The sequence below is a fragment of the Bufo bufo genome, chromosome 2 (genome assembly GCF_905171765.1).
Source record: "Bufo bufo chromosome 2, aBufBuf1.1, whole genome shotgun sequence".
NCBI lineage: Eukaryota > Metazoa > Chordata > Amphibia > Anura > Bufonidae > Bufo > Bufo bufo.
The window spans coordinates 44177652-44754367 of NC_053390.1; the positions used below are offsets into that span (position 1 = coordinate 44177652).

A 576716-nucleotide genomic window follows, 5' to 3' on the forward strand; every position below is an offset into this window, starting at 1 on the left:
CCTCTGTTTCTTCTTGAGCTATTAGTGATCAGCCGGGCGCAGAGTGCTTTCTGTGAGGGCGAATTGGATGACTGGATTCTCATCACACCGCCAAAATGACTGAATGGAGTTATCCCATTTGTCTTTAAGCTAAGTTTGAATTGTTATCTACCATTGCATGAATTGATACTTTATCAATCGCTGTGAGTCCCCTGATGAGTTGGCCCTAGGCAAGGCGAAACGCGTTGGTTTAAACTATATTTTCATGCTATTTGATGCGGAAAAAGCTATATGTACAGGTTATTTGCTGTGGTACCAGGTCTCCCTTTGCTTGCTCCCTTTGCCTGACGAAGCTGGGCCATCAACTGGGACGTCAAGGGACACAGACTAACAGTGGGATTGCCCTGTTGAGGGTGATTGTATGTTTCCCCTGTGCAGAGGTACACTAGAGGAGGGATTTCTAGGGGTAGAGACCCAGCGTCCCCCTTCCCGTCCCCCCTTCTTTTTTCTTTGGTACGGCACAGCAGTTTTGCGTTACTTTGTGTTAGGCACTTTGTTGTTTCATTAATCGCTTTTATTGGGTCAACATTTTAACTGTGTAATAAAAGTTAAGTCTTAATTGAGGTCACTCATAATTTTAATTTTTCTTTGCTAAATTCTTGCTGCGCCCATCTGTTTGTGACCTGAGACTGACCATTGATTTCCCATGGTTGTTTAAAGAGTAAGTAAAAGTGTTCCAAAGTTATTACCACATATAGTGGACACATGTCAGATTTGCAAAAATCGGCCTGGGATTTAAGGGGTTAAGCCAGTGCTCGCAGCCTGCCCTCTGAAACAGAAGTGTCATACTTACCCGCTCCACGCCGTTCTAGTCCTCCATGCTGCCTCTGCTGTCCTCATTTTTAGCTCCCTGCATTATTTTTTACATCCGGCAGGCTATGGTCATGGTCATATGCACCATTTCAGCCAGTAACTGGCTTCACCGGTTGAGAAGCATGTCACTACTAAAGCCACTTATTGGATCAAACGGAACAGTGGAACGGTGCATGTGACCATGCCCACGCACCACCAGTGCACGGACTGGGAGATGGAGACAGCGGAGGCGAGGCTTATAACTGGAAAACCCCTTTAAAGGGACTTTTCGTCTTATAATACCACCAGGATATGTCATCCCTTCATGATCTGTGGGACCCTTATGGATCCTTAAAATTAAAGGGGTGCAGGAAACAGCAGCATGGCCCCAATCATGAGAATGCGGCTCCCACCGATCATAAAGTGATGGCATGTCCTAGCAATGGAACATCATAGGAATACCATTTTAAACAGAATGTTGCCCCATGGGCTACGATTAGGACAAGGGGTAACTTCCTAACCCCTTCCATCACTTGCTTCTACATACAGGGGGTGCAGAGGTAGAAGTCGCACCTGGGCCCTGGTGTCTGAGGGGCTCTGCCACATAGGAGGGCACCAGTGATAGATTTTACATTATACTGTGTATCTCTCTCTGTATGATGCGTGTGCACGCCAGAAATCTGCCCTCATACGTGTAACGTGTACATCTATCAAAGTTTCGACTTCTCTTTTCTTAGAAGAAAATAAAAGAACTTCCCTTTTGTCGTTAACCTGTAATTAACTTCCTCGGCCTCCGACCTTGTCTTATACACTGCATGCAAGTTCAGGTATTTGTGTTCCACCATAACACTCCAACTACGACTCCCAACATGTAATCATTGTCATATCCTGAAGCAATTGAAAATTCTAATTCTACTTACACCGATAAATCTCTCCCCATACAGATGTTAATCCTATACCTCCTGTTACATAATAGTTTACAAAACTGCCTGAAGCCGCCACTCAGGTGCATAGAAATTTATATAGTTACCATTGAACTCAATGGAGACTGTACAAATCTCTACGCACTGCGCTCCCCCTAGTGGTGGCTGCAGGAAAAAGCTGTGAATCTATGTTGGAGAAGGAGATCAGCAACAGGTCCCTCCTCCCCCCATAGCAGTCTCATGGTCTGCTTCTTTGGTAGGTATGCCACTGTATATAGGTGCACCCTAAGGTTCTGTATTGTGAAGAGTTGTAATCAGGGGCCCATAGTGGTGCACGGGGCCAGGAAAATCTCTCCCCATCGCATGCCATGTCGATCATTGACTATGTTCTAGACTTCTGGCTCATAGAGGGGGGTCCTGAGGACGGGACCCCTCCCCTTGTATAATGTTCATAGACCCTAATACGGTATATGAACAGGGGATGTCGTCAGGAGATAAACCTACAGCGCTATAATATGTGTAGATAATGGCGCCCTGCCATACACAACAGATAATAAAAATAGGACTCAGGTGCTGTTATTACATGATGCAACCGCTGCCGCATGAGTCACTGGTGACACCAGGTAGAACATGTCCAGTCTACACAGCTTGTTTAAAGGGGTGTTCTGGTTATAAAAGTTAACTATCTGACTGCTAGGACCCATTACGATTGCTTCCGGGCATAAACAGTCACATTGACTGTCTATGAGACTGACAGCTGAGTGCTTGGCTGTCTCTAGCAGTCTCAAAGACTTTCCTCTATGAAAATATGTGGGCTGGAAAAACCAAGGAAAATGTCACATCTGAATGTGGCTTGATATGGATTTTACTACATACAGATATATACAGACACCACTAGAGGGAGCTCAGGAGATTACTGCATACAGATATATACAGCCACCACTAGAGGGAGCTCAGGAGGTTACTGCATACAGATATATACAGCCACCACTAGAGGGAGCTCAGGAGATTACTGCATACAGATATATACAGCCACCACTAGAGGGAGCTCAGGAGATTACTGCATACAGATATATACAGCCACCACTAGAGGGAGCTCAGGAGATTACTGCATACAGATATATACAGCCACCACTAGAGGGAGCTCAGGAGGTTACTGCATACAGATATATACAGCCACCACTAGAGGAAGCTCATGATTCTACTGCATACAGATATATACAGCCACCACTAGAGGGCGCTCAGGAGGTTACAGCATACAGATATATACAGCCACCACTAGAGGGAGCTCAGGAGATTACTGCATACAGATATATACAGCCACCACTAGAGGGAGCTCAGGAGATTACTGCATACAGATATATACAGCCACCACTAGAGGGAGCTCAGGAGGTTACTGCATACAGATATATACAGCCACCACTAGAGGAAGCTCATGATTCTACTGCATACAGATATATACAGCCACCACTAGAGGGCGCTCAGGAGGTTACAGCATACAGATATATACAGCCACCACTAGAGGGAGCTTAGGAAATTACTGCATACAGATATATACAGCCACCACTAGAGGGAGCTCAGGAGATTACTGCATACAGATATATACAGCCACCACTAGAGGGAGCTCAGGAGATTACTGCATACAGATATATAAAGACACCACTAGAGGGAGCTCAGGAGATTACTGCATACAGATATATACAGACACCACTAGAGGGAGCTCAGGAGATTACTGCATACAGATATATACAGCCACCACTAGAGGGAGCTCAGGAGATTACTGCATACAGATATATACAGCCACCACTAGAGGGAGCTCAGGAGATTACTACATACAGATATATACAGCCACTACTAGAGGGAGCTCGGGAGATTACTGCATACAGATATATACAGACACCACTAGAGGGAGCGCAGGAGATTACTGCATACAGATATATATATATTATATATATATATATATATATATATATATAGAAAAAGAAAAAACAGTGGCAGCACCGTCCCTGATGCAAGCTGGTGGGTGCAACTGGCCCAATGCGGATAAAAGCCAATCCAGAAATACAAAATAGAAAGGATGGGCAGCACTCCAAAAAGTAAAAAATACAAAAATCTTTATTTACCCCAGTGGGACATGCGTCGTTTCGGCTCTAGACAGGAGCCTTCCTCAAGCAGGAAGGCTCCTGTCTAGAGCCGAAACGTCGCATGTCCCACTGGGGTAAATAAAGATTTTTGTATTTTTTACTTTTTGGAGTGCTGCCCATCCTTTCTATTATATATATATATATATATATATATATATATATATATATATATATATATATATATACAGCCACCACTAGAGGGAGCTCATGATTCTACTGCATACAGATATATATAGCCACCACTAGATGGAGCTCAGAAGGTTACTGCATACAAATATATACAGACATGACTAGAGGGAACTCAGGAGATTACTGCATACATATATATATATATATATATATATATATATATATATATATATATATATACAGCCACTACTAGAGGGAGCTCAGGAGATTACTGCATACGGATATATACAGCCACCACTAGAGGGAGCTCAAGAGATTACTGTATACAGATATATACAGCCACCACTAGAGGAAGCTCAGGAGATTACTGCATACAGATATATACAGCCACCACTAGAGGGAGCTCAGGAGATTACTGCATACAGATATATACAGCCACCACTAGAGGGAGCTAAGGAGATTACTCCATACAGATATATACAGCCATCACTAGAGGGAGCTAAGGAGGTTACTGCATACAGATATATACAGTCACCACTAGAGGAAGCTCAGGAGATTACTGCATACAGATATATACAGCCACCACTAGAGGGAGCTGAGGAGATTACTCCATACAGATATTTACAGCCATCACGAGAGGGAGCTGAGGAGATTACTGCATACAGATATATACAGCCACCACTAGAGGGAGCTGAGGAGATTACTCCATACAGATATTTACAGCCATCACGAGAGGGAGCTGAGGAGATTACTGCATACAGATATATACAGCCACCACTAGAGGAAGCTCAGGAGATTACTACATACAGATATATACAGCCACCACTAGAGGGAGCTCAGGAGATTACTGCATACAGATATATACAGACACCACTAGAGGGAGCTCAGGAGATTACTGCATATAGATATATATACAGCCAGCACTAGATGGAGCTCTGGAGCTTACTGCATACAAATATATACAGTCACCACTAGAGGGAGCTCAGGAGATTACTCCATACAGATATATACAGTCAGCACTAGAGGGAGCTCAGGGGTTTACTGCATACATATATATATACAGTCACCACTAGAGGGAGCTCAGGGGCTTACTGCATACAGATATATACAGTCACCACTAGAGGGAGCTCAGGAGATTACTACAGTCGTGGCCAAAAGTTTTGAGAATTACACAAATACTGCTTTTAGATCTTTGTTTCAGTAGTTTCTGTGATGTAGTGAAATATAATTACACGCACTTCATACGTTTCAAAGGCTTTAATCGACAATTACATGACATTTATGCAAAGAGTCAGTATTTGCAGTGTTGGCCCTTCTTTTTCAGGACCTCTGCAATCCGACTGGGCATGCTCTCAATCAACTTCTGGGCCAATTCCTGACTGATAGCAACCCATTCTTTCATAATCACTTCTTGGAGTTTGTCAGAATTAGTGGGTTTTTGTTTGTCCACCCGCTTCTTGAGGATTGACCACAAGTTCTCAATGGGATTAAGATCTGGGGAGTTTCCAGGCCATGGACCCAAAATGTCAAAGTTTTGGTCCCCGAGCCACTTAGTTATCACTTTTGCCTTATGGCACGGTGCTCCATCGTGCTGGAAAATGCATTGTTCTTCACCAAACTGTTGTTGGATTGTTGGAAGAAGTTGCTGTTGGAGGGTGTTTTGGTACCATTCTTTATTCATGGCTGTGTTTTGGGGCAAAATTGTGAGTGAGCCGACTCCCTTGGATGAGAAGCAACCCCACACATGAATGGTCTCAGGATGCTTTACTGTTGGCATGACACAGGACTGATGGTAGCGCTCACCTTTTCTTCTCCGGACAAGCCTTTTTCCAGATGCCCCAAACAATCAGAAAGAGGCTTCATCGGAGAATATGACTTTGCCCCAGTCCTCAGCAGTCCATTCACCATACTTTCTGCAGAAGATCAATCTGTCCCTGATGTTTTTTTTGGAGAGAAGTGGCTTCTTTACTGGCCTTCTTGACACCAGGCCATCTTCCAAAAGTCTTCGCCTTACTGTGCGTGCAGATGCGCTCACACCAGCCTGCTGCCATTCCTGAGCAAGCTCTGCACTGGTGGCACTCCGATCCCGCAGCTGAATCCTCTTTAGGAGACGATCCTGGCGCTTGCTGGACTTTCTTGGACGCCCTGAAGTCTTCTTAACAAGAATTAAACCTCTTTCCTTGAAGTTCTTGACGATCCTATAAATTGTTGATTGAGGTGCAATCTTAGTAGCCACAATATCCCTGCCTGTGAAGCCATTTTTATGCAACGCAATGATGGCTGCACGCGTTTCTTTGCAGATCACCATGGTTAACAATGGAAGAACAATGATTTCAAGCATCACCCTCCTTTTAACATGTCAAGTCTGCCATTTTAACCCAATCAGCCTGACATAATGATCTCCAGCCTTGTGCTCGTCAACATTCTCACCTGAGTTAACAAGACGATTACTGAAATGATCTCAGCAGGTCCTTTAATGACCGCAATGAAATGCAGTGGAAAGGTTTTTTTGGGATTAAGTTAATTTTCATGGCAAAGAAGGACTATGCAATTCATCTGATCACTCTTCATAACATTCTGGAGTATATGCAAATTGCTATTATAAAAACTTAAGCAGCAACTTTTCCAATTTCCAATATTTATGTAATTCTCAAAACTTTTGGCCACGATTGTACATACAGATATATACAGCCACCACTAGAGGGAGCTCAGGAGATTACTCCATACAGATATATGAAGCCACCACTAGAGGGAGCTCTTGGGTTTACTGCAGACTACCTAGAACTATAATACAGTGTGCAGTAAGCTCCCTCTAGTGGTGGCTGTAGGTAGCCCAGATTTATACAACCACTATGGAATTATATTTGGGGGTATACCTGTCTTCTGACCTCTGGGGCCCCTACAGATCCTGAGAATGAAGGGCTGCAGTGCTGATTTCCACTTGGAGAGGGATATCTTCCTGCACAGGAGCTGACAGGGGGCGCCACTGTGCAGGGAAGTCAGTGAAGGGGGAAGAGCACTAAGGAAATGAATGTCCCCCCCAGCAGTGATGAAGTCTCGGGCTCTTGCAGCATTGTAACCTGCAGTTTCTATGGACCTGTAAGGCACCGTGCCTCTGCCTCCACATGTAATGGGGCCATATATCAAAACTGGTGCAAAGCAAAACTGGTGTAGTTGCCACTGGCGACCAATGTCTCACCTCTCATTGAAAGCAGTGATCTGATACTAACCCACCTTTGCTTTACCCCACTGTTCTACCTCCTCCTCCTCCTCCAATTCAGTAATATACCTTTAAGGAAAGCCCCGCCTTCTCAGTCTCACCCAATCACAAGTCACATCCTGACCACCCAGAGAAACAAACTCGTTCTCGCTGACTGACAGATTCCGCGCCCAATCAGGCTTTTATTTTCTGGTGCGCGACCACTATGCCCCGCCTATCTGCCTAGAGACAGGCTGACGCCCAATGGCCGTCCGGTGGGTGTGGTCAGTGTATCCGCTGGAGAGGGCGGCGCCTGGCTGTGTGTACCTGAGCTGCACACTGAGCGCTGGCAGCCGGGGATATGCTGGGGCTGGGGTCCGGAGGGGCGGCCAAGTCCCCCAAGCAGCCGTCATTTGTGTCGTATTTAACTCCTGAGGTGAGTGACGGAGGGAGGATGGGAGTGAGCGTTCAGAGTGCCGACTGTCTGACCAGTGCCACCTCTGCCCCTGTACGTGTCCTACTGCTGACAGCGGTACTCACCTGAACCCACCGCACTGAACTAGTGTATCCTCCTGCCAGGCACCCTGCTGGCACTGCTGCCCAGTATCACTCTGTGTCCATCCCTATGTATGGCAGCCCAGTGCCACCATGACGCATACCAACCCTGTGCCATCTCCTAACCTAGCACACCACATCCTGGCATCAGTCATCACCAGTGCCATCTCCTTACCCATCAAACCTCATCCTGGCATCAGTGATCAATGCCACTGTGCCATCTCCTTATCCATCACACCACATACTGGCATCAGTGATCAGAGCCACTGTGCCATCTCCTTACCCATCACACCACATCCTGGCATTGGGGATCAGAGCCACTGGGCCATCTCCTTACCCATCACACCACATCCTGGTATCGGGGACCAGAGCCACTGTGCCATCTCCTTACCCATCAAACCACTTCCTGGCATCGATGATCAATGCCACTGTGCCATCTCCTTACCCATCACACCACATCCTGGCATCAGTGATCAGTGCCACTGTGCCATCTCCTTACCCATCACACCACATCCTGGCATCAGTGATCAGTGCCACTGTGCCATCTCCTTACCCATCACACCACATCCTGGCATCAGTGATCAGAGCCACTGTGCCATCTCCTTACCCATCAAACCACTTCCTGGCATCGATGATCAGTGCCACTGTGCCATCTCCTTACCCATCACACCACATCCTGGCATCAGTGATCAGTGCCATTGTGCCATCTCCTTACCCATCACACCACATCTTGGCATCAGTGCCACTGTGCCATCTCCTTACCCATCAAACACATGCCTGACATTGGTGATCATTGCCACTGTGCCAACTCCTTACCCATCACACCCCTTTGTGCCGTTCACGTCCATTGCCGCAGTCTTTGGGTTCCTTAGTCATATTCCTCCCTGACTTTGCGGATCCTTGTGACCAGTCCTGTATTACTTAGTTCACGTTGTAAGCCCAGTACCACCTCCTCAAATAACTGACCTGTAAGTACCCGCGGGCTCTGCCCCTACGTATCTACACCGTCATACAGCGGTGTGCCCTCCCTTGGTGGGGCCATTCAGGGGTCAGGAAGAGTTGGAGGCCCTCACTGATCCTCACTTTCCCAGTATTTAGCGACAGGGGGCAATATCTTTATTGGTCCTAATTCAGTACACATCTGGCGCCGCTTATCTCCGGAAGATTCTCACCTTCCAGAGTGAGGGGCCGAGATTGATTGCAGACCCCCCATTGCGGGAAGCTTAATACCTGGGCCTCGATGAGGGCCGCTCAGCCCATGTGGCGCTCGTCATTCTGGTGACGCTGATCTATCAGTGATGGGCACCCTGCGAGGTTAGCCTTATGCCGCTGCTCTTCTGCGGGTCTTGTGACTTTTCACTATGGCTGCACAGTGTAGGAAGTTTATGTTCTCCTCGCTGATGTCCCTGTCAGACCTGTTTTCCTGGTAGCAGGAGACGGGTGTGGTCACGGAGCGGGGAGAGCCGCTTTGATGTTTACTTGACGGGCACATGGACGGGCACCTCCCTGGTCACTTGTAACCAGTTCCCGACTGTCAGTCATGTCGTGCGCCAAATGGGGAATCCTTCCAAATACAAAAGTGTGGGGGTGCATGAGCGCATTCTCATCTCATAGCAGTAGGGGGCGATCTGTCCTTTGGGACACCCACCGATGATGAGAATGAGTCCCCCGGGGTCAGGGGTGCGCAGTGCCGCTCCATCATCTCTGAGAAGAGCGATGTACTCGGCTGTCTCCTTAGCAGCAGTGTTCACCCCGGACCTGCCGCTTCATTCATTTTGGGGGGGCTCTGAGGATAACAGAGTCCCTGTTCTCATTATTGGTAGGGTCGGAATACCCCTTTAATCCAGCCTCCATGGTCCTGTTCACATGGCTTCTTTTGACTGTGGAATGTGGCGCCCGGGTTATTAAAGAAACCAGCGCCATTCTCGGCAGATTCATCTGTGTTTTTCCGGCCTGTGGTCTGGATTATGGTGCTGGATTATCAGATTTTCTGCCGGAGGAGAGGTTCCTATGTGGATTAATGCAGGCTCTTCACGCAGTTGCAGCCCGGTGTCTCCAGCCTCCGACTTTATCGTGACGTCTTAAGACCCAATGGACTTTGTTTCCACAGTCGCCTGCCGTAATTTATGCTAATCATTTACTTTGTGGGAAAGCCAAGGGTAAATGCTGCCATAACGTGGCCCTGGGGGGGGGGGACGTCGCGGTACGCTGGCCCTGGGGGGGTGATGCCGCGGTACGGTGGCCCTGGGGGGGGGGGGCGGATGCCGCGGTAAGGTGGTCCAGGGGGGGGACGCCGCGGTACGGTGGCCCTGGGGGGGGGGGGAACACGCCGCGGTACGGTGGCCCTGGGGAGGGAGGGGGACGCCGCGGTACGGTGGCCCTGGGGAGGGAGGGGGACGCCGCGGTAAGGTGGCCCTGGGGGGGGAGGACGACGCCGCGGTACGGTGGCCCTGGGGGGGGGACACGCCGCGGTACAGTGGCCCTGGGGAGGGAGGGGGACGCCGCGCTACGGTGGCCCGGGGGGGGGGGGGGGGGGGGGCGTTGCGCTACGGTGGCCCTGGGTGGACGCCCCTTTCTCCATTGCAGTTATCCGTTCAGTTCATTCTGGACTTAACAGTTCCCTGCACTCCCTTTGCTAGAGCTGCACAATGAGGGTCCCAGACCTCAGACCCCCCCATGCGATGGCCTGTCCTAGTGGACGTGACTGTTATGACCCCCTCAGTTACCTAGAGTGAATGGGCCCCTCTGTTGTCGGCACCACGTGGCTTTACCATGACGTGTTTGCCCCATTATAGTAAATGCCTGTGCCCGTACACATTGGACCGTTGTGGTGACCTAATAACTTACCTATACTGGTGCTTCTGCAGATCTGATGCTCCAAACTGGCAGCGTCATAGGTCCGGATTCCGGCGGTCGGGGCGAGGGCTGAGGCAAGGAGAGGTCATGCTTGGACACCTCCCTATAAAAATTGCTATTTACCAAAGAGACTATATTAGGTTCGGTAAATACGATGCCAGCAGCACGTGGCCTGCATGGCATGATGAAATCCCAGCGGTAGTGTTTTTCTGTGGAAACAGCAGTACACAGTTACAGAACTGGCATCTTCAGATCTGCTCCGGTCTGTCCTGTGGCTAGGTGCAGCAGGTGGGATGATGGCACTTTATCATGTCTGCTAGTGCCACACCACTGGTCACAGCAGGGAGGCCTCCTGATCTTTGGGGCACCATGCCATTGCTCGGTCTTCCTAGTGGCCAAATCTGCCGCTGCACGTGATAGGGATTCAGGCTCCATAGTGTGCCATGTCTGCAGAGCCGTGAGCCACTCTGACACCTGCATTTTATCACACTCCGACTCCATAAATCGCCAAATCCCTCTCCAGCCAATGGCTGAGGATCCCTGGGTATTTTAAGGCACCCTCTCCAGGCAGGAAGGTGCCTGAGCTTTAGGTTCCCTGGTGAGCAGCAAAGGTGTTTGATGGTCTAGGGCTATTGTGATTTACCTGCATTCTAGTCTTGGTGACTGTGACTTCTCCAATACTGCCCCCTGTGTTAGCCCACTGGTCACAGTGACTTCTCCGATACTGCCCCCTGTGTTAGCCCACTGGTCACAGTGACTTCTCCGATACTGCCCCCTGTGTTAGCCCACTGGTCACAGTGACTTCTCCGATACTGCCCCCTGTGTTAGCCCACTGGTCACAGTGACTTCTCCGATACTGCCCCCTGTGTTAGCCCACTGGTCACAGTGACTTCTCCGATACTGCCCCCTGTGTTAGCCCACTGGTCACAGTGACTTCTCCGATACTGCCCCCTGTGTTAGCCCACTGGTCACAGTGACTTCTCCGATACTGCCCCCTGTGTTAGCCCACTGGTCACAGTGACCTCTCCGATACTGCCCCCTGTGTTAGCCCACTGGTCACAGTGACTTCTCCGATACTGCCCCCTGTGTTAGCCCACTGGTCACAGTGACTTCTCCGATACTGCCCCCTGTGTTAGCCCACTGGTCACAGTGACCTCTCCGATACTGCCCCCTGTGTTAGCCCACTGGTCACAGTGACCTCTCCGATACTGCCCCCTGTGTTAGCCCACTGGTCACAGTGACCTCTCCGATACTGCCCCCTGTGTTAGCCCACTGGTCACAGTGACCTCTCCGATACTGCCCCCTGTGTTAGCCCACTGGCCACAGTGACTTCTCCGATACTGCCCCCTGTGTTAGCCCACTGGTCACAGTGACTTCTCCGATACTGCCCACTTGTGACTGTGACTTCTTCAATACTGCCCCCTGTTTTAGCCCTCTGGTCACAGTGACTTCTCCGATACTGCCCATGGGTGACTGTGACTTCTCCAATACTGCCCCGTGTGTTAGCCCACTGGTGACCACGCTGATAACTGTGACCCATTCTGAGGCCGCACCGTTAATAACTACCTTGTTTCCTATCACGGAACCAGTTTTTAGCCACTTCTCCATGTTCTCATCTATCCTCAGCATTGCCATTTTATGTCCCAGCCTTTTATATGGTGCAGCAGCAGAATCCGCACCTGGAACATGCTGATGTCACCCCCTCTAGATTGAAAGGGGTGAAATCCACAATGAAAATCCAGAAGTAATTGACATGATACAGAATTTTATAAATCCGCACTGCAGGTCTATTTCCGTCCAGAAAAGCTCAACGCCGTGTACGTCAGATTTCTTAAAATATGGCGGAAATTGTAATACGCTGGGGAATTTCTCTCTGGATTTTGTGGTTAGAAAATCTGCAGCGTTTTACAGAAGCAGCAAAGCGGATTTGACTTTACCAAATCTCATACAATCTGCAAAAAAAAATTTAGGGGAAGAGAAATAAGATCTGGAATAACCACTGCAATAACATTACTGTAACCACAAATACAGGACGCACAGATCCTTGAAAGGGTCCTCAGGCTATTGACATATGATTTGCGGGGGTCCAGATCTGTGCATATCCCCCGATAAGTAGTTTCACTGTAGCTCCGGCGCCTACACTGCGCAGCACAGCTCCCATTGACGTGAATGGACGGAGCTGTGCCGGACTTACGCAGATCAGGGGGTGCGCGGTGTCGGACCCCTGCTGATCATATATTGAAGATCCTTCTGGAGATCCCCTTTAACGTGGTTTTCAGCAAATAAAGCATATTCATTGTATAAAGTTATGGAACAAGCTAAGATCATTGTTGTTGTCAGTGAATGGAAACCATAATTGTATCTTTTTTTTTTCTCTCCATCCATCAGGAGATTGATGTCAAAGAGAAGGTGGAGCAAATAGAGAAGGTCGATGATGTTCTGCTATTACCAGGTAACATTTTTTTCCGTCTGATGAAAAAGTTTTTTTTAAAAGGAAAATACGCCGTCTAACATATATAGATATATGATCTATGTAATCAGATTTTCACTGTAAATATATTTTTATGTGCTTACCTTTGCCTAGGAAATGATAAAGTTCTGGCCACCTGCAGCTACCACTAGGGGGAGCTCATTGCATGTGGGTTTAGAGGGCTGAAAAATTGCCTATGCAATGAAACCCCCCTAGTGGTATCTGTAGGAAGATGCAGCTCAGAGCCGAGCACCTTTCCTCCAAAGGCCCTATAACCATGTGGAAGGTACACCACTGATCCCGAGAATGCCGAGGACGCGGGCCTAGTGTAGCGCTATGTCCCATTTACTGTTTAAACGTGCACAGTGGCGCCACCTACTGTGCAGTAGAACTGTATTACCCAGAACAGCCATGCAAAATCTGCTCCCCCTTGATTCCCAGGGTCGTGACGGTATTTCATAAATGAATGGTATATCCTACCAATATGTCCTGACTTTTTCTGTGGACCAGAGGCGAAATTGTAAAACTTCAGGACTCCAGCGCAAGTTCTGTAACAGGGCCTATCACACATCATGAATAATATTGGTCTCCTCATATGTAACAGTCCCATAGGACACCAGGGCTCCGAGCAAAGCGGAACCAGAGACGCACAAAATCACAAATGCTCCGTGATTTGTAAAGGGGCTGATAAGATGAAGAAAAGTTGTATACAGCCCACCCTTCTTGGGGTCATTGTAGAGTGTACAGTTGGAGAGATGACGGTAATAGACTGTGATATTTAGAGGGGAATTCCGGTAGGTAAAAGTTAGGCTCCATTCACACGTCCGTATGTGTTTTGCGGACCGCACATTGCCGGAACTCTCATAGGACAAGAATAGGACATGTTCTATTTTTTTGCGGATACAGAAGTGCGGATGCGGACAGCACATTCCGGCCTTATTGAAAATGAATGGGTCTGCACCTGTTCCGCAAAATTGCAGAACGGATGCGGACCCATTTTGCGGATGTGTTAATGGACCCTTATTCCGTATCCTGCTGGTTAGGACATAGGGGAAGTGTTGATTTCTAACGTGTGCTGCTGTTAGGACTGAGGCTGCGTTCAGACCTGAGCGTACGGGATGGAGCGCTCTGTATGCGCGATTGTATGCGCGTTTACAGACGCGGCTCCGGAACAAGCGAACGCCCATTGTCGCGCGTTCCCGCTGAAGTCTATGTACGGGAACGCGCGACAAGACGCCCCAAAGAAGCTCCTGTACTTCTTGGGGCGTCGGGCGTTTTACATTGCGATCGTACGCGCTGTAAAACGCTCAGGTGAGAACCATTCCCATAGGGAAACATTGGTTCTTGCCTGTTGAGCGTTTTACAGCGCGTAGGAACGCGCTGTAAAACGCTCAGGTCTGAACCCAGCCTTAGGGACTGTAGGCCCCTCTTGGGGCGATTCTTAACGTACAGGAGGAAGGGAGAGAAATATCTCCAGGGAATCTAAAGTCTAAGAACATTTTATTCCTGATGGGATGACCTATAACTTTCCCATTATAAAGTCCAACCCAAGAGTTGGACGGTAGTTTAAAGAGGGCATTTATTGGCCAAACGTCCAGGTACGGGACCGCAGATATTCCATGTGTTCTTCAAGAGGCGGTTATAGTGGGCACTCCATCTAAGGGTGTAAGTAAGCAGGTGCAGTGAGATGAGACGACCTCTTTAATGGGAATCTGTCGCCTACATCAGGGTTATTGAAGTAAAGCAATTGACAGGTAGCAAATAGTACCGTATTCCCAAGAGTGCATTTGTTTCAGTGATTAGTGTCTTCGGTCTTCTGAAAAAACTGTTATTTAGATATGCAAATGAGCCATGTAAGGTGCCCAGAGGGGCATTATTCTCATACCAAGGAGCCCAGGCACGCCTCCCGTTGGTGCCCAAGCCTGCCTCCGCTCTGACGTGACGGCCCCTGCTGCAATGTGTCTGCGCACCCCACAAAAAGGGCAGCCCCCCCCCCCCCATTCGTCACATACAAGTCATAACTCTTCACGTCTAAATCGGCATGTTCTTGAAGCAAAGGGGAAGAAGTGTCACTGGGCTCGGCGCATGCCCAGTTGGAGAATTGTGGCTGATGCCCTCAGCGGGATGCGCAGGCGCAGACAGTGTTCAGCACTGTCATGCAAAAGATTTAGACGCAGCAGGGAAAGGGTGAGCGGAGTTGGGGGATGAGGATGAGCGATAGCAGTAGCCATTGCCCGTCCTCCTACTGTGGAGGAGATGGCTGCATGTAAATACAGCACTCTCTTCACCTCCACTAACGAGCGGGCAATTGTCGGCAAGGAACGCTTCCTTCCAGACAATTGTGTGTTGGATCGCTGCCGCATTAGGAGCTACAATTACAGGAACATAACGACTTGCTCCTCTCTGGAGTAGGACCACCTTAGCTCCGTGTCTACACTATGCAGCCATCCTGACTGTCCTTGTTAGGGACATTGACTTCAGGAACCGCACAGGAAATTTTTCACATCTGGAGGGTCTATATTTACCCTGAAGGACTGCTGTAATGATTTCCATTTCATATCAGAAAAGGTCTCCATTATTTTATGCAGCTCTGAGCTGTAGAGTCTACTTGACTCCTATTCTAACCGATGTGGAAGAATCATCCCTGGTCTAAGCCAGAGAGAAAACGTACTCGTGGTAACTGTACAGTCGTGGCCAAAAGTTTTGAGAATGACACAAATATTAGTTTTCACAACGTTTGCTGCTAAACTGCTTTTTCAGTTGTTTCTGTGATGTAGTGAAATATAATTACACGCACTTCATACGTTTCAAAGGCTTTTAATCGACAATTACATGACATTTATGCAAAGAGTCAGTATTTGCAGTGTTGGCCCTTCTTTTTCAGGACCTCTGCAATTCGACTGGGCATGCTCTCAATCAACTTCTGGGCCAATTCCTGACTGATAGCAACCCATTCTTTCATAATCACTTCTTGGAGTTTGTCAGAATTAGTGTGTTTTTGTTTGTCCACCCGCCTCTTGAGGATTGACCACAAGTTCTCAATGGGATTAAGATCTGGGGAGTTTCCAGGCCATGGACCCAAAATGTCAAAGTTTTGGTCCCCGAGCCACTTAGTTATCACTTTTGCCTTATGGCACGGTGCTCCATCGTGCTGGAAAATGCATTGTTCTTCACCAAACTGTTGTTGGATTGTTGGAAGAAGTTGCTGTTGGAGGTAGGGTTGTTGCGGGTGTCGAAATTTCGGTATTTCCATTTTTTCGATACTGGGCTGCGCTTCTGCGCAGTCTCGTATCTCTGAACATGAGAGCGCTGCTGTCGGCGCGCTCATGTTCTCTCAGCAGCACGGGGAGAAGGAAGCTGTCCTCCCTCCCCCCTGTGCTGCTGCTGCTGCCGCCACTGCCACCAATGAGAAGAGAGGGGCGGAGGAGGGGCGGGCGCACTGCACCACCAATGATGCGACTTTTCCTACATAGAGCGGCGCCCAGCGATGTCCCAGCACTCACCATTATTCCTGGGCGCCGCTCCGTTCGCCTGCTGTGCCCCATTACTGTCTCCTCTCCTCCTCCACATGCTGATTACTATCGGAGCGATGGGGAGGAGACATCAGCTTCACTAGTGGGCGTTCCTTCTTCCTACGCTGTGATTGGACAGCGCTACAGCTAGGGAGAAGGAACGCCCACTAGAGAAGCTGATGTCTCCTCCCCATTACTCTGATAGTAATTAGCATATGGAGCAGGAGAGGAGACAGTAATGGGGCACAGCAGGCGAACGGAGCGGCGCCCAGGAATAATGGTGAGTGCTGGGACATCACTGGGCGCCGCTCTGTGTAGCCTAATACTTTAAAGTCTACCTTTCCTGGGTCCAGACTTTAACCCATAATACAGGAGGCGGGTGCCGGCAGCAGAATCGCATTGCCGGCACCCTGCCCCTGACAGGGAGCTGCGATCAGCGGCAGTTAACCCCTCAGCTGCAGCACCTGAGGGGTTAACTGCCGCTGATCTGCCAGTACCCGCCTCCTGTAATAAGGGGTAATTATCATTGGTGGTGCAGTGTGCCCCCCCTCAACCCCCCATCCCATTAAAATCATTGGTGGCACAGTGCGCCGGCCCCTCTCGATCCCCCAGTATTAAAATCATTGGTGGCAGTGGCCACAGGGTCCTCTCCCCTCCCTCTCATTGGTGGTGCAGTGGCAGCTTCTGATCGGAGCCCCAGCAGTGTAAGCCTGGGGCTCCGATCGGTTACCATGGCAGCCAGGACGCTACTGAAGCCCTGGCTGCCATGGTAACATCCCTGATGCTGTGTGCACAAAGCACAGAGCAGCGGGGACAGTGTGAAGTCCTATTTACCCTAATAGAGATCTATCAGGGTGAATAGAACAAGGGATGAAAGATCGAAGGTTCTGGCCCCTAAGGGGGGAAAATAATTATTAAATAAAATGTGTAAAAAAAAAAAAAAAATATTAAGTATGAATCACCCCCTTTTCCCAATTTCACATATAAAATGTATAAATAATAAACATATTACATATCGCCACGTCCGTCATAAAAGTCCAAACTATTAAAATATTTAAAAAAATCTATGCGGTGAACGCCGAAACAGAAAAAATAAATAAAAACTGCGTGTTTCGCCATTTTTTAAAATGCGGAATACACGTGGCTTTTTTGTTTTATTTTTTTCGCGTGGTATCGAGTATCGCAATACTTTTTCATGGTATCGAAACCGAATCAAAAATTTGGTATCGCAACAACTCTAGTTGGAGGGTGTTTTGGTACTATTCTTTATTCATGGCTGTGTTTTTGGGCAAAATTGTGAGTGAGCCCACTCCCTTGGATGAGAAGCAACCCCACACATGAATGGTCTCAGGATGCTTTACTGTTGGCATGACACAGGACTGATGGTAGCGCTCACCTTTTCTTCTCCGGACAAGCCTTTTTCCAGATGCCCCAAACAATCAGAAAGAGGCTTCATCTGAGAATATGACTTTGCCCCAGTCCTCAGCAGTCCATTCACCATACTTTCTGCAGAAGATCAATCTGTCCCTGATGGGGTTTTTTTGGAGAGAAGTGGCAGCTTTGCTGCCCTTCTTGACACCAGGCCATCTTCCAAAAGTCTGCGTGCAGATGCGCTCACACCTGCCTGCTGCCATTCCTGAGCAAGCTCTGCACTGGTGGCACTCCGATCCCGCAGCTGAATCCTCTTTAGGAGACGATCCTGGCGCTTGCTGGACTTTCTTGGACGCCCTGAAGCCTTCTTAACAAGAATTGAACCTCTTTCCTTGAAGTTCTTGATGATCCTATAAATTGTTGATTGAGGTGCAATCTTAGTAGTCAAAATATCCTTGCCTGTGAAGCCATTTTTATGCAACGCAATGATGGCTGCACGCGTTTCTTTGCAGGTCACCATGGTTAACAATGGAAGAACAATGATTTCAAGCATCACCCTCCTTTTAACATGTCAAGTCTGCCATTTTAACCCAATCAGCCTGACATAATGATCTCCAGCCTTGTGCTCGTCAACATTCTCACCTGAGTTAACAAGACGATTACTGAAATGATCTCAGCAGGTCCTTTAATGACAGCAATGAAATGCAGTGGAAAGTTTTTTTGGGGATTAAGTTAATTTTCATGGCAAAGAAGGACTATGCAATTCATCTGATCACTCTTCATAACATTCTGGAGTATATGCAAATTGCTATTATAAAAACTTAAGCAGCAACTTTTCCAATATTTATGTAATTCTCAACTTTTGGCCACGACTGTAGACCTGAAGGAGCCGTTTCCTTAGAGCTTTGGAGACATTATAAGCAGCTGCAGCAACTTGAAGGTAGGCTTCCCTAAGTGCAGTCTTAGGGCACTTTCACACTAGCGGCAAGGAACTCCGGCAGGCTGTTCCGGCGGGTGAACAGCCTGCCGCATCCTTCCTGCCGCTGGTGCACACGTGCCCCCGGACCACCACTCCGGCTCCATTGACTATAATAGGGACGGGGCATGTCGTACTTTTAGTCCGGCCGCCTCACGGCATGTGCTGCCGCCAGAACTCCGCCCTATAGTCAATGGGGACAAAGCGGTAGTCCGGGGACACGCGTGCACTAGCGGCAGGACGGAACCGACAGGCTGTTCACCCGCCGGAGTTCCTTGCCGCTAGTGTGAAACTAGCCTTAGTGAAGAACAGTCCCAGCAGGTACAGTAGATGCCTTAATAATCTGCTCAGAACTGTGCCAACTTTTGGGGAGCCCACTACGTTGTATTTTTTAGGAGTGAACCTGTGTACTTTTGCACTGCAGTGAGGGCAGGCACAATCGCCTTAGTAGATTATTCACTTTATGCAGAAGAAAGATCTGGTGAGAAACACTTCCACGGAAGACAAATGAGCCGATGACTTTCTGGCCTTTTAGAACTTCCAGACAAGCTTACTTTCTCAAGCAGAGCTCCTGCCGAGTGGAGGCACTAGTCCCCCATCCAGAACATAACCCCATTCTGCTTAGCTTCCCACATAGGCAGAGCTGGACCTGTTTAGGATTGAGAGGCTTCCCATATGAAATCTGAGCTAAATTGTTTAGTAAGAATCATTTCCAGGATATTTAAAGTCCCTAGGTCCCCTTGAGGTGGAAACTTTAGTCCCCCTGACAAGATGGACATCAACAATTTCCATTTCATCCACCATAACGGCTATGGATGAGATTGACCCCTTGACCTCTGTAGGGGCAGGAAATACAGAGAGAGAGAGAGTTTAAGAAGCCCCCACCCACTCTCACCCTCAGTGTTTCCTGTCCCTATGGGGCACTGCACAGAGAGGACTCCTTAGGGAGTTGAAGAGTTATAGCAGTTTTTTCTTTTTTATATGCCACATGTTCTACATGGGGTAAGGATTGTCTTGCCAATCTCCTCCTCAGCCCTCCCGCAGCTTATGCCAAAGCTGGGCTGAGGAGGTCCGCGTGAATCTCGTCCCTGACATTGGGGGGCCTGATTTTCACCCACTGCTGTATGGTCTTCCTTCCCCGCTGTAGTGGAAGCAGACCAGCCGGAGCGGGATGCCGCACGGGGGGCGTTGCCCAGTTACCGCTGTGATCCCGGCTAGGTCCGGAAGGGGGCGGAGCTTTCCAAGGGGAGCGCGTCATCACGCGGGGAAAGCGGAGATGACATCAGACGCCGCACTTCAACCTAAACAGCGCGGCAGCTCCCAGACAGTGTCTCACCTGTCTTCAGCAGTAATTTCAGGTCCTGAGGCTCCCGGGACCCGTATGGACTGCGCAGACCCACCTTCGGCAACTCCATCCGTGAGTCTCCCTGTGGGAAACCTGCATTATTCCTCTAATGTTTATTTACTTGAGTTAGTACATGGCTGATTCTGTCTTTTACCAGGGTGTTAAGGAAATGAAAATTAAACCAAAATATAACAAGTGTGTCAATTGTTAAAAAAAATTACCTGAGGGATATAAGAAGAAACTTTGCAAAACTTGCATTGATGACCTTCTGAAAGAAGAGCAACCGTCTATCCTGATGGAAGTTAGATCCATGATTCAGGATGAAATTAGATCCTCATTGGCCTCTCTTACTCCCCCTCAAAACGCACCTCCTACTAAAAAGCTAAGGTTATCCGGTCCATCCTCCTCAGATGCTGGGGACATGGAGGAGGGGGCATCAGTTTTCAAACATGATTTTGAGGATGACCAGTTGTCTGAAGGGGAGATAGTAGAGGATAATGAAGAAATGGATGAACTACTTAAGGCAGTGAGAGAGACCATGGGTATCGAAAACGTCCAAAAGACGAGATCTGTACAGGACAAAATGTTTGGGGGATTATGCACAAAAAAAGCTACGGTTTTCCCCATTAATGAAAATATGAAAGAAATGATCATTGATGAATGGGCGGATCCTGAAAGAAGACTAGGTGTTTTTAGAGAATTTAGAAAGAGGCTTCTCTTTGACCCTGCTGAATCTAAAATATTTAATGATACTCCTAAAATAGACGTTCAAGTAGCAGAAGTTGTAAAAAAGACTTCCCTGCCATTTGAGGACGCATCCCAGTTATGTGACCCAATGGAACGGAAAGCGGATTCCCTTCTAAGGAAATGTTGGGAGGTGTCGATGTTCGGGGTAAAACCTAATATCGCAGGCTAGAGCCATGTATTTCTGGCTTAATGAGCTAGATAATCATATAAAAAATAAAACCCCTAGAGAAGAAGTCCTTCAGTCTATTCCTCTCTTGAAATCCGCCACGGCATTTCTAGCAGATGCGTCTGCGGAATCTGTTAGATTTGCAGCTAAATACGCCTCTTTCTCAAATTCTGCCAGGCCCTTTGGATTAAATCCTGGGGAGGAGGTGATAAAATCTCCAAATCAAAACTATACTCCATAGCATTCTCAGGGGAATACGTCTTTGGGCCAGTACTCGATGAGCTCTTAGAAAAGGCCGCGGACAAAAAGAAGGGTTTCCCTGAAGAACAAAAAAGGAATTTTTTTTTGCCCCTTCAGTCAGCAATCTAGGTCATATAGGGGTAAAAGGAAAGACTGGTCGATGGAGTTACCAGAAGGGGGGCAAAGGAAGAGGGTTCCTCCTCAACCCCCAAAACAAACAAACAAACAGTAAAAAGCAATGACGCCAGGGTAGGGGGGAGGTTAAAAGATTTCTTGACCCAGTGGGAAGCCAAAACATCAAACACTGGGGCTCTAGAAATTATAAAAAATTGATACAAAATAGAGTTTACCTCCACTCCACCAAAAAGTTCCAGATAACGTCACACGATCCTAATACCCTTTCAAAGAACTGGCAGGGTATACTAGAATTAAAAACATCAGGGGTAATAAAACAGGTCCCTATGTCAGAGGAAAAAACAGGGGTTCTACTCAAGACTTTTTTTTTTTTGTTAAAAAACCGGATGGCTCCTCCAGAACCATCATAAACCTAAAAGACCTAAACAAATCTATAATGTACAAAAAATTCTAAATGGAATCCATCTCCTCCATTGTTCCTCTAATAAAAAAAAGGGGGCTTACATGACGTCTGCGGATCTCAAGGACGCATACTATCACGTTCCCATACATCAAAATTCACAAAAATATCTTCGGTTTGCGTTACAAAGCCCAGATCACATAATACATCATTTTCAGTTCTGCACCCTTCCCTTTGGCTTTTCATCCGCAACAAGGATCTTCACAAAACTGGTAGGGGAGAAGTTGCCCTCCCTCAGGAAAGAAGGACTAGTAATTTTTCCATACCTAGACGATTTCCTCCTACTGGGAAGTTCGGAAGCAGAAACAGCCACACAAACACAAACCTTCCTACAGAAAATTTGCAACTTAGGTTGACTGATATAAATATTGAAAAATCTTCCCTAATTTCATCATCCAACAGAATATTCCTCGGGGTGATGCTAGACTCAGTAGCCCAGAAGTCATCACTACCTCTGGAAAAAATAAAAGACATCTTAGGGAAAATAGAGAAATTCCAAACTCAGGAATACCTCGATCAGGAACACCATGAGCATCTTGGGTCTCATGACCTCTAACAGCGGTTGCCTGGAGCCAAGCCCACACCAGGACCATACAATCCTGGATATTAAACAATTGGAACAAAGATCAGTTATCCTTAGACATCATAATAAAAATCCCACTGCAAATAAAACTAGATTTAAATTGGTGGAAGATGGAAACCAACCTAGCCAGAGGGGTAACCTGGCAAAAAGAACCAGGAATACAAATTGTAACAGATGCAAGTGCAACAGGATGGGGAGCAACGGTGGCCTCCTCAAGCTGGCAAGGGAAGTGACCAGAAGAAATAAAGAACGAGTCATCAAATTACAAAGAAATAAGGGCGGTCTGGGAAACTCTAAAATTAAATTGGAGTTTATTAAACAAAGAGCACCTAAAAATATTCTCAGACAATACAACAGCAGTCGCTTACCTGAAGCATCAAGGAGGCACAAGGTCCCAAAAATTTAGATCCCTAACTGAAGAAATATTTTCTTGGGCAGAAAAAAATGTTCCATCTATTACAACCATCCATCTGAAGGGATCAGAAAATACAGAGGCAGATTTTCTAAGCAGACAGACTCTAGACCCAGGGGAATGGTCCTTTTAAATCCAGAGATATTTCAGAAATTAATAACCAGATGGTGGCCAACCACAAATAGACCTATTTGCCTCAAAAAGAAATACAATGGTCAACCGGTTTTGCTCCCTGAACCCCAGGGAAAATCCGTGGGCGGTAGACACCTTCTCAGTAAAATGGAACTGGAATCTTGCATATGCATTCCCTCCATGGGAATCCCCAGGGTTCTACAGAAAATACTCACTGACCCAGTGACAGTAATACTAATTACTCCCTATTGGCCCAAGAGAACTTTGTTCTCCATCCTGAAAAACTTATCTCTGGAAGATCCATGGCAGATACCTTTTCAGAAGGATATTCTCTCACAGGGGTCAATCCTTCATCAGAACCCAGGTCTCTTCAAACTATCGGCCTGGATCATGAAAGCGAAATCCTAAGGAGTAAGGGTCTTTCACATAAAGTTATCAATACCTTAAAAGCCAGCAGGAAAAAGTTACTGCTGCCATTTATCTAAAAATCTGGAAAAAGTACTGCTCATGGCTGTGAAAAGTCTCTCCCAATATATCATCTCCTTCTATACAAAAGATCTTGGAATTCCTACAAAGAGGCCTAGATTTAGGCCTTAGGCCTAGTACTTTGAAGGTGCAAATATCAGCCCTGGGGGCTTTCTACGATACTAACCTAGAGAACCATAGATGGATTAGAAGGTTTATTAAAGCCGCTTCTAGACTTAAACCTTCTCTAAAACATAACATTCCGCTATGGGATTTAAATCTAGTCCTTAATGGGTTGACAAATTCTCCATTTGCCCCAGTAACAGATATTTCCTTAAAACATCTCTCTTTTAAGACTGCCTTTTTAATAGCCATTACATGCGCTAGACACAGGACAAATCCAGGCCTTGTCATGTAGGGAACCATATCTATCAGTTTTTCCTGATAGAATTGTATTGAGACTAGATCCGGGTGTCCTCCCGAAGGTAGTTTCAAATTTCCACAGGGACCAGGAAATTATTTTACCTTCCTTCTGCAGTGAACCAAAGGATCCCATGGAAGAAAAATGGCATCTTCTGCATGTAATGGAGACAATTATTCAGTACCTTTAAAGCTACAGAATCTTTTAGGAAGGATAATAATCTCTTAATTCAATTTGCGGGAAAAAATAAAGGGAAAAAGCTTTCCAAGGCATCCATAGGGCGCATAATAACAACTATTTCTTACTGTTATTCCCTATTGGGTCAGACATGTCCTACAGGAATAAAGGCTCATTCTACTAGGGCTATGGCCTCCTCTTGGGCAGAAAAAGCTGCGGTATCTCTCGATCAGATATGCAGGGCTGCAACTTGGTCTAGCATTTATACTTTCATTAGACACTATTGCTTGACCTTTTCTGCTTCAACGGATTTGGCCTTTGGCCAAAGAGTGTTGCAAGCAGTTACCCCCCCCCCCCCACTTAGTAATCTGTTCTCATCCGTAGCCGTCATGGTGGATGAAATGGAAAAACCGTAATTAGACTTGCTTAATTCTGTTTTCTTGAATCCACCATGACGGCTCATATATTTCCTCCCATAAAATGTAGTATATATTATGAGGTTAATAATATAAAAAAAATAATTAAAAAAAAAAAAAAAAAAAAATAATAATATATATATATATATATATATATATATATATATACCCACTTTGGTATCTGGTACACACTGAGGGTGAAAGGTAAAAGTGGGTGGGGGATTCTTAAACTCTCTCTGTGTATTTCCTGCCCCTACAGAGGTCAAGGGGTCAATCTCACCCATAGCCGTTTTTTTTTGTCTTCCCTATCCCCAGAAAGAATAATCCCCTCCTTTTCAGAAGAGCGAAACACTTTATCTTGAATTCTCCATCAGATTTATATACTGACTAGGGTTGATGCACCTGGCAACATTTAGGGGGTCATTTATTAAGACTGGCATTTGACATCGGTCTTAATAACCCCGTGCACTGGCGATGGATCTGCCGAAGTTATAAAGAGGCGCCGGCTTCTACATAACTTTGTCGTATCCACCGCCGGTCTAAATCTACGTGAGCTTCCTTGCTGTCTTACATTTAAACCATTTTCTATGCTGAAAACAGGCGAAGAAAATGATCAATGAGTTGGGCCTGTCCCCTTCCCTGCCATGCCCACTTTTTTAGACCTGGCGTAAGCTGGGAAAAGTTTCAGATCGCAGCACAAAAAATCTTTGTCCTACATTCCGCACCAGGAATACACCAAAAATAGGAGAAATTTCTGTTAGTAAATGACCCCCTTAAAGTTTTCCTGAAAGAAGAGAAACCGACTCCTATCAACTTGGACTTTTCAAATCGGTCAACATTGCAGAGATGGTTCACAGCAAGGTCACAAGGACGACATTCTGGCGCTTTAGGCATTCATAGCTATCGGACAAGGGCAAATCATAATTCTTGCAGCTGAAGTGCTTTTCTTCCTTCTGAACCTCTGTCTCTGGGACCTGCTGGAGACATCAAAGACAATACCTTAAAGGGGTTATCCCATCATAATGATCACTGTTAAATCTGTTAATGATTTGACAGTGATCATTTTTGTAAATATACTTTATTAACAAATTACCACCGATTAGGATAAAATTCATCCCCACTTACCTTATTGTTGTGACTCGGTCTCCCCTGGTTACGACCACCGCTCTTCTGCAAAATCCTGATGGTCGCGCTTGCCCAGAAGACTCCTTCTTTTCTCCCGGCCGGGCCACTCGCTGTCCTGAACGCGCACGCTGCCACGCATGCGCGACGGTGACTTCTTCCCGGCCAGAATAGTACAGAGCTGCGAACGCGCACGCCGGCTCTGTACTATACTGGCCAGAAATAAGTCACATTGCGCATGCGCGGCAGCGTGCGCGTTCAGTCCAGCGCGCGGCCCGGCCGGGAGAAGACTTCAATCAAGATGAAGCCCGCCCCCAGCCAGAATCCAGGAAGTGAACGCGCGGTGGCAGCAGGTAAGTATAAAAACGCAAAGTGGGATAACCCCTTTAATTAAAAATGTATGCCAAGAAAGGAAAAAAATAATTATACAGCAGTGTGCAAGCTACTTTCAGGGAAGCAGCACTGTGCCCAGTTTAAACAGTGTGCCGGTATTCTTCCGCACAATAGGCACTACTTTCTGTCACGGTCTCTCCCGTGACAGGGGTCAGAAGATCTAAGAGACTGGCTGCACGTGATGCGATCTGACAGCCTCTTTGGTTTTACTTGTTTCTGTGTTGTTGCTGGTTATGACCACACCTCTCGTCTCAGGTGTAGCTTAAGTGGTCATTCCAACGCCTCTATTTAGTCTGGCCTCACCCATCATGCTATGCGGTTGATAGCTCCTTCTGGTTGTGAAAGTGCTGGTGTTTGGTTCTCCTCTGAGTTCCTGCTCATCCGCGTACTTCGGAGTTAAGTGTCATTTTCCTATTTCTTGTTTATTGTAGTCCCCTATCTTTTGGTATTAGGCCCGAGGGAGTATCCTGTTCCTTCAGGTCGTCTTTCATCCTGACACTATTTCCAGGGTCCTTTAGGGTCAGATTGGGCTCTTGGTTCCTGCGTATGAACATTCCTACCATCGAGGTCTGTTCATACTGATAGTAGTCAGGGCTCAGTTTAGGGATTCACTACGTGGTGACCTTTCCCCTTTCCCTTTTCCTAGTACCTTTTCCCTTCCCTCCTGTGTTCGGTGTGGAGTTTAACACCCGCACCGTGACAGTTTATTGCAGAGATATATGTCCGGCTGACTCTTGGCACTAATGAAAGAAAAAGGCCAGATCCCCGCTGGATCCCGTTAGTCAATGGGGCCTGGAGGTACTCCGGCCCCTTCCAGCTATCCCAAATACGATTAACTCTGCTGGAACAGCCTGCCAGAAGATTTTAGCGCTAGTGTGAAACAAGCCTTATATACTTCCCGGAAAAATCCAGGAAGTCCAGTATAATGAATAAAAAAACAGAAACATTACAAGAAACAAACAAGCAAAGTAAACTATAAAGGTAGGAGGGGATAGATATCCTCACCCCATTACTGTGCTGCTGGTTAGGATGTAAGGGAAAGGCAAGTTCCTGTATCATCCCCGGAGTGAAATAGGTTGTATCTGGTAAGAGGGGCAATAACACGAGTGGTATGGGGGGGGGGGGGGATGACATGATGGCAAGTTCCAAAATCTCCCCATGACGGTAACAGGATGTGAATGGTAAGAGGGGCAATAACCTGAATAAAAGTTCCTGTACCTCCCCCCTTCCAGGGTCTCTGGAGGCTGTATGGGGGAGGGACACATGTAGTAAGGGGGGTGGTGACGTGATTTTATCACCTCTCGATCTCTCCAGTAACATGCTATGGTCAATGCTTGCTCTGCACTGTTAACTAAAATAAGGGGGGACCGGTATGCAAATTCTGGATACATGTGGCGCCGCTTATCTCCAGAAAATGACCATGAATATAACACATGCAGTCCACTTCAATCACATGAATAGTCAGGGCAGGGACCTCGCTGTTCCTCAGATACATATCTTTATCTGAGACTGTCCTCCTCGCACTGTAAGTCTATTGTCCGCGGCTCCCCGGAGTTATTTCCTCAGAAGGAAGTGCTCAGCAGTAGTCATTCCTCTGATGTCATCTGTATCGAAAGGAAGGAAATAGTCGGAAATAAACTTGTATTATTTACGAGGAAAACATCTCCCGCAGCTTACATTGTATCCTGTGTCACTATTCTAGCGGCCAGTCCGATGGTAGCCCTCCATGTATCACATGAAAGGGAACATCTGTTTCCCCATTATGGCAAGATGAGGGCAGGGGTGTCCACAGAAATCATGGGCACAGAGCAAAATTTTGAATGTGCTCCACCCCCCCACAGATAATCTCTAACACTGTGCAAGTTTCCAACACAGTTACCCATGAAACAAAAAGTTACAGGGTTCGCAGGGATTACAATATTGATGACCTCTCCTAAATATCTGATTGGTTGGCGTCCGACTACTGAGACCCCCCAACCAATCAGCTTTTTGAAAGGGTCACAGCCTCTTCACTGCATTCCAAGCACAGCGCTGCACACTGTATGGTGGATTTGCTTGGTATTGTAGCCCAGGCCCAGTCACATAGAGCATAAGACCGATGGACATGACGTCACCTGCCTAGGAAGAGGGCACAGCGCTCAATGGAGCATCGCAGCCTTTTTAAACAGTCGACCAGTGGGGTTGGTAAATTCGGAACCCACTGATCCGATATTGATGACCTATCCTGAGGATAGGTCTTCAATATTTTACTCCGAGAAAATCCCTTTAAAATGTATCCCAAGCGTCATATTTTTTTTTAAATGTATTTATGCTAGAAAGTTGACATAACTTCAATATATCTACTCCCTGCTTCCTTCACAGAATGAATTCTAAAGCTCTGGTTGCCTGCAGCCACCACTAGGGGGAGCTCCATCCATGGAGAGTTATATAAAGCTCTATAGAATGCAATATAAATTTCTATGCAGTGAGCTCCCTCTAGTGGCAACTTGTAGAAAATGCTGTGGCTTTATTGGGAAACAGAAGAAGCAGTTCTTGCAAGGATCCCTTTGTCCACAGGCTTCATAGCATGGTCTTGGAAGGAGAGGTTGATAACCCCATGGCTGTCTGATTATAGTCAGTGGAGCTCCTTCAGTCCACCCTTCATTCACAGTGCAACAAACAAGTGTCGTTTCCTGATACATATATCCTTAGGTTATCAGTGTTTCACTGGTGCGGGTCTGACCCCTGGGACCACCGCTCATATCCAGATTGAATGGAGCAGAGTGCTCCACCCTGTAGTTTTCACAAGCACAGTGCCATATATATGAGTGTGGCCGTGTCTGGTACTGCAGCTCTGTCTCATTCACTTGGATATACCAGGCAAACGCGCTGCTCTGCAAGGTCCTGGAAGCCAGACCCCAACTAATCCAACATTCATAAGCTGTCAATGTTTGACTCCCCCCTCAAAGGGTTTGTGCGATGGCCTAATGCCATAGCAGATTGCCTAGTTGTGCCATTCCATGATCGGTTTCATGGACCCCTGACTGGCAGCAGTTCCTCTGATGTCCCTGACCACACTGGGATTGTTTGCAGCCCCGTCAGTGATTATAGCGCGGGGTAGGATTGCGTGACGCGCTCTGCAGTAATTACCGCCCACCGTCTTCTTGTTATGCAGGTGAGATGCTCCTCTGTGAAGCCAGCAACATATTGAAGGTCTCCCAGGACGAAACTTCCCAGCGAGGCATCTGTGGAAGACTGATCTGCACCAACTTCAAGATCACCTTCCGGTGTGAGGAGGGCGCTGAAGAAAATGTAAGCGTTTTTTTCTCCCATGGTGCATTGCCTAAAAATAAATTGCACCGCTGAGTCTCTTCGATCAGAGCTAGTACCCCCGACAACCAAGATCAAGAGCCATATCTGCCGCTATATATCCTTAAAGGGGTTGTTCCAAGTTTTAAATGTATCCTCCATCCTATGGACAGGGGATAAGTGTCCGATCGGTGGTGGTCCAACTGCTGGGACTTCCACCGATCATGAGAACTGGGGTACCTATGTCGTGTGTCGTCTCCCCCCCCCCCCCCCCCCCACACACCCTCTTTCCAGTATGAATGGAAACTGGTCACATTGCAGCTCCCTTCATCTCTATGGGATGGCAGCAGTCCCATAGAGAATGAATGGAGCGGCAGGGCCTACACTCGACTTGCCCCTTCATATTGGATAACTCAGGACCCCCTCCACCCCTTCTCATGATCCGGGGGCCATCCTGTGCATGGGTGATGCAGTTTATATCTTGCAACAACCTCTTTAACGGTCACCAGGGTCTTTCGTGAATCATTTTTTTAAATTATTTTCTAGGTTCCAGAATTCAAAAACAAAATTGTGGGTGAGAACGACATCACTTTGCAGTGCGTGGACCAGCTCTATGCAGGTAGGGTGGACCTTAGTGGAATCTGTCTACCTGAACGGTTTTTGCTCTTGTGCTGCTTCCTCTTTTTATTATTTTAAGGTTGTTTTGTGGTTTCCTTTACGTACTTGGCATGCAAATCTAGTTCAAAATCTCAGCAGAGTGTGTGTGTGCAGTGCTGCAAGGCGTCTGTGCGGACCGCTGAGCCACGGCGCTGGGTGGTCCTGTCCCATCAGTCCACCATTTCTGTGGAGCTGTCGTAATAATCCCAGACTACTGGGTCCCAGGCAATACATTTTTAAAAGGTGTTGTCCAGGATTTTACAAGTAATGATCTATCCTCAGGGTAGGCGCAGGTACAACCCCTAACGATAAGCTGTATCAGTGTAGCTCCACCGCCGGAACTGCACAGCTACGTTACTGTTCCTATTCACTTCAGTGAGAGCAGTGCTGCAGTAATCTGCTCAGTCCACTACATAGAAGATCAGATGATTGGCAGGGGTGCTGGGAGGACCCCCACCCATCACATAGTGCGGAGAGACCATCTTTTGTAAAACACTGGACAACCCCTTTAAGACCCTCATACACAGTACTGCAAAGTCAGCCAAACCCACCCTCTTCAGCGAGACCATCTTACATGTTAGGGGGCCTCCTAATGCTCCCCAAAATGCAGATGTCAAAGGCAAGTTGAATTACCTGATCCTTCTGTTCTGCAAAAAGATAAACCGCCAGAAGAGGCACCCAACAGCATAGGCCATTCAGAGGACATGCATGCTCAGCCAAGTCGAGTGTGCATGTGCGGGTCAGGGGAAATAGCTGTATGGGCACCTTTACCTTGTGTAGGACATTTTGAAGGCTAGTACGATGGCCGACCTGTGCATCGGTAGTTATTGGGTTGGTTTCTTTGGCGTAAAGACGTTCCTCCCATGGCGGTGACGGAACGTGGAGCTGTGGTCACACATCGCGTTCAGGCAGCGGAGGAGTGAGGAGGTCCTGATGTCATGTCGGTGGCGATGGCTGCGATTTTCTTAAGGTCACAGTATTTCCGCTCAGGATTTCTATATCCTTCAGTCTTTGGCTAAAATAAACAAGATTAGGATCTCGTCGCGCAAAGAAAATTAATAATTAACTCTACAGAGTGTGTGGACATATCACTTCATGACCTTTTTATCTGCTTAGTAAGCATTTCCCTCTATACTAGCAAAATACGGGGAGTGATTGGTCTGGGTAAGCAGGGTGACAACCAATATGTCTGCCATTACAGCTCCCACTTTCTTTGACTCCTATGAAGCCCATCTACCTCGCTGTATTCCCTTAGCCCAATAACTAGGAAGCTGTGGCCTTCTGGAGCCTGGGAAGGCGGATTGTAATGGCAGCCATGATGGTTGTCGCCCAGCCGACCTGGAGTCCTGAAAAGGAGATCGATGTAGTTGTCGAGTGATATAGCCTCTGCTCCCAGGTTCCCATTCAGGAGCTTGGGTGACAACCTGTAATGGCAGCTGTAATAATTAGAACCTAATAGAAGAGGAAGACTAGCATCTACTGGTGATATTGGGGCTTATTGTCTTGCCGTTATATATGTGTGTGTGTGTATGATGGGGGTCCGTAGTTGTAACGTCTTCCTCTACTTGGATTTCTCTTCATTTCCAGTGTATGATGACAAGAAGAAGGTTCTAATATCCGGGGCTCCGCTGAAGAAGTACCCCGAGAGGCTGATCATCAACTGTAAAGACTTCAGAGTGTTCCACTTCTGTCTCCGCTACGCCAAAGAGGATGAAGTGAACCGGGTATTTGCTACTGGGAGTTCTGATTGTTGTCCGCACGGCCGGCGCCGCGCAGTCTCCGCACGGGCAGCTAGAAGACACCTTTGTGTTTCAAATGTTCACCATTTTCAAGATCTCTTCTTGTTGTCAGCGACGTTTTTCTCTGTTTTATGTTTCAGATTGTCAATGGGATCATTCATCACACCCTTAGCCCAAAACGTTTGAAGCTGATTTTCCTTTTTTCATACACAGAAGCTGTCCCCTGTTACAAAGGTGAGCTCTGAAAACCCATAAATCATAATCTTTATTTATATAGCGCCACCATATTCCACAGCGGTTTACAAATTCAGAGGGTTCATGTACAAAATAGAAGACATCACAACGTAACTGGCTAATATACAACTGAAACACTAGGAGTCAGGGCCCTGCTTCGAAGAGCTTACAATCTATGAGGAGTGAGGAGGTAGTTGATTGTGGTATGTAGTAGTCAAGCCATTATTGTACTGACAGCAGTGATGCAGGCCGATCTGCTTCGGGTTTGGGACCGTTAGAAGATCGAGTTCTGGCCTGAGGAGTTGGTGGGGTAGGGGTTAATTGGGGGGACAGTCATTTTAGAAAGCTTGATAAGCCTGCCTTAAAAGATGTGTTTTTAAGGCACATTTGAAGGTAGGAAAGATGGGAATTGACCTAGTATTCCGGGGCAGAGTATTCCAGAGAGTAGGTGCAGCTGGAGAAAAGTCTTGGAGATGGAAGTGAGAGGTACGAATTATGGAGGATTTTAATCTTGGGTCACAAACAGAACAGAGAGCACGAGTAGACGGAAATGAGGGAGGAGATGTATGTGGAGAGCTTTGTGGGTGAGGGTGAGAAGTTTGAACTGCATTCTGTGGTGGATGGTCAACCAGTGAAGTGACTGGCACAGGCTAGTAGCATCAGTGTAGCGGGTGGATGGATAGATGAGCCTGGCTGGAGCATTTAGGACAGACTGAAAGGGGGAGAGTTTAGTGAGAGGGAGACCGATTAGTACGTTTTTGCCGTTTCCACTGTAAGAATAGGGCAGATTCTGGAGATGTTCTTGAGGTGTAGACGACCAGATTGGATATGGGGAACAAAGGAAAGATCAGAGTCAAACATGGCCCTAAGACAGCGGGCATGCTGCCCATGAGTTATGATAGTACCGCAGACCAAAATAGAAATATCAAGTTTAGGTGGGTTAGTAGATGGGGGCAAAAACAAGAAGTTTAGTTTTTGAGAGGTTCACTTTTAGATACAGAGAGGACATGATGTTAGAGACAGCTGCCAGACAATTACTGGTGTGTTGGAGTAAAGCAAGGGGTGATGTCAGGGGATGAAGTGTATAGTTGGGTGTTATCAGCATAGAGATGGGGAGATTCTGATGGGGGCTGTATAGAGAGAGACGAGTAGAGGACTTAGTACTGAACCCTGAGGCCAAAATCAAAAGGAAGAGTAGAAGTAGAACCAACGAATGATATACTAGAGGAGCGGCCAGAGAGATGGGAAGAGAACCAGGAGAGAGCATAGTGAGGAGGAGTTTGTGGTCTACAGTATCGAACGTGGCAGAGAGATCCAGAAGAATCAGTAGAGAATAATCACCATTCCCTTTTGCTGTCAGCAGATCGTTAGACACTTTAGTAAGGCCAGTTTCTGTAGAGTGGAGAGGGCCAAAGGCAGATTGTAAGTGGTCAAGAAGATAGTTTACCGAGAGATAGCTTATTAAGCGAGAGTAGAAAAGACGTTCAAGGAGTTTAGATATGAAGGGGAGATTAGAAACAGGTTGGTAATTAGCAGCACAGGTCGGGTCAAGAGATGTTTTTTTTTTTTTAGTTTTTTTTTTTTTAGCAGTGGGGTTATAACAGAATGTTTGAAAGAGGACGGAAATATACCAGAAGAGAGAGTGAGGTTAAGGGTGCATTCACACGTCAGTATTTTTACCTTTCCAGATAAACGTTCCTGTTTTTTGCGGATCCGAAAATCTGGATGACATGAGGATGCTTTTAGCATGTGATCCGCATTTTTGACTTATCCATTGACTAGAATGGGATGACGGAACGCAAAATCAGACAAATAGTAGGACAGGGTATATTTTTTTTCCAGGATCCGAATAACGGAACGGAATCACGGAATCGGAGAGCACCATGAGTGCTGTCCGATTATTTGCGGATTCCATTGAAAATGAATGGATCCGCATAACGTTCCGTTTTTAATCGGAACGGATGCGGAACACCAAAACGGACGTGTGAATGGACCCTAAATATTGTAGTAAGGTGAGTGATGACAGCTGGTGAGAGGGACTGGAGGAGGTGTGATGAATAGGATTACTGCTGCAGGTTGTGGGTCGAGAAGAAGAGAGAAGCCTGGAGACTTCATCTGTTACAGGGTCAAAATAGGAGAGCGAGCACATGGAAGTGTGAGAGGGAGGAGGATTGAAATTAGTTGGGGACTGGGAGATTATTTCCTTCCAGATATCGCCAATCTTGTCTCTGAAGTAAGTGGCCATGCCATCAGCGCGGTAACGGGTTCTGGAACTTTAGGGCTTAGAAGGGAATGAGAAGTGTCAAAGAATCATTTTGGGTTATTTGAGAGGGAGATGAGAGAGGTGAAGTACTTTTGTTTGGCAATGTTGAGGGCCGAATTGTATGTTTTAACCTCTTGGGGACACATGACGTATCGGTACGTCATGTGTAGTTCCGATCACCGCCACCCAGCGGGCGGTGATCGGAACAAGGTGCCTGCTCAAATCGGGCACCCTGGGACAATGCATAGGGGGTCTTGTGACCCCCCCCCCCGTGTCGACGATCGCCGCAAACCGCAGGGCAATTCAGACCTGCGGTTTGCGGCTTTTACGGTAGTTGCGGCGGTGATCGGAGATGCCATCGGTCCCCGTGCAGCTGTAGGGGGGACCCGATGGCATGGAAGGCAGCGCAATGCCTTCCTTAGGCATCGGCGCTGCCTTCCGGTGACGAGCCTGTGAGATCCAGCCCCCCCCAGGCAGAAGTATTGGAATGCATTGTAAAGGGGATTAGACCCCCAAAAGTTGAAAGTCCAAAAGTGGGACAAAAAATTAAGTGAAAAAAAAAAAAGTTTAAAAAATAAAGTTTTCCCCCTAAAAAATGTTATGTTTCAAGTAAAAATAAACAAAAACGTCATTTTCCCCAAATAAAGTTAAAAAAAAATTGGTAAAAAATAGGGGGGGGGGGGGGAACAGACATATTAGGTATCGCCGCGTCCGTATCGACCGGCTCTATAAACATATGAACACCGTAAAAAATAAAAACTGTGCTAAATAAACAATTTTTTTGTCACCTTACATCACAAAAAGTACAACAGCAAGCAATCAAAAAGGTGTATGCCCACCAAAATAGTACCAATCTAATCGTCGTCTCATCCCGCAAAAAATGAGACCCTACCTGAGACAATCGCCCAAAAACTGAAAAAACTATGGCTCAGAATATGGAGACACTAAAACATCATTTTTTTTGTTTGTTTCAAAAATGATATTATTGTGTAAAACTTACATAAATAAAAATAAAAGGATACATATTAGGTATCGCCGCATCCATAATAACTTGCTCTATAAAAATATCACATGACCTAACCACTCAGGTGAATAACATAAAAAAATTAAAACTGTAAAAAAAGCCAATTTTTTGTCACCTTACATCACAAAAAGTGTAATAGCAAGCGATCAAAAAGTCATACGCACCCCAAAATAGTGCCAATCAAACCGTCATCTCATCCCGCAAAAATCATACCCTACCCAAGATAATCGCCCAAAAACTGAAAAAACTGTGGCTCTCAGTCAGACTATGGAGACACTAAAACATGATTTTTTTTTTTTTGTTTCAAAAATGAAATCATTATGTAAAACTTACATAAATAAAAAAAATAGTATACATATTGGGTATCGCCGCGTCCGTGACAACCTGGTCTATAAAAATACCACATGATCTAACCTGTCAGATGAATGTTGTAAATAGCAAAAAATAAAAACTGTGCCAAAACAGCTATTTCTTGTTACCTTGCCTCACAAAAAGTGTAATATAGAGCAACCAAAAATCATATGTACCCTAAACTAGTACCAACAAAACTGCCACCCTATTCCGTAGTTTAAAAATCTTCTAAAATGGGGTCACTTTTTTGGATTTTCTACTCTAGGGGTGCATCAGGGGGGCTTCAAATGGGACATGGTGTCAAAAAACCAGTCCAGAAAAATCGGCCTTCCAAAAACCGTATGGCATTGCTTTCCTTCTGCGCCCTGCCGTGTGCCCGTACAGCAGTTTACGACCACATATGGGGTGTTTCTGTAAACTACAGAATCGGGGGCCATAAATATTGAGTTTGGTTTGGCTGTTAACCCTTGCTTTGTAACTGGAAAAAAATGATTAAAATGGAAAATCTGCCAAAAAAGTGAAATTTTTAAATTGTATCTCTATTTTCCATAATTTTTTTGTGGAACACCTAAAGGGTTAACAAAGTTTGTAAAATCAGTTTTGAATACCTTGAGGAGTGTAGTTTCTAAAATGGGGTCATTTTTGGGTGGTTTCTATTATGTAAGCCTCACAAAGTGACTTCAGACCTGAACTGGTCTTTAAAAAGTGGGTTTTTGAAAATTTCAGAAAAATTTCAAGATTTGCTTCTAAACTTCTAAGCCTTTTAACATTCCCAAAAAATAAAATGGCATTCCCAAAATGATCCAAACATGAAGTAGACATATGGGGAATGTAAAGTAATAACTATTTTTGGAGGTATCACTATGTATTATAAAAGTAGAGAAATTGAAACTTGGAAATTTGCAATTTTTTTTTTTTTTTTTTTTAGTAAATTTGGTATTTTTTTATAAATAAAAACGATTTTTTTTTTTACTTGATTTTACCAGTGTCATGAAGTACAATATGTGATGAAAAAACAATCTCAGAATGGCCTGGATAAGTCAAAGCGTTATCAGCACTTAAAGTGACACTGGTCAGATTTGCAAAAAATGGCCAAGTCCTTAAGGTGAAATAGGGCTGAGTCCTTAAGGGGTTAAGGTGAAAATGAGCCCGGTCCCTAAGGGGTTAAGCATATAAACTTACACCAGCGCCTATATTACACAATGGCTTCAAATATGACACCATAGTATAATGCCCCCCTCCCCGAATAGCCGCAGGGAAATTCCACAGTATATGCAAGGCTGCTCAGGGACAATGCAGTTCTACATGGTTTCCTTGGAATTTTCTATCAGGTCAAGAATCAAGGCATAAAGTAGATGTTTTATAGATTCTTAAAGGCCAAACATGCCCTGTGCTGTACCAGAGGTGGAAACCACACCTATCTGTAGAACGTAGCTCCCAAAGTTAAGATGAGCAGACCGCTCACAACCATCCGCCCTCCATTAATTTCTATGAGAGTGCCGAAAAATAGCCGGCCATTTTCGGAAATCCTATAGAAATGACTAGAGAGCACGTTGCACAAGCGTGGCCACCGCTCCATTCACTTCTGTGAAACTGCCAGAAATAGCCAAGGGAGCACACTGCTCTTTTCGGAACTCTCATACAAATGAATGGAGGGCGCTTGCACATGCGGGACTGCGCTCCTGTTCACCTGCATTGTGTCTCTTCTGGTTCTGTGTGTGACAACTGGATTTGGCCAGAGTAGGCTAGAGGCAATATGGGACCGGGCAGCAGAGTCATTGATCATATTTTCATTTGATTTAAGCCACAAGTGCCAAGGATCTGACTTTGCTGTTTGAGAATCACGAGGATTGGCGTAAGGAGGTAGACCGTACCAAGGGGAATCTATGTTACAAGGTTTTATCCATCAATCAGATGTACAAAGTCTCAGACAGGTACGTGTGGGAGCTGCGGTCTTGATCTCACTTAACTTTTATTTTTTTTACAACTTTTCTTTTTATTGCAGTTTTTATTACATTTGATACCAGATTTTTTATAAGGCTTTGCTGGAACTCCGATTCCAAGCCAGCTCACCCTGCACCCCTAATGATCAGCTCCAGAAACTATACAGTGAATGGAAGGCTCCGTCCGCTGTGTAGATTCCAGCGCGGGGGCGTACTACAGCTCAGTTCCTTGTATGAGAGCTGAACTGCAGTCCCCCGACACGGCCACCACACAGTGGAGGGAACGGTCTTCTTCTGGCTTCGTCCACTGTTTAGTATCCGATAGCCGCCAAAAACAGCCGATCGGTGACCCGTCGGACCCCCGCCGACTCGATATTGGTAACCTAGCCAGAGGATAGGACATCAGTTTCTAAATCCCAGAAACCCCCTTTAAAGGTCCAGCGACATGTGTCCCGCGACGCACTGTCACAACGTATCATTCCGCAGAAGCAACATCCAAGTCGGATTTTGTGTGAGACGGTCACGTCACAGCATGTCGAATTGATTATCATTATACGAAATGTCGTGCGACACGACGCCCTGTGGCTGTAGCCTTTTTTTGTTGCGTTGCTTCCTGTCACCGTGTAGCAGGACCTCAAGTGTAACATGAGTTTTTGATACATTACAAATTTTATGATTTAAAGAGGAAGAGCACATTCAGATTCATCCATCAGATGACTGTATAGGACTGTGTCCCTGGTGTAATACCGCAGATTGTATCTTGCGCAATGCACTCTCCATTCATATCTAGGGGACTTTTGAAAATTACTGAGCGCGCTCGCTAGGCTTTTTTTTCGGAACTCTCATAGAAATAAATGGCGAGCGTGTGCACGGTGCACTCTCCTACACTTAGAGATGGGTGCGGGTCCCTATCTGACGTCCTAGCAATATGCCATCAAAGTCCCAGCTAACACAACCCCTTTTTAAAGGAATTTTCCACTTTTTTAGATATTACTGATAGGTCATCAGTGTCCGGCACCCCCAACCGATCAGCTGTTTGTGGCAGGGGACAGGGCCGGAAGGAGAAGCTTCTCTCCACTGTGTAGCGGCCATCCCGTTGTACTGCAGCTTAGCACCGATTGAGGGTGAGGGTAGGCCATCAATATCTAAAAGGCGGAGAACCCCTTTAAGAGTTTAAGATCTGTCATACAGCGGTGTATATTTAATAGCTCTCTTCTTTCACCTTTCTGCAGGTTACCTCCATACTTTGTCGTCCCCGTGTCACTGTCAGACGAGAGCGTGTATAAATTCCAGGGCAGAGGGATTCCTGTGAGTACCTGACTGCTCCATGCAGCAGTAAAGTCTGAAATATAAACTTATTTAAAGGAATTATTTTCCTCCACAAATTTTTAGTTCTAGTCCAGAGACTGCAATAAATGGGTGGCTGTCTTAATGTAGACTCGTTCCGCCAGCAGCTATCCCCACATACACATGCATTTTGCCTCCGGAACGAATGGGCCGGGCAGCTTGCAATCCAACAGCCTGATACTTCTTTGCTCCGGGCATCTGCCATCGGGGGAAACTCGGGACACCCCCGTACATATTAGATGTTCGGCCGTTCGAGCCAAAATCTACATTCTTGGCTGACTGGGTCCTCTTTAGAGCGGGGTTGTTCTTTAAGAAAGGTGCTGACTGTGTGTAACGCCTTGCTTTTTAGATTTGGTGCTGGTCCTCTCCGCATAGTGCAGCCTTGTTTAAAATGGCCTCCCTCCCTAAAGAAGTAGACGAATCCTCCATACAGGAGCAGAGAGCCTTCCTGGACAGGTCTGTCCTATTCCAGTCTGATTTTCTGTAATAATCTTCATCTGATCAGGTCTAACGTTGTCCATAAAACCTGCTTACTCATTTGCAATAGTTGAAGCCTAAGTTTTGGTTTTGTCTGGGTGTCTCCCCTGCAGCGTGGAGAAGACCCTTCACAGGCCCCCCTTGGAGGAAGTAAGAATTGAGGATTTAGCCGTCACTCTCCCCTCCCTCTCTGAAATCCTGGTGGCCTACACTCGCTTTAAGCAACTGTTTCTAATAGGTAAGATTGGATTTCGACATCCATTTTCGTTTGTTGGATCCCTTAAAGGGATTGTCCATATGCCCTATTAGGACATTATCAGGCACTATTACAGCGACTACCATTCTTGAGCCGTCTTTGTATTACGTGCACAGCCATGGCCCTGTAATGTTTCTGGCACCAGCGTAAGGGAGCTTAGCTCCTGTTCACTTGAGTAGGAGCTGAGCTGCAGTACCCCAACACGGCCACTATACAGTGTATGGCGCTGTCTGTTTCCAGCTCTGTCCACTGTATAATTTCCCGCATTGCAGCTGATTGGTCGGGGTGCCGGATGTCGGGCCCCCACTGATATGATATTGATATACTGTCCTGGGAAACCCCCTTTAATGGTTCCTCTGTGACTTTACATTGATGGTCTATCGTCGGGTGAGCGCTGCAGCGTCTTCATTATTTACTAGGCCCAGCTATGTATAATCTGTAGCAGGAGTTCCCGTATTGCAGCTCCGTCCCATTCACTTGGCACAGCCCCTTCAATCAGCTGATCAGTGGAGAATTTCTCTTGTAAATTATACATTTTCCTTTTTTCCATTTTTATTTGATAGATAATTCCACTGAGTTCTGGGACACGGACTCAAAGTGGTTTTCGTTACTGCACACGAGCAATTGGCTTGAAATTGTAAGGTGAGTAACGTTATTTATGCTACCTCAATTTTTTTTTAAAGGCTATGTACACCTTGGGAGGCAATATTTGTTTATGATGCTTTTTACTCATTTTTGGCTAAAAAATCATCATATTTTCAATTGGTCTTTATTAAAAATATTGAGCCATTTTGTCACAAAGGGTTAACAGTTTTTCTAGCTGTGTGACTGGTACTTCCACTTTGTGCCAGTCATCTAACAAACCTCATCTGTAAACTATTGAGAGGTCATTAACACTTATCTTACTGATAAGAATGTGGCTTGAATAAGAACTGAGCTATAATGAGCGTTTTATAAGGTCAGAGAGCAGAGATAAGGAGTCCCGTCTGCTCCTGGTCTGATGGAAAAGACAGAAAATCCGGAGGGTGCTACTAGAGAATCTCAGCTCTGTACAGAAAAAAGGACGCCATATTTTTTAATAAAGGCCAATTAAAAAAATATATTTTTAGCTCAAAATAGGTACAATGCAATAATAAATAAAAAATTGTCTATATTTTTTATATTGACTGCCTATCCTGAGAATTGATCATAAATATCTCTATTGGCGGTGGTTCGACTCCCAGCACCCTCACTCGAGTGAGCACTGCGACCTCTTCTTCTTGACTTTTACTAGTGTTGCATGAAAAACATTGGTTACAGTATCCTCAGGATAGGTAATCAATATCAGATTTGGGGGCGAGGGTCCGACACCCGGCATCCCCACCGATCAGCTGTTTTGGGCTGCCACGGTGCCAGAGACTTTGTGCAGCATGGAAGCAGTAGGCTGTGTACATTGTGTAGTTTCCGACGCCAGCATACTGAAACTCCGCTCCCATTCACCCTGGCACTACACCATGTGCAAAGCTGTCTGCCTCCAGCTTCGTACATTGTTTCCGGCACCGCAGAAGCCCAGTACAGCGGATCGTGGGGGCAGGTGTTGGACCCTGACAGATCTGATATTGATGACCTCTCCGGAGGACAGGCCATCAATATCCCGAAGCCTGGAGAACCTCTTTCCTGACATCTCAGATCTCACCGCCATTCTCTTTTTTGCTGTTCCAGACAGTGCCTCAAGAAATCAATAGAAGTGATCGAATATTTGGAAAGCCAAAGAATTAATGTTGTCCTCAAAGGTATCGTTAACCCCTAGTGTCTCTTCTCCTGGAGCATTTAGTCCTTTGTGCTTTTTTTTCTAAGTGATCCTGTTGGTTATTCTCCAATGTTCCTGCAGAGGACACGGCCTCCGACTTCTGCTGTGTAATCTCCAGTCTGGTGCAGATCATGATGGATCCGCATTACCGCACCAGATACGGCTTCCAGAGCCTTATTCAGAAGGAGTGGGTTATGGGAGGACATAGTTTTCTGGATAGATGCAACCATCTTCGGAACAACGAGGGTGAGGTAAGGCCAAGCTCTTGGTCAAGAAATGCTGCAGACCATAGAGTGAGTTCCTGAAGTGTGATAGCAGACAAGGCTTGTGGACTGGACACAGTGTAAATAGGGCACCCAGAACCGGGACATGGGCTCTGTGTAGTGCTGGGTAGTCTTGAGCGAACTTGTGTTTTAAGTTCGGCGTCTAAAGTTCGGGTTTGGGTTGTCGAAGAATCGCGTTATCACGGACCATAACGGAATTTAGAATCCATAACGCGACTCTTCGATAACCCGAACTTTAGACGCCGCCCTTAAAACACAAGTTCGCTCAACACTAGTGCTGGGTTAACTATTTAAACATTTAGGCACAAAAGTTTTTGGACTGCAGAATTCGCCACATGCTGCATTAAAAATCGGCACAGAATCTACCCAGCAATTGGCATGCTATATAGTAAAATCCCCATTACAGTTTGTGCTGCATATTTCACCACGTGCAGAGCGTAAAGTAAATTCCGTGGCCAAATCCACAGTATTTTTTTTTTTTTCCAGCAGCAAAATACCTACCCTAAAAGTGACCACGGGAGACACCGTGGTACAGTTACCTGGGACAGTCGTATAATGTTAGAGCCCTAGGTGCAGGAAAGGCTTATGTTGATGTCCGCTTGGCTAGGCAACTGGACAGGTTGTGTCTTCGGCAGGCACTTTTAAAGCGACAGTTCAGTGAACCATTTTCATTTAGCATTGCTATATTTTAGTAGATTTTATTTTTATCTTAGGACTTTTTTTTTTTTTTTTGCATTGCTTTATTTTAGGCCTTGATTTTTTTTTATTTTTTTTTATTTTGCATTGCTGTATTGTAAAGTAGCATTCTAATTACATTAGTGGATAACTATCCTCCTGTAGATGGCCCGCCACCGATCGTGTGAATGGGGACCCTGTGGATATATTATTACACATAATGAGAATACCCCTTTAGGTCTTTTTCCTGCAAGCCATGCGATTGCAAGGTGACCACCAGCACTTTGCTTTCATGGTTATAGTACTGGTCCCATTCCAAGTGGAAGCAGGGCCGTCTATGTCCCTAGTAAATTATTTGCACACCGAACGACTAAACGCAGCCTAATACTGAGTGAACAGCGGTAGTAGGAATCTAACGAAGGAGATGCTGGGGAGGAAAACCTGGCTGCTAAGAAACCAAAAACGGACCATTTTAGGAAATGGAGTGGATTTCACTATAGATAACAACTGGTTATTGAGACTGCAGAAGAACGTGGAGGTGATAGTCAGAGTTCCCTGTAAACTTTACCATGTGTGCAAAACTTTTTTCTTTTCCACCAGTCTCCCATCTTCTTGCTCTTCCTGGACTGCGTTTGGCAGCTTGTCCATCAGTACCCACTTGCCTTTGAGTTCTCAGAGACGTACCTGACGGTCCTGTCAGATAGCATCAATATACCGATCTTCAGCACTTTCTTCTTCAATTCACCCCATCAAAAAGAGTCGCATAAGTGGGTAAGAACGCTTTTCTGAAGTCTGCGTTGCCATAATTTGTGTCAAATTCATCAAACATAACATGGAGTTTGAAAAACGTGGAGAATCTTTAAACGTAACCCAGTTTTTTATGCCAACCCCTTACTGCAGTAAGATTGCGCCTTTTTTTTGCAACTTTTTAAGAAGTTGCAGTTCGTAAATCTGGCATACACCTAAGTAACATACCTAACCACACTCCCTTTTCAAAAGTGGCGTAAAATCGCAACTTTCTGCACAAAAATGGTGTGCTCCAAAACTTGCAACTTTTTTTTCCTGTTAGCATTCTGGCCTAAAGAATTGATGCATTCTCTTCCATATGCCCGGGGGTGATGGGACACGAGTATGACATCACTATTAAGCTTTGGGCCAGTGGAGGGTGAGCAATAAAATACAATTGGGACTTTAAAGGGGTTGGCCTATCTCATACATTGGTGGCATATAGCTAGGATATGCCACCGGTGTCAGATAGGTGTGGGACCTATCTCTAGAATGGGACCTCCAAAGTCAACGTGCATGTATGGCTGCCCTCCCTTAGTTTCTATGGGAGGGCCAAAAATAGGCGAGCTTGATCTGCTTAGTGCAGGGCCTGAGAGGACAGAGCATGTCATAGATTCAAGAACATCGGTTAGGAGCCAAGCACTGCTCCTTCAGGTTCTGCACTAGGCAAAAGGCTTCATGCACATGACCATCATTTTCATCCGTGTGCTATCCTAATTTTTTGCGGATAGCACACTGACCCATTCATTTCTATAGGGCAATGGATCCATATGTCCATTCTGCGAATTATAGAACATGTTCTGATCCATGTTGCGGATAAGAATAGACATTCATATTGAATCCATGTGGGGTTCTTTTTGTGGATGAGGATAATATTTCATGATTTATATGTTTTGGATACAATAATTAGGGGTCATGCACATTTTGATTCTGTCTTTCCCTTTACTTGGCCTGTTTTCCGGTAGCAGCACTATCCGCAGCTAGTGGATCATCGGATAGATTGAGATATCCCAGCATTCTTGTAACTGGAGAACACTTAACAAGAGGCCCATTCTCCAGCCTCTAGGAGCAATTTAATAATTATGGCCGCGTTTGCTTAAGCTGCGACCTGTTTCCTTCTGCTGGAATTTGCAAGTTCTCTGCTTTTTTCTTGGCAGGTTGAGGACAGCAGCGGCAGACAAAGCAGCTCTTTGAGTTTTTACTCCGTCTGGGACTGGTCGGTGCAGTTTGAATTTAAAGCTCTGACGTTTCTAAGCAATCCCCTGTACATGGAGAAATCCAAGCAAGAGAAAAGCCGCAAAGGAGTACGTTCTAAGGCGAGTATGGTGAGGTGGTAGGGGCAGGTTCAGTAGTGCTGTCCTCTTTATATTCTGCACTGGTGATTTTTAGCCATAGTTCTGTACTCTATTGACCGTAGCTGGAATAGAATAATAGAGAATACATGTCTAGTAAAAAAAAACATTTGGTTGTCCCATTAGGATTACCCTCTCTATATGCCCACTTAGAGGGGTTTTCCCCTCGCTCCTTATACCAGAGTAGAAAGCCGCTAGCAAGCAGACCCATGCTGTGCATTTACTGACCGTTTCCCATCACAAAATCAGCTGTTTTCCAGGGTTTTAGGAGCAAGCCAGCTTCCATTTTCCTCTAATTAACCTATTAGGATCTTCGTGGAGAAATAAAAAAGTAGGCACTCTATACTCTTCATTAATGTGCAGGCTCTACACACTCTCCCTTCAATTCAATATTGCGCAGAGTTGGAGCAGACTTGAATTACTGCAGCACTTTACTTCCTCCCTGCTGTTGTCAGCTGCAGAAGTGGATACATTGATGGATAGAAAGCCAAATAGCTTGTCCTGTGATTAAAGCGGCCTCTGGGAGAGTTCACATCACCATTTTATTTTCTGTTCTTTTGATCCGTCAGAAGAACAGAATAAAGTAAAACAAAAACAGGATCCTGTAAAAAAAAAACAAAAAAAAAAAACCGGATCCTGTGCATCAGTTATGCACATTTGGCATCTGTTTGAGCCATTACCGTCTGAAATCCGTTTTTTTAGACGGGGAAAAAAAGTACTGGATTGCATAACTGATGCACAGGATCTGTTTGTTTTTTTTTTTTGTTTTTTTTTTACAGAATCCGCTTTTTGACAGATCAGAACAGAAAAATAACGGTGATGTGAACTGTCCCTCAGCTGGAGTCAAGCATTGTACTAATGGGTGTGGGAGGAATGTCAATTGTGATCTGACAGAGCAGGTTTGTAGAAACAGTGACCGGTGGCCGGGCTGCAGCACCACTATAGAGAGCAGGTTTGTAGAAACAGTGACCGGTGGCCGGGCTGCAGCTCCACTATAGAGAGCAGGTTTATAGAAACAGTGACCGGTGGCCGGGCTGCAGCACCACTATAGAGAGCAGGTTTGTAGAAACAGTGACCGGTGGCCGGGCTGCAGCACCACTATAGAGAGCAGGTTTATAGAAACGGTGACCGGTGGCCGGGCTGCAGCACCACTATAGAGAGCAGGTTTATAGAAACGGTGACTGGTGGCCGGGCTGCAGCACCACTATAGAGAGCAGGTTTATAGAAACAGTGACCGGTGGCCGGGCTGCAGCACCACTATAGAGAGCAGGTTTGTAGAAACAGTGACTGGTGGCCGGGCTGCAGCACCACTATAGAGAGCAGGTTTATAGAAACAGTGACCGGTGGCCGGGCTGCAGCTCCACTATAGAGAGCAGGTTTATAGAAACAGTGACCGGTGGCCGGGCTGCAGCACCACTATAGAGAGCAGGTTTGTAGAAACAGTGACCGGTGGCCGGGCTGCAGCATCACCATAGAGAGCAGGTTTATAGAAACGGTGGCCGGGCTGCAGCATCACTATAGAGAGCAGGTTTATAGAAACGGTGACCGGTGGCCGGGCTGCAGCACCACTATAAAGAGCAGGTTTGTAGAAACAGTGACCGGTGGCCGGGCTGCAGCACCACTATAGAGAGCAGGTTTATAGAAACAGTGACCGGTGGCTGGGCTGCAGCACCACTATAGAGAGCAGAATTATAGAAACAGTGACCGGTGGCCGGGCTGCAGCACCACTATAGAGAGCAGGTTTATAGAAACAGTGACCGGTGGCCGGGCTGCAGCACCACTATAGAGAGCAGGTTTGTAGAAACAGTGACCGGTGGCCGGGCTGCAGCACCACTATAGAGAGCAGGTTTATAGAAACAGTGACCGGCGGCCGGGCTGCAGCACCACTATAGAGAGCAGGTTTATAGAAACAGTGACCGGTGGCCGGGCTGCAGCACCACTATAGAGAGCAGGTTTGTAGATACAGTGACCGGTGGCCGGGCTGCAGCACCACTATAGAGAGCAGGTTTATAGAAACAGTGACCGGTGGCCGGGCTGCAGCATCACTATAGAGAGCAGGTTTATAGAAACAGTGACCGGTGGCCGGGCTGCAGCTCCACTATAGAGAGCAGGTTTGTAGAAACAGTGACTGGTGGCCGGGCTGCAGCATCACCATAGAGAGCAGGTTTATAGAAACAGTGACCGGTGGCCGGGCTGCAGCATCACTATAGAGAGCAGGTTTATAGAAACAGTGACCGGTGGCCGGGCTGCAGCGCCACCATAGAGAGCAGGTTTATAGAAACAGTGACCGGTGGCCGGGCTGCAGCACCACTATAGAGAGCAGGTTTGTAGAAACAGTGACCGGTGGCCGGGCTGCAGCACCACTATAGAGAGCAGGTTTATAGAAACAGTGACCGGTGGCCGGGCTGCAGCACCACTATAGAGAGCAGGTTTGTAGATACAGTGACCGGTGGCCGGGCTGCAGCACCACTATAGAGAGCAGGTTTATAGAAACAGTGACCGGTGGCCGGGCTGCAGCACCACTATAGAGAGCAGGTTTATAGAAACAGTGACCGGTGGCCGGGCTGCAGCATCACTATAGAGAGCAGGTTTATAGAAACAGTGACCGGTGGCCGGGCTGCAGCTCCACTATAGAGAGCAGGTTTGTAGAAACAGTGACTGGTGGCCGGGCTGCAGCATCACCATAGAGAGCAGGTTTATAGAAACAGTGACCGGTGGCCGGGCTGCAGCATCACTATAGAGAGCAGGTTTATAGAAACAGTGACCGGTGGCCGGGCTGCAGCGCCACCATAGAGAGCAGGTTTATAGAAACAGTGACCGGTGGCCGGGCTGCAGCACCACTATAGAGAGCAGGTTTGTAGAAACAGTGACCGGTGGCCGGGCTGCAGCACCACTATAGAGAGCAGGTTTATAGAAACAGTGACCGGTGGCCGGGCTGCACAACACTATAGAGAGCAGGTTTGTAGAAACAGTGACCGGTGGCCGGGCTGCAGCTCCACTATAGAGAGCAGGTTTGTAGAAACGGTGGCCGGGCTGCAGCATCACTATATCAATAACATGGTAGACAATTTCATGTTTGTGAATTTGGAAGAAACAGAGGTCTGAAATTTCAAGGTAAAGATACCACAAAAGCTTTATACATGAGGATCTGAGGAATTCTTATTTTTCACTGAAGATACACTTCAACAAAACCAATGCTGTTGTCATATTGATGGTTTGACTTCCATATAATAACAGTGACATTTTTTTTTTTTTTTTTATAGCATCACAGGCAGTTATCTCTGCCTCTTACCCAGCCAAAATCTTCAAATAAGAGAGGATTCTTCAAAGAGGAACCTGGACCTTTTATAAAAAGTCTACTCGGTAAAAGAATTAGCAAATTAATAAGTGCATCAGATGAAGTGCCAAGTAATTACCAGGTCTTCTATGAGAATTGGCACAGAAAACCAGTAGACTATCAAGGCTTGATCCTGCCGCATATCGAGGGGCCTGATATCTGCATCTGGGCCCAGCGACACTTGCGTTGGATCCCGGAAGCTCAGGTTCTCGGTGGTGGAAATGTGGCTGCCACACAGAAGGTGTTGGAGCTCTTAGATGAAATTCAGTGTCTTAAGAATGAATTGAACGAGAGACCAATATTGCCCTATCGAGCCTCCAAGGAGAATGACCTGGACAGTAGACGAAAAAAGTCTGTCCGCCGATCCTCGCTGTTCCCTTTTGCTCATTTCCATATGAACTGTATTAGACCTGCTATATCTACTACCACGTGGAGGAGCTGGGAAGCAGGGGATGAACTTGTCAACCGGGATGATGAGGAATTTGAACTGGGCACTATATGATTGATGTAATCTCTCTAGATTTGATTTAATAAGATAGATATATATGTATACTGTTATATCACTGGCAGCTACCCACGTGCTGCTCACCAAATGTATAATTTATTTCTATAGGTTTTGTATTATTTCAGGCATTCCTAGACAATCATTTTTAGGTTAAGAACCTAATGTCTTGTTTACAAAGCAAGTAAAATATGAACCGTTCACAAGGAACAAACTAGAAGTCTTTCTTGCAGAAAGAATATACAAGGAAAAAAATAAAAACAATAAGGACCAAACTAACCTTCCCATCACAATCCCAAAAAAAGAGAGAATTTCTCTTTAAAGTTAAGTATAGCACAGCATAAGAGGAGACTTAAATTACTGCATTCCTTTACTTTCTCCCTGCTGATGTCAGCTGCAGGAGCATATAGGGGGAAAGCGATAGCTAGCTGAAATAACTTGAATATCTTGCCCAAACATGGAATTACAAGCTGTCTGTGTGTCTGAAGAGGACAATTGCCAGCTAATAAAGTCCTGTGATTACAGCAGCCTCGAGTAGTGTTTGACTGTACAAACAATGGTGGGGGGGGGGGGTTGTCAAATATGATATGAGCTAGTAGGTATCTGTAACATGGGAGACATGTTACAGAAAATATCATCCTTTTCCCATCAGCTCTTTCATAGTTTATGGGATATGAACCCATGTCCATATGCTCCATTAGATCCCTCAGCTCAAGACCGTCTTTGAGCCAGAATGGAGATGCACTAACAGTGTCTCTTACTCTGGCAGACTCTGCTATAATAATATAATCCTACACTTTTTAGCATAAATTCAATGTAAAAAAAGGTTTACTGAGCAACCTCCCTCAGACAAAAGCAGCTGTTTCCCTGGGGTCTTGGCAGCCTGACCTGCTTTTATATTAAAGGGGCTGTCTGTGATGAGATAACTTCTTTTAAAGGGGTTGTCCAGGATTAGGAAAACATGGCTGCTTTTTTTTCTTCCAAAAAACAGCACCACCCCTGTCTGTGGGTTTTACTGCTATTGCAGCTCCGTTCCACTGGAGCCAATGGGGCAGACCTGCAATACCGCACACAATCTGTGGACAGGGGTGGTGCTGTTTTTGGAAGAAAGCAGCCATGTTTTTTCTAATTGTGTACAACCCCTTTAAGGCTTTGTGGAAAGGTTATGACTCCGTATGGGTGCCATTGTCACCTAGCTTCTCAGTATGACTGCATCATAAACAGGTTTTTGCCATTCGAGAGGCTGGAAAAGCGGAGTTAGAACCCCTACAATGTACAATTATACATGGTAATGGTGGTTATCGGTCAGGGGTGTTATGCTTGAGTATCTTTTTTTTTTTGCTCAGTTTTTTTTTTTCCATTCCTTAATTTATATTAATATGGCGGACACAAGTCTAAGATTAATAAATACAACAGGTGTGGGGGGGGCACACTACAAAAGGGAACACCAAGCAGTAACCAATAATACACTTTATTGTGTTAAGATAATTAAGAACATACCCCTAAAATATACATAAAATATAGACTTTGTACAAATCTGAGCAATGCACACAGGGTGATACCGCAATCAATAGCCGTGGTGCGGCTGGTGGTCAGTAATTGCACACAAGGTGATACCGCAATCAATAGCCGTGGAGCGGCTGGTGGTGAGTAATTTTAATCTTGTGTAAATGTCCACAATCACTATATACGCCAGCGAATGTCCAGATTCTTGTTAGTGACCCCAAAAATGTATGACAGTCTGTAGGGCCAAATGACATCAGCAGCAGTTGCTGGGTATAGCCTATAATGATAGGCTCAATATCGCTGTCTCCCACAATCGGATATATATGCTCTAACAGAGCTCAGTCTTACCGGTCTTCACTGCTATTGATGCAGCGTTGGTCTGTAGGCCGCACACCCGCAGCGTCCCACGTGGTGTGCTTCTGCCTGAACGTAGCGTCCCACGTGACCAGGTATCCAAAGCGACCGGATGCTTCCTTGATGACGTCAATCTTATGCGACAGCTTTCACAGCAGCGCTGCTGAATTGGATTTTCTTCCTTTCTTTGCCGGCTTAGTTCCTCTGCTTTTGGTGTTAAGTGGATCAACGCTCACTCTAACACCCGCTATTGATTGCGGTATCACCTTGTGTGCAATTACTGACCACCAGCCGCACCACGGCTACTGATTGCGGTATCACCCTGTGTGCATTGCTCAGATTTGTACAAAGTCTATATTTTATGTATATTTTAGGGGTATGTTCTTAATTATCTTAACACAATAAAGTGTATTATTGGTTACTGCTTGGTGTTCCCTTTTGTAGTGTGCCCCCCCACACCTGTTGTATTTATTAGTATTTCCACTTGGTCCTGAGGGTGGTACCTGGGGGTGAGCACCTATTCCGTTTTTGGAGAGGAGGTGAGCCGCTGTACCTTGTTTCTATTTTTGTGTACAAGTCTAAGATTATCATCACGCCACCACTTAGGGATCCATCCACATATTACCTAGCGCTGATAGCTCTGATCGTAGCCTTTTATGCAACTGTTAATATTTAAATAAATCTATATGAAAATGTTACAATACATGTCACTTTCCATTGGAGACATGGTTGAAAAAAAATAATTTAGCACTGCAGATATTGCAATTATTTTATATCAAGATATAGCAGGGCCGAATCTCATCATTGAACGCTTATTTTGTGTGCTGAGTGATATCGAAGTTACAGTAATCTTGCCAAATGACAAGTTCAGTTCTGCTATATCTTATTAACTTTCACTGTAGACACAGAAACTGAAGCCGGTGTCCACTGAAGGGGATGAAATGCCAAAAACGTCTATTAAGAAGCAGCCTTTTATACCAAGATGTTGGTGAACGTCACTTCCCAGCATGCTTTGCTGTAGTAGTTTAGTTAGCAATACACTGTGGGGGGATACATAAATGAAGTTCTATCAATTGCTTACTGCCAGACTACTGTATGAAAAGCTTATATGTATAGGAGAAAATTTACCTCATTTGCTTTATGGAAAAAAGGATGTATTATAGTTGCTATTTTGTAATTAAATATTTTATCTATAGAAGGTTTTTGTTCTGTTTTTATTTACTGAACTGAGCATCTCAGCATTTTATACAGATATAATCTAAGTAGTAAATTCACTGTGTACATACATTACATTACTGATCCTGAGTTACATCCTGTATTATACTCCAGAGCTGCACTCACTATTCTGCTGGTGCAGTCACTGTGTACATACATTACTTATCCTGTACTGATCCTGAGTTACATCCTGTGTTATACTCCAGAGCTGCACTCACTATTCTGCTGGAGGAGTCACTGTGTACATACATTACTTATCCTGTACTGATCCTGAGTTACATCCTGTGTTATACTCCAGAGCTGCACTCACTATTCTGCTGGTGCAGTCACTGTGTACATACATTACATTACTAATCCTGTACTGATCCTGAGTTACATCCTGTATTATACTCCAGAGCTGCACTCACTATTCTGCTGGAGGAGTCACTGTGTACATACATTACTTATCCTGTACTGATCCTGAGTTACATCCTGTGTTATACTCCAGAGCTGCACTCACTATTCTGCTGGTGCACTCACTGTATACATACATTACATTACTAATCCTGTACTGATCCTGAGTTACATCCTGTATTATACTCCAGAGCTGCACTCACTATTCTGCTGGTGCAGTCACTGTGTACATACATTACATTACTTATCCTGTACTGATCCTGAGTTACATCCTGTATTATACTCCAGAGCTGCACTCACTATTCTGCTGGTGCAGTCACTGTGTAAATACATTTACATTACTTATCCTGTACTGATCCTGAGTTACATCCTGTATTTATTTTATAAAAAAAATGTAAAACATAATACAGACATAAATCACACCAAAACATAACACAAACCCAAACAAATATACAGAACATAATGCACCTCAGCATGGTACAGACAACACTGGTCCAACCCAACTCTCACTCCCCACAGAACACCAACTATATACATTATTTACAGTTTCAATGTACTAACATTTCTGATCCGATTGCATTTTATCTACACACAAGTCAATACAATACAACACACATAAAATTTAATTTTTTTTTGGGCCCTGAGCTGGTCCTGCATCCCATGTCCCCAGTATATGATAACAGATGTCCATGAACCAGCCCAGGATTTTCTAATATAGCTCAAAAGTCCCCAATGTCCCATAGAACCTAACACTAAACCCAAGAGTGGCAAGACGAAAACTTTTTTTACGAAGAAAAACATCCAAGCCAGGCTACATTTTTCAAAAACACATCTGAAGTCTCTGAAAAGCATGTGGGAAAAGGTGTTATGGTCTGATGAAACCAAGGTTGAACTTTTTGGCCATAATTCCAAAAGATATGTTTGGCCCAAAAACAACACTGCACATCACCAAAAGAAGACCATCCCCACAGTGAAGCATGGTGACGGCAGCATCATGCCAAGGGGCTGTTTTTCTTCAGCTGGAACTGGGGCCTTAGTTAAGCTAGAGGGAATTATGAACAGTTCCAAATACCAGTCAATATTGGCACAAAACCTTCAGGCTTCTGCTAGAAAGCTGAACATGAAGAGGAACTTCATCTTTCAGCATGACAACGACCCAAAGCATGCATCCAAATCAACAAAGGAATAGCTTCACCAGAAGAAGATTCAATTTTGGAATGGCCCAGCCAGAGCCCAGACCTGAATCTGATTGAAAATCTGTGGGGTGATCTGAAGAGAGCTGTGCCCAGGAGATGCCCTCGCAATCTGACAGATTTGGAGTGTTTTTGCAAAGAAGAGTGGGCAAATCTTGCCAAGTCAAAATGTGCCATGCTGATAGACTCATACCCAAAAAGACTGAGTGCTGTAATAAAATCAAAAGGTGCTTCAACAAAGTATTAGTTTAAGAGTGTGTACACTTATGCAACCATATTATTTTATTTTTATATATTTTTTCTTCCCTCTACCGTAAAGATTTCAGAGTTGTACAGTTTATAGATCACATTAAAGGTGGTAAAAGTTCTGAAATGATTTAGCTTTCTAATTTTTTTTTACATCACAGAAACCTGACATTTTAACAGGGGTGTGTAGACTTTTTATATCCACTGTATGTATGTATGTGTGTGTGTATATATACACTGCTCAAAAAAATAAAGGGAACACAAAAATAACACATCCTAGATCTGAATTAATTAAATATTCTTCTGAAATACTTTGTTCTTTACATAGTTGAATGTGCTGACAACAAAATCACACAAAAAAAAATAATAGAAATCAAATTTTTTAACCCATGGAGGTCTGGATTTGGAGTCACCCTCAAAATTAAAGTGGAAAAACACACTACAGGCTGATCCAACTTTGATGTAATGTCCTTAAAACAAGTCAAAATGAGGCTCAGTAATGTGTGTGGCCTCCACGTGCCTGTATGACCTCCCTACAATGCCTGTGCATGCTCCTGATGAGGTGGCGGACGGTCTCCTGAGGGATCTCCTCCCAGACCTGGACTAAAGCATCTGCCAACTCCTGGACAGTCTGTGGTGCAACGTGACGTTGGTAGATAGAGCGAGATGTGATGTCCCAGATGTGCTCAATTGGATTCAGGTCTGGTGAACGGGCGGGCCAGTCCATAGCATCAATGCCTTCGTCTTGCAGGAACTGCTGACACACTCCAGCCACATGAGGTCTAGCATTGTCTTGCATTAGGAGGAACCCAGGGCCAACCGCACCAGCATATGGTCTCACAAGGGGTCTGAGGATCTCATCTCGGTACCTAATGGCAGTCAGGCTACCTCTGGCGAGCACATGGAGGGCTGTGCGGCCCTCCAAAGAAATGCCACCCCACACCATTACTGACCCAATGCCAAACCGGTCATGCTGGAGGATGTTGCAGGCAGCAGAACGTTCTCCACGTCGTCTCCAGACTCTGTCACGTCTGTCACATGTGCTCAGTGTGAACCTGCTTTCATCTGTGAAGAGCAGAGGGCGCCAGTGGCGAATTTGCCAATCTTGGTGTTTTCTGGCGAATGCCAAACGTCCTGCAAGGTGTTGGGCTGTAAGCACAACCCCCACCTGTGGACGTCGGGCCCTCATATCACCCTCATGGAGTCTGTTTCTGACCGTTTGAGCAGACACATGCACATTTGTGGCCTGCTGGAGGTCATTTTGCAGGGCTCTGGCAGTGCTCCTCCTGTTCCTCCTTGCACAAAGGCGGAGGTAGCGGTCCTGCTGCTGGGTTGTTGCCCTCCTACGGCCTCCTCCACGTCTCCTGATGTACTGGCCTGTCTCCTGGTAGCGCCTCCATGCTCTGGACACTACGCTGACAGACACAGCAAACCTTCTTGCCACAGCTCGCATTTATGTGCCATCCTGGATAAGCTGCACTACCTGAGCCACTTGTCTGGGTTGTAGACTCCGTCTCATGCTACCACTAGAGTGAAAGCACCGGCAGCATTCAAAAGTGACCAAAACATCAGCCAGGAAGCATAGGAACTGAGAAGTGGTCAGGTCACCACCTGCAGAACCACTCCTTTATTGGGGGTGTCTTGCTAATTGCCTATAATTTCCACCTGTTGTCTATCCCATTTGCACAACAGCATGTGAAATTGATTGTCATTCAGTGTTGCTTCCTAAGTGGACAGTTTGATTTCACAGAAGTGTGATTGACCTGGAGTTACATTGCGTTGTTTAAGTGTTCCCTTTATTTTTTTGAGCAGTGTATATTTATATATATATATATATATATATATATATATACACACACACAGATACTAAAATACATGGCAGACCACCCATAGTGAGGCTTTTCATCTACACACAACCACTGAAGCCTAAGTTCGGCACCTGCAAGCCCTATGTCCTACAGTCACCAAAACAAAACAAAACTCTACAGTGTCAGCATCATGCCACCACCAGGAAGGGAGACAACAGGCTAGGGTACCCCCCGAAGGCAAAACCCCTCCAGATGAGAGAGGCTCTACCCACCCCCAACCTCCCGTACTCCAGAGAGCACACTTTCACCAGGTTTCCCAGAATGTTCCTAAACACCTCATCCACGGGGAGGATTTTGTGCTGTAAAACATTGTGCATGCCACGTCTAGTACCTAACCACTAAGCTTACTAGTGTTGCGGTCCCTACCACCCAGGTGACTGAAGGCCCATTCCGCATAGGAGAGATTGACCAGTCTAGGCTAGCCGATGGAGGTCCCCACCCTGATGTAAACCTCTGTGTTAAAGGGACAATAAAGCAGGAAGTGGTCCATGCTCTCCAGCATACCACCGCACTCCTCCCGGGGACAGCCCCTGTTCTCAGAGCTCTTACACTTCAGATTGCCTCTCACACACAGTTGCCCATGGAAGCAGCACCAAGTCAGGTCCCAAATCTTCAAAGGGATCCTGATGGAATTCCACAGCTGTAACCTAGCCCCCAGATCCTGACTTGGGCAGTCCCTGAGTGCCAGAGGTTTCTTGAAATGGGTCAACAGAACCATTTGGTCAAGGAGTTTCCTTGATCGAGTACTGATTTCCCAAATCCTCAAACCCCACTGCTGAAATACCGTCAGAACCAGGCCACCATAAGCCAGGAGATGCCCATGTGGTGTGTGGAGATCCTTCACGTGCCCCCGTCTCCCATTCCCGGAAGAAAGGCTGAAACCATCCCCGACAGACTACCCATGGAGGACCCCTTTCTTTCCAGAGGCTTGCAAGGTTAATCTTAATAAAGGTGTTCACCAGGAACACCACAGGGTTGACCATACCCAACCCTCCTAGTCTCCTCGTACGGTAATTAACCTCCCTCTTGACAAGATTAAGTTTGTTCCCCATGACATCTGGAAGAACAGACTGCAGACCGGAGTCTAGAAAGGTTCTGGCAAGACGCACACACTGCCCAGATACAACAGCAAAGAGATCAAGTAGGTTTTGATTAGGGATCGACCGATTATCGGTTTGGCCGATATTATCGGCCGATATTGAGGATTTTGAACGTTATCGGTATCGGCATCTATTTTGCCGATATACCGATAACGTTTTGGGAACACAGAACGCGCTGCTGACAGCGCTCTCTGTGTTCCCTCCGCAGCACAGGGGAGAAGGAAGCAGTGTCTCCTCCCCCTGTGATGCTGCTGCCGCTGCCGCCAATGAGGGGATAGAACATAAGAGGAGGGGAGGGGCTGTGGCCGCTGCGCCACCAATGAAGATGAGTCTTTCATTCATTCATATACAGGAGGCGGGAGCTGGCTGCAGAATCACATAGCCGGCTCCCGACCTCTATGAGCGATAGCTGCGGTCCGCGGTAGTTAACTCCTCAGGTGCCGCGGATCGCAGCTACCGCTGATAGAGGTCGGGAGCCGGCTATGTGATTCTGCAGCCAGCTCCCGCCTCCTGTATATGAATGATCGATAGACTTATCTTCATTGGTGGCGCAGTGCGCCCCCCCAAGCCCCCCAGTATTAATCATTGGTGGCGCAGTGCGCCCCCCACCCCCATCCCGGCCAATAGTAAAAACATTGGTGGCGCAGTGCGCCCCCCCCCCCCCCCCCAGTATTAATCATTGGTGGCAGTGGCCACAGGATCCCCTCTCCCCTGCTCCTCCGATCTGAGCCCCAGCTGTGTAAGCCTGGGGCTCCGATCGGTTACCATGGCAGCCAGGACGCTATTGAAGCCCTGGCTGCCATGTTCAGCTCCATGCTGCTGTGTGCACTATGCACAGAGCAGCAGGGACAGTGTGAGATCCTATTCACCCTGATAGAGATCTATCAGGGTGAATAGGACAAGGGTTCTAGTCCCTAAGGGGGTTAAAAGTTAGTAAAAAAAAAACACAAAAATATTAAGTATAAATGAAAAAGATTTATAAAAAAAAAATACACATTAACAATAAACAAAAAAATACACATTAACAATAAACATATTAATTTTCAGCAGATTTGTGTAGGAATTTTTTTTTTTTCTCAAAAATGAAAATTCCCATAATATCGGTATAAATTATCGGCTATCGGCCTGAAAGTTCACAAATTATCGGTATCGGCCCTAAAAAATCAATATCGGTCGATCCCTAGTTTTGATAATGTTCACCCTTTCCCTGAGGGTCAAAGACCAACCCTTCCACTGGTCCACCTTATGAGCGTCAATCTTAAGCCTGCTGTCCCAATTTTGCTGGGGTAATCTCCCTGGCCAAATTCAATGCAGAGGACTTTTGTAGACTCCTGGGGCTCTGGAAGGGTGTCCGTGAGATCAAAACCAAGATCTTCTCCCAGCCAGAGACTCACACTTATCCCAGTTCATCTTGGACCCAGATGACTCCGAGTAGCGGTCTACGTCTGTCACCACCCAAAAATGTGGCCTCCGGAGCTGCCTGGTCCATCCTGACACCAGCAGACGGCCCATGATCAACCCTTCTAAGGAAGGGATCAATCGTGAACATGTACAATAGTGGGCTCAAAGGACAACTCTGGCGAATACCAGATCCCACCTCGAAAGCATCGTACAGCATTAGGGCTTATGCACATGACCGTATGTATTTTGCAGTCCGCAAAAAAAATGGATGACAACTATGAGACGTCCGTGTTGCATCCGTTTTTCTTGCGGATCCATTGTAACAATGCCTGTCCTTGTCCGCAAAACGGACAAGACTAAGACATGTTCTATTTTTTTTTTTGCGAAACGGACATGCAGACATACAGACGGAGTAATTTCATTTTTTTTTTTTCAAGCCCCATTGAAATAATTGGTTCCGTATATGGATCTGTAAAAAACGGAACCGAAACGGAAGAAAAATACATTCATGTGCATGAGCCCTTAAACTGATTTGCAATGCTGTGTAAGGGCTCATGCACATGACCGTTGTTGTTTTGCGTTCTGCAATTTGCGGATCCGCAAAACATGGATACCGGCCGTGTGCATTTGCATTTTGTGGAACAGAATGGCCAGCACCTTAATCAAATAGTCCAATCCTTGTCAGTAGTGCAGACAATATTAGGACATGTTCTATTTTTATGCGGAGCGGACATACGGACACGGAACACACATGGAATAATTTCCGTATTTTTTGGGGCCCCATTGAATGAATGGTTCCGCATACGTACATGGACAAAAAATAAGTTTGTGTGCATGAGCCTTAACCCTGAGAGTCCTGGAATCTATTTTATCAAAATGACAGCACTATGTCAGGGCTTCTGCACATGACAAATCGCTGATCCGGGCCGAGAGCCTGCCGCCATTTTTTTTCACTCCTTCAGAAATGTTCTATCCTTGTCTGCAAATCGGACAAGAACAGGACATGCTATATTTTTTTGCGGGGCCACGGAACGGACAGATGGATGCGGATAGCACACAGGTTTGCTGTCCGCATTTTTTGCAGCACCATTAAAGTGAAAGGGTCCGCATCTGATCCGCAAAAAATGTGGAACGGATGCAGACCAAAACTACGGCCGTGTGCATGAGCCCTAATTCAATAGATTTCAGGACTCTAATGCCTCATCCACACGTTCGTATCCATGATGAAATCTGTGATAAGATGGTCAGATGTCCATGAAGGATTCGTGTTTGGTCCGTGTGTCAGTTTTTTGCTCTCCTTGTATCATCCGTCCTGCACAGCTGATGGCGTCCGTGTTGCATCCATGTTTTCCATGGACCCATACACTATAATGAGCGTGATGCACCTGTGAACACGGACAAAATAGAGCACGCTTCTGTGATAAAACCACGGACTATGCTAAAACGAGGATCTTTGAATACACACATTAAGGCCTCTTTCACACGAACGTGTGTGCTCCGTGGCCGTATTGCAGACCGCATTTGCGGATCCGCAATACACGGGCGCCGTTCCGTAGGCATTCCGCATCACGGATGTGGACCCATCCACTTGAATGGGTCCGCAAATCCGGAGATGTGGAATGGTGCGGAACGGAACCACTATGGAGTGCTTCCGTGGGGTTTCGTCCCGTACTTCCGTTCCGCAAAAAGATAGAACATGTCCTATCTTTTTGCGGAACGGGTGGATCGCGGACCCATTAAAGTGAATGGGTCCGCGATCCACTGCAGTTGCCCCACGGTGGGTGTTCATGCATTGCGGGCCGCAGCGCGGCCATGGGGCGCACACGTTCGTGTGCAAGAGGCCTAAAATGAATGGGTACGTGTGCACACGTCCATGAATCACTGACGTGTAACTGAGGCATATGTTTACACAGCATTATAAATCAGTATACTGTGCGATCCTGTCAGAGAGGCGGACGCCAAAACAGGACCTCTCACTGTCACGCTGCGAGCTCCTCGCATTCAATTTGCTCATGTGTGTCTGGCCTCATAATGCCAAAGGATCCTGTGAGAGAAGCAGAGTTCAGAACAGGAACTCATACTGACACACGCTGACAGTTTCTCACACTGAACTCGCTTGTCTGTGTCTGGCCTAAATGAGATACAATTGTGTTCAAAATAATAGCAGCCAGACATCACTAACCTGATCAATCACTGTTTTTGGTAGAAATTATATTTCTATTGGGAAATAATTTACTAGCAGGTGTAGTAGAGTGCCATGCATGCTGCTGATTCTCTGTAACTCAATCACTTATTGAAAGGGGCATGTTCAAAATAATAGCAGTGTGGAGTTCAATGGGTGAGGTCATTCATTCCTTGAAAAACAGGTGGCAATTATTGCCCTTATTTAAGGAAGGAAGGCAGCAAATGTTGTACATGCCGGTTACAGTGCATTTCTCTCTGAAATTCTGAGGAAAATGGGTCGTTCCAGACATTGTTCAGAAGAACAGCATACCTTGATTAAAAAGTTGATTGGAGAGGGGAAAACATATAAAAAGGTGCAGAAAATGATAGGCTGCTCAGCGAAAATGATCGCAAATGCTTTAAAATGGCAACCAAAACCTGAAAGATGTGGAAGAAAGCGCAAAACTACCATTCGAATGGATAGAAGAATAGCCAACATCACAAGGACTCAGCCAACAATCAGCCGATGTGAAGCCAAGCTATCTGCAAGAAGCCCCCGCAAAGTCCCACTGCTGAAAGAGGTTACAATTTGACAAAGAGCACATTGACGGCCTAAAGAGACATTTTGTGGACTGATGAAAGTAAGATTGTTCTTTTTGGATCTAGTGGTCGGAGACAGTCTGTCAGACGACCCCCAAACACTGAATTCAGGCCACAGTACACTGTGAAGACAGTGGAGCATGGTGGACAAGCATCATGATATGGGGATGTTTCTCATACTACGGTGTTGGGCCTATTTATCGCATACCGGGGATCATGGATCAGTTTGAATACATCAGAATACTTGAAGAGGTGATGCTGAGGAGGAAATGCCCTTGAAATGGGTGTTCCAACAAGACAACGACCCCAAACACACCAGTAAACGTGCAACATCTTGGTTCCAGATTGACCTTATGGAGCGGCCAGCCCAATCCCCGGATCTTAATCCAACAGAAAAACTTGTGGGGTGACATAAAAAATGCAGTTTCTGAGGCAAAACCAAGAAATAGAGAAGAACTGTGGAATGTAGTCCGATCCTCCTGGGCTGGAATACCTGTTCACAGGGGCCAGAAGGTGGTGACTCCATGTAACACAGACGTTCAGCAGTTCTCAGAAACAGCGGTTATACAACTAAATATTAGTGAAGAGATTCAAAGGAAAGCAAAATCTTCAAACATTGTTCACTTTATATAGTGAATGAGTTTGTAAAGAAGAATACAAACACTGCTATTTTTTTTGAACAGTCTAATATTCACTTTTCTTCAATTTGTTTAGCGGAACAACACAAATTTTATATATTTTTTTTTATGTTTTGATTTGGAATAGAATGTGTAGTGTTCCCAATGCATTTGTGTGTATGGAAATAGAAGCTATTAGAAGGATTTTGAGCTTTATTCACTGTTTTAAACACACTGCTATTATTTTGAACACAACTGTAGTCCAATTCGTGAAGAACAACATGTGTGTGCTGCTCACTAAGTGATATAACCATGAAGAGACTCACCTCACTGTCATAGGGGATGACATTCCAGAGAAGCTTCCATTTGTTTTGTTTTTTAGAGCGCCAAATATGAAGGATAACTTGATGAGGAGTACATAACAAGGGTAAATTCACATAGTGCAGTAATGTGCAGAGATAATGGGAATCAATTTGGGGTGGTATTTTGTTTTTTAGTTGCGAGAACTAAAGCTTGAAAAGCGCATATCTACAATATTACTATTGGTCCTGATTAGTGTTGAGCGAACTTGTGGTTTCAAGTTCGGCGTGCAAGGTTCAGGTTATCTAAGAATTCCGTTATGGATTCCGCGACCATATAACTTATAGTCTATGGTCACGGAATCCATAACGGAATTCTCAGATAAACCGAACCTTGTACACCGAACTTGAAACCACAAGTTTGCTCAACACTTGTCTTGATAGTCATTCAGTTTCAGAACATTTTTAAAGAACACCACAATTGTTGCCCAGTTGGTCTTAGGTTCCAGGGAATCGAATTGGTTTCTAAAAAAAATGGAGAGCTGGGGATGAAGTTCAAAATATTAATCAGAGAAAAATATATCGGATTTGGATTGATGAATACGTGGTCTCCAAAAGGGTTAAAATGTAGATTTTGATTTAAATGAAACTTGTCTCTGGTGATCACAGAGTTGGACGTGTTTTATATGTCTGAAGATTTTTTATCTTGTGAATATAATAAAATTATTCCATGGATCCAGTTCCTTGGTGGTACTTCTATTTGCGGCTTCCTTTTTTCTATCTTTCCACAGTAGAGATGGAGTGTGACAAGCAGCCGGGAAAAAGTGACCAGATCCGAGGGACATCTACGGCGTGGAGAAGAACGACACACATGGGATGGTTGAGCAACCTTCAGTGAAAGGGAACGATCAGTGACTCTCTTCACGGTCGGACATAGAACATTTCCTGATTCCAGGCCAGGAATCAGGCTGTTGTCTCCAGGACTGCAGGAACGGGAGAAGATAGGCAATACCTGGGAGACTTGCATTGTCTTACGGGAGTTTGGAAGATCTCACCACTCACTGGAAAGTTGGCAGATGTGACAATGTGCACCAGAAAGTGCGTTAGAAATGTGGTCCAGACACTTATTGATATGTTTTATGTAACTCCAACAGATTGGTTTACATATGCACAGAGCCGGCCAAAGCAGAAGGACCGGATGTTACTCATACTTGTCAACTCTCTGGAGGTTCCCAGAAAAAGAAGAGTTGGTGATTTTTACAGGCACTGCAGTAGCCTCCTGAAAAGAAGCAGGCCCGTATGCATTGACTGTCCGTGGTCCGGGGTTGCTGTATACTCATACTCAGCCCAAGAGACCAGGCTGAAAGTACATTGCATGCACGGGATAAGCGCCGCTACAGCCCTACCGCAAAGAATAGAGGGAAACTGAGGACGCACAATGCATGCTCGGCCACCCAATCCGAAGCTTATTCATGGGTGCACAAAACAGGCGCCACTATGAATGCAATGGGCGCCACTATTAGGATAAAGGGAGATGGCAGACACTTAGACCAGACAGTCTAAAGCTGTGCCACATTTATCAGATTGGCTGATGCTGGATAATTTTGGTGCATGGCCTAACAGTTTTGTCTAACTTTAGACTACCAATTGGTTGGCTTACTTTGCTCCAAAGATTGGCACAATTGTGGCACACCTTTCAGCATCCCTAATAAGCCACTCCAGGTCATTGATGCCGCTGAGGATAGGGTTGCCACCTGGCCGGTAAACCATTGGCCTAGCCGGTATTACCAGTAGGAGTCTGGTGGTGGAGTTTAATTTGTAGCGGCTATATTAGGTGTCGGTAATTTTCAGTAGCCAAGGAGATATGAAATACCTCCTTGATAAGAATAAATATATCTCAGAGATATGAAGCAAGAATATAACTAGCTAAGAGTCTAAGCTTTAAAACAAGACCTAAATCAGGGTGCTAGCTGCTAAACAGACTGAGATATGGTTATTACAAATTGGGTCAGGAGTGAGATCTGTATGTATTAAACAGGGACTGACTCGTATGTCTGAGTGCTATACAGCCTGAGATATTCCAGTTCCTCAGCCGGCCAGTGAGGAGGAAGAGGGAAGGGGGCAGTGGGGGAACAGGCTGCAGGGAGAGAAGGAGAGGCATACATCCTCCAGTCCCTGTGTGTAACTGTACATGACCCCGGGGCGTGGATCACATTGGCATTTTTATTTCCATTGTTTTGCACTAGCAAAACAGCAAAAATAATGGACGCATTGTTTTTTTTTGGACAGAAATGAATACCACCTGGCAGACCCCATTGTTTACAGTGAGATCTGGCTTCCATTAGAAAACCCAGCATTTTACCAGACAACAAAGAACAGCATGCTTCACTATTTTGTTCCGTATTTTCCCCTGACAGAGGCTCCAATACAGATGTGAATGAAGCCTAACATGGACTTTTGTGCATGTTATCATCCCCCTTCCTCACACTTGCTCAGATTGTCACAATAGGAGATTCTTTTTTTTCTGAAAAAACATGTCAGAAAATGATCACTTGCCCATCTAATCCCTGGCTGGGTTCACACCTGAGCGTATTCGATAAGCGCTGTTTACAGGCGTTTTTATCGGGCGTATTTTGGGGCGTTTTTGTATTTTGGAAACGCGCGTCGTACGCGCGTTCTTGCTATTGAACACAGAGGAGTACAATGAAAAACAGAGGTGTGACGCGCGACAATATGCCCCAAAGAAGCTCCTGTACTTCTTTGGGCGTAGGGCGTTTTACAGCGCGTTCGTACGCGCTGTAAAACGCTCAGGTGAGAACCATGCCCATTAGGAATCATTGGTTTTTGCCTGTTGAGCGTTTTACAGCGCGTAGGAATGCGCTGTAAAACGCTCAGGTGTGAACCCAGCCTATTGATGTCATGACCCAAGCGTCAGATTAGTTGTACCAAACACACAGACTCTATGTTTCACTGTCCTCCTCTCCATACTGGATCTTTAGCGTAAAACCAGCGAAGCGCTTTTCTAGCGATACCTGTTGCATGCTGCAGTAATGGAGACTAGTCAGATTTCTGACAGATGGTGGAGGTTTCTGTCAGAAGATATATTTTCTCTCTCTCCGACTGTAGCCAGAAACCATCAGTTTTACAAAACAGACCAGTATGACAAACCAGGGCAAACTGGGCTCCTGCTTAGGGCCGCACAGTTCAGGGGCAGCATTGAAATCAGTGGAGCAGATGGATTTTTCCTGGTTTTGTGGTTATTTGCTTTCTCCGTAACAGCTCGTTCATTGCACCAGTTCACACATGGGGCTGGGGCATCATTTTCGGCTGTAATTTATATTAAACAAATGAGAGGAATAAAACTTTTATTGAAAAAAAAATATATATATTAAAATATGATCAATAACATAATTAAATAAGTGGTGCATCATTAAACACAATTGGTTCATAATAAAATATAAATGTGATAGCTGCACAATCCCTTTAAGTCACAGCCTACCCTGAGGGCTAAATTTTCCAAAACTTAAAAATGTAGTTGTTGCCCCTAGCAACCAATCATGTTGCTGCTTTTATTTCACGAAAGGGGTTTGAAAAATAACAGCTGGAAGCTGATTGGTTGCTGCGGGAGACTCCACCTCTTTCCCCTTGTTGTGATAAATCTCTGCCATGACCGGGAGAGGGCGTCTGTGCCTACACCTCTCACCTGTACACCACCTGACAGCGCGTCTCGCCTTCCCGTGACGTCACTTCCGCCGTCTACCACCCTCCTCCTCCTCGTAAGGTTTGTGTGTGCCACATCCTCTGGTGACGTCAGCGGGAGCCGCCATCTTGGCCGAATACCGAGAAGCAGCTTGTCCCAGTCCCTGCAGTTTGGCGCAGAACCGGAGACGCACCGGGGGAGGAGAAGAGCGCGGCCTAATGAGCGCAGCCTGGGCCGCCAGATAGCCCTCCCCCGCCCCCATCCCCGTGTAACGTTACATTGCAGCCCCCCCCGCCAGACATGACATCCGTCACCCAGCGCAACTCCGGCCTAGTGCAGCGCCGCACTGAGGCCTCCCGCAGCGACCGGGAGAGGGCGGCCGAGGGCCAGAACGACGAGCGGGAGGAGCAGGAGGATGAGGACCGGGCCGGGGACAAGGAGGCCAGGCTCACCCTCATGGAGGAGGTGCTGCTGCTCGGCCTCAAGGACAGGGAGGTGAGGCTGAGCCCCTCGGGGATATGTCCTCTTTGTTTACATTTGTCTCATGGCTTCTGTGGGGCCCCCACTGACATGTTGGGGGGGTTCTGTCATGGGTTTCATCATGGTGCCCTACTGGCCATCAAATAGAGAGGCATTACAAAGGAGACCCCAGATAAAGCCGCCAATACTGACTGGTGGTCCCCATCGAGGGGGAATGTAGTGGGCATGGTCGACTGCGGGGCCCGGAGGTCACCCCCCCCCCCCCCCCCCCCCACTGATAACTGTTACCCTATGTCCGCTGGGGAGGCCATATCTTGTTACTTCAACACCCCTTTAACTCCGTATCCCATACTAGTGTATGGAAATGGGGGGCTCTCACTTGGACAACCCCTTTAATATTGTTTGTATAGACGAAAGGTCTGTACCCCCCCCAAGGAAGGCTGCAAGTCATCAGTTGGGGACCAGCTAGGGGCAAGTGTCATTGGTGGCCATACATTTTAATCACCGTGGGCTCCCGGGGTTGTCCGGCATGAGGCAGATGTGACTGGCAGGCAGGATGGGGTTTAAAGAAGGGGGAGGGGGTCCTCTGCTACATTCGGGTAAAATCCGGAGCGTTCGTTGACGTGCTGCGGACTGACAACTCACAGCGCAAGGTTCCCCCCCCCCGCTAAGTGTTCTGAAAATGTTAATACTCTCGCTGCTACTGTTACACCACGGCAAGAATATACCCTTAAAACGCGCTCTGATCCATGGCGTGTTCCCCGCCGGACTAGGAGTGACGGGGGACCTGGGCAGCCACGTGTGCCGAAACCGCACGTCGCTCCTCCCGAGGCGGACATTGCTGCGCAGGTGGACTGTGGGGCGCTGCAGAGCAGAAGGCAAAAATTTCATGGCAGTCTTTTCTTCTCAGGTTACGCAGCAGGTGGAAGCAGTTTATTAAAGGGGTTGTGCAGGCGGTATATATATTGATGACCTATCCGCAGGAATATCCTGATAGGTGAGGGTCCGACTCCCGGCATCCCCCCGCCAATCAGTTAGGAGGTGGCGCTCCTGCGAGCTCTAATTCCTCTTGAAGATAGTCTTGCTTGCAGTGGGGGCGCAGTGTAATTACAAGTGAATGGAATGAGAACTTGTGATTGCGCTGCCAATCTTGAAGAGGAAGTAGCACTCGCATGAGCGCCGCCGCCTCCTCCTCAAACAGCGGATCGGCAGGGTGCCGGGTAGTCGGACCCCCACCAGTCAGCTGAGGATAGTACTGGCTGCGCATCCCCTTTAAGCTAGCTGCAGAACACCTTGGAAGAGAAAGTTTAAAGGGGTTGTTCCCTTATGACGACTTATCCACAGGATAGAGGATAAGTGATTGTCGGGGCTCTATCTGCTGGGGGCCCGTGTTCCACCATTTGAGTGGAGCAGCAGTCACACATATTTATAGTTGAATGGAGCGGCGGACATGCATGTTTATCTACCGTTCCGTTCGAATGGCCCTGTTCACGTAATGGTCAGGGGCCCCAGCAGTCAGACCCCCTCCTCCCATCTGACACTTATCCCCATTCAGTGGATAGGAGACAGATTGACGTAATGGGACGACCCCTTTAAGCTTTGCGTCAGTCAGTCTAAAAATCTAAGGCCAGGTCTACACGACGACACAGATAGGGCACAACTACGCTGCAACATTTGTCGCGCGACAATTTTTATAATGGTAGTCTATGGTGTCGCAATGCAACATGCAACGCGACAGTCGCAGAAAAATCAATTTCGAATGGATTTTTTGCGACTGCCGCAGCATGTCGCAATTCGACACCATAGACTACCCTTATAAAAATTGTCGCGCGACAAATGTCGTCATGTAGACCTAGCCTAAAACGTTTTGAGTTTGCGTTGTGCACTAAGGCTCCATTCACACGTCCGCACCCGTTCCGCAATTGTGCGGACCCATTCATTCTCCATGGGGACTGAATGTATGCGGAGAGCACACGGTGTGCTATCCGCATTTCCGGAGCGCGGCCCCATCTTCCGGCCCGCAGCTCCGGAAAAAAAAAAAAATAGAGCATGTCCTATTCTTGCCCGCAATTGAGGACAAGAATAGGCAGTTCTATGGGGGGTGCCGGCCGGGTGTATTGCGGGTCCGCAATGCACTACGGACGCGTGAATGGACCCTAATTTTCCCCAGCTGCTGCAGAACATCTTTTTGAAGAGCCAAGAAAATCATTGATGTTGGTGGGTAGAGGTGAGGAGAGCAGCTGCCCTGCAGGAGGCACGTCGTGCCCCTCCATCTCTGAAGTCCTGCTATGCAGGTCTATTGTCCAGTGGTGCCCGCGGCTTTCCGATCTCCCTGTAATTGGGTCGTTGCGCAGTTGACTTAGTGTTATGTATGGGTTTAATGTCAGGTAATTATTACTGAGGCTCCAGGACAGACATGAGGTACGAGGAATCCCCGTTTCTTCCTGCGGCCTCAGGGATCCTGATTATAGTAGTAATTCACTTTCTTGATTACAGCTGTGAATATAATTTCTCAGGTTTTTCGGTTGTAGGTGGCAGGAGTGCCGCCGGTGATTATCGTTTTGGCGCCGCTGTTTATAGGAACCAACTTCTGGGTTCCCAGGTGTCGGACCCTGTGTTATACGAGGAGGCTACATCAGGTCTGGACGCAACGTATTGTGGATAGTGGAATGGAGGACATCAGATGATAAGCACGGGGTGCACCCAGCGTGACGGAGTATTTGCAGACTTTTTGATAGTCCTGACTAGTCGCCTAGAGAACACGGACTCACCGGATGGCAATGATTGCGGTCTTGGCGCCTGCAGTTGTTGGTTTAAGTTCTTATTATAGGGTGAATGATTGCCCCAGAGTCGTGTGAATTTCTGGCCTTTATTGCGCCGCCCAATGTTACCGCGGCTGCGTGCAGAGTTCTCGCTATAATTTTTTTTGGAAGAGCAAAAATCTTACCTTTCCTGAGGAGTATTTTTAGTCAAGGAGGACAACGAGAATTGCAGACATTCAAATCAATAAAACGTAGGACTATGTAATATTAGGGGCTTGTTCGCATCTGCGTTGGAGGCTCCTTTTGGGGCCTTTGTCACAGATTCTGCCAAAAATACCAGACAAATAAATCCGGGCATGCAGATCCCGAACGGAAACTGAACGGATCTCACTCTAGTCAGTGGAGTCTGTTCGGGTCAGTTATGTGCCCAGCATTTGCGTTATTTTTGTTTGTCTGCTCATCTCATGGATTCGCATTCACTAATGGCCACCAGGAGGCCGCCTACCCCGCCAGCAGCGTTGGTGAGGGGCCCAGCGCTGCTGCGCGAGTCTCCCTTCAGAGCGGAGCGCCCACTAAACTGACCAATAGGCAGCTTCCCGTACGCCACCAGCAGTATCGCTGCGTGGCCTGTGCCGTTCATAGCGTGCACTGCGCTGGTGAATGGCAGGTAAAAGTATTAATGCATCGAAGACTTATTTTAGAGAGTAAAATGTCCTGTACAGGCGTCAGTGCCATCTCTGTGACTGCGCCCGTGTATGTATGGCAGTAAGATGGTAATCTGCAGTGATTGAAACCATTACCCAGTGTAAAATCCCTGCCACTTTTTTGTATTGACTGGGCATTTAACGGGTACCACCTGGATAGTGAAGGTATTAAGCGGGCCATACACAGGAGAACCCTTCAGAAGACGGCTGTATCGTCTGATCCCTCACACATGGGGTGTAAGCTACTTCTAGACTCCCAGAGAAGAGAAGGATGGTCAGGTTGAAATCCAGCATGCCTGATCCTTTGCGGAGAGCTGGGAGAACACCCCCATTAACATTAGATGGTCGCACAGGTTCAGCCTGACATGAATCTAATGGGGTATGGCCAGCTTTAGGCCTCTTGCAAACGAACGTAAGGGCTCTGTGTCCGTGCTGCGGACCGCATACGGCGGTTCTGCAATACACGGGTCACTAGCCATGTGCATTCCGCATCACAGATTCAAGTGAATGGGTCCACAAATCCAGAGATGTGGTGCGGAACGGAAGCACTACGGAGTGCTTCTGTGGGCTTCCGTTCCGTTGTGCAAAAAAATAGAACTTGTTCTTTCTTTTTGCGGAACGGACGGATCGCGGACCCCATTCAAGTGAATAGGTCTGCGATCCAATTGCGGCTGCCCCGCGGTCTGTGCCCATGCATTGTAGACCGCAATTTGCGGTTCGCAGCACGGGGCCCTTAAGTTCGTGGGCAAGTGGCCTTAGACTGCTGGTTGGACCAACTGACCAGTGTGGGGCTGCGTTTGTAAAGATAGTCAGAGGTAAGAGGGCCGGGAGGAGCTGCCATATACCCCATGGGGAAGAAATGCCAACGTAAAACCTCAAGAGAAGCAGCGAGTGACCCACGTGTATCACTGTCCATCGTAGTCGACATATGATGAGCCCTTCACAAAGTGCAAAAATGCATTTGGGGGTCTGGTCCATCCTTAAAGGGGTTGTCTGAGGATTTAATAGTGTGCTCTGGTAAGATGAAGTTGTCCGCTATCCTGTGATAAGGGTGAGATCAGCGGGAGTCTGAGGACTAGGGCAGCAATGAATGGCGCGTTTATGGCAGAGCGCAGCCCCATAGAGATGAATGAAGCTCAACCAGTCGCTCCATAACTAATCAGAATCCCTAAAGTCACAGTATTTGTTGGATAGAGGATGACTTCATCTTACCAGAATACCCCTTTAAACTTAGCCTTTAAAGGGCTGTGGTCTCCACGCTTTATTTAGTTTTGTGTCCAGCTCGCCTCTCGTCTTCCTCGGACTTTCTTCCGTCCTCTCTCTGGTCTGTTGGCGCCCAGCATTACATGGGTGTTATCCGTGTCCCGTTACACATTTTTGTGGGTTGTCAGTGCCCCAGTTGGATGCGTTACAGATCCTGTAGTGTAATCGTGGGCACAGTGCCAAGCTGTGTCTGACACTGGAGCGCTTTCTGCATGGGGCATCGTAGGTGGCATGTGTCCCTGTTTGCTGCTAAGAAGAACTTCTAGGACTATGTCCTCTACATTTAGAAAAGGACTGTCCAGGATTTCACTATTGGTGACCGGTCCTCAAGATAGGCCCTGAACATCTGATTGTCAGGTCCGTTTCGGGCTAGTGCTACACACAGTTCTATCTGTTGTACAGTGGACAGAGCTGAGGAAAACTGTGTACAAAGCCCAAGTAGTTGTGCACTAGTGTTTCTTAAAGGGGTTGTAGGATGGCTGCCATCAATTGATTGCTGCAGGTTTTGGCCGCTCTGACACCCAACAGTTAGCGGTCCTTAGTAAGGACATACATATACCATCATGACCATGGAAGTGTTGGGTCTGCCTGACGGCTTGCTGATCCCAGTCTGTGTCCGTCTGTTCCCGGGAACAATCGCTATATTCTCCATTACAGCGATCCCTGGCGTCTGAAAGGCAGAAATGGGTAGACTTTGGGTTAATGCACGCAAGACACATTTGCTACAAAACATTTCTGTGGCAAATCCACATCCCATCGTGAGGATTTGTTATAGATCTGCTGGTGTGGATTCTGAAAAGAAGAAAAGTTAATAGGTCTGACATTTTCAGTGCCAGTCAGTTTGCACATGGGGAGTATCCGCAGTGCATGATGAGGGTAGCTTCTCCTCCGCTCGCTATTGTATTCTGTGTGCCTGTCTTCCCGTGTGTGTTTAGCCTTGCAGTTTTATTTATGCAGAATTAATTTATGTCCCCCGTACATCTGAACGGGGCTTACCGAAATCTATACACATATATTGTCAAGAACAACCCCATTCACATAAATAGAAGGGAGTTAGGTTCTGTCCATATGAGAAGATCGCCAAAATAATTCACAGGCTGCTTAGAATAATAAAAAAAAATATCTACAGCGTTAATTGACCAGCGGTGTGGATTCTAACCCCTTTATGACCGGCCTTGGACTTTACAATAACGTAAACCAGACCCCAGGCCTGGTCATTAAAGGGTTTCTGTCATCAGAAAAATGGGTATTAACCTGGCTGACATTAGCGATGTGCGTTTAGCCTTGCACCTGCTCCTAGAGGCTCCGTTCGCTTGCCTCTTTCCACGCCCTGCTACACTTGATTCACAGGGCCAGGCCAGCGTTGGTCTTCTGTCTGCCGGGGAAATCTCGCGCCTAGGACGTTCGCCGACAGCCGGCTTCCTCACAGCGACGTATTCAGCGCAGGCGCAGTGAGGAAGCTGGCTGTTGGCGAACGTCCTTCCCTCACTGCGCCATATACTGAACAGGGCGGCGCAGTGAGGGAAGGACTCAGTAACAGCGGTACATAGTGACATGGGAGTAATATAGTTATGTTCAGCTGACATTAGCACATCGCTAAGGTCAGCCAGGTTAATACCCATTTTTCTGATGACAGAAACGGAGTCCGCAGGAGACGGACTGCGTCTTCTTCCCAGCATGCAGGGAGGGACCTGACGTCACACACAGCGTCAGCCAGCGCGTTGACTGTGTGCGCGCAAGGCCCTGCAGCGCGGTGCCAACGGGAGGCCACGGGGCGGTGAGTGAAAGGTCACGTGATTTAAACGAAACCTCGATACAGGGAAACTGCATAGTGGATTTCTTTGCATCGATTACATTGATGAATCGTTGCAGCCCTAATATTATGTGGACTGTACTAGGGACTGCTATAATAGGAAGTCTACCTAAATAAATCCTCCTCCTCACTCCTAAACAGTTCCATAGCAAGGCAGATTTACCTTTTTAAGGTCCTGGAATAGCAGATATATTACCATGTGGAACTGTAATCGACTGCAGGATGCAAAATATACCAAGATAAATCCCCCTTCCCACTCCTAAATAATGCTATAGTGAGGCAGATTTGCCTTTCAGGGTCCTGGAAAAGCTGGGTTCCTTGCACTATGTAATGGTAACATTATCTGGACAGCGTGTACGGCTCCACAAGACTTGTAATCCAGTTCTCCAGCGCTGATGAATGTCAAATTTACCTAGACAGTGAGAAGTCGTCCCCCCCCCCCCCCCCCCCCTGGCTATATGGGCAGGCGACATACGGGCACCTGGGAAGGCTGGTAGCTCTGTCTGTAGTGGTAGTGCTTGGTGTCCCTGCGCACACAGGAGGAGGTTTGGTTAGTAACTGCTGACGTTTGCATCGTCCTCGCGCAGTGTCAAGCCGCCTTCCTGTCTGCCCATGATGTCATGCTAGCGCACAGAGCTGGTCTCCAGCAGAAGATGAAGCCGGGAGGAATGAGGCGTGCATCTGACCGCAGGATATCTGTTTAGCTGCTTTCTGCAACATGCTAATTAAGGGCTCGTGTATTTTGCGGTCCCCAAAACACGGCTCCGCAAAAAATACGGATGACGTCCGTGTGCATTCCGTATTTTGTGGAACGCAACAGCCGGCCCCTAATAGAACTGTCCCATCCTTGTCCATAATGCGGACAATGATGGGACATGTTCTATATTTTTGCAGACTGGACATACGGAAACACGCTTGTGCACGTTACTGTCGGCTTTCTTCTATCCTGCCCCCGACAGCGGCACTTCTGATCCTTCTATTGCTGGAGACTTTGGATTACTTGTCTGATCTTCATCTGGAGCTTCAGAGCTACATTTACAGTTCTGCTGTTTTCTTGGATGCAATCGGTAAGCCTGTTGGCAGACGTACCCCAGCACTTTAGCTGAACTTCTGTAGGACTGTTTGTCACACGTAAGATCACTTTACTAGGCCTAAAGGTGCTCATCCACATTAGGCCTCCTGCACCCGGCCGTTGTGTGCCCGTGTCCATATTGCGGGTCTGCAATACACGGGCATCGGCCCGTGTGCACTCCGCGTCACGGATGCAGTTTCCATTCACTTGAATCAGACATTGGGGGCATATCCTAGTGATATACCCCCCAATGTTAAAGAATAACCCTTTAAACTCCTGGAAACCTGCACACTGCAATGTGTTTGTCATGTTTTCCCTGTCTGCTCCTCACACTGATCAGCCTTTGCTCAATGCTTATCGGCCACTGTGCCCCAGAGTAGTATATAGTAGTGACTTGTGCGTTGCTATACCGGCAACTTGTACCGGGTTATGTGACCGCTTTACGGGATAAGATCTGTATGGACCAGGCGGTCACCCATGTCCTCTGCCGTTCCAATCTAATGTAGTGGACATCCTGAGCGGTGCTTTATCTCCACCAGTCCATAGACTACAATGGCACAGCGTTATAGACATATGTGACCGCCTGCTCCGGACCGGGGAACACAGGACCCCCCCATTTCTGTGATCCCATCAGTGAACCCAAGTTATCACACACTTACTTTCTACCCTGTGTTTGTGGTGGGGCAAGCCCTGTATACATTCAGCTGTTTGTCGCATGGGGAAAAAATATATTTATTTAAAATGTCTCAGCAGGGTGAAAATCAGTGACAAGAAATTCTCATCCTAACCCCTGGCCGGTCTGATTACCTGGTGCCCAGTCCCCAGCTGCTCTATACTTCACAAAGGCATCCTAACACAGGGACAGGTGACTGTGCAGCCAGATACTGGCTGCAGTGGTAACCTGTAACAGCCTTTGATTGGCTGTAGTGGTCACATGTCCCTGTGTCAGGACGCCATCACTGCAGCACGAACCCGAGAACAGGATGGGAACGTCAGCAAATTGTGAAGGTGCGTTGTGTGTGTGATCGCTGTGGAGTGCAGCACAGCCACGGAGAAGGAGAGCTGACGGGCGCTTTGGATGCTTAATCCGAAGTCGCTTCGTTCAAAACGTCTAAATACTATACCAGGGATGGCCAACCTGCGGCTCTCCAGCTGTTGCAAAACTACAACTCCCAGCATGCCCAGTCTGCCTACAGCAGGGCATGGTGGGAGTTGTAGTTTTACAACAGCTGGAGAGCCGCGGGTTGGCCAGCTCTGCAGTAATGGCCAGTTTGCATTGTTCGCCCGCGTACACATGCGGGCTGCCATCTTTTCTCACAAGTCCAGCGAGGCACAGGTAAGCCCTTGCCTGTGCCGTGAGCCGGTCTGAAACAAATGCGGTCAGCGGGAGCAGGCAGTTCCGAGAACAGCTCGATGAAGGCCCCCGACGGCTGTTCTCGGAACTGCCTGCCCCGCTGACCGCATTTGATTTCAGACCGGCTTGCGCACAGGCACAGGTAAGAGCTTACCTGTGCCTCGCCGGACTTGCGAGAAAAGATGGCAGCCCGCATGTGTTGGTGGGCGAACAATGCGAACTGGCCATCACTGCAGCTCTGTACTATACGGAGACAAATAGAATGTATGGGCTCCGATGAGCCAAAGTAAGTTATTTACAAAGTCGCACTTTAAAATTTGAAACCGAACACTGCTTCGGTTCTGACTAGTACCTCTTTAACCGCCTCACGTCCGCCCATAGGATATAAACGTCCTATGGGTGGACGTCTATTTCTGACAGCACGTTTTAAAACGTCCTGTCAGAAATAGCAGCTGCACGCTAATCGTGCAGCTGCTGATCGGGTTGCCCGCTGTCAGTGACAGCAGGGCAACCCTAAGACAAGGCAGGGACAGTTCCCAGGTGTCCCTGCCTTCACGATCGCTGCAGACACAGCGCTCACCGAGCGCTGTGTCTGCAGAGAAGGAAGCGCTGTGCGCTTCCTGTTCCGGCCCGGCGGTCATGTGACCGCCGTGACCGGAGAGTGCAGGGGCTGTGTGAGGTCTCTCAGAGACCTCGATCAGCCCTGCACTGAGGCTGTACAGTGCAGGATTGCTGCTGTACAGCCTCTATAGGGGTGCATTTGTCCTGTAACTGGGGCTACTATGTCAGCCCCAGTTACAGGAGAAATCAACAGTGTAAAAAAAAAAAAAAAAAAAGTGAAGTAAATGTCCCCCAGAGGTCTTGTATGACCTTATGGGGAACGAAAAGTGTAAAATAAAATAAAGGGTTGAAAAAATAAAATAAAAAAAAGTTTCACATGTAAAAAAAAAAAAAATCCCAAGTAAGGAATAAAAAAAAAAAATTTAAAATAGAAAAAATAAAATAAAATAGACATATTTAGTATTGCCACGTCCGTAAAAACCAGCTCTATAAAAATATCACATGACCTAACCCCTCGGGTGAACACCGTAAAAAAATAATAAAAAAAACTGTGTCAAAACAAGCAATTTTTGTCACCTTGCATCACAAAAGGTGCAACACCAAGTGATCAAAAACGCGTATGTCCCACAAAATGGTACCAATAAAACAGTCACCTCATCCCGCAAAAAATGAGCCCCTACATAAGAAAATCTCTCAAAAAATAAAAAACTATAGCTCTTAGAACATGGAGACACTAAAACATCATTTTTTTGGTTTCAAAAATGCTATTATTGTGTTAAAGTGAAACAAATAAAAAAAAGTATACATATTAGGTATTGCCGCGTCCGTAAAAACCAGCTCTATAAAAATATCACATGACCTAACCCCTCGGGTGAACACCGTAAAAATAAATAAATAGAAACTGTGCTAAAACAACCAATTTTTTGGTCACCTTGCCCCATAAAGTGTTATAATGAATGATCAAAAAATCATATGTACCCAAAAATAGTACCAATAAAACTGGCACCTTATCCCCTAGTTTCCAAAATGGGGTCACTTCTTGGGAGTTTCTACTGTAAGGGTGCATCAGGGGGCTTCAAATGGGACATGGCATCTAAAAACCATGTGGAGTTCCTTATCTTCTGCGCCCTGCCGTGTGCCCATACAGCAGTTTACGACCACATGTGGGGTGTTTCTGTAAACCGCAGAATCTGGGTAATAAATATTGAGTTTTGTTTGGCTGTTAACCATCGATGTGTTAAAGAAAAAAATTGAATAAAATGGAAAATCTGCCAAAAAAGTGAAATTTAAAAATTTGATCTCCATTTTCCTTTAATTCTTGTGGAACGCCTAAAGGGTTAACAAAGTTTGTAAAATCGGTTTTGAATACCTTGAGGGGTGTAGTTTCTACAATGGGGTCATTTATGGGGGTATCCAGTATGTAGGCCCCACAAAGTGACTTCAGACCTGAACTGGTCCTTATAAAGTGGGTTTTGGCAATTTTCTTAAAAATTTGAAGAATTGCTTCTAAACTTCTAAGCCTTCTAACGTCCTAAAAAAATAAAATGACATTTCCAAAATGATGCCAACATAAAGTAGACATATGGGGAATGTTAAGTAATAAATATTTTATGAGGTATCACTTTCTGTTTTAAAAGCAGAGAAATTGAAATTTAGAAAATTGCGAGTTTTTCAAATTTTTGGGTAAATTTGGGATTTTTTCATAAATAAAGGTGAAATATTTTGACTCAAATTTATGACTATCATGAAGTACAATGTGTCACGAGAAAACAATCTCTGAATGACTTGGATAAATAAAGGCGTTCCAAAGTTATTACCACATAAAGTGAGATATGTCAGTTTTGCTAAATTTGGCCTGGTCAGGAAGGGGGCAAAGGGCCCAGATGGGAAGTGGTTAAAAATCAACTACTGAAGTAATGCCCGACTACGTGAATAACTTAATTCGGCTCATCGGAGCCCATACATTGTAATACTGTACGGAGACGAATCTCTATACAGTATTAATCAGAAGTTTTGAACGAAGCAACTTTGGATTAAGCATCCGAAGCTCGCTTTGCGCAGCTCTAGTGATATGGTCCTCTGCGTTTGGACCGTGGCACAGCCAGGAAGAAGGAGATGCCCACTAAGAAATCCTGGCGTCGCCTCCTCCCTGTACAAATGCTCAGTATTAACATACAAGGGGCATGCAAGGGGTATTTGAAAAAATAACAATCGTGGCTGCATCAGCGGAGGGTACCCCGCAAGTAAAGGTACTTAAAGGGGTACTCCAGGAATAAAAAAAAAAATGAAAATACTTAAATATTATTTTACAATAAATATATTCCCAAATACCTTTCATTACTTAGAATGGCTTGTTTTGTCTGGGGAGCAATCATTGGGAAAAATAAAATGGCCGCCGTCCTATCTGTACACAAAAAACCTGTCCTAATCAAACAGGAGAACAAGTTACTTCACCACAATGAGCCATAGTGCTGCCTCATCCTCCTCTCTGCTCTGCTGGTCATGAATCATGATCCTGAATACAGGTGAATCTCTGTGGGAATGGAGGAGAGGAGGAGACATAGGAGGAGGGTGAGGTGAGGCTGATGAGCAGCAGCACTTGTATGCAGTTTCCATTACCACTGTCTGTCCTGTCCGTCCTCTCTACTTCATGTCTCCTCATGAACTAAATTCCCCAGAGATTCAGGTAAAGTTTTTATCTGTATTCAGGATCCTAATCCCTGACAAGTAGAGAGGAGGATGAGGCAGCTCTTTACCTCAGTGTTGTGAAGTAACTTGTCCTCATGTGTAATTAGGACAGCGGCCATTTTGTTTCCCCTGATTGCTCCCCAGACAAAACGAGCCATTATAAATGAAAGGTATTTGAGAATATATTATTAATCAAGTAATATTTAGGTATTTTCATTTTCTTAATCCCCAGAGAAACCCTTTTAATCCCAAAAATTCCTTGAAAGGTCCTCTTGAAATGCGTTGTCCGTTCAGGAGGTACACGCATGTAAACCTTCAGACAGATCTCCCTGTGAATCTCCTGCTCGTTGGTTTCAGCACTGATCCTGTAACATTAGACACCCGCCGGGCGTACACTATACTGCGCTGACTGTATCTATATGACTGGAAGAAGCCATTATTAAGTCTTTTGTGCTCTCTCTTCCAGGGCTACACATCCTTCTGGAATGACTGCATATCTGCGGGTCTGCGGGGGTGCATGTTGATTGAGCTGGCATTCAGAGGGCGGGTCGCCCTGGAAGCTGGTGGACTGAGGCGCAAAAGTCTACTGTCAAGAAAGGTAGGAATAATCCTAATCTCTCTCTTGTAAATACATCCAGGTCCAGGTATTTAGCTCCTATAAGTAAAACAGATGAAAGGTCCTCTTTAAAGATGGCGTCCACTCCAGAATGGATTGAGCGCCATAGCTAGCGGCTGCCTGCTTTTTCATACAGCAGACACCCGCGGCTAATGTCTTCAACCAGCGGTACTGCCAATAGCGAACGTTTAACCTCTTAGATGCGGTGGTCAAATGTGACCACAGCACCTGAGAAGTCAGAAACCCAGAAGCGGGAGCTTCATGGCCTTGGAACGACTTGCCCCCGGCAGAGATCAGGGAAGGCGTTCATTCAAAGTAATGAGCCTGAGCCTGTATTGGATATATAGATGTATATTACATTTCAGGCCAGCAGGTGGCAGCACTGAACTGTAATATACTGTACCTATTTCTGCATAGGATAATGGAGGAAGTTCCATTACCCTATAAAAATTACAGTCTGATGATTGCATGTTGTGGTCCACTTGGGGACCTAATATAAAAAGTTTTATTAAAATTTTTATATATATATTTTTTAAATATAAAAATTCTAATCGTCTCCCTTTCTCCAAAATAAAAATACTTAAACAATAAAAATAAATCAACGTCATGGGCATTGCCGTGTGCTAAAACACCCGTACTATTAAAATGTAAAAAAAATAAAAATTATCCCATCCAGGGAATGGTGTAACAGGAAAAAAAAATTTAATGGTCAATTCACCGTTTTTTCATCACCATGACTCCTAAAAAATTGAATAATAAGTCACACATTCAAAAATGGTATTATCAAAAACTAGAGATCGCCCCACGAAAAATGAGTCCCCACACATCTCTGTGGGCATAACTATAAAGAAGTTATGGGAGTCAAAATATGGCGATGAAAAGAGAAAATTAGTCTATTTCAGAAGTTTTTTTTTTTCAATATTAAAACGCTAGAAAAACTATACCTATGTGGTATTGCCGTAATCATACGGACGTGGAGAATGAAGAACACAAGTCAGTTTTACTGCATAGTGAACTCCGTAAAAACAAAACCCGTTAAACTTTGGCTGAATTATAATCTTTTTTAATTCCACCCCATTTGGAATTTTTTTCACAGCTTCCTACTACATTGTATGCCATATTAAACGGTGTCATTAGAAAGTACAACGTGTCCCGCAAAAAAACAAGCCCTCATATGGTTATATGGATCGAAAAATAAAAAAGTTCAGGGTTCCGGTAAGGAAGGGGCCAAATATGAGAATGCAAAAAACTGAAAATCACTGTCAGGAAGGGGTTAATATATGCAATTTAACCTCTAGGAGCAATGGGGCGTTGCTGTTACACCTAGAGGCTCTGCTAATTTATTATGCCGTATTGCACCAAAATTAAAATTCTCATAATAAGGGCTCTTTCACACGAGCGCGTGCAGTCTGGAAATCACTCTCCGAGTGTAATACTCCATTCTGGACACTGCTGGTCTTGCAGGAGCGCACGGCATTATACTGATTTTATAATGCTGTGTGCCTCTGCATGACCTTCCTTCTACAGGATCATACTGACATTAAGCTGTCAGTTTGATTCTGTAGCAATAAGGTCATGCAGAGGCACACAGCAGTGTCCAGAACGGAGGATCGCGCTCACACAGGGAGCGTGATTTCCGGACTGCACTTGCTCGTGTGCAAAAGCCCTAAGTCAACCAATTATTGGTGTAGAATTTGGACAAGCATCCATCCTTGCACCAAGTTCATCATCCAGTCTGAGGCACTATGCCATCTATAGGATTAGCAAATCTGCCCCATAGTATGATCGTCCTAAGGCTAAAAGCATGTGCACCCTCCCTCAATCTTTTGCAGATTGTACATGGGTTTTCCCCCCTCTAACGGGGTTTTAAAAAACACTTGTAAGGCATGCACAAGGCAGAGCCACGGAGGCAGCATGTGGAGTCCCCTGCGGCTGTGTGCTACAAGCCAATCTCCGCTAAAATAGGACGGCAAACAGAAGAAGTACAGACGGAATATTATGTGTCCACATTTAGTTTCGTATTTTTAGGATTAAATTCTTAGTAAAATTGGCGTTGTTACCCATGGCATGAAGTCATTCCATTATTTTACTGCTGTAACTCTAAAGAACTTTCCCATAGATGGAATTGCCTTTCATCCACACAAGTTACCTATTCCTGTGTGCATTCAACAATTCCTGAAGTTAATATTTTGAATGATCATCATAGTAAAGGGTGACCTATTGGTGGGGATCCAATGCCAGGCACCCAACCAGATCAGTGTTGGTCCTATGGTGATGGCTGCAGGATCTTTCTAGGTCAGTGATGTCACCTTTGCTTGTCACATGGCCTAGGCGATGGAATGGACCTGGGTGCTGCAATACTAAGTACAGCCACTATGCAATGTACGGCGCTGTGAGGGGGCTGCAACCAGAGGTCACATTTACACCTGTGCAAGTATCATAGATGTCTGCACAGGCAATTTTATTCTCTAAATGAGGCTTTCCCTGCTGTTAATGAACGCACTGTAAGCAGCTCAACTCCCGCCCCATTGCATCTTACTCTAATCGACTGGCTGGCTGGGTGGAGCGTTCTGCAGCTCCTCCCATTGACTCCTGTTTCATGATCTGATTCGCTGAGCTGCTGTCCGTCACCATGTCCAGCAGTTAGTCCCGCCCTTAGCTGGATCCCCGGCAGGTAATGAATAGCTGTCGGTGTGGCCTAAGCGCTCAAGGCTTATTGCCTCTAGCCAGTGCCTGCCAGGTGTCTGCACAGGACAGGTGTATTCAGAAGGTGCAGTTGTAGTTTTATTGTTACTGTCATGAAATTGCAGTAAACCCCCCCCCACACAATTTTGACACATTGTGGTAGACACAAGCTCAAAGTAAAAATGGTGACTTAACTGTCTGAATATACCCTAACAGATGGCTTGGACTGGTTAGTGAGACAACTAAAGGTATAGCATTAGGTAGTCTTGAGTTCCTCCATCCCATCAAGCCACCCACTGCTGCCTCCAGTCCTCCACTCTGGTTTCGCATTCTAAAGTGCTGCTGTCTGCCACCTCTGCTGTCTGCCACCTCTGCTGTCTGCCACCTCTGCTGTCTGCCACCTCTGCTGTCTGCCACCTCTGCTGTCTGCCACCTCTGCTGTCTGCCACCTCTGCTGTCTGCCACCTCTGCTGTCTGCCACCTCTGCTGTCTGCCACCTCTGCTGTCTGCCACCTCTGCTGTCTGCCGTCCCCAAGTGACTGATTTGATGCTTCAAGAAATGTCGGGTTTGTCTAAATTAGCTTTTTTTTTTCATGGAATACAATTCTAGAATCGACTAGTAATGGTTTCCCTGCATGAATGGCAACCTCTTAACATTATCTACGCCTTTGTATTATTTATGTGAATAACTGCAACTTTCGTACTTGGGCTAATAATTGAATCACTGAAAAAAGGTGCACCACAATAATATGTGATGGACCATACTGGCTAGACCCTCACGCTGATGTTAAAAACGGAGACTTTAGCCCATATATTCCAGTCAGGAACATATCGGAGCCCTGCGCACCCCGTCAAGGTATCTCAGTGTGGCATGGGTCCTACCGCTAAACTACCTATAGTGTGTGAACACAGTCTGATAGGTGCTAAGGACCGACTTGAAATACTTTTGAAAATGGTAAGAGAAGTATTTTTACTCTTTCGGAAAAAAAATGTAGTGCCAACGTTTACCAAAGCGCCGTGGCCTCTTCAAGCAGGTGATCCGAGGCGATTCTGGGTGTCTGACCCTTTGAGGATAGGCCATCAGTATTGTGCTCCTGAAAACCCCTTTATCCTCGCATCACCTCAAGGAGCACAAACCTCCCCTACGGCCCCAATTACACGACCGTATTTTTTTGTCCGCATCCGATCCGCATTTTTCTGGATTGCCAATAGACCCATTCATTTCTGTCAGTCCTCAAGAAAAATGGACTCCACTGTCCACATCCGTATGTCCGTTCCGCAGTCCCACAAAAAAAAAAATAGAATGTGTCCTATTCTTGTCTGAATTGTGGCATTTACAGTGGGTCCACAAAAAAAAAAAAGGGAAGCAACATGAAAGTCACGTGGACGTCGTCTGCTGTATTTGACTGTAAAATACTGACCATCGTGTGAATGCACCCTTAGGGTCCATTCACACGTCCGTAAGTGTTTTGCAGATCCGCACATCACAGACACTATAATAGAAAATGCCTTTTCTGGTCCGCAATTGCGGACAAGAATAGGACATGTTCTATTTTTTTCCCAGGAACGAAATTGCGGGTCCGGAAAAAGCGGATGCGGATCCAGGAAATGTGCATTTGCATCCGTTCCAGCCCCGTTGAAAGTGAATGGGTCCGCAAATTGCGTAACGAATGCGGACCCAAATTACGGGTCTCCTATATCATTTTTACAGTGTGGATCCAAAACTATAGCAGATATTCGCGGATTTCTTTACTTAGTGGTGGTGATTTTTCCGGATCACTTTCTCTTTTTCCTGCATCCTTATCTTTTGCTTTTTTTGGCTGCCGCTTTTCACTGAGTGCATTTTAAAGGAATGTAAAAAGTCCTTTTATCCTTGCATTTGTCCTGAAAATCGTGTCGGCACCAAAGAAACACATGATCTTGAATTTCTCAAAACTAGATGCAGAAAACCAAACAAAGAGACCGCACTCGGACTGTACGGATTAGGAATATGCGCTCCTATTTTGGGTTAGGATTGAGTGCTGGGCAGGGGTCCCTGAAATCAGTAAATTCTCTGTACTACTCCTTCTGATGCTTCTTACAGAGCTGTGAATTGCAGTGGCTTCTGTTGTGTCCATGAAACTTGACATTTGGTATTTGTGTCTTACAGGTTATCTGCAAATCTGATGCTCCAACCGGCGATGTTATGCTCGACGAAGCCTTAAAACACATAAAAGAAACCCCAACCCCAGAGACCGTGCAAAGCTGGATTGAACTTCTTAGTGGTACGTTACTTATCACTTTAAGTGACACTGTCCGTCTTGTTTATGCTGTCATTATAACACTTGGGCCTCATACACACTGCCGAGTCTGTGTTGTGGCCTGCAAAATACAGACACCTTCCATGTGCAATCTGCATTTTGCACAACAGACACATGGGTGCGGACAACACAGTGATGACATTTGTGTGCTGTCTATTGAGGACCAATAGAAATGAATGGCTCCGTGGGCAATCTGCAAAATATGCGGATCGGACAGAGACACAAAATACGGACGTGTGCATGCGGCCACAGATCTGTGACTGCAGAAATGGCAAAGATTAACATTGGATGAAGGCTGAGGAACGGACAGTGGGACAACTCCAGCATGTCCTGCCATTTGGTGGTGCATTTATTTTTTTTTATTTTTTTACTAGTGATGCTTGTATCCCTTATACTTGTCATCCATATATATTCCTGTCCTTGTGTTTGAACTTCTAATGGCAGGCTAGTCTTTATCCTGCTGCTGGGATTTTTCCTGTATCCAAGTTGCCAGAGCTTTTAGAAATGTGCATCCGTCACCTAGAAGGTTACAGCCAAATGAACGTGACCTTAAGAATCCTGGAGCCAGTGTGACTTTTAATAACAAGGCAATGGGAACCCGTATTGAAATCCAGTATAAATTAACCCAAACACTTTTATCAAGGCTTCACATTGACGCCGGGGTTCCTTGAGCCATGTTCATCTGTTGTACACAGCCTAAATGGGTTGTACAACTCGCGTTTCATGGAACTGAGGCCATCTCCACATATATCCAGTTCCCCTCTGGCGTGATGTAGGGGATGGGAACGGAAGGTAGAACTGATTCCATAGTTTTCTATGGAATCGTTGATATTTATCCTGCGCATCACTAATGACGCCCCGTGTCAGACAGCGCCGGACTGAAAAATGCTGCCTGAAGTGCAGTGCACATGTATCAGTCGTGTCCGGTTACCAGGTAATGGGTCATCCTCACAATATACCAAGTGCAGCTAGCTTGATATTACAGTTCAGTCCCATTCACTTGATTGGAACTAGGCTGCAGAAAGGCCATGTGACCCCATGAGCATCACCTCACGAGCTGGGGCACTGCTGCACCTTCAAATACCTGATTGGAGAGGGTCCTGGCAGTCAAAGTTGGCATACAGGGCGGGAGAATTTAACGGGAAACACGGCGGGCGAACGGAGCGGCGCCCAGAAAAAATAGTAAGTGCAGTTAGATCCCTGCACTATGCCCTACATATCCTGATACTTAGTTTATAAAGTCTGGACCCATAAAAGGTCCTCTAAGTCCCGGACAAGCCCTGTAATAAGTGAATGCTCAATGCTGTCTATTAACAACATTCACTTGCAGGCTTCATTCGCTCTTCACTTCCATATTTTGGGTAGGTGCAGAGTAGGATCAGACTTGAATTGCTGCAGTCCTGAGAGAGATATGGATATGTAGTAGATGGCTTAAAGCAGGCATGCTCAACCTGCGGCCCTCCAGCTGTTGCAAAACTACAACTCCCAGCATGCCCGAACAGCCTACAGCAGGGCATTGTGGGAGTTGTAGTTTTACAACAGCTGGAGGGCCGCAGGTTGAGCATGCCTGGCTTAAAGTAACTTGAATACTGTTACCCAAGCAGGGAATTGCAAGCTGTCCAGAAGAAGAAACTTGTTTATATAGTCCTGTGATTTCAGCAGCCTCTGCACTGGTTCATTTAGGCAGTTTCTCTCTTGTTCTCATGTGAGCAGGTTTGTAGTCACAGGACTCCAGCTCTGCTATATCTGGGACAGTGCGGACACTGAAGTTTTTAAGTTCCACACATTAAGTATTGCTTACCTTCCCTCCGGCTTCTCCCCAACCAGCGTAGCTTCATTGACAGGTCCATCCCTATTTGTGTTTGCAAAGTGACCTGTCAGTCAAGCCCAGCTGGGTGGAGAGAAGCCGGAGGGGATGTGCCAGGAGATCTATTTGTTTTTTTCATATAATGGGGGTGGCTGTCAGTGTTTCATGCTGCCATTAGGGAGGACAGCATGAATCTGACAGCTTCCCTTTAAGCATATTTTGAAAAATAATTATGTAAACGCCACATTGCATTACTATGTAAAATTAAAGTTGTGCTGATGCGCTCATACTGGACCCCACATTAACAGCCATTATTGTACCTTTCAGGCGAGACCTGGAACCCATTAAAGCTCCATTTTCAGTTACGAAACGTACGTGAACGTTTGGCAAAGAACCTTGTGGAAAAAGGCGTCCTGACAACAGAGAAACAGAACTTCCTGCTCTTCGACATGACCACGCACCCTCTCACCAACAACAACATCAAGCAGCGTCTCATCAAGAAAGTGCAGGAAGCCGTTCTCGACAAGTGGGTGAAGGATCCTCACCGCATGGACAAGCGCTTGCTGGCCCTCATCTACCTAGCCCATTCCTCAGACGTCGTCGAGAACGCATTCGCCCCGCTGCTAGACGACCAGTATGACTTGGCCATGAAGAGAGTGCGACAGCTCCTCGATCTAGACCCTGAGGTGGAGGCCATGAAACCCAACGCTAACGAAATCCTATGGGCCGTGGTGGCCACCTTTACGAAGTGAAACAAAACCCAGTGGACGGGATTGTTCATTCAAAGTAAAAACCAGTCGTTTCCGCTTGACATTCTCAGTAAATTTTTGCTTTTGACTTCGTCTCAGAACGATGCTGACGCGTTCCTGTTCACAGAGAACTACTTCTTGCCATATTGGCATTCCAGTACCCCTTAAGTTTGTGCACTTCACAGACTGGTTTCCAGTACGTTGTGATCCAGAAGCGCGCAGATCATTTCTGGTGTGGTGGTTTACAATCCTGAAACGCGGTTCACAAAAAGGCCTTGTAGTCACCAAAGTTCAAATGGCTCTGTCCCATTTCTCCTCATGTCACATCAGTTTCTTTCAGAGTTAAAAAAAACAAAACCCTTTTTAACTTCCCCCCCCCTTTCCCCCTTTTAAGCTGCTTCTCTCCCCTTCTGTACATTTACTAGATTCAGATTTATTTTAATTGTTTACCATAGAGAAGTCCTGTGGTTTTTGAAAGCCATTTTTGGGATGGGGGAACATTCCATTAAGTAGTGTAAATAATAGTTTAAAAAAAAATGTAAAACTGGCGTCCCGTATTTTGGATGTACACCCGATGTCCGGCCCAGTCTCTTGCACATTTTAGGCCCTGCGGGTTACCATCGCAAGCATACGGAGGAATGATCCACAGTCACTGTGCATTGTTTCCTCTATGTTCGCACGTTCCGGTAGTGTCCTTGACCTGTTACATGGTTATTTTTTTTTCCACTTTGTGTATGTGATTATTTTTATTTTTTTCTCCTTGCTATTTTGTGACCATTGCCTTTTTTTTTTTTTTTTTTTTTATATTTTTTTTTATTATTATTTAATTTCTTCAATCTAACACTATTATGTCCTTTGAAAAAAGGCTTCCACTCCATCACACGATCAGTGCTGGTAAGCGTTGCATGCGCGTGTTTGCAACTACAGATTCTTCTTACAAGGAATCGAAACCCTCCAACAACTTATTCCTTTTTATATATATATATGAATAAATGTGTGTGTGAAATTCTGCGGCTTAGCACATTAATGTTTGAGCTCCTTGTTGCCCATCACATTTCTTCCATAGTTTTGCTCTGTACATAGAATATGTTGATGCTAAATCTCCCCCACCCCCACCCGCTGCCCATGGGATCTGTACATGCGGTCACCGAAGCAGCACAGTAAATGGGGGTTTTTATAGGCCGTGCAATGTTAACCGAGAGCAACAAAGCCAGACATGGGAAGTTAGGATGATTGTTGCCGTTATCAGATTCCCTCTGTATACTAGCTTTTTATTATACAGTAAATAAACAATGATCTTTAAAGTGCCTGAAACTTCTGATTTCTGAGGCTTTTTTTTTAGATCCAAATTTGCAGTACCTACATCCATGTAAGGGTACTTTCACACTAGCGTTTAGGTTTTCAGGTATTGAGTTCCGTCATAGGGACTCCATACCGGAAAAAAACAATTCATTGTCAATGGGGACTGAACTGAACAGCAGGGCATGATCCAAAATGCATATCGTTCCGTTTAGTTACGTTCCTAGACCGGAGAGCAAACCGCAGCATGTATTTTGCATTCAATCCTAGGACGCGAAGCTAGACGGATCCAGCATGACCCCCCAATGCAAGTCAATGGGACACAATCTGGCACAATAGAAAACTGATCCGTCCCCCATTGACTTTCAATGGAGTTCATGACGGATCCGTCTTGGCAATGTTAAAGATAATACAACCGGGTCTGTTCATAACGGATGCGGGCGGTTGTATTATTGGTAACTGAAGGGTTTTTTCTGAATCCTGCCAAATCCAGCAAAAACACTAGTGTGAAAGTAGTCTAAGGCTGGGTTTACATCATGTTTTTGCCCTACGTTTAACATATACATTTGGATAAAAAAAGATACAAAAATGCAGTACACTATGCCTTTTCATCCTGCAGAATCCAGTAAAAAAATATTTTCTTTTTTGTTTTTTTACAATGAAACTTGGTGACAGATGGCACTGTATGCCATCTATTTAACGTGATATCAACCCAGCCAATGTTTAACGTGAGGTGGTTTTACAGTTTTTATCCTTTTGCATATTCATGTGTGTGGATTTTTTTATTTTAATATATATATATATATATATATATATATATATATATATATAATATATTTTTTTTTTTTTTTTTTTTTTTTTTTAAGGCTAGTTTCACATTAACGACAGGGGAGTCCAGCAGACTGTTCCAGCTGGTAAACAGCCTGTCGGATCCGTCCTGCCGCTAGTTCACGTGTGCCCCCGGACTGCCGCTCCATCCCCCTTTGACTATAATGGGGGCGGAGTTCCGGCGGCAGGGCGCGGCGAGCGGCACCCGGACTAAAAGTACGACATGCAGTACTTTTAGTCCGGTTGCCTCTCGCTGTGTGCTGCCGCCGGAACTCGGCCCCACCACCATTATATTCAATGGGGACTGAGCGGCAGTCCGGGGCACACGTGAACTAGTGGCAGGACGGATCAGACAGGCTGTTCACCAGCCGGAACAGTCTGCCGGAGTCCCCTGCCGCTAATGTGAAAGTACCCTTAGTTAGCAACTTCCTGTCTGGGTGACTACCAATTGAGTCCATGTAAGTGTATACATAGAGGTGTTTTTTGTTTTTTTTTAGGATTGAAACACTGTATGGGTTAAAGGAATTTATTTTTTATTTTTTATTAACCCCTTAGGGACCCATGACGTATCGGTACGGCATAGTTCCCGAGTCCTTAAGGACCCATGACTTACCGGTACGTCATGTGGTGTTCCGATCGCCGCCCCTCGGCTAAATGCGCGGGAGGGGGGGGGGGGTCGCTTTTACCTGGTGCGGTGGTCGGTGGTGCCATTTGGTCCCCATGGGGCTGTTGGGGGGACCCGATGGCATGGAAGGCATCGGGCTGCCTTCCGGTGACGAGGCTGTGAGATCCAGCCCCCTGGATCTCACAGGCCGGAAGCTGTATGAGTAATACTCACTGTATTACTCATACAGCCAATGCATTCCAATACAGAAGTATTGGAATGCATTGTAAAGGGATTAGACCCCCAAAAATAACCAAACAACCTGAGGAGGCAATCATATGGAGTATGTAAAGCCTAAAACGTAACTTTTAATACATATTACTAATATAAGATATTCCTAAAAAATATATGATATGACACAATACATAGAAAATGTAGTAGGAAAAAAGTTGGTGCACGGCGGCCCCTATGGATAACCAGTTGTCCTACCACAACCCGGAAGGTTTCATTGCTCCACGATCCCAGGAAGGAAGCTGAATGGGAAATAAAAGCTATCCCTGGGTACAATGATGTGGTAATGACCAAATGACAGGGAAAAGGAGATATCCCTAATTACGCCCTAAGTGGGGGGTACTGCTCTGGCCCTGATAGCTAAATGTATATAGCAGCCTAAAAGCAGAGCACCCGCCCTGATAAGGGGCGACCCTGTCAGGAACCTTACCCTGAAATAAATAGCCCTAGTACGGCCTGCTCCTATCTATCCCTACATGCACGTTTCACCTTCAGAAGAAGGACTCATCAGGGGAAACATGGGGAGCTGAGCACAAGTATAGTTGGAATCCGGGAGCCGTGGTATGGGCCGTAATGAGCTGGCCCCAAACCGTCGGTTCCCAAGTAATGTTAGAGCGGAGTCTGGATCTGAAGTCAGCTCAAAAAGGCAAGATAGGGGCGGTGTTGTGGGATGTGATAATAGCCACAATCCATGATGATAATGATGCCGTGGATTGTGTTATTTCCCCCTCCCTCTCCCTTCAGAGACTGCCATGGATGCTCTGCTTTCTCTACTCTTTCCCTGTGTAATTCTCCACTCTGCAGGCGGCTGTGCTTTCCTCCTGATCTACAGCCTCGCATCGCGAGATTATGGCAATCTATCGTTGATGAAAGGAGGAGACATAGGCGGTGCTGGGCTCCTTCACAGGCGGGCACGGCTGGGCACAAGGAAGGTTAGTGCAGCCCCTTGGACACATTCAACACTCATTTACATATCTATAAAATCCTTTTTTAAAGAAATTAAAAGCACACAGCGCTATAGGACAGATATATTGCGGACATGCTAGCGGCGATCTAGTCCGTATCTCTATAGCCCCAAACCTGGTGTCAGAATCCCTTTAAGTTCCCTCGATTTCTTAAACGAGGAGATAAAAGCTCACATGTTGCCGTCCTTCCTCATGGCCGGCGATGGACTTGACATTGGCTTGTAGACTTTCTGTTCAGTGGTCTTCGGCAGCGAGGAGAGACGGCGCCGTGTCTAAACACTTCTATCTCTTTTAGTGATCGGTGGGGGTCTTTCCAGTTTTCCAGTCGTTCTCGTCATAGAAGTCAATGGGAATGTGGTGATACTCGCATATGCCCCTCTATCGATGTCTGTAGGAGTTACAGAAAGACCCACGTGCTGCTCGCTCAGTTATTGTGACTCTCATAGACTGTGTGGCCAACTTTCCATTGAACTGACCCCTCATCCTCCCGATAAGTGCAGTTTCCAAAGTTCTGACCCAACTCTATTGGGCATTTATGGCATCTCTGAGAAAATGATCAACTTTTATTTCCTCTCATTGATGGGTTACTTATCTATTAGATGACCACCCTACATAATAGACTGAGGACAAAGGGCCTCAATAAGGAAACGGAGCCATCATTTATTGTCCCATAAATGCTGGGACTGAAAAAGTAAAGATCTAGATTAGAAATCTGCAGTACAAAGTTTAGAAATCAATATGCAATCAGGCGGGTAATGGGCAGAGCTGAACCTCATCTCTAATGGAGTGAATGAGCTTTTTCAGTTGCACTTCATTAGAACCCTCATCTAGTCATAGCTGCATGAATACTCCATTGATTTCAATGTGAACTGTGTACCGGTAATACTTAACTTCTCCTGCAGTGGCGCTGCAGGGAATGAAATAGTGGTGATAGGTTCCTTGTAAATTGCAGGTGAAAATGGAGTCCATCCCCTGGTGGCTCAGGGGATATATCAAAGACTGGTGTTTAAAGTTGATCTTTGATAAATGACCCTGTTTGTGCCTAAAAAACTTCTGTTATTAGGCAAACATGGCTGTGATAAGGGGTTTAGGGAGTAGAAATGGAAAAAACTATTGCAATCTACAAAGGAGAGCAGCAGTAATGACTAAAATCCACTTGAGGGCAGCAGAGCGCATTTGAAGAATTGTAATTCACGAGCAACTGTAATGTTAATTTTAATCCACCAGAGGGCAGCAGAGTCATATTGAATGAGTGCAGCTAAAGGGGTAAAAAAAATTATTCATCAGGTTCAGTGATAAATGTGAAGTTTTTTTTAGTTTTTAACCGCTTCACGTCCGCCCATAGACTATAAACGTCCTATGGGTGGACGTCTATTTCTCACAGCACGTTTTAAAACGTCCTGTCAGAAATAGCAGCTGCACGCTAATCGTGCAGCTGCTGATCGGGTTGCCCGCTGTCAGTGACAGCAGGGCAACCCTAAGACAAGGCAGGGACAGTTCCCAGGTGTCCCTGCCTTCCGGATCGCTGCAGACACAGCGCTCACCGAGCACTGTGTCTGCAGAGAAGGAAGCGCTGTGCGCTTCCTGTTCCGGCCCGGCGGTCATGTGACCGCCGTGACCGGAGTGTGCAGGAGCTGTGTGAGGTCTCTCACAGACCTCGATCAGCCCTGCACTGAGGCTGTACAGCGCTAGATTGCTGCTGTACAGCCTCTCTGGGGGGTGCATTTGTCCTGTAACTGGGGCTACTATGTCAGCCCCAGTTACAGGAGAAATCAACTGTGAAAAAAAAAAAGAAAAAGTGAAGCAAATGTCCCCCAGAGGTCTTGTATGACCTTATGGGGGACGAAAAGTGTAAAATAAAATAAAAAAAATAAAGGGTTGAAAAAATAAAATAAAGTTTCACATGTAAAAAAAAAAAAAGTTCCCAAGTAATGAATAAAAAAAAATTTTAAAAATAGAAAAAATAAAAGACATATTTGGTATTGCCGCGTCCGTAAAAACCAGCTCTATAAAAATATCACATGACCTAACCCCTCGGGTGAACACCGTAAAAAAAAAAAAAACTGTCAAAACAAGCAATTTTTGTCACCTTGCATCACAAAAGGTGCAACACCAAGTGATCAAAAATGCGTATGTCCCACAAAATGGTACCAATAAAACCGTCACCTCATCCCGCAAAAAATGAGCCCCTCCATAAAAAAAATCTCTCAAAAAATAAAAAAACTATAGCTCTTAGAACATGGAGACACTAAAACATCATTTTTTTGGTTTCAAAAATGCTATTATTGTGTTAAAGTGAAACAAATAAAAAAAAGTATACGTATTAGGTATTGCCGCGTCCGTAAAAACCATGTAAAAATAAATAAATAGAAACTGTGCTAAAACAACCAATTTTTTGGTCACCTTGCCCCATAAAGTGTTATAATGAATGATCAAAAAATCATATGTACCCAAAAATAGTACTAATAAAACTGGCACCTTATCCCCTAGTTTCCAAAATGGGGTCACTTCTTGGGAGTTTCTACTGTAAGGGTGCATCAGGGGGCTTCAAATGGGACATGGCATCTAAAAACCATGTGGAGTTCCTTTTCTTCTGTGCCCTGCCGTGTGCCCATACAGCAGTTTTTACGACCACATGTGGGGTGTTTCTGTAAACCGCAGAATCTGGGTAATAAATATTGAGTTTTGTTTGGCTGTTAACCATCGATGTGTTAAAGAAAAAAATTGATTAAAATGGAAAATCTGCCAAAAAAGTGAAATTTAAAAATTTGATCTCCATTTTCCTTTAATTCTTGTGGAACGCCTAAAGGGTTAACAAAGTTTGTAAAAATCGGTTTTGAATACCTTGAGGGGTGTAGTTTCTACAATGGGGTCATTTATGGGGGTATCCACTATGTAGGCCCCACAAAGTGACTTCAGACCTGAACTGGTCCTTAAAAAGTAGGTTTTGGCAATTTTCTTAAAAATTGGAAGAATTGCTTCTAAACTTCTAAGCCTTCTAACGTCCTAAAAAAATAAAATGACATTTCCAAAATGATGCCAACTTAAAGTAGACATATGGGGAATGTTAAATAATAAATATTTTATGAGGTATCACTTTCTGTTTTTAAAAGCAGAGAAATTGAAATTTAGAAAATTGCGAGTTTTTCAAATTTTTGGGTAAATTTGGGATTTTTTCATAAATAAAGGTGAAATATTTTGACTCAAATTTATGACTATCATGAAGTACAATGTGTCACGAGAAAACAATCTCTGAATGACTTGGATAAGTAAAGGCGTTCCAAAGTTATTACCACATAAAGTGAGATATGTCAGTTTTGCAAAATTTGGCCTGGTCAGGAAGGGGGCAAAGGGCCCAGATGGGAAGTGGTTAAAGCTCTTCTGCCGTGTTCTAGGCATAATACAGTAGCTGTTTTACCTGGAACATTTCTTTTAATTTTGGAATTAAAGTGTTACTATGACTTTACTATTATGAACCAGATGGCCCTCAATCGTCACTTGTGCATACTTGGTGATCGGGCAGAGAAGGGTTCTGTCCTGCTGTTAAAGGGGACGTCCAAGTATTTTTAATACTGATGACCTATCCCCATCGTCCGAATTTGGTTGGTGGGAGTCTGACTCCTTGCTTCCATGTGAAGAGACCGCAGTGCTCCATTGAACATCATGGCCACCTCACCAAGCACAGCACCGTACATTGTATAGCGCCTGCGCTTGGTATTGCGGCTCAGTCCCAATCGCTTGAATGGACTGAGCTGTACCTAGACCATGTGACTGATGAACATGACGTCACTGGCCTAGGAACAAGCCGCGGCGGCCTCTTCAGGGGAGGGATTGGGAGTCGGAACCCCACTGATCCAATCAGATTCTGATGACCAATCCTGAGGGAAGAGTAAGGCACTTCTGTCAGTGTATTTCAGCCTGGCTGCGAGTCTAATGAGCCCTGAAGCCCTCATGACTGGGGTGGGTTTCTAAGGATCTTTCCTATAGACCTCCTGTGTGATCTGCCTGCATAGGTTTGCTTTTATAATTTGTTCCTTCTCCTGCCTGGCGGGTCACCCTGAGCTATTCGTACAGGACCCCCGAGGAAGCTGCAGGTCAGAGCGGAGCCCGGGGACATTAGTAGGTGACTGTAGCTTGTCTGCTTCCATGCTGAGGGGCTCCAGTCATGACTGTCTATCATGGACAGGTAAGTGATTTGTTCACGTGCTGTGGGCCAAAGCCAAGGAGGTTTAGTCTGACAGCTGGGATCCTGTTGCTTTAAACCAGGGATGTCCAACCTGTGACCCTCCAGATGTTGCAAAACGACAACTCCCAGCATGCCTAGACTAAAGCTATTAGGGCATGCTGGGAGTTGTAGTTTTTGGAGGGCCACAGGTTTAGCATCCCTGCTTTAAACATTACAGGGTTTGTCCCACAATGGAATTTTATAACCTATCCAGGTGATAAATATCTGATTCCTCAAGCCCCCACTGCCGGAACCTCCAAGCTGGGGAGTCCTAAGCGCCCCCATTCTGCTTAGTGCACAACTGCCGTGAGGTGGTGCACCCTGCTGCTCGATATATTGTCTTTTTGGGCTGACGAAAATGGCGGAGTATAGAGCTCGATTACGGAGTTTCCTCTCATCAGAAGACACCAGATAATGTGGTCCTGGGGTCTCCCATCACTGCAACAACCTGCACAATATTCATCAGAGAAAAATACATACAAATTTTTTTTACAGAGGACCCCCTTATGTCTCCCCTCTCACTAATATGCTGTAAATGTATCCTGAAATGGAGAAGAACCATCTCCGAAAACCAAGGCCTTATACAGCCGTGGAAGCAAATTTTTTTTTTAAATCTATGACCACTGGAATGCTGAGCGGAAAAAAACGTAAAATTGTGGTTCCCCAAGGCCAAAATTAGCTGAATCCATAACGGCCCGAGCGTATGGTGTACATTGTAATTTTCGCCATTTATAGGGTATGAAGTTCTCCTCAATCCACAGCATATGGGATAAATATTTGATCAGTGGGGGGTCCTGCCAGTAGGCTATCTTCGGAAATACTATAGAAATGTATGGAGCAGCTGCACGCATGCCTGACTGCCCACTCTGTCCCATTTCTGGGGGGGCTCTTGTGATTAGGGGAGGTCCCACTGGTAGGACCCCCACTGATCGAAGGCCCCTTGCAGACCGCTGCAAGTCAGCAGCGCAGCTCCCAGCCTGAATGCAGCGTGACACGCTCGTCTGCAAGGGCCTAATAGTTATCGTCTATCCTGTGGATAGGGCATAACTTAGCAGGAGTACTCCATTAAGAGGTATTTATGGGACTGGGGCTTTCATACTGACCACCATTCGTGACCACTGTATTCTCCATACTATAATTGTCCTGCATCCAGCACCAAGCTCTGTGCCATCACTCTACCTTGAGTAGCCTAGTCTCTAAAGACATATCACTACTCCAGGTTTTTTTTAAACCCGGCTCTGGCAGCAGAACGCCACCTGATTATTCAGAATATGTCCTCTGCATTCCTGCCTGCCCTTTCCTCAATATTGTTCAGCTCCAATACTCATTCATTCTCACTACTCTAGCACTGCTACATCAGCTCAGTGCCACTACTTCAGCTCTACTGCTACAGCACTAGATCTGTCTTCATACTGCTGCCTTTCTGTGCAGCTCCTGGACAAGCGGCTTTGAGGGCACACCTCTCCAGGTGAGACGTGCACTTCAGTAGAGAGGTGTCTTGATCAGCTCTTTCTGTAACTCCCATAGGCTTCAACGATGAAAGTCTGTTCAAGGGTGGCAACCTCTATGCTGAAATATAGAAAGAATGCAGTGGGCAGAAAGCAATAGATGGGGGGGGTACCCATACTTGTTAGACATTTATGGCAGGATACGATGGGCTATAAGGTAGGAATACCCCTTTAAGGTTACTGTATGCTATTATGTATGACAGAAGAGACATCATTTTGTACATGAATGTTTTGGCGTCCAAGTAGAGACAGGCAGTACTGGGATGGTCTCGCCTGATCCCGGTGTCATGCTCTGACTCCTTAATCCAGCTGCTAAACATAGGCCTTCAGGAGACATATCCTCTGATCGGAGACATTCTTCGTCCTTTTCTTCTCCGTCTGCCCCAGGCCTCTATGGCTTGAATGCCGCAGGAGTACATATCTACTCCTCCATTCAATGTCTATGGGACTTACAATGATAGGGTTTGCTGCACTTACATCTTTGAAGTCTCGCTTTTTACATCTAGGACAAACCCCTCATAGTGCCACACAGTATATTCTATTCACTGTGGGCCGTGACTATAATAGTGCCATACGCTGTGCCCACTGAAAATAACATTGCTACAAACTGTACCCCTTAGTATAATAACACCACACACTGTGCCCCCTGAATATTTATAGTTGAATACACTATGAGCCCTGAAAATTATTAGGGCACAAAAAAAAAAAGTATTAAGATGGCACCTAGAAGGGGCACCTTGGCATAGACACCTAGGGGGTGGAAAGGTGCCACCGAGGACGTGAAGGTGATGAGAAACAGTAAGGTGCCTAGAACTGGATGATACAAAAACATCTAGGATGGCTGCCAGGTACCAGGTGGTGAAGTGCAGCAGGGATACATGAGACTCAGCCCCAGTCCTTTATATACAAATGGCCAGCTCGCCCATGAGTTTACGTGTCAGTGCCCTCCTGTGATTTACTGCCATGCTGTGGGACAGTGAAGACGAGGGCTGCATCTCAGGTCTCCATAATGTGGTGGGTTGTCCACCACTGCCTAAGGGATCATGCACATGAACGTATTTTCTTTCCGCTTCCGTTTTATTTGCGGACCGTATGCATAACCAATGGGTCCGCAAAAACAATAGAAGGTACTTGGTGTGCTTTCCGTTCCGCAAAAAAGTAGTGCATGTCCTGTTATTGTCTGCAAATCACGTTCCGAGGCCCCATTCAAGTCAATGGGTCCGCAAAAAATACAGAACGCACACGGAACACATCCATATGTCATCCGTATTTTGCGGATCCATACTGTGGAAATGCTATGCCCAGCCCATATTGCTCATGTGTTTGGTGATTAATAAGTTTCTGTTTCCGATCCCCCAAAAAAAAGGGATCTCATACGGAAACCATACGGATATGTTTTGTGGAAAAACCTCAGATACGGAACAACGGATACGTGAAAAACGGACCGCAAAACAACAACGATCGTGTGCATGAGCCCTAAAAGTGTCAGATCATCGGAAAAATCTGACTATTGTGGGTTATCCCACCCGAACATCGCTAGGACAGCTGGGGTCCCTACCAATCACTAGAAATACATGGTCCAGTGGTTAGAGATGTGTACGCCTGCTCCACTCAGTGTCTATGGGACCGAGGCCAAGCTCACACTTCCGTTATTTCCATCAGTTATTGTGAAGGCTGAGACCAGGTGTAATGGAAAGGATTGCACCTGTTCTGTGTTTGTGATCCGTACGTTTTGGCTCAGAATAACTGAACTGTGAACTCGGCCTTAGGCCCCTTTCACACGGGCGAGTATTCCGCGCGGGTGCAATGCGTGAGTTGAACGCATTGCACCCTCACTGAATCCGGACTTGTGCGTTGCGTGAAAATCGCAGCATGCTCCTATTTGTGCGTTTTTCACGTAACGCAGGCCCCATAGAAATGAATGGGGTTGCGTGAAAATCGCAAGCATCCGCAAGCAAGTGCGGATGCGGTGCAATTTTCACGCACGGTTGCTAGGTGACGATCGGGATGGGGACCCGATCATTATTATTTTCCCTTATAACATGGTTATAAGGGAAAATAATAGCATTCTGAATACTTAAAAAAAAAAAAAATTAAACTCACCTTAATCGACTTGCTCGCGCAGCCCGGCTTCTCTTCTGTCTTCTTTTTGCTGTGTGCAGGAAAAGGACCTGTGGTGACGTCACTCCGGTCATCACATGGTCCGTCACATGATCTTTTACCATGTGGATGGATCATGTGATGGACCATGTGATGACCGAAGTGACGTCACCACAGGTCCTTTTCCTGCACACAGCAAAAAAGAAGACAGACGAGATGCCGGCTGCGCGAGCAAGTGGATTAAGGTGAGTTTAATTTATTATTTTTTTTTTAACCCCTCCAGCCCTATTGTACTTTGCATTCTGTATTCAGAATGCTATTATTTTCCCTTATAACCAGGTTATAAGGGAAAATAATACAATCTACAGAACACCGATCCCAAGCCTGAACTTCTGTGAAGAAGTTCGGGTTTGGGTACCAAACATGCGCGATTTTTCTCACGTGAGTGCAAAACGCATTACAATGCTTTGCACTCCCGCGGAAAAATCACGCATGTTCCCGCAACGCACCCGCACCTTTTCCCGCAACGCCCGTGTGAAAGAGGCCTTAGGGATCTTGCACACGAATGTGTGTGCCACGGGCACCGGACGCTGTTTGCGGATGCGGACCCGTTCACATGAATGGGTCAGCGATCTGCAAGATTCAGTCTGCTTCGCTCTATGCCTCTCCTCCGTATCTTGCGAACTACGAACCCATTCAAGTCAATAGCTGGTCCCCGTATATTGCAGACCCGCTATTTGCGTGCCGCGATATGGGTACAGGCCACCATATTTTTTTTCCCACGTCCATTCCATTATTTTTATTTTTTTGCAGCCCATATGCAGAACTATTCACTTCAACGGGGCTGCAAAAAACCGTAAAGGACTCTGTGCTCATTCTGTGTCCATAGGTCCTCATGGCCGTTCTGCAAAAAAATAAACTTGCTATTATTGACTGTATTACGGGCAAAGATAGGACTGTTCTGCTCCACAAAATGCGGAATGCACACGGCCAGTGTCTGTGTTTTGCAGATCTGCATTTTGCAACTGCAAAACGTCCAATGGTCGTGTGCATGAGCCCTAACCGAGTGATCCGTGGAGGCCCCAGTGGTGAAGCCCCCAACGGTCCTATGGAGAGGTGATATACATATTTTCCAACTCTCCTGGACATCAAAGAGGATCCGGGACTTCCGGGATAGTGAATCTATAGGAGCCACAAAAGCTTCCCAGCTCCACCCAGAATTCAGTCCTAACTGTGTGTGGCCCCCGGATGCTGCATCATCAGACTCCGCTCAGACCTATTATTCCATCAGGGTAGGTAGTAAATGATCATTAAGCTGCCATCTATCTTATGCTATGACCATCTCCATTCATATATATTACTGCAAGATCAGGACCTCCCTTTGGGGTGTACGCACAGGGTGCATCACCCGCCCTTATGAATGGGAAAAGTAGGGAACCTGCCCACCGAGGCTTGCGTCCATCACCGATTTGAATATTAAAGGGGTTCTCATCTAAGACATTGGTGGCCTATGACTAGGATGTGGCACCAATATCAGATAGGTGCGGGTGCCAGCGTTGACTCCAGATTGGGACTCCCAAAGTGAACGCTGCGCAGCCGCCCTCCATTCATTCCTTCTGAAAATAGCCGAGCACTGGCGGCAGTCACCTAGAGGTGGCTGTGCTTGCTCGGTGGACTTTCCATTGATTTCTAGGAGACTCCTGCAAATAGCCTAGTGCACGCGCTCGGCTTTTTATTCCGAACTCCCACAGAAATGAATAGAGATAGCGTATGTGCGGTGCTCTCTCCTTCACTTTTGGGGACAGGTGCAGGTCTCACACCTTTCTGACTTTGATGGTATGTCCTAGCGCAGGCATGCTCAACTGCGGCCCTCCAGCTGTTGTAAAACTACAACTCCTCCCACAATGCCCTGCTGTAGGCTGTTCGGGCATGATGGGAGTTGTAGTTTTGCAACAGCTGGAGGGCCGCAGGTTGAGCATGCCTGTCCTAGCAATAAAAGTCCCAGATGAGACAACCCCTTTCATTATGTAGCCATTTTTCATAGCCCTTCTATAACATTGCCTTATGTATGGAGCTGTTATATGGGCACTGTATGGCGGTACGCACATTGGGCTCGATTCATCATTTAGTTTCCCCAGTCTTCTGTGGGGAGGGGGTGTCGCAAGCGCGCGCACCGCATTTATTATCTTTTACACATAGAGATCAGTATAGACGCATGGACTGCCAAATGCTGCGCCAAATTTATACCTCGTCATAAATCGGGCACAGACTCCGAGAGAAGACGGGGTTATCATAGACCAGCGTACTTAGGCTGTACAATATGTTTGCAGTGCATGGTGGCGGTAGCATTATTATTTAGGCTGGATGGGCACTGCAGGATTGTACAACATATGGGGGAACCATAAGAAGGTACTGCACATGGCATCATCCAGCATAAGGGTCCATTCACACGTCCGTAATTTGGGTCCGCATTCGTTCCGCAATTTGCAGACCCATTCACTTTCAATGGGGCTGGAAGGGATGCAAATCCACATTTCCTGGATCCGCATCCGTTTTTTCGGCATCCGTTTTTTCGGGATACGCAATTTCGTTCCTGGAAAAAATAGAACATGTCCTATTCTTGTCCGCAATTGTGGACCAGAAAAGGCATTTTCTATTATAGTGTCTGTGATGTGCGGATCCGCAAATTGCGGATCACACATTGCAGGTGTCCGTGTTTTGCAAAACACTTACGGACGTGTGAAGGCCTCCTGCACACGGCCGTTTTTTTTCCCCGTTTACTGGCCGTTTTTTGCGTTCCGTATACGGAACCATTCATTTCAACGGTTCCGCAAAAAAAAACGGAATGTACTCCGTATGCATTCCGTTTCCGTATTTCCGTTCCGTTCTAACATTGAACTTGTCCTATTATTGCCCGCAAATCACGTTCCGTGGCTCCATTCAAGTCGACGGGTCCGCAAAAAAAACGGAACACATACGGAAATGTAGTAATAGAGTAATGAGCGAGCACTCATACACTTGGCAACCAAATTGACATGTGCAGAAAATATTTATTATATCCCCATAAAATACAAGTAATAAAATTTATAAGAACAATGTAGCAATAATATACAACATTACAGTCACATATATTGTGGTAGATATGATCGATACTATATTCGATACCACTCAATAATGTCGATAAATTCAATAATATATATCACACCAAGAAACTTCAAGTATATGCTGTTATTTGGGAAAGAGGGGGTATTATCTTCTAGCGCTCTATCCCAATTTGGGAAACTGAATGTCACTGAAAATGCTGTAGGTGTATTCACTGGGAGCGCAATATGTTCATAAAGTGTCCACAGGAATCCTGATAATGTGAAAAGTCTCTTATAGCTGATCCTTTTAAGCTCGATATGAGCTTTGGATTGGAGAAAACTTTAAATCGATATTTGGCTTACCGTCTAGCGTCTGCTGTCTCCCTATTGCTGCAATGGAGCTTTAAATATTTGCCGGCTTATTCAGTCGCTCCATACAGCAAGCTGGTTTAAATTTCGCGGGAGTTCCAAAGATCGCGGGAGTTTCCACTCTGTTCCGCAATTTCCTTTGGTGCAGTTTCGACGATAAGAATAGTTAATCCTTCACTGTAGAGATTTTCTTCTGTATGGCCATACAGTATTATCGGAGGCTTTTCAATGCAGGTACATCACTTGTTTCACCATACGCGTTACGGGTAGATTCACTCTCCCTTCCTCAGTGGTCAAGTGTCTGCCTGCTCTGCCTCCATTTTTATCCATTCCTTTGATTGCTTCCCAAATCTCGGACACCTGTTGTTCATACTACTCCCAGTTTGCAAGGGAATCCTCCCACATAATCAGGGGATAATTCTATACAGCCTTGATTTTTTTTTTTTTTTTAAAAAAATTTTTTTTTCTTTTTTTCTTTTTCTTTTTCCCTCTTGCAGTTTCCATGCGTTTTTTTTGGGGACACATGCGTTTTTTGGCCCAGATGTCCCAATTGGTGTGATATATCATTATGTGAAATATAAACTTGATATCTGATTGCTGATCTGAAATGCATCCATATGTCTTCCGTTTCCGTTCTGTTTTTTGCTATTGAAAATGTTATGCCCAGCCCAATTTTATCTATGTAATTACTGTATACTGTATATGCCAGACGGAAAAACGGAACGGAAGAACGGAACAGAAACGGAAACACAACGGAAACGAAAAACGGAACAACGGATCCGTGAAAAACGGACCGCAAAACACTGAAAAAGCCATACGGTCGTGTGCAATAGGCCTAGGATGACCCTGCTCCAGATTCCCTTACTTCCAATGCAATCATTTATTTTTTGGTGCTTGACATGACCTAAAAGACAAGACCAGGCTTAAGATCTGATAACATAGCTGATATCCCCTGAGAACAAATAGCCCTATCATCCTCTTCATCATATCACAAGCCATCTGAGCAGATAATGATAATATTTCAGCTGACGGGTGTAATCTTACTGGAGAACACTGACGGCAAATCGTTCATATGTAGAGCTGCTGATCAATCAGGTAAATAGCGGCGCAGTGATAGACCATAGCAAATATTGATTAAGCGCTTTCCCAACACTGTCAGCGTCTAATAACCTCTCCAGCTGATAAGAGGGATAATAGCGGCACAAGGTAAACTGTGGGGCAATAACCAGGTTATCTCATCTCAGAGGGACTGCAAATAATAATATCAGACCGAGGAAAACCCCTGCAGGTATCACCTGGATATAGGCCGCTGGGAAATTGTTTAATAGGCTGAAAGGGTTAAACAGTCAGGAATGGAGTTTTCTCCGATCTCGGCTGTCTCAGCAGTCACACCTGGACCCTGGTGTCTGAGGGTGCCTTACTGCCATGTAGGGGGACACCAGCATTATTAAAGGCACATGGCGCTTGGGGGCCCGCCTTACAGATTTAGCACTGGGGCCCGGGAGCTTCAGACTCTGGGCTCTATCTTATAATGAACACAGGAATTTACAAGTCAAGAATGACCTGGAGTAACTGAAAGGTGCTACATTCTTTCAGAATAAGCAGAATATTGTAGTATTTCAAGAGGACATGGCAGAACGTTCTAAGGATTTAATGATAAAACCCAGCCCTTAGCCATGCAGTCACCTTTACCACAGGGGTATAAAATCCAACCCGTAGCCATGCAATACCTATACCACAGGTGTATAAAACCCAGCCCTTAGCCATGCAGTCACCTTTACCACAGGGGTATAAAATCCAGCCCTTATCCATGCAGTCACCTATACCACAGGGGTATAAAATCCAGCCCGTTGCCATGCAATACCTATACCACAGGTGTATAAAATCCAGCCCTTATCCATGCAGTCACCTATACCACAGGTGTATAAAATCCAGCCCTTAGCCATGCAGTTACCTTTACCACAGGTGTATGAAATCCAGCCTCTAGCCATGCAGTCACCTTTACCACAGGGGTATAAAATCCAGCCTCTAGCCATGCAGTCACCTTTACCACAGGGGTATAAAATCCAGCCCTTAGCCATGCAGTCACCTTTACCACAGGTGTATGAAAGCCAGCCTCTAGCCATGCAGTCACCTATACCACAGGGGTATAAAATCCAGCCCGTAGCCATGCAATACCTATACCACAGGTGTATAAAATCCAGCCCTTATCCATGCAGTCACCTATACCACAGGTGTATAAAATCCAGCCCTTAGCCATGCAGTTACCTTTACCACAGGTGTATGAAATCCAGCCTCTAGCCATGCAGTCACCTTTACCACAGGGGTATAAAATCCAGCCTCTAGCCATGCAGTCACCTTTACCACAGGGGTATAAAATCCAGCCCTTAGCCATGCAGTCACCTTTACCACAGGTGTATGAAAGCCAGCCTCTAGCCATGCAGTCACCTTTACCACAGGGGTATAAAATCCAGCCTCTAGCCATGCAGTCACCTTTACCACAGGGGTATAAAATCCAGCCCTTAGCCATGCAGTCACCTTTACCACAGGTGTATGAAAGCCAGCCTCTAGCCATGCAGTCACCTTTACCACAGGGGTATAAAATCCAGCCCTTAGCCATGCAGTCACCTTTACCACAGGTGTATAAATTCCAGCCTCTAGCCATGCAGTCACCTATACCACAGGGGTATAAAATCCAGCCCGTAGCCATGCAATACCTATACCACAGGTGTATAAAATCCAGCCCTTAGCCATGCAGTCACCTTTACCACAGGGGTATAAAATCCAGCCCTTAGCCATACAGTCTTTTTTACAGACATTTGTAAGGCCTCATGCACACGACCGTTTTTCGGGTCCGCATCCGAGCCGCAGTTTTTGTGGCTCGTGTGCGCACCCATTCACTTCAATGGGGCTGCAAAAGATGCGGACAGCACACGGAGTGTGGCCCCTCAAAAAAAATATAGCATGTCCTATTCTTGTCCGTTTTGCGGACAAGAATAGGCATGAATACAATGGGCTGCCCGTTCCGTTAATTGCGGAAGGCACAAGGGCGGCTTCCGTTTTTTTGCGGATCCGCGGTTTGTGGACCGCAAAAAACGGAACGGTCGTGTGCATGTTCTGAAATGCTCACTAGATCCCAGCGTGGTCCTGTAATGGGATGTCACCGCTGCCACAAGTCACTTCCTGAAATGCCTTCCCTCCTAGATCTTCCATATTACAGTTGTGAGCGATATTATTGTTAAGTGGAAGGAACCGCCGTGAAGCGGAGACCACATAAAGTTGTGCTGAGGAGCATAGTGCATACAAGTCACCAACGCTCTGCTGACTCCATAAATGCAGAGTCCAAACCTCCTCTGGTATTAACATCAGCACAAAACTGTGCTGTGCCAGGAGCTTCATGGCATGGGTCTCCATGGCCGAGCAGCTGCATGAAAGCCTCACGTCACCAAGCATGATGCCAAGTATCGGATGGAGTGATGTAAAGCATGCTGCCCCTGGACTGGAGGAGCCAAAACATCTCCTGTGGAGTGATGGATCACACTTCTCTACCCGGAGTCTGATGGACGAGTCTGGGTTTGGTGAATGCTAGGAGAACGTTACCCGCCTGACTGCATTGTGCCAGCTGTAAAGTTTGGTGGAGGAAGGATACCACATAGTGTAAGAAAATTAAAACAGCAGCGTCAGTAGCAATAATTAAAGGGGTTAAACGAGATTAAAAATGTCCCCCATATGCCCGGGCCCCTCACACTCAATCTACTTACCTGGCTCCCCGCGCTACTCCCGGTCTCCGCACTGCGCCTGCTGCTTCTCCCCGTGCGCGGATGAAAACATCCGGTGTCGGGGACAAGCCTCCCTAGCGTCACCCGCGATGCTAGGGAGGCTCGTCCCTGCATGCCATTGGCTGCTCCCCCCATTGTAAGTCAAAGGGCGCCTGATCCGTTTTTTCCTGTCCAAAAAAAACTGGATCCCGCACCTTTGACTAAGGGCTCATGCACACGAACGTAAGGGCTCCATGCCCGTGCTGCAGACCGCATACGGCGGTTCCGCAATACACGGGTCACCAGCCGCGTGCATTCCGCAACACGGATGCGGACACATTCACTTGAATAAGCAGTGCGGAAGCACTGATCGGAACCCCACGGAAGCACTACGGAGTGCTTCCGTGGTGTTTCTGGCCGTGCCTCCGCACCGCAAAAAAGTAGTGCATGCACTACTTTTTTTGCGGTGCGGACCGTCGGATGCGGATCGCAGACCCCATTGAAGTGAATGGGTCCGCGATTAGCATGCGGCTGCCCCGCAGTCGGTGCCCGTGCATTGCAGGCCGCAATTTGCGGCCTGCACCACGGGCACGAAGCCCTTACATTGTATATAGTGTCAGACGCGGTTTGTTCAGTTTCGCAAACTGGACACAAAACCGCAGTTCGCAGCGGTTTTGTGTCCGGTAACAGAGCCTAACAAGCCAGAACGGAATGCATTCTGTTCCGGGTTGCTCCGTTTTATCCCAATTACAATAAATAAGGACAAAATTGAAGCGCTTTGCTCCGGTTTTGAGATCCCCTGCTGGATCGCAAAACCGAAAGGAAAAACGCATATGTGAAAGTAGCCTTACGGACAAGGATAGGGGCCGGACGCTCCATTCCGCACCTTTTGTAGACTGGTTTTCCACATAGATTTCAATGGGGTCGTAAGGTTACCTGCATACCGGTTCACTCCGCATTTTGCAGAACGGAACGTCCTGCCCTCTGATAGGACATGTTGGAGTGAATGGGTCTGCGTCTGATCCGCAAAAAATGTGGCTCAGATGGGGAGCAAAAATACCGTCTCATGCACACAAATAAATTTTTCTTCTGTGTCCGTTCTATTTTTTTCCCCGTATGCGTTCACTTCAATGGGCCCACAAAAAACAAAAAAAATACGGAAATGACTCCGTGTCCATTCCATGTCCACATGGCTGTTCCGCAAAAAAATAGAACATATTGTCTACATTACGGACAAGGATAGGACTGTTCTATTAGGGGCCAGCCGTACCGTTCCGCAAAATGCAGAATGCACACTGTCAGTATCCGTGTTTTGCGAATCCGCAAAACAGCCAATGCTCGTAAGTGAGCCCTTAAACAGAAAATGCACACCAGAAACCACACCAAAAACACGTAAGAAATATGATAAATATGGCGTTTTAAAAAAAAAAAAAATTATGCAGTTTTTATGTGAATTTCTGTGTGTGTTCACATGATGGATTTTGAAAATTAGGTCTGTGCACACATAAGATTTGAGAAGGATTTTGGGATGGATTCCGTGTCGATATCCACGCCAAATCTGATAATTCGCAGATCATGCATGTGAATGGGGTTTACCGCCACCCTGTTCACATGTTACGGAAATAGGTGGCCAGTGCTGCATATTCCTCACGAAGAAGCGTGAAAATTCATATATCAGACAATAAGAACGGGCATGGCATAGGCAGTGATAGAAACCCAGAGCCAGCAAAAAGAGCAGTACCACGCTGGGTGTATAATATGCCCAGGGGGGACTTGTGCCAGGCTGGGTGCAGGGTATTACAGGAGCAACGGTGCATGATATGCCCAGGCAGGGGTGACTTGTGCCAGGCTGGGTGCAGGGTATTACAGAAGCAGCGGTGTATGATATGCCAAGGGGTGACTTGTGCCAGGCTGGGTGCAGGGTATTACAGGAGCAGCGGTGTATGGTATGCCCAGGGGTGACGTGCCAGGCTGGGTGCAGGGTATTACAGGAGCAGCGGTGTATGATATGCCCAGGGGTGACTTGTGCCAGGCTGGGTGCAGGGTATTACAGGAGCAGCGGTGTATGATATGCCCAGGGGTGACTTGTGCCGGGCTGGGTGCATGCTATTACAGGAGCAGCGGTGTATGATATGCCCAGGGTGGACTTGTGCCAGGCTGGGTGCAGGGTATTACAGGAGCAGCGGTGTATGATATGCCCAGGGGGGACTTGTGCCAGGCTGGGTGCAGGGTATTACAGGAGCAGCGGTGTATGATATGCCCAGGGGTGACTTGTGCCAGGCTGGGTGCAGGGTATTACAGGAGCAACGGTGCATGATATGCCCAGGCAGGGGTGACTTGTGCCAGGCTGGGTGCAGGGTATTACAGGAGCAGCGGTGCATAATATGCCCAGGGAGGACTTGTGCCAGGCTGGGTGCAGGGTATTACAGGAGCAGCGGTGTATGATATGTCCAGGGGGGACTTGTGCCAGGCTGGGTGCAGGGTATTACAGGAGCAGCGGTGTATGATATGCCCAGGGGTGACTTGTGCCAGGCTGGGTGCAGGGTATTACAGGAGCAGTGGTGTATGATATGCCCAGGGGTGACTTGTGCCCGGCTGGGTACAGGGTATTACAGGAGCAGCACTGAAGTGTATGATATGCCCAGGGGGGACTTGTGCCAGGCTGGGTGCAGGGTATTACAGGAGCAGCGGTGTATGATATGCCCAGGGGTGACTTGTGCCAGGCTGGGTGCAGGGTATGACTGGTAAGGACGCTGTAGGTGATGGCAGCAGTGCCTGTACACCCGCTGGATGGGACAGGAGGTCTCCTCCCAGTCAGGGGGTGGGGGGCAGAGCTGTATACACGGGCTCCAGGGCTGGGCTTGCTCCACGCTCTCCTCCCTGACTCATGCTGGATGTGCCCGGGACAGGAGCCGCAGAGCCCGGGAACCAAGTGCTCCCTCCAGCCGGTGCCCACTCCTGCAGGTAAGCCGCCCCAGGGGGCAGTGTGTGGGTGAGGGGCACTCTCCTGCTGACTGTGGGCTCCGGGCATGTGGGGATCCGGGCAGCTCTGGTAATCCTATTAGTATTTGCAGCCAGTGGAAAATTCATGCATTTTTTTTTTTTTTTTTTTTAATTCATGGAAAAGTCTGTTTCACCAGACTGCATGCCCTGCCAAGAGGTTCTGCAGCAGCTGCAGCTCACGTTCACCTCATGTGACTTGTAACTGGTTATAAAGATGTGTTTGAACTGATGTAGCAGAGCTGAATGTGTCATGTTACTGCAGCAGAGATAAAGGGAAGACTTAGCGAATTGCACTGTGAGCAGTTTCCTGATGCAGTCGTAGGGATTGTGGATTTGTGGCACCATTCAGACAGGACATTACAACAACCTGGGCCAGTGCGGTAAAGTTTGCTGATGGCGCTTGCTGAGCAGAGAGAGAGGTAAGGGGTTGTCCAGGATTAGAAAAGCATGGCTACTTTCTTCCAAAAACAGCAGCACCCCTGTCTATGTGTCTGTTATTACAGCTCGTCTCCATTGGAGTTAATGAGGCGGAGCTGCAATACCGCCTACAACCTGTGGACAGGGGTGGTGCTGTTTTTAGAAGAAAAAAGGCTTGTATCTCCTACATCTCATTGTTCCCATAGATGTTCAACTAAAATCTGGAGCTTTTTCTAAAAAAACTAACGCCAAATGTAAAAAAAAAATAGCCAAAGCATAAAAGTGCTGAAACAAACTAAATAAAAACCCTGTGTGTGACTCCACCCGTTGGCCTCTTTCACATGTATATTTGCTGTCTGTATATGACACGTATTTTGTGTACCGGAATCCGCTGCTAATGTTAAAGGGGTTGTCCGCTTTTTTTAATATTGATGACCTATACTCAGGATAAGTCATCAATATTAGATCAGCGGGGGTCCAACACCCGTGTCCTGGGGGGCGCTCCTGCTTGTGCTATACGTGGGGGTGCTCCTGCTGCTGTTCTATGGAGGGGGTGCTCCTGCTGGTGCATAATTGCGCTCCTGTACTGATATGAGGGGATGTTCCATTTGCCATTTATATATACGAGGGCGCTTTTGTGCACATATGAGTGGACACCCCTGCAGGCCCTATATGGGGCGCGCTCCTGCTATATGTGCTGTATGAAAACACCTTCATGTGAACATTTTGGACCCAGAAATATCTGGACAGTCCGTAAAAATAGGCAACTTTTTTTCCTGTGTCCGTGATTTATTTTTTTAAGGCTGGTGGTACTTGACTAGATTATTTTGGTGGTAATTATCATCATTTCATCACAGTAAGGGCTCATTCACACGACCGTTGGTGTCCCGTTCCCGTATCGCGGACCGCATTTGTGGATCATTCATTACAATGGGTCGGCAAATCCGGAGATGCGGAACGGAAGCATGGAACAGAACACTACGCAGTGCTTTCTGGGGTTCCGTTCCGTGCCGCCGCACCGCAAAAAGATAGAACATGCTCTATCTTTTTGCGGAACGGAGGGATCGCGGACCCCATTCAAGTGAATTGGTCTGCGATCCCCATGCGCCTGCCCCATGGAAGGTGCCCGTGAAATGCGGACCGCAATTTGCGGTCCACAGCCCGGGCACAGGCTTCACACGTTCGTGTGAACGAGCCCTAAATGGTGGTAATGAGGTGTCGTCAGTATATTGATTACTTATAATCGTTATCATTTATTATGGATTTCCAAAATGTTGGCTGTCCCTGATTTTGGGGTAAGTTGTCAAGAAAAATTCTGGTTGTGGAGCAGTTGCCAATAGCGACCAGTGAGGTCACAGCTCTGTGGGAAAATGAAAGCAGTGATCTGATTGGTTGCTGTTGGCAGACATGAGGCCTTCATCCTGGGAGTGTTTTCGGCTCCTCTTCTGTCGTATATCTTGCTTGGAACGATGTCATATTGTGCTGTATGGAAGACCGATGAGGTAAAAGAAAATGGGGCCCCACAGTAGCTCTCTCTGAGGGCCACCACCAATTATAGAACTGATTCTATTATCTGCTATGGGGGGTGCGCTTCTACAGGCAGGTGCCTTTCCATACTTCGGTAATGCATACGATTTTTGTAGATTTAATAAGTCACAATCTACTTGAAAAGTGCGCAATTTGCGGCAAAATTGTTGGCGCAGTTTGACGTGAAGCCGAGGCCTAATTCATACTTGTAATGGTATGTGGCCCCTCTGGTGGCTCCATTGATAGAAGCACTTGGGGAATTATGGGGGCGTGACCAGTGTGTGTGGGCGGGGTTTATATATATATATATATATATAACATTTCTGCGTTTTCTTTCTCTCCGAAGTGTTGTGGACATTGAAGTGAATGAGGCTGAGCTGCGATACCAGGCACAGCCACTATAAAATGTACGGCGCTGTGCTTTGTGAGCAGAGAGAAGGCTGTGGCGCTACTGCCTTCTCAAACAGCGGATCGGCAGTGGTCCCCACCGATCAGATACTGATGACCTATCCTTTAAAAGGTGGACATCCCCTTCTGGGGCAAAGGTTTGGTCTTTAAACATGGTGCCCGCTCAGAAACCGAGTGGGCACCTTAACCGTCAGCTGCCAGCTGCTCAGTCAATGTCCGTTATCGGCGATAATGCCGATCACAGACATTTAACCCCTCAGGTGCCGCAGTCAATTTTGATTGCAGCATCTGAATGGTAAAACCTCGGGAGTTTGGCCCAAACGGCTCTCCTGCGCCAAGATCGAGTAAGCCGTTTGGTTACTATGTCAGGGCTCCATGGTAATTCATTGCAGTCTATGGGACACGAGATCAGATGGTCGCATGTTCAAGTACCCTCTAGGAGGATTTAAAGTCTTCAAAAAGAGAGAAAAAAGTTTTTCAATTTCAAACAAATTTCTCCATATTAAAAATAAATGATGTTGCCATTCAAAAGTACAACTTGTCCCGCAAAAAACAACCCTTTATACAGCTATGTGAATGAAAAAATAAAAAAGTTATGGCTCCACAGATGCAGGGAGTAAAAATCTAAAATGGAAAATTGCAGGGTGCAAAAATAAATAGGTTTGTAAGTCATTATCTTCTATGTAGTTACTAAAATTTCTTTCTACCTTTTTATGACATCTGGTCACATTGGTGACTGAGCCGCCGCTGTTCTGACCCATCTACAGCAGTTTTCATATGGGAAGTCCTCCTTTCCTGTACCCCTTGGGTGCTGCCTCCGGCTCTTAAAGAGCCAGCGCACACCCCTTTATCTTCACCAGCCAATGGCTTTCAACCTTGGCGTATTTCAGGCACCTTCCCCTGTGCTGTGTCCTATTGTTTGACAGTGTACTGACCTCTGCCCGTTTACCTGTATTTTACTCTTCGCTACCTGACCTGTGCCTCTTACCTGTATTGATCCCTACACTGCCCTCAGATCTATCAGCTGATTTTTTTTTAGGGTCTGGCAGTGAAAGAGTCATTGTCGTCATTGGATTTAGCCCTGGTAATGTTTTCCTACATTGTCTTGCGGTTTGTAAATTTATTACTTTCAGCATTTTACACTTCAACCCCCACGAAGAGACTTTCGAGGAACAGTAACAATAAGGTTTGGAAACCATTAACTCTCAACTGTCCATAGGTAGAGCTGTGCCTGTTTATAAGGCCCCATTCACACCGCCGTTGTGTTTTTTGGTCTGCAAATCGGCCAAGTGTGTGCCTCCATTTTCTAAAAAATTTTTTAACTCCTGTAGAAATGCCCCATCCTTATCCTTAGGGTACTTTCACACTAGCGTTTAAGTTTTCCGGTATTGAGATCCGTCATAGGGGCTCAATACCGGAGAAAAACGCTTCCGTTTTGTCCCCATTCATTGTCAATGGGGACAAAACTGAACTCAACAGAATGCTCCAAAATGCATTCCGTTTCGTTTAGTTGCGTTCCCATACCGGAGAGCAAACCGCAACATGTTGTATTTTGGTTTCTGTCCTGGGATGCGGGGGAGCAAGACGGATCCGGCATGACCCACAATGCAAGTCAATGGGACGGATCCGTTTTCTCTGACACAATAGAAAAAGGATCCGTCCCCGATTGACTTTCAATGGAGTTCATGACGAATCCGTCTTGGCTATGTTAAAGATAAATACAACCGGATCCGTTCATAACGGATGCAGACGGTTGTATTATCAGTAACGGAAGCGTTTTTTGGTGAACCCTGCCGAATCCAGCAAAAACGCTAGTGTGAAAGTAGCCTTAGCTGGGCTGCAGGACGGACATATGGATGTGGACAGCACATGTTGTGCTGTCCACATCTTTTGCAGCCCCATGGAAATTAATGGGTCTGCAGCCGATCCGCAATAAATGCAGATCAGATGTGGACCGAAAATATGGTCATGTGCATGAGGCCTAAAGCTTGTCAAAGTACTGTTTCAGGGTTTTCGCCCCTCATTAGTGTAGAGCAGTGCACAGGATGAGATGTATTGAATACAGCTCGGGGGGCACTGTTTCTCACTGACGAGGCACAGTGGGGTACGGAGACGGAAAAAAAGACACAGATTGGCTTTCAACAGCGACACCTGTCTGTATACAGCGCTGTTTCCGTTTTTTTGCCCCTCATCAGTAGGGAGCATCGTCTGTGTACACTGCTATGTCTCATAAATGAGAACCAGTACCCTGAGCTTCGTCTAAGGCAGCGATGCCCAACCTGCGGCCCTCCAGCTGCTGCAAAGCTACAACTCCCAGCATGCCTGGACAGACTACAGCTGTCGGTCTACAGCAGGGCATTATGGGAGTTGTAGTTTTACAACAGCAGGAGGGCCACAGGTTGGACATCCCTGGTCTAAGGTATCTCATCTAGCCAGCTAGTTCCATGCCTGCTGCTGATGAGGGACAAGAACCCTGAAACAGCCCAAACGGTGTCTCTTGTTTGCCTGCTGGCTGACAGGCATATCTATAGGGGGTGCAGAGGTAACGGACAAACCCAGTTGAAATACCTGGTGCCTGAGGGGCTCAAAGGAACTCGCCCCTATTCCGAATAGCACTTGGTAGATGGGAAGAAGCCCTGTGATTTTACATTGGGGCCGAGGAACCACGCTTTGTGGCCATTGGCCGGAAAGCCATAGAGAGGGGAAAGCAGGAGCTGAAGTTGCATAGTGATCAGCGGCCACTTCATTAAAACGAATAGGGTAGGGCTACACGGCAACACTAGTCGCGGCCTTGATGGCAGGGGCATCGCAGTGTAGAGGTCACCCCACAGATATAAATAGAGTCGCAGCGCGAGTTGCATGTGTACTGCAACTAACACCCCTAAATCGCTAAAAAATCCAGAGGTCACAGTCGCGGCACGCACACACGCGACTTCCACTGCGACCCCATTAATTTCTTTGGGATCACCGCCAAACTGCAATCCTGGCCGCGACCATTGTAGCCCTACATTCAGTTGGAGTGTCAGGACCTGCATGTCCACCATCACCACTTCTAGAATTTTTAAAGGGGTTATCTAGGTGCTAAAATTTCTTCAGGAAAGCCTTCAAACAGCATTAAAAGTTCTATTCATGCTCCCTTTCAGATGCTCCGGTTCCTGCCGGTCTCTAGTTCCTGGTGCCTTTTACCCACTCAGCAGATCATCGGTGCGGTGGTCACCCTCCTCAGGTAGTGATTGGCTGAGCAGGCGTTTCCTGCGTGTCGAGAGTCACCAGGAAGTAGACATTGGCTGGAGGGGGATCAGTGAGATGAATATGACTTTTTTTTCTTTTCGTTTTTTTAAATTTTGTTCTACTATTCGGAGGCTTTTCTAAATACATTTTATGGCTCGGACTGAAGAGGACGTCTCTACATCTTTACTGGTGAGGGTTTAGATTTTAGAAGCGTTGGATGGAGAGCTCTGGACCTGTCCATCCATAGAGCAGCCTTATGGCCAGTACTTAGTCCAGTCTTCATGTAGTCTGCGGACCTCATTCCTGACACCGTGTTATGTCCAACTTCAAGTCTTTTAGTAGAGATCTGTGCATGACCTGTGACCCCATGTACTGTGATCTTGTGTTCATCAGAGGGACCTAGATACCTGTGGGGGTGGGATGCCGCCGATACGTATGGAGGCCATCATGTCTACCCCCCTTCATCCTGAAGCCTGGATGAGCTCACGTCTTTGAACTGATGGGGCGACAGGATCTAATAAACTGAACATCCACAAGAACGCTCCTGTTTTTGTTTAGTCGGACGTCTATGTACACAAAGTGTGGGAGGGTTTATCATCTCCTTCGCAGTTGGGGGAGGTGGACGTATGAATATACGCTCAGTATATTGGGCAGACTAGATGGGCCAAATGGTTCTCATCTGCCGACACGTTCTATGTTTCTATGAATGGGAACATCTGTCAGTGAATGGGAACATCTGTCAGTGAATGGGAACATCTTGGTTTACATCCAAAGATTGAAAACTCACCCTGGCCTAGTCCTGCTCACAGAGCTGAGGGTTTGTTACTGTCTGATAACTCTTAGGGCTCATGCACACAAATTTATTTTTTGTCCGCGTGGCCGTTTTTTTTTTTTTTTTTTTGCGTCCTGTATGCGGAACCTTTCACTTCAATGTGGCCGAAAAAAAAAAAAAAAAAACAGAAATAACTCTGTGTTCGTTCCGTGTCCGTGTGTCCTCATGTCCATTCTGCAAAAAAATAAATAAAAATGTCCTATTTTTGTTCACATTACGGACAAGGATAGGACTGTTGTATTATGGGTCAGCTGTTCCGTAAAACACGGAATGCACACGACTGGTATCCGTGTTTTGCGGTCCGCGTACATGAGCCCTTAGCCAGTACTATTAGTTTGAAAACCTGCTGTTTTTTGTGACAGTGTGAATTATCCCTAAAGATGGATACGAACGGTCCAGTTCTCTCCTTCTCCAATCCTGTGAAATAAACATGTTACAGATTTTATTTATTTTTCTCAGTAAATTTCCACTGCAGTTTTTTTCCTCTACGTGTCATGTGTGAATCCAGTCCATATTATGCTCACGTGATGGAACTTGCAGGCAAAATTTGGTGCATATTCTATGCAAAAAAATCAGCATCACACAGTCCTCATCCCCTGCATGTAAATGGGGTCAATAACCACTAATAAAGATATGACAAATTTGTGGAAAAACAGACTGCAATGTACCCGTACGCCAGTCTTGATCTCCCTGCGTTGGCTTTAGATGCGCCAAATTTATTAAGACGCTGATGCCTCTTAATAAATAAGTCAAATCTCTGGCCTGCCGTGTGCCAGAAACAGAAGTCTATGCCAACGAGAGACTGTGTAAGTTATAGTGAATCCCTCTAAGCCACTGATGGCGAACCTTTTAGAGACCGAGTGCCCAAACTGCAACCCCCAAACCCACTTATTGATCGCCAAGTGCCAACACGGCAATGTTACCTGAATACTACAGTCCAATATAGTATATCGTCCATGTACATTATCATTTAGCTATAATAGCCTGGCCTGCATTCATAGTGCACCCTACGCTGATGAATGGCAGGAAAAGACTAAGGCATATTGGTACGGATGTCGGCTATTGTCTCTTCTGTATCCACTAGAACTATATATAGTATTGGTGGTCCATTAGCATCATGGAGCCGTATAGTTTTATTAATAGGGCAGTAACACTGATGTGACCTGGGAATGGTCCTTTCTCACGGACGTTCCCATGACAGGTGCCAGGAGATCAGTGAGACTGGCAACACGTGGATTGATCTGACGGGTTCCTTGTGGATCAATTTGTGTCTGTGTTGTTTCTGGTAATTGCCACACACCCCTTGCCTCAGGTGTAGCTTATGTGGTCATTTCACCTTCCCTATTTATTGTGGCTTCTCCCACCATGCTGTGCGGTTTATAGCTTCAGTCTTGTTGTGGATTGCTGGTGTTTAGGTCTCTGTGGAGTTCCTGTGCTTCCATTACCATTTGAAGTTAAATGTCTCCTTCCCTTGTTGTTTATTGTTGGGGTTTTCTTGTGCTGCCCTTTACCCTGCCATTTGTGTTTAGGCCTGAGGGGGACTCCTGTTCGTCCTACCGTTTGGAGGAACAGGTTGTCTCTTGTCCTGACATTAGTACCAGGGTCCTACAGGGTGAGTTGGGACTTTAGGTTCCTGTGTATGAACTCACCTACCTCTGGGGTCAGTTCATACTTGCAGTCAGTCAGGACTTTTATTAGAGTTTCTCTAGAAGGAGACCTGCTCCTTTCCCTAGTTTCCAGGCCTTTTCCCCTCACCCCTTTCCCTCCTACGTTCTTTGTGGGTTTCCCTCCCACATCGAAGCGTGGCAGCCGTTTGTAGGTAGTTCCTTTTTTCCCCTTCTTTTTATCTGTTACCGGGATATTTTGGTAGTTTGTCCATCTGAACAAGTGAGACCCGAAACATATTTCATGAAAGACAAAATCGCATTTTGTACTTCTGCTTCAGAAAAAAAGGTTGTCCATGAGAATTGTCATCTAGGTTTTCTTCCTTGGGTGCCCTTTATTAGCGTTGAGCGGCTACTCATTCTGGAGGCCTTGAATTGAGTAGATGCCCGGTAGCGCCATTTTTTTAAATTTTTTTTTGCTTTCAGCTTCACCTGGTATCGGGCAGCAGCCTGAACCAATCATGAGACATGGGGTGTGGCTTAAACTACCTCAGACTCCCTGTAAGCGCTGTAGCTGAGCTGTAGGCACAGATCACAGCTGGGCCCCTGGGCTCTGTTCAGACTGTTTGCAGTGTATTTTGGAGGTATATGTTGTGAAATATGTATACATCTGATGTATGCCGCTGTACAACACACAATGGCAAACGTCACCTATTGACTCCCTTTTAAAGTCGAGTCGATTCTGTAATATACTTTTTGGGATGCCTCTGTATTAAAGTGGACCTAAAATTTTAACTAAACTTTACTGAATCCTATTCTAAATATGCTAAAAAAAAAAAAAATTTGTAATACACTTTAAGGCCTCCTGCACACGACCGTATGTATTTTGCGGTCCGCAAAAAATACGGATGACGTCCGTGTGCATTCCGTATTTTGCGGAACAGAACAGCAGGCCCCTTATAGAACAGTCCTATCCTTGTCCATAACGCGGACAATGATAGGACGTGTTCTATTCCTTTGCGGAACGGACATACGGAAACGGAATGCACACAGTATCTTCTGTTTTTTTTTGTGGACCCATTGAAATAAATGGTTCCGCATCCCAAAAAAACGGAACAGACACGGAAAGAAAATACGTTCGTGTGCATGAGCCCTAATTATTATTTTAACTTCTATGCCAAATAGGCGCCTAAAGTTCAGGTACCTATTGCACATACAGTGCTGTGCAGGCTGGAGCTTTGCTGCTCCTGCCTGTGCCAGCGCTTCTCCGCTAAAGCCTGGCATAGCCTACTTTCACACTTGCGTTGTTGTTTTCCGGTATTGAAATCCGGCAGAAGAACTCAATATCAGAAAAAAAATATGTTTCCGTTTAGTCCTCCTGCATTCTGAATGGAAAAAGATCAGTTCAGGATGCATCAAGATGTCTTCCGTTCTGTCAGCATTCAGTTATGTGACCGGACACAAAACCCCTGCAAGCTGGTCATAAAAAAACGGAAAAAAACGGATCCGGCAATGAAAACAATGTAAGGCTACTTTCACACTAGCGTTTTTCTTTTCCGGCGCTGAGTTCCGTCCTAGGGGCTCAAATCCGGAAAAGAACTGATCAGTTTTATCCCCATGCATTCTGAATGGAGAGTAATCCGTTCAGGATGCATCAGGATGTCTTCAGTTCAGTCTTTTTGATTGATCAGGCTTTTCAGAAAACCAGACTGAACACCCGAAAAATGTGAAAAAAAAGTTAAAGTCCATAAATGGCGGATCCGTTTTTTCCAATGCATTTTTTCATGGTGATCAAAATCCTGATCAGGATTCAAGTGTAATCAGTTTTCACACGTTTTTCCGGATCCGGCGGGCAATTCCGGCGACGGAATTGCACACCGGATTCAAACAACGCTAGTGTGAAAGTAGCCTAAGTCAATGGAGCCTAAAAAACGGATCCGTCACCCATTGACTTTTAATGTATTTAGTGACCCGTTTTTTCCCCCGTTTTGATTACACACATCCGCAATGGAACGGATGTGTCCTGATGTGCAAAATCAAAACAGATCTGTTTAATTCTGGCATTGTGGTCATCTGCCGGATCTCAATACCGGAATTAACAACGCAATTGTGAAAGTAGCTATACATGGGCTATGACGGGCTTTAGCAGAGCGGGCACAAGCAGGAGAGCGATGTCATATATGAGCTTCTGCACTGCGCTCGCTCTGCTCTGTTAATAGCCTGTACTGGTGTGGTACGCAGGCTATTAGCTATTATTAGAGTGTATTCCAAAAATAATTTTTAGCACATTTAGAATAGAACTTAATAAAGTTTAGGTACATTTTTAAATAACGTTGTTGTCTACACTATTGAATACAATTAAACATAAAGTGATGCCAGCAAATACCTTCCTAGACTTATGTCAAAAGGACCCTTTTACAGCGGGTTGCATGGGCGGACTGGAAACTTAACGTGGCCCTGGAAAAAAAAACTAAGTGGCCCTATGTTGTAGGCGGGCCCAAATTAATAGAAGGCAGAACCAACAAAAGTAGGTGGGGCTAACACAAGTAGGCGGAGCCTGTAAAACAATTTTGCAGCTCAAAATACCCCCCCGGCAGAGCCAGATAACAGTGCACCACAATATACTGCCCCAGCAGAACCAAATACCACAGTGCACCACAATATACTGCCCCAGCAGAACCAAATACCACAGTGCACCACAATATACTGCCCCAGCAGAACCAAATACCACAGTGCACCACAATATACTGCCCCAGCAGAACCAAATACCACAGTGCACCACAATATACTGCCTCAGCAGAACCAAATACTACAGTGCACCACAAAATAATGCCCCAGCAGCACAAAATAACCCCCTCCCCCAAAACGATGCTCCTCTGTGGAGGTCAGCAACAGGTTTTGCCCTCCTACTCCAGTTGCCTCAGGATGGCAATACAGTTAAATTCAGGAGCCAAGAGGGCACCTGCAGCTGCCAGCTAGGTACATAGGTACTTGATGCTCGCAGCTCTTAGAGCATCAGATCATTACTTATTTGGCTTGTGGCCATGAGGAGCGCTCGGGCTCCCCCCTGGGCATCGGCCCACTGGGAATTTCCGCCTCTGGCTGGTTGGGTCAATGACATCCTATAGAAATGTTCAATGTATGTGTTGGGACCATTGTAGTCTGAACATAGCTTGATAGAAGGGAGAGAACTGTAGGTTTTCATAACCCACCTATGGTCCTGGCTCCACAAAACTTGCTTTTGTGGGGCATTTATGGGAGGAAACCCTATGAATGTGACTCTGCTGCCTTATGAGGAATGCCTGTGATAGGCGAACCCCATCAGATTAGGTCTACAGATCCCCAATCTGGGTAGATTGTATAAGATTTGGCTTCTCATCCCCAAGGCTGTGGGACCACTTTACTGTGCAGGTTTAGGTTCTTTTACCTTCTCCATGACATTCAGAAGTCCCTATTATCAGATACGCGGTATAAATGCACTACAGATGCAGGGTCCTCCAGCTTTTAGTAAATTATTCTATGGCTTCTTGGGGTCATTTAGGACTTTTAGCTGTTAAGCTTCTGCTGCATTGCAGAATTTGCCTGAAAGCTTTAGTTTAAGCAAAAAATGCACTGTTTGTCTGGAAGCTGTGGTCACGGTAATGTGTTCAGTGATTCCCGGTGGGGGTAGCCTGCAACAAGCATAATGCACAATTCTCCTGTATGTACTGCAATATCGGAGAACAGCTGGGGGGATACACAACTGGGAGAGTGACGGTTTGTGGGTGGGAAGCCATTGGAAATATTGCATCCATACATAAGAGGTGAATCACATCCATTAGTTTGTCCTGTAGATTAACTCATTCTGTACTGGACACTTCTGTACGGTGTGAGCGGCTGCGGTGTGTTTGGTATCGTTGCCGTCTGATCCCGTTATGCCGCAGTCCTGTGCTGGGACATAACCGCACCCAGGTGAGAATACAGGAGGTATAGAGGTTTGTACCTGTGCATCAGGCCTCATGCACACGAACGTATTTTCTTTCCGTGTCCGTTCCGTTTTTTTTTGCAAAAAAAACAGAAGGACTCAGTGTGCATTCAGTTTCCGTATGTCCGTATTTGCGCAAAAAAATATTACATGTCCTATTATTCTCTGCATTACGGACAAGGATAGGACTGTTCTACCAGGGGCCAGCTGTTCCGTTCCGCAAAATACGGAATGCACACGGACGTCATCCGTATTTTTTGCGGACAGCAAAATACATACGGTCGTGTGCATGAGGCATCAGACAAACAAGGCTTCTGCTACATACAAGGAAGGAGGTAGGTAAAGATCCTACCAAAAGTAGACTATGGGGGTCATTTACGAAACAGTTTTACGCCTCTTTTTTGGTGTCAGATTGTCGCATAACCCCTTTTTTGCAGCTTTTTAAATGCCCTTTCGACAATATTTGGCGTTTTTACATTGTGTTAGACACAAAGGAGTGTTGAGGGAGTTTGGGAGGCGTAGCGGGTGCCGGCCCGGCAAATTTATAAATTTTATGCCAGAGGCTGGCGTACATTTTCCGTCGGGAGCACGGACTACCAAAGATGCACCTAATTTATGACTAAGTGCACACCCCGTGCAGCAACGCCGGTATAAAATGTACAAAAAAGACCGTAAAAAAAATGACATTCTTAGGCCTCATGCACACGACTGTTTTTTTTTGCGGTCCGCAAAACGGATTTCCGTTGTTCCGTGACCATTTTTTCTTCCGTGGGTATTCCTTGATTTTTAAAGGATCCACGGACATGAAAAAAAAAACTAAGTCAAGTTTGCATTGAAAATGATAGAAAAAACGGACACGGATCACGGACGCGGATGACTATCTTGTGTGCATCCGTGATTTTTCACGGACCCATTGACTTGAATGGGTCCGTGAACCGTTGTCCGTGAAAAAATAGGACAGGTCATATTTTTTTCACGGACTGGAAAAACGGATCACGGACGCGGAAGCCAAACGGTGCATTTTCCAATTTTTCCACGGACCCATTGAAAGTCAATGGGTCCGCGAAAAAAAAAACGTAAAAACTGAACAACGGCCGCGGATGCACACAACGGTCGTGTGCATGAGGCCTTAATCAATGACCCCCAGTGAGCGGATCTGTAACACGACCTTGTGCCTTGAGCACTAAGCCTAATTCTCCGTAAATTGGGCACATGACAGCAATGTCTTTTTTCTCTTTGTAGATTAAGGATTTATAATTAACTTCAGACACAACAGTTTGTGGTTTTGCTCAAGAAAAAGGCCAAATTCCTCCATTTCTCATTGATTAGTAATTAGTTGTGTGTGTTGGCATGAGCGGCGCGGCCACTAGTTTATTTTTGCAGCTATCGCTTAAAGGGGTTGTCTCACTTCAGCGAATGGCATTTACCATGTAGAGAAGGTTAATACAAGGCAGTTACTAATGTATTGTGATTGTCCATACTGGATTCATTTTTCCATAACGTTGTTATATACTTCTCGTTTCCAGGGGTTAGGGCCATCGTTGCAGGTGGCCGGAGCTGGAGCTTCTGCGGATGCATGCTTATTCGTGCTTCCCAGCCAACAGAGAGGGCTGCGCTCTTTCCTATAGTGTGCAAACACGACCACTGCTCTTCGATTACAGGGTGGTCGTTACCCCTGGAGACGAGCAGCGTACAATGTGCTGGAATTCTCCGGATCTGCCACTGCCAGATGCAACTGAGATGTGAGATCTGGCAAATATGCAGAGAATCGGCTGGACATAATAAACCGCTGCACCCTACGGTTTGTATCCGGTCATTTCCCGGCATTCTCTGCTGGAACTGGCTGGCGGCTCACCATGCCGGAGATGTGAAACTAGTATTGGAGGTTACCCTCTCCTCCTTTGGACTGCATTCCCAAACAATCCAGATCTGTGGAGGCAAGGTCTTACCGGTGTTATTGGCCTTACACTGTCCACGGGCCGTAGACCTGACCTACTTATCTCTTTACGGTTTTATGTGCTCTAGAACTCAAGGGTGTGAAACCATGAAGAGTTAAATGTACGGGGTCTGTGGCCCACAGGCGGTGTCGGGCCGGTAGCTGCCCGTTGACGTAGGGAGATCTGGTCTTTCCAAAGTTGGGTTTTTTGGGAATTCAGTCCAAAGGGGGTGATAAACTTCATCTAAGGCTTAAATACCTGCACGGATAGTAGTAAGGGAAACTAAAGCCACAAAACTGATTACGGCCTCTTGTATACTATCGTATTATGGTGATCTATGACCTCTGACATGTTTAGAGCTCCAATATGGTGCAAATGAAAGTCTCTGGGGCTCTGTGGCACCTCTGCCATTGATTTAGTCAAAATGGCGCCACTGGATGCTGTATAATAGAAGCATTGCACCTTAAAGGGGTTGTCCCAAGTTTTTACAAGTGATGGTTTATTTTACTTTCAGGCATATTTTCCGTACTTGCCTGTTCCTTGCCGCTCCGTTCTGGTTCTCAGGGCCTCCTCACTGGACTTCTGGTCACCGCCTGTTAACTTTTGCCCACATGGGGTCGTGAGCTGCTGCAGCGAATAATTGGCCTCAGTGGCGACGTGTCCCCAATCGGCTTTTATCGCTTCTGGGTTATGTGCCACTTGGTGACACATCACTGCTGAGATCAGTCATTTGTGCAGCGACGCCCATGATCTCATCCATTCGGAATTTGAGGTTCAGGGAAGAGAGTCCAGGAACCACAGAGCTGCAATGGAGAGGAGAGAACAGGTGAGTACGAATTTCTACTTCAAGTTTAAAAAAAGCTGGAAAACCCCTTTAAGTGGCACACAGAGAGCCTCCTGTCACGGGTAGTACGGGGAAGGAAAGACAACCAAAGGGAACCACAACAAAACAACAACAGACTAGGCCCCAAACCTAGGGAACAAAGAGGTCACCTCCTAGCAATCCCTGATACTCTCCCTAAGCTGCTGACAACATGTGCAAATCTCAAAGGTAGAAATGCACATGCACAGGAACCTCAGACTGCTGAAACACTGCACCAAACCCTCAGCTTAGGGAACAGGGAAAGAGGCAACTGGCTCCTTCCAAACTGAAGGAGCTAGTGCCTCCCTGAGGCCTAGTCGGCACAGAAACACCAGGAAAAGGACTTGGCTTGAGAAGCAACTGGAACAGGAGAACCACCACAGAAGCAGAGCACTCCACAGAAGAACTATCAGCCGCAGGGAAACAAGTGAGAGGCGGAACATATAAAGAGCCACCTGACTGATAATGAGCAGCATCTGCGAAGGGGTGAAAACCTGTCCGCAACAATTAAAACAAGAGAGATCTGTCAGATAGACTCCTGAGTCTTCTGTCTATCTGAACTTCTCTCAGGGCCGGCGGTGACACCTTCATATTGACGTCAAGCCTATTATTTCTTCTGAATTCAGAGGCTACAGATGCTTCCAAAAATGAATGTATTCTTTTAGTGAGACCCAGCGTCTTGTCTGTTGCCCGTCATGGGATGCAGCGGTTGTCTAGCCAGGAGCCCGGGGGCCGGTGAGTGGTGGGGGTTACAGAAGGACATTTCTGCACACTAGTTATTAGTCATTCTGTTTATGTAAACTTTTTTTTTGTTAAATTGGATGTCAGAAGTGGAAATTTCCGCTCATCGGGACGACTGAACGTATTTATATAATGAATCTTTTATAATGTCGGCTTTTGGAGCAGTTTCAAGACTATAAAGTTATTATTTTACATCAATTGCTGTGTAGGTGAGATAAGGCTTGCATCGATCAATGACCAGAGAGAAGGACATAGATGAATGTATGAGGGCGGCTCTGAGATGCACAAATTAATCCGTCGTTACTTTGCCAAGTTTTGCAGCTCAGAGCAGAATCACAAATCTGTCAGGAGCGCCGGCTTAGCCATGAGTCATTATTAGTGGGGCTGCCGTCATTATTTAACACAAAATTGGGATATCCAAGGGATACAGCATCTGGCCAGCCCGTATGAAATGCACCGTGCCTTTTATTGCTTATTCCATCCAAAATGCTGGAAACTACAACTCCCATCATGCCCTGTCGGGGAATGCTGGGAGCTGTAGTGTTGCAACCGCTGGAGGGCCATAGGATGTAATCTATTGCCATGGAGTGTTGTATGTAGTTAAAAAAAAAAACTACCTTAATTGACGGGTTTTCCGTTCATGATTCTAGGAAAGCTGGATTACAGAAAGGTTGTCACCATCCTGACCAAAACCAGTTAAGGCTACTCTCACACATCCGTTATTGATAATACAACCATCTGTATCCGTTATAAACGGATCCGGTTGTATTATCTTTAACATAGCCAAGACAGATCCGTCATTAACTCCATTGAAAGTCTATAGGGGACGGATCCGTTTTCTGTTGTGGCAGATTGTGGCATCCGTCCCATTGACTTGCATTGGGGGTAATGCCGGATCCGTTTTGCTCCGCATCCCAGGACGGAAAGCAAAATGCAACATGTTGCGGTTTGCTCTCCGGTCTGGGAACGCAACTAAACAGGACGGAATGTATTTTGGAGCATTCTGTTCTGTTCAGTTCAGTTTTGTCCCCATTGACAATGAATGGGGACAAAACAGAAGCGTTCCCCCCCCCCCCCCCCCCCCCTCCCCGGTATTGAGCCCCTAGGACGGATCTCAATAGCGGAAAACTTAAACGTTAGTGTGAAAGTAGCCTAAAGTGGTTTTCCAGGATCAGAATATTGATGGCCTACCCTAAAGCTGGGCCATCGTTATCATATATATTTATTTATTTTATGCACTTTATATAGCGCCTCTATATTCTACAGCGTTATACAGACAACTGTCCCCAATGGGACCAGTGCTAACCACTGAGCCACCGTGCTGTGTGGAGGTCTGACTGTCTGCACCCCCGTTGTTTCAAGGGTCCACAGCAGTTGTGTGATCGCTGATGAGAATTTTGTGACAAAGCAGGACTTATGAACAGCGACCGAGAGCTTCAGGTTTCTCTGTTGACTTTCTTCCATTGCGAAGTTTTCTAGAACAAGCCGAGTGACTGAGCGCTTCGTCATGCTGTTGATGTGTTACATGATACTGCCCTAAATCTAGGCTTTCGTGGCAATGATTAGTCACCGCCACCAGTAGGAGGCAGGAAAGTAAAATTCCATATGGATCTGAATGATAAGTTAATAAGCTGCAAAAGTACTGTATTATTCCGACCAGATATATGGACATGGCTGAACTAATTTTTTCTTATTATACATATAATTATATCATTTTTCTAGTATTTACAACCTCAGTGTTTAGTCTAAGGCCCTATTCACACTTGTCAGATATGACACGGGTTTCATTGTCAAATTTATTTATTATTAAAGCGCCATTCATTCCATGGCGCTCTACATATGAAAAGGGGTATAAATACATAATAAGCATGAACAAGACTAGTTGCAAACTAGTTGATGACTGTCCGCATCCCTTGCATGTAAACTGGGTGTTTTTCAAAAAATTGCAGACACCTCTGAGGTAAACTTCAGATTTCTGCCCCAGATCTTGCACCGAAATATGTGTTGGATTTGCAGTATATAAATCTGACGTGTGATCAGGCTGATACCATATCCTCCAAATAGGTCATCCGTTTCTGATCGGTGAGGGTCCTACACCCGGGACCCCTGCCGATCAGCTGTTTAGAAGGCACCGGCACTAGCAGCAGCACTGCAGCGTTTTTTGCTCACCAACCACAGAGCCGTACATTGTATAGTGGCTGTGCTTGGTATTGTAACTCAGCCCCATCCACATCACTGGAACTGAGCAGCACCTAGGTCATGTGACCGATGAATGTGATGTCACATGGCCTAGGGAACTACTGCAAGCACCCCTGTGTCACGGCGGGGCGCGGGGGAAACCCCCCGCCGTGCAATGGCGGTGGCTGCTAGCCAGGTAGCAGGGAACAGGGAGGAAGTTTTTGTTTATGATTACATTTCACAGAATTTTGGCTAAAAATCATATTTTCAATTGACCTTTATTAAAAATATTGAGCCATTCTGTCACAGGACTTTGTTTTCCGTCCTGCATAATGGAAACCAGGACGGATCCGTTATGCTGCCCATAGACTTCTATTAGGACGGATCAAAACAGAATGTCTCTTAAATGCTTCCGTTTTGCATTCAGTCTGCAAATTCCGTTATATTCTGTTATAAACTGAACCTATAACGGAATACATTAATACAAATTCAAACCCGGCCTTAACTGTGTGACTGGTACTTTCACTTTGTGCCGGTCATCTAATAAACCTTATCTCTAAACTACTAAGAGGTCATAAACATTTATTTAAGCCACATACTTATCAGTAATATAAGAACTCAGCTATAATGAGTGTTTATAATGTCAGAGAGCAGACATAAGGAGCCTGTCAGCTCCCCAACTGACGGAAAAGAGAGAGAGCCCAGAGGCTGCTACTAGAGCATCTCAGCTATGTTCAGAAAAAAGGCCAATTAAAAAAATGATTTTTAGCTTAAAATGAGTACAATACAATAATGAAGAAAATTGCCCCTAAAGGTGTACATAGCCTTTAAAGTCTATAGGAGGAATTTATAATGAGGGCAAGATTTGAAGTCAGCTTTGCCTGAGTATGCGTTGGCGTACTTTGTGCCAAATAGCGCACGTTGTTTGTTAAATTGTGCACATCTTTGACCTAAGACTTTTCTCTACAAATGACACTCCAGTTTTTCTTTGCCACCCCCTTACTGAAGTGAGTTTGTCCCTTTTTTTGCAGCTTTTTAAAGAGTTGCAGTGATAAACCATGTTGACTTTGCCACTGTAGTAAGTGGGGTAAAAATGCAAAATGTCACAAAATTTGTTAAAAGCCTATTGAAGCCAGAATTCTGGAGTGCAGGGCTGGATAAATTCCCCATATGCCCACCTTCTTAACCATTTTCTTTTTCAATAGTCTATGCTGAAAAGGTAAAATTTTGCAAATCTTCTTAATCAAAAATACTGTTTTGTGTATACAACCCCCATGCAGATATATGCATCTGCACAGAGACAGCCTACAGACAAACCCCTTGTAGTCTGCACCTACGGTTGGACTCCCTTCCATTTGTCTCCTACTCTTCATTATTACTGCAGGAACTGACTGCATACACTTTGTTTGTAGTCTGTTACCATGGAGACATATAGGTCCGTCAAAGACATGTACACCCAAAACGATATTCATTTCCTTCTCATCCTAATCTATTTGGCATACATTTCTTCCTCTTTGACTTTTTTTTGGAGACCATAAGGTTTCCCAGGACATATATAAACTCCTCACATTACAAAGGCTTTGAATCTAACGTGTCTTTTAGGAGGAGGGAACGGCCAGATCCAGGATCTGAGTGGCCCACCAGAGGATTCCCCAGTGAACCCAAGCTCTGGTGCTATTGTGGGCTCCAAAAGTTCAGGAAAAAAAAACATTTGGCCGCCTTTGGAGCCACTCGCCACTAGGGTCTATTTCTGTGGTTCAACGCCTATTAAACATTTTTGATAATACAGGGCTTAGGTCTCAAGTAATTATCTTCGGTGGACCCCAGGAACCCCAGTCAGACACTGACCAGATCTCGTCAGAAGAGCAGAGAAGGAATAGGGAGATGCAGGCCCTCTGTTTTGTGGCCATAAAACACAATTCTCTTCCGATCATAGGCTTTGTTTTGTGGGTGTAGCTGGCATTGTTGTCAGTCTGTATTATTACATTATCATGATTTATCAAAAAGCACCAAAAAAACAACCTCCTTAAAATTTCAGCCCTGCTATTTAATGGAAAACACCAGATGACCAATCTGAAATGTTCTTCAGAAGGCTCCAGCTGTCAGACCATGACCCATCACACTATAATGTTTTCTGATTCGTCTGTCATTGATGTGTTTTTATTGAAAAACCCAAAGTTTTCGGTCCTTAGATAACCCTTATAGATGTGTTCTTCATTCTGTCTCTTCCCATTTGCTTGGAAAGCACTTCAAAGTAACAGAAAGGGACGGTTATCTGTAGCTTATCTTCAAGATGGTTCTCGTTATGACAGATCTTATCACTTACTGACATTCTGTCTCCCCCTCTCAGTCTCTGTCTCCATCTCTCCGTCTCTCATGAAACACGATTCCAGGTTCTATAAACAGCGCTAAGAGTTGCATATATGAAACTGCCGCCATGTATGGTTCAACAGTGGAGAAGTCACACGGTAACTGCAAGTGCCATGGCCCCTTCATCCTGCTGATCAGTAGGGTTATCTATTCTTGGTAAACCCCTTTAAGCAAGATGCACATCAGACCATCTAATGTGTATGGCCACCAACAGCAGTTGGCCCATCCACGAGTCCATGTACATGGTGGTCGGTTGTCTAAGGTGTTTTACCACCAATAGTCACTCTATCATCAGTTTGCAAAGCAGGCTCTGTAGTGAGGCACAAGTGTAAAGAGTCATGATGACTTTCGGTGCTCTAGACTTTGGAATGAGCAAGTTGGCCTACAAGACTAAAGCATGGCCTGCAGGATTCTTTTTTTTAATCTATTTTTATTTTCTGATGGTAGATTTTTTTTTTTATGTTATTTTCTATACATGATTATGGGGCAGCCATCTTGTCTGAGCTGCTGTTAGCAGCATTTAGTGGTATGCTTCCCTATGGGAGAGTATTGGAGGCGTGCCCTATGACCTGTATAGAGGTCATTGTGCAGGGAGGAGGAGGAGGTGAGCTGTGACATGACCTGTTTTGAATGATATATCCTGGCCTTCTATATATAGCTGTTATATCATTGTAATCCTGCTTGTGATGATAAGGAGATGACTGCTAAGTGACCTCTATAGAACAGGAAATGTCGGGATATGATTAGGGTCAGTGATCAGTGTGGAAACTGCAGGGTTTTAGGATTTTTTAATAATAGTGACATGGAAAATCAAGACAGCTCTCGGATTAAAAAAAAAATAATTACATGGGGGGGAAATGTATATGGGGACCTCCCCTTTATCCTTTCAGCTCCAGATCCACCAGTTCCCTTGCTCCTCTTCTGTCATCCAAGATGGCCTCATTACTTCTCAGATGTGCACTGTGCATCGGTAGTCCAAGACACTCCCTGTTAGCCCAGCCTGGCTCTTGGATTGGCAAGCATTGCTCATGTGAGCTAATACTGGTCTGTCCGAGGGCAGCAGGATGTGTCTTAGTCCATGACATGCACAGTATACAGTCAGGTCCATAAATATTGGGACATCAACACAATTCTAACATTTTTGGCTCTATACACCACCACAATGAATTTGAAATGAAACGAACAAGATGTGCTTTAACTGCAGACTGTCAGCTTTAGTTTGAGGGTATTTACATCCAAATCAGGTGAACGGTGTAGGAATTACAACAGTTTTCATATGTGCCTCCCACTTGTTAAGGAACCAAAAGTAATGGGACAGAATAATAATCCTAAATCAAACTTTCCCTTTTTAATACTTGGTTGTAAATTCTTTGCAGTCAATTACAGCCTGAAGTCTGGAACGCATAGACATCACCAGACGCTGGGTTTCATCCCTGGTGATGCTCTGCCAGGCCTCTACTGCAACTGTCTTCAGTTCCTGCTTGTTCTTGGGGCATTTCCCCTTCAGTTTTGTCTTCAGCAAGTGAAATGCATGCTCAATCGGATTCAGGTCAGGTCATTGACTTGGCCATTGTATAACATTCCACTTCTTTCCCTTAAAAAACTCTTTGGTTGCTTTTGCAGTATGCTTTGGGTCATTGTCCATCTGCACTGTGAAGTGCCGTCTAATGAGTTCTGAAGCATTTGGCTGAATATGAGCAGATAATATTGCCCGAAACATTTCAGAATTCATCCTGCTGCTTTTGTCAGCAGTCCCATCATCAATAAATACAAGAGAACCAGTTCCATTGGCAGCCATACATGCCCACGCCATGACACTACCACCACCATGCTTCACTGATGAGGTGGTATGCTTAGGATCATGAGCAGTTCCTTTCCTTCTCCATACTCTTCTCTCCCCATCACTCTGGTACAAGTTGATCTTGGTCTCATCTGTCCATAGGATGTTGTTCCAGAACTGTGAAGGCTTTTTTAGATGTCGTTTGCCAAACTCTAATATGGCCTTCCTGTTTTTGAGGATCACCAATGGTTTACATCTTGTGGTGAACCCTCTGTATTCACTCTGGTGAAGTCTTCTCTTGATTGTTGACTTTGACACACATACACCTACCTCCTGGAGAGTGTTCTTGATCTGGCCAACTGTTGTGAAGGGTGTTTTCTTCACCAGGGAAAGAATTCTTCGGTCATTCACCACAGTTGTTTTCCGTGGTCTTCCGGGTCTTTTGGTGTTGCTGAGCTCACCGGTGCGTTCCTTCTTTTTAAGAATGTTCCAAACAGTTGTTTTGGCCACGCCTAATGTTTTTGCTATCTCTCTGATGGGTTTGTTGTGTTTTTTCAGCCTAATGATGGCTTGCTTCACTGATAGTGACAGCTCTTTGGATCTCATCTTGAGAGTTGGCAGCAACAGATTCCAAATGCAAATAGCAGACTGGAAATGAACTCTGGACCTTTTATCTCCTCGTTGTAATTGGGATAATGAGGGAATAACACACACCTGGCCATGGAACAGCTGAGAAGCCAATTGTCCCATTACTTTTGGTTCCTTAACAAGTGGGAGGCACATATGCAAACGGTTGTAATTCCTGCACCGTTCACCTGATTTGGATGTAAATACCCTCAAATTAAAGCTGACAGTCTGCAGGTAAAGCACATCTTGTTCGTTTCATTTCAAATCCATTGTGGCGGTGTATAGAGCCCAAAATGTTAGAATTGTGTCGATGTCCCAATATTTATGGACCTGACTGTACATCAGGTAGTCTGGGAAGCAATGTGGTCAACCTAAATGGCAGAAAAGGAGCCTGGGAATTGTTGTATCTGCAGCTGAAAAGGAGGGCACCGAGTAGGGGTTATGTTCATTCCCCAGTTAATTTTTATGTATTTTTTTCTGGAGGGTCGCTTTCAAAATAACATTACCCCAAAAAATTTTTTTTATGTGAAAACTTTATTTAAACAATAAGTAATTTTCAGATGACACGTCCAGGTCTTACATGCAAAGGCAGATGCCTACTATACAAACGGTATTCCTGCCAAACATGGAGAATCCTCCTTGCCACTGGTGGGTATCTTGACTGATCATTCCAGTGGTTCACTGGCACCCCGCCATATGTGCACAGCTCATGTGAGACTTGTATTCCCAGGGATCCCATCACTGGAACGGCACAGCTGTGTGTGGTTTGTGTGCAAGCTCATTAGTATGCTGCCAACATGCCAACTTTTCCAGTTGCTACAGCCAAGGGGTCTTGCTGTCCTGTTGAAGCTCAGCCATTACTCCTCACTGCGTTTTCGAGAGGGAGCTGAAGTTTAAATGGACTGGTGGTCGAGCTGGAACGCTGCTTCTCCATTCAATGTCTACGGGGCTGAAAAACTTCAGGCTGCATCAGCTCTTTAGAGACTGAGACCTTCGGATAACATCCTATTTTACAGCTGAGACCCACCCTTATTGAAGTTTAGGATGTGTCACTGCATAACTGGTTTTGCCATTCAGAACTATGAGAAGTTGAGTGATAAACCATGGGGAAGCTGTGGTGCGTCAGTGGTAGTGCCACGATGGGGTAAAAACATTAGCAAAAAGATACAGCTACAGTAGGGAATCTGCCCGAAGATTAAGGTGCATTTTCATGTGCCGCCTGGGCAGGCAAAAATTGGGAAGGAGTTGTTCCTTCCTGGTAACTTTCCTCTCGTCTGAGGAGGTGAGAGCTGTATTTACATGCAGCTGTCGCTCCACTCTAGGGCGATGAGGGATGGCTACTATATTACAGTCATTCATCCCCATACAGATTCATTGTTTCTGGGCAGCAGATAACTGATTACACCTCACAATCTACTGCCCAGAAATGCTGCATAATTGATGAATTCACCCAATGAATGAGCGTTGTAATAAGGCATCTCAAACAACGTGTGTCCACGTTCTTAAAAATCCAGAGCACCTACTTTATCTCTCATTAATTGTTCATATTTTCTTAGATTAACCTCTGAATTTGAATTTCGCAAATTTTGCAAATTGTCTATAGAACATTCCCTTAATTCTCACCGTCAGTCCTCAGACAAGTCCCTGCACTTTAAGGCTCTATTAGGCCACCTTCACACGCAGCAGATTTTGTGGCAGAAAATTCTGCATTCACCTTAATGGGGCTTGGAGAAATCCATGCACCTCCTGCCCCATTCAAATGAATGGGACTAATTTTTCAGTCATAGAATTTTCTGCCACGTGTGAAGGCAGAATAACTGCCCGATATTCGGGCTGGATGAGCGCCGATTGATGGTCAACACGTTCATCGGCTCTTGTTTGTATCCCCTTATTACACAGACCAATGCATAGTGAATGTGGGAGGAATGATCGCTACAGCAGTCGTTCCTCCCTCATTCAGTTCTATTGATTATCAGCAGCACAACCCTAATTACGTGGGGAGATGTGCTGCTGATAATCATACATCTTCCGTCCTCAGCGCTTGCTCGTTTATTAGCTGATCAGTGGCATGATTGTGCAGGCCAGTTATCAGGACGGAGCGTTCCTATGATTGTTCCCGATAATTGGCTATCTCTCCCAACTGCTCCATACACATGCAAGCTCAGCTCCCCGACGGGGCTCACAATCTGCTTTCCCTGATCCCCATGTTATAATAATCCTGGAGCATCTATTCTTATGACTCTATGATGTGCCATTCCTTTGTTATTCCTGCTAGAAGTTATAAATTAATTACTAGCAGTCTGCAATGAAGGTCCAGATGGGTGTGACCAGTTGAGAATCTGCCTCTGGCAGCATTGATTGGATAGTGTCAGACTGTGAAGGGACACACCACCAACTGGTAACAGTCATCTGGTCCTCCATTGCAGACTGCTAGTAATTCATAACTTCTAGTAGGAATAAGAGAGGAATGACACAATATAGAGTCATAAGAATAGATGCTCCAGAATTGTTATTACATGGGGTGAGGTGACCCCATGTAGCAGAGTCTTACAGAAAGAACATCTGTAGTAACAGCGTGCCCTGTATTTCCGAATGCAACCGGCGTTACGCGGACTGGTCCCTTTCAGTCCTCCGCCTTTCTGGTCTCCATGTCGCTACCATCGAGGTTAGATCAGCTCCATGTACACCTCACTCCTGTGTGCTTTGGCAGAACCATGCGCTCATATAACAACCTTGCTTCTGTTCACTGGGCATATGGAAAGTACATTGCTAAGAGGCAGTAAATGTTTGGGCAGAAAGCTGATTTCTTTGCCGCTATTATGTGTGACGTCTTTTTCCTGGAGGTAGGGCAGCCAGGGACGTATTCACACTGCTGCCCTCGTTACAGGGTCCGAACTCAACATTAGTGACTGCGCCCTCCACCGCCAGTGCCACACTCAGCAGAGGTGGGCACATTTATTTTTAGACATTTTATCTTCAGTTTTTTCAGTTTGCTTTCAGCTTCTAATATGTATTTCTATTTGAATAGTAACACATGCCTCTACACATAGAAAAACATACATATACACATACTCATACAGAATCCCGTACCCCCAATATTCATACAGAATCCCATACCCCCAATATACATACAGAGTCCCGTACCTCCAATATACACTCACCTAAAGAATTATTAGGAACACCATACTAATACGGTGTTGGACCCCCTTTTGCCTTCAGAACTGCCTTAATTCTACGTGGCATTGATTCCACAAGGTGCTGATAGCATTCTTTAGAAATGTTGGCCCATATTGATAGGATAGCATCTTGCAGTTGATGGAGATTTGAGGGATGCACATCCAGGGCACGAAGCTCCCGTTCCACCACATCCCAAAGATGCTCTATTGGGTTGAGATCTGGTGACTGTGGGGGCCATTTTAGTACAGTGAACTCATTGTCATGTTCAAGAAACCAATGTGAAATGATTCGAGCTTTGTGACATGGTGCATTATCCTGCTGGAAGTAGCCATCAGAGGATGGATACATGTTCTCATTCTGTTTACGCCAAATTCGGACTCTACCATTTGAATGTCTCAACAGAAATCGAGACTCATCAGACCAGGCAACATTTTTCCAGTCTTCAACAGTCCAATTTTGGTGAGCTCGTGCAAATTGTAGCCTCTTTTTCCTATTTGTAGTGGAGATGAGTGGTACCCGGTGGGGTCTTCTGCTGTTGTAGCCCATCCGCCTCAAGGTTGTGCGTGTTGTGGCTTCACAAATGCTTTGCTGCATACCTCGGTTGTAACGAGTGGTTATTTCAGTCAACGTTGCTCTTCTATCAGCTTGAATCAGTCGGCCCATTCTCCTCTGACCTCTAGCGTCCACAAGGCATTTTTGCCCACAGGACTGCCGCATACTGGATGTTTTTCCCTTTTCACACCATTCTTTGTAAACCCTAGAAATGGTTGTGCGTGAAAATCCCAGTAACTGAGCAGATTGTGAAATACTCAGACCGGCCCGTCTGGCACCAACAACCATGCCACGCTCAAAATTGCTTAAATCACCTTTCTTTCCCATTCTGACATTCAGTTTGGAGTTCAGGAGATTGTCTTGACCAGGACCACACCCGTAAATGCATTGAAGCAACTGCCATGTGATTGGTTGACTAGATGATTGCATTAATGAGAAATAGAACAGGTGTTCCTAATAATTCTTTAGGTGAGTGTACATACAGAGTCCCATACCCCCAATATACATGCAGAATCCCATACCCCCAATATACATACAGAATCCCATACCCCCAATATTTATGCAGAATCCCATACCCCCAATATACATACAGAGTCCCGTACCCCCAATATACATACAGAATCCCATACCCCCAATATACATGCAGAATCCCGTACCCCCAATATACATGCAGAATCCCGTACCCCCAATATACATACAGAATCCCATACCCCCAATATACATACAGAATCCCATCCCCCCAATATACATACAGAGTCCCGTACCCCCAATATACATACAGAATCCCATACCACCAATATTCATACAGAATACCATACCCCCAATATACATACAGAGTCCCATCCCCCCAATATACATACAGAGTCCCGTACCCCCAATATACATACAGAATCCCATACCACCAATATTCATACAGAATCCCATACCCCCAATATACATACAGAGTCCCATCCCCCCAATATACATACAGAGTCCCATACCCCCAATATACATACAGAATCCCATACCCCCAATATACATACAGAGTCCCATACCCCCAATATACATACAGAGTCCCATACCCCCAATATACATACAGAATCCCATACCCCCAATATACATACAGAATCCCATACCCCCAATATACATACAGAATCCCGTACCCCCAATATACATGCAGAATCTCATACATATTTTCTCAGCCTCCCATTCTCTACTGTGCAGTGAGTTTCGGCATGTATGTCGGAGGCAGATCTTTCCACAGAGCGGCTCTACCTGCCCAATGCCCGTCTCAGCTGTTGTAACAAAAACAGGACCAGAAACAGATGAAAAAACACAAGTGTGACTGGAGCCTAAATGAATAGACTTGTGGTTTGTGAGTTAAAAAGGACTTTAACTAAACGTATCTTCTGACTTGTCCGAAGATGAGATTGGTTGATGCTGTATGAACTAGAAAACCCACCAAGTGAAAAAAATTCCAGTTTTCCATAGAAACCCAAACACCTGCTTTTCCCTCTTGGAAACCCCAGTGACCGGCTCCAGATCACAGCGGCATTTAGTGGTGGTGATTATACATAGTAAGGCCTCTTTCACAGGACCGTATGGATTTTTCAGTGTTTTGCATTCCGTTTTTCACGGATCTGTTGTTCCGTTTTTTGTTTCCGTTGTGTTTCCTTTTCTGTTCCGTTTTTCCATTCCGTTTTTCCGTATGGCATATATGTCCTATTATTGCCCACAAATTACGTTCCGTAGCTCCATTCAAGTCAATGGGTCCACCCCAAAAAACGGAACACATACGGAAATGCATCCGTATGTCTTCCGTATCCGTTCCGTTTTTGCAGAACCATCTATTGAAAATTTTATGCCCAGCCCAATTTTTTCTATGTAATTACTGTATACTGTATATGCTATATGGAAACACAACGGAAACAAAAAACGGAACAACGGATCCGTGAAAAACGGACCGCAAAACACTGAAAAAGCCATACGGTCGTGTGAAAGAGGCCTAGGACTCCTTGTCAGTCAGGTTTGTGCCCCCACCTCCAGCTAGTTCTTGGAAATCGGTGTTGATCACAACTCGTGGACCGCCGTGCATGACCTGTGTGGTTGTCCACCAGTGCTGACGGTAGCAGCATAGAAAGCTAGGCACCTGAAGTTTGTGACCACCATGGAGAGGAGTAGCATAGCCATTTTATTTAGACATTGTATAACATTGTTATTATTATTTAGGCAACTGTATGTCGCTGTTATTTGAGCACCATACTTTTAAAGGCGTTTTCAGGGTTTTAAATATTGGTCCATCAATATCTAATTGGGGGTGCGACTCCCGACACCTACTAGGCCTATGATGAAGGGGTTTTGATGACCATGATTGACGTAAAAAATTAAAATCAGACATCATATAGTGCATGACAATCTCTTTCTAACAAAGCTAGAACCAGCCCTGTACCTCGCATGGATCCAGAGATCTCACCATTCATTGCTCCAATTGCTCTGCTAGATTATCTTCAGCCTGGCAGCTCAGGGGGCGTGCCCTTTCTGCTGCAGCTCAGGGGGGCGTGCCCTTTCTGCTGCAGCTCAGGAGGTGTGTCTTTCTGCTGCAGCTCTCTCCCCGTACCTACCACAGCTTCTAACAGAACATATGGCTAGTGACTGTTGAAGATTTAAACTTAGCACTTTCAACCAGCTCAGTGAGACGGACAACAAATAAGGAAAAGAACAAACAGCAGGTGGCGCTATACAGATACATTTTATTAAATAGCTCACTGGCTATACAATTTTTTTTTTTTATTACATGCAATTACAACAGTATTTAGACCCAGGGGCTCGTTTAAAAAATGTAGACTGTGTTTTGTGACACAACCCCCCTTAAGTCTACTTTCACACTCGCGTTTTGGGGCGGATCCGTCATGGATCTGCAAAAACTGATCGGTTACAATAATACAACCGCATGCATCCGTCATGAACAGATCCGTTTGTATTATCTGTAACATAGCCACAAGACGAATCCGTCATGAACTCCATTAATTACTGTGATCCACCACCGCCGCTCTGTTCCCTCCGCTGGCCTTCAGCTGTTACGTATGCCAACCAGTCAATGTCCTCAGAGATATAGGGCATGGCCGCAGCCCGGAGGAGGGGACCAAGCGGCGCTGGCTCGGAGTGGGCTAGAAACGCCAGTTACATATTTTTTATATCGTTTTAACATATGTCCCCATTTGGTTCATTAAAAATGTTACTTTGAAAACTCCTTTAAAGGGGTATAACAGCTTTAAGATATTGATGACCTATCTTCTGGACAGGTGGTGATCAGTATCAGATCGGTGGGAGGGGGAAAGTCTGACATCCTGCACCCCCAGTTTTCGACATTCACTTCAATGGCAGTACCCTGGCACGGCCACTACACAGGGAAGGAACCTTCTGCTTCCGGCTCCCTCCACCGTCCAGCGGCTGCCAAAAACAGTTGATTGGTGGGTGTCGGACCCCCATCAATTTCTAAAAGCTGGAAAACTCCTTTAACTTCCAGAAAATAATCATTTCATTCTTCAGCAGTTTTCACTCTACTGTACCTAACATTTTTACATGTCATAGTGACATTTTAGAAGTTTTGATCGGTGGGAGTCTGGGTACGGAGCCCCCCACTGATTGCGCTGGTCTGTTCACCTCGAAGAGTGGGCAGATCGGTGTGTGGACTCGGGCAAAGCTAAAGCCCAAGAGACACCCCTGAGCACTTCAGCCCTTCATTTCAGCAGTCGATGGGGGTATTAGTACCCAAAACCATCAACATGTCGAACTTTCCATGGTTGATATACTTAAAACTTCTGTAAGCAGAGCCGCCATTGGAGGTAAAGCAGTTAGCGCTCCTGAGTTATTATTTCCAGAGCTCTGTAACCCCTTCCCGTCCAGAGCAGCCCCATAGTCACTTATATCACATCTGACTTCCAAAGATGGAATCCAGGACCGAAGCGGAAGCCGAATGTAAGCCCATATGTTTTCCATTTCATTACATAAAGCAGAAACCTGATCCTAATCTAAAGGGGCACCCCCCCCCCCCCCCACACCCCACCCCCTGTGTTGTAGAAATTGTGTTTTGTAGTATTTTACACTTTAACCCCTTCAGTACAGGGCCATTAGTCATAGTCTTCAGCCTCACATAGCTGTACAGATGTTTTTAAAGGGCATTTTCAGCATGATCAACCCTATGAAAACAGACCTAAAAGCCTGGCAGGGTTGATCATGCTGATGTAAAAAGATACCTTATTTATATTTGTAGTTTTCAGCGTTCCTAAGATATGAGGATTTTTTTTCCTGTAGCACTACTAGCACCGCAACAGCGTTGCCCAAAATGAGCGCAGAATAGTGATTCATGAAGTGGATTGGCGCTCCGATGCACCATTTACGGCACATCAGCGATGTATGCACCCAAGTGATCGTTAGGACACATACAGTTGCATTATTGTCGGCAGCTAATTTATTGCAGATGCAGTTTGTCGGCTGATCGGTGGGGTGTTTGAGGGGTTGATGATCGGCTGAATGAATGTTCCTGCAAATCTTAGGGTACTTTCACACTTGCGTTGTTTGATTCCGGCAGGCAGTTCCGTTGCCTGAACTGCCTGCCTGATCAGGCAAACTGTATGCAAACGCATGTCATTTTTTCTGACTGATCAGGCATTTTTCTGACTGATCAGGATCCTGATCAGTCTGAAAAATGCCTGATCAGTCAGAAAAATGCATTGCAATACCGGATCAGTTTTTCCAATGTCATCAGGCAAAACGGATCAGGTATTTATTTTTTTCTCATTTTTAGAGGTCTGCGCATGCGCAGACCGGAAGGACGGATCCGGCATTCCGGTATTTTGAATGCCGGATCTGGCACTAATACATTCCTATGGAAAAAAATGACGGATCCGGCATTCAGGCAAGTCTTCAGTTTTTTTCGCTGGAGATAAAACCGTAGCATGCTACGGTTTTCTCTTTTGCCTGATCAGTCAAAATGACTGAACTGAAGACATCCTGATGCATCCTGAACGGATTACTCTCCATTCAGAATGCATGGGGATATGCCTGATCAGTTATTTTACGGTATAGAGCCCCTAGGACGGAACTCTACAGGGAGTGCAGAATTATTAGGCAAGTTGTATTTTTGAGGATAAATTTTATTATTGAACAACAACCATGTTCTCAATGAACCCAAAAAACTCATTAATATCAAAGCTGAATATTTTTGGAAGTAGTTTTTAGTTCGTTTTTAGTTTTAGCTATTTTAGGGGGATATCTGTGTGTGCAGGTGACTATTACTGTGCATAATTATTAGGCAACTTAACAAAAAACAAATATATACCCATTTTTAATTATTTATTTTTACCAGTGAAACCAATATAACATCTCAACATTCACAAATATACATTTCTGACATTCAAAAACAAAACAAAAACAAATCAGTGACCAATATAGCCACCTTTCTTTGCAAGGACACTCAAAAGCCTGCCATCCATGGATTCTGTCAGTGTTTTGATCTGTTCACCATCAACATTGCGTGCAGCAGCAACCACAGCCTCCCAGACACTGTTCAGAGAGGTGTACTGTTTTCCCTCCTTGTAAATCTCACATTTGATGATGGACCACAGGTTCTCAATGGGGTTCAGATCAGGTGAACAAGGAGGCCATGTCATTAGATTTTCTTCTTTTATACCCTTTCTTGCCAGCCACGCTGTGGAGTACTTGGACGCGTGTGATGGAGCATTGTCCTGCATGAAAATCATGTTTTTCTTGAAGGATGCAGACTTCTTCCTGTACCACTGCTTGAAGAAGGTGTCTTCCAGAAACCGGCAGTAGGACTGGGAGTTGAGCTTGACTCCATCCTCAACCCGAAAAGGCCCCACAAGCTCATCTTTGATGATACCAGCCCAAACCAGTACTCCACCTCCACCTTGCTGGCGTCTGAGTCGGACTGGAGCTCTCTGCCCTTTACCAATCCAGCCACGGGCCCATCCATCTGGCCCATCAAGACTCACTCTCATTTCATCAGTCCATAAAACCTTAGAAAAATCAGTCTTGAGATATTTCTTGGCCCAGTCTTGACGTTTCAGCTTGTGTGTCTTGTTCAGTGGTGGTCGTCTTTCAGCCTTTCTTACCTTGGCCATGTCTCTGAGTATTGCACACCTTGTGCTTTTGGGCACTCCAGTGATGTTGCAGCTCTGAAATATGGCCAAACTGGTGGCAAGTGGCATCTTGGCAGCTGCACGCTTGACTTTTCTCAGTTCATGGGCAGTTATTTTGCGCCTTGGTTTTTCCACACGCTTCTTGCGACCCTGTTGACTATTTTGAATGAAACGCTTGATTGTTCGATGATCACGCTTCAGAAGCTTTGCAATTTTAAGAGTGCTGCATCCCTCTGCAAGATATCTCACTATTTTTGACTTTTCTGAGCCTGTCAAGTCCTTCTTTTGACCCATTTTGCCAAAGGAAAGGAAGTTGCCTAATAATTATGCACACCTGATATAGGGTGTTGATGTCATTAGACCACACCCCTTCTCATTACAGAGATGCACATCACCTAATATGCTTAATTGGTAGTAGGCTTTCGAGCCTATACAGCTTGGAGTAAGACAACATGCATAAAGAGGATGATGTGGTCAAAATACTCATTTGCCTAATAATTCTGCACTCCCTGTATGCCTGAAAAGAAAAACGCTAGTGTGAAAGTAGCCTTAGTTCCCGACCAGCAGCCAGTGTCAAAGGCCCCTTCGGCTGTTCCCATTCACTGACCCAAATAGAGATTCTACGGTATCCTTTATTTTTTGAGCGATTAAAAACTCCCTTAGTAATGGACAGGTACACTCTCATCTACGCGTTTCGGATCAGCACATCCAGATCCTTACTCTGGAGGAAAGAAGGTTTGTACACAAACATAGAAGAGGATTCTTTACGGTAAGAGCAGTGAGACTATGGAGCTCTCTGCCTGAGGAGGTGGTGATGGGGAGATCACTAAAAGAGACCAAGAGGGGCCTGGATGTATTTCTGGAGTGTAATAATATTACAGGCTATAGCTACTAGCGAGGGGTCGTGATCCAGGGAGTTATTCTGATGCCTGATTGGAGTCGGGAAGGAATTTTTTATTCCCCTAAAGTGAGGAAAATTGTCTTCTACCTCACAGGTTTTTTTTTTGCCTTCCTCTGAATCAACTTGTAGGATGACAGGCCGAACTGGATAGACAAATGTCTTTTTTCGGCCTTATGTACTATGTTACTATGTTACTCATGATACTAAGAATGAATATAGCACAAACTAAAATACCAGCACTCCTCCAATTAGGCTAGGAGTGTCACATGTTCTAAAGTCAGATACAAAAACTGAAATGGACTTTCCATAATGAAAAAAACACAAAACATAAACATCTGCACATAGTTTTTACAACTATCTAAACACTTTGCAAAAGAAATAGGGGGCATGGCTAAAAGGAGTCGTAAAATGCGCCGGTTTATTAAAATGTTCCGTTTCTGTTTTTTTGATGCAAAATGACAATTATCTAACATATGCCAAGATGCACCCAATCTACCGGACAGTGCGCACCACTGTGATAATTTGGTGCGTATTCTGCCTGACTTGTCTGCTTCTATGCTGTCTACATTTGAAGAGGACTAGAGATGAGCGAACTTCTGGTTATGAAATTCGTTCACACTTCGTTTACAGGTAAAAGGTCGATTGCGTTATGGATTCCGTTACCACGGATCGTAACGCAATTCTATGACGGAATGCATAACGGAATGCCTTTAGAGACATTCCGTTATTCATTCCGTCATAATAGAAGTCTATGGGCTGCAAAACGGATCCGTCCCGTTTCCGTTATGCAGGAGAGGACTCCTCTAAAGGCATTCTGTCAAAGAATTGCGTTATGGTCCGTGGTAACGGAATCCATAACGCAATTCACCTTTTACCAGTAGAGGCGTGGGCGAATTTCAAAATATGAGGACCTTTCCCCTCTCCCCACATTTCTGTTTTTAATAACTGCTTGCATTCTCCGTGTAATAATAATTCTGGAGTATCTATTCTTATGATTCTATGATTGGTCGTTCCTATATTATTCCTGCTAGATGTTATAAATGAGTTACCAGCAGTTTGCCGTGAAGGTCCAGCAGGGAGTTACCAATTGCAGGTGTGTCCCTGCACAATCTGGCGCCGGCAGCACTGATTGGATAGTGTCAGACTGTACAGGGACACACCCCCAACTGGTAACTCCCTGCTAGCAATTCATAACTTCTAGTAGGAATAATATAGGAACAGCAACAACAAACATAAAGTTATAAGAATAGATGCTCCAGACATGTCATTACATGGTGAATGCAAGTAGTTACTCGATAACAGACATGTCAGCAGAGGTCCTCTTCAAGATGCTAGTGATAAATCTGCCCCAGTATGGGTTAGAAGGTGCCCTATCGAGGCATATATACATCTTGTAGAGATTCCCCACTCGATGGGCAGCACATCTGTATATTATAAAGATGCTATTCATTTGAATGGCTTGAAAATAATACTCAATTCCCCCTGTAGTGGGCGCTGCACATGGAAATGTATGGCTAGGTGCCACTTTCAGAACCTGAATCCCCAGTGATCAGCAGATTGCCGGTGTTCTGTCAGAAAACCTTAACTCGTCAGGTTCCCTTACCCCACGTGACTTCCGGGGGTGTGCGCCTCTGCGCAAGCGCAGTACCAGGGCATGGGTGAGGTAAAATTACAGTAAAATCTCCTTACCCTCATTACACAGCGCGCTTCAGATTCATTGCTGGCTCGTGAAGCGCGCTATGTATTGAGGGTAAGGAGATTTTACAATCCGCGCGTGCGCAGTGTGAGGGTAAGGAGATTTAACAAGACAAAAAACTGTCAGATCTACTAACCCCTGAGAGCGCACGGGCGGTGTCCATGAGTCAATGCTCACTGTAATTTTACCTTACCCATGCCCTGGTACTGCGCTTGCGCGAAGGCGCCGTGCCGTGGTACTGCGCTTGTGCGGAGGCGTACACCCCCAGAAGTCACGTGGGGTAAGGGACTCTGATGAGTTAAGGTTTTCTGATTCATTTAAAAAATTGTTGTCAAGAACGTTCCAAAAAAACAGTAGCCTTCCCCTTACATAATGTATGATAATGGCAGATCTTCTCATAAATGTCATTTATGATGTCGACGCGTTTCGGACTGTATGAATATTTTTGTTGCAATTTTTTTTTTTCTTCAGGAGTGCCTGCAGTTTGTACAGATTCTCGATCACACATCAAGCCCCCTTGTGCGTTCTCATGAGGGTCTGTTAAATGATGTACTTAGTAGAGTAAACAATGGCGAGTGCACAGAAATGAATGAACGCAACGCAGAGCTCAATGCCAGACCCAGACATAAACATACAGGAGAGGAGACGCGTCAGGCAGATGACTTGCAGTGCAACCAAAAAAAACAGACCTCAGAAATACATTTGATTTCTCATAAATGGATTAGATGATTATGTAATGGGAATTCTTTTACCTGGAGTAGACGGAATAACGATTGGTAAAGACTAAGGGAGCATTCACATGACCGTGTGAAGCCCGTATTGCGGACCGCAATACACGGGCACCGTTCCGTGTGCATCACGGATGCGGACCCATTCATTTCAATGGGTCCGCAAATCTGGAGATACGGAGCGGAAGCACGGAACGGAACATTACGGAAGCACTACGGAGTGCTTTCTGAGGTTCCGTTCCGTGCTTCCGCACCGCAAAAAGATAGAGCTTGCTCTATCTTTTTGCGGAACGGAGGGATCGCGGACCCGTTCAATTGAATGGGGCCGCGATCCCTATACGGCTGCCACACGGCAGGTGCCCATGCTTAGCGGACCGCAATTTGCGGTCCGCAATACGGGCACGGGCTTCACGCGGTCGCGTGAATGCTCCCTAAAGCAAAGAATCATCAGAAAGTACTTTGAACCAGATATTGGATAGTTAAATGGAATTTGTCACCTCATGCCTTCATATAAATCCATTTCGCGTAGTAGATGTGCGCTTAATAATATGCAAATTATCCCTTTGGTGCAACAAGGGCATAACCATTGCACCCAGCAGCTCTGCTCGCTCTCTTCCAGGCTGTCCCCCCACTGCTTTCACTGATAGGACCAGGCAGTGAAGACGTACTCGCGCCTAGCCCTGAAGTCTCACAGCAGCACAGTCACCTCACGTTTCCGAATTCCATCTGCCCAGCGATCTCCAGCTATGTACTGCGAATGCGCCAGATGCACTGCCGCCAGACTTCATGGCCAGGTGTGAGTATGTCTTCACTGCCTGGCCCCCAAAGTGGTGGGGGTGCAACTTAGAATTGAATGAGCAGAGCCTCTGTGTACAACAAGGTGCAACGGCAACACCCTAGTTGCACCAAGGATCTACAGTAATTTGCATATTATTAAAAGGCTGAATTCTCTGAATTCAGATGGGAGCAAGAGCATTCGAATGTGCTGACACACACGCTGCATACGCTGCAATCGTGTTGCGTTCAGAACGTGGCTGTGTTGCAATCAATGGGGCCTAAGGCTACTTTCACATCTGCAGCGCTGCAATATGGCCGCCAGTTCCAGCAGTGTGCAGCAGTTTGTATCCGGCTGGATCTCCCCCCGGACTCAATTATACTTAATGGGGCCAGTGGGCATTCTGGTTGCATCCAACAGTGCCAGATCCGGAAAATTCCAGCAGGCAGTGCTCTGCCAGGACAGCCTGCCAGAATACATACGGCAGATGTGAAAGTAGCCTAATGAGATTGCACTGTTTAAGCCGGTCTACATTGTTAATGGCTGTGTGGTATTGCAGGGGCCACACGGCCATTAACAATGCAGACCGGCTAAACAGTGCAATCTCATTAGTTCAGTGAGGCAGCGCAGCCGCGGCGTCCCGAACGCCACATGACCACACGGTATCAGCTGTCATATCTTTTTCCTCTGACCTTCTTTGAAATTGTGTGAACCTGCTCATAATTGTTTTTTGCTACTTTATTCTTAACGTGGTACTATCACCTATCCACAGGATAGCTGTTTGATCAGTGGGAGCTCTACTTCTGGGGTCTTCACCGATTATTAGAACTGTAGTTCCAAGAACCCCATTCCTATGCATTTTGCACAGCTCCAGTAAGGAGGAGCGTTAATGGAGTGGTGAATGAGCATGCTCCCGTGCCACTCCATTTAAAGTTTATGGGACTCACAAAGATATCCAGTGCTTCACCCGGCTATCTCCGTCAATCCCATAGGCATGCAGGTTGTGCAGTGAGGATGAACTGGGAGCTTGTGGTCCCCATTCTAGCGATCAGTGGGTCCCCCATTGATATGTTGCATGTGTACATACTGCAGCGGGGACGTGCCAGTATACAGCATCTGACTGCTGCAGCCAATCAATGTCCTTAGTAGCCTAACTGTCACCGCCACTTCTGTGAGAAGGTCTGTCAGACGTCCTTTTCTACCTCTTGCATGATGTTCTTTGTTTTGGTTTCACTTTGTCATTTCATTTCCTTCTCCCAGGTGTCACCTATTTAGACTAATCCTCTTTCCTTTTATATTCCCTCCCATACTGCCTCACTTTGCGGTTTATACTACTTCCTGGATTGAAGTGTTCACTGCTGGAGACTTCAGTGGCTGCTTGTTCAGATAAGTCCTTTCATGTATTGTGTTTCCTTGCTGGCTTGATTCTAGGTGACCCTGACTCCCTCCGTTTTAAGTGCAGGGAGCCGGTGGTCGTGTCCCCTCACTATTATAGGGTTTTCAGGTGTCACACAGTCTAGGTACGAGGGCATGCAATCGTCTACCTCTGAGACCCTTGTATGTTCTTAGCAGTCAGGGTGAGCTCTTAGGGTTTTATAGGGGTCACCTTTATGCTCCTTAGTTTGGGATCAAGCCAGTCAGATGTTTATCCATAACTTCCAGCTATCTGCAACATCATCCGTGACACTAACAATGAGGACAGCAACTGGCTGCAGTGGCAGCAGAACCCAATCGGCGTCGCAGACATTGTAGTTGAGAAAGCCAGTTAGATGAGTATTGAAACGTCTTCAAGAAAAAAAATGGAAGTCCAGTTGCTCTGATGACTTCTACTGATATATACCCATCCTCTATGAAGATAATGACATATTACCTTTGGTATCAATTCAGGAAAAAAAACACCCACACTGGGATCCCTCTTATACCCAAGCTTGTTTTTGGATAGGAGTCTAAATCCAAAAAACTTGGCTAACAACATGAGGATTCTACAGATGTGGACATGACATCTGAAGAATGTGCTCATTTGTAAGTTCATGTAAAACTTTTACATCTTCAGTGACACAATAAGAACATGGGATAATGAGCCACATAAATTGCAATGCATCTCATGTTACTCAATTAGTGTCCTGCTAGATTTGCAATATTTACCGTAATATGTTGGATGCACTACTAACTCTAAAAACACAGTTCAGAAAATACCGTACTCATGTGACATTTCTCGTTGTCACAACACTTTTAAATCGGGTTTTATGTCACTGGCATTAAAAGAGTGTTGAGACCCATTAGGGGTGGAGACTTGAAGCCCAAGATTTTAAATTGGGAATCTTTCTGGAATTTTTAATGTTCACGCTGGACAACCAAATAATAACAACTCCAAAGGGACTCAATATTCATCGTCACAATCTTATATATCAATATTAATGATTCTGGGTCATGTTACCTCTGGTTTTATACAAGGGGTTACAAAGCGGATGTGCTTTCACATTGTCAATTGAACATATTTAACATATTTGGACATTATTTAAGTGCCCCCTCCCTCCTCTGCAGAGTAGCCACCAGCCACAGAGTAGTCTCTGTACAAGTGACTGCTGTCCCATGGGGATCGAGAGACACTAATGCGGAGCACTGAGGGATTGGGCAAAAAATTTAGTCAGGAAAAGGCCAAGGTCAATGTAGGCAGAGTTGTGGATCAAGAGACACTAATGCGAAGCACTGAGAGATTGGGCAAAAATGTAGTCGGGAAAAGGCCAAGGTCAATGCAGGCAGAGTTGGGGATCGAGAGACACTAATGTGCAGCACTGAGGGATTGGGCAAAAATGTAGTCAGGAAAAGGCCAAGGTCAATGTAGGCAGAGTTGGGGATCGAGAGACATTTATGCGCAGCACTGAGGGATTGGGCAAAAATGTAGTCAGGAAAAGGCCAAGGTCAATGTAGGCAGAGTTTCAGCAATCTGGTAAACAGTCCGAAGTCAGGGAGGGCGGCTTAGGGTCGGAACAGAGAACAGGCATAGGTAGGTCAGGCAATCTAGGAAATGGGCAGAAGTCAGTACAATGGCAGACGAACGTAGAAACAGCACACCTTTGCAGGAACCTAGTGAACTAGAACCTATTACTCAAGCACCTTCCTACAGGAGAAGGTGCCTTAAGTACCCCAAGGTGACCAGCCAATGGCTGGGTAAGATTAGGGTACACATGCTGGGCTTTAAGAGCCAGAGGAAGCGCATACACTTACCCTATTGCAGAGCAAGAGGAGAGGAATGCCGGCAAGAAGCAGGCCGTAGGCTGTCAGGAAGAACTGAGCTACTCCAGTGACTGGTCCCAATGGGAAGGAGGAGGGAGACGCCCATGGGTCTGGACCGCCACAGGGGTTATCCCATGATTAATGTAAAATATGAAAATCGGACATAATATAGTACAAGACAACCACTTCTTAACAAAGCTAGAACCAGCCCTGTACCTCACATGAATCCAGAGGTCTCCCCATTCATTGCTCCATTTTCTGTGCTAGATTTATTTCAAGCTAGGAGTTCGGGGGGTGTTATTTCTGCTGCAGCTCGGGGGCAGGTGCTTTCTGCTGCAGGTTTCATCCTATCACAGCTTCTAACTGAGGACACATCTGGTGGCAGATGAAGAATGGAACGAAGTGAACGCAACCACCTCAGTGAGGTGGGCAGGGAAATAATGAACATAACAAACAGCAGGTGGCGCTATACAGATATATGTGCTAAATGTTTAATTACATCCATTAACAAAAGTATTCACTTCCATGTGCTGGTTTGAAAAATGTTGAATATTTTTTGTGGCACAACCCCTTTAAGGATTGGGCTCTCCATTTTTCAATTAAAGTTGTGAGTAAGGGCTGATTCACATGACCGTGGTTGGTCCGGGAAACATGGGCTTCATCTCCTTGACTTCATCACCTGACCCTCTCTGCTCTGCTTTACTGTACTCAAATGTGACACAGTACAATAGACCCGCAATCCGATAGGAGCTGACTATATCATAAATTACTATGACGCAATCAGTTTAGGTCCCGGAGATACGGCCGCACACGGCCCATGTTTCCCAGACCTACACCCGGTCATGTGAATCGGCCCTAGGACGGGGTTGCTGAAACAATATAGGCCGTTATATATTTGCTCTCTGATTTGGATTTTTTTTTTAATCTGCAATGGAAATACCTTGCTGGATCCTCATTTGTATGGATGTTGGCTTCACCAGGAGTTCCTTGCCATGGTTTACTTCCATGGTGGTACATGACCCCTCTACTGTGCCTCTGTATGCCTACAATGCCATATTGCACGATATTCTAATTTTTCGAGTTTCGCCTTTCGGTACAGGCTCCGTGCCCGCCTGCATGAGCCCTCCGGAGAAGAGGCTCCACTTGAAAGGACATCGCTGCCGTTCATCCGAGTAATTGTTAATTGCTTGTCTTTATGTTAATGCACATCTGTGAGCTCTTTGGGAGCCTTTTCTGGTCACTTGAAATGTCTTTGATGTGAGAATACTTTGAGGTGTGAGCCAGAAAGATGTGAAGTGAGCGCTGGAATAATGCTATTCGATATGGAAACTTCCTGCGAGGCACACGCGTCGTGATGACAGATCTACGATGTCCATTTCCTACTATAGCCATCATGTATGTTTGGAGCTACAAACCTATGTCGGAGGCCTTTTTGTGGTGGGATTTCCTGTATTGTTGTTTGGATTATCTAGAAGTCGGTGACCCCGATAATTGTCAGCTTGGTGTAATGTCCTCCTGAAAATGCTGGAACAGTCCAGCTATCCGTGGCCTTTATTTTCCTGGGCCCCAGTGCAAAATCTGTAACAGGGCCCCCCCACTTTCCATGTCCTTTCTATAATACGTGGCTAGAGGGGTCTTTGGGTCCCTTCAAGTTCCTAGGCCAAAAGCTATGTTTAGCTAGGTTCAGTAGTAACATGCACATCCCAGAATACTGCCATACTGATTCAGCTGTGTGCGCGAGGCCAAAGAGGTGGTCGGCGTTCACATTCAGGTTTGAGGTTGAAGTCAGGCGCAGGTTTGGGGGTACTGCTTGTTTGTGCAGTTTCCTACTGGTATATCGGACTTGTGTTGACTTTCCAAACGCAGTGATGATTAAAGGGGTTTTCTCAACATACACAATGTCCAATTGGTGGCGGTCTGACCAATGTGACCCGTGGAACCAGTGGTAAACACCCAGAAAAAGCTGAACAAAGAGTTGATAAAATGGCATGGTGCTGTCTAGCTCCGCTGCCTGGGGTGGACTGGCCATAGACCCCACATGAAAATTTCCTGGTGGGCCAGTGCCCAGGGGGCCACCGAAGCCCTCTTCTCTGCCACTGGCCGGTACATAATGAGCTCTCAGTGGTAATTAACATTGTGAGGTACATCAGGTACTCATTTACCCCCGCCAGCGACCGCACATGCCCTCCTGAATTTGACTGCTGTGGCGCACATCTCAACTCCTAAGCCCTCTGCTCCATATTTTAATCCAAGACATCTGGAGGAGGAGGACAGAAGATGGTAGCTATTGATGGCTTCCACAGAGGGACAGCTTTTGGGGAAGTATATCGTGCTGCACTGTGGTATATGGGTCTGCTGGGACAGTATTTTGCGCTATGGTATTACTGTCCCTGCTTACTCCCTGCTGCCTTCTGTCAATTTGGGCCCACCTACAACATGGGGCAACTTTTAATATATATTTTTTTTTCCAGGGCCACTCTTAAGTTCCCAGTCCGCCCCTCTCCGCTGCCACTACATACTAACCACCATTCTGATATCGATGACCTATCACCATCAATATCCAAGTCTCGGAAAACCCCTTTAAAGGGGTTGTCTCATCATACACATTGGTGGCATATCCTAGCAATATGACTCCAATGTCCGATGGGCAGGGTCCGCACGCTGAAACCCCCTTTCAGCGTGCGGACCCTGCCCATCGGACTTTGGTGGCATATCCTAGCGATATGACTCCAATGTGTATGATGAGACAACCCCTTTAAAGGGGTTTTCCGAGACTTGGATATTGATGGTGATAGGTCATCGATATCAGAATGGTGGGGGTCTGACACCAAGAACTAACACCGATCTGCTGTTTTGGGCTGCTCTGGGCGCCAGAATCTATACAGTGGATGGAGCAGAAGAACAAGTTTCTGTCCAATGTGTAGTAGTCATGCCGGGGTACGGTGAACCGGAGCTGAGCTGCAGTGCATCGGAAAATACACAGTGGATGAAGCCTGCCACTCACTGTATAATTTCTGGCACTGGCTGCCCAAAACAGCTGATCGGTGGTGGTGGTGCTGTATGTCGGACCCCCACCAATATGATATTGATGACTCATCCTGAGAATAGACCATCAATATTTAAGTCTCGGAAAACCCCTATAGGTGGCTTTCTATGAAACGGACCTGAGTATACTCTATCTAGCAACTGTTAGAAAAGAAGAAGTCCGCTGACCAGACCTAAAATGTAGACCCACTCCATGAAACAATACCCCTTCCTCCCCAGTCTCGTCAGGTTTACAAGCTTTCTACAAAAAAACACTCCTCTTGCGGATCAGAAATAGCCTCTAATTGGGTGACACAAGACTGCTAATTTTATACACCAGATGACATATGAGCTCTGATTATATTAAGGACACCCCTAACCCTTAAAAAAAGAATATGCTAAGCTGTCAAATGCTGCTTCGTATCATTAGGAAATACTAACAATCCCTCTATATACCGTACGTCCTGTGTTAAGTCGTTACATAGTTCTATTTAGCAGTTTCTTAATTTTAACACTGACAAATGTAAAGTTATGCACATGGGAAGGAATAATGCAAGTCACCCGTACATACTAAATGGTAAAACACTCGGTAACACTGACATGGAAAAGGATCTAGGAATTTTAATAAACAGCAAACTAAGCAGCAAAAACCAGTGTCAGGCAGCTGCTGCCAAGGCCAATAAGATAATGGGTTGCATCAGAAGGGGCATAGATGCCCGTGATAAGAACATAGTCCTACCACTTTACAAATCACTGGTCAGACCACACATGGAGGACTGTGTACAGTTCTGGGCTCCTGTGAACAAGGCAGACATAGCAGAGCTGGAGAGGGTTCAGAGGAGGGCAACTAAAGTAATAACTGGAATGGGGCAACTACAGGACCCTGAAAGATTATCAACATTAGGGTTATTCACTTTAGAAAAAAGACGACTGAGGGGAGATCTAATTACTATGTATAAATATATCAGGGGTCAGTACAGAGATCTCTCCCATCATCTATTTATCCCCAGGACTGTGACTGTGACGAGGGGACATCCTCTGCGTCTGGAGGAAAGAAGGTTTGTACACAAACATAGAAGAGGATTCTTTACGGTAAGAGCAGTGAGACTATGGAGCTCTCTGCCTGAGGAGGTGGTGATGGGGAGTACAATAAAGGAATTCAAGAGGGGCCTGGATGTGTTTCTGGAGTGTAATAATATTACAGGCTATAGCTACTAGAGAGGGGTCGTGATCCAGGGAGATATTCTGATGCCTTATTGGAGTCTGGAAGGAATTTCTCTTAAGTGGGGAAAATTGGCTTCTACCTCACAGTTTTTTTTTTGCCTTCCTCTGGATCAACTTGTAGGATAACAGGCCGAACTGGATGGACAAATGTCTTTTTTCGGCATTATATAAGTATGTTACTATGTATAACAATGTGGCCGCAATGGTGACCAGCCCCCTTTACATCATGACAATCGGTCACATGACACAAGGACATCCGGTCTCTGCCACGGCCAGTGATTGGTTGCAGCATTGTTTACAGCGACCAGGAAGCAGGTAAGTAAGCTTCGCTTTACAGGTCAAGTGGGTGATTGCCAAACCCCCCTTCATTTTTGCATTAAAGGGATTTTCCAGTACTTGGGTATTGATGACCTTTCCTCAGAATAGGTCATTAGTACCTGATCCTTGGGCTCCCCAATGATCAGCCGTTTCGAGTAGCCACTGGCACTGGAAACTATACAGTGGATGGAGCCGGGAGTGTAATGCTCTCTACACTGTGTAGTGGCCATGCCAGGGTACTGCACCTCAGCTCGGGAGCTGATGTGCAGTACCAAACGCTTTAAAATATAAAAAAAAATTAAAAAATTATATTTTCTTTCTGTATTCATTAAAAGCTTTTCCAGTTTATAAAACCCATTTCCATACACCTGACGAGGAAATTCAGGGTTATTAGAGGGGGTTCTCTGCGCAAGACCCTCATCCCTTTCAAAGACCGTCTCTCACTCTGGAACACCTGTCCCGTATGACACAGAAAACCCTTTAATATGAATGGACACTATGTGTTTTTGGTTCTTCACAAAATCTGAACTCTTAGGCCTTGTCCACATTTCCGTGTCAGTGTGACGTCCGTGAAAAAAAAGCATCCATGTATCATCCGTGAAGGATCCATGATGGGTCCGTGTGTCGGCTTTCTCCCTCCGTGTGTCGTCCCTAATTCACAGACGTTGCTCAGCTGAAAATTAATTTCAAGAGCATTTTCCGTCTGTCTTCCATGCCATCTGTGTCGTGTCCATGATTTTCACATACCCATTAATTTAAATGTGTCTGTTCACTTTCACATGCACTACTTTGATCCGTGATGCGGACCAAACACGCCCAATGAAGTCTATGGGTCCGTGAAAATCACAGACACAACACGGATGTGTCCGTGCTGCATCCGTTTTTCACTGAAGACTGATAGGAGATTCTTTGATAATCAGTTTTCAGCTGAGCAACGTCCATGAATTACAGATTACACACAGATGGTAAAAACGGACACACAGTCCAACCACGGATCCTTCATGGACATCTTCACGTTTGAAACGTACGCTTTTTTTTTCACGGACGTGACACTGACACGGAAATGTGGACGAGGCCTTAAGGTGGAAGTACAAAGAAGATTAAAGTTGGCCGGAATGGCAGATTTCCGCTATTCCGGCTGACTGTTGTTTGAAAAACTCGCCGCGGTCGCCAACAGCGGACTCATCTGATGAAAATGTATTCCACCATGCTGGAAAACGTTCGGCCGTTCATCAGCCGAAACTGCATGTTGATGGCATGATCAGCTGAATTCAGACGATCACTTGCCAATGTGTTCAACCACCAGGGAGTTTTTTTATGAAAAAACGCACTCCCTGGTCAGGCGGTTTAGTCTGTGGGATCGTTCGTACGGACGACTGATCGGCTGCAATGTGGCCGATCATTATCTGAAATGTATGGCCAGCTTTACTGCCGGTTTTCCACACAGATTACAGCTGGACCCTGCAGGAGGACACTTTGTGATCGGCTTAGTGTCAAGGGACTCTTCTAACAAGTAGGGATCGTCCGAAGCAGAGAACCCCCTTTAGTGAAAATACAATAAATGTTATTCTTTTGATAAATAAGGAAAACCTCCCATATTTTCCTAGGATTATCTTGATACAGTACATGTGATATAGACTCGCATGAATTATTGTTGGGTATGTGTAGAAACAATAACGGTACTACATAGACAAATGGCTTGTGAGATAACGTCTTTATTGGCCTTTTCACATCAATTTAACCCGATCTCTATATTTCATCTTCCGTGGTTATTAATAAGGTAACGGCCCTTCCGGCTGAAGCCGCTGAGGAGTTGAAACTGGATCTCATAGCTGGGAATTTGCTCATTATAAGTAAAACCATCTAAGCCTTGCATACTTTATCATTTTCAATCAGCTTCCTGACTGCTCCTTGGCAGCTACACAGATTTCCTGTGTGTAGAACATAAATATGGATAAGCGGCTGTGAAAACCAGTTCACTGGATGCTGGATGGTGGAACGGGGAAGTAATGCATTTATTCAGGATAAGTAATGTATGTACACAGAGAATAGTGAGTGCAGCTCTGGAGTATAATACAGGATGCAACTCAGGATCAGTACAGGATAAGTAATGTATGCACACAGAGAATAGTGAGTGCAGCTCTGGAGTATAATACAGGATGTAACTCAGGATCAGTACAGGATAAGTAATGTATGTACACAGAGAATAGTGAGTGCAGCTCTGGAGTATAATACAGGATGCAACTCAGGATCAGTACAGGATAAGTAATGTATGCACACAGAGAATAGTGAGTGCAGCTCTGGAGTATAATACAGGATATAACTCAGGATCAGTACAGGATAAGTAATGTAATGTATGTACACAGTGAGTGCAGCTCTGGAGTATAATACAGGATGTAACTCAGGATCAGTACAGGATAAATAATGTATGTACACAGTGACTCCACCAGCAGAATAGTGAGTGCAGCTCTGGAGTATAATACAGGATGTAACTCAGGATCAGTACAGGATAAGTAATGTATCTACACAGTGACTCCACCAGCAGAATAGTGAGTGCAGCTCTGGAGTATAATACAGGATGTAACTCAGGATCAGTACAGGATTAGTAATGTAATGTATGTACACAGTGACTCCACCAGCAGAATAGTGAGTGCAGCTCTGGAGTATAATACAGGATGTAACTCAGGATCAGTACAGGATAAGTAATGTATCTACACAGTGACTCCACCAGCAGAATAGTGAGTGCAGCTCTGGAGTATAATACAGGATGTAACTCAGGATCAGTACAGGATAAGTAATGTAATGTATGTACACAGTGACTCCACCAGCAGAATAGTGAGTGCAGCTCTGGAGTATAATACAGGATGTAACTCAGGATCAGTACAGGATAAGTAATGTAATGTATGTACACAGTGACTCCACCAGCAGAATAGTGAGTGCAGCTCTGGAGTATAATACAGGATGTAACTCAGGATCAGTACAGGATAAGTTATATAATGTATGTACACAGTGACTCCACCAGCAGAATACTGAGTTCAGCTCTGGAGTATAATACAGGATGTAACTCAGGATCAGTACAGGATAAGTAATGTATGTACACAGTGACTACACCAGCAGAATAGTGAGTGCAGCTCTGGAGTATAATACAGGATGTAACTCAGGATCAGTATGGGATAAGAAATTTAATATATGTACACAGTGACTCCACCAGCAGAATACTGAGTTCAGCTCTGTAGTATAATACAGGGTTCAGGATCAGTACAGGATAAGGCCTCATGCACACGACCGTAGTTCTGGTCCGCATCCGAGCCGCAGTTTTTGCGGCTCGGATCCGGACCCATTCACTTCAATGGGGCCGCAAAAGATGCATACAGCACTCCATGTGCTGTCCGCATCCGTTGCTCCGTTCCGTAGCCCCGCCCAAAAAATATAACATGTCCTATTCTTGTCCATTTTGCGGACAAGGATAGGCATTATTACAATGGATCCGCAAAAAAAAAAAAACAGATCCGCAAAAAAAACATGCCATACGGAACGTCATCCGTTTTTTTTGCGGCATCACAATTTGCGAACCGCAATACACATACGGTCGTGTGCATGAGGCCTAAATAATGCATTTGCAATGTCATAACATTTTTTTGTGGATTCATTTCAGCTGTAAAATGGTGTTTGCAGGTGGACTTGCTGTTTAAGCTGGCCTAACACATAAGATAGCTATCAGCCTTAGGCTACATGCACATGACCGTATGTGTTTTGCAGTCCGCAAAAAAATAAATAAACGGATGACATCCGTATGCCATCCGTTTTTTTCACGGAATCCATTGTAACAATGCCTAAAACAGACAAGAATAGGACATGTTCTATTTTTTTTGCGGGGCTACGGAACGGACATACTGATGCGGACAGCACACGGTGTGCTGTCTGCATTTTTTGCAGACCCATTGAAATGAATGGGTCCGCATCCTATCCGCAAAAAAAATCACGGAACGGAAACAAGCAACGTTCGTGTGCATGTAGCCTTACAAGCATTCAGCCTACAGCTGTCTTCCTGAATCCCCCTATAAACATGCATAATCTGAGTGGCTGAGAATCACATCCTTTGAGAGTCAGGGTGCGCCTATACCCTGTGGCCAGCAGTAGATTTTGTTGAGCCTAGAAAAGATGCTCCACTGGAGCAATCATAATGCAGCCGTGCAAGAAAAAAAACTTCTGATGTCTGCATCCGAAACAACCATCCATCAATATCTCCCCATGTTACATTCTTCTGTAGTTGAAACATTGGCTTTTATTTTAAGATAAATTGTGGATTTCATAGGGTCCTGTTAGACATAATTACACACAACTTTGAACCTAGTCTTGAACCTCGCTGTTTTTGTAAATTGTACCCATCTTTCATCCCCTCGTGTTGACAGTCCCCCCTCATGTAGCCTGGCAGGTATCAGCAGGCATTCTCTGAAATCAGGCAAACTGTTGACATCTTACTGCGTGATGTGGTTTATTCTTGATCTCGACTTACAGAGATGCATTTTTATGGAAAATCATGTGTGACTTCTGAGACCTCACTATGGTGCCAGTCCATGTACGTTGTTAAATGGTTGATAATTTTTGTCTTCATTTCTTTTTTCTATGATGTGAAATTAAATTTCCATTTTAAGTAGTCAGCTGAATATAAAACTAGTGGCTATAAAAGCTTGTCTGACTTTAATTTTGGCTCTCGGAGATGTATTTCATATTTTATGCAAATATAATTTTCAAAAAGATCTCAAAAAAGTTATTTTTGTTGGACTGGTAAAACCTTTATGCAGAGAATTATTAGGGGCCATTTTTTGTAAGAGAGTGTTCGTATATATTGTTTTTGGCTATGTCAGTAGCAACTTTATGCTACAGATGTCACACATTTACTGGGCCTGTGTGGCCCCAGCCTAAATATGTGCTGATTCTATAAAAATACCTGGTCCACAGCTCCAGGCATAGATGCATTCAAGCATGTACACTGCTCAAAAAAATAAAGGGAACACAAAAATAACACATCCTAGATCTGAGTTAATTAAATATTCTTCTGAAATACTTTGTTCTTTACATAGTTGAATGTGCTGACAAAAAAATCACACAAAAATTAAAAAATGGAAATCAAATTTTTCAACCCATGGAGGTCTGGATTTGGAGTCACACTCAACATTAAAGTGGAAAAACACACTACAGGCTGATCCAACTTTAATGTAATGTCCTTAAAACAAGTCAAAATGAGGCTCAGTAGTGTGTGTGGCCTCCACGTGCCTGTATGACCTCCCTACAACGCCTGTGCATGCTCCTGATGAGGTGGCGGACGGTCTCCTGAGGGATCTCCTCCCAGACCTGGACTAAAGCATCTGCCAACTCCTGGACAGTCTGTGGTGCAACGTGACGTTGGTGGATAGAGCGAGACATGATGTCCCAGATGTGCTCAATTGGATTCAGGTCTGGGGAACGGGCGGGTCAGTCCATAGCATCAATGCCTTCGTCTTGCAGGAACTGCTGACACACTCCAGCCACATGAGGTCTAGCATTGTCTTGCATTAGGAGGAACCCAGGGCCAACCGCACCAGCATATGGTCTCACAAGGGGTCTGAGGATCTCATCTCGGTACCTAATGGCAGTCAGGCTACCTCTGGCGAGCACATGGAGGGCTGTGCGGCCCTCCAAAGAAATGCCACCCCTCACCATTACTGACCCAATGCCAAATCGGTCATGCTGGAGGATGTTGCAGGCAGCAGAACGTTCTCCACGGCATCTCCAGACCGTCACGTCTGTCACATGTGCTCAGTGTGAACCTGCTTTCATCTGTGAAGAGCACAGGGCGCCAGTGGCCAATTTGCCAATCTTGGTGTTCTCTGGTAAATGCCAAACGTCCTGCACGGTGTTGGGCTGTAAGATGTGGATGTCGGGCCCTCATATCACCCATATGGAGTCTGTTTCTGACCGTTTGAGCAGACACATGCACATTTGTGGCCTGCTGGAGGTCATTTTGCAGGGCTCTGGCAGTGCTCCTCCTGTTCCTCCTTGCACAAAGGCAGAGGTAGGGGTCCTGCTGCTGGGTTGTTGCCCTCCTACGGCCTCCTCCACGTCTCCTGATGTACTGGCCTGTCTCCTGGTAGCGCCTCCATGCTCTGGACACTACGCTGACAGATACAGCAAACCTTCTTGCCACAGCTCGCATTGATGTGCCATCCTGGATAAGCTGCACTACCTGAGCCACTTGTGTGGGTTGTAGACTCCGTCTCATGCTACCACTAGAGTGAAAGCACCGCCAGCATTCAGAAGTGACCAAAACATCATCCAGGAAGCATAGGAACTGAGAAGTAGTCTGTTGTCACCACCTGCAGAACCACTCCTTTATTGGGGGTGTCTTGCTAATTGCCTATAATTTCCACCTGTTGTCTATCCCATTTGCACAACAGCATGTGAAATTGATTGTCACTCAGTGTTGCTTCCTAAGTGGACAGTTTGATTTCACAGAAGTGTGATTGACTTGGAGTTACATTGTGTTGTTTAAGTGTTCCCTTTATTTTTTTGAGCAGTGTATTTATATATGGGAGGGAAAAGGTTATCTCATTGTAACTGGTTGCCAGGAAGACCTGATAGAGAGGGGAGGAGCAGAAGCCAAGAGTTACTACGTATGTATGTCAAGGAATTGCTGATACAGGGAGAGTCCCTACGTATATATGCCAGGAACAGCTGCCAGAGGGTGGAGGAGCAGAATCCAAGAATAAGTATGTGTATATGCCAGGAAGAGCTCATAGAGGGTGGAGGAGCAGAAGCCAATAGTCAGTACGTATATATGCCAGGAAGAGCTCATAGAGGGTGGAGGAGCAGAAGCCAATAGTCACTACGTATAAATGCCAGGAACAGCTGCCAGAGGGTGAAGGAGCAGAATCCAAGAGCAACTATGTATATATGCCAGGAAGAGCTGATAGAAGGGTTGAGGAGCAGAAGCCAAGAGTTACTACGTATGTATGTCAAGGAATTGCTGATACAGGGAGATTCACTACGTATATATGCCAGGAACAGCTGCCAGAGGGTGGAGGAGCAGAATCCAAGAATAACTATGTGTATATGCCAGGAAGAGCTCATAGAGGGTGGAGGAGCAGAAGCCAATAGTCAGTACGTATATATGCCAGGAAGAGCTTATTGAGGGTGGAGGAGCAGAAGCCAATAGTCACTACGTATATATGCCAGGAAGAGCTGCCAGAGGGTGAAGGAGCAGAATCCAAGAGCAACTATGTATATATGCCAGGAAGAGCTGATAGAAGGGTTGAGGAGCAGAAGCCAAGAGTTACTACGTATGTATGTCAAGGAATTGCTGATACAGGGAGAGTCACTACGTATATATGCCAGGAACAGCTGCCAGAGGGTGGAGGAGCAGAATCCAAGAATAAGTATGTGTATATGCCAGGAAGAGCTCATAGAGGGTGGAGGAGCAGAAGCCAATAGTCAGTACGTATATATGCCAGGAAGAGCTCATAGAGGGTGGAGGAGCAGAAGCCAATAGTCACTACGTATAAATGCCAGGAACAGCTGCCAGAGGGTGAAGGAGCAGAATCCAAGAGCAACTATGTATATATGCCAGGAAGAGCTGATAGAAGGGTTGAGGAGCAGAAGCCAAGAGTTACTACGTATGTATGTCAAGGAATTGCTGATACAGGGAGATTCACTACGTATATATGCCAGGAACAGCTGCCAGAGGGTGGAGGAGCAGAATCCAAGAATAACTATGTGTATATGCCAGGAAGAGCTCACAGAGGGTGGAGGAGCAGAAGCCAATAGTCAGTACGTATATATGCCAGGAAGAGCTTATTGAGGGTGGAGGAGCAGAAGCCAATAGTCACTACGTATATATGCCAGGAAGAGCTGCCAGAGGGTGAAGGAGCAGAATCCAAGAGCAACTATGTATATATGCCAGGAAGAGCTGATAGGGGAGGATCAGAATTCAAGAGCAAGTATATATAGATGTCAGGAAGAGCTGCCAGAAGGACGAAGAGCAGAAACCAAAAGTAGCGATATACAGACACAGGCTTGAATGGACCAGACCAATAACAAATTATTTGAAAAATGCTCTAGGAATCATGTTCTCCTCACCGATACCCCACCACCCCAGTTTGGAAGCTTCCCCTCCCCCCACCAGTCTTTACTTCCTGATGCATTTGGACACACAGGAAATGACCACTTCACGCCAGTCAGACCAGTGATTGAGCGGTTATTTTCTGTATGTCAAGAGGCACCAGGATGTGAGGCCTGGCGGGGAGTATGAGGAGCATCGGATTAGGAGAGCTAGGGGATTGGTGATTTTAAATATATATTTTTTTACAGCGTTCTGAGCTTTTTCTAAATACATTTTATTTTCCGGACAACCCTTTTATTAGGTTTTGTACTTGACCAGCAGACAAAGATAATAACCTCACAAGAGCCAATATGGCTGACAGGAAGTAGCCTCTTATAATAACCTCAAGAAAGCTAATATGGCTGACAGGAAGTAGCCTGTTATAATAACCTCACAAGAGCTAATATGGCTGACAGGAAGTAGCCTGTTATAATAACCTCACAAGAGCTAATATGGCTGACAGGAATTAGCCTTTTATAATAACACCTTGAGAGCTAATATGGCTGACAGGAAGTAGCCTCTTATAATAACACCATGAGAACTAATATAGCTGACAGGAAGTAGCCTTTTATAATAACACCAGGAGAACTAATATGGCTGACAGGAAGTAGCCTCTTATAATAACACCATAAGAGCTAATATGGCTGACAGGAAGTAGCCTTTTATAATAACACCTTGAGAGCTAATATGGCTGACAGGAAGTAGCCTCTTATAATAACACCAGGAGAACTAATATGGCTGACAGGAAGTAGCCTCTTATAATAACACCATGAGAGCTAATATGGCTGACAGGAAGTAGCCTTTTATAATAACAACATGAGAGCTAATATGGCAGACAGGAAGTAGCCTTTTATAATAACACCATGAGAACTAATATGGCCGACAGGAAGTAGCCTATTATAATAACCCCATGAGAGCTAATATGGCTGACAGGAAATGGCTTTTTCTTGTGTATGTGTAGTGATACAAGTCCTCGGGCTTTCCTTCACCTGCTTGTTTTTCTGTCTCGCTGTGTACAGGACCAGAGGCTGACTTTAATTTTACAGAGCACCTATAGTGCTGTTATTACCAAAAACTATAAAACATCTTTACTCATACTTAAAGGGGTTGTTCCATAAAAAATATGATGGTTTTCAAACCAGCACCTTGATCTGAATACTTTTGTAATTGGATGTAATTCAAAATTTTGTATAGTCACTGAGTTTTTCAACACAATGTATCTGTAGAGCGCCACCTGCGGTTTGTTTATACTTATTTCTCTGTCCACCTGGCTGAGATGGTCACACATGCTCAGTTCCATCTTTCAACTGCCACCAGCTGTATCTACTGTTAGAAACTGTGACCGTTGCAGGGAGAAAGGACATGCGTTCTGAGAAAGGACACATGCGCTGAGATGTGACAGGGAGAGGGCTGCCGCAGAAAGGACACACCCATGAGCTTCTAGCCTAAAATAAATCTAGCACACTAATCGGAGCAATGAACGAGGATATCTCTGGATCCATGTGAGGTACAGGGCCGGTTCTAGCTTTGTGAGAAGAGATTGTCATGTACTATATGATGTCTGATTTTTATTTTTTAGATTAATGACGGGGCAGCTCCTTTAAAGAAACATATTATGATCTCCAGAGGGTTAATAATGCCTCTCGCCCTCGAGCCTTCTCTGTAATCCCGACTAGAACTTGGAATGTTTGGGAAACAAATGAAAGGAAATAAGTGGAAATGAAGGCTACTTGAGGAAATGTGTCCTTTGATTATGGCATAATTACTAACAATGGAAGCGGGGAGCGTGTAGCCCCTTCATGAATCATTGGATGTGACCGCACATGGGCTGAGGAAAAAGCTCCTTGAAAGCATTTCCCCTAAAATGAAAACCGTCGCCACTATGTATATGTTATTATATTATATTATATTATATTATAGTTGTCCTCTTTCCAGCTGCTGAAAGTCTATTCAGATCTTCCTACATTGTATCTAAGTGACCACCAGTGTGGATGCTGTAGTTGCTTTAAAGGGAATCTGTCACTAGCATATTAGCAATTTTTTTTTTAAATGAATCCATGTGTAATAAAGTACCTTATTTCCACATGTCTTGTTCTTTTTATTCTGTCTTGTCATTTCTTCAAAAAAACTCTTTTTATGATATTCAAATGAAGCTGTAAGGAGCCCAGAGGGGCGTTATTCTTTGTCCACGGTGCCCAGGAACGCCCCTCTGAAGTGCCGTGCCCGCCTAAATTTGAAAACTAAGAACTCCTCCAAGATCGCCTAAATCGCCTCCCAGAGGCGAGGCTAAGTGCCCCCCCCCCCAGCGCCGCGCTCTGCGGCAAACACCCCCGATCCGACTCTCGCCCGCATCCGAAATCCCGCGCAGGCGCATTGCCGGCGATTGCCTGCGCGATGATAAGACGACTGAGGGCAACAGCTTCAACAGCGTCACTGGGCATGCGCCGATCCCAGCTGGCTGAGGAAACAGCGAACACGTCACTGGGATCGGCGCATGCCCAGTGACGCTGTTGAAGCTGTTGCCCTCAGTCGTCTTATCATCGCGCAGGCAATCTTATCATCGCGCAGGCAATCGGGGGGGAGCACTTAGCCTCGCCTCTGGGAGGCGATTTAGGCGATCTTGGAGGAGTTCTTAGTTTTCAAATTTAGGCGGGCACGGCACTTCAGAGCCCCTCTGGGCTCCTTACAGCTTCATTTGAATATCATAAAAAGCGTTTTTTTGAAGAAATGACAAGACACAGAATAAAAAGAACAAGACATGGAAATAAGGTACTTTTATTACACATGGATTCATAAAAAAAATTTTTGCTAATATGCTAGTGACAGATTCCCTTTAAGGGTTGTCACAGACTCCTGAAGGCATATTAATCTTGCTGTATCCGAACCCAATTTCTTTAAAAACTTTCTTAATAGGGCAGCACGGTGGCTCAGGGGCTAAAACTGATGTCTTGCAGCACTGGGGTCCGAGATTTGAATCTGACCAAGCACAACATCTGCACGGACTTCGTATGTTCTCCCCGGGTTTGCAGGGGTTTCCTCTGGGTTCTCCGGTTTCCTCCCACACTCCAAAGACCTACTGAAAGGGAACTTAGATTGTGAGCCCCATTGGGGACAGTTAGATTCTAATGTCTGTAAAGCGCTGCGGAATATAGTAGCGCTATATAAGTGCATAAAATAATTAAAAAAATAACAATAATATGGGCTCCGTCCTACTGTAAAATGTATGCCCTCTGTGGAGGTCTTTCCAAAGTTTTTGCAAATATCGCGAAACTTACTTTGTTTCCATCACGTCAGTTTGTTTATTCGCATAAATTACTGTACCAAAATACTAAGCCGATTTAATGAGGCACAAAGTTGAGTTTGGCAAAGTGACACGATAGAAGCGAGACGAAGTAAGTCTCGCGATAGTTGCAGAAACTTCGGGAAGACCTCCACGCAGGACATACATTTTACAGTAGGACAGAGCCCATATTATTAACGTCGTTTTTAAAAGAATCAGGTTTGGATACAACAATCTGAACCCGATTCACTCAACCCTAATTATAATAATCTTTCAGAGGGGACATGTGCAAAGGAAATCAGACACTACAGAGAAGGGCTGCATTTACGCGCAGCATTCACCTCCGCTGTATCGGGATAGCGATCGATATAGCCATAGAAAATCATTGTTCCTGTGCAGCAGATCGTTGTTCAGACAGCACAATCTGCTGAACAGGAACAATGATTATTTTTTTTTTCGTGCCGGAAGAACGACAGGATCACCCGATGAATGAGCGTTTGCACCTTTCGCACTGGCAAATTATCGGAAAACGAGCGTTTATACAAAAACTCATTCCTAATAATCTGCCTGATCAGCGGACCCTAACAGATTAGCTCAAAGAAGAAGAGAGAGGGCCCTGCTCACAGTCTATGCGGAAATATGGGTGTAACAAAAGGTAAAAGTGGTTATTTTGTGCAATTTATACAGAATAGGTACAGTACAGACCAAAAGTTTGGACACACCTTCTCATTCAAAGAGTTTTCTTTATTAAATTGTAGATTCACACTGAAGGCATCAAAACTATGAATTAACACATGTGGAATTATATACATAACAAACAACTGTGAAACAACTGAAAATATGTCATATTCTAGGTTCTTCAAAGTAGCCACCTTTTGCTTTGATTACTGCTTTGCACACTCTTGGCATTCTTTTGATGAGCTTCAAGAGGTAGTCCCCTGAAATGGTTTGCCCTGTCAGGTTTAATAAGTTGGATTTCTTGCCTTATAAATGGGGTTGGGACCATCAGTTGCGTTGAGGAGAAGTCAGGTGGATACACAGCTGATAGTCCTACTGAATAGACTGTTAGAATTTGTATTATGGCAAGAAAAAAGCAGCTAAGTAAAGAAAAACGAGTGGCCATCATTACTTTAGGAAATGAAGGTCAGTCAGTCAGCCGAAAAATTGGGAAAACTTTGAAAGTAAGGGCTATTTGACCATGAAGGAGAGTGATGGGGTGCTGCGCCAGATGACCTGGCCTCCACAGTCACCGGACCTGAACCCAATCGAGATGGTTTGGGGTGAGCTGGACCGCAGAGTGAAGGCAAAAGGGCCAACAAGTGCTAAGCATCTCCGGGAACTCCTTCAAGACTGTTGGAAGACCATTTCAGGGGACTACCTCTTGAAGCTCATCAAGAGAATGCCAAGAGTGTGCAAAGCAGTAATCAAAGCAAAAGGTGGCTACTTTGAAGAACCTAGAATATGACATATTTTCAGTTGTTTCACACTTGTTTGTTATGTATATAATTCCACATGTGTTAATTCATAGTTTTGATGCCATCATAGTCATGAAAATAAAGAAAACTCTTTGAATGAGAAGGTGTGTCCAAACTTTTGGTCTGTACTGTAAGTGCGCATAAATCTGCATGAGACATCACGCAGACAGTGTAACACTACAGTAAATCGATTTGGCCAGCTGCTCCGTCTATTTCACTGGGGCTCCATGGGGTATAGGGCCCATTTTCTGCTGCTTGGTGGGGATCCCAGCAGTAGGACCCCCACCAATATAATAGTTGTCCCCTACCCTGTAACTTTCTGTAACCCAATACTGGAGTTGGCTGGGAGTTATGGCAAGAAGACGCACAGAAATAGAGATACTACTGCAGGGATATGAGAGCCTGGGATGAACCGGAAAAGCAGCTTGATAGAGGAAGTTTTTGAAATTAATCCATGTAATTAGAATATCCATATTTATTCTAAATCATTATAGACTTCTTAGATAAAAATGAAAGGCGTTTCAAGTGAGATGATTGGTTGTGATGAGCCCTTTGAGTTTTTCCGGCTCCAGCCAAAGTCTGGGCTTTGTGATAAGGAGGGAAGCGCCAGTGCTCTGACGGCTTGCAGGCCGGAGCCTGGTGTCTGAAGCCTCTTTGAAGTGTCATCACTTGTGAGTGGCCACTAATTGTTAAATATCTATCACGTTTCACAGAGTATTGAAGCGTCCCAGCAGCTGCGCTCACACAGTGCCAGATAATAAATAGCAAGCCCTCACGTTGGGCTCTGGTGCTATTTTGGCAGCTGAGTCATTATTGTGTTTTAACTCTTTTTGTTTTTTTATTGAGAAACTTTTTATAGTTTGTTGTTTTGTGTTTATCAGAAATTGCTTTGAAAAAATTTTGAATAATTTTTGGGTCAATTTGAGTACAACGCCCGTAAATGTTTTATTCCTTACTTCTAAAAAATTACCAGTAAAATTAATCACTGTACTTTCACGCAATTAATTTTCTTTTAATAGAAAAATGGTGTAAATAGCAGATTTCTAAATCATTCATTTAAAAAAAATCTACCTGCAGCCACCTGAAAAAAAAAAGCTGTAAGGTCATGGCCACCAGTGGTCTCATTTTCACTTAATAGTTGCAGTCCACTGCATGTTGTCCCTGGTAACAGAGACTCTGAAGACGGCTGAGAGGAAGTGGGGGCGCGTCAGAGCTAGCTCAGATCCTGAGCCTGATAAAAGAACTTCTTGTGCACAACTTCTAAGCATAGCAGGAACCTCCTGATTTCCTGTAAGTGTGATTCATCCCTCCTTCTCAGCTTTCTGAGCTCACTAGAAGCAAACAAAATGGGAAGTAAGGGAATTGAGGTCACTGCATACAGTATTGACAGAAGGGAGACGCCCGTGCTTCTGAGAGAAATGCGTCTAGCTGTGCAGCTGAAACAGGGAATAATATAGCTGAAAGAGACTAGGGAAGCCCAGACATAACTGTTCCTTCACAGTCAGAGGTCGCGCTCCATTTTTTCTGGAAGAGTAAAAATACTCCTCTTACCATTTTTGAGGAGTATTTTCCGCCGATGAGGAGTACGAAAGTTACAGTAATTCAAATAGTTAATACGAAGGCCTACATAACATTAAGGGGTTGCTATTTATGCATGAAAACCATTACTAGTATCTAGAACTGTCTTCCATGCATAAATGGCAAATTTAGACAATTTTACATTTAGCGGAGGTCAGCACCACTGAGGTCACTTGCTCTGAGGGGGTCGGCACCACTGAGGTCACTGTTGCTCTGAGGGGGTCGGCACCACTGAGGTCACTGTTGCGCTGAGGGGGGTCGGCACCGCTGAGGTCCCTGTTGCTCTGAGGGGGTCGGCACCACTGAGGTCACTGTTGCGCTGAGGGGGGTCGGCACCACTGAGGTCACTGTTGCGCTGAAGGGGGCGGCACCACTGAGGTCACTGTTGCGCTGAGGGGGTCGGCACCGCTGAGGTCACTGTTGCGCTGAGGGGGTCGGCACCACTGAGGTCACTGTTGCGCTGAGGGGGTCGGCACCGCTGAGGTCCCTGTTGCTCTGAGGGGGTCGGCACCGCTGAGGTCCCTGTTGCTCTGAGGGGGTCGGCACCGCTGAGGTCCCTGTTGCTCTGAGGAGGGTCGGCACCGCTGAGGTCACTGTTGCTCTGAGGGGGTCGGCACCACTGAGGTCACTGTTGCTCTGAGGGGGATCGGCACCACTGAGGTCACTGTTGCTCTGAGGGGGTCGGCACCACTGAGGTCACTGTTGCTCTGAGGGGGTCGGCACCACTGAGGTCACTGTTGCTCTGAGGGGGTCGGCACCACTGAGGTCACTGTTGCTCTGAGGGGGGTCGGCACCACTGAGGTCACTGTTGCGCTGAGGGGGGTCGGCACCACTGAGGTCACTGTTGCGCTGAGGGGGTCGGCACCACTGAGGTCACTGTTGCGCTGAGGGGGTCGGCACCGCTGAGGTCCCTGTTGCTCTGAGGGGGTCGGCACCGCTGAGGTCCCTGTTGCTCTGAGGGGGTCGGCACCGCTGAGGTCCCTGTTGCTCTGAGGGGGTCGGCACCGCTGAGGTCCCTGTTGCTCTGAGGGGGTCGGCACCGCTGAGGTCCCTGTTGCTCTGAGGAGGGTCGGCACCGCTGAGGTCACTGTTGCTCTGAGGGGGATCGGCACCACTGAGGTCACTGTTGCTCTGAGGGGGTCGGCACCACTGAGGTCACTGTTGCTCTGAGGGGGTCGGCACCACTGAGGTCACTGTTGCTCTGAGGGGGTCGGCACCACTGAGGTCACTGTTGCTCTGAGGGGGGTCGGCACCACTGAGGTCACTGTTGCTCTGAGGGGGTCGGCACCGCTGAGGTCCCTGTTGCTCTGAGGGGGTCGGCACCGCTGAGGTCACTGTTGCTCTGAGGGGGTCGGCACCACTGAGGTCACTGTTGCTCTGAGGGGGGTCGGCACCGCTGAGGTCACTGTTGCTCTGAGGGGGTCGGCACCACTGAGGTCACTGTTGCTCTGAGGGGGTCGGCACCACTGAGGTCACTGTTGCTCTGAGGGGGTCGGCACCACTGAGGTCACTGTTGCTCTGAGGGGGGTCGGCACCGCTGAGGTCACTGTTGCTCTGAGGGGGTCGGCACCACTGAGGTCACTGTTGCTCTGAGGGGGTCGGCACCACTGAGGTCACTGTTGCTCTGAGGGGGTCGGCACCACTGAGGTCACTGTTGCTCTGAGGGGGGTCGGCACCACTGAGGTCACTGTTGCGCTGAGGGGGGTCGGCACCACTGAGGTCACTGTTGCAGTGATTTTATGAGGTTTAAAGGGTTTTTCCTAAGATGGATATTTATCACCTGTCGTTAAAAAAGGACCCCTCACCTCTCCTGATTTGTCTGTTTTGGTAACTACTTGCACCCCCACATGTAATAACAATCCTGGAGGATCTATTCTTATGACTTTATGTTGCACCATTGCTCTGTTTAGGGATCGACCGATATTGATTTTTTAGGGCCGATACCGATACCGATAATTTGTGAACTTTCAGGCCGATAGCCGATAATTTATACCGATATTCTGGGAATTTTCATTTTTGAGAAAAAAAAAAATTCCTACACAAATCTGCTGAAAATTAATATGTTTATTGTTAATGTGTATTTTTTTTGTTTATTGTTAATGTGTATTTTTTTTTTATAAATCTTTTTCATTTATACTTAATATTTTTGTGTTTTTGTTTTTTTACTAACTTTTAACCCCCTTAGGGACTAGAACCTTTGTCCTATTCACCCTGATAGATCTCTATCAGGGTGAATAGGATCTCACACTGTCCCTGCTGCTCTGTGCATAGTGCACACAGCAGCATGGAGCTGAACATGGCAGCCAGGGCTTCAATAGCGTCCTGGCTGCCATGGTAACCGATCGGAGCCCCAGGCTTACACAGCTGGGGCTCCGATCGGAGGAGCAGGGGAGAGGGGATCCTGTGGCCACTGCCACCAATGATTAATACTGGGTGGGGGGGGGGGGGGGGGCGCACTGCGCCACCAATGTTTTTACTATTGGCCGGGATTGGGATGGGGGTGGGGGGCGCACTGCGCCACCAATGATTAATACTGGGGGGCTTGGGGGGGCGCACTGCGCCACCAATGAAGATAAGTCTCTCGATCATTCATATACAGGAGGCGGGAGCTGGCTGCAGAATCACATAGCCGGCTCCCGACCTCTATCAGCGGTAGCTGCGATCCACGGCACCTGAGGAGTTAACTACCGCGGACCGCAGCTATCGCTCATAGAGGTCGGGAGCCGGCTATGTGATTCTGCAGCCAGCTCCCGCCTCCTGTATATGAATGAATGAGAGGCTTATCTTCATTGGTGGCACAGCGGCCACAGCCCCTCCCCTCCTCTTATGTTCTATCCCCTCATTGGCGGCAGTGGCAGCACAGGGGGAGGAGACACTGCTTCCTTCTCCCCTGTGCTGCGGAGGGAACACAGAGAGCGCTGTCAGCAGCGCGTTCTGTGTTCCCCATACGTTATCGGTATATCGGCAAAATAGATGCCGATACCGATAACGTTCAAAATCCTCAATATCGGCCGATAATATCGGCCAAACCGATAATCGGTCGATCCCTAGCTCTGTTATTCCTGTTATTAGTTATGAATGACTTGCTGGTAGTTTGCAGTGAAGGTCCAGATGGGGGTGTCCCTGCACAGCCTGATATTATTCAGTCAGTGCTGTCAACTGGTAACATCCAGCTGGACCTTTATTGCAGACTACTAGCAATTAGTTCATAAGTTCTAGTAGGAATAATAGAGTAATGGTACAATATAGAGTCACAAGAATTGACTCCCCAGATTTGTTATTGCATGGGAAATGCAAGTCGTTACTAAAACAGACATGTCCCCTTCAAGTACATGATCGCTGGGGGTCCCACCTTGGTTACCATGTTCTAGTGTTCTCTGGGTCAAGTATGGAGAGGTAAATAGTGTTGATCTTGGGACAATCCCTTTAATTTTTGCTGCTGTTTCTGTGCTGCTAGTCACTGGGGTTTGCCATCCATCACGTGGCTATTGCTGCCCAGTGCCCACCAAAGTTACGTTCTTGTAGATGAGCTCTCAGGTGGGTATGTCGGTGCCACCGGGGCTGTTTGTAGACTCTGAAGAGACCTGAGGCACTGGCAGAGCAGGACACAGGCACAATGGATGGTGGTGCATGCTGGTGCCAAGGGCACAAGCGAAAGACCCGGGCACATACCTTGCACCGTCACATGTTATGGATCTGGATGATGACATCACGCAGTGATAACCACTGATCTAGGGAGCAGCAACCTTTGGCACTCCAGCACTGCTGTGAAACTACAACTCCCAGCATGCACACTTGCTCAGCTGTTCTTGTAACTCCCAAAGTGAAAGGGGGATACTGGGAGTTGTAGTTTCAGCACAGCTGGAGTGCCGGAGGTTGCTTTTCCCTGATCTAGAGGCTGTCATTTTGTGTTATGCTTGATCTTGCTATAAAGGGGAGTTTGTCTTCCATGACCCATTGCCCTATCTCATTCCACAAAAAAGCCACCACCGCTGTGGTTATTGGATTATACAGTTTTACAGTGAAGTACTTCATGCACTTGGCAGAGGGACTGTGTCCTGGAGGCTGTAAATGGCCACATGCGGCACCGCATTACAGAAGAAATCCTTATAAGCGTCTGATGGAACATGCTGCAATGAGTCTGATGGATTCATAAGAAAGCTGACAGGTGACAGAGGTCTACGGGTGACAGGTCTGTCGTTATGGAGGTCTCCTGTTGGCGTGTCCAGCGCTGGGACCCCCGCTGACTTCTATAAGCAGGAGTCTGAAGCGCTCAGCCACTTTTCCTCACTGCTGACTGCGGTAGTGAAGACGGTCCCCTAGACCTTCTATTGAGGCCGTCTTCACTACCGCGCTCAGCAGGGAGGAGCGCTCGGCTGAGCGCTTCAGACTCATCACTATAGGGTAAAAACAAGGCGCTCAGACCACCACTTACCCCGCCAGTAAGGATCGCGCGCCTCCTTCCTCCCTCTACAGAGCGGTGTGTCCTAAGCTCCGGCAGCCCGCTCAAACTGACCAATGACAAAGCTCCTTACTGTAAGGAGCCTTGTTATTGGTTGTCTCAGGCAGCAGCAGCATCGCTGCACTGCCTGCGCCGTTCACAGCATTCACTACACTTATGAATAGCAGGGAAAAGTCTAAGGCGTATCGGTACGCCTTAGACTTTTTCCAGGGAGTAAAATGGCCTGAACAGGCGTCTATGACGCTTGTACAGGCGTTATTGCGACCTCTGTTCACAGTTATGATTTATAAAGCAGCATAGACATTATGCAAACTTTTTTTTTTTTTTTTAACTCAGGTCTTTAAATGGGTTGTGCAGGGGTTTTATATTGATGGTTAGTGTGGAGCGAACCCGAACTGCAAAAGTTCGGGTTTAAGCAAAAGTTTTGGGTTCGAGTTCGGTGTTCGGGAATTTAATAATGCTTGTTGAAAGGCTGCACTGCAGCCAATCAACAAGCTTTTAAGCTGTGGGCACTTAGAAGCCATCACAGCCATGCCTAGTAATGGCATAGCTGTGATTGGCCGGTGCATCATGTGACCCTGCCTCTGGATCACGTGTAGCTGGATCACGTGTAGCACCGCCCATCAGCTCTGAGTAGTGCAGGGACAGGAAGCAGGCAGCTGAAGTGAGGGAGAGTGTTAGGAATATCATCTGGCTATTCTGTGGGTGACCTATAGTGATTGTTCTGTGGGTGCAATACACCAGCTTTGCACCCCTGACACAGAAATTTAATAATTAATCTGGCTGTTAATTCTGTTGGTGACCTATAGCAATTTTTTTTTGTGGGTGCAATGCACCATCTTTGTACCTCTGACACAAAAATATAATAGTTAATCCGTCTGTTAGTTCGCTGGGTGACATATACCCATTTTATGTGTGAGGTATACCTGCACTGCATCCATGACAGGGAAATTAATATAGTTAATCCAACTGTTAGTTCAGTGGGTGACCTCCAATGAGGAGAGCATCAAATAAGAGACGTGGCCCTGGTTGTGGTGCTGCTGGTGTTGGTGGAGCTCCTGTTGCAGAGAGAGGACATGGTCGATCTGTGCCAGCTACTCCCCCAAATAAAACACCTTCCTCAGGGGCACGTAGGCGACAGAACGTTAATAGTTATTTTGTAGGCCCGAATACCGGTGTACAAATGGTGAGGCCATAACAAGTAGAGGCGGTAGTAAATTGGGTGGCTGACAGTGCCTCCAGTTCCTTCACATTGTCTCCTGCTGAAAGCGCAGAGTTGGCACCTGCAGCCCATGGGCATCTGCCTTTCACCTCACCCCCTTGCAAATCAGCCAAGCAGTCTGAGCCCCAAGTCATGCAGCGGTCTCTTCTGCTTTTTGATGACTCTGCTAGCAGTGTTTCCGTGGGCCATCCACCTAGCCCTGCCCCAGAAGTGGAAGAGATTGAGTGCACCGATGCCCAACCACTTATGTTTCAGGATGTGGACACGGGAGGACCACCGCAGCACATCTCTGATGATGACAAAGCACAGGTGCCAACTGCTGCGGCTTTCTGCAGTGTGCAGACTGGCAAGGAGGGCAGGGGTAAAGAGAGGGTGGAAGATGATGTGGAGGATGATGAGGTCCTCGACCCCACATGTAATCAAGGTCATGCGAGTAACGTGTGCAGTTTGGAGGAAGAGGTGGTGGTCACACAGCACCAGCCACACAGCAAAAGAGGGAGCAGGGTGCAAAAGCAGAGTGGCTGTCCCCTAGACAGTACGTTTTCTGCCCACCGCACCCAGGGACTGAGCACACCAACGCCAGCTCCAAGTAGTTCCCTGGCGTGGCAGTTCTTCAGACAATGTGCTGACGACGAGTGGTTTGCACGCTGTGCAATCAGAGCCTGAAGCGAGGCATAAATGTTCTAAACCTGAGCACAACCTGCGTGACCAGGCATCTAAATGCAAAGCACGAGCTGCAGTGGAGTAGACACCTGAAAAACCAAGAAAGGTCTCTGGCTCCTCCTGCTTCCTCTTCTGCTGCAGTCTCGGCCTCTTCCTCCCCCTCTGGAGTGACAGTGGCACCTGCCACCCCGCAAACAGAGAATGTGGCAGCAACAACACCACAGTCACCAAGCATCTACACACTGTCGCATGGAAGCGTTCAGCTGTCCATCCCCCAAACACTGGAGCGGAAGAGGAAGTACCCTCCTACCCACCCGCGATCCCTGGCCCTGAATGCCAGCATTTCAAAATTCCTGCCCTTTGAAATGCTGTTATTCCGTCTGGTGGAGACGGAGATTTTTAAAAACCTAATGGCGGTGGCTGTCCCACAGTACGTGGTTCCCAGCTGCCACTACTTTTCCAGGGGAGCCATTCCTGCCGTGCACAACCAAGTGGCGGACAAAATCAGGTGTGCACTGTGCAACGTCATCTGTGGCAAGGTCCACATAACCACCGATACGTGGACAAGTAAGCACGGGTGCACACTGGGTAAATGCAGTGGCTGCTGGGCCTTAGGCAGATAGCATTTTGGCGCATGTCCTTCCGCCACAGAGGATTGCAGGATGTTTCTCATTGCCTCCTCCTCCGCTTTCTCCTCTACCGCCTCCTCTTCCGGTCAGCGTAACACCTGTGCCACCAACTTCAGCACAGCCAAGGGGAAACGACCGCAGGCTGTTTTTAAAACTTATCTGTTTGTGGGAAAACCCCCACACCGCTCAGGAGCTGTGGACCGGCATAGAATAACCGATGAGTGGTTGGTGCCACTGAGCCTCAAGTCCGGCCTGGTGGTATGCGATAACGGGAGAAATTTTGTAGCAGCTCTGGGCCTAGCCGGTTTGACGCACATCCCTTGCCTGGCGCATGTGCTGAATTTGGTGGTGCAGAGGTTCCTGAAAATTACCCCGATATGTCAGAGCTGCTCTAGAAAGTGCGGGCCGTTTGTGCGTGCTTCCGGCGTTCTCACCCTGCCGCTGCTCGCCTGTCTGCGCTGCAGCGTAACTTCGGCCTTCCCGCTCACTGCCTCATATGCGACGTACCCACAAGGTGGAACTCCACCTTGCACATGCTTGAGAGACTGTGCGAGCAGCAGCAGGCCATAGTGGAGTTTCAGCTGCAGCACGCACGGGTGAGTCACTCGGCGGAACATCACCACTTCACCACCAACGAGTGGGCCTCCATGGGGGACGTGTGTGCCATGTTGCGCTGTTTCGAGTACTCCATTAACATGGCCAGTGCCGATGACGCCATCCTCAGCATTACTATCCCACTTCTATGGCTCCTTGAAAAAACACTTTGATGATGGAAGAGGAGGAGGAACAGGGATCATTTCCACGGTTATCAGGCCAGTTAATCACAAGTGGCTCGGAGGGTGGGTTCCTGCACCAACAGAGGCCAGGTACACAACTGTCCAGCCGGTGTTCACAGCAGGGTGGTACCCAAAGCAGGTCATGGGCGTCACTGGAGCGTGGCTGGGGGGATACAGAGGACACAGACAATACACCTCCCACAGAGGGCAATTTGTCGTTGCGGCCCCATTGAAATGAATGGGTCCGCATCCAAGCCGCCAAAACTGCGGCCGTATGCATGAGGCCTAAATGGAAGAGAAAGCACAGCTCCATTCAAAGTGTAGGGGCCATGCCAGGTTACTGCAGATCATCTCCCACTAAAATAAATGGGAGCTAAATTGCAGTAATCCAGCACAGCCACCTCGCTTTGAATGGAGTTGTAGCTAGTTCTAGCATCGAAACAGGGAACAGCTGATTGTTGGGGGTGCAGAGTGTCAGGCCCCCACTGATTAAAATTAGTAACATATCCTTACGATACATAATCAATATGAGGAGCCTGGAAAACCCCTTTTACTCTCTAGATGCTGTGGTCAATAGGAACAGTGGCAGTAAGGCCTCATGCACACGGACGTTTTTTTTCACGGTCCGCAAAAACTGGGTCCGTAGGTCCGTGATCCGCGTCCGTTCTTTCGTCCGTGGGTCTTCCTTGATTTTTGGAGGATCCACGGACATGAAAAAAAAGTCGTTTTGGTGTCCGCCTGGCCGTGCGGAGCCAAACGGATCCGTCCTGAATTACAATGCAAGTCAATGGGGACGGATCCGTTTGACGTTGACACAATATGGTGCCATTTCAAACGGATCCGTCCCCATTGACTTTCAATGTAAAGTCTGGAGTCCCTTTTATACCATCGGATCGGAGTTTTCTCCAATCCGATGGTATATTTTAACTTGAAGCGTCCCCATCACCATGGGAACGCCTCTATGTTAGAATATACTGTCGGATATGAGTTAGATCGTGAAACCTCATTTCCGACAGTATATTCTAACACAGAGGCGTTCCCATGGTGATGGGGACGCTTCTAGTTAGAATATACTACAAACTGTGTACATGACTGCCCCCTGCTGCCTAGCAGCATCCGATCTCTTACAGGGGGCCGTGATCAGCACAATTAACCCCTCAGGTGCCGCACCTGAAGGGGTTAATTGTACTATCATATCCCCCTGTAAGAGATCAGGGCTGCCAGACAGCAGGGGGCAGACCCCCCCCTCCCCAGTTTGAATATCATTGGTGGCCAGTGCGGCCCCCCCCTTCCTCCCTCTATTGTAATAATTTGTTGGTGGCACAGTGTGCGCCCCCCGCCCCCCCCTTCCTCCCTCTGTTGTAATAATTTGTTGGTGGCACAGTGTGCGCCCCCCCCCCCCCTTCCTCCCTCTATTGTAATAAATCGTTGGTGGCACAGTGTGCGCCCCCTCCTTCCTCCCTCTATTGTAATTAAATCGTTGGTGGCACAGTGTGCGCCCCCCATCGGCGCCCCCTCCCTCTATAGCATTAACAACATTGGTGGCCCCCCGATCATTGGTGGCAGCGGGTTACTAGCAATAGTACAATAGTAAAAGATTCATACTTACCTGAGAGCTGCGATGTCTGTGTCTGGCCGGGAGCTCCTCCTACTGGTAAGTGACAGTTCATTTAGCAATGCGCCGCACAGACCTGTCACTTACCAGTAGGTGGAGCTCCCGGCCGGACACGAACATCGCAGCAGCCAGCAGCAGGTAAGTATGAATCTTATACTATTGTACTATTGCTAAGTAACCATGGCAACCAGGACTGTAGTAGCGTCCTGGTTGCCATGGTTACCGATCGGAGCCCCAGCGATTAAACTGGGACTCCGATCGGAACTCCGCTGCCACCAATGATGGGGGGGAGATGGGAGGCCGCACACTGGCCACCAATGTTGTTAATGCTATAGAGGGAGGGGGGGCCGATGGGGGGCGCACACTGTGCCACCAACAAATTATTACAATAGAGGGAGGGAGGGGGGGGGGGGGCGCACACTGTGCCACCAGCGAATTATTACAATAGAGGGAGGGGGGGGGCCGCACTGGCCACCAACCTATTATTACAATAGAGGGGGGGGGGCCGCACTGGCCACCAATGATATTCAAACTGGGGAGGGGGGGGGTCTGCCCCCTGCTGCCTGGCAGCCCTGATCTCTTACAGGGGGATATGATAGTACAATTAACCCCTTCAGGTGCCGCACCTGAAGGGGTTAATTGTGCTGATCACGGCCCCCTGTAAGAGATCGGGTGCTGCCAGGCAGCAGGGGGCAGTCTTGTACACAGTTTGTAGTGTATTCTAACTAGAAGCGTCCCCATCACCATGGGAACGCTTCTGTGTTAGAATATACTGTTGGATCTGAGTTTTTACGAAGTGAAAACTTAGATCTGAAAAAGCTTTTATGCAGACGGATCTTTGGATCCGTCTGTATGAAAGTAACCTACGGCCACGGATCACGGATGCCAATCTTGTGTGCATCCGTGTTCTTTCACGGACCCATTGACTTGAATGGGTCCGTGAACCGTTGTCCGTCAAATAAATATGACAGGACATATTTTTTTGACGGACAGGATACACGGATCACGGTCTCGGCTGCAAAACGGTGCCTTTTCCGATTTTTCCACGGACCCATTGAAAGTCAATGGGTCCGCGAAAAAAAACGGAAAACGGCACAACGGCCACGGATGCACAAAACGGTCGTGTGCATGAGGCCTAACACAGAGGCTCCCTGTTACCAGTGCTGATGCTGCTGTGATCACAGGACTTTATTAGCAGGTAGTAGGGCTGAAATGATTACTCGATTGAATTGAGTAATTCGACACAAAAAAATTTGTTTGCTTGCTTTTACTCATCGCTCCGCGGTCACCCGCCGGCAAAACGGATCCGTCCCGTTTCTGTTATGCAGGAGAGGACTCCCCTGCATAACGGAAATGGAACGGATCCGTTTGGCAACCCACAGACTTTTATTATGACGGAATAAATAACGGAATGCCTCTAAAGGCATTCAGTCATAGAATTGTGTTATGGTCCGTGGTAACGGAATCCATAACACAATTCTCCTTTTGGTCACAGGTGCATATCCATCAAGCAAGCATATAGAGAACTAATAAAAGCATGGCTGCATAACATTTCACATGCAAACAATAGAACTGAGAATTGGGGTCATATTTTATTTGTGTTAGTGTTAGGAAGCCATCTGCAGAAGCCAGCTTGACGCCTGGTAGATGGGCCCGACACGTTTGATGAAAAATGCGCGCAAAGAGCTTCTATTTTTTCATTTCTAGTAGGTATAATTCCACATTAATTTTGAATGACCCCCATTTCTCAGTTCTATTGTTTGCATGTGAAATGTTGTGCAGCCATGCTTTTATTAGTTTGCAATTGACCTTTTACCAGTAAACTAAAATATGAAATTCGCTCTCTAGTCAGGACGACAGTGCAGCACGGGGAGAAGAAGATGAAGAAGCTGTGGAGCGGCGCCCCTACAGGAGAGGCAAGTATTTTATTTCACTGGCGCTGGGGACATGGCTAGGAGGGGGAGATGGTGGCACTATGGGGAAAGCTGGTGGCACGAGGGGGCAGCTGATGGCACTGAGTAGGCAGCTGATGGCACTGGTGGGGGCATCTGATGGCACTGGTGGGGCAGCTGATGGCACTGGTGGGCAGCTGATGGCACTGAGGGGGCAGCTGATGAGTTTTTATATAGAAAAACGTTCTTTTAATTAGTTTTTTGTTTTTAGAATACTCGATTAATCGTTGGATTAATCGATAGAATACTCGATTACAAAAATAGTCGATAGTTGCAGCCCTAGCAGGCAGGTACCTCCTAGAGACACATACTCCGCTTGTATTTCCTTATTTAAACCCTCAGTACTCCATACATATACTCTGGCTCTATGCTGTGCAGTCACTGCTCCCGCTGTAATGGCCAGGATCAGAGAAACCTCTGATTCTGGCCATCCTTTAAAGAGGTATTCTCATTTTAGACATTCATGTCATATCAACAGAATTCACATCTGGGACCCACGCTTACCTCCGAAATGATGGTCCCACAACGCTGTCCTATGCCGCTGCAAAAGGAGAGTTTGCTGTGCGTGCCTGGTTCTCTTCTTTTACCTCTAAGGCAGTTCCACATACATCCAAGAGTGAAGACAAACCTGAATGTCTAAGATGAGGATATCCCTTTAAGTGGTTACAAAATTCATCTTACTTTAGCTTTCTAACAAGGAAGTGACGCTCACTTGAATAAGCAATGAGCTGCAGTATACATCAAGCACGTCCACTGTTTAGTTTCTGGCTGGGTATCGATCTTTTATTAATGACCTATCCTGAGGATAGCTCTCCAATATCTGTAGCCCGACATTTTAATTTTTAGTTGTCCTCTTCTGTCCTTTTTTTCTTTGACATGGTGTCACACTTTACCATTTGTTCCTGGTAATGCAATATTGACCTGACCTGCAATACCAGATTCAGCCAGTGGACAAGAGGAGCGCTGTTTCAGAGAAAAACAAAACTGACCTATTTTTTTTATTCCCTTTTATTCAGCGATACCTCCCCTGCGCCCATGTTGTTGTTGCACAGCTTGGCAGATTTGCCCGTTTTCCCTGATATCACTTCTGCAAGCAATTAAACTAATTGCCCATTTAATCTCTACTTGGCCAAACCCTGCAACCTTTATTCACTTTGTTGGAAAAGTGTTTCCGGATGGAGTAATTACATCTACAAGCGGGCGAGCAAAGAATGAGCTCATGAAAAATCCGCTACATGTCATCATGCAGCCATATCCAAGGCAAATGTTTTTACAGGTCTATATGATTCACTGGTAAGACATGCAGCATGTGCCCGGGGGCAGAGCCAGGGTGGTGGGTACCAGGTATGGAGCAGCCCCGTGCCTCTGATCTATAAGTACTTGTATAATGCTGAGCATTAGGACTGAGGATAAGGATATTACCAGTAATTACATCTCTATAGCATCCAAAAAATGAGATTTTAGTTTTTTGCACGTGTTAATATTTTTCCCCCGCACAGTTAGTGAAACAGCAGAAAAGCCACACATGAAAAATACTCAAGAACAGTAATGGCTAACCTCCGGCACTCCAGCTGTAGTGAAACTACAACTCCCAGCATGCTCCATTCATTTCTATGGAGTTCTGAGAACAGCCAAGCAAGTGGTACATCTTGGGAGTCGTAGTTTTAACACAGCCGGGGTGCCGGAGGTTAACCATCACAGTCCGAACTGCAGCAATAAAAACTGAATGGAAACTTTGCCTCCTGTGAATACGGTCTTAAAGGCTTTGTCCACATTCACAACCAATTTGTCATTCAGAGGTGTAACTTTTGGGCTCCAGCGCATAATCTGTAACATTTATAATACTGGTGTCTTCTTAGGCTACTTTCACACTAGCGTTGTTTTAATCCGGCGTTCAATTCCGACACCGGAACTGCCCACCGGATCCGGAAAAACGTGTGAAAACGGATTACATTTGAATCCTGATCAGGATTTTGATCACAATGAAAAAATGCATTGGAAAAAACGGATCCATCATTTATGGACTTTAACTTTTTTTTCACATTTTTCGGGTTTAACATGCAAAAGCCGGATCCGGTTTGACTGAACACACGGCGCCGGATCCGGCGTTAATGCAAGTCAATGGGAAAAAGACCGGATCCGGCGTTCAGTCAAAGTGTTCAGGATTTTTGGCCGGAGGTAAAAATACAACATGCTACGTTTTTCTGAAATGCCTGATCAGTCAAAAAGACTGAACTGAAGACATCCTGATGCATCCTGAAGGACTGACTCTCCATTCAGAATGCATTAGGATAAAACTGATCAGTTCTTTTCCGGATTTGAGCCCCTAGGACGGAACTCAGCGCCGGAAAAGAAAAACGCTAGTGTGAAAGTACCCTTATGTGACAGAGGGGTTTTTAGGCCCCCTGCGGCTCCAGGGACTGGGTGTGACCTCTAAACCCCTAAAACTACACTCCTGTTGATATTGAATGAATCAACTTTGCAGATAGACTGAAAAGATCACTGACCTGTCAAAGAGCCTTGTACAGGCAACTATAAGTAAGAAACTTTGTAATATATCTTATTGGAGAAAAATGCCTCTTTTTCCACTCTTTTCCTCCCCCTCTCCTAAATTAACACAAATACACTGTATGTGAACAAGTAGCAATTATTAATCGAGCTGCATACAATTACTACACCTCCATTATACTCCGCTTCTCCTCTCCATCTGGGAAAGCTTTTATTGAAATGACTATATTCTTTAGGAAACTTGGTTAGAGCTGAGCTTTTCCAGTTCTGCTCATAATTTCCTCTCTTTTGATGTAGTCAGTGGTCCTAATAATTGTGGTCACCCACATGATGTCCTGTGGTAGATCTTTGTTGTCTGGCTATGTCTGTTATTTTAACCATTTGTTCCCCTTTACCAAATTGTTACCTTAAGGCCTCATGCACACGGGCGTTGTTTTGGTCCGCATCCGAGCCGCCGTTTCGGCGGCTCGGATGCGGACCCATTCACTTCAATGGGGCTGCAAAAGATGCGGACAGCCCTCCGTGTGCTGTCCGCATCCGTTGCTCCGTTCCGTGGCCCCGCTAAAAAAATATAACATGTCCTATTCTTGTCCGCGCTTTGCGGACAAGAATAGGCATCCGTGTTTTTCAGATCCAAGATTTGCGGACCGCAAAACACACCACGGTCGTGTGCATGAGGCCTAAAGGGGTTGTTCCCCCCTGCGGACCTTTTCTGCAAACCCAGGCTCGCAGTGGGAGTCATATTTACCAGATCCCCCGGTACTGTATTCTGGCTCCATTGCTCCCCCCTCTGACACCGCAGGTCTTGGGTCTCCCCCGCATCACTGCAAATCTGGTTTGACATGTGTCATGTGGCCACTGCAGCTAGTGACGTGTCACTCATGTGTCGGGTCAGTAAGATTCCCATTGCAGGTCCGGACGCACTGGTGTAGAGGAAAGGGGGGGATTGTTGCAGCAAAAGTCCCCACAGTTATATTTCAGGGGATTGTCCCACAAAAACATTTTTCAAACCATCACCTGGAATTGAATACTTTTATAACTGCATTAATTAAAAATGTACCATAGCCATTGAGTTATTTAATAAAATATATAAGAAAAAGAACTGCATCGCACATCCTCAATACTATGCTTTCATCTAATAACTTCTCAGCATAATTTACATCGCTTCTCAGCGCAGTTTATCATATACCTACCCCTATGCTGCATGCTGTACATGAGGCATTAGTATACAATTTGATCAAAAAGCATAGACCCACTCACCACGACAAGGTTGCCTCTTTGAATGGGACCCTATTCTAAATTTGGCGCAGTGCTGCACGGCGACCATCGACGCCGCAGCACCGCACCAGCAGGCAGCGGGACCCAGCAGTCAAACAGCGCCCCCGCTGTCTGGCAAAGCCACCCTGGCACTGGGTCCCATTCAAAGAGGTAACCTTGTCGTGGTGAGCGGGCCTATGCTTTTTGATCAAATTGTATACTAATGCCTCATATAGAGCATGCAGCATAGGGGTAGGTTTACGTTCAATTGCGCTGAGAAGCGATGTTAATTATGCTGAAAAGCAGTTATTAGATAAAAGCATAGTATTGAGAATGTGCGATCCAGTTCTTTTTCTTATATTTTACATTCAATAAAATATATCTGTAAAGCACCACCTGCTGTTGGTTTTCCTTATTTTTCTGTCCACCTCGGTAACATTGCTGGTGGCCGCACATGCTGAACTACCACCAGTCATATCTGCTGTTAGAAGCTGCAACAGTTAGTGGGAAATAATAGCATCAGAAAGGGTACACCCCCTGAGCTGTGATAGGGAGAGAGCTGCAACAGAAAGGACACCCTCCTGAGAAAGGAAGGGCCCCATGAGCTGTGATAGGGAGAAAGCTGCAACGGAAAGAACACCCTCCTGAGAAAGGACAGGCCCCATGAGCTGTGATAGGGAGAGCTGCAACAGAAAGGACACCCTACTGAGAAAGGACAGGCCCCATGAGCTGTGATAGGGAGAAAGCTGCAACGGAAAGAACGCCCTCCTGAGAAAAGACAGGCCCCATAAGCTGTGATAGGGAGAGAGCTGCAACGGAAAGAACACCCTCCTGAGAAAAGACAGGCCCCATGAGCTGTGATAGGGAGAAAGCTGCAACGGAAAGAACACCCTCCTGAGAAAAGACAAGCCCCATGAGCTGTGATAGGGAGAAAGCTGCAACGGAAAGAACACGCCCCCTGAGCTGCCAGCTTGACATACTGTAAATCCAGCGGGCTGGTTCTAGCTTTGTTAGATTGTCATGTACTATATGATGTCTGACTTAAATTTTTTACATTTATCATGGAATAACCTCTTTAGAAGGGACAGGCAATCAGAAAACGACTTGCCGTTTAAAGTGGTTAACTGGGATTTTAAGAAACTTGACTAAAAGTAGTAGTCTTGTTAAAAGGAATCTACTTTTAGTGTATGAAACCGATGGCAATGGACCGCACATGTTCAGCACTATAATAGAAATGCCTTTTCTTGTCTGTGGCTGCGAACTATTTTTTTGCGGGGCCGCGGAACAAAAGTGCGGATGCGGTCAGCACACTGTGTGCTGTCCGCATCTTTTCCGGCCCCATTGAAAATTAATGGGTCCGCACCCATTCTGCAAAATTGCGGAACAGATGCAGACCCATTTTGCGGATGTGTGAATGGACCTTAACATGATTAAAACTATACCTTTTGTCTGGGTTGGTGATCTTTTAACATGCCAGAAAATGACTACTATATAGACACAGCTCTACATAGCATTGCCATCTGTTTTATACAGTAAAAGTAGGTGACAGGTTCCCTTTAAATCACCCGCCAGTCCTGCAGTGGTGACACTATTTCCTGTGACTGCTGCAGAGGTCACATGGAGTCAGAGGTCACAGTAGCTTCAAACGCCTATACAAGCAGTTTTACACCTTGCAAAGTGTCTCATGCGTCTATCTACACCAGGCTTTCCCTGCACTGAGGAGCGCTCCAGGCCGCACAGTGATACTGCTGGTGCCCACACAACAATAAAACTCCTCACTTGCTGCCAGTAGTAGGCGGCGCTGGCGGGAAGGAGCTTGTTGTTACCAACCACTTAACGCAAAACGACATGCTTGTAAGGGAAGTATGGAGACATGTGGCCACAATGATCGTGATTGGAGATAACTCTGATCCTGGTCATTTAAATCCTCGGCATATGAGAGGTTAGATAGATGGAGAGGGCTTCTTGTGTAGGCTCCAAGGGCTGCCATAGCAAGCTGCGTGTTAAAGGGGTTGTACGGGATTGGGGACATTGGTGTAATAGTACAAGAGTGACATACATATTACATACATGTATTTCCTACCTTTGGCACATATTTATGAAGCCCCATTTTTATATAGGAAATTGTTAGCCGGAAGTGATTGTTTTCTTATACTCGGTGACGTACCGGTTCCCTTGCAGGCAAGTAAAGCCTCTCCTTCCGGCTGCTCGGGGAGCCCGGTGACGTCACCGGCACTGAAGGGCGGGCTGTAGCTGAGGATCATTGGGAGGTATGTCCACTGTGTAGCGGACGGACCAGGTTACTACAGCACTGATCCTACTGGAATGAATGGTAGCAACACTGGAGTAACCAGCTCCATCCACTGCACCATGTAGTTCCGGGACCGGAGCCGCTCCTGAACAGCAAAAATATTACAGAAAGAAAAAAAATGATATAATTGAAAATTCTTAGTGCCATATTATGGCCTATCGCAGATAGCACCATATTGAGATATAACTTTTAATAAAATTAGTTAAAATATTGCCAGATATAACCAAAAGAAAAAGCAATTAAAAACCAATAACGGGTAAATAATAAAAAAATCACCATAAAAATTGTTATATAGGTTAACAGACCGGGTGGTAGGATCAGGCAACAAAACAGGGTAATACAATGTATGCAGGGGAACCCAACTGACCCTGTGTTGTTCTTAGAAGCCTAAGGGCTCATGCACACGAACATATTTTCTTTCCGTGTCCATTCCGTTTTTCTTGTGGACAAACACATATGTCTCAATCTGCCACACTCTGATACTACATCAGCGCCAACACTGCACGAAAAACCCATGTGGGTGACAAACCCTTGTGGACATGACAGAGGACGTTCTATCTGCCATGCAGTGCACTGCCACCCTGTGCCGCACTGGCTAGAACGGATGATTGATGGCGGGGCATCGTCTTTGTATTCAGTGAAGGTGCAGAAAAATCCTTCTTAATTAGACAGTGTTTGTTTAGGTCCTTTTTGATATCCCTAGTTAAAATGACGTCCGTGAGCGTGTGTTTTAGGTTTTCTATCCTTGATATTGTTACTGCGATACCCTTTCATCGACTTAAATAAAAATCATCAAGATTTTCATTAATCTGATCCGGCAGCTGGCCTTGCAGTGGTGAAATCTCTGATCCTTTGTGGCCTTCACTGCTAAATTACATAATAACCTTTGAAGGCTTTACTTGGTTTAATCCACTGACCTAAATAACTAATGTGATTTTATTTTTTATTTTTTTTCAATTGGGATAATTAAAAAATTCTTCTGTGTTTAGATATTACTGTTACACGCTTGTTTTGGCGCCCTCTGCTCTTACATACTTGTTATGGTGCCCCCTGATCTTACATACTTGTTATGGTGCCCCCTGATCTTACATACTTGTTATGGTGCCCCCTGATCTTACATACTTGTTATGGTGCCCCCTGATCTTACATACTTGTTATGGTGCCCCCTGATCTTACATGCTTGTTATGGTGCCCCCTGATCTTACATGCTTGTTATGGAGCCCCCCTGTTCGTACATACTTGTTATGGTGCCCCCCTGATCTTACATACTTGTTATGGTGCCCCCTGCTCTTACATACTTGTTATGGTGCCCCTCTGATCTTACATACTTGTTATGGTGCCCCCTGATCTTACATACTTGTTATGGTGCCCCCCCTGCTCTTACATACTTGTTATGGTGCCCCCCCTGCTCTTACATACTTGTTATGGTGCCCCCTGCTCTTACATACTTGTTATGGTGCCCCCTGCTCTTACATACTTGTTATAGTGCCCCCTGCTCTTACATACTTGTTATGGTGCCCCCTGATCTTACATACTTGTTATGGTGCCCCCCTGATCTTACATACTTGTTATAGTGCCCCCTGCTCTTACATACTTGTTATGGTGCCCCCTGCTCTTACATACTTGTTATGGTGCCCCCTGATCTTACATACTTGTTATGGTGCCCCCTGATCTTACATACTTGTTATGGTGCCCCTCTGATCTTACATACTTGTTATGGTGCCCCCTGATCTTACATGCTTGTTATGGTGCCCCCTGATCTTACATGCTTGTTATGGAGCCCCCCTGTTCGTACATACTTGTTATGGTGCCCCCCTGATCCTACATACTTGTTATGGTGCCCCCTGCTCTTACATACTTGTTATGGTGCCCCCCCTGCTCTTACATACTTGTTATGGTGCCCCCTGCTCTTACATACTTGTTATGGTGCCCCCTGCTCTTACATACTTGTTATAGTGCCCCCTGCTCTTACATACTTGTTATGGTGCCCCCTGATCTTACATACTTGTTATGGTGCCCCCTGATCTTACATACTTGTTATGGTGCCCCCCTGATCTTACATACTTGTTATGGTGCCCCCCTGATCTTACATACTTGTTATAGTGCCCCCTGCTCTTACATACTTGTTATGGTGCCCCCTGATCTTACATACTTGTTATGGTGCCCCCTGATCTTACATACTTGTTATGGTGCCCCCTGATCTTACATACTTGTTATGGTGCCCCCTGATCTTACATACTTGTTATGGTGCCCCCTGATCTTACATACTTGTTATGGTGCCCCCTGATCTTACATACTTGTTATGGTGCCCCCTGATCTTACATACTTGTTATGGTGCCCCCTGATCTTACATACTTGTTATGGTGCCCCCTGATCTTACATGCTTGTTATGGTGCCCCCTGCTCTTACATGCTTGTTATGGAGCCCCCCTGTTCGTACATACTTGTTATGGTGCCCCCCTGATCTTACATACTTGTTATGGTGCCCCTGATCTTACATACTTGTTATGGTGCCCCCTGATCTTACATACTTGTTATGGTGCCCCCTGATCTTACATACTTGTTATGGTGCCCCCCTGATCTTACATACTTGTTATGGTGCTCCCTACTCTTACATACTTGTTATGGTGCTCCCTGCTCTTACATACTTGTTATGGTGCCCCCTGATCTTACATACTTGTTATGGTGCCCCCTGATCTTACATACTTGTTATGGTGCTCCCTACTCTTACATACTTGTTATGGTGCCCAGTGCTGTTGCCGTTTTGGACCACTTGTGAGAGCCCTGAACGGTTCTGACAAACGGAAAGCCAAAACGCGAGTGTGAAAGTAGACTTAGTTGTCCATAGCAACCAATCAGATTCCACCTTTCATTTTTCACAGCTCCAGTTTGATAACCCCCCCCCCCCCCCATAGTTGTGGTTCTGCTGATTAAAACTACTGCAAGTGATGGTGCCTTCTCAAACAGATGATCGGCAGCGGCAGCCAGGAAATAAAAATGTCAACCTTATTGGCAGTTCAATAATCATTACCATTTTACTCAAACTTTGGGAACAATGCAAGTGTAGGAAAGTCATCCCCCCCCCCAATGCTGATTGTACCCATGTGCACAGTGGGGTAGATTTATCATGAGGGACATTTTTAAAGTCACTTTTGCAAGAGTCTGTGTTGCTGTAATTTGCACCAATTTGCAACATTTGAAAAAGTTGCAGTTGATATATTTGGCTTAACCCTTTGGGATTTTGAAGAAAGCAGTCAGCTCCTGTTTTACACAACAGACACCCAGAGACACAGTCTGTGACCGGCCATAATGTGATCGTACTGACCCGGAGAATCAAAATAACATCATTTTTACTGCATAGGGAATGCTGTAAAAAAGAAACCAGTAAAACTATGGCAGAATTGCTTTTTTTTTCCAATTCCACCCCATCAACAACACCCCATCGTATGCAGTAGTAAATGGTGCCATTAGGAAGTACGACTTGTCCCACATAAACAAGCCCTCGTACGGCTATGTGAACGGAAAAATAAAAGGCAGGGAGTAGAAAACAGAAAAAAAATGAAAATCACTGCTCAGTAGGCTAACTGTGCCCACACCCTTTTCAAAACTATTTGTGCAACCGAGCCCAAAAAGTTGCAAAGTCCTTAAAAGAATTGGAGGACAGGACATGATCAGTTCCCCTCAGTATGATCTATGAGGAGTTGCAGGCTGTTTTTAGAAAGAAGCCTGCACCTTGTCATTTCTGGTGTTTTTATGATTTTTGTTTTACCACATTATGTTCAGCGGGCGCTCAACTGCGTCTCTGAAGCTCGGCCTTGTAACCCAACCACATGGTAGACAGTAGACATTTTTCCCATCAGGAGATCAGTCTGTGGGCGAGTAATTACTGCCTGGTTACGGAACAGCAATTTCTCCAAATGAAATGTCTATAAAATAACAAGGTATATTTTTTGGTTGTAGATTCGGTTACACAACGATTTATTTTTGAAGGTAGCACATAGCCATAAATTTACGTGAAACTGACTCTCCATGTATCGTGATGAAATGTAACAAAAATAATCACAGATCGATTTTACGAAGGGTTTGTTCCACAAAATCAACTTATCCCCCGCAGATAAGCCTCTTACCTGAGACAGCGCTTTCCTCCGCTATCTCCGTCAGCCTCATGGAGAATGAATAAAGCCAGAGGGGACGTGCTTGATCTGCCGCTTCTTTTATATGGTAACGGGATCGTTCTTCTTGTGACTGCTGGGACCCCCACCCATTGACTGCTTATCCCCTGTCTTGCTAATGGGGGATGTTAATTTTGTGGGCTGAGCATCAGACCCCGAGGATAGGCCATTAGTATCTTGACCCCCTAAAACGTCTTTAATTGCACCACTTACATTCAACGTAAAGGGGGTTATCCCATGATTGATGTAAAAAAATGAAAATCAGACATCGTATAGTACATGGTAATCTCTTTCTAACAACGCTAGATCCAGCCCTGTACCTCACATGGATCCAGAGATCTCCCCAATCATTCATTCAATTGCTCTGCTAGGTTTATATCAAGCTGGCAGCTCAGGGGGAGTGTCCTTTCTGCTGCAGCTCAGAGGGCGTGTCCTTTCTGCTACAGCTCTCTCCCTCTCGCAGCTCAGGAGGCAGTTGAAAGATGAAACTGGGCATGTGCGTCCACCTCAGTGAGGTGGACAGAAAAATAAGATAAAGAACAAACATCCGGTGGCGCTACACAGATACATTTTATTGAATAAGTGTCTGTACTAAATATTTAATTACATGCAATTACAAAAGTATTCGGATCCAAGTACTTGTTTGAAAACTGTAAAATATTTTTGGGCGGGACAACCACTTTAAAAGGATATTCCCATTTGGAGATTTATGGTATATCAATAGGGTATACCATAAATGTCCAATAGGTATAGTTCTCACCTCTGGATCCTTCTCCTCCTATCTGAAAAATGAGCCCTTGATGTAAACAGAGACCACGCTGCGCATGCGCAGCATCCTCTCCATTCATTGCTATTGGACTATAACCTTAGATGTCCAATAGGGAATCCTGAAGCCCAGTTCGGTTCCAAGTTTTAAAGTGGTTTTCTACTTTAAAAATTAACTACCGAAGTTATTTAACGAAGTCACGCGCGACTACGCGAATAACTTACTTCAGCTCATCGGAGACCATACATTTTAATACTGTACAGAGATGGCTCTCCGTACAGTATTAGGGCTCATTCACACGACTGTATGAATGGGTCTGCATCTGTTCCGCACACTGTATGCTGTCCGTGGCCCTGGAAAAAAAGATTTGGGGACAAGAATAGGCATTTTCTATCATAGTGCTGGCCATGTGAGGTCCGCCAATTTGCGGAACGCAAACGGGCCGGTATGCGTGTTTCGCGGACCGCAAAACACTGCGGTCGTCTGAATGAGCCCTTAACGCGAAGTTTTGAACGAAGCGACTTTGGATGTAGCATCGCCCATCACTAGATGGGACCCTGGAGTAAGCTACACATTTGCAGCATCCTCTCCATTCACTACTATTTCATATATATCTTTTCTGAGGTACAATAGCTGTGAACGGAGAGGAGCCCGCGCATGTGCGCCTTGCTCTAGGGTCCCACGCCTTTTGGACATCTGTGGCATATCCTATTGATATGCCATAAATGTCCAGATGGGAATATCCCTTTAAACAGCCTCCTCACTTTCCCAGACTTTTGCAGCAGTGCAGTGAGGGCAGTGTAGACTCCTCTGGGTGGTAGTGTTGCATATTCTGGACTATGCTGGACATGCCACGAGGTCGTCAGCCAGCGGTATACGCTATATCTCCTTACTGGATGGGATTTTTTTTTTCTTTTTCACTTCTCGCCAGCACTTAACCCAATGGGGTTTCTTAGGGCTTCTCCTGGGATAAAGTTATGGAAGAGAAGATGCTGGCGGCATCGCCCTGTGTGGGACGGCTGTAAGCACGCGCAACGTGTATAATCCTAATTTACCATAAGTAGTTCTTATAAGCCATTAGGAAACCCCTTTGGCCTATTAATGGCGATGTTCGGGGTGCACTTTGCTGATGATTGTAAATGCAACGCCTGGATTATTCATAATGAGGCTTTTAGTCAGGACTGGAGCGAGTTGCGGCTTTCTTTATATGTTGGTTAACCCTCTACAGCCAGGCTCACTGCACGCTGTCACATTGGTGATATCAAGGCATTTGGCAGCATTTTCGGGCAGCCTGCTGGCTCAGTGGTTAGCATTCATGCTTTGCAGGACTGGGCTTGAATCTGACCATGGAGAACCTCTGCACGAAATATGCAGGTACTCCATATAATAGGCTCTGTTCACACTAGTGTCATGGCTTCTGCGTGCAGCGGTGCCACGTATGATGGGACATATCTGTTGTCAAAGGGCTTTGGGGGAGACTTATCAAAACGGGGGGGGAACTGGCTTAGTTGCCCATAGCAACCAATCAGATTTCATTTTTCAGAGCTCCTTAGGAAAATGAACGGATCAGTTTGGTTCCTTTACACCAGTTTTGATAAATCTCCCCCTTTGACTTAAAGGGGGTCTGTTGAAGTTCCGATCTTTTTTTTTTTGGACAGCAAAAAGAGTGCAGTCTGCTTCGCTTTTCTTGCTTATGAAAGCAAATATGAACAATTCCTTAAAGGAGTTATCCAAGACTATAAAATGCCCCTCCCCCCATATGCCAGGCCCCACACAATGAATATACTTACCTGGCTCCCCGCGCCGCTCCCGCTCCTTCTCCCAGTGCGCAGATGAAAACATCCGATGCTAGGGAGGCTCGTCCCCGTCCCTGTCTGCCATTGGCTTCTCCCCCCGACACCGGATGTTTTCATCCACGCACAGAGACAGGAGTGGCGCGGGGAGCCAGGTAAATGTACTCATTGTAAGGGGCTCGGCATATGGGGGGCAGTTTATAGTCTTGGATAACCACTTTAAAGACTGTGTACACCTTTTTGGGGGCATTTTTTAATTATTGCATTGTACTTATTTTGAGCTGAAAAAATATTTTTTTTTCAATTAGTCTTTATTAAAAAATTTGGCATCCTTTTTTTCTGTACAGAGCTGAGATTCTCTAGTAGCACCTTTTGGATTTTCCATCATTGGATTTTCTGTCTTTTCCATCAGACCAGGAGCTGACGGGCTCCTTATCTCTGCTCTCTGCCCTTATAAACACTCATTATAGCTCAGTTCTCACGTTACTGATAAGAATGTGGCTTAATTTCATGACCTCTTAGTAGTTTAGAGATAAGATTTATTAGATGACCGGCACAAAGTGAAAGTACCAGTCACACAGCTAGAAAAACAGTTAACCTTTTGTGACAGAATGGCTCAATATTTTTAATAAAGGCCAATTGAAAATATGATTTTTAGCCAAATATGAGTAAAATGCAATCATAAACAAAATTTGCCTCCAAAGGTGTACATAGCCTTTAACGTGGGTTTGCTGCTACACTACAAAAACGCACTAAGTTAAAGGGATTTTCCGGGATTGATGGACTATCCTCAGGATAGATCAATATCAGATCGGTGGGGGTCCGACTCCCAGCACCCCAGCAGTCAGCTGTTTACAAGGAACCAAGTGCTATGACATTCTCACAGCACACAAACCACAGCGTCGTATAGTGTCTAGTGGTTGTGCTTGGTATTGCAGCCAAGGCCTATTCACTTGAATGGGACTGAGCTGCTCCTAGGCCTTGTGACCGATGAATGTAAAGAGGCTGAAGCCATCACCGGAACGCAGCAATCCTCCTCACACAGTTCATCAGCGGGCGTGCCCTTAGTTGGACCCCCACTGATCTAATATTTATGACCTATCCTGAGGATAGGTCATCAGTATTGTAGTCCTAGAAAGCCCCTTTAATTTGCCTTCAATTGAAATCGTCCTTAGTTTGGGACAGGGAGTGGTGTACGTGATGACAGTCAGTACTGCGGAATATGTTGCCGATATATATGCAATAGGAAACACCCCAATACGTCTCTCTTTGCCCAATAGTTTGTAAGGGTATTGTTCACATGACAGAAATTCGTCTTGGATTGTGCTGCATATTCCCATCTAAAATCTGTGTGAAATCCACGTCCCATTGTTCCCAGTAGAAATCCATTTTGCTGTTCATACGGTCATGGATGATTTTCACGTGGATTAGCCCCTTTGAGCCACCTTGGATTTCTGCTGTTGGTTCCCTTGCAAATTTTTCTGATGAAAATATATATTGTGGACGTACCCAGGTGCTTTACCCCTTCATGGACAATGAGCTTTAGATCTGACACCTAAAAATAAAATAAATTCAGGACTTTTTAGGGTACTTTCACACTTGCGTCGCTGGATTCTGGCAGGCAGTTCCATCGCCGGAACTGCCTGCCGGATCCGGCAATCTCTATGCAAACTGATACCATTTGTAGACGGATCCGGATGCGGATCCGTCTCACAAATGTATTTCAATACCGGATCCATCTCTCCGGTTGTCATCTGGAAAAACGGATCTGGTATTTATCTTTTTCACATTTTTAAAGGTCTGCGCATGCGCAGACCGCAAAACCGGATCCGTTTCCGGAACACTTGGGGCATTAATACATTTCAATGTAAAATAATGCCGGATCCAGCATTCCGGCAAGTGTTCCGGAATTTTGGATGGAGAAAATACCGCAGCATGCTGTGGTATTTTCTTCGTCCAAAAACCGTACAGTGACTGAACTGAAGACATCCTGAACGGACTGCTCTCCATTCAGAATACATTAGGATAAAACTGATCAGTTTATTTCCAGTATTGAGCCCCTAGGACGGAACTCAATGCCGGAAAAGAAAAAACGCTAGTATGAAAGTACCCTTATATCTCCTAGTAAATACTTGTACTCCCCTTGACATAACAATTCTGGGGCATGTTTTCTTGTAACTCTGTGATGTGCTGTTCTTCTGTTATTCCTCCTAGAAATTCATAAGTAAATTAACAACTGTCCATTACCAGTCTCCCTATCAAAAGGAGCGTGTCCCTGCTAAGTTTAGCACTTTCAGCGCCAATTGCTCAATGTGATCGTGTGTAGGGACACTCCACCAGCTGGTAACATTTAGTTGTAAATTAATTTAATCTTAGATTTCTAGCAGGAATAACAGAGGAACCGCAGAGAAAAATAGTCCCGACTGTTTATTTGCACTGTGAACACAGTAATATACTAAAGCAGAGATGTCAGGGGAGGTGACCAAACTTGTGTTTCTCCACACGTGGCAGCTCATACGGCCATAATTTGCCCCCTGACTTCCATCTCTTGTGGTTTCAGACCAAGTGTATCCCAGCAACTCTGTACTAAACATCAAATACGGAAATGAGACATTTTGGTTAACCGTAGTTTTGGTCTGTAAAATATGTGTGTAAACGTATGATGACATTTATAACTCTGTGTATTATAGGTGGAAGATTGTGTAGAACCTTGGATTGTGACAGTGGAAACTTCAGAGGATTTTTGGATATTTTCCTCCTTTTTGTCCCTTCTACCTATGACGTGAATGCTGCTCTGGAGATGCTTAATTTTCATTGGGTTTGTTGAATTTTACCAAGTGTCAGAATGTGATGTTACCTAAGACAGTTCCCATCGGTTCCTCTCTTATTCTGGGCTTCATCGATGAAGAAACGACCGGTGCCTATGCTGCTCTTACGTTTCCCACGATGCTAGGATTATTGGCGTCTCACCATGCCGATCACTCAGGAGAATGCCGCGTTTCATCTGACTCTTCTACGCCAATGGCTCCTGGACAATCTCCAGACACAAGACGGAGGACCCGAGAAAGGTCTGTACATGGCCGCCGTCCAGAAACTCAAGGAATACATCCAGCTCAACTTCAACTTGGATGAGGAACCCTCTGGCAGGTACCAGAGCACCTTAGACATGGAAATCTGCACTGCTTACCTCACCAGGGATGGAGAAGACGACATGGTCCTCGGTCTGAATTTTGGAAACATTCCGATATTTGGACACTGCGGTGAAAGGAGGAGAGGAAGTAAAAAGAGAAAAGTGCAGAACGGCCCAGTGCTTGATGTTGGATGTATATGGATTACGCATTTGAAAAAGCAAAGTCCGGCTGCGAAGAGCGAGAAGATAAAGCTCCGAGACGAGGTCCTGTCCTTGAATGGTCAACTAATGGTTGGTGTCGACGTCAGTGGTGCCAGGTAAAGTGGTCGCTGTGCATTTGGTGAATTATCTGTGTGCTAGTTTTGTTATAATATATCCATACTGTCTCTATTAAATCTCTGGGTATTTAATGTCCGCCAGACAGGTACAGTTAGCGCCAGCCCTGGGCTCATTTATGGCAACTTTTTGTCCAGGAAGTTTGATTGTCCTTCATCACGTTGGTTCTACAGGTGTCCAACTTTTGCAATCTTGATGTAAAATCGATCTGTTAGGTTTTCTTTTAGTTCAAGACTTTAATACTGATGACTAGAGATGAGCGAATTTCATATTTTGAAATTCGTTCACGCTTGGTTTGGTGGTGAAAGGTGAATTGCGTTATGGATTCCATTACCACGGACCTTTACGCAATTCTATGACTGAATGCATAACGGAATGCCTTTAGAGGCAGAAGAGGACTCCCCTGCATAACGGAAATGGGACGGATCCGTTTTGCAGCCCATAGACTTTTACTATGACGGAATGAATAAAGGAATGCCTCTAAAGGCATTCCGTTATGCATTGTGTTATGGTCAGTGGTAACGGAATCCATAACGCAATTCTGCTTTTACCACCAAACGAAGCGTGAACGAATTTCAAAATAATAAATTCGCTCATCTCTACTGATGACCTATCCTCTGGAACTTCAGCAAAAAGGACACTGCTCCTGAGCTGTGATAGGGAGAAAGCTGCAGCAGAAAGGACACACCCCTTGAGCTGTGATAGGGAGAGAGCTGCAGCAGAAAGGATGCACCTCCTTGAGCTGTGATGGGGAGAGAGCTGCAGAAGAAGGGGCTCGGCCCCCTGAGCTGTGATATGGACACAGGTACAGCAGAAAGGACACACCCCTTGAGCTGTGATAGGGAGAGAGCTGCAGCAGAAAGGATGCACCTCCTTGAGCTGTGATGGGGAGAGAGCTGCAGCAGAAAAAAAATGCCCTGAGCTGTGATAGGGAAACCGCTGCAGCAGAAAGGATGCACCTCCTTGAGCTGTGATAGGAAGAAAGCTGCAGCAAAAATGGCTTGGCCCCCTGAGCTGTGATAGGGACACAGATACAGCTGAACGGACACACCCCTTGAGCTGTGATAGGGAGAGAGCTGCAGCAGAAAGGATGCACCTCCTTGAGCTGTGATAGGGAGAGAGCTGCAGCAGAAAAGACATGTCCCCTGAGCTGTGATAGGGAAACCGCTGCAGCAGAAAGGATGCACCTCCGTGAGCTGTGATAGGGAGAAAGCTGCAGCAGAAATGGCACGGCCCCCTGAGCTGTGATAGGGACACAGATACAGCTGAAAGGACACGCCCCTTGAGCTGTGATAGGGCGAGAGCTGCAGCAGAAAGGATGCACCTCCGTGAGCTGTGATAGGGAGAGAGCTGCAGCAGACAGGTCACAACCCCTGAGCTACAGCAGAAGGGACACACCTCCTGAGATGCCTTCCTGAAGAAATTCTAGCAGAGTAATTGGAGCAATGAATGGAAAGCTCTTGTAATATAAGGTGCCTGATTCCATTTTTTTCCATTCATCATGGGATAACCCCTTTAGGATACATTACAACTTAGGTGTACGTCTTTTATGTTTATTATGCCAACACTGGTTGGGGTCCGACCTCTAGGACCCCTATGCGTCCTGAGCACGAAGATAATACAACACAGACTTTCCCCTGTGTAGCACATTCTCTCCTGTCTTTGCTACAGTGTGTCAGTAGAGATAAAGGATTCTGCCTAGAGTCTAGTCTGTGAATGTCTTAACTGATGCTATTGTAGCAAACTCTCAGCTGTGAGAAGTATTAGCTATTCCGTACCTGCTGCAAAAGATGCCAGTATGTTGGGTGCTTAATGCTGAGTATTAAGCACCCAAAATTCTATTCGTGGGGTCCCTCTTCTGTCTGTGTCAGCATCCGGTATTTGGTCTGTACAGTTTTTAGATATAAATAAGAGTTCCTATTCACTGACAGCAAACGCATATCTTGAAAATGGTGAAGAACTGAAACAAAGTCTATTAGAAAGTTGTAGAGCTTCCATTACACTGTGATTGCACTTGACATACTTGAATCTGAGGTCTGTCTCTTTAAATTCTCTCTCCTTTGGATCACAGTAAGATTTTTTCCTTGTTAAAGAATTCATTTCCATGTGTTTGTTTAAAGCATAAAGTAAGTTAATGGTGGGGCCGTTAGCTTTTTGGCATTGTTCCGGACGCCAGAGGCCCATGGACCACCCTGGGACGCAGCGTTACCTGCCTGCGCTGGAAAGCACCAAGCTTTTATTCCATTAGATTATTGGGCACTTGCCATAAAATTCTGGTTTGGGCTTTTTAGGGATTTAACCACTGGACTTACTGTATAATAACCTGCAGACAAAGAAGGTCTATTCCTCCACGTATCGCCGCCATAAAAAGGCTTTCCTGGGAAATAAATTAATTACTGGCACTTATGGGAGCATTATGTCATGGTCGTAAAAACAGAACGGGGCGCCATTTATGAAAATGCCTCTGTGGGTAGATGTGTGTAAAGTGGTGCCACCACCGGGCACGTTCTGGATGAAAAAAAATCTGCCTCACATTGCTCTATAATGAAAGATGTATTTCCATCCTGGTATTATAGGGCACACTGCTCGGATTATGTCATAATATAATTATCATGGGGGTCTGAAATATGCGACCGCTGCCAATCCAGAAAACAAAAGGACCTTTGTCTTTTTCTCTTTGCTCCTGGCTGCCCACTGTGCTGGGAGTTGCAGTTGAGCTCCTCGGAGCGTCCCTGTGAAGGGAATGACTGAGAAAAAGTGCAACGCTTAAAGGGTTTTATGGGACTCCTGCAAATCCACCTAAATGCCACCGCTGTAAGAGAAAGTTTGTAATATATGTACCGTACTGAATTTGCATGGGTTGGCCTTCTGGGAACCCAGGCACTTGATGCTTCTCTTCTGAAAATCCAACATTTACCGATGGTCGCGTCCTTTCCCAGGTTTCTGGCCTCGTTGACTGGTTGATAGATGGGGACGTCACTTCCGCTGGGGATGGGACCAGAACTGTTCCTCTCCCAGGAGCATGTGCAGATGAGGTGGATTTAGACACCAGGGAGGGGAATATTTCTGGCCCCATCCACAACAGATGTGACGTCCCCATATATCAACCAGTCAAGAAATTGCTTAAAGGACGTGACATGAAGGGAAGCTGGATTTTCAGAAGAGGAGCGGTTGGTTTCTCGAGAGGTCGATACACACACCTCCAAGTAATAAAGATGGGATTGTGGGACCTGCTGGGTCCCAGAAAACCCCTTTAATTACAGCTGCTGCCGCTTCTTTCAAGGGACCGTGGGCTTAAAGGGGTTTTCCCATCTCAGCATTTGTGGCATATCGCTAGGATAGGACACAAATGTCAGATGGGTGAGGGTCCCACCTCTGGGACTCCCTCCTATTTCCAGAATGGGTGAAGTGAAGAAAGAGTAGCTGGCTCATGTCCATCCATGAAAATAGCCACGTGCATAAATCCGGCAGTCTGTTAGTGGTGAAGGGAGAGGTGGCCACACATGCGCAGTGTCTTCTCCATGGCACTCTCTTGGCTATTTTTGGAAATCTCATAGCAGTGAATGGAGAGAGTGCTATGCACGCTCAATGTGCTTTCCTTTACTTCGTGGGCCCCATTCTGGAGATAGAAGCGGGTCCTAAAGGCAGGATCCACACCTGCCCGACCTTTGTGGCATACCCTAGCAACATGACACAAATGTTGAGATGGGAAAAACCCCTTTAACTTGACGCTCCTGAGCCACGATACAAAATCTGTAATGGCCCCCGCCTATCCTGTACCTTTTATAACACTGGAGTCTTTCTGTTTGGCAGAGGATCCTTTGGGACTCTTAATACACCAGACCATGGCTCTGACTACTACCCCCACAGTCTCTGTTCATGGGGACCCCCAGTGATCAGTAAGAGACTTCATATCTTCATGATGTGCCAGTAAGTGACCCTCACAATCACTAGAACTGTGGCTGTAGACAATTTCTTGTTGATTTTCAGCAGGATCGCAATGTAAGCATTGCAGATAACGAGCATGGGAATGGCGGCGCCTCTCAACACTATTTTGTCTTGTGTGTTCCTGAGAAATTTTCTGAGTTGCGTGTTTTCTAAACCGTTATCTCAGTCCATACCACAATACCTGACACATGAAATCTAGAATTGTTAACAACATCCTTGCGTATATACACTACTTACAAAAAGTTAGGGATATTTGGCTTGTGGGTGAAATTTCAGGATGAACATAAAATGCTCTCTAACCTTTACAGGTGACCTTCTCTTAACTTTTTGGATGCACTTGTCCAACTGTTCAATGTTTCAGTACTTTTTGCACAACTTGCTGTTTCTAACAAGGAGCTTAACGGCAAAATTCACAACAGGTTTTTAATCCATGAATCGCCCAATACATTTCCTGGTTCAATTACGATTGGTATTTAAACAGTCCTCCTCATCATGCTGTTCACATTTTGACATCATGAGACCCAGACGACACCTAACAATTGATCAACAGTACCTCGGCACTGCCAGGCTTCAAGCAGGATGGTCTCAGATGAAAGTGGCCACTGAGCTTGGAGTGTCAGAGTATCATCAGCGGGTTGTACAGTCCTGATCAAAAGTTTAAGACCACTTGAAAAATGGCAAAAAATCTTATTTTACATTGTTGGATCTTAACAAGGTTCCAAGTAGAGCTTCAACATGCAACAAGAAGAAATGAGAGTGAGACAAAACATTTTTTGAGCATTCAATTTAATGAAAACAACGAATAAACTGAAACAGGCTGTTTTTCAGCTGATCCAAATTTTAGGACCACATGCCTTTAAAAGGCCAAATCTGTGCAAAGATGTGGATCCATTGTCATTTTCTGTCAGGTAGTCACACGTTGTGATGGCAAAGGCAAAAAAACTCTCCCTTTTTGAACGTGGTCGGGTTGTTGAACTGCATAAGCAGTAAGACAGTCATTTGGAATTTCTTAAATGATCCTGAGGGTTATGGAACAAAAAAGTCAAGTGGAAGACCCAAAAAAATGTCATCAGCACTGAGCCGGAGGATCCAATTGGCTGTCTGTCAAGACACTGGACAATCCTCGACCCAAATTAAGGCCCTTACTGGTGCTGACTGCAGCCCCATAACCATCAGACGGCATCTGAGATTGAAGGGCTTCAAAAACAAAAAACGTCTTCAAAGACCTTGAACTCCACAGAACTGCTCGTTTGGACTTTGCAAGAGAGCACCAAACATGGGACATTCAAAGGTGGAAGAAAGTTTTATTCTCTGATGAGAATTTTTTTTACCTTGATGGACCTGATGGTTTCCAACGTTACTGGCATGACAAGCAGATCCCACCTGAGATGTTTTCTACGCCCCACAGTGGAGGGGGCGCCATAATGGTCTGGGGTGCTTTTTCCTTCAGTGGAACAATGGAGCTTCAGGAAGTGCAGGGGCGTCAAACGTCCGCTCGCTATGTCCAGATGTGGCAGAGAGCATTCCTCATGACTGAGGGCCCTCGTCTGTGTGGTAACGACTGGGTTTTTCAACAGGACAACGCTACAGTACACAATGCCCGCAGGACAAGGGACTTCTTCCAGGAGAATAACATCACTCTTTTGGCCCATCCTGCGTGTTCCCCTGATCTAAATCCAATTGAGAACCTTTGGGGATGGATGGCAAGGGAAGTTTACAAAAATGGACAACAGTTCCAGACAGTAGATGGCCTTCGTGCGGCCGTCTTCACCACTTGGAGAAATGTTCCCACTCACCTCATGGAAACGCTTGCATCAAGAAGTGATCAACAATAACGGCGGAGCTACTCATTACTGAGTTCATGTTTGGAAGTTGGATTTCTGTTTTGGGGGGGGGGGGGGGGGTTAGTTTTTTTTTGGAGGTGTGGTCCTAAACTTTTGATCAGCTGAAAAACAGCCTGTTTCAGTTTATTCGTTGTTTCCATTAAATTGAAAGCTCAAAAAATGTTTTGTCTCACTCCCATTTCTTCTTGTTGCATGTTGAAGCTCTACTTGGAACCTTAACATCCAGCCATGCTAAATAGGATTTTTTGCCATTTTTCAAGTGGTCTTAAACTTTTGATCAGGACTGTATCAGAGATACAGAGAGACTGGAAGAGTCACAGAAAGGCAGAGAAGTGGACATCCTCTGGCCACATCCCACAATGACGACCGCACTGGTGGTGGCTTTTGTTTCAATAAATAGTTTGAGATGAGGAAATCACCATCGCTGATTCTACTCAAATGCCCGACTTTCATGATACGATATCACTGGAGGGTAAGCTTTTTGCAAGTTTGACATTTGGTGTAATTTATTGTAACCATGACTTATCTGCAGGTCATCTCCAACAGAGAGACGCAAAGTCCAGTATGACCCCTTCACTGAGTCATCTAAATCCACACCATTAAGGCTATAGATAGGTCTGAGGCCAGGTCTACACGACGACACATAGGGCACAACTACACTGCAACATGTGTCGCGCAACAATTTTTATAATGATAGTCTATGGTGTCGCACTGCGACGCGAAAGTTGCAAAAAATCTATTCGAACAAGAGCTGTGGGTCCTGAAAAGAAGACCTCCCCCCTCATCTATTAACTCTACACCCATTTATTAAATGGGTGTATGGAAATAGGCTTTTAAGGCTTGGATTTCTTTCGACTTTCTCAGCGATCCCAATAATTTCTATGGAATCGCCACAACTCAACGATCCTGGCCACGACAGCCGCTGCATGACCAGTGGTGTCGCCATGTAGCCCTAGCCTTTCAGCTCAGCATTTAAATAGGCTGGCCTATGCTGCCACCTGGTGGTAAAACCTATATTGGTTTTATTAAAATGGATTGATTCACCTATTTAACCAGACAGAACTTTTTAAAGGGGGTTTCTGGGTCTAGACTATTGATTCCTTAGGATAGGCGATCACCTGTTTGAAGAGGGAGCTCTGCGGCCTGTTCCTAGGCCAGTGACATCACGTTCATTGGTCACATGGTCTAGGCGCAACTCTAGTCTCATTCAAGGCCCTGAGCTGCAATACCAAGCATAGCCACTATACAATGGGCGGCGCTTCGAGGAGGCCGCAGTGCTTCTATGTTGAAACAGCGGTTGATGACGGTGCCTGGTTTCAGACCCCTCACCGATCAGATGCTAATGATGCTTCAATATGTTACTCCTGGAAAAACCTTTTATGGATCAATAAGATGCCCTGATAAAGCGAAGATCGTGAAGTCATGTGTCCCTTTTCCAGCGAAGAGCCTGAACTAAAGTCCACTGTATATAATTGGAAAGGCCAATCTTTACCTAGATAGATGCATTATTATAAATGTCCTCTAGGGGGCAGTATATTACAGTGTATCAGTTTTATGAAACGCGTTGTCATAAATATTCTGTGTCATCCTGACCTGATGTTCTCCAGATTCCAAAAGAAACCCATTCCTGTAAGATTCAGAGACCTATAATCCTCTGCTGTAACATTTACGTGACTCATTGTTCGGGAGCTTGGAAGCCATACCGCTATTATTGTTGTGGTCCGTCTAATCCCGTATCCTGTGCCGCTATTATTGTTGTGGTCCGTCTAATCCCGTATCCTGTGCCGCTATTGTTATCCTCAGTAATTTCCCTAAATATCAGACTGAAGAATAGCTGGGCTGACTCATGGGTAAATGGATAGTATGTGAACCCTGATTATTAGGATGTTAATTGTTCCCAGGCCCGCTGACTATATGGGAAGTTTATTTTCCGGTTGCAAGGAAGTGAATTTCAATAGTCCTTCATGCCGCTATATACTTCTAATACAAGCCAGCCGAAAACTCCCACTGCCATGCCTGTGTATACTAAAGGTATAATGGTTGGCATCACAAGATGCCAATATAGGCAGGAGCACTCTGATTTCTCCTAGGGTCAGACCCTAGGCCAGGGGTGGCCAACCCGTGACTCTTGAGCCGCATGCGGCTCTTTGCTTCTTCAAGTGCGGCTCTAGCTGTGGAGCCGGGAAGCAGTCGGTCGGCTCACTCTCCACCCCAGGCTCAGATCGCTTTTCCTGATCGGGCACTGTTACTACTTTGCAGCTCCAGCTCACTCTCCACTACGTCCTGATGCACACAGTGTGGGAACGTAGTACGTGGAGACACGTGCTATGACCTGACGTTCTGCTCATCAGGTCACAGTGGAGAGCGTGTCAGACCTGCAGAGTAGCAGGTGCCTGATCAGGAGAGGGAAGAGATTTTTTCAATTTTAGAACTGAGCATGGGGGTCTGATCTAAGCATGGGAAATTCTGATCTGAACATGGGGGGGGGGGGGGGTCCTGATCTGGGCAATGGGGGTCTGATCAGAGCATGGGAAGGGGGTCCTGATCTGAGCAATGGGGGTCTGATCTGGGCATGGGGGGTCTGATCTTAGCATGGGGGGTCTGATCTGAGCATGGGGGGTCTGATCTGAGCATGGGGGGTCTGATCTGAGCATGGGGGGTCTGATCTGAGCATGGGGGGGGGGGAGATCTGAGCAATGAGGGTCTGACACTGGGAGTCTGATTTGTGTTGTCTGATCCGAGCATTGGGGGTCTTATTTTGGGGGTCTGATTTGGAGGTCTGATGAATTTTGGGGATCTTATTTTAGGTCAGATGAGGATTGGGGATCTGAGGATTGAGGAGGAGCATAGTACCCCAGATGTACAGCACACAGAGTCTCTCCAGAAGATTGTCATCTCCCCTGTCTGAGTGCAATAGATGTTCTCATTAGACGTATGTAGTGTAACATCTGTGAGTATTATACATGGGCTGCACGGTACCACAGCTCCAGCAGTTCATATTATCAGATCCTCTAAGAACCATATTCACTTATGTAGACAGGAAGACAATATACCGTGCTCTTTATATCTGCTCTATCATTATATTTGCTCTTATAACACTTAGGCCCCTTTCACACGAGCGAGTTTTCCGCGCGGGTGCAATGCGTGACGTAACGCATAGCACCCACACTGAATCCTGACCCATTCATTTCAATGGGGCTGTGTACATCAGCGTTGTTTTTCACGCATCAACTCTGCGTTGCGTGAAAATCGCAGCATGTTCTATATTCAGCTTTTTTCACGCAGCCCTGGCCCCATAGAAGTGAATGGGGCTGCGTGAAAAATGCATTGCATCCGCAAGAGATGTTGTTTGTAAACCATCAGTTTTTTATCACGCGCGTGAAAAACGCATCAAAACGCATTGCACCCACGCGGAAAAAACTGAACAACTGAATGCAATCGCAGACAAAACTGACTGAAACTTGCTTGCAAAATAGTGCGAGTTTCACTGTACGCACCCTGAACGCATCCGGACCTAATCCGTCACGCTCGTGTGAAAGATATAGAGAGATAATCCACGGCACACCAATGTCTTTTGCTTTGCAAATTTATTATTGGTACAAGAATATTCACAAGTTTTGTCAATATATGACTGGTCGCGCCATCATAGTAATATGAGCATTAATAACATATTTTTGTAGGCCGTAATGTGTCCCAACGTTTCGGTCCTGTCAGAGACCTTTTTCAAGGGATCTGTAAATAAATATAACGGTTTTATTGGCATCTACATGTTGCGACCATAATATACTGTTGACACGTGGTGAAGGAGGTAAAACGATATGGATATAGAACGAATTGTGCACATACATATATATATGTGTGCCCGCGTATATCTGCACACACACACACACACATATGTATATACACATACATAAACATACATACAGGTCTCAGGTTCTAACTATAGTAAAGAGAGAGTAGGGGGTAGGTAAAGTAAGAGGGATACAAGACAGATAGGGCAATTGCTGTCTCTGAGAAAGGAGGACATAATGATCAGGACTGGGCTCTAGCATGAACATGACTAATCGTTGGGGCATAAAGTTAAGTCAAGGATCTATGTACTAATTAGATTTAGGTAAGTATAGTCAGCATCAAGAGAAATCTCTGTAGAAAACTCAAGCAGCAGTTTGAATATAAACATCGCATATGAACTCACCATGGCCGGATAGCAAACAGCTTGTGCAGGCGCTATATGTATCTGCGTTTGTTTGTGTTTTAAACTAAGGGGCCGGAAGTCATGTGGGCTCTTGCCTTGTGTCCGGGTTCAGCCGGTCACATGATCGTCAGTGACGTCATGTGAGCCGCGTGACCGCGGGCCGCAGTGTGCGCATGCGCACTGGGTGCTGGGACGGAAATAGAAGATAGCTTGTGCTGGGGATGTATAACATGTTGTATCTTGGAAAACGGGAATAATAGGCTATGGATCGGTCTGCTAATTGGTGAAGAAGGATATTAAGGACATTTTAAAGTTAAGGAGTATATATAGTTCTATGCTAGCGCTTTAATTAAGAAGAATGGGGAAAGTTATCTCAGGTAAAGAAAGAGGGGTCACATACATATGTAGATAGAATGGTTTAAAGTATAAAGTATAATTGAACAATTGCTTCGATTCTCGTCGTGCTAAAATGTGAAGAATGAAAAAAATATATATAAATAAAGGGAACAAGAAACAAAAAACAAAAAACAAAAAACAAGAGGCGAATGATCACATTGTATGGTTCTAGATTTCGTGGATAAGTATCTCAGCATATAGGTATTTATATATACTATAATCTTATGCTATATTATAATCTATGATGAGAGGGAGGGGTGGAAGGGAGGGATGGAGGAGGGGAAAAAGGGAAGGGGAAAGAGGGGGGGGGGGCTCGAAGGGAAGAGGATGGAAGGAAAGTCGGGGGAAAAAGAAAGGGGGGGGGGAAGGAGTTTTTCTCACCAACTTGTATATTGACTATGATTATGATCCAACTAGGGAGCCTGAAATAAAGGAGAAGTATATGCATATTAATATCAACGAAATAACATTATGACGCCATATCAATCCACAATACCGAAAAACAAGAATGAATGTTTAGAGATTGAGTATTTAAAGATCACAGTAAAAGTCACATTCCCGGTTGAGGCCTCTCGGTGATGTACCATGTGATTGGAGCATGTGATCTGACGTCACCAAAGGTCCTTTAGCCGATAGTTCATCTTTTGAGAAGTAAAGAATAGACCGGGAACTACGCGAACAAGAGGAGAAGGTGAGTTAATTTTTTTATTTTTATTTTTACCCTCAATTGATCACCTACTATGCATTCTGTATTCAGAATGCTATTATTTTCCCTTATAATCATGTTATAAGGGAAAATAATACAGTTTATAGACTGTCACCTAGCAACCATGCGTGAAAATCGCACTGCATCCGCACTTGCTTGCGGATGCTTGCGATTTTCACGCAACCCCATTCACTTCTATGGGGCCTGCGTTGCGTGAAAAAACGCACAAAGAGGAGCATGCTGCGATTTTCACGCAACGCACAAGTGATGCGTGAAAATCACCGCTCGTGTGCACAGCCCCATAGAAATGAATGGGTCAGGATTCAGTGCGGGTGCAATGCGTTCACCTCCCGCATCGCATCCGCGCGGAATACTCGCTCGTGTAAAAGGGGCCTTACAGTTACACTTTTTTGTATTTCCCTGTCAAATGTAATGAAGCCCAGAATATCCATCTCTTCAGTCTAATCTGAAGTCCAGGCGGTTGTCGGGATGCTTACAAAAATGAAACCTATATGTATATAACAAGTCAAGGAATTGTCCAATTAGGGCAGAACTTTTCAGATTATGGTTAGGACTTTGGGCCCCATGAATCCTAGTTGTGCCCCTGCCTCTAAATTCATTTTATGGCTGAGGTGATAAAAATTTCAAGGAGAAAATAAAGCATTGCACCAAACCCATGAGGTCCTCGAGTGGTGGATGAGGGAGCTTTTCTTTGGTCTTGTGGTGCAATTTTAAAGGGATTGGTATAGACAACCCCTTTAATTATAATACTTTGTCTTTTTGAATTTTTGAGCATATTCTGGGAAACTTTTTTTTTTCTATGTTCACATTTATACCTTCGTTCAAGTTTATTGTAGATTAAGGCCTCATGCACACGACAGTGTTTTTTCACTGTCAGTGATTTGGCTTCAGTGGCCCGTGTCCGATTTTGCTTCCTTTTTTTTTGGTCTGACAGGGAAAAAAAAGGAAGGTTAACGAAAAGTGTAATTTTATTGCACCAAGGTCTTGTAGAAAAAAAACGGACGCGAACACGGATGACATACCAGTTGTGCACCCGTTTTTTTTGACGGACCCATTGACTTGAATGGGTCCATCCTCCGTTTTCCACTGACAAGAATAGGACAGGTTATATTTTTTTGACGGACTGGAATCACGGATCACGGAGGACTATCAGTTTTTTTTCACGGCTCCATAGAAATGAATGGGACCTCCGCTAAACTGTGAAAAATGACGGAACGGACGCGGATGTACACAACGGTCATGTGCATGAGGCCTAAATGGGTTCTTACCTTTATATACAAGCGCATATGTGCACAAGTGTGATTCTTACTCTCGGTATAACGGTATAACGCTACTGAATTACGTTGTGACTTAGTGTGATAGCGATGAGTATGAAGCAGAATGTAATGTACTGGGATCTATATCATAAATTGTACAATCCTGTGCATATTTGTACGCATATTTATATCAAAACCCAATAAAAATAATTTATTTTAAAAAAAAATACTATGGCAATGTAGAGGTAAAAATGGCGCTTCTATGCCATAGGGACTTCCCTCCATTATCTAGAGCCTCCACATAGTATACACATGGCATAGCTTCTCACAAGCAACCGTAGAGAAAGAACTTGATTCATCCTCAGCGGTTTTTAAATATTCATTACGTTAAGCGCTTTCCCATTTAACCTGATGATCGTGATGCGCCTGAATAAGTCCACAGCGAAGATGAGGAAAGAATTTTCCTTCGGATGGTCCTAGGAGATTCTTGTCATATCCTGATGGGTTTTAACATCTGCATGAACATGACGTGGTGCTGATCCGAATCTCGCCTGCGCCCTGGAATAAAGCGGTGGAGGACGGGGTAAAGTTGTGCAGCTGCCCATGGCAATAGGAAAAATAAGTGCTACTTTTGCACGCGCGTATGACATTTTAGAAACCTGCGAATCCGATATTGCCCCATCGAATGCCTCATGCACACAATAGTATCTGTTTTTGCCGTCCACAAAACACTGATAATGTGCATCCCGCATTTTCCCCTTCTGCAGGTCCCGCACTAATGTAAAAACGGACAAGAATAGGACATGTTATTTTTAATTTTTTGGGGCAGCGGAACAGACAGATATACGGATGCGGCCCCTCTGAAATGAATGGGTGACATTTTTTGTAGATTGGAAGTGGACCAAAAACATGGTGGTGTACATGAGGCCTAAGTCAGTCTAGAACCGGGACCAGCATCCTCCGACACTCCCAGCATGGTCCATTCACTTCTATGGGAGATACAAGAACAGCCAAGCGAGTGTGCATGCTGGGAGTTGTAGTTTCACAGCAGCTGGAGTGCCGAAGTTTGCTGACCCCCTGATCTAGAATAATCAAGTTCTTAAAGGGTTTTTATTCAGTAACTGTATATGATCACTGAGGGTCCAAATGCCAGGACCCCCACTGATCATGAGAACGAAGGGGGCATCCGAAAACGAGAAATTGTTGCAAAACTACAACTCCCAGCATGCCCATACTGTCTACAGCTATCAGCCTACAGCAGGGCATGGTGGGAGTTGTAGTTTTACAGCCGCCGGCTGGCCATCCCTGCTATAGGTCAGTGGGGTACATCCAAGCCTTAAGGCCGTATACCAGGGATGCTCAACCTGCGGCTGTTGTAAAACTACAACTCCCACCGTGCCCTGCTGTAGGCTGATAGCTGTAAGCTGTTTGGGCATGCTGGGAGTTGTAGTTTTGCAACACCTGGAGGTCCGCAGGTTGAGCATGCCTGCCGTATACCTACGACAAAGACTAGATGTAGACAGAGCCCTACAGCCTGGAGCGGACGCTCATCTCTAATTCCTTTCATAAAGCTGCATAGCCGTGGTTAGTGGCTCTCCTTCTATTATGTCCGTATGTACTAACAGTCTAGCCCAGACAGCTGCTGCCGTGAGTCTACTACGTGGGCAGAACAGTGAACCCAGCGGTATGTACCGCGCCTCACCCGGACCTCATTGTATAAGCACATCTGGACACTGTTTGTAGAGAAAGAGTATCCAGTAGGTCTGAGGCTACAGATGTGGTGCCAATATCCAAACAGCCTTCAGCCGAATGTCCTCATATATTCCTTTCATTTGGTCCTTAAAGTACATTTCAATTCAAAGCCGGGCTGTTCTGACAACTCCACTTCTACCAGCATGGTTATAATGAAGACCTCTTCTGGTTGCATCAGCCGTTTCTAGTACTTATAGAGCTGTCATTTAGTCACAGGGTCACCTAGGGCTCCATAGAAAGGTATAGTCCTCCCTCCTGCTGTCTCACCACCTCCGCTTCTTGTTATCCGTTGCCATTTTCTTATTTGATAGAGAAAAGCATGGCTTATAATGACCAAAACATCTATCCAAATCCTCCAAACCTGAAGAGATGATATCCCAGAGGGCTTAGCTTGTACAGTGTTGGAGGTGATGGTTAGAACTTAGTACTGAGGGGTTTCCTCAGCTTTAGAGGAATTCAGAGACGAGTTTAAAGGAGCCCGTCACCAGGAAATTCACTGATAAACCAGTCACCATGCCTTGTAGGGCTAACGCAGCTGAATGTAAAGACACTTTTCACTTAGAGGTCCGTTTTTTCATCCTGAAGAGAAATAACTGTTCATTTGCATGTGGATTAAAAGTAAGGTGCACTGAGGGTGGGCCCAAATCACTCCGTGCACCTTTTCTCCTCCTGCATCCTGCCAGCCCCTTCCTATCCTGCCAGCCCCTTCCTCTCCTGCCAGCCCCTTCCTCTCCTTCACATACTAAACCATTTTCCTGCATAATCCCAGGGCCTGGTCCTGTCAGTCAGGGGTGGCAGAGGAAGCAAAAGGAGAGAGGGTGGCCAGAGTGGCTTAGGCCCGCCCTCAGTGCACTCAACTGTTCATTTGCAATGGATTAAAAATACTTTTTCTCCAGAATGAAGCAATGGATTGTTGTTTGTTATGGAAGGGGATGTGGATCTGCAGATTTTATATTGGGTAGCTCCTAAAGGTGTTGTCCCAGAGGTCCCCTGGTCTTCACCCTTTAACCCCCTGTGTAGGGATGTGGATACCACCAGTATGCTACCTCATGGATTAGTCCCTGAGGATCAAGGAAAACTGTAGTCAGAAACAGGCGAGGTCAGTGCAGGTAGAGTTCGTACAATTTGTTAACTGGCTAAAGTACAGGTAGCACAGGTCCAAATCCAGGAATCAGGCAGAAGTCAAGTCAGGCAGCAGAGGTTACTTTGTGGGTATGTATTTTTATTTTATTTTTTCATTCTGTATTATGTTTCCTGCCCTTTTCACTCTTTCTTTCTAGCATGTCTCTAATTACAGATCTTTTCTAGAACAAGCATATCATTTTGCAGTTTACCGCTAAGTTTTAGTGTCCGTTAAATATAATTTTTTTTTTTAACTCTGTTGGAATGCTGAGGAATTTTCAGAACAAAGGTTACAAACCACGAGATTGACGGGAACGCTCGAAAAGCACTGAATATATATATAGATTGTATTTGCGTCCAACACCAGCTAGAGAATTACCGCCCTGACTTATGCCGATGCTTAGGCGTACAGTTGAGTTTCTCTAAGAATCTTCTTTACTCCCAGGACGTAATTGCTTTTACGATGTGTGATGCATCCATTAGGCGTGCCACTTGTAATCGCTTTTTGTTATCCTGAGTGTGTGAAATTATTTGGATCTTGTTTCTTTTAAGTGCGTTTTATTGTACAGACATCTTCTCCATCCGACCGCTTCTGTGACTTTTCATTTTAGCTGAATGTCCATTACATTGGGAACATTAAGAAGCTAAAAGCCATTTACCTATCTTCAAAATTAACTTTCAACAGTCCACTCAGATTACCAGATTATATTATCTGTGGCAGACACACATTGCTATGGAAGAATCAGTGCCTGGCACGCCGTAGTTTGGCATCAGTGCCTGGCACTCTGTTAAAGGGTTTTTTCTGGGAAATATATATTTTTTTTAAATGGCCAGAGTTACTGCTCTACTCACTGGTTTCTGTGTCCCAGTGGCGCACACCCACCGACTGCCGTCCGTTTTTTGTTGGGCCTGGCTGGCGATGTTGCTCTGGTTGACGCAATGGTTGCACAATCACTGCCATACAGCTTGCTCGGGCCATGGGAACCCATTGGCTCACCCAAGATGGGACTGACAGAAGTTTTTAAGTATACAACTTAGCGTGGTCACCAGGAGCAACTGCTGCAATACTTGCATAGCATATTGGGCCATTGGACGCTTAGTCTACTTTCGCTGCGGCACCGCCACCTCGAACCACGTTGTCTGCACCATCACCTGCGTTTCCATATGTTACATCGTTCCTGGAAAATCTATTAAAATGTAGAAACAATGCTACAAATATAGTATATTACTTTAAATTTCTTTCAGAAAAACAAAGATGAGAATTTTTTTTTAGCAATCATTTCATGCTCAAAACTGTGAACAAGGTTTTTTGGAGTTCAGAAATGTTGCGAATAACCTCAGCTAAACATATAGAATCCACCCCGTCAACATATGGATGTATGCATGTCTGTACGTGTGGATGATGTATTCACTTTGCAGGAGGAATTTCAGAGCATCGACACATGGAGTAATTTGTGTAATACTCACTGATTATTTTAGGGATCAGTTGGGATCCCAACGTTTTGGGAGGGAATGGAGAGGTGGAGGGGCTGAAGGGAATGGAGAAGCGGGAAAGTGGAGGGGCTGGATGGAATGGAGAGGTGAAGGGAATGGAGAGGCGGCGGACTGGAGGCAATGGAGAGGCGGGGGACTGGAGGCAATGGAGAGGCGGGGGACTGGAGGCAATGGAGAGGCGGGGGACTGGAGGCAATGGAGAGGCGGGGGACTGGAGGCAATGGAGAGGCGGGGGACTGGAGGCAATAGAGAGGCGGGGGACTGGAGGCAATGGAGAGGCGGGGGCCTGGAGGCAATGGAAAGGCGGGGGCCTGGAGGCAATGGAAAGGCGGGGGACTGGCGGCAATGGAGAGGCGGGGGACTGGCGGTAATGGAGAGGCGGGGGACTGGCGGTAATGGAGAGGCGGGGGACTGGCGGCAATGGAGAGGCGGAGCCTGGAACCTGTTGATAATAGGGAGGCAGGAGCTGGATTCAATGGAAAGGTGGGAGAGGTTGAGAATGGAGAGGCAGGAGAGATGATGAATGGAGTGGCACGAAATGGAGAGGAGGAGCAGTTGGTAATGGGGAAGCGGGAGCTGTATTGAATGAAGCGGTAAGAGAGGTTAAGTATGGAGAGGCGGGAGAAGTTGGGAATGGAGATACAGAAGCAGTTGGGAATAGAGAGGCAACAGCTGCAGAACTGGTTGGGAATGGAGAGGTGGGGAATTTGGTACTGCAGAGGCGGGAGCTTTTGGGAATGTAACAGCAGGAGCTGTTGGTACTGGAGAGGCGGGAGCTGTTGGTACTGGAGAGGCGGGAGCTGTTGGTACTGGAGAGGCGGGAGCTGTTGGGAATGGAGATGTGGGAAAGTTGGTACTGGAGAGGCGGGAGCTGTTGGTACTGGAGAGGCGGGAGCTGTTGGTACTGGAGAGGTGGAAGCTGTTGGGAATGGAGATGTGGGAAAGTTGGTACTGGAGAGGCGGGAGCTGTTGGTACTGGAGAGGCGGGAGCTGTTGGTACTGGAGAGGCGGGAGCTGTTGGTACTGGAGAGGCGGGAGCTGTTGGGAATGGAGATGTGGGAAAGTTGGTACTGGAGAGGCGGGAGCTGTTGGTACTGGAGAGGCGGGAGCTGTTGGTACTGGAGAGGTGGGAGCTGTTGGTACTGGATAGACGGGAGCTGTTGGTACTGGAGAGGTGGGAGCTGTTGGTACTGGAGAGGCGGGAGCTGTTGGTACTGGAGAGGCGGGAGCTGTTGGTACTGGAGAGGCGGGAGCTGTTGGGAATGGAGATGTGGGAAAGTTGGTACTGGAGAGGTGGGAGCTGTTGGTACTGGAGAGGCGGGAGCTGTTGGTACTGGAGAGGCGGGAGCTGTTGGTACTGGAGAGGCGGGAGCTGTTGGTACTGGAGAGGCGGGAGCTGTTGGTACTGGAGAGGCGGGAGCTGTTGGTACTGGAGAGGTGGGAGCTGTTGGTACTGGAGAGGCGGGAGCTGTTGGTACTGGAGAGGTGGGAGCTGTTGGTACTGGAGAGGCGGGAGCTGTTGGTACTGGAGAGGCGGGAGCTGTTGGTACTGGAGAGGCGGGAGCTGTTGGTACTGGAGAGGCGGGAGCTGTTGGTACTGGAGAGGCGGGAGCTGTTGGTACTGGAGAGGCGGGAGCTGTTGGTACTGTAGAGGCGGGAGCTGTTGGTACTGGAGAGGCGGGAGCTGTTGGTACTGGAGAGGCGGGAGTTGTTGGTACTGGAGAGGCGGGAGCTGTTGGTACTGGAGAGGCGGGAGCTGTTGGTACTGGAGAGGGGGGAGCTGTTGGTACTGGAGAGGCGGGAGTTGTTGGTACTGGAGAGGCGGGAGTTGTTGGTACTGGAGAGGCGGGAGTTGTTGGTACTGGAGAGGCGGGAGCTGTTGGTACTGGAGAGGTGGGAGCTGTTGGTACTGGAGAGGCGGGAGCTGTTGGTACCGGAGAGGTGGGACAGTTGGTACTGGAGAGGCGGGAGCTGTTGGTACTGGAGAGGCGGGAGCTGTTGGTACTGGAGAGGCGGGAGCTGTTGGTACTGGAGAGGCGGGAGCTGTTGGTACTGGAGAGGCGGGAGCTGTTGGTACTGGAGAGGCGGGAGCTGTTGGTACTGGAGAGGCGGGAGCTGTTGGTACTGGAGAGGCGGGAGCTGTTGGTACTGGAGAGGTGGGAGCTGTTGGTACTGGAGAGGCGGGAGCTGTTGGTACTGGAGAGGCGGGAGCTGTTGGTACTGGAGAGGTGGGAGCTGTTGGTACTGGAGAGGCGGGAGCTGTTGGTACTGTAGAGGCGGGAGCTGTTGGTACTGGAGAGGCGGGAGCTGTTGGTACTGGAGAGGCGGGAGCTGTTGGTACTGGAGAGGCGGGAGCTGTTGGTACTGGAGAGGTGGGAGCTGTTGGTACTGGAGAGGCGGGAGCTGTTGGTACTGGAGAGGCGGGAGCTGTTGGTACTGGAGAGGTGGGAGCTGTTGGTACTGTAGAGGCGGGAGCTGTTGGTACTGGAGAGGTGGGAGCTGTTGGTACTGGAGAGGCGGGAGCTGTTGGTACTGGAGAGGCGGGAGCTGTTGGTACTGGAGAGGTGGGAGCTGTTGGTACTGGAGAGGCGGGAGCTGTTGGTACTGTAGAGGCGGGAGCTGTTGGTACTGTAGAGGCGGGAGCTGTTGGTACTGGAGAGGCGGGAGCTGTTGGTACTGGAGAGGCGGGAGTTGTTGGTACTGGAGAGGCGGGAGCTGTTGGTACTGGAGAGGCGGGAGCTGTTGGTACTGGAGAGGGGGGAGCTGTTGGTACTGGAGAGGCGGGAGTTGTTGGTACTGGAGAGGCGGGAGTTGTTGGTACTGGAGAGGCGGGAGCTGTTGGTACTGGAGAGGCGGGAGCTGTTGGTACTGGAGAGGCGGGAGCTGTTGGGAATGGAGAGGCGGGAGTTGTTGGTACTGGAGAGGCGGGAGCTGTTGGTACTGGAGAGGCGGGAGCTGTTGGTACTGGAGAGGCGGGAGCTGTTGGTACCGGAGAGGTGGGACAGTTGGTACTGGAGAGGCGGGAGCTGTTGGTACTGGAGAGGCGGGAGCTGTTGGTACTGGAGAGGTGGGACAGTTGGTACTGGAGAGGCGGGAGCTGTTGGTACTGGAGAGGCGGGAGCTGTTGGTACTGGAGAGGCGGGAGCTGTTGGTACTGGAGAGGCGGGAGCTGTTGGTACTGGAGAGGCGGGAGCTGTTGGTACTGGAGAGGCGGGAGCTGTTGGGAATGGAGAGGCGGGAGTTGTTGGTACTGGAGAGGCGGGAGCTGTTGGTACTGGAGAGGCGGGAGCTGTTGGTACTGGAGAGGTGGGAGCTGTTGGTACTGGAGAGGCGGGAGCTGTTGGTACTGTAGAGGCGGGAGCTGTTGGTACTGGAGAGGCGGGAGCTGTTGGTACTGGAGAGGCGGGAGTTGTTGGTACTGGAGAGGCGGGAGCTGTTGGTACTGGAGAGGCGGGAGCTGTTGGTACTGGAGAGGCGGGAGCTGTTGGTACTGGAGAGGCGGGAGTTGTTGGTACTGGAGAGGCGGGAGTTGTTGGTACTGGAGAGGCGGGAGCTGTTGGTACTGGAGAGGCGGGAGCTGTTGGTACTGGAGAGGCGGGAGCTGTTGGGAATGGAGAGGCGGGAGTTGTTGGGAATGGAGAGGCGGGAGTTGTTGGTACTGGAGAGGCGGGAGCTGTTGGTACTGGAGAGGCGGGAGCTGTTGGTACTGGAGAGGCGGGAGCTGTTGGTACCGGAGAGGTGGGACAGTTGGTACTGGAGAGGCGGGAGCTGTTGGTACTGGAGAGGCGGGAGCTGTTGGTACTGGAGAGGCGGGAGCTGTTGGTACTGGAGAGGCGGGAGCTGTTGGTACTGGAGAGGCGGGAGCTGTTGGGAATGGAGAGGCGGGAGTTGTTGGTACTGTAGAGGCGGGAGCTGTTGGTACTGGAGAGGCGGGAGCTGTTGGTACTGGAGAGGCGGGAGCTGTTGGTACTGGAGAGGCGGGAGTTGTTGGTACTGGAGAGGTGGGAGCTGTTGGTACTGGAGAGGCGGGAGCTGTTGGTACTGGAGAGGCGGGAGCTGTTGTTACTGGAGAGGCGGGAGCTGTTGGTACTGGAGAGGCGGGAGCTGTTGGTACTGGAGAGGCGGGAGCTGTTGGTACTGGAGAGGCGGGAGCTGTTGGTACCGGAGAGGTGGGACAGTTGGTACCGGAGAGGCGGGAGCTGTTGGTACTGGAGAGGCGGGAGCTGTTGGTACTGGAGAGGCGGGAGCTGTTGGTACTGGAGAGGCGGGAGCTGTTGGTACTGGAGAGGCGGGAGCTGTTGGTACCGGAGAGGTGGGACAGTTGGTACTGGAGAGGCGGGAGCTGTTGGTACTGGAGAGGTGGGAGCTGTTGGTACTGGAGAGGCGGGAGCTGTTGGTACTGGAGAGGCGGGAGCTGTTGGTACTGGAGAGGCGGGAGCTGTTGGGAATGGAGAGGCGGGAGCTGTTGGGAATGGAGAGGCGGGAGCTGTTGGGAATGGAGAGGCGGGAGCTGTTGGGAATGGAGAGGCGGGAGTTGTTGGTACTGGAGAGGCGGGAGCTGTTGGTACTGGAGAGGTGGGAGCTGTTGGTACTGGAGAGGCGGGAGCTGTTGGTACTGGAGAGGCGGGAGCTGTTGGTACTGGAGAGGCGGGAGCTGTTGGTACTGGAGAGGCGGGAGCTGTTGGTACCGGAGAGGTGGGACAGTTGGTACTGGAGAGGCGGGAGCTGTTGGTACTGGAGAGGTGGGAGCTGTTGGTACTGGAGAGGCGGGAGCTGTTGGTACTGGAGAGGCGGGAGCTGTTGGTACTGGAGAGGCGGGAGCTGTTGGGAATGGAGAGGCGGGAGCTGTTGGGAATGGAGAGGCGGGAGCTGTTGGGAATGGAGAGGCGGGAGTTGTTGGTACTGGAGAGGCGGGAGCTGTTGGTACTGGAGAGGCGGGAGCTGTTGGTACTGGAGAGGCGGGAGCTGTTGGTACTGGAGAGGCGGGAGCTGTTGGTACTGGAGAGGCGGGAGCTGTTGGGAATGGAGAGGCGGGAGCTGTTGGGAATGGAGAGGCGGGAGTTGTTGGTACTGGAGAGGCGGGAGCTGTTGGTACTGGAGAGGTGGGAGCTGTTGGTACAGGAGAGGCGGGAGCTGTTGGTACTGGAGAGGTGGGAGCTGTTGGTACTGTAGAGGCGGGAGCTGTTGGTACTGGAGAGGTGGGAGCTGTTGGTACTGGAGAGGTGGGAGCTGTTGGTACTGGAGAGGCGGGAGCTGTTGGTACCGGAGAGGTGGGACAGTTGGTACTGGAGAGGCGGGAGCTGTTGGTACTGGAGAGGTGGGAGCTGTTGGTACTAGAGAGGCGGGAGCTGTTGGTACTGGAGAGGCGGGAATGGAGAGTCAACAGCTGTTTTTGGAAGAAAGCAGCCATGTGTTTCACATCATGTATAATCAGTCACATGCACACACAGCGGTATGTTTTTTGGGAATTAGTTTTTTTTTATACATAACTTTATAAAAACCTATTAGATTCCCCCCACCCGCAAGTGTGACCCGTCCTGTTCTAGACGCAGGTTGCACACCTCGGTCTCGTCTCCTACAATGTAATGCCGATACGTGTGTGATTTATATTATATGATACATGATTAAAGAATTTGGCTGCGCAGGAGCATGGCAATTGTTTCACTTCAGTGTTTGTGTAATCTCTGGTACGGACGGGCCGGACGCCAAGTCAGCTGTCCTCCAGTCATTTAGCTCCGCTGTTTTGGAAATTGGTGCTCAGTGCTCTCCCAGAAGCCTATGGATGCAGCTGGTAAGCAGACCCCCTCCCTTGTGCGGCGTGCGCTCCTCACTGCGCAGCTGGGGGCGCCTCACACACTATGAATCCCAGCAGGTGATTAGGCTAATGAGAAGCTTCATGGGATTTCTGAACCATCTTATCACGGATTAACCTGGAGCAGTGGTCTGAGAGGACGCCCAGAGAGAAGGGAAGGGTATGACGGAGCATTCAATTCCAGAGGTACGTCTTCTGACATGGCTACTACAGGCTTCAGTCATCTGGTAAAGAGTCACTTTTTATAATGCAGTCTCCGGGAAATCTCATAACTGCAGCCACTAAACCTCCAGATGCTGTAAGGAGACATCAGAGCATGCTGGGAGTTGTAGTTTTCCATTCTGGTTGCAGACCGCTGACGTATAGGATGGTATGTATAGAAGATACGACATTAAAGATGTGAACTTTAAGTTGGTATAACTGTCTCGGGGGACAGAAGTTAGGTTTTTAGAGACATATGTAGCAGAGCTGAATTTGATATTTAACTTTTTGGGGCTGTATCACATATGCCTTGTTGTAAGTGGATTGAAGAAACCTTAGCACCATAGCACCCACCCACTGAACGTCCCCCACCCTCAAACTCCACTAGTCAGGTTGGTAATATAGGGTTATACCGTAATATAAAGAGGTTTGTCCAAGTATTTTTGTGCTAGCTAGAGAGCCAAATGTTGGCGTCCACTGCTATTAGGTGGGTACAAGAGCATGCACCCCAATCTGGAGGTCCCAATCAGTTTATAGAACTGTGCCTTCATCTCGCTGCTCACCGAGAAGGACTACCTGGCGGTATCGCACCAGACAGGTGAACCTTATGATCCACCATCTAAAGGGATGCCCCTCCTCTCTACCCTCTGATGGGGAAATCGGGGATCGGTGACAGTTAAGAATATATAGTAGATTTACCTTCAGTCCTCTGCAAAACCAGGTGTCAATATACCGCGCTAACTCGGCTCTGCTACATGTGGAATCTTGATTTATTGATGTCATTTTGAGTATTTTTTTGACATGCGTTTGTCCTGGGTTTATGGCATAGATCAGGGGTACTCAACTAGTTTTATTAAAGGTCCACATACCAGGGTCTGCAGTCAGGTGAAGGTCCGAGCTGAACGCCAACAGTAAAGATGCCATGCGATCATGTGATCCATGCACGTGGGGCGCTCTGACGTTATAGTGGAGCGCCCCGGGTAAGTCCCAGAATTAGTAATGGCCACATTAGTGCCCCAGTAAGAATAATGTCCCCATTAGTGCCCCCAGTAAGAGTATTGCCCCCATTAGTGCCCCCCTTCTCTGCTTTTGCAAAAAAAAAAAATATATTAGCATTCACCTGGCTGCGGTGAACATTCGCTGCTGACTGCAATCTCAGGAGTGGTGCTCCAACGTGATGGCGTCTTGTAGGTCCTGTCCTGAGCTTCTAGTCAGCAGGGAGTGTTCTCCACAGCGTGAGCAAATGGAGGTGGAGGTACCGTAATATATATATTTTTTTTTACTAGCACAAGTAGCGGTGGAGGTAAAGGCTGTACTAATGGGCGTTCCATGATGGAAGCGCTCATTAGTAAGGGTACTTTCACACTTGCAGCAGGACGGATCCGACAGGCTGCTCACCCGGTCAGATCCATCTTGCCACTACTTCGCCGTGCCGCTGCTCTGTGCCCATCGACTATAATGGGGATGGGGGCAGAGTTACGGCGCAGCACGGTGCGAGGCCGCCAGACTAAAAGTACTACATGTCCGACTTTTTCGTCTGGCGGCCCCCTCAATATAATAAACATTGGTGGCGCAGTGCGCCCCGCCTCAAAATAATAAACATTGGTGGCGCAGTGCGCCCCCCCTCAAAATAATAAACATTGGTGGCGCAGTGCGCCCCCCTCAAAATAATAAACATTGGTGGCGCAGTGCGCCCCCCCTCAAAATAATAAACATTGGTGGCGCAGTGCGCCCCCCAATATAATAAACATTAGTGGCGCAGTGCGCCCCCCCATCACCCCAGTATAATAAACATTGGTGGCGCAGTGCGCCCCCCCCTCAATATAATAAACATTGGTGGCGCAGTGTGCCCCCCAATATAATAAACATTGGTGGCGCAGTGTGCCCCCCCAATATAATAAACATTGGTGGCGCAGTGCGCCCCCCTCAATATAATAAACATTGGTGGCGCAGTGTGCCCCCCAACATAATAAACATTGGTGGCGCAGTGTGCCCCCCAACATAATAAACATTGGTGGCGCAGTGTGCCCCCCAACATAATAAACATTGGTGGCGCAGTGTGCCCCCCAATATAATAAACATTGGTGGCGCAGTGCGCCCCCCCTCAAAATAATAAACATTGGTGGCGCAGTGCGCCCCCCAATATAATAAACATTGGTGGCGCAGTGGGCAGTGCCAATGAGGGTTAAAAAATAATTTACTCACCTCCTCCAGTTGATCGATTAGCTGCCGGTCTCCAGTTCTTACTTCTTTCTTCAGGACCTGTGGTGACATCACTGAGCTCATCACATGATCCATCACCATGGTAATGGGCCATGTGATGAGCTCAGTGACGTCACCACAGGTCCTGAAGAAAGAAGTAAGAACTGGAGACCGGCAGTTAAGCGATCAACTGGAGGAGGTGAGTTAATTTTCTTTTATTATTTTTAACCCTCATTGGCACTTCCCACTGAGCCACCAATGTTTATTATAATGGGGAAGGGGGGGGCGCACTGCACCACCAATGTTTCTTATACTAGGGGGGGGGGCGCACTGCACCACCAATGTTTCTTATACTAGGGGGGGGGGGGCGCACTGTGCCACCAACGTTTCTTATACAGATACAGGAGGCGGGTGCCGGAATCAAATAGTCGGCACCCGACCTTTGTGACAGGGGGCTGCGATCAGCTACAATTAACCCCTCAGGTACCGCACCTGAAGGGTTAACTCAACTGCAGCTGATCGCAGCTCCCTGTCACAGAGGTCGGGTGCCGGCTATTTGATTCCGGCACCCGCCTCCTGTATTTGTAATACAGGTCAGTTTTCATCATTGGTGGCGCAGTGGCCACAGCCCCTCCCCTCCTCCTCCTGCCTCTTCTTATTGGCAGCGGCGGGGACAGCAGCAGCACAGGGGGGAGGGAGAGACTCCTCCTGTGCCCGCTGCTGTATTGAGCAGAGCTGCCAGAGTGTGCAGGAGGAGGAGCGCTACATGTGGAGGGAGCCGGCCTGTCTCACTGCGCTGTGGGACAGGTGGAAGTGCGCCGGTAAGCTCCTCCTCCTGCACGGTACAGTGTGCAGGAGAGGAGGAGCGCTCTGAACGATGGCCGGGATCCGGACAACTGGCGGCCGCGGTCCGTATTTGGACCGCGGTCCGCCAGTTGAGTACCCCTGGCATAGATGGTAATTCCGCCCTGTTGTGTGGCTGATGTTATGCCCCTGTCATAAGAACTGTACAAGTCTATGATGGGAGTTTTCCTGCCAGGATGGAAATGATGTATCCTCTGTGGGTGAAGTAGTTGTCAAGTCTCGTTGAGTAGGATAGTGGTCAGCGACTGAGAAAATACATCTGAAACGGCGTCGGCAGGGGGTCCCTTAAAGGTGTTATAATAGAGTTTTTGTCGTGACGCCAGTTGCATTTCAGCAACGAGGGAAGGAGTCCCCCTAAGTAGATGGTGTTGGTGGTTGGTACCCAGGGTAGGAATGCCAGAGTGGTATAGGGTTGGCCTAATGTCCCTTAGTGGTGTAGCACTTGTCACGGTGCTCCTACCTGGATACACTGGAACCCTTTGCAGAAAAAGGGGTAGTTGAATGGTGGTGTGAAGAAATAAATGGAGTCCAGACCTTGTGATGAACTTGATACACCTGCTTTACTTGAATAAACTGGTATCAGGCAACAATCGTCGAACCTCATCTTGGTCACCAGCAAGCTTTGGCATGAAATTCTGGCAGGCAAACACTCAGCTCTGCTACATCTGCCGTGCTGATAGGATTAAATAGGAACTTTTCCTTTCTGCTGTACTTAACTTTCTGTAGTCTGACTCTGTCTTTATCTTTATCCAGGAAACCTTTCCTCCTGGCTTCTCTGAGGCTCTTTGCTCTTTTTCCATCAGAGCTGATGGTGCTCTGCTGGCCCAGAAGAGACAAGCTCCCTTGCTTCCTTCCCCTTAGAGGGGGTACTCTAGACTCGACCTCTCCTCTAGAAGGGGGAGGCTAGACTGACCTTCACTAACTAAACTCCTCCCTAGAGGGAGAGAAGAGAATGGAAAGAAGGTTCCATCCTCTGTCCCTGTAGCTCTGCCATAACTGCCGCCATCTGCTGGTGAACCAGGTACATTACATATAACATAACAGTTACATGGAAGTGAATACACACATTTTGCAGGATCAGGAAAAAAAAGCATAGATGACTTTACATTAACCATATGAGATAACGGAGAGGCGTAAAAGGTGGTACTGCCACTCTGGGCCGTTACACATCCCCCAATGGGAGTACATCTCTCATAGACGTGAATGGAGCATGCTGGGAGTTGTAGTTTCACAACAGCTGGAGGTTGCTGATCCCTGTATTAGGATGTAAATGCTATAATATCAGAGGTCACCACATGGAGTAAATGTGTGGAACTACCCATGAAAGCAAACCTCTGCGTTATGAGCGGTGCTCCCCAACCTGTGGTCTCCTGCTGTTGCAAAACTACAACTCCTAGCATGTTAAGGTGTTGTTGTGCACCAACTAAAGAGGCATAGGTTGAGGACCAATGCTGTTTGGTTCCCTGCAGGCTGCATGAGATGATTACGTGTTGGACAATTGCTCATAATGCAATGCCATAATGTAGTGAAGAGGATCTTACACCACTCCTGCCATGACATGCCTGTTTTTGTAATGCCTTGTATTGCCCACAAATATCGCAATTTTCTTTACCATCTTTTCCTTATAACTCTGTTGTACTGTTCCTCTGTTATTTCTCCTATAAATGGTTCGTTAAATGGACAACTGGCTGTTACCATTCACTTTATTCAAACGGAAATGTCCCTACACAGTCTGACAGCACTGATGAACTCGCCCTCAAGTTGTCACTTGTCACAAATAAAAGAGGAACAGCCTAACCTAGAAGTATAAGAATAGATTCTCCAGAATTGTTAATTAATTTAAAAAATAAAAAATAAAAATAAAAGACATCTCTTCTTCAAAGGGGCTGCATGGAAGCTACGAATAAACCTAAACATGAAAATGCATAAAACATAAAAATGCATAAAACATCTTAAATGTTCTCCACAGTATCCTGAATATGAAGCGGGACGTGCCAGGAGCCGTCTGATCTGGGTGTTAACTGGTTGGGCAGGAAGCCTGGACTGACACCGCACATCCAGACCTTTCATCTACTTTACACTGAGGACACGGCCCTGGATCTAGGTCACGTCGATGGTTTTATTTTTTAGAACCCGCAGATGCAAATAAAGAGTTAATATGTTAGATCAGGGTTCCCAGGGAGAGGGTGAGGGGTATGATAATGATTTAAAAGGGTCTTTGGATGTGTTTTGGGGTCCTCTTTAAATCCCATGCAGACCTTTTGCGTGGTTTTCAGTCCCTATGTCCTCTATGTTTCACGGACAGTACTAGGCTGAAAACTGACTTCTAGCAAGATCTGTGAAAACCACGAACCAAACGTGGATGGCATCGTATTGTGTCTGTCTGTAGACTATAATGTACGTAAGGGATCCGTAATCGTGGACAAAATAGGGCATGTCTCCGTGGTGTCACCAATGGACCCGTAGTCCATGGTAAAGCACTGATGTGTGAATACACACATTAAAATAATTGTGCCTTGAAAGAGTATTCACACCTCTTGAAATTTTCCACATTTTTTCACATTACACCCACAAACTTATAGGGGTTATCCCATGAATAATGTAAAAAATGAAGATCATACATCATAGAGTACATGACGATCTCTTTCTAACAAAGCTAGAACCAGCCCTGTACCTCACATGGATCCAGAGATCTCCCCATTCATTGCTCCAATTGCTCTGATTTATATCAAGCTGGCAGCTTAAGGGGAGTGTCCTTTCTGCTGCAGCTGAGGGGGCGTGTCCATGCTCTGCCTATCACAGCTCAGGAGGTAGTTGAAATATGAAACTGAGCATGTGCGGCCATCTTAATGAACCGGTCAAAGAAATAAGTTATTGAATAACTCAGTATCTATACAAAAATTTTAATTACATGCAATTACATTAGTATTCAGATCCAGGTGCTGGTTTAAAAACTGTAAAATATATTTAGAGGGACAAGCCCTTTAAATGTATTTTATTGGGATTTTACGTGATAGACCAACACAAAGTAGCAAGTATGGGTGAGGTGAATAGAAAATAATACAGGGTTTTCAAAAAATGTTGTAAATAAGAATCTGGAAAGTGTGTTGTTCATTTGTAGTCAGTACTTTGCAGTAGGGATCGACCGATTATCGGTTTGGCCGATATTATCGGCCGATATTGAGGATTTTGAACGTTATCGGTATCGGCATCTATTTTGCCGATATACCGATAACGTATGGGGAACACAGAACGCGCTGCTCTCAGCGCGTTCTGTGTTCCCTCCGCAGCACAGGGGAGAAGGAAGCAGTGTCTCCTCCCCCTGTGCTGCTGCTGCCGCTGCCGCCAATGACAGAAGAGAAGACAAGAGGAGGGGAGGGGCTGTGGCCGGTGCGCCACCAATGAAGATGAGTCTTTCATTCATTCATATACAGGAGGCGGGAGCTGGCTGTAGAATCACATAGCCGGCTCCCGACCTCTATGAGCAATAGCTGCGGTCCGCGGTAGTTAACTCCTCAGGTGCCGCGGATCGCATGCTACCGCTCATAGAGGTCGGGAGCCGGCTATGTGATTCTGCAGCCAGCTCCCGCCTCCTGTATATGAATGAATGAGAGACTTATCTTCATTGGTGGCGCAGTGCGCCCCCCCCAAGCCCCCCAGTATTAATCATTGGTGGCGCAGTGCGCCCCCCACTCCAATTCCGGCCAATAGTAAAAACATTGGTGGCGCAGTGCGCCCCCCCCCCCCCCCCAGTATTACTCATTGGTGGCAGTGGCCACAGGATCCCCTCTCCCCTGCTCCTCCGATCGGAGCCCCAGCTTTGTAATCCTGGGGCTCCGATCGGTTACCATGGCAGCCAGGACGCTATTGAAGCCCTGGCTGCCATGTTCAGCTCCCTGCTGCTGTGTGCACAAAGCACAGAGCAGCAGGGACAGTGTGAGCTCCTATTCACCCTGATAGAGATCTATCAGGGTGAATAGGACAAGGGTTCTAGTCCCTAAGGGGGCTAAAAGTTTGTAAAAAAACCCACAAAAATATTAAGTATAAATGAAAAAGACTTATAAAAAAAAATACACGTTAACAATAAACAAAAAAATACACATTAACAATAAACATTAATTTTCAGCAGATTTGTGTAGGAATTTTTTTTTTTCTCAAAAATGAAAATTCCCAGAATATCGGTATAAATTATCGGCTATCGGCCTGAAAGTTCACAAATTATCGGTATCGGTATCGGCCGATCCCTACTTTTCAGGACCACCTTTCGCTGCCATTACAGCTGCAAGTCTTTTGGGGGATGTCTCTACCAACTTTGCACATCTAGAGGCTGACATTTTTGCTCATTCTTCTTTGCAGAAGAGCTTGCGCTCAGACAGATTGGATGGAGAGCGTCTGTGAACAGCAATTTGTCACATATTCTCAATGGGATTTAGGTCTGGACTGTGACTGGGCCATTCTAACACATGGATATGCTTTGATCAAAACCCTTCCATTGTCGCTCTGGCTGGATGCTTAGGGTCGTTGTCCTGCTGGAAGGTGAACCTCCGCCCCAGTCTCAGGTCTTTTGTAGCCTCTACTAGGTTTTCCTCCATGATTGCCCTGTATTTAGCTCCATCCATCTTCCCATCAACTCTGACCAGCTTCCCTGTCCCTGCTGAAGAAAAGCCTCCCCCCAGCATGATGCCGCCACCACCATGTTTCACGGTGGGGATGGTGTGTTCAGGGTGATGTGCAGTGTTCGTTTTCCACCACACATAGCTTTTTGCATTTAGGCCAAAAAGTTAATCTTTGGTGTCATCTGACCAGAGCAACTTCTTCCACGTGATTGCTGTGTCCCCTACATGGCTTGTGGAAGCTGCATACAGGATTTCTTAAGTCTTGCTTTTAAAAATGGCTTTCTTCTTGCCACTCTTCCATAAAGGCCAGATATGTGGAGTACACGACTAATAGTTGTCCTGTGGACAGATTCTCCCAACTGAGCAGTGGATCTCTGCAGCTCCTCCAGAGTGACTATGGGCCTCTTGGCTGGTTCTCTAATTAGTAATCTCCTTGCCTAGGCTGTCAGTTTAAGCGGACGGCCATGTCTTGGTAGGTTTGCAGTTATGCCATACTCCATCCATTTTTGGATGATGGGTTGAACAGTGCTCCGTGAGATGTTTAGAGCTTGGGATATTTTTTTGAACTCAACCCTGCTTTACACTTCTCCGCAACTTTATTCCTGACCTGTCTGCTGTGTTCCTTGGTTTTCATGATGCTGTTCATTAATGTTCTCTAACAAACCTCTGAGGCCTTCACAGAACAGCTGTAGTTATACGGAGAATAAATTACAATTAGGTGGACTCGATTTACTAATGAGGTGACTTCTGAAGGCAATTGGTCACACTGGATTTTATTTAGGGGGTATCAGAGCACAGAGGGCTGAATACAAATGCACACCACACTTTCCAGATTTTTATTTATTAAAAATCCTAAAAACCATGTATCATTTTCTTTTCACTTCACTTTCTTTTAGGCTATCACATAAAATCCCAATAAAATAGATTTAGGTTTGTGGGTATAAAGTGAAAAAAATTTGGAAAAATTCAAGGGGTATGAATACTTTTTCAATGTACATCAGCAGGCCTTATTATCGAGTGTGTGCTATGTGTGTACTGAGAGGGAGGCGTGGGTTAGACAATGTGTAGGAAAGCGAGATCGAAGTCAATCAATGGTGGTACAAAGGAAAACAATCGTCATGCACGGCTAATCCTGGATGATCCTTGTGAACAGTGACAGGAACAATACCCGCGCTGAGAGTCCACCTCCAGACGTACGTTCACCTTTCTGTATGGGTGCATTAATATGTGTCTCGCCTTTAAGATGCAAAACGAGTGCAGGGTTCGTAAGTGCAGGATGCAGGGCCGTCTTTAACACGGGGCAAAAAGGGGCAGCTGCCCCGGGCCCAGTTGCTCCCGGGGGGCCCAAGGCAGCTGCCTCATGAGCCCGGCTGGCCACTGCCCACAAATTTAATGACTGTACAGTCGTGGCCAAAAGTTTTGAGAATTACATAAATATTGGAAATTGGAAAAGTTGCTGCTTAAGTTTTTATAATAGCAATTTGCATATACTCCAGAATGTTATGAAGAGTGATCACATGAATTGCATAGTCCTTCTTTGCCATGAAAATTAACTTAATCCCAAAAAAAACTTTCCACTGCATTTCATTGCTGTCATTAAAGGACCTGCTGAGATCATTTCAGTAATTGTCTTGTTAACTCAGGTGAGAATGTTGACGAGCACAAGGCTGGAGATCATTATGTCAGGCTGATTGGGTTAAAAGAGCAGACTTGAAATGTTAAAAGGAGGGTGATGCTTGAAATCAATGTTCTTCCATTGTTAACCATGGTGACCTGCAAAGAAACACGTTCAGCCATCATTGCGTGGCATAAAAATGGCTTCACAGGCAAAGATATTGTGGCTACTAAGATTGCACCTCAATCAACAATTTATAGGATCATCAAGAACTTTAAGGAAAGAGGTTCAATTCTTGTTAAGAAGGCTTCAGGGCGTCCAAGAAAGTCCAACAAGCGCCAGGATCGTCTCCTAAAGAGGATTCAGCTGTGGGATCGGAGTGCCACCAGTGCAGAGCTTGCTCAGGAATGGCAGCAGGCAGGGGTGAGCGCATCTGCACGCACAGTGAGGCCAAGACTTTTGGAAGATGGCCTGGTGTCAAGAAGGGCAGCAAAGAAGCCACTTCTCTAAAAAAAAACATCAGGGACAGATTGATCTTCTGCAGAAAGTATGGTGAATGGACTGCTGAGGACTGGGGCAAAGTCATATTCTCCGATGAAGCCTCTTTCCGATTGTTTGGGGCATCTGGAAAAAGGCTTGTCCGGAGAAGAAAAGGTGAGTGCTACCATCAGTCCTGTGTCATGCCAACAGTAAAGCATCCTGAGACCATTCATGTGTGGGGTTGCTTCTCATCCAAGGGAGTGGGCTCACTCACAATTTTGCCCAAAAACACAGCCATGAATAAAGAATGGTACCAAAACACCCTCCAACAGCAACTTCTTCCAACAATCCAACAACAGTTTGGTGAAGAACAATGCATTTTCCAGCACGATGGAGCACCGTGCCATAAGGCAAAAGTGATAACTAAGTGGCTCGAGGACCAAAACGTTGACATTTTGGGTCCATGGCCTGGAAACTCCCCAGATCTTAATCCCATTGAGAACTTGTGCTCAATCCTCAAGAGGCGGGTGGACAAACAAAAACCCACTAATTCTGACAAACTCCAAGAAGTGATTATGAAAGAATGGGTTGCGATCAGTCAGGAATTGGCCCAGAAGTTGATTGAGAGCATGCCCAGTCGAATTGCAGAGGTCCTGAAAAAGAAGGGCCAACACTGCAAATACTGACTCTTTGCATAAATGTCATGTAATTGTCGATAAAAGCCTTTGAAACGTATGAAGTGCGTGTAATTATATTTCACTACATCACAGAAACAACTGAAACAAAGATCTAAAAGCAGTTTAGCAGCAAACTTTGTGAAGACTAATATTTGTGTCATTCTCAAAACTTTTGGCCACGACTGTACAGTACTAGTATTAACTATCAAAGTAGCGCAGCAGACAGGCCGACCGGACAGCAGCGTAACGTCACTCACTTCGTCACGCGCCCGCTCCGCCTGCTTTATTAATAAGGCGAGAGGAGTAGGCACGTGACGCAGTGAGTGACGTTACGCTGCTGCCCTTTTGGCCTGCCTGCTACGCTACTTTGATAATCAGCGAGGAGAACATAACTTTCTTACAATGTGCAGCCATAGTGAAAAGTCACAAGACCCGCAGAAGAGCAGCGGCACAAGGCTAACCTCACGGGGTGCCCATCACTGATAGATCAGCGTCACCAGAATGACGAGCGCCACATGGGCTGAGCGGCCCTCATCGAGGCCCAGGTATTAAGCTTCCCGCAAAGGGGGGCCTGCAATCAATCTCGGCCCCTCACTCTGGAAGGTGGGGATCTTCTGGAGATAAGCGGCGCCAGATGTGTACTGAATTAGGACCAATAAAGCTATTGCCCCCTGTCGCTAAATACTGGGAAAGTGAGGATCAGTGAGGTCCTCCAACTCTTCCTGACCCCTGAATGGCCCCACCAAGGGAGGGCACACCGCTGTATGACGGTGCAGATACATAGGGGCAGAGCCCGTGCGTAATTACAGGTCAGTTATTTGAGGAGGTGGTACTGGGCTTACAACGTGAACTAAGTAATACAAGACTGGTCACAAGGATCAGCAAAGTCAGGGAGGAATATGACTAAGGAACCCTAAGACTGCGGCAATGGACGTGGACGGCACAAAGGGGTGTGATGGGTAAGGAGTTGGCACAGTGGCAATGATCACCAATGTCAGGCATGTGTTTGATGGGTAAGGAGATGGCACTGATCACCGATGTCAGAAAGTGATGTGATGGGTAAGGAGATGGCACAATGGCACTGATCACCGATGTCGGGAAGTGGTGTGATGGGTAAGGAGATGGCACAGTGGCACTGATCAGCAGGGCCGTCTTTAACGCGGGGCAAAAGGGGCAGCTGCCTCTTGAGCCCCTCTGGCCACTGCCCACAAATTCAATGACATCGTCGTAAAATATTTTGCCTCTGCTCTGCCGGCTCCGTGTCCTGATCCCATCCTTCACTATGCGAGCGGCGTGGCTCGCATAGTGAAGGACTTACTTGCTTGCTCCTCCTCCCGGCCTACCCTGCCCTTTGCGTACGCCGAGGCACTGCAACGCTAGGGTGAGCCCCGATCTCCTTCCTTCCTGCAGAGCGGTGCCCACTTCCAGCCCTGAGCCCAGCTACCCAGAGCACTGATCCTGAGCCCGCTGGACTCTTCAGAACTGGAAGTATTTACAGTAATTCACTGTAAGCCATATTATATATATTACTTGTTTGATGTGAGTAAGGGTGCTGGGTGGTTGGAGAAGGGGGGGGGGGTGTTGTGTGTTGTGGTGGAGGGCGTGATTGCATGCTAGGGTGTGGGAAGGCGGGATCCAGGGGGCCCAAGTAAATTCTTGCCCAGGGTCCAATAAAAACGGCCCTGGCGGGATGTATCTCTAATATCGGTCACATTTGCATCTTATCTGCATTTCCCTCCAAAGTCGTTATTTCCTTCCCTGACAGATCTCCGTCCAAGACCGTTATACGCAGCATCTGGGAGAGAACGGCTCCGTTCACACATGGATGCTTTCTAAACAAACACGTTGCATCCTGGGCACAATAGAAAAAGGTTTTGGGATTTTTCCCTCGTGTTTTAAGTTGCTTCCCATGGGCGTATTAATAACAAACAGCTTTACATTTAAGTTTCCTTTATTTTCCCAAGAAAAGGACAAAGTCCTGAATTCCTTCTCCGTCCACATGAAAGGCGCCATTAACAAGCGCTGATAAAAGAAAGCAGTGTGACTTCTTCATGAGGAAAATGGCAATTTTCGCTGAATTTTCAAGGTAAAAAAAAAACTTCGCACTTTCTGAAAAGTCGTAAAAGTAAATTATCACTTTCTGGAAAAGATAAGTGACCACCAGTATGGCTTCCAGTACTGTTCCTGCAAGGATTTCCATTCAAGTTTCCAGTCTGCTTAGTTAGGCCTAATTCACACTGGTGATTGGTCAGTGGTTCATCCATGAAGATGTCTGTGTGTCTGTGCCCTCCTTGTGTCATCTATATTCTACGGACTAGACTGAAAATTAGTTTCCAGAGCATCTCCTCCGTGAAACCCACAGACCAAACATGGATGGCATGCGTGTTGTGTCTGTGATTTTCACGGCCTTATAGACTATAATGTGCATGAGGGATCTGTAATCACAGACAAAAATAGTGCATGTGTCCAAGGTGTCACCACAGACCCAACGGTCAATGGAAAACCCCTGATGTGTGAATACACACATTAAAGTCAATGTGGAGACCATATACAGCACATGTCTGTGATTCACTGTGTGAAAGGGGGTTGGAGTTGATGCATCGTTACTTAAAGCATTGTGAACAGTTATGTTTGGCCTCCCTAAATTCTTTTTCAGCCATATTATTCCGTGTTTCAACAGCACAGCTAGATGCATTTCTCTCAAAAGCAGGGGTTATCTCCCTTTTGCCAGTACTGTATGCTGTTACCTCACTTCCTTTACTTCCCACTTTGTTTGTTTCCTTTTAGGGAGCTCAGAAAGCTGATAAGGAGGGATACATTACACTTACAGGAGGCTCCTGTGATGTTCAAAAGCTCTGTAGAAGCAGTAGTTCTATCAGGCTCAGGATGTCCGCTAGCTCTGGCACGCCCCCACTTCCTCTCAGCCATCTTCTGAGTCTTTGTTACCAGGGATAGATCTTACCTGAGCTGTGGACTGCAACTTAGGTGGAAGTGAGACCCCTAGTGGCCATGTCTTTACTACTTTTTTTCAGGTGGATACAGGCATATTTTTTTAATTAAGTGATTTAGAAATTTGCTAGTTACGCCATTCTCTGTTAAATGAAATTGTGTGAAAGAACAGTCACTCTTTAAGGGTCTATCCACCCCGAATGTTACCGCGGATCCACTGAAAAATTTGTTACATGTGGATTTTCACAGATTTTTGCTGCTGATTGTTGCCTGATTGCTTTTTTCATTCTGAATGAAAGATGCCCAATTATCACCAGCAAATCTGCCTGTGTAATCAGGGATGCATTGCTGCTAATCAGTACAGCTTGATGGGGGATCAAGGAGGCTATCGTTCCTGCCCCGTGTGTAATAGGCTGATGCAAGCAAGTGGCAATCAGCTTGTCCTGCCCGAAGAATGAACAAAGTAAAGCCACCCTAAAAGACGGAACAAAGTAAACAAGGTACTGGATAAAGAATGGCGGCATATGGAATCTAAGGAATCCCTCCTTTGCTGGCCCTTAGGCCTCTTTCACACTTGCGTTGTCCGGATCCGTCGTGTACTCCATTTGCCGGAAGTGCCCGCCGGATTCGTAACACCGCAAGTGAACTGAAAGCATTTGAAGACGGATCCGTCTTCAAAATGCGTTCAGTGTTACTATGGCACCCAGGACGCTATTAAAGTCCTGGTTTCCGTAGTAGTAGTGGGGAGCGGGGGAGCAGTATACTTACCGTCCGTGCGGCTCCCGGGGCGCTCCAGAATGACGTCAGAGCGCCCCATGCGCATGGATGACGTGATCCATGTGATCACATCATCCATGCGCTTGGGGCGCCCTGACGTCACTCTGGAGCGCCCGGACTGTAAGTATGCTGCTCCCCCGCTCCCCACTACACTTTACCATGGCAAACAGGACTTTAGTGTCCTGGGATCCATGGTAACCATTCAAAAAAAGCTAAACGTCGGATCCGGTAATGCGCCGAAACGACGTTTAGCTTAAGGCCGGATCCGGATTAATGCCTTTCAATGGGCATTAATTCCAGATCCGGCCTTGCGGCAAGTGTTCAGGATTTTTGGCCGGAGCAAAAAGCGCAGCATGCTGCAGTATTTTCTCCGGCCAAAAAACGTTCCGGTCCGGAACTGAAGACATCCTGATGCATCCTGAACGGATTTCTCTCCATTCAGAATGCATGGGGATAATCCTGATCAGGATTCTTCCGGCATAGAGCCCCAACGACGGAACTCTATGCCGGAAGAAAAGAACGCAAGTGTGAAAGAGCTTAGAGTTTTCCAGTTGGATCGCCAGGTCATGGTCCCCAGAGAAGTAACTGGGAGAGGCAGGTGTGTTGCAGAGATGTGGTGCAGAGTGGATGCAGAGTTCACTGTAACCATCGCTTAGTACTGAGACGGCTGCCTGAGAGATGCAGAAGTATGAGGTGTGTTGTAGTTGGGAATGAGAGCTTGGGTAATAGACAGAATATACAAGTGGAGTTCCAGGCAAGGCATAAGTGCACAGAATAGCAGTTAGGACAAAACGCCTGTTCAGGCATGGTCCAGAGGACAATAACCCCCTATGGGAGCTGGAACCAGGGGATACACCTTGGGGCACCAATGCAACTGGTGCAGGGCACGGGTATAATTCAATATGGTAATTGTGGGTGCCAAGAAACTGTGACTTTCAGTGACCATGGACTACTCGCCTCTCCTGCATCACTGTTTCGCTAGCAGTTAGTTCCCACTGCCAGTGTGCGTCCATTCTTGCCACACGCTATCTAATGCCTGCTAGTTCCTACTTCCGAACATTGCATGCACTGTGCTGTTTTAGGCGTCTTCCTCTGTAAGAGGATGTCTGAGCATTAGGTCTTAGCTTAGCGCAGTCTAATACTGCGATGGTGCGCTATTATATTTCTGATTTCCCATGCTTGACCTCTGTTTTTTTTGCCGGATTTGACCCTGTGTTGCCTGACTACCGCCAGACTTCCGTATTGTCTGAATACCGGATTGAATGTACTATGCCTGCCCTGACCTCTGCCTGTTCACTGAATACGCTGTTCCTTTGCTGCCATTAACTGATTTGTCTTGATCGACCTGGGTCAGCAGTCACCTCAACAGAGACTACTCCAGGAGGTAGTAGCCTGGTGGTTCCCCTGCTGTGGAGTCCAGATCCCTGTACAAGGGTTAAAGAGTAAAGACCAGGGCAGCCACTTTGATAATGCCCTTAGAAGTAGCACCAAACCATATTTGTTTAGTGACCCTCTTCGTGACAATATGGAGTAAGTTCTGAAGATATATTCCATATAAGTTTTGACAGAAGTGACTACCCCCCCCCCCCCTTCCAGATAACTTATTTATGAGCCCTCGTACCTCTTGCTGTGTACTGTATGAACACCAAGGACTTCTGTTTACATATAGGGATCTATTTCTATTTTATAGAGGCCCCCCTAGGTGCTGCAGATGAAGAAGGGAGAGATTCATGTCAGTCATTAAGAGAAGCGCTCGCCCATGCTGATGGAAATTCAGTTTGGATAGACGATGGGTGGTAAGCGGCTTCTCGTCAGTCACTCTTGATTGACGTGAAGTCCACCAGAGAAGGAAGCATCAGCGGGGCAGGGAGCAGATAGTGAGCTGAGCGAGGACACTATGGCACGGAGCCGTCTCCACTAGGGATGAGCGAATCGACTTCGAGTCGATAAAACTTAGTTTCATTACTGTACGGAGCGAGCGCGCCGTACAGTATTAGAATGTATTGACTCCGATGAGCCGAAGTTATTAAAACCATTTCCCGAACTCAGGTTCGGTTCCAAGTGGTACCATCGGGAAATGTTTTTTTTTTACAGTATAAATCAATTTCTGAAGTTATTATGCGAAGTCTCGTGAGACTTCGCAAAGTAATAACTTCGGATCATTACATTCTAATACTATACTGAGCGCTCGCTCTGTACAGTATTGAAACTAAGTTTTATGCGAATCGACTTCCGATGTTTCGATTCGCTGATCCCTAGTCTTCCCTGTCAGCTATATGTTTTTCACAATAATATATTTCAATATATATATATATATTTAAAAGATATGATAAAGTATTTGCCCCCTATTGCTGCTTGTCCCTACCTACACGTAGTAACAAAAACTGCAACCAAAGATTCATCTTTCACATCACCTCAGAGGTATTTCAGGTCCTGACACAGAATTTTAATGCTGTTCAAGTCAAGTCTTTTGAGCAAAAATTCCTTTAATCCAGCATCAGCCACCTGATAATTTTGAGGTTGTCCCATAGTCTGGATCGTCAGGGAAAAGTATATAAAGCTCTCCTATAGGGGCAGAAAACCAGAGGTTTTGTCGCTTAGAGGACCAGTCAATTTTCCAATCCTATGAAATTACAATGCTGGAGTCTATTTTATTAGAATTCTGTGTTCTGCCATTCCTCTGTTATTCCTTCTGGAAATAAATTAATGAATTGACTGGGTGTTACCATTCCTTTGCACAGTCTGACACTGGCCGGTGCAGACGGCGTCCATGTGTGTAGGGACACATCCTATTGATAAGTAGAATACGAACATCCAGTTTGTCTGTTTGTTCATACATTTCCAGGTGGAGTAGCAGAGGAATGGCACGGCACAGAATTCTAATAATAGATAATTCTAACGTTATTACTTAAAGGGGCTGTGCCAAGATGTAAATTTAACCTCTATCCACTGGATGGGGGATAAATGTCTGATCATTTGGGGTCCAACCACTAGGTTGGACAGGAGTCGAGCATGCAGCCTCCACTCCATTCATCTCTATGGGAGTGCTGGCTATAGAGATGTATTGAGTAGAGGTGCCCTCGCTCGACCTGTCGCTACATTCACATGGAAGGGACACAAAGACCACCATTCTCGTGATTGCCGGAAATCCCATTGGTCAGATCCCCGACGGTCAGACACCTATCCCCCTATACTGTGCATAGGTGATAAAATTATACCTTTTGTACAACCCCTTTAAAGCTATCGACCTCTGTGACCGCAAACAAACGCTAGAAATAAATGTCAGGGTCACTACTTAAAACTCGTGCTCATTTTTATTTTTTTCAGGCTGTGTGGTTGATACATGGTCGTCAATGGCAGATATGCAGCCTCTAAAAACCCAGAGGAATTTAAAAAAAAAAATAAAAATTCAGCTCTTTTGTTGGCTTCTGTGTTGCGCCTTCCCTTGGTTATTCTTCCTAGAAATTTCCTTTTTGGCAAGAGGAATGCTAACGCCTAGTTTTCAATTTATAAATACATTTGTAGGAGGAGTAAAAGAGGAACGGCACAAGGCAGTGTTCTAAGAAAGATCTTCCAGATTGTTATACTAGGAGGAATTCTAGAATATACTGGCCGGAGAGGTGACAGGTCCTCCTTAACATTGCTCAGTCTGCCGGTGTCGGCGTCATATACTGGCTGTATTCGGTGGTGTTATAAGCTATGGATATACCGTGCTGTGAATGGACAATGAGTGCATTGTTCTGCATTCATTTTCCATCTTTCTGTTAGGAACAGCATTGGGCAGGAGGTTAAGGGCCTCGGAGTCTCACCACGTACCTGCGGTTGAAAACCTATTTGGACTATAACAACCAAAGTAACATTGTACTTGTGTGAAAGTCTGTCTAACCGTCCAGGTCGATCCCTCATCTGTCGTCGCAGAATGCCACTATTGATATTATGGCTGTCTCTTTCTGCTGTATATAGTATACAGCCTGTCTGTCTATTTTCCATATAAGTGTTAAGACTAAATCCTTGGACAGGATGAGCGTAAGCCCACAGATAGAGGGAGAGCAAAGCCTGGGAAGGGAATGCCAGAATCCTCCAGAGACGCGGTGCTGTACAGGATGGAAGCATTTTATACACACAGAGGAGCTGGAAGTTAAATCTCCTGGAATGGGTTTTATAAAATGGAAAAAAGACTAAGAGGAGATTTAACAAATGTACATCAGTGTGCACAGAATGCCTCTTTACTCTGTGATTTATGTATATTTATTATAAAAAATGTGATCCATTTAAAAATCTCTGGAGTTTAAAGACTGATATTCTAAGTTTCTATTATAGAATGTAAGAAACATGCTGTTTATTAGCTTGGTTTTCTTGCAAGCTGCACACTCCATTTATTTCAGAGTAGACTTTAATTACTGCAGCCCTTTACTTCCTCCCTGCTGTTATTTTGCAGTCCTTTACTTCCTCCCTGCTGTTGTCTTGCAGCCCTTTACTTCTTCCCTGCAGTTGTCAGCTGCATGTGCAAAGAAATAGAGACTGTGAGAGAAAGATATACATTGAAAGATCTTCAATATATTACCCAAAGAGGGAATTAGAAGCTGTCTCTGTGCGCATGCAGTGTAAATCAGCTGCACAATTTTGTCGGTAGTTTCACAATAGACATCTCCAGCAGGCTGTTCTGGCAGGGAGCAGCACAGATCGAGGGAGCAGCCAGCCCCACTGACCATAATGGGGACTGGCAGAAAAGCAAGCCGGATCTCTGCCGGTCCCCATTATAGTCAGTGCGGCTGGACGGTGATGAGGTAGCCTTTGGCACTGCTAGAATGTAGAGAGATCCTGCAGGGTGTTGCTGGATCTAAAAGAGCTAGTGTGAAACTAGCCTAATTCCACAGTTTTACACACGAAACTGCACCACCATTAACAATTTAATAATGATAACCCCCACCCACAGCATGTGGCTATAGTTTTGGCTACGTGAGGCTACTGCATCTTGAAAGCCCAGGCTAAAGCTGTCCATGCACGTTCTACGTATGTTGGCCAAACTCGCTCATTTTGGTGGGATTGGCCGACTATCTAATGTGAATGGGGGCCTGCTAACTATAGATGTCAGAGAGAGATGGGTCAGGCATATTAGATTTCAACATGCCCAACCCTTTTGTCTTTGGGGAGATGAGAGATTCTGTCTGGCAGCAGCTTTCTTCCCATTCCCATACAAAATACATGCCTGTTTGGCCGAGCATGCATGTGTATAGAGGGATTCAGTTACTTTTTATCATTTTTATCTAATTTATAATTTTATATAATCTAATCTTCTATCCTGTGGTCTGTATAGCTGGGATTGCAGTACCGGTGGGGAGAATATTGACGTCACCTAAGTGAATAGCGACATGTGCTGACATTGTGTAAGAAGAATGAGCCTTAGGCCTCATGCACACGACCAGACGTATTTTGCGGTCCGCTAAAAATACGAATGACGTCCGTGTGCATTCCGTATTTCACGGAACAGCTGGCCCCTAATAGAACAGTACTATCCTTGTCCGTAATGCGGACAATAATAGGACATGTTCTATATTTTTGCGGAACAGACCTACGGAAACGGAATGCACATGGAGTACCTTCCGTTTTTTTTGCAGAGCCATTGAAATGAATGGTTCCGCGTACGGTACGCAAAAACAACAGAACGGACACGGAAAGAAAATACGTTCGTGTGCATGAGCCCTTATCTGGACTTTATCCGCTTAACGCAGTATTGGTGGCATTCAATGTTTTTATAAGGAGAACATACGGCGATTTCTGCATCATTCAAAGGTTTGTTTTCTGATGTTAATCCAAGTGCAGGATGAAAGATAATAAGGTGGTAACAGAGAGGATTGGCTGCAACCCTTTACAGGATAAATACTAATAAAATGTAAGTAACTACGCCTTAAAGGGAAAACACGAACTTCTGCCAAGTCACAATATATGGCACAAGATCTCATGTGCTTGGATTACCATCCACTTTCTGCACTCCTTTGACACAGCTGATATTACTGGAAATCCATCACAGACATATAGTAAAGGCCCATAGCAATGCGTGCACGCCGTGTCTTGTAGCCGTACCACACAGAGCCATGTATAAGGCCTCCTCTGTCTCCGTAGGGTCCTATGATGATCACATTTTGGTTCAGTTAAACTGTGGGAGGTCTGGGTGTGGCAGTCATTATAAAGACGCTAAAATGCACCCTCATTACTGCTGTGTGACAGCAGCGTGGAGTCTGTAATTTAACTGGGAGACGGTTCGAAGACAAGATATACAGACCATGTTACATGTACAGACATGAGTTGTTGTTTTTTAGTTTAGTTTAGTTTTTTTTGGAGGTGAAGAATAGAGACTGCAGCATGAAAATAAAAGAAAGGGAGGCAGTACTGTCTGTGCCTCCATTATTGATAGGGAGAGCTGAGCAGGTAGTGCTATTTGTGGCCATGTTATTTCCACAGAGAGACAGGGAGGTAATACTATCTGTACCTACATAATTTATAGGGAGGCAGTACTATCTGTACCTACATCATTTACAGAGATAGACAGGGCAGTATTATGTGTACCTACATAATTACATGAAGTGACAGGGAGGCAGTACTATCTGTACCAACATTATTATAGGAAGAGAGAGGGAACCAGTACTATCTGTACCTACATTATTATATTAAGAGACAGAGAGGAAGAACTATTTGTACCTACATCATTTACAGGAAGAGACAGGGAGGCAGTCATACATGCACTCTCCACATACATGGACACACTCATACACGCACTCTCCACATATACACTGCGTGCAGAATTATTAGGCAAATGAGTATTTTGACCACATCATCCTCTTTATGCATGTTGTCTTACTCCAAGCTGTATAGGCTCGAAAGCCTACTACCAATTAAGCATATTAGGTGATGTGCATCTCTGTAATGAGAAGGGGTGGGGTCTAATGACATCAACACCCTATATTAGGTGTGCATAATTATTAGGCAACTTCTTTTCCTTTGGCAAAATGGGTCAAAAGAAGGACTTGACAGGCTCAGAAAAGTCAAAAATAGTGAGATATCTTGCAGAGGGATGCAGCACTCCTAAAATTGCAAAGCTTCTGAAGCGTGATCATCGAACAATCAAGCGTTTCATTCAAAATAGTCAACAGGGTCGCAAGAAGCGTGTGGACAAACCAAGGCGCAAAATAACTGCCCATGAACTGAGAAAAGTCAAGCGTGCAGCTGCCAAGATGCCACTTGCCACCAGTTTGGCCATATTTCAGAGCTGCAACATCACTGGAGTGCCCAAAAGCACAAGGTGTGCAATACTCAGAGACATGGCCAAGGTAAGAAAGGCTGAAAGACGACCACCACTGAACAAGACACACAAGCTGAAACGTCAAGACTGGGCCAAGAAATATCTCAAGACTGATTTTTCTAAGGTTTTATGGACTGATGAAATGAGAGTGAGTCTTGATGGGCCAGATGGATGGGCCCGTGGCTGGATTGGTAAAGGGCAGAGAGCTCCAGTCCGACTCAGACGCCAGCAAGGTGGAGGTGGAGTACTGGTTTGGGCTGGTATCATCAAAGATGAGCTTGTGGGGCCTTTTCGGGTTGAGGATGGAGTCAAGCTCAACTCCCAGTCCTACTGCCAGTTTCTGGAAGACACCTTCTTCAAGCAGTGGTACAGGAAGAAGTCTGCATCCTTCAAGAAAAACATGATTTTCATGCAGGACAATGCTCCATCACACGCGTCAAAGTACTCCACAGCGTGGCTGGCAAGAAAGGGTATAAAAGAAGAAAATCTAATGACATGGCCTCCTTGTTCACCTGATCTGAACCCCATTGAGAACCTGTGGTCCATCATCAAATGTGAGATTTACAAGGAGGGAAAACAGTACACCTCTCTGAACAGTGTCTGGGAGGCTGTGGTTGCTGCTGCACGCAATGTTGATGGTGAACAGATCAAAACACTGACAGAATCCATGGATGGCAGGCTTTTGAGTGTCCTTGCAAAGAAAGGTGGCTATATTGGTCACTGATTTGTTTTTGTTTTGTTTTTGAATGTCAGAAATGTATATTTGTGAATGTTGAGATGTTATATTGGTTTCACTGGTAAAAATAAATAATTGAAATGGGTATATATTTGTTTTTTGTTAAGTTTCCTAATAATTATGCACAGTAATAGTCACCTGCACACACAGATATCCCCCTAAAATAGCTAAAACTAAAAACAAACTAAAAACTACTTCCAAAAATATTCAGCTTTGATATTAATGAGTTTTTTGGGTTCATTGAGAACATGGTTGTTGTTTAATAATAAAATTAATCCTCAAAAATACAACTTGCCTAATAATTCTGCACTCCCTGTATGGACGCACTCTCCACATATATGGACGCACCCTCCACATACATGGACACACTCATACACGCACTCTCCACATATATGGACGCACTCTCCACATATATGGACGCACCCTCCACATACATGGACACACTCATACACGCACTCTCCACATATATGGACGCACTCTCCACATACATGGACACACTCATACACGCACTCTCCACATATATGGACGCACTCTCCACATACATGGACACACTCATACACGCACTCTCCACATATATGGACGCACTCTCCACATATATGGACGCACTCTCCACATACATGGACACACTCATACACGCACTCTCCACATATATGGACGCACTCTCCACATACATGGACACACTCATACACGCACTCTCCACATATATGGACGCACTCTCCACATACATGGACACACTCATACACGCACTCTCCACATATATGGACGCACTCTCCACATATATGGACGCACTCTCCACATACATGGACACACTGATACACGCACTTTTCACATATATGGACTCACTCTCAACATACATGGACACACTCATACACGCACTAAGCATATACATAGATGCACTCATATGCACTCTCACAACATACATGGACACACTCTCCACATACATGGACGCACTCATACACACACTCTCCACATACATGGACGCACTCTCCACATATATGGACGCACTCTCCACATACATGGACGCACTCATACACGCACTCAACATATACATAGATGCAATATAAAATGGTATACTGGGCACTCACACTATAGGCAGAACCATAAAATAGAAACAATGCTAATGACTGAATTAACAGATTTATTAGTATGGCTGGACGTTAATAATAATTGAGATAAAATACAATGGACTAAACTATCTAAAAGTCAATAGAATATCATTGGAATAAAATACAATACATTATAAGTACCTAAAATGAATAGAATATTGGTAAATAGACAATAATATGGAATTAATAAGGAATGGTAATATGCGGCTATAATAACATCTAATAGTAAAGTTTAAAAGACAGTCGAGTTCCTGGCCAAGGAAATGATGATTATAATGTTTAGGATATTGGGGCAAGGTCTATGAATAATCCAAAATCCAATGGAACAGTGAAAGAGTGAAAGAGCAATGCTTTCGTTGCAGTGAGTGTAATATGCGGCGTCCCGCTTATACTCACTGTTCGGTGATTGTTAGTGTGGATTGCACTGTTGTGGTTCCGGTTCTCTGTGTCACCCAATAGTTGTTCCCAGGTTGTCTCCGCCACCGGTTTATAGGGCTCTGGTCACCGCTCCGTACGATAAAAGAGGAACTGAGGAAGGGGCAATGTGAAGCCCCGAAACGAGTTTGATCCAAGACCCCCAGCTTATCTCCATTTGAACCTTTGTTACACCAAGTGTTGAATTTTCTCCAGGCTGACGCTATACAACCGGAACATCTTCTAAGAGAACCTGGCACGCTGATACATCAGGAGTTTGAACCTCTCCAAACCAGAGAACAAGCACATCCTTATTTTGTGACCGCAAAGTCAATCCAGCGTGGAAGCAGGCAAACATAGGCTTGGAGGACATCGGCTCTTTTATCGTACGGAGCGGTGACCAGAGCCCTATAAACCGGTGGCGGAGACAACCTGGGAACAACTATTGGGTGACACAGAGAACCGGAACCACAACAGTGCAATCCACACTAACAATCACCGAACAGTGAGTATAAGCGGGACGCCGCATATTACACTCACTGCAACGAAAGCATTGCTCTTTCACTCTTTCACTGTTCCATTGGATTTTGGATTATTCATAGACCTTGCCCCAATATCCTAAACATTATAATCATCATTTCCTTGGCCAGGAACTCGACTGTCTTTTAAACTTTACTATTAGATGTTATTATAGCCGCATATTACCATTCCTTATTAATTCCATATTATTGTCTATTTACCAATATTCTATTCATTTTAGGTACTTATAATGTATTGTATTTTATTCCAATGATATTCTATTGACTTTTAGATAGTTTAGTCCATTGTATTTTATCTCAATTATCATTAACGTCCAGCCAGGAGATGCAACCCCACCAACCAGCTGTTCTGCAGTAGCTGCGGCGCCAGAGCTTCGTCTGCTGTGTAGCGGTAGGAGGAGCAGCACTGAAGTGAATCCGCGCAGTAACCAGCACTGTCCAGTACGCAGTGGATGGTGCTGTGTAGTTCTGGCACCAATTTACGCTCTGGAGTTGCTCTGAGGCCTCTTGCACACAAACGTTTTTTTTCCCGTTTGCGTTCCGTATACCGAACCATTCATTTCAATGGATCCGCAATAAAAACGGAAGGTACTCCGTATGCCTTCCGTTTCCGTATTTCCGTTCCATTCAAAGAAACCATTCATTTCAATGGATCCGCAATAAAAACGGAAGGTACTCCGTATGCCTTCCGTTTCCGTATTTCCGTTCCATTCAAAGATAGAACATGTCCTAATTTTGTCTGCATAATGGACAAGGATAGTACTGTTCAGGGGCCGGCTGTTCCGTTCCGCAAAAAACTGAATGCACACGGACGTCATCCATATTTTTTTGCGGATATGTTTATTGCGGACCGCAAAATACTGAAAAAGCCATACGGTCGTGTGCCGTAAGAGGCCTAAAACAGCTGATTGGCAGGGGTACAGGGATCCTGAGAGTAGGCCGTCACTTGTAAAATCCTGGGCAGCCCCTTTAAGGTCAAACTTTACTTAACAAAGAACATTTAAAGGGCGCTTGTTATAAGAGCTGCTTTAGGCTGCATTTTGTATCCGTGGCCGATCCACGCTTCTCGCAGATGGCATATGGAGCCACTATTTTTATGGACAGATGTCAATTATGTGCTATCTGCAAACGCGTGTCCGTTCTGAAAACGATAGAACATGTCCTATTCTTGTCTGTACTGCGGACAAGAATAGTCGTTTCTAGTTATGAGAGTGAGGAAAATGTGGATGGCACATACAGAAGGTGTCCGTATTTTGCGGATCTGTGGTTTTCGGACCACAATACAGACACGGTCGTGTGCAGGAAGTTTTTTTGTGATGCTTGGATGTTTTTCTTCTAGATCTTGGTTATTGACAGACTAGATTGTTACCAGGCTCGGACTGGCCCACAGGGGGTACAGGGGAATCCCCCGGTGGGCCCCTGAGCAAGGTGGGCCCCTAGTTTCCCACCCCCTGCACAAGTGGCACATAACACAGATTTAGTACACTACATACATATATTCAATGTACAGCACCTCAACCAGCCTATGTTCATATAAAAAAAATGTTAGATTATTTATTATATTTGAATGTATCCGTACGGTGGGCCCCCAAAATAAATTTTACTGGTGGTCCCTAGGTACCCAGGTCCGACACTGATTGTTATGTAATTTCTTGAAGTTGAAATTACACTGAGGGAGATATACTCCAAACGCTAGTCTCAGGCGACTTTCACATTAGCGGCAGCCTGTTCCGGCGGGTGAACAGCTTGCCAGATATGTGCTGCCGCTAGGGCACACGTGCCGCCGGAGGTCCGCTCCAGCCCCATTGACTATAATGGGGGTGGACCAGAGGTCCGGCGGCAACACGGCAAACATGCCGAGAGGCGGCCAGAATAAAACTACGACAAGTAGCCTTAGTATAAGAGGTTCAGAGTGTTCCAAATTTATTAAGAGGCACAGGCCTGACCTGCATTTCTTTTGTAATCAGGTCCACTCTTGTCCGCAGGCTGTGTCGGGTATTGCTGGTCAGCTCTAATCAAAGGGGTTTCCCTTAGTAAGTGATGCTATCCTGACTGGAGACTGTTCTAGTCCAAAGTGTTTTTCAGCATAAGGCCTCATGCACACGGCTGTCGTGCGGCGGTTCCGTGCATTGGGAACTCCGCCCCGCCCCATTATAGTCAATGGGGACGGAGCGGCAGTCTGGAGGCACAAGGTCACTAGTGGCAGAACGGATCCGACAGGCGGAACAGCCTGCCGGAGGTCCGTGCCGCTAGTGTGAAAGTAGCCTAAGCAGGGAAGGTCCAGATGGGTGTTACCAGTTGGGGTGTGGGTCTCTGCACAGTCTGACACTATCCAGTCAGTTCTGCCAGAGTCAGACTGTGCAGGGACACACCCCAACTGGTAACACCCATCTGGTCCTTCTTTGCAAACTGCTAGTTATTCATTTATCACTTTTAGCGGGAATAATAAAGGAAAAGACACATCACAAAGTCGTTAGAATAGATGCAAGTCGTTGCTAAAACAGACATGTCAGGAGAGGGGACAGGTCCTCTTTAATGGTTAAATTTATGGCATAAAACCAGCAGAGACAAATTGAAAACATCTTATGTTATGAAAAGTTTTTGTTTCTGGTTATGTATGCCTTTGAACAGTTTCGGCCTGGCAGTAACACGTTTTTGGCTTATGCGTGAACAGGCAACGGATTAAAGGTGATCGTGTTTATAAAGACAGAACGATTCCATTAGTATCTCTACACATCGCCCAAAAGAAATTCTTTCTGCATGCCCTAGGCCGCACATCATCCGGCCATCGGCTTAAAGAGGACCTTTCACCGATTCTTACCCTATGAACTAACTATACAGACATGGAGAGCGGCGCCCGGGGATCTCACTGCACTTACTATTATCCCCGGGCGCCGCTCCGTTCTCCCGTTATGCCCTCCGGTATCTCCGCTCACTAAGTTATAGTAGGCGGAGATACCAGTCCCTAAGTTATGGTAGGCGGAGTCTGCCCTAGCGCTGGCCAATCGCAGCGCAGAGCTCACAGCCTGGGAGGTTATTTTCTCCCAGGCTGTGAGCTCTGCAATGCGATTGGCCAGCGCTAGGGCAGACTCCGCCTACCATAACTTAGGGAACGGAGATACCGGAGGACATAGCAGGAGAACGGAGCGGCGCCCGGGGATAATAGTAAGTGCAGAGAGATCCCCGGGCGCCGCTCTACATGTCTGTATAGTTAGTTCATAGGGTAAGAATCGGTGAAAGGTCCTCTTTAAAGGGGTTGTCCCACCAAAACTATTCTGCAGCTTTCAAACCAGCACCTGGATCTGAATTATTTTGTATCTGCGTGTAATTAAAAATTTAGTATAGCCAGCGAGTTATTCATCTATTTATGGCCCAACGGCCACGCGAAACAGGCCTCGAGGTCTGCCTGGGATCCCGACTATAGGGGAAGGTACTAATGTAGGAATATATACACTTTTTTTCATCATGTATACATGTAGTTATGTTGATGTAAGAAGAGGCAGGTACGGTGGGCGAGTGATTGCACTTTATAGGTGGTGGTGTCATTTATAGGTCGTCTGCCCGGCATAGTGAGTTGCACTATTTAAAGGGCATCTGTCAGCAGTTTTGCACCTATGACACTGGCTGACCTGTTACATCTGCACTTGGCAGCTGAAGACATCTGTGTTGGTCCCATCTTCATATGTGCCCGCATTGTGAGAAAAATGATGTATTAATATATGCAAATGAGCCTTTAGGAGCAACGGGGGCGTTGCCATTACACCTAGATGCTCAGCTCTCTCTGCAACTGCTGCGTCCTCTGCACTTTAATTGACAGGACCAGGCAGAGAAATCATCATCACACCTGGTCCTGTCAATCAAAGTGCAGAGGACGCGGCAATTGCAGCAAGAGCTGAGCCTCTAGGTGTAATGGCAACGCCCCCGTTGCTCCTAAAGGCTCATTTGCATATAATAAAACATCATTTTTCTCAGCAATGCGGGCACATATGAAGATGGGACCAACACAGATGCCTTCAGCTGCCAAGTGCAAATGTAACAGGTCAGCCGGTGTCATAGGTACAAAACTGCTGACAGCAGTGTAAGCAGGGGCGGATTAAGTGCATGATAGGCCCGGGGCTGTCTAACCAACTTGGCCCCCACCCCCCATTTCCCATTTTAGTTTAGTTTTTTTTTGTATGAAGAGGCTGCGGTGCTTCATGAGCGCCACAGTCTCTTCTTAGGCCATATGACATCTTTAGACAAAAAAAAAATACCCCAAATTGGGTCCTAAACTGAAAAATTTGGTCGCCAAATTTAAAATACATATAATTATAATAAAAAAAGACATGGAGGAGAATACAGCACCACATACCTCTTACATCCAGTGACATCTCCTGTCATGTAGATCTTCTCTTTCCTCTTCTCCTCCATTTGACCCAGACCGCCATGGCAAATTCTTTCAGCCGCATCTCGTCTCTACAGTTTGTAACACAGACACGTTAGATTTCTCAATTCCTCCTCATCCTGGTGTCCCCACAGTGTCATCCTGCTGCCACTTCCAGTACTGTGCCCGTTGTGCCCCCCAATGTCCAAGGTACTATACTGCTTAAAAAATAGTGACCCTAATAGACATAATTGGAGTAATTTATCAAACTGGTGTAAAGTAGAACTGGATTTCCAAAAGAGCTGTCAAAAATGAAAGGTGGAATCTGATTGGATGCTATGGGCAACTAAGCCAGTTCTACTTTACACCAGTTTGATAAATTACCCCAAATGTTCCTATAGTGTCCACAGCAGTTATAATGTCCCCCAGAGTGCCCCGAGTAATAATAACACCCTATATTGTGCTCCAGCCACACTGCCCCCACACAGTAATTTGCCCCCACACTGCCCCCACACAGTAATTTGCCCCCACACTGCCCCCACATAGTAATTTGCCCCCACACTGCCCCCACATAGTAATTTGCCCCCACACTGCCCCCATATAGTAATTTGCCCCCACACTGCCCCCACATAGTAATTTGCCCCCACACTGCCCCCATATAGTAATTTGCCCCCACACTGCCCCCACATAGTAATTTGCCCCCACACTGCCCACATATAGTAATTTGCCCCCACACTGCTCCAAATAGTAATTTGCCCCCACATAGTAGTCCAGCTCCCATAATAATTTGCCCCCACATAGTAATTTGCCCCCACATAGTAGTCTCTCCTATAATAGTTTAGCCCCACACAGCCCCCACATTCCCTCTCCCGTGTACTCGAGGTCCCTTGAATATGTCCTCCTCTGTGTGTCGTCCCCCACATGTCCCCCAAATGTCCTCCAAAGTAGGCACATGAAATAAAAAAATAAAAATTAGAAAAAGAAATGAAAAGCTAAATACTCACCGTCAAGGGCCAGGCGTGCACACGTCAATGTGCTGTGTCCCGGCACAGGCGCGTGATGACGTCATCACGCACGCCTGCGCCGGAATTTCACTACCGCATAGGCCTCAGGCCTACTAGGCCTGAAGCCTATGGCGGTGATAGGCGACGGGACAGGGAGCTATGCGCTCCCGTGCCCCGCTGCAGTATGTGGGCGTTCGGGTCGGCGCTGGGCCCCCCAGCGGTGCTGGGCCCGGGGCTGCCGACCCGAACGTCCCTATTGTAATCCGCCACTGAGTGTAAGCTATATCATTTATGGCAATTTGTGGTAGACTTGTGCTTATATACATATATATTGGTATTTGCATATGATATTGGATCCTGCCGTTACTTATATTTAATCTTGTTTTTATGCTATATAAAATAAAGTTTTTTATGAGGATTTTTAAAGGCTCATTTTTATTTAGTTTGAATAAATATAAAATGTATCTGGATAGTGGCACCTGTTGTTTTCCCCTCCTCTGTTATTTCTCTGTCCACCTTGCTGAGGTGGACAACATATGCTCAGCTCAGCTGTCTCCTGAGCTGTGATAGGAGGAGAGCTGCAGCAGAAAGGACACGCGCTTGAGCTGTGATAGGGAGACAACTGCAGCAGAAAGGACTTGCGCCTGAGCTGTGATAGGAAGACAACTGCAGCAGAAAGGACACGCGCCTGAGCTGTGATAGGGAGACCACTGCAGCAGAAAAGACACGCGCCTGAGCTGTGATAGGGAGACCACTGCAGCAGAAAGGACACGCGCCTGAGCTGTGATAGGGAGACCACTGCAGCAGAAAGGACACGCGCCTGAGCTGTGATAGGAAGACCACTCCAGCAGAAAGGACACAACCCCTGATGTGCAGCAAAAAGGACACATCCTCTGAGTTGCCAGCTTGATATAAATCTTGCAAAGCAATTGGAGTAATGAATGGTGAGATCTCTGGCTCCATGTGAGGTACAGAGCTGGTTCTAGCTTTGTTAGAAAGAGGTTGTCATGTACTGTATGATGTCTGATTTTTATTTTTTACAATAATCATAGAATAACCCCCTTAAAGGAACAGTCCTAACAACATGCACTGTGTTCTGCCTAGTGCAGGGCTGAGAGGGCAGAGCCGCAGAAAGGGATTCTCTTTGGCACCAGACGTAGCAGTCTATCCGTCACATGATCTGACGGGGTCCATTGACTTTAATGGGTTTCTATTATCATGTCCATCATGTTACCAGACAAAATAGCGTGGACACAATCTTCTATATAACAGACTGATATTTCCCTGCCAGTCAGTACTGCCCTTCTGAGCTCAGAACTGTCTATACTATATGCTACTAATGAGGTTTGTGTAGTAAGTGAGGACAGTTGGCATTTAGCTTATTGACTACATAAAATTTAACCACTGAAGCTTCAGACCTTACTGTGAGTTCCTGCTGTGATTCAGGCAGAAAGAGCTGCTCCTTTCAGAGCCTGGACACAGAGCTGTCCGCCTGATTTGCTGCATAGAATGTGAAATCCTGGAAAATACTTGATGATTTTGTATCTGTAATGAAAGGAGATGATGCAGATTGGATGTCATCTTATAATAACTCTTTTTTTTTTTTGCTTTTTTTACGTTCGTAAATATAAAGTGGAATAAGCAGAACGAAGAGATTTCCAGCCACATAATTAGTCATTAGGCGCTATCCGCGACTACAGAGTAGACATTTTTCTCATTATGACAAATGAGATCATGCAATTAAACTTGCTAAGGGAGATAAGATTACCAAGCGGTTTTAACTTGTGTGGGAGGGTGGATTTGAAACGTGGAGTGCTGCTACGTCTGTCTCGCTCAGCTCTGCTACATCTGCAGTTTATACAGTACAATAGTTATTTGTCTGGAAAGCATGGAGGCCATCTGTGACATAATTATTTCATGTACCATATGTGGAGTTCATATGAGTTTATCCAACTTCTTCTCTAGGGCAAAACGCATGGCTTGCTGTAGACTTTACAGCTGCCACTGTGAATTAAAGCCGGGGCGCAACTGCAAGGTTGGCGTTTTACCTGACCCATGCATATGAGGAGCCGAAACTTTACAATATATCATCTTGTTATTAGGAAACGGCGTCATACGTGACTAGGGGGTGTCACATCTGTATTGTGTGGACTGTCTTATTCTTGCCTCATTGACCAGGAGCCTTGGGGCACTGTACTTGTGGATTAGGATGAGACTGCCACCTGCATTCCCATATTGTATAGTTACATATGAGGTCACTTAAAAGGCTTGTCTGATTTGGAAAAACCCTTTTTTGAGAGAAGAGTCCCCCATAATATAGGCTAATCACAGAGTGTCCTGCTGCGGGAAGACAGCAGGTGTTCAGTTTCTCTGCAGCGCCACCACAGGAGAAGTAGAGCGTTACACAGATCCAATTAAAATCAGTGGGTGGTCTGTATAATGCATGGACATGTCGGGTCCTCCAAAGTGAAGGACGCTTTTTGCAGCCTCTCTGGATATCAGACAAGGGTCCTAAATGGGAGACCCCCTCCTCTAGTAACTCAGAATGACCTGTTAGAGTAGGTTTTATAAACCAGACAACCCTTTAATAGCTTGGTTAAGGTGGTATTCCCCATTTTATGTAGTGAGGGCATACACTTAAGATATACCTCCAATCTTTCACTGATCTTGAGAATGAATAGGACACAGGGCTGGTTTAAAGCTGCATCTCCTTTCCTGCATGAAAGCTTCATTGTGGCTCCATTGAAGTAATAATTTAGAAAGGGTGAAGTTGAGAAAGGGGTTGCTCAACTATACCAGCACTGCAAAGCCCTAAAGTGGTATTCCGGTTGGTTATACCCTATCTGCTGGGACCTGCCACTAAACACGAGAAGGAGGGTCCCTTACCCCCTGCAGCTCCCCTGAGATGATCGGAGCAGCCGGTCGCACATGCGCATGTCCTCCCCATTCATTTCTATGGGAGTTCCGGATATAGCCAAGTACATCGCTAAGCTATCTCCAACATTTCCAAAGAAATTAATGGAGCAGCCATACACACGTGCGAACAGCCGCTTCAGTTATTTCAGGGGAGGTACAGGAGGTACAGGTCCCCCGTTCTCGTGATTGGTGGAGGTCCCTGCAGTAGGACCCCCACCGATCTGCTTCAACCAACCAACCAATACCCCGTAAAATTCTTACAGATCCCCATGACCATAAAATGATAGCACTTGTATGTCCATGGGTTGTCTCCTCATATTAAACAAGTTATGTCCTGAATGAAAGATGCCGAGTTATGTCATATTCTGAAATTTTATTTTAAAAGGGGTGAGGTTTTCTTTTCAAGACCCTCATCTATTGGAGGACCTGTGTAATTGTAGAGGCGCTGCAAGAAAATGGAACACTTGCCTGCTTCCTCGCGGATAACAGGTGACCCCCAGGAGTCTTGTGATCAGCATATTGTCGGAATTATTCCTTACGTGTTATAATAGGATTCTATACGAGTTCAAGTTTCCTGTTTCTGACTGATGTAACCTCAAGCTGAAAGGTCACTTACTGTTTCCCGAGATCGTCTCTATCCAATGTCCAAGTTAATTGCTTTGGGAAAACTATCGGTGGAAGAATCTTTTCCAGGCCATGTCCGCACTATGGAGCTTCCTGTTTACATTCTGTACATATGGGGAGAATTCCATGAGGAGCGCCGCAGTGTACGGAGGCTCCATGCTAGAGAGCGGCTTATGAGAAACCGGGCAGCTGGAGTCTTTACAAAGGCTGGGAACTATGTATGGAACAGGCCTGCCGATGACAAGCCCAGCCTTCTCACACCATGAATGTGCTGGATTTTCTCTCCCAATATGAAAAACTCAGGCAACGACGGAGAATCTAAATGTGCCAGAATTCTGCCTTGTTCTACAATTTGCGGGATGGACGTACGGAGGCCGACAGCACACGGATAAAGGCTACTGTTACACTCGCGTTTTGGGGCGGATCCGTCATGGATCTGCAAAAACGGATCCGTTACAATAATACAACCGCATGCATCCGATTGTATTATCTGTAACATAGCCAAGACTGATCCGTCATGAACTCAGTGGGAGACGGATCTGTTTTCTATTGACTTACATTGTGCGCCAGGACGGATACATTTAGCTCAGTTTCGTCAAGCGGACAGCAAAAGGCAGCATTTTGGTGTTGGCCTCCAGAGCGGAATGGAGACTGATCGGAGGCAAACTGATGCATTCTGGGCGGATCCTTTTCCATTCAGAATGCAATAAGGCGAAAACTGATCCGTTTTGGACCGCTTGTGAGAGCCCTGATCGTATCTCACAAACGGAAACCAAAACGCCAGTGTGAAAGTAGATTAACATCCACGCACTGTTTTTTTTTTTGCGGACCTATAGAAATGGTTGGGTCCGTGTGCGATCCGTGAAAAAATGCTGGAGGACGCGGATCCATATTTCAGTCATGTACATGAGGACCTAACATCATCCTATAAGAACTATAAGTCTCCTCCATGTGAGGTCGTCTTCTGCTCAAATTTAGGAGCCTGTTATTGTGCCCGAGCCCGTCAGAGGGTACTCTGGAGGGCAAAAGTGTAGCTCGAAGCTCACGGGTCCCAATTCAAAATCTGTAACCGGTCCCCCACCTACTTCACTTCAGGAGATAGGAGCGGGTCCCAGAGGTGAGACCTGCACCTTTCTGAAATTGGTGGCATATCCTAACGATCTGTCATCAATGTCCCCTTTAAGATTTACAGTATTTATAGTAGTAATTAGTAAATGTTCTATAATTGTGTGCCTCGTGGTAGTACCTCCTGCCCTGTCTGGTGCATGCTATGGAAATCTTCATAGTGCAGCCCCACCGCCTGTGTAGTCAGTAAGTGGGTGCTGTATATTGGGGAAACTATGGAAGACAAGAGGATGTCAGAAGATAAATTACAGAGAGCAGGGAATCTACTGGTTCTAATGAGAAGATCTCCTCCTGGTAAAGGATCTGATGGGGGTTGTACTCTGTATTACTTCTATCACTTCTTCTCCGGGGCTGTGCGCTCCTCTTCGTACTCGCCTGTCTGTCTGTGTTACTTTTTAATTCAGCTTTGTGATTCATCTCTTTGATGTGTTCTCGTGCAGTTCAGTTATGGCTGCGGGCTAGAACTATATTTTATAAAATACTTAATAACCAGTTTTATTTGGCATTTTTTGGGACTCCGATCATATTGCAAAGACACTTTGGGGAGTGGGGAGTGGCGTCACCATTTCAACAATAGGAGCTGTGTGTCAGTGTTTTTCTTACATTTGACAATGAATTTGTAGTAAGGTCCTTGTAGCACATTTATTGCACAAATATAAGACCTCCATTCACACAGAGCCTGTTTGCATCGTTCAACTCATACAACTCAAAGGCTTATATACCATGGAGGTAAGTTGGCCACTATAGGGCCAACTTTAGATATAGATCTACAGTACAGACCAAAAGTTTGGACACACCTTCTCATTCAAAAAGTTTTCTTTATTTTCATGACTAGGAAGGCATCAAAACTATAAATTAACACATATGGAATTATATACATAATAAACAAGTGTGAAACAACTGAAAATATGTCATATTCTAGGTTCTTCAAAGTAGCCACCTTTTGCTTTGATTACTGCTTTGCACACTCTTGGCATTCTCTTGATGAGCTTCAAGAGGTAGACCCCTGAAATGGTCTTCCAACAGTCTTGAAGGAGTTCCCAGAGATGCTTAGCACTTGTTGGCCCTTTTGCCTTCACTCTGCGGTCCAGCTAACCCCAAACCATCTCGATTGGGTTCAGGTCCGGTGACTGTGGAGGCCAGGTCATCTGGCGCAGCACCCCATCACTCTCCTTCATGGTCAAATAGCCCTTACTTTCAAAGTTTTCCCAATTTTTCGGCTGACTGACTGACCTTCATTTCTTAAAGTAATGATGGCCACTCGTTTTTCTTTACTTAGCTGCTTTTTTCTTGCCATAATACAAATTCTAACAGTCTATTCAGTAGGACGATCAGCTGTGTATCCACCTGACTTCTCCTCAACGCAACTGATGGTCCCAACCCCATTTATAAGGCAAGCAATCCCACTTATTAAACCTGACAGGGCACACCTGTGAAGTGAAAACCATTTCAGGGGACTACCTCTTGAAGCTCATCAAGAGAATGCCAAGAGTGTGCAAAGCAGTAATCAAAGCAAAAGGTGGCTACTTTGAAGAACCTAGAATATGACATATTTTCAGTTGTTTCACACTTGTTTGTTATGTATATAATTCCACATGTGTTAATTCATAGTTTCTATGCCTTCAGTGTGAATCTACAATTTTCATAGTCATGAAAATAAAGAAAACAAAGAAAACTCTTTGAATGAGAAGGTGTGTCCAAACTTTTGGTCTGTACTGTACCCTTTTTTGTTTTTTTCTTTTCTGTATATATAAGAGCCAAAATGTAGTGGCTCCGTCCTTCTTTTCCATAGAAAGTGTGAACTTGCTCAAGGTGCCCTCCATATTATCACCATAAATAATGGATAAAAGAGTCAACAAGCACCATATTGTCCTGTTAAGAGGATGACTTGGTGACATGGACCAGTTCCAGGCTTGGGAGTGGGCCCTATTTTGTTTCTGCAAAAGGGGCCTGCTCTTTTCTGTCTCTTCCCCGAGTATCTTCTCTGTCTCTGCCCCCGAGTATCTTCTCTGTCTCTGCCCCCGAGTATCTTCTCTGTCTCTGCCCCCGAGTATCTTCTCTGTCTCTGCCCCCCAGTATCTTCTCTGTCTCTGCCCCCGAGTATCTTCTCTGTCTCTGCCCCCGAGTATCTTCTCTGTCTCTGCCCCCGAGTATCTTCTCTGTCTCTGCCCCCGAGTATCTTCTCTGTCTCTGCCCCCGAGTATCTTCTCTATGTCCACCCCTGAGTATTGAGATTCAGTGGACAGCTGGCAGCACACAATGATGACAAAATGAAGGCAAGGAGTGTACAACTGAGGCACAATTCCCAGTTTCCCCAAGTTTGATCAGTGGCTTCAGTGTGAATTTGATGTAGTTTGGTACATATTTTCGTTTTCTCTTAAAAAAACTGTCCTTAATTGTTCTGCGCCAGAGTTGCAGGCAACTACAACTTTTATGCAATCTGAAACTGAGGAACCACTCATCAGCACAAACTGGTGTAAGGTAGAACTGGCTTAGTTGCCCATAGCAACCAATCAGAGCCCACCTTTCATTTTTGACAGTTACTTTGGAAAATAAAAGGTGGAATCTGATTGGTTGCTATGGGCAACTAAGCTAGTTCCTTCTTTACACCAGTTTGATAAATTACCCCAAATGTCTTCAGTTGTGCGGCCAAATTAAGGTTTTCAATACCTTCTGATCAATAACCGAAGGCTTAACCTATTGTCCTTTTACATCCACGGATCAGCTTCTTGTGACAAAAGTGTCTACCCACTTCAATGTGGATGGTGGTCATAAGCCCTGATTGAGTTTTCCCTTCTCATGAAGACCAGGATATTTGATTAGTAGGATGTGGTTAAATATTGTGCTGTGACTTCCTGCTTGGAGAGAGAGAGAGAGTGAGAACTTCCTTAGCGTCTTTTTGCATTGTATGTGGTACAAAATACATCATATCCAGATGCATATCGTTCATTATACAGGGTGGGCCATTTATATGGATACACCTTAATAAAATGGGAATGGTTGGTGATATTAACTTCCTGTTTGTGGCACATTAGTATATGTGAGGGGGGAAACTTTTCAAGATGGGTGGTGACCATGGTGGCCATTTTGAAGTCGGCCATTTTGAATCCAACTTTTGTTTTTTCAATAGGAAGAGGGTCATGTGACACATCAAACTTATTGGGAATTTCACAAGAAAAACAATGGTGTGCTTGGTTTTAACGTAACTTTATTCTTTCATGAGTTATTTACAAGTTTCTGACCATTTATAAAATGTGTTCAATGTGCAGCCCATTGTGTTGGATTGTCAATGCAACCCTCTTCTCCCACTCTTCACACACTGATAGCAACACCGCAGGAGAAATGCTAGCACAGGCTTCCAGTATCCGTAGTTTCAGGTGCTGGACATCTCGTATCATCTGAAGGCAATTGTCTATGCTGTGAAGATACGAGATGTGCAGCACCTGAAACTACGGATACTAGAAGCCTGTGCTAGCATTTCTCCTGCGGTGTTGCTATCAGTGTGTGAAGAGTGGGAGAAGAGGGTTGCATTGACAATCCAACACAATGGGCTGCACATTGAACACATTTTATAAGTGGTCAGAAACTTGTAAATAACTCAAGAAAGAATAAAGGTACGTTAAAACCAAGCACACCATTGTTTTTCTTGTGAAATTCCCAATAAGTTTGATGTGTCACATGACCCTCTTCCTATTGAAAAAACAAAAGTTGGATTCAAAATGGCCGCCTTCAAAATGGCCACCATGGTCACCACCCATCTTGAAAAGTTTCCCCCCTCACATATACTAATGTGCCACAAACAGGAAGTTAATATCACCAACCATTCCCATTTTATTAAGGTGTATCCATATAAATGGCCCACCCTGTATATAGATTTCAGTTTAGCTAAAATGTTATAAAAATGCATCTTTTTTTTATACATGGGACATGGATACCTTTTTTGATTGTGTAAAAAAAAAAAAACAGTAGACCTCATGATAGTTTTTCTTAATCTGATAAAAGCTCAAATATTTCCCACTAGGAAATCAGATTTATTTTTTATCCTAAAGTACTTCACGGGGGTGTAATTTTTGCTGGTTTCCGATGGAGAACTCACTGAAAAATCTGCAACAATCACAGCAGATCTTCACCAAATCAACATTAATAATAATGGGATACATCAAGATTCCCTCAGGGGTCCGGTAATTTTGACCGCAAGAATATTGCTGAACACTGCATTTTTACAAAAAAAAAAAAGCTGAGAAACTCCAATATGAGCAGAGCCATAGGTTATGTTCACACCTGCACTAGGTCGTTCTCTGAGGACGGGTGGGGGGGGCTAAAGACCCTGTCAGCAGAAGCAGCACAGCGAGTGTTGACAGAGTTGCCATCGAAGCATCAGAAACCTCGATGGAATCTCTATGGACCCCATTATAAGTCAATGAAATCCATCCCTCACATTCAGATCAGTTTTTTTGACAGATCTGGCACCAAAGTATGACTTCTGTGATGAGCGGAGGCCATAGCGCAGATGTGAAGAGAGCCTCATGTTTGCAAAAATTGTTTTTCTAACCCTTCCAATTATTTCACCACAATCTGTAGCCCAGCACCACAAGACTATCAAATTTAGAAAATTGTTAGACTTTATTTTACTATAAACTTTTGTACATTTGAAGACCACCTGCCGTAAAATAAAGGTACTCCTGTAGTCTGTACCCTCCCAATGGTTGACTACACGTGGAAAGTCAACAGACCGGAGAGCGAACAGTATAAAGTTACTGTCTAAACTCCAGATTTCTTCCAGATGTAAGCCCTTCTGGTTTACAGAGTGCAATAATATTTTTCTTCCTTGTAATCAAAGCTGGACTCATTATGTTAATGACAAGTTTTCCCTGAATAAGGAATAACTGCTAGATTAGTGGGTATCTGACCACTGGGGCACCCATCGATCTCCAGAAGGAGGGTCCAGAGTCCGCCATTTGGTGGTTCAGCTTGCAGACTAACACCCCATTCACTGTCTATGGGACTGATTGAGATAGCCGAGTACAGCGCTAGCGGTAGCGCCATGTCTTACCACAGACTCAAGAAGACCCTCTTTCTCATGATCAGTGGAGAGGAGATCTGGAATACCTCTTGAATCACAGCTCATCGTTTATTGCAGGGATGCCCAACCTGCTGCCCTCCAAGTGTTGCAAAACTACAACCTCCAGCATGTCTGGACAGCCTACAGCTATTAGGGCATGCTGGCGTTGTAGTTTTGCAACAGGTGGAGGGTTGTATGCAGGTTGAGCATCCCAGGTTTATTGTGTGACGTTACCAGTATAATTACTATAACCAGTCTATAGCGCCATAATAATAGGTCAATAGTCATGTTGTGATATATTTCCCTGGTGACCTTTAGGTAGTCCATACATAATCTCCTTTAGGCCTAGAATAAGATAAGTGGCCTCCAATATCACCCACCAGCCACATTCCTCACCCATAGGTGTTTTTAGAGCTATCTATCTGGGGACTTCAAAGTTTTTCACTCCCCCTGCCCCCACCCCAGGTGCCAGTTCATGTGTCTGTAATGTTCAGTCGAGGCCCGCCACATTTATGTTTCAACCATACTTGTCGTTCCGCATGGAGGTGATTGGCCTCTATGTTCACGTCATTATGTAATCGTGCAGTTTTTTAAAAGAATGATCGGGAGGGTGAAAGCCTACACTGTCACATGAACAGTACAATTGGCCTTCTGACCTCTAAACACCTGTTTGGCTTATTAAACTGATTGACTTGTTTTCAATCATGCTGGTACTTCTTTCTGGGATAGAGGCAGAGAGAGCTGTTTCATTTCTAGCCCGAACACAAGACCTAATAAGTGCACAGGATTTTTATTTTTTTATTATTTGCTGAATTAGTTTTACTTGTTTTACAACCCCTTTAAACTATAGTGCTTTAGTGTGAATCTAGAACAAGATCTGAAGTAACACACCGAAAGTTCCATCGTTACCCAGTCAACACATGAACCTGGATAATCCAACATGGCCAATTCCACAGACCAAGAGGAATTAGGGGGTCGGCAGCATGTACACGAGATTGTTGTCCTACTTTTTTGGGAAGACTATTAAAGCAGTATTCTAAGTCATGCCATCACGTGAACCATGGATGCCCAAGGTCCATTGACGTGTGCATGGGGAGTGAAGAATAGCCCACCTGGTTTGATCCCACAGAAGATCACAGCTTGCTGTGTAGTATCAGACTGGTCAGTGCCCATGCTGTCCCGTATCCACAGCTGAAAGTACAGTACAACGGACATGTGAGCACCAGAACTGGACCTTGGAGCAATGGAAGAAGGCGGCCTCGTCTGATGAATCGCATTTACATTGTTTGGATGGCTGTGTGCATCACTTACCTGGAGAGGAGTTTGCACCAGGATGCCCTATGTGGCAGAGGCAATGTTCTCCTGGAAACCTTGGGTCCTGCTCCATGTGACATCTACCAAAAAATTGTACAGACACGTGCCCTACTGCATGGCGGTTCTATCTTTCAGCAGGATAATGCCCTGGCCACACTTCTCTGGATAGATCATCAGCATCTGATCGGCAGGGGTCCTACACCCGGGACCCCCGCCAATCAGCTGTTTGAGAAGGCAGCAGTGTTCACTTCAATGGGGCTGAGTTGCTCCCAGGCCAGTGATAATAGTCATGACGTCCCTGGGCCTGTGGGAAACAGTGAGAAGGCCGCAGCGCTACTGCGAGAGCCGCTACCAATTTAAACAGCTGATTGACGAGCGTCCCGGATGTCGGACCCCCCCTGCCTGCTGATGATCTATTCAAATGATGGATCGTCAGTAATTAGGAGGATCTGCTTCTTGCGCCAGACACCAGAGGACACTTCCGAGGTCTTGTGGAGTCCATGCCTCCAGCAGGTCTGAGCTGATTTGGCAGCACATGGGGGACCTACACAATATAAGCAGGTGGTTTTACTGTTATGGCTGATCGGTGTATATGCGCAATGTTAGAGACACCAGCATGCTACATGTGATTTGTCAATGTATGTAACAGACATCCTGCTAAAGAAATTATACCTGCTGGCGGATAAGAGCTGGAAATGTAAAAGTCTTGTTAGCACAGAGTTAAGTATTTTCTGTGGAGTTTAAAATTTTAATGGCGGTCCCCAGCCGCAGAGGAATTATTGATGTCAACTGAGAAAGCGCTCCTCATACTACTGCGATGGTCCCTCTGGTACTCCGTGGAATTGGGGTGGGGTGGGGGGACGCTGCTCTTCACTGCCTGTTTGTTGCCAGAGAAAATCTGCTGTTGACATTAGTATATGTGAAGCAGAGGCGAGTGAGATGAGGCTGGAACACCTGGACGGTGGAGAGATGGGACGTAGGAAGCCATGCCCCTGACTGGTGGCCCAGAGCAAATGCATTTACCTGATTGAGGGTCCCACATACTATTCTCGAGAGCTCCAATGTGTTCTTGTATTGGCTTCAGGAGAAATTTCTGACAAGGAAGGCATTGGTAGATCTGCGCTTCCCTAAAGTGGATTTCCACCGTTTTTCTTCATCTCATTTTTAGAGCTAAAATTCTGTGCTGATTAATTTCTGGAGATACTTCTATAGTGATCAGAACTGGTTTTGAGTGAAATGATTTTGGCCACCACTAGGGGGAGTTTAGGACCTTATTGCATACTGTTCTTCAATGTATGACAGTATGCAGATAGTTCCTAAACTCCCTCTAGTGGTGGCTGCAGGGAGCAAGAAGTTTATCACTTAAAGGGGTTCTGCAGTTCACTTGAATGGAGCTTAGCCCCGCCCAGGCCAGTTGATACAAGTTGTGACGTCACTGGGCCGGCGGTAAACAGTGAGAAGGCCGGGGCGCTGCTGGAGTGCCGCTGCCTTCTCAAACAGCTGATCGGCGGGGGTCCCGAGTGTCGGACCCCCGCCGATCAGATGCTGATGATCTATCCAGAGGATAGACAATCCGTTAAAACAAACTGTAGAACCCCTTTAAAGAGAATCTGTCGAAAGGATTCTGGACTATTATCCGCAGTAATACATAGGTGGCACTGCACATTGTGATCCAGATTGCTATTTAAAATTTTTCTATTAATTAAATTTTTTTTTATTGATGGCCTGTTCTCAGGATAGGTTATCAATATTTCATTGGCGGGCGTCCGACACTCTGAACCTCTGCCAGTAACTCCACCAGTGGAATATCAACGCTCTGTCCATTGTGTAGTGGACGTAGCTCAGGCATCAGCAACCAGGCACTCCAGCTGCTGTGAAAGTACAGGGTGGGCCATTTATATGGATACACCTTAATAAAATGGGAATGGTTGGTGATATTAACTTCCTGTTTGTGGCACATTAGCATATGTGAGGGGGGAAACTTTTCAAGATGGGTGGTGACAATGGCGGCCATTTTGAAGGCGGCCATTTTGAATCCAACTTTTGTTTTTTCAATAGGAAGAGGGTCATGTGACACATCAAACTTATTGTGTTGGATTGTCAATGCAACCCTCTTCTCCCACTCTTCACACACTGATAGCAACACCGCAGGAGAAATGCTAGCACAGGCTTCCAGTATCCGTAGTTTCAGGTGCTGCACATCTCGTATCTTCACAGCATAGACAATTGCCTTCAGATGACCCCAAAGATAAAAGTCTAAGAGGGTCACTGGATATGCGAAATTGCTACATGATGATGTGTTTCCCTCTTTATGCACTGAAGCTGGCACGTTCCCTGAGTTTTTTCCAGCAAGATGGTGCACCACCACATTATGGGTGTCAGGTCCGAGCATTCCTAGATGAACAGTTTCCTGGAAAGTGGATTGATCGTCGTGGGCCAGTTGAATGGCCCCCAAGGTCTCCCGATCTGACCCCCTTACACTTTTATCTTTGGGGTCATCTGAAGGCAATTGTCTATGCTGTGAAGATACGAGATGTGCAGCACCTGAAACTACGGATACTGGAAGCCTGTGCTAGCATTTCTCCTGCGGTGTTGCTATCAGTGTGTGAAGAGTGGGAGAAGAGGGTTGCAAAAGCCAATCAAGTTGGATTATTGTGCGACTATCACGTCACAATCGCAGCATGTCGACACCATTGACTATCATTACAAAAAATCCCATGTCATAGTGTAGTTATACCCTTTTGTAAGTTGCGCAACAAGTGTCATTGTGTAGACGTACCCTATATTGTCAAAGTTTTGCTCCGCCTTAGCGCAGAAAGGCAGTAAATGTACACAGCCTGCATGTATAGATATATAATGGCCAGCTCTGGTGGTGTGTGTTTTATAATACGTTATTTGGGGAACGCCAATTTAGGTTCTATGAATCATAGACTCCAATGCCAGGGGTGGAAAGTGACCCGGGCTCCTTTTGGAGAGTGCTCAGACACATTCCTCTGATAATCCCATTTACTTTTTAATTTGGCATCTAAATAACTGATTGCAGGAAGCGCTGACTGTATAATCTTCCATATCTCCAGGCACCTGGTTCATGTTAATAATAGCAGGACTGATTGTGCCAAAAAACTTTCCTAGTGGACGAAGCCGAAGGTGAATAATGACTGGACTAATAGTGGGGTTTATCGTCCATTCTCCGCACAGACGCTCAGCCATGTTTTCAATGCTACAAAGATTTTAATTTTTTTTTTATTTGCAGTATTCATGTGAAAAGATTCATGAATGCAGCCCACTGACCACTACCCACCATTACTACTCCCGTTACTGCTGCCCTCTTCTGGCCATTTTTCTGCTTGTTATATTTAGAGGATAACTTTTTCCAAAAATTGCCAGATTGACAGATGTTATCAGTAGCTTCAGCATAAGTACAACCACTTGTGTCTAACCGAGAGGATGTCTCTAGGGTTTGGCTTCATTATGCTACCCATTTACATGTTACATGAAATATCCAAACCAACCTTTCTTGGCAGATTAGGAACAACATAAGAGGTAGGTCTCCATGCCATGTCCAGCTTCCCTTTCAACCAACTGCCTGATACCTCACCTTCATAGACCCAACAGGGACCCCTTTAAACAGCACAAATTAGCAGCACCACCCTCCGCAGGTCAGCGATAATTTTTTTAAGGCAATCCATCCAATTTAAAGGCTATGTACACCTTCGGGGACAATTGTTTATGATTGCATTTTACTCATTTTGGGCTAAAAATATTTTTTTTCAATTGGTCTTTATCTTTATTACAAATATTGAGCCGTTCTGTCACCAAGGATTAACTGTTTGTCTAGCTGTGCGAATCGTACTTTCACTTTGTATCAGTCATTTATTAAACCTTATCTCTAAAAGGTCATAAAAACGTATTTAAAACACCTTCTTATCAGTAAGATTTGAGCTGTAATGAGTGTTTATAAGGTGTCAGAGATCTGAGCTGCCTGACAGAACAGAGTAAACAAAAGCCTTGCTACTAGAGAATCTCAAGGCTGTACAGAGAAATGGGCTCAAAGTATTTTATAAAGACTATTTGAAATAAATCTGTTTTGCTCAAAATGAGTGCAATGCAATAATAAAAAGACTGCCCCCTCAAAGGTGTACATAGCCTTTAAAGGGGTTGCCCCAGAATGATTGTTTATGTGTTGCTGGCGGTTTGGCTGGAAGAACAGGGGTCCCACGTTCATCATTTGAATGGAGCGGCCATTCGAACTGTATGAGACTGAGCGATGTACTTGGCTGTCCTCAGCAGTACCATAGACTGAATGGTCTTAACCATCACTGTATTCAAGTGGCGGACACGGGATGCCTTTTCTCATGACTAGTGGGGCTGTGTTTCGGGTTCTGAAAATCATTGAAGGGGAGGCAGTGTCACAACAGAGCTGCATCCCCTTCATTCTCAGGATCTGTGGAGGTCCCAGAGGTCAGACCCTCACTGATCATAAAGTGATTCCACATGCTAATGATATCATTCACGACTGGAAAACCCCTTTTTAACAGTAGGTACCAACCGTTGTACTATAGGAGCGCACGCGGCATGTGGTCAGCCATGTTGTTAGCCCATTTCGGCCATAGCAAGTGTTAAATCCCATTTTTGTTGCTGCCCTTTGTCCCCCAGAATTAGAGATTAGTGCTGTACACAGAGGACATGCTTTTCAGCATGAGTCTCCTGCTCTGGATTTCGGTAGAATAGATTTACTAAGATGTCGTATTCTTCGCAATGAATGGTAAAGCATTTAGCCCGGGGTGCACTGTGCTGACAAAGGACTTTTTGACGTGCGAGCCTTTCAGTCAGTATGAGGTTTTTTGGTCAGGGCTTTTATTTGCTGTCAGTAAATCCCCCGGTCAATGCTTTATTCTCTGTTGAACTTGTGGCCTGTTTAAATAATTTGGCACTGGTCTCGTTTTTTGCGAGGCCTCACATGCACAGGGCTTGTGTTACTACTCGATTCACTTACATCGTGAGAACTTCTTTGAAGTCCTATAACCAGCTGAGTGAGAGACGTTCATCTTCTTTTCCTTCCAAGACGGTCTTCGTCTGGCATCTTCCTCGATGTCCCTGAAAATAGGAAGAGCCTGGAAGACACATAATTCATTTTAATATTCTTGCTGGTTTTCCTGCTGTCTTGCAGTTTCCATGCTTGTTGCGGCCTTCTGGTGGGTTCTTGCCTCGTGTGAAGGACCCAAATCAAGTCTGTGTAACATGGAGAGGACGCCTGCTGTATAGAAGATAGAACTTTCTACAGACACTACTTATAAATTAATATAGCAAATAGTCGCAACCTGAACTACAACCTGCCTAAGAAATAGTCTAAACTGGCTAGTTTTCTTGAAGACCCATGGAGAACAGACCACCTTTTACAGGACTGATCCACTCATTTTGAGAAAGCTTCATGGTTATCTAGTCAGAATAATGCAATAAAATGACTAAAAATTCATTAAGTCCAATTCCATTATCCTTTCCCACCGCTGGGTCCCATTGGATACTAAAGGGGCCCCAATTTTTAATGCCCTATTAGGGTGAATTGATATCCTAGAAGGGGTTCCTTGCTCAAGACCACTCTCTATGAGTTAGAATGACCTGACCAGTCCATGCATTACATAGATAGACAACCATGTGAAATTGCTGCCATGTAGTGCTATATTTCTTTGACAATCGGAAGTTCATGCCAGGAATCGACTGAGGGGTTAGGAGAAGTTGGACTCGCTGCCATAGATGTTTTAAAAAGGGAATATCTTGGTGAGGCAACCCCTTAAAGGGGTTGCTAGAATACACCTTCATTTCATGACCAGTGGGGATGCAACCTCTGGGACGCCCACCAATCCAGAAAATGAAGGATTTACTTGAATGTGGCCGTGCTACAGAGGTGTCGTTGTTGTGGCCCCTTCATTCTCTCGGGATTGGTGGGATCGGACATTCACCAATCATAAGGTGATGACAATACCGCTTTAAAGGGGTGTTCTGGTATTAAGGGGCGTTTTACTTATGCCCCGTAGCCTGCATCACCTACTGACAGATTCATACTTCCCTGCTCCCTGCCACTCCGGTTCTGCGCCCTGGCTTCTGCTCATCCTTATTCTGGTCCCCACTTTCTGGACATGGTTATGTGCGCCGCCGCAGCCAATGACTGGCACGTCATCGCTGAACCCTCTCATTGGCTACAGAGGCACACATGACCATGTCCATACCTGGCCAGAAGAAAACAAGGTGGGGATCGGAAGATGGATGAGCAGCGGAGCAGGGGGGAGCAGGTAAGCATGAATCTTTCAATATGTGATGCAGATGTTGGTACACAATTAAAAAGTCCATTATTACCTGAAAACTCCTTAAAGAATGTTTTTGTTAATATTAAATATTATAGTATTCAGTATAATGTTACTTTTTAAAGATTAATTTCAGTGGTCTATAAAGTACATGTAATATTATAATAGTATTGTTTAATGATATTACAATCTTCATACTAAGCAATGAACGTACTAGGCTCTTTCTGTAGACCTCGACCCTGGCTATGGACGCTAATCTTAGCATATGCTGAGGTTGTCTAATAGCTGTTTGCTCAGTCACTGATTACCTGTAATGTTCCTCTGTATCATAGCGAGGTTTGGTTAATTGTCCGATGACTTATACATGCACCGCGGAGCGCATTAGCAGGTAGGCCAGGTCACATCACATATGGGTCATACATTATAATTCAGCTCTCTTCATCGTATTTTACAAGATCTGTCACCGACCTGTTTGAATCCATTTTGCAATAAATCTTAATGGCAGCTTTCCAGTTTTTTTATCAATTTTTTTTTCTTTTTTTTAGCAGACCACACTGTCTGTACCATTAAGGTCAAGACTAGGGATGAGCGAATCGACTTTGGATGAAACATCTGAAGTCGATTCGCATAAAACTTTGTTTCAATACTGTACGGAGCGAGCGCGCCGTACAGTATTAGAATGTATAGGCTCCGATGAGCCGAAGTTATTACTTCGCGAAGTCTCGCAAGACTTCGCATGACAATGGTATTGGTTACCTGTTCGGGTCTCTACCCTAAGAACCACTAACTCTTGATCCCCCGTATTAAATAACCACAGACAACGGTTCTGATTTTAATCGGCCACAGCAGCCATTTTATTAAATAAAATAAATAACATAATAACAGTTAAATAACCAACCTAACATCCCTTAAAGCATACAAGGGAGGTCCTAGAAGCCCCAATAACACCACAAAATCCAGATAAACTGGCGACTCCATCTTGCCCCCAGCCGTTGAACGCCAGCTCAAGGGCACCAACTGATGGACGCCTAATTCCTCAATTTCCAGATCCTCCATGAGAGTCCAGCCCCTCCCGCAGGGCCCTCCCATTCTGAAGTACCACCATATTCCCCAACTTCGAGGACCTCCCCGCCTCACGACTGCCGCGACTAATACAATGTCAACCTAGCCCCATTCACCCCAACATTACTACTAAAACGCCCCCACTGTCCCCCATACTTATTCATTATTCATTGATCTTGTCCATATACCACTTTTTTTTATTTTTTTTATACACCCATCTGCCTAAAACACCTCACCTACCTACTAACTCTAAGTACAATAGGGTGGGAGTTCGCCTGGCTAGCAACACAAAATGGCGCCTTGCTTAGGCTGCTCCTCCTAATTTAAGCCCACTAGCCCGCCCACCCCTCCCTGTTACCATAACAAAAAACTTCACACCCCAACTGCCTCTTACACTTAACCCTTAACTGCGTCTCCCTCACTACCCAAACCATCGTCATGATGGCCTCCCCCTATGGCTTCGCCCTTAGTTCGGCCCTACTTGACAATGGTATTGGTTACCTGTTCAGGTCTCTACCCTAAGAACCACCAACTCTTGATTCCCCGTATTAAATAACCACAGACAACGGTTCGGATTTTAATTGGCCACAGCAGCCGTTTTATTAAATAAAATAAATAACATAATAACAGTTAAATAACCAACCTAACATCCCTTAAAGCACAGACGAGGGAGGTCCTAGAAGCCCCAATAACACCACAAAATCCAAATAAACTGGCGACTCCATCTTGCCCCAGCTGTTGAACGCCAGCTCGGAGGCACCAACTGATGGACGCCTAATTCCTAAATTTCCAGATCCTCCATGAGAGTCTAGCCCCTCCTGCAGGGCCTTCCCATATTCCCCAACTTCGAGGACCTCCCCGCCTCCAAGAACCCGCAACTTGACCTCCTTAAGCTTGCGCGTCCCTCCACATCCTTAAAGCCGTTTCAATGCCTCCTTGTATCCTCAGAGACCACAAATCTATCCCTACCGCATTGAGGTGCACTCCACCCTTCCTCAAAAACTAACCGACACCCCCTTCCAACTCCTCATGCTGAACCGCAACTGCACCATTCATCGCCATAAATCTACCAACCGCCCTGTTCACTTTAATATGGGCTTTGTTAATCCCCTCTAATGACATAGCCCCCCTCCACGACTGCCTCGGAACTATATCTGACCATACGGTGATCATACGCGGGAACAATGCTTAAAGCCTAAGCAGGTCAAACTTCACATCGCAAATTAATTCCCTAAAAGGCTGAGAACCAAAATCGTTACCCCCAACATGCAGAACTAAACTGTCAGGGGGACGATCCAGTCAAACAAAACAATGAACTTCCCGCAGTACCCCGCCCCACAACATACCTCTAGTACCTATCCACCGTACCACAGCAACATCGGTCCCAAAACCAAGCTGACGCCCATTTGGCCTGACATCCGCCCTAAGCTGCCCCAGAACACGTACGAGTGACCCAAGATCCACACTAGCGCCGGCGGTAAACCTGAAACAACACCGGAACAAAACAAAATAGGAATCAGTACAATAACTATCCTCACAAAAACCCAAGTCTAACATACGACTGAAAACGCACAGACTCCCACCGCCTGATCCTCATTATAACATCCTCGCTCAAACCCAATCTGGCTGCCTCCGTCGCCGCACCTATCCTAAAGGAATGCCCCGTATACCCTTTGTCACAGATCCCTAACGCTTTCAAGCATTTTTTAAAAACGGCTAAAAGTTGAAAACGGGACAGGAACAAACCATCCTCATGCCGGAGAAAAGGAGTCACACCCCTCCCAAACGCCCCTTTGTATTCCTCCACACACCTAACCGGACACAGAGTACAACCAGGAACCTCAAACAAAGTCAGCTGCGTGCCCTTACCCTCCGGATCCGTTTTAGAACATTACATCTCCTTTTGTCTGTTCAAATTCTCTGCTACAGTCCAGCCACACCCTAACTGTATCTATCAACTTGTCATCTTTCAATTTCCCTCTCTTTTCAGTCAACAATCTCTGCCATGTAGCGGAACACAATATGCCCCCTTTTGCAATATCATAACTTTTTTCTAACTTGCTTAATCCTTTAACATGACATTTTCCTCTCCGGTCCGCCACGTACTGTTCAGGTGAACAATAGCCCTTCGGGACACTTTCTTGGTTACCCATTTTGCAAGAAATATGTTCTGGAGCCTTCACTTATTGTCTCTGATAATTGGATAGCACAGACACTGACAAACAAACGCCTTGAGCTTGAGATTAGCACACACTGGGTTATCAGCAAGCCGTCTCCCTCCCTTCTACTTTTTCTTGGGGTCACACACCAGGGTTACCCCTCAATGTAGGCACTTTGGGAGACTTCTTTCTGCTGTTCTGTCAGTCTATGCCTCTCCTCACAGAGAAACCAACCATACATAAAAACAATAAAACACAGTACATCAAGCTTTATCAATACAATATGGGGTTCTTACTCTCATGCCCCTGAGGATGCCTCACTGCCGGTGCACCCCTCCCTAGAACGAATATGGATAGACTAGGCCAAGGGACACAGATAGGTAAGATGAATATATTTTCTCACCTCTTATTACGGGCCGCGGTCCCGGTGTCCGTTGGCTCGTCTCTCCTGGTCCAGTCTCTGGGGGTACGCCAGCAGGAGGTCCAATCCTTCAGGCCCCACGTTGGGCGCCAAATGTTCTGATTCTGGTTCTGATCCAATAGTCAGGCTAGGTTGATGTACTGCTCCGAATCGGTGTCAAATGGTAGGCATACGTACGCCGAGAGAAATCGCACACAGACTGTCACAGTGAAGTCAATGCTAGATGTTCCGTTTATTACTCGGGATACAAGGATTTATATAGAGCAAAAGGGGAACTTTATGACTCAGCTAATTGATCTCATTGTCAAATTATTTAACCAATGGTCACATATGATACGTATCACGTATCACATCACAATAGCAGAAGTCAGAAGTGTTTAGTAAGGGATTAGTAAGGGAGTTGGCAGTTTGGTCAGGGGCCATTTTGTTAAGCAAACTGTTAGTTATAATACAAGCAAGTATACATTTAATATATATGATTCACAACACTACGTATTCTCAACACCACCCTATCTGGGTATAAATCTACAGTACAGACCAAAAGTTTGGACACACCTTCTCATTCAAAGAGTTTTCTTTATTTTCATGACTATGAAGTGTCACAGCCACTATCTCTGGCTGTGACCTTCCGTTCTTGCTTGTTCGGCGCTCCTCGCTGAAGTTCTGTTCCTGTGTGTCATTTGTGGTTCTTTATGGGTTAACTCCCCTGTGTGCCTATTAGGAGTTAATCCTCTGTTTGCTCCATGGGTGTGGTCTCTCTGCTGCACCCATGGAACCTGTATATAAGGCTGAGGTTTCTTCAGTTCTGTGTCAGCTCTCCTGGTGTGTGTTGTCTTGTCCTGCTCCTGGTTTGTACTCTCTCTCCCATGCTGCTGACCCATGGGATCCGTGTCTGTCTGTGCTCTGTGGGTTTCCCTACTTGTTCATTTACGTCCTTTCCCGTCCTCTTTCCTGTCTTTCTGTTATCTGTTCTGCCAGTTATGTTTTAGTTACTTTGTGTTTATTCTGATGTCTGTGTTCAGCAAGCCTTTGCAGCAGAGTGGCATGACAAGGCCATGCAGTTTACTACTGGTGGAGCAAGTCCTTCTCTGCTCATTGCCACTCCTGCTCCCTTGCATGAACTCCTGCTTGTATTATTAGTTGCCCTGTTTTGTATTTGCCTGTATGTTATGTAGGCCTATGTGCCGTCGGTACCTTCTGGTACCTGTTGTCCATACGTTCCTGCTGTCACTGTCTAGTTCACGCTCCAGAGTGGACCCTGGCAACATCCTGCGGCAAAGTCTAACCCTACCATCTAGGGCTCTAGTGAACACCAGGAGTTGCTTAGTCACGCCCCTCTGGAGTATTACTAGACAGTGGCGCAGTGGGGGTTTTCTCCCACTGTGCTGACGGTACATAGAGCTCATGTTTTGTCTCTGCTGCCTTCCATGTTTTTGTTTGTGCAATAAACTCTTGTGTCTGTACCTGATTTCCGTTTATTGCATGACGACGCGGTGGTCTCTCCTGGGACCTCCAACTCGTGACATGAAGGCATCAAAACTATGAATTAACACATGTGGAATTATATACATAACAAACAAGTGTGAAACAACTGAAAATATGTCATATTCTAGGTTCTTCAAAGTAGCCACCTTTTGCTTTGATTACTGCTTTGCACACTCTTGGCATTCTCTTGATGAGCTTCAAGAGGTAGTCCCCTGAAATGGTCTTCCAACAGTCTTGAAGGAGTTCCCAGAGATGCTTAGCACTTGTTGGCCCTTTTGCCTTCATTCTGCGGTCCAGCTCACCCCAAACCATCTCGATTGGGTTCAGGTTCGGTGACTGTGGAGGCCAGGTCATCTGGCGCAGCACCCCATCACTCTCCTTCATGGTCAAATAGCCCTTACTTTCAAAGTTTTCCCAATTTTTCGGCTGACTGACTGACCTTCATTTCTTAAAGTAATGATGGCCACTCGTTTTTCTTTACTTAGCTGCTTTTTTCTTGCCATAATACAAATTCTAACAGTCTATTCAGTAGGAGGACTATCAGCTGTGTATCCACCTGACTTCTCCTCAACGCAACTGATGGTCCCAACCCCATTTATAAGGCAAGAAATCCCACTTATTAAACCTGACAGGGCACACTTGTGAAGTGAAAACCATTTCAGGGGACTACCTCTTGAAGCTCATCAAGAGAATGCCAAGAGTGTGCAAAGCAGTAATCAAAGCAAAAGGTGGCTACTTTGAAGAACCTAGAATATGACATATTTTCAGTTGTTCCACACTTGTTTGTTATGTATATAATTCCACATGTGTTAATTCATAGTTTTGATGCCTTCAGTGTGAACCTACAATTTTCATAGTCATGAAAATAAAGAAAACTCTTTGAATGAGAAGGTGTGTCCAAACTTTTGGTCTGTACTGTATATCCCCACACCTCAACCCGCCGGCTCTAGTCACACTGTTGCTCACCAACTCCCCCAACCTAAAAGCCCCCAAAAAAACTAATGCAAATGCCGCCCTGAACAGACCCACCTCCCATGCTAAACTACAAATCGAACCCAACTCCTCACCTATCTCCAAAAGTAACTTAAAGCGAACCTTTCACTTAATAAACTATCACCAGTACCTTATAGATTATCCTCATTGTGTTTCCATACAGTATTGTGCCGCTTTCCTGCGATGTATATTCATGGAAAAAAAACGACTTATAAAGTACTCTTCTCCAGCTCCTGAAGTCACAGTAGAAGTCAAGGGGGTAGCCCTTCCCTCACTCCAGGCTGTAACTCCCCTGCCCTAACCCTGCCTCTAAGCACTGTAATTGACACCCGGCTCAGTCGCCGGGACCGCGCTTGTACAGGCGGCGCATGCGCTGTCGGCCTCAGTAGCAGCGCGATCCCGTCTATCGCGTGGACTCAAGCGCGATCCTGTAACTGAATCGCGCATGCGCCGTCCCCGATGCCTGCCTGTCTTCTCTTCCTCACGCGCGATTCAGTTACAGGATCGCGCTTGAGTCCGACGGCGCATGCGCCGCCTGTACACGCGCGGTCCCGGCGACTGAGCCGGGTGTCAATTACACTGTCAATTACACCTCAACAAACATCTATCCACAAAATAGCCCCAGTCCCAAAAACAACCCAACAAACGCATACTGTCCGCCTGAACCGGTAGAAAACGAAACGCCGCCTCGATGTCAATTTTTGCCAATAGCGCGCCCTGTCCAAACTTTGTCACCCACTGCACAGCCGCATCAAATGATGTTTACACCACCGAACACAATTCAGGATCTATGCCATCATTGACCGACGCTCCTTTCGTGAATGACAAATGGTGAATTAGCCGAAACTTATTCGGCTCCTTCTTAGGCACCACCCCCAGCGCGGAAACTATTAAATCAGCTAATGGCGGTTCACTAAACGGACCCGCCATATGCCCTAACTCAACCGTTTTTTTTCCAACTTTTCCGAAACTACCTCAGGATGGGTGAGCGCTGAACTCAGGTTCTTGTGAACCCGGGCCACCGCCGATGCAACCGACGGAATATGAAAACCAAAACTAAAACCGTTGTATAACAAAAAAGCCGCTTCACAATCAGGGTACCTATCTAGGAACTCCCACATCTTTTCCGCCCGTACCGGCGTCCAACCCTTTTCCAATGGTATCTCCCCCTCTTTGCCTTCCCCTAAAATAACGACTGGCTCCGTGAGAACCCCCACACAAGGAGCATTCGTGCTTGAATTTGCACTTTGCCCCAAATTTGCATTTTTCTTCATTAAAAAGGAAACATAATCCTTTTGCCGATGCCGCCGCCATAGGTTCCGATGTTGACCCCCCAATTTCCCCCCGAAAGGGCTGACCCGACCTGGCCGATGCCGTCGCCCTCAACCAAAGCCCAATGTCCTTGTGATCCCACCGTATATCGGGCCTCACCTCCTTCCGTTGATGAAACTGTTCGTCGTAGCGGACCCAACCCACCCCACCATAAACCCGGTAAGCCTCCCTTATTGCATCCTGATAGCAAAATAACGCCGAGCAGCACTCCGGCGCCTTATCCCTAATGACACTTGCTAAAATAGCAAACGCTTGTAGCCAATTGGTGAAAGTGCGCGGAATCAAACGATAACTGCGTTTTTCCTTTTCCTCTTTTTCACCGTCGTCTTTCCTACTCCTATCCAAATTGAATATTTCTAAGGGGAGCAGGGAATTTTTTTTCACATACTCCCCTTTCCAGATTTTTTCCTTAACCTTCTGCTTCAAATGAGCCCCCAAGGGACCTTCAATGCACACGTATACCTCGCCCCTTGCCCTATCATCCACCCGTGGTCTATCCTCCTCTCCGCCCGCCTGAGTCTGAACGGACACCGCCGCCGCCGCATTACTAGCCGACCCTAACACCATACTCGGCGCAGGAACCGCCCCCCCAAGCTGGCAACGGGGACCCCCCTAACCCCCCCAAGCCTGGTCAACCACCCCTCCAGACCTCCTAAAAATTGGCCTAACCCCCTACCTAAATCCCCAGTGACCTGTCCTGATCCCGCCGACTGAGCCGCAGAGAGCGGGGGGGGGGGGGGGGCACCCCACTCTGCTCCGGGTCCCGCCGTCCAAACGGATTCCTCCCGCAACGGGAGCGGCTTGCTGCCAAGGGAATCGCCGCTCCCCGCCGCGGAGGGTCCCCAGAGGGGTGCTCACCGGGTGGACCCGCCGCGGCCGTCTAGCCCACACATCAGGGGTAGCCTCCTCTCCTGTGGACTCCTCTAGCAGCCCGCTCATCCGCTCCCTGAGCCAGCCAGGCCCGCGCACCTCCGCCTCACGCCGCAGCTGACCAAGGCTGCTCCTCCTAATTTAAGCCCACTAGCCCGCCCACCCCTCTCTGTTACCATAACAAAAAACGCCACCCCCCAACTGCCTCTTACACTTAACCCTTAACTGCCTCGCTCTCGTTACCCAAACCATCGCCATGATGGCCTCCCCCCATGGCTTCGCCCTTAGTCCGGCCCTTTTGCCGAACTCTGGTTCGGTTCTAAGTGGTACCTTTGAAGCGAACCCGAGTTCGGGAAATGGTTTCTACAGTAAAAATCGGAGCCAATACATTCTAATACTGTACGGAGCGTTCGCACATCACTAGTTTGTGATCAGTGGACGTATGACCTCTAGGATCCCAACTGATCCTCAGAATGAATGGGTCACAGTGCTGTTTCGGCAGCCAGACTCATGCCCCCATCACATGAATAGAGTCAGCTGAGAGCACCACAGGAGACTCAACAATACTATTTGTGAGTGCTGTTTGCAGAACCTCCAGTGTATTTTACTGAGAAGCAGCTTCACATTGCTCTTCCTGCCTCCTGCTTGTAACAGCTGACAGGGAAAAACCTATCACTAGCAGACGGCAGGGGAGACAGGCTGAAGCTGCATTACATAGAAATACACTGAGACTGCAATGTGAGTTAGGGGACAGTAGTTTTATGTCATTGATTATCACTCTGGCCTCTGTTTCCACAAAGCCAGAGGACTGATGGGAAATGTAGGCTGCATTAGGGGAACTGGAATTGTATCTGACGGGATAAGGAAATCAAGATAGTTGCAAGCCATTAAAGAGGTTATGCCCTGATTGCTGTAGAAAATCTCTTTCTAACAAAGCTAGAACCAGCCCTGTACCTCACATGAATCCAGAGATCTCCCCATTCATTGCTGCAATTGTTCTGCTAGGTTCTCTTCAGCCTTGCAACTGAGGGGGCATGTCCATTCTGCTGTAGCCTCTTTCCTGTAGCTTGGTACAGCAGATATGCTTGGCGGCAGTTGAAGATTGAAACTGAGCATGTGCGACCACCTCAGTGTGGTTGACAAGAAATATAGAAAAGAATAAATTGTATTAAATAGCTCAGTGTCTGTAATAACTTTTTAATTATATGCATTTACAAAAATATTCAGATCCAGGTTCTGGTTTTATAAATGTAGAATATGTTTCATGGCACAACCCCTTTAATGGCACAAGAAAAACAGGCATACACAAGATGCTTTACATTATTCTTAGCCTATTCAGCTGTATATAACCATTTTCTTTAAAGGGGTTGTTCCACGAAAAATATTCTACATTTTTCAAACCAGCGCCTGGATGGGAATAATTTTTTTTTTTTTATTGAACGTTATTAAAAATTTCTAAGTTCTCAGTCCTGCTCACTGAGGTTGACATAAATTCTCAGTTTCATCCTTAAACTGCCACCAGAAAGGACATGCCCCCTGAGAAAGTACACACCCCCTTAACTGCCAGCTTGAAATAAATCTAGCAGAGCAACGAATGTGGAGATCTTTTGATCCACGTGAGGTACAGGGCTGGTTCTAGTTCTGGTTTTTGTTCTTTGCATTACTCATGGGATAACCCCTTTAGGTCACGTGTCTCCTTGACCTGCAGCTTCTGGAAGTTTGAGAAATTGTCATGTTCTGGGCTACCACTGATTAAATGGAATAGAAGTTGAATATATGGTCTTTTTATGAGCGGCCCGGATGCAGAATATGCCTTTTGTTTGAGTAGCACAATATGTAATTGAATTATTTACATGGTGTGGAATTGGCACGGTCTTGGTTTCCCTTTGACTAAGACATAGAGGATTGTTTCCCCTGGGAAACGGTTAGAAGGTTTCCTATGGTCTTTAACTGGGTCAAAATGAACAATTCTCAACATTGTCAGAGAAAATGGTCAGATTTTGCCCATTTAAGCCTCACTTTGAGTGTTGTCCTTTACATGTTGTCATATATCTTGACGTAAATGATAGAATATTCAAGTTTCCTGCTGGTGAACTTAAAGTGTCTTCCCACCTCTTTACCATTTTGATGTTTTTATTATAATCTAAACTGGTACAAAATTCTGTGCTGATTACAGAGGGAGTTTAATTGGAGTTAGCTCATAAGCTCCCTCCAGTGGTGGCTGCTGGTAGCTAGAATTTTCTTATTTTACCCAGTCTGTGTAGGCAATATGGAGCATTGTATTAGAAAAGTGGAATCTCAACCACTAAAGATGGTTTAGCCTTATTAAAGGGGTTGTCCGGGTTCAGAGCTGAACCCGGACATACCCAGAATTTCACCCAGGCAGCCCCCCCCCCCCCCCCCCCCCCTCTGACAATAGCATCTGAGCAGTTCATGCTCCGATGCTCTCCTTTGCCCTGCACAGAATCGCGCAGGGCAAAGGCATTTTGTGGAGTTCCCATGACGAACCTTCGGGCTGCCAGGTGGAGGCTTCTGCCCAGCAGTTAGCCTGGTGACGTCACCTGCACTTATTGGCGGGCTTTAGCACTGCCCTAGCCTGTTAAACAGCTAGGGCAGCGCTAAAGCCCACCCATCAGAGCCGGTGACATCACCAAACACACTGCTGGGCGGAAGCCTCTGCCCGGCAGTGTTTTATAGTAAATAAAAGAGCCCTTGCCCTGCACGATCCTGCACAGGGCAAGGGAGAGCATCGGAGCATGAACCTCTCCAATGCTCATGTCAGGGGGGGCTGCCTGGGTAAAATTATGGGTATGTCTTGGTTCAGCTCTGAACCCGGACAACCCCTTTAATTAATAGGTAGATGTTTATTTTAAGTTGAACTTGGCCAAAAGTGTTCATGTCTGTTCACATTTGCTGGATTTCACTTTTGAGTTACAAGTGGACAATCTGTATGCTATAAGACGCAAAAATATTTTTCACCAGGACCCCAAATCAGACCCTCAATCCTCATTAGACCTCAGATCAAACCCCCAGTCTTCATCAGACCTCAGATCAGACCCTCAATCCTCATTAGATCTCAGATCAAACCCCCAATCTTCATCAAGACCCCAAATCAGACCCTCAATCCTCATTAGACCTCAGATCAAACCCCCAGTCTTCATCAGACCTCAGATCAGACCCTTAATCCTCATTAGATCTCAGATCAAACCCCCAATCTTCATCAAGACCCCAAATCAGACCCTCAATCCTCATTAGACCTCAGATCAAAACCCCAGTCTTCATCAGACCTCAGATCAGACCCTCAATCCTCATTAGATGTCAGATCAAACCCCCAGTCTTCATCAGACCTCAGATCAGATTCCCAATCATTATCAGACCTCAGATCAGACCCTCAATCCTCATTAGATCTCAGATCAAACCCCCAATTTTCATCAAGACCCCAAATCAGACCCTCAATCCTCATTAGACCTCAGATCAAACCCCCAGTCTTCATCAGACCTCAGATCAGACCCTCAATCCTCATTAGATCTCAGATCAGATTCCCAATCTTCATCAGACCTCAGATCAGATTCCCAATCTTCATCAGACCTCAGATCAGATTCCCAATCTTCATCAGACCTCAGATCAGATTCCCAATCTTCATCAGACCTCAGATCAGATTCCCAATCTTCATCAGACCTCAGATCAGATTCCCAATCTTCATCAGACCTCAGATCAGAATCCCAATCTTCATCAGACCTTAGATCAGATTCCCAATCTTCATCAGACCTCAGATCAGATTCCCAATCTTCATCAGACCTCACCTCAGATCAGATCCCTAATCTTCATCAGACTTCATATCTGACATAAATAAAAGAACTCACCTCGGCCACTTGGGAGCTCCAGCATGTTCTTCCTACAAGAGCTGTGTCAGGACACAGCGCAGCGCCAGCAGACGACGAGGGAGTGCAGAGTAAATCCTGCACCAGAAGTGCTGTATTCACCACTCTCTGACCCTACTTTGTACTAGTGAGCGCTTCTATAATGAAAGCGCTCCTTAGTATTTGCTTCATAAGATGCCCTGCCATGTTTTCCCCACTTTTGGGGGTAAAAATTTCTGAGTGAAAAATATGTTTATATATGTATTTTTTGTCATTATTTTTTGAAACTGAAGCATAATCGATATAGTCATACTGAGTCAGCCAAAAGAATAAACTTAGGTACAGTATTTATCAATTTATTTATAACAGCGTTTTTTTTTTTTTTTTTTAGTCCTTTTATCATTTCTTGGAGATCCCCTTTAATCTGTTCTGTTATAAAATAAAAAAATAAAAAACTTAAGTTATCTCAAAGCTTGTCTTCTAAAACAGTTGAGCAGAATATAAAAGCACAATAGTAGTCAGGTTATTAAACCAGAGACCGGTGAAACTATAGGAAGTCCTGTATGACATATAATCACTTCTAGCAAAACTGCCTCCCCAGCTGCGCCTCACCAACGCCTGTGGCCCGCAGCACCGCCCCAATAGAGACGTGATTGATTAAATCCGACATGTGTGACCATGCCCTTAGAGGGTTTGGGCATTTTAACCTCACCCATTGCTAACTAGGTGTATAAAATCCAGAACACGGGCATGTAATCTCCAGAGTGACTCATTCCACTGGTGTGTGAGGAGCTCAGTGACTTCCATCATCTCTCAGCTGTAAGGCTGGCCATACACATGAGATGAATGTTGGGTGACCACTATAATCTCCTGACCCCCCTCACAGACATGCATGCTCGGCTTGGGAGAGGGGAGAAAGACTCTGCCAGACTCCTCTAGCATTGGGGGGGGGAGTACACCTAACTCTATGGACAACCATTGCCGTAAAAGAGAAACCCTCACCCTGAAACCCAACCCCGAAGTTAGAATTGCATTTACTATGTAGAGAAACCCTAATAGCACGACCCACTCTGTAATCCATCACTGGTGGTCGTGCTTGAACACTATAGGAAAAATCACAAGCCTAGGTGCACTCCCACAGTCCCAGCCACCAAATATGCCCCGCGCTTTTACCCATAGTGTACAAACACGACCACCACTGCTGGATTGCAGGGTGGTCATAACCATGGAAACGAGCAGTGTATAATGTGATGGAAAAATGAATCCAGCCAGCAAAGGGAGCAATATGGACAATCACAATACATTAGTAAAGTGCCTTCTATTAACTTCCTCTACATGATAAATGCTATTTGCTGAAATGAGACGACCCCTTTAAGACCCTGCCCTGTGCTGTTCCACTTTTACTCTTAAATATATTAATAAATTGACAACTGGGTGTTACCATTTCCCTTGTAAGGTGGATCCCACGTTGCGACTGCCCATGCCATGCCCACCCACAATGACCTCTCAAGTTTGTGGCATATTCATGCGCTCATTAGTTGCATATGCAGCCAGTGACACCCTTAAAGGGGTTGTCCACTTTTAACATATCGATGACCTATCCTCAGGATGAAATCAGCCTCCTTCTCCCTCTGGCATTCCACTGAGCACTGCGTTCTCTTCATTGTTTACCTGCACTATGCTGCAGCCGGCGGTGCAGTGCAACACAGTGTATTCCCCCCCCCCCCACTATATTCTAATTACAGGGCTGTAGATGGTGAGGACGAGGCCTTGTACGGCCTGGGAAGCTGACTCACTACTGATGCATCCATTCATCTGTGTGGAGCTCACCGTCTTCATGCAATCTGGTTCTTGTTGCTCCAGTTCACCGCTTTGACTAATAATTATGCAATGAGGCATCATCGGGTGGTTATCCAGTGCGGCCCCTATTCAGGAAGCCATGTGTAGCTCGTTAACCCTGTCTATACTGGCAAATGAGGGCTGTGACCTTAGAGGTATGACACTTATATTGGCTGCTTGTCTGTAAGGAGAGTTGTGTCTGTAATGCTGTGTATATGGGTGCGCAGGAGGGTCCTTTTAGCATTGCTTCAGTTTTTAAAGGTGGGTTATAATGTGCTCAAATGTTCACCTAATTTAATTGAATTCTACCTACCCGACGCAGCCACTAGAGGGAGCTCTCTGGCTATGGGTTCATTCAGCTCTTATGGTTCCCTCTAGTGGTGGAAAAAAGAATTGGTGTTTTCTCATGAATGGCTCAGATGGGGGACTCCATGAATTAGGAAACCCCATGACACCACAGTATCAGCTACTCCATTTTGCTTTAGTAGTGACTGTGCATGAGAAGAAATGCAGAAACAGCTAATCCAGGGGTTTCCAAGAACTGGCCAGTCTCCGTGGTGACCATGATTGGAGATGAACAGTCCATCTGTGGCCTCCGTTTATTTTTATGGAGAACTGAACATATGAACTACAGTTCCTTTCATATTTTCTTCTTGGTGTGGGCTCTGGACAAAGTCGGCCTCCTTCTCCTTCTGGCAGCTGACAGTATATAGTCCATCCTTACATTCCCTGCAGCTATACTGCCATGCTCCTGCAGAGCTTCTGCTCCTTCCCCTCCATGGAGGGTGCCCTGCAGTGAACAGTGGGTCACTGTGCAGAGACCTGGCTGTGAGGAGAGTGACTGAGCATGTGTGACCAGCAGCACTGGGGTGGACATGCCCAGTGCTGCACACTTGGACCACCAGGTGGCACCATACTATGTAAGTAAATGTCATAATTTTTCACTGGATCATCATTTGAACAGCACATAAAAGGCAAATATGCTTGATTTTTTTACGATCTGTGGTGGACAACCCCTTTAAAAACTGGTGTTAATAACTCAAGCGGTGGTACTAAAAGATTTGTTCATTTAAGATGATTATCAAAAAGTTGTTCTGCAATTTAAAGACAGAAAAAAAGTTTTTGTAACCATCAGTTTTTGCATCAGTTGATTCTGGGCTGTCATTACTGTAGGGGTTAATACAGCTTTGGAGGATTGTGCAGGAGGAGGTGTGGCGCTGTACAGTAGCTGTGGGGGCAGGAGGGATGCACAGGCTGCTGCTGCTGCTTCTCTGCACAACTGGAAGAGGCAGAGGAACAGGCAGGATGTATGGAGCTCAAAGTGTGCGCAGAGTTCAGTCCCATCTATAGAGCGCCCCATAGAAACCGGGCCCGGGAGCACCATGGTGGACAGCAGTGTTAGGAGACAGCTTTTCTCCTATAAGGTGTGTGAACTGAACCATAATAAATACAGATGCAGCAGTGCTGAGCTTGTCAGATGTAGTAGTGCTGAGCTTGTCAGATGCAGCAGAGCTAAGCTTGTCAGAGGCAGCAGAGCTGAGCTTGTCAGAGGCAGCAGAGCTGAGCTTGTCAGAGGCAGCAGCGCTGAGCTTGTCAGAGGCAGCAGCTGAGCTGGTCAGATGAAGCAGTGCTGAGCTTGTCAGATGCAGCAGAGCTGAGCTTGTCAGATGCAGCAGAGCTGAGCTGGTCAGATGAAGCAGTGCTGAGCTTGTCAGATGCAGCAGTGCTGAGCTTGTCAGATGCAGCAGTGCTGAGCTTGTCAGAGGCAGCAGTGCTGAGCTTGTCAGATGCAGCAGTGCTGAGCTTGTCAGATGCAGCAGTGCTGAGCTTGTCAGATGCAGCAGTGCTGAGCTTGTCAGATGCAGCAGTGCTGAGCTTGTCAGATGCAGTAGAGCTGAGCTTGTCAGATGCAGCAGAGCTGAGCTTGTCAGATGCAGTAGAGCTGAGCTTGTCAGATGCAGCAGAGCTGAGCTTGTCAAATGCAGCAGAGCTGAGTTTGTCAGATGTAGGAGAGCTGAGTTTGCCATTTGCCCCCTCTCATAGTTCTATCACTGTACACTATGTGTGTTTTTACATTAGGGTTGCTGGTTAAACTAGTATATTAACATACAAATTCATCTCTGCTACATCAGTTTTATATGATATCCTTATATTTATGTGTGGTGTGCTTTTTTTATTGTTTTTCAAAAAGATAGATATGAGATAGATAGATATGAGATAGATAGATAGATATAAGATAAATAGATAATAGATAGATAAATAGCTATGAGAGATATTAGATAGATTAGATAGATAGATAGATGGATGAAGAAGAAAACCCCTGTATTGTCCCTCAGTGGGGAAATTTTGGCATAACAGCAGCAATCACATTCACAATAGGAGCAAAAATAAGAGTAATTATAAATGAAAGAGTAAAATAGATATTAGATAAATGATATAAATAGAACATAGATCGATATATACAGTGTATATATATATATATATATATATATATATATATATATATCAGATAGATATTAGATAGATCTGAGATAGATAGATATCAGACTTTCCAATGTACACGTGAGATCAGAGAATTCGTTCTTCACCTCTGACCTCCTCGCAGTCCCCCCTATATTCTGTGCTCAGTAACTTCCCCAAGCGCTCGCTCCATCTTTACGCTTCATGTCTTGTAAGAAGCGCCTGAACATTGTGAAACTCCTCGCACGTGTTTATGAACTGATCATATGCTGGAAGCCGATAAGGACAGAGCAGTTTAGTGATACAGCAGAGCTGAGTTTGTCTGGGGCTGCATCAATTGTTCATCTCAATGTCTCATCAGAGTTATGATGTAGGTTTTCCTGCAGTCCTATGTAAATCTAGATGGCATCAGGGTGTATCAACCCCAGCTCTGCTTTCCATGTATATGAATATGCAGGTTTGTAGATATATTTGTCACAATGTCTATAGAGGTCAGCAGAACTGTCCGGCACGGTGTGACCATTGTTGCTTGTGATGACCTCTTGTGTGTTTTTGTTCCTGCGGATGCTGACTGCTCCTTCATTGACTCAGAATCTGACTTCTTACATAAACACGCGTCATCTCTAACCCTGCTCCACACTGAGTATTTTTCATATAATCACTTTATGATTACATCTTGTTATTGCCTTGAATTCTTCAGAATAGCAGATATGAGTTTGTTAATTGGCGTATTAGGCTGTGCAATCTTGTTATCTTTACATAGGACTGCAGGTCCGACTACTGCATTGCCTTAAAGGGGTTTTCCTGTAAAAATGATTTAAACAACTTCCTGCAGCATGGCCCCTTTTTTTCAATGTAATGGTCAGATCTGCGGCAGAATCCACAAGTAACACATGCGGATTTCGCTGCGTATTTGGTGCGGAAACGTACAGATATTTTCTGCAGAATTTTTGCAAGTCTATGGGTAGCCTAAAGGAGTCTTCCCAAAAAGATTTATCACCTTTCAACAGGATTGATCAGAAATGTACGATCGTCCCAACTGATGGACCCCCACCAAATCAAAAAAAACGGGGGCCCCCGATTGCCCTGTGTGAATACAGAAGTGGGGTTCATACGTGTACCATAGACAGTGACTGGAGAGGGGTCACTCGTGTGCACACAGGAGACTCAGCAGGGGCCCCCTTTCTCAGGATAAGTTGGGGTCCAAGCAGTTGTGATAGGTGATAAATGTTTATGGGAAATCCCCTTTAACCCTTCCATGGCTAGGGGTGTTTTGGGCCTTTATGACCAGAGCAAAATTTCAAATTTTTATTTTATTTTTTCACTTTACCCCCAATTTTTATTTTTTTGTTGCAGGGCACATGGCGCTTTCTTCTTTAAAATTGAGTGAATGTTAATTTTTTTGGTCTTAATAAATGGTCAGAAATGGGGAATTTTTTAATTTTTTTTATGTTTTAACATAGTTTGCTCAATAAGTAATATTTACCTAAAATACTACTTCTGTAATTCTCCCTTGTATAGCGATGTTAATGATATTAGTACATTGTGTAAGGTCACTATAGCCCTAATATACCTTTATATGGATCTCCCTGCTTTGGCCTCATGCACACGAAAAGTATTTTCTTTCCGTGCCCGTCCCGTTTTTGTTTTTTTTGCGGACCGTATGCGGAACTGTTCATTTCATTGGGTCTACAAAAAAAAAACGTGTGCATTCCATTTCTGTATGTCTGTATTTCTGACATACAGAACGTGTCTTATTATTGTCCGCATTACGGACAAGGATAGGATTGTTCTATTAGAGGCCGGCTGTTACGGAATGCACACGGACGTCATCTGTATTTTTTGCGGATCCGTTTTTTGTGGACCGCAAAATACATACGGTCGTGTGCATGAGGCCTTTAGCTGCAGCCTTTTTATAGACTTTTTTTTTTTTACATTTTCTCAAATTATTTATATTATTATTATTGTTATTTTTGTGGGGTCACAGGTTAGCAGAGAGGACATTATCGGCTGTCGCCTATGCAGATAGCAGCGATCTAATGATAATATCCCATAGAACACGGTCACTAGGGATCTGTATAGGAGAGGCATATAGGAAAGATGCAGATTGTGTCTTCTCTGGCGGCCTCCAAGCCTTTCTGCACAGGGGACCCCTCTGATGTCATCACTAAACGTTTCGGCATTTTTGGAGCACAGCACTCACCCTGACGGGGAATGGGTTTTTTCTGTCCTTGTCACATTACAGGATTGGGCTGTCACAGTGCCATCACACAGTGTGTACATTAACGGGCTACTGGAGCAGGGACCTTTCCATTAGCTTGCTGATTTTACATTGTGTAGTTCGGAAGGGGTTAACAGGAGCCACTGGACTGGGTGCCCACTGTCCGCACCCTGACCAGTGGCTGTTACCGTACAGAAAGGACAATTGTGCAAAGTGTCCCTCTGCAACCTGCTGTATATTTGGGTTAGATCTTGTTTTCCCCTTTGTTTGCTGGTCTCCTGTAATCCTGCGGGATCGGAAGGTACTTTCCGTGCCGTAATTACTCCGTGCGTGTTTCTGCCGGTCGACTTGTTTGCACAGTCTGTGATCACCTTCTGTTCGGATGAGGTAAAATATTTATGTGCCTCTGATATCATTTCCATGCCTTTTAATTTCTTTTTGCCGCAAGACAAACTACTTAGAGAGCAAGTAATCCCATTACTGCACACAAGTGTTTACCAAGTCAGGTGGGGTATATGGGAGTCGCCGCAGTCCTCATCCAGAAGCTCCACCAGCTAAGGCCTCTTTCACACGAACGTGTGCGCGGATCCGCAATACACGGGCGCCGTCCTGCGTGCATTACACATGACGGATGCGGACCCATTCACTTCAATGGGTCTGCAAATCCGGAGATGCGGAACGGAAGCACAGAACGGAGTGCTTCCGTGGGGTTTCGTCCCGTACTTCCGTTCTGCAAAAAGATAGGAAATGTTCTATCTTTTTGCGGCACTGCCGGATCGCGGACCCATTAAAGTGAATGGGTCCGCGATCCGCTGCGACTGCCCCACAGTGGGTGTTCGTGTGCAAGAGGCCTAAGGGTGTATGGGGAGCACTGTATGAGAGGTCATCTGTCACCACAGTCCTCAACTAAGAAGGTGCACGTGTATTTTAGTCTATGGGGGAGATTGATCAAGACCATTGCTTTCTGCACTTGTTTTGATATCCCCTACGCTACCGTAGACTTCTAGCTTCATTTTCACCAGAAAACTGGTGTAAAAAAACGTGAAGATAAATTTGTCACGGTGGCAGGCCATGCACCCTTTCCACCCTTTCCATGTCCCCTTTCAGAAAAATAGCGAGGGCGGTGTAATTGTGACAATTTTTTAAAAGTCACAAACAGGCAGTTTGCCACTTTTTAACACCATTTTTCTGGCGGAAACCAAATTATAAATCTCCCCCTATGTGTTTATCATTTTGCTGGAAAAAGTAGCAAATGCCTCAAATGTATCTGCCGTCTCCTGTGGGTTTTATAGCACTGAAAAAAACAAGTTAGAAAAATGTTGAAATCTACATCCAGAATCACAGAGGAAACACACGATATTCAGCAACTGATTTTTCTGCATTTTCTTCTCTGTCGATCAAAGTGCAGAGGGCTCAGCAATTGCAGAGAGAGCAGAGCCTCTAGGTGTAATGACAACGCCCCCGTTGCTCCTAGAGGCTAATTTGCATATAATAAAACATCATTTTTCTCAGCGATGCGGGCACATAGGAACATGGGACCAACACAGATGCCTTCAGCTGCCAAGCACACATGTAACAGGTCAGCCAGTGTCATAGGGACAAATCTGCTGACAGTAGGGTTGAGCGGTAAACCGCTGTCAACGATATACCGCGGTATTAAGAAACGGCGATATCCCCATTTCCAAATAACCGCGATATTTGGTGACGTCATAGGAGCGGTCATATGCGTGCTGACCGCTCCTAAATCTGTGCCAGCCTGCCCCTACTTGGTGCATACCGTATTACTTCCTGCAGCGGCCGCCCCCGGCTCCTCCTCGCTCCCATATTCAAGTCTCCGCCAACTGGCCGAGCACAGGAGCGAAGCGCGCAAAGTCAGTCAGCAGTCCGTGTCCAAGCCAAGGTCGGGGAAGAGGAGTGAGAGACCCTAACGGCCCAGGTGTCAGAAATAAAGGTTGTACTGTCTATGTCTTCTGCGGCCCTGGCCCTGCCTGCAAGCTGCACTGCACATGGTGATGGCATCCATACAGGAGCAACAAGACGACATTACCGTATGGGGGCCACAAGACATTATTATACTGATGGAGGAGGGGTTACAAATTGTTGTCCCATACAGTATAATGTCACCTTGTGGCCCCCTTACAGTATAGTTTCTGAGTCCAGACAGTATCATGTCTCCTGGTGGCCCCATGCAGTATAGTGACTCTTGTGGCCCACTGCCTGCCCATGCAGTATATAACGTCTCCTTGTGGCCCCCATACAGTATAACGTCTCCTTGTGACTGCCTGCCCATGCAGTATATAATGTCTCCTTGTGGCCCCCATACAGTATAACGACTCCTTGTGGCTCCCCCATACAGTATAATGTCCCCTTGTGGCTGCCCCCATACAGTGTAACGTCTCCTTGTGGCTGCCCCATACAGTATAGTATCCTTGTGGCTGCCCCCATACAGTATAACGTCTCCTTGTGGCTGCCCCCATACAGTATAACGTCTCCTTGTGGCTGCCCCATACAGTATAACGTCTCCTTGTGGCTGCCCCCATACAGTATAACGTCTCCTTGTGGCTGCCCCATACAGTATAACGTCTCCTTGTGGCTGCCCCCATACAGTATAACGTCTCCTTGTGGCTGCCCCCATACAGTATAACGTCTCCTTGTGGCTGCCCCCATACAGTATAACGTCTCCTTGTGGCTGCCCCCATACAGTATAACGTCTCCTTGTGGCTGCCCCCATACAGTATAACGTCTCCTTGTGGCTGCCCCCATACAGTATAACGTCTCCTTGTAGCTGCCCCCATACAGTATAACGTCTCCTTGTGGCTGCCCCCATACAGTATAACGTCTCCTTGTGGCTGCCCCCATACAGTATAACGTCTCCTTGTGGCTGCCCCCATACAGTATAACGTCTCCTTGTGGCTGCCCCCATACAGTGTAATGTCTCCTTGTGGCTGCCCCCATACAGTGTAATGTCTCCTTGTGGCTGCCCCATACAGTGTAATGTCTCCTTGTGGCTGCCCCATACAGTATAGTATCCTTGTGGCTACCCCCATACAGTTAGGCTATTTTCACACTAGCGTTCGGGTGTCCGCTCGTGAGCTCCGTTTGAAGGGGCTCACGAGCGGCCCCGAACGCATCCGTCTGGCCCTAATGCATTCTGAGTGGAGGCGGATCCACTGAGAATGCATCAGTCTGCCAGCGTTCAGCCTCCGCTCCGCTCAGTGAGCGGACACCCGAACGCAGCTTGCAGCGTTCGGGTGTCCGCCTGGCCGTGCGGAGGCAAGCGGATCCGTCCAGACTTACAATGTAAGTCAATGGGGACGGATCCGTTTGAAGATGACACCATATGGCTCAATCTTCAAACGGATCCGTCCCCATTGACTTTCAATGTAAAGTCTGGACGGATCCGCTCAGGCTACTTTCATACTTAGAAATTTTTCTAAGTTATAATGCAGACGGATCCGTTCTGAACGGATACAAACGTCTGCATTATAGGAGTGGATCCGTCTGATGAAACATCAGACGGATCCGCTCTGAACGGCAGTGTGAAAGTAGCCTAACGTCTCCTTGTAGCTGCCCCCATACAGTATAATGTCCCCTTGTGGCTGCCCCCATACAGTATAATGTCCCCTTGTGGCTGCCCCCATACAGTATAATGTCCCCTTGTGGCTGCCCCCATACAGTAGAACGTCTCCTTGTGGCCGCCCCCATACAGTATAACGTCTGCTTGTGGCTGCCCCCATACAGTATAATGTCTCCTTGTGGCCTCCATACAGTATAATGTCTCCTTGTGGCCCCCATACAGTATAACATCTCCTTGTGGCTGCCCCCATACAGTGTAACGTCTCCTTGTGGCCTCCATACAGTATAACATCTCCTTGTGGCTGCCCCCATACAGTATAACGTCTCCTTGTGGCCCCCATACAGTATAACATCTCCTTGTGGCTGCCCCCATACAGTATAACGTCTCCTTGTGGCTGCCCCCATACAGTATAACGTCTCCTTGTGGCTGCCCCCATACAGTATAACGTCTCCTTGTGGCTGCCCCCATACAGTATAACATCTCCTTGTGGCTGCCCCCATACAGTGTAACGTCTCCTTGTGGCCTCCATACAGTATAATGTCTCCTTGTGGCCCTCATACAGTATAACATCTCCTTGTGGCTGCCCCCATACAGTATAACGTCTCCTTGTGGCCCCCATACAGTATAACATCTGCTTGTGGCTGCCCCCATACAGTATAATGTCTCCTTGTGGCCTCCATACAGTATAATGTCTCCTTGTGGCCCCCATACAGTATAACATCTCCTTGTGGCTGCCCCCATACAGTGTAACGTCTCCTTGTGGCCTCCATACAGTATAATGTCTCCTTGTGGCCCTCATACAGTATAACATCTCCTTGTGGCTGCCCCCATACAGTATAACGTCTCCTTGTGGCCCCCATACAGTATAACATCTCCTTGTGGCTGCCCCCATACAGTATAACGTCTCCTTGTGGCTGCCCCCATACAGTATAACGTCTCCTTGTGGCTGCCCCCATACAGTATAACGTCTCCTTGTGGCTGCCCCCATACAGTATAACATCTCCTTGTGGCTGCCCCCATACAGTGTAACGTCTCCTTGTGGCCTCCATACAGTATAATGTCTCCTTGTGGCCCTCATACAGTATAACATCTCCTTGTGGCTGCCCCCATACAGTATAACGTCTCCTTGTGGCCCCCATACAGTATAACATCTCCTTGTGGCTGCCCCCATACAGTATAACGTCTCCTTGTGGCTGCCCCCATACAGTATAACGTCTCCTTGTGGCCTCCATACAGTATAATGTCTCCTTGTGGCCCCCATACAGTATAACGTCTCCTTGTGGCTGCCCCATACAGTATAATGTCTCCTTGTGGCCCCAAGTGTTTTTTTTTTCTTCTAAATGGGTATTTAGCGCGATATATATCGTTATCGCGATAAATTTCTTAATATCGTTATCGTGGGAATATTTTTGATATCGCCCAACCCTAGCTGACAGATGGCCTTTATACCTCATTCACACTTCAGTGTTTGTTCAGTGATTTTCAGGTGCAGATCTAAACACAGAACAGGTGCAGGTCTTTTCCTTATACCTTATCTCTGTGGAGGCTCCAATCCTGGCTTTGGCCCACAATCACTGATGGAAATCACTGACCAAAACACTGAAGTGTCAACTCGCCCGTGAACGATAAAATTCTGTCGGCCTGCAGCCACCACCAGGGGGAGCCCTTCTTTTTTTTTGTGTTTACTCCTAATATATTATAAAGAATATTAGGTGTCACCTTGGAGGTCCGTCTCCGGCATATATGTGCACCGCCTGCGGCCTTGTGATTTTTGAATGATCACAGAACTCCTGTGTCTGCTGATATGCATATTCCAAATACATTAAATGGGGTTTTCCATATAGGATTTTAGGTCAGAAGGGGTTAAATTAAAGAAGAATTATTACTCACCTCAACCAATCCGTTGCCGTTCCGACGCTGCTGCAGTCCCCGCTAATCGCCAACGCAGTTCCCTTATTAAATGGCTTTAACTCTGATGCTCCTGATGCTGAATTACCGTCATTAATGTTTTTTTGCGTAGAGATGTCGATTCTGATAATATTCCTCATTCTCCCAAACCATAATAACCGTGGAATGTGTTTGGATAAAACGAGCACAACTTGCGCTGTGTCTGATAGTGCCCCAGAGGGCGAGAGTCTATAACACAGCCGCAGCCTCGCCCTCTGTGTGGTTTACTCTACATTCCAGTTGTGTGGTATCCGTGTGGTTTGAATAAATATTTTCGGTTGTGTAATATTTGAAGAGAGATACGTGGGAAGGTATATTATGTGCCAAACGGTGACTATGCTCAACCAAAGCCTCCTTACTTTACACCAGGCCCACCCCATGAACAATTTCCCTTTCTTTAAACATTAGAACAACCAATTGGCGCAGTCTAACCGGCAGTCAGACTCTTGGCGCCATGTCGATGGGTGTCTGTGCAATAAAACGTTTTCGCAAATTAGTGACTACCTAGGGGACAGGCTATCTTCCCTCTTTCAAGTTGCCCTTTTTAATGCTGTACCCCATGTCGCTTACTGTTTTTCATATACACTTTTGTTGAGAAGCTGGGTGACAACCTGTAATGGCCGCCATATAGATGTCATGGGGTGGAGCCCTTCCTCATCCATATGTTACATGGACAGCTACTCTTTTCATATATAGTTAGATACAGCTTCCCTTGATGATCACGGCTGATTGCCGTGGGTTAGAAAAGCTATACCTGAGGTGATCGGTGCACCTAATAGATGTTCTTTATGAGGCAACCCCTGCAGGATGGTCCGCTATTCAGGAGGACATTGGCTACAAAGGGTCTCTCTCTGGAGGATCCACCATTTTCATGCATTGTTTGGACAATCCATTGAGAAATATTTAGTGTCACTGGAACTTTATATGAACTTTTTATAGCAACATAAAAAGGCTTTGATTGGTGGTGGTCTGAGAAGTAATAGAGATGGGCCCATAGTTTTACTATTGAGCCCATCCCAACATTAAGATGTTGTTAGGGAGTTCTTCTAGCAAAAAGGGATCACCCAAAGAACCCCTTTGCACACCATGACCTACATGTATGTCCCAGGTCCACAAGGAGTGTATGGAGCTGCTGTCATGGCATCCTGGGGCCTACTGTATGTCTCTGGAGCAGTTGTGCTTGCATCCTGGGGCCTACTGTAGGTCCCTGGAGCAGTTGTGCTGGCATCTTGGGGCCTACTGTAGGTCTCTGGAGCAGTTGTGCTGGCATCCTGGGGCCTACTGTAGGTCCGTGGAGCAGTTGTGCTGGCATCCTGGGGCCTACTGTAGGTCTCTGGAGCAGTTGTGCTGGCATCCTGGGGCCTACTGTAGGTCCGTGGAGCAGTTGTGCTGGCATCCCGGGGCCTACTGTAGGTCTCTGGAGAAGTTCTGCTGGCATCCTGGGGCCTACTGTAGGTCTCTAGAGTGGTTGTCAGGGCAGCCTAGGGCCCACTAAAGGTCTCGGGTAGGGTGTAATAGGATCCTAGTAAAATCAGAATATCCTGTAATATTGAAGTATTGTGAAAGCGATCAAGTCATCACAGGTATTTAAAAAATATATTAACATTTACAAATATAAAAAAAATGTAAAAAGTTTTCCCGTTTATCATACAATAAAACACACTAAAAATTTTATTGGTATTGCCACATCTAAAAATGTTTAAGATATTGAAATAATCACATTATTTGTCCTGTAGCATGAACACTGTAATAAAAAAACCTATATATGTATACCGTATATAGTGCCAGAGCTGCTGTTTTTGGTCACCTTACCTCTCCCCCCAAAAATGGGATAAAAATCGACCAAAAAGTCATATGTGTACCCCAAGATAGTGGCAATAAATATTCCCCCTTGCATAGCATAATTGATGGAAATATACGGTAAATAAAAAACAGTTTTGGGAGTTAGAATATGAGGCCACAAAGCAAATTTTTTTTAGTTTTTTAAATAGTAAAACTTAAAATCTTAAAAAAATGTTAAAGAGGACCTTTCACCGGTCCTGACATTACAATATAATAAGTACCTGGCACTGTAGGGCATATTGAAAAGATGTGATATGGCTTATTTTTTTCCCGATGTGCTGCTCTGTTCCCCGCTGTGCCCCCCGTTCTGGTTTCCCGCCCTGTGTGCTAATCCCTACCATCGGTACAGGGAGGAGGAGACGACTGGGTTTCTCAGGGGGCGTCTCCTTCTCTCTTGGCTGTGAGCTGGCTAATTGCAGCGGAGAGCGTCACAGCCAGGGAGAAGGAGACGCCCCCTGAGGAACACGGTCCTCTCCTCTTCCCTGTTACCATTGGTATGGATAAGCATACATGGCAGGAAACCAGAACGGGGGGAACGGACATCTCCTCAACATGCCCTACAGTGCCAGCTATTTATATTGTAATGTCAGGACCGGTGAAAGGTCCTCTTTAATATCACTATAATCATATGACCAGCAGAATAAGGGAATCGTGTCAATCATGAATGATGAGAGACAACACCCCCCACCCCCCAAAAAATAAATAAAAATGGTGGAATTTAATTTTGTTCCCATTTTATCCCCTAAATATTTTTTACAGTTTCACAATAGATTATATGGAATGCTTCCAATTAACAAAAATCTAAGTCTTTCCAGAAAAAAACAAGCCCTTGTACAACTAGATCTGTGGAAAAGTACAAAGTCATTCCTCTTAGAAGGTGAAATGGAAGAATTAAAAAAATGTCAGCGCCAAAGGTTGTTTTGGACCTGATGGGGTTAATGAGTAATGAGTTTCATGAATAACCATTCGTAATGCTTTTGTATCAATAAAATTCTTCTTGCTAGGCCTTGTGCACACGACCGTATTTTGGGTCCGCGTACGATCCGCAGAAAATGATGCATTTTTATGGTGCCGATAAAAAACGGACAGTAAGTGGATGTTATCCGCGTGCTCTCCGCATCTGTGCAGCCATTCAGCGAACGATAGAACGTGTCGTATTCTTGTCCGTTTTATGCAGAAGAATATTAATTTCCACAGTAGGGCCTGTAAGTGCGGGCGGTGTCTGTAGTTTGCAGATCCACGGTTTGTGGACTGCAGAACGGCAATGGCCACGCGCACGAGATAGGCAGCTCTCGCAGGGACAGCTCATATTTTAGGGGATTGCTATTTAAGCTTCGACACGGCTCCAAAAACGGGCTTTGTGACCCTTTTTCCTTCCTGCATGGTATACGGCAAGAGACCTCCATTTGTAAGTCCGAGCCTCCGTCACTGAGCTGCTCGGTGTATGGTTTTTGGAAGCATCTAGAAGAAGAGGCTGGTCCTCGGATTGTGAGCGTTACTCTCCTTCCTGCCGCTTCTCATCAATATTAATCACGCGCGCTCCGCTCAGGTCATGTAAGGATCGCCTTGATCTATTTTCAGATTGAAAGCTTTTTTTTTTTCGCTCTGCGCTGATAAACACGGGACCCTTATATAGGCCAAGTATTAAGAATGCAGGAGGCCGTCTCGTCAGCTTATTTCAGCTCCATGCGTAGGCCCGTGAATATTGTATCGCAGGCGGCCCACTTCTCCGCTTTCGTACTGCATATTTGATTTATACCGTCGGCGTGAGCAGTACCATAAGGTATCCGTTGTCACATATCCTCCGTACTGATGTATAGTCACAGAGGGGGACAAACGAGGGTCTGCGGTTCACCATTTTGTAAATCTAGGGGGTCATTTATTATTCTGAAATATGCCTGTGGCCTTGGGTGTATTGCGGGCTCAGACATGTCCTCCACAGTCGGATAGGTTGGCTAATCTCTCAATTTTAACATCAGTATGAGGGTTTAGTAAGACCGCAGAGTGCACCTGTCTTTGCAAATATTGTTATAACGGTTAGTTGCGCCACAATCCGCGACTTCTCCCCACTGACGCCAGGTATAAAAATTGTGGGTCGGGGACGGGCCGGCAGCTCGGAAGCTGTCCTACATCCGCCGAAGTTATGAAGAGGCCGGCTTACGGCTTTATAAAGACCGGCGTGTTAATAAATGTGCCCCCTAGTGTTTACCCCCAATATAGGGGACAGGTGATGAATGCTTTAAGGAGGAGTACCCCTTTAATCATGAAATTGTATTGTCTAGTGGCACTAGTACTGCAAATAACCATGGGGAAATAGGCAGTATTACAACTCCTTTAAAAGACATCTCCTTCCAAACATGAAACTTAAGCGTGGTTGTTCCTGCAGGGCCGATATCAATGTAGTGGGGTAGAAAGAGCTGGAAGCTTCCATTGAAATGAATGTGACTTGTTCTTAAAGGGGTTGTCCAAAATTTTAAAGAGGTTTTCCCTATACTCAGGATAGGTCATCAATATCAGATTGGTGGGGGTCAAACGCTCGGCACCCCTGCCGATCAGCTGGTCGAGGGGAAGGCTGCGCTCCATGTCAGCGCAACCTTCCCTTGTTTGCTTACTTGCTTGCCGTCAACAGCGCAGCGGTGAGCCGGTGTAACTACATGCCGTCCCATTCATCTCAGTGGGACTTCTCCTTTCTATTCAAGTGTACAGGAATGAGCTGCCCCATAGAAGTGAATGGCGCAGCTTGTAATTGGTGCTTTATTATATGCAAATGAGCCTCTAGGAGCAACGGGGGCGTTGTCATTACTCCTAGAGGCTCAGCTCTCTCTGCAACTGCGGCAACCTATAAACTTAGATTGACGGGAACAGGCAGTGTAAATGTCATCCCACCTGCCTGGCCCTATCAATCAAACTGGAGAGGGCACAGCAGTTGCAGAGAGAGCAGAGCCTCTAGGTGTAATGACAACGCCCCCGTTGCTCCTAGAGGCTCATTTACATATAATAAAACATCATTTTTCTCAGCAATGCGGGCACAGATGAAGATGAAACCAACACAGACGCCTTCCTCTGCCAAGCGCACATGTAACAGGTCAGCCGATGTCATAGGGACAAAGCTGCTGACAGATGCCCTTTAAGACTCTGCGCCTTGTCTGCAGGATTACTTGCCTGTGTCAGATGTAAATCTCTAGCCTTTGAGCGCCGTTCCTGCTCCCATAACAATCCGGGCCGATCTGACTCATAAAATATACATGAAAGTCACTTCTGTTTTGGTGCAAACTAGAACATCACATGAAATGTATTTTCCCATAGACAGGCGGAGGAGTAAACATAAACCTTGTGAGGAGCTTCCAATAAACTCCCTCTTGTCTGTAATTGCGGGTTATTTCAATTTCCCTGTAGATCTGGCCCCGATCCTTGGAAACAACGCTGATACGTAAAGAGGATATTTCAAGTTCTGATCCTAGAGGACGGATTGTCCTGCGGGTTCTGGGTTTAGGAGCTGAGGAGAATTGCAGAAAAATAGTCTATGCTAGCTTCCTCAATAGTCTCGTCTAGATGGGGTCTTCACTACTGTCACTTGAAAGCAGACATGGGGGGAAATGAGTAGCGGATGTGGTTTTTGAGCCTTTTTTTTCTGCCAGGATAGAAGCCATACATAAAACATTTAAAATTTAAAATCAGAACATTTATAGGGGTTGCGTCACAAAGTATATTCTACATTTTTCATACCAGCACCTGGATCTGAATACTTTTGTAATTGCATGTAATTAGATATTTAGTATAGCCAGTGAGCTATTCAGTATAATGTATCTGTATAGCGCCACCTGCTGTTTGTCCTTTTCCTTGTTTTTTTTTCTCCATCTCACTGAGGTGGTCGAACACAAAAAGGACTTGCCTCCTGAGCTGCAGCAGAAAGGACTTGCCTCCTGAGCTGCAGCAGAAAGGACTTGCCTCCTGAGCTGCAGCAGAAAGGACACGCCTCCTGAGCTGCAGCAGAAAGGACACGCCTCCTGAGCTGCAGCTGAAAGGACACGCTTCCTGAGCTGCAGCTGAAAGGACACGCCTCCTGAGCTGCAGCTGAAAGGACACGCCTCCTGAGCTGCAGCAGAAAGGACACCCCCCCCGAGCTGCAGCAGAAAGGACACGCCTCCTGAGCTGCAGCAGAAAGGACATGCCCCTGAGCTGCCAGGCTGAAGATAATCTAGCAGAGCAATTGGAGCAATGAATGGGGAGATCTCTGGATCCATGTGAGGTACAGGGCTGGTTCTAGCTTTGTTAGAGATTGTCATGTCCTATATGATGTCTGATTTTCCATTTTTACATCAAATATGGTATAACCCCCTTAAGCCTCGCCCCCAGGATTCCCCTCAAATCTCCTACTTTTCGGCAGAGCCCCGTTCCTTCTGCAGCCTGTTTTTTGGGATTGTCCTCTCAAAGAATGTTTGTGGCTTGGGGTCCGCAGGTGAACAGGTCCGTGGTCGAAACCGAGAGGGGCCCATTACCATAATTTAAAATTTAGCCCTTTCCCGGTTCATATTAACACCACCATTCACCTTAATTGCTTAGGACAGCAGGACTTGGTTCTTGGTCACTCACCATCTCCTTTTCCTAGCGAAGGCCCCATAGCGAAGATCAAAATTGGTGTTTTTACCTCTTCGGGTTCGCTATTCACCCACATGGCTGCCCAGGTTCTCGCCATCCAGGAGCAGAGAGGGTAGGACCATCCAGAGGTGGCTGCCTTTTAAAGGCCCCCATAGCAGCTGCTACAGATTTTGCATTGGGGCCTAAATTCTTGAGGTTACACCTCTTCATGAAACTTGAGTTCACACCCGTGTGCAGGGAGAGGAACATAACAGGAAAAGGCTTGTCAGCAGCAGTGATGGTGTTTCGGGAAGCCGGGAAAGTATCTCTGGTGCATCATCCTCATTAGTCACCTGTCTTACAAATATGTCGGAAAGAAGCCAGAGGGATCACTGAGCCTCAGAGAGGGACACCAGCATGGACTGTAACCTGCTGGATTTTACTACATCTGTAGTCCCTACCCCAGCCAAAAAGTTAATGTAGTGTACTGTGCTATATAGATTTAAGGGGTTATGCCATGATTAATGTAAAAAACTAAAATCAGAAATCATAAAGTACACGAAAATCTGTTTCTAAGGGCTCATGCACATGAGCGTATTTTCTTTCCGTGTCCGTTCAGTTTTTTTGGGCGGAATGCATATGGAACCATTCATTTCAATGGGTCCGCAAAAAAAAAACAAAAAAAACGGAAGTTACTCCATGTGCATTCCATTTCCGTATGTCCGTAAGTCCGTTCTGCAAAACAATATTACATGTCCTATTATTGTCCGCATTACGGACAAGGATAGGACTGTTCTATTAGGGGCCAGCTGTTCCGTTCCTCAAAATACGTAAAGCACATGGAGGTGATCCGTATTTTTTTGCGAATCAGTTTTTTGTGGACCGCAAAATACATACAGTCGTGTACATGAGGCCTAACAAAGCTAGAACCGGCCCTGTACCTCACATGGGTCCAGAGATCTCCACATTCATTTTTCCAATTGCGCTTATAGATTCTCTTTAGGTTGGCAGTTCAGGGGGCGTGTCCTTTCTCAGGGAGCGTGTCCTTTCTGTTGCAGCTCTCTTCCTATGACCGCTCACAGGGTGTCTCCTTTCCGCTGCAGCCCTCTTCCTGTAACTGTCACAACCGCTAGCATTAGATACGTCTGGTGGCAGTTGAAGGATGGAACTGAGCGTGTGCGACCACCTCACAGAGGTTACTAAGGTGGACAGAGAAATAAGGGAGAGAACAAATAGCAGGTGGCGCTGCACAGATACATTTTATTGAATAATCCAGTGGCTGTACTAAATTGTTATTTAAATCCAGTTACAAAAAGTATTCAGATCCAGGTGCTGGCTTGAAAAATATAGAAATATAGAATATTTTTAATGGGACAACCCCTTTAAGGGATATTCATCACCAAAAGCTGTGGCTCTCCCTGCAGCGATGGGAATGGGGAGAGGGTGGCGAGCCCACTCAGGCAGGTGTTGCAGGCTCTTGTGCCAGACACAGCGCCGTACATAGTATAATGGCGGTGTTTGGTATTGCAGAATGGTCATGTCTATGATGGATGGGATTCATAGGCAAGGAAGAGGCCATAGTACTTGCCACAGCCCCTTCTAACAGTTGATCGACAGGGGTGTCCGGAGTCAGGTCCCCACCAATCAGAGATTAATGTCCTATCCTGGGGATAGTTTATGGTTATTTAAGTTCCTTACATCCACTTCAAGCTGTTGTTCATAGGTGGAAAACATTTTAGCCTCCCTATGGGTGTATAGAGATTGTACAAGAATAGAAAAAGGCTTGCTTTTTTTTTTCTTCCAAAAACAGCGCCACACTTTCCCACAGGTTACTTGTGGTATTGCAGCTCTGTCCTATTCACTCCAATGGAGGTGCGATACCAGACACAACCCACGGACAGATGTGGCAGAGTTTCTGGAGGAAGGTAGTTTCTGTGAACGTGCACAAACCATTTCTATATCACATCCTCATCGCCGCTGTACAAATGTAGAAAGTAAACGCTGTGATTTCCACATAGCACACATTCTCCTCATTCCGGTCGACGAGTCTCGAGAGGAAAAAGGAAAGGACAAACAAATGTTATCAGATTGCTGAAAGGGAATCCCTGAAGCCTCCTGTCCTGGTAATGACTGCTCGGCGGCGGCGCTGGGGGCACCTTCATAATCCACTTACACGAATGAGATAAGTGGCCACTGGATCTTATCTCTCCTAATAAATAGATGGCATTAGCCTGGGCTCTGGATGTGTCCTGTACCTGCAGGAAGATTAGCTGGACGCTGCTGGAATGTGTAGATGTAGCAGAGCTGACTTTATCCATTCATTGTCACGCCTTGCCCTGTGAATGTGCGGAGGTCTGTCAGACTGGCTGGCGCTGCACATGTCTGACTTCTTGGTTTGTTTTGAGCTGGATCCACCTTCCCTCAGGTGTACTGGGTTTGATTGTTAGTGAGGCTATTTATTTAAGCTCTGGGTGTGTGGTGGATCGTCTGCTCCAGCTCTGCTCAAGATATGTTATTTCCCATTGTGTCTTTTATCTAGGCCTCTAGGGAGACGCTTGCTTCCTCCGGGTTTGAAGAAGCAGGTTGCCTCTTCCCTTTTCCCTACAGCTTAGGGTTTGCCCAGGGTGTATAGGTTAAAGGGGTTATCCCACCTTCTCTTTTCCATGCCGTGGCTGCTCTCTCATGTTCGCTAAACTGCTCAGTCAGGGGGCGTTTAGATTTCTTATGACTGACAGCAGGTTCAGCGGTCTGCTGATCTACAGACTCCGCCTACTTGCCTGGCGTGCGCGCTCCCGTGTGAGCAGGAAATCATTCGCGCAGGAGAACTAACAAGCACGCAGGCGCAGAGAGTTCTATAAAAAAAAAAAGGACGAATGACAGAAATCCAACGCGCCTGCGCGAAAATGCGCAAGCCCGAGAGTCAGGTCGGGCTGCGGGGAAAAAAAAGAAGAGGATAGCGTGCAAGCGCGGCCAATGCTCCGATGTCGCTGGGGTGGCTGTAACCAATAACAACCGGCTGTAAACAATGCTAAAAAAGAATGTCAAATATATAAGAAGGGAGGACGAATGGGTAATCACTTATATTGGGTAAGTTAATACTTGTGTCAAAAACTACACAATTAAGCAGACATCAAAAGATGGGATAACCCCTTTAAGGCACGAGGGCATGTGCATATCCACCATTAGGTTATGCACATGGGCACAGCAGTTTAGGGAAAACTTTTAGGGATCACTATGAGGTGACCCTTTTCTTTCTAGCTTTTGGGCCTAGTCATTTGTTCTGTTTGTTTTCCTATGTTTGGTTATTTCCCCGCTTACCTACCTATCTTCACATTCATTCTTTGCGCTGATTTGCATCTTGGTGACTAAAGGGTGTATCAGACATTTTGATTTAACAGGCGATTGTTGAGAAGGAAGCGTTCCTTTCCTGGCAATCGTCTGCTCGCTAGCGGAGGAGACTAGTGCAATTACATACAGCGATCTCCTCCTTAGTATAGGGAGGAGCGATCGTTATGCCATCGCTCATCCCTATACTGAATCATTGTTTTCCGGTAGCAGATCGTGATTACCCAGCACAATCTGCCGCCTACAAACGATCATTTTTTAACCTGTCAAAAGATTTGGAATTTTCATTGGGCAATCGGCGGCAGTATTAGACTGCTAGATAAATGATCGCTACCGAGAGTTACTACAAAAGCTTGTTGTTACTACGAAACCAGTGTAATACAGTGTTAGGGCTCATTCACACGACCGTGCCGTGTTTTGCGGTCCGCAAATTGCGGATCCGCAAAACACGGATGCCGCCCGTGTGCCTTTTGCAATTTGCGGAACGGAACAGGAGGCCCATTATAGAAATGCCTATTCTTGTCCGCGGAGTGGTGTCCTCATCTTTTGCGGCCCCATTGAAGTGAATGGGTCCGCACCCGAGCTGCAAAAAATGCGGCACGGACGCGGACCAAAACCACGGTCGTGTGAATGAGCCCTTAGAGGGGTTGGCCACTTTATCATCTACTTCAGACATACTGGACACAGCACTTTTAGGCTAAATGCACACAATCAGGATTGCGTGCGGAAAATCCACACCGTAGTTCATGTACATTGTATTCTATGAGAATTTGAAACTCTCATGCACATGATGCAGATTTTTTCCACGCGGATTTTAAAATGTCAATTTATTTTAGATTTCCTGTCCAGATTTTCTCCATTCACTTCAATGGGGACAGTAAAATTCGCATACGGAAAATCCGCATGCAAATCCGTACCGATTGATGCGGATTGACCGCACGGATTTCCCTGCGAACACCTGCAGATTTCTGTGAGGATTGTCCGCACATAAATCCTGAACGTGTGCATTTACCCTTAGGCTTCGTTCACATGGGTGCTGTTCTAGGAACAGAAATACAAGCAAAACAGCAGAGTCAGATCCGTCATATGACTATATTAACTCCGTCATCCATTTAACTATAATGGGGTTTGCCAGTTTTCCATATGGGAACCTGGAGCTTTACCGGACAAAATAGTGCAGAATGTGTGTGTTCTGGTAGACTGGAGAAAGCCAGTGGCATTGACTTGCTCCTCGGAGCCGGATCAGGCATGTTGAAATCCAGCGGCCCCTACACATTAGATGGTCGGCGAGTCCATAGTCAGCCGACATTTATCTAATGTGTAAGGAATTTTCTGGGAGTAAAATATTGATGACCTATTCTCAGGGTAGGTTGTCAATATCGGATCAGTGGGGGTCCAACTTCCGGCACCCCCACCAATCAGCTGTTTAAAGGGGCCACACAGTGTCAGACTAGGGTTCCCCTATATCATTAATAAAGTTTAACAGGTTTTTGAGTCAAAGAAATAGACCCTAGTGGCAAGTGACTGACCGTAGGATCCTCCATTGAAGGCTCCATTGAAGGCTGCAGCCTCTTCCTAGGCCCGTGATGTCATGTTCATCAGTGACACGGCTTAGGTGCAGCTCTGTCACATTCAAGTGAATAGGCTTGGGCAGCAATACCAAGCACAGCCACTATACAATGTATGGCGCTGTGCTTGAGGTGCTATGATGAGTACTGAACAGCAGGGGTGCTGGGAGTCTGACCCTACAATCTGATATTGAGCAGTTTTTTAATTGCTGAAAATGCCTTTAAAGCAATGTTTCCAGCCTGTTTGTAAGAAGTCCTACTTATTCCCCGTAGTTGTCCCTGGTGCCTAATGGTAAACTTATGTCCATAGGTTGTCAAAGTCGTCTGTAGGTTGTTCTGTTGCAAGTCGTACGCAGGTTGATCTGCTGCAGGCAGTTTGATTTCTCTGCAGCTTCCCTCCTCGTCTTCTGAGTGATTCCAGAAAATATTATCATTCGTTAGTCTTGTTTGTCAATCCCATTATTCACCAGGTTTTAAGAGTATTTCATCGATAATTATCAAATTTGCTCTTGCTAACCAGAAGTCAGGGGCGCACCACCAATGAGGCCAGGTGAGGCAAGTGCCTCAGGCGGCAAGACCTAGAGACAAGTGAGGGCAGTGGCAGGGCCTTAGGAATATGCCTTAGGCCTCATGCACACGAATGTATTTTTCTTTCCGTGTCCGTCCTGTTTTTTTTTTTTTTTTTGCGTATACGGAACCATTCATTTCAATGGGTCGGCAAAAAAAAACGGAAGTTACTCTGTGTGCATTCCGTTTCCGTATGTCCGTATTTCCATTCCGCCAAAAAATAGAACATGTCCTATTATTGTCCGCTCTGTTCTATTAGGGGCCAGCTGTTCCGCTCTGCAAAATACGGAATGAACACGGACGTCATCCGTGTTTTTTGCGGACCGCAAAATACATACGGTCGTGTGCATGAGGCCTTAAACAGTAGGGCTGGAGGGGTGGGGCGCAGTTTAAATTTTCACCTCAGGCAGCAGAAAGGCTGGGTGCACCCCTGCCAGAAGTGCCAATCAAATCCCCATATTTGGTGGTCAGCCCCCAAAACTGGGCGTCATGAGGCCTTTGAGCTACACATGGGTAACATAACGATGTGATTCACTGTCACAAAATTAACCGTTTTGTGACCAAATATATATGCCAGGTGATCACTGATGTTTTCAGCGGTGTCTTCATATAGTACAAGCCATGGACTATAGATATTGGGGGGCTGGGTGTTCAGTCCGAACAGTCGCTGTGAAAATGTATGAGGCTTATCTGTACCATGACTTTGGAAAGCCTTAATGTTAATGAGGACGTCTGGAGTCTCGTTGAGGACCTCTCAGGATCAGGTTAAATGTACGGAGGACTTTTGGGTAATTGCCCCCACTGTACAGGAATTTTACGACATTCTCAAAGTCATCGGACTCGCTAGAACTCCTTTTATCTGCCTTCTACATAGGTCATGTCAAGTCTGTCAGATGGAAAAATGTACCATTTCCGCAAACGAAGACGACCTTGGGAATAGAACTGGACTTGAGAAAGAACAGAACAAACGTAGCATGTGTTATAAAGGAGTAGTTGTAGGATAAAGGACGCCTTCATTTACGGATCCCATTCACTGCCCAATTTACATGAGGGAATGCAGATGTTGGTGCTGCAGAGGTGCTAACTGTTTCGGGAGCCCTGGAGTCAATGTCTGGAGGCTCTAGGAGATGTTCTTCAATCTACAGAAACCAAAAAATAAAATGGGGCAGGGAAAAAGTAGAAGAACTGTGTGTAGCGACCAATCAGATTGCTTCTTTATATGTTTAAGATGTTCCAAAAAGCTATTGCGCTCGACCTCTCTATTTAGTTGCACTAGTTTCTGTAAATCTCCACCACCCTTTTCTCATGGGTGCGTAGGGCCAACAGACAAGGGAGGCACCTAGAAATACCCTGTGTTCTTAAGGGTGATCCAGAATCTAATGTCATTATTAGAGTTTGATAACTTTTTCTTCTTGGCATTTTTTTTAATCTATAAGGTCAGTCCTGTGTGAGTCCAAACTATGATTGAAGTACTGTAGCTCTCTCTTCCTCTCTCCCAGCAGGAAGTCACAGCACAATCTCAAGCACCAGTCAATAGCTAAACTACAGGGTGGGCCATTTATATGGATACACCTTAATAAAATGGGAATGGTTGGTGATATTAACTTCCTGTTTGTGGCACATTAGTATATGTGAGGGGGGAAACTTTTCAAGATGGGTGGTGACCATGGCGGCCATTTTGAAGTCGGCCATTTTGAATCCAACTTTTGTTTTTTCAATAGGAAGAGGGTCATTTGACACATCAAACTTATTGGGAATTTCACAAGAAAAACAATGGTGTGCTTGGTTTTAACGTAACTTTATCCTTTCATGAGTTATTTACAAGTTTCTGACCACTTACAAAATGTGTTCAATGTGCTGCCCATTGTGTTGGATTGTCAATGCAACCCTCTTCTCCCACTCTTCACACACTGATAGCAACACCGCAGGAGAAATGCTAGCACAGGCTTCCAGTATCCGTAGTTTCAGGTGCTGCACATCTTGTATCATCTGAAGGCAATCGTCTATGCTGTGAAGATACAAGATGTGCAGCACCTGAAACTACGGATACTGGAAGCCTGTGCTAGCATTTCTCCTGCGGTGTTGCTATCAGTGTGTGAAGAGTGGGAGAAGAGGGTTGCATTGACAATCCAACACAATGGGCAGCACATTGAACACATTTTATAAGTGGTCAGAAACGTGTAAATAACTCATGAAAGAATAAAGTTACATTAAAACCAAGCACACCATTGTTTTTCTTGTGAAATTCCCAATAAGTTTGATGTGTCACATGAACCTCTTCCTATTGAAAAAACAAAAGTTGGATTCAAAACGGTCGACTTCAAAATGGCCGCCATTGTCGCCACCCATCTTGAAAAGTTTCCCCCCTCACATATGCTAATGTGCCACAAACAGGAAGTTAATATCACCAACCATTCCCATTTTATTAAGGTGTATCCATATAAATGGCCCACCCTGTACACTGAAATATTTTTCTTCACTGCTGTAGGTCAGCTTTAGGCTAGGGCTACACGACGACATGTGTCGCGCGACAATAAGTTGCAGGACACATAGGGCACAACTACACTGCTACATGTGTCGTGCAACATTGATGTTGCACGACAATTTTTATAATAATAGTCTATGGTGTTGCACTGAGACCTGCAACATACTGCGACCCAGTGATCTTGGGTGGATTTTTTGCAACTGTCGTGTTGCAGTCGCATGTCGCAGTGCGACACCATAGCCTATCATTATAAAAATTGTTGAGATATCGCGTGACACATGTCGTCATATAGCCCTAGCATTAAAGGGGCAGGGTGCTGTGGAGGTCACTGTTAAGGGGGCAGGGGCCACTATTAAAGGGGCAGCTGCTGTGGAGGTCACTGTTAAAGGGGCGGACACTGTGGAGGTCACTTTTAAAGGGGCAGGCCGCTGTGGAGGTCACTATCTAGGGGGCAGGGGCCACTATTAAAGGGGCAACTTCTGTGGAGGTCATTGTTAAGGCAGCAGGGTACTGTGAGGTCACTGTTAAGAGAGCGGGGTCACTGTTAAGGGAACAGGATACTGGGGCAGTCACTGTTAAAGGGACGGGTGCTGTAGAGGTCACTGTTATGGGGGATACTGTTGATATCTTTTGATGACACACACAATTATCAAATGAAATATACCAGTGCAAAGCCGGGTCCTTCTGCTAGTGTATGTGTGTGTGTATATATATATATATATATATACACACACACACACACACACACACACACACACACACGTCCATGTGCATTCCATATTTTGTGGAATGGAACAGCTGGCTCCTAATAGAACAGTCCCGTCCTTGTCGGTAATGTATACAATAAATTAGGACATGTTCTATTATTTTGTGGAACAGACATACGGAAATGGAATGCACACGGAGTAACTTCCGTTTTTTTTTTGCGGACCTATTGAAATGAATGGTTCCACATATTGTCTGCAATAAAAAAAACACACACGGAAAGAAAATACGTTTGTGCGCATGAGCCCTAAGGCTGAGTTCACATCTGCGTCCGAGGAATTGGAGAAAAACTGATCGGTTTTAGCCCATTTTTGTTTGAATGGGTTGTAGTATCAGTTGTGCTCAGTTTGCGTCAGTTCCATCAAGTTTCAGTTATTTTTGATGGGAGACAAAGTCCTGTCTGTTTTACTTTCTGTCTCAGAAGTTCTATATCTATATCCTTGAAGACACATAGGGCTGCGTAGGAGCTGTATACGAAAAAATGTAGTATATTTTGCTGGTAGACGATTTGCTAAGTTTTTAGATGCATTGGAGCAATAAAGAAAGTTTTTATTTACTAGGATGAAGCAGATGAAAGACTTTCCATCTGCTGGTGTATGACTGATTAATCCTGAAACGCGTGTGGCTGAAATAAGAGTAAACAGGAAATAAGGGAAAAATATTTTCATATTTTGGAGCCATTCTCGACGTGTCGGGACAGAACCAGGACGTGTCACATGTATACATGAGTAATAGAAAAACGATGCCGTTTGTCTCCTAGGATTGTACAATATGTAACTTGCTTATAAAGTCATTTCTTATTAATGAAGTTTGTTTTTATTTGGGATTTTGCTATAATTGATACAAGACTTGGCTGAAGGTCTGGATACAAGATTTGTGGTTGCATCAATTTTTGAGTTGCACTGTGACTCCATTCAGTGCACAATGGACTATGGTCATGCGACAGCTAAGATCGCCCTGTAGCCCCAGCCTAATGCTCATTGCTCCATCCCTCTCTCCATGCTTCTTGTTTTATTTATTTTTTGCATGGAAAAACTGTCCCAAAGCTGCAAGTGTGAACTGGGCTCTAATGTCCGGAGCTGTAAAATGCCCACAACAAATAAGTGCAAATGGATCCTATTATACAGCTCCTAGTTTGGAGAGACTGCTTGTTATGCCTGGCATTTAGCTGAAAAGGACTTTGGGAGGAGCATTCTAGTCACAATGCTCCTCCCCAAACTCCTTTTCAGCTTGAAGCCAGGAATAGTACACAGTTCCAGCAAATTCTGGTTCTCTGAGCTGTTTAATAGGAGGTCTTTGTATCCACTAGTTTAACCCCTTATAAACTTCTGTTTAACCCCTTATAGACTTCTGTTTTGATTAATACCGAAATACACCAATAAAAAAAAAAAAATTAATTTAGTGCCGTTTCTTATTGTAGTTACCTGGCTGAGCAGTGCTGGAATGGCGGATTCATCTACTTGATCATGTTACGGCGCATTAAACGCAAAGCTCCTCTTCCTCCTTCCAATAGTGGCCATGCCAATACCTGTGAACCCAAAGCAACAAGTTCTACCTCACAGCCAAGCATTAGGGCGATACAAAATGGAAAAAGAACCAGGAAATTTGGAGTCATCTCAAAGACTTTGGCCAAAGACGGCAAGGAGAGTAAAGGAGGACAGGAGGGCATTCATGAAAATGGGCATTGTTCGCCTATGGAGGTTGATGGAGAACGTTGTGATGAGGAGACCACTAGAAGAGGGGGTCACACCAGAGAGGACTCTCACAGCAGTTATGACGAGGACAGATTTGAGTACCGTGTGTCAAGCGCCGCAAGGACTGCCTCGAAACCAACCGATTGCTTCACTCAGGTACATATATTAACTTATTCTTATGAAACTGCATAACAAAAGCTCAGAACAGACACAATCTGCTGCTGATGTGTAGCACCTGAACGATGTAGTAACTTTACACCCAAGGGTTACTGAACACCTTGTTCCCATTTACATCCAGGTATAATCTGCATACAGTGTTGAGTAATACTTAGCTTTTCTTGTCCTGTACTCGTCCTTAGCTGCATTCTTGGAAACTCTGAGCTCACATCTCCCAGCGTCCCCTACTAGTTCATATTCTGTACGCAGAATACCCTGCTACATGTGGTAACATACGGTACAGACCAAAAGTTTGGACACACCTTCTCATTCAAAGAGTTTTCTTTATTTTCATGACTATAAAAATTGTAGATTCACACTGAAGGCATCAAAACTATGAATTAACACATGTGGAATTATATACATAACAAACAAGTGTGAAACAACTGAAAATATGTCATATTCTAGGTTCTTCAAAGTAGCCACCTTTTGCTTTGATTACTGCTTTGCACACTCTTGGCATTCTCTTGATGAGCTTCAAGAGGTAGTCCCCTGAAATGGTTTTCACTTCACAGGTGTGCCCTGTCAGGTTTAATAAGTGGGATTTCTTGCCTTATAAATGGGGTTGGGACCATCAGAGGCGTTGAGGAGAAGTCAGGTGGATACACAGCTGATAGTCCTACTGAATAGACTGTTAGAATTTGTATTATGGCAAGAAAAAAGCAGCTAAGTAAAGAAAAACGAGTGGCCATCATTACTTTAAGAATTGAAGTTCAGTCAGTCAGCCTAAAAATTGGGAAAACTTTGAAAGTAAGGGCTATTTGACCATGAAGGAGAGTGATGGGGTGCTGCGCCAGATGACCTGGCCTCCACAGTCACCGGACCTGAACCCAATCAAGATGGTTTGGGGTGAGCTGGACCGCAGTGTGAAGGCAAAAGGGCCAACAAGTGCTAAGCATCTCTGGGAACTCCTTCAAGACTGTTGGAAGAGCATTTCAGGGGACTACCTCTTGAAGCTCATCAAGAGAATGCCAAGAGTGTGCAAAGCAGTAATCAAAGCAAAAGGTGGCTACTTTGAAGAACCTAGAATATGACATATTTTCAGTTGTTTCACACTTGTTTGTTATGTATATAATTCCACATGTGTTAATTCATAGTTTTGATGCCTTCATAGTCATAAAAATAAAGAAAACTCTTTGAATGAGAAGGTGTGTCCAAACTTTTGGTCTGTACTGTACATTCAGAAGACGGGCAGATGGAAGGGAGGATGACTGCAGGGGTCAGACTACACAGAGTTCGTCTGTAGTCTGTAACCATGGAGACCTATAGGACTGCCTAGGAGCTAGAGACACAAATTTTTGTAAAGTTGCTTATTTTAAAGCCTAATGCATAAAGTTCTCATAGTCTAACAGCAGCAAATAAATACCGGGACCATACATTTCAGCAAAATGCTTGTACTGTACAGCCAACAGCAATGTCTCCCTGCCCCCTTCCCCAATACACATGTATACCCGGCTTGGCAGAACAAGCATGTGTTTTAAAGGGGAAGAGGAAAACAAAGGATTGGGCATGTTGAAATTCAACTGCCTGATCCTTCATTCCCCCCGAGATCTGCTGTCAGGAGTAAATTGGGCGCAGCCATACATTAGATGGTCCGCTGGTCCCACCAAAATCTGTAGGTTCAGCTGTTTATGGCCAGCTTAGAAATTAATGTTTTTTATGCCACATACATACATCAAAGGGGTTTTCTGGTCTTTAGATATTGATGACCTATCCTCTTGACAGGTGAGGATCTCACCGCAAAACCCCTTTAATGGTGCTGGTACTGTTCTGTAACCTCTACTGAAATGTCCAGAGCATCTATTCTTATGGCCCAATAATTCTTTATTATTCCTGTTAGAAGTTATGAATGAATTACTAGCACTTTGCAACGAAGGTCCAATTCGGTGTTACCAGTTGGGGTTGTGTCCCTGCACAGACTGGCACCACCAGCACTGATTGGAGAGTGGCACACCGTTCAGGGACACAACCCCAACTGGTATCACCCATCTGGACCTTTATTTCATTCACAACTTCTAGCAGGGATAATAGAGGAATGGCACAACAAAGAGTCATAAGAACAGATGCTCCAGAATTATTGTTATATGGGGGGAAAGCAAGTGGTTACTAAAACAGACATGTCGGAGTCGGCGACGGCTCCTCTTGTCACAGGTCTGAGAATGGCGCGGGCACAGGAGTCAACATAAAGTTAACACATCATTTATAATGCATGGTCAATGCTGTAAGTATTTATCCCAAAAATCAGTGACATAATTGCTGGGTTTTTTTTCACCCCCCCCCCCCCCCCCCCCCAAAAAAACGATAAAAAATAAAAAAGGCTATACACTAATATGAACCCCCAAAATGGTGCCATTAAAAATATAACTTGTTCTGCGGATTATGTCACTAAGAACGTAGTGGTGAATAAACGAAAAGAAACTGCAGTGTCTTTAAAGGGCCAGAGGCTGTCCGTGGGCTGGATCTGATATTGCACTTCGCTGCCATACACTTAAATAGGGATGAGCTGCAATACCAGACACAGCCATTGAACAGATGTGGCGCTGTTTCTGGAATAAATAGCAGAACTTTTTATTTTTTCTGGTCATGGATTACCCCTTTTGAGGCCGAAAATAGCTGCATTCTTATGGGGTTAATAACGTGACGGCTCCAGGACTTCTATATACTGGTGATTTGTGTTATTACAGGAGTAAATTCTCCTACCAGCAGCTTTTAATGTGATACACGTTAATATATTTCTATTGAATTTACCAAGAAAGTCATGACCTGAAAATACAATCCAGACCCTTCAGTGGATCGCCCTCGAGCTCATAAACATTTAGATTGAAACGTCACTTTTGACTAATTTTCCCCAAATATTCAGATAGTCTGCAAATACATGAAGTAAACACGGCAAGGTCTGCCGCCAGGGCTCGTATCGATGGTTTACTCCAGTATCCACCCAGATCAATCTCATGACATGAAACCATTTGTCGGACTGACCCCTGGTGAAAACATACGATTCTATATAGTCCAGTATGTGTGACTGTACGAGAAGCAGACCTTGGGGTTGGTATGGGACATGGTGCCAAGAGGCTGCCCCGTTCATGGTGTCCCTGACCCATTCAAGTCACAGAAAGCCACCACCTTATTTCCTCCTAGTCAGACCTGAATCCTGGATGTGTAGGACGGCGCAAGAGGAACAGTACTAGGAAGTAGGGATCGACCGATATTGATTTTTTAGAGCCGATACCGATAATCTGTGAACTTTCAGGCCGATAGCCGATAATTTATACCGATATTTTATATATTATAATATATATTATATTATTTGGTAGTCACTGAGGTGGTGGAAATTTGCATTTGGCACTAGTATATTATAAATGTAAATTATAAAATAATAAAGCCCTTAGTTGGTAGTCAATTTATAATTTACATTTATAATATACTAGTGCCAAATGCCAATTTCCACGCCATCCCCCCCTCCTCACTGACTTTATTAACCCCTATCAGACCTCAGATCAGCCCTTTATTAACCCCTATCAGACCTCAGATCAGCCCTTTATTAACCCCTATCAGACCTCAGATCAGACCATTATTAACTCCTATCAGACCTCAGATCAGACCTTTATTAACCCCTATCAGAACTCAGATCAGACCATTATTAACCCCTATCAGAACTCAGATCAGACCATTATTAACCCCTATCAGACCTTAGATCAGCCCTTTATTAACTCCTATCAGACCTCAGATCAGCCCATTATAAACCCCTATCAGACCTCAGATCAGCCCTTTATTAACCCCTATCAGACCTCAGATCAGCCCTTTATTAACCCCTATCAGACCTCAGATCAGACCATTATTAACTCCTATCAGACCTCAGATCAGACCTTTATTAACCCCTATCAGACCTCAGATCAGACCATTATTAACCCCTATCAGACCTCAGATCAGCCCTTTATTAACTCCTATCAGACCTCAGATCAGACCATTATTAACCCCTATCAGACCTCAGATCAGCCCTTTATTAACCCCTATCAGACCTCAGATCAGCCCTTTATTAACCCCTATCAGACCTCAGATCAGACCATTATTAACTCCTATCAGACCTCAGATCAGACCTTTATTAACCCCTATCAGACCTCAGATCAGACCATTATTAACCCCTATCAGACCTCAGATCAGACTATTATTAACTCCTATCAGACCTCAGATCAGACCATTATTAACCCCTATCAGACCTCAGATCAGACCATTATTAACTCCTATCAGACCTCAGATCAGATCTTTTTTAACCCCTATCAGACCTCAGATGAATAAAAAAAAAAAAAAATCCTCACCTCTCCTGCGCCGCGGCTCCTCTTCATCTCCGGATCCGGCGTCTCGCTCCCCTGTGTTCTTCGGCCCGCTCTGCACTGTCACCTGACAGCGTGCAGTGTCAGGACATAGTGCGCCCACTATGTCCTCACTTTGTACGGGGTCAGGACAGTGCAGTGCAGGCCTCATCAAAGAAGACCAGCGAGGGTGAGTATCGGAAGCGCTTGCTGCGCTTCTTCCCTGTTCCCGGCACCTAATGCATCCTAGTGCACACTTCCATAATGGAAGCGCTCCCTAGTATTCGCTTTATACGCATTATTGGTATATCGGCAAGGTTAGATGCCGATACCGATAATGTACAAAATCCTGAATATCGGCCGATAATATCGGTACTTCCGATAATCGGTCGATCCCTACTAGGAAGTATAACGGGCACAATAAATGGGGAAAACTGTACAAGGGGGCAGCTGCCAAAACACATGAGGACACAGCTGGCATGGTACATGGGGGAAACTGTGGAAGGGGGCAGTTGGCACAATATGTTGAGGCATAGCAAGCATGGGGGCACAATACATGGGACACAGCAGGTGCAGTTTTAGGGAGCACTTGATGCAGTACAGTAGGCACCGTACAGTATTACAGGGCAAAAGGACAAGCGAGTCATAGCTGGTAGATGGCTGGATGAAGGTCTGGGAGAGATGTAAGGGGAACTACAGTCAGGAGATAGCCTGCTTTTTGATTTGAGAGGGGGCAAAAATTGACTTTTGCCTTGGGTCCTTGTCTTGCAGCCACAATATATTGCATTGAATATTGTGTGCACCATATGCTAATCCAGCTAAATCCACCCCTGATCCTCGGGCCATGCGCGGGATGACTCAATGCAGGAATTGTTACTTCAGAGAGGTGGGTGGACTCTAATAAGCCGAACTTCTGTATGCCCCTGTAGTAATAGTCACATATAGATAGAGAGAGACAGACAGGAGGGGCAGCACAGTCTGGTGTGAAGACGCACAGCTGCTATCATCTGGATGGGGGCACTGGATCAGGCAAAGGATTGCAGGAGTGTTCCTCATGTGCCGTGTGTCACTAACTTTTAACTCTCCAAGAAAAGTACCGTAGTTTCCAGTCCTAGGGAATATGAGCTTAGTATGAGAACAATCCCCAAAGATGCTCTTCCAGATAATCCTATATAAAAAGGCCATAGCTGTTCACCAACACTTCTGCCTACTTCCGGACTGGTACAGCAGAGAAGGAGAAATACAGACTGGTGCAGAAACTCTTTAAATGGGTTTTCAGGGGAAGATCATTCTTTAAAAAAAAAAAAAACAGGGCAAAAATAAAATAAAAAGAAGCATTTCTCACTACCACGGATCCCCTGTTCTCTACTCTGGTCCGTACTGCTCCCCACTTCCTGGTTACAGCGCGAGACACAGGAAATGGCTGGAATTTCTCACTCAGCCAATCACTGGCTGAGGCGGGTACCACTTTTGTCAGTGATTGGCTGAGTGAACATTCAAAGCCATTTCTTGTGTGTAGAGCAGAACAGTGTCGAAACAGGGGATTGGTGGAGGTGAGAAATGCTTCTTTTTCATTTTTAACTCTTCCTGGCTTTTTAAACCCCTTTACTTTGCCTTCAGTAAGGCCTTTCAGTCGACCACATTTACACCTGTTGTTCTGATGCAGTTTTTGAAGTTTATGGAAGGAATGTATAGTGCGTGAAGGGGGATGATATTAGAAAGATTTTATAATTATTTTTTTTTTATCCACTCCTAGCTTTGGCTTTTATATAGTGACATAAAAATTACACATGTACGGTATTACAGAAATACATTTTAGTATTGTATAATGCAAAATAATGCAGCTTTACAGTGTTCTTTTGTTCCTGTTCCTCACCTTAGTCAGACTCTCTGCTTGCTGTTGGTGAACGGAAATATTGTTTATGTTTAGCAGCCCATACTGACTTAGTGCTTCTCACACAACTGCGTGGTTGTTTCTAGTGTGAGGACCTGTTCACATCACATATCCTTCTGTCAGACGTATTACATGATGTGTACCTCTGTCACAAGCAGGGGGGTCGGTAATAGGGGGTGCAGAGCTAGCAATCACTACTGGGCCCAGGATCCTGAAGGGGCCCAAAGACCCCTCTGTAACTTAAGAATGCACCAGTATTATAGCTGGGTGGCCCTGTTTACTGGGATGAGGATCTTTAATTTTTCCTCTGGTCTCAAGGCTCAATGCATGCGCTGTATAGCCCTAAAGTGACATGTGTCGCCCATTGTCCACAATGTTAAAAAAAATTAAATGTAACCTTCTTTTACATATAGTCGGTTTTGGCTCTAGAAACAGCTACTACCAATACGTTCCAGGGCCTTCCTTGACTTGAGGGCCATTCCTTCTGGAACGCCAGCCGTATGTAATATCTGCAGAGATCACAGTAGATAGGCGCCAGATACTTCACACAGTATAGACAATAGGCCAGTGTTCAGCACGTCCTGTATTCACATGGTCCTTGGTGATAAATGTAAAGTTTGATGCATTTCTTTGTTTGACATGGTCCAGAGTTTTCGTGGAATGCAGATCACAGAGAGGACAGTGTTGTGAGGGCCATGCCATCTCCATGCTCTGAATTCTTTGGGTCCTCCACACCCCGTTCAAGGGCCGCTGTTCCTGTATTTCTTGGTGATTTGTGTTTGCCTACGTTAAAGAATGAATTACCCTGCCCCTAATTAAGAGAAATAAAGGATTTCCCTCTGATAAATAATTGTCTCAACATCTACATCAATATCTACATACTGCCGGATGTGTTTATGCATGTGAACATTGATGTAGAATTGTAGATGGTCATCAATACCTTGTCTCCTATATCAAGTCTTCTGCTCCATTGGAGTGTGACTTGCAATGTGCTGTTCCATTGGACCTTAGACAAATGGACTGTGTTTGGAAGAAGATGTAGTTGTAGAGGACCGTGGGGAAAATTGTCTTGAGATTTCACAGCTTAAAATAGAAATATGAAAAGGTATTACCCCCATCATTCTGCACTCAGTCCTCCATAGGGAGAAAGTCGGAACAGAATGTTCAAAATCTTTGCTAATTTATTGAAAAAGAAAAACTAAAATCTTACATAGAGATAAGTATTCAGACCCTTTACTCAGGACTTAGTTAAAGCCTCCTTTGGCAGTGATCACAGCCTCCAGTCTTCTAGGATAGGATTCCACAAGGTTTGCACAGGGGTGGGATTCAAAGTTTTAACAACAGGTTCCCTACTCAACCGCGGAAACGCGTCGTCATGACACATGTTTTCGTATACATACACCATATATATGCCACACACGTACACATAAATACACCATATACATGGTACACATACATAAATACACCATATATACACTACACACACATACCACCCAACTTTTAAAAAGCCCAAGGAGCCATGGCGATCACCCTGACGAAGGCCGCGCAGCTTGGTTTCGGCTAGAGAGGTCCGATCCAGATCATCATAGATAAGACCCAAAGCTTAGAAAAATTATTCTACCGACCGGAGAGACTGAGATCCGGTCGGCAGAGAAAAAGCCCATGACTGAGCATCCCCCTTAAGCAAGGAAATAACCACACCGACTCGCTGTTTCTCATCCCCAGATGAGTGTGGACGTAGACTAAAATACAGTTTGCACGCCTCCCTAAACAAAATGAAATTATCACGTCCCCCAGAGAATCTGTCCGGGAGGGCAACTTTATGCTCCAGATAGGCTTGGTCTCCACCACTACCACCAGGACCAACAGCCTGTGGTCTCTGCATCTGCAAGACGGTCGTGCGGAGGTCAGCTACCTCCAAAGATAGCCCTTGCAGCTGACCTGGAGCAACAGGATCCATGGCTGCGCACAAACAAACAAAAAATGACGATTTTGGCGGTTTATAATGTCACGCTTCGGTGTGGGAGGGAAACACCACACCGAGCATAGGAGGGAAGGGGGGGAACAGGGAATCAGGCCTGTGAACTAGGGAAGGAAGATGGACACCTCCTAGGGAAAACCCTAACCAAAATCCTGAGTGACTACCAGTATGAACAGACCCCAAATATAGGTGAGTTCATACGCAGGAATACCTATAGTCCTATGTAGCCCTATAGGACCCTGGTACTAATGGCAGAGACGAGACTACCTGTGCTTTCAAAAGGAAGGACTAACAGGAGTCTTCTACAGGCCTAATACAAACAATAGGGAAAAACAACACACATAACCCAAACAAAATACAAAAGGGAAAGGAAAGACTTAACTTCAAAGAATCTATGGAAGCACCAGGAACTCAGCTGAGATACAACCACAAACTATCCACAGGCACAGAAGCTATAAGCCGCACAGCATTGTGGGAGAAGCAACTATAAATAAGGAAGGTTAAATGACCACATTAAGAAGACCTGAGGCAAGGGGTGTGGCCATTACCAGAAACAACACAGACGCCTATTGATCCACAAGGAAAACCTGTCAGATCTAACCACGTGTTGCCAGTCTCACAGATCTCCTTTCACTCACTGTTGCCGGGACGGCCGTATGTCTTGGTACGTCCTTGACAGTACCTAGCACTCAAGACATATCTGCATACACAATATATTGAGTGCTATCCAGAATACAGCGCCACATACCTCTTACATCCAGTGACGTCGCCTCTGATGTAGATGTTCTCTTTCCTCATCTTCTCCTTTCATACCAGACCCCCATGATGATTTTTCACCCATCTCTTGTCTCTGCAGTTTGACAAAAAGACATCTTAGGCTCCTACTTTTCCATCCTCCTCCTACCTTCTGAACAACTCATCCTGCCACCTCCAATACTGTGCCCACTGTGCTCCACAATACTATACTACAGAAACAGATAATCCCCATGATAAAACTAGTACCACAAAGATAGTGCCCATTCAATAATTATTGGCACACACTGCCCTAAAATAACTGCACCCAACAAATAGTGCCCCTGACACGAATAGTGTAAACATTATGTCTAGGGATGAGCGAATCGATTTGCATAAAACTTTATTCTAATACTGTACGGAGCAGGAGCTCCGTACAGTATTAGGATTGGCTCCATAAATTAATTTGTACTGTAAAAAACCATTTCCCGAACTCGGGTTCGGTTCCAAGTGGTACTCTCCCCTTCCCCAATGTGTCCCCCATAATGTGCCAATATAAAATGCCCCCATAGCGCTCCTTCCCCTTTGCCATAGTGCCCCCATAATGTGCCCATATAATATGCCCCTCATAGTGTTCTCCCCCCAACTCTATAGTGCCCCCATAATGTGCCACAATAAGATTCCCACATAGTGTCCCCCATATTGCTCCAGTATAAATGCCCCTTCATAGTGCACCCGTAATGTGCCTATATAATATGCCTCCATAGTGTTTTTCCCCCCCCCTCCAACACCATAGTGCCCCCATAATGTGTCAGTATAAGATGTCCCCATAGTCCCCCACTGATGTGCCAGTATAAATGCCCCCATAATCCTCCATGATGTGCCAGTAGATGCCCCATAGTGTCCCCCATGATGTGCCAGTAATGCACCCAGTAGATGCCCCCATAGTTTCCCATATGATGTGCCAGTAGATGCCCACATAGTGCCCTCCATGATGTGCCAGTAATTTCCCCAGTAGATGCCCCCATAGTGTCCCCCATGATGTGCCAGTAATGCCCCTGTGGTGTCCCCCATGATGTGCCAGTAGATGACCCCATAGTGTCCCCCATGATGTGCCAGTAATGCCCCCAGTAGATGCCCCCACAGTGTCCCCATGATATGCCAGTAGATTCCCCCCATGATGTGCCAGTAATTCCCCCAGTAGATGCCCCCATAGTGTCCCCCATGATGTGCTAGTAATGCCCCTATAGTGTCCCACATGATGTGCCAGTAGATGCCCCCATAGGTTCCCCCATGATGTGCAGTAATGCCCCCATAGTGTCCCCCATGATGTACCAGTAGATGCCCCCATAGTGTCCACCAGGATGTGCCAGTAGATGCCTTCAGTGTCCCCCATAATGTGCCAGTAATGCCCCAATAGTGTCCCCCATGATGTGCCAGTAATGCCCCCATAGTGTCCCCCATCATGTACCAGTAATGCCTTCATAGTATAACCCATAATGTGCCAATAATGCCCCCATAGTGTCCCCCATCATGTGCCAGTAATTTCCCCAGTTTATGCCCCCATAGCGCGCCACATAAAAGAAAAACACTAGTGTCCCCCATGATGTGCCAGTAGATGCCCCCATAGTGTCCACCAGGATGTGCCAGTAATGCCCCCATAGTGTCCCCCATAATGTGCCAGTAATGCCCCCATAGTGTCCCCCATCATGTGCCAGTAATTCTCCCAGTTGATGCCCCCCTCATCATGTGCCAGTAATGCCCCATATTTTCCCCATCATGTGCCAGTAATGCCCCCATAGTGTTCCCCATCATGTGCCAATAATGCCCCCATAGTGTCCCCCATCATGTGCCAGTAATTCCCCCAGTTGATGCCCCCATAGCGCGCCACATAAAAGAAAAACACTAATACTTACCTCCATGCTGGCAGCGATCCCACGCAGTACAAATCTCGGCTCAAGATTAATCTGTATCGCTCATCTCCCCCTGACCTGCTGCCGCCGCTGCCGGGATTCAGCCAGCAACACGGTTCTCCGATCCGGCTGTAATTTTAACAACCGTATCTGGAGAACCGGAGGGAACCGGCTGAATCTCATGCCTGGGTTTGCACACCTGGATTTGGGGATTTTCTGCCACTCTTCTCTGCATTTACTCTCAAGCTCTGTCAGGTTGGAAGGGGACCATCGGTGGACAACCGTTTTCAGGTCTCTCCAGACATGTTCCATTGAGTACAAGTCAGGGTTCTGGCTGGGCTACTCAAGGAAATTCACAGTTGTCCCTAAGCCTCTCTTGTGTTGTCTTTGCTGTGTGCTTAGGGTCATTGTCTTGTTAAAAGGTCACACTTTGGCCCAGCCTGAGGTCTAGAGCTCAGGATCAAGTTTTCATTAAGAATATCTCTGTACTTTGGAGCTCAGCCAGAGTGACCATCGGGTTCTTGGTCACCTCTCTTACCAATGGTCTTCTCCCTGATTACTGGGGCGGCCAGCTCTAGGAAGAGTCCTAGTTGCTCCAAACTTCTTCCATTTAAGAATTATGAAGACCACTGTGTTCTTGGGAAGTTTCAGTGCAGCAAACATTTTTTGTCCCCTTCTCCAGATCTGTGCCTTCACACAATCCTGTCTCTGATCTCTACAGGCAGTTCTTTCCTCCTCATTGAATAAAAAATACTGGGCACTCTCAATATATAGGGACCATACAATTTATTAATGCCTATAAAACACTAGTAAATAACAATAGATAAAAACTGAGAGATTAATATCCTAAAATCGCTGCATATATAATCAATGCAATACCTTGGTACAGATTAGTAAATGTAAGATACGTGATGTGGGATGGTACAATATTGTAACTCCGTTATAGATTACTCAGCAATAATCTTGAAATATGAAACTGCGTTTCTGTTAGTGTCTTATATGGGCTCTCTGTTCAGTAACAATGTTTACATATCCTCCCAATGCGGTAGTGACACAATAGCTATGTGTTAAATATCAGTAATTGTTTAGCGGCGTCCCGCTATACTCCCTGGTCAGCGGCGTCCCGCTATACTCCCTGGTCAGCGGCGTCCCGCTATACTCACTGATCAGCGGCGTCCCGCTGAGCTGTTTCAGTAGTTGGATTTACAGTAATACTACTCCGGTTGGTATGCTGCTCAGAAACTTCTTATGTGCCTTCTCCGTATCCCTCAATAGCTCTAGATGCTGCTCCGGTATGACGAGGAGCCGGTGTCTTGCGAGCTCGAACCCTCCTTCTCCCGCGCTGGTATTTGTTTGCACGTGTTTGTTTGATTTGTGTCCGTGCAGTGATTTCTATTAATATCGCGTCGGGTTTGATTCTCAGGATTGGTTTGGCATCGAGTTATTCAACAGATGATGTTCCGATCCATCGGGAAGGGGGGCTTGAACCAAACGCGTTTCGGGGTTTAAAGTCACCCCTTCCTCAGTGGTACCAGTGGTATCAATTCTATTATCCGCCCAGAGGAAGGGTGATTCCTCTTTACTGTGAGCACCTCTACCTTGATTGTGTGTCATTCCTGTGCGCCACATTTTTTCTTATGTCTTTCCTCCTCATGGCTTGGTTTTTGTTCTGATATGCACTGTCAGCTGTGAGATCTTATTTCCAATACCATTGTATGTCATATATGTATGTTTTATTTCAGCGAGAAGGCTGCTGCATATGGAAGATGCACATGCTGAAGGGATCAGGTGGACTAGGCATTCAAATTACAGGTGGCCGGGGCTCCAAGAGGTCTCCACATGGCATTGTTGTAGCCCATGTAGAAGAAGGAGGCTCAGCAGACAGGTATTGTACAATATAGTACACACATGTTGACATAATGCACCTGCTCCCAGTTGTGCCAGGTACTGCAGCAAGTTACTTCACCACAATGAGCCATAGTGCTGCCTCATCCTCCTCTCTGCTTGTCAGGAATCATGGTCCTGAATACAGGTGAATCTCTGTGGGAATGGAGGAGAGGAGGAGACATGAGAGGATTGTGAGTTGTGGCTAATGAGCAGCAGCACGTGTTTACAGTCTCCATTACCACAGTCTGTCCTGTCTGTCCTCTCTGTACTTCATGTCTCCTCATGAACTAAATTCCCCATAGATTCAGCTAAAGTTCTTATCATCTGTATTCAGGATCCTAATCCCTGACAAGTAGAGAGGAGGATGAGGCAGTTCTTTACCTCAGTGTAGTGAAGTAACTTGTCCTCATGTATGATCAGGACAAGTTTTGTGTGAACTGATGGGACAGCGGCCATTTTGTTTACCCTGATGATTGCTCCCCAGACAAAACAAGCCATTATAAATAATGAAAGGTGTCACGTACCGGAGACTAGACCGGCCCACCGCGCCACGTGTCAAGGGTTGCCCAAGCCCTTCAGGCCGATTCACCTCACGCTCTCACACGCTGTTACGCCCTACGCCAGGCTGTAACTTGAGCATAAATCGCCACCTGAAGCCTGCAAGCACACCCACACACTAACACGAAACTTTCACTGCCACCACCCGTCAGTTATAAGGTCGACAGGACACCCCTGAGTGTTCCACTCGCAAGCAGACACCCACACGATAGTAAGCCTCACGGAAACACAACATACAGCCTCAGACTGCACACACACTCTTCATGGAGCCAACAGGTTCTTAAGGTTACAAGACAAACCATCTAATACTTACCGTATTTTTCGCCCCATAAGACGCACTTTCCCCCCCCCCCCCCAAAAAGTGGGGGGGAAATGCCCCTGCGTCTTATGGGGCGAATGCTTCCATTTTACATCGCAGTCTGCGACGCTGCAGCATCGCGGACTGCGATGTATGAGCCGGGAGAGAGGAGGGGCTGGAGTCCGGAACTAGGGGCGGGGCCAGGTGCAGTCGCTGTACTCTTACACCGGGCCCCGCCGCTCACCAAAGTATTTATAAACATGAATCCTCATCCTGTAACTAACGCTGCGCTCTCCTATGTTCCCATGTCCCCTGTATCCCCACAGCACTTACGAACAAGCTCCCATAGCAGGCAGAGCGGACGGCACCAGTAACGTCACTCACTGACGTTGAGCGCCTGCTCCGCCCACTTTATGGATGAAGCAGGCGGAGCAGGCGCGCGACGTCAGTGAGTGACGTTACTGGTGCCGTCCGCTCTGCCTGCTATGGGAGCTTGTTCGTAAGTGCTATGGGGATACAGGGGAACATGGGAACATGGGAGAGCGCAGCGTTAGTTCAACTTAAAAACAGGATGAGGATTCATGTTTTTAAATAATTCGGTGAGCAGAGGGCCGATGTATTTTGGGGTACACTGTTATGAGGGGGATCTGTGGATGACATATAGCAGTGTCATCCACAGATCCCCCCATAACAGTTTCATCCACAGATCCCCCACTCCATAACAATGCCATCCACAGATCCCCCACCCCATTCAATGCCATCCACAGATCCCCCACCCCATTCAATGCCATCCACAGATCCCCCACCCCATAACAATGCCATCCACAGATCCCCCACCCCATAACAGTGCCATCCACAGATCTCCCACCCCATAGCAGTACCATCCACAGATCCCCCATAACAGCGCCATCCACAGATCCCCATAACAGTGCCATCCAGAGATCCCCCATAACAGTGCCATCCACAGATCTCCCACCCCATAGCAGTACCATTCACAGATCCCCCATAACAGCGCCATCCACAGATCCCCATAACAGTGCCATCCAGAGATCCCCCATAACAGTGCCATCCACAGATCCCCCACATGACAGTACGTCATCCACAGATCCCCCATAATAGTGTCATGCACAGACCACCATTAATTCAAAACCCACCAAAAGCACACCTTTTGGTTAAACAATATTTTTTTCTTATTTTCGTCCTCAAAAACCTAGGTGCGTCTTATAGGGCGAAAAATACGGTAACATTTGTGTGATAGAAGTCCTTTCCTCCCAGGAGATTTGGGCAGAGTAATGGTGCACAGACCAATTCGATTGGATCTCCCACTTTGTGACGGCCAAATATCCAGGGATTGCATGTTTATGCCTTTCCTCCATGGGCAGGCCTGAGGGGGATTCTCACTCCCACCTCTGGCTCAGCCCATCTGGGCCGAGCTTCATTACCCATGCAGCCGGCCCCCAGGCCAACTAGGGAACAGGTATGAAAATATCTGTTGCCCTGGTGAAGATACAGACCCCAGCCCTTCTCCATAATTCATATCTCACCGTTCCGAGTCCTAGCATATCAAACGCTACACGTCAAGGACGCTCGGAAGATGAGATCCTTATTTTAAGAAGATGAAGGTGAGTTGATATGCCATGTCTGGTGTCCATGCGATGCCCCCATCATACCGGAGATGATAAGCTAGATTTTGGGGACATCAGATCCCTCCTGAACAAGTTATGAAGGATTACGGATTATGGTTCATGCTCTGGTTAGGAAGCCCCCATGCTGACACAAGGCACCGGAGCGTCTGCTGTCCCCTGTCCCGAGTGTGACCAGCAAACGGGTCCATCCTCGTTAGCATCTCTGTGCTGACCTACCCCCCAGGGAGCAGGCTGCTGTTTTCCCAGGTATGGGGCAGACATCTCGGCCTATATACAGCCTTAAACCAATGCATCACTGGCTGCTGGCCTGGCAACACAAATACATAAATACATATGTGAATCACACCAGAACACGTTACACCACAACAGATAACCATAAAACATATATTATCACCGCAAACATTATAATAACTAGGAATAAGGCGGTCCCTATTCCTGACAAAAGGTATTTGAGAATATATTTATAATAAAGTAATATTTAAGTATTTTCATTTTCTTAATTACCGGAGAACCCCTTTAAGCGTTGCTCCCATTGAAGTGAATGGTAACAATGGATGGAGCTGTGTAGTTCCTGCGCTGATACATCTGATTGGCTGGGGTGCCGGGTAACGTACCGCCACGAGCAGATATTGATAGTCTGTCCTGAGGATAGGCCATCAATGTTAACACCATGGACAACCCCTTTAACTGTTGACCACAGAAAGGAAGACAGACGATTGACGGGCAACCTAAACAGACATATCCAGAATGAGGAGCAGCATAAATAGAAATCACATATATACTGTGCATGTAATCACTGCGTGAAGTACTGCTATCATTTTTGGAAGTTTAACCATTCTGTTACATATAACATATTGCTCTGTTTTCCAGGGATGGCAGACTGAAAGCAGGCGATGAGCTACTAATGATTAATGGCCAGTCCTTGGTGGGACTCTCCCATCAAGAAGCGGTGGTTATTCTTCGGAGCGCGGTTGGAGTGGTGCAGCTCGTCGTGGCCAGCAGGGTAGGTGTAAAATGCTACCACAGAGATCATTCTTGTGACCTAGTAGTCTACAGACGTCACCAGCGGCATCAGGGTCCTGGTGCCCAAGGGGCCCAACAGCTCCTCTGTTACTTAGGAGGATGGCAGTACCATAAATGGTATGTAATATTTGGGTTGGGCCCAGCTACAGATTGCATCGAGGCCCAGGAGTTCTGTTGGGTAAGTAGAAGGTGATTCCATCTTGGACCCTAGGCAATCCTAAGAATGAAGGAGGCCCCATCACTGATTCAGGGCTTGTCCCCTTCAAAGTTTTCCCTGTGGAGTGGTGGCCCTGCCAGCCATGCTGCAGGAAACTTCGGTAGAGCGGTCATTTTATGTCTGTCCAGAAGCGCCAGGTTTTAGGGGGCATTGACATGATCGCAGTCCACAAATTGCAGATCCGCAAAGCATGAATACATTTTGCGGATCAGAATGTCCAGCCTTTTGTTAGAAATGTCTATTCTCGTCAGCAAAACGGACAAGAATAGAACATGTGTTTTTTTTTTGTTTGTTTTTTGTTTTGCGGGCCCGTGGTATGGACCTTTGAATGTGGACGTCACGTGGTGTGCTGTGTGCGTCTCTTGCAGCACCATTGAAATGAATGGATCAGCTTCCGATCCGCAAAAAATTTGCGAATTGGATGCAAACTGAAAATACGGTCGTGTGAAATGCCCCCCTAGAGGACCAAGAAGTGAGGCCAGGAGACCAAGAAGTGAAGTGTTGGAATATCAGACTGAGAGGGACGGTCCCATATTTGGGCCCCTGTGTCGGCGGGCAGCTCTATTCTTGGATTCCAAAACTTCCCTGAGGGACCTCATTGCAACTCATTGGGGTCCGTCATTGCACAGCATTATAGCTTTTATCATAAACCTCACATGATGTAAATGTGAACAGGGCCTCAGTTGCAGTACAGGTACTATGCTCTTGTCACAATAAAAATGGGGAAAAATGAATAATTTGCAATAGATGAGAAAAAAAAAGGTTTTTTTCTGTACAAATTCTAGAAGCGGTTTATAAAGTGCACTTTATCCGCTGTGATTCAGAGCTCATCAGAGACCTAATAAGATCCCTACGAGATGTCACTTAGCTGATGGTTCGAGGCGCGGGGATTAGGTGCGGTAATTGCTTAATAACCACAGTCATTTTGTGCACAATTTGTTGATGAGACATCGGAAGTCCCGGGTGACGTAGATAGGCACGGTGTGCAGTGGGGAATAGATGGGCCGCAATCATATCCACACGTCAGGGAGTTGTCCTATATCCTCTCTCTCAGGGTTGGTCATAATCACTCTGTCATTGTGTGTTTATCCTCTGTCTAGCTGCTGTCAGTCACTGACATGTAGCAGAGCTGAGCCTGTGTGCACTGTATATGTAAGACTACTGGTAATCAACTTACTATATTACCTTTAAAGGGGTTGTCCAAGATTTTACAAGTGTTAGGCTAGCCATCGGGATAGGCCATCAATCTGTGGTTGGCGGGTGTCCGACACCCCGCACAACTGCCGATTTTAGCTGTTTCAGAACGACACTATATTGGGCGGTGGATGGAACTGGTTAATGCAGTATTCAGTTCAGAGGAAGTAGCACTGCAGTAACCGGCTGGATGGAGGGGGTGTGGGGTGTCTGTCAGATATTGATGACCCGTGGTGAGAACAGCCATCATTGGAAAATGTTATACAACCCCCTTTGAGGGTACAAAAAAACGTTTACTGCCCCAGTGATGCGGAAGGTCCATTTGCTAGGATCCAGCCCCTAGTTGGTTTACCCAGGCACTGTGCCGTACCTCTCGTGGTAGCGGTGCCTGGCACTGGAGCTTAGTCTCTGTGCACACTGCTCCTGAGCCCTGTGTTTGGTGTATATGTTGGGTAGAGCTGGCAACATTTACATCAAGCATATCCATAGGGCTCAAATCGCTCAACGTAGGACTTGGAGGGTCTCCGAGTACGAAATAAAGGATTTCTCAAAGTCCCGTTCTAAGGACCGCCGCATATTCCAGAGACTGAGGTCTCCTCCACCTGACTCTTCTCTTATTGTGTTTTAAGGACGGCACAGACGTCGACTTCTGCAAGTACCCCTCCACCAGTCTGCCGGACCTAGTGAGTGCATGCACCGCCGAGGACGGCCACACGGATAATAAGGAGAACGTGCGCCCAGACGAGGACGGTGAGAAAGGATGCGGGGTGTCCGCGGCAGAGCCGGCAGCTGTAAGTATCACTGCGAGCCATTGTTCCGTAAATCCTTCAGACTTTCCTGTGCCGAGGAGGAAATGATACACCAGGTCATTATCCAGGGGCCACTTCTGCGCCTCCATTATGGTAATTAAACCTGTCAGCTTAGGATTGCATCGTGTGACAGCACCGAAATCCGCAGCCATTACTGGGGGTTAAAGGTCCTTACAATCGTGTGATATTCTGGGTGCAATTCAAGGAATTTTGGCTCAGTTTCTGGTAGTGTAGACAGGGTTGTGCTGGTTATCTTGGCATCACGTGTCGCAACGTACCCTTCAAGACACTATAGGTTGGATTCTGTGTAAAAAAATAAAAATAAATCATCAATATTTGTATGTATCTGGTGCCTGCAGCGCTGTTCTTGCATCATACATATCTGTTGATTGGGAGTCTCACTCCTGGCATCCCCGCCGATCAACTTGTCGAAGGGGCCGCGGTTATCAGCTGAGCGCTGCAGCCTCTGATGTCATGGCTGTCGATCATGTGACCTTTGTACAGCTCAGTTCCATTCAATTGAGCTGCAATACCAAGCACAGCCACTGCACAGTGTATGGCGCTGTGCTTGGAAAACTATTTTGAGTGCTGCAACCCCTTCAGTCCGCTGATCGACGGGGGGTTCCGGGAGTTAGACCTACTAATCCGATATTGATGACCTAGCCTGGATCTCAATATTTACAGACCAGTTGCAGTGTAGTCCAGTCCTGCACTCATCCTCCTTCCATCACTCCTCTCCTTCTTCGTAGGTCGGTAAAAGTAGAGAACAGGTGGATGGCGATATGACTGCAGGATCAAACTACGTCAGGGTTGTAGGCAGCCAATAACGATGGAAACAGATCGGTCTACATAGGCGCTGTTAAAAAAAGAAAAAAGTAAAATTATAAAATGAAGATTTTTGCTTCTTTTCATTATACTGTATATTATTCTACAATTTTGCAATTTAGGAAAACTCATTTTTGATAGATTTCTTAAATTTTTCCATATGTGTATTCCAGGATGCCTGGAGTTTCCTATCTGGTTGAGATATTATATATATATTTTTTTCTTTGCCTTTTTCTACCTTTGCATTATGTGTTGTAGGACGGTATCATTTGTAGACCATTCTAGAATAGGCATTAAATGAACGCATGGGCAGAGCGATGGAGATTAGTAGCATTTCTTTAATGTTTTTGTAATGAGATAAGATGGTAAATTCACCTGAAATTGTTCTCTTTCATTTGGTGCGGGTTATAAAAATTCCTTACATTCTGCTTCACTGGGAATGTTTAGACTGCGGATGACGTGAAAAGCCGGCTGGCTGTAATCAGGGAATTATGTCTAATCCTATATATTGCAGGTTGTAACCTATGGTGACTAACCCTTACCCAGATTAGAACGTCAGGGGTCTCATACTCGGCCAGATATCTATGCCACACAGAAAACATGTCCAGTTGACAGGCTGCGTTCATTTCAAATACAATACAATACAAATGATTGTTAATAGAATATGATGTAGACATTCTCTTTCCTTATCTTCTCCATTTGGACCAGACCGCCTTGACACCTTCTTTTAGCAGCGCCTTGAGTTGGGCACACAAACATCTTAGTGGACTTACTTTTTCATCATCCTCCCCTCCTGGTGCCCCGCCATTGTCATCCTGCCGCCTCTTAAATGTTGTGCTGCTGTGCTCCCCAACGCCCACAAAAACGATATAACTGCCATGCAGATAGTCCCCCCAGACTACCCTCAATAGTAATAGTGCCCCCCTACAGAGTGCAGACATCTCAAATACTAATCAAAATGTTTACTTTATTAGATTAATTAAAACAAATTCATAATATAAAATAAGAATATAAAAATGAGTTGCACTACAAGAAAAGGAACACATTCCCCTGAAATGTAAAGCCAATAAATAATTAGTATACATGAAAAGCTTATATAATTAATGCATGAAGATGGGTGGCATGTCTGTATTAATGCTCCCACGACCACTCCATGTATTATAATGCCCCTTCCTGTAGTACTCCAGCCTGTATTAGTACCCACAAAAAACACTCACTTGACTCCTGCTCGCTGTCAGCGATGCAGGCCTCTTCCGGCCTGGGACCTTAGTTGCCGCCTGCCGGTACAGAGAGACACAGGAGTTCATGACCATGCCAGTGTGCCGCCTGAGACCCGACGCAGGAAGTCGCGGTGATGACGTTGCAACCTCCTGCGCCAAATAGGCTTCAGGCTGCGGCTGAATGGTGGGGACAGAAGCCATAGGCTCGCTGTAAACTGACGAGGCGAGGTGCTCATTTCGTCTCATGGTTGCAGGCCACAGAAAATTTCCTCAGTGTTTAAAGGATACTTTACTATGCAAAAAAATATAACCACGATCTGTTTCGTTTCTTTTCTGTGTCAAATCAAATGATTAATAAAATATAATCCTTATACACATTTGCTACCATTTTTTATTTATTCCAATGCATCTAAAATGAAATGGGAAGCAACTTTGTGGAAAAAGGCAACTGTTCTGTGTCTGCGGCTTCTATGACGGTTACAGACTACAAACAAACCCTGTGTAGTCTGATCCTGCAGCCATGTATCCTGCCTCTGCTGCTTATTGTCCTCCTCTTCAGCACTGTGAAGGCCTTGGTGGTCAGAGCAGGTTCATTTTATTGAAACACAGCAGGTTTGAGGAGCTGCATCCCACCTGTGGAACATAGGAACAGGAGAGGAGACGGAGGTACACAGACTACTGAGAGAATGGGGAGAGCCTACTGCACGGGGAACACCCACTGAGCTCACAGCTTGCAGCTTCTTATTTCAGAGAAAGGGTGCTGCACTACTGAAAAGAAGCTCCTCACCTTCGCTTTTTCCAGCGATTACCCCTCATTAACATTTTACTATATATTTGCTAATTAATAAAATTTGCTAATGTTCTTTAATTGTGATATTTTTTATATTTTTTTGGGATGTCTCCAATTCATTGCTGGTCCAGTGGTCTCGGAAGAGTGTTTCCACCACTTGTAGAGAGCTTCCTCCTTCTTTCTGTGTCAGTGACATGCCTGAAGGGGACGGCCGGTCTGGCTCAGTGCATTAGTCCTTTTCTCCATCATGGCTGATACAGAGAAGGGGGTTATTCTTCACCTGATGAAGGGGACCCTTTCCCCGAAACGCGTTGTGTGATTGCAATAAATACTCTTGAAGATTCATCATCTGCCTCTGGTTGGTTCCTTGCGCCGAGGGATGTTCCTTCTCTCCATGACAGAGAAGGGGGTTGGCATACAGTAGTTGCTGAATTGAGCCGTCTCCTCTGTCTCTGTATCAGCCGTGAAGGGGGCTAATGCACAGCGCCAGACAGGTCGCCCCCTTCGGGCGTGTCACCGACAGCGAAAGCTCCACGTCTGGGACCACTGGACCAGCACTGAAATTGGGACATCATAAATATTTTACAATTACAGAATATTATCAAATTTAATTAATTCATATTTGGAAACCAGTGAAAAGTTTTTTGTTTTCTGTCATTGGACAGCCCCTTTAAGTCCTGCTTACTCATACCATCTCCAAAGGAAGATGTAAGTGACCAAGAAGTGAAACCTGAGGTCTCTGCCAGGTTTAGAAACTGAAGGTTTAGTGTCTTTTTTTCTTTTTGCCCATCCATTTGTAGGTGTGATATCGCCTTAACTGTTATTACCCACACAGCTATTATATAGAAGATTTGCTGGAAGACTCAGCATTGCATCGATTATAAATAGTACATTACAGCCTTCTCTAAAACATATTGCGTGATGGATTTTTATTTTTGAGGGCTTCTAAATGAATGAATTAAGCAGAACTGGCGGCATTATTTATGGGGAAGATTTGGCAGACTTTATTTGCATGTATAATTTATATCATGACTTATTCATCAGCCTCATGGGGCAGGTACTTTAACCTACATTTTCTGTGGGATAGAAGATCAGTATGCTCATTTCCTTTATTTCCTGTTGCCATAGGTGTTATAGACCACTGGGTCATCATATATACCATATACTGTATGTACAGTACAAGGCTGAATTCAGTTTTGAATATGGTTGGGATAGCACATGGTATAGCGCACACAGTCCGCCCTAGCCTGGGTGTCAGCGCACAGATAGCGCCTAACAATCATTCTCTTTGTGTTGTTTTTTTTTTTTTTTGCAGTTTTCCTCCTGGTTTTCAGTATTCTGCATTATTTCAATGCAGGATTGTAACCTCCTAATTAGGGGTGCACCGAAATGAAAATTCTGGTCCGAAACCAAAAATTCAGGATGCCCTTGACCGAAAACCGAAACGGCCTTTTTGCCCAAATACTTTTAAAATACTTTTTTTTTAATGATTTTATTAATAATTCTTTTTCATGAATGAAATTCATCTGTGGGTGGCGCTGTTATGGAGGGAGGGATATGTGCACTGTTATGGGCATAACAGTGCACAGATCCCTTTCCCCATAACAGTGCACAGATCCCTTTCCCCATAACAGTGCACAGATCCCTTTCCCCATAACAGTGCACAGATCCCCCCTCCCCATAGCAGTGCCATAGACCGATCCCCCTACCCATAACAGCCCCGGCCCTGCTGCTCACAGCAGACTAATCACTCACTGCATCTTTATTTTACCTTACAATCGTGACGCTCCAGTAACAACTCTGCAGGCAGAGCGGAGGGCGGCGTAACGTCACTTACTCACGTGACGCACCTGCTCCGCCCACTTTATGAATGAAGGAGGCGGAGCAGGCGCGTCACGTGAGTAAGTGACGTTACGCCGCCCTCCGCTCTGCCTGCAGAGTTGTTACTGGAGCGTCACGATTGTAAGGTAAAATAAAGATGCAGTGACTTAAAGTAAACCGCCCGCCCGGCGCGGGTGACAAATCCCACAAATCCCAAACCCCATATTTTCTGCCGATATGTACCAATATCGGCCGAAATGGATTAGGCCCATTTTCGGCCGCCGGAATTTCGGTGCACCCCTACTCCTAATACAAGTCTGTGCAGCATGCAGAGGCAGTCTGTTGTATAGCAGAGTAAATGTATCTTCATTTTCTGGTATGATCAAGAAGTAACGTAAGAGAAGTTGTTGCTAGGCAACTGGAACATACAATATATACACCACAGAGTAAACGGAAGTGCGAAAAGAGAAGTAAGCACGGCACGCCGATTTTGCATTTTCTTTGCCGTCCAGATGGTTAGAAATATGTGCGTGTCCAGATGCCACAATTAATTTATTGTTCGTATTGTGTGGGTGCTTTTTTTTTCTTAGTCCAAATGGAAACCCTCATTCTTGTAGAATAGAATTGGAAGACTTCAGTGTCCCAAAAAGATTGTCTGAACTGATACACGTGCTCAGCAGGTTATTTATCCATGTTTATATCCAGGCTAGGACAACATCTACACGGAGTCTGTATGTTCTCTGTAATTTCTTCTCTGTTTGGAAAGTTTTGTTGGCCATAGTGTAGAGTGCTTTATGGTGTCTCCCCCTCACTGTGGAGGACCTGTCCTGTCCTGCATTACACAGACAACCCATTGATGTGAATGGGCATGGTGTAATTCTTGCTTTCTCCTGTGGTGGCGCTGCTGGGGAATTGAACACTTACCGACAGATTTCCCCCCATATTAGAGCTGATCGCTGCGTGTCCCAGCAGGAGGACACTTTGTCATCTGCCTATTGTCAAGAAACCCTTCTAACAAGTAGGGCTTGTCCAAAGCGGAGAATCTCTTTAAAGAACTCCACTATATGGTCCCAAAGGTTTGGTACCAGATGATTTACAGCCAATCTGTTCATCCCTAGTGCTGGGTTAAAGCCTACAAAAATGATCACTTATCTACAGGATAGCTGATAAACCTTGAATTGCATGTGAGGGGAAGGCTGAGACCCCCAAGGATCCTGAGAATGAGAATAGAGTAGTGTGCATGTCAGTCCACTGCTCTATTCACTTCTATGGGACTGGTAAAGCGCTGACTACATCAGCCCCATAGAAGTGAATGGCGTGTTCGACTGACATGCGCATACTCCATTCACACCAGGGACTCCGGGGACCCCCTGTTCTCTGGTTAATAGCAGGGTTCCACTCGTCCTATGGATACGTGGTAGTAATAGTACCAGTTCCAGCAAATCCAACCTGTGTGGACACACCATTACTTTTATCAGCTCTGTGTCCATAATGTGACCAGGACTGGTGACCACTGGAAGCAACCAGTGAAGACTCCTATTGATTACAAGTAAGCACGAGGAATCTTCATACGATGATAGACAATGGTACAGCCTTTCATTATACGAAGTATACACTTTATTTTAAACCTCCTTATGGTTATAAAGCCTTTATACAAACAGAATTTTTAAGGTTTCTGTAAAAAAAAAAAAATATGCTGAATTTATCAACTTCCTTCACATAATTTGGGTTAGTTGCTCCGTTTACAATGAACTGAGGGCTGCATTTTCCAGATTGTTGCCAGGGAAGGGATTTACTGATCCAACATCTGCAGAATTCATCTCAATGTATGCATTCATGCTGCGGCCGTGGAATTTCCAGGCTGATCATAATTTCTAATTTAACCTGAAATTTACGGCAAATATTCTTCCCATTCAGTAGTAGATCCTATAACTTCAGTCCTCTAATTAAATGTTCCTCCACAGGGGGCCCTCTAATCCTCCTGACACCGGTGATTTGTATGTCTACGTAAGATCACGGCCAATTAGCGCAGCCCTGAAGTCTGTCACAACCTCGTCAACCAGAACTGCTAATGTTCTGCCTTATTAAAGAGAGATCATGTGGGCGGGTAAAGGCAAGCAACAGCGTCTGGGCTTTTAATAAGAGTATATTCTTGAGCTGCCAAAATGCGCCGCACGCTCCGATATGGGAAAGCGCTCAGCTGCAGCAGATGTTTCATCAGCTTTCCCATGAATTGGGCAGCTTTGCTTAGCTTTTGAAGTGTCACAACGGCCGCTAGTGAATTAGCACCTGGCGGAAAAAAAAAATTATTCTGCAAAAATTTCCAATGGAAAATACTATAACATAATAAAAAGAAAAGCAAGGGACAGCCGGTGCCAGACTTACTGCGGGCCAATGAGTGCATCTTTCCTGGCTTCCTTGCAAACGTAGAGTTCTTTCAAAATTTCATTTGTCTCCTATTGCCCTCAGTGTGTCTGTCTAGACGTTTATATGAATATAATGATCTGAACAGACACCCACTGGGGGGGAAGAGTAGGGCTGGGCGATATGGAGTAAAATCTATATCGCGATATAATTTGAAGCATGTGCGATATAACGATATATCGCGATATATTATTTTCTTCTGTATGTATACAAATTACATGGCCATCATCATCCATGTCCACCAGCCAGCGCCATCAGCCCCAAGCCATTTGCCATCATCCATGTCCCCAAGCCAGCGCCATCAGCCCCAAGCCATTTGCCACCATCCATGTCCCCAAGCCAGCGCCATCAGCCCCAAGCCATTGCCATATCATCCATGTCCTCAAGCCAGTGCCATCAGCCCCAAGCCATTGCCATATCATCCATGTCCCCCAGCCAGCGCCATCAGCCCCATGCCATTGCCACCATCATCATGTCCCACAGCCAGCCCCCCGGTAGATTTGGGCGCCTGCTAATATACTTACCTTTCCTGCAGGGTGCGCGGCTGTCTGATGGAGCCCACAGGAGACTGACCACGTCTTCTTCCCAGGATGCGCCGGGATGGACTTGACGTCACACACAGCGTCAGCCAGCGCGCTGACGATGTGTGCACGCAAGGCCATTGCCAGTGCAGCGCGGTGCAGAGTCGGGAGGCCACGGAGTGGTGAGTGAGAACTTTTTTCAATTCACCACCGCTCCGTGGTCATCTATCGCAATATGACGATATAGACAAAATCTATATCGTTGCCCGAATTTATGGCGATAATATCGTATATAGTTTATATCGCCCACCCCTAGGGGGAGGTAGTTAAATCTATCAGATACATTGTATCTTATTCAAAGTGTGAAGTGCATTTTGTATAGTTTTGTTGGATACATAAAAGTAGTTTTCAACATTTATTTTGTCTTGTCAACGTGGCTGGCAAAACGTTTGAAAGGGTTTTCCATTTCTGAGGACATATTTTTGCCCAAAAAAGTCTCATCAGAGTGAAAGCACGGTTGGCTCAGTGGTTAGCACTGGTGCCTTGCAGCGCTGGGGTCCTGGTTTCGAATCTGACCAAGGACAACATCTGCATGGAGTTTGTATGTTCTCCCCGGGTTTGCATGGGTTTTCTCCGGGTTTTCCACTTTCCTCCCACACTCCAAAGACATACTGATAGGGAACTTACATTGTGAACCCCATTGGGGACAGTTGGATGCTAATGTCTGTAAAGTGCTGAGGAATATAGTAGCGCTATATAAGTACATAGAATAAATAAATCCAAATGCTAGGACCCCACCGTTCCCTAAAACGGGAGGGTTCTTTTTCCAAAATGGGTGGAGAAGTGGCCATAAACGCACCTCTTTACGTTACAGTGAATGGAGAGTTTAAAGGTGGCTGAGTTGACAATATCATTAGTAGTAAATCAGAGTAACTGGACCTGTATTTTCTCTTTAAGACCTTTCGCTAGTTCTCCGAATGTCTTTCTCAGTTAGAATGACTTGTACAAGAAATCTCTGGCATTAGATACTGGTGACTTATGCTTCAGTCAGCATAATCTCGTTCAACATGAGGTCAAGGATCACATGGAAGTAAGATGTCGATTGCAAGTTACATGGCTGATCAAATTTCCTCGGCAGAGGTGTTAGAACACCATTGTAAGTGGCAGACAATAGATGTCGCACCCCACTGAGCTGTCAAATTCTGTCAGGTTTTTAAAATTTATATTCCGATGTTTTTCTGTTGCACCTCGTTCTTGGAAAGCTGAGAATATGGTAAGCATGACCACCACAAAAGGTTTTTTATTTTTTTTTATTTTTTACCTTTTTATAATGATAATGAACTTTTAGTGGCTGCAGCGGTGATGTCACCTTGGAGGACACATCAACTCTACCAGTGAATGGCTGCCGGGGTCATATTCCATGTGGACGTTGTGGTGGGGTGTAGCCATAGGGGCGGCAGAGGTAGCAGTCGCAATTGGGCCCTGGTGCTTAAGGGGCCCCAAGGTTAATTTACCACACCTGCATTATCAATGGCACATGGTAGGTGGTGTGCCCGCTTATGCATTTTGCTTTGTGGCCCGGCTTCAAGTTATGTCTCTTGTCCCCGGAATAAATGGTGCAAAAAATAAAATAAAAACTCCAAGATTTAACATGTATTTACAAATTTGGGTTTCTTAAAACCTATAAACCATTTTTCCTTGTTGTGAGGTTGGAAAAACGAAGCCCAATCTTTAGGAGAGCAGTGTGACAATCCATCATGGTGGTTATATTGGTCGTCACCCATTTTTCCAGCAAAACACAAAACTAAGAAGAGACTGAATAACATTTCTGAAAAAACAACAGAAGGCGCGTGAAACACATAGATTATAAGAATGCAGAAATCGCAAAAAAAAAAAAGCCACTGAGGCATTTATCCGGCTGCTCTCGGTCAGTGACCAAAAAGAATTTTCACTGATGAGCTGGAAGAGACGCCCCAGGATACAGCCCCTCAGCCACCGGGGACAATGCGCTTCTTGGCAGATTTGCAGGACAAGCTCAGAATAAAACAGGAAAGAAGCTGGAAGATCCTGTGCAGCCAACAAGACCTACAGGGTCACTCGGAAGAGAAGAGGCTGATAATTCACAGACCAGTGCTGGACTGTGCAGTATTTAGGGAAACAATGTGACGTGAATCCTATCAGGAGCGGCCATTTATCATCTTCATCAGTGCGTTTCATAACACTGGAGAACAGACGATTCATTCCAGTGAAGGACGCCAACGTCTGATGGACAAAGTACAGGCGGCCGGCTGCAGTAACAATGGGGAATCATGTTGATTTTAGTGGATTTCTTAACCATTTTTAAAGGTTAAATCGGCCATACCATTTAGATAGAGGTCTGCTCCTTCAGCCGTCAACTGTTCTTCCTGACCCCATTATAGACATGCATGCTCTGCTTTGCTTGTTGAGCCATCCGCTTTTCTTCCGGACCCTCTTACATGCATGTTCTACTTTCACCCTTTTATATACTGTACATGCATCCTCTGCTTTGCTCGTTCAGCCAGTAGCTGTTTGTCCCGACTCTCTCACATACATACGTGATCTGGTTTTCTCGTTAAGCTGGCAGCTGTTCCTCCCGGCCGCCTATATACATGCATGCTCAGCTTTGCACATTCGGCTATCGACTCTACTTGGTCGAGCATGCATGTGCTCTGAATGGGGAGAGGAGAGAAAGCTCCTGCCAGACACCTCTGACAGCAAATTGTCTCCCCCCGAGAAGAGAATTAACAAACATGTTGAAATCCAGAAACCTGGTCCTTGTTAGGGTTGGGTTCACATACGTTTTTGCCATCCGTTTAACGTATACATTGGGGGGGGGGGGAAGGGATACAAAAGCGTAGCACACCACACGTTTCTATCCTGCAGAGTCTGGTAAAAAACGTATACATTAATGTATACTATTTTATTTTTTTACAATGGAACTCTATAGCGACGACTGCCATTGTATCGTATCCGTTACGTTTTTTGTATACGTTAAACAGCAAAAAACGTGATGTGAACCCAGCCTTACCCCAGACAACCCCTTTAATACAAAAAAAATCTGTAGATAAATTCAGTTAGAATCTCTTAATCTCATTCACAGGCAGGCAAGTTGGTGAGAATTTTTCTGCCTTTTTTTCTTCTTGTGGAAAACGTTAGTTATTTCAGTAATAATTCTGTGACTTGAAGGTATGGCCATATGCTTTATTGCTGAGATCGTGAAATGGCTAAAAAAGTAAATCCTCTACAAAAACTGGAAGATGAATAAAACTTTCCATATCTTCTAGTATGAGCAGGCATTATGCTCGAGACACGGGGGGAGATTATACTCTTAGAAGGATTTCCTACTGCAACAGTACAAGCCGGACACTGTGGTACCTGCACATTTGTTTCCCTGCGAACGGCCACCCACTGTGCAGTGAACTTAAAGGGGTTTTCAGGATCATTATGGTATTTAGGTGCTTACCTCATGCACATCTTCCCCATGCCATTTGGACTCTCCTGACCCGTTTTCACCATGTGAACCAATCCCCCTGGTGTGTGTCCATCCTGTAGGTAGCACTTCCTGTTGCTGTGTCCAACCGAACCCATGATGCACTTCTCCTTTCTCTGCTACAACTCCGCCCCTAACACCCAGCTAGCTCAGAGCTCCTCCCACCCAGCTAGTTACATAGACACTCCCCTATCACTGCCCCGCCCCTGGACATAACATCACAGGAAATAAGAGCCACATGGACACGGTCATGTGACCGCAGCCCAGAACGGGAGATAGGAGCAATAAAGGTAAAATAAATAGATGACAGAATTACAGCTACCATTAAATGATTATTGGTGTAAACCAGAGAACCCCCCTTAATCACAGCACATTCACTTGAAGGAGCTGTGCAGGGAAAAAGCCAAGTGGTGTCTCAGAGGTCAGACCAGCACTGATCCTAATATACAGAAGGCTGCAGGGTCCCATTATATAGGCATGTGGGACAAGTCACCCTTAGGCCCCCATTGTAGCCGACATACACTGCGCCAAACATGTTTTTATTTGCATAGAAAAGCCTACAAACCCTTTTTTGGCTTTTCTGAGGCGAACGGAGCACTTGGATAGACTTCAGGTGTGCACAAGGGTGGTAATCTACTAAATGATATACTAAATGATATGGCGTATATCTGTCGCAGATTGCAGCACAAAGGTCATTTGCGCCACGATCTGTGACTTTTCCTCGCTCACACCAGGTCTTAAAAAGGGGGCGCGGTGTGATTGGGGAAGCGGAGGGGCCGGCGGGCCCGTCTCATTTATAATTTTCTACATCGGTTTTCGGTGTAGAAAATGGTCTAAATTTAAGTCAGCGCCATATTTAGGCACCAAATTTAAAAGGTTTATTCGAGACTAAAAATGTCCCCCTTAGGCCCTGGGCCTCACACTGAATCTACTTACCTCTCTCCCTGAGCCGCTGCTGCTCTCCCCGCGCGCAGATGAAAACATGGCAGACGGGGATGAGGGCTCCCTAGCATCGCGGGTGATGCTAGGGAGGCTCATCCCCGTCACCACCTGCCATTGGATGCTTCCCCCCCGACACCGGATGTTTTCACCCGAGCACGGGGAGAATCTGCGGTGTGGCGACCAGAAGCGGCGCAGGGAGTGCGGAGCGAGGTAAGTAGATTCAGTGTGAGCGGCCCGGGCATATGGGGGACATTTTTTAGTCTCGGATAGCCCCTTTAAGTCATAACTTCGGCGGATCCACTTCGGGCGCAAGAGGTTATTGAGACCAGCATCTAAAACACCGGTCTTAATAAATGACCCCCGAGGTGCTTATCCGTGATGTGAACTGGTCCTTAGATACAGTGATCCATTGTAACATTCTTGAATCCAGGGCCTAGAAATGGATCGATACTTGTAGCGAACCCTTCAGCTCTGCAAGCAGCACTAGGTTTGAATGTAAAGAATGGATGTTTCCATTTGTCGGCAGCAAGCAGAGATCCTGAAAACTGCAAGGAAAAATATTAGGCAAATTAGACAAGAATGGTGTGTAACTTTTCAGTATGCAGTGAACACGCTTTATATTTTGACAATCCTTTTAATGAATCTACTGATATTTCTGCTCAGTTTATTATTTGTTATTCTTACATGTTTATCGGATTTTGATCAGAATCTCACAATGAATGTCTTCTGTCTTTTCATTTTAAGGTAACGGAGACTGAGAATTTCCAAGCACAAGAAGCATCAGTGGATGATGATACCAAGGGCCTCTGCAAAAGTCCCACTTTGGGGAATAGCCTTCTCAAGTACCGCAGTAGATCACAAGGTATATGTATAGTATATATGTAGTATTAAAGGTATGAATCAGGATGTTTAGTCTTTATCTTTCTAAACCAATTAAACCAGATCATGATGTTTACTTCTTAGCAATCCTGAGAACGTGGCACCCCAGGTTATTGGAACAGTTATGGGTGATCACAGTTCCATTCACTTTTATGGTCCCATTGAAGAGAATGGCCACGCATGCAAGGGACTTGGAGGTCTGACATATATCTGTCACCGATCCTGTGCATAAGTAATAAATGTGTATGCAAAACTTACATACACTGGTTAACAGGAAGCTAAGCAGACACACTCAATGCCAAGCAGCAGCTGTAAAAGCAAACCAAATCTTAGGTTGCATTAAAAGAAAGGAAAAAAAAAAAAAAAGATGCCTATACTATAATTACGCTTAGTGTACAAATCACACACGAGGCCACAGCTTAATGGTGCGGTTTTGGCCATCGCATTGAATGAGCATAGAAGAGCTGGAGAGGAATCAAAAGCTAGAAGACTGGAAAGGAAACGGGCAGAACATTTGGGGCTAATGCATTGTTTTTATACTAGATGTGTACATTGCAGGGAGCGGCAGCCGGCTGGAATCGGTGGGAGAAGACGATGAGCTGGCCGTGGGGAATGAAGACTCTTACATTGATAAAGGAGAGAAAATTCTACGTGGAGGTCGGAAACATTCCTTGCCCCAGCAGCTGGACACTACAGGATCCCGTCAGGTGAGATGCCCTGTAATGTGTGACGACCAGGTACTTTCCCCTATACCAGGGATGGTCAACCTGCGGCTCTCCAGCTGTTGTAAAACTACAACTCCCACTCTGGGCATGCTGGGAGTTGTAGTTTTGCAACAGCTGGAGAGCCTCAGGTTGGCCATCGCTGCCCTATACCATCAAGTTCTTACTCTCCCGATGATCACAAGAGATTTTGGTTATATTTTACTGTTTGTCAAGACCTTCTTTATAAAAGAGATGTATTAGCATACAACACTGACCCAGACACCAGGGATATGAACCTTCATTGTGGGATCTTCTCTTCGAGAATTGTGATCATCTGAGACATTGGTGGCATATTGCTAGAATCTCGCCACCTCTGGGACCTGCACCTGTCTAAATAACAGGAGAGAGCACACTGCACAGGTGTGGAGTGCTCTCCATTCATTTCTATGGGAGCTCTGAAAATAGCTGAGCTCGGCTATTTGAAGACGTCCCATAGATGTGATTGGAGAGCACGCCGCGCAACCAAGACCACCGCTCCATTCACTTTTGAGGGGATGCAGGAGATTGCCGAGCTGGCACTTCCATAGAAATCAGTGCTCTCTGCTCGCATCTGGGATCCCATTCTGGCGATAGTTGTGGGTCCCAGACCTTTCTGACATTGGTGGCATATCCTAGCAATATTACACCAATGTCTCAGATGAGACAACCCCCTTTAAGTGGGAATTAAAACTGTATAAATGTATCAAATGTACCAACAATATTTCCGTTGGTCAACAGGGCATCCTACAAAAGTAAGGGGAAAGGGATTCTTTACTGTAAGAGCAGTGAGAATGAGAAAGTCTTTAGATGATTATCCAAAGTCACGGGCAGAGGAGTTAGGGTAAATGTCTGATGGGTGGGCACAATCATTAGAATGGGGGTCCGAGGCTCCCCGTTCCTGCTCTCCTAATGACTGCAGCAAGGCAACAGTCCCACATTACACCCTGCCGCTCCAATAAAAAGACGCCGCTCCCGAAGGTATTAATTAGTAGTGTTGAGCGCGAATGTTCGAATCGCGAATTTTAATTGCGAATATCGCCACTTCGAGAATTTTTTCGCGGAAATCAGCACTTAGCAACCAATAGGAAAGTTGCCTATAGGAGTAGTGTTGATCGCAAATTTTCATATCGCAAATTTTCCGATTTTCGCAATCAAGAAAATAATGACAAGATCTCGAATTTGCGAATATATATGACGAATATTCGCCCAAATATTCGTGAAATATCGCAAATTCGAATATTGCCCCTGTCGCTCATCACTGATAATTAGTACAGACACACAGTTCCTGTCCACAACAAGCTCCTCTGTTGGAAAATGTGTATTTTTATTCATTTGTTTTTTACTAATTTTCTATTATTAAATTTTTTGCATTTGCCTTTTAAACCATCCTGACCATGTCTGTGTAAGTTCTGTATTTTATTCAGGAATTTAGACACACTTCTAGCAACTGATGCAGGGCATGGTAATAACCAGCCTAAACTGTCACCATTGTCAGGCTATGTTCATACTACGTTTGGCGTGTGTGCAGCACCACAAAAAGATGGCGATGTATTAATTGAACCTATACATTGGCTGTTCTGTTTTATATTAGACTTTAAAGAGGACCTGTCACCGCTCCTGACATGTCTGTTTTAATGGCTTCATGCATTCCCCATGTAATAACAATTCTGGAACATCTATTCTTATGTCTGTATGTTGTGCCGTTCCTTTATTATATGCACTATAAGTTATAAATGAATTGCTAGCAGTCTGCAGTAAGGGTACAGAGGGGAGGTAACCAGTCTGCACAGTCTGAAAATGGCAGCACTGATTGGATAGAGTGAGTCTGTGCAGGGACACGCCCCCCCCCAACTGGTTACCACCCCTCTGTACCCTTACTGCAGTCTGCTAGCAATTCATTTATAACTTATAGTGCACTGTACTATATAAGCAAGACAGATGTCCCTTAGCCACCCTCATTTGAGAGAGCGCTGCTGAGGGACATGTCTGCCCAAGTTTTCCACTATAAATATATAATTTCCCTAAATAAAGTATATTAGAAAAATCCTGAAATGACTCCTTTTTTTAATTGTAATATTTTTATACTTTTGTCCTGGTTGGTTCTGGAAGTGTGTCCTTGTACCTGTAATTATTAGCACTAAAAATGAGCGAATTTCTGGTTCTGAAATGCGTTCACGCTTCGTTTACTGGTAAAAGGTGAATTGCGTTATGGATTCTGTTACCACGGACCATAATGCAATTCTATGACGGAATGCCTTTAGAGGCATTGCGTTTTTCATTCCGTCATAATAGAAGTCTATGGGCTGCATAACGGATCCACATCCCCTGCATAACGGAAACGGGACAGATCAGTTTTGCAGCCCATAGACTTCTATTATGACGGAATGCCTCTAAAGGCATTCCATTATTCATTCCGTCATAGAATTGCCTTATGGTCCGTGGTAACGGAATCCGTAACGCAATTCACCTTTTACCAGTAAACGAAGCGTGAACGGATTTCTAAATATGAAATTCGCTCATCTCTAATTAGCACCTTAGTGTAGAAATTGTTATTTGTGTATCCTTTTAGCCATTTTTGCTGCTTTTCCTGGTATAGCAGTGGGAATATAGAGTAAGCGCCCTCTGAGCCAAAGCCCTGGTCTGTCCATGTATGACGTGGCAGGATCAACCCCTTTAAACCAGACAGACTGGCTGATAGGGTCGATCCTGCTGATTAAAATGATACCTCTTTTGCAAAAATCGGTTGCAGCATTCTCGAGAAAAAAAATACTTTTATTCTGTATGAAAAATTAGGGCTTCAGTGCACCCATGGGCGGGGCCTAGACCATCAGTGCACCTCATCTGGCCACGCCCCTTGGTGCACTGAAGTCCTCATTTTTATAAAGAATTAAAGTCTTATTTCTCGAGAATTTCCGCAAGAGATTTCCGCAAGACTGGTATCATTTTATTCAGCAATAACTAAAGTTATGGATTTTATTCAATTTTCACAAATTTCTATCTATTTTTTTTAATCTTTTTTTCTCCAGGAATATGCTATTGTGAAAAAGACGGCGAGATCTTTAAGCACGGTGCAGGTGGAGTCTCCCTGGAGGCTCGCTCAGCCATCGATCATCTCTAATATCGTCCTAATGAAAGGACAGGGGAAGGTAATCCCTACTGTGGGGATAGATTTGTCTATACAGTATAACAGCATATGTTTCTAAAGGTACCTCGACATCCCTCCGAACAGGACTCCAACCCTGCAGTGTCTGGAGCAGCCGTCTGCTATTTATCTTTCTCCCAGTCTTACACATCCCATGATTTATGTGCAAAAGGCCTTCCGCTACCGTGCCTTTAAGATAAATCTCCTAATTCCTGACCCTCTTAATGACTGCGACACTCAGACAAACTTTCCAAAAAGTGTTCTTAAAATTGACACCAATGTTATTTATGGCGCTACTTGACCCCGCATAGTGAAAGCTTTGAAATGTACCATTGTCACCGACCAGAGAGAGGTCAGGAGTAATGGCATCTGGGAGTGTTTAGGAAAAATCGTGTTGGTAATTTAAAGCATTTGGAGATTTTACTGCAGATGTGCATCAGGATATCTGACTCAAAGCCTCCATTGAAAATATTTGGGTCCTGTACAGTCAATAGTCTGGTCCCCCCTTCCCAAATGTCTCCGATCCTCCATATTTTACCTCATCTTGTAGATTTCTCTGCTTAATTTGGGCTTAGGAGTCCAGTGGGCGGTCCTACTCACTGATTAGTAGCTATGTTTGCATTAGGACTCCCCCACTGGACTCCTTAAACCAGAATGAGCAGAGGTTTGAATGGCTAAATTACTTTTTTTCTTTTTTCTTTTTGGCACATGGTAAGTTAGTGGAGTGTGTCATTGAGCAGCAGCACCAGCTATTTGACTTTTAGGGCTCGGAATTAAACAAGGAACGGTGCCCGTGTATTGCGGATCCTCAAATGCAGTCCGCAATACGGCAACGGGCAGCATACGTTCGTGTGAAAGAGCCCTTAGAGACAGGAACCAGTGTCTGGATTGCAGCTCCACTGTCTCGGTAAAGTGGCAACGATGAGAACTTATTAGTGAATTAGGAAGAAGTCTGTAGCACAAGCAGCTGATGTATGAAAGGAAAGGACCCCAAAAAAGTTCTGTATCTAAGGATCTAAGAGCACATTGCATTTTTCACTAGAGGTACACTTCAAAGGCTATGGACACCTTTGGTGCAATATTTTTTTATGATTGATTGAATTTGACTCATTTTGGGCTAAAATTATTTAAAAATGTTCAGCCTTTTTTGACCTACAGGGGTTAAAAATTAGTCTGTCATATTCTTATGAGTTTGATAACCATTTAGCTGTAATGAGTGTTTATGAGCTCAGGAGATCAGAGATGAGCCTTCACATGAGCCATCAGATGACGGGACTGATACTCTGCAAAGAGACTGATTTTCAACCCCTGTACCTCAAAAATGGCAGATTTTTTTTAAATAAAGACCAACTGAGAAAATGATTTGTAGCCCAAAATGAGTATAACGCAGGTCAGGGATGGCCAACCTGAGGCTCTCCAGCTGTTGTAAAACTACAACTCCCACCATGCCCTGCTGTAGGCTGATAGCTGTAGGTAGCTTGGGCATGCTGGGAGTTGTAGTTTTGCAACAGCTGGGGAGCCTCAGGTTGGCCATCCCTGACCTATAACTTGTAAAATGTACTAATTGTTCTTTGCTTATGACCAGGGTCTTGGATTCAGTATTGTCGGTGGTCAGGATTCAGCCAGGGGTCGCATGGGGATCTTTGTGAAAACCATCTTCTCGAATGGAGCCGCAGCTGCCGACGGGAGGCTTAAAGAAGGTAATGCGAATGGAATGGACCGTAGTGTGAACTTTTGTGTCATCGGTGCCTCTATTCTCACACTCACTGGCCCTTGTTCATTAAGACGGGCCGTTTTTCACCAGTCTAGGCAAAGGAGACAGTTGGCAGGATTTGCACCAAATTGTTTTTGGAAGCCGCTTAGGCAGGGTACTGGATCTCCTTAAAGAGACCAGTCCAGTGTGGAGACTTACTGGAAGTACTCCAGGGTAAAAGATACGTGCCTTTTAATAAGTTTGGAGCAGTCTTATCGTGAAGAAATGAAATCTATGTTAAATTTGTGCTATTTCCTTCTTCTCCCCAAATCTAGCAATAGGCCTGAAAAGTCCCAAAGTGTACACAGATGTGAACATGGCCATAATCTTTTTTTTTTTTTAAGAAACATTTTTTAACTTCTTGCAGAGGGCCTGTCACCTCCCCTCACTTGTCTGTTCTACTATTCCCCATTCAATAACAATTCTGGAGCAACTTTGCCTTGTGCCGTTCTTCGGTTATTCCACCTAGAATTTTACGACGGGATTGACAACAAGGTGTCACCATTCCCTATGGAGTAAGATGTGACCAGTTTATTAAGAGGCGCAGACCAGTTGTCCTTTATACCAGCTCCGTGGCACAAATTATAGTAAATGTGTCGGGCCACAGTGACCTTGCCTCCTTCTCCTAAGCTACACCCATTTTATTTAATAAAATAAAAAAAGCAGTGGGAAGTCAAAAAGTAAAAAAAAAAAAATTTGTGCAAAATGCCGTTTGCACAAAATTTGCATCCTTTGTATGCCATCAAACTGGCATGTGGCTTTTGTAAGTAACCTCCAGCACACATCGCTATAGATATTTCTCCCATGCTGATACAATGTGCACCTGGTATCCCTAGCCTAAAGAGAAGTAAGACTGGAGGGTTGTAAAGGAAGTAACTCTAAGCTAATTTTGAACATCCAGTTCCAATATTTGCAATAGGTTGGCAATAACCAGGGGGTGTTTTGGGCTGGACTGTATGTATAGGCCTGGAGTTCTCTGTGCTAATCCGCTCCAGTAAGTCCGCTCTTACTTTGCTGCGTTGCGCCTTGTAGTTTCTGACCTACATAATTTCTGCCTTTATTTGAGCCTTCGAGTTCATCTGTCCTTCCTCATCTCGTCAGAAATGCAAACGCTTACGTTTTTGTCACATTGTGCAGCCCTTCGCCGTTGATCATGCGACCTAGATATGGAAGGAGTTCAGCTGAGACATCCAGTCGCTCGCTGTTCTTGCAGACTCTCTGACTTTTCGCTCACACAAAGAAATGTTGTACTTTGTATGAAATTCAGTAAACCTTCTTCAAAAAGGGATCCCGTCACAGGAATTTTTAGTGAAGAGCCCAGAATGGTGTTTAAAAAAAAATAAAAATTCGATACTCGCCCTTGGCGATTCTTCGCCGCCGTCATTTAGACACCGGTCCCATGCTGGTCTCCACTGCTTGGTCTGGGCTCAACACACAGGAAATGGCAGGAGATGACCAGTCAGCCAATCGCTGGCTGAGGTGGGTCTGAAACGGGGTATTGTACCCCAGGTGGTCCGCTTTAGAAAATTATTCACCCCTCCGGGCTGTAAACATCCATTGTGGCCCAGTTGACGTTCCAAAGAGGATTCAGCGTTGGCATATCTTCATATCTTGCACCCGTAAAGAGGTGATGATAGTTTCTTGAGTGTGATACAAATGTATTATTACATGACGGCCATCTGTGTAGTACATGAACTGGCCGGGACTGTCAGAACAAGAGCTGTGGCTCATGGGGGGGGGGGGGGGATCCTGAGCAGAGGACCCCCCTCTATGGCATCTAGTGGGGATCCTCTGTATGGACTAATGCAGGACTGTGTGTAATCTGTAAATATAATAGCAGGAAAGTGCGGAGAAATCTAACATTTTTGGAAGCCCTGCATTCAATGCAAGGATATGAATGTGCTGGTGGTTGTGACCTTAGCAATTTCCTAATATATTCTCCACATCACTTCTCTATTTAACCTTAACATTTATTTTTTTTGTGCTGAACAGGAGATGAAATTTTGGAAGTGAATGGAGACTCTATACAAGGGATGACGCACCAAGAGGCCATTCACACCTTTAAGGTATTGCACCGTGTGTTCTCAATGTGCTGTATACTGTGATCCTGCATAGAACGGGGACCCTTTGTCAAGGCCCCTACATTGCCAAGGGCCTGTGTGTAGAGATAAGGTTTATCTTGACCATTTTCCGTCTTCCAGCCTTCTGGCGGACATGTCGTATTGATATGACTTGGCGGTGATCATAGTGACGGATAGCACACCACCTTCTGTACGTGATATAGAGCAGTCGTTTCTTAAAGGCCGCAGATAACGGCTAAATAAAGTCAACAATACCGACATTTAATCACCTTCTGTGTATGTACAATGCTGTACAGAACACAGGTCGTGATTCTGACGTTTTCTATACAAGGGTCTAGACTGAATAAGCAATACAAAAACCTAGGATTTATCAGATGAGAATGTTTTTCTAGTCCAGGGGTCAGCAACCCTCCCCCCCGGCATTCCATCTGTTGGGAAACTACAAGTCCCAACATGCACTCTTGCATGGCTGTTCTTGGATCTCCCGTAGAAGTGAATGGAGCATTCTTGGAGTTTCAGGTTCACAAGTGAAGGGCTGGAGGTTGCTGACGTCTGTAAATTTAGTCTACTCTGAAAATAAGAGACGAAACTTCTTGTCAGTTGTTGCATTGAAACAAGAAATTTGTAAAGTGCGCCCAGAATTCCATATGGGCACAAAAACCCTGAGCCCATAGGTGGCCATAGGGGACCCCCTTGCCTGCAGTGGGCAGTTTCCAATTCCCTTGACAATAACCACATTTTACAGTGGTACAAATAAAGGACTAGAATTAGATGCCCCATAATTCATCCAGAATGGATATATTAATATGCTTTATGAATTCATTATAAAATATTTATTTTTTTCCCCAAGCAACTCAGGAAAGGTGTCGTAACGTTAACGGTACGCACCAGGCTCCGCAGTCCCAGCCTAACGCCATGTCCAACGCCAACACTGATGAGTCGCTCCAGTTCTCCAAATTCCAGTATCAGTGTTGCGGGATCTGTGGTCGCCACGGAAGATGGGGACTCAGCCTCTCGTAGAGGTCCTGGTCCCAAAGACAGGATTGTTATGGAAGTGACTCTTAACAAAGGTAACCCAGTAACAGGCATTGGCCGACGTCAGCCCCCGTGTTGGGCTGCCTTACGTTTTATGGGAACATTTACTTCTGTAGCCTCCTGCACACGTATCTCACTGTATCCTGTGTCCTCGTTGCAGAACCCGGTGTTGGTTTAGGTATTGGTGTCTGCTGCCTCACCCTTGAAAATAGCTCTCCAGGGATTTATATTCACAGCCTAGCCCCAGGATCTGTTGCCAAGATGGATGGAAGACTGAGGTACATGCTTTTTAAAATCTTCCATTTTTGTTTGTGATCTTTTAAAGGTCCACTAACCCTAAAGTGCAGATCTTATGATGTAACGTTTTGAAAGACTACTAATATAAAAGTGAGTTGTAATTACAGGCAACAGGAATTGTTTGGACTTCTTGTCAGCTACCACATTGAAGAAAACTAAAGTCATCCTGAAGTGGCTGAAAATAGGGAACAACAGGCAGATAAGATGGACTTAAACTGGCCTCCACCACTAGGGGGAGCTCAGGAGCTTACTGCATACATTTAGACATTAAAACCCAATAATTTATCCCTAGGAGCCTTCTGCTTCCGGCTCTGTCCACTGTTTTGTTTTTGGTTCTGGCGACTGACGAAAACATCTGGTCGTTGGGGTGCCAATTGTCAAAACCTTACCTATCTGATATTGATGACCTATCCTGAGGGTAGGTTATCAATAACTACGTGCTAAGAAAAAAAAACTGTAAAGAGACTTTAATATGGATGGCTAAGGCTACTTTCACATTAGCGTTTTTGGCGGATCCGTCATGGATTTGTAAAAACGCTTCCGTTACCATAATACAACCGCATGCATCCGTCTTGAACGGATCCGGTTGTATTATGTCTTCTATAGCCATGACGGATCCGTCATGAACACCATGGAAAGTCAATGGAGGACGGATCTGTTTTCTATTGTGTCAGAGAAAACGGATCCGTCCCCATTGACTTACATTGTGTGCCGTCTTGCTCCACACCACATCGCGGACAGAAAAACGCTGCTCCACGATGGGAGCGCAACCAAATAGAATGAATTGACAATGAATGGAGACAAAACTGAAGCGTTTTCTTCCGCTATCGAGATCCTATGACGGATCTCAATAGCGGAATTGAAAACGCTAATGTGAAAGTAGCCTTATAGGTCATCAATATCATATGGTTAGGGGTCTGACTACTGGAATACACCTGATCTTCCGAGGAGAACCCTACAGGCTTTTCATTGTATACCATGCACAGCACCAACCATTATGTAGTGGCCGTGCCTGGCATAGCAAGTTCACTTGAGTGGGACTGCAGAAAGGCCCTGTGACTAATAAGTGGAGCATCAGAGGCCTGAAGAAGAGCCCATAGAGCTCAGCTGATCACTGTGGCCCCTTTTAACCACTGATTGACATAGGTAGGTACCACAAATCTGATATTAATCATCTATCCTAAGGATAGGTCATTATTATTATTTATTTTAAAGCGCCATTAATTCCATGGCGCTGTACATCCTGCTGGGGTTACACAGAAATAAAAAATACAGTAAACAAGAATCTATTAACAGACTGGTACAGAGGGGTAGAGGACCCTGCCCGCAAGAGCTTACAATCTATAAGGGAAGGGGAGAACACAGTAGGTGAGGGTATAGGCTGCTCATGTGGCTGTGTGGTGGCAAGATGGTCATTGCAGATGGTAGGCTTTCCTGAAAAGGTGGGTTTTCAGGTTACTCTTGAAGGTTTGGGTGTTGGGGGAGAGACTGATGTATTGCACCTCCATACATCTCCTCCCTCATCTCCATCTACCACCCTACTCCTGCTCTCCACAGTGCTGCACCTCCATACATCTCCTCCCTCATCTCCATCTACCACCCTACTCCTGCTCTCCACAGTGCTGCACCTCCATACATCTCCTCCCTCATCTCCATCTACCACCCTACTCCTGCTCTCCACAGTGCTGCACCTCCATACATCTCCTCCCTCATCTCCATCTACCACCCTACTCCTGCTCTCCACAGTGCTGCACCTCCATACATCTCCTCCCTCATCTCCATCTACCACCCTACTCCTGCTCTCCACAGTGCTGCACCTCCATACATCTCCTCCCTCATCTCCATCTACCACCCTACTCCTGCTCTCCACAGTGCTGCACCTCCATACATCTCCTCCCTCATTTCCATCTACCACCCCACTCCTGCTCTCCGTTCTGTTAGCGACCTAAGATTAATAACCTCCATAATTCGTACCTCTCACTCCCGTCTTCAAGACTTTTCTCGAGCTGCACCTACTCTCTGGAATTCTCTACCCTGGAATACTAGGTCAATTCACAACTTCTCCACCTTCAAACAAGCTTAGAAAACACATCTTTTCAGTCAGGCTTATCAAGCTTCCTAAACTGACTATTCCCAGACTAAACCTTTCCCCCACCAACTCCTCTGGTCTAAACTCGATCCTCTATTAGTCCCAAACCCGAAGCAGATCGGCCGGCACCACTCCTGTCAGTTCAATAATGGCTCAAATCCTACTTATCACAATCAACTACCTTATGTTTCACCCCCAATTCCTCATAGATTGTAAGCTCTTGCGAGCAGGGCCCTGACTCCTAGTGTTTCAGTTGCATATTAGCCAGTTACTTTTGTTTTGTACATGAACCCTATGAATTTGTAAAGCGCTGCTGAATATGGTGGCGCTATATAAATAAATTTTATTATTATTATTATTTATTATTGGGGTAGTGAGTTCCAGAGTAGGGGAGAGGCACGTGAGAAATCTTGTAGTCGATTGTTTGAGGAACGGATGAGAGGAGAACTGAGGAGGGTCCTGTGAGGATCTGAGATTATGTGTCATCAATATATAAGTTTTAAAAAAAAAACTCTTAAAGGGGTTATCCAAGACCATAAAATGCTCCCCCATATGCCAGGCCGCTCACAATGAATATACTTACCTGGCTTGCCGCTCGTGGTCCCCGCAACTCCGCTGCAGCTTCTCCTTGTACATGTATGAAAACATCCAGTGTCGGGGGGGCAGCCAACGGCAGGCGGGGACGGGGGGGAGCCTCCTAGTGTCACCTGCGATGCTAGGGAGACTCGTTCCCGTTCCCGCCTGCCGTTGGCTGCTCCTCCCCGCACACTTGATGTTTTCATCTGCGCACAGGGAGAAGCAGCTGCGGCCTTGCGGGGAGCCAGGTAAGTATATTCATTGTGAGGGGCCCGGCATATGGGGGAGCATTTTATAGTCTTGGACATATAGGGTACTTTTTTAGTTGTAGATTTTTGTACTTTTCAGTTAAAGGGACACTGACAGGCCATATAAACATATTTAGTTATTCCTATGCAGTCATAGGTCTATTAAAGTGTATTCCAATGATATAAGAGTAGCCCCTGTCCGCATTGTAAACCATGTAAAAACAACTTTATATTCATCTGTCAATCACATTTCTTTATGCCCAAGGGGCGTTTTTTCTCCTACCTTTGTGCCCAGCCGCGCCTCAACTGTCGATTCCTAGCGCCGCCCAGCTCATTATTATTCACTGCGCTGGGCGGCTCTTACATTCCCCGATCCTGTCAGTTCCCGCGCGTGCCCGATAGATACTTATGGGCATCGGCCTCAATCGGACCATCTGCGCATGCGCCGACACCCTCCCAACCTTGTAATTAAATCCAGCGCTCTTCTCTCGGGTGACAGGATCGGGGAATGTAAGAGCCGCCCAGCGCAGTGAATAATAATGAGCTGGGCGGCGGTAGGAATCGACAGTTGAGGCGCGGCTGGGCACAAAGGTATGAGAAAAAACGCCCCTTGGGCATAAAGGAATGTGATTGACAGATCGATATAAAGTTGTTTTTACATGGTTTACAATGCGGACAGGGGGCACTCTTATATCATTGGAATACACTTTAATAGATCTATGACTGCATAGGAATAACTAAATAAGTTTATAGGGCCTGTCAGTGTCCCTTTAAACTGCTAATTGTTTCTCACTTTGGTTGAAAGACTATTGCAAATTGACATCAGATGAAATCAGCAGTTCTTGTGAATGGAATTTCTTACCAAAAATATGGTTTTAATAAAAAAGAAAATCCTTTTTAGATGGGCCGGGTGATCTATCCAGCAAATGGTTCCAGATGTGCCTGTATAATGACCCCCCTCACATTGCCGTGTTCCAGTCTATCTGCTATTAACTGCCATGCTGCTCAAACTGCAGCTCCATGAAGGCTGTTCACTACGAAGGGGTTGTCTCATCAGGACACCTCTGTCAAGACATTTGCCGAGGTATCATGATGGCAAAACCACAGGTTTAAAAATCTGGGGTATACAAAAAATACAGGCAAGCCCTAGACAAGGAAGTGCGGATAATAAGTTGCAACAAGAAGAGACCAAATGGATTTATCGTCTCCATTCTTTAGCACCAAATGGTCGAAATGAGGGCTTCGCTTTTGCCCCATTCCTATAGAATTACCGTAAATTGCATTTTCAAATCTTACAAGAGATAATGTTTAGAATGATTACATAAAGAGAAGAGGAACTCTAGTATTGGGGGGGTTCTTGAAAGAAAGCTATAATAATTTATATTATATAAAAGACTTACCGAGGAGGCAGGTGGGTAATCCTTTTGTAGAGGCTCTGGCTGTGGGAGAAGATGAAACACCTGTAAAATAATAAAGGGAAAAAGAGGGCTAAATTAAATGGCAATAACAACAAAAACAAAAAAGATATAACAATAGTATCTAGATGTATAGGGCACTCCATAGTCATCACCATGATCAATAAATAAAAGCAAAAGTACTGTAGAAATAAAATAGATAAAACATATAATAAAGAGGAGAAAGGAAAAATGTAGAAAAGGAAATGGATGGGCATAGAATTGGGTAGAGGTTTGGATCCAAGCGCTGATGGTAGCAGTGATCTGAGACGACCCTATGAAAAATCCAAAGTGTTGGCGCAAGCGCAGAGGACAATACAGGCACTGATATTCGGAAGGAGATGAAACAATTCGAAGTGTTAGCGCAAGCGCAGGAGAGAGATCGATTGGAAAAGTTTCAAAGTGCTGACGCATGCGCGCTGGGCCTCGCCCGGGGTGGACGCAGGAGCTGGTATTAGGGGAAAAAGTTTCAAAGTATTGACGCATGCGCACTGAACCTCACCCAAGCAAGGAAGAATAAGCGCAAGCGCAGAACCAGAAAAAGAGAGCCCAACATTTCCTAAGTATTGGCGCATGCGTGATGCATCACCCTGATGATGTCATCAGTATGGCCAGAGTGACGATGCAAGAGTGCGCCTGTACCCGCAACTGAGTGGTCGGAATGGTGTCCATCACTTGTAGAATATACGGTGATTGGATGGATTGATCCCGTCCACAGAAAGTTTAGAAACCGAAGGGTCAAAAGCCCAGGTACCGAAATATACGGCGAAACATGTAGGGATGCAGGAATAGATTTTAGTTCAGGGATTTAGAGGTAGGGACCCCAAAGTGGGAAATTGTTTCTAGATAGTGTCATTTATAGTGAAATCGCAGAGTTGTGAGACTTGAGGGGTGATTTGATAATTCGCCCTGACAAGTTCAATCTGAACACACATATATTAAACAGGAGATAGATCCCGAACCCGGATTTCCCTGAGGAATTTTAAGTTAGTTCCCAAGAATTATATGTATTTTAAAGAGTTAATAATAATAAAGGAAAAATTTTATAACTACTAGTCAGAGAGGCTTAGGTCCGAGTGACCATTAAACTTTATATGTCTCATCAGGAACACCCCTGCCCATGTGCCCTAGAGGGTGGTACCCGCCTAGGAGTCCAGTGGGCGGTGTTACAGCTATTTCTGAAAGTATGCTCATACAAGGAAAGCTGTCTGTGAAGTAGGAAAGTCCGATGGAGCAAAGATGAAGCAGGGATTCTGTTCAGTACATTACAGTTAACATAAAAACTTACTCTTACACTAATTTATTCCTTACAATACTGAATATTAAAGGGAATCTGTCACCAATTACTTGCAAATAAAGCCATCTGACTATATAGACGTGTGCTTGGCAGCTAAATCCAATGAACTTTGTCCCATTCTGATCATTGTCCCCAGTTCAGAGAAATAAGTGATTGTATATAATGCAAATGAGCACCTTGGTGCAAGAAGGGCATGGCCGTTGCACCTAAAGCGCCATTTACTTTCTGTGCTGTACTGCGCAGTACAGATTCCATCTGCCCGGGGAGCTTCAGCCCTGTACTGCACGTGTGCAGATGACAGAGGTGAAAGCGCAGGCGCGAGAGTTCAGGGCCAGGCGTCATTGCTTGTACACTGCCTAGCCCTTAAAGTGGAAGAGGGGGCGCGGCCAGCACAGAAAGTGAGTGGAGGTTGAGGTGCAAGGGCAACACCCTCTTTGCACCAAGGAGCTAATTTGCATAGTCTTAAATTGTTTATTTCTCAGAATTGGGCCCACTGATCAGGATGGGACAAAGTGCGTTGGATTCTCCGGTCAAGACTTTATTTAGAGGTATGTATGTGGTGAGAGATTCCCCTTAATCTGCTCAGCTCATCACTGGCCTTCATGGCTTGGGGACCTGAATGTTGCACCTCCGATCCCACATTTGGTGCAAAGACTATGGAAAGGCAACTACATTCCCTAGTTTCTTGATTAGGTGGCATTATTTAGGAAACCAACTGGCGGAGTTATTTGGGTACCTTATGGCAATATGTGGGAACTATATTATATGGTAATATTTTCATTGTATAATTTGGGCACTGACTGGTAAGGGGCTAATCAGTAGAAAGTAGTGCCCAGGCTACCATCCAACCTACTGCCAGACCTGTCCGTAACAGGCCACCATGCTCAGCTTTAGAGGTTCCCTTTAATTTACCTCTATTTCCTACATTATAGCACCCACACAGAAATGAGAAAGCTTACAGTCACTCTTGTAGCTTGTTTTCTCTGGGTCTCGCGTGATTAAAATCCTGAAACATCTTGATTTCTTGCATCATGATTACTGTTGTCCTAATGGGAGATCTACTGTTATGACAAAAAAATATCTGCTTTATCTACATTGATTAATCCGTTTTTTTATTTTTTTTATGCAGCCGAGGTGATCAGATATTGGAAGCTGACTCTGTGAGTCTTCGTCATGCAGCGCTGAGTGAGGCATACGCCATATTGAGCGAATGTGGGCCGGGTCCTGTAAGCCTGATCATCAGTCGCCACCCAAACCCAAAGGTGAGCAGGCCGGGTCCATTCACTATGGAAGCAATTGTACGATAAAGGATACATGGTGACAAAAGGGTGATTGAATGGTAGGTCTGCTTTTGCACACCCTTTTTTTTTCTTTCATGGCTTTATTGCCTCTGAAATAAAACCAGAAGAAACTTTCCAAAAGTCTTGATTGCGTATACAGCAAATATGCAGACTCTGTGTGTCTCCATGGTTACAGACGACAAACAAATCTTGTTTGTAGTCTGACCCACAAGTCTGCATAAGAAGGCAGAGTTTCATGAAGCAATCGCTGCATGTACAGTTCTGTAGGTGTGCCAAGGGACTAACCTGGGACAGTCAATAGCCCGGGGTCCTCATCCCCACAGAAGACTGGAACTCCTGGAGTGACCTCAGAGGTTGCCCGGGCTACAGATATTGAAGACCATTCAGTTTTTTAAATGCCCATCTTGACATTCTGTCGGATTATAAGATCCTATGTTGATGGATGATCTTCCAGCCTGTAGAAGTTACAGGCTGGAATGTCTCTGATTAGTCATCTTTGATGTGATATACTGGGACCTGTTTAGTCACGTGCAGCCATGAGCGATCTTTTCAGTCAGTCTGCCAAAGTATGAAAACAATTTTCCCTGGAGCAAAAACGTATCCCCTATTAGTAGATGAATAAATCCCACTGGAAACACAACTTGATCCATTACATAATAATACAGTTCTTACGTCTGTTCATGGGAGACATAGTCATATTTGTTACTCCAAATGAACATCATTGTCAGCTTCCAAAATATCCTAAATTACAAGCGGAATCCTGTAGGTTTGGGAAGTGCAGTGTAACTTTTAATAAGCAAGTCCATTTAATCTTAGCCAACTCTCCCTGAAAGTCTGGGAGACTCCCAGGAGATTTCCTGGATGCCCCACATACTCCCTTCTCCCCATTTCTGCACCTTCCCAACTCCCCGATGCAAAGTCCTGACAGCAAGTGAGTCATGAAATTGGGAAACGTCAAGTCTGAGATCTGTAAAAGGGTAGTTGGGGGTCTGGTCTGGCATCTGTAAATAGGTAGAGGGGTCTGGTCTAGGGTCTGGATACAGATAGGTCTGGTCTGGGGTCTGTATGCAGAGTTCAGTCTGGCCTGGGATTTGTATACGTTTGGTGGTCTGTATATAGTGGTGGTCTGTGGTCTGTTTCTTTATTTACGGAGTCCGGTGTCCAGTCTGTATTTGTGTAGGGAGTCCAGAGTCCCTTTTTAGTGTGCTAAAAGGGCTCTTATATACCGTTCGTGAAGCAGATGCTATAGGTTGCGGTATGTCCTATATAAATGGGGACATAAGAAATACATTTTTATTCCCATCTTTGGAATCTCCCTGATGTCTTAGGCCGAGGAGCTACATCCCACATGTAACCCTTACTCTGGGTTTCTCAACTCCGGTCCTCGGGACCCACCTACCAATCATGTTTTCAGGATTTTCTTAGTATTGAGCAGCTGATATAACTAGTGTCCATGCATCAGGACTTACCACAGGTATTCATTCTGTGGGATATTCTCAAATCCTGACCGGTAGGTGGGTCCCGAGGACCGAAGTTAAGAAACCCTGCCTTACATGCTTTGTAATCAAGGTTTTACCCTCTAGTTGCTACACATGATAGGATGTTTATATCGTCCTAGTCCTAAGGCTTCAAAAGGGGTTTGCAAAAAAATATACCTTTTTTCTCTAGCCCCGTGGCTCGATTAGAATAAAATGTGACCTTTGGGACCTGTAAACCTGAGAATGGCTGCATATAGGTACCTAGTTATGATTATATAAAACACAAGCCCTAACAAGCTGGGATCTTGACAACAGCAAGCATTTTATATGAACAGTGTATTAGGAAAGGGCCCATTCTGAGACTGATAGTAGGAGACTGATGAGAGCACTTTTATTGTGAGGTCTCTTTAATATGCCGAACGTGTTCCCTTCTGGCTTTCTCACTCAGACACAGAAGCTTCTCATTACTTGTGGCTTTCCTGTAAACAGCCACAATAAAGAACTTAAGCCACAGGATAAGATGTGGAGGATGAAATGATGATGTCCCTGGAGCCGCCTGCTTTATGGCTCGGTTTATTGACCGCGACCTTTGCGTCTGATGTCTTTCTTTTGGGAGAATGCATTGGAAAATAACGCAATGTTACTCAAAAATATGAAAGCTCCGAGACAAGCGGCGTCTTTATTTCACTACAACTTGGCGTCTTCTATCAGGAGGCGAATTATTGTGGCTGCACAGATATGAAATAGACCTACATTGTGCTATAGCTATTGGAGTTATAGGGGCCAATATCGGTGGTGCTACAGTTACTGATCCAAGTTAATGAGTCCAAAAAGTACAGCAGGTTGGCTCAGTGGTTAGCACTGTTGCAGTGCTTGGGTCCTGAGTTTGAATTCAACCATGGGCAACATTTGAAAGAAGTTTCTGGTTCTCCCCGTGTTTGCATGGGTTTCCTACCACACTCAAAAAGTATATTTTAGACTATATTTTGGACCTCCACTTTATGAGCCAAAACGGATCCTGAGGGACTCAAGCCCTTGTATTACATAGATGGCCACTGATTTGAATCCACCAGTGTATTGACCCATCAAATATGTGGGGGAATTAATATACACTTTATGCTGGAAAATTATTGTTATTCCCCAAGAAGTAAAAAAAAAATGGCTGGATCCTACTGATGTTTGTAGAAGGTTCTGGGGCCCAAAGAATAAAAGTTACTGCTTTGTCATTCTTCAAGACTTTAACAGTTTTGCCCAAGATCTACTCAGCCTTTGAGAAAATTCACAAACAGTTCAGCCCGAGCACAGCTTGGACAGCAGGCGAAGGGTGTAGGCCTGATTTAAACCCTCATATCTCCAGCTTGGTAACATCTTGAAATATGGGACTAGTCTTGTTTGAAAGCTGACAGCCCAACAAGCTTAAAACAAGAACAGGATGGCAACATGATCTCCTCTACATCGGGAGAAAAAATCTGTCGGGAGTGATAGCAGCTGAAATTGATCTGCTTTCATTCCACACTAGATTTCTAACAGTTATATCTCCTGATGTAGAGAAGATAATGCTGCCATTTTGGTCTTGTTCTGTCAGCTTTCAAACAAGACCAGCCCCATATGTCTAGCTGTTACCATGCCCAAAATATGAAGCGTTAAAGCAGACCCACCCCTTCACCTGGCTGTGGAAAAGGAGAGATGGGCATTGGGGGAGGGGACAGGTTGCAGGGAGAAGAGAAAACATATTTAAAAAATATATAAGTTCATATAAATACAAACATCATAATCGTACTGATCCATGGAATGAAGTACAGTGAACACTGTAAAAATAAATCTCACAAAATAATGTTAAAATTGCAGTTTTTTTCATCTTCCACCTTAAAATGTTAGGGGAAAAATGTTACTGGTCCTTAAAACTAAAATTGGTCATGTCACTCAGGGGATAAAAATGCATTTGTGTCCTAACTACATTTACTTCAGACATAAATTCAACATCTGCAACAACAAAAAAGTGACATTTTCGGGAGGGCTTTTCCAATTTTAATGAGACTGTTGATGGGTTTAAAGGGCTTCTCAGCTTTGGACACTCCTTTTTGTTAGAAGTGTTTCTAGATGATATGCTGATCACAAGGTGTCACATTGCTGGCACATCAAGTGATCTGCTGTAATTTGTGGAAGAACCAAGTGTTGATTTCCTCTGCAGCGCCACCACTGGAGAAATGAAGCATTGCACAATTCACATACAATGAATGGGTTCTTCATGTTCATGGGCATGCTTGGTCCTCTAGATAGAGAGTCTCTCTGTAGGTTTTAAATGGGGAGCCCCTTCTACTAACCTAGAATTTCCTTGTTGGGGTATTTGAAAATGTGTTTTCCGAACCAGATAACTCCTTTCATCTTTGGTCCTCCAGAGGTTCACCTTCCTTTTAGTAATGGTTCTATTCTATGTGCTTTCATTTACCTTTATTTTAGTTAGGCGCAATCTCATGTCTAGACAGATTAATAGCTGTAGATCAACCACCACTAATTTTATCGTTGGCGGAAAGATTGCCGGAAACGTTTTACATTTCTTGAGAGATGACTTCAATTAATGTCAATGGAGCCTGAAGTCAACTAAAAGGCCCTGTTTTGACCCGGTGAACAGATCATTCCCAAACATTGCCCCGTGTAAACACGCCCGTCGATCAGCAGACAAAAGAGAGAGTGCTGTCAAACCACGGCTAATATGATCGTTTGTCATCGCGGCATTAAGGTTTGCCGGCAGCACATCCCTGTCTCCATAGGTCGATGTGTTGCCGAAAAACAAGCACTTTTACTGCTGCACATAAAGGTGCGATCGGCGTCATGTTCCCATGATATGACTGTTCATCGCTGATCATCGACCCGTATAAAAGGGCCCTAAGACCCACAGATCCTCTAAGAACCATTGACATTGCAGATATTGAAGGCTGAGCATGCAAGGATCCACCCAAAGTACTCAGCAGCTGGATCTCAGGATCTGGCCATGCATGGCCCACATGGAAAACTATTCTGCAAAGTCTGATGTTTCGTGACAATCTTCCCATTGCTCTGTGTCTCGTTGCCTACATAATAATGAAATAAAGATGCATCAGAAAATGTCTTTCCAGAGCTTGCACTTCTTATTCCTGCAGCTTACTTTCCAGCTAATATAAAATGGTATTTGCTCAGGAACAATAAAAAACACATGTCCGTCCTTGCTTTTTTTTTTTTTGCTCTCATACACATGTAGTTTTTTTCCAAAATTCTCACAGATGATGATATCCAGGGGACTCAGCTTCATTTCCGTTCAGCAGCCGCTCATTTTGTGCATAGAGAGATAGAGTCATAATCTTGTAAAGACTTTTATGGCCTCACTATGCAAGGAGAGAAGGCCAAAGGGGAACACTGCCCCGTACATGCTGAATACAATAAAAAAAAAGGGTTAATTGCAGCTTGAACACTGATGAACCCTACAGACTATCCACAAATGTCAGTGATGCTATAGCAGAGAATGCAGGTCAGACACTGAACAAGCAGGGAATGCTGGAGATTTTGGTTCTGAGGCCAGCAGAATACTGAGTGCAGCTCTGGATAACATAGGTTGTAACTCAGGATCAGTACAGGATAAGTAATGTAATGTATTTACACAGTGACTCCACCAGAAGAATAGTGAGTGCAGCTCTGGAGTGTAAGGTAATGTAACGTAGGATGAGTAGAGGATAAGTAATGTATATACATAGTGAGTTCAGCTCTGGAGTATAATACAGGATGTAACTCAGGATCAGTACAGGATAAGTTATGTATGTACACAGTGACTCCACCAGCAGAATAGTGAGTGCAGCTCTGGAGTATAAGACAGGATGTAACTCAGGATCAGTACAGGATAAGTAATGTGTATATACACAGTGACTCCACCAGCAGAATAGTGAGTGCAGCTCTGGAGTATAATACAGGATGTAACTCAGGATCAGTACAGGATAAGTAATGTGTATATACACAGTGACTCCACCAGCAGAATAGTGAGGTCAGCTCTGTATAAGGCTACATGCACACGACCGTATGTGTTTTGACGTCCGTATGGCATCAGTTTTTTTTTTTGCGGATCCATTGTAATAATGCCTAAACTTGTCCACAAACTAGAAAAAAATAGGACATGTACTATTTTTTTTGCGGAGCTACGGAACGGAGATACTGATGCAGACAGCACACGGTGTGCTGTCCGCATTTTTTGCGGACCCATTGAAATGAATGGGTCCGCATCCTATCCGCAAAAAAAACGGAACGAACACAGAAACAAACAACGTTCGTGGGCATGTAGCCTAATACAGGATGTAACTCAGGATCAGTATGTGATAAGAAATGTAATGTATGTACACAGTGACTCCACCAGCAGAATTTTGAGTTTAGCTCTGGAGTATAATACAGGGTGTAACTTAGGATCAATACAGATTAAGTAATGTTATGCAGGTACACTTCGTAATAGCGAATGCAGCTCTGGTGTATAATAAATTAATACATTTGGCACAATTCACTTACCATGTTCTTACTGCTTTTGTCCATAGATTTAAAGGGGAAATACACTATAAACAGGACTGCTGTCTTTCTTGCTTCCTCTGTTCTCAGAGGAATGCGCTGTCGCTGTGATTTTGTATTAAGTAGAACAGAGTAGGATGCAGGAAAAAAGAAGAAGCCTTGTCTTACTATGTGAACATTTCTGCCAGTCTATTCCACTGCACAACTTGATGTCTTATTTCTTATTACCTAAAGATGTCGGAACAAGAAATGGATGAAGCCATCACTCGTACCACCCATCGCGAGAGCAGGGACCCTGGGAATTCTCACATCACAGGCAAGTTAATAATCCTAATGAGTTACCGAAAACACAAAGGATGATCGCTACAGCTTGTAGAGTGAAAAATATTACAACTTTTTAATATTCTTTGTGATTCAGTTTCTTGCTATTTTCTAGATCTTTGCTATTTTCTAGCCTCAAAAAATAACGCACTGATTTTATGGTGTTTTGATGCGTATACCTCCAATGACCAATTGTAATCTGTATTTGAACCTGGATCGAAGTGTTCAATTTCCCTGCAGCACCACCACAGGGGAAATGAAGTATTACATAGTTCTCATTGAAATCAGTGGAGTGAATGGATATATTGGGTCCTCCATAGAGGAGATGCTCTTTAAAGCTGCTCTCTCACCTGGCTAGTTGATGAATATCCTGAATGAGAAGGTTTATAATCCAGACAACCCCTTAAAACACAAAGTATTCATTTTTTTTCCTTTTATTTTTTATTAATGGCGGTTTTATACATTTTATAATATGTTCTTTGATCCAAATTGTTCCCTGTATGTGTGGGAGAGCATCCCATAATTGAATCCTATACAAATAATCTGCAGACACGGACGTTTAATGTCATTTTATCTTCTTACCTATCACTATATGCTCAGGCCTCCATTCCAAGAGCCCTTCTCCAACTGTGAAACCGAAGCAAGGAGATGGACAAGCGCCACTCAGCTGGACAATGAAACGTTTCCTGGAGCCGGCTAGTCGGGTGAGAGCACAAATAATTCTCATAGACAGATTACAGGGCCCACAACCACTAAGCTCTCATACACACTAGTGCTTTTCTTTATTCTTTTGATGTACATTGAAAAAAAAAAAATAGGAATATAATAGAAGCTTAAAGGGAACCTGTCATGTGGATATTTGATTATAATCTAACTAATTATATACATTCATTAACTACTAAAAAGTACCTTAGATGTATTCACTTACTGGTGTGACAGATGGATACCTCATAATATACACACAAAGGTGCCGCATGCTAATGAGCTGATTTGAGTCCAGCGTGATGTCATTGAGTCCAGCGTATATTTAATTCAGAGCTATAGCCACTCCCCTGCCCACCTGCTGCTGATTCATATGGAAAATAACTGTCAATCAGCAGCAGGTGGGCGGGGATTGTCAGGAGCTCATGAATATTCAGGACTCATCATTATCAGCTGGAGCTTTTCAATACAAGATGTTGGCAGATTGACTGGGTCAATTAAAGAAAGTGACCCAGCATTGTGCTAAGAGAATCAGTCACTTATTTATGTTGCCCTTAGTTAGGACACCATAAAACTGGTGACAGGTTCCCTTTAAACTTTTTGCAGGGTCAGTCTGACACAACGGAGTCTCCTTTTCTAGGTTCTCAGTTCATAGTGGGGCTCATAGAGAAGCTCCAGTTTACCGCACTGGTTCCCAATTGGTAAATTTAATTTAAAGCTTCATTTCTATAAAGGGAAATGTGATGTTGAATGACACAGAAGGGAAGGAAGCACCAAAAGACTTGAGGAAGTAGGTTTAGACGGGTGCTACATTCGTCAGACAGGGTGTATAATAAACTGGGACTCCCTTTGAGATTCTTTTTATAGTGATCTTTATTCTATGTAGGACTCTGGTTATGGGTCAGGACTGATAAAAGCTTGTGCATTTCTACTGGCGTGGCACTTTAAAGAGGTATTCCCTTATTAGAATGTAAAAACATATTACAGGGATGTTCCAGAGGATTTTGACCAGTAGGGTGTGACCTCTGGGGCCCCACTGATCCAGAAAACGAAGAAACTGAGGCCTCTTAGGCTGCAACACAGCCACATGACATGGCATCACCGATGGACCCAACTGACTTAAAACTGGGTCTGGAGATCGCTCAGGTCTCCGTTATTTTGATGGTAGCCAGTACATATAGATGACCTATTCTCAGCCTAGGTCATCAACATCTGATCGGTGGGCGTCCGCCCCCCCCCCCCTACCCCGGCACTCCTGCTGATCAGCTGTTTGAATAGAAGGCAGCGTTCCTGCAAGTGCTACTTCTTCTTCAAAGTAACAAGGCATGTCGTCTCGTTTTCAGCGGCGCAGTGTAATTACAAATGTTTTCTGCCATTTAGGTGAATGGAACAAGGACTTGTAATTATAGTGAGCCGCCAAGACTTCTGAGACGACACGCAGTGTTATTTTGAAGAGGAAATATCACTCGCACAAGTGTCGCCTACTCCTCAGACAGCTGGGGGTCGGACTCCCATCTTTCAGATATTGACCTATCCTGGGGAGAGGTCATCAATATTTACTGGCTGCACAACCCCTTTAATGCTCAATTCTTCGCTATTCTTGCCATCAAAGCCTTGACAGAAGTTCCAGCACAAAGCCCACATTTTCTCTAGATGTGAACAGAGCCTTCGCTATCAGTTGTTCATTCTAAGGATTGTGTGGGTCTGAGCAGTTGAAGCCCCTCTGAACACAAATCCCAGCAACATGCCATTAGATTACTGTAATGCGAAAGCCTCTTCAATATATATATTTTTTTACACCCAAAGACCCTCTTTGCTTTATCGGAAAATAACCTATTGTTTAGATTAAGTTTTGCAGTTAAACATTTCTCTCTCTATTAAGAAAAATCCTAATAATGCCCTGACACTTCCAGTTCTGTTGACTTCTCAGCAGTCCTCTCATTATCATCATAAACAGAATTACAATGATATGTAGCATTTATATATAGATACCACAGGATCCACCATTCACAATAAGTTGCTCACCTCCTCCTACTCCCTGCACAGTGACCTCTGCACAGTTCACAGAGCATGCCCAAAACACTCTTGCATAGAAGTCAATAAATCTGATGGACACAGCTCATCTCCTCCCCCTCTCTGCACAGTGACCTCTGCACAGTCCACAGAGCATGCCCAAAACACTCTCGCATAGAAGTCAATAAATCTGATGGCCACAGCTCATCTCCTCCCCCTCTCTGCACAGTGACCTCTGCACAGTCCACAGAGCATGCCCAAAACACTCTCGCATAGAAGTCAATAAATCTGATCGACACAGCTCATCTCCTCCCCCTCTCTGCACAGTGACCTCTGCACAATTCACAAAGTGTGCCCACAACACTTTCCCACAAAAGTCAGTATGTCGGATGAACACAAGTCACCTCCTCTCCCTTCCTGCATAGTGACCTCTGCACAGTTCACAGAGCATGCCCCTCTTATGCCCACTCTCTCCCATAGAAGTCAAAAGGTCACCACCATACACTGGTTTCCTATTGTCCGTTTGGCTGCTGTTATAAAGTAAATCTCTGAAAGCTGTTAAACAGCAGCTCAGTCAAGAGTGTCCTTCCCATAATCATGTACAGAAACTAGAATAAAAAGCTAAAATCAGAGAATAAAAACTGAATAGAAAATAAAATGTCACTATCTGGTTATAAGGTCAGTTTCAGAAAGGCTCATCATTAGAGCCAAAACGCGTCACAATTGTACCCTATGTGACTAATAAAGAAGAATAATTGCTATACAGTGAGTACCGGTCTTCTCTCTTGCTTTGCGCATGGGAAGTCGACCCCTGACACGTGCACCACGCCACTGAGAACAACGGAGTGCCGTCTGTGTTTGCTTTGGACTATCTGGTTATGTGGTGATACCTTACCTTTAAAATGTCCTGTGATCTAAGATCCATTTATTGTATTTTCAAATATTTCATATTATAATGAGAAATGTAATATATATTTGATTGCTAACTGTACCAACGAAAATGACAAAAAGGAAAAACCTTAAAACTGCAACGTCAGAACAAACCCTAAAACATAGCTCCTGACACCTGTGCTTTTTCCAAGCAGGGCTCGGTAAGTTCTGAAGGGGAACTATCTCAATACTTCTCACAGGATGCCCCCAGCCAGTCCTCGTTGTCGGACACGGTGGTAACTGGCTCTAGTGACGAAGACCAGCTGCGAGTGAGGAGTGCGAGCAACTCAATGGAGGAAAACACTGCTCCTTTCAGTCCTGCCAGTAAGATTTCCATCACCATCCAAACAGGCTTTGTCTATGTGCTGATAAATCTGTTGTACCCTAAATACCCACAGTGCACCTGGCATCCGGTTTTTGAAGTGTGTTTGATATGCCTGGCTGCGAAATGTGCTCTGCCTCCGTAAAAAACTCCTCACTATTGCTAATGCACGTTCTTCATATGCCCTCCTAGATGCCCTTGCATGCAACCGATGAGGTTTACCTAGTAGATGGCCATCATTACTTGCACAGGGACTAAATGCAAATGCAATTTCTGCACCCACTACAGATTATATACCAGCCTGACCAGAGACATCTGTCTGTAGAAAGCTGTTTCTGGGTTCTTGACTCTCATCAGTAAAGATCAACCAGCTCCCTACTTTGTACTGATGAGGGACAAGAAGTTGTCTACAAGTGAGTGTCTCTGGTGATCTAATTTGCGTACTTTTTTTCCATGCATGAGAAATAAGTATCCTTACACTGATGTGTCTCTTCAACGGGGAACAATATCCCAGTCACAGTATGATAGGTTATTTGGCAAAATGGTTGTTTAATAAGGCCGTGTATCCTGCAAACCATCAGATCCACAGGAAGCAGAAGGAGAGGATTGTGTTGGTTTTATTGGTGGGAGTGACCAAGTTATTCATGAAATTATATTAGTAAGGACAGGGCTTCACATGATGGGGCAATATAAGTGGGAGGTAGGTAGAGGTAAGAGTAGGGTGATGTGCATCCTCCAAACCATCAGATCCATAGGAACAGTAGGAGATGAGTGTGCTGGTTTTATTGGTGGCAGTGACCAAGTTACCAATGAGATTATATTAGTAAGGACAGAGCTTCACGTGATGGGGCAATATAAGTGGGAGAGGTTGCGGTAGGGTCCATAGCAGTGCAAAGATCTTCAGGATGAGAACTTGCTCATCTTATAAGAATCAGTGACACGAATGTGAGAAAAAGGGCTGCATGTGACATGCATAGTGTCAGAACCTTAGCAGCAAAAGGGACACAAAGTGGGACATTTATAAAGATGGATAACCGTCTGGTGCACCAGCTGGTGATAGTAGCGCAGAGTGTGTTTGTGATTTCCCACTTTTTCAAGTGTTGCACGTCACCAAAACTGGTCAGGACATCTCGGATATGACATTTGGGCCACAAAATGGCGAGAATGTCTTACTACATCCTCTTACTAACTCCAGCCATACAGAATTTCTGGTTCTCCATCCAGGGGTAGCAAAATATGAAGAAGTGAAACGTATAATTCAGCGTTCTGCAAGGATCTGGACTATATTCCAAATTCCTTCTAACAGTTTCTGAAGGCAGTGATGGAGGTGTGTGAGTCACGCTCATGTCTGCCATGCTCCAAGCACAAGAAAGGTTGCACATGTCACAAGTGTCAAAAACAAGCCGTCTCCAAAACGTTTAAAAATTCCTTTCCCCCGCTGTTTTAGTGAATGGAAAATACATTGCGCCATAATCCAAGTAGGAGCCCAGTAATAATGCAGAATATTCACGGTACTCATTTCCACGCACGGATGCTATGTATCCGACCCTTTGAGCTGGAAGGGGCCCCTACATAAATTAGGAGTTCTTTTGTGGTTCTCATGAATTAGGGCCAATCCATGGACATTTTCTTGGAAAAATAGTTCTCCTGAAGCTGTCTGTCTACATGACTCATTTATTTTCCCAGAGTACAGAATGTATGTGAACAATTCTAGACAATAAAAGCTACATAAATGAAATAAAAACAATGATCCCAAAACTTTTTTATAATCATCATCTGCCTTTATAATCATCATTTGGGTTCCAGATTTACTTCTTGGGTTGTATAGTAGCTGTGTTGGACTGCTGCCCTTCACCACATTGAGGAGGAGAATTAAAAAGCAGGAAATTAGAACTTAATGACTGGGTCCCAGTTTTTAATGTCTGTTCATATGGAAATGTATACTGTAAGTGGGAGCATGCCTGTCATATCTTCACTGATAACTTAATTGGGTAACTGGTCATTTAGGACATTGGGGTGGGAGGGTTCCAGTTACCTGGCACCGACCAGTGAGACTTAATCCCAAGGTGGGCATACAAGTTATAACAGAAATGAACAATGTGTCCAGAGAATATTATCGTTTGCATTGGGGGTGATGTACAGTACAGACCAAAAGTTTGGACACACCTTCTTATTCAAAGAGTTTTCTTTATTTTCATGACTATGAAAATTGTAGATTCACACTAAAGGCATCAAAACTATGAATTAACACATGTGGAATTATATACATGACAAACAAGTGTGAAACAACTGAAAATATGTCATATTCTAGGTTCTTCAAAGTAGCCACCTTTTGCTTTGATTACTGCTTTGCACACTCTTGGCATTCTCTTGATGAGCTTCAAGAGGTAGTCCCCTGAAATGGTTTTCACGTCACAGGTGTGCCCTGTCAGGTTTAATAAGTGGGATTTCTTGCCTTATAATTGGGGTTGGGACCATCAGTTGCGTTGAGGAGAAGTCAGGTGGATACACAGCTAATAGTCCTACTGAATAGACTGTTAGAATTTGTATTATTGCAAGAAAAAAGCAGCTAAGTAAAGAAAAACGAGTGGCCATCATTACTTTAAGAAATGAAGGTCAGTCAGTCAGCCGAAAAATTGGGAAAACTTTGAAAGTAAGGGCTATTTGACCATGAAGGAGAGTGATGGGGTACTGCGCCAGATGACCTGGCCTCCACAGTCACCGGACCTGAACCCAATCGAGATGGTTTGGGGTGAGCTGGACCGCAGAGTGAAGGCAAAAGGGCCAACAAGTGCTAAGCATCTCTGGGAACTTCTTCAAGACTGTTGGAAGACCATTTCAGGGGACTACCTCTTGAAGCTCATCAAGAGAATGCCAAGAGTGTGCAAAGCAGTAATCAAAGCAAAAGGTGGCTACTTTGAAGAACCTAGAATATGACATATTTTCAGTTGTTTCACACTTGTTTGCTATGTATATAATTCCACATGTGTTAATTCATAGTTTTGATGCCTTCATAGTCATGAAAATAAAGAAAACTCTTTGAATGAGAAGGTGTGTCCAAACTTTTGGTCTGTACTGTATATGGTGCTAAAATTGCCAAGTTTGACTGGTGGAGGTCTGCTCCGTTGGTTATACAAAATTTGAAACATTTCATTTAATATTCATATTATAACTGTATATGTTTGTATTTTTACATACAAAGGAAATGGCGGAACAAAATGTCAAGGTTTGCTTTCCCTACCTCTGAGAAATGGACTGACGCAAAGTCCCGGAAGCAAACATGTTGCCTCTAGACAGTCCAGCATTGATGGAAGCCCACAATCCATAAGAAGTCCCCTTCAAAGACAGAGAAGAATTGTCTGTTACGATGATGACGAGGGCAGCGAAGATGATGACTTTGGTAAAAAAGACAGACCTTTCTGTGATACTAAGAAAAAGAATGCCGATGAGGATTCCGGGATCGTTATGACCACCTCTTCCCTGGATGTCGATGAAGAGATCCAGTCGGATGACTTGCCTAGAAGTGTTATCGGTGAGGCAGGGTTGTCTACGTGCTGCAGTTCTGTGGAGTCAGAGGACTGCACTCTTGAGCATGGTGCGGACGGGCCTTTTTTGGCTATAAAGTCTTTCGAATACACCGGCAAGACTGATGTACGTCCAAGCACTTTGGGAATAAAAGACCCATTAGAAGGTCAGTCAGAAAATAAGAGGTCTCCAAAACTGGAACATAAAGCTGTTACCCGCGTCAAGAGCATGATGAGCACCAAGAGCCCTAGTACTTCCAAGCATAGAAATGAGGACAATAAACAGTGTCCCAAGTCCACAAAGACGATCCCACCGGTGAAGAAGACAGAAGGGGCAGAGGTGCAGGGCAGATGTAACACAGAAACCGTGGAACTTCTGTGTAGTGAATATGAGTCTGTTGGTTTAGATCTGGAAATCAAAGAATCTCCTGTGAGAATTATAATAGCCGGATTGAGGCTGCATGGAGAAACAGATAAGGTGAGCTAGTAACGACTGAACAGTTCATGTCTATTGAAGTGAGGTGGACTTTATGGCCACTAATATCTGAGATGCGTATGTAAAGCATATCTCATACCATAGGTGATGTCTGATGTATCGCAGAGTTGTCATAGTTTTAAATTAGTTTTAAATTAGAGGGGCAAAGGTTTAAAAGTAATATCAGGAAGTATTACTTTACTGAGAGAGTAGTGGATGCATGGAATAGCCTTCCTGCAGAAGTGGTAGCTGCAAATACAGTGAAGGAGTTTAATCATGCATGGGATAGGCATAAGGCCATCCTTCATATAAGATAGGGCCAGGGGCTATTCATAGTATTCAGTATATTTGGCAGACTAGATGGGCCAAATGGTTCTTATTTGCCGACACATTCTATGTTTCTGAGGTTCTCGTTGGTGGTGGTCCAAGGGTTGAGACCCCCAGAGATTTTTAGAGCGAGGGGTTAGTAACTCTTTACAGGACATGTGCCTCTGGCTCCCAGTGAAGATCCTATTGAAGTGAAGATGAACTACAGTGCATAATGCAAGTCTGTTGACCTTCTAAATTAAGCTGAGTGGAGCCACTTGGTTAAGGGTCTATCTATGGTAGGGCCTCCATGAAGAGACACCCACCAATGAGATCATCTAACATTTTGGAGTTTTGTAGGCTAATAAACTAATATTTAGTAAAAAGTGGCAGCATAATGAGTGCAACCCTGGAGTATAATACAGGATCTACAGGATAAATAATGTATGTACACAATGACTTCACCAGCAGAATAGTGAGTGCAGCGCTGGAGTATAATACAGGATGTAACTCAGGATCAGTACAGGATAAATAATGTATTTACACAGAGACTTCTCGAGCAGAATAGTGAGTGCAGCTCTGGAGTATAATACAGGATGTAACTCAGGATCAGTACAGGATAAGTAATGTAATGTATGTACACAGTAACTCCACCAGCAGAATAGTGAGTGCAGCTCTGGAGTATAATACAGGATGTAACTCAGGATCAGTACAGGATAAATAATGTATTTACACAGAGACTTCTCGAGCAGAATAGTGAGTGCAGCTCTGGAGTATAATACAGGATGTAACTCAGGGTCAGTACAGGATAAGTAATGTATGACACAGTGATTCCACCAGCAGAATAGTGATTGCAGCTCTGGAGTATAATATAGTTTGTAACTCCAGTTCATGTAGAGTACACCTGTATAAAAATTGTAAAATCATGTCCAAACATGACCATATGCTACTCACCAGATGTTACATCACATAGGAGTGACATCACTGGTCTTCAGATATGTTTTGTGGTAATAACATAATTTCTGAACAGCCATCTTTTTATGATATTATTCCATTAGGAACCTATGGGAAAGTTGGCTCCCGGAGATGAAATTCTATCCATTAATGGCATCCGTGTGAGTGATATGTCTTATCAAGAAACCTGTGACTACGTTCAATGCTTACCTTCAGCTGTAACACTGGAAGTCCGAAAGCCAGTATCAGGTACAACCCCCCCCCCCCCCACCCCACCCCATCCTTGCTTTTATGTATATGATTAGTGTTTGTTTTAAGTTCTGCGTCCAAAGTTTGGGTTTGGGTTATCGAAGAATCCCGTTATGGATTCCAAATTCCGTTACGGTCCGTGGTAGCGATTCTTTGATAACTCGTGCCCGAACTTTGGACGCAGAACTTAAAAGACAAGTTCGTCCAACACTACATATGATATGTGTTTTCTATGTATGAAGCCTTTTGTTTTAGTGACAAGTAAGTACATAACAGTCAGTGGAGTGCGGGAGATGAGCTGCCACTTATCTGACAAGAATCTAATCTATCATCATTTATCATTTATCTTTGTGCCTGTCTTAGGCCGGCATTACTGTATCCTCATATGCCCCCCTTTACATACTTTACGGTTAGCTGGCATAATGGTAATTTTAGTGCCCCTTGTGCACAACAGTATTTAGAATTGCCTCCTGGGACCCGAAAACTACATGTGGCTCCTAAAGGTGCTCGCTGGATATGTAAATCATCACTGATACATTTTTATGGCAGGTTATAAAATATAATCACCTTTCATTACTTACCAGCGGGATTATAATCTGTGAAATTCCCCGTGTTACAGATGCCTTTGATGTCTCGTGAAAAATGAAGGGAAAGAATTCAATAAGGGAGCAAAAAAAAAAAACTCCTTATAGACTAAACTTCTGCAGCAGCCTCGTCCAGTTTTTGAAATGCTCTCTGAATATACGTTCATCTGGTTTCATTAAACCTTCACTTAATGTCATTACCTGCGGTGTCTATAAATGAGCTGTTAAGATATGTTCTGTAGAGCCCCGAGCTAAATTGCCTTTGGCTTGTCAAATCAAGGCATGAAATATTTGGAGAACGTGTTTAGTATGCAGCACTCGGCCCTTGCCGGAGGCTCATACTCTTGATTTAAAAAAAAAAAAAAAAGGGTTTGTGTAGCTGGAAATCTGATTTCCAAACTATTTTTTCTTCCAATACCTACCATCATATTGAGATCCGTCATAGCATCTCAATAGCGGAGGAAAACACTTCAGTTTTGTTCCCATTGATTGTCGATGGGGACAAAAGTGAACTGAACGAAACGGAGTGCACCAGAATGCATTCCGTTCCGTTTGGTTGCGTTTTTTCTGTCCGGCATAGCATGCGGAGCAAGGTGGATCCGTCCTGACACACAATGTAAGTCAAGGGTGCCGGATCCATTTTCTTGGACACAAAAGAAAACGGATTTGTCCCCTGTTGACTTACAATGGTTTTAGAGACGGATCTATCATGGCCATTTTAGAGATAATACAACCGGATCTGTTCATAACGGATGCAGCCGGTTGTATTATCATGACGGAAGCAAAAACGCAGATGTGAAAGAAGCCTTAGCTAAACCTCAAACATATAGCTAATGCAACGCCTGAGTCTTTCCCCAGCTGAAGATGGAGAAGATCAGTAGAATTGCTTCTTGCTTTCTCTGCCAGGTCTTTCAGGGAATCTTCCAGACAATAAGGATGGTCTTTCTAGGATTCATTCATTTATTTTTATAATTTTTTTCAGTCCTACCAGTTATTTAATCCTTGTTAACTTCTAGTTTATGGCTCTCTCCTTATACAAGACACCTAAAAACCCTGTCCTGATTAAGTTGTCCTCTGGTCACATGGAAGTGGTATAGTGATGCACTTCCTTAGACAGGAGGTCCACAGATAGCTGTCTTCTCTGACAATCCTATCCTGACCCTGTTTCAGATAAATCATATATTGTATATACTCACAGGGAGAGAGATGATAGATCCTGCGTTGTGAAACTCCACTCTGATTGATGCAATCCTGCTGCTCCGTATCTCCGCATTCACATTCTAATTTTTGTCTTCCATTTCCAGTACTACCATTTGCATTGTCAAGGGCTTCACTCTTTGTGTTTCTTCTTTAAAATTTTTATCCCCGTATTGGATATAAGATGTGAGCTATGATTTTCCCTGAGTTGGTATGATGTTACACTGAGTTGGGTCTACAAAATGTGAGCTATTCTGTAAGTCTAGGATGAACTCCTGTTTTGTTTGCTACAATTCCTGTATTTTTTTTGTTTCTGAAAACACAATTTTGATTGCCAACAATGATGTTAGAGGGCATCTGTCAGCAGTTTTGTACCTATGACACTGGCTGACCTGTTACATGTGCGCTTGGCAGCTGAAGGCATCTGTGTTGGTCCCATCTTCATCTGTGCCCGCATTGCTTAGAAAATTGATGTTTTAATATATGGAAATGAGCCTCTAGGAGCAACGGGGGCGTTACCATTACACCTAGAGGCTCTTCTCTCTGCAACTGCCACGCCCTCTGCACCTGGACTGACTGGGTCAGCATCCGTTCCGCAATTTTGCGGAGAGGGTGCGGACCCATTCATTTTCAATGCGGCCGCAAAAGATGCGGGCGGCACACATAATCTATTCTTGTGTGCAACCACGGACAAGAAAAAGCATTTCTATTAAAGTGCCGGCCATGTGCGGTCCGCAAAATGCGGAACACGCATGGCCGGTGTCCGTGTTTTGCGGACGTGTGAATGGACCCTAAACGTGATCACGCCTGCCTGCCCCTGTCAATCAAAGTGCAGAGGGTGTGACAGTTGCAGAGAGAGCAGAGCCTCTAGGTGTAATGCGGGCACATATGAATATAGGACCAACACCGATGCCTTCAGCTGCCAAGTGCACATGTAACAGGTCAGCCAGTGTCATAGGTACAGATCTGCAAACAGATGCCCTTTAAATGGGTCTGGCCAGTTACATATTTTTTTTTTTAAGTTAAGAATGGTGTAAAATAAATACATAAAGTATTCATATTTGACTTACTGATTCCCTGCCATTCCTGCTCCCTGGTCTCTATTGGTCACTTCTTCCTGGCTTTTCTCAACGTACCAGAAATTGCCACAGTGGTGACCCACCTCAACCAGCGATTGGCTGAGTGGTCATTTCCTGTTTGTTAAGAAGGATCAAGAAGTAGACAACCAGCGGGGACTAGGAAACTTCAGAACAGGAGCAATGGTGTAGAATCATTATGGTCAGTATGACTTATTTTATTATTTTACACTGATCTGAGCCTTTAAAAAAAATGATAAATAAATAAAAATTAATTAGCAAGACAGCCTCTTTTATTATCGGCTCAACAGATTGTTGGAGATCTGAAAGACATTTTGGAAAGTCCCATTCCATTGACTATTTTTACTTTTCACAGCTGTTGACAGGTTGTCTCACATTATTATGGCATCAGGAGCAGATACAAGCAGACCTGACCAAAAAGAGGTAACATCAACTGGACAATCGCAAGAATGTGAAATTAATGATTTTCCAATGGTTGACTCAACGTTATCTCCTTCTAAACTGGAAACAAAGGAGGAACAACTGGAAGCCAAAAATTGGTCCTCTCCAGGTCACTGTAGTGGCAGTCCCGTCACCAACATCGACGAGTTTATTCACGAGTTAAAAGATTGTGATCCTGTTCCTCAGTCTAAAATTGGGTTGAACCAAGGTGATGGCGTGGATGCTAGTACGATCCCAGAACAAATAGCTTCCTGTCATCTTGATGTAAGACCTCTGGAGCAATCTAGTATATCTAAAACCTCTGCCAGTCCTACTGGTGGTTTGAATAACCACCTGGGATTTTCCGTTTTGGACTCCATTCCCATTGAAAATACCATGGTCATTAATAAGAGCATTTTAGGTAATTACTGTAGAAATTTTAGCAGCCTTGTGAACGATGACTTCTCACTCTCTGAAAAATTTGAAAGCAGCTCTATCGATATTTCAACTTCGATGTATGGAACTGTGGATGACTCCGACAGTGAATCTTTACTGGAAATTCCTTCCGATTCTACCAGTGATATGATTTCTTCTCTTCAGAACCAGTCTTTTGTGTCCGAAACCCAGGCCACCACTGATTCTGAGGATGAGCAAATCGAAATATGTTGTGGTTACAAAAAAGATCATATTGAAATTCAGAGGACGTCTGTGGTTAATTCACCAGCACAGATTAATAGTGGACCTATGAAACTGGATATAGATTCTGTAAATAGTCTACAGACCTCCAGTCACGGTACAATTTCCCCAGACCAAGAGGTTGCTGGAAACATGCTAGATCAGACTCTTATAGATGCTTTACTTAAGGAAGATACTCAGGAACCTAATGATCGTTGTGCCTTAAATACAAAAGATCATGGAAAGGAGGTAATCAGTACAGGTAATATAATTGTGCCTTTATCTGGTTGTACTATGGACACTAGCACTCCATCCTGTATAAAAGATCACATCACGGTGGGGGCCTCACATGTTGATAGCAAAACATCTGTAGAAAATGATAAAAAAAGGTTCAGTGCTTGTTCTCAAGAATCCATTGGTGTCACCAAATCTCCCTCTACGAGCAAACGCAGCCAGTCACCGACAACACACGATAAAGACCTAAAGGGGAAAACAGAGACAAAAACAAGCAAAAGCTTAGCAATGAAAACGTCTACTGTAACAGAACATAAGGTAAATGCAAAAGTTCATCATGAAAATAAGAGGCCACCGAGTAGCTTGGTTATGTTAAGTGCTCAGATGCCTAAACCCGGACCCAAGCTGAAAGGTCTCTGCATTAAAAGCAGGAACAGACCAAACACTGATATAGCAAAACCAAGCACTAATAAGATTGAAAGTCGTGACTGCAGAAAATCATCCCCCCAACCATCACCCAAACTTCTTCATAAGAGGTCCACCATTACAGATGCCCTTTCTTCTCCCAGAGTGATGGGCACCAGATATTCAAAAACTTATGAGTATGAAGAAAAGAACAAGTCTTTTCTACCTCTGTCTAAAGCAGATTCCTATACTGCTTTAAGCCCCAAGACAAACGCACCATTGAGCGAGAAGTCACATTTTGGTGGAACAAAAAATTGTCCACTTGAAGGATACCAAGAGAATGGTTCCTTGGTAAACATTACTAGTATGGATATGGAAAAACGACTGGAAAATGGAGGAAAAATTCCTCTTGAAGCAACGAGCAGTTGTCCTAATAGAAAAATGGACACAGTAAGTGACGGCAAATCAAGACGAAGCCTAAATGGACTATGTATAAACCTTACTGCATCCAAAAATGAAACACAACATGTAGCTTCCCTCGCAGTTAATGAAGAACAAGTGGACAACCAAGATATTCAACGCACATTCATGGAAGTAAAATTATCACCTTCATTGTCAAGTGGACACCAAATGTCTTGTAAAAATGACCTTCCTCAAAAAAGCTGTATTTCCAACAATATGGAATTTGCTCTAGTTTTTAAATCGCCGAAGCACAAGCCGGACAAGCTTACAGAGAAGCCCCCTAGTGGGGCTAAGTCTGTGACAAGAACTTACTCAATGCCAATACAACTCCCCAATGTCATGGACCTGGACATGATGCATGGAAAGGAAAGTCTTAATGATGATCATCTTGTTTCACCGATATCAGATCAAAGTATGGATGACTGCATTGTTCAAGATGTATCTAAAGCAGCTGAGGAGAAACAAGACGCTAAGGGGAAGAACTCTCTAAGGAGTGATGTGCTAAGGACTATTAAGAGAAACTATTATTATGAACTCAACTGGCCCCACGAAACAACAGCCTCGTCTCTGACCGTAAAGCAAAGGATTAAGTCATTTGAAAATCTTGTAAATTTCGATAAAAGCATCATGAGAGTGATTGAAATTAATAACACTCCATTTTCTACCAAGACTCCTCTAAGTAGAAGATCCTCAGGGTCCGTCACCTTGCAGACACAATCCAGTGAGAACACTAAGGTTTTGAGACGAAGTTTAAGTTCTTGTTGTGACAGCCAAAGTGAAGTGTCTTTAGCAACACAAATAAAAAAATCTCCATCAAGTGTGGCCTTAACAGAAAAAATGCCTGTGGGCCCTGTAGAGGAAGATCCAGTACCTGAGTCAACCAGGACTGAGAAGACAGAGGTCTCTGTACAAGGTGTGCAGGTTAGGAAAAACAGGACAACTTCAAGCCATATCCGACCATCTCTGTCACGTACTAAGCTGCGGGAGCTGAGAGCACTGAGCATGCCAGACCTTGACAAACTGTGCAGTGAAGATTTCTCCACCGATTCGAAAGATCTACAGTGTAAAACAGAACTTGAGATCACACCTACAAGTGACACCTTGTCTGCTCGGATAAGCTCTAAGGATAATGGCGGGTATGACGGTGAAATCGCCGAAGACTGGGAGCTTGCAAGAAGATTCTGGTCAGTCAGGTAAGACATGTTGGCATTATAGAAGTAATATTTGTGTATGTTTTTCAGTGTAGGTAGGAATAAGAGATTGTTTAGTCAGTACGTTTGATATATGTGTATTACCAATGATGTGGACCAAAAACCTTCTGGTTGTACTGTGACAACCAGTAATGAGATAGGTCAGTGGTCAGCAACCTTTGGCGCTCCTGCTGTTGTGAAGCTAAATTCCCAGCATCAGGGGCGGATTAAGTGCATGATAGGCCCGGGGCTGTCTAACCAACTTGGGCCCCCCCAGATTTAATTTATTTTTATTTTTTTGTATGAAGAGGCTGCGGTGCTTCATGAGCTCCACAGTCTCTTCTTAGGCCATATGACATCTTCAGACAAAAAAAAAATACCCCAAATTGGGTCCTAAACTGAAAAATGTGGTCGCCAAATTTAAAATACATATAATTATAATAAAAAAGACATGGAGGAGAATACAGCACCACATACCTCTTACATCCAGTGACATCTCCTGTCATGTAGACCTTCTCTTTCCTCTTCACCTCCATTTGACCCAGACCACCATGGCAAATTCTTTCAGCCGCATCTCGTCTCTACAGTTTGTAACACAGACACGTTAGATTTCTCAATTCCTCCTCATCCCGGTGTCCCCACAGTGTCATCCTGCTGCCACTTCCAGTACTGTGCCCGTTGTGCCCCCCAATGTCCAAGGTACTATACTGCTTAAAAAATAGTGACCCTAATAGACATAATTGGAGTAATTTATCAAACTGGTGTAAAGTAGAACTGGATTTCCAAAAGAGCTGTCAAATATGAAAGGTGGAATCTGATTGGCTGCTATGGGCAACTAAGCCAGTTCTACTTTACACCAGTTTGATAAATTACCCCAAATGTCCCTATAGTGTCCACAGCAGCTATAATGTCCCCTAGAGTGCCCCAGTAATAATAACACCCTCTATTGTGCTCCAGGCAATAATCCCTGTATAGTGTCCCCAAAAATAATAGAATTGCCCCTAAAGTGCCTCCCCAATAGCAACACCCCCATATAGTAATTTCCACCACACTGCCCCCACATAGTAATTCCCCCATAGTAATTTGCCCCCACACAGTAATTTCCCCCAAACTGCCCCCATATAGTACTTTGCCCCCACACAGTAATTTCCCCTACATAGTAATTTGCCCCACACTGCCCCTACATAGTAATTTCCCCCACATAGTAATTTGCCCCCACACTGCCCCCACATAGTAATTTCCACCACTCTGCCCCCACATAGAAATTACCCCCACACAATAGTTTCCCCCACACTGCCCCCACATAGTAATTTGCCCCTAGATAGTAATTTTCCCCCACATAGTAATTTCCACCACACTGCCCCCACATAGAAATTACCCCACACTGCCCCCACATAGCAATTACCCCACACTGCCCCCACACAATAGTTTCCCCCACATAGTAATTTGCCCCCACATAGAAATTTCCCCACACTGCCCCCCACATAGCAATAACCCCACACTGCCCCCACATAGCAATTTCCCCCACACTGTCCCCACACAATAGTTTCCCCCACATAGTAGTCCCTCCCATAATAATTTGGCCCCACACAGCCCCATATAGTAATTTGCCCCCACACTACTATGTGGGGGCAGTGTGGGGGCAAATTACTATATGGGGCTGTGTGGGGCCAAATTATTATGGGAGGGACTACTATGTGGGGGAAACTATTGTGTGGGGACAGTGTGGGGGAAATTGCTATGTGGGGGCAGTGTGGGGTTATTGCTATGTGGGGGGCAGTGTGGGGAAATTTCTATGTGGGGGCAAATTACTATATGGGGCAGTGTGGGGGCAAATTACTATGTGGGGGCAATTTGCCCCCACACTGCCCCATATAGTAATTTGCCCCCACATAGTAGTCCGGCTCCCATAATAATTTGCCCCCACATAGTAGTCCCTCCCATAATAATTTAGCCCCACACAGCCCCCACATTCCCCCTCCCATGTACTCGAGGTCCCTTCCCTAATATGTTCTCCTCTGTGTGTCGTCCCCCACATGTCCCCCAAAGTAGGCACATGAAATAAAAAAAAAATAATGAAAAGCTAAATACTAACCGTCCAGGGCCAGGCACTTGATCGCAGACGAAGGCGGGGTGAGGCAGGCGTGCACACGTCAATGTGCTGTGTCCCGGCACAGGCGCGTGATGACGTCATCACGCACGCGCGTGATAACATCATCACGCACGCCTGCGCCGGGATTTCACTATCGCATAGGCCTCAGGCCTACTAGGCCTGAAGCCTATGGCGGCGATAGGCGACGGAACAGGGAGCTATGCGCTCCCGTGCCCCGCCGCAGTATGTGGGCGTTCGGGTCGGCGCTGGGCCCCCCAGCTGCCGACCCGAACGTCCCTATTGTAATCCGCCACTGCCCAGCATATACCCTTGCTCTATTACTCTAGGAGCTCTCACAGAAGTGTATGGAGCATTTTGGGAGTTGTAGCTTCACAACAGCTGGAGTGTCAGAATTTGCTGACCTGTGACATAGGTTATAGCTCCTCTAGCAGTGGTTACCAAGATTCCTGAAAGGCAATGGTTGTGTACTTAAATATGAGGAGCTGGATGTATGGCTCAATAGATCATGTTGCACTTTTTTTGCATTGAGAATTAGAGGGAATCTGTCATCGCTAAAACAGCCCCCAAACTAGAGTAAACAGTCTAAAGTGTACTCACTTGCATTTAAACATTGTGCACCAACAAACCAGGAGTAAAATTCATTGCTTTGAGTCCTCTCCATTATGTGCATGAGCACAGGAGTCCTCTCAATGTATTTTACTGATGTTTTTGGGATCACAGCATCAGAACCTAAGTGAGTATGAAAATAAAAATTACATAACCGGCTTACACTATACATCACTTAAAGTTTTTTTTCCCCCGAGATTTTGATACTGATGACCTACCCTCAGGATAGGTCATTAGTATATGATCATGGGGGCTGAGTGCGATGCCAAACACAGCCACTATACAATGTACGGCGCTGTGCTTGGAGAGCAGAGAGAAGGAAGCAGCGCTCACAGGTGCCTTTTCAAAACAGCTGATCCGCAGGGGTCCCGGGTGTCGGACCCCCATCGATCAGATACTGATGACCAATCCAGAGGAAAATGCAGATTGCACATGAAAGGTGTCCATATTTTGTGGATCCATGGTTTGCATGAGGCCTTAGTGGGGAAATGGAAAAAAAAAAAAAAAAAACAGGGTAGAGTTAGGTTAAGTCAAGCCAGTTCCATGGAGTGGAACACCATCGCTGCATTGTCTTCATTCTCAGGTTCATAGGTGTCCCGGAGGTCCAATGATCATAATATGATGGCATCACTGTATTAGATAGGAAGACCTGTTTAAAGAGGAAGTCATACCTCAGTAATTCCCTACCAATCAGCATGGCAGGGCCAAAACTTGCCAAAAGACAGGACTAAACTCACATTGTGTTACCCATCTGAATTGTACTCCAGTTTGGTTGGGGCGGGGGGGGGGGGGGGGAGTTGTAGGCCAATAGTGGTTCTTCTTCAACTTGCTTGTTTAAAGCCTTATTGATATCACTTGTTGGATTGCACCTGTCTTGTGATTGGTGTAGTTATTTTTGTAAATGTAATACAAATTAGAAAAAAACGTCAGAAATCAGAATGACACCAATATACACCAGGTCTGAATATTTAATCTTTTAGAGTCAGTCCAAAAGTAAAAGTTAGCGAGGCTGCCTCCAGCCACATTGCAAAGAATCCCATGAAGTTTGTTTCTCTGCTCACAAATCAATTTCGCTTGCCCAGACGTGACCCAGGTAAATCATTTTGGAGATCTGAGTCGGAAAGTATCTTGAAATGGTTGTCGTTCCAGCTAATGATCTGTTTATGTTTAGTTTGGATCAGCTCATCGTCTCCACCAGGGACCAACAAAAGCTACAGACTGTTTTGACTTCTGTAGAATCCACATCAGATGTTATCGCGCTGATTCAAGAGGCGAAAACGCAAGTTGAGGTGAGACCCGTTTACTCATACTGCATATAATAGGAAAAATGGCCTGCATTTCTGAAGATTGTGAAGGTTCAGACTACCTTCAGGGTGGAAACTGCAGGCTGCAAAATACCCTGGAAATCTAAGTTAAAGGGAATGTCCAGGATTAGAAAATAGATCTGATTCCTCCACGTAAATAGCTCCACTCTTTTCCATGGCTATGTCTGGTATTGCAACAGTTCAGCTGAACTAGTGGGGCTAAACTAGGTTTCCTATTTACCCTTCCTTACGGAGTAGCTAAAGACCGGGTCTTGTCCTGGAGGACCCAGCAAGTTGACTCATTACATGGATGGCCCATTGATTTAAAGCTTTTTGCTTGGCTATCCTTCAGTGTTCAAACCAAAATACCCCTTTAATCTCATTGTAATATTCAAAGGGTGTGTAGGGCTTCCTAATTGAGACCCTCTGTTATCATCTACACAGAGTGGGACACATCATTTAAAAAACAAATGGTGGCCTGAAAGTCAATTACATTTTGCTTTTTGTGGGACGTTATGGTTTACATTTGCCTTGAGAGGTCACGGTGTGGACTCCTACATGATCAGGGCAAAAACAACCATATTTTCTGGTAGACCCAAGCGATCAGCTGTAATTTGTGGAAGAACCCTGCATCAAGTGTTCAGTTTCCCTGCAGTGCCACCACAGGACAAAATAAGTATTACACAATCTTTGTAATTTGCAAATGTGTTGGATCTTTTGGAAGCAGTTTGTAGCCGCTGTCTCCGTTCTATCTAATAGAAGAGGGTCCTGATTTATGAAGTTAGAACTGCCTAATGTGGTATTTTAAAATGCGTTTTGTTTGGAAAGACCGGGAAGCAAACTGTGAAATAAAATTCTGGGCTACCAGGCAGTATGGTGGCCGCTTGTACTGCTAGTAATGTTATTATGCATATTTGTGGTTTGGGGTGTCTACTGTTTGCTTAGCTTGATTTCACCGACTTTAGTTTTGCGGTTGAGAAAATATCCTAATTGCTTTTTTTCTTCTCAGATTAGATGAAATAGCTGAGTGTGTATGTGTGCGTTTTGCTTTTTTATACCATATGTAATGTGTAGTCTGAGTTGACATAAGTTCGTGGAGATAGCTGGGTGGTAAGGTATTTCACAATTTATTTGGCCTGTCTAATATTTTAAGAAATCTGTTGATCTTGGGAGAAGCTGCCAAAAGATTTCACAGTTCTGGAATTTGTTAACTTGCAAATGATTGTTGAAGAGCCATGCAGAGTCTATCTGCTAACATTTTAAGGAGCTAATTCCTAAAAACCTTTTCATTTTACACTTGGTTTTGGTTATCGGACAAGAAAATATAGGCAGGGTCACTGATTCATCAAGCATAAAGTACATTTGGTCCTTAGGAATCAATCAGCTATTGTTATATCTGTTCTATATGTCTGGGATTGATATAATTGTACAACCAGGAAGAGAACAAGAAGGAACTGTAGTGCTCCCTGGTGGATTGAGAGAAGGGCCAGCATTTTTTAAATACAGTGGGGAAAGTATTTGATACACTGGCGACTTTGCAAGTTTTCCCACCTACAAAGAATGGAGAGGTCTGTCATTTGTATCGTAGGTACACTTCAACTGTGAGAGACAGAATCTAATAAAAAAAATCCAGAAAATCACATTGTATGATTTTTAAATAATTAATTTGCATTTTAGTGCATGAAATAAGTATTTGATCACCTACCAACCAGCAAGAATTCTGGCTCTCAAAGACCTGTTAGTTTTTCTTTAAGAAGCCCTCCTACTCTGCACTCATTACCTGTATTAATTGCACCTGTTTGAACTTGTTACCTGTATAAAAGACACCTGTCCACACACTCCAACCTCTCCACCATGGCCAAGACCAAAGAGCTGTCTAAGGAGACCAGGAACAAAATTGTAGACCTGCACAAGGCTGGTACGGACTACAGGAGAGAAGTCAACAACTGTTGGCGCAATTATTAGAAAATGGAGGAAACCCAGGATGACTGTCAGTCTTCATCGGTCTGGGGCTCCATGCAAGATCTTGCCTCGTGGGGTAAGGATGATTCTGAGAAAGGTCAGGAATCAGCCCAGAACTACATGGGAAAAAATGGTCAATGACCTGAAGAGAGCTCGGACCACAGTCTCAAAGATTACCGTTAGTAACACACTATGCCGTCATAGATTAAAGTTCTGCAGGGCAGCAAGGTCCCCCTGCTCACGCCAGCACATGTCCAGACCCGTTTGAAGTTCGCCAATGACCATCTGGATGATCCAGAGGAGGCATGGGAGAAGGACATGTGGTCAGATGAGACCAAAATATAACTTTTCGGTATTAAAGGGAAGGTGTCACCGGGATTTTGGGTATAGAGTGGAGGACATGGGTTGCTAGATGGCCGCTAGCACATCCGCAATACCCAGTCCCCATAGTTCTGTGTGCTTTTATTGTGTAAAAAAAAAACCCGATTTGATACATATGCAAATTAACATAAGAGTCATATCTTACTTGTCTGACCAGAGAAGAGTCATATTTTCAAGCTCTGACTCATCTCAGGTTAATTTGCATATGTATCAAATCGGGTTTTTTACACAATAAAAGCACACAGAGCTATAGGGACTGGGTATTGCGGATGTGCTAGCGGCCATCTAGCAACCCATGTCCTCAGCTCTATACCCAAAATCCCGGTGACAGGTTCCATTTAACTCCACTCGCCATGTTTCGAGGAAGAAGGTGGTGCAACCCCAAGAACACCGTCCTAACCATGAAGCTTGGGAGTGGAAACATCATACTTTGGGGCTGCTTTAGTGCAAATTGGACAGAACGACTGCACCGTATTAAAGGGAGGAAGGATGGGTCCATGTATCGTGAGACTTTGGCCAACAACCTCCTTCCCTCAGTAAGAGCATTGAAGATGGGTCGTGGCTGGGTCTTCCAGCATGACAATGAGCCAAAACACACAGCCAGGGCAACCAAGGAGTGGCTCCGTAAGAAGCATTTGCCAGTCTCCAGACCCAATCGAAAACCTTTGGAGGGAGCTGAAAATCAATGTAGCCCAGCGACAACCCCAAAACCTGAAAGATCTGGAGAAGATCTGTATGGAGGAGTGGGCCAAAATCCCTGCGGTAGTGTGTGAAAACCTGGTCAAGAACTACAGGAAACGTCTGACCTCTGTAATTGCAAACAAAGGTTTCTGTACCAAATATTAAGTTTTTTTATTTGTATCAAATACTTATTTCATGCTATAAAATTCAAATTAATTATTTAAAAATCATACAATGTGATTTTCTCAATTTTTGTTTAGATTCTGTCTCTCACAGTTGAAGTGTACCTACGATTTATAGACCTCTCCATTCTTTGTAGGCGGGAAAACTTGCAAAGTCGCCAGTTTATCAAATACTTATTTCCCACACTGTATATCTTGAGCTATTCTAGTTTTCATACTAGCACATAATGTGCTGACATTTCCGGTTTTCTGCAGTTCACTTGTTGGCTTTGCTGTGTGGATTGGGACAGAGTCAGCGGAGAGCAATAACAACTCTTTTGTGCTGTATTATTCTAATACATACCTGCATACAGCTGCCTTTGTGGACAAACCGCATACATTGGCCTGTATATATGGCACATTGTATTGAAGACCCGTCTTGATGTAGAATACACAGAGACCAGTGCGCATGGCTAGCAGCTGTAAACATACGTTGTCCATTGTGAATCGGTAAATAAAGTGTATTCCACATGAAATCCAGCAATAAATCGCCTCCCATTGATTTCAAACAGCACAGATTTTTCGGCGTGGATTTTCAGAAAAAAAATTAAAAAAAAGGCAACAGGTCACTTATTGAGGCATATTCTGTATGGAACCGTTGACAAATTGCCACATATTAGCCTCACTGAATGGGCTGTGGCCCTTTTTGAAAATTAAACTGAACATGTTCACAAGACAGAATTCAAAATATGAGAATCAACAATTGCCATAGATCTGTACATATGCATTGCATGCTATGAACAACAACATAAATTTCCTATTGAAGTCAATGCTAGACTGTTTGTGGGCAAATTTCATGCAGAATATGCTCTGGAATCTACATACCCTTAAAAATCTTTCTCTGTCCCCCACTGCTGGTCTCTGTGCTGTTTATGGGTACCCTTGTGACTTTATCGCTGTATCATGTAATGTAAGACTGGCAACACGTGGTTTGTTCTGACAGGTTTTCCTTGTGGATCAATAGGAGTCTGTGTTGTTTCTTGCCTCAGGTGTTGCTATGTGGTCATTTAATCTTCCTTATTTATTGTTGCTTTTCCCATAATGCTGTGTGGTTAAGTCTTTCCTTTCCCTTTTTGTATTTTGGGTTCTGTGTGTTACATTTCCCTATTGTTTGTATTAGGCCTGAAGGAGACTCCTGTTTGTCCTTCCTTTTTGGAGGAACAGGTAGTCTCGTCCCTGCCATTAGTACCAGGGTCCTATAGGGCTAGATAGAACTCTAGGTATTCCTGTGTATGAACACACCTACCTCTGGAGTCTCTTCATACTGGTAGTGAGTCAGGATTTTGGTTAGGGTTTTACTTGGAGGTGTCCATCTTCCTTCCCTAGTTCTCAGGCCCGATTCCCTGTTACCCCCTTCCCTCCTATGCTCTGTGTGGTGTCTCCCTCCCACACCGAATCGTGACAGTGCCTCACCATTTTTAACATTGCTCTGTCACCAGTACCAACCCTATTAAACTAGACATTATGCTGATTAAAACTATACCTTTCTTTTGTCTGTATGCTAAACAGCTGCAGAGATATCTGTGTTTTTATTCATATACAAATGAGCAATTGGAGCACCAGGAGGCGGGGATGAATAATTTGAGCACTGCTTTGTAACATTACCTGTACTCTGCACACTCCACCCTCCCCATGATTGACAGGGCTAGACATGCTGAGGGCAGAGTTGTGTCCTAGCATCTACCTATCATATACACTATGTACTATAGCTTTACCATATTGAGATATGCTAAGAAAGCTAATCTACATATTACTGCTTTATTCTCAAGCGCAATATTCAAGTTAAAGTCCCTGGAAAAACTTTTCTAAATTTTTTTTTGTTTATTTTTTCTCTTTTAATTAACCCATAGTAAAAGGCTATACTATAATAAATAACATATAATCATATAATAATAGTAAAAAGGCTTTACTATATTTAGAATAGTGTTTTTTTCCTTAAAAACCTGAAACCTATTACAGGTTTATTCACAGACAATAAACATTCTCAATATGATAAGAATATAGACTTTTAGTAGGGGTTAAATGTGAAGAAACAAAATATATGAAGAAAACAAAAACTGGAAGTCTCTCTCAGGATTCAAACCTGGGATCTCCACATAGTGAAGTATGTTTTATTTATTTTTTCTATGCTTCTAAGATGACACATATTACTGGTGTCTCTATAATCATACATTCTTCCTGTGAATACAGCCGTGATATGTAGATTAGCTTTCTGAGCAGATCTCAGTGTGGTGAAGCTATAGTACATAGTGTATATGATATGTAGATGCTAGGATACAGCTCTGCCCTCAGCCTGCTGCCTAGCCCCGTCAATCAAGGAGAGGGTGGCATGTGCAGTGCTCAGGAGATGTTACAAGGCAGTGATCAAAGGATTCAGCCCAACCTCCTGGTGCTCCAATTCTTTATTTGCATATGAATGAAATCCCTGCAGCTGTTTAGCATACAGACAAAAGAAAGGTATTGTTTTAATTGGCATGATGAGCCCTTTAGGATCTGCAGGTGCTGTCACTAAATAGAAAGATTCTTGCTTGCATTCAATTGCAAAAATGTCATCTTGACTTAATTTTGCAAAGCACAAACTCTCAGCTGTACAAAAGTAGGACTTGGTCAGGGGGAAACTGACTGTTAATAGGAATGTTTCCATTCACTGACTGAAAACAGATCATGGACGCAGTGAGGAACAGAAACACAAAAAGTTGTATTTTCCAGCCTACATTGAATAAAATTTCTTGCATGTACTTTGTGCTGCTGATGGGAGGTATTCCAGATTTGCAGTATATTACCTTTCCTTCCAGACATCTGATACAATTTTGTATGATTCTCAAAGTTCACTAAATTTCCCTTACTGCAGCTTGTCCCCAATATACGAAAAGTACATTCCGTCTCACAGGCAGTGTGATAGGTCTCACAAAGGGCACCGGGCGTCCAGAGTGGAGTCACAAGCAGGGCAGCCAGCGTCTGATAGACAGAAATTCTGTTGGAAGCCCTTGGTGGAGAGATGTGAGACGTTTTATGGTTTGGACCTGCTGGATGCTTGTCTGGCATGGACTAGAAGGACATATTTGAGGTCCATGTTGGAACTTGGGTTTCATAGACCTGGCCGTGCTGAGAATGTTGTGGAGGATCTGGCTGGGATCAGTCTTCCTTACTATTTTCTTGCAGTTTAATATCTTGTTGCCTAGTCAGGGGCAACCACAAATCTCAGAATGGGAGTTTCTGTATAATAGATGGCCGTTAATAACACGCTGCGAACATATGTCAGGTCACTTTTATATAAACAGTTAATGATTTTAATAAGGTGTTAATATTATGTTGGACCTGTGCCGTGGGGCTGTCTGTGCTTTTTATACTTCAATTTAGAGGAAAGATAATGTGGTAAATATGGTTTAATAATAATAACTACATCAGAAAGTCTGTTAGGTGCCCCTATTTCAGTTTTCTGTTTGCCCCCCAAGAAGAATGTTCTATATACCCCTCCACCCCTTCCAGTGCTAGCGTATTTGAATTACTAGGTTTGGGAAAATGGGAGGAAGAGGAGTTTGGTCCCTAGCTGGGAGGCAGCTTGCTGCAGAAACCTCCCCAGTGTCTAGTATATGCACCACAAGAGGAATTTGTTTGCCGCATGCCCCCCCCCCCCACGTTTATTGCTAGTCCATGCTGAACAATACATAAAAAAGGAATCTGTACGCAGTTTTATGGTGTCCTAAGTGCAACATAAACCAGTGACAGGTCTTCTTAGCAAAATGCTCGGTGCTCGCCATTTTGCCAAATTCTTGTATTGAACCGCTCCAGCACATGCCAATGAGTCCCCATATTCATGAGCTCTTTGCTCTCCCCGCCCACCTGCTGCTGATTCATATGGAAAGAAAAACTGTCAATCAGAGGCAGGTGGACAGCACAAGTTAATGAATATGGGGACTCCTGAGGATAGGTCATCAATATTAAAAGTCCAGAGAACCCCTTTAGGGTACATGCACACGGTCAGGATTCTTGTGCGGAGAATCCGCACTGAAATCCGCAGGTGTTCGCAGGCAAATCTGTGCGGTCAATCCGCATCAATTGGTGCGGATTTGGTGCAGATTTTACTAAGTGAATGAAGAAAATCCGGTCAGGAAAAATAAAATAAATTGACATGCTGCGGATTTTAAAATCAACACCGCAGGTCAAAATCCGCACGGAAAAAATCTGCATGGTGTGCATTGAGAATTTTAAATTCTCATAGAATACAATGTACATGACCTATGGTGCAGATTTTCCGCGCTGAAAATCCGCACGCAATCCTGATCGTGTGCATTTAGCCTTAAAGAGCATTCCGGTCAAAGTTTTTGAGAGAGAGTGCATCTGACTACAGTATTTTTCATAGAGAACCCCTGAAAATATAACTTGTGTTGTTGTGGAAAGATATGGGATATACATCACTGCATAACTATTCACACTCCCTTCAAGGCTCTGTTCACTCTGTATTTAGTACTAAAGTTAAGACTAATCCAATATACTTTTCTGGCCTTGTTTTCTCAAGGTATTATCCTATTGAATCCATGGTATGAGAAATATTTGCCCTGATTCATGAAAAGCATTACATTATGACCTAGGGATATGTTGGTATAAAACAAAGTAAAGTGGGACCGTGATGGGAACGTACCCTATGCCTGACCCATGACTGGGGATCACTTCATGTTTACTTTTGTTACGTTCTCATTTTGGTTTCTTTTATGTTTCGCACTGAAAAATCCCCACCCGCTATATTATACTTTCCTGGCCCCGTAAATCTCCCTTTATCACTACATGATAATTTAACTCGTCTGTGGTTTACAGTCCTCATTTTAGCTCGTAATATCTGGATGTTTATGGTGAGAGTCAGGTTACTGATTGTAATAAATACAGTCTCCCGTTGGCAGGTCTTGTACAGTGGGGCCTTATATTTTTGCTGTGGGTTACGCCTGAGATTAAAATCACAGAACAGGGCTACCATTAACCTTATGGATGACCTTTAATTATGGCTTTGGGTTCTAGACACGAGTTCACTTGTTCGTGGAGTACACGTCCAACATGTAAATTTGTTTGGTAGTTGCACCTATATCTTTCTTTTAGATATTTTTTTTTATTTTTCCAGATATTTTTTTCCTTTTTATTTTATATTGTGTTTTATTTCTTTATTCATAGCGATTTAAGTGGTCATGCTGTTTGAGGATATCCAACTGTATGGAAAATTTCATTGAAAAGCGATATCTCAGTTTCACAAGGTCATCATTTGGACATTAATTTGCAGGGTTTATACGGCGCATGTTTGATTTAGCATGTTGGTTTATTATAGGAAGGCAGCTTTTGCTATCCAGAACTGATGGGTTATTTACGTCTATGTGGTTTTTGTGGAAGGGTTAGTGCACACTAAAGCACATCACAACCCTCATCACAAAATGGGAAGTCAGGGTTGTATCAAGATACTGTGTACAGAGAGGCCTTGCTCAGGGTTTGTGGAAGGTAGTTTTCCTACTTGAGATGAAAAACTAAAGTGGTGTGGTCAGGACCATGAAGGCTGTGTGACCTTCACATGGAATACCCGCAGATCGTTTTGCACACCACCACAAGTCCTGATGTGACTTGCCTCTCCCGCCTGTCGTCTTACATCCTGCCTGGCTCGCCACCACATCTTTTCCAGTTCTTCTCATGGTGCCTGTTTATTAGGAAGAGGCTTTTTTGTCCATCAAAAGAGTCCCTACAGCAGCTGGGGTGTATATTGTACAGCTTTAGAGCAGCAATCACTTGTCATTTCCTATGGATTGCTCTTTGCTTGGATAGACCCACCCAGATTAAGGAAGTCCTGAATTTGGCTCCTTGTCTCAGCATCTGGATCCTGAATTCAAGGTCTGTTTTCATAATGAGTTTGTCACTCGGCACAACTCATCGTGATATCCCAGTATGATGGTTTTACATAGGACTGGAAATACATATATACTAGACCTGAATGGATAGACCAGTGCAGTCTAGTGTTCCCTGATATCAGTCATTCCCATATTGAGAATATGTTGCTGTAGCGTTCAGCTCGCTGACAGAACATCCTAAAAAATATCTGCCCCACAATCACTGCTCACATACAGTATATTTATAACCTCCAAAAACTTTTATAAACTTTTGTGAATAACTATAAGATGGCGGCGTTAAGGTTTCCGCTCCTTAAAATAGCACATTCAGCTCTGGTACATCTCTTTCTGTGTTATTTTTGCATTATGTGCGGCCAGGATTGCTCACATCTATAGAGTATATGTCTTACTGTGTTTTTTTTCCCCCTGCAGAAGAAAGAAGATGTCTACTTTGTGGTCCTGAGTAAGGAGGAGGGTGCCGGTCTGGGGTTCAGCATTGCCGGAGGAATCGACCTGGAGCAGAAGGCAGTGACTGTAAGTGATTATCTTGTTGTCTGATTAGCAGATCCCACCAATCTCTATGGGATTTGTCCGCAATCTATGACTGGTCATAGGCAGGAGATGCACTACCAAGATGACTATAGCCATGCACAGGCCAAGAGCATGAAGTGCAAAAGTAAGCGCATCCCAAAATGACCATTGATAGCACAAAACCAAACGTTATGTCCAAGGAAATCCGACGCGGCAGATCCTTCTATTCGCAAGTTTGTCTCTCAGCTGTCATTGTGTTGGGCTAAAGAATGTGATTGAGTAACCCATTAAGGACACAGCTATTTTGGGCGTTGAGAGCACCATTTTCGCGTTTCAACCACTCTGTTCTAAGAGCCGTAACTTATGTTTCTGTGGACGTAGCTGTAAGAGGACTTTCATGACACACTATTTTTTATTGGTATTATTTTTTTTTTATGGAGTGTTACAGGTATGGTGTTGCCAATTATTCATAGTTTTTGAAATATATTTTTAACATATAAGACGCACCTGACCATAAGATGCACTTAGGTTTTAGAGGAGGAAAATTAAAAAAAAGTATTTTTTATCAGACCTCAAATCGGATACCCAATCTTCATTAGACTCCCAAATCACACCCCTAGTCTTCATCAGACCTTAGATCAGACCCCCAATCTTCATCAGACCTCAGATCAGACCCCAATCTTCATCAGACCTCAGATCAGACCCCCAATCTTCATTAGACCTCAGATAAGACCCCCAATCTTCATCAGACCTCAGATCAGACCCCCAATCTTCATCAGACCTCAGATCAGACCCCCAATCTTCATCAGACCTCAGATCAGACCCCCAATCTTCATCAGACCTCAGATCAGACCCCCAATCTTCATCAGACCTCAGATCAGACCCCCAATCTTCATCAGACCTCAGATCAGACCCCCAATCTTCATCAGACCTCAGATCAGACCCCCAATCTTCATCAGACCTCAGATCAGACCCCCAATCTTCATCAGACCTCAGATCAGACCCCCAATCTTCATCAGACCTCAGATCAGACCCCCAATCTTTATCAGACCTCAGATCAGACCCCCAATCTTTATCAGACCTCAGATCAGACCCCCAATCTTTATCAGACCTCAGATCAGACCCCCAATCTTCATCAGACCTCAGATCAGACCCCTAATCTTCATCAGACCTCAGATCAGACCCCCAATCTTCATCAGACCTCAGATCAGACCCCCAATCTTCATCAGACCTCAGATCAGACCCCCAATCTTCATCAGACCTCAGATCAGACCCCCAATCTTCATCAGACCTCAGATCAGACCCCCAATCTTCATCAGACCTCAGATCAGACCCCCAATCTTCATCAGACCTAAACTCAGACCTCAAATCAGACCCCTAAATCAGACCTTCAATCTTCATCAGACTCAGATCAGACAAAAAATAAAATAAAACAACTTGCATCTCCTGCAACGGTGCCGCCACTCTGGAGATCCAGCAGCACTGTGACCAGGCGTTGCATAGCGTCAGGTCATAGTGCTCGCTTACATGCACTACGTCCTGATGCTGTATGCTGGCTCACTGATATAATACACTGCAAAATCATCCATTATCATTGCATAATGCCTGTAAAATGAACAGGTATCCTGTTAGACCCTTCCAGAGACATGCACAGAAGGCAGACCTCGGGGCCTTCACTAGGCTACCATGGAAATTTATTAACATCCTAAAATTATATCAGGGTGATGCCGATCAGGTGGCAGAGGGATCTCCTTCCCTGTGTCTGACTACCCAGTTGCTGGGCTCTTTATTTAGAGTGCGATTTTGAGGGGTTAAATGGAAAAGATTAGAATTTTCTTTTATATTTTCTTCCAAAAACAGCACAACTGAGCTCAATTCACTTCTGTGGTGTAATCAGAGCAAGTTCATACATTAGGGGGTCCGCAACTAAATCCAAATGTGCTGCTTGTGGATTTTGTTGCCGATCTGGCCGCAGATTCATTGCTGTTTTGGCCCTAATGTATTGCAAAGCACTACATTAGGCGCTAATTCTGGCACTTTTTTTAGCAGTAAAAAAGGAATACGCTCTGATTTTCGCGCTGATTTTTTTGCTGCATGTGAATATGGTTTTGAAAACCTGATCCGCTTGTATTGTACTGAAAATGGCTGCGGATTTGCAGAATCTGACTGCAGATCTGCCACGTGTAAAATTACCCATAGATTCCATAGCGAGGTCCATCACCGGCAGCTACTTAATTCTGCTTGTCTCTTCGGAGCCAATTCTCCTTGGAGGCAGAGCCGACACCTGCTCGGCCGCGGATCACCAGGCACCAATTCAATATTGTGTTTTAAGTGCAGAAAAAAAATTTGATGATTGGAAAAGGTTTTTGCTCAAAGTCCCGACAAGTGGTTTTAACATTACTGAGAATTGTGAATACACACAGCATATGTGGATATCATGTAGCGGGTTTACAAAAGGACACATGCAACACTCCATATAGTATATTATACAGCTGTAGGGTCGCCCTCTATGTGGTGCATACATCTAATCATTCCTCCAATATCCTGTTGTTTCAGGTGCACAGAGTCTTTTCTAAAGCCGCCACGTCCCGTGACTCCATCATCGAGCGCGGAGATCGCATCCTGTCTATCAATGGCCACTTTCTACACGGTGCAGCTCACGGAGACGCCCTGAGCGCCTTGCACAGAGCCAAGCTGAACAGAGAGGCTGTCGTTGTGATACGAAAGGAGGGCGACAGGGAGAGGCCGTGCAGACCAGACACGTCTGGGGCGGGAGGAAGACACCTCACATCTGGAAGGGATGTTTCTATGGCCACTGATGCAGGTAGGAGGTGAACGCAGGGACACATGGAAAACATTTCAAGTCACATTTGGTTCACATTATCGCTGGGAGACTTCTTGCCATCTAATGAAATCCATATTACACATCGAGTTCTGCTCTTCACAAAATATCAGTCTCATTGCTCCTCATCTGGGGTTTCGGGGATCGTAGCTTTCTTTAGGTATTTTTCGGACAGATGTGCATTATTTTCTGAGAAGTATTTAATACAATGATTGATTGGACCAGGCAGGACGAGGCTGAGCTCTGCAGTTTAGCATGCTCTGTACTGTGCTATGTCACGATATAAGGATATAATGCACACCTATGCCCTGCAGTGTGCCCAAATTTGCAATTATTTTGTGGGGAATTCCCTTGAGTGCCAAGGTATCACTGCACGGTGACGGGGGGAGGTTAGTTGCTGTAAATCAGAAATTGCTAGGTTTTCTGTCCTCATGTCCACTGTACATGAACACAAAATAATATGAAGCACCTGCCACTGGACCACCATAACCCTGGCAGCTACATGAACCCCAAAACAGTGGCAGCTACAGGACCTCCACAAAGCCTCATTCACACGTCAGTATTTTGGTCAGTGATTGTGAGCCAATACCAGGATCGGAGCCTCCACAGACATAAGGTCTAAGGGAAAGATCTGCAACTGCTCTGTGTATAGATCTTCACCTGGTTTTTGCTCACAATCACTGATGGAAATCACTGACCGAACACTGACGTGTGAATAATTCATTATAATGGCTGCTAGAGGATCCCCATAACCGTGGAAACTACATGACCCCTATAATTGCGGCACCTACAAGGCCTCCATGATCGTGGCAGCTACAGGACCACCATAACCGTGGCAGCTACAGGACCACCATAATCGTGGCAGCTACAGGACCACCATAACCGTGGCAGCTACAGGACCACCATAACCGTGGCAGCTACAGGACCACCATAACCGTGGCAGCTACAGGACCACCATAACCGTGGCAGCTACAGGACCACCATAACCGTGGCAGCTACAGGACCACCATAACCGTGGCAGCTACAGGACCACCATAACCGTGGCAGCTACAGGACCTCCATAACCGTGACAGCTACAGGACTTCCATAACCGTGACAGCTACAGGACCACCATAACTGTGACAGCTACAGGACCACCATAACCGTGGCACCTACAGGACCCCCATAACCAGGACTCCCATAACCGTGGCAGCTACAGGACTCCCATGACCGTGGCAGTTACGGGACTCCCATGACCGTGGCAGTTACGGGACTCCCATAACCGTGGCAGCTACGGGACCCCCCATAACCGTGGCAGCTACGGGACCCCCATAACCGTGGCAGCTACGGGACCCCCATAACAGTGGCAGCTACAGGACCCCACCATGTACGGTTGCCTGTGTAACAGGACCTCCCTGTTTGACGCTGCACCTTTCACCGTCACTTGCTTGTTCCTCATGCGTGCCAGAGAAATTCTCACTTGTGCCGGAGGTTTTCCACGATGAACTATACAATCTTGTACAAACTTCTTGTAATTTACAGCACTTACAAATACTAACAATAATCAATCTTTTGCATCTGAAATTAGAGAAACCGATCCAGCAGCTGTCTGTGCTGATGAATAGGGTGGAGCTACAATACCAGTAAAACCCATGGAGGAGAGTGGACAAGCAAACCCCTTTCTAATGCTGGACAGGCCTTCTTACATTGGGCAGTCTGCAGAGGCAACACTTCCCTTATCCAGCTTCTTCTGTAGTGCACCCCACGTCCAGTACAAACAGGTTAATGAATCAGCGCTGTGGCCCCTTCTTTCTCAGGATCCATGGGGCTCTGAGAGGTCAACGACCACCAATCCTAAAGTAATTAAATATCCTAGCGATCGGCCATCACTTTGAGAGACAGGAATAACCCTTTAACAGGCTCTCCATGTTATAGGAAAGCAAGAGCGGCTAATAGGTGAGGGTCCTGAACCTGGGACCCCTACCAATAAATCAGAATTCTCTACAGTATTTCAAAATGAGTTTTTAAACCTCTATAAGTCATAATCCTCAAACAATGTCAGATCTCATACATGTAACCCCCCTGAGGAGCTATGATGGGGGTCTGGCCCATCTGTGCCTTTTCTTGTTAGTTTTGGAAAATGTGTAGGGTTGGGATTGTACAAAGTACAGACAACTTCCTTTCCTACTGTACATTAAAGTGCAATCGTGTAACACGCCCGTTGTCTAGAGCTCTGCAAACACTCATCGAGTTCCCCGCCGGGCCGGGCCCTTGTCCTGTAATGTTTACACAGGTTGAAGTCTTTAGTAAGACATCAGAAATGCTCGCGAGTGTACGGAGGAGGCCCTGCCTGGTGTCAGGAATCCGAAATTATAGCCCGCTTGTAATAAATGAATTACCCCTGTGACCCGGGCACTACATGTGCCTGTATATAATAATGTATAGTAGACAACTGCGATTGTAACTGGCACCTGGTAAGGAGGGGGGGGGGGGGGGTCTGGTACAGACTGCACATTGGGGCCCAGGAGCTCCTGGGCATTTCTTCATCGCTTTATTATTAGAGTATGGATGAAGGGAGTGATAGTAAATGTACATGTAACAGATGGAAGGAGAGATGTGATTGTCATATAGTCTTTACGCAGATCTCCCACTAGGATTTGGCTGTTCACACCTTACAGCAGGTTCTGGATCCTTGTCAATATACGATCAACACTGCACAGATCCAGTCATTTTCTTTTACTCATTTTCTCCATTGTTCCTTTTCTTACCTATTTTTTTTCCTTCCTTCCTCTCTACCCTTCATTTTCTCATTCCTTTCTTTCATTTCTTTCTTTTTTCTCTCCCCTTTTTTTTCTTCCTTCTCTTTCATTTCTTCCTTCTCTTCTCTTGTCTTTTTTCCTTCCCTTTGCTTCTTTTTATTTCCTCTTCTTTCTTTTTTCCATTCCTTCTTTCCTTCCTCCCTTTTGTCCTGCCCTTCCCTTCTTTACTTCCTTTTTTTCTCTTACTGTCCTTCCTTTCCTCCATCCTTCCACCCCCTCTTCCTTCCTTTCCTTCCTAACTTTCTTCCTTCCTATTCTTCTCTTATCTTACTACTTTTCCTCCACCCGCTTCCTCTTTTTCTTTCCTCACTTCCTCTCTTTTACATACCTTTCCTTCGTGGCTTTTAGCTGCCTGAATATTTGTATCTGTATTTCCTTCCAAACATTGTCTGAAACAAAGTGACAGACTCTGCGCTGAGGGTTCAGCTTAGAACTGGGAAATAGTTTAATAAGAAACACATTGAGGAGGAGCGGCCAGAATAAGGAAGTGATAATATTATAATATTGTTGGGGAAGATGCCAAACACAAGAAGATCACATGGTGCTGGAGGAATTGCCTTTATTTCTGATTTTATATCGACATAGGGGCGGGCTGTGTGGGTGCTGCGTGGCCCTTGGAGGGAAGGAGCCCAGCTTGTTTGTCCTCCCTCCCCAGAGCAACTACATTGTAAAATCTGGCATTATAATGGGTACCATTCTGATCATTACTTTAAGCTCCCTCTTTTCTAGTATCCATGAGAAGTGATTAGAAGTTTCCATGAGCAGCCAGGACACCAGTCATGCAGAATGTTCGGCCCCCTCTAAATTCCAGAATAAATAGGGGTATTCTTATGTAAAGCCATGAGTCTTATATTGACAGCACAGATGGGAGCTGTTAGAGAAGTGCGGAAGCAGCCGCTGTGTAAGAGACAAATTATTACTTTTCTATAAACCCCTTTAAATAATTAATAATCTCCATAGTTTATCAATGTGATCTGCAATTTCATCCAAGACATAATCCACATTTGTAACACGTTTTCTGCTGTGCTTCTGGAAACAGTATGGCTGGCATTTTCCAATGGATTCTGTAATCCTCATGGTATTCACGACACTGCATAAGCCTAATGTTCCTGCAACAAAACTAATGGAAGGAATCTGCTGATCTGCAGTTTACTTACCCTTTACTGATCCTGAGTTACATCCTGTATTATACTCCAGAGCTGTACTCACTATTCTGCTGGTGCAGTCACTGTGTACATACATTACTTATCCTGTACTGATCCTGGGTTACATCCTGTATTATACTCCAGAGCTGCACTCACTATTCTGCTGGTGGAGTCGTCTTTGTACATACATTACTTATCCTGTACTGATCCTGAGTTACATCCTGTATTATACTCCAGAGCTGAACTCACTATTCTGCTGGTGGAGTCACTATGTACATACATTACATTACTGAGCCTGAGTTACATCCTGTATTACACTCCAGAGCTGCACTCACTATTCTGCTGGTGCAGTCACTGTGTACATTACATTACTTATCCTCTACTGATCCTGAGTTACATCCTTTATTATACTGCAGAGCTGCACTCACTATTCTGCTGGTGCAGTCGCTGTGTACGTACATTACATTACTTATCCTGTACTGATCCTGAGTTACATCCTGTATTATACTCCAGAGCTGCACTCACTATTCTGCTGGTGCAGTCACTGTGTACAAACATTACATTACTTATCCTGTACTGATCCTGAGTTACATCCTGTATTATACTCCAGAGCTGAACTCACTATTCTGCTGGTGGAGTCACTATGTACATACATTACATTACTGAGCCTGAGTTACATCCTGTATTACACTCCAGAGCTGCACTCAAATCCTTACACATGCTAGCAGAGAATGTGCTTGGTGAAGGCACCATATGGCGGCACATATAGGAGCTATAGGAGGTTTTACACTCTATTGTTGGTGAATCCAGCGTTTCATGTAATATTTGCACACTGACAGTATAGTTCACGTGGAGCAGCAGCAGTTAAAGATGTCAGCCATATAATTAGAGGGCCCTTCCTCCTATAAAGTAGTTTTACGGGAGACACCTGTGCAGGGAACAATAGGACATAATGAGATGTTGTTCTTTGTTGCAGCTGATGTCGATCTGCGGGATGCTGTCTGTGTGGAGCTTCACAAGACGTCGGCCGGGCTGGGCTTCAGCCTGGACGGAGGGAAGGCGTCTATTTATGGGGACAGGCCTCTGTTCATCAAAAGGATATTTAAAGGTACGTTTTATATGTCCGCCTCCTACTGACAGACATCTACAAGTTACAGGACACGGGCTGGGTGGATGCAGACCTGCCTCACCTGATGTACGGGTCCTGCTCCATTATTGGCTTGGCACAGAAAAGCTAATTGTTAGCAGGGGTCGAGTCGAGGGGGAACGCGTGGGAACGGCGTTCCTGCACTTTTTTCATGGCAGGAACGCCGTTTCCTTTCAGGGCAAAAGGACCAGAAGGGGAAGCGGTGAAATCAGATTCACAGGGGGCGGAGCGGAGGCGAGGCCCTGCGTGACTCGCACTGTGCAGGGCAGGCTAAGTGAGGAGGGAAGGGGAGCGGCTTCAGTGGAGGACGGAAGACTCACTGACTGACTCCCCCCCCCCCCCCCTCCTGGCTGAGAGCTCCCCTCCTCCTATCCTGAGCCTGCGACTGCCTGAAAGCAGTGGCGTACCTACCATATAGGCAGACCACGCAGCTGCTATGGGGCCCATGAGGAAGGGGGGGCCCTGCAGTGGAGGAGAGTGCCCGCCCCTGTCTATCTTCCTAACTGTCTCCCGTCTGCTAGCCCCGCCTCCTAGCTCCGCCTCCTGCCTGTTAGCTCCGCCCCGCCTGATTCCTCTGGATTGCCACAACCAGTAATGAAGTAAGTGATGACTTGTAGGTGAGGACAGTGCAGAGGTGTATGTGTGTGGAGGAAGGGGGGTCACTCAGCTTTCCCAGGCTATTCCTCTGCACATAGGCCATTCAGAACAGGAGGGAAGCTGGGTGTCACTACATTATGTAATGTGACTCAGCTTTCCTGATGTCCTGCATGGCACAAGTGCAGAGGCATGAGAAGATATGAGGGTAGTTGTGTTACTCAGCTTTCTCATGTCTCTCCACATGTGCCATGCAGGAGAGCAGAAAAGCTGGGTGCTATTACATCATGTAATGTCACTCAGATTTCCTGCTATCCTGCAAGGCATAAAAGCAGATAATAAGAACATGGAAAGGCAGGGGGAGGGGTTCACCCAGCTTTCCCAAAGACTCCTGTCTCTGCACATGTGTCCTGCAGGATAGCGAGTAATGTCACTGTATCCCAGCTGTCCTGCATGACACAGGGGATGGGGAAAGGGGGACACTCACTTCATCAAACTTTTCTCATGTCTTTTCTCATGTGCATGTGCCATGCTGGACAGCAGGAAAGTTGGGTGGTATTACATCATGTAATGCCCCAGATTTTTGTCAATATATGCTGAACACTGCTGGAACCTACCGGATCCCATTCACTATAATGGGTCTGTTGGGTTCCAGCGTGAGTACTGCTGCACGAGATGGGGCAGGGGAGAAGTTAGGGAGGGTAGTGAGAGGAGCCAGGGTGTATAGTGGGAGGGACTAGGAACGGGCATGGGGGCCCAATCTAAATTCTTGCTATGGGGCCCAATGATTTCTGTGTACGCCCCTGCCTGACTGTCTGCTGAGGTGAGCGTGGCTGGACCATCCGACCGGACCGGGGTCCTGGTGGTCCGGTCCAGACCAGTCTAAGTGTCTGTGACTGTCCCTGAGTGAGTCCGGGGGCCCTAACCCGCCTGGTGGGAGCGCCGGTGGCCAGCAGCCCCAGACCAGACCAGTCAATACCCCCTCTTTTATCTCAGTCAGTACTCTCATCAGATGTGACTGCAGGCAGCACAGCAGCAGGCCAGAAGAGATCGATCAGCCAGGATTATTGTGCACAGCCTGGGTGGGAGGCCCCCCTTACCCTGGCCTTAGGCAAGTGACAAACTGCCCCCCTTCCTCCTCAATCTTAGGCAAGTGACAAACTCAGCTCTGCTACATCTACAATGAGCAACTACAACAAATGTAATGTCAAACTGCAGTTCCTCTATGCGATTGTGATGCCTCAGATAGCTTCCACTGGACCCACAGCCTGTGGGTCCAGTGGAAGCTATCCAAGGCATCACATAGAGGAACTGCAGTTTGGCATTACATTTGTTGTAGTTGCTCATTGTAGATGTAGCAGAGCTGAGTTTGTCACTTGCCTAAGAATGAGGGGGGCAGTTTGTCACTTGCCTAAGCGAGGGCCTCCCACTGTGCACATTAATCCTGGCTGATCGATCGCTGCTGCTCTCACATCTGATGAGAGATTTCCTAAGGGGGTATTGACTGGTATTAGGGACGGGCTGGTGGATGAGGGCAGCCACCCGGTCCTGCCTATGGATCACCCAGGTTTGCACTTAGCTATGCCCAGGCCCCATGCCAGGGGGTCCCTGATGTATTAACTGACCAATAACATGGAGATCCCAGTGCCAGCTGCCTTGCTGGTGGACGATTGGCATATACTTTTGCTGTGGGCCACAGCAGAAGTATATGCCAATCGTCCACCAGCAAGGCAGCTGGCACTGGGATCTCCATGTTTATTTCATGTTAATTTTGCAGTTGTTTGTGTAAACTGGCACTTTACAATAAATTTTGCACTGAATTTTCAGCGAAATATATATATATTTTTTTTGGGGGGGGGGGGGGGGTGCAGTGGATCTTGGGTAAGTTCCCACACTTTTTTCCCCAGGACTTGACCCCTGATTGTTAGGTGTGGTCATATGACATAGACCTGACTGTACATACGGTAGACCTGATCTTCACAGAAGAGTCTGTTACCTACACCAGAACCCTAACCTGGAGAACAGCTCATATTCTGTGACCACCATCTGCAGAACGGTCCATCTGCTGTGGACCCCACCTGCAGAACCATCCATATTCTGTGACAGCCACCTGGAAAACAGTCCATAATATGTGACCCTCCCCCCCCCCCCTCCTTCCCACACACACACCTGGAGAACAGTCCATATTCTGTGATTCCTGCCTGCAAATAGGTCAATATTCTGTGACCACCGCCTGGAGAAGAGTCCATGTTTTGTGACCTCCACATAAGGAATAGTCCATATTCTGTGCCTTCCCCCCACCCCCTACCGGGGGGTAGTCCCATGTTCTGTCAGACCCTACCTGTGGAACAGTCCATATTCTGTGACCCCTGCCTGCAGAATGGTCCATATTCTGTGACCCCAAAGTGAGAACAGTCCATATTCAGTGACCCTGCCTGTAGAACTGTCCACATTCAGTGACCCCTGCCTGTAGAACAGTCCACATTCAGTGACCCCTGCCTGTAGAACAGTCCACATTCAGTGACCCCTGCCTGTAGAACAGTCCACATTCAGTGACCCCTGCCTGTAGAACAGTCCACATTCAGTGACCCCTGCCTGTAGAACAGTCCACATTCAGTGACCCCTGCCTGTAGAACAGTCTACATTCAGTGACCCCTGCCTGTAGAACAGTCCACATTCAGTGACCCCTGCCTGTAGAACAGTCCACATTCAGTGACCCCTGCCTGTAGAACAGTCCACATTCAGTGACCCCTGCCTGTAGAACAGTCTACATTCAGTGAACCCTGCCTGTAGAACAGTCCACATTCAGTGACCCCTGCCTGTAGAACAGTCCACATTCAGTGACCCCTGCCTGTAGAACAGTCCACATTCAGTGACCCCCTGCCTGTAGAACAGTCCACATTCAGTGACCCCCTGCCTGTAGAACAGTCCACATTCAGTGACCCCTTCCTGTAGAACAGTCCACATTCAGTGACCCCTGCCTGTAGAACAGTCTACATTCAGTGACCCCTGCCTGTAGAACAGTCCACATTCAGTGACCCCTGCCTGTAGAACAGTCCACATTCAGTGACCCCTGCCTGTAGAACAGTCCACATTCAGTGACCCCTGCCTGTAGAACAGTCCACATTCAGTGACCCCTGCCTGTAGAACAGTCCACATTCAGTGACTCCTGCCTGTAGAACAGTCCACATTCAGTGACCCCTGCCTGTAGAACAGTCCACATTCAGTGACCCCTGCCTGTAGAACAGTCCACATTCAGTGACCCCTGCCTGTAGAACAGTCTACATTCAGTGACCCCTGCCTGTAGAACAGTCTACATTCAGTGAACCCTGCCTGTAGAACAGTCCACATTCAGTGACCCCTGCCTGTAGAACAGTCCACATTCAGTGACCCCTGCCTGTAGAACAGTCCACATTCAGTGACCCCTGCCTGTAGAACAGTCCACATTCAGTGACCGCTGCCTGTAGAACAGTCCACATTCAGTGACCCCTGCCTGTAGAACAGTCCACATTCAGTGACCCCTGCCTGTAGAACAGTCCACATTCAGTGACCCCTGCCTGTAGAACAGTCCACATTCAGTGACCCCTGCCTGTAGAACAGTCCACATTCAGTGACCCCTGCCTGTAGAACAGTCTACATTCAGTGAACCCTGCCTGTAGAACAGTCCACATTCAGTGACCCTGCCTGTAGAACAGTCCACATTCAGTGACCCCTGCCTGTAGAACAGTCCACATTCAGTGACCCCTGCCTGTAGAACAGTCCACATTCAGTGACCCCTGCCTGTAGAACAGTCCACATTCAGTGACTCCTGCCTGTAGAACAGTCCACATTCAGTGACCCCTGCCTGTAGAACAGTCCACATTCAGTGACCCCCTGCTGTAGAACAGTCCACATTCAGTGACCCCTGCCTGTAGAAAAGTCCCACATTCAGTGACCCCTGCCTGTAGAACAGTCCACATTCAGTGACCCCTGCCTGTAGAACAGTCTACATTCAGTGAACCCTGCCTGTAGAACAGTCACATTCAGTGAACCCTGCCTGTAGAACAGGTCCCACATTCAGTGACCCCTGCCTGTAGAACAGTCCACATTCAGTGACCCCTGCCTGTAGAACAGTCCACATTCAGTGACTCCTGCCTGTAGAACAGTCCACATTCAGTGACCCCTGCCTGTAGAACAGTCCACAATTCAGTGACCCCTTCCTGTAGAACAGTCCCACATTCAGTGACCCCTGCCTGTAGAACAGTCTACATTCAGTGACCCCGGCCTGTAGAACAGTCCACATTCAGTGACCCCTGCCTGTAGAACAGTCCACATTCAGTGACCCCTGCCTGTAGAACAGTCCACATTCAGTGACCCTTGCCTGTAGAACAGTCCACATTCAGTGACCCCTGCCTGTAGAACAGTCCACATTCAGTGACCCCTGCCTGTAGAACAGTCTACATTCAGTGACCCCTGCCTGTAGAACAGTCCACATTCAGTGACCCCTGCCTGTAGAACAGTCCACATTCAGTGACCCCTGCCTGTAGAACAGTCCACATTCAGTGACCCCTGCCTGTAGAACAGTCACATTCAGTGACCCCTGCCTGTAGAACAGTCCACATTCAGTGACCCCTGCCTGTAGAACAGTCCACATTCAGTGACCCCTGCCTGTAGAACAGTCCACATTCAGTGACCCCTGCCTGTAGAACAGCCCACATTCAGTGACCCCTGCCTGTAGAACAGTCTACATTCAGTGAACCCTGCCTGTAGAACAATAAACAAAATGTAGAAGCCGCACCACTCGGTCCTTGTTGATGTATCCTTATAGATGCAACAGCCTCACCAATGGTCCTGGATCCAGTGGCCAGAATATATGGATAAATGCAGACTGTGTCAGCAGCATCTCACATCATCGTCTTTTATTGGGACTTCAAAGCAACGATACACATAGCAGCAACGTTTCGGCTGATACACCGCCTTTGTCAAGCCTATTCACATTGTATTACATCCATCTATTTATGGTAAAAACAAGTGCGCCCCCCCCCCCCCATCCAGATCATCCAAATGTAGGCAATGGCAAAATCTGACCAATAAATGTGCCTTTTTTTTCAAGCCCCTCTTTAGCCTAATATGCCTCCATGCCTCCCCCGAGTGTCAGCCAATCACGCCACAAGACCATACACTCACTACCTGACGTCAGACATCGCTGTATACCGTATGTGGATCATCACGTCCATTAAGGCGTTCAGCGTCCCTCTCTGTTGTGTGCACATGCCCGCACAGCTGTCCGTCAACCACGTCATCGTCTAGGTTAGCTGTGAGCTGCAGTTTTTGGACGTTAGGGTTTATCTGCAGGATGGCGTGCTCCAAACCGATCTCTTTCAAAAATCTACTGATAACAACACACTGCTGACGTATGACCGTAATCATCCACACAAGATGGTTGACTCCCCATGGAGCCAATTGTGTCAGAAGAGGACAGCCGTATTGTGTCAGAAGAGGACATTTTTGAAAAACGTGTTGATGAGATGTGTAGGAAGTTTACAAATAGGGGATATCCCAAGAGATTGATTGGACGTACCAAAAAGAGAATCTCCGAGATGGATCGCAGGGGTGCTCTAGAGTAGAGATGAGAATCCCTTTTGTGTCCGTCTATGGGGAGGATAGTGGCAAAATTGCCACAATTCTTAAAGAAGAATGGCAGATCCTACATAGAGGTCTGCCAACCTATCAAGGATTTGAATTACCCCCCATGATGGCATACAAAAGGGGCCCGAATATTCGTGATCGAGTTGTGAAGGCAGATGTTGGAGGGAAAGATCTAGAATTCAGGGATCTTCAACCTGCGGCCCTCCAGCTGTTGTAAAACTACAACTCCCACAATGCCCTGCTGTAGGTTGATAGCTGTAGGCTATCCAAGAATGCTGGGAGTTGTAGTTTTGCAACAGCTGGAGGGCCGCAGGTTGAGCTTACCTGATCTAGATAGACAACTACTCCTGGCCCCAAAAAATGTGGGAATTTTCCTTGTCTCTCATGTTGCATCATGAGAGGTGACGGCTTCCCACTCCCTACAGCGGTAAAATATACAAGTTGAAGGATATTATACGTGTAGATCTAGAGACGTCATTTATATGATACAGTGCCCATGAAGTCCTCTTTATGTTGGTGAGACGACTATGGAATTAGGAGAGCGGATTAATAAACCTAAGAGCACAATAAGGAAAGGCTTGATCGATAAACCTGTCGCAAAGCACTTTATGGAGTGTGGACATTCTATAAATCGGGCAATAGACGGTGTAGGATATCTCAGAAGGGGAGGTGATAAATGGATACATACTCTAAAGTCACTTCAACCTTATGGATTAAACATTGAGTTCAATGTTTCCACAATTGATTGAGCTTTTGTTATGTATAGTCTTGGTGGGTGTACGACTCTATGATTGTTTTTACATACAGTGGCTTTTCCCCATCCATGATCATCTGAGGGGGGGATATGGTAATTCTGCCCTGCTGGATGATTATGCCCGCAAGTTCTTTTGGTGGTACAGAATTAAGACGTAGGTAATCTATATGCAAATGAATGTAGACATTGCCTCGAGATTGGGACATATATAGGGTTCCCTGATCATACTTATGGTTGATATGGAACATTTGCTTGGGTAGTGTCTGCTGCTATCCTACAATCTATACTATTGAGTGTGGACTGTTCTATATAGGATGCTGATCCAAGTTTATGTGTATGGGGCAGTTGTAGTAATCTAGATGGCGTCGTGGGTTGCCGTGACAACCGTGGGCCATCCTCTGTGAGGCCAGATGGTTGCGCGTCGGCGTTGTGATGATGGCGCGGCCCGACGTGTGATTGGCTGAGGCATATTAGGCTAAAGAGGGGCTTGAAAAAGGTGCACATTTATTGGTCAGATTTTGCCATTGTCTACAACTAGATGATCTGGATGGGGGGGGCGCACTTGTTTTTACCATAACTAGATGAATGTGATACACCGCCTTTGTCAAGCCTATTCACATTGTATCAGCCCAAACGTTGCTGCCATGTGTATCGTTGCTTTGAAGTCCCAGTAAAAGACGATGATGTGAGATGCTGCTGCTGACACCGTCTGCATTTAACCTGCCTGGAGAACAGTCCACATCAGCGACCACCGGCCTGCAGAGCGGCCCATATTCTGTGACACCCACCTAGAAATGGTCTACATTCTGTCACCATCACCCGCAGAATGGTCCAAGGCTTCTGCTGTATTTAGCTCAACGTGGACCTGACAACACTGATACATTATAGCAAACCCACAGCTGTGAGTAGGACAAGGACATAATGGGTTTCCAGCCCCTGAATGTAAAAAATAATGTTCCTGTTCACGGACACCATACCATAAATGTCTGTAAGATGCAGGCCTATCTATCTTTGGCACAGGGGACCTCTGACCCCATCCCACCGACCGGGTGAGGAGCTGCTGGGGATGGATGGAGAGGTGGTCACTTATATTGGAGGACCCCTGTTCTATGGAGGTGGGACCTGCATCTATCAGTTGTTTATGGCATTTTAGATGCAGAAAACCCCCTTTATGTGTAAAAATCCACTATGGTCGCACTCTTTAAGGGGATGCCTCACTGAGACACTAGTAGGACACATGGTTATCATAGACATGGGGGTCCTCTGCTGTATGAGATAAAGCGGAGAGCCACTCTCTAACCATCGCTTTGTATTCCTCACCCCCTGTATTACACAAGGCTGCTCCTTTCTCTTGTGGGGGTCCGTGGGATTTATGAGCGCTCACCATTGATCACATCGCTCTCGTGTTAAGACTTACGGCTGCTGTTTAAATCCTTGTTGGTTTCTGCTCCAGTGGAAAGTTCAGCCATTATTAGAGAAAAATGTGTCCGTAAGGCCTTTACGTCATCCCCTGTCTGCAATTAGGAACAGCTTCCATCGGATATCTGCATGTGTTTCAGGCTCCGTTCACACCAGTAGGTATGATGACCTATATAAATGGACAGGTCCAGATGTAGGGTGTCCATGGTACAGAGCAGGGCCCCTCAGAGCCCAGCTATGCCTGTAGGTTTCAGTATAAAAGCTTGATATAAGCCACATTCACATATGTACTTCATCTCACCATACAAATATGTAAGAATGCCTCTGACAACCCCTCCCCCCCTGATGATATCATCCAAGGCATGATGTCAGCACCCATGTGTATTTGTGTTTGACACATTTATAGCCTACAGCCAATGCCTCTCGCCTCTGCCAAAGATGTTGTAGGCCACTTCATCTGTTTGAAACTACAACTCCCACAATGCCCTGCTGTAGGTTGATAGCTGTAGGCTATCCAAGAATGCTGGGAGTTGTAGTTTTGCAACAGCTGGAGGGCGCAAGGTTGAGCTTACCTGATCTAGATAGACAACTACTCCTGGCCCCCCAAAAAATGTGGGAATTTTCCTTGTCTCTCATGTTGCATCATGAGAGGTGACGGCTTCCCCACATCCCTACAGCGGTAAAATATACAAGTTGAAGGGATATTATACGTTGTAGATCTAGAGACGTCATTTATATGATACAGTGCCCCATGAAGTCCTCTTTATGTTGGTGAGACGACTATGGAATTAGGAGAGCGGATTAATAAACCTAAGAGCACAATAAGGAAAGGCTTGATCGATAACCTGTCGCAAAGCACTTTATGGAGTGTGGACATTCTATAAATCGGGCAATAGACGGTGTAGGATATCTCAGAAGGGGAGGTGATAAATGGATACATACTCTAAAGTCACTTCAACCTTATGGATTAAACCATTGAGTCAATGTTTCCACAATTGATTGAGCTTTTGTTATGTATAGTCTTGGTGGGTGTACGACTCTATGATTGTTTTTACATACAGTGGCTTTTCCCCATCCATGATCATCTGAGGGGGGGATATGGTAATTCTGCCCTGCTGGGATGATTATGCCCGCAAGTTCTTTTGGTGGTACAGAATTAAGACGTAGGTAATCTATATGCAAATGAATGTAGACATTGCCTCTTGAGATTGGGACATATATAGGGTTCCCTGATCATACTTATGGTTGATATGGAACATTTGCTTGGGTAGTGTCTGCTGCTATCCTACAATCTATACTATTGAGTGTGGACTGTTCTATATAGGATGCTGATCCAAGTTTATGTGTATGGGGCAGTTGTGGTAATCTAGATGGCGTCGTGGGTTGCCGTGACAACCGTGGGCCGTCCTCTGTGAGGCCAGATGGTTGCGCGTCGGCGTTGTGATGATGGCGCGGCCCGACGTGTGATTGGCTGAGGCATATTAGGCTAAAGAGGGGCTTGAAAAAGGTGCACATTTATTGGTCAGATTTTGCCATTGTCTACAACTGGATGATCTGGATGGGGGGGGCGCACTTGTTTTTACCATAACTAGATGGATGTAAGACGATGTGAATAGGCTTGACAAAGGCCGTGTATCAGCCCAAACGTTGCTGCCATGTGTATCGTTGCTTTGAAGTCCCAGTAAAAGACGATGATGTGAGATGCTGCTGCTGACACCGTCTGCATTTAACCTGCCTGGAGAACAGTCCACATTCAGCGACCCCGGCCTGCAGAGCGGCCCATATTCTGTGACACCCACCTAGAAAATGGTCTACATTCTGTCACCATCACCCGCAGAATGGTCCAAGAGCTTCTGCTGTATTTAGCTCACAGTGGACTGACAACACTGATACATTATAGCAAACCCACAGCTGTGAGTAGGACAAGGACACAATGGGTTTCCAGCCCCTGAATGTAAAAAATAATGTTCACGGACACCATACCATAAATGTCTGATAGATGCAGGTCCTATCTATCTTTGGCACAGGGGACCTCTGACCCCACCCCACCGACCGGGTGAGGCAGCTGCTGGGGATGGATGGAGAGGTGGTCACTTATATTGGAGGACCCCTGTTCTATGGAGGTGGGACCTGCATCTATCAGTTGTTTATGGCATTTTAGATGCAGAAAACCCCTAGACACTAGTAGGACACATGGTTATCATAGACATGGGGGTCCTCTGCTGTATGAGATAAAGCGGAGAGCCACTCTCTAACCATCGCTTTGTATTCCTCACCCCCTGTATTACACAATGGCTGCTCCTTTCTCTTGTGGGGGTCCCGTGGGATTTATGAGCGCTCACCATTGATCACATCGCTCTCGTGTTAAGACTTTACGGCTGCTGTTAAATCCTTGTTGGTTTCTGCTCCAGTGGAAAGTTCAGCCATTATTAGAGAAATATGTGTCCGTCAGGCCTTACGTCATTCCTGTCTGCAATTAGGAACAGCTTCCATCGGATATCTGCATGTGTTTCAGGCTCCGTTCACACCAGTAGGTATGACCTATATAAATGGACAGGTCCAGATGTAGGGTGTCCATGGTACAGAGCAGGGCCCCTCAGAGCCCAGCTATGCCTGTAGGTTTCCAGTATAAAGCTTGATATAAGCCACATTCACATATGTACTTCATCTCACCATACAAATATGTAAGAATGCCTCTGACAACCCCTCCCCCCTGATGATAATCATCCAAGGCAGTTATGTCAGGCACCCATGTTATTTCTGTTTGACACATTTATAGCCTACCAGCCAATGCCCTCTCACCTCTGCCAAAGATGTTGAGGCCACTTCATCTGTTTGAAACTACAACTCCCAGCGTGCTCCATTCATTTATATGGGAGTTCTGAGGCCAACCTAACAAGTGTGCATGCTAGGAGTTGTTGTTTCATAACACCTGGTGTTCTGGAAGTTACTGGCCCCCGGTTCTGGGCAGTGACTCCTTCATTATCTGGAAAGGCCACCCCTGCCCCTGGGTGCGCTTGCCACAGCTGACAGGTGGTTGCGAGTCCTGGCGCTGCATTTATAGGGACTGCACCCCTTGTGATGTCACCACCCGTTCTGAGGCTTTAAAGATAGGGATTGCACCCCTTGTGATGTCACCACCCGTTCTTAAGGCTTTAAAGATAGGGATTGCACCCCTTGTGATGTCACCACCCGTTCTTAAGGCTTTAAAGATAGGGATTGCACCCCTTGTGATGTCACCACCCGTTCTTAAGGCTTTAAAGATAGGGATTGCACCCTTTGTGATGTCACCACCCATTCTGAGGCTTTAAAAGATAGGGACTGCACCCTTGTGATGTCACCACCCATTCTGAGGCTTTATAGATAACACGCCAGCCAACACCAATGATATTGCTCAGCATGACATCACTACTGTTATCGCTAAACCCATGTGACATCTCAGACATGCTTTTAATCGTGACTTCATCGCTTTCTTTTTGCTGGCAGGTGGCGCCGCTGAGCAGGCTGGAAGAATAGAAGCTGGAGATGAAATCATTTCGATTGGTGGAAAAGCTTTGATCGGCCTCATGCACTATGACGCCTGGAATATCATCAAAGCGGTTCCTGAGGGGCCGGTGCAGTTACTGATCCGAAAACACAGAACCGCCGTGTGATCAGGGCCCCCCCCCCAATGCACTTATTCTCTATAGAGACGGCTGAGCGCCCCCTAGCTGTGTCCATGGGAATGATTTCTCTGTAAAGACCTGGGACATCACACACAGGTGGCACCGGACACTTGCGGCTGGACTTTCCAGGAGATCTGTAGATCAGCAGGTTCAGCACTGACTGCGCCACTATCCATGGCGGTGCCATGCACCGAGGACCCGCGAGCCTGTATTTCTTATGTGGAGATTAAACTTGAATAATAGCATTTATTTATATCTCCTACATGCTATCTCTGAAGCATCACAAGAAGCGTGTTGCATTTATGAGCCTGTCGATGTAGCAGAGCTGAATTTGCCGTTAACTGTTTCCTCTTGAGCACTGTGATAATGTCCAGTAGATGTAGCAGTGGTCGTATGGTAAACAGCAGATAACATATTGTGGTAGCCCGATGAGCTGTGCCCCACATGACAGACTTGGCACTGCTAGAGACATTCAGCTCTGCTACAACTCGACCTGGCAGAAGCCTGTTTTTTTGGGTTTGCTTACATTTGGTCGCATAGCATCTATTCACATGATGCACATTTCTCTCTAGGTTGGAAACCCTGATGCAGTATTTGGCACTATGAGATGGCGGTCCAGCCCCAGGACACCGGCCCTTTAATATCTCCAAAGTCTCCTTTCCGGAAATGTTGGGTGACGACAAACTCGGCCACAATTACAGGGTTGTTACTCTGCTTTCCCAGTCAGGCAAAAGTGCTGTTTTATGTAGCCAGCTTGGTTGGCATCTAGCTTTCCCAGGCTGAATAGATTTATTTTCATACAAAAATGTTCTGCGTGTAAAAGGGGCACCAGAGGTTCATCACGAAGGCAGCAGGATATAATCTACAGATGTAGCAGAGCTGGATTTGTAATGTCAACCTTATTTGTGCGACTTGATCTGAATAAGAAGGACAGGGCAAGTTTACTGGCAGTCCTATGTAAAACTGCAGGTAGCACATTATAAGATTAATGAGTAGTGTTGAGCGAACTTGTGTTTTAAGTTCGGCGTCTAAAGTTCGGGTTCGGGTTATCGAAGAATCGCGTTATGGATTCCGCTACCACGGACCATAACGGAATTTCTTCGATAACCCGAACTTTAGACGCCGAACTTAAAAACACAAGTTTGGTCATCACAAAATCGTGAGGATCTGAAATGACAATCTCAGCTCTGCTGAATCTGTAATGTGCAGCTCCAGCTCAACGAGATGATTGATGGCGTATTGAGAGTGGAGGACTAGCGCCATCTGGTGGCCAATTACATTATATACCAGAAAATGATCTATATTTATACATAGATTTATGGAAATCGCATATATACAGAGTCTATAGAATTGCCATATGACAGAGTTATTTTCCTACCATGAACCCCCACACCGGTCATCAACAGGTAAATGCTCTATATTGTCATATGATAATATTCACATACAGCAGTGCGCTGCAGCCGATTGCTGAACTACAATTCCCAGCATTGTTCCCACAGCCTGAAGCTGCATGCTGGGAGCTTGCAATCCACGGCAGCCGGGGCGCGTCAGGCTGCAGGTCACTGATATAGAGATGGACTATATGTTCATAAGAAAGTATTTTTAACACCTGAATATGCCAGATCTTCTCCATCGTCGCATCCTGATCTATAGGCAGTTTCTTCCCCTCATCCGTGAGTCACGTGTGTGATTGGAGATGATGGGAGTAGGACTGACAGATTCCTCACTCAACACCTTGCACTTTTTAGATGTAAATATGGGGAACAAGGGTCGGACCCCGTATTTATTGGTCCCCGTGTCTTGTCTCACAGACAGTATTAACTTAAAGGAAGACTCCATGCAAAACTTCAGGCCTAGTGCAGGGCTCCAGAGGGTGGGGCATGACACAGATATACCCCCTTCATGCTTTTTTGGTTGGTATAACACAATGTATACATTGTGCTTGAGCATTCCTTTAAGGCCTCTTGCCCACAAACGTAAGGGCTCCGTGCCCGTGCTGCAACTTGCACGGGCAGCGACCTGCGGGGCAGCCGCATGCGGATCGCAGAGCCATTCACTTGAATGGGGTCCGCGATCCGTCCGTTCCGCAAAAAAATAGAACAAGTTCTATTTGTTTACGGAACCCCAACGGAAGCACTCCGTAGTGCTTCCATGGGGTTCCGTTCCGTACCGCCTCTCCGGATTCAAGTGAATGGGTCCGCATCCGTGATGCGGAATGCACACGGCTGTTGACCCGTGTATTGCGTAACCGCTGTATGCGGTCCACAGCATGGGCACGGAGCCCGTACTTTCGTGGGCAAGAGGCCTAAGAGTTATACTGTACATCTTCTTGACCCTTGGGGTTCGGCTACAGCTGTCGTGCCCAAGGATCGCAGCGGGATCGCCGTGTTGCGGTGCTAGTGTAGAAATAAATTCTGCCAACAGTGTCAATGCAAGTTGCACTGCGACACCATTCATTGCTACCACCGCTACACTGTGATCTCACTGCAATCCTTGGGCCGCGACCAAGATTGCCCTGTAGCCAAACCCTTAAAGGGGTTGGCCAGTATTTTAAGAAAAATTGCAGGAAAAGCTAACCATTGTGTCCTCAGTAGTGATGCTTGCATGTGCGGCACAGATGGCTGAGGCCAGTGATGTCAGCTGTCACGTGAATGATGTACGTATGTCATAGCTGCAGGGACCAGCAGATCAATGAGGGATTTAATGGGTGAGAGTCATTGGTTTTTTTTTAATACTGTTTATAGGAAATTTTCTTAAAATCCCCAACATTTTTTTATTTTATTGCCCAAAAAACACTGGGTTCCTTGAAGAAAACCATCAGTGGCCAGGCTCACCAACAAAATAAAAAAAGAGGTGGAAAATGTAGCCGTGTGTGAACCCAACAAATAAAACTCTTATTTAAAAATGCAAAAATACCAGAAGTTGTGTCCTGGTCACGGCCCGCTGTCCGCCATGTCCTCGCAGATGATTTTGTAACATATTGTATATTTTGTCAGATATGCCTTGTACATGACACCGGTGCATGACACACTACATACTGTACATTTGTAATGCTGCTTTTCCTCAGCGATGTAAATCTGATATTGAATCTTGTTTTTAGTAGTTTTACAAGTAATAAAACACAATATTACAGGAGGGGTGTGCGTTTCTTCATTGTGGTGACAGCGCCATCTGCTGGTGACATTTAACATTGTCTTGTCCTATTGGAAATATTAAAGGAAAGCTCCAAATAAATCTGTTCTAATCTTATAAAAATGTATATTATTTCTGTATAAAGGTAACACATTTCCTGTTCTTTTTTTTCATTCTTCTATTAATAGGACGAACGCTTGGCATTGAGACAGTCATGCTGTCTGTGACTCTGCAGGCTGCTGCTCTGCGTCCTTGATTTACACTGCTTGTTGAAATTGGCCATTGTGTGTGTGTGTGTGGGGCACCCCCAAAACTTCTGCCGGTCAGCAATTTGTACTACTTGCAGGCATGGGAACTGACCAGCTCCATACATTGTGCCTGGTTACTTCAGTGCTGCTCCCATTCACAGTGCATTAGACGAACATCATAGCAGGTGCTGCCCCTTCTGGAGCTGAGCTCAGAGGAAACTTACCATTAGGCCTCTTGCACACGACCATATGTCTTTTTGAGTATTTTGCATTCTGCAAAAAACGAATCCGCAAAATATACGTATGACATCCGTGTGCATTTCGTTTTTTGCGGAACGGAACATCTGGCCCCTAATAGAACAGCACTATCCTTGTCCGTTATGCGGACAATAATAGGACATGTTCTATGTTTGAACGGAAATGGAAGGCATACAGAGCACCTTTGTAGAAGGCTTGCATAGTAAAGTATAAATTTTTTAATGGGTTGCATCAGAAGGGGCATAGATGCGAACATAGTCCTACCACTTTACACATCACTAGTCAGACCACACATGGAGTACTGTGTACAGTTCTGGGCTCCTGTGAACAAGGCAGACATAGCAGAGCTGGAGAGGGTCCAGAGGAGGGCAACTAAAGTAATAACTGGAATGGGTGGACTACCGTACCCAGAAAGATTATCAACATTAGGGTTATTCACGTTAGAAAAAAGACGACTGAGAAGAGATCTAATTACTATGTATAAATATATCAGGGGTCAGTACAGAGATCTCTCCCATCATCTATTTATCCCCAGGACTGTGACTGTGACTGTGACGAGGGGACATCCTCTGCGTCTGGAGGAAAGAAGGTTTGTACACAAACATAGAAGAGGATTCTTTACGGTAAGAGCAGTGAGACTATGGAACTCTCTGCCTGAGGAGGTGGTGATGGTGAGTACAATAAAGGAATTCAAGAGGGGCCTGGACGTATTTCTGGAGTGTAATAATATTACAGGCTATAGCTACTAGAGAGGGGTCGTGATCCAGGGAGTTATTCTGATGCCTGATTGGAGTCGGGAAGGAATTTTTTCCCTTTAAGTGGGGAAAATTGGCTTCTACCTCACAGGGTTTTTTGCCTTCCCCTGGATCAACTTGCAGGATAACAGGCCGAACTGGATGGACAGAGGGCTTTTTCCGGCCTTATGTACTATGTTACCTTCCGTTTTTTTTGCAGATCCATTAAAATGAATGGTTCCGTATACGGAACACAAAAAATGGAACGTGAACGAAGGCCTTAGATATGGAGCCTATAGAGGGCCCAATCTACTCAAAACTGCATCATAAGGGCAGTCCTGTATTTTGCCCTAGGCATTTGAGGTCCAGTGCCTAGGGTAGCACAGGCTCCTGACAAAAAAAACCCACAACAAACCTTTAATTGACGTGATGGGTAGTGGAAGTTCTGCCATCTAAATCCTGGTAGGTGTAAGGGAGGTTATTGTATGGTGGGATTCCATTATAATTATGAACGTGAGGCTGCAGGTGAAAGGAGGCAGCACTAGACTCTGGAAGACGAGGATAGGTATTTTAAATTGCCCACTATTTATTGGGTGCATGATCTATGTAGCGGTTTATGTGGATAGGTAGACACTTAGAGGAGGCACGAATACATGCCATAATTTGATATTAAAACTTTGAGCGGCACAGACTACAGTATATAGTATGCAGAAGAGAGCAAAGTGGTGTAAGACAGCCAGCAGGGGGTGCAGCGAAGTAATGATGCTGCAGAGGGCATAGGGACATAAGGGCACTTTCACACTAGCAGGTTTTTTTTTCCGGCATTATTTTCCGTCCTAGGGGCTCTATACCGGAAAAGAACTGATCAGTTTTATCCCCATGCATTCTGAATAGAGAGCAATCCGTTCAGGATGCATCCGGATGTCACTGAACGGCGTTTTGGACGGAGGAAATAAGCTGCGGTATTATCTCCGTCCAAAATTCCGGATCAGATGCCGAATCCGGCATTAATTTACATTTACATCCTTCCGGTCTGCGCATGTGCAGACCAGTAAAAATGTGAAAAAAATATATAACGAGTCTGTTTCTCCAGAGAGACGGATCCGTCTACAAATGCTGTTCGTTTGCATGCAGATTGCCGGTGTAACGTTATATTACCCTACTTCGTGAGATTTCCCTACCTCCTAACTTCCGGTCGCACCGCTAATGACGTGAGGAGGCGTTCCTGAGTTTTGATGATCTGCGCATGCGCAAACGGACAGTTTAGGGAAAAATCTCACAGCGGAGTTCAGCTGCAGTGTCCCACTGCGCATGCGCCGGAGAGCCTCAGTGGAGAAATTTTACGGCCCAGTGCGCAAGCGCGGCTAACTCCAGAACATCCATCCGATCTCCGTGCCTGCGCAGTGTGGGGGTAGGGAGATCTCATGGCCATATTTTCTGTTAAATAAATATATATATATATATATATATATACACTGCTCAAAAAAATAAAGGGAACACTTAGGCTGCGTTCACACGGGCGAGTATTCCGCGCGGGTGCAATGACCCATTCATTTCTATGGGGCTGTTCAGATAAGCGGTGATTTTCACGCGTCACTTGTGCGTTGCGTGAAAATCGCAGCATGCTCTATATTCTGCGTTTTTCACACAACGCAGGCCCCATAGAAGTGAATGGGGTTGCGTGAAAATCGCAAGCATCCGCAAGCAAGTGCGGATGCTGTGCGATTTTCACGCATGGTTGCTAGGTGACAGTCTATTCACTGTATTATTTTCCCTTATAACATGGTTATAAGGGAAAATAATAGCATTCTGAAAACAGAATGCATAGTAAGTGATCAGTTGAGGGTTAAAAAAAATAAAAAAAATTAACTCACCTTCTCCGTTTTGTTCGCGTAAGTCCCGGTCTCTTCTTTACTTCTCAAAAGATGACTATGGGCTAAAGGACCTTTGGGTGACGTAAGATCACATGCTCCAATCACATGGTCCATCACCGCGGTGATGGACCATGTGATTGGAGCATGTGATCTGACGTCACCAAAGGTCCTTTAGCCCATAGTTTATCTTTTAAAGAACTAAAGACCGGGAGAACTACGCGAACAACAGGAGAAGGTGAGTTAATTTTTTTTATTTTTTTTAACCCTCAACTGATCACCTACTAAGCATTCTGTTTTCAGAATGCTATTATTTTCCCTTATAACCATGTTATAAGGGAAAATAATAACATCTACACAACACCGAACCCAAACCTGAACTTCTGTGAAGAAGTTCGGGTCTGGGTACCACAGTCGGTTTTTTATCACGCGCGTGCAAAACACATTGCACACGCACGATAAAAACTGAACATCGGAACGCAATCGCAGTCAAAACTGACTGCAATTGCATTCCTACTCGCGCGGGTTTGCCGCAACACACCGGGACGCATCCGGAACTAATCCGGACACGCTCGTGTGAACGCAGCCTTAAACAACACAATGTAACTCCAAGTCAATCACACTTCTGTGAAATCAAACTGTCCACTTAGGAAGCAACACTGAGTGACAATCAATTTCACATGCTGTTGTGCAAATGGGATAGACAACAGGTGGAAATTATAGGCAATTAGCAAGACACCCCCAATAAAGGAGTGGTTCTGCAGGTGGTGACCACAGACCACTTCTCAGTTCCTATGCTTCCTGGCTGATGTTTTGGTCACTTTTGAATGCTGGCGGTGCTTTCACTCTAGTGGTAGCATGAGACGGAGTCTACAACCCACACAAGTGGCTCAGGTAGTGCAGCTTATCCAGGATGGCACATCAATGCGAGCTGTGGCAAGAAGGTTGGTTTGCTGTGTCTGTCAGCGTAGTGTCCAGAGCATGGAGGCGCTACCAGGAGACAGGCCAGTACATCAGGAGACGTGGAGGCGGCCGTAGGAGGGCAACAACCCAGCAGCAGGACCGCTACCTCCGCCTTTGAGCAAGGAGGAACAGGAGGAGTACTACCAGAGCCCTGCAAAATGACCTCCAGCAGGCCACAAATGTGCATGTGTCTGCTCAAACGGTCATAAACAGACTCCATGAGGGTGATATGAGGGCCCGACGTCTACAGGTGGGGGTTGTGCTTACATCCCAACACCGTGCAGGACGTTTGGCATTTGCCAGAGAGCACCAAGATTGGCAAATTTGCCACTAGCGCCCTGTGCTCTTCACAGATGAAAGCAGGTTCACACTGAGCACATGTGACAGACGTGACAGAGTCTGGAGACGCCGTGGAGAACGTTCTGCTGCCTGCAACATCCTCCAGCATGATTGGTTTGGCATTGGGTCAGTAATGATGTGGGGTGGCATTTCTTTGGAGGGCCGCACAGCCCTCCATGTGCTCGCCAGAGGTAGCCTGACTGCCATTAGGTACCGAGATGAGATCCTCAGACCCCTTGTGAGACCATATGCTGGTGCGGTTGGCCCTGGGTTCCTCCTAATGCAAGACAATGCTAGACCTCATGTGGCTGGAGTGTGTCAGCAGTTCCTGCAAGACGAAGGCATTGATGCTATGGACTGGCCCGCCCGTTCCCCAGACCTGAATCCAACTGAGCACATCTGGGACATCATGTCTCGCTCTATCCACCAACGTCACGTTGCACCACAGACTGTCCAGGAGTTGGCAGATGCTTTAGTCCAGGTCTGGGAGGAGATCCCTCAGGAGACCGTCCGCCACCTCATCAGGAGCATGCACAGGCGTTGTAGGGAGGTCATACAGGCACGTAGAGGCCACACACACTACTGAGCCTCATTTTGACTTGTTTTAAGGACATTACATCAAAGTTGGATCAGCCTGTAGTGTGGTTTTCCACATTAATTTTGAGTGTGACTCCAAATCCAGACCTCCATGGGTTAAAAAATTTGATTTCCATTTTTTTATTTTTGTGTGATTTTGTTGTCAGCACATTCAACTATGTAAAGAACAAAGTATTTCAGAAGAATATTTAATTAATTCAGATCTAGGATGTGTTATTTTTGTGTTCCCTTTATTTTTTTGAGCAGTGTATATATAACATATAGATTCTGGCGACGGAACTGCTTGCCGGATCACTCTGCCTCAAGTGAGAAAGTAGCCTAACAACCTGCAGAGGGCGCAGTGACGTTACTCATGCAGCAGAGGGTGTAGTGACATAAGACAGCCAGCAGGGGGCGCAGCGACATTAATGCAGCAGAGGGCGTAGTAAAATAAGGCGACCAGTAGGGGGTGCAGTGACATATGCATCAGAAGGCGTAATTTCAAGAGAGAAGCAGCCCCCTTATGTCATACAGCAGAAGGCGTAGTTACATCAGACAAGCAGCAGGGGGCGCACTGGCACATAAGACCTCTAGCTACCAGGGTACAGAAGAAGGGTAAAACGGGACGGGTTGCAGGACACGCCCTCCAAGTGCTACGTGACGCACTTCCGGCGCCGCCATATTTTGGCTCCAGATTTAAGTCTCTGGTTGACTTCCGGTGAGTGAAGCAATGACAGTGGCTTCGCTGTACAGTGAGAGTAGTAATATGTCTGACTTCCGGTTCCTGATTTTACACGTGGGAGGACCGCTGGAGAGCTGGAGGTACCGCAGGTTGGGGCAGGGGAGTGACAGGGCTAGTATGGTGGGCTGTGGGATTAGCTGGCCTTCTATATGGGGCAGGGCACGGAGGTCGTTAGACATTGAATAAACAGGACAGCTCTATGGACACATATTGCAGATTAACCCTTTCCTGCTACTGCCTTTTTCCATTATTTTGCTTTTTACTCCCTGTCTTCCTAAAATGTTGTTACTTTTCCGTTCACTTAGCTTGTTTCTGCGGGACATGTACTTTCTAATGGCACCATTTAATATCCAATACCATATAGCGGGAACCTGGAAAGGATTGGAAAAGAAATTCAATTCCCCCATTGTTTTACTGGTTTTCACGGCATTCACTGTGCGGTCAAAGTGACGCGTTACCCTTTATTCTGCAGATCATTACAGCAGTAACAAACTTATATTGCTTTTATGTTTTTAGTACTTTTAAAAAAACTTAGTTACAAATTTATTTGCATCGTCATATTCTGACACTCGTAACTAGTGTTGAGCCAACTTCTGTTTTAAGTTTGGCGAATAAAGTTCGGCTTCCGGTTAGCGGAGAATCCCGATATGGATTCCAAATTCCGTTGTGGTCCGTGGTAGCGGAATCAATAATTGGCCGATTATTGATTCCGCTACCACGGACCACAACGGAATTTGGAATCCATATCGGGATTCTCCGCTAACCGGAAGCCGAACTTTAGACGCCAAACTTAAAACAGAAGTTCGCTCAACACTACTCATAACTTATTTTTTTTTACTTTTTTTTTTTATTGTACCATATGGGGTGTGTGACCTCGTGGTACGGGATAAATCCTTTTATACATAGTTCAGGCAGTTATGGACATAGTGATACCAGTGATGTGGGGGTTTTTGTTTGCAAAATGGGGAAACGTAGGGTTGACTCGAATTTTTACTTTTTTATATGATTATTATTAGCGCCTCTATGGCACTGGTCCTCAACCTTTTCATGCCAAGTGCCCCCAGTGACAAGAATTGTGAGCCGAGAACCCCCCAACGAAGTGAACGCTGTTAAATGTTACCCTGATTAGGCTTTTCTCACACCGCGGCCACGGGCCCCGTCAGCTGGTTCTGCGGACTGGACAGACAGAATAGTGCAGCATGCAGAGCTAATCTTCCTGTCAAAATGACAGGCCCCACATTAGGACTAGGGATGAGCGAATCGACTTTGGATGCGTCATCTGAAGATTCGCATAAAACTTGGTTAGAATACTGTCCAGAGTGTTCTAATGGTGAATGAACATCAGTTCTCTCCTCTCCTGTGTCCTCCCATCCTCATACTAGGTAACTTCATGCCGCTCCGAGGCCCTTGGTTCCAATTCATGAACCTGTGCTTAGGGTTGCATCGGGTATCGAATTAACAATTCCTAATCGACACTTTTGTATCGGTATCGATTCGATACCGGGATTTTCAATTTACCGATACTAGGCTGCGCTACTGCACAGCCTAGTATCAGAGAACATGTTCCGTCAGCAGCACAGGGGACCATTGGTGGTGCAGTGCGACCTGTCCCCCCCCCCCCCCCCCCCCCCCCCCCCCCCCCCCCCCCCCCCAGTATTAAATCATTGGTGGCAGTGGCCACAGGGTCCCCACCCCTCCTCCTCATTGGTGGGGCAGTGGAAGCTGTGATCGGTTACCATGGCAGCCAGGACGCTACTGCAGCCCTGGCTGCCATGGTAATCTCCCTGCTGCTCTGTGTACTATGCACAGGGAAACGGGGACAGTGTGAAGTCCTAGTCACCCTAATAGAGCTCTATTAGGGTGAATAGGACAAGGGATGAAAATATCCCAGGTTATAGCCCCTAAGGGGGTAAAAATAGTTCTGAAATAAAAAGTAAAAAAAAAAAATATTAAGTATAAATCACACCCTTTCCCAATTTTACACATAATTTATTTATTGTTTATATTTTTTAACATATTACATATCACCACGTCCGAAAAGTCCAAACTATTAAAATTTATCTCCTGTGCGGTGAACGGCATAACAGAAAAAAAAAATGCGCGATTCGCCATTTTTTTTGTCGCCTTGTCCCCCCCCCCCCCAAAAAAAATAGGGTAGGACTGTTCTATTATGGGCCAGATGTTCCATAAAATGCGTAATACACACAGCTTTTTTGCTGTTTTATTTTTTCGCATGGTATCGAGTATTGCAATACTTTTTTATGGAATCGAAATCAAATCGCAATTTTGGTATAGTGACAACCCTACCTGTGCTGCACCTGCTCTGTGGTGGAGGACGCTCACTAGTGGGCATGTCTGCAGTCATCTCAGAGCAGGAAGGCAGCATTAAATGGATTGTCCAGGAATAAGCAACTTTTCACAGGTGCCCGCAGCCTGCCCCCTCTATGGTAAGAATCGTACCTACTCTCCGCCTCTCTGGTCCCGTGTCCATGTTCCGGTCTGCGGCTTGTTTAATTCGTCCCTGGCACAGGCATTATCTGCTGCTGCAGTGGTAGTGATGTGTCTCTGGTGGACACCAGTCATTAGCTGCATTGGAGCAGATGCCGTAGCGGAGACCTGTGAAAAGCTACTTACCGCTACTACCAAACAGCCCTCCTGTGACCAGCATTGAATATAGAAGATACACTTTGTACATGTTTCTTTATTCCCATTTAGACTTGTACCTGATTCTCTGTATATCCAGGACATGCATGTACAGATTTTCTTACGTCTTCGGTGGACAAATTCATAGATTTCTTACAATTATTAGGTCTATAACAGTTTGGATATGTCATCAAAATATATTGCTGCACAACCCCCTTTAAAGGTGTTATCCAATTCTACAAATGCCCCTCCTATAGATCATACTTACCCTGCTCCCCAGCACCTGTGTCACTCCAGATCCCTGCACGACCGCAGCTGCATCTACCTGTCAGGGGGATCCAAACATCCTGCGAAAGTTAAAAAACCTCCCTAGCATCATGGGAGACATCACCCAGGATGCAAGTTGGCTGGTCACCATCGCGGCCTGTATTGGCTGCACCCCCCATCGCTGGATGTTGTGCTCTGCGCGACAGGAGATACAGCAGTGGCCGTGCAGGGATCCAGGGAGCGGGGTAAGTACATGGGCGTAGCTATAGGGGGTGCAGAGGTAGCAGTCGCAACCGGGCCCAGGAGCCTGAGGGGGCCCAAAGACCCTTGTGCCACATAAGAAGACACACAACGCACTTAGGGAAGGGGGGCCCAAGCTGAACTTTTGCACCACGGCCCTTGAGCCGTTAGCTATGCCCCTGTCTATAGGATGGGCCTGGCCGGGCATTGTGTGGGGCATAACACCTTTTAAGATGTGATAATTTTACTACAGGAAATGTATTACTAAATTATTGCCCGTTTATGACTTGCGGACTCCATGAGATCTGCTCCCCAGTAGTAGTGACCCCCACCATAGTGAGCTCAATAGTAATAAAGCCCCCTGTAGTATGCCTCAGAAGTAATAAAGCCCCCATAAAACAACCCAGTAGACAAAAATGACCCATAGTGCCAACTTTAGTACTTATGTCTTCATAGCTTTCCCTGGGTTAAAATAATGACCCCCAATAGTGCAGCCCCTATAGTGCCAAAATAATGCTGCCCCGGTTAAAATGATCTGCCCTTTAGTGCTGCACCAGTTACACTTATGACCCCCTTGCCCCCCCATAGTGGCCTAGTAGTGCTGCCCCTGTTATAATAATAGTCCCCTCCATAGTGCCCTAGTAGTGGTGCCCCCCCCCCCCCCCCCACTGTAAACTAAACCAGGGGTCAGCAACCTTCTGCACTCCAGCTGCTGTGGAACTACAACTCCCAGCATGCACACTGTGCTCAGTTGTAACACTCATAGAAGTGAACGGTGCATTCTGGGAGCTTAATTACTAGTCGAATGCAAACAAATTAGGATTCTCCTCTGTATGTATATAATATATATGCTATATGCAGGTTTCTGCTTGCTGATTGGCTAGAGTTGAAGCATCTTGTCCATGGAGGTTACGTTTCTGGGGACGGGGTCCGCGTATCCATCTCCCTGCAGAGGGGCTTCAGCCGTCGTCTTTCGGACAGATGGGGAGTGCTGGCTGTTCGATTGTGGGGAGGGCACCCAGACTCAGTTCATGAAGAGCGCCCTCCGAGCAGGTAAGGAACGCTGACAGCCTGGGCTGTGGGACATAGGTGACCTCACCGCTATTATAGCACTCGCATGATTTACTCAGCATCCCCCCTGAAAAGCAGCTCTCGATTGTTTCTGCTGATCTCATGCCAAGACTGCCAATATTTACAAGGTGCTTATATCTGCTCTTGGGAAAGCTGAGCTATTTTAGGCCGCCCCATATAGATAAATGGAGGGCAGCCGCTTGCCCTCCTTCACTTTGCTGGCTTTGTTTACGAGATAGGTGCATGTCCCTGCTCTGTGACCCGCACCTATCAGACAATGGGGGCATATCCTAGCAATATGCCCCCATTGTCTGAGATGGGGAAAACCCCTTTAAAATACACGGAGGCAGTCCCACCTCTTGGGCTGTGCACTAATCAATATCTGATCGGTGGGAGTCCAACTCCTGACACCCCCACCTATCAATGTGACGTACCAGGCTGTGGCTTCGTTTTTGGCCTGTGACATTGACTATCAGTCGCATCGCATTTCTGCAGCGCGTTCCCTTTCCAAGTGAGTTGGATTGAACTGCAATACCAAGCCCAGCCTCTATACAATGTGTGGCGCTGTATTAGATATATATTGAAGAGACTGCAACGCTCTTCGAAGCTCTGTGGCCCCTTCAAACGGCTGATCGCTGGAGTTGCCATGAGTTGGTCCCCCCCCCAACTATCTGATATTAACGATCTATCCTGAGGATAGGAATCAATATCTAAGTCTTGAACAGCCCCTTTAATGGCAGCCAAATTTTTGGTCACCCCGTTTTCCCGGAAGGTGTCATAGCTACGAACAGGAGGAAGACGTCTTATAGCGTTATATTTGGGTACGTTGGTCACACAGATTTCCTCAAATGAGACGTTATTATTTATTGGGCTGCTATTCAAATCTCGCCTCTAATCCCCGGTGGTGTAATGTGAGCCGGGCAGAAATCATATCTGCATCCCGCTCTAGGTGCTGCCCGCTGCCCATTACGTTTTCTACGATGTGTGGGTATCCCAGCTGTCACCAGCTCTGCGGAGCCCGGCAGCTGCAGGTTCCAGTGACAGCTGAGGGCCAGTACCGGATAAAATAAGGATTTCAGGACTCCTCCAGGAACATTGGGAGATATTCTTAGTCTTATTTATTCCTCACCATTTCATTCAGGATTCTAGCGGCCGTTTATTACATCCACCCACATTGGGCCACAGAGGGGGGGGGGGGGGGGGGGGGGGCTATGGCAGATTAACAAGCCACACATTTGTCAGAAATGTGTTGGAGCAGAATTCCATATTCGTGAGACCTCTAAGTGGGAATGTCTTCAAAGTTGCACCGAATTTATCAAAATCTATTGTTTAAGGCCATGTGCACACGACTGTTGTTTTTTACGTCCGCAAATTGTGCGTCCACCCAAAAAAACGGATCCGGCATCCGTTTTTTTTTTTTGAGGATCCGTTTTGTTTTTTCAACGGACATTCACTTTTTTTTTTTTGCTGAAGGGAAACACTGACGCGGAACACAAACGGATGAACTATCAGCATTTTTTTTTGCTGACCCACTGACATGAATGGGTCCCCATCCTATCCGCAAAAAAAAAAACGGAACGGAGGCAGAGAAAAACAACTGTCGTGTGCATGAGGCCTTACTGAGAGCAAATTGATTGCGCCTAGTCCCTGGGAAGAAAAGTGATCTCAGAAGTGTCTGGCAGCTGCTAATCCCCTCTCCCTATGGCGGTCAGCATGATCCCTGTGTTACCTGGGTTTCTGGATTCTCCAGCTAGAGTAGGGAGTCTTGCATGCCAGGCAGTGCTCCCTGGGAAAGGGTTGTGCAAATTCTCTCTCCTCCAGGAGGAAGGAAACTGTCTCTCTAGTGTCATTTATTGGACGTAGCTACTCTATAGTCAGTGTCCAACCCTTAAAGTCAGTAAGCCACGGGCAGGCTCTCCATAGGAACTAATATGCGGCAGGAGGATAAAGGCTGCTGCACACACACTCCGGCTCTCCTGATACTCACTATGGGGAGCCTGTGCATGGACGGGAGCGTGTGTTCCCGGTTTTTAACCTCTCTGATGCTATTTGACCACAGCATCTGAGGAGTTAGATGTACGCGATCGACGTTAGCGTAGATCGCATACATTAGTCCCGGGTTCCTGCTGTTTAAAACAGCAGATCCCCCTCGGCTATGGGCGCCTGCGGGCGGGCGCAATTTTTAAATGGCATACCACAAGTGTACATTTACGCGAGGAGGTCGGGAAGGGGTTAATGAGTCTATGGATATCAACCAAACCAGAGTCTGCTCCAAAAGAAAGACACCATTTGTAGACGGCTGTTTTGGGATACTTGCCCCTCAGAGGACACTAGGGTACTTGCATTTATTAGGTGGCGCACTATAGAGACCGTTTTCTTCCACCCGCAGGAGAGCTGATTTGCATTTAGTCTACTAGGGCTTGTCACCCAGCTTTCCCAGACTCCTGCATAGCAAATAGGCCTAGTTGTGCAGAGCTATATATCGCTACACGACAAGGCCTATTTGCTGTTCCACAGGTTAGGTGAGGACCCCTGTATAATGACATTTATGTTGTTGTCACTCAGCTTTCCCAGGAACAGAAACGGCTGTAAACACAGTTTTTGCTACCTGATAACCGGATGATACGCAGTCTTTCCATATGGTGTCTATATAATGCCTCATGTTTGGTCTCACTATCTCTAGGCCGAATCACCAAGATCTTCATCACTCACCTCCATGGGGATCACATGTTTGGTCTCCCTGGGTTCCTGTGTACGGTTAGTCTCCAGTGTGGCTCTACTCCTACTAACCAGCATGTGGACATCTACGGACCTGTTGGTCTGAGGAGCTTCATTCGGATGAGTCTCGAAGTGTCTCACTCTTGGCTCGTTTTCCCATACACGGTCCATGAATTTTTGCCTTCAGAAAACCAGTGCCCAGCAGAAGAGTTCAGAGACTTCTCCAAATATACTGGAGACTGCTTCCCCCCCACCCCAGAAGACCGGATTATTTCTGCTGACCTCACTGATGGCACCTACTGTCTCCTCGAAAATGAGCAGTTCACAGTAAAAGCTTTTAAACTCTATCATCGTATCCCATCGTTTGGCTTTGTGATAACAGAGAAGGATCGACCAGGGAAACTCAACGTCAGTAAACTTCAGGAACTTGGTAAGATGTTGTCCACTTTGCAGATGCACAGGTGTTATGGTGACTTATCTAATTGTGTGGTTCTTGCTGCTTTGACCCCCTGTTAAGATGGTGGGCACGACTCATCAGCGGTCTCTTTTTTTTTTTTTTTTTTTTTTCTCCCCCCCCCCCCCCAAGTCTTGAGCCTGTACTGATGAGGGGCGAGAATCCTGATACCGGTGTCTTCAGATGGTTCCCCTCAACCTTTTGAAGGCACTCGTGGTTTGGTTAATATCCTTAGTCATGTTGCAAAGCGTGTTAAAGGATCCGACATTGACTGTAGGGTGGCTTCCTTCACTAGGTGGCTCCACAGAAACAACTTTCTTTTCTTTAGGCCTCTTGCACACGCCCGTATGTATTTTGCGGTCTGCAAAAAAACGGATCCACAAAAAATACGGATGACATCCGTGTGCATTCCGTATTTTGCGGAACTGAACAGCTGGCCCTTCATAGAACAGTACTAACCTTGTCCGTAATGCGGACAATAATAGGACATGTTCTATTTTTATGCGTAACGGAAATACGGACATACGGCATGCACACGGAGTAACTTTCGTTTTTTTTTGTTGCGGACCTATTGAAGTGAATGGTTCCGCATACGGTCCGCGAAAAAAACTGAATTGACACAGTAAGAAAATATGCCTTAGGCCTCTTGCACACGAACATATTGGTTCCGTTCCGTGCATTGGGGACTGCAAAGTCCGTGCGGCGGCCGGGACGGACTTTGCAGTCCCCAATGCAACTGCAAAGTCCGTGATCTGGCTGTTCCACAAAAAGATGGAACAAGTTCTATATTTTTTTTTGCGGAACGGAAGCACTCCGTAGTGCTTCCATGGGGTTCCATTCAGCACCACATCTCCTGAGTGCACTACAGCCGTGTGCAAGAGGCCCCTATAACACTCCATACACCAGTTCTAGTGCTCTCCACAAGGAGAAACGGTAATCCCACGGGACTGAAATCATGAGCCAGAAGAGAATCCTTCAGGGTAGTAAAACCAGAAGGACTTTATGATGGAAAGGATTGAAATGTTCTAATATATATTGTTTCAAGATTTGTTTGCTGTCGGTAAATAGGAACTTTCTTGTTTACAACCAGAGGCTGAGAAACCTTGTAGATACCTAATATTTCTCCCAGTTGACTACAGTACCCAGGATGAAAAGAACCAGAAGAGGCAACAGCGTACATCATCCGTTATGCTTGCTCGTACTTAATGGAAACTTAATGCGGAGAATGTGTTGAGGCAGGGTCACATTCAGAGGTGGCAATAACGCCTGTACAAGCGCCATAGACGCTTGTTCGGGCCATTTTACTCCCTGGAAAAAGTCTAAGGCGTACCAATAGGCCTTAGACTTCCCCCCCCAGTCATCAGTGCAGTGAACGGCACAGGCAGCGCAGCAATGCTGCCTGTGCCTGAAATATCCAATAGCAAAGCTCCTTATAGCAAGGAGCTTTGTTATTGGTTTGGGCGCCCGCCAGAGTGATAAAGGTCCTGCAGCAGGGGAAGCCGACGGGAGCTGGAAGGAGGAGAGGCCGGCTCCCAGGGGTTTCTATAATAAGGAGAGCTGGAGACATGACAGGGCCGCTGGAGAGCTAAGGAGCCGTGAACTCATGTGACTGGTCCCCGCTCTGAGAGAAGAGCTGCCCCTGGGCCTGTGTCCCACTGGAAGATTGTAGCAGTGAAAGTCTTGGCCTATCAGTCGTCAAGTGAGTGATTTTTATTTTATTTTCCCCCCCTGCCACAATCATGGTTCCTCCCAGTTCTCTGCACCTCCCTCTGCTTCCCTGTGGTTCTGTCCTCCTTGCTATCACCCCATAATTGGCACCCATTCTGGCTGGAGGATAATGAGGAGCATAGTCTCTAAGTGTGTGCAGATAGTTATCATCAGGACGTGACCTACAGAAATACAAGAAGGGGAGACACAAAATCGTATAGGATTTCCCCCCCCACTAGTGACCCTGCTCCCCCCGGCTCCTTTCCCAGCACGGCTCCATACGTTGTATAGCCACTGTGCTTGGTATTGGAGCGCAGCCCCCCTTGACTTAAATGGGGCTGAGCTGCAACGAGGCCATGTGACCGATGTACGGTGACGTCATAGGGCCTAGGAGGATGCCGCAGCTGATCGTCAGAGGTCCCAGATGTCTGAATCACGCCGATCTGATATTGATGACCCATCCAGTGGGCTCTCTCACGGCACCAGTCCAATGATGAATGCTCAGCGGCAGTTGAGATAGTGAATGCAAGTAGACTGTTTCTTATGGTCTGGGCGGTCACTGCAGTGGCTACCACAGAACCAGTTTGTGATGCCATGGCTGCCCTTTATGATACAGCAGCTCTTCTTATACAGCAGTCTTTGGTGTACATCTGCCTGTCTTGACTGTCCAGAACCTTCTCTACCTGTTTGAGTGCCCTCCTCTGACCACTGTCAACACCACCGATGCACTACAGAAACTTCTTGTCCAGCTCTTTTTGCAATTTGATTGATGGACCATCCAGCTTCTCAAAGTCCCTATATTCGGTCCTTTACAAAGACTATTAATAGCACAAATGGTGCACGCCCTCATCTAGCAGCATAGTGAACACTTCAACAACAACCAATCAACAGTCCTATAAGGGCTCAAGCACACGACTGTTGTCGGCCGGTGCCCAGGTGCGGACCCATTCTGTGGGTTTTCTGTCCGTTCCTCAGCACCGCAAAAAAGCGGTGCAGATTGCGGACCCCATTCGGGGAGATTGGGTCTTGCGTCTGCATATGGCAGCCCTATGGTCCGTGCCCGTGCATTGCAGACCGCAATTTGCAGTCCGGAGCACAGGCCCGGCCGACACATGTTTGAGCCCTAAGAGAAATGAAAAATAGCGCTGCCTGACAAAAACAACAAGAGTGATACCAGACAAAAAAAGTCTGTGGAACATCTGTATATAAGGAAAGGATCTTGGAACTTCGATCACTTGATGTAACGCCCTCCGACATTGCTATATTGTAAAATAAGCTTTTTATCTTCACTCCTTCAAGGTGTTATTGGTTTCATTTTCTGGTTGTATGTATAGCAGTCTCGAGAAACCCAGCCATTGTAAGGAGTTGAAGGGCTGCATTTTCCTGTATGTTGCTGGATCAGCAAAGGAGTCTAATGGGTGATGGATGCTATTGCCTATTTTTTTATTTATTTTTTTAAAAAAGGAGGCTGTACTGTATGAGGAACCATTCACGTCAATGGGTACGCAAAAAAAACTGAAATGACTGTGTGTATTACGTTTTCATATGTCCGCATGGCCGTTCCACATAAAAATAGAACTTGTCCTATTCTTGTCCATTTTGCAGACTAGGATAGGCATTGTTAGGCAAAGTGAATGCAATACGGATGTCACACGGACATCATCTATATTTTTTGTGGACCGCAAAATACCTACGTTTGTGTGCATGAACGTGATAGAACACATATGACTACAATTTCTAAATTCCTATGCAAATGAATAACCAGATGTGCATCTAATAAATAAATTATACAATATTCATATATTTATATAATATTTTCATTTTGCAGCCAGAGTTGCATTTGGTATATTTATTGAGATTCCACATAAAACTGGCCCTGACTCCATAGCTGTGACTCCGATGCCCTGGGTGGAACCCAAGTGAGCTAAAGGGGTTCTCCAGTATTGTAGTATTTTCTATATGGAGTCTCCATTTATATTTGTCCTAAGCAGTTGTGTCCATACCAGGATATATCAGTGGGAGAACCCCTTTCAACTTTTGGCCAGAGTTCCCTCTAAGTCTGATTTTTGACCTTGTTCTTTTCCTCCTCTCACCACAGGTATTCAGCCTGGTCCATTATATGGAAAGCTTAAGCTTGGTTCTGCTGTGACCCTTGAGAATGGACAAACCATCTCTCCATGTGATGTGCTGGGAGACCCTGTGCCTGGAAGAAAGATCTGCATCCTCGGGGACTGCTCGGGGGTTGTTGCGCCTGGAGCTGCTCAGCTCTGTCGAGATGCCGACCTTCTTATTCATGAAGCCACCTTAGATGACAGTCAGATGGAGAAGGCCAAGGATCATGGACACAGCACACCCAAGATGGCTGCTGAATTTGCTAATTTGTGCAGAGCCAAGAGGTTGGTCCTGACTCACTTCAGTCAGAGGTACAAGCCCCCAGGACTGGTCAGTGAGGGGGATGAAGATGTGACTGTTCTTAAAACCCAAGCAGAAAGTGTCCTGATGGGTCAAAGTGTGATTTTAGCCGAGGACTTTTTAACCATTAGCATTCCATTAAAGAAGCCATTATAGGCACTGCACTGATATTTTATATATTTTACACTTCTGAATATTTTATATGAAAGTGGATCAGTTTTATTTCTTTGGTATAAATTGTGTGTTATGAGTGGATTTGATAATTTCCAGCTAGTTATATGTCTGGGGGAAGGGTTCTACAATAAAACATGTATAGTCTCAACGCTCTGAACTGTACCCCTCATTAATTTCTGCAATAGGAATAGCTTAAAGGGGTATTCTCATCTTAATGATCACTGTTAAATCTGTTAATGATTTAACAGTGATCATTTTTCTAAATATATTTAACTAATTTCCACCCGTTAGAAGAAAATGAACATATACTGCTCTTCTCCGGAATCGCGTTGGCCGTGCTTGCGCAGACTACTTATTTTCTCCCGGCTGGCCGTGCGCAGTCCCGAAAGCGCATGCAGACGCACATGCGCTATGGTGATTTTTTTTGCGGACCCATTGAAGTGAATGGTTCCCCATACAGTCCGGAAGACAGACACGGAAAGAAAATACGTTCGTGTACATGAGCCCTAAGTTGTGTGTGTGTGTGTGTGTGTGTGTGTGTGTGTGTGTGTGTATATATATATATATATATATATATTTTTTTTTTTTTTTTTTTATGGCACCATTTAATTTACTGTGAAAATGGGAAAATAAATTCTTGGTGGGGTTAAATTGAAAGAAAAACCACAATTCCGACAAGGTTTTATGAGTTTTGATCATAAGATCATATGAGTGCGGGACAATAGCCCCGCGGGCTGCCCGACGTGCACAGCATCATTGTAATCTATGATGCTGTGTACTCCCATGCGCACGATCAATGCCGCTCCGGGATATATGGCCCGCTCACGGACTGTATGTCTCGGAGGGCATACGGTCGTGTGCAAGAGGTCTGACAGCAGAGATCTATTAGCATGAATTGCATTCTGATGTGCTCCCTGCTGAGCTGTGCCTTGTACACAGCTCAGCAGGTAGTTTACCATTACAGCCTGGGAAGCTTCAGCAGTGGAGAACAGATTAAGGGCTCATGCACACAACTGTGTATATATGTGTGTGTGTGTGTGTGTATGTATATATATATATATATATATATATATATATATATATATATATATATATATATATATATATAATTTGCGGTCCACAAAAAAACGGATCCGTAAAAAATATGGATGACATCCATGTGCGTTCCATATTTTGTGGAACGGATCAGCCGACCCCTAATAGAACAGTCCTATCCTTGTCTGTAATGCAGACAATTTTTTATGGAATGTACATAGAGTAACTTCCTTTTTTTTTTTTTTTTTTTGCGGACCCATTCAAATGGTTCCGCAAAAAAATAAAAAAAATCGGACACGGGAAGAAAATAAGTTTGTGTGCATGAGCCCTAGAGAGAGCGGATCAGGCAAATTGGATCTTGTTTTTGCAGGAGATAATACACCGCTCTGTTGAAAACACATGCATGCTTTGCTGAGCTGGCAATGCATGTGTGTATGGGGGTGGGGGTTAGTCAGGAGGAATAGCTGTTTAGCTGACAGCTCTCGACAGTGTTTTGCCATCTTAAAGAGAACCTGTCACCACAAAGTGAAGTGCAATCTAAAAGTACCATGTTATATAGATCAGGGGAAGCTGAGCAGATTGATATGTATTTTTGTGGGAAACGATTCAGTAAAACCTGTAATTTTTACATTTATATCTTTGTATTTTTCTACCGCTTGTGAACAGCTATCAGTACAGGGAGGAGGGGTTATCAGTGATTGATAGCACTGTGTGCATAGAGAGAGCTGTCAATCACTGATAACTCCTCCCTCCTGTACCGATAGCTCTTCACAGGAAGTGGAATAAAAAATTACAGGTTTTACTATAACATGGTGCTTTCAGACTGCGCTGCATTTTGTGGTGACTCTTTAAATCCACTGCGTGCACTAATTTTCTCGCTCGCAGCAATGCTAGATGCTTGGTAAGCCATGTCAATATCTGTCTGTATAATTGATGATATATTCGTGGTCTTTTGTGAAGTAAAAGTTGTGACAGTAGTGCCGCATTCTGTTAGGCCAACCCCTTTAACGCTTCATGACATATCTTGGACATCTTTTGCCACCACTGTGTGATAGGTGCGGGTCCCAGAGGTGGAACTAGCACCTATCTCTGGACCGGAGCTTGCAAAGTAAAGGAGCTATTTCAATCAGCCCCCACAGACGTGAGCAGAGTGGTGGCTGCGCTTGTGCGGTGCACTTCCCATTCATTTTTATGGGACTTCCGAAAAGCACGCTCAGCTATTTTTGGCACTTCCATAGGAATGAATGGAGGGGGGCCGGGCATGTCCACTCTCCTTCAGGCCTCTTGCACACGAACGTATATTTTTTTTTTTTTGCGGACTGTATACGGAACCATTCATTTCAATGGGTTCACAAAAGAAAACAGTAGGTACTCTGTGTGCATTCTGTTTCCGTATGTCCGTTCTGCAAAAAAAAAAACATGTCCTATTATTGTCTGCATTAGGCTACTTTTACACTGGCGTTTTGGCTTTCCGTTTGTGAGATCCGTTCAGGGCTTGCAGCGTTTTGGTGTCCGTCTGACGAAACTGAGCCAAACGGATCCGTTCTGACACACAATGTAAGTTAACGGGGACGGATCTGTTTTCTATGCCGCAATCTGGCACAATAGAAAACGGATTCGTCCTCCATTGACTTTTAATGGTGTTCAAGACGGATCCGTCTTGGCTATGGTAAAGATAATACAAACGGATCCGTTCTGAACGGATGCAGACGGTTGTATTATCTGAACGGATCCGTCTGTGCAGATCCATGACGGAGCGAGTGTGAAAGTAGCCTTACGGACAAGGATGGGACAGTTCTATTAGGGGCCAGCTGTTCCGTTCCGCAAAATACGGAATGCACACAGACGTCCTCCGTATTTTTTGCGGACCACAAAATACATACGGTCACGTGCAAGAGGCCTCACTCTGCGGGCTCCGTTCCAGAGACGGGGCAGGACCCGCACCTAGCGATATGCCCCCAATGAGAGGAGCCAACCCCATCAATTTCAATACAATAGGACAGATGACCGAGCAGTTTTTAGCCGTTGTGTGAACGGCATTTTGACAAATGTGAGTGTGCACTTAGGAGAATAAAAATGTTTTTTTTTTTTATTTATTTATTAAAAAGATCAATCACCCCCCCCTTTCCCAAATTTTTTATATATATATATATATATATATATATATATATATATACACACACTCACCTAAAGAATTATTAGTGCCCCCATACTAATACGGTGTTGGACCCCCTTTTGCCTTCAGAACTGCCTTAATTCTACGTGGCATTGATTCAACAAGGTGCTGATAGCATTCTTTAGAAATGTTGGCCCATATTGATAGGATAGCATCTTGCAGTTGATGGAGATTTGAGGGATGCACATCCAGGGCACGAAGCTCCCGTTCCACCACATCCCAAAGATGCTCTATTGGGTTGAGATCTGTTGACTGTGGGGGCCATTTTAGTTCAGTGAACTCATTGTCATGTTCAAGAAACCAATGTGAAATGATTCGAGCTTTGTGACATGGTGCATTATCCTGCTGGAAGTAGCCATCAGAGGATGGATACATGTTCTCATTCTGTTTACGCCAAATTCGGACTCTACCATTTGAATGTCTCAACAGAAATCGAGACTCATCAGACCAGGCAACATTTTTCCAGTCTTCAACAGTCCAATTTTGGTGAGCTCGTGCAAATTGTAGCCTCTTTTTCCTATTTGTAGTGGAGATGAGTGGTACCCGGTGGGGTCTTCTGCTGTTGTAGCCCATCCGCCTCAAGGTTGTGCGTGTTGTGGCTTCACAAATGCTTTGCTGCATACCTCGGTTGTAACGAGTGGTTATTTCAGTCAACGTTGCTCTTCTATCAGCTTGAATCAGTCGGCCCATTCTCCTCTGACCTCTAGCGTCCACAAGGCATTTTTGCCCACAGGACTGCCGCATACTGGATGTTTTTCCCTTTTCACACCATTCTTTGTAAACCCTAGAAATGGTTGTGCGTGAAAATCCCAGTAACTGAGCAGATTGTGAAATACTCAGACCGGCCCGTCTGGCACCAACAACCATGCCACGCTCAAAATTGCTTAAATCACCTTTCTTTCCCATTCTGACATTCAGTTTGGAGTTCAGGAGATTGTCTTGACCAGGACCACCCCCCTAAATGCATTGAAGCAACTGCCATGTGATTGGTTGACTAGATAATTGCATTAATGAGAAATAGAACAGGTGTTCCTAATAATTCTTTAGGTGAGTGTATATATAAATATAACAGGTGTCGCCATGTCTGAACTATTAAAATATTGAAATATTTTTCCTGTGTGCGATTTGCCATTTTTTTCTCGCCCGAGCAATACTTCATGCCCAGTAAATGCATTAAGCAACCGAGCGAAAGTTAGGTTCACGCTGAGTTTCTCAGGCGCGAATTCTGCGCTGAAAACCCATGAGGAACTTCCCCATTGCGTTTTAGAAACCGCACTACTAAAAAAATGTGTCCTGTCCAGTCTCGCTGCAGAATTCGTGACTGGAAACTGCACCCAAAACTGCGTAAGAAAAAAATTAAAATTAGAATAATAAAATAAAAAAGAGCTTGAAAATACTCCATGTGAACCCAGCCAAAGGATAATCCTAAAGCTATAAGATCTAGGCTTCTCCGTCGTCTTCATACAGAGAGAGCAGGGACCGAGCAGCTCTGAGGTAAACCCTCCTCAGCACGGCTTTTCCCGCCCATTTCCCCAGATGGACACTCCCGTCAATCACTGCTCCTGTTACCATGGCGATAGCACCCCGCCCCTTTCGCAGAGTCCACGGTTTTAGATTTCTTGCTGACCACACCCCCCGCTTCCCGCTAGCTCCTGGCTCCTCCCACCATCCTGCTCAGTGTCCCGGATGTAGCCGCCGCTGGAGGTGTTGCCCACGCTTGACCCGGGAGGGTTTGTTGTCTGCGGCCTTTGCCGCTCGGTGAATCCCGGGAGGTGAAGCGGAGGTTCCGGTGTCGGAGCCCGGGCCGGAGGTAGGCCTGGCTCAGTGCTGAACGATCGCGTCTGCTGTGCGGCTGGGAGAGGGTACCTCGGGGGGAGGGGTTGTGCTCTGGGCCTCAGCGGCTGGACGGCCTGCTCCCGGGGCCCCTAGATCAGATCGTGTAACGACCGCAGTGCGGCCGGATCTGGTTTATGGCCCTGGGGCAGAATGGCTGCAGATCTAAGCGCCCCCGTCACGTGATCAGTCACCCCCACATATCATTGGGTGCCCCCTGCCCCCCTTGTGGGCTCCTCTTATAGGGCCTCCAGCATAATCACCATTTTTTCACCATATTCAAGACCTCTGCTTGCTGTCAGTGAATCGTGTCATTGTTTACCCCTTGACTGTGTGAAGTTTCTGCAGATTTCTATTTTGGAGAAAACTGCAGCATGTGAACCGCAACGTGTGCACTGCTTCACAGCTAACGACTGCGCTGCGACTGACGGGCGACCACCGCGAGAAATCCTAATATGACATGGCTCAATAACCAGAAGCTGCAACCTACCCCCCCCCCCCCCAGGGTGATGCCCCTCGTAGGGAATGTTTACCACGATGTGGGTGGTGTCCAGGCTGATCGGTGGGTGGTATAGTTTGGATACATTGTAGCAAAGCCTCAGTCGTGAGGACTCATTGGTCCGCGCAGGCTTTGTATGGCGCCGTAGTAGGACTTCACGCTGTACAAGGATTGGTTACATAAAGAAAAGCCCCTGTGGGGCCAGTCATTAGTGTCACATGTCATGGCCTCCGAGCCGTCTTTGTGTGACCTGCCGATGACCTCTGGTATTAGGAGCCTCCATCTGTAGTGATGGGACTGGGCACCAGGGCACGGTGGTCCCTGTGTCTCCACTGTCCCGGCCACAGCTGTCGGTGTGAATCGGAGCACGTCATTTCTTGTCCGGGAGAATGTTTTCCTGCATGCGATCCTGCCATTGGCACCAGATATACAACCCCTCCGCCGAGCCGCGGCAGAAAATGTGCCGTCCAGTAAAGGGATGTAGCGGTCCACCCCTCTGCGTGCGGCCTCCTTGGCTACAGCCCTGTGTGGAGACGGCACAACGGGTCCAGGTGGTAACAGGTTCCACTTTTAGCTTTGGTCGGTGCCCAAATTCTGGTTTATAACGTGCAGGGATGTATGGGGCTGCTTGGATCTGGATCGCCCCCAGTGTGTGGTCCAGGGCAGTACTGGTTTTGGGTTGTTTCCTGTTCATCCCCCGATACCAGTACACAGGGCGTTATTGTGTATTGTGGGGAGAAGTAACATAACGCTGTCATTGGTTTTTCCCATCTTTGCTTGATTTGGTTTCAAGTAGTGTTGAGCGAACTTGTGTTTTAAGTTCTGCGTCTAAAGTTCGGGTTATCGAAGAATCGCGTTATGGATTCTGCTACCGCGGACCATAGCGGAATTTAGAATTCGTAACGCCTATCTTCGATAACCCGAACTTTAGACGCCGAACTTAAAATGCAAGTTCGTTCAACATTAGTTTCAAGTGATCTTCCAGGTCTATGATATCGAGGACCTAAGGCCTCATGCAGACGACCGTTGTTCTGGTCTGGGTGCGGACCCATTCACTTCAAAGGGATGTGGCTATATGTTTTATATATATATGTGTGTGTATATATATATATATATATATATATATATAATTATGATTATTATATATATATATATTTTTTTTTTTTACTTTAGCCATCTTAGGGGGGCTAGAACCTTTGCCCTCTTCACCCTGATAGAGCTCTATTAGAGTGAATAGGATCTCACACTCCCTGCTGTCCTGTGCTTTGTGCACACAGCAGCAGGGAGGTTACCATGGCAGCCAGGGCTTCGGTAGTGTCTTGGCTGCCATGGTAACTGATCGGCGCCCCACGATTTCACTACTAGGGCTCCGATCGGAAGCTGCCATGAATTCTCTGAGGGGGGGGGACCCTGTGGCCACTGCCACCAATTAATATAATACTGAGGGGGAGGTGCACTGCGCCACCAATGAATATAATTTACCCCTAAATACAAATGTAGGCAGCAGGTACTGGCGATATCGCTCAGCCAGCACCTGGCCTCTATGACAGGGCACAGTGATCCGCCAAACCGCATCTATTAACCCCTCAGGTGCGGCACCTGAGGGATTAATTGCTGCGGTTCCTCCATTCATATTCCTCCTATTCATAGAAAGTTGAGAAGAGCTTGAAAAAGGCCAAAAGCCTTGACCGAAGCATTGCTAATGGGTGACCATTGGAAATCCAGAATCTGTATTTTTGATACGTGCGCTATCTAATAAGTGTGGCACAGAATTGTTTTTACCAACTGTCGGGCTAAAGAGCCCTTCTTACGAGCGCCTTTGAATGACAAGGTGTGCGCTACCGTTGGACATTGAAAGTTATTGAGGATATTTGGACACTGCAGTCTTCTTCATTTACTTGTGAATATATCAATATGGCGTCGGGTCCTGTCCTTGACGGTGCTACGTGCTGATCCGTACGGTCAGTGCTGTCCACCATGGGATGTTTGTAAAAGTTGAGGTGAGCCCGTCTACCCATTCGAGTATAGGCAGCTTACGGAAACAAAGTGCCGGGTTTCGGTGGTTTTGTAAAGTAGTAGTAGGTATCACAGGCTGCAGCGCGGTCGTCCCTGAGCGTCGGACCACTTCTACAGTCACACTGATGGCAGCGCGGTCGTCCCTGAGCGTCGGACCACTTCTACAGTCACACTGATGGCAGCGCGGTCGTCCCTGAGCGTCGGACCACTTCTACAGTCACTGATGGCAGCGCGGTCGTCCCTGAGCGTCGGACCACTTCTACAGTCACTGATGGCAGCGCGGTCGTCCCTGAGCGTCGGACCACTTCTACAGTCACTGATGGCAGCGCGGTCGTCTCTGAGCGTCAGACCACTTCTACAGTCACTGATGGCAGCGCGGTCGTCCCTGAGCGTCGGACCACTTCTACAGTCACTGATGGCAGCGCGGTCGTCTCTGAGCGTCAGACCACTTCTACAGTCGCTGCTGGCAGCGCGGTCGTCCCTGAGCGTCGGACAACTTCTACAGTCGCTGATGGCAGCACGGTCGTCTCTGAGCGTCGGACCACTTCTACAGTCACACTGATGGCAGCGCGGTCGTGCCTGAGCGTCGGACCACTTCTACAGTCACTGATGGCAGTGCGGTCGTCCCTGAGCGTCGGACCACTTCTACAGTCACTGATGGCAGCGCGGTCGTCCCTGAGCGTCGGACCACTTCTACAGTCACTGATGGCAGCGCGGTCGTCCCTGAGCGTCGGACCACTTCTACAGTCACACTGATGGCAGCGCGGTCGTGCCTGAGCGTCGGACCACTTCTACAGTCACTGATGGCAGTGCGGTCGTCCCTGAGCGTCGGACCACTTCTACAGTCACTGATGGCAGCGCGGTCGTCCCTGAGCGTCGGACCACTTCTACAGTCACTGATGGCAGCGCGGTCGTCCCTGAGCGTCGGACCACTTCTACAGTCACTGATGGCAGCGCGGTCGTCCCTGAGCGTCGGACCACTTCTACAGACACACTGACGGCAGCGCGGTCGTCCCTGAGCGTCGGACCACTTCTACAGTCACTGATGGCAGCGCGGTCGTCCCTGAGCGTCGGACCACTTCTACAGTCACACTGACGGCAGCGCACCTTTCTCCTGACCTCGTAATGCCGTTCACTAATAGCGGTGCTTGTGATCTGTCATATTTCTCTTTCGGATCCTTGGATCCCGATGTTACGGCTTCCAGCTGGGATTTTCAGTATATTTTGACAGCTCTGCTCTGGAGATATCTGAGAAGTGACATAAGACTCTATGGCCTTATATTCCCCTTAGGATTGAGCACGTCTTCAGCCCATTAAGGTATCATGTTCAGTGCGAGTCTGTCCTCCTTCCGTTCACTAATGTGCCGTCTGTCACCCTTTACATCCATCTATCACATCAGCCGTTAGGGCCTGGAGCAACTCGGGGTGAAAGAAGAGTTAATGTCCGCCCGAGCTTTGATTTGACAGTCGCACAGCGCTGTTTCCTCCGCTGTTATTTTTGGCCGGACAAAGCAGAATTTTCCATGTGTGTTGTGTTTATGGCCTGAATTGTGAGGAGATTGGGGGGGGGGGTGGCGGCGGCGCACGTCATCTTCATTGTCTTCTTCATGGATGGGTATCTGCAGTGCTGTTTGCAGATGAGTGATGTGTTGGGTGCTTAGTATCGGGGATTACTTGTTATCGGGCTCCCATGGTGATCTGGAGCGCTAACTGAAGCCAGGCTCCCGCTGTAACGGCTGAGATCGGAGTTCTCCCATGCTGGCAGCCTTCTTCTCTCGATGCAGTAGTCCATAGCGTCCGCAACATCTAGGCAGTTAGCATTTTTTTAAAAATACTGATTTGATTTTTTTCTTTCCACCCTTAAAGGGTTTCTGCAGTTATTTTAAACTGATGATCTATCCTCTGTATAGATCATTAGCATCCGATCAGCTGGGGTCCCGGGTGCGGTTTGAGAAGGCAGCGGTGCTCCAGGAGCGACGCGGCCTTCTCTTGGTTTCCCTCAGGCCCAGTGACGTCACGACTAGCATCACTGGCCTTGGTGGGGCGAAGCTCTGTTCACTTGAATGGAGCTTAGCCGCTCCCAGGCCAGTGATACTAGTCGTGACGTCACTGGGCCTGCGGTAAACAGCCGAGAAAGCCGCGGTGCTACTGCCAACGCCGCTGCCTTCTCAAACAGCTGATCGGCGGGGGTCCTGGGTGTCGGACCCCCGCCGATCAGATGCTGATGATCTATCCAGAGGATAGATAATCAGTTTAAAAGAACTGCAGAACCCCTCTTAAGAATAATAAATGTTGTTAAAAAGGTTCTCCAGGAATTAAGAAAATGAAAATACTTAAATATTTCTTTATTATAAGTATATTCCCAAATACCTTTCATTATTTATAATGGCTTGTTTTGTCTGGGGAGCAATCATCAGGGGAAACAAAATGGCCGCTGTCCTATTAGTTCACACAAAACCTGTCCTAATTAGTGTTGAGCGAACTTCTGTTTTGAGTTCGGCGTCTAAAGTTTGGCTTCCGGTTAGCGAAGAATCCCGATATGGATTCCGAATTCCGTTGTGGTCCGTGGTAGCGGAATCAATAATGGCCGACAAAAAGTACCGACACAGCAGGTACTTTACAACACTGAGGTAAGAGCTGCCTCCTCCTCATCTCTGCTTGTCAGGGATTATGATCCTGAATACAGATAAGAACTTTACCTGAATCTCTGGGGAATTTAGTTTATGAGGAGACATGAAGTACAGAGAGGACAGACAGGACAGACTGTGGTAATGGAGACTGTAAACAAGTGCTGCTGCTCATCAGCCTCACCTCACCCTCCTCTCATGTCTCCTCATCACCTCCATTCCAATAGAGATTCAGCTGAAGATCTTATCACCTGTATTCAGGATCATGATTCCTGACAAGCAGAGAGGAGGATGAGGCAGCACTATGGCTCATTGTGGTGAAAGTAACTTGTCCTCCTGTGTGATTAGGACAGGTTTTGTGTGTACCGATAGGACGGCGGCCATTTTATTTCTCCTAGTGATTGCTGCCTTGACAAAACAAGCCATTCTAAGTAATGAAAGGTATTTGTGAATATATTTATAATAAAATATGTAAGTATTTTCATTTTTTTTTATTCCTGGAGAACCCCTTTAAGTCTCATGTGCCCCCTAGAAAATAGTATTAAAGAAAACGACATCTTGCCCCACAAAAATAAGTCTTCACACACGGCTACACCGGTGCAAAAATACATTAGTTCTGGCTCTTGGAATGCAGAAACATAAAAAAGCAATTATTTTGACTTGACCTATGGTGTTATTGTGCAAAAGTAGTATAAAACAAATCTAGACCTGCTTGGTATCACGGTAATCCTCAGGGTTTAGGACTTGCTGCGCTTGGGTTCTAGGTTCGAATCCGACCAAGAACATCATCTGCATGGACTGTATGTTCTCCCCGGGTTTGCAGGGGTTTCCTCCGGGTTCTCCGGTTTCCTCCCACACTTGAAGGACATACTGATAGGGAACTTAGATTGTGAGCTCCACTGGGGGCACAGAGTGGTGATAATGTCTGTAAAACGCTGCGGAGTATGTCAGTGCTATATAAGTAAAATAAATAGAATAAAAGTAGTTATGGCACTTATTGAACGTTGATAATTTAAGAGCGAAAACAATGGCGGAACGGTTTTATTTCCCGTTACCACCTGTAAATAAAGTTAATAAAAGTTATACATGCTCCAAAATGGTGTCACTAAAATTACAATTTGCAGCACCAAAAACAAGCCCTCAGACGTCTACATCAGTGTTTGCACTCCTCCCTTGACTGAAAATATGCCTCAAAAAATGCTAGGAGGATGATTTTTAGGGTATGTTCACATGGTGTATTGTCCGCTCTGAAAAATAATCTGATGTCGAATCTGCATCAGGTTTTTGTATGTATTTTGCGGTACGCAAAATACGGATTCGCAAAAAATATGAATAACATCCTTGTGCATTACATATTTTGCGGAACGGGACAGCCAGCCCCTAATAGAACAGTACTATCCTTGTCTGTAATGCGGACAATAACAGGACATGTTCTATTTTTTTTGCGGAACGGACATATGGAAACGGAATGCACACTGATTCATTTCCGTTTTTTTGTGGCACAGTTGAAGTGAATGGTTCCACATACGGGCCGCGTAGAAAATACCTTTGTGTGCATGGTATTTTCATTCCTGCCTAGTTTCCGTGGGAACTGTAGATGCAGAATCCACATTAAGAATGGACCCGTCACGTCTCTTTTCTGCAGTGCGGTTTAAATTAACGCGCTGGATCTCCTTTTGAAATCATAGCTCCTCCTGCCTTGACATAGCCCATCTATGCCAGGCTTTAGCAGAGCAGCGTTGTGCTCTGCGAGCTCTGGCCTGTGTAGTGCTCAGTGCGGCCCCATGGGATGCTGTACTCCTGTGCACAGCGGTATACGACTGTATAGATTCTAAAGCGCAATAAGGCGCCTATTTCAGTACGGAAAAAAAATACCACATTTCAAGCACCATAAGACGCACCTAGGTTTTAAAGGAGGAAAATAAGAAAAAAATTATTTTTATCAGACCCCTGATTTTCATCAGATCAGACCCTCATTCCCCACAGCCCTCAGATTGGATGCCTATCCCTTATCAGACCTCTGATCAAATCCCCCCCCATTCCTCATCACACCTTAGATTAGATGCCTATTCCTCATCGGACCTCAGATCAAACTCACCCCCCCCCCCCCCCCCCCCCATTCCTCATCGGACCTCAAATCAAACTCACCCCCCCCCCATTCCTCATCAGACCTCAGATCAAACCCCCCCCTTCCAATTCCTCATCACACCTCAGATTAGATGCCTATTCCTCATCAGACCTCAGATCAAACCTCACCCCCATTCCTCATCAGACCTCAGATCAAACCTCACCCCCATTCCTCATCAGACCTCAGATCAAACCTCACCCCCATTCCTCATCAGACCTCAGATCAAACCTCACCCCCATTCCTCATCAGACCTCAGATCAAACCTCACCCCCATTCCTCATCAGACCTCAGATCAAACCTCACCCCCATTCCTCATCAGACCTCCGATCAAACCTCACCCCCATTCCTCATCAGACCTCAGATCAAACCTCGCCCCCATTCCTCATCAGACCTCAGATCAAACCTCACCCCCATTCCTCATCAGACCTCAGATTAGATGCCTATTCCTCAGATTAGATGCCTATTCCTCATCAGACCTCAGATCAAACCCCCCCATTCCTCATCAGACCTCAGATGACACCTAAATAAAAGAACTTGCCGCTCCTGCTTGGCACAGTGCTGCCACTCACAGACCCAGCTCGCTCTTCCTGTACTCATCGCTCCCTGGTTGTCTTCTGCCTGTGCTTAGCTATGATGTGATGTCGCACAGCGTCAGGATGGAAGCACTCACTTAGTATTCGCTTTATAAGACACAATGACATTGTGTCTTAAAGTAGACCTTTTTTTTTTCTTTTAGTTAAAATACCTTTCCTTGCAGGGTACCCCCCGCCCCCCATTGATGCTGCTACCCTGCCTGTTTTTTTTTCCAAATATCACTCCTACGCCCCGCTGTGCCCTCCTGTCAGTTTTCCTGCTCAGTATGTTAATCCTGAGCATCGGTATCGGGAGGAGGAGACGCCAGGGGAGGAGCAATATTTGAAAAAAAAAAGGCAGGGTGGCGGCATCGGCAGGGGGTACCCCGCAAGGAAAGGAATTTATCTAAACTAAAAAAAAACATGAAAGGGCCTCTTTAAGGGGCGGGAAATGAGGTATAGTCCAAAATTAATTAATTTATATTAGAATAGGTTGTAATACAATTTATTGGAAAGTTAAGGAACACTTTGAAGGATTTCAGGTGCTGTCTATGGCAGCCTGTGTCCTGACCATTCCTAGGGCTGTTCTGAGGGATTCCGGCTGTATTCTGCCGGCGGGCTGTAATATGTTTAGCGCTGTGTGGCCTACTCTGACTTATGTGACTTTCCTGTGTTTCTAGGCTCGACAGCGGAAATTCTGAACTGAGGAGGGAATCTGGTTTCTCGTGGCAATATGTCCATCACCAACACCCCCACAAGCAATGACGCCTGTCTGAGCATTGTCCACAGCCTGATGTGTCACCGCCAGGGGGGCGAGAGCGAGACTTTTGCGAAGCGAGCCATTGAGAGTTTAGTAAAGAAGCTCAAGGAGAAGAAGGATGAATTGGATTCACTGATTACCGCGATCACTACAAATGGAGCCCATCCCAGTAAATGTGTCACTATCCAGAGGACCTTAGACGGACGGCTTCAGGTAGGCCCTGGTTATCCTCTCACTCTTCTGAGCGGACGCAGTATGCACCCATACTGTTTTATGATATGGCTTGAAATGCAGCCAACCTTGCCTCCAATGTGCAGAGTTGGATCAGGGAAGCCAGGCTCAAAGTATGGACGTTGTATTCCATTCCATTATCGCAAATCATTATTTTGTGTATTGTGTAAAGCCCTGCATCAGCCAGCTTTGGCACGCCAGCTGCTGTGAAACTACAACTCCCATCATGCAAACCTGCTCAGCTGTTCTTCTAACTTCCATACAAGTTAATGGAGGTTTCTGGGAGTTGTAGTTTCTGAACAGCTGGAGTGCCGGAGGTGTCTGACCCCTGCCCTACACTAAAGTCACGCTTGATAAATTACCGAAATGTTATGACAAAATGACGCGCTTTTATATATGTTGGATCCGTAGAAAACAGTCGGATGCATTCATGAATACATACAGCACATGTAAGGTGAAAAGCAAGTTCTCTAAGATCTGATGGTTTCTACGTTTTCCTCCCTGTATGACTGCAGATGTGAGGCCCTGTAGTACAGCAGCATCTGTAATTGCGCTATTTTTTTTACATTAACCCTTTGATTGACTGAGATCAGTCTTGTGATCCAGTATCCCGTCCTGTGATGCCTGCGTTCTTAGTAAATGATCTTTGGCACCATCTGTTGACACGTGATCTCCCGCACTCGGATTACATGGATTGATGCCGTTTTCTAGTAGTCTTTTATTTCTCGCCCATATTCCTTGGGGGACACAGGAAACCATGGGTATAGCTCTGCTCCCTAGGAGGCGTGACACTAAGTGAAAGCTGTAAGCCCCTCCTCCATCAGCTATACCCTTCAGCCTGGAGAGAGAGACTACCAGTTTTTTGCTTAGTGTCCAAGGAGGCAAGACACTCCCTGCTTAGGCAGGGTTGTTTTCCTATAATTTTTTATTTTTGCGTTATTTGTTGTTTTTAATTCGGTTTTTTTCTACTTACAGGGACAACAGAGGCGCACTAGACCCCTCTGTTTTCTCCCGGGGTTGAGTCGCGCCAGTGCCGGTAATACCGCACTGCCGCCTCCCCCACAGAAGACAAGGTAGACCAGGGCAGCCTCACTCCCCTGCGTCCCGCCAGCTCAAGGGTCGCCCGCACGCCAAGTCCCTCCCCCGGCTTCCTGCCACTGCGGTGCCAGTGGCTGAAGGGGCGACCCTGCTGGATGGATTGAGGGCGAAGACAGCGTATGGTGAGAGTGGCTGCTCCAGCCTCCCCTTCCCTCCCTCCCACCGCTGCTACATCTCTCCGTGCCATCTACCCCCCCCCCTTCCCTCCCCTCCCCCATGGGCATATCGGGGCCGGCAACTTTACCGGCCATCATTTGGGGGGGGACTTCGTTCTGGTGTTGCAGACCCAGGACAAGCTGGTTCTTAGGGGGGTGGCTACCATCTTCAACGGCAGGGCAGTCAGGGGGACGGCTGTATGAGGAGATTCAGGCGAGGGCCGCTTACTTGAACGGCACCTTTTCATGGCCGGCACTTCATCTACCTAGGGGGTTAAATCATTTTGCCGCGCGCGCGTGCGGCTCTGCTTCTCCTTCAGCGCGGCAAGGGGGGGGGCGGAGCTTTCTACATGCGCTCCGCTACTTCCTGGTTCGTCGGGCTCCACATCTCAGGTGCTGCGTGGAGCTCTCTCTCTCTCTGCCGTCCGATCCTGAAGCTATTCACCTCTGTGCCTGCCGCCTCTCCTCCACAGCCTCCCTTCAGTCTGCTGCCCTTGCTGTCTGCCGCTTGCATCATCTGGGTCTGGTAGGACTGTTAACCCCATCCGTGCCACCAGTACTGTTACTTGGGTGTGATCCCCGTTTTTTTTTTCACCTGGGGTCTCCCACTTTAAGTGCAACTTTTCTTCCACCATGTCAGACCCTTCTGCAGCTGCCAAGCCTTGGTACCATGCCTGTACCGCTTGTAGGGAAGCCTTTCCCCGGGGGCAGTCTGATCCGCACTGTCCTGCATGCCGAGCTCCACCGCAGCCTCAGTCGCCCGCTGTGTCGCTCCCTGCTTCCTCTGACCCGCCTGACTGGGCTAGATCCCTGTCCCAGGCCGTGGAAAGCCTCACTCAGGTCGTGGGCCGCCTAATAGACAGGCCGCCTACCCCGCAGGACGCCATTCTTACTGTCGCGCCCTCCGGGTCCATCGCTTCTGCCGCTGCGGCGGGTTCACCCTCTCTTAGTGACCCTTCCCGAGCTAGGCACTCTCAGAAGCGTTTTAGAGTAGAGCGAGCCTCCTCCTCGGATGCCTCCCTCTCCCCGCCACGCGTGCGCACTCAGACGAGCCTCTCCTCTCCAAAGGATTCGCTCTCTGAAGGTGAATTGGCGGTTTCAGATTTGGAAATGGACTCGGCCCTGCCGTCCAAGCTAGCCTCAGCGATGGGTCAGCTCATCTCTGATATTCGTGACACCTTTAAGGTGCAAGATGACCCCCCTAGCTCTGACGCAGCTAGCGTCTCCTTTATCAGACCCAGGCAGGCCTCAAAAGTTTTTCCAATCCACTCTGATTTCTCCTCCGTGGTGTCTAAGGCTTGGGCTCGCCCGGACGCCCGTTTTGTCAACCCCAAGAAGCTGGACATTTGCTATCCTTTTCCGGCCGATGTCGTGGCCACCTGGTCGTCCCCACCCAAGGTGGACCCCCCTGTGGCCCGTTTGTCAAAGAACACGGCCATCCCTGTTCCCGACGGGTCCTCTCTTCAGTCAGCGGAGGACCGTCGCATGGAGACCATTTCCAAGGGCATTTTTGCTGCCTCCGGTTCTGCCCTCAGACCGGTTTTTGCCTCTGCTTGGGCAGGTAAAGCAATCTCTGCTTGGGGTGCGCAGCTGGAACAGGAGTTGGACTCGGACGTCCCCATCCAGGACCTACGTTCCTTGGCCCAGCTTATTATTCGGGCCGGGAATTTTGTTTGTGAGGCCTCCCTTGATGCGGGAGCCCTTATTGCACGCTCCTCCGCCCTGGCGGTTTCCGTCAGGAGGGAGCTCTGGCTGAAGGTTTGGAAAGCGGACGCTGCCTCCAAACGTTCCTTGGCGGGGCTACCGTTTGCGGGTTCCCGCCTTTTCGGGGTCCGCCTAGACGAGCTTATTTCGGAGGCCACGGGTGGCAAAAGCACCCATCTTCCTCAACCCCAAGCCAGGGGCGCCCCCCGCGGACGCCCCGGTGCGTCTCGTTTTCGGTCCTCCCGCAGGAACTCTGGGGCTCCCCCCGCAGCTGCCGCTTCGGCCCCTCCCCAGGATAAGCGTAGGAAGCCGTTTTTTCGGGCGCAGCCCTCCTGGCGCAGGCCGCAGGCTGCCCGCACACCCGCAGCAAAGCAGTCCTCTGCCTGAAGGCGCGCCCCCACCCACCCGGGTGGGGGGCCGGCTCCTCCTTTTCAGGGACGTCTGGATGGCTCACGTCTCCGACGCCTGGGCTCTCGAAATTGTGTCCTCCGGATACAAAATCGAATTCGCGTCCTTCCCTCCAGATCGGTTCTTTCGCTCCCGCCCGCCGCGGGACCCGAAAAGCGCGGCTGCGTTCTCCGCGGCCGTTCAAGCCTTACTGGACAGAGGGGTGATTACCCCCGTTCCTCTAGAGGAAAGGTTCCAAGGGTTCTATTCGAACCTCTTTGTAGTTCCCAAGAAGGGAGGTTCGGTGCGGCCCATTTTGGACCTCAAAAAGCTCAACCGTTTTCTCCTCCTTCGACGGTTTCGGATGGAGTCCCTCCGTTCCGCGGTGGCTTCCCTGGAGCGGGGAGACTTCATGTCTTCCATCGATATACAGGATGCCTACCTCCATGTTCCGGTAGCCCGGTGTCACCATCGCTTCCTCCGATTCGCCGTGGGGGACCTCCACTTCCAATTTGTCACCCTTCCCTTTGGGCTGGCAACAGCCCCCCGGGTGTTCACCAAGGTCCTGGCCCCGGTTTTGGCCTTACTCCGTTCCAGGGGTGTTTTTCTGCTACCGTACTTGGACGATATCCTCATCAAGGCTCCGTCCCTTTCTCAAGCGTTGCCAGCGTGGATCTCACTCTAGAGACTCTGGCGAGGTTCGGTTGGGTCATCAACTTCCCCAAGTCCTCCCTTCCCCCCTCCAGACAACTGGTCTTCCTGGGAATGCTTTTAGACACGGGAGCGGCGGAGGTACGTCTTCCCTCGGAAAAACGATTGACCCTCCGCCGGGCGATTCGGGGTCTCCTTCTCCACCGTCGACCGTCCTTCCGCTTCTGCATGCGGGTCTTGGGGCAGATGGTTGCCTGCTTCGAGGCGATCCCATTTGCGCAGTTTCACTCCCGCCCTCTCCAACGGGCGATCCTCTCCTCCTGGGACAAATCGCCGCAGTCTCTGGATCATCCCTTCCATCTATCGCCTCCGGTGCGGTCATCTCTCCGCTGGTGGTTACAGTCCCCTCTTCTGGGCAGGTCTTTTCTGCCGCTCAACTGGTTGGTGGTTACAACCGATGCCAGTCTCTTGGGCTGGGGAGGCGTGTTTCCTCCCCGATCCGTCCAGGGCATTTGGTCTCCATCGGAGTCCAAACTCTCGATCAATGTCCTGGAGCTGAGAGCGGCCCTTCTGTCTCTGCGACACTGGACTCATCTGCTGAAGGGTCATCCAGTTCGTGTGCAATCGGACAACGCCACGGCCGTGGCATACATAAACCACCAGGGGGGCACTCGCAGCGCTGCAGCGATGCGGGAGGTCACCAGCATTCTCCGTTGGGCGGAAACCCACGTCCCGGCTCTATCGGCAATTTTTATTCCAGGGGTGGACAATTGGGCGGCGGACTTCCTCAGTCGCACCACTGTCGACCCCGGCGAGTGGTCTCTTCACCCGGAGGTATTCGAGGCCATTTGCCTTCGTTGGGGCATGCCGGACGTGGACCTCATGGCCTCCAAGTTCAATCACAAGGTCCCCGCCTATCTGTCCAGGGCCAGGGATCCGGGAGCTTGCGGAGCCGACGCCCTCGTTCGTCCTTGGCGAGGCTTCGCGCGTCCGTACATATTCCCTCCCATCCCACTCCTGCCCAAGGTCCTTCGGAAGATCGCGGCGGAGGGCGTCTCGGTGATTCTGGTCGCTCCGGACTGGCCCCGCCGGTCTTGGTATGCCGACCTCATGCTGCTCCTGGCAGACGCGCCCTGGCCGCTGCCCGCCAGGGAAGATCTTCTCTCTCAGGGACCGATCTTCCACCCGCGTTTAAGGTCCCTACGTTTGACGGCGTGGTTGTTGAGACCACCGTCTTGACACGTAGGGGTTTTTCTGCGGACGTCGTCCGCACCATGATCCGTGCCCGCAAGCCGTCCTCTTCTAGGATCTATTATAGGACCTGGAGGACCTATTTGGGGTTCTGTGCCGATCTGGGGATTCCTCCGCTCCGCTTTTTTCTCCCCACTGTTTTGTCCTTCCTGCAGGGCGGACTCGCCCAGGGTCTGGGTCTTAGTTCTTTGAAGGGTCAGGTGTCTGCGCTGTCCATTTTGTTTCAGCGCCCACTGGCCCCCCTTGGTCCTGTCAAGACCTTCCTTCAGGGCGTGGCTCACGCGGTTCCCCCGTACCGCCCTCCGGTACCGCCCTGGGACCTGAACCTGGTTCTCTCAGCGCTCCAGGCTTCTCCTTTCGAGCCTCTGCGGACGGTTTCCTTGCGACTTTTGTCCTGCAAGGTTATTTTCCTTGTGGCCGTCACCTCTCTTCGGAGGGTGTCCGAATTGGCTGCACTCTCCTGTCTGGAACCTTTCCTAGTGTTCCACCAGGACAAGGTGGTCCTTCGTCCGGTCCCTTCCTTCCTTCCTAAGGTGGTCTCCGCCTTTCATCTGAACGAGGACATCGTTCTCCCCTCTTTGTGTCCTTCCCCTTCCCACCCCCGGGAGAGGGAGCTTCATCGCCTGGACGTTGTCAGGGCGCTCAAGGTTTACCTGGAGGTAACCAGCTCTTTCAGGCGTACTGACTCGCTCTTTGTGGTTCCGGAGGGGTCGCGCAGAGGGATGGCGGCATCCAAAGTTGCTATCGCCCGTTTTGTCAAGATGGCTGTTACTGAGGCTTACCTCGCCAAGGGCAAGGTTCCGCCCCTCGGTGTTACCGCTCACTCCACTAGAGCGGTCGGGGCTTCCTGGGCTCAGAGGAATCGGGCTTCTACGGAGCAGATTTGCAAGGCGGCCACTTGGTCCTCCTTGCACACCTTCACCAAGTTCTACAGGGTGCATACTCATGCGTCGGCTGACGCTGCTTTAGGCCGTCTGGTGTTGCAGGCGGCAGTTGATTGATGCCTCCGGTGTTGGTCTAATTTGTTCTGGTCCCTCCCTTCTGGGACTGCTCTGGAACGTCCCATGGTTTCCTGTGTCCCCCAAGGAATATGGGCGAGAAAAGGAGACTTTTGTATTACTTACCAGTAAAGTCTCTTTCTCGCTCTTCCTTGGGGGACACAGCACCCGCCCTTCATTTGGGTTTACAGTTGTGGTTCCGGCTTGGTTGCCCCCGTTGGGGCTTGACAGTTCCTTTTTTTTTCCGGTTGGTGGTTATCTTTCACTACTTGGACACGCAACTGGTAGTCTCTCTCTCCAGGCTGAAGGGTATAGCTGATGGAGGAGGGGCTTACAGCTTTCACTTAGTGTCACGCCTCCTAGGGAGCAGAGCTATACCCATGGTTTCCTGTGTCCCCCAAGGAAGAGCGAGAAAGAGACTTTACTGGTAAGTAATACAAAAGTCTCCTTTTTTTGAACATTTATGTCCTGGCTGCTTTTTTCAAAGAAAACTATACTTGCCCATGTGCTTTGTCTGCTATTACATTAATTAACTCCTTAGTTACCAGCCTGTGTTGGGCCTCAACCCATTCTCCATTTTGGTTTTTTGCTACCTGCCTTCCCGGAGCCATAACTTTTTTTATTTTTCCGTTCACCTAGCCGTATGATAACTTGTTTTTTTGCGGATCAAATTGTACTTTATAATGGTCCCATTTAATATGGAATAGAATGTAGCGGAAAGCAGGGGAAAAAAAATTCTAAATGGAATTGAAAAAAAAAAAAAAAGTAAAACGCCATATTAGTGGTCAATAAGGGGTTAAAGGGGTTCTGTTTTCAGAGGAAAACTGGACAACCCTTAAGATCATTCTGCATTAAAGAACTGGTGAGTACTTAGGGTACTTTCACACTAGCGTTTTTGTTTTCCGGCACTGAGTTGCGTCCTAGGGGCTCAATACCGGAAAAAAATGATCAATTTTATCCTAATGCATTCTGAATGGCGAGAAATCAGTTCAGGATGCATCAGTTCAGTCCCTCTTCTGCATTTTTCTCTTTCGCCAAAAATCCTGAACACTTGCCGGAATGCCGGATCTGGCATTAATTTCCATTGAAATGCCGGAAATTAATGAAATTAATGCCGGATCGCCTCCAAGTGTTCCGGCAAAACGGATCTGGTTTTGCGGTCTGCGCATGCGCAGACCTTTAAAAATGAGGGAAAAAAAAAATACCGGATCCTTTTTTCCAGATGACAACCGGAAAGATGGATCCGGTATTGCAATGCATTTGTGAGACGGATCCGGATCCGTCTAACAAATGCATAAGTTTGCGTCCAGATTGCCGGATCCGGCAGGCAGTTCCGGCGACGGAACTGCCTGCCGGAATCCTCTGCCGCAAGTGTGAAAGTACCCTTACCTGACAGATCTCACACCACCACTTCAGTTCTCTGCTGGGCTCTATTTACCATGTTTTTTGAACTATAAGAGGCACCTGATTATAGGACGCACCCAGATTTTAGAAAACAAAACAGTAAAAAAAATAAAATTTCTACTAATTAAAACTTCCCAGGTATTCTAAGGGAGCGTCTCTTTTACGTTGGAGTGATAATCGCCTGTATGAGCGCTTGTTTGCAGTCATTGCCCTGTGTAAGCGTGGCAGCATTGGCAGACTGATCACATCTTTTATGCTGGCTTAAAAAAAAAAATCACTATTGTCAGCAACAGATTTCGCTGTGTAAACAGGGCATGTACTGTGGAGAGTATGCACACTAAATAGAGGATGAATTAATTTGGTCACCCCCATACCTTTTGCTGGGTTAAGAGCCCTTTAAACGAGCAATGATCAACTTATAATATAGTTTGTGACTCAGTTTGGAGCTAAAATCCCCGTGAAAGGACCTTACATAGTTCTCAATTTGTTAAACAATAAGATCCTGTTATAAATGTACAGTCGGATGATCCACTAAATAGTGGATAACATAATAGGATCCTTGCTTCCCTTCAAGTCTTAAAGGGGTTTTCTGGGCTGCAGATATTTCTGGTCCATTCACACGTCCGCAAAACACGGACACCGGCAATACAGTACCAGCGGTCGACGTTATTTTCTGACCTTCCAGCACCATATACCACGGTCTCTGACCATCGTTCTACAGGCGGTAATGCTTTCAGATGCTGCTGGGTTGCTCTTAGTGACGGAGATTGTTAAAAAGGAAACGACATTGCTGCGCTCATCAAATCGGCTCTTTTCTACTATACAGTGCATTTAGAAAGTCTCGAGACCCTCTCTGTTTTTTCACATTTTGTTATGTTGCTCCTTGTGCTAAAATAAAAATAAAAAAAATCACGTTTTCCCCCATCAATCTACGCTCAATACTGCACAATGACAAAGGAAGAACAGAAATTTTTAGAAATGTTTGCAAACTTGGTAAAAAAAAAATAATACAGAAATTTTGCTCTGGGGGGCCTTTCATTTCTCTTGATTATTTTTGAGATGTTTCTACACCTTGATTGGAGTCGCCTTTGGTAAATTCTGTGGATTGGACCTGATTTGGAATGACACAGCCCCATATTTAGAAGGTCTGAGCAAAAACCAAGCCTTGGTGAGGAAAGAACTGCCTGTAGAGATCAGAGACAGGACTGTGTGGAGGCACAGATCTAGAGAAGGGGCCAAAAATGTTTACTGCATTCAGTTTCCAAGAGCACAGTGACCTCCATAATTCTTAAATGGAATAAGTTTTGAACAGCCGGGACCCTTCCTAGAGCTGGCGGCCCTTTCCCCCTAAACTAAATAATTTGGTTAGAAGGGCCATGCTAAGAGTGTTGACCAAGAACCCAATGGTCAGTCTGGCTGAAATCCAGAGATCCTGAGTGCAGATGAGAGAAACTTCCAGAAGGTCGACCATCATTGCAGCATCCACCAATCTTGGCTTTATGGCAGAGGGGACAGAAAGAACCCTCTCCTCAGTAAAAAAAAATAAAAATTTGAAGTTTGCATCTAAAGGACTAGCAGACTGTGAGACATAAGATTCGGTTCTAAGCGTCATGTCTGGAGAAAACCAGGCACTGCTCATCGCCTGCCCAATACCATCCATACAATGAAGCGTGGTGGTGGCAGAGAGACTGGTCAGGTATGAAGGAAAGCAGAATGGAGCAAAGTACAGAGAGATTTTTTAAAGGGGTTGTTTTACCTCACTGTTACTAAGGTGAGATCTCAACCACCAGCTGGCTCGGAAACGCCAGAGCGCTCTGGATCATTAAAGGCAGAGCGCTCACAAACACCGTCCCGATCACCAGCCGACTGGGAAACTGCAGAGCGCTAGGGCACTCGCTGCTTCGGTAGCTCACAATGCGATGCATGAGCGCTACAGAAACAGCGTGGGACAGCAAGCTATGAGGTTTCCCTAACTCAGAAACCGCATAGCTTGCTGTCCCACGCTGTTTCTGTAGCGCTCATGCATCGCATTGTGAGCTACCGAAGCAGCGAGTGCCCTAGCGCTCTGCAGTTTCCCAGTCGGCTGGTGATCGGGACGGTGTTTGTGAGCGCTCTGCCTTTTTTGAAAACCTGATCCAGAGCTCTGGACCTCAGACTGGGTGTAAGGTTCACCTCCCAACAAGGCAGTGACCCTAAGCGCACAGCCAAGACAACACAGGAGTGGCTTAAGGACAACTGTGAATGTCCTTGAGTGGCCCAGACAGAGCCCTGAAAATGTCTGCCCACCGACGGCCCCATCCAACCTGACAGAGCTGGAGAGAATCTGCAGAGAAGAATGGTGGAAAACCCCAAATCCAGATATAAACCTTGTGGAATCCTATCCTAGAAGACTGGAGGCTGTGATCACTGCTGAAGGAGGCTGCCTTCAACTAAGGCCTCTAGCACACAAACGTTTTTTTTTTCCGTTTGCGTTCCGTATACTGAACCATTCATTTTAATGAATCTGCAAAAAAAATCGGAATGTACTCCGTATGGTTTCCGTTCCGTTCAAAGATAGAACATGTCCTATTATTGTCCGCATTACGGACAAGGATGGGACTGTTCTATCAGGGGCCAGCTGTTCCGTTCCACAAAAAACTGAATGCACACGGATGTCATCCGTATTTTTTACGGATATATTTTTTGCGGACCACAAAATACTGAAAAAGCCATAAGTCCTGAGTAAATATTTTTAACATTTTGTTGTCACTTTCTCATTATGTGATATTGAGTGCAAAATGATTAGGGGGGCTGGAATTTAATTTATTTATATTTTATATTTTTTTTTTCATTTTAGCACAAGGCCGCAACATAACATAACGTGAAAGGGTCCTAAGACTTGCCAAATGCATTGTCAGGAATGCTGAATGGTAGAGCTCTTGTCAAACTCTGACCTTTAGCATGGAGTCATGTAATATGTCTTCCCTTGTGGCAGTCCATGCATGGAGCAGCAGGGCAGCTTCTGATCTATTGCTTCTTCGTCTGTCACTGCTCACACAATCCCTTCCCCCGCTCTGCGGAAACTCTCGGCTGATGGAGGCTTCACTGACTGCTCCGTGCTCTATTGCTTCAGCAGCAAAAACTATGAAACGGAGAGCAAAGTGCCGGGAAGTCAGTACAGACAAGGAGAGTGGAGCACAGAGCAGGATAGACAGAGGGAGTCGAGTGCAGAACACTAGAAGGCTATAAGAAGCAGGGCCGTTTTAGCAAGGGTTTTTCTTGCCAAAAGGTGTATTTTATAGTCCAAAAAATATGGTATCTGTCTGCAGTGGAGCCATCACATCAACACATGGCATCACCACTGCAGATAGGGAAATACAGCATGGTGTAGGATCTGTCAGGTAAGCACTTATCAATTCATTAATGAAGACTGATTCCGAGGGTGGTCCGGTTTTCTCCTGAAACCTAAAAACTGTGCTAAAAAAAAAACATTATTTTTGTCACCTTACATCACTAAAAGTGCAACACCAAGTGATAAAAAAGGCGTATGCCCCCCAAAAAAGTACCAATCTGTCACCTCATCCTGCAAAAAATGAGCCCCTACCTAAGACAATCGCCCAAAAAATAAAAAAAAACTATGGCTCTCAGACTATGGAGACAATAAAACATGATATATTTTTTTTTCCAAAATGCTTTTATTGTGTTAAATGTAAAAAAAAATAAAGTATACATATTGGGTATCGCCACGTCCATAACGACCGGCTCTATAAAAATATCACATGACCTAACCCCTCAGGTGAACACTATAAAAAATAAGTGTCAAGCCATTTTTTGTCATCTTACATCACAAAAAGTGTAATACCAAGCGATCAAAAAAGTCATATGCACCCTAAAATAGTACCAATCAAACCGTCATCTCATACAAAAAAATGAGTCCCTACATAGGTCGCCAAAAAAAAATAAAACTATGGCTTTCAGAATATGGAGACATTTTTTTTTTCACATATTTTTTTCAAAAATGCTTTATTATGTTAAACTTAAACAACCAAAAAAAGTAGTCATATTTGGTTTTGTCGCGTCCGTAACAACCTGCTCTATAAAAATACCACATGATCTAACCTGTCAGATGAACATTGTAAATAACAAAAAATAAAAACAGCTATTTTTGTTACCTTGCCTCACAAAAAGTGTAATATAGAGAAACCAAAAATCATATGTACCCTAAAATAGTACTAACAAAACTGCCACCTTGTCCCGTAGTTTCCAAAATGGGGTCTTTTTTTGGAGTTTCTACTCTAGGGGTGCATCAGGGGGTCTTCAGATGTGACATGGCAGCTTAAAATTATCCCAGTGAAATCTGCATTCCAAAAAACCATATGGCGTTTCTTTCCTTCTGCGCCCTGCCGTGTGCCCATACAGCAGTTTACGACCATATATGGGGTGTTTCTGTAAACTACAGAATCGGGGCCATAAATATAGAGTTTTGTTTTGCTGTTAACCCTTGCTTTGTTACTGGCAAATATGGATTAAAATGGAAAATCTGCCAAAAAAGTGAAATTCGGAAATGTCATCTACATTTTCCTTTTAATTCTTGTGGAACACCTAAAGGGTTAACAAAGTTTGAAAAATCAGTTTTGAATACCTTGAGGGGTTTAGTTTCTAAAATGGGGCCATTTTTGGGTGGTTTCTATTATGTAAGCCTCACAAAGTGACTTCAGACAAGAACTGGTCCTTTAAAAAGTGGGTTTTGGAAATTTTTAGAAAAATTTGCTTCTGAACTTATAAGCCTCCTAACGTCCCAAAAAAAGAAAATGTAATTTACAAAATGATCCAAACATAAAGTAGACATATGGGGAATGTAAAGTAATAACTATTTTAGGAGGTATCACTATCTGTTTTAAAAGTTGAGAAATTGAAATTTTGAAAATTGCGAATTTTTCTAAAGTTTTGGTAAATTTGGTATTTTTTTTTATAAATAAAAATGAAATATTTTGACTCAAATTTACCATTGTCATGAAGTACAATGTGTCACGAGAAAACAATCTTACAATGGGCTGGATAAGTAAAAGCGTTTTAAAGTTATCACCAGATAAAGTGACACATGTCAGATTTGCAAAAAATGTCCTGGTCCTTAAGGTTGAAAAATGGCAGGGTCCTGAAGGTGTTAAGTAAATATGTTTGAATTACGATACCGCACATAGACCCATGGACAGGCCCTGTTTCTGTTAAAAGGTGGTATTTTCCTGAACTCATATTTTTTTCCTAGAGGAAGCTACAGCCATTGCAGTGGTAATTAAGAACAATAAAATAAAAGCGTCAATTAGTTTTTTCCTCAGTCTTGTTCTGTATTATTGGGACAGTGCGATTCTTGACTTGCCAGTGTCTGCCATTGCTGTGACATGCAGTCGCTGTTCTCTTACAGGTCGCGGGTAGGAAAGGTTTTCCTCATGTGATCTATGCCCGTCTCTGGAGGTGGCCAGATCTTCACAAGAATGAACTGAAACATGTGAAATACTGTCAGTATGCATTTGATCTGAAGTGCGACAGTGTATGTGTGAATCCTTATCACTACGAGCGTGTTGTGTCCCCAGGAATAGGTAAGAGACCAGTGCTTTGTATCACTCATCTATCAGTAATTACTATTGGAGTTTTAAAAGAGTTTTCCATCACCAGTATCTGATCGGTGGGGGCCGATCAGCTGTTTGAGAAGGCACTAGTGCTCCTGTGAGCGATACGGCCTTCTCTGTGCTCCCCAAGCACAGCGCTGTACATTGTATAGTGGCTCTGCCTGGTATCGCACTCAGCCCCATTCACTACAATGGGGCTTGGCTGCAGCTAGGCCACGTGACCGATGAATGTGTCGTCACTGGCCTGGGAAAAGCTGCCTTCTCAAACAGCTGATCGGTGGGGGTCCCACCCCAATCAGATACTGATGACCTATACTGAGGATAGGTCATCAGTATTAAAATCTCTGAAAATCCCTTTAAAAGGGTTGTCTCATCTCGCTGTTACTAAGGCGAGATGAGACACGGTCCCGACCACCAGTCAGCCGGCAAACAGTGGAGCACACTGTTGCTCTCTGTTTCCGTAACTTCCATAGGAGTTACTGAAGCTGCGAGCATCGTTGTGCTCCACTGTTTTCCAACTGGCTGGTGGTCGGGACCGTGTCTCATCTCGCCTTAGTAACAGCGAGATGAGATCACCCCTTTAATGTCCGCCATGATCTATTTTTTCTCGTGCATGGCATTGGGGGACACAGCACCATGGGTATATGTCCAACTACTAGGGGTGCACCGAAATGAAAATTCTGGTCCGAAACCGAAACCGAAAATTCAGGATGCCCTTGACCGAAAACCGAAACCGAAACTGCCTTTTTGCCCAAATACTTTTAAAATACTTTTTTTTTAATGATTTTATTAATAATTCTTTTTCATGAATGAAATTCATCTGTGGGTGGCGCTGTTATGGAGAGGGGGATCTGTGGGTGGCGCTGTTATGGAGAGGGGGATCTGTGGGTGGCTCTGTTATGGAGAGGGGGATCTGTGGGTGGCGCTGTTATGGAGAGGGGGATCTGTGGGTGGCGCCGTTATGGAGAGGGGGATCTGTGGGTGGCGCTGTTATGGAGAGGGGGATCTGTGGGTGGCGCCGTTATGGAGAGGGGGATCTGTGGGTGGCGCTGTTATGGAGAGGGGGATCTGTGCACTGTTATGGGCATAACAGTGCACAGATCCCTTTCCCCATAACAGTGCACAGATCCCTTTCCCCATAACAGTGCACAGATCCCCCCTCCCCATAGCAGTGCACAGATCCCCCCTCCCCATAGCAGTGCACAGATCCCCCCCTCCCCATAGCAGTGCACAGATCCCCCCTCCCCATAGCAGTTCCATAGACCGATCCCCCCTACCCATAACAGCCCCGGCCCTGCTGCTCACAGCATCTTTATTTTACCTTACAATCGTGAGGCTCCAGTAACTAACAACTCTGCAGGCAGAGCGGAGGGCGGCGTAACGTCACTTACTCACGTGACGCACCTGCTCCGCCCACTTTATGAATGAAGGAGGCGGAGCAGGCGCGTCACGTGAGTAAGTGACGTTACGCCGGCCTCCGCTCTGCCTGCAGAGTTGTTAGTTACTGGAGCCTCACGATTGTAAGGTAAAATAAAGATGCAGTGACAAAGTAAACCGCCCGCCCGGCGCCCGCCCGCAGATGGTGGGTGACAAATCCCACACCCCATATTTTCGGCCGATATGTAACAATATCGGCCGAAGTGGATTAGGTGCATTTTCGGCCGATATTTTCGGCTGCCGAAATTTCGGTGCACCCCTACCAACTACCACTAGGAGGCGACACTAGACATAAAAAAGTGTTGGCTCCTCCCCGTTGGGCTATACCCTCTCCACAGACACTAGGCAGCCCAGTCTTGTTCTAGTGTCCATAGGAGGCAGACCTGACCTGCTTTTTTGTGCAGGTCATCCTGCTACTTTTTTATTTTATTTTTTCTTCAATCATTTTTTCTTTCTCTGCAGGTTTCGGCCTGCGGCAGGGGTGGCTCCATCGTGTTCCACTTTAGTTGCCCCCCTGCGGGCGCGTACTCAGGTACCTGGCAGCCACCCAGTCCCCACTTGTAACTGCTTCCGCAGTGGAATTCCGGTAGACCCACGGCTCCCGTGTTGAGTCCGCCGAGGGGGTGGTCATTGCTGCGCCTGAAGACATCGGAAGGTAAGTAGAGATCCGGATCCATTGTGGGGGCCCTGTAGTCCCCTTCTCCCTCCCTCCTTCCCCAACTCCCTCCCATGGCCTCTTAGGGTCTGGGGCACTTTTGCTGGCTGGTCCACCCACTTATCTCCCCTATCCCCATGAAGGGGGGGTTATTTGGGGGCCAAAATACCTGCAGAGAGGCCCATGTCTCTTCTGGGTCCGGCACTTTCACAGAAGCCACAGCATTAATGGGGGTCATTTTCGGGTGTTTTTCCTGAGGGCTTCCTCAATTCCCCTCGGCCCTGTGTTCCTCCCGGCTTCAGGACGCCCCCGCGATCGCAAGCGTCCGTTTCCGGCTGCACTTCCCTAATCTAGGCCCCGGCTTTTCGGCCGACTAGGCCGCAGGTCACGTGGGGCGGAGCCTTCTCTCCGCCCACTCCTGGTTTCCCGGGCTCTCTCATTCTCCCTCCCTCCGTGGGAGGAGCCTGGGAGGGGCCTCTGCTCCTTGACCAATCCAGCGTCACGTGGGGCGGAGCCTTCTCTCCGCCCACTCCTGGCTTCCCGGGCTCTCTCATTCTCCCTCCCTCCGTGGGAGGGGCCTCTGCTCCTTACCCAATCCAGCTCCAGCTGCCCTGCTCTGTCAGAGGGGCGGTTCTTCCTCCGGCTGCCGGCTTCTTTCTCTTCACCGGGTCCATCTTCTCCTGCATGGGGCGCGCTGACACAGCTCCTGGGGTCGGGTAGGCAGCCTCTGGCTAATTTGCTCTGCAGGCTCCCCCCCCCCCCCCCTCTCCTTCCTCTCAATTGCTGCATTCTCCTGCAGCCCTGCCACCTGATCTATTGCTGCTGCTGCACCTCTTGGAACAGTGGCTCCGGGGACAGTTAGGTCAGCCCTGCTGCTCTATGAGGGCCTCCTCTCCCAGCCTCCCCATCGGATCGCCACGTATTTCACGTGCGTCCGTTGTCTTACTGAGGTTTCCATGTGGTCGCCTTGTCGTCGTCCCCCCCCTTTTCCACCCTTTTGTGTAGGTCCCCCCTGAATGGGCTCCCTCCTTGTCGAACCATGGGAACCTGGCCTGACTCGCCCAATCCCCGGCGGAGTCGCTGGAGCGCTACCCACGAATTGCGGTCTCCTCTCCCCCCTAGGCTCACGTCGATACAGGGTCACGCAAGGAGTAGCCCACGGACCAACCTCTGGTGGTCTTAACTAGCTTCCACCCCTCCTCGGCATCCTTGGGTCCTCCCAGGACAGGCCTGAGGCTGGTGACGAAGCCTTCTCTGTCAGTTGCCTCTGGGGACACCTCTGCACCGATTCTCTCGGAACAGAGCATCAGGCGGTCTTCCACCATACAGAAGCCCTCTGTGAGGTCAAGACAAACGTGCACGGAGGAACCTACCCTACCCAGGTTTCGGTGTCCCTCTAGTGGACTTTCGGATGGCGCTCTCCTACCTGCACAGGTAATTACCGCACTGGTAAGCCAGCCGTCTCCGTGCTTAGCAACTGGGACACCTACATGGTGTCTCTGGTACGTGCGCCCTCGTAGGCTGTACACGACAGACCTTCCTGGTTCCCCTCACCAGGGGCTATGTTCCAGGCAAGCTGATAATTCAGGCAAGCGCCTCTTGTAGGGTTGGTAACCCTCCTCGGCCTCTAAAGGTTCTTTTGTAGTAGCCTGTATCAGTGAATACAGGCCTGTTTTTGTTGCCGTGGCGATTAGTTCCTACACTTACTCCAGATGCTGTAGCCATTACCCCTGGTTGGCTCTATGGTGTTCCACGTGACACTATTTCCCCCTGCCGGGTGAGATATACAGGCCGCCTTCAATTGCCGTTGCAATTGCCCCTGTCTGTTTCCAGCCACCTTGCTCCCTTCATAGGTAGAGTTCCTACACCATCTCCTGATGCTGTAGCCAATACCCCTGGCGGGCTCTATTGTGTTCCATGCGGCAACATTTCTCCCTATGGGCGAGATGTAGAGGCCACTTTCAATTGCCACAGAATTGCCCCTCTCTGTGTCTAGTGGGCACCAAGTTGCCACCTTGATCCCTTCATAGGTAGAGTACCTGCACCATCTCCGGATGCTGTAGCCGTTACTCCTGTCTGGCTTTATGGTTTACCATGTGGCATTTTCTCTCCCTTACCGGACGAGATATTGAGGCCTCCCCCAATTGCCGTGGCCATTGCACCTACCTCATCATAGTGTTCACCAAACAGCCATCTTACTCTCTTCTTAGGTAGATTTCTGCAACCGTTACACCTGTCTGGCTCTATGGAGTACTTTGCGGCCCTGTTTCCCTCTGGTGAAATAGAGGGCCTCCTTCAGTTGCCATTGCACTTACTTAATTGTGGTGTGCACCTGTCGTTCTTTGTGTTACCGTGTGGCCCTATTTTCCCCCTCCCGAGCGGAATATAGGTAGCATTGCTAACGCGGTAGCCGCTGGACTTCTCTGGTCCTATGGGGCACCATGCGGCCACATTTCTCTAATCTTAAATCTAGTACTTCTACCATCTCCAGATGCTGTACCCATTGCACCTGTCTGGTTGTATCTCTGCACTACTCAGCCGTATTGCTACTTTACCAGGTTGTAGACCTGTACCCTCCAAATGCAGTTGCATTTCCGGATGCTGTGGCTTTGTTTCCACTCTCCTTAGTGTGCAACATGCTGCCACTTTAGCTCGGTTTTAGGCGTGTATTTTTAGCCCACGTGCTGGGCCCTAGGGTGCAATCTGTGGCCCATACAGTTTCTGTATTACGGGGTGCTTCCTTCCCTGGACTCTATTCTATACTCCAGACATCTACTGTCGTGCTCTATGGTCTTCTTGTGTTTTCTCAAGGCACTGTCTACAACAGGCCATCCTGGTTCAGCATGTGCACGGTAACCATATCTGGCAGGGGTGGGCCAGCCCAACCCCCACCGCCACCTTGTCGGTCTACTGCTACTTCTGGTGTACCCAGTATATGGCTGATCTGTTCTGATCTGGTGGGTGGTCCACATACAACCACGCTCCCTACACCATGGCCAGGTGGTTGTTGGCTTTCGTGCTAAGGTTGCTCTTGCCATCCCTATAAAGTACTTCTGTCCGCGGCACTCCGCGTTACCCCATATCATAAGGAGTACCCGCGTTGTTTTCTGTTACAGGGCGGACCACTCCTGGTGGAGTACAGTCATCTCCACTGGATCTTCCACCTTGTTGGGGTACGAGCTTGGTGAGCTCCGGCCGCTGCAGCGGTTTTCGGCCATCACTGGATGTCCTCCGCCACACGGAATCCTTCTGGGGTCACCATTTTTTCCTCGTTGGACGTCTTTCCTAATGGTAGGGACGGAAACACTGAGCGCCATACACCTGCCTGGTAGGTGAATTTTCTGCTGATTGCTCTGGCATCGGACAGGGTTCCGTAGTTCCTTCTGGGTCCGGGTGTTCCCTTATATTCTCTGCTTAGTTGTACTATATGACAGAGGGCAGTTCCCTTGGACCTTGCTATTGTCTGCGCCTGTCTGGTACTTTCTCCCCCTGGGAGTCTTCTGTGTGTCGGTCGCAGCTGGTTTCTACATTTCGTGTAGTCACTCCCAGTTTCTTTATAACGACTTCGCCATTCCTTATGCGTATGGGTGTTTGTCGATTTTGTGGTACAACCCAAGCCGCTGTACTTGTCCTCTCCGGGACAATGTATATAGATTGCTAGCCACTATTCTTAGAATGGTTAGTTGTCCATGACCAATCCCTTCCCATGTAGCGGTTCTCTTAATTTTTTCTTGGTTATTCTACCTTTCGTTGGCCTCTGGTGGTTCAGTTCCTGGTTCCTTGTGAGCCCATACCGGGTACTCCTTTTCTGGAGTCCCTGTCCCCGTTCATGGACCACGCAGATTCTGTATGATAATCGTTGTTTGTAGAATCTTCCTCCTTAGATTGTTGGGAGTACTCTCCTTCTCCTCCCATGCCTCTCAGTCCAGTGTGTCCCTGCTGAGATTTCCTGGGCCTGCATCTCCCTGATACTCCATTTGGCCGGAGTTTCTCCGGTCTTGCGCTTTTCAGCGATATTTTGTTTTCAGAGGCTCGTTCCTCGTCTCCTGGTTGTGGGATGCAGGTCTTATCTTATCTTTTTTCCTGGCCTTTACTTGCAACCCCCTCCCTTTCCAAGGGTTGGCGGTTTCCCTTGGCGCCTTTGGGGTTTCAACCTTTCAATAGGGCGCTTAACTTCATCACCTGCCTTGCGGTGGGGAAGTCCTGCTCACTTCATTGTGAGCCTTGCTATGGCTTCTCTCACTCCAGGGTGTCCCTGCTGAGATTTCCGGGGCCTGCATCTGGTCCCCTTTTTTCCCTGATACTTCTTTTGGCCAGAGTTTCTCCGGTCTTGCGCTTCTCAGCGATATTTTGTTTTCAGGGGCTCGTTCCTCGTCTCCATCTTTTCTGTTTTCCTGGCATTTACTTACAACCCCTTCCCTTTACAAGGGTTGTCGGTTTCCGTTATCATCTTTGGGGTTTTTTCCTTTCAATAGGGCGCTTATCTTCATCACCTGTTTTGCGCTGAGGGGAGGCCTGCTCCCTTCTCATGTGAGCCTTGCTATGGCTTCCCTCACTCGTATGGCCTTCAATGAGTCCATGTTCCCTTGTTCCCCTGGCCTGTCAGGGTTTGACTTCAGGGTGTTTGTGCTTTTGCCTGAGTCAATCAGAATGTTGGGTAGCTCCACTACGTGGTGCTGTCCTACTTTCTCTCTCCAGCCTTTGGTGGAGCTCGGTGTTTCCCTTTTGCCGACTTCTTGCATTTGGGTCCTTCTCCCAGGCATTTGTCCTGGAGTGCGGGCAATCTTCGCTGTTGCTTCATTGGGGTTTCTACCTTATTATGAGGCTTCTTGCCTATTCTGTGCTTTCCCCCTGTTGGGTCACGTGGTTCTCCCGCACCTGTATGCCCAACCGGTGGCATGGCTGTCCTTTTCCCACCCTCGGGGACTGCTTTGGGACGTCCCATGGTGCTGTGTCCCCCAATGCCATGCACGAGAAAATTGGATTTTTTGTACTCACCGTAAAATCCTTTTCTCGTAGTAGGCATTGGGGGACACAGATCCCACCCTATATTGTTTTACTTCCGCTTCTCCGGGCTGGTCTCTTGATCTTTCCTGGTACGGGAGTTGTTGGTTCCTTGCCTTTCTTCTCTCTCCTACTGCTTTTGGTACAAACTGAGCTGCCTAGTGTCTGTGGAGAGGGTATAGCCCAACGGGGAGGAGCCAACACTTTTTTATGTCTAGTGTCGCCTCCTAGTGGTAGTTGGACATATACCCATGGTGCTGTGTCCCCCAATGCCTACTACGAGAAAAGGATTTTACGGTGAGTACAAAAAATCCAATTTTTTCTCCATTTTGGGACAAGAAGGCAGCAGTATGCATGTCTGCACTGTTTACAGAGACAATGTAGCCTCTGCATACATAATTCATAGGGGGGCAGGGAGGCAGTACCATCACTGCCAACATAATTTACAGGAAGGCAGCACTGTATGTGCCTACCTTATTTATATGGAGAGAAAGGGCGTAGTACTGTCTGGACCATCATCCTCCAAAAGGAGAGACATTGAAGCAGCATTATCTGTACCTACATCATTTACAGGAAGGCAGTACTATCTGTACCTACATCATGTACAGGGAAATACAGGAAGGCAGTACTATCTGTACATACATCATGTACAGGGAGGCAGTACTATCTGTACATACATCATGTACAGGGAGAGACAGGAAGGCAGTACTATCTGTACATACATCATGTACAGGGAGGCAGTACTATCTGTACCTACATCATGTACAGGGAAATACAGGAAGGCAGTACTATCTGTACATACATCATGTACAGGGAGGCAGTACTATCTGTACATACATCATGTACAGGGAGAGACAGGAAGGCAGTACTATCTGTACATACATCATGTACAGGGAGGCAGTACTATCTGTACATACATCATGTACAGGGAGAGACGGAGGCAGTACTATCTGTACATACATCATGTACAGGGAGAGAGGGAGGCAGTACTATCTGTACATACATCATGTACAGGGAGAGAGGGAGGCAGTACTATCTGTACATACATCATGTACAGGAAGGCAGTACTATCTGTACATACATCATGTACAGGGAGGCAGTACTATCTGTACATACATCATATACAGGGAGAGACAGGAAGGCAGCACTATCTGTACCTACATTATTTACAGGGACAGACAGGAAGGCAGTGCTATCTGTACCTACATCATTTACAGGGAGAGACTGGAAGGCAGTACTGTCTGTACCTACATAATTTACATGGAAATAGAGAAGCCGTAATATCTGTGCCTGTATCATATATATGGAGTAACAGTGTGGCAGTACTATCCCTGCCTACATCATTTATCGAGAAAGAGTAGTAGTAACGTCTGTGCATTTATTGTTTAAAGGGGGGAGGCAGTACTATCTGTGCATATAAATATTTACAACTGCCTACCCACATGTATTCCTGCTGTTTTCCTAGTCTTTGCTATTTATTGTTTTTGCATCTCCATTAAGGGTCCATTCACACCTCCGCAACGTGTTTTGTGGAGCCGCAAAACACGGAAAGAGGCAATGTGCATTCCGCGGACCGCACATTGCCGGTACTAATAGAATATGCCTGTTCTTGTCCGCAATTGCGGACAAGAATAGGACATGTTCTATTTTTTTCGGGAACGGAATTGCGAACCCGGAAGTGCGGGTCTGCAATTCCTTGTCCGGGCTTCACATCGTGCTGCCCCATAGAAATGAATGGGTCAGCAATTCCGTTCTGCAAAATGCGGAACGAAATTGCGGACGTGTGAATGGACCCTTACAGTATATCTGGGCCACAAGTTCTGGTGCCTGATATACAGTTGAGCTGGTAGTTTGCCGGGGGGGCAGGGACCCAGTTATTTCTCAGTTGAGCCTGCTCTTGGCCGCTCTGACTCTGTCCATTCAGCACAGACAGCATCAGACTGGTGAGGATCACTGTCACTTCTGCTGGACAGCTTGTTCTGCTGCTGGGTCGTCTTCTCCCTGGCTATATGTCCGTCTGCTCCAACAGAACACAGCGTGGTAGGTTGTCTCGTGAGGCAACACTTTATTCTTTCCTCATTGCAGCCTGGGGGAACCGATGGACAGACGGGTATTTTATAATGGATTTCTATTAACATAATACATAACTTTGGTTTTAATTGTGAAAATGCCTTACCTTACATTTCCACAAGGGGGTGCTGTATTTTATTTTATTATTTTTTTTGCATCTTTATGTATTTCTTTTTTAGGACTTCCAAATATGTATTCAGCCAAATAGAAAATGAATGCTAGCCTCTTCCTTTTATTTTATGTTCTACTTTATTATTTATTCTGTAACCCTATACCTTTTCTCTTTCAGACTTGTCCGGGCTGACCATTCAAAGTACAGGTTAGTACTTCCTTAGTAAATAAATCCATCTAGTAGATCTGACCTCAACAACATTGTGCTGCCTCTTGGCATACACTCACCTATAGAATTATTGGGAACACCATACTAATACGGTGTTGGACCCCCTTTTACCTTCAGAACTGCCTTAATTCTACGTGGCATTGATTCCACAAGGTGCTGATAGCATTCTTTAGAAATGTTGGCCCATATTGATAGGATAGCATCTTGCAGTTAATGGAGATTTGAGGGATGCACATCCAGGGCACGAAGCTCCCGTTCCACCACATCCCAAAGATGCTCTATTGGGTTGAGATCTGGTGACTGTGGGGGCCATTATAGTACAGTGAACTCATTGTCATGTTCAAGAAGCCAATTTGAAATGATTCGAGCTTTGTGACATGGTGCATTATCCTGCTGGAAGTAGCCATCAGAGGATGGGTACATGGTGGTCATGAAGGGATGGACATGGTCAGAAACAAGTCTCAGGTAGCCCGTGGCATTTAAACGATGCCCAATTGGCACTAAGGGGCCTAAAGTGTGCCCAGAAAACATCCCCCACACCATTACACCACCACCACCAGCCTGCACAGTGGTAACAAGGCATGATGGATACATGTTCTCATTCTGTTTACGCCAAATTCGGACTCTACCATTTGAATGTCTCAACAGAAATCGAGACTCATCAGACGAGGCAACATTTTTCCAGTCTTCAACAGTCCAATTTTGGTGAGCTCGTGCAAATTGTAGCCTCTTTTTCCTATTTGTAGTGGAGATGAGTGGTACCCGGTGGGGTCTTCTGCTGTTGTAGCCCATCCGCCTCAAGGTTGTCCGTGTTGTGGCTTCACAAATGCTTTGCTGCATACCTCGGTTGTAACGAGTGGTTATTTCAGTCAACGTTGCTCTTCTATCAGCTTGAATCAGTCGGCCCATTCTCCTCTGACCTCTTGCATCCACAAGGCATTTTCGCCCACAGGACTGCCGCATACTGGATGTTTTTCCCTTTTCACACCATTCTTTGTAAACCCTAGTAATGGTTGTGCGTGAAAATCCCAGTAACTGAGCAGATGGTGCCAGACGGGCCGGTCTGAGTATTTCACAAACAACCATGCCACGCTCAAAATTGCTTCAAGAGGACCTTTCACTTGTATAAACTATGTGAACCGAGTATGCTGCCATATAGAGCGGCGCCCGGGGATCTCACTGCACTTACTATTATCCCCGGGCGCCGCTCCGTTCTCCCGTTATAGGCTCCGGTACCTTTGCTCTGTAAGTTATAGTAGGCGGTGTCTTCCCTTGTCCTGTGGGCGTCTCCTTCTCCTAGGCTGCAGCGCTGGCCAATCGCAGCGCACAGCTCACAGCCTGGGAGGTTTTTTTCTCCCAGGCTGTGAGCTGTGCGCTGCGATTGGCCAGCGCTGCAGCCTAGGAGAAGGAGACGCCCACAGGACAAGGGAAGACACCGCCTACTATAACTTACAGAGCAAAGGTACCGGAGCCTATAACGGGAGAACGGAGCGGCGCCCGGGGATAATAGTAAGTGCAGTGAGATCCCCGGGAGCCGCTCTATATGGCAGCATACTCAGTTCACATAGTTTATACAAGTGAAAGGTCCTCTTTAAATCCCCTTTCTTTCCCATTCTGACATTCAGTTTGGAGTTCAGGAGATTGTCTTGACCAGGAGCACCCCCCTAAATGCATTGAAGCAACTGCCATGTGATTGGTTGACTAGATAATTGCATTAATGAGAAATAGAACAGGTGTTCCTAATAATTCTTTAGGTGAGTGTATGTCGTCTTTGTGTTGTGGTGGCATATCCGCTATTGACTGAGGCCTTTTCTATAGGTCAGGAGTAGGGATGAGTGAACCCGAACTTTACGGGTTTGGCGTTTGGGTGGTGTAGGAATTCCGTTATGGCTTCCGTTATAACGGAATTAGTAGGCGGAACGCAAAACGGAATGCCTCTTAAAGGCTTCCGTTTTGCATTCCGTCTACGATTTCCGTTATATTCCATTATAACGGAATCCGTAACAGAATTTCTACACCACCCGAACACCGAACCTGTAAAGTTCAGGTTCGCTCATCCCTAGTCAGGAGTAGTTTCTTTGGAGCTCTGGCACTACAGCTGTTGCAAGACTACATCTCCCAGCATGCCCTGCCAGCCAGCAGCCCAATATGGGAGGCGTCACTGTGCAACAGCTGGAAAACGCAGACTAGCGACTGCAGGAACTACGAAGGCTAAAAGCTGAAATGCTGTTGTGTTCCCAGTGATTTTCTGACTGTGGTTCTGTGTGTCACAGCTCCGTCTAGCTTACTTGTGAAGGACGAGTATGGCCATGACTATGTGGACGCACAGCAGAGTATCTCATCCTCTGATGGACATTCAATACAGACCATCCAGCACCCGCCAAGTAACAGGTCATCCAGCGAGAGCTACAGCAATTCGTCAATGCTGGCATCAAGTGAGCCCAGCACGCCCAATGCCTCCAGCTTCTCCAGCATCCCTGTCCCTTCTACAAGTAAGTGTCCTAGGAGATGCGCAGCTCTCTGTACATTCACGAAGCAAAACTCCTATTTAGGCTGTTACTCTTTCTTTTGCTCCTGAATGGCAAACATGAATTTTTATTTTAATTTTTTTATATATACACCAGCTGTTTCTTTTTAATTAACACATATACTGAATATAAGTCTAAGGCCGAATGCACACGGACGTGAGCGTTCCGTGGTATCCCGGCCTGGCATCCTGCTGACAGCAGGAGCGCAATGGCGTCCTTGGTTGCTATGACGCCGTGCGCTTCATGCTGCCGGTGCACTACAGTAATACACTGTCAGAAGGATGCCAGGCCAGGATACCACGGACCGCTCGCGTCCGATTTCCACAGCCGTGTGCATTCGGCCTAAAGCTGACAGAACTGAACCATTAACAGGGTTGTTCAAGATTACAAAAACATTAGAAAATGTAAAATTCCTCTTGTTGGATAAAAATACTACATACACCATTTCTATTGAATGTCTTTAAACACGTCGGCTTCCCATTGTGGCAGTAGTAGTGTGGAGCTTCCCTGGGTGCACACAGGAACGGGCCGGACATTATTTCATCGAACATCAGTAAAAATTAATCTACAATGTTTCTTACACGTTTGCATTCAACCCCCCCCCCATAGTTTAAAGGAGTTGTGCAGCGCTAAAATATTACTGACCTAACCTCCGTATAGGTCTTCAGTATCAGATCGGTGGTGTCCGACTCCTGGCACGCCTGCTGACTTGATACCGATGACCTATCCTCACTTTAGGTCATTAATATGTTGCGCTGCACAACCCCTTTAACCCTTCAGTCGTTAAAAGCTTGGGGACTTTATACTTTTGGAATTCAAGGGACTCTGTCATCAGTTTTATACTGCCCGATCTGAAAGCAACTGGTGACAGAGACTGAAATGCAGGGTCACCAAAGTTTTTTTTTTCCCCCCAGTTCCTTTTTTATTTTCTAACAATCCCAATTGAACCGCTCGGTAGGGGTCCCAGGTAAGTGCTTAGGCTTCTTCCTAGGCCATGTGACATCAAGTTCATTAGTCACATGGCCTAGCCGCAGCTTAGTCCCAGTCAAGTGAATGGGGCTGAGCTACTATGCAAAGTACATTCACTATCAAATGGACAGCACTGTGCTTGATGAGCAGCGAGGATCGGGCTCCTCAAACAGCTGATTTGGGGGGCTCCCGGGAGTCAGGCCTGCCGATCTCATAATGATGGCGCATTCTAAAGATAGGATTATCATTTTTTTTTTAGGCTACTTTCACACTCGCGTTTTGGCTTTCCGTTTGTGAGATCTATCATGGGCTCTCACGAGCGGTCCAAAACGGATCACTTTGCATTCTGAATGGAAAAGGATCCGCTCAGAAGGCATCAGTTTACCTCCGTTCAGTCTCCGTTCCGCTCTGGAGGCCGCCTGCAGCGTTTTGCTGTCCGCTTGAGGAAACTGAGCCAAACGGCACAATAGAAAACTGATCCGTCTCCCATTGACTTTTAATGGAGTTTATAACGGATCCGTCTTGGCAATGTTACAGATAATACAACCGGATCTGTTCATGACGGATGCATGCGGTTGTATCATTGTAACGGATCTGTTTTTGCCGATCCATGAAGAATCTGCCAAAAACGCGAGTGTGAAAGTAGCCTTACCATTTTTAGATTAGCATTGGTCTTGTCTTAATTTTTTTTTCTACCCAGAAAATGTAATTCATGGTTGGTGGGGACGAAGCTAAAAGCTCCAGCGTGGTGTCATTTTTAATAATATATATATATATTTTTTTTTTATATACACTTGTGCACCCAGTTAGAGGCCCCCCTCCCCCTGCCATACAATACCTCTGTAGTGCTTTTAACATTACCTTTTTTTTAGCCCAGTCACATGAGGGAACACATTGTTGTACAAGGTTTTTCAGTGTCACATGATAGGACCGCTGGAGAAGACCGGGGCAGTAAAATACCGTCCCTGCGGTCACTGACCGCCACGCTTCTGCAGCTGCACGATCTTTTTGTAGCTGCCAACTCTGCAATGATGATCAGGAGCGTCCTTTCAGAGTGAGATGTGAACCGCCCGGATGGTCCGAAATTGTTTAATCTATAAATTAAAACTATAATAACCAGTATCATGGAGGGGGAGGGGATCTTTTATGGGCAATTCACTGGATGTAGTGTTTCGGCACCTAGTAAATGTGGCAGGTATATAATAGTTTATGTGCGCAGACAGAAGAGAATCTTATAGCGTCCATTACTTTTGACAACTCCTATCCCAGTAGGACCATTTCCTGTTGCTTTTCCTCACAGATGTTCAGCGAGAATCAGTTTGGGCTCGTTATCACTGTAAAGAAATTGATGGATGACAGGAGATGATTGTTATTGTGAACTTTAGATTTGCTGAGCCATCTAACAGAGCTGAGAGAGAGAGAGCTATTGGCAGTATTGATCCTGGAAGACTGAAGATGTTCTCTTCCCCCAGGTCAGCCCACCAGTTTATTGGCAGCATCGCACGGTGAAGGACTGCTGCAGATCGCCTCCGTGCCTCCTCAGGGGACACAGCCGAACGGCTTCAACGCTCAGCCAGCCACATATCATCACAGTAAGTGGCTGCCAACGGTCTGAAAAGTTTGTAAAACACTAAATGTACCTGTCTGCAGACTGTGTGAGGAGACATGCCTCCTGGCACCATCTATAACCCATCATCACGCTCCTGACACAGTGCAGGCTGTGCTGTATTGCTTCTTCCATTGTGTAGCATGCCTCGTCATTGACTTATTCAGCATGGCTCCTTTTTCTTTTCACCGACAATTCTTCTGGCACCGTAAGTCATGGTAGAGATCTCTTCTTGATGCATCCCATGTTATTCCATGCCTGCTCCTACCCGAGACATATTATAAGGGTCTGTATTGTAACCATATTCTGTGTGATGTTTTAGTAGACAGTACCACAACCTGGACTGGAAGTAGAACCGCACCTTACACACCCAATATGTCTCACCACCAGAATGGACATCTTCAGCATCATCCACCCATGCCCCATCCTGGACATTACTGTAAGTTTTACCTACCAATGTAAGTTTTGTTTTTTATCCATTGCCCAGAATCATACACTTTTTTTCTTTTATGGGTTTGCCACTTTATTTTCAATCATTTCCAATTTCTTCATTGGTCAATTTATCTGCTGCCCCTGTGAGGGTGCCGACACACACCGCAGATTTTGTTGCAGAAATGCCTGTGACTGAAAATCAATTCCATTTGTTTGAATTGTGGTTGCAGACATCCATGTGCTCGCTGCCAGTCCCCTTCAGATGAATAGAACTGATTATCAATTGCAGAAATTTCTGCTACAAAACGTGCCGCATTTGAAGGCACATGAAAGTTTATAGTCCTCAGTCTATTCACAGTTTGTGTATCTAGACCTATTTATATATTTTTTTCCAGCTTTTTCTTAACCCTAAGGTCTCATGCACACGAACGTTGTTCTGGTCCGCATCCGAGCCGCAGTTTTTGCGGCTCAGGTGCGGACCCATTCACTTCAACGGGGCCGCAAAAGATGCGGACAGCACTCCATGTGCGGTCCGCATCCGTTGCTCCGTTACGTAGCCCTGCAAAAATATATAAGATGTCCTATTCTTGTCCGTTTTGCGGACAAGAATAGGCATTTCTACAATGGGCCGCCTGTTCCGTTCCGCAAATTGCGGAAGGCACACGGGCGGCTTCTATGTTTTGCGGGCCGCAAAAAACGCAACGGTCGTGTGCATGAGGCCTTGACTATAATGTGGGACTATAACTAATAGGAAAATGACATTCTACAAGGTCTATGTAAAAGAGATTTAGTTGGAATTGTCCTTTAAGCTACTAGCTCTTGGGACTGCTTTGTGTGTGTTGTTGCTTTTGCAACTGCTTGAAGGAATGTAATAAAGGGGAACCCCTGCTCAAGAGCCTCCTGTTTGCAGTTGCTTTCCTCAGTTATAACTGCTAATTACCGTTAGGAGCCCCGAGATGAGCTGCTCTTTGGAGGACCTGTGTTGATGGAAGCTGTTGTCCGTTATTTGAATTAATAAAGGTGCCCTTATCTCCCAGTCAGCTGTGGTCCCAGTAGGTCCATTTCCATCTTGTACTATCTCGTGCCAGCCACCTTATTACTCTTTCCCCTTTCACACACAGCAGAGATCTGGTGGAGATGCCGGAAATCTCCTCTGTTGGAAGTGGGTCGGCTTTGACAGTGGCAGATCTAGACACCCGTGCTTTATGTTCAAGATGAAACGCATTTAAAAAATATATTTTTTTAGATGGACAACCGCTTTCTATGCGTGCAAAATCTGAGCAGAAAAAAATGCTTGTTTTTCACTCTTTAAAAGGGTTGTCTCACTTTAGCAAGTGGCACGTATCACACAGACAAAGTTAATACAAGGCTCTTCCTAATGTATTGGGATTGTCAATATTGCCTCCTTTGCTGGCTTGAGTCATTTTTCCATTGAATTATCCATCGCTAGTTTCCAGGGGTTACGACCACCACTGCAGCACAGATACGAGGTGGACGGGGACCGGAGCTGCTGTGCATGTTTCCGGCCATCAGAGAGGCCGGCGCTTTTTCCTATACTGTGCAAGTACGGCCACCGCTGATGTATCACAGGATTGTCGTAACCATGGAAACGAGCAGTGTACAATGTGATGGAAAAATGAATGAAGCCAGCAAAGGAGGCAATATGGACAATCACAATACATCAGTAAGTGCCTTGTATTACCTTTTTTACATGATAAATGCCATTTGCTGAAGTGAGAGGACCCCTTTAATTTCTGTTGTACATATCCTGAAGCATTTTCTGCTATTTGCCTGGTGGTCTTTTTAGTTTGTGATCACAGAAACGTGAAATTTCCTTACTGCAAAATGTTTTTTCGTTGAATCAAAAACTTGCTTCCTAAATAAGTCCTTCTGCTTCTTAGGGCCTGTGCATAATGAGCTCGCGTTCCAGCCTCCGATCTCCAATCACCCAGGTGAGTCTTTGATTTTTCTCGCCCATATTCATTGGGGGACACAGAGACCGTGGTATAGCTATGTCCTCTAGGAGGCGCTGACACTAGATAAAGCTGTTAGCTCCTCCCCTGGCAGCTATACCCCCTCCAGCCTGGAGAGAGAACTTCAGTTTTTTCTAGTGTCAATAGGAGGCAAGACCTCCCTGCTCTGCAGGGATCTCCTGAAGATTTTTTTTTTATTTTAGTTTTATTTTTTTCCTTCTTTTTCAGATGGGAAAACAGTGGACACCTCACCTCCCTGTTCTCCCGGGGTTCGAGTTGCGCCAGTGCCGGTCACCCGCACTGCTGCCTCCCCCACAGAAGACAAGGTGGACCAGGGCAGCCTCGCTCCCCTGCATCCCGCCAGACAAGGGGTCACCCATCCAAGCCCCCCTTTTCTAGCGTACTGCCACTACGGTGCCAGTAGCTGAAGGGGTGACCTTGCTGGACCAGAGGAGGGGTGAAGATGGCGGCAGGATGAGGTGAGTACACGGGAATAGGTAAGTATCAACCCTCTTCCTTCTCCCTCCCTCGTTCATTATCACTCAGGGGCCCGCTCCAAGCACACCTACGATTAAGGCATGCCACCTACCTCCTGGTATCTCTAGCCAGTTTAACCCTTCCAGGGGCACTCTCTTGGAATGCCGCAGCTTTCATCCTGGCGGGGGGGTGGGCACTCTGGCGCGAAATTCTTCCCGCCCTTCTCCCCCTCCCCCAGACACCTGCTGAGCTTCGTCACTGATCCTCCTGACCACATTAACCCTTCCTGGCCACCACCATTCTTAGGCCGGCACCTGAAGATCTGGGGCTCCTCCCCCTAAGTACAGTGCATGAGTGGAGAATTTTAACCCCTTCCTGCCTGTCATTGAGACCGGCTTCCTAGAAAAAATGTATAAAATAATAATAAAGGAAAGGTGCGTCCTTTCGGGTCCCCCTCCTCAGCCGCAGGGCCACCCGGTCAGTGTGGTTCCACACTGGGCCCGTATCCTATCTCGGGTAAGGGGGACTTCTAATGGTTCCCAATCCGCCTTCGGGGCCAATTGCTTGATGATTCTCCACCTGCGCAATCCAGTGAAGAACAACTGCGGGATCCCAATCCCCGTCCTCCGCAGCCGTTTTGATTGATGTTTCTCCACCTGCGCAATTCAGTGACGGACCACTGCGGGATCCCAATCCGCCCTCCGGGGCTTTTTGGTTGATGATTCTCCACCTGCGCAATCCAGTGACGGACCACTGCAGGATCCCAATCCCCGCCCTCCGGGGCTGAATGGTTGATGATTCTCCACCCCAGCAATCCAGTGACGGACCGCTGCAGGATTTCACTCCGTCCTCCGGGGCCGTTTGGTTGATGATTCTCCACCTGCGCAATCCAGTGACGGTCCACTGCGGCATCCCAATCCGCCCTCCGGGGCTTTTTGGTTGATGATTCTCCACCTGCGCAATCCAGTGACGGACCACTGCAGGATCCAACTCCGTCCTCCGGGGCCGTTTGATTGATGATTCTCCACCTGCGCAGTCCAGTGACGGACTACTGCAGGATCCCAACCCCGGAGGGTGGATTGGGAATTCCAGAGGTTCTCCGCTATATTGAGCAGGTGGAGAATTATCAATGAAAACGGCCCCCGTTTTCGTTGATAATTCTCCACCTGCTCAATATAGCGGAGAACCTCTGGAATTCCCAATCCACCCTCCGGGGTCATTTGGTTGATAATTCTCCACCTTCGTACATCACATGGAGGACAGCTGAAGCATTCCAAACCCACCCTCTGGGCCGTTTGGTTGCTAATTCTCCACCTGCGCAATTCAGGAAGGATCTCCGCAGGATTCCCAATCCGTTTTCCAGGGCCATTTGGTTGATAATTCTCCACCTGCGCCATACAGTGGAGAACCTCTGGATTCCCAATCCACCCTCCTGGGTCGTTTGGTTGATGATTCCCCACCTGCGCAATTCCAGTGGGAGGCAACTGGAACTTCCCAATCCACCCTCTGGGGTCGTTTGGTGGATAATTCTCTGCCGGCGCAATTTTATACAGGACCCCTGTTCCCAATCCACCCCTTGGGTGGTTTTGTTGCTAAGCCCCCTCCTACGCAGTCCGCATCTGCCAGGGCTGAGATTCTGAGGGGCAGACCTGCGCGCTAGCGGACCACATCACGTCATCTTCTCCTCGAACATCTCCGCACTCCCTTCCTCCCCGGGTCACGCTCAGGCGCACCCTCTCTCACAGGAGCTGGTCCGCCCGAGGGAGGGAGGAGAATCGCTGATTCAGACCCTGACATGAATCCGAAGCAATCTCCTAAGATTGCGTCTACGATGGCTAGCAGCACTTGTCGTAGGCATTACCCCCTTCCTTAGGCGGAGTAATTGCACTACTTTGGGATACAGTACTGACCTTATACATTGTCCCCTGTCATAGGTGGACTAAGTACAATAACACTGATTTCAGTGCCGGACGTATACATTCCCCCTTCTGTAGGTGGCGGATTTGCATCTCCACTGCGTTCAGTACCTGCTGTATTCAATAGCTCCTTCCACAGGTGCCAGGATGACATTATCACTGGTTACAAGGTATGCTGTATGCATTACCCCCTTACTTAAGTGCTAATTGCACTCCCACAGGGTACAGGACTCGCCATATGCACTAGTTCTCGCCGTGGGCATTAACCCTCCTTTATAGGTGGGGTCTTTTCCCTACCACTGGCTTAAGTACTCCGTACGCATTCCACCTTCCATAGGTGGGGTAATTGCACCACCATTGGATACGGTCCGACTGTCGCGCTATCCTCCCATAGCCGGAGTGTTACACATCACTGTGCTTCCTGCCTGCCTTACTCCCTTTCGCAAGTGATCCACTAGCGGGGGAATAACTGAATATCTTCAGATACGGCAATTCAACAGTCGGTACTCAACGGTGCCCGGTACTCTTACTCTAGTGCTATATGAGTGCCGCCAGTGGATACGGTGGCTATTCTCATTGTGTTCTTTTTGGTACTGGTTTTGGCCATGATTATAACTCCTCTGTCTTCTCAGGGGGTTTACTAGCATCACTTGTATCCTAGAGACTCCCATCTCCATGGGTCTTCATTGTTCCAGTCGGTCATGATATTGTCTGCATCAGTAGTTGTGCGTACACCATTGCACATATATGGCGAGTACGTTCCAACGAGTCAAGTGCTCACTGACTGTATTCTCTATCCACCACTCCTCCTTCTCTGGGAAAGTGGTTATGCGTGTTTTCCTCCACAGGTGCAGCCTTTCGCTAATGCTTGAGTTCGTGGTCGCTGCAGTGGGACATCCCCTCTGCTAGGGGCCCTACCCTGGCGCCAGCTTGGCAGTTGCACCTGTTCAGCGCACTTCCAGGTAGAGTTCTTAAGGTTGCTCTACTTAAACTAGGGCAGATAGGTACGAGGCTTCTACGGATAGTCTCAGGCCTCCCTCTCAGTTGTTTTGCGCTGACGGGGCGAGCACTGGCTATTACTGTGGGAGCGGTATTGCATACCAGTACATACTTGGGGTCTGTCTGTTTAGTTTTTTCGTCAGGTGATGGACTTTTTCTATAACTGAAATCCTTGGCTACTTCTGTATAGCGCCAGTCTCTACGGGAAATGGGCTTGGACCTGGCCTATTCTTCCCCTGTCCCTTTCCTCCTCTGGATCATGATTCATAGACACCCGCATGCCTTGGTAGTTCCTATGTTACTACCTTCCCTCATCTGCACCTGCATGGGGTATTCTTTTAGTGGCCTTCCATTCCAGGCACGCTCCGATCCCAACTGGTGGGCTGTGACACCCTCCACATCCCTCCTTCTATAGGGACTCCTTCCATTGGTCTGGGTGTGCTAACGGTATCTACACGAAAGCTCCCCACTTTCTCTTCCGAGCAGGAGTTCCGGAAATATACGACATGGATGCCCTGACCTCTCCTTGGCGGGAGTTTCTCCCTCCTTACGTGTTTCTTCTCTCCTACCCAGGGTTCTACGGAGGATCAGATGGACGGCATTCCGAATAATCCTAGTCGCTCCGGATGGGCCCCGTCGCGCATGGTACGCTGATCTCGTTTCCCTTCTAGGAGATGTCTCTTGTCACTGCCACTCAGAGACTACCTTCCTTTAGGGTCCGGTCTTACATCGGCATTTAGGGTCTTTGTTGACGGCGGGGCCTCCCCTGGTGCCCATGGAAACCTTCTTTCAGGGAGTGGCCCATACGGTTCCTCCGTACCGTCCTTTACCGCCTTGGGATCTGAATGTAGTTCTCTCAGAGTTCCAGTCTTATCCCTTTGAGCCCTTGGGGAGACAAATCTCCCCGGCTCCTAGAAGTTAGTTTTTTCTTGTGGCTCTCATCCATCAGACGGGTGTTTCGAGTTGGGGGTGCTCGCTTGCAGAGAACCCTTCCTGGGTCTTCACAAGGATAAGGCGGTTCTCTGGCCCATTCCCTTTTTCTCCCGAAGGTGATCTCTGTCTTCCACTTCAATGTAGAAATTGTCCTTCCTTCACTGTCCCTCTCCTTCGCTCCCTAAGGCAGGGAGCTACGTCATTATTGGCAGCCTCCAGTCCCTTCCGGCGTACGGAACCCCCCTTTTTTTGTCATCCGGAGGTTCCACGCAAAGAATTGGCGGCCTCCAAGGGGCAATTGCACGATGGATTCGGTCTGCAAATGCCTTACCGTTCCGCCCTTAAGTGTCACGGCTCGCTCCCCTGAGCGTGTGTACGCTTCTTGGGCTCTGAGGCATCGCGCCACGGCTGCGCAGTTGTGTAAATGGCTTCCGGTCCTCCTTACACACATTCAAAAAAATTTCCAGGTGCATTGTTATGCATCTGCGGCCGCTGCTTAGCCCGCAAGGTCTTGCAGGCGGCAGTTTCTTAGCTACCAGCAGGGACGCTTGCTTCCATGGGTCTGTGGTTTTTCCCTCCCCGTGGACTGCTCTTGAACGTCCCACGGTTCCTGTGTCCCCAATGAATATGGGCGAGAAAAAGAGATTTTTGTATAACTTACCAGTAAAATCTCTTTCTCGCTCTTCATTGGGGGACACCGCACCCACCCAGTATTGTTGTTCGGCCACAGTTGGGCAGTTGCTGGTTAGAACCCGGTTCGGTTCTTGGCATTGTTGCTGTTACACGTTTTTTCGTTGGTTTTCTTGCTTCTCCTACTGCTTCTCACAAACTGAAGCTCTCTCTCCAGACTGGAGGGGGTATAGCTGCCAGGGGAGGAGCTAACAGCTTTTACTAGTGTCAACGCCTCCTAGAGGACATAGCTGTACCACGGTCTCTGTGTCCCCCAATGAAGAGCGAGAAAGAGATTTTACTGGTAAGTTATACAAAATATCCTTTTCTCTGTGCTGTATTTTTTAGGGGTCTCTTCCGTGCCCTTATTTGTGACCTTTGCTCCATTTTGCCAGAGGCAGACAGAGAAAAGAGTTTGTTTTTTTTTTTCCCCAAAAGAATACCTGTTTTGGTGTCTTCTCCTGCGCTCTGTTCATGATTTATGATGGTTATATCTGCCCCCTTGTAATATTTCGCAGCCACAGTTACATTTCTTCTGCTTCTTATCCTGTAGCCCCCGAGTATTGGTGCTCTATTGCATACTTTGAAATGGATGTTCAGGTGGGAGAAACCTTCAAAGTCCCATCAAGCTGCCCCATTGTTACTGTCGATGGCTATGTAGACCCTTCTGGTGGAGATCGGTTCTGCTTGGGACAGCTGTCCAATGTTCACCGGACAGAAGCCATCGAGAGAGCAAGGTGATGGATATAAAGTCCTCTGGTTATAAATTACATCACACAGGTGACATTGTGCTCAGTTATTACTCATGTATATACACAATGACTGCTTAACATGAAAACTCACCTGGAATTACTGTCACAAACAAAAAACTAAATTCCCCAAAAATGGCGGGGGGGAGGGAATAACCCTCTGCACCCAATGTATATTATTATTATTAAAGCGCCATTCCTTCCATAGCACTGTACATATGATAAGGGGTGCACATACATAATACAGACAATTGCACTAATCATAAACAAGACGAGTTACAAATTAGTACAGAAGGAGAGGGGCCCTGCCCGTGAGGGCTTACAGTCTACATGGTATATGATATCTGAATCATGGAGAATGTATAAACATATTGCAGGTGACATCTATGAACTCTGCATATACTGTACGCGTGTATACACTCCTCAGCATTGAAATTACAACACCAAGAAGGTCGAGCTGTAAAGTTATGCAAATCAGGACAGTAACAGGTGTCTCTAAGATCTGCAGATGATCAACGTTTCAAGCAAATTGCAAAAAGTTGCTATAACTGGCACATCGATGAACAGGAGGTATAGCACAATCATCTCACACCACCATCTGATTTTTGCTAAAAAAACAAAACAAAAAAAACCCAAAAACAAAGCTTTCAATCTGCTTTTATGCCCCTCCCACAGATTGTGGGAGGGGCATAAAAGCAGGCCTGCATAGCCGAAATGTGCTGTCGAGGCCTGCGGCATCTTGTCTCCCATTGAGCGCATCTGGGGTGTTATTGGTCACAATGGTAAAGGGAGCTGCCAGCAGCAGATCTTGATGATTTATGTGCCCAATTCCATTCAGCGTGGCAGAACATTTCTCAAACATGTATAGCAGAGAGTAAGAAAGAACGCAGCCGGCACTGCCGCATGTGTCTATGCGATCACTGGGGTGCTTTAAACACTGGTATCCCGAACCTTCACGGTGGTGCTCTGTCGGTGATGTAGTGGTTATGAAAATAATAGCATAAGAAAAAGGCACCGCGGCACTCACCATTGGTCACGAAGTTGCTATTTGCAGTTTATTTCTTAGTGACATATTATCAGTGGACGCGGACGAAACACAGGTGCATGCACCTTCGGGACCAATGGTGAGTGCCGTGGTGCTTTTTTCTTATGCTATTATTTCTCAAACACGATAGCATGCCAAGGCATGTAAGTGCATGTATTTTTGGGTGGTGCACAGAGTGAAACAATTGAGATGCTTTTCATATTTTGCTTCCATTTGGTTATCATTTTCATATCATTAACATGTCGTATCGATCCTGTGGTTTCCATAATTTCACGACTTTTCCTGCTTGCTGATGCAGTTTCAATGTTGAGGAGTGTAGACATGAGGTGTTGTACTTCTCGGCTCAGACTCTGAGCCACAAACCTGAATTTTATTCAAATCAAATGAACTACTACGTTGCAGAATTGCACGAAGACGTCTTTGAGTAAATGACAGGGTCGCATATTCAGTGTGTCTGGTGTCCTCTTTCCAAAAATGATTGTGGAGGTATAAACTGTACTTCAGTTTTTGTGTGTTTCTGAAATTGGCTCACGTGAGAATTTCCCTTACCCCTTGTGTTGTGTCTTTACTCGCAGGTTACACATAGGGAAAGGTGTCCAACTGGAGTGTAAAGGAGAAGGTGATGTCTGGGTGCGATGTCTCAGTGACCATGCAGTGTTTGTACAGAGCTACTACCTGGATAGAGAGGCAGGACGAGCCCCCGGGGACGCAGTCCACAAGATATATCCCAGCGCTTACATTAAGGTAATGGTCGCCAAGTTTTGTAGCTGATAACCACCGGCCATTAACAATTAGAAATGTATTTATGCGAAAAAGTATGTAACCCAGACAACCCTAGGGCCTAATACATCCTGGTGGGTGGCTGTAGCTGTGCCTATGAGACTATTGTGGAAGCTCATCTGTGATAAAAGTAGAATAAAGTACAATAAAGTTTAATTAACCAAAAAAAATTCTCCCCCAAAATCCTTTCCATTATGTTATTTAAAAATGACTCTGCAAGTACCGTATTTTTTGCCCTATAAGACGCACCGGCCCATAAGATGCACCTAGGTTTTTGGGGAGGAAAATAAGGAAAAAAAATATTTTTAACCAAAAGGTGTGCTTTTGGTGGGTTTGGAACTAATGGTGGTCTGTGGATGGCACTATTACTGGGGATCTGTGGATGGCACTATTATGGGGGGTCTGTGAAGGGATCTGTGGATGACGCACTGTTATGGGGGGATCTGTGGATGACGCACTGTTATGGGGGGATCTGTGGATGACGCACTGTTATGGGGGGATCTGTGGATGACGCACTGTTATGGGGGGGATCTGTGGATGACGCACTGTTATGGGGGGGGATCTGTGGATGACGCACTGTTATGGGGGATCTGTGGCTGATACTGTTACAGGGGGGATCTGTGGATGACGCACTGTTATGGGGGATCTGTGGCTGACACTGTTTCAGGGGGGATCTGTGGCTGACACTGTTACAGGGGGGATCTGTGGCTGACACTGTTACAGGGGGGATCTGTGGCTGACACTGTTACAGGGGGGGATCTGTGGCTGACACTGTTACAGGGGGGATCTGTGGCTGACACTGTTACAGGGGGGATCTGTGGCTGACACTGTTACAGGGGGGATCTGTGGCTGACACTGTTACAGGGGGGATCTGTGGCTGACACTGTTACAGGGGGGATCTGTGGCTGACACTGTTACAGGGGGGATCTGTGGCTGACACTGTTACAGGGGGGATCTGTGGCTGACACTGTTACAGGGGGGATCTGTGGCTGACATTGTTATATATATGTGCCATCCACAGACCCCCCCCCCCCCCACCCCATAACAGTGCCATCCACAGACCATAACAGTGCCTTCCACAGATGTTCCCCATAAAACTGTCATCCACAGATTCCCCCGCCGCTCCAGTGCTGCAGTATACAAATATAAAATGTCTCATTCAATTAAAAGTGATTAAACATGCCCCTTCACTCCTAATATTACCGTACATCCTAACAGCTTCTGTACAACGCAGGCTGGGCGGCCGGCGCGTCACTCACTGACGTCACATGCCTGCGCCGCCTGCTTCATTCATAAAGTAGGCGGCGCAGGCCCCTGACATCAGGGAGTTACGCTGCCGCCCGCCCGGCCTGCCTGCCTGCCTGCATTCTACAGAAGCTGTTAGGATGTACGGTAATATTAAAAGTGGGGGGGGGGGGGGGGGGCATGTTTAATCACTTTTAATTGAATGAGACATTTTATATTTGTATAGTGCAGCACTGGAGCGGCGGGGACGGAGTACAGTGACTGCACCGCCCCGCTGCAATTGCCGGCCCCCAGCTCCTCCTCCCAGTCCCTCCCCGCTCGCTCATACATCGCAGCCTGCGATGTAAAAATGTCAGCATTCGCCCCATAAGACGCAGGGGCATTTTCCCCCCATTTTGGGGGGGGGGTGCGTCTTATGGGGCGAAAAAGACGGTATAACGACAGAAAATAATAGTATATTATTTAATTTACGCAGATCAATGCATGAGAAAGTGTTTAAAAAAATTTGAGGAATTGCGGTTTTTGGCCCACTCCTCACTGCTCCCCATAGAAAACACTTTAGTAATTAGTAAATTATAGGTGTCCCAAAATGGTTGCTGTAAAAACTCTTCCTGCAAAAAGAACAAGTTGACGGGAATATTAAAAAGTTTCCTCCTGTCTGAATAAAAGTTTTAATTAATATTTGCCTTTAAATAGTTCCAATAAAATCTACAGCTCCTCCTGCAAACAATGAGCTCTGTGGAATGCAACACGGAAAAGCATGCTCAGCCCTGAAGACCTGAGGGGTGAACGCTAGGGATGTATGTGGTTTTTTCTTTGTTGTGGCATGCCACCCTGTTGCATTCAGTCAGCAGTCTAAGGCCAGTCTGAGGCACGTCTCACATCTGTATTATGCGTCCATATTTTGTATGTGTGACCTGCCCAACCACGTTTTAAACTGACCTGAACTCACAGATCCCTATGATGCTGTGAGTTCAGGCCCGTAAACTCACTGTTGGGCCAAGAAACTCATCTGAAATACCGAAGCATAATGTGTCTTTAATACACTTGTCTGAGCCTTAAAGGGGTTTTCTCATCTCAGACAATGGGGGCATATCGCTAGGATATGCCCCCATTGTCTTTTAGGTGCGGGTCCCACCGCTGGGACCCGCACCTATATCGAGAACGGAGCCCCGAAAGTGAAGGAGAGCGCACTGCGCATGCGCAGCCGCCCTCCATTCATTTCTATGGGGCCGCCGAAAATAGCCGAGCGCTGGCTTGGCTATTGCCGTCTGCCCTATAGAAATGAATGGGAGCATGGACCGCGCATGCGTAGCACGCTCCCATTCACTTCTATGGGAGAGGTGGGGATTAGCGCTTGGTGGTGGCCGGACCCCGGGAAATCTGGGGTCCTCCAGCCACAGCGCTCCCCGCTCCATTCTCGCAATAGGTGCGGATCCTAGCGATATGCCCCCATTGTCTAAGATGGGAATACCCCTTTAGAGGGGTCTTTCAAGATCATTAAAAAGTTGAAAATGCAAAAAAAAAAATCAGCAGTATACTCACCCTTTACTCCAGTGCCATTGCTTAAAAATAGCAGCGTTGAATCTACGGATACTGCACTCTACTTCTGCAACCAATCGCTGTCTTCAAAGGTATACAGCTGAGGACAGTGATTGACTGCAGCGGTCATGTGTTGTGGGAGTAACAAGTAACAGAGAAGCACCGCAGAACAGCACTGAAGTAAGTGATGAGTTATGATGTTTATCATTTTTTATTTCAAAGGGATTGTCTCACTTCAGCAAATGTCATGTATCAAGTAGAGAAAGTTAACAAGAAGCCACTTTGTAATGTATTGTGATTGTCCATTTTGCTTCCTTTGCTGGCTAGATTAATTTTTCCATCGCATTATACAATGCTTGTTGCTATGGTTATGACCACCCTGCAATCCAGCAGCGGTGGTCGTGCTTGCACACTGTAGCTCTGTGGTCTAGCCACCAGAGAGGCCAGCACTTTTTCCTGTAGTGTGCACGCACTGCCACCGCTGTTGGATTGCTGGCTGGTCATTACCATGGAAACGAGCAGTGTATAATGCAATGGAAAAATGCATGAAGCCAGCAATACACCACCATACATAAGAAAGTGGCTTGTAATAACTTTCTCTACATGATAACATGCCACTTGCTGAAGCGGAGACCACCCCTTTTAAGCTATTGTAGGAGTCGCCCGAGATTTTTAATTATCCCCCCTTTATTACCCCTTTTAAGGTGAATTCACATGAAATAGATTTGCTGCAGAAATTCCTACAACTGAGAATCTGATCCATGCATCTGAATGGGGTGCTTTCTGCAAAATTCCTGTAGATGTAGGGGCTGGCGCGTGAAAAGCCCAGATGCGGATACCCTTTAATTGTCTGCCTATTGAATTGCACTTTTTGTAAAACTGGTCATGGTTTAGTCATCACCTGCCCAATGAGAACTGACACTTGTGCGCTAAGTGGAAAATATTGCTACTAAACAATAAAAATGACATCACGTGTCTAGTGCAAGGTATCCTAGTGGGTCTTGGACTGAGGCAGACCATCATTAACAATTATTGTATCTTCTCCCCCCAAGGTGTTTGATTTACGCCAGTGTCACAGACAGATGCAGCAGCAGGCGGCCACGGCGCAAGCTGCAGCTGCAGCTCAAGCGGCAGCCGTAGCGGGGAATATACCCGGACCAGGATCTGTGGGCGGGATTGCACCAGCAATTAGTAAGTGGAACTCCACAAAGATGAGAGCAGAACAAGGTTCACAGACGCTGACCAAACGTTTTATATTCCCTCAGGTCTTTCTGCCGCCGCAGGGATCGGTGTCGATGATCTCCGGAGACTTTGTATCCTGCGGATGAGCTTTGTGAAGGGCTGGGGTCCTGATTACCCAAGGCAGAGTATAAAGGAGACCCCCTGCTGGATAGAAATTCACTTGCACCGCGCTCTGCAGCTCCTGGATGAAGTCCTCCACACCATGCCCATTGCAGACCCGCAGCCACTGGACTGATGAGCAGGACGCCATCGAATGTATCGCTTACATTGTGTCGAAGGCGGACTGAAATCACAGTCATTTGTAATCATGAAAATATATATAAATAGATATATATATATAAATATATGCACATATCTTCTCCCACTTCAGGGTGGAATTCAACATTTTTTTGTGCCCCGTTTTTTCCCAGCAAAACAGCAGTTTTATTATTTTTTTTTTTTTTTTGCTGTGGAATCTGCATAGAGATGACATGAATAGGATGTATGCAGTGAAGGTGCAATCAATGCCTCGTGCGGAGGAGGGGGGGGGGGGGGGGGGTGGCCGCAATAACCTTTAAAGCGGGACCGGGAAAATACTTTTTAACCCATTTGGTGCTACAGAGATGCGTATTTCTGGAGCAATGTTCCAAAAACTTGTGAATTAGCATCTTCGGTGACTGCACCGTAGTCCTTAGGAGGAGTTGTTGTTTTTTACTCCACATCACTGAATGCTAACGTTCTGCTCCTCTATATGCAGTCCAAAAAATTAAGGCAAATCTTAGAAGTAAAAGATCTGTCAACAGTTGTTTTTTTTTTATCCTTGATTTTAAATCTTTTTTACCTCCCCTGGGCTATGATGTAGATTTAATAAACTGAAGAGTCTAGGAATTTAAAGAGACACTAAACCATAAAGGCCCCTCTTTATACAAACGCATCCATGAGATAGGGCATAATTTATTGATCAATGGGGGTCACCCCAACTCTATGGGACTGCCTAGGACAAAACTTGGCAGTCCTATACAGTTGAATGGAGCTGGGAAGCACCTGCGTGACTGCCTAACCAGTCACCTCATGCTTGTGATTGGTAGGAATCCCACCGATTAGATAGGTATCCCCTATTCTGTGGATAGGGAATAAGTTCTCATGGTGGGACAAGCCCTTTAAGTCTTACAATCTGTTCAAAGCTGTAGCTTCTGGACATCACCAAGTACACTAGATTTATGCACTAAGCACCTGAAAATATTGGTCTGCTAAAGTTCTCGGTCAGTCCTTAACTCGTGACCCTTCATTTCTTCGAAATTCCTTTTTACTCCCCATTGGCCATGCTGCAGTAGCTGAGAACTCCTAGCCAGTGTCGGTACATAGTGGAGGAGTTAAGATGATATCATCTTTGAGGCATGAGGTACTTTCTAAGTCAGTGCTGTGCCTGGCTGCTTCTCCTTCGTAGAGGTGACTAGAAACCTCTCCCCACCCCCTTGCCACATCAGTAAACGGTTAAACCCGATTTATGGCGTGTATATATAGGTGCAGAGTGTTGTGGCCTCGTTCAGTTTTGCATATATATAGTTTTTACCATTTTCTAGCCAAGCTGAGTGATGATTCATTTGCCCAACATAACAGCCAGTAAATGGGTCATCACCCAGCTTTCCCAGACTCCTGAAAGGCAAAATCTTCCTTTGTCTGCATTATGCTATAATCGCTCTATAGCTAGGCATTAGTTTAGGAAAGAAGGATGCCTCCACCACCCCTGTGTGAGCTGTAACGATGGATGTGGTTGTCACCCAGCTTTCCCAGTAATGGATGCCGGTTAGAAATGACTATTTCAAAGGAGTTGTACAGGATTAGAAAAAGATGGCTGCTTTCTTCCATACACCTGTCCACGTTTGTCTGATAACGCAGCTCAGCCCCATTGAAGTGAGTACAGCTGAGCTGCAGTGCCACACACAACCTATGGACAAGTGTTGCGCTCTTTTTGGAAGAAAGGAACTATATATATTTTTTTTTTAATCCACTTTTTAAGATATTAATAGGCTAGAACGTCCCCATATCATTTAGGGTAGGGGGCATAGGGCTTCCTAAGGAGATGCTTCAGAACTTCTCTTTTAAGAGTTTTGTTCTTTGTGTGACTACAGGACATTACTATCATTGTAAATTTCCCTATTTTAAGAAATCCTTAAAAAAAAAAAATCTTCTTCAATTTTATAAAAGCAGATTTCTTGCAGACCCTTCTGTCCTATTGTATATACTTTTTTTTTTTTTGCCTCTACTAGTTTTTCACATGGAAGCCCTCATTCATGCTGGAGACTACATACGATTCCCCCTTCGCCCCCCAGCTCCAACCATTTAGCAGCAGCCTTGTATATATGAAATGGTCCTGATGGTATGACGTGCTCATCAGAGGGACATGTATGCTTTTTATCTAGGTAGTGGCACCACAACGTACCGACAAGCATTATGTGGTTTTAATTTTCTATACAGCAGCAGTTTCAGTGTCTCCATTTGTTGACTTGTAAAGTAGAAAGTGACTTGTGTTCTAACAAATTACTAATTCTCAATAAACATCGGTTTATTACAAGCGACTGAGATCGTCTTTTCATTATAAGATGAGAATAGTGCACGCATGCTGAGAATATACATTTCTTGTTCGTATCATTGGGGGACACAGGACCGTGGGTATAGCTGCTGCTGCCGCTAGGAGGCGACACTAGGCTAAAAATTATTAGCTCCTCCTGCCGGCTATATCCCCTCCAGCCTGGAGAGAGCATATCAGTTTTTAGCTTAGTGTCGTAGGAGGCAGACCTCCCTGCTCTGCAGGGTCAATTCTGCTATTTATGTTTAATCCGTTTTCTTTTCAGGCTGGGGGAACAGGGCCTCCCTGTTCTCCCGGGTACCATGGCCTGGGTTAGCTTCCCTCCCAGTCCAGCTCCCCCAAGAAGAAAAAGAGGACCAGGGCAGCCTCGCTCCCCTGCTTCCTGTCAGCCAAGAGGTCACCTGGATCCAGCCCTCCCTCCTTGCCAGCTTCCTGCCACTTCAGTGCCAGCAGCTGAAGAGGTGACCCTGCTAGACCATTCGAGGTAGGGTGAACAAAAGAGGAGGAAGATGAGGTGAGTAGGTCAGATTGGGTGAGTATTCCCCCCTATCCCCCACTGCCTGCTCCCCTCCTTCCCCATTTTCCCTCCCTGCCCGCCCCTCTAATTTAGGCCCCAGTCCCTATTTGGGCCTACCCCGGTCGGCGACCTTCCCAGTCCCCGTGCGCCTCGCCCCCTTTTTCCTTCTCCTCTGGCTGGTCTCCAGTGTGCACACTTGCTCCTCCCGTTCCGCCTTTAGTTTTCAGCCGGCTGGAAGTGCTTCGCAGCCAGCCGCCACAACTAGATTAGCCCCTGGATTCTTTTGCAGCCTACCCCGGTATGCAGCTCCCCTGGCCCCCGCGTGCCTCGGGCTAGTTTTTTCCTCCTCTGGTGGGGTCTCTGGCGTGCGCTCTTTCTTCTGGGCAGCCTCCGCTCCTGTTCCTCTAACGGTTTTTGGCGACCGGAAGTGCGTCGCGCCTCGCCGACTCAACTAATTTAGCACCCGTTCTCGGGGCCTACTAGGCCTCATCTTCTCTGGACCCGCCCCCAACGCTTGCAGGCGGGGCCACCGGACACTCATAGGAGGGTGGGGTTGCCTCTTTTTCCCGCGCTTGCCCTGGGAGAAGCCGTCTTTTTTTACCCTCTTCACCTCGGTCGGCAGCAAGATTCATTGGAGGACATCAGGACCTGGTTCCACCTGCAGCTTTTCTGGTAGGACAACCCTATATCCCTCAAGCCCTGGGACCAGCTCTTAGAGCCATGTCCCGAACCCACGTCTGACACCTGCCCACCACCAGCCCCCACCCTCTATGCTTGCGCAAAATGCGAGCTCAAGTTTCCTCGCAGCCAGTCAGTCAGTCTCCCTGTGTACCATATGCCGTGCGCCCAGACTGGCCCCAGCCATCCCTCCCATGCAGCCGCACTGCCCCCCGGACCTTGTGGAACCCTTTCCCAGGCAGTAAAGGACCTATCAAAAGTTTCCCAATCCACCCTTTCTCTCATGGGTCAATTGGTTGACCAGTCCTCACCTGCGTATCCCGCGCCTTCCTTCGGCGACCAACCTAGGGGCAGACCTTCTCACAAGCAACCCAGAACAGGACACTTTTCCTCTTCTGACGCCTCGCTGTCTCCACCTCCCCCGAGGCCATGCTCGGACATGTCCTCCCTCCCAGACGAGACACTGTCCGAAGGGGAGGTACTTGATTCAGACTTTGATCTGGATCAGGAACAATCTTCTAAGATTGCTTCCATGGTAGATAGCCTGGTCGTGTCTGTCCGCGACACCTTTCAGGTTCAGGACAACTCTCCTTCGTTTAGTCGCCAGGGATTTTCGTTTCTCCGCTCGAGACAAGCCCTTAAAGCCTTTCCCTTGCATGACGATTTTTCTGTCATCATTGCCAAGGCACGGGGCCATCCAGGTTGTTACAGCGCTTCTAAGCACCTCGATCTGTTATACCCCTTTCCGCCAGACCTTGTCGCAAAATGGTCGTCCCCGCCCAAAAAGGGACCCTCCCATAGCGCGTCTCGCTAAGCATACCGATATCATAGCCGAAGGCACGTACCTTCAGGACCCGTGGATCGCCGCCTGGAGTCTTTTACTAAGTCCGCCTGGCTCCGCACTTCATCTCATTTTTGCCTCGGCATGGGTGGCTAAGTCGGTCTGTGAATGGGCCCTTCGCCTTCACCAGGGCATCGTGGCTGATCTTTCCCTGGCGGACCCCCAGTCTTTGGCCCTGCAGATCTCTCAGGCGGGGAAGTACCTCTGCGAGGCCTCTTTGGACGCAGACGCTATTGTTGCCCGCTCATTCGCTCTAACAGTTGCCCTAAGGCGTGAAGTCTGGGCTGCAGAAAGCGTTCCCTTACGGGGCTTCCCTTTTCGGGTTCTCGTCTGTTCGGTACTCGTTTGGACGAGATCATCTCTGAGGCCATGGGCGGTAAAAGTACCCACCTCCCACAGGGCAAGGCCAAGCGTCGGGTTCGCTCCAGGCCCTCGAACTCCCATTTGCTCTCCTTTCGCAGCTTCTCTGGCACACGCCAATCGGCAGGGGCACCACCCAGGGTTTTTAATCAAGAGCAGAAGAGAAAACCGTCCTTCAATCCCCAACCAGCCTGGCGCCCGCGGGCACAACCCGCCCAGGCCAATAGACAATGTTCAGCATGAACGGACACCCCCGCCCTCTCGGGTGGGGGGTCGGCTTCTCCTTTTTCGGGAAGTTTAGCGGTCCCACATTTCTGACGAATGGGTACTCGAGATAGTAACCAGATCGAGTTGGCCTCCACACCGCCGGACCGATTCTTCCTTTCCGAGCCGCCCAGATACAGAGTTCGGGTCGTCGCCTTTTTTCAGGCATTATATTCCCTTCTCGCACGGGGAATGATCTCCCCGGTTCCGCTTGCGGACCAGTTCACAGGTTTTTATTTAAACTTGTTTGTTATCCCTAAGAAAGAGGGATCAGTTTGCCCGTGCTAGACATCAAGTTGCTGAACCGGTTTGTCAGGGTCCAGCACTCCGCTCCGTGATTGCCTCTGTGGAACGGGGTGAGTTCCTTTCCTCGGTGGACATTCAGGACGCATACCTTCACATTCCCATTGCTCCCGCACACCAGCGTTTCCTTCGCTTTGCAGTGGAGTCTCACCACTATCAATTCGTGGCTTTACCCTTCGGCCTAGAAACAGCACCGCAAGTGTTTACGAAGGTGCTCACTCCTCTTCTTGCCCTTCTCTGTTCCAGGGGCATCACCCTGATCCCCTATCTGGACGACATTCTCGTCAAGGCTGCGACCTTCGGTCAGAACGAGGACAGTTTACTCATCACCCTGGTGTGTTTTGGCTGGCTGCTAAACTTCCAGAAGTCGGCACTGCATCCTAGCAGGCGGATTACTTTCCTCGGCATAATCCTCGACAGGGTGACAGTCTGCCTCCCCTCAGACAAGCGTTTATCCCTTCAGCGGTTCTTTCGTCTTCTCCGGCGCAAACGTCCGTCCATCCGTATTTTGCATTGCGAGTGTGGGAATAATGGGCTTTTCCTTCGAGGCACTTCAGTTTGCGCAATTTCACTCTCGTCCCTCTCCAGCGGGCGACCTGGGACAATACAATCGCCCTTCCTCCGCAGGTGCGATTGAACCTCAAGGGTGGTGGCTCTCGACTCAACCTTGGTCTCCAGCAATTCATTTCTACCGGTCATCACCACACGATGCCAGCTTCTCGGTGAGGCTGAATCTTCCCACCTTGGACAGTCCAAGACAAATGGTCTTGGGCCATTTATTTGTACCTGCTTTATTGGACTCCTCTCCTTAGGGGACTGCCCGGGTCTGGATCCAGTCGGGACAATGCCACAGCAGGGGTCGGCGTACATCAATCACAGGGGAGAGCCCGCAGTAGGGTGGTGGTGGCAGAGTCCGCCAAAATTCTAAAGTGAGTGGAGGAACATGTACCAGCGCTATCAGCAGTCTACATTCCAGGAGTGGAGAATTGGACGGTGGACTTCCTCAGCCGGAAGACCGTGTACCCGGGCGAGTGGTCTCTGCACCCAGAGGTGTTCGACTCCACCTGTCTCGGTTGGAGTGGATCTGATGGCATCCAGGATCAACTACAAGCTTCCCACCTTCATCTCATGGACAAGAGATCCCCGGGCATGCGCAGTAGACGCACTGATGATCCCATGGGATGGCTTTTCCCTCCTGTATGTCTCCCCCCCCCCCCCCCCTCCTGTATGTCTTCCCCCCCCCCCCCCCCCCCTCTCCTACCGTGGGTCCTTTGCAGAATCAAGAGGGAGGGCATACAGAAGATTCTCATTGCCCCGGATTGACCACGCCGAGCCTGGTACACCGATCTCATCCTTCTCCTAGAAGACAACCTTCTCTCTCAGGCACCCGTCTTCCTCTAGCACTTAGAATCGCTACGTTTGATGGCGTGGCTATTGAAATGGCGGGGTTTCTCTGATGGAGTCGTTCGCACCATGATTAATCCCTTAACGCAGAACGCCGTGCATGTACGGCGGGGGATGGATTGCCAGAATGCATCCCGCCTTACATGCACGGCGGGATTATCGGGCGGGCACCTGAGCGGTGAGTGCCCGATCACTGCAGGGGTACGGCAGTCTCTGGTAGCCGGGCCCCTGCTGTATCCGCTGGCATCGCTGTTTACAGCAATGCTGGCGGATTAACCCCTTCTATGCCGCGGTCCGCGCTGAGTACGACATATAAGTGGTTTGCGGCGGGTGAAGCAGCGCATCGAGTCCCCGCGCTGCTGTGACGGGGACAAGGCAGCCTGATGCCATGCAGAGGCTGCCCAATGCCCTGCACAGCATCGGGATCTGGCTTCTACGGGTGCCGAGGAGATCCAGCCTCAGGCTGGGTCTCCTAGGCAACCTGTTTGTGTACTACTCGCTGTAGTACACGAACAGGCAATACATTACAATACAGATAGAGAAAAGGAAAGTTGCAGCTCTCACCTCTAATCACCCTTGTGAAGCACGGAAGATGTGGCTTGAACCCAGCCACGCTTGAAATGTCCAAAAAACAAAGGGTCGATTCCAGCTTCTGACGTATAAAATAGTTTGTTCTTTATTTGGCTTTCAAAATTTAAGATCCAACATACATCGAATGGAGAGACACAAAGTAATTGTGACGCGTTTCGGGCTATAGTATTGAGCCCTTCATCAAGACAATACATAGTGCACTAAAAATAAGTACTTATATACAACACAAATAGGTTTCTCCTATTTCTCTAATCGAATAGAGGTCACATCCTAAGCCCAGGTGTTCTCAAAAACATCCCTAAGGGAGAAATGATAAGGGCAAAGAGAAGTCCAAAATATTGCAGCTAGACTTAGAATGAGAGGATATACCCAAACCAGTATAAATAGAGGTATACATTTTGCCAGATCAAAAGATAGAGAGACTCTCATTTTTTCCAAAAGAAATAATAACAATGAAATAAAGAATGAGAACGAAAATATAAGGAAAGGGAATAAATACAGAAATAAAAATAAGAACAAAAACAGAACAAAAAACAGGAAGGAAAATGTTTTGAACAAAGATGAACCCATTACTTTTATTACCAACTATAGTAGAGACTATTTCAAGATATGCAAAATCATACGGAAATATCTTCCGGTTCTAAACTTTAATGAGGAATGGAGAAATATAGCATCCACAGGGATAAGGTGTGTAGCGAAAAGAGCCCCCACAGTGGGTCAAAAAATCAGTCCGAGTCTGTTCAGAGAAGAAATTCCCAGAATATGCACTTGGCCTAAAACTAATGGGAACTACAAATGTGGTAGCAAAAAATGTATTTGCTGTCGACATATGTTTATCTCAAAAGAGGTCATATCTATCAAAAAACATATGCTGAAGCTATATATATACTGCAATACAGACCACGTAGTATATGTCATAACATGTGAAATATGCAGTCTACAATACGTGGGCTGCACCACAAATGATCTAAAAGTACGCATAAGGAAACATTTAAGTGATGTCCCTCATTTTATGTCTCGGCGGCAACAATGCATTTTGCCACTGTTCACAAGGGCGATATCTCTGCGTTTTCTGTGCAGGGCGTGGAGGTTGTTTCTGCACCAATTAGAGGAGGTGATCGCAAACAAAAGCTCTTGAGCAGAGAAACATATTGGATGTTTATTTTGCAAACCTGCATACCGAAGGTTTAAACAGAAAATATGATCTAACTTTACAGTATATGTAGTTCATCAGTGTGTGATTTGAAATGCATGATACTGAATTGTTACCTACCCGCACATGTGTTCTTGGCTGGACTTCCTACCTAATCCAGGAACACCTGGGCTTGGGATGTGACCTCTATTCAATTAGAGAAAGAGGAGGAACCTATTTGTGTTGTATATAAGTACTTGTTTTTAGTGCACTATGTATTGTCTTGATGAAGGGCTCAATACTATAGCCCGAAACGCGTCACAATTACTTTGTGTCTCTCCATGTGATGTATGTTGGATCTTAAATTTTGAAAGCCAAATAAAGAACAAACTATTTTATACGTCAGAAGCTGGAATTGACCTTGTTTTTTGGACATTACAATACAGATGTATTGTAATGCATTGCAGAGGAGATCAGACCCCCAAAAGTTGAAGTCCCAGAGTGTTTTGAATAAAAAATATAAAGTTTCAAGTAAAAAATAAAAAAAACGGCCTTTCCCCTGATTTTATATTAAAAACTAGAGGAAAAAAAAAGAAAAACGCACATATTTGGTATCGCCGCGTCCGTAACTACTGGCTCTATAAATATCACATGTCTGATAGACATCATAAAAAATAAAAACTTAAAAAAAAGGCATTTTTGTCACCTTACATCACTAAAAGTGCAACACCAAGCGATCAAAAAGGCGTATGCCACCAAAAAATAGTACCAATCTGTCACCTCATCCCGCAAAAAATGAGCCCCTACATAGGACAATCGCCCAAAAAATAATAAAACTATGGCTCTCAGACTATGGAGACACTAAAACATGTTTTTTTTTGTTTAAAAAAATGCTTTTATTGTGTTAAATGTAAAAATATATATATATATATATATATATTAGATATCGCCGCGTCCATAAAAACCTGCTCTATAAAAATACCACATGACCTAACCCCTCAGGTGAACACCATAAAAAAAAAAATGTCAAAAACTGTAATAGCAAGCGATCAAAAAGTCATACGCACCCCAAAATTGTACCAATTATACAGTCATCTCATCCCGCGAAAAATAATACCCTACCTAAGAGAATCGCCCAAAAAATAAAAAAAAACTATGGCTCTCAGACTATGGTGACACTAAAACATGATTTTTTTTTTGTTTAAAAAATATCAGTGTATAAAACTTAAATAAAAAAGTATACATATTAGGTATCGCCGCGTCCGTATCAACCTTCTCTATAACAATATGACATGGTTTAATCCCTCAGGTGAACACTGTAAAAAAATATATATAAAAAGTGTTAAAAAATGCCATTTTGTCACCTAAGAGAATCACCCTATCTATAGTGGGTCGCTTGGTTGAGAATCCGCCACCAGCGCAGGCTGCACCTCCCTCGGGTGCACCCTCCAGAGCTTCTTGCCCTTGGTGAACCCGCCAGTGCACGGCAATCACAAAAGCGTCCTAGAGCAGGACATGTTTCCTTCTCAGATGCATCTCCCTCTCCACCCTGTGTAAGATCTGGGGACCTGCCGTCTGAGGGGGAGGTAGAGAATTCTGATTTGAACATGAATACGGAGCAGCCTTCCAAGTTGGCCTCCATTGTAGATAGCCTCATTTCTGCCATCCGTGACACCTTCCAGGTGCAGGATGTTCCCCCCTCCACTAACCAACAGGGGGTATCCTTTTTCCGTCCAAAACAGGCCTCAAAGGTGTTTCCTCGCCATAATGATTTTTCTGCGGTGGTTTCTAAGGCTTGGGATCACCCAGACATGCACTTTTCCACCACTAAGAAGATGGATGTTTTATATCCATTCCCAGCGGATTGTGTGTCCACGTTGGCATCCCCTCCCAAGGTCGACCCACCAGTGGTACGGCTAGCCAAAAATACGGCTATTCCTGTAGCCGATGGATCCTCCCTTCAGACCCCTGAAGACCGTCGGATGGAATCCTTGATGAAATCCCTCTTTGCAGCTACAGGGTCAGCCCTTAGGCCCGTTTTCGCCTTCGCCTGGGTGGCAAAGGCGATCTCTGAGTGGGGGCAACCAGTTGGACCAGGACCTGGTGTCCGAGGTCCCTGGTCAGGACCTCTGGTCCTTGGCACAACTGATCACCCAGGCGGGGAAGTTCCTCTGCGAGGCGTCCTCATTGCGCGCTCTTCAGCGCTTGCAGTCACCTTACACCGCGAGCTCTGGCTAAAGGTGTGTCCAAGCGTTCCCTAACCGGACTTCCTTTGCCGGGGCCCGTCTCTTTGGGACCCAGCTGGACGAAATTATTTCTGAGGCCACGGGAGGTAAGAGCACCCATCTCCCACAACCTAGAGTGAAGCGTGCCTCACACGCCAGGTCAGGTTCCTCCCGTGGTAGGCCCTTTCGTCGATTTGCTAGTTCCCGTTCCGCGGGGGGGCAGTTTTACTTCCCAGGATTTGCGCAAAAGCCGTCCTTTCGGGCGCAGCCATCCTGGCGTCCCAGAGCTCAGGCCACTCGAGCTTCCGCGGCTAAGCAATCCTCAGCCTGAAGGTGCGCCCCCACCCAACAAGGTGGGGGGGCCACCTTTTCCAGGACCCACGTCTGACACTTGAGCACTCGAAATTGTATCCTCAGGGTACGCGATCGAGTTCTCGTCCCTCCCCCCAGACAGGTTTTTCCAATCCCGTCCTCCACGGGACCCTGAGCGGGCGGGCGGCCGCCTTCTCCCAGGCCAATTAAGTCCCTCCTGGACCGAGGAGTCATCTCTCCTGTTCCCCCAGCAGAGAGGTTCAAGGGGTTCTACTCCAACCTTTTTGTGATCCCCAAAAATGAGGGCTCTGTGCGCTCAATCCTGGACCTCAAACTGCTGAACAGGTACCTTCGCCTCCAGCGTTTTCGGATGGAATCCCTTCGTTCCGTAAATGCTTCTCTGGAACGGGGGGAATTCCTTTCGGCTGTAGATATCCAGGACGCATATCTTCATGTCCCCATCGCGCGGAGCCATCAGTGCTTCCTGAGGTTTGCTTGCAATTGGAGACTGTCATTACCAATTTGTCGCCCTTCCATTCGGACTGGCGACTGTGACTCGGATCTTTACAAAGATACTGGCCCCCCTTCTCGTCCTGCTCCGTTCCAGAGGCATCTTCCTTATGCCTTATCTTGACGACATCCTCATCAAGGCTCCCTCCTTCGCCCAAGCATCGAGCAGCGTGAAGATCATGCTGGAAGCCCTTGCACGCTTCGTGTGGCTGGTCAATCTTCAGAAATCATCTCTGACTCCCTCCAGACAACTTGTGTTTCTGGGCATGCTTCTGGACACGGAAGCGGCACAGGTTCGCCTTCCCCCGGACAAGCGCCTGGCTTTACACCGCTCCGTGAGATTTCTTCTCAACTGCAGGCTCCCATCCATTCGCCTCTGCATGAAGACGTTAAGGAAGATGGTCGCCTGTTTCAAGGCGATTCCCTTTGCCTAGTTCCACTCTTGCATGTTCCAGAGAGCGATTCTGTCCTCCCAGGACAAATCGTCTGAGAGTCTGGACTGTCCCATCTGCCTCTATCCTCAGGTGAGGTGGTCCCTCTGTTGGTGGCAGTCGGTTCCAGTTCTGGGAAGATCCTTCCTTCCAATGTCCTAGACTGTTGTCACCACCGACGCCAGTCTGCAAGGTTGGGGAGTTTTCCCTCCCAGGAAAGTCCAAGGCACATGGCCTCGGTCGGAGTCCAAGCTTCCGATCAATGTCCTGGAGCTCAGGGCGATTCTTCTATCCCTCCGGCATTGGACCCATCTCTTAAGGGGTCACCCGGTCAGAGTTCAGTCTGACAACGCCACGGCGGTGGCGTACATCAACCACCAGGGGGGAACGCGCAGCTTTGCGGTGATGCAGGAATCTGCCAAGATCTTGCGGTGGGCGGAGGCCCACGTAGCGGCAATTTCAGCAATCTCCATCCGGGGTTTGGAGAACTGGACTGCGGACTTCCTCAGCAGGATGACAATAAATCCAGGCGAGTGGTCCCTGCACCTGGAGGTGTTCGAGGCGATCTGTCTGTGTTGGGGTCGCCCGGACGTGGACTTGATGGCCTCGAGACTCAATCGGAAGCTTCCCACCTTTCTCTCCCGAGCAAGAGATCCGGAAGCTTGCGGCGTGGATACCCTGATCTCCCCTTGGCAGGGGTTCTCCCTCCTTTTACGTATTTCCCCCCTTTCCCCTCCTACCCAGGGTTTTACGGAAGATCAGGATGGAGGGCATTCCGACAATCCTAGTCGCCCCGGATTGGCCCCATCGAGCGTGGTACGCCGACCTCATTCTCCTTCTAGGAGACGTCCATTGGTTACTGCCACTCAGTTTTAAAGTTATCACCACATAAAATGTGAGATTTGCAAAAATCTGTCTGGTTCTTAAGGTGAAAAATGGCCCGGTCCTTAAAGGGGTATTCCCATCTTGCTACTTCATCCTCAATTGCTGCCAGCTATGCTGTTCACTTCCTGGTTTCCTGCTGCTAAGGCTGGGTGGGCTTAGGCAGTTTGAGTGAAGGCCGGCCACGCCCCCTTATGACATCACACTGAGAACGCAGTTCTTGTGCTAGTTCATGTGAAGAGTATAACTCATCAGTCTGGCAGCCTGCAGTGTCTGTGAGGCCCCTCCCCCTGCTGGGAATCATTAGAGAGCCATGTGAAGTGAGCTCAGTGTACAGTAACACGTGGCTATTCTGCACAGTTTTACACACAAAATCTCTGATCTTTTACAAACCCATTCTGTGCATCAAAAACTATAATTCCATATTATACATTAGCTCAAAAGCTTGACCAACCCCCACCCACCAACACTGATGCAGATTTGTTTCCATTACAGCTGTACTCCAGTTGTGTATAAACCTTACACTATCTATCTTTATAGATGCATCTGTTTCTCTCTTCCACCAGCATTGATGCTGACCCGCCACATATACAGCTCTGCTACATCTGTCTATTCCCTTCCCTATTCGAACTGTCTGAACAGCAGCGTATTCAGCTCTGCTACATCAGTTTCTCTCTTCTACCAGCATTGATGCTGACCCACCACATATACAGCTCTGCTACATCTGTTTCTCTCTTCCACCAGCATTGATGCTGACCCGCCACATATAAGGCTCTGCTACATCTGTCTATTCCCTTCCCCATTAGAACTATGGCTGAACAGCAGCATATTCAGCTCTGCTACATCCATCAGCCCCCCCATATGCCTCCATCAGCCCCCCCATATGCCTCCATCAGCCCCCCATATGCCTCCATCAGCCCCTCAAATGCCTCCATATGCCTCCAACAGCCCCCCATATGCCTCCATCAGCCCCCATGTGCCTCCATCAGCCCCCATATGCCTCCATAAGCCCCCATGTGCCCCCATCAGCTCCCATCTGCCTCCATAAGCCCCCCATGTGCCTCCATCAACCCCCCAAGTGCCTTCATCAGCCCCCAATCGTTGGTGGAATTGATGGTGCACGTAGAAATAATACCCACTGCTTATGTCCTCCGATGCTGTCCGCACTGTCTCTCCCCTGCACGAACTATATTAGACGCAGCTCAAAAGAATATGGATCCGCGCATGCGCGGCCGGCGACGTGCACGCTTACAGTGTGAGTGAGAGGCCGGCCGCAGCATCGCAAGGGAAACCACTGCGCAAGCGCGGCTCATGGATGCGGTCGGCGAGCGGTGGCCGTATCCATGGGCAGCAAAAATAAACAATGGATATTGACAATTCTATTTGAAAGAGAACAGTTCGATTTATTTTTTATTTTTTTTTAATCATATATATTTAGAAAAAAGTTCACTGGGGGATAAATTAATTTAATCAAATATGATTAAGAAGATGGGAATACCCCTTTAAGGGGTTAAGGCCAGGAACCCGGCGTCGTCCAAGATATATGACAGGACTTGGAAGTCTTTACTGCGCTTCTGTACGGACCATCGCCTCCCTCTGCTCCGTTTCTCCCTTCCCACAATCCTCTCCTTTTTGCAAATAGGGCTGGATTTGGGTCTTGGCCTTAGTTCCCTAAAGGGGCAGGTGTCTGCGCTTGCGATCTTTTTCCAGCGATGTCTGGCGCAAAAGGCCCCAGTTAAGACCTTTCTCCATGGGGTGGCTCACACTGTCCCTCCTTATCACCCCCCCCTTTACCTTCTTGGGATTTGAACCTTGTGCTTGGTTCTCTTCAATCAGCAACCTTCGACACTATTTTTCTCCGCATTTATTCCTGGAAAGTGGCCTTTCTGGTGGCGGTCACCTCCATCAGGCGCGTGTTGGAATTGGCAGAGCTCTCCTGTAGGGAGCCCTTTCTTATTCTGCACCAAAATAAGGTGGTGCTTCTCCCTGTGCCTTCCTTTCTTCTGAAGGTAGTCTCCACTTTCCATGTCAACGAGGACATCGTTCTTCCCTCATTTTATCCCTCGCCTTTGCATCCTAGGGAATAGGCCCTCGACCAGCTGGATGGGGTTTTTGCCCTGCGGACCTCCAAAGGGACAATTGCCAGGTGGATCCGCTTGGCCATTGCCGAGGTGTATCGCTCCCAGGGCAAGGCTCTATCACGGCTCACTCGACCAGAGCGGTGGGTGCTTCTTGGGCCCGTTTCCACCAGGCTTCCACTTTGCAGCTGTGTAATGTGGCAACCTGGTTTTCCTTGCACACGTTTACCAAGTTCTACCAGGTGCATACCTTTGCGTTGGCAGACGCCACTCTGGGTCGCAAGGTCTTGCGGGCTGCGGAATGTTAGACTCCCGCGACTGTGTCTTCCATGGGTGTGTGGTTTCTTCCATCCCCGTGGACTGCTTTGGAATGTCCCACAGTCCTGTGTCCCCTAATGATAAGAGTGAGAAAACTAGATTTTTGTGGACTGACCTGTAGAATCTCTTTCTCGCTGAGTTCATTGGGGGACACAGCTCCCACCCGTTGTTTGTTTCTAATTTTGCCGCAGGTTACGGCAGTTGATTAACTGGTAGGGTCCTCAGTTTTGGGTTCAGACCCACTGGTTATGTTTTTTCATTTCTTTTCCTCCTACTGCTTGTGCACAAACTGATATGCTCTCTCCAGACTGGAGGGGATATAGCCGGCGGGAGGAGCTAACACTTTTTAGCCTAGTGTCGTCTCCTAGCGGCAGTAGAAGCTATACCCACGGTCCTGTGTCCCCCAATAAACTTAGCGAGAAAGAGATTTTACAGGTGAGTCCAAAAAAATCTTGTTTTCAGTGTGGGCACCAGGATCGAAGTCAGAGCCAGTCTTATACAAATTGATCCATATTGCCTTTATTATAGAAAAAAAGATAAAATCACAGTGACATATAGGATCACAAACCTCACTAAAATCCCCTACACTTTTCGAAGGCTTAGGGCTCATTCACACAACTGTAGGTCCGCAATATACTGTACAGGCACCGGCCGTGTGAATCGCGTATCGCCCATTGACTTGAATGGGTCCACAAGACGTGGTACGGAGGCATGGATCGGAAAGTGCTTTTGTGGACTTTTTGGTCCATGCTCTCTGCATCGCAAAAGATAGGACATGTATATTGTGGATCGCGGACCCATTCAAGTCGATGGGTCAACACCGCAATACTGGATTCACATGGCCGATGCAATTTGTGGCCTGCAGCATGGACAGCCTACAGTCGTGTGATGGAGCCCTTAGTGTGTTGCTAATCATGGCAACGGGCTATTAGTCTGGCATGTATTTAACATTCAAATTCACATGTTATCAATTACCAATTAGGAAGGGGAAGGTGTGTGTAAATAGAATAGCCAATAGTATGTTCTAACTCTTATCCATGTGAATACCTCCCAGAATGCCAACGCCAAATGACACACCCTAACCATACAAATAGACGAACACAAATATAGTTACATAAATAACATATTGCATAGAAAAAGTTAGTTGATATGTTTGCATGTATATGTGAATACATGTCATAAACAATGTGAATAATGCTGTATATTACATGATCCAAGACTTAATCAAAAAGGAAAGAAGGAGCAAGGGCTGCAATCCAGTTAGTGCCCCTGATTCCTATTAATGTATGAATGAAATTGCTACTATAAAAATACTATAATAGCGTAGCATTAATTCTTTCCTCAAATTATGGCCGTATGAATGTCCTGCATTTAAATGAAATGTCCAAAATGCCTGTTTAAGTAAATGACGTTTCCTATCTCCACCCCTAGGTGATTTCTGCAGTCTCTAGAACAAAGGTTTTAAAACTTTTTGTAGACTAACACAATTATAGTGTGTTGCTACTTGTTTATCTCTATGTGCTGAATCAACTCGTTTCTGGATTTACTACAGTGCTAAAATCTGGCAAGATCCGTGCATGAGGAACTACTACCCCCATGAGAACAGTGAGCTAGAATTCAGTTTTTTTGCCAGTCTTATACTGCCGTGGAGAAATTGAATCTAGGCTTTGATTGGTTGTTTTGGACAAGAAGATCAAATTTTAACCTGCCTTTAGACGCAGGGAGGTATCGAAAGTAAATAAAATATAAAAAATAAATTTCACATGCAGTGGTGCAGCTTTTATCCATATGACTAATAGGATGTGACTGAAGATATTCTAAAAGCACCAATCCCTTAAAGGAGGTCGTCCTATGAAGACAACCCCTGTTCATATGCCCTATTATGGCATAGGGGTGTTATAGAGGGAAGTCCCATTTTTGGTACCCCCATCCCCCTAGAGGCATCCTCGTAATGCATTGATAGCCCTTCTACATGGCTGCAGCAAAATGAGGTTTTTGTTAGAATTGCAGGATTCTCTAAGGGCACATGAACATATTTTTGGTCTATATCTGATCTGCATTTTTTGCAGGTCGGATGCTGACCCATTCACTTCAATGGGACCGCAAAAGATGCGGACAGCACACCTGTTTGCTGTCCGCATCCATAGGTCCATTCTGCGGCCCCGCAAAAAAAAATAGCACATGTCCTATTGTCTGTTTTACGGAGAGGGGTAGGACAGTTCTATAGAGGGCAGGACATTCTGTTCCGCAAACTGTGGAATGTACACAGCCAGTTGGAAGTCCTGCTATGTGAGGAACACGTTGGCGGCAGGATGTCCTGCACATATCAGTAAGCTGTTGGTGTCCCTCGTCTCACTACTACGGGTGGTCAACTTTTGTATGCGATGACTCTCAGATCATCACGGCAGGAGTCGGGGCAGTGTGTCGCTCCACAGCAAATGCAGGATTGAACCTCTCACCACGAGGCCTTCATACTCCAACCTGACCCTCTTGGGATACAAAGCAGACCCTGCATTTATTGCTAAAGATGATACGTTCCAGTCCAGGTCTCTCGCTCATGACACCACTGCAAATGAAGGTGACGGTGACTGACTGTCAAAGGCAGGACACTTAAAAATCGACACAACACCAAATTTCTTACTGCTAAGAACCTGGAAATGGTCAGGGGTGTGTTATGAAGGTGCCGTCTGTGTCTGGATGGTGGATCTGTGTGTCCAGGATGTTGCTGCATTTACTAGCTCTCGTGTCAGCACAAGCTTCATTCTTGTTCCTATTTTTCCTTCTATAGTTCACAAGTGATCTAGGCATCTGTTAATACAAAGCAGAAGAGGAGTGTATAATTTCTCCATCCCTTCCCCTGCAGGGTCTGCTGTGGGTGCTTGCCTTTCTACACTTGTATATAGCCTATGCAATTCTCCCCCTCCACGCAGCAAACTACCTTGCGTGCGCTTTCCTCTTGATCTACAGCCTATGTGAGGTGTCCTCCCTAATAACCTGGATGCTTTCCCTAATCTCCACTCTCTGATCTCCAGTGTGCATCAATGCATGTTGCAATGTAATAATGGGAAGGTTACTTGCATTTTTTTCTGCACAAGAGCAGTGTACTTGTGTCACTAGTGTATCCAAATTTGTTATACAGGTGCTTTAGACTGAGAGGTAGCCTTTTTAGTCCAATTTTATGGCTCCTTCAAAAGCCGTTAAAGGTTAAACAGTGAGTTCCTTTTAAAAGTAGTGCTGGGCTTGAAGTTTTTTGGACAAAACCAAGAGGATTCTGGAAGTTACAGCCCCAACAAATCCTCCTTAGTTTAGCCAGAGCATCGATGTGGAGAGTAAAGGCCTCTTTAACTCCTTTTACAGTTTGTGTAGAGAAGTGATATAAATGTAATATACCACAAATGAACACGTTTACGGAATCCGATCGGAATAACGTAAATTTGCAGCTTCTCCTCCCTCCTCTCCGGCAGCTGTAAATGGAAAGGTCTTTTCAGAAGGGTGCAGAGCTAAATGATTTCAATTTAAAGAAGCATTTTCATGGCAGGTTATGATGGCTGGCCGGCTTCCCGGTGTAATTCTCCTCTATGGTATAACAGTCTGACCTCACGCCTCTGCCGCACTGACAGAATCATTCCCCGTCCATTAAAACCCACCATTGATAATTCTATCTTTACTCGCCTCTTAAGTACAATATGAGAGCTTTAAAATCTTTATATTGTCACGGTTCATGCTGCTTTAAGCAAATCTTTATCTTCTAGAGGAACAGTACAGTCCATTTTATTCACTGCAGTCCTTACATTGTAGAAATGCAAATAACATGCCATGCTCAATTCTGTAAGGGTTAAAGCCTTATTCAGTATTAAGTTATTGTAATTTTAAAATGCTAATTTTATTTTTGTACATATACAGTCAGGTCCATAAATATTGGGACATCAACACAATTCTAAAAATTTTGGCTCTATACACCACCACAATGGATTTGAAATGAAACGAACAAGATGTGCTTTACCTGCAGACTGTCAGCTTTAATTTGAGGGTATTTACATCCAAATGAGGAAAACGGTGTAGGAATTACAACAGTTTCCATATGTGCCTCCCACTTGTTAAGGGACCAAAAGTAATGGGACAGAATAATAATCATAAATCAAACTTTCACTTTTTAATACTTGTTTGCAAATCCTTTGCAGTCAATTACAGCCTGAAGTCTGGAACGCATAGACATCACCAGACGCTGGGTTTCATCCCTGGTCATGCTCTGCCTGGCCTCATGCATGCTCAATCGGATTCAGGTCAGGTGATTGACTTGGACATTGCATAACATTCCACTTCTTTCCCTTAAAAAACTCTTTGGTTGCTTTTGCAGTATGCTTTGGGTCATTGTCCATCTGCACTGTGAAGCGCCATCCAGTGAGTTCTGAAGCATTTGGCTGAATATGAGCAGATAATATTGCCCGAAACACTTCAGAATTCATCCTGCTGCTTTTGTCAGCAGTCACATCATAAATAAATACAAGAGAACCAGTTCCATTGGCAGCCATACATGCCCACGCCATGACACTACCACCACCATGTTTCACTGATGAGGTGGTATGCTTAGGATCATGAGCAGTTCCTTTCCTTCTCCATACTCTTCTCTTCCCATCACTCTAGTACAAGTTGATCTTGGTCTCATCTGGCCATAGGATGTTGTTCCAGAACTGTGAAGATTTTTTTAGATGTCGTTTCGGCGTTTGGCAAACTCTAATCTCGCCTTCCTGTTTTTGAGGCTCACCAATGGTTTACATCTTGTGGTGAACCCTCTGTATTCACTCTGGTGAAGTCTTCTCTTGATTGTTGACTTTGACACACATACACCTACCTCCTGGAGAGTGTTCTTGATTTGGCCAATTGTTGTGAAGGGTGTTTTCTTCACCAGGGAAATAATTCTTCGGTCATCCACCACAGTTGTTTTCCGTGGTCTTCCGGGTCTTTTGTTGTTGAGTTCCTTCTTTTTAAGAATGTTCCAAACAGTTGTTTTGGCCACGCCTAATGTTTTTGCTGTCTCTCTGATGGTTATGTTGTGTTTTTTCAGCCTAATGATGCCTTGCTTCACTGATAGTGACAGCCCTTTGGATCTCATCTTGAGAGTTGACAGCAACAGATTCCAAATGCAAATAGCACACTGGAAATGAACTCTGGACCTTTTATCTGCTCATTGTAATTGGGATAATGAGGTAATAACACACACCTGGCCATGGAACAGCTGAGAAGCCAATTGTCCCATTACTTTTGGTCCCTTCACAAGTGGGAGGCACATATGCAAACTGTTGTAATTCCTGCGCCGTTCACCTGATTTGGACGTAAATACCCTCAAATTAAAGCTGACAGTCTGCAGTTAAAGCAAATCTTGTACGTTTCATTTCAAATCCATTGTGGTGGTGTATAGAGCCAAAAATGTTAGAATTGTGTCGATGTCCCAATATTTATGGACCTGACTGTATGTTTATGCGTGTTATTATATCTCCTTGCACATAATAATATGACAGGGTATGTGCCTTGCACTGCCGAGAGATGCCAGCAATGTAACCAGCTAAGATGTGCATAAATGTGGGTGAAACTCCCTCTATGGTGATGGAAGGATGTGAATTGATGGCATCACAGGAGCCACTGATGGTGGACAAGAGACCCTAGACATACGTACAGGCACTTTAACATATTATTTACAAATAGTCATTCAGGCAAGTAATTGCCTGGTTTTCACATATGTCTTTTGTTACTTATTAATAAAGCATAACTAATAATTATCGATATATAAAATAAATAATTGACCAATTAAATCATGTTAAAACTCTGTTGCGTCGCATTCTTTTTCATTTTATGTTTTAAATATATGAGCACAGTGCTGTTGCATTATCATGGGACTCTGGGAGGCTGGTCTTTGCGCGCTAGTCCCAGCTCACTCTTATATGTATATCTGTGTCCTTCATTGCTGCAGTCACTTTTAGTTTCTTTCTGTTTCTAAGAATGCCTCACTCATAAAATTGCCCCCCGACATGTTTCGCCAGTCATTCTGGCGTCTTCAGGGTAACGGGCAGTGAGTGTTTGAGAGGTGTGGGACGGGTCTTTTGTAGCCTCCCATGCTGACATAATAGGTTAGTGACCCTAACATGTCGACCGTGTCTGCGGCTTTTCAATATGTGTTTTGCTATAAGCGCTACTATTGGAGCGCTCTCCAGTTTCTCCTCCTTCCAGCAATGACTCGCCTATCCCTCCGTGCTGCGCGTCAGCGTGTGTTACTGTACATGCCAGTGGACTTAGACTCCGCTCGTCTTCATCCGCTGACTGCGCATGCCCTGGGACTTAGAATGAAATTGCTGTGTCTCCACAACTGCGCGTGATCAAGGATTTAGTCTCCTCGCTTATAGAGCGCAAGGACCAGAGTCCCATGATAATGCAACAGCACTGTGGGAATAACTGCTCATATATTTAAAACATAAAATGAATAAGAATGCGACACAACAGAGTTTTAACATGATTTAATTGGTCTATTATTTATTTTATATATCGATAATTATAAGTTATGCTTTATTAATAAGTAGCGAGACATATGTGAAAACAAGGCAATTACTAGTCTGAATGACTATTTGTAAATAATAGTAATAAAGAAGGACCCGCACTGACTGTTAGGGTACTTTCACACTAGCGTTTTTGTTTTCTGGTGTTAAGTTCCGTCATAGGAGCTCAATACCGGAAAAAAACAGTTTTATCCTAAGGCATTCTGAATAGAGAGCATTCCGTTCAGGATGCATCAGTTCCGTCCCTTTTACGTTTTTTGGATAGAGAAAATACTGCCGCATGCTGCAGTTTTATCTCTGGACGAAAATACTGAACCCATTATTTTACATTGAAGTGTATTAGTGCCGGATCCGGCATTAAGTTTTCTGGCAAAACGACACCGGAGAGACGGATCCGGTATTTCAATGCATTTGTCAGACGGGTCCGGATCCGTCTGACAAATGCCATCAGTTTGCGTCCGGATTGCCGGATACGGCGGGCAGTTTCGGCGACGGAACTGCCGGAATCCTCTGCCGCAAGTGTGAAAGTATCCTTAGTTTCTTTTGGAATGCTTTGTTTATTGCCACGTAATAGCGACGCATTTAGGCACAATCTGTGCCTTCCTCAGACCGTGAAAATCTCCAACACCATTACATTTAAATAGCCCGCCAAATAACAAAGTAGTGACGTCGTGTTGTCACGACGACAGGGTAAACAATCAAAATAGAAAAAAGATCACGTGTAAAGTCAAAACAATATCGTAAAGTCCATATTGGTATTCCAGATTTGTATAGTTCATATAACTTTGTCTGAGTTCTGTTCTATTGCTCCCAATGTCCGCTCTCATGATTTGTTATTTGGCAGGCTATTTAAATGTAATGGTGTTGGAGATTTTCACAGTCTGAGGAAGTCACAGATTGTGCCGAAACGCGTCACTAGTATGTGGCAATAGACAAAGCATTCCAAAAGAAACTAACAGTGAGTGCCCGTCCTTCTTTATTACTATTTTCATGGGACGCCTGCCCTAGGACATGTGCACCACCCCGCTACCCCCGTAGTACACACTGCATATTTTACTGGCTTTCTGGTACGTGCACACGGGACATATAACATATACAGACCAGATGAGTACCTTCGCCTATAACGAGGACCGAGCAAGAGAGATTGTGGCACAGATCGCTGCTTCATCTGACTTCTTGAAGATTCCATCCAGCCAATTCAGAAGCAGAAACTTCGAGAAAGAATCCAAATATTTGATTTCTCTTGAATTACATGCAGAAGCTCTACCCGAATATCATCGGGCACAGAGAATACCCCGAAGCTTACGAGTCAATCCCAGACCAACACTCTTTTGAGATGATCTGGATTACTGCACCCGATTTGTGACATATTAAATAAATGCTCACTGGATCTTATCGTCCTCGCAATTGAATATCTACCGCTATTGATGAATGCAAGGCGAATATATCTACCATTGAAAATCAACTGAGGGACAAAATTGACAAACAGTGCTCAGATTTAAAAACCAACATTGAAAGTACAAAACATGCTAAATACATCAAGGATTTGACTACCACATTTATAAATGGCAGGACACATCGGGCACAGCTATCCCACAAGGACGACCACGAGGCCGACGGGCAGGTTCCGCATCCTCTGGTTCGGGCAAACCTGCAGACAAAGGGGGAGCCCTTGTCGTCCTAGACAGGGATTACTATGTATCTGAGATTTTAGGGCAATAAGGAGACTCCAGGACATATCAGATGTTGCAAACTGACCCTGTCAGACATATTAAGGACATGCTACAAATCATCATTGACAAACATAGAGAGAATGGAACTGTCGATGCCAAACTGGATCACTTTTTGATAAATCGCCACCCCAATACTTCTGTGTTTTATACATTAGCTAAGGTGCACAAATCTATCACTCAACCTCCAGGCCGCCCCCAATAGTGGCATCGACAGACTCCATTCTCTCTCCCCCTGCAATTCTCCTAGAAAAGGTCCTGACACCACTGACAGAATTGGCACCATCATATCTACAGGATACTGGACATTTCCCGAGTGAAATTAAACCATTGTATACGGATAAAGACTGTGTTCTTGCCACATTTGACGTGTGCAGTTTTTATACCTCCATTACACACGAGAATGGGGATCAACGCCTTTTAGAGCAGAGCACACATAAGGACATGGAAAGAGACTTTTTTTTTCTTTCCCTCCTGACCATAGTATTGGAACAAAAATATTCTTCTATCAACAGCAGTGTGGGACCACGATGGGTTCGACCGTCGCACCGCTGTATGCAAATTGTTATATGGCCCGCTTTGAGAGCGAATTCATCTATACTAAAGACTTCAAAACACACTGTGGACCGGGTATACTATTAAAACATTAACTTTTACTATAATTGTTTCAAATTGTAGACAAACCAACAATTGCAGTGAGTGAACAAACAAACAAAATCGCCATCTCCGGAGGCTGCAGTATTCTAATAATAAAGGGTAGGTCTTACCACTTCCAGAAGTATTCCGGTCAGCCTCAGTTGTGTGACGTAAATATCCTAATGTTCGGTGGCAAAGTCTAGCTGCCCCAAACGAGCCTGCATTAGGTGAGGGTCCCTTTACTTCACTAAAGAAAAAAAGTACAAAAACACCACCTGTAGGAGATACAAATTGTATCGATGTATTTTTAAATCTAGTGAGCACTGCATTAGAAACGACACATTTGTATTTTGCTCCCCCAAATTTTACAAAGGAGGAACTACAGGCCCTAGAGGACTTGGCACACAATAAAAGCATAACCATCAAGCCCTCGGATAAAGGAGGTGACACGGTCGTTCTTGATTCGACTAGATATAAATCTATGTGCGAGGCCCTACTAGCCCCACGAGAAAGTTATTAGAGGGGAATCCCACTGTGAGTTGTAAACAGGAACTCAAGACCCTCCTCGATTTAGCAAAAAATAATTAAGCAAGATGAATATGACTTTCTCCTTCCACAGCACCCGCAAATAGCCATGTTTTATTGCCTTCCAAAAGTACACAAGGGGTTTGACCCATTAAAGGGGCGCCCGATCATCTCGGGAGTAGATAGTTTAAGCCAGAATGTGGGCATTTATATCGATTAAATCCTGTCACCTTTTGTACTATATTTCCCCTCACATGTAAGAGACACTGGGGACCTTATGAAACAACTCGAAGGCATCCAACTGGAAGAAGGGTGTATATTGGGCAGTATTGAGGCCTTATCCTCCTCGATTCCACATGAATGGGGCCTACGTGCAGTAGCACATTTTTTGTCCACACGTGGCACATAATCATTTTGTCCTCCAATTGCTTGAGTTCTTTCTGAAAAGAAATTATTTTCTTTTCAATGGCAGATTCTACCACCAGCTCAGGGGCACTGCGATGGGGAGCCCCTGTGCCCCATCGTATGCTAATCTGTTCCTGGGCTGGTGGGAGAATACTGTGGTCTTTAAGGATGAAACCATGATGGAGCTTCAGAATGTCCAGATGTGGGCACGTTATATCGATGACGTGTTTGTCATCTGGAAGGGTAGTCCAGAATATTTTTCCACATGGGCAAAAAGCCTTAATACCAATGATATTGGCTTGCGGTTCAAGCCAATATCTGAATGTAATCCGACACAATTGCCATTTTTGGATATTTGCATTATCAAAAATTGCAATGGTACACTTGACACCTCTATCTTCCGTAAACCCACCTCTACAAATTCTCTTTTGAGGTGGAAGAGCAGCCATCCATTCTCCCTAAAAAAAAAAAAAAAAAGGGATCCCCCCCGAGGCCAGTATTTGCGGCTAAGGAGGAACTGCTCTCAACATCCAGATTCTCGGACCGTGGTTAGCCCGTAGACACACTTAAATCAGCTTATCAGGCAGCCCTGGCCGTACATCCCTCCTTACCCCTAAAAATAGGCAAACTTCAGAGAGTACTCCCTAAAAAAACATACGGGAGATTCGCCTCATTAGCACTTATAATGAGGCGTCTACCACCGTGAGGAAAATTATTTCTAAGCATTGGCATGTACTTAGAATGGACCCTGATATTTGTGGAGTTATCAAAAAAGGTCCTAGCATTACATATAGGAGAGGGAGGAGTGTACGAGATTGGACGGTTAACAGATATTTTTCACCAGCATTGAGAACATGGGAATTACAGATGCGGAGGCTGTGTAGCTTGTAAATATATGAAGTGCGGAAAAACTTTTAAGAGTAACAACACTAATAGAACGTATGAAATCGGGGACCTGATAAGCTGAAAATCTAAAGGGGTGGTTTATAAAATCACATGTTCCTGCGGAAAAGAGTATGTCGGTAAAACAACGAGAGAGCTGAGAAGGAGAATTGGGGAGCATATTTGCGACATCAATAATTTAAGGGACACTTCTGTCTCGCGTCACGTGAGAATGGAACTTTATGGGCATTGAGAGGATTAAACCAACAGGAAGACGAGGAGATTGGGATAAAAGAATTCTCCAATGTGAGGCAAAATGGATCTTCTATCTCAAAACCGTACACCCCTTTGGTCTGAATGAGCAGCAGAACTTTAGCTGCTTTATTTGAATCCTATAAGCAAACTCATAGGATCTATTTATCATTCCCCTTCTTTTCAGTGTTTTATAAGTTCCATGCTAAATATTCTTTGATGTTCTTTGTAAGTAATCCCTCCTCTCCGATTTGTAGTTATTGGTAATTTTTATCAATAACAAACTGTGTGGTACCTGTCTTTTTTAATCCATTATGGGGCAATTCAGCTCAGTTAAACAGCTATCAGATATTGACAGCGAGTGTGTGCTGCGTCCGGACGTCGCTCGGTTGCCTAGAGACGAGGGACGCCGGCACAGCGCTTCACTATGTTTCCGGCAGCCTGGGAGATCATGTGATAGATATCTACTTCCGGTGGCAGTGGAGCGCGCGCGAGCAGCGTGCGTCTGACTTGCGTGTTAACACACGCTGAAGGGAGGCGGGTCACTGGGAGGCAGATACAGCCGGATGATTTTAAAAGGGAGATGGCGCGTAAGGTCGCGCTCTCCCAGTTTGCCATAACTTGCGGTAAGACGTAGGTGGATAGGGGACACTTCCCCACGCCTGGTACGGACGACCATCGCTGACCGTGCCTATATCCTCCACACTTCAAGAACATTGTCCTCGACTTCGAACTAGTAAGTAGAGGATGATGCATTATCTCCTTGCCTTTCATTTGGAGGTTTTTGAGTGACCATTTTTATGTTTGTTTTTTGTTTCCCTTTTGTTTTTTCAGTATTCCCTTTCACTTTATTAAAGTCCCCTGATGAGTTCCGTTGGTGGAACGAAACGTGGCATGTAGGGAATTCTAGTGAGGCTATTTGTAGGGATTAGGCCCATAACTGGGAAAGGTTCCGTATGGGGGTCGCCCCTATGTCTGTTAGGCAGGTGATAATTAGTTCCCCAACCCTCTGGTAGGCAGGGTTTACGCCCAGGGCTAATTAGGAGATTGACTGCTCACTGCCACCGACATTATGAGCACTGGTCACTTGTGTCCTATTGGCACCGAACATTAGGATAGTTACGTCACACAGCTGAGGTTGACCTGAATACTTCTGGAAGTGGTAAGACCTACCCTTTATTATTATAATATTGCAGCCTCAGGAGATTTTGTTTGTTCACTCACTGCAATTGTTAGTTGTCTACAATTTTAAACAATTATAGTAAAAGTTATGTTTTAATAGTATACCCGGTCCACAGTGTGTTTTGATATATATTGGAGTCAGACAATATACCTCTACACAATTATTTTTAGTTTATTGAGGTATTTAGTTTTTTCCTATACTAATGACTTGTATCAACATCATTGCATTTTTTGGCAACGTTTCATCGACGACATTTTTTAGTGTGTGGCTACGTTCGAAACCCTCATGGAATTTACCTCCTTCATTAACTCTATCTGGGCAGAACTCCAGTTTACCCTGCACCATGACCCACAGAAGATCTCCTTTCTAGATACATGGGTGATGAGGGGGGATGATGGCAAAGTAAAAACTGATTTGTATGTAAAGAGCACATGCTGCAATAGTTTGCTTGCATACACTAGTAACTACCCTGCCTCAACAAAACAATCCCTTCCTTATTCCCAATATCAGAGAGTGATAACCACGAGATCTGTGACACCAGATTCAATGAAATTACTACTAAATTTAGGGCCAGAGGTTCCCCAACACACCTACTAGAAGAACAAAGGGAGAAAACCAACAAAACACAAGAAGAGAAGGTCCCCACAAAATCACGCATTCCCTTCATAGTGAAATACCATCCGTGGTCCGACAAAATCAGGGCTGCCATTAATAAACATTGGCATGTTATAACCCATTTCCTACCCACAAATTGAGGAATTTCAGAGACCACCCATGATCTGTTATAAAAGAGCGGATAACATTAGGGACAAAATTATGAGAGTGGACATTGGGAGCAATAGAACAGAACTCAGACAAAGTGTACTCTCCACCCCCCAAGCAAGGAACCTCTCCCTGCCTGGGTTGTATACACTTCTCTAGCGTTACAAAAGGTACACATCCTACCCATCCACACACAGGAGAGCGAATACCTATACGTGGCATGTTCACATATAACAGTAAATTTGTAATTTACATTCTCAAATGCCCGTGCGTCTACCAGAATGAAAGATACGGTAGATTCTGTAAGCATAAGTCTACCATCAGGAAAGGCAACCTATTGTTACTCATACTATACCATTTCCACCAACAAAAACATACCATTGCACAACTACGCTTCCAGATTATTGAATATGTCTCGCAGCCACGCCAAGGAGGGGACAGGAACAAATTATTACTCAAGTGGGAGGCTTACTGGAGCAGAGGGGCCTCAACCGCGACTGATTTGAACAGCTTTTTGTGATTCACATTTTAATATATACCGGTACTATTATCTATTATTTTTTCCACAGCGGAACTGAAACTATATGAACTATACAAATCTGGAATACCAATATGGACTTTACGATATTGTTTTGACTTTATATGTATTGTAGACAGGCACTCTTCATTTGGAACTATCCAGAGACATCAGATGTATGCCATCCATATATTTATTTATTATAACTAGTATAAAAATATAGCTAAAATGTCAGAATATAAAAATATACAAATCAAATTAAAAATTAAAATAAACACACACTTAACCTCTTGCGGACACAGGGCGTACAGGTACGCCCTGATGTCCGAGTCCTTAAGGACACAGGCGGTGATCAGAACAGAGTGCCTGCTGAAATCATTCAGCAAGCACTCTGTGACCCCCACCCCCCCCCGGATCGGCGATCGCAGCTAACCGCAGGTCAATTCAGACCTGTGGTTTGCTGCGTTTACGGGTCATTCCGGCGGCGATTGTGGAAGCCATCGGGTCCCCGTGCTGCTGTAATGGGGACCCGATGGCATGGAAGGAAGCGCGGCTGCCTTCCGGTGGAGAGCCTGTGAGATCCAGCCCCCTGGATCTCACAGGCAGGAAGCTGTATGAGTAATACACACTGTATTACTCATACAGCTTATGCATTCCAATACAGAAGTATTGGAATGCATTGTAAAGGGGATCAGACCCCAAAGGTTGAAGTCCCAGAGTGGGACAAAAATTAGTGTCAAAAAAAGTTAAATAAATCAAGTTTTACAAAAAAAATAAAGTTTCAAGTAAAGCATCATTTCAAGTAAAAGTGTCCTTTTCCCAAAATAAAGTAAAAAAAGAAATTGTAAAAAATAGGGAAAAAAAGAAAAGTAGACATATTAGGTATCGCCGCTTCCGTATCGACGGGCTCTATAAACATATCACATAACCTAACCCCTCAGATGAACACAGTCAAAAATTGTTCATAAAAACTGCTAAATAAACCATTTTTTTTCACCTTACATCACTAAAAATGCAACACCAAGCGATCAAAATAGTACCAATCTAACCATCACCTCATCCTGCAAAAAATGAGCTCCTACCTAAGACAATCGCCCCCAAAAAATAAAAAAACTATGGCTCTCAGACTAAAACATGATTTTTTTGTTTCAAAAATGCTTTTTTATGTTTTCATATTAGGTATCGCAGCGTCCGTAAGAACCTGCTCTATAAAAATACCACATGACCTAACCCCTCAGATGAACACCGTTAAAAAAAAAAAACGGGAAAAAAAACGGTGTCAAAAAAGCCATTTTTTGTCACCTTACATCACAAAAAGTGCAATAGCAAGCGATCAAAAAGGCGTATGCACCCTAAAATAGTACCAATCTAACCGTCATCTCATCCTGCAAATAATGAGCCCCTACCTAAGACAATCGCCCAAAAAATAAAAAACTATGGCTCTCAGACTATGGAGACACTAAAATGATTTTTTTGTTTGAAAAATGATATTATTGTGTAAAACTTAAATAAATTAAAAAAGTAAACATATTAGGTATCCCTGCATCAGTAATAACCTGCTCTATAAAAATAGCACATGATCTAACCTGTCAGATGAACGCTGTAAATAATAAAAAATAAAAACTGTGCCAAAATAGCTATTCTTTGGGAAATTTTCCATTTTAATCCATTTTTTCCAGTAACAAAGCAAGGGTTAACAGCCAAACAAAACTCAATATTTATTGCCCTGATTCTGTAGTTTACAGAAACTCCCCATATGTGGTCGTAAACTGCTCGTACGGGCACACGGCAGGGCGCAGAAGGAAAGGAACGCCATATGGTTTTTGGAAGGCAGTTTTTGCTGGACTGTTTTTTTTTTACACCATGTCCTATTTGAAGCCCCCCCCCCGATGCACCCCTAGAGTAGAAACTCCAAAAAAGTGACCCCCATTTACAAACTTTGTTAACCCTTTAGGTGTTCCACAAGAGTTTATGGCAAATGGAGATGAAATTTCAGAATTTAAATTTTTTGTTACTTTGTGTAATGTAGAGCAACCAAAAATCATATGTACCCTTAATTAGTACCAACAAAACTGCCACCTTTCCAAAATTGGGTCACTTTTTGGAGTTTCTACTCTAGCGGTACATCAGGGGGGCTTCAAATGGGACATGGTGTCAAAAAACCAGTCCAGCAAAACCTGCCTTCCAAAAACCATATGGCGTTCCTTTCCTTCTGCACCCTGCCGTGTGCCCGTACAGCAGTTTATGACCACATATGGGGTGTTTCTGTAAACTACAGAATCAGGGCAATAAATATTACGTTCTGTTTGGCTGTTAACCCTTGCTTTGTTAGCGGAAAAAAATGATTAAAATGGAAAATCTGCCAAAAAAGTGAAATTCTGAAATTTCATCTCCATTTTCCATTAATTCTTGTGGAACACCTAAAGGGTTAACAACATTTGTAAAATCAGTTTTGAATACCTTGAGGGGTGTAGTTTCTAAAATGGGGTCATTTTTGGGTGGTTTCTATTATGTAAGTCTCACAAAGTGACTTCAGACCTGAACTGCTCCTTAAAAAGTGGGTTTTTGAAATTTTCAGAAAAATTTTAAGATTTGCTTCTAAACTTCTAAGCCTTCTAACGTCCCCAAAAAATAAAATGTAATTTACAAAATGATCAAAACATGAAGTAGACATATGGGGAATGTAAAGTAATAACTATTTTTGGAGGTACTATTATCTATTATAAAAGTAGAGAAATAAAAATGAGCAAATTTGCAAATTTTTCCAAATTTTTTGTAAATTTGGTATTTATTTATAAATAAAAATGAAAATTTTTGACTTAATTTTACCACTGTCATGAAGTACAATATGTGACTAGAAAACAATCTCAGAATGGCATGGATAAATAAGTGTTTAAAAGTTATCTCAACATAAAGTGACACTGGTCAGATTTGCAAAAAATGGCCTGGTCCTTAAGGTGAAAATGAACCTGGTCCTTAACCACCGCCGAACGCAGCGACGCGTCCTGGAGGTGGTTGATTCATTCCGCCTGGACGCGCCGGCGCGTCCTCTTGCGAGACGCGAGATTTCGGTCACAGCCGACACACCCATGCGCATCGCGGGCCGGCAAAAGTTCGAGTAGTATTGCATCAGCAACCTGCCAGCCAATGATTGTCGCTGGCAGGTTGCTGATTTTTAAAAAATCGAATCACAAGCCATATAACAGATCATATTAGTAAATATGATCTGTTATATGGCTTCTCTGCTCCTCTGCTGGTCCTTTTCGTCGGTTGGATCCAGCAGAGGAGCAGACTGAACTGTGAGTACACACCAAACACTACCCTTAGCCCCAGATCACCTTCCATCACCCCCATCATCCAAATTAACCCCTTGATCGCCCCCTGTCAATCACTTAGTGAAAGACAAAAAGTGATCAGTGTAAACTGTCACTTTTTTTTTCCACTAGTATTGGCTGTTAGGTTTTAGGATAGTTTAGGTCCCTTGGTTAGGTAGTTTAGGGATCAGTTAGCACCCAGCCCACTGCACCGCAGTCACTTTTATTCGCTGATTAGCGTATCGCTAATCAGCATTTGTACTTTTATAGTATCTGTAAGTGATCAAAACTGATCACGGTCAGATCTATAATTGTATTAGTGTCACCTTAGCTCGCCCTCCACCCAAAACGCAGTGTTTGCCCGATCAGGCCTGATCGGTCGCCCACACGTGCGTTCACCCACGCCCGCCCCACCGCAGTGACAAAAAATTAATTTTTTTTGATCACTGCACATTCACTTTACACGCACTGCGGCGATAAAAAAATCAGTTTTGATATTTTTTATCAACCGCAGCGGCCTCTGGTACTTCGCTAGCCTCCCATTTGTAAGACAGGCTTGCTTTTTTTTCTTGGGTAGTCTCAGGGAATACCCCTAAATTTAGTTGCCCAAATGTCAAACAGGGGGTATTCTTCTGAAGAGGCCTACAGGATTCTGACCCAGTCGGATGAGGAATGGGAACCCTCATCTGACGAATCTAGCGGGTCAGAATATGAACCTGTAGAAAGCAGTGGCTCTCTGACCCAAAGTTCGGACGAGGAGGTGGAGGTCCCTGATAGAACCAGGCGTACCCGGCCCCGTGTCGCTAGACCACAGGTTGCGCAGGATCCGCTTCAAGAGCAGCAGAGTGGGGCTGGCGCTGCCGGATCACGTGGTGAGGCATACACCAGCAGCGCAGCCCATCCTGGACCTAGTACCAACACTGCCGTACAACATGGTGAAGTAGCGAGCACCAGAAGGGCAGTTGAAGCTGGTACGGTGGCACGTGCAGTAGTTACCCCGTCGCAGCCACCGCACAGACAGGCCCGTAGAGCCCCTAGAATCCCTGAGGTGCTGGCAAACCCTGATTGGCAGTCACCAACTTCAGCCGCACCATTAGTTCCCCCTTTCACCACCCAGTCTGGAGTTCGGGTTGAGACGGCTCAGATCAGTACGGCCCTGGGATTTTTTGAGCTGTTCTTGACTGCGGAGCTCTTGGACTTAGTCATGGCAGAGACAAACCGGTATGCCACACAATTTATAACCGCCAACCCGGGAAGCTATTATGCCCAGCCTTTCCGGTGGAAACCAGTCCAAGTTTCCGAACTTCAAATTTTTCTGGGCCTTCTCCTCAACATGGGTCTAACTAAAAAGCATGAATTGCGGTCATATTGGTCCACGAACCCGATTCATCACATGCCCATGTTCTCTGCTGCTATGTCCAGGACACGATTTGAGACCATCCTGCGTTTCCTGCATTTTAGCGACAACACCACCTCCCGTCCCAGAGGCCACCCAGCTTTTGACCGGCTCCACAAAATTCGGCCCCTCATAGACCATTTCAACCAGAAATTTGCAGATTTGTATACCCCCGAGCAAAACATCTGCGTAGACGAGTCCCTAATACATTTTACCGGGCGCCTTGGCTTCAAACAATACATCCCAAGCAAGCGTGCCCGGTATGGGGTCAAATTGTATAAGCTCTGTGAAAGGGCCACAGGCTATACCCACAAATTTCGTGTCTATGAGGGAAAAGATCAGACCCTGGAGCCGATCGGTTGCCCTGACTACCTGGGGAGCAGTGGGAAGACAGTCTGGGACTTGGTGTCACCCTTATTCGGCAAGGGGTACCATCTTTATGTGGACAATTTTTACACAAGTGTGGCCCTCTTTAGGCATTTGTTTCTAGAACGGATTTGCGCCTGTGGCACCGCGCGAACTAGTCGCGCAGTCTTCCCCCAACGGCTCGTTACCACCCGTCTTGCAAGGGGGGAGAGGGCTGCCTTGTGTAACGAAGAACTGCTCGCGGTGAAATGGAGAGACAAGCGTGACGTTTACATGCTCTCCTCCATTCACGCAGACACGACAATCCAAATTGAAAGGGCAACCCGTGTCATTGAAAAGCCCCTCTCAGTCCACGACTATAATTTGCTCATGGGAGGGGTGGACTTTAATGACCAGATGTTGGCTCCCTATTTAGTTTCCCGACGCAACAGACGCTGGTATAAGAAGGTGTCTGTATATTTAATTCAATTGGCGCTGTACAATAGTTTTGTTCTCTACAGTAAGGTTGGGAGAACACGATCTTTCCTCAAATTCCAGGAAGAGATCATTGAGAACCTCCTGTATCCAGGAGGTTCCGTGGCCCCAACCACCAGTGTAGTTAGCCGTCTACACGAGCGACATTTCCCCAGTGTCGTTCCTGGTACCTCAACCCAACCGCCACCCCGAAAAAAATGTCGTGTCTGTAGCAGGAGTGGAATAAGGCGTGACACCCGCTATTTCTGTCCTGACTGTCCTGACCACCCTGCCCTATGCTTAGGAGAGTGTTTCCGGAAGTACCACACACAGGTACACTTAGCATAGGGATTGCATCTCACAGGACAGGCACACAGGGCTATTAGGGCCCTTTTACTCACAGCTGCTGCAAACCTCTCCTTTCACCTGGGATAAAGTGCATAACGTACTTCGCCACATCTTTGGGCGATTTGCGCTTTGCACATTGTCCCATGGGGAAGGAGAGGTTTGTTCTTTAAAGGTAAAAAAAACAAAACAAAAAAAAAATCACCGGTAAGCAAAAAAGTTAACGTTCAGTTCAATAAAGTTTATATGTTATGTTCAAAAGTTATTATAAAGTTAATAAATTTATTGCGTTGCGGCCTGGTTTTTTCTTTTTTGTTTTGTTTTTTTTACCTTCTAGGTGGACCAACCGATCGACCAGCTGCAGCACTGATGTGCATTCGGACAGAAGCATTGCGCTGCTGTCAGATTGCACGCAAGTCGGTGTATGCGGCGCTGCAAGACGAGATTTCTCCTCTGCAGTAAAAGATACGTTTGCCGAGGCATATGAGCTGAGGAGGCGGCGGTGTTCATATACTTTGGCAAACACTTTGTATATAAAAAATAAATAAAAAATCCCGGCAATGATTTATTCATCCACATCGATTGATGTGAATGGAGAAATCTGGTTTGCCAGGGCATACGAGCTGAAGTGGGTATGGATGTTGGGCGGAGCTCCTATGTCCTGGCAGACGCCTTTCCCCTCCTTTTTTTTTTTTTGGCAGAGATTTTTTCATCCACATTGATCGATGCGAATGAAGAAATCTGTGCCGTTCATTTTTTCTTTCAGCCCAGAGGCTGAACGGAAAAAAAAAATCTCATTACCCGTATGCTCAATATAAGGAGAATAGCAGAAACTCCTAATGCTGGGCATACATGTAATGATTGCGGAGACCCTCAAATGCCAGGGCAGTACAAACACCCCACAAATGACCCCATTTTGGAAAGAAGACACCCCATGGTATTCGCTGAGGGGCATATTGAGTCCATGAAAGATTGAAATTTTTGTCCCAAGTTAGCGGAAAGGGAGACTTTGTGCGAAAAAAAAAAAAAAAAAATCAATTTCCGCTAACTTGTGCCAAAAAAAAAAAAATTCTAGGAACTCGCCATGCCCCTCATTGAATACCTGGGGGTGTCTTCTTTCCAAAATGGGGTCACATGTGGGGTATTTATACTGCCCTGGCATTTTAGGGGCCCCAAAGCGTGAGAAGAAGTCTGGTATCCAAATGTCTAAAAATGCCCTCCTAAAAGGAATGTGGGCCCCTTTGCGCATCTAGGCTGCAAAAAAGTGTCACACATGTGGTATCGCCGTACTCGGGAGAAGTTGTGGAATGTGTTTTGGGGTGTCATTTTACATATACCCATGCTGGGTGAGAGAAATATCTTGGTCAAATGCCAACTTTGTATAAAAAAATGGGAAAAGTTGTCTTTTGCCAAGATATTTCTCTCACCCAGCATGGGTATATGTAAAATGACACCCCAAAACACATTGCCCAACTTCTGCTGAGTACGGAGATACCAGATGTGTGACACTTTTTTGCAGCCTAGGTGGGCAAAGGGGCCCATATTCCAAAGAGCACCTTTCAGATTTCACCAGCCATTTTTTACAGAATTTGATTTCAAACTCCTTACCACACATTTGGGCCCCTAGAATGCCAGGGCAGTATAACTACCCCACAAGTGACCCCATTTTGGAAAGAAGACACCCCAAGGTATTCGCTGATGGGCATAGTGAGTTCATAGAACCTTTTATTTTTTGTCACAACTTAGTGGAATATGAGACTTTGTAAGAAAAAAATTTTTTAAAATAAAAATCATCATTTTCCGCTAACTTGTGACAAAAAATAAAAAGTTCTATGAACTCACTATGCCCATCAGCGAATACCTTAGGGTGTCTACTTTCCAAAATGGGGTCATTTGTGGGGTGTTTGTACTGTCTGGGCATTGTAGAACCTCAGGAAACATGACAGGTGCTCAGAAAGTCAGAGCTGCTTCAAAAAGCGGAAATTCACATTTTTGTACCATAGTTTGTAAACGCTATAACTTTTACCCAAACCATTTTTTTTTACCCAAACATTTTTTTTTTTTATCAAAGACATGTAGAACAATAAATTTAGAGCAAAATTTAGATATGGATGTTGTTTTTTTTGCAAAATTTTACACCTGAAAGTGAAAAATGTCATTTTTTTGCAAAAAAATAGTTACATTTCGATTAATAACAAAAAAAGTAAAAATGTCAGCAGCAATGAAATACCACCAAATGAAAGCTCTATTAGTGAGAAGAAAAGGAGGTAAAATTCATTTGGGTGGTAAGTTGCATGACCGAGCAATAAACGGTGAAAGTGGTGTAGGTCAGAAGTGTAAAAAGTGGCCTGGTCATTAAGGGTGTTTAAGCTATAGGGGCTGAGGTGGTTAAGGGGTTAAAATACTAATGCTCCTCTATTAGCTGTATATGGGGTAGATCTGATTGATCTCTCCTCGTCTCCACATAGGCAACCAATAAGGGACTGTATATATAGTCCTAACCTACTGCATATTTAACTGATACTATGGTTCAAAATATATAGTTCAAACGTATATTCCAATTATGGCAATAATGTCTCTCTTTATTTTCAAAACAATGCACAATGTCGGCAATATGTAGAAAAATCATCTGTTCCATAAGATATTGTGCTCATATATAGCTCATCTATATTCTCAATGCGTTAGTTTTCCAGTTCACCATTTTATTAATAATAATAATAATGTCTTTTTGGCAATATAAATCCAGCAGTAATCAGTGGTGTATACTCGCTATTTGCAAATATTTAGATGCTATCCGCCATGGCTTCCCACGTGGTAGCAATAACGCTCACCTCAGCCTCAGCGTCTCTGTCTCCAATACGGACAGTAGTACCAGTATCACGATTGCAGTTGCTGGATCCCAGCTTCCCACGGGGTGCAGCGCGCTATGTCTTAGCTGCCCAGATCTTCACGGGGTAACTCACGTGGTGTCTGTGGAGCGCTCAACATCTTCATCTGTATTTATCCCAGAAACACGATTTTTCCTCAATGGGTTAGTGGGTTATTTAAAGGGAACCTGTCACCGGGATTTCGTGTATAGAGCTGAGGACATGGGTTGCTAGATGGCCGCTAGCACATCCGCAATACCCAGTCCCCATAGCTCTGTGTGCTTTTATTGTGTAAAAAAGACGATTTGATACATATGCAAATTGTTAGTTAGTAATATGAATCTAATAACTTTCAAAACATATAGATGAAACGCATTGCGTTTTTGATACGTCTTTAATGCGTTTTTTTGTCTACATATGTGTTTTTTTTTATGTAGTTGCTTCTCTTCTTGTATAGGAAGTCATCATTTATTTTTTCAAAATAATGTATGCAAACATACAAATATTAAAACTGCTACAAATGACTTTAAAAATAAGAATAAAAATAAAATAAACTACATGGATAACCTCTCTGGTGGAAATAACAGACTGTTTTAGTTAAGGTAGCACAACATAGTATACTTACTACATTTTCTTATTTTGTTTTTAATTTTTATTTTTTATATATTATTTATAAATATCTTCCTTACATCTCCCTATTGTTTGTAGATATTTCTTGTCTGGTGGACTGGGATGTTTTGACTTTACATGTGATCATTTTTCAATTTATTTTCTATTTTGATTGTTTACCCTGTCGTCATGACAAAATGACGTCACTACTTTGTTATTTGGAGGGCTATTTAAATGTAATGGTGTTGGAGATTTTCACAGTCTTAGGTGGCACTAGTATGTGGCAATAAACAAAGCATTCCAAAAGAAACTAACAGTGAGTGCCGGTCCTTCTTTTTTACTATTTTCATGGGATGCCTGCCCTAGGACATGTGCACCACCCCGCTACCTCCGTAGTGCCGACCGATTCACACTGCATATTTGTAAATAATAGTGATGGTGGATCAACACCTAAAAGGAGGCATATACCATGGGCAGGGTGTCGAGGGGCCTTACTGACGGTCTGCTTGGATTGTTGATGTTGCACTGTATTGCATGAACCATTGGTGGCAGTGAACGTTTAACTGACTTGCAACGCAGCAAAGTCTGGGCTGAGTCAGAGGTCAGCATGGCAGTCATGATGTTGGCGTTCCCATGTAAGCTAGCACATTCCCCAGAGGGGAGAGATGGAAGTTCAGACAGAGCCTTGTCATCAGGGGCAGATGAGGCTGGAAGAGTGAGACACAGCACTTATGTGAGACACTCCAGATTCCTGCATGTAGTTAGCTAGCAGTGGAGGTGAGTGGCACTAACCATAGAGGTGCATCATCTCAGGGCCTAGTTTGAGCAAAGACAGAGCAGAGCACCACAGAGGAATTTAGACTGGCCAGGGCATGGATGTAGAAGTAAGTTCCTCTCTATCACATCCTGGTAGCGGCCAGGGCCTGTTGACATGAGAGGCCTGTGACTTGCTGACTATCAGGAATAGGTGCTCTAATCCTAAAATGTCTCACCCAGGCATATAGTTAAATAATTATAATAAAGGATTGGCACTCTATTTCCGGAATCACCTTGAGGCAGGGGATTATTATTATAATATTATTTTATTAGTGGGTTTACAAGATAAAAAACATTAAAAAACATTAAAATAGCAATTGTATAAGAACACTAAATATACAAATCTAGATATAAATAGTCTAGAACTGTATACTGCTTTAGGGATATATAGGAATAAATAGGAACTATTGGACAATGTTGCGCAATATACAGGTGAAACTCGAAAAATTCGAATATTGTGCAAAGTTCATTTATTTCAGTAATGCAGCTTAAAAGGTGAAACTAACATATGAGATAGACTCATTACATGCAAAGCGAGATATTTCAAGCCTTTATTTGTTATAATTTGGATGATTATGGTTTATAGCTTATGAAACCCCAAAGTCTCTATTTTAAGGTACCCTTTGCTCAGGGGGTATGGATTAGCTGACTAGAGTGTGACACTTTGAGCCTAGAATATTGAACCTTTTCACAAAATTCTAATTTTAGGCTGCATTAATGCAATTCCTTTTAATTTGCATTACTGAACTAAATGGACTTTTGCACGATATTCTTAATTTTTCAATTTTCACCTGGAGATCTATGAAACAATATCCGTTAGTAGTATGACCCTCTAGGAATAAAAAGAAACTCTTAGACAATAATGCGCTCTAGGGTATAAATATATTTAAAAAAAAGTTGGACTGTATAAATAGTAGTCCCCAAATGCCAAATTGCGGTGTTAAAATAAATAGAATGTTTGTTAAAACTCCAGTGCTGAATAAATCATCCGGTGCTCTATCCTCAAGAGTCTTTAAATTGTGGGCAACATATATTGTGTTGCTTTAAGTCCTTAGCACAGGTGCAGATAATATGTATACTTATAATTCCACCATGTAGCTGCTTTCCGGACAAAAAACGCTCAGTCAGCCTCCTTGTTACTGCATATGCAACAGTTCTCCCTTTACATGCACTTGCGTTTAGCAGCTGAGGGATCGATATCTCATGGCGGCCGTGGCGTCCCACGTGTCTTTTCAGCGTGGAGCGATCTTGCCTCAGGTGTTGTATTGGTTGAATTTTGTGCACTGGGGATCGATGGATTCGGCTGTCTATTGTGATGTCTGCGGTCAGCTTACCTCGTGGTCTGTGTTGGCCAATTAGTCCGTCCTTATGCTTTTAGCTGGAAATGTTGCAGAGCGCTCCGTGTAGCTTCAGATCTCATAGGTTTCTATTTATTATGGCATCGATGTATAGGGGGTCTGCAAGCATCAAACGCGTTTCTGGACCCTTGACTGGTCCCTTCCTCAGTGGTCAAACCCCCTTGTTGTTCGTCGATGTTTTAAATACCCTAGATCACATGTTTCATTAGGTTGTGGGTAAAACATGGATCGGGATTTGATTGATCATATTATTGTGGTGATTGTATTTCACCATCAGGCCTTATATAATTCATCCAAATGTCCAACATTATTACTTTGTGTCCACATAACTATCTTCAACAGATTATCTTGTGTGGATTAATAAACACTTCATTTAGAATCTCCGAGAACATAAGTGTCACGGTCATATTGTTGTTTGACCGTGACGCGGTTGCCGTGCAGACTGGTTGCCGGTGGCAACGTGTTGTTGTTTGGTTTGCACGTGCATTTCCCCTTTAAGGTGTGTCTCCCTGCGGTTTGGTGAGCTAGGAGTTATTCCTCTAGCTAGTGGAGATTTAGGTGTGTCTTGGGTGTGGCCACTAGCTTGACTTTATCTGTGGCTTCCTGGCTGGGGGCAGTGGTACTCCAGCCTTGTTTGGTGATGGAGCTCTGCTCCTTTCCTGAGTGATTCTGCCCAGTCCTTGAGGGCCACCTTGTTGGACATAAATTGTCTTCCTTTTGTATGCTCCTTATACCCTCACCTCTCTTGTTGTATGTCTGGTGTGGGTTTCTGTTCAGGTTGTGGTGTACATCTTCATTGTTGTTATATGTCTAGGCTGTTGTTGGTGTTTGTCCCTGCATGTACGTAAGACGTTTTCCTTGTGTGTTGTGTCCTCCGGAAGGGGGTTGGTTTCCCGGAGGGGTGAACCACTAGTCTGTATGCAGTGCTGCCTGGGGCTGCCATGCACCTTGCGGCATGGGGGTCCTGGCGGAGTCTGGTTTGCTGGATACCTGTGTGAGTTGCTAGTACGGAGTCCTGTTTGGTGTTAGAGCTCCTGTACGTATGCACGGGTTACAGTTGTGGTGGCAGCGGCAGGTAAGTGTGTTTTTCGGTGTTCTTACCTGCCTATCCAGTTGCTGCATATGGTCTTTTCCTTTCCCTGCTTCTAGGCCTTTTGAGACTCCTGTTCTTCCGTGTCCTGGAAGAACAGGGCGCCTCTCCTCAGCTCCTTTGTGAGGGATTCTCAGGGCGACTCAGGGCCTCAGGTATCCAGGGTATGAGCCGTCCTACACAGGGCACAATATGTATGCAAGCACAGCTGAGCGAGTGCAGGGCAAGGGCCCGCATACACATTACTCCTCCTGCCTGTCATACCCCCCCCCACACCGGGCATTTTGGGGGGTATTAGGGGTTGGATGATGCGGATTGTGCACATAGCCACCAATCATATCCCCCCCCCCCTCCTAAAGGTAACTGATGTGCTGGGGGGGAGGAATATGATTGGTGGCTATGTGTGCACACTCAACATCAGCAGAAAGGAGTTAAAGTCCAACCCTTAATGGCCCCCAAAATCCGGGGGGGGGGGGGGGGGTTGATGTAGTAGCAAGAAAGCACACTGTCCCCCTGTCCTCTATGAGACCCCCCTGAGTCCTCTCTGAGACCCCCCCCCTCACCCATTGCACACTTTTCCCACTCCAGCCCCCCCCCCCCCCAGTCACCATGGCATTGGTACATTTCTCCCTGTCCCCTCCAGATAGGCAGCATGGTGACTGGGGGGGACAGAGATGTGCTGATGTTGCTGCCCATCTGGAGGGGGCAGGGAGAAATGTACCTACCAATGATTGGTACATTTCTCCCTGTCCCCTCCAGATGGGCAGCATCAGCACATCTCTGTCCAGTCCCCCCATCCCCCATGGCACTGTTGGCACACACATTTCTCATTTTCCAAATAAATACATACTTGTTCTTGTAGATAGACCATAGACGACTAGCTCTAGCCTCCTCTAGCTGTAGTGCTGCCGCCGCCTGCCGCGTGGGCCTTGCTGTGTCTGCTGGGCGCGCTCCGTCTTCTCTCTGGGGGCGCAGCTCAGTGGCACTGGCAACGTCAAAAGGAAAGACGTGCCTGTGCAGTGCGGGCCGCGGCAGCTACGCTCCGTCTCCAGCAGCCACTGGTCTGCCGTCTGCTCTCTTAAAGAGACAGGCAGGCGCAGGCCAGCCAGGCAGCAGAGAGAGCGGAGCTCAGAGCGGCCGCGAGCCCCGCCCCCTCCTCACTCCTTCAGTCTGGACCGGAGCACTACCTGTGTCACACTGTGAATGTGTAAGTCCGCCGCCCGCCCGCAGGCCCTGCAGAATAAAGATTCGCGTCACGGCGGGCTGTCGGCCGCCCGGTGCCCCTGTTGCTATGGCGCCCTGTGCGGCCGCACAGCCCGCACATCCCAAAGGCCGGCCCTGCGTATAAAGATCTACCTAGTGAGATCCCCATTTAGGATAACTGCATGTTCCCCCATTTATCAAGGTTAGAAGGGGTATCAGAGTGGAGGAGATACGGGATTTAAGTATTGGGGGATATATATGAGGGAGGCCAGCTGTTCACATTCTCTCAAATCCAAGACAAATTTTTGGTGCCGAGTACCCTTTTTTATAGGTACCTTCAGCTGCGTCATGCACTTCAAGCCCAATTTCGAGCTGGAAATAGAAGCATATCTAAGTATCCTATCATTGGGATTCTGAGATCTCAAGGCCCTAGAGCAGGGGTGCACAACCTGCGGCCCGGGGGCCACATGCGGCCCTTGATACCATTCTGTGCGGCCCCCAACCATCTGGTAACAGACATGTATGCCTATGTCTTGTGGCTGCTTACATGTATTTCTGTCATTAGATGGGAGTCCTGGAAGTGTAACTACATATTATCGGTATATAATGTGTGTTCAATATGCCATAAGTACAAAATTTCAGTTGTTAATACACCTTTAAATTTTAATTTCGGCCCTCATCATTGGTTCAGTCTGGCAATGTGGCCCCCAACCAGGAAACGTTGTGCACCCCTGCCCTAGAGGGATAGTATCAGTTCTTTACACCCATTTGCTCGATCGTCGTATGCTGGTAACCCCGTTGGCTGTCGAGAGCAGGTGGAAAATGCTCATACCTTCCTTGACTTCTGAGGAGTGGGAGGAGGCTCTGATAGCTCCAACTAGAGTGTCCCCTTCTATTAACAACAGAATGATTCAGCTCTTTATTCTACACTACAGCTATCTAACTCCCACTAGACTTCACAAGATGGGCAGGATTGATCACTCCAGGTGTCACAGATACAGTGCGTAGGGCGCCAACTTTTGGCATATGATATGGGACTGCCCAACTATTCATCAGTATTGGGTATCGGTATTGGAGATTCTCAAGGCCCTGGTACCTCCGACATTGCAACTGTGCCCCAAGATGTGCATCCTGGGCATAGTGGATGAAGAGTCTTGGTCATATTACCACAGAATTTTCTTAGAAAGAACACTGTTTATGGCCAGAAAGGCGATCGCCTTGCGATGGATGGGAGATACTCCCCCCACAAAGGGGCAATGGCTCTCTTTAGTGAATAGCGTGGTTTCCATGGAGAACATAGTTTATAAACATAGAGGATGCCCGCAAAAATTCAACAGGGTCTGGGGTGATTGGTGTTCATCTCCACTTACTATGCATGATTTGCGCCTGCACTCGACGGCTGGCGACCCTTAGGAGTCCTTTTGACACACGAGGTGGGGTTTGATGGGTAGTCCTGCGTAAACTACTTACACTTAAATGATCATTTGAGTATGTCATGTACCTGTATAGTTATGTTCTATAAATGCATCACCTGTACAACTATTATGTAAATCATACATATGTGACTCCAGCTGCATGTTATCTTGCCTCTAATAAGCATTGTATCTGCATTTCTGAATGGCCCCTGCGTGGGTCACTGTGATATCTTGAGTGCCATACTTGTCTTATTTTCCTTTAATAAAACGAGTTAAAAAAAAAAAGGTAAAAACTAACATATGAGATAGACTCATTACATGCAAAGCGAGATATTTCAAGCCTTTATTTGCTATAATTTGAATGATTATGGCTTACAGCATGAAACCCCAAAGTCTCAATTTTGAGGTACCCTTTGCTCAGGGGGTATGGATTAATTATCTGACTAGAGTGTGACACTTTGAGCCTAGAATATTGAACCTTTTCACAAAATTCTAATTTTAAGCTGCATTAATGCAATTCCTTTTAATTTGCATTACTGAAATAAATGGACTTTTGCACTATATTCAAATTTTTCGAGTTTCACCTGTAGATCTATGAAACAATATTCATCTGGAAGTATGACGCTCTAGGAATAAAAATAAACTTTTAGAAAATAATAGGCTCTAGGGGTATAAATATATATAAAAAAAGTTGGACTGTATAAATAGTAGTCCCCAAATGCCAAATTGCGGTGTTAAAATAAATAGAATGTTTGTTAAAACTCCAGTGCTGAATAAATCATCCGGTGCTTTATCCTCAAGAGTCTTTAAATTGTGGGCAACATATATTGTGTTGCTTCAAATCCTTAGCACAGGTGCAGATAAAAAAAAAAAAAAAGAGGTGGTGATACTGTTTCTTATAGTATTTTGTTTGCTCATTAACGATATAACCAGCTAACGTCTTACCTAACCACCTAAAGGACATTTATGCACCCCTTAAAATAAAGATATAATAAAAGGGGAAAGGGAAAAGAAGGGAGGAGAAGGGGAAAGGGAAAGAAAAGATAAAGAAAAGACAATATAAAAAAAAAAAGAGGAGGAGAGGAAAGGGGAAAAAATAATAATAATGGCTCCAAAGGCCAGCAGGCGGTCCACGGATTTATCTGGCCAGAAAGCTGCCACCAAAACCTACGAGGGACCAAAAATAGACCAATTTTTGAGGTCCCCAAGAGTTAACACGAGAGGCACACAAAAGGAGCTAAGTACCGCCTCCAAAAAGCCTGATAATCCTGAAATGTCCGAACTGGACCTACAAAAATTCTCGCGGTGCCATCAAGCGGACGAGGGAGTAGAGAAAGAGGATGTGCTTGACATTAACCCCTCCCCACTAAAAGAGATATTAATGGCGGTCAAACAAAATGGGGACCTAATACAGGCCGTCACAGTTCAACTTGGGGTAATTCAAGTGGATGTGAGTCTGATCAGAGATGATCTGTCTAAAATTCGAGAAAGAGTCGATAAGGTGGAAAGCTCGATGGTTACTATACAGAATGATTTCCAAAAAATTAACCAAGAGATGTCCACTATGAAGATAGATTTTAATCTCCTGAAAAGAAAGATGCTGGATTTGGAGGATAGATCACGGAGATATAATGTAAGAACTCTGGGGATTCCAGAGGGCGCGGAAGATAATAACCCTGTTCAATTTATACAAACGTTGATTGTTGGAAACTTTGGGAGGGAACACTTCTCGTCCCAATTCTTAGTAGAAAGAGCACATCAGGTTCCAGGTGGTAAAATCATCCCGGGGAGACAACCACGGACATTTCTTGCTAAAATGCTTATTTCAACAGATAGAGATATGGTACTAAGAAGGGCGAGGGAATGTTCCCCCGTGTTATACGATGGAAACAGACTGGCTTTTTTCGCTGACTTTTCAAAAGAAGTTTAAGAAAAGAGACGTTTGTTTACTACTGTGAAAAAGACCCTAAGAGAAAGGGTGATCAAATATTCACTAATTTTTCCGGCCAAATTAAGGATTATCTTTAAGGATTCAACTCTCTTTTTTGATACACCGGATAGAGCCGCGGACTGGCTTGAACAAAATAATATGGGAATCTAACTGTTTAGGGCTTTGAGGAGAAAAAGAGCCTGCAGATGATTTTTTTTTCTTGCTGTTCTGTATTTTTTGTCTTCTTTTGGTCATATAGCGGGGAGGTGTCGAGCAGGCGGGGTGGGGGGAGGGATGGTCATAGGTAAGAGATCTGCTGCTTTGCGGTGGATTATTTGGTTTAGGGGGGGTGCGGGAGGGATTGGGGTAGGATGGGCTGCGATGCGTCTAGTGTGGGGAAGGGTGATATTTTTATTTTTTTTCTCTTCTTCTAACCTTTATGTGTAATGTCTATCAGAATCACTACTTGGAATGTTAGGGGTCTGGAGATAAAAGAAAGAGACAAGCGGTTTTTGACTGGATGCGTAAACATCTCCCAGCAATTGTATGCTTGACTGAAACACATCTTACCAGGGAGACCTCCAGGTTGGCCACCAGGGGATGGACTGCGCACACGTATCATTCTACCTTTTCCAGCCACTCCAGAGGAGTGACAGTCTTTGTTCACAGAGCGATCCACTTTTTGTGCGAGGCATCATCTGTTGACCAACAGGGGAGATTTGTATTCCTATATTGTAGGCTCGCGGGGAAGATGTGTATTCTGGCATTTGTCTATATTCCACCCCCTTTTTACATCTCAGTACTTAATTCCCGGTTAGAATTTATGGACAAATGATCAGAATGCCCTACACTGATCATGGGGGATTTTAATTGTGTAATGAATCCCGCAACAGATAGGGTGTCTATGGGTGTCGAAGGAGAGACCACCGTTCAGGGGTCCCCCCTGGCACGGTTTTGCTCGGAGGCTGGGTTTGAAGATATCTGGGGAACCCTGGGTTGGGGGAAAAGGGTCTTCTCATGTATTAGTAAACGAGGGAAATCCATATCCAGAATAGATCATGCCCTGATCAATAAGAAATATCTATGTTATGTAAAACGACTGAAGTATGAAACTAGGTCATTTTCGGACCATTTACCATTGCTCCTTGAGTTTTGCTTGACCCAGGATAAACAAATGGTGAGGCTTCCCTTTAGATTGAATCCCTATTGGTTGTCAATATTGAAGAACCACGATGTAATACAAGGGGAAATCGATCAATTTTTGGATGCCAATTATGGGTCAACCAGGATTCAGGTAGTATGGGATACTTTCAAGGCATATATGAGGGGAATAATGGTTAGTAGCATCGCAAACCTAAGAAAGGAATATGGGGAAAGTGAGGAAAATCTAAAAAAACAAGCCTCTTTAGCAACACAAACCTTCTATATAAATCGATCAGAGGAAAATAGGGAAATAATGCAGAAGACCACGCATATTCTAATTTCCTGCTGGAAAAGGCCCAACAGAGACTATTCTTTAATGGCCAAAAATATTTCACCGAGTCAGGGCGACCAGGGAAACTCCTCTCCAGAGTGATCACGAACCAGGACCCTAAAAAGAATATAGACAATATACGATTGGCCAACGGAAGGACCGTGACTGATCAAGATTCCATAGAGGAGGCTGTCCCGGACTACTTTTCGGACATTTATAGAGCCGATGGTAGGATCACGGAGGAAAGGATGGACTCCTATCTGGATAATATTGACTTTCCTACTATCACTGCAGCCCAAAAGAAGGCACTTGAGGCCGATTTGTCGATTCAGGAGCTCGAAGGGGCAATGAAAGCATGCTCGGCCAATTCTACCCCCGGTTCAGACGGACTTCCATACAAATTTTATAGTAAATATAGGGAGGTAATTCTACCTAAACTCCTGGAGGTCTTTGCTGAATCAGTGGCAGAGGGGAACCTGCCTGGCTCAATGATGGAAGGGGTAATAATTCTAGTTCCGAAAAAAGGTAAGGACCCCACAGATATGGGATCATATAGACCAATCTCACTACTGAACACCCATGTAAAACTCCTTGCAAGGATTTTGGCGTCAAGACTTTCTGGGGTCATCTCCTCCATCGTCCATCCAGACCAGAACGGTTTTATTCCAAATAAGGGTACGCACCATAACCTTCATTGCCTTTTTGCAAATATACAGGCTCCTGGGGGATCTGCTCGCTCCATCCTGTCTTTAGATGCCTCTAAGGTCTTCGACAGGGTGGAGTGGCCATTCCTCTGGAAGGTGTTGGTCAGGATGGGCTTTCTGGAGAGATTCATAAATATTATAAAATCTCTGTATAGACATCCTACAGCTAAACTGAGACTCAATGGCAGCCTCACTGCTAGTTTTGATTTAGAGCGAGGTACTCCTCTCCTATTCGATATATATATCGAACCTTTGGCGTTGGCCATTAGGCAAGATGCCCAAATTAAAGGGTTCGGAACACTAAGAGAGGAAGATCGTATTTCCCTATATGCGGACAATGTCCTTTTTTTTTTATAGAGGATTCAGAAATAAATGTTCCAAGGATTATTCATTCAGTTAAACTATTCGGGGAGGTTTCAGGTTTAGATATAAACTGGTTAGATATAACCCTGATGCCATTAGACCTTTCGCTTCAAAAAGAGCCCCTTTTAACTCAGCGAGAAGTCGTTGATACCTTTCAATATCTGGGAATGACGATATCCCCCAAGGTTGAAGATCTTGTAGAACTTAACCTTATCCCATTGATAACGAAAATCAGGGCAAAGGTGGGGATCTGGTTGAGACTTCCTTTATCTAGAGCTGATCGAGTTTCGCTGGTGAAGATGATAATTCTCCCTCAAGTTCTTTATGTTCTTAGAAATATACCCATTTGGATAGAGGACAAATATTTCAAACTTCTGGAAAGAATAATTAATGAGTTAGTCTGGGGAAGGAAAAGAGTGAGACTCAAACTAGAATATCTATATAAGCCTCTGGAGTGTGGGGGCCTAAATCTCCCATACTTCAAAGGCTATTTTGTGGCAGCTCAATTATGGACGTGCAACGAGTGGGTAAACAGTGCATCCTTGACTGGCCTAATAAGTATCTCTACGTATAACAACATATTTATGCTTCTAGAATCTGGGCTCATGGTTGGTGGGGAATGGGGTTATAAAGAAACTACAAAATCACTTTTTAAAATGTGGGCTGCCACTAGAGGATGGTTGGGGGTAAAGGGATCACTTAATTTCACGCCTCTTTGGCATAATAAGCCCTTACAGTCTTTAGATAGTATAGCAATTGATCAATTTTGGCAAAAGAAGGGCATTCTATATGTGGCACAGGTTGTGAAGAATAAAGAAATCAAGACGTTTGCGGAACTATCACATAGTGTACAGAACCTCTCATGGTTTAGGTATCTTCAGCTTCGTTCGGCACTCTCTAGTTTGGAAGAGAAAGCACGATTGGAAATAGATACTTCGTCACCACTAAATCAATGGTCAGGGAAGACACCACTAGCAATGAAGATTTCAAATATATATATAAACTATTGATTAAGTCACGGTTTTCTGAGACACAATCACCAGGTCAAAGGGCCTGGGAGGTGGATTGCCCAAATATAAAGTCGATGGGATGGGGAAGTATTTTTACTAACCCTGACGTACTCTCTGAAAATTTCAATCACGTTTTAACACAGTTTAACATCTATCATAGACTCTATGTTACCCCCGTTTGGTTAAGCAGATGTGGATTAAGAGATACCTCTAAGTGCCCTCACTGTGATAATATAGGAGCGGACTATCTCCATATGATCTGGCTTTGTCCAGGTCTGTCAGCATACTGGAAGGGCATTAAAAATCTTCTTACCCACAAGTTAAAAATATGTATATCTCTTGACCCACAATTGATTTTACTTAACGATTTGTCTTCAGTAACTATCCATAAATATCAAAAGATTCTATTAGGTAGAGTACTATTATTGGCCAGACTATTGATCAGTCGAAATTGGTTTGCACGCCATCCCCCGAAATTAAACAACTGGATAAATCTGGTTATCAAGATAAAAAACTACATACGGATCTTGTATAAGCATAGAGGTGGATTAGAGAAGTGGAATAAGATATGGGAGGCTTGGAAGCTCTGATAGGCTTCCTCTTCTTCTTCTTCTCTTTCCTCCTTTTTCTTCTCTAAATTGTGGGCAACATATATTGTGTTGCTTTAAATCCTTAGCACAGGTGTATATAATATAACGCCTGCCCTAGGACATGTGCACCACCCCGCTACCTCCGTAGTGCCGACCGATACACACTGCATATTTGTAAATAATAGTGATGGTGGATCAACACCTAAAAGGAGGCATATACCATGGGCAGGGTGTCGAGGGGCCTTACTGACGGTCTGCTTGGATTGTTGATGTTGCACTGTATTGCATGAACCATTGGTGGCAGTGAACGTTTAACTGACTTGGAACGCAGCAAAGTCTGGGCTGAGTCAGAGGTCAGCATGGCAGTCATGATGTTGGCGTTCCCATGTAAGCTAGCACATTCCCCAGAGGGGAGAGATGGAAGTTCAGACAGAGCCTTGTCATCAGGGACAGAAGAGGCTGAAAGAGTGAGACGCAGCATTTATGTGAGACACTCCAGATTCCTGCATGTAGTTAGCTAGCAGTGGAGGTGAGTGGCACTAACCATAGAGGTGCATCATCTCAAGGCCTAGCTTGAGCAAAGACACAGCAGAGCACCACAGAGGAATTTGGGCTGGCCAGGGCATGAATGTAGAAGTAAGTTTCTCGCTATCACATCCTGGTAGCAGCCAGGGCCTGTTGACATGAGAGGCCTGTGACTAAGGCTACTTTCACACTCGCATTTGGTGCTGATCCATTATGGATCTGCACAGATGGATCCGTTCACATAATAGAAATCCAGCAATTGCCTATATCTTATTAGCTGATAACCGAGTCTTAAATAATAAATCCAATTCCAGCAAAATACAAGACCCTTAAAAACAAAATACTTTATTATAACTGGTTAAAAAACCTAGTCCCCTATAAATATAATGTAAGTGATGATGAGTGATCAGTTCATCACCAATATAGTACAATATAACTAATAAGCAGTTCCCTGCTCAAAGATGCACTACATGTAACAACAAACAAACAGATATGATATCACTGTAGGGTGGGGAGACCTTTCCCTAAAGATCACCCTATGGCATATCTCAGCCCAGAGACGACCCCTTGTGGTGGGGACTCTCTGTCCTCGTACCTGGGCTATATCACCCTAACTGGCCATCAACAGGTCCTAGCACCCCGACGTGTTTCCCCCAAACACTGGGTTCCTCAGGGGGTCAGTGTAATGGGTGGATCACTACTAGATGCTTGTAGGTAACCAATAAATACATGGACACGTAAGTCACAAAGGAAAACAGATAGTCAAACGTATATGTAGACAAAACTCCTTAATAAATACAGCAAGAGTGTGCTGCCTATACTGGGAGCGGACAAATCACCTCTACGAGACTGAGCTGGCTCTTATGTGCCCCACAATAAAGAAGTACAAGTCTCATTTGAGGAAGACTCCACCAAGCGGGCACGGCCTGATAGGTCTTGACAGGTACCTAGAAATAAAACAAAAAGAGGGGGGGGGCGGAGGGCTCAGAACACCCGAATTCACTATAATATTACCCCAAATATACAGGTAAAAATATCACTTACATGGGTATATACCAATCGCCTAATACAGTGGTCGGCAAAGTGCGGCTCGCGAGCCACAAGCGGCTCTTTTGATCCTTGAATGCGGCTCTTTGGTTCGGGCTGGCGGGTGGGCGGACGCGCAGCCATATCGCGCCGCTCAAGCTGCTTGCAGAATGTCCGTCATGCGCCTCCTGCCCCGTCTGTCTGCTCCTTCCACTTTATGAATGAAGCAGGCAGGCGGGGCAGGAGGCGCATGACGGAGGGTGAGATGTCACGCTGCGCACAGCAGCAGAAGGGCGGGCAGCGGCGGACTTTCGGCAGAACACCGGCCATGTGAGGAGTGGTGAAGAGGCCGCCGCTCAGGTCCAGGAGGAGCGAAATGTCCTGCAGCAGAAAGGTAGGAGCTGCCCCCAGTGTGTGCACTGCACCGGCCCCGTCACAAGTGTCCCTGCCTCCTCCCTTCCCCCCACTAATACATTGCTTTACTTACTGGAGGGCACTTATGGGGGATATCTGTGGAGGGCACTTATGGGGGATATCTGTGGAGGGCACTTATGGGGGATATCTGTGGAGGGAACTTATGGGGGATATCTGTGGAGGGCACTTATGGGGGATATCTGTGGAGGGCACTTATGGGGGATATCTGTGGAGGGCACTTATGGGGATATCTGTGGAGGGCACTTATGGGGATATCTGTGGAGGGCACTTATGGGGATATCTGTGGAGGGCACTTATGGGGGATATCTGTGGAGGGCACTTATGGGGGATATCTGTGGAGGGCACTTATGGGGGATATCTGTGGAGGGCACATATATAGCATCTTATGCTATATACAGTGGGGGAAATAATTATTTGACCCCTCACTGATTTTGTAAGTTTGTCCAATGACAAAGAAATGAAAAGTCTCAGAACAGTATCATTTCAATGGTAGGTTTATTGTAACAGTGGCAGATAGCACATCAAAAGGAAAATCGAAAAAATAACTTTAAATAAAAGATAGCAACTGATTTGCATTTCATTGAGTGAAATAAGTATTTGAACCCTCTAACAAAAAAAGACTTAATACTTGGTGGAAAAACCCTGGTTTGCAAGCACAGAGGTCAAACGTTTCTTGTAATTGATGACCAAGTTTGCGCACATTTTAGGAGGAATGTTGGTCCACTCCTCTTTGCAGATCATCTCTAAATCCCTAAGGTTTCGAGGCTGTCTCTGTGCAACTCTGAGCTTGAGCTCCCTCCATAGGTTTTCGATTGGATTAAGGTCCGGAGACTGACTAGGCCACTCCATGACCTTAATGTGCTTCTTCTTGAGCCACTCCTTTGTTGCCTTTGCTGTATGTTTTGGGTCATTGTCGTGCTGGAACACCCATCCACGACCCATTTTCAGTTTCCTGGCAGAGGGAAGGAGGTTGTCGCTCAGGATTTCACGATACATGGCTCCGTCCATTTTCCCGTTTATGCGAATAAGTTGTCCTGTGCCCTTAGCAGAAAAACACCCCCATGCTTGACGGTGGGGACGGTGTTTTGGGGGTCATAGGCAGCATTTTTCTTCCTCCAAACACAGCGAGTTGAGTTAATGCCAAAGAGCTCTATTTTGGTCTCATCAGACCACAGCACCTTCTCCCAGTCACTCTCTGAATCATTCAGGTGTTCATTGGCAAACTTCAGACGGGCCTGCACATGTGCCTTCCTGAGCAGGGGGACCTTGCGAGCCCTGCAGGATTTTAATCCATTGCGGTGTAATGTGTTTCCAATGGTTTTCTTGGTGACTGTGGTCCCTGCTAATTTGAGGTCATTAACTAACTCCTCCCGTGTAGTTCTAGGATGCTTTTTCACCTTTCTCAGAACCATTGACACCCCACGAGGTGAGATCTTGCGTGGAGCCCCAGAGCGAGGTCGATTGATGGTCATTTTGTGCTCCTTCCATTTTGGAACAATCGCACCAACAGTTGTCACCTTCTCTCCCAGCTTCTTGCTAATGGTTTTGTAGCCCATTCCAGCCTTGTGCAGGTCTACAATTTTGTCTCTGACATCCTTGGACAGCTCTTTGGTCTTTCCCATGTTGGAGAGTTTGGAGTCTGCTTGATTGATTGATTCTGTGGACAGGTGTCTTTTATACAGGTGACTAGTTAAGACAGGTGTCCTTAATGAGGGTGACTAATTGAGTAGAAGTGTCTAACCACTCTGTGGGAGCCAGAACTCTTAATGGTTGGTAGGGGTTCAAATACTTATTTCACTCAATGAAATGCAAATCAGTTGCTATCTTTTATTTAAAGTTATTTTTTCGATTTTCCTTTTGATGTGCTATCTGCCACTGTTACAATAAACCTACCATTGAAATGATACTGTTCTGAGACTTTTCATTTCTTTGTCATTGGACAAACTTACAAAATCAGTGAGGGGTCAAATAATTATTTCCCCCACTGTATGTGTCATCCACAGATATCCTCCATAAGTGCGTCATCCACAGATATCGCCCATAAGTGCGTCATCCACAGATATCCCCCATAAGTGCCCTCCACAGATATCCCCCATAAGTGCCCTCCACAGATATCCCCCAAAAGTGCGTCATCCACCGATATCCCCCATAAGTGCGTCATCCACAGATATCCCCCATAAGTGCGTCATCCACAGATATCCCCCATAAGTGCGTCATCCACAGATATCCCCCATAAGTGCGTCATCCACATTACATCCACATCTGCAGACAAGTTTAATAAAAGTAAAAAATGATAAAGATAAAATGAAATAATAATCAAGATCCAAATAAAAGAAAGTACATATAAAAGTATTCAAAAACACATTCTGGGCTCATGCCCACGAATGTAAGGGCGCCGTGCCTGCGCTGCGGACCGCAAATAGCGGTCCGCAATGCACGGACACAGACCATGGGGCAGCTGCATGAGGATCGCGGACCCATTCACTTGAATGGGGTTCGCGATCCGCATCCGACTGCCCGCACCGCAAAAAAGTAGCGCATGCTGAAGTGAATGGGTCCATGATACACATGACCGTGTGCCCGCCGTTGCCATAATGCAGGCTGCATACGGCGGGTCAGCAATACACGGGCACTGGCCGTGTGCAGCCCGCATCATGGACCCATTCACTTCAATGGGTCCAGGATCCGGGATATGAGTGCTACAGTGAGCTTCCGTGGTGCTTCTGGCTGTGCCTCCGCACCGCAAAAAAGTACTGCATGCCATAGGTGTACACCACACAAAGTCACAGCCTGTTGTCAGGAAGGAATCGTTCCTTCCCAACAGTCGGCTGCTCGTTCAGTGAAGGAGACTTCTGTATTTACATGCAGCGATCTCCTTCACAGTATGAGGACAAGGGATCTCTATCTAGATCATTTGTCCCCATTTTTTTCTGGGCAGCAAATCGCTGTTTAGACCACACAATCTGCTGCCCAGAAACGATGAATGAAGTGCATGCACGAAAGACAGGATAACCTGATAAATGAGCGTTTTGCTCGTTCATTGGGTGATCGGCGGCTCATTGCTGACGTGAGACTGTAACCACTAAAAAAGTTGCCTCTTGTAAGAATGTTGTAACCCTCAAGCTTGTTGCCTTATGTCAGACCAGTAAATATTCTTCCACCTGTGTCTCACCAGATTCCTTCCTCTATCCTAGAGTGGGGAGCCACGCATACTACTCAAGGGCCAGAAAGATCCTCAGTAAGGACTGACACTTTGCCAGCTCATTGCAGGACATACAGTGCATTCAGAAAGTCTTCAGACCCTTTTACTTTGTTTTCACATTTATGTTACGTTGCGTCTTGTGCTATACGTTTTCCCCCATCATTCTGCACTCAGTCCCCCATAATGAGAAAGTGACAACAGAACGTTTGAAATCTTTGCTAATTTATTGAAAAGGAAAAACTAAAATCTTTCATTGACATCAGTCTTCATCCCCTTTACTCAGGATTTAGTCGAAGCCCCTTTGGCAGTGATTACAGCCTCCTGTCTTCTTGGGGATGATACCACCTGAATTTGAGGATTTTCCACCATTCTTCTCTGTAGATCCTCTCCAGCTCTGTCAGGTTGGATGGGGACCGTCGGTGGACAGACATTTTCAGGTCTCTCCAGAGATGTTCTGTTGGGTTCAAGTCAGGGCTGTGTCTGGGCCACTGAAGGACATTCACAGAGTTGTACCTAAGCCTCTTCTGTCTTGTCTTGGCTGTGGTGCTTCGGGCCGCTATGAAAAGCAGTCACACATCTGTCAAGTTGTGTGTGGTATTGAAGCGCGCAGACTGCTTCACTTTAATGGAGCTGAGCTGTAATACCAGACACAACCTATGGACAGAAGACGTCTAAGCCAAGCAATGGATAGCGCAGGCGCCGGATCTAGCTGCAGAGAAGGAGGACGCAGAGGAAGAGCGGGGCGGGCAGAGGAAGAGGCTGGGGCGGGGATATGACGAAAAAGGGCAGAACAGCCTGGGCACCAACGAGGTGAACGCCGCCCTGGGCACTTGCCAGCCCTAATTTACATATGAATAAAAGTCAGTTTTTGCCTTGGGGGAACTTCGCAAGAAAACATCAAAGGTACCGTTTGAATCATAGACTGCTATGTAAGAGGTGTATAAGGTCAAAATCTGGTGACAGACTCCCTTTAAGTTACTAGCATTTTCTATCAGACTCCACTAGAGGGAGCTCAGTGCAATTCTTTAGATTAAATTTTTTATAGCTTCCATTGCATTCGTTGGTAACTGTAAATTCTTCTGGACCGAGCTCCCCCTAGTGGTTGTTGATTAAAATATACTATGTGAAGCTAAGGCTTTAGAGCTGTAAGAGGGAGATGTATCAATGTATTTACACCAATTGTCCGGTGTAAATACATTGAGAAATATGGTCTTCAAAATAAACCTGTTCCACTTTTTCCCGATATAGAAGTGGATGAAACAGAGGGTGACTTCTTTTCTTTTTTTTTTTTATACAATTTTGTAAAATTAAAACTTCTTCCGCACGATGCAGTCAATATTATGTGAATCCATTTCTATGTTTTGTTTTTTTTTGCTTCTTGGCAGATATAAGATAACTGTAGATTCAGGAAAATAGAAACATAGAATGTGTCGGCAGATAAGGATCATTTGGCCCATCTAGTCTGCCCAATATACTGAGTACTATGGATAGCCCCTGGCCCTATCTTATATGAAGGATGGCCTTATGCCTATTCCATGCATGCTTGAACTCCTTCACTGTATTTGCAGCTACCACTTCTGCAGGAAGGCTATTCCATGCATCCACTACTCTCTCAGTAAAGTAATACTTCCTGATATTACTTTTAAACCTTTGCCCCTCTAATTTAAAACTATGTCCTCTTGTAGCAGTTTTTCTTCTTTTAAATATTCTCTCCTCTTTTACCTTGTTGATTTCCTTTATGTATTTAAAAGTTTCTATCATATCCCCTCTGTCTCGTCTTTCTTCCAAGCTATACATGTTAAGGTCCTTTAATCTTTCCTGGTAAGTTTTATCCTGCAATCCATGTACCAGTTTAGTAGCTCTTCTCTGAACTCTCTCCAAAGTATCACTATCCTTCTGGAGATATGGTCTCCAGTACTGAGCACAATACTCCAAATGAGGTCTCACTAGTGCTCTGTAGAGCGGCATGAGCACCTCCCTCTTTCTACTGGTAATGCCTCTCTCTATACACCCCAGCATTCTGCTAGCATTTCCTGCTGCTCTATGACATTGTCTGCCTACCTTTAAGTCTTCTGAAATAATGACCCCTAAATCCCTTTCCTCAGATACTGAGGTTAGGACTGTATCACTGATTTTATATTCTGCTCTTGGGTTTTTACGCCCCAGGTGCATTATCTTGCACTTATCAACATTACATTTTAGTTGCCAGATTTTTGACCATTCCTCTAGTTTTCCTAAATTCTTTTCCATTTGGTGTATCCCTCCAGGAACATCAACCCTGTTACAAATCTTTGTGTCATCAGCAAAAAGACACACCTTACCATCGAGGCCTTCTGCAATTTCGCTGGAAGAGATATTAAACAATATGGGTCCCAGAACAGATCCCTGAGGTACCCCACTGGTAACAAGACCATGGTCTGAATATACTCCATTGACTACAACCCTCTGTTGTCTGTCCCTCAGCCACTGCCTAATCCATTCAACAATATGGGAGTCCACGCACAAAGACTGCAATTTATTGATAAGCCTTCTATGTGGGACAGTATCCAAAGTCTTACTAAAGTCTAGATAAGTGTTGTCTACTGCACCTCCGCCATCTATTATTTTAGTCACCCAATCAAAAAAATCTATAAGATTAGTTTGACATGATCTCCCTGAAGTAAACCCATGCTGTTTTTCATCTTTCAATCAATGGGATTTTAGATGTTCCACAATCCTCTCCTTAAGCATGGTTTCCATTAATTTCCCCACTATTGATGTCAGGCTTACTGGCCTATAGTTGCCCGATTCCTCCCTACTACCTTTCTTGTGAATGGGCACAACATTTGCTAATTTCCAATCTTCCGGGACGACTTCTGTTACCAGTGATTGATTAAATAAATCTGTTAATGGTTTTGCTAGTACACCGCTAAGCTCTTTTAATATCTTTGGGTGTATCCCATCAGGCCCCTGTGACTTATTTGTATTAATTTTAGACAGCTGGCTTAGAACCTCTTCCTATGTAAAGACACATGCATCAAAAGATTTATTAGTCTTCTTTCCTAACTTAGGTCCTTTTCCTTCATTTTCCTTTGTAAAAACTGAACAGAAGTATTCATTGAGGCAGTCAGCTAGTTCTTTATCTTCTTCCATCTACCTTCCTTCTTTTGTTTTTAATTTGGTAATTCCTTGTTTTAATTTCCTTTTTTCATTTATGTATCTGAAGAATGTCTTATCGTCTTTTTTCACTGACTGAGCTAATTTCTCTTCTGCCTGTGCTTTAGAAGCTCTTATAACTTGCTTGGCCTCTCTCTGCCTAATCTTATAAATTTCCCTGTCATCCTTGTTTTTTTTTTTTATAATTACTAAATGCTATCTTTTTGTTTTTAATGATTTTGGCCACTTCTGCTGAGTACCACAGTGGTCTCTTCCTATTTTTGCTTTTATTGACAAGCCTAATGCAATTATCTGTTGCCTTCAATAGTGCCACTTTTAAGTAGTCCCATTTCTCCTGGACTCCATTGAAACTGTTCTAGTCTGATAGGGACTCATATTATACCACTAATCTAATTTTAGGAAAGTCAGTTTTTCTAACATCTAAAACTTTTGTTTTTGTGTGGTGTGACTCAGTCACTGTACTTATAGTAAACCACACTGACTGGTGATCACTAGATCCCAAGCTGCAATGTAACCCAAACTGACTCTAAATTGGTCTCGCTAACTTGTATTAGATTCGATTTTATGCTATATTTCACATACAGGGCCACCCCTTCCCCTTTCTTGCCTTCTCTGTCTTTCCTATATAGAGAGAATCCTGGTATTGTTATATCCCAGTCATTACTCTAATTGATCTGGCTCATAGCCAATGTTAGATTACATGGTGCCCTGTGAAAGAAGTCTTATTGACGACCCCCGCCACCACACACACACACAGACACACACAGACACACACACACACAGACTTCCATTATAAGGAATTAAATAAACTAAATTAGTTGCATCAAATTTAAAATGTAACATAAGTTTATTGGAGACCCTTGCCTATCTCAAGAATGGAGGTGCCAAAGTGGATGGAGAGCAAGCCACACATCTTGTAGATTGTAAGCCCTTGCAGGCAGGGCCCTCTCTCCTTGTGTACCAGTTTGTCAGTCGTCTTGTTCATGCTTATTGCAATTGTCTGTATTGTGTATGTACAGCTCTTTTTATATGTACAGCGCCATGGAATGAATAGCACTTTAATAATAATAATGTGCAGCCACCCCTGCATTCACCGCTATGTGAATTACATAATTTATTACATAAATACAGCACCAGAACCAAGCTCATTACATAAATACAGCACCAGTTCAAAAAGTCAGTATAGATACCATTTGCATAGTCAGGTAAGCCCCTTCCATATAAGTTTGTACAGTATGAAACTACAACTCCCAGTGTGTACAGTTGTAAAAGTATGCTGTAGTTGTTTCACAAAAGAAAATGCTGCCACGCACCCTTGATTGCTCAATGTGAGCAGCTACAACTTGTCTCTGCAGAGTTGGCAGCCCAGTTGTCTTCAGCTTCTCGCCACATGTCGGCACCCAATATAAACTCCTATTAGCGCTGCACACTGTACCTTCAATATAATAGCTACATACACTGTGCCCCTGACTACAAGCATGTTACATACTATACCCCCTGAAAATAAAATGACACACACAGTACCCCCAATGGTAGTACCCCTATAGATAGGGCCTCATGCTCTGTGCCCGTTCTGTGTTCTTAATGTAGCCCCTCATGCTCTGTGCCTGATGCTGTGCCTCATGCCCTGTGGGCCCATACTGTGCCTCATGGTCTGTTCGCTCAAACTGTTCCCCCTTACCATGCCTCCCTACCCTGTCCCCATACTGTGCCTCCCTACCCTGTCCCCATACTGTGCCTCCCTACCCTGTCCCCATACTGTGCCTCCCTACCCTGTCCCCATACCATACCTCCATACCCTGTCCCCATACTGTGCCTCCATACCCTGTCCCCATACCATGCCTCCATACCCTGTCCCCATACTGTGCCTCCATACCCTGTCCCCATACTGTGCATCCATACCCTGTCTCTATACTGTGCCTCCCTACCCTGTCCCCATACCATGCCTCCATACCCTGTCCCTATACTGTGCTTCCATACCCTGTCCCCATACCGTGCCTCCATACCCTGTCCCCATACCATGCCTCCATACCCTGTCCCCATACTGTGCATCAATACCCTGTCCCTATACTATGCCTCCATACCCTGTCCCCATACTGTGCCTCCATACCCTGTCCCCATACTGTGCCTCCCTACCCTGTCCCCATACTGTGCCTCCCTACCCTGTCCCCATACTATGCCTCCATACCCTGTCCCCATACTGTGCCTGCCTACCCTGTCCCCATACTGTGCCTCCCTACCCTGTCCCCATACTGTGCCTCCCTACCCTGTCCCCATACTGTGCCTCCCTACCCTGTCCCCATACCATACCTCCATACCCTGTCCCCATACTGTGCCTCCATACCCTGTCCCCATACCATGCCTCCATACCCTGTCCCCATACTGTGCCTCCATACCCTGTCCCCATACCATGCCTCCATACCCTGTCCCCATACTGTGCCTCCATACCCTGTCCCCATACTGTGCCTCCCTACCCTGTCCCCATACCATGCCTCCATACCCTGTCCCTATACTGTGCTTCCATACCCTGTCCCCATACCGTGCCTCCATACCCTGTCCCCATACCATGCCTCCATACCCTGTCCCCATACTGTGCATCCATACCCTGTCCCTATACTATGCCTCCCTACCCTGTCCCCATACCATACCTCCATACCCTGTCCCCATACTGTGCCTCCATACCCTGTCCCCATACTGTGCCTCCCTACCCTGTCCCCATACCATGCCTCCATTCTGTTCGCCCATGTGCACTGCATAAGGCTACTTTCACACTACGGCAGGCTGTTCTGGCGGGTGTTCTGCAGGCTGTTCTGTCCCATTGACTATAATGGAGGTGGGTCGGAGTTCCGGCGGCAGCACAGCAAACATGCCGAGAGGCGGCCGGAATAAAACTACGACATGTTCACCCGCCGGAACAGCCTGCTGGAGAAGGCTGCCGTTAGTGTGAAAGTAGCCTACTACTTTTTTCCCAGTCCCAGACCGTCGTCCGGCTCTGTAGCCCTGGTCTCTTCTGCCCAGGCCAGCATCTGCGGAACGACGCATGATGTCATCATGCAGCCTGCATCACAACAGAGCACCAAATGGCGTGTAGGGAACCAGGGGTTCCCTAGTCCTGCCAGTCCTTAGGGGAAAGCTCAATTATATCTGCATACTGTGGACACAGATATAATTAAGTAGAAGGTTGTCTGAACACCCGATTAATTGAGAAGGTGCTCGGGGAGGGGGCCATCTGGCGCCCCCTTTCAGAAGTGAATGTTGCACACCCCTAAGGCTGCCCCTTATCCTGCTTCCTTATTGCATCTGCCATGTCTGATATAGGGAACCTGTTACATCATAGTGACATATGACTGTTCAGTACAGAAAATAGGAAAACAGCTCTGCTGTTTTTACCAGCTTAATGTATGGTAGATCCTCCATATACTATACAGAGACTCAGGGACGGACTGGGAACTTAAAGTGGCCCTAAAAGAGGCCATATGTTGTAGGCGGGTCCAAATTGACAGAAGTCAGATATAACACAAGTATACCATATTGCGGCACAAAATACCGCCCCAGCAGAGCCAATTACCTTAGTGCAATTCAATAAACTGCCTATGTAGCATCAAAAACCACAGTGAAGCACAAAATACCTCCCAGAAGCTGAGCCTCAGCTGCCATGTTCTGTCCATCTACTCCAGGGATGGCCAACCTGAGGCTCTCCAGCTGTTGCAAAACTACAACTCCCATCATGCCTGGACAGTCTACAGCTATCAGCCTACAGCAGGGCATGGTGGGAGTTGTAGTTTTACAACAGCTGGAGAGCCACAGGTTGGCCATGCCTGATCTACTCTAGTTGCCTCAAGATGGCAATACAGTTGAATTCAGGAATCAGGAGGGCACCTGGGTTCGCCGGCCAGGTACATAACTACTTGATGTCCCCAGCGTTAAATAATTTTGGGAGCAACAGAACATTACTTACCTGGCTGGCGGCCGTGAGGAGGGCTCAGGTGGCCCACTGGACAACGGCCCACCGGGAAATCTCCCTATAGAGTCTATGGCCAATCCGCCCCTGCAGAGACTGACGCAGAGCTAAATCCTAAAATGTTAGTTGCGCACAGACCACTCATCCCTCACAATAGGCTGCCATGTCCTGCCCCTTTTCAGCTTGTGCTGCATACACTGGGGGAGTCATCTTACTATGACACAATAGATGATGTATTATGAGGTTCTGCAGCAGCTGAGGTGTGCATAAGGATGTTCTGCAGCAGCTGATATTTGTATTACGATGTTCTGCAGCAGCTGAGGTGTATAATAAGATGTTCTGCAGCAGATGAGATTTGTATTATGATGTCCTGCAGCAGCTGAGGTGTATAGTATGATGTTCTGCAGCAGCTGAGGTGTATAGTATGATGTTCTGCAGCAGCTGAGGTGTATAGTATGATATTCTGCAGCAGCTAAGGCTTGTATTATGAGGTTCTGCAGCAGCTGAAGTGTGTATTATGATGTTCTGCAGCAGCTGAGGTGTATAGTAAGATGTTCTGGAGCAGATGAGGTTTGTATTATGATGTTTTGCAGCAGCTGAGGTGCTTATTATGAGGTTCTGCAGCAGCTATGGTGTGTATTATGAGGTTCTGCAGCAGCTGAGGTGTGTGTTATGATGTCCTGCAGCAGCTGAGGTGTGTATTATGAGGTTCTGCAGCAGCTGAGGTGTGTAGTATGATTTGCAGACACTGAGAGACAGGACTGTATAATGCACACTGAAGAGCCTGTCCTTAAAGAAAGACTGAGCACCGTCTGTGTCTCCTTCCACTCAGCCCCACATTGTGCAGTAAAAATGACTCACCTAACGCCCTATTCCAGGGGTGGGGGATCAGCTTGCCCTTATCTGTAAAACACAGAAATATATGATGCTGGTCTCCCTCTAATCTCGACTGTGAAATCATTTAAGAGGGGTCTCAAACTGGAGTCTCCCTTTAAATTGAGTATTTCACCATGAAGTTAAAGAGTCTATTAAACGCTCTACTGTAAACATTAAGGGGCGCTGTGTGTGAATAAGGGGCTTGGTTTGCACTATGTGACTGGAGCCAGAGCATCTTTGGGATACTTTATTTACAAATATAGCACCAAAATATTTACCTTGTGATGTGCAGTTGTATTCTCACAACTGTCCACTAGATGGTGCACACAGAACAGATGATAAAAAAAGTGACCCGTCTCATGGAGTGAAAAAATGCAGAAATGAGATTGAAGAATTTAATTTAAAAGCATGTTCATGTCTCAGCACAAGAAAATATTCAGTGAGGAAATGAGCTTGGACTCGTTTAAACTGTAGAGATGCTACTAGTCTTTATTACAGCCTGGAGCATTTGGGAGCATATTCGATTCCCAAAGGAGAGCAGAATAAGATTTCAGTTGAACTGCTTGGGCTATGGTGTCAGGCCCTGAAGTGTTGGCAAGTTTCTTATTTCATTTGAGCGGCCGCTGTGATCAGTGCAGACACATGTTACACATTCAGCGCTGGTATCCGGGGTCAGCCAATCTTCTGTCAATTGTAGAGGAGACAGTGGGGTCAGGAATCAATCAAACTGTGAATACAAAGCTATTATCGCTTCACCACAATGCAAAATGTAGCTGTATTCAGCAGTCTTCATGGCTGTTAAATAGCTCCTCACCGCTACTTTCTTATACAAAGATGTGTCCAGGTGGATATTCAACTTTCTTTTCTGTTAGCAAAAGATTCCTCTCGACTGTGAATTTAAATCATGTGCCCCCCATATAACAGTGTATATACAGAGATATAATCTGAGTTGACTCACTTTACTTATTTTGTACTGATCCTGAGTTACATCCTGTATTATGCTCCAGAGCTGCACTCACCATTCTGCTGGTGGAGTCACTGTGTACATTACATTACTTATCCTGTACTGATCCTGAGTTACATCCTGTTCCTGTATTATACTCCAGAGCTGCACTCACTATTCTGCTGGTGCAGTCACTGTGTACATACATTACATAACTTATCCTGTACTGATCCTGAGTTACATCCTGTATTATACTCCAGAGCTGCACTCACTATTCTGCTGGTGCAGTCACTGTGTACATACATTACATTACTTATCCTGTACTGATCCTGAGTTACATCCTGTATTATACTCCAGAGCTGCACTCACTATTCTGCTGTGCAGTCACTGTGTACATACATTACTTATCCTGTACTGATACTGAGTTACATCCTGTATTATACTCCAGAGCTGCACTCACTATTCTGCTGGTGCAGTCACTGTGTACATACATTACTTATCCTGTACTGATCCTGAGTTACATCCTGTATTATACTCCAGAGCTGCACTCACTATTCTGCTGGTGCAGTCACTGTGTACATACATTACATTACTTATCCTGTACTGATACTGAGTTACATCCTGTATTATACTCCAGAGCTGCACTCACTATTCTGCTGTGCAGTCACTGTGTACATACATTACTGATCCTGAGTTATATCCTTGTTGTTAGATAATGTAGAATGCAGTTTTCCATGCCGGCTCATATCACTTCCTGTACAGTAACACAGCTACTAACAGGGATGAACATCAACGTCTTGGCGCTATCAGTGAGTGGTGAGGGTACTTTGAGTTTATCGGCAGTGAATATGTATTTAATATGCAGGGACCCTTGTTTAGTATTATCCGCAGGCTGCCTGCAGATCAGTACTGGAGAAACATCGGGTGTCATTTTTTGTGAGGGGTTCTTGCAGTGCTCAGGGACGGTTTTAGACAAAATATGGCACCGGGCAAAATCAAAAGTGGGGTCCCAAATTTTGTAATAATGTACTAACAACACAGTTACATTCTGTTGATTCCAGCCCTCCTTCACAGATTTCCACCCCGTAAAGTTACTCACACAGTTCTTCAACCTCATGGCCCTAGAATACGCCACATGCCCCCTCTCCTCACAGCAATGAGTTCCCCTTACTCATGGCATCTGAGACTGTTAAAAACCGGAATAGCGGGATTCCTCTTCAGGCGAGCTTTCCGCCAGCGGAGATCAGGGAAAGCACCCTGTTCTAAAAATGAGCCTCAGCCTGTACTAGGCTACCAGGCTCATTGTTAGCATATCCCAGTTCAGGCCACTAGATGGCAGCACTGAACTGTGATAAAGTGATTTCTAAACAGAATAATGGAGCAATTTACATCTGATGATTGTAAGTTGTGGTCCACTTGGGGGACTTAACAAAAAGTAAAAAAAAGTAAAAAAAAAATTGAAAATTAAAAAAAACATAAAAATGAAAATTACCCCCATTCCCCAAAATAAAAGGAAACAAATAAAAAAAAGCATTATTGGCATTGCTGCATGCGAAAACGCCAATACTATTAAAATATATTAAAAAAAGTTAGCCCATATGGTGAATGGCATAACAGAACAAAATAATTAAAAAAGGCAGATTCACGTTTTTTTCATCACTTTATCTCCCAAAAAAATTGAATAAAAAGTACACAACCTAAAATGGTACTGTCAAAAACGATAGATCGTCCCTCAAAAAATGAGCCCCCACACATCTCCGTGGACATAACTATAAAAAAGTTATGAGGGTCAGAATATTGCGATCAAAAGAAAAATGAGGCTTAGCTTGCTGCAGTCAGCGGGCCTATAGAGGTTCTGAGCGGGGGTGCTGTTAGGGTTGCCATCTTTCCCAACAAAAAATACTGGTTACACAAGTTAAAATAGTTGGTGTGGGTTAATACGGGTGTTATTTGATCATATTTTACGTTCTGCTCCATTTTTTTTCTCAATAAAATCAAATTTTCCCTGTTGGGAACACACTGTGTATTTAAGTTTTATTTAGCCACTGATTTTAAAAAGATTCTGTGGGGATTTGAACTCGCAACCTTCTACATTAAAGGCAAGAACCTTAACCACTGGGCTATAGAGCTCAATGCTGAGTCATTGCTGAAAAACCTCATAGAAGTTTCTCTTGTGGTAAAAACCTGATAGATGTATTATACAAGAGAAACTTCTATAAGGTTTTTCAGCAATGACTTAGCATTGAACTCTATAGCCCAGTGATTAAGGTTCTTGCCTTTAATGTAGATGGTTGTGAGTTCAGATCCCCACAGAAACAATTCAAAAATAGTCTAAATTCAATGTAGATTTATATACACAGGGTGTCCCTAAGCATAATGACCATGCTTGGGAATACCTCTTTCATGTTCATAACACTGACTCCATATATGGAAAATTCCCCACTCTGGATCGGGCCCTTGGCAATTGCCCAGTTTGCCCCTGGCAGTGCTGAGTATCCTGCTGAATCTAATAGTATAACTTCATGTGTAATTTATAATGTTGGCGTCTTATGTGGCTCAGGGGCCCAGTGGAATAATGCCGGTTGCAGAACTTGACTTCATCTATAGCAGTCGTCTTTTCAGAATCCAAACTTTGGCTCTTGGCTCTTGGTACTCAGATACCCCCAGGAGTAGAGCAGAATTACATAACGACCGGACAGTCACTAGGGAAGATATAGGGATGACATATCAGATTTACAGTCAACAAATACAGAATAAAAAACTGTTAGATGAGGATGGAAATGGGTGAGGGAGATGGAGTCAAGCAATGGGGCACCGATGGAGAGTGATGAATGTAGGTAAGAGGAATAAAACCTAGCAGAAACTGATCCTGATCTGCTAAGGCCCCTTTCACACTAGCGGCAAGGACCTCCGGCGGGTGAACAGCCTGTCGGATCCGTCCTGCCGCTAGTGCACGCGTGCCCCCGGACTACGGCTCCAGCCCTATTGACTATCATTGGGGCGGGGCGGAGTTCCGGCGGAAGCACGGCAGCGCATGCCGAGAGGCGGCCGGACTAAAAGTTACGTCATGTAGTACTTTTAGTCCGGCCGCCTCTTGGCATGCGCTGCCGTCGGAACTCCGCCCCGCCCCCATTATAGTCAATGAGGCCGGAGCGGTAGTCCGGGGGCACGCCATGCACTAGCGGCAGGACGGAATCGACAGGCTGTTCACCCGCCCGGAGGTCCTTGCCGCTAGTGTGAAACTAGCCTAAGGCCAACAAAACCACACAAAAAAATAAAATAAAAATAAAAACAACAGAAAGCTGAAGCCACAACAAACACAAATACAATACAAACAAGCACAAATGCCAGGAGCCACTCAAACAAAGCCAGTATACAACATTCGCTATACCCAGCAAAGAGGCCCGAAAAAAGAGGTATTAAAAGGCATCATAATAAAACCCTCCCAGCAAACACCAGACTAAGGCCTCTGCCCCTTGCCCGGCCGTGTGCTCCCCACATCACGGATGCGGACCCATTCACTTGAATGGGTCTGCAATTCAGACCTGCGGTGTGGAACGGAGGCACGGAACCCGTGGTGTTTCTGTCCGTGCTTCCGCATTGCAAAAAAATAGAGAATAGAATTCAAGTTGAATGGGTCTTGATCCGTCCCGGCCGCCGCAAATTGCACTGACGGGGGTCACATAGCATTATATTGATTTATGATGCTATGTAACCCTTAGAGGTCTGGAATGTATTGGATAACACTGACATAATGCGGTCAGTGTTATCCAATATATTCCAGAACTGTAAGGGTTACATAGCATCATAAATCAATATAATGCTAAGTGACCCCCGTCAGTGCTGAGAGGTCAGGCCGGGAGCTGCGCTGCGGACTAGCAGAGTGACACACGCTCGTCTGCAAGGGGCCTAAGGGCTCCCTCAGACAGCCGTATGCTGTCCGCAAAAATGTGGATCCAAAACGGATTGCATTCCGTATTTTTGCGGACCCATAGACTTCAGTGGGGCTACGGCCTGATTTTCCCTGACAAGTATAGGACATGTTCTGTTTGTTTTGTGGAGCCATAGAATGAAAGAAAAGGGTCCCATAGAAGTGAATGGGTCCGTATCTAATCCGCAAAAAAACGGATCCGCATTTTTGCGGACAGCATACAGCTGTCTGAATGAGCCCTAAAATTTATGGAAAAAAAAAAAAAACTCAAGTCTTCTAGCTCCACCACTTCTGTTCCCCACTGGATCGGAAGTGTAACGTTCAATCAACAAGCACATCACTGCGGGCCTATCAGTCGTTGCTGAGGCCATTGATTGGCTCGCCGTGGTGATGTGCATGTTGATATGATGTCACACTTCCCGTCCAGCAGGGGGCGGAAGTGTCGGAGACAGGAGCTGGATGCTAGACTTGAAACACTTTGTACAGGCGAGTGATTTTTAAAAAAAAATTGTACACTGTGCTCGGCCCCATGGAGACTACTTTTCACCCTTGGACAACCTCTTGAAGGTTAGGGTTCTGCCTTGGGGTGCCCCATAGATCACGATGTGATAGAGATGAATTGTGGAGTAGTGGGCATGCACATCCCTGTCCTGTGGATAGTAGATACGTTTAAATCTCAACACAACCCCTTAAATTATTTTTTTTTTTTTAATAAAAGTCCTTAGAGATTATTAGGCGAGATATGTCTTACTTTTTCTTCATTCGTTTCCTGTGTTATATCCGTCAGCGTCTTCTTTGTTCTGCTTGTCATACAGACCAAATCAAGGAAAGCAGATTATTCCCGAGAGGCAGGCGGCATTCAGCAGGGAGCGTGGTGTCTGTCTGTATATGGTCCATTCTTTACACCGGCCGGATTTATTGTGACATAAACCAACTTTAATAGACGCTGTCTTATTCTTGGAGTTTCCCCTTCAGATATGTTATCGTGATCAATTGTACTTGAATACAACAGAAATGCATTACAGCTGCACGCGAGACAATATAGTGCGCGTATCATTGGTATTTCATCTCTTACTTCTGATGACCTCGGTTGATCTCCCGTATTGCTGAATGTGGTGTCAGCCCGTCATGAACATTTTCTGGTCACCAGGATTTACTTTAGCCGTGATAAGAGACTGAAAAACTGCAGCTCATTCTGAAATATGCCTCCACTCCAGTAATTCCTAAAGTGAATGCCCAATGTCATTTGTACGATCAACATTCATTACTTAAGTTGGTTCTATCGTCTCACAAACATTACATAAATCAATAGCACAGACAAATATAAGAAACTTTATAATATATCTCATTATAGAAAAATGCCTCTGTCTCCACTTATCAGGTTCCTTTCTTATTGTCCCCCTCTCTCTTAAACTGTTCACTCGCTGCTAAATTCTTCTTAAGAGACGAGATAGACTGTCAGCTCACTGAGGGATCAGGTTACATGTTGTGGAGAGGACGGGAGGAGGAAACAGCTGTAGAATAAGCAAGAAGCAGAGAGAGAGAGAGAAAGACACAAAGAGACGCTGCTGCAGCATCTAGTAAGAGTTTTACTACCTTATCAGAGAGATGGATCCACAACCACACTGCTCATTACTGGTGTATAATGTCTTCCACGCTGCTGTTTCTTTTAAGGGTGTGCTACAGAGACATAGTGGAGCAGGATCACATGTTCTGTGCTGTGTATGGGACCACCATCACTAAGCTTGTGATTGTAGAAACTCTGACAACCGTTTAAAGAAAACCTCCTAAAATTTGTGCAGATGGAGTTCGAAAGTAAAAAGGAGAGAGTGAATTACGATTTAGCAAATTTTGATTCTTCTTTTAGGGGGAGGGGAGATGCCATTAAAATACTTTAATGCATTGGCTGACCTATGCTGACTTTTTGAATTACACATTTATAGAAGAAAGTTTGTAATATACCTAATGTTCCAAAGTTGTGTATAATCCGCCCCGTCCAGTGTTTTTTCCGGGATCACATACTGTATTAGAGTGGATGATTACCTTTATTACCTCTGACTTTAGCAGTAAGCAGAGCAGAGGATATTGTTCTCTGTGATGCCCCGGGGTGCCCCTTTAGGCATTCTTTTTGCAGAAAGTCTTATGTCTGTAACCCCATGGTGAGCAATGAAGCCAATAGAGCAATGCTGTATGTGTTAGGCCTCATGCACACGACCGTTGTGTGCATCCGTGGCCGTTGTTGCGTTTTCCGTGATTTTCTGCGGACCCATTGACTTTCTGTAGGCTACTTTCACACAGACGGATCACAGATCCGTCTGCATAAAAGCTTTTTCAGAGCTGAGTTTTCACTTTGTGAAAACTCAGATCCGACAGTATATTCTAACACAGAGGTGTTCCCATAGTGATGAGAACGCTTCAAGTTAGAATATACTAAGAACTGTGTACATGACTGCCCCCTGCTGCCTGGCAGCACCCGATCTTTTACAGGGGGCTGTGATCCGCACAATTAACCCCTCAGGTGCTGCACCTGAGGGGTTAATTGTGCGTATCATAGCCCCCTGTAAGAGATCAGGTGCTGCCAGGCAGGAGGGGGCACACCCCCCTCCCTCCCCAGTTTTAAATTCATTGGTAGACAGTGTGCCCCCCCTCCCTCCCCTGTATTACATTCATTGGTGGCCAGTGCGGCCCCCCTCCCTCCCCTGTATTACTGTACATTCATTGGTGGCCAGTGGGCCCCCCTCCCTCCCCTGTATTACTGTACATTCATTGGTGGCCAGTGGGCCCCTCCTCCCTCCTCTGTGTTACTGTACATTCATTGGTGGCCAGTGGGCCCCCCCTCCCTCCCCCTCCTAATTAAAATCCCCCCCATCATTGGTGGCAGCGGAGAGTTCCGATCGGAGTCCCAGTTTAATCGCTGGGGCTCCGATCGGTAACCATGGCAACCAGGACGCTACTGCAGTCCTGGTTGCCATGGTTACTTAGCAATTTTTAGAAGCATTATACTTACCTGCGATGTCTTTGACCGGCCGGGCGCTCCTCCTACTGGTAAGTGACAGGTCTGTGCTATAAGCAATGCGCCGCAGAGACCTTTCACTTACCAGTAGGAGGAGCACCCGGCCGGTCACAGACAGCGAAGGTAAGTATAATGCTTCTAAAATTGCTAAGTAACCATGGCACTGCAGTAGCGTCCTGGTTGCCATGTTTACCGATCGGAGTCCCAGCGATTAAACTGGGACTCCGATCGGAACTCTCCGCTGCCACCACTGATGGAGGGGGGATTTTAATTAGGAGGGGGGGGAGGGGGGCCCACTGGCCACCAATGAATGTACAGTAATACAGGGGAGGGGGGGCCGCGCTGGCCACCAATGAATTTAAAACTGGGGAGGGGGGAGGGTGTGCCCCCTCCTGCCTGGCAGCACCTGATCTCTTACAGGGGGCTATGATACGCACAATTAACCCCTCAGGTGCGGTTAATTGTGCTGATCACAGCCCCCTGTAAGAGATCGGGTGCTGCCAGGCAGCAGGGGGCAGTCATGTACACAGTTCATAGTATATTCTAACTTGAAGCGTCCCCATCACTATGGGAACGCCTCTGTGTTAGAATATACTGTCGGATATGAGTTATCACGATCTAACTCAAATCCGATGGTATATTCTAACATAGAGGCGTTCCCATGGTGATGGGGACGCTTCAAGTTAAAATATACCATCGGATTGGAGAAAACTCCGATCCGATGGTATAATAGGGACTCCTGACTTTACATTAAAAGTCAATGGGGGACGGATCCGTTTGCAATTGCACCATATTGTGTCAACGTCAAACGGATCCGTCCCCATTGACTTGCATTGTAAGTCAGGACGGATCCGTTTGGCTCCGCACGGCCAGGCGGACACCAAAACGACTTTTTCCTTCATGTCCGTGGATCCTCCAAAAATCAAGGAAGACCCACGGAAGAAAAAACGGTCACGGACCTACGGACCCCGTTTTTGCGGACCGCAAAAAAAAAAAAACGGTCGTGTGCATGAGGCCTTACTTGTATGACATTTAAAAGAGAGTTTTTATTTCCCCGAAACGCCTCGTTTCGCTGTGTCTGGTATTGCAACTCAGCGCTATTCAAGTACATTGCTCACAGTAAAAGAACAAAAAAAAAACATTTTTAGCCTTGGGTGGCTCCTTAGCTTGTGTATTTTTGATTTTATGGGATCAGACATAATGGCCTATTATTAAGCCCTTACGATGGACAATTAATGCGATACTTGTGGGCCAACTCTGGGGACCACCATAACCACCAACCACCAACCACCAACCAGGTGCAGCCAAATAAACACTGACCACCAGTGAGAGGGGGTTGACCATGCTAAGGGTAGACCATCAGGAAACCCCGGTAGAATAAGGGCTCATGCACACCACTGTGATCAGTCCAGGAAACACGATCTGTGTGTCAGCTGCATCTCCCGGGTTGACCTCTGCTCCTCTGACCTGAACTGACTGTTTCATAGTGATTTATCATACCGTCACTTGGTTTCTGATCGCAGGGCTATTACAATGTACTGGCATGCTCAGCTCTGCTACCACTGACAAAGTCAGCTCAGCTACATCTGTATGCAGTTCCTCATCCTTCATATTTGGTTGGAGACAACTGTGTTTCACCTTGGAATAGCAATTAATATTTCCGGCCCCATGCGCTGGGATACAATACAACAGAATGTTAATTAGTAGCATATTTCCAGCGTGTGTGCGGTTATAATCATTTGCTGCATTACAAAGCAGTTTCGCCTGATTAAACTGGCAAATCTGAATGCTGCCTTAAATATTTATATTGAGCCCTAAAGAGAAAGACGAGCACACCAATGCTTTGTCGTTTTTGGCTTCAAAGTCTCCTTTTCTACCTTCTCCATGTTGTTTGCTGTCAGTGAATGAAAACACTCTTGTTTCCATTCAAAGGCAGTAAACCTGTCGGTAGCTAGTTCTGCTCTCAGCTGAGAAGTGGATACAGTTGTATCCAGTCTAGACAATGCTCTGTGAGCTAAACATCCCGGACTCCAGACTGATACATTGTAACAAACTAGCACAGTTGTATCCAGTCTAGACAATGCTCTGTGAGCTAAACAGCCCGGACTCCAGACTGATACATTGTAACAAACTAGTACAGTTGTATCCAGTCTAGACAATGCTCTGTGAGCTAAACAGCCCGGACTCCAGACTGATACATTGTAACAAACTAGCACAGTTGTATCCACTCTAGACAATGCTCTGTGAGCTAAACAGCCCGGACTCCAGACTGATACATTGTAACAAACTAGTACAGTTTTATCCAGTCTAGACAATGCTCTGTGAGCTAAACAGCCCGGACTCCAGACTGATACATTGTAACAAACTAGCACTGTTGTATCCAGTCTAGACAATGCTCTATGAGCTAAACAGCCTGGACTCCAGACTGATACATTGTAACAAACTAGGACAATTGTATCCAGTCTAGACAATGCTCTGTGAGCTAAACAGCCCGGACTCCAGACTGATACATTGTAACAAACTAGCACTGTTGTATCCAGTCTAGACAATGCTCTATGAGCTAAACATCCTGGACCCCAGACTGATACATTGTAACAAACTAGCACAGTTGTATCCATTCTAGACAATGCTCTGTGAGCTAAACAGCCCGGGCTCCAGACTGATACATTGTAACAAACTAGTACAGTTGTATCCAGTCTAGACAATGCTCTGTGAGCTAAACAGCCCGGACTCCAGACTGATACATTGTAACAAACTAGCACAGTTGTATCCACTCTAGACAATGCTCTGTGAGCTAAACAGCCCGGACTCCAGACTGATACATTGTAACAAACTAGTACAGTTTTATCCAGTCTAGACAATGCTCTGTGAGCTAAACAGCCCGGACTCCAGACTGATACATTGTAACAAACTAGCACTGTTGTATCCAGTCTAGACAATGCTCTATGAGCTAAACAGCCTGGACTCCAGACTGATACATTGTAACAAACTAGGACAATTGTATCCAGTCTAGACAATGCTCTGTGAGCTAAACAGCCCGGACTCCAGACTGATACATTGTAACAAACTAGCACTGTTGTATCCAGTCTAGACAATGCTCTATGAGCTAAACATCCTGGACCCCAGACTGATACATTGTAACAAACTAGCACAGTTGTATCCAGTCTAGACAATGCTCTGTGAGCTAAACAGCCCGGGCTCCAGACTGATACATTGTAACAAACTAGTACAGTTGTATCCAGTCTAGACAATGCTCTGTGAGCTAAACAGCCCGGACTCCAGACTGATACATTGTAACAAACTAGTACAGTTGTATCCAGTCTAGACAATGCTCTGTGAGCTAAACAGCCCGGACTCCAGACTGATACATTGTAACAAACTAGCACAGTTGTATCCAGTCTAGACAATGCTCTGCGAGCTAAACAGCCCGGACTCCAGACTGATACATTGTAACAAACCAGTACAGTTGTATCCATTCTAGACAATGCTCTGTGAGCTAAACAGCCCGGACTCCAGACTGATACATTGTAACAAACTAGCAGAGTTGTATCCAGTCTAGACAATGCTCTGTGAGCTAAACAGCCGGACTCCAGACTGATACATTGTAACAAACTAGCACAGTTGTATCCAGTCTAGACAATGCTCTGTGAGCTAAACAGCCTGGACTCCAGACTGATACATTGTAACAAACTACTACAGTTGTATCCAGTCTAGACAATGCTCTGTGAGCTAAACAGCCTGGACTCCAGACTGATACATTGTAACAAACTAGCACTGTTGTATCCAGTCTGGACAATGCTCTGTGAGCTAAACAGCCCGGACTCCAGACTGATACATTGTAACAAACTAGCACAGTTGTATCCAGTCTAGACAATGCTCTGTGAGCTAAACAGCCTGGACTCCAGACTGATACATTGTAACAAACTACTACAGTTGTATCCAGTCTAGACAATGCTCTGTGAGCTAAACAGCCCAGACTCCAGACTGATACATTGTAACAAACTAGCAGAGTTGTATCCAGTCTAGACAATGCTCTGTGAGCTAAACAGCCTGGACTCCAGACTGATACATTGTAACAAACTAGCACTGTTGTATCCAGTCTAGACAATGCTCTGTGAGATAAACAGCCTGGACTCCAGACTGATACATTGTAACAAACTAGCACAGTTGTATCCAGTCTAGACAATGCTCTGTGAGCTAAACAGCCCGGACTCCAGACTGATACATTGTAACAAACTAGCGGAAAGCATTGTCTAGACTGGATACAATTGTACCCACTTCTCAGCAGGACTAGCTATGGACAGGATTACTGCCTCTGAATGGAAACAAGAGAGTTCTCATTCACTGTCAGCAAGCACAGATCTTGAAAATGGCGCGGGATTATAATATAAAGTATATTAGAAAATAGTAGTTCCCCACGGATCAGATACAGAGTATAGGTCATCAGTATTAAAGTTTCGGAATGTGTGACAGAGAGCGCCATAGTCTCACTGCTTTCAAGGATCCTGCCCATGATGATGGTGAAACCTTCTTCCTTCTAGACATAGAGAACGTCGTCTTCTCCTGGTAACCGGTCCAGGTAAAAAAAGATCATTAGAACAGTGTTTCTCAGCCAGCGTGCCTCCAGCTGTTGCAAAACTACAACTCCCAGCATGCCCAGACAGCCTTTGGCTGTGCGGGCATGCTGGGAGTTGTAGTTTTGCAACAGCTGGGGGCACACTGGTTGGGAAACACTGCATTAGAAGATCTGTGTCCTGTCCATTCATATAACCCCAAGTCTGATATCTGTTTTGTACGACAATCCACCCATCCCTTTAATTAACTTGGTCGCCCTCCTCAGCCACGTCCTCCTGATCAGTGCTGTACACACTACTCCATATGTGGTCTGACTAGTGATATTTATGGAGAAAAATACACTCTTTTGATGCATCCTTTGATTTTATTTGCCTTGGCAGCAGCTGCCTGGCATTGGTCTCCAAAGTTGCATTTACTGTCCCTCTGCTTCTTCATCTACATTAAATGCGCGTCCAGTAACTTATCCTGCTTTTTTCACTTCTTGATGGAGAACATAAAGACATCTCTTCTTCTGCAGCTGCCCGGATGATAAGATGAATGCACATGTCACATTGCTTCTCCTGAAGTTCTGTCCTCTCCTAACTTGTGACACGTTCTGTGCTTTTCTTTGAGTACCAGACTTGTACGTCAGCCAGCAGCTCCATCATAATCTGATCCTCAGCATATAGGCAATGAGAACATCACGGCGGAGGAGACAATGTGGTTTCATGCTGACTTATCCTTCTGCATCCATTATTAATGCAGTGACAACTTATCCCACCGAGCTTTATAGACCGAGGGGTAACTGGAAGCTCTAACGCCCGAGTGTAAAAACTCATGTTGGCCTATATGAGCCATTCACTATCATGCACCTCCGCTACTAAGTAGACGGCCTCGTAAACAGTGAGAGGTCTTGGTACTTGCATGAGCCAACAGTCAAGAGTCAGACCCCCACCGATCTGATAGTTATGGGCTAGCTTGAGGATAAGCTATCAATTATCCTGGAACCAGAGGACCCCTTTAATTCTAAACCCAGAATTGACCCCTTACTGCAAAATTGTGTGCTGCGGAGGATCTGATGTGTTGGTGGTGGGGAGCTATGTTGGGGTTTCACAGAACCCCTAGTTGGAAACCATTGCAATAGGCTGTCCATGGGTAGATGGGCCGGGTCCTCCAGACTAATGTTGGGAAAAACCCCAGATTTCTGTTGGAAATGGCCGACCATCTAATGTGTATGGGGCCTCCCGTTGGGGGAGATTAGGATCGAGCATTTGGAATTGAACATGCCCAAAACTTTTGTTTTCGTGGAGATAAGCAGCCCCAGAGATGTATGGCAATAGCCATTTGTATGGGGGAAGGGAATGGTTTTTGATGTATGGCCAGTTTAAAGGGGTTGTGCAAGAATGAATGGGGGGTGGTTGGCATCCCTCCCACCCCCACTCGGCTGGACCTGTAAAAGGAAGCCTTCCTCCTAGCACTGGCTCCCTGCTCCTTCTTCTTCCAACCTGCAAAATTCTGTTGGGCTCCATCACTGAAAACATCCGGTTTGACGCCGTCTGCAGCCAATGATTGGCTGCGGCAGTGACCGGCTCCCTTTACATCATGACAAATGTCAATTGGTCGAGTGATGCAAAGGGTGCAGGTCACTGCTGTGGCCAGCAATTGGCTTCAGCGGCATCAAATCGGATATTGACAGTGGTGGTAGCTAAGTGAGGCAGCCTAGGCCAAGGAGCGAAAGTGCCGGGACCGAGTGCCAAGAAGCAGGCAAGCGTGCTTCCCTTTGGAGGTCTGACCAGGAGAGGGGTTTGTCAACTCCCTCCCCTAATGGTGGCCAACCCTTTTAAGTAAGCGGAAATTTTAACATCTAAGGCTAGTTTCACACTAGCGGCAAGGAACTCCAGCAGGCTGTTCCGGTGGGTGAACTGCCTGTCGGATCTGTGCTGCCGCTAGTGCACGCGTGCCCCCGGACTACCGCTCCGGCCCCATTGACTATAATGGGGGCGCGCCGGAGTAGTGTTGGGCGATATCAAAAATATTCCCACGATAACGATATTAAGAAATTTATCGCGATAATGATATACACTCACCTAAAGAATTATTAGGAACACCATACTAATACGGTGTTGGACCCCCTTTTGCCTTCAGAACTGCCTTAATTCTACGTGGCATTGATTCTTTAGAAATGTTGGCCCATATTGATAGGATAGCATCTTGCAGTTGATGGAGATTTGAGGGATGCACATCCAGGGCACGAAGCTCCCGTTCCACCACATCCCAAAGATGCTCTATTGGGTTGAGATCTGGTGACTGAGGCCATTTTAGTACAGTGAACTCATTGTCATGTTCAAGAAACCAATTTGAAATGATTCGAGCTTTGTGACATGGTGCATTATCCTGCTGGAAGTAGCCATCAGAGGATGGATACATGTTCTCATTCTGTTTACGCCAAATTCGGACTCTACCATTTAAATGTCTCAACAGAAATCGAGACTTATCAGACCAGGCAACATTTTTCCTGTCTTCAACAGTCCAATTTTGGTGAGCTCGTGCAAATTGTAGCCTCTTTTTCCTATTTGTAGTGGAGATGAGTGGTACCCGGTGGGGTCTTCTGCTGTTGTAGCCCATCCGCCTCAAGGTTGTGCGTGTTGTGGCTTCACAAATGCTTTGTTGCATACCTCGGTTGTAACGAGTGGTTATTTCAGTCAACGTTGCTCTTCTATCAGCTTGAATCAGTCGGCCCATTCTCCTCTGACCTCTAGCATCCACAAGGCATTTTTGCCCACAGGACTGCCGCATACTGGATGTTTTTCCCTTTTCACACCATTCTTTGTAAACCCTAGAAATGGTTGTGCGTGAAAATCCCAGTAACTGAGCAGATTGTGAAATACTCAGACCGGCCCGTCTGGCACCAACAACCATGCCACACTCAAAATTGCTTAAATCCCCTTTCTTTCCCATTCTGACCATCAGTTTGGAGTTCAGGAGATTGTCTTGACCAGGACCACACCCCTAAATGCATTGAAGAAACTGCCATGTGATTGGTTGACTAGATAATTGCATTAATGAGAAATAGAACAGGTGTTCCTAATAATTCTTTAGGTGAGTGTATATCGCGATAAATGCCCATTTAGAAAAAAAACACTCAAAACATGTAATTGTGTTTCCTTGTTGCCCCCATACATTATAATGTCTCCTTGATGCCCCCATGCAGTAATATCTCTTAGTTGCCCACCAAGAACGGGGTCACTGTTCCCCCCCAAATCTGATGGAGCGGCCATGCCCCATTCTGCTCCATTCATTCTCTATGGGAGTGCTGGAGATAGCAGCGATCAGCCATCTTCACCGCTCCCACAGAAAATGGGACATCCTAGCGGAAAACCCTGATAAGTGGGTTGTTCAGAGTGTGCCCATCATAGGTGCACATGGTCAGGAAGGGCACCTTGGCATCATAAAGATGCCTTTCAGTCAAATAAAACATTGGGGGTCATTTACTAAAGACTGACGCTTCCCATATGGGTCTTAGTCCCTACACACTACAGCCATATTACCGCAGCCCCCAGAGTGCAGCGACTGTTCTCAGCCCCGGCCTCTCTGTGCAGCAGCCCCCAGAGTGCAGCGACTGTTCTCAGCCCCGGCCTCTCTGTGCAGCAGCCCCCAGAGTGCAGCGACTGTTCTCAGCCCCGGCCTCTCTGTGCAGCAGCCCCCAGAGTGCAATGACTGTTCTCAGCCCCGGCCTGTCTGCGCAGCAGCCCCCAGAGTGCAATGACTGTTCTCAGCCCCGGCCTCTCTGTGCAGCAGCCCCCAGAGTGCAGCGACTGTTCTCAGCCCCGCCTCTCGGTGCAGCAGCCCCCAGAGTGCAATGACTGTTCTCAGCCCCGGCCTCTCTGTGCAGCAGCCCCCAGAGTGCAGCGACTGTTCTCAACCCCGGCCTCTCTGTGCAGCAGCCCCCAGAGTGCAGTGACTGTTCTCAGCCCCGGCCTCTCTGTGCAGCAGCCCCCAGAGTGCAGCGACTGTTCTCAGCCCCGGCCTCTCTGTGCAGCAGCCCCCAGAGTGCAGCGACTGTTCTCAGCCCCGGCCTCTCTGTGCAGCATCCCCCAGAGTGCAGTGACTGTTCTCAGCCGCGGCCTCTCTGTGCAGCAGCCATAAGAGTGCAGCGACTGTTCTCAGCCCCGGCCTCTCTGTGCAGCAGCCCCCAGAGTGCAGCGACTGTTATCCAGCGTTGGTCTCCTGGCTCTGGGGGTTTACAGCCACTAGATGCCATTTCTTTGTGACCTAAAGGACTTATACCCCCGTGACTAGGGTTGTCAGAATACCAAAATTTTTATTCAGTTTTGGTCCCTTAAAAAAGTAATGCAATACTCGATACCACGCAAAAGAAAAATTAAATGCCAAAAAAAGGGTGCATTCCGCAATTTATGGAACGTGCGGCCCATAATAGAACAGTCCTATCCTATTTTTTAGGGGAGAAGGAGACAAAAAAAATGGAGAATCGTGTGTTTTTCACTTTTTTTTCTGTTACGGCGTTCACCACATAAGAGATATTTTTCAATACTTTAATAGTTTGGACTTTTTCAGACGTGGCGATACCAAATTTTTTATTTTTTTATTGTTTATATATATATTTTTATGTAAATTGGGAAAGGGGGTGATTTAAAATATTAATGTTTTTTTTACTTTTTATTTAATAACTATTAGCCCCCTTATGGGGCTAGAACCTGGGATCTTTTCAACCCTTGTCCTATGCACCCTAATAGAGATCTATTAGGGTGCATAGGATCTCACATTGTCCCTGCTGCCCTGTGCTTTGTGCACACGGAAGCAGGGAGATTACCATGGCAGCCATGGATGGCTTCAGTAGCATCCTGGCTGCCATGGTAACCGATCAGAGCCCTGAGATTTCACTGCTGGGGCTCCGATTAGAAGCTTCCACTGCACCACCAATGAAGAGGGAAGGGGACCCTGTGGCAACTGCCACCAATGATTATAATACTGGGGGGCTTGGGTGCACTGTGCCACCAATGATTATTATTTATAATACTGGGGTATGGGGGGGCGCACTGCGCCACCAATGAATGTAATTAACCCCACAATACAAATATAGACTGCAGGTGCCAGCCATATCACACAGCCGAGCTGTGCCAATTAACCCCTCAGGTGCTGCATTTGAGGGGTAAATTGCCTCGGTTCGCAGGATCGCCGCTTCCTGTCATTGAGACCGGGTGCCGGGTATGTGATATGGCTGGCACCAGCAGTCTATATTTGTATTGAGGGTAATTCTCCTTGGTGGCGCAGCGGCAGCCGGATCACAGTGGGGAGGGACTCTCTCCTTCTCCACTGTGCCGGCTGTAATGTGCACCGGACGTTTTAGAGGCATTCAGCACTGTGACGTGTGTCTGCCCCTATGACGTCACTAAAATACAGCGGTAATTAAGAAATGGCGATATCGCCATATCGCAGTTTCTTAATACCGCTGTATATCCTTAATACCGGTTTATTGCCCAACCCTAGGCCGGAGTTCCGGCGGCAGCACGGCAAACATGCCAAGAGCTGGCCGGAATAAAACTACGACATGTCAAAGTTCCGGCCACCTCTCGGCATGTTTGTTGTGCTGCCGCAGGAACTCCGGCTAGCCCCCATTATAGTCAATGGGGCCGGAGCGGTAGTCCAGGGACATGCGTGCACTTCACCCCCCGGAACAGCCTGCCGGAGTTCCTTGCCGCTAGTGTGAAAGTGCCCTAATGCTGTTGCTGTGTGAAGAGAAGCAGCAGATTTGGAGCTTTGTGCTGTTTTCAATAGTCATGCTATGTGTCTATGATCAGAAAACTCTGATCACAATCACCAGGATTTTCGGCCTTAGGAAACCTATCAATTGAATATTGGTTCAATATTTCATATTCATGTCTGGTTTGCCTAGATTAGCACAATATACTGAGGAATTTGTCATCATCCTGGTGTAGGGTAAGAAATATACATAAACCTCTCAAATGTATGTATACTAATGCCAGAAGCCTGACTAATAAAACTGGTGAACTGGAATTAGTGATGTGTGAGGAGGACTATGACATAGTGGGAATAACTGAGACATGGCTGGATGATAGCTATGACTGGGCAGTTAATGTACAAGGTTACAGTCTGTTTAGAAAGGATCGTCAAAACCGGAGAGGTGGAGGGGTCTGCCTTTATGTAAAGTCCTGTCTAAAGCCCACACTCCGGGAAGATATAAGTGAGGGACATGAACATGTGGAGTCACTGTGGGTAGAGATACATGGAGCTAAAAACAACAATACATTACTAATAGGAGTTTACTATAAACCGCCTAATATATCAGAGTCCACAGAAAATCTACTACTAAACGAGATAGACGAGGCGGCAAATCATAATGAGGTGGTTATTATGGGGGGGACTTCAACTACCCAGATATAGACTGGGAAACTGAAACTTGTATATCTCATAAAGGAAACAGGTTCTTGGCAATAACCAAAGACAATTACCTCTCCCAACTGGTTCAGGACCCGACTAGAGGGACGGCCATACTGGACTTAGTATTAACCAATAGACCTGACAGAACAACAGACGAGCAGGTTGGGGGACACCTGGGAAATAGTGACCATAAAGTAATAACCTTCCAATTATCATTCAAAAGAGCGTTTCTACAGGGAGGAACAAAAATACCAAACTTCAAAAAAGCTAAATTTTGCCAACTAAGAGAGGCCATAGGCCAAACTAACTGGGACAAAGTCTTCAAAAATAAAAATACAGCCACAAAATGGGATATCTTTAAAAGCATCCTAAAATCTCGTTGTGAGAGGTACATACCGTATGGGAATAAAAGGTTAAGGAACAAAAATAACCCAATGTGGATAAATAGAACTGTAAAGAAAGCAATAAATGACAAAAAGAAAGCATATAAAACCCTAAAACAGGAGGGTATTGTGCGCAGTACTGGAGGCCATATCTCCAGAAGGATATAGATACTCTAGAGAGAGTTCAGAGAAGAGCTACTAAACTAGTACATGGATTGCAGGATAAAACTTACCAGGAAAGGTTAAAGGACCTTAACATGTACAGCTTGGAAGAAAGACAAGACAGAGGGGATATGAGAGAGACTTTTAAATACATAAAGGAAATCAACAAGGGAAAAGAGGAGAGAATATTTAAAAGAAGAAAAACTGCTACAAGAGGACATAGTTTTAAATTAGAGGGGCAAAGGTTTAAAAGTAATATAAGGAAGTATTACTTTACTGAGAGAGTAGTGGATGCATGGAATAGCCTTCCTGCAGAAGTCGTAGCTGCAAATACAGTGAGGGGGTTTAAGCATGCATGGGATAGGCATAAGGCCATCCTTCATATAAGATAGGGCCAGGGACTATTCATAGGATTCAGATATATTGGCCAGACTGGATGGGCCAAATGGTTCTTATCTGCAGACACATTCTATGTTTCTATGTTTCTAGGGTAGCGAGGAACCACCGAAAAACTATAAGGAAAAAAATAGAACATGTAAAAAACAAATAAAAGCGGCCAAACTAGAGACCGAGAGATTAATTGCCAAAGAGAGTAAAACTAACCCTAAAATGTTCTTCAATTATATAAATGTTAAAAAGTATAAATCTGAAGGTGTCGGCCCTTTAAAGAGTAATGAGGGGGGAGTCGCAGAGAGCGACGAGGAGAAAGCAAAGCTGTTAAAGATTTTTTTCTCCAATGTATTCACTGAGGAAAATAAACTGTCAGATGAAATGCTGAATGTAAAAATAAATTCCCCATTAAAAGTGTCCTGTCTGACCCAGGAAGAAGTACATCAGCGACTTAAAAAGATTAAAATAGACAAATCGCCAGGACCGGATGGCATACACCCCCGTATCCTAAGGGAATTAAGTAATGTCATAGCCAGACCCTTATTTCTGATATTTGCGGACTCTGTACTGACAGGGAATGTCCCACAGGATAGGCGCATAGCAAATGTGGTGCCAATATTCAAAAAGGGTCCAAAAACAGAGCCTGGAAACTATAGGCCGGTAAGTTTAACATCTGTTGTGGGTAAACTGTTTGAAGGTTTTCTGAGAGATGCTATGTTAGAGCATCTTAATGGAAATAAGCAAATAACGCCATATCAGCATGGCTTCGTGAGGGATCGGTCATGTCAAACTAATTTAATCAGTTTCTATGAGGAGGTAAGTTCTAGACTTGACAGCGGCGAATCAATGGATGTCGTGTATCTGGACTTCTCCAAAGCATTTGACACTGTACCACATAAAAGGTTAGTATATAAAATGAGAATGCTCCGACTGGGAGAAAACGTCTGTAAGTGGGTAAGTAACTGGCTGAGGGATAGAAAACAGAGGGTGGTTATTAACGGTACACATTCAGATTGGGTCACTGTCACTAGTGGAGTACCTCAGGGGTCAGTATTGGGCCCTATTCTCTTCAATATATTTAATAATGATCTTGTAAAAGGCTTGCATAGTAAAGTATCAATTTTCGCAGATGACACTAAACTGTGTAAAGTAATTGACACTGAAGAGGACAGTATACTACTACAGAGGGATCTGGATAGATTGGAGGCTTGGGCAGAGAAGTGGAAGATGAGGTTTAACACTGACAAATGTAAGGTTATGCACATGGGAAGGAATAATGCAAGTCACCCGTACATACTAAATGGTAAAACACTCGGTAACACTGACTTGGAAAAGGATCTAGGAATTTTAATAAACAGCAAACTAAGCTGCAAAGACCAGTGTCAGGCAGCTGCTGCCAAGGCCAACAAGATAATGGGTTGCATCAGAAGGGGCATAGATGCCGGTGATGAGAACATATTCCTACCACTTTACAAATCATTAGTCAGACCACACATGGAGTACTGTGTACAGTTCTGGGCTCCTGTGAACAAGGCAGACATAGCAGAGCTGGAGAGGGTCCAGAGGAGGGCAACTAAAGTAATAACTGGAATGGGGCAACTACAGGACCCTGAAAGATTATCAACATTAGGGTTATTTACTTTAGAAAAAAGACGACTGAGGGGAGATCTAATTACTATGTATAAATATATCAGGGGGCAGTACAGAGATCTCTCCCATCATCTATTTATCCCCAGGACTGTAACTGTGACGAGGGGAAATCCTCTGCGTCTGGAGGAAAGAAGGTTTGTACACAAACATAGAAGAGGATTCTTTACGGTAAGAGCAGTGAGACTATGGAGCTCTCTGCCTGAGGAGGTGGTGATGGTGAAGTCACTAAGGCTACTTTCACACTAGCGTTCATGTTTCATCAGACGGATCCGCTCCGATAATGCAGTCGTTCGCATCCGTTCAGAACGGATCCGTCTGCATTAAAACTTAGAAAATTTTCTAAGTGTGAAAGTAGCCTGAGCGGATCCGTCCAGACTTTACATTGAAAGTCAATGGGGAACGGATCCGCTTGAAGATTGAGCCATATTGTGTCATCTTCAAGCGGATCCGTCCCCATTGACTTCCATTATAAGTCTGTACGGATCCGCTCGCCTCCGCACGGCCAGGCGGACACCCGAACGCTGCAAGCAGCGTTCAGGTGTCCGCTCACGGAGCGGAGGCTGAACGCTGGCAGGCGGATGCATTCTCAGTGGATCCGCCTCCACTGAGAATGCATTGGGGCCAGACGGATGCGTTCGGGGCCGCTCGTGAGCCCCTTCAAACGGTGCGCACGAGCGGACCCCCGAACGCTAGTGTGAAAGTAGCCTAAAAGAGTTCAAGAGGGGCCTGGATGTATTTCTGGAGTGTAATAATATTACAGGATATAGCTACTAGAGAGGGGTCGTGATCCAGGGAGTTATTCTGATGCCTGATTGGAGTTGGGAAGGAATTTTTTATTCCCCTAAAGTGAGGAAAATTGGCTTCTACCTCACAGGGTTTTTTTTGCCTTCCTCTGGATCAACTTGCAGGATAACAGGCCGAACTGGATGGACAGATGTATTTTTTCGGCCTTATGTACTATGTTACTATGTATCCTATTACCTCGTTAGGAGGCTCCTTTGAGAAGATATGATTAGTCATCCTCCTCTCACTTGACCAGGTAGGAGGGTTAAGGGATCTAGCTAAGACCAGGGGCGTAGCTATAGGGGTTGCAGTGGTCGCAATTGCAAGGGCGGCCCACAGAGTGCCCTTTGCCAATGGTGCACCGCCAATTACAGTGCCTATAGCCTATCAGAGGCTGGCACAGGCTGCACAATGACATAATCATCATCACACCACCTGAGAAGGCATCATACAGGCTGGGAAACAAGCTGGAAGAGGCCTGCACTACATTGCTGACAACTGCATTGAGGTAAGGCTACTTTCACACTAGCGTTCAGAGCGGGTCCATCTGATGTCTGCTCAGACGGATCCGCTCCTATAATGCAGACGTTTGTATCTGTTCAGAACGGATCCGTCTGCATTATAGTTTGAAAAAAAAACTAAGTCTGAAAGTAGCCTGAACGGATCCGTCCAGACTTTACATTGAAAGTCAATAGGGGACGGATCCGTTTGAAGATTGAGCCATATGGTGTCATCTTCAAGCGGATCCGTCCCCATTGACTTCCATTGTAACTCTGGACGGATCCGCTTGCCTCCGCACGGCCAGGAGGACACCCGAACGCTGCAAGCAGCGTTTAGGTGTCCGCTTGCTGAGCGGAGGCTGAATGCTGCCAGACTGATGCATTCTCAGCGGATCCGCGTCCACTGAGAATGCATTAGGGCTGAACGGTTGCGTTCGGGGCCGCTTGTGAGCCTCTTCAAACGGAGCTCACGAGCGGACACCCGAACGCAGGTGTGAAAGTAGCCTAAGTATATGTGTTTATTGTTTTTTATTTGACACACATAAGGGGGGCATGTTCTTGTACTGACACATTATAGAGTGGTACTATGAGGAATTTGGCTTTACTGGGGGCACTAAGAAGGGGCATTTTATGTACTGGTACGCATTATAAGGGGGTATTTATTGTATTAGCACACTTTATAAGGCGGTATATTCTGCACTGGCACGCATTATAATGGGACATTTTTTGCACTGGCACACATTATGAAGGGGGTATTTTTTGTACTTGCGCACATTTTAGGGGGTATTTTTTGTACTAGCGCACCTTATAAAGCAGTATTTTTTCTGCAGGTGCACATTATAAGGGGGTATTTTTTGCACTGGCGCACATTGTAAGGGGGTATTTTTTGTATTGGCATGCATTATAAGGGGGCATTTTTCTACCGGCACATATTATGAGGAGAATTATTACTACTGGGGACTATGGGGAACATAATTACTAATATGGGCACATTGGGGGTATTATTACTATTGGGGGCACTGTTAACACTAAGTGGCAGATAATTATTTCTATTGGAGGGACTTTGGGAAGCATTATTACTGTGGGGGGAATCGTGGCACAGTATCAGCTTTGCGCAATTAATTTTGGGGGACATTATGTTTGTGGTACTATTAGTGTCAGGGACACTTTTTGCTGGACGCAGTTATTTTTTAGGACACTGTGTGCCAATAATTACTGAAGGGGGCACTATCTGTGTGGTAGTAGTATTTCAGGGGAACTGTTTCTACAGTGTAGTATTGGGGAACACAATGGACACAGTATTGGGGGTGGCAGAATGGGGTATCGAGAAGGTGGGAGGATTATGGAAAAGCAGGAAACTAAGATGTCTTTTTGTCAAACTCTGCAGAGACAAGAGATGGATGAAAGAGATCATCATGGTGGTCTGGCCTGATTGGAGAAGATGAAGAAAGAGAATATCTACATCAGAGGAGACATCACTGAATGTAAGAGGTATGTGGAGCTGTATTACCCTGTATGTTCTGTAGAACTGTATGTAATGTTTTCCAAGTATGTCTTTAACAATAGGGCTGGAGGGTAGGAGTTTGGTTGACAATTTGGAATTGATGGGGGAGGGATACTGCCATTTCAATTTTGAGGGAAGAGGAGCCCAAGCTGAATTCTTCACCAGGGCCCATGAGCCTTTAGCTATGTCCCTGGCAGAGACCGTTCTAAAATGTCATATTTAAATACATACATGGTCAGAATCATGAGATGCAACCGAGCTTTGCAGATCTGTCCAGAATTCCAGTGGCTCTCCTCCGTGGATCTCTTGCTTATCTAACTAATACGATGTATGTTCTTCTTTTATATTTTTTCACACTTTTGATTTCTATAACTGTTTTGCCTTTTGTGTACGTCATCATTTTTGGGATTTTTAAGCACTTTACTTTTTATATTAAATCTTATAATTTAATAGGTTTGTTCTTGTTGCTCTAACATACCCACAGTCTAAAAGAAGGAAAGTATTGTGTAGGTATCTTAGCTCTAACGGCAGGAGGGCTGATCCAGGCTTTTTAACCCCTTAAATGCCATGGGCAATAGTGTCTGTGGCATGTAAGCGGTCACAGAGGGAGCGGACTCCCTTTGCATCCAATTGGCATCTGGTATGACTGTAATCGTACTGACCCAGAGAGTAAAGTTATTCGTCTTTTTATGCTGAAAATGAACACTGCAAAATTTATAATGTAAAAACTCAGTGCCAGTATCGCTGTTTTTTCCATCTTCCTCCCACAAACAGTTAATAAAAGTTAATCAGTAAGTTACGTGTTCCCCAAAATGTTGCCATTAAAAACTATAAAAAACCAAGCCAAGAAACAGCTACATAGACAGAAAAAGAAAAAAGTTATAGCTCATGGAAGGTATGATGAAAAAATGAAAAAATAAATGCCTGGTCATTAAGGCCCAAAACAGGCTGGCCACTAAGAGTTTATGTGATGAATATGGATTAATATTTACTGTCAGCCATGTCCCCACACCAGCCATCAGCTGAAAGGTAGCAGAGGTAGTGAGCTCCACAGGGGGGCCCTGCTTCAAAGCCAGCAGATGGCAGAGGAACCAGTCCACCAGTGTTTACAACTTTTCACACTTCCATTCAGCCAACCAGGAACCCAGCTTATGGAACAGGAAAGACCTCTCTGCAGGAGGTCTAGTCCATTCCCCAGTTCACGGCCATCACAGGCACAAACCGGATACATATTTGTGTCCCTGTGGCCACGATGAACAGGTCCATGGTCATGGTTTGGTGGTGGGATGCCAGGGAAGGGAGATATACATACCTCCCCACAGAAACTAAATAACGGTACCATGCTTGGACTCTACTTGTAGCCGTAACCCAGGCGGGTCTGTTGGTCCCAGAACCATCTCCCTGTGACCTTCTGGTCTGGAGCCAGTGGCGTAGGGATCGCCATAGCAGCCATAGCAATGGCTATGGGGCCCTACGCCACTGGGGGCCCGCCGCGGCTGAGGATAAAAAAAAAATAAAAATAAATAAAAATAAAAAAATGTGGCGAGTGGGCCAGGCGTGGCGCTGTGATAGGGGCAGGGCTCCAGATGGTCTCTCCCTCCCCCCTGTGCTGCTGCTGCCGCCGCGGTCAATAAGAAGAGGGACAGGGCCGGGGGAGGGGCTGTGGCCACTGCGCCACCAATGAAGATAACTGAGCTGTTAATACAAATGCAGGAGGCGGGTGCCGGAATCAAATAGCGGCACCCGACCTCTATGACAGGGAGCTGCAATCAGCGGCAGTTAACCCCTCAGGTGCCGCTCCCTGTCAAAGAGGTCGGGTGCCGCTATTTGATTCCGGCACCCGCCTCCTGCATTTGTATTAACAGGTCAGTTATCTTCATTAACATTGAGTGCGCCCCCCCCCAGTATAATAAACATTGAGTGCGCCCCCCCCAGTATAATAAACATTGAGTTTGCCCCCCCCAGTATAATAAACATTGAGTGCGGCCCCCCCCCCAGTATAATAAACATTGAGTGCGGCCCCCCCCAGTATAATAAACATATAAACATTGGTGGGCGGTGCCAATGAGGGTTAAAAAATAAAAATAAAAAATTAACTCACCTCCTCCAATTGATCGCGTAGCTGCTGCCGGTCTCCTGTTCTTTCTAGTTTCTTCAGGACCTGTGGTGACGTCACTGAGCTCCAGCCTCCATCACATGGTCCATTACCATGGTGATGTATCATGTAATGGATCATGTGATGTATCATGTGATGAGCTTAGTGACATCACCACAGGTCCTTTGACAGGTCCTAAAGAAAGTACAGGAGACCGGCTGCTACGCGATCAATTGGAGGTGGTGAGTTAATTTTATATTTATTTTTTTAACCCTCATTGGCACTGCCCACCAATGTTTATATGTTTATTATACTAGGGAGGGGGGGCGCACTGCGCCACCAATGTTTATTATGTTGGGGGGGGGCGCACTGTGCCACCAATGTTTATTATACTGGGGTGTTGGGGGGGGGGCGCACTGCGCCACCAATGTTTATTATACTGGGGTGTTGGGGGGGGCGCACTGCACCACCAATGTTTATATGTTTATTATACTAGGGAGGGGGGGCGCACTGCTCCACCAATGTTTATTATGTTCGGGGGCGCACTGTGCCACCAATGTTTATTATACTGGGGTGTTGGGGGGGGCGCACTGCGCCACCAATGTTTATATGTTTATTATACTAGGGAGGGGGGCGCACTGCGCCACCAATGTTTATTATGTTGGGGGGGACGCACCGCGCCACCAATGTTTATTATACTGGGGTGTTGGGGGTGGTACACTGCGCCACCAATGTTTATTATGTTGGGGGGGCGCACACCACACTATTAAATAATGCAGCTGCGTCTGCCAGGCTTGAGCAGGTATATGTGTGAATAGGGAAGATGCTGAGATCCGGCTGTACCTCACAGTGAGGTACAGCCAGATCTCAGCATCTTCCCTAATCCATATTCACACATATACCTGCTCAAGCCTGGGAGGCGCAGCTGCATTATTTAAAGGGATTCTGTCATATTTAACCCCTCTAACCTAAGCATATGCTCATGTCCAGACTAATAAGAAGAATCCTAAGCTGGCCTTATTAAACCTCACTGTGGCTCTATTTGCCCAAAAAACTGGTTTTTATAACCTGTCAATAACTTACTTAAGGTGCCCAAGGGGAGGTCCGTTAATACAGGGTGCCCGACCACACCCCTTGCCGTCAGGGACGGGGAGGATTGCGGAGGCGGCGCTGAGCTGTAGAAGGCGGCACTGAAGACAGGGAAGGCGGCGCTGGGCAGCGGACAGCCAGGGGTGCGGCCGGGCACCCTGTATTAACGGACCTCACCTTGGGCACCTTAAGTAAGTTATTGACAGGTTATAAAAACCTGTTTTTTGGGCAAATATCGCCACAGTGAGGTTTAATAAGGCCAGCTTAGGATTCTTCTTATTAGTCTGGACATGAGCATATGTTTAGGTTAGAGGGGTTAAATCTGATGACAGAATCCCTTTAATAGTGTGGTGTGGGGATGTTGGGGTGGGAGGTCCGATAGGTATGTGGGGGTGGGAGATCCGGGAGGGGGGGCCCATAATTTTTTTTTGCTATGGGGCCCAGTCATTTCTAGCTACGCCCCTGTCTGGAGCTATGAACCCTACAGGGTTTTGTGGGTCATTGAGCTGTCAGGATCAGCAGGCAGGGGGGCCCTTCCCAGAGGTGGAAGAGGAGTGGTCAGCTACAGTTTAGAAGGCTTGTGCCAGCAAGTGGGCGTGTCTTTTCTCTGACGAAGGGTCACATCGTGCCATGTGTTTAGAGGGACCTGCAACCTGCTGACATCACTGCCCTCCATGTGAAATCAGCTAAGAACTCACCACAACCCAAAAGGACTCATCCATCTGGTAAACTGACTTGTGTTCTGCTTAACCCTGTTTGTACCATACCACCTGTATTTGTAACCTCAGACCACTGTATATATTCTTTGTGTGTATAGTGTCAATTCTAGTGAACCCTTAAGGCGAGTAAATATATAATTTTATCTTCTGCTGTCTTGTATCTCGATCACGAATCCCCACGTCCGTTTTTCGGCCTAGCAATACGCTACCGCGGGTTGGTTTCTTACCCTATATAATCCCGTTAACGGACTGGGCTTCTATCAAACAAGGAACTGGTGGCAGTCTTTCCGGGCTGAGAACACGCTGTTTCACTGGGGCAGTGAAAAGGCTCTCTCAGCTTGTTGCCTCTCTGTGCCCATGTGGACAGGAGGAGTCTGTGAAAACTGTACCAAGACTGACCTTACCTGCTCCTCCAGGAGGGCGTAACGTCACACCTTGGTAATCAGTGACCATACCGTATCTCGTGAGCTTGA

General features: G+C 45.9%; 5 protein-coding genes across 9 annotated transcripts; all 5 read left to right on the forward strand.

Annotated features, from left to right (window-relative positions):
* Positions 1-7531: 7531 nt before the first annotated feature.
* MTMR12 (myotubularin related protein 12) lies at positions 7532-49883 on the forward strand. Its single transcript, XM_040421007.1, has 16 exons — positions 7532-7662; positions 13026-13089; positions 29335-29471; positions 30015-30087; positions 31713-31849; positions 32005-32098; positions 37541-37670; positions 38912-38987; positions 39376-39482; positions 39617-39741; positions 40323-40401; positions 41461-41531; positions 41630-41799; positions 43108-43278; positions 44451-44609; positions 47909-49883. The coding sequence occupies exons 1-16, from the start codon at positions 7588-7590 to the stop codon at positions 48482-48484; spliced, it is 2244 nt and encodes a 747-aa protein (XP_040276941.1). The 5' UTR covers positions 7532-7587; the 3' UTR covers positions 48485-49883.
* Positions 49884-65239: 15356 nt separating this feature from the next.
* Positions 65240-87300, forward strand: GOLPH3 (golgi phosphoprotein 3). Its single transcript, XM_040421008.1, has 4 exons — positions 65240-65634; positions 78303-78434; positions 83287-83401; positions 85572-87300. The coding sequence occupies exons 1-4, from the start codon at positions 65440-65442 to the stop codon at positions 85994-85996; spliced, it is 867 nt and encodes a 288-aa protein (XP_040276942.1). The 5' UTR covers positions 65240-65439; the 3' UTR covers positions 85997-87300.
* A 20627-nt stretch (positions 87301-107927) lies between these two features.
* PDZD2 (PDZ domain containing 2) lies at positions 107928-409194 on the forward strand. Of its 3 annotated transcripts, XM_040421009.1 has the most exons (25): positions 107928-107987; positions 193562-194318; positions 304866-305295; positions 317928-318070; positions 321445-321577; positions 323638-323799; positions 336616-336733; positions 337309-337457; positions 340520-340639; positions 342221-342335; positions 344381-344454; positions 345320-345539; positions 345665-345782; positions 352595-352727; positions 359000-359081; positions 359687-359790; positions 362887-363055; positions 366256-367055; positions 368417-368561; positions 371795-374828; positions 378716-378833; positions 388387-388488; positions 391042-391309; positions 396247-396378; positions 408299-409194. In XM_040421009.1, the coding sequence occupies exons 2-25, from the start codon at positions 193843-193845 to the stop codon at positions 408463-408465; spliced, it is 7512 nt and encodes a 2503-aa protein (XP_040276943.1). In that variant the 5' UTR covers positions 107928-107987; positions 193562-193842; the 3' UTR covers positions 408466-409194. The 3 variants fall into 3 exon arrangements, with proteins under 3 accessions (XP_040276943.1, XP_040276945.1, XP_040276944.1); XM_040421011.1 differs by lacking the exons at positions 107928-107987; positions 193562-194318 and adding an exon at positions 216843-217069; XM_040421010.1 differs by lacking the exons at positions 107928-107987; positions 193562-194318 and adding an exon at positions 279303-279514.
* Positions 409195-417338: 8144 nt separating this feature from the next.
* Positions 417339-429216, forward strand: ELAC1 (elaC ribonuclease Z 1). 2 transcript variants are annotated; one of them, XM_040420143.1, is made up of 4 exons: positions 417339-417420; positions 421352-421543; positions 424245-424709; positions 428539-429216. In XM_040420143.1, exons 2-4 carry the CDS (start codon positions 421393-421395, stop codon positions 429006-429008), a joined length of 1086 nt encoding a protein of 361 aa, XP_040276077.1. In that variant the 5' UTR covers positions 417339-417420; positions 421352-421392; the 3' UTR covers positions 429009-429216. The 2 variants fall into 2 exon arrangements, with proteins under 2 accessions (XP_040276077.1, XP_040276078.1); XM_040420144.1 differs by lacking the exon at positions 417339-417420 and adding an exon at positions 418613-418722.
* A 4677-nt stretch (positions 429217-433893) lies between these two features.
* Positions 433894-485497, forward strand: SMAD4 (SMAD family member 4). 2 transcript variants are annotated; one of them, XM_040421012.1, is made up of 12 exons: positions 433894-434047; positions 442593-442885; positions 455953-456127; positions 465613-465642; positions 467937-468155; positions 470633-470752; positions 471089-471205; positions 473100-473150; positions 478719-478902; positions 480535-480703; positions 484579-484717; positions 484792-485497. In XM_040421012.1, exons 2-12 carry the CDS (start codon positions 442646-442648, stop codon positions 485001-485003), a joined length of 1656 nt encoding a protein of 551 aa, XP_040276946.1. In that variant the 5' UTR covers positions 433894-434047; positions 442593-442645; the 3' UTR covers positions 485004-485497. The 2 variants fall into 2 exon arrangements, with proteins under 2 accessions (XP_040276946.1, XP_040276947.1); XM_040421013.1 differs by having other exon boundaries at positions 471092-471205.
* Positions 485498-576716: the final 91219 nt, after the last annotated feature.

What these genes read in the sequence shown, in the direction of transcription:
- MTMR12 (XM_040421007.1), top strand. Translation starts at nt 7,588, where the DNA reads ATGCTGGGGCTGGGGTCCGGAGGGGCGGCCAAGTCCCCCAAGCAGCCG. An exon ending in ATGTACAAAGTCTCAGACAG is followed by an intron (nt 37,671 to 38,911) that starts GTACGTGTGGGA and finishes ACCTTTCTGCAG; the next exon opens with GTTACCTCCATACTTTGTCG. An exon ending in AATTGGCTTGAAATTGTAAG is followed by an intron (nt 40,402 to 41,460) that starts GTGAGTAACGTT and finishes TTGCTGTTCCAG; the next exon opens with ACAGTGCCTCAAGAAATCAA.
- GOLPH3 (XM_040421008.1), top strand. Translation starts at nt 65,440, where the DNA reads ATGACATCCGTCACCCAGCGCAACTCCGGCCTAGTGCAGCGCCGCACT. An exon ending in TCGGCCTCAAGGACAGGGAG is followed by an intron (nt 65,635 to 78,302) that starts GTGAGGCTGAGC and finishes TCTCTCTTCCAG; the next exon opens with GGCTACACATCCTTCTGGAA. An exon ending in CTGGATTGAACTTCTTAGTG is followed by an intron (nt 83,402 to 85,571) that starts GTACGTTACTTA and finishes TGTACCTTTCAG; the next exon opens with GCGAGACCTGGAACCCATTA.
- PDZD2 (XM_040421009.1), top strand. Translation starts at nt 193,843, where the DNA reads ATGCCGATCACTCAGGAGAATGCCGCGTTTCATCTGACTCTTCTACGC. An exon ending in GTCGCCACCCAAACCCAAAG is followed by an intron (nt 352,728 to 358,999) that starts GTGAGCAGGCCG and finishes TATTACCTAAAG; the next exon opens with ATGTCGGAACAAGAAATGGA. An exon ending in AGTCCGAAAGCCAGTATCAG is followed by an intron (nt 368,562 to 371,794) that starts GTACAACCCCCC and finishes TACTTTTCACAG; the next exon opens with CTGTTGACAGGTTGTCTCAC.
- ELAC1 (XM_040420143.1), top strand. Translation starts at nt 421,393, where the DNA reads ATGGAGGTTACGTTTCTGGGGACGGGGTCCGCGTATCCATCTCCCTGC. An exon ending in GAAGAGCGCCCTCCGAGCAG is followed by an intron (nt 421,544 to 424,244) that starts GTAAGGAACGCT and finishes CACTATCTCTAG; the next exon opens with GCCGAATCACCAAGATCTTC. An exon ending in CAGTAAACTTCAGGAACTTG is followed by an intron (nt 424,710 to 428,538) that starts GTAAGATGTTGT and finishes CTCTCACCACAG; the next exon opens with GTATTCAGCCTGGTCCATTA.
- SMAD4 (XM_040421012.1), top strand. Translation starts at nt 442,646, where the DNA reads ATGTCCATCACCAACACCCCCACAAGCAATGACGCCTGTCTGAGCATT. An exon ending in GCTGACCATTCAAAGTACAG is followed by an intron (nt 465,643 to 467,936) that starts GTTAGTACTTCC and finishes TGTGTGTCACAG; the next exon opens with CTCCGTCTAGCTTACTTGTG. An exon ending in GAAGCCATCGAGAGAGCAAG is followed by an intron (nt 478,903 to 480,534) that starts GTGATGGATATA and finishes CTTTACTCGCAG; the next exon opens with GTTACACATAGGGAAAGGTG.